The sequence below is a fragment of the Amphiprion ocellaris genome, chromosome 19, assembly GCF_022539595.1.
Source record: "Amphiprion ocellaris isolate individual 3 ecotype Okinawa chromosome 19, ASM2253959v1, whole genome shotgun sequence".
Lineage (NCBI taxonomy): Eukaryota > Metazoa > Chordata > Actinopteri > Pomacentridae > Amphiprion > Amphiprion ocellaris.
Genome location: NC_072784.1, coordinates 29361074 through 29937789, shown reverse-complemented (window position 1 = coordinate 29937789; position 576716 = coordinate 29361074). Strand labels below are relative to the sequence as shown.

Genomic DNA, 576716 nt, shown 5'->3' with positions numbered 1-576716 from the left:
ACATGACATCATTTTTCAGACCCAATATTCAGGTTGCGCTTTGTTTTTCTGTTCCGATGCTATTAAAGGTGTGTCTGCACCCATTTATGACTGACTGTTTAGGCTCGTGCACAACATTACTGCATTTTTGTGACAGTTTTTATTGTACGTAGATGCATATATGGATGTCACCAACTGTATTTTAGACAAATAGCACAAAAAAGTGGAAGGAACATGTTATGATTATTGTTATTAGCAAACATGACAGCATTTTTCTGAACTTAAATAAGCCGGCATGTGCTCAGTTTCTGGTTCGGTTTAAATAAAACTTGACCCAAAAAGATGCAGATTAACCCTAATTTTCTTTCTGATCTTTGTTTTTCTGTTGCTATGCTATTAAAAGTGTATCTGCACCCATTTATGACTGACTGTTTAGGCACGTGCACAACATTATGGCATTTTTGTGAGTTTTTATTGTTCGTATATGCATACATGGATGCTACCTACTGTATTTTAGACAAATAGCACAAAAAAATGGAAGGAACATGTTATGATTATTGTTATTAGCAAACATGACAGCATTTTTCAGATCTTATACAAGCCAACGTGCTCAGTTTGTGGTTTGATTTAAATAAAACTTGACCCAAAATGATGCAGGAACACAACTATCTAGAGCAGTGAGAGTCTGAACTAAACTAAAAGTGAAAATAACATGACAGAATCTAATTGTCCTTCGATATATCTATAATATATAGTAATTTTTGCAGGCTGTTGCGATGCTATTAAGGGTGTGTCTGCACCCATTTTGACTGACTATTTAGGCTTGTGCACAACATTATGGCATATTTGTGACAGTTTTTATTGTATGTAGATGCATATATGGGTGCTTCCAACTGTATTTTAGACAAATAGCACAAAAAATGGAAGGAACATGTTATTATTTTGATTATCATTGGCAACCATGACAGCATTTTTTAGACCTTACATAAGCCGAAATGTGCTCAGTTTGTGATTCTATTTCAATAAAACTTGACCCAGAAAGATGGAAATACACAACTATCTGGAGCCGCGAGTCTGAACTAAACTCTAGACTCTCATATGGAACAATGCATTTTAATTCCACGTATACAATATACATAGATTAACCCTAATTGTGCAGGCTGAGCTTTGTTTTTCCCCTTGCTATGCTACTAAAGGTACCTGTTTTGGCTTGTGCACAACATTAATGCATTTTTTTGTTGTATTGTATGTAGATGTACATGAGAACATTAAATCCTGTGTTTTCGGCAAATATAGCAAATAAAATGGAAAACCACTACATCTCAGCAGTTCTGTTCTTGAGCTTTACTCAGAGAGGATGCTGTCAGATCCTCCAACCTTGAGATCTGGACCTTTTAAAGCACTCTCTTCTCCCGCGGTTAGATCTCCTGGGTGACCACTTAACCTAATATCTCGTCTTCCGGGACGGCGTGACATTTCAGCGAGCAGCCACCCAGACTCCAGCTGCAGCGGCCGGTCGTTTCCATGAAGCCTCTCTGATCCGACGTCCTGCAAAGCCCTGCAGCAGAAGCACAAACTGGCAATTTACATGACGACACAGAAACACATGAAGATGATCAAATAGGCCAAGAAGAAGAACAAACTGCAGAGTTTTTTGTGTTTGTAACGGAGCAGAAGAAAGTAGGTAGTTTTTTCTGGCATTCTATGAAATGTGCAGACCGCTCTAGTTTCAGCAGTAAATGTTCCTCTATATTAGTGAAAGTTGTTCTCAAGGAGTTAAAGTTGCTTTATATTAGTTAAAGTTGCTCCTTACTAGTTAAGGTTGCTCTGCTTTAGTCAAAATGGCTCCATATTAGCGAAAGTTGCTCTATATTTGTTAAGGTTGCTCTAAAATGAGTTAAAATTGCTCCATATTTGTTAAAGTTGCTCCATATTAGCTAAAGTTGCTCTGTATTTGTTAAGGTTGCGCTAAAATGAGTCAAAGTTGCTCTATATTTGTAAACAGTGCTCTATATTAGTTGAAGTTGCTCTGAATGAGTTAAAGTTGCTCTAAATTATTTAAAGTTGCTCCATCTTAGTTAAATTTGCTGTAAATTGGATAAAGTTGCTCTGTGATAGTCAAAATGGCTCCATATTAGTTAAACTTGGTCTATTTTAGCTAAGGTTGCTCTAAAGGAGTTAAAGTTGCCCCATACTAGTTAAGGTTGCTACGCGTTAGTCAAAATGGCTCCATACTAGTTAAAGTTGCTCTATATTAGTTAAGGTTGCTCTGAAACGAGTCAAAGTTGCTCTATATTTGTTAAAGTTGCTCTGCGTTAGTCAAAGTTGCTCTGTATTTGTTAAGGTTGCTCTGTATTTGTTAAGGTTGCTCTGAAATGAGTCAAAGTTGCTCTATATTTGTTAAAGTTGCTCTGCGTTAGTCAAAGTTGCTCTGTATTTGTTAAGGTTGCTCTGAAATGAGTCAAAGTTGCTCTATATTTGTAAACATTGCTCCATATTAGTTAAAGTTGCTCTGAATGAGTTAAAGTTGCTCTAAATTATTTAAAGTTGCTCCATCTTAGTTAAAGTTGCTCTGTGTTAGACAAAATGGCTCCATATTAGTTTAACTGAAGAGGGTTTTTTGTATTTATAACGCAGCAGAAGAAAGTTAACAGTTTCCTGTGGCGTTCTATGAAATGTGCAGACCCCTGTAGTTTCTCAGTTGGTAAATGTTTATGTAGCCAGGTGTAAAAAAACACACAGTTATTTGAGTACAATCACAGAAGAGAGACTGTTTATTTTCTTTATCTTTATTTGTTTTGCATCGGTAAAGTGTTAGATGTCCTATTGCATTTGAATGCACCGCTCAGCTCACGTGGTCCCACGTGCTATACCTAGCTCTCAGCAGCCAATCAGAGGCTACGCAGGCCACGCTCAGCCTGTCGGCTCAGATGCGAAGTGCAGGCACGCTGCTCTTCCGGTTCCTTCTGATCTCAGCCAGAGAAGCGAGGGCAGCTGCACAGTAAGAGGAAGAGAAAACCAGGAGAAAACCTCGGAGTTTACCTGTGAAAAGGAAAAAAACTGTTTGAGCACTTACCCACTGGAGGTCCGGAGCCAAGTGACTGAACGAAGGTGAGAGTTACGTCGGTAAGACGAGTCAATTATCCGGCGGAGAAAAAAACCTTGTTGACGCTTAACGTCGTCGTCTATGCTAATGCTAGCTCTGTGCCTAACAGGCTAACCACTTGCCTTTCACCCAGAGAGCCGCGGCAAGGTCCGACATCGGCGTGCTCCGCCTTGATACACAGAGAGCAACGGTGAGAAATGTGCTTTTTTAGCTACTTTGGTGCTATTTTCCTCTTGTTTTCGCGGGTGTTGAAAGAAGGTAGCAGTGATATTACGGTTATGAGAGTGAACTGAAGTGAATAATGGTGCAATACTTCTGGACATATGCACATTGTGTTTATTATTTTATACGGATGTGTATGTAATTAAAGGGGAAGTGTTTTATTTTCCTAATGCCAATTTAAAGGGAAGAGAGAGTAATTTGGTATGTTGTGATGAATGTAAAACAATATGTTATTTTGTACTATATGATTTATTGAAAACATGTATGTTATTTCAGCTGAGTTTTGAGTAACTAGAGGGTAATTTTTGGTGCAGTTCTCTCACATGAATAGGCCTATAGTGTAAGAGTAATTTAAGCACACTTCTTTAATACCTCTGTGTCTAACTCAAGATGTGTACTGTTGTGTTTTTTTTGCACATGGTTCTGATATGGTTATGATCAATGATATTTTGAATGTTAATGGTTACTTACCATAAGTATTATTGAAACACTGTTCATATGAACAGGTAAATGTGTGAGCACTTTCGTGTTTAGTCCTCATAAATGATACTCTTAAGACTGAACGTTGTACAACTGAGACAGAGATTTAAGATTTGAATAGCAATGAAGATTCATGTCAGAATTGGATGTAATGGTGTGCGTCTTTTGACATTTGATATCCCTGACGATGCATCTGAGAAAAGACGGTGTTGGATGTAAATTGTGTGACCTGTCTACAGGTCAGGTTTTTTTTTGGAGGACTGAAGAGTCTGAGGTTCAGGACAAACTTCCTGCTGTAACAGATGGCGAGCCAACCACCCTGAAGAAAGATCAGCACCGAGAAGATATCCACGTACCCACTCATTCACACACACATCATACATTTACATTACACTACAAAGACCTCTGGAATCAGGTGAACTTGCAATAATCCTACAACAGGAAAACCTGCAACAACTCCTATTTTACTTAAGGGTCCCAACGGACATTTTTTGTTTCAAGTGTGCACACTGGGTTTTTTCTTATTGTCTTACTGTTTGTATTATTATTTTGTATTCTGTACAAATCAGACAAATTGTTTTATCTACTGTTAAAAATTATACGAGTGGCTACTCAACTGTTACCCCTGCGATTGCCTCATTATTGTTGCTCAGTACAGTGGCTCCTCCCGAATTTAGTGTCTTCTGATTCTGGTCCAGGTATTATAAATAGTCCAAGTAATTATTACACTGTAATTCACTTTTACATCCCTGAAGTTGGTTACATTTACTTTTCCACAAACTGCAGCGACTGTCTGAGATGTGGTTTCCATCCATAAGAGCCTCAGAAGTCTCTTCTAACCGGCGTTCCCTTTCAAAATAACGGCTCTTTCTTGTCTCCGGTTAGAAAGCTCTTCTTCAGAGCTGCTGCCTCGGCATCATGTTGTCTCTCAGAGGTTTCATTCAGAATTCATTATTACCTTAAACGTTACTTTCAAAGTGACTCTCACTCTCCTGTCTTAACACATTTCTCTGGAGGTATTTATTATTTGGAAGGCAAAATGCAGCTGTTTCAAACGTACCTAGTGTTGTCTTTGCTCCGCTTGCACACAAAACCCTCTGACGTTAATATGCCGTCCTGCACACTGCGATGAGTCAATTATCCTCCGTTTGTATCATTCTCCTCACACTTTTTGCACGTTTACACTTTTCCCACTCCCCCGTCGCCATGACGACTGCATCGGTTTGAATATTCAGTCAGAAGAGGCTGTCCTCATTAGGTGTACATGCTGTTTTATCAAGTTTAGATAGCAACAGAGAAACGCTCTTCATGTGGAGGAACAACCCGGCTGAGTCTTATTTAGCTTCCTGCAGCAGTCACACTTCCTCCCAAAAAACATCTGAAGGGGGAAACACTGCAGTCAATGCAATGTCTTGATTTAATTCAGTGCAGAAAAACAATGCAAACAAACTGAAAGAAGCCTCCTGGATGAGAGGTGACACAAGTCCGGTTGCTTTTCACTGAAACTCTCAGGTTGACAGGAAGTTGACAGAATCAATGTGTATGTTGGACACAAATTAAGAACAACAGTAGATGGATTATAGAAGGCTTTGCATCGACTTATTATCTGTGTAAAAATATGTATGATCACACAAGCTGTCAGTTTATATAACAGCTACAACATCACACAACTACACTTCTGTTCAAAAGTTTGGGGTCATCCAGACAATTCCATGTTTTCCATTAAAACTCACACTTTTATTCATGTGCTAACATAACTGCACAAGGGTTTTCTAATCATCAATTAGCCTTTCAACACCATTAGCTAACACAATGTAGCATTAGAACACAGGAGTAATAGTTGCTGGATGGTTAGCTTATCATATCTAATCATATCTTATTATCTTGTATCTTAGCTTATCTTAGCTGATCATATCATATCTTAGCTTGTTGTGGTTTATCTCATCATATCTTGTCGTATCGTATTTTAGCTTAGCTTATCATATCTTGTCGTATCGTATTTTAGCTCAGCTTATCGTAGCTTAGCTTAGGTTATTATAGCTTATCTTAGCTTATCCCAATGGATCGTATCTTAGCTCAGTTTATTGTAGCTTATCTCATCTTAGCTTATAATATCTTACTGTATCCTATTTTAGCTTAACTTAACATAGCTTAGCATAGTTTATTGTCTTATCATATTTTATCGCATCATATCTTACATCATATTTTAGCTTAGCTTATTATATCTTAGCTTAGTTTATTGTAGCTTATCTCAGCTTAGCTTATCAAATCTTAACTTATTGTATCATATTTTAGCTTAGTTTAACATAGCTTAGCATAGCTTATTGTAGTTTATCTTTTATCATACCTTTTATCGTATTTTAGCTTAGCTTTTCGTACCTTTGCTTAGCTTATCGTAGCTTATCCTATCTTAGCTTATCACATCTTATCGAATCCTATCTTAGCTTAACTTATCGTAGCATAGCTTAGCTTATTTTATCTTACCTATATCTACTTTAATATTTAAAGTTCCCCTGAGGTTATTCAACTTCCATAAAAACTTGCTGTGTATCAGAATTACATATTTAGAAGCTGTTTTCAATGGAGACAATTCTGTCATTACTAAAATATCTCAGACGTAACTCTATAATGTTACAGATCTATGAGGTCCCTGCCTCTTGACATACAAACCCTCTCCAACTGCTGCAGCTTGAGCACAACAGCTCACCAAACACTGTAAAACTACACAACGCTACACAGTGGATCATTTTGGAGCAATCCAGCCACAAAAGCTATCAAACTGGAAAGTCATTCTAAATAAAAATAGCTCTCCCTTCTCTGCAAGCTCACACTGGATATTTAAATTTAATCCTGAAAAAAATCTAATAATTCAGGTGCAATATCTCAGGTTCATGTGCAATGGTACTTATTACCTCAGTATAATTACCTGCATTACTTTCCACTCCTGCACTCTAGCTTTATTGTGGCTATACTTATTTTATTTTTGTAATATAATGTCTTATTGCTTTTGTTTACTTTGAAAATACTGAATTTCTTGTGCCATTTTGTTGATTTTTTTTTTTAGCAATATCTGGCACAAGAATTTCCTTCAGGATTAAAATATTTTGATCTTATCTAATCTTACCTTTACTTATCATATCTTATCATAGCTTAGCTTATCGTATCTTATTTTTACCTTTACTCATAATATCATATCGTAGCTTATCATATCTTATCTTACTTTTACTGATCATGTCTATCGTATTGTGTCTTAGCTTATCTTATTGTATTGCATCATGGCTTAGCTTATTGTAGCTTAGCTTAGCTTTTTATATCTTATTGGATCATATTTTAGCTTAGCTTATTGTAGCTTATCTTAGCGTAGCCTGTCGTATCTTAGCTTAGTTTGCTGTAGCTTATCTTTTCTTAGCTTATCGTACCTTAACTTATGGTATTGTATTTTAGTTTAGCTTATCGTAGCTTAGCTTAGGTTATTGTAACTGTTGTATCATTTTGGAGCAATCCTATGGAAGCAAATCAGACTCATCAGATTCTGAATTTTAAAAGCTGCTGAATTTCTTACCTTGAATTTTTTTGCATCAAAATTACGTATGTGAATTTTTTATGCCTGAATTTAGCTCATCAAAATTCTAAAAACCAGTTAAAAATTCAATGTCTTCAAAATTCGCCATCAAAAAAATTCAATGTCTTCAAAATTCGCCATCAAAAAAATTCGGTGTTCAAAATTCACCATCAAAAAATTCAGTGTTCAAAATTCGCCATCAAAAAAATTCAATGTTCAAAATTCGCCATCAAAAAAGTCAATGTTAAAAAATTCGCTGTCAAAAAATTCTGTTCACATCTGGGGGACTCAGGCGTAAACAATCCATCCTGGCCAAAATCGAACCAACGCCCAGCCAATCACGTGGCGCTCCTCCGGTCATGTGACGCAGACGGTTCACTTCACAAGACCGGGGTCAACCACGGCTACCAGCATGAACAACGGCGCTTCAGTGAGTGTATTAATCCTTTTTGTCCTGTATGTGGTTTGTTTTTGTCAGAGTCAGTAAGCTGTAATGCATGCCGTTAGCTGCGCTAGCACAGCGTTAGCCGCGCTAATACAGCGCTAGCACAGCGTTAGCCGCGCTAAAACAGCGCTAGCCGCGCTAATACAGCGTTAGCCGCGCTAGCCGCGCTAATACAGCGCTAGCCACGCTAATACAGCGCTAGCACAGCGCTATCACAGCGTCAGCCGCGCTAATACAGCGCTAGCACAGCGTTAGCCGCGCTAATACAACGCTAGCACAGAGCTATCACAGCGTTAGCCGCGCTAATACAACGCTAGCACAGCGCTATCACAGCGTTAGCCGCGCTAGCCGCGCTAATACAGTGTTAGCTGCGCTATCACAGTAATGAGGTCATACAGACAGCACGTTCTGCAGCTGGGTAGTTGAGTAACAATTTTATAAACGCACAAATGGGTGGAAGTGTGATTTATGCGCCCAAAAATGCAGTTAAGTCACAGAGCAGTAGGGTTGCCACCTTTCAGAAATGAAAATAAAGTACGCCCACCACGGCTCCTTGGGGCCACAGTTCAGTAAAATCGGAAAGATATTCACAGATTCAGAATTCCACCATCAATAACTCATTATAAACGATGCCTATTTTCCATCGCTGTAAGGTAGACAATGTACTACAAGCCTAGTTTTATCAACAGTAGCTGTCTTTCAAGCTGCAGAAATAACATTGGTGTCAACAGGAGCCAGTTGAAGGCTGCAGTGATTCTGGTGACACTACAGTGTATCAGAGAGAAGCTATTGAATATTTGTGTCTCTCTTTGCTGTTGCAGCAATTTTGCAATTTGCACACAGTCCCTGTTCACTCCATAGACATCAATGTTATTCATGCAGCTTGAAAGACAGCTACTGTTGATAAAACTGGGCTTGTAGCACATTGTCTACCTTACAACGGTGGGAAAGAGGCATCGTTTATGTTTTGACCAGTGTTGCCAACTCCTCAGTAAGGAAAGTGGCTGTCCTAAAAGTCACTAGAAGTCGCTAAATGATGTCATCGCCTAATTGGCATAATTTCCCGTTTGCATGTAATTGTAATCAACATTGTGGGAGAGACAAAAAGTGAGTTTAAAATACCCAAAATATGTTTCTGAACTAGAGGCTAAATGCAGTGATTTATTTTAGTGTGACAGTGAAGAAACATTTTCATTTCCATCCCGCTCTGTAAGCAGGACGGATCTGCAGAGACTTTGATTCATCTGCCGTCTGGACATGGAGTGATGTGGGTCTCCTTCCTCTAATCAGACAGTGGGATGCTGCAGGTCACTAGACTGACCCCCTGTGCTTTGTGAAGGGGAGGAGCTCACAGCGCCACCTGCTGCTCGTTGAGGACAGCAACTGCAGAACGATCCGAGCTTTCATGTCAGACAGGGGCGGAGCCAGATTAATTTTAGTGGGGGGCGGGGGGCACAGGGGGGGTACAACAGATATTTTGGGGGGGGGTTGTAAGAAAAAATGAAAGCTGCTACCGACCTCTCGCTTTTACAAAGTTTTTTTTCATGTTTTTTTTTTGACTCTTTAACCCAATAGGAAAGCTGTATATGACCTTTTCATTTTGGACTGTTAACATTCAAATTATGATGGACTTGTTTCCTTGTTTATGTGAATTACAACATCATTAGCTGCAACATCTGCCTGTTCTGTAAAACTGGTAGCTCAACGACAGCATCCTGAGGGCAATTAAGTGACAAATACTGTGCAAGAACAGCACTATTACAACCCTGTCAATTTCCACTTCTTAGAATGTTTACTGCCAATTATCACACATAAAACAAGAAATAATATTCTGTACTAATACTTCTGTACTAGCCAATACACAGTGAATAAATATTATCTGAAAGTCGGGTTATTGTTGTTTATCAGCACAATACAAAAAGATTCATGTTAGACATATCCCAGTTAAGACTAGAATATCATGATTTATGTAAATTTACCTCAATAATATGAATGTTCAGGTTAAGATTGTACAGTGATATTTATTATGTAAGTTTAACTGATTAAAGTTTATGACTCTGCACTGCAATATTATTTATTATTTAGATTTACATCATTATAATATTTAGGGTCAGACTCTACAGTATTAAGATTAAGAAATCAAATATTCTATAAAATGTAAATCCACTGAACTCATTTGGATATAGTTAAGTGAGACTCTACAATATTCTTTGACACAAATCTATCTACATTTACTGGACTGATTTAAACATTAAAATCCCTCCTTTCTAATCCTCTGCTGTACGTTCAAACCTGAGGCCTTAAATAGAAACACACAAGTATCTGATTGAAGGAACTTCTGCAGAGTCCTGGTTCCAGAACATGATAGAATTATAGACAAACTTTAACAAAAGCTGCCTGAGAGTTTACAGGTTTTTATGTTAGATTTCTTCAGTAATTTAATGAGAGTTATCAGCAATAATCAAGCGTTCATTTGATGAACTTCATTTCCTAAAACATCCCGAATTGGAGCTCGTATCTTTGGCAGCTGTAAAGTTTCTTCTCCTTCAAAGTTCACAACACAATGAATGAATTCCTAAAACACTCTCAATGCTGGAGAGCATTTGTGATGCTGAAGCAGTGACCAGTTTTTCTGTTTCTTCTCTGGAGATGCACAATGAGGGACGTCTGCAGCGACTGAGAAAGAGTCTCACCACATCCTGACATGAGGAAAAAGACTTTTTTGAAGACTACAATGAGGAAAACTATCAGACAGCAGACGGCTGCATTCAAGGTGAGCTCTGAACATTTGATCTGGAACAGGAATTCAATAACGGCAGCATGAGCTTCATTTCAGTCTGTAGCTGCTGAATTCATGGATGAATCATCTGGCACTAGAGAGGAAGACCATCAAACATCCATGTCAGCTGATGGAGGTCCAAGAGTCTCATCCAACAACCAACCTACAGTGAAGACCTTGAATCTGATTGGACGGCCTCCTATTCAGCCACGTGTGAACAAATGCCTCTAAGTTGATTTGTTTTCTAAAATAAATCCAGTTTGTGTCCTAATCAATGCCTGTGTGTTTGCTTCTTTACACCACTGTTAACAGTTTAGGCTGTTAGATTGTTCCAGATAAGACAAGTACAAGATTCTTCAGAGCCGTTCTACCACGAGCCTGACAGGAAGAACTCCAACAGCTACTGAATGTTCCTGTGGTTCCCTCAAGGCTACAGGAGGAGCCCTACGAGGACGAGCCGGTCCACCTGATGGAGGCCAGTCGCTGTGGTTCAAAGCCAACACCGACTACGTGGACTTCTACTGGACCACACGGAGGCCTTCAAACTGGACCAACAAGTTCAGCGACTCCCCGACTCGTGGGTCTGAGGACGCCGCTGAGCCTCGGTCCAGCAGGCCTCCTGTCTGTGGGTGTTTGAGTGCTGAGAGGTTTGTGGATGCATGTGAACATGTCTGTGTTGAAACAGCAGCTTTGGACTCAGTAACGCCAGGAAAAACCAAGAGCTCCTTTATTTGTGACTTCCACTAAAAAACTGATGAAAATAAGTTTGCCAGGGTTCTGACTGATAACAGATTATTAAATAATGAAAGTAATCGTTTAAATATTCCTTTAAACAGTCCTTTTACGTCTACATTTCCTTTACACTGACTTCTTGGTATATGCACAAGTATTTAGGGTGGAATATACCATTAAGCCCAATGTTCAAGGGTTCTTCTGGGAATATACCATTAAACCAACCTTTTAGGTAAATGTTCCAAGATGTTGGGTAGAATATACCATCAGATAAACCTTTTAGGTCTACATTGGAAGATTTTAGAGTAGAATATTACTCCAAACCATCCTTTAGCTCTACATTTAAGGTGGAATACTCCTTTACACCAAGATTTTTTTTGGTCTACATTGAAGGATTTTGGGTGGACTTTTCCTTTGAACGAACCTTTTAAGTTTATGTTCAAGGATGTTGGGTGGAATATACCACCTGTGTTTGTGTTGCTCCTCGGTGACCCTAGACAGCCGGGTTGTAATGTTTTTTGAGCAACACACCATTCTATGATGTTTTTACAATGATGGTTCTACTATGGAACCAGTTGGACATGTTCAGGTGTTCTTTGTGTGAAAACAGAGATTTCAGGTATCAGAAGCTGGTTTTCAACTTTCTTTGTTAACTTTCTGCTTCAACTTTAAACTAAATTTCCTTCACTAACCCAGCCCTCTGGACTTCCAGTAAGCTGTGCTCCTATTGGCTGTCCAGGTGGCTGCTTGGTGTTATCAGGAACACCTGAGCAGCTCAGTGTCTTCCTGCTTTATTTAGCTGCAGACAAACATTTCCTCTGCTTTCCTTCACCAGTGAACCGGGTTTGGCTCCGTTGCTTTAATTTGTTCTTTAGGCGTTGGCTTGCAGCTTCCAGCAGTAAAATCATCTTTAATGTGTTTCTTGGTGTGTTTTAGGGCTTTGTACTGGATAGTTGTCTTGGTAAATGTGGTTCTTTAGCCACAGTTAGCACATGGTGCTACTGTGTGCAGTGATTAGTGGATTTGGTGCAGCTGCGTTGTGTCTTTATCTTGGCTGTAGTGAGTCTTCAGAGGTTTTTGGTCAGACACATTCTGTATTCTTGTGAACTAACGTTGGTTGTCCAGAAGGTAAGAGTTCCTGTCCTGATTCTCTGTTCTCAGAGGTTCTCTGGTAGGCTGCAGGAGACTTTAGTGTTTGGGTTGTGCTAGTTTGGTTTTTGTATGGTTTCATTTGGACGACTATCTTGAGGCCCCTCCATGTGGTTTAGTGAGGTTTTCTGGAACAGTTCTACAAAGCAACCTGCAGCAGAAGAGACTTTGAGAGTTTTTAGGAAGTTCTGGAGAGCAGACTTTAGAGCAGCAGAAACATTTGTCAGCAGTTTGAGCAGGAGAAGGTGAGCTTCAGAGTAGAAATGAGACAGAAACCTTCTTGACCCATGTGGTGAGGTCCTGTACCAAGAGTTTGAGCAGGTTGTGAAGAGTCTGTAGTTCTTTGGTCTGCAAGCACAAGAAGAGTCGACTCATTAAAGGAGAAAACAGGAGATATTGTTGGTTCTTCTGTCACTCTGCAGTTTCCAGTTTCCTTAGACTGAATATCAAGTTTATATTTTAAATGATTTCTAATGTGAGCCCAAGAAGACTTCAATAAACTCCCTCCATCCCCTGGATACAACATATTTTATTACCATGTTAAATCTTTTTTTTTAAAATGGTTTTGAGTTTTAATCATAGTTTTAGCGTAGTTTTTTCTCTTTGCTTGTTTAGTTTTGTCATCTGTGTAAAAGGTGCTAAACAAATAAAGATGAATTGATAAACTGAATAATTGACTAACTCATGATTGTGACAACAGAAGTATTTTCATTGTGATTTAAGGGTTTGTTTCACTTTTAAGGTTGGGGTTAAAATCTTGACAGAAAAAGAAGATTAAAGAAATAAACTACATAACAAAAAGCAATTAAATGAAGGGGGGGGGGAAATTAATACAATAAAACAAAAAAAATTTTGCTTAGAAAGTATTTTTTAAATGTGTAATTATCTAAAATATGTTTTGTATTTTTTTAAATGTTTAATATTATTCTTGTTTAAAAAGTATTTTTTAAAGGTTTAATAATCTAATTTAATGTTTTGGTTTTTTTAAATGTTTAATATTATTCTGGTTTAAAAAGTATTTTTTAAAGGTTTAATAATATAATTTAATGTTTTGTATTTTTTAAATGTTTAATATTATTCTTGTTTAAAAAGTATTTTTTAAAGGTTTAATAATCTAATTTAATGTTTTGTATTTTTTTAAATGTTTATTATTCTGGTTTAAAAAGCGTTTTTTAAATGTGTAATTATCTAGAATATGTTCTCTGTAATTTTGAATAATGTTATTTTAAAAATTTTGTTGAATGTCATACGTACATGTTTTGTATCGTGTTTAATTATCTCATTCAATATTTTGTCAGTTTAATAAATGTAAACTTTAAATACAATTAAATGATATTAAACTGACAAAATATTGAATGAGATAATTAAACACGATACAAAACATGTACGTATGACATTAAACAAAATTTTTAAAATAACATTATTCAAAATTACAGAGAACATATTCTAGATAATTACACATTTAAAAAACACTTTTTAAACCAGAATAATATTAAACATTTAAAAAAATACAAAACATTAAATTAGATAATTAAACCTTTAAAAAGACAAAACATTTAATTAAAAAATTACATGTTTAATTAGAAAATTAAATCTTAAAGACAATAAAACTTCAAATAGGAATTAAACAGAAAATATAATGAAGCATTTAAAAAGAAAATTAAACATTAAAAGCTGGTAAAACATTTAAAAAGAAAAACCTTAAAGATTTAATCGAAAAATTAAAAATTGGGAAAGAAAAAAAAATTTCAAACAAGCCGATAAAACATTTGAAAAAACAACAATTAAACATTAAAAAGACAAAACATTTGGAAATCAAACCAGACATTAGAAAATATAAGATGAGAAAAGAGCAAAACTAAACGTTTAAGAAGAATCAAACTAAAGACAAAACATTTGAAAAGACACCAGTTAAACTTTAGAAGATCAAATTAAACAGAAGAGACAATAAAATGATGAAAAAGAGCAAAAACAGATAAAGGTGTTACAGTGTTTTCTAGTCTGAAATGAAAACATCAAGTTGTTTCTTCAAACATTTCCTCTTTCTATGTTCTTGGTTTGACTGTGGACAGATTTACTAAGAACTCATTTAAGAAAACTGCTTTCCAGATAAAGTCTACTAGTAGTTGAAGGCATTGATCAAACTAATGTTACCTTCTGATCTCCACAAACTTTACTGTTCAGTGAAGAGAATCAAAGTTTGTTGAGGATTTCTAAAAAACCCACAGGTGACGGTCTGAGAAGAACTCAGATTGATGGTCTAAATGTGAAATCAAGACTCATGGTCACAAGTTTTAAGGCTTCTGTTAACCAGAAAGTTCAAACTAACAGAGAAGTACTGAGAAACTTCTAAAATTTCAGTCCTCAGACTGTCTGAAAGTTCAAAGTAATAGAGAACTACTCAAGAACTTTTAAGATTTCAGTGCTCAGACTGTCTGAAGGTTCAAAGTAACAGAGAACTGCTCAAGAACTTTTAGGTTTTCAGTGCTCAGACTGTCGAAAGGTTCAAACTAACAGAGAACTACTCAGGAACTTAGAAGATATCAGTCCTTGGACTGTCTGAAGGTTCAATCTAACAGAGAACTACTGTGGGACTTAGAAAATTTCAGCCCTCAGACTGTGTGAAAGCTCAGGTCCTGAGGACTCGGGAGGTCTGGAGGCTTTGGAAAGTCTTGGAACTGAGGGTTCCACCCTCCAGCACAAAGGCTGAAGCCCAACCTCCTGAGAAAAACGGTCGAGTCGAGACTCGAATTTAAAAGAAACTCGAAAACGCCAAAAAATAGATGATAAATGCGCAAAAAAAAGAAGAATTTGTATCTGAGCGAGTAGCTCAGGGGGATAAGAAGAGGACTGCGGACTGGAGGGTCGCAGGTTCAAGACCCGCCACCGGCCTTTTTCTTTCTTTGTCTTTGTCAGGATTTTGAGAAAATTTAAGAAGGGTCTGGTCTTGAACCAGCGACCTGCAGCTCCATAGGCAAATCCTTAACTCACTGAGCTACAGATCAGATACAAAGACATAATTTCGTCGTCCCTTTGGCATCGTAGTTTCCAAGTGACCACACAGGCGGAGCCAAGGCGGAGTCTGGGTGGAGTCAGGGCGGAGAGTAGGCGGGAAGGTGGGTGGCGGCCTCCCCCCTCTACTCCCCCACCGCCCACCACACCTTCCCCCGCCCGACGAGTTCTTCGAGTCTCGATGAGTTCCTCGAGTCTCGACAGGTTTTCCCGAGTTTCTTGAGTTTCCACGAGGTCAGAGGCAGAACAACTTGTCATGAAGAGGTGTTGAAGTCGGCCAGGATGGACTGACTTTTTACAGCGACTAGAAGGAAGACAACTAGAAGAGCAGGTCTTTAACCACCATCCATAAAATCCATGGAGTCGACTCCAGAGAAATGAAGGGAGGTCAACTTTTATCAACCTCCATCCAGATATTCAACTTGATATCTTTACTTGGAGATTTTTAGCACCACAAACCTTTAGTATCACACTTTATTATCCTTTATTAGGACTTTAATGGAATCCACCAGCAGATTCAGTTGTTGTTGACAAACTTTATTCTTGTTGTTGTGGGACTGCAGTATTTAAAACTCTTCCTTCTATTTGACCTCATGTTTATTAGTTTTAGTTTAGAAAGTTATATGTTGTCCATTAGTCTCTTAAAAACTAGATAATAAATTGAATTAGTCAAGAGGTTTTAATTTCTTACTTTGACATATTTTAGATATGACAAAAAACTATAAAAATAAAGCGTCTTGAGACAATTTGACCTGTAATTGGCGTTATATAAATAAAATTGAATTAAAATTGTATATATCTTGGAATGTTGGAGTAATTCAGCCATATATGTTGGAAAACACATTTTCTTTGTCCATTAATCTGTTGATTGTTTTCTCCACTAATTCATTTCTTGTGTTGGTTTATAAAATGTCAAACCCAAATACATTCAGTTTACTGTCATAAAAACCAAAAAGATTTACATTCATGATGCAGGAATAAGACAGTTTTTCACTTTTTATCTTAGTTTAGTCAGAAAGATAGTTGATAATGTGTGAATTGTTGCAGCTTGTGAGTCGTGGAAGGTTTTAATCTTTGGGGCCGAGTGTCAGGAAACATTTAGAAACCAACATCAACAAAACACTCAACAAAGATTTGAACATCATTTGCATGACAATGTCTAATTAAAGGACATTTATTTCCAACGTAAATGTGTGATATTCATCCTCTGGAGCTTTCTCTTCACATCGTCTTCCACCTGGACTGGTTTGGTCGGGAGCATGTGCAACAAACATTTGAAAAACTGCACTTTAACATCAATGAATGACACTGAAGTTTAATCTCTACATAAATGAGACTGAGTCTGGATGTGCTGCTCTGTCATTAACTCCTAAGTTTAGGGAAAGTTCAAACAAAAGAGGACAGTTCAGATCAGACTTGAGAATGAGCTTATTTTGAACAAACATCTCAGACTTACTGAGCTTCAGCACCTCTAGCAAGATATTTTAACAACAAGCAACTCAAGAGATCCAGAAGTTGGAGAGAGTTAGCTTTAGCTGAGCCAAAGAACATGTGGGACGCTAACCTAGCAAACATTTCAGACTTTTCTCTGTGAATTCTGAGAAATAATTTACTATTTAAAGATAGAGCTACACATCTTAACTCAGTGTCATTAAAACAGACTCTAATTCAGTGTCATCATCCATATTAAAGTGCAGTTACCCAAAATGTTTGTTGCATGAGCTCCAACAAAACCTGTCCAGGTAGAAGGCCACTTTGACAAACAGGAAGTGGAAGATTCCAAGCACATTTATAGAAGGGGGAACCGGACTGTACTAAGTGTGGTTGAGTATAGAGGGGTGTTTTGTGGGTTTTTAAGGCTGATAATGATTATTAGTGAAACATTTGGAGTAGATATTCATTTGCAGTAAATGAAAATATTTACTACTATCTACTTAGAAGAACACAAACTCTAACTAAACTCTAAACTTTGTTGATACGTTTTGGTTTTGTTTACAGATGTTAAGTTAAAGGAGTTTTATTCGTGACATATAACCAATCAAATCACTCCAGAAGACAGAGCGACCATAGGTAGATAAAGGTTCAGAGCCAAAGTAGCACCATTTTTAAATGTATTTATTGCCGTAAATCAGTAAAAAATAAAATACCGATAATCAGTAAATCAGTCAGCCCACAATTACTACAATTCTACAATGTATGTCTCTTTCCTTTGACTTGTTATTTGTACAATATACGATGTATATGATGGTGTTTTTTCATACCAAAAGCTCTACTATGATGTTTTCTAAGAGACATATGATGCTACTCTGGTTGTTCTGGCTCTGGGCTGCTGCACTCCTCCTCTGTTGTTTTCTGGATTGTACTCAGCTGCATGCCTTCGTCCATCCGGCCTCCGTTGACTCGTCCCGCCTGCCGTCTCTGGAGCTGAAGCTGGATTGGAACAGACCAAAGTACAGTCCAATCACGATGCCAGCTGCCTCTCAAAAGGCTCCTTCATCTGGCAGGTGGCAGCACTTCTTCTGAGGGGAAGCTGAGCTGGCCTGGCAGAACTTTGGAGATGTGTTCCAGTGGTTGGTGGATGTGTGGGGAGATAGAGAGGGACCTTTGAATTGTTCACAAAGGAAAACAGGGAACCCATTGGTAGTTTTAGTTTAGGGTGCTACTGCAGTGTGTTTTGGGGTTTTAAGAGGTGAACAGGAAGAGTTTTTTTCGTATTGATTATCTTATTGACTTTGTTCCTGGTTGGAATGCCCATCAATGTCAACGTGGAGTTCACTTTTAGTTCTGTTTATTTATTTTTATTTTACTAACACCCATTTGCTTTTAACCCCCTCACATGTTGTGTTGTTGTAAACTTAGTCTTTCAAATAAATACTCATCTAACCCTCTGGAAACCAGCGTTTGTACTGTTTTTGTGTTGCTCCTCACCTACTTCAGACAGCCGGGACATAACGTTTTGTGGACTAAAGGCTTCTCTTTGACGTTTTTAGAGCGACATGCTATACTCTGACGCTTTTAGAGTGACTTGCTATACTATGACATTTTTAGAGCGACATGCTATACTATGACGTTTTTAGACCAAAGGCTATAATATGACGTTTTTTGAACGACATTCTATACCATGACGTTTGTTGGACGACATGCTATACTATAGGCTTTTTTAATTGACATATTACTATGATGTGTTTTTTGTTTGTGTTTTTTTGTTTTTTAGCAACATATAATAATTTGAACAGTTTCAAAAATTACTATACCTTTACTTGTGCAATGAAATATTATTCTTTTTAGGCAAAGGCCATGTTTGATTACATATAGGCTATTGAATAAATGTTTATTAAAAACTAAAAAGCATTAAAAAAATAATAACCAACTTAGGCATTTACTGAGTCACTAAAATAGTGTAGAGTCTACGGCCACATCAGCATTATTATAAGCATCCTATGGTAAATTCACAGCCATATACTGTAGGAAATCTAGCTGATCTCATCATGATGTCCACTTACCATATGGACTTCAGGAGATGATTAGATGATGATAAACTGTGACCTGCTGGTTGGGTTCTCTCTGTTCTCATATTTCCTCCATGTTTGTCTCCTGATGCTGCCTTACTTCAGCCAGTCCATGAGCAACAGAAAACACAGTTTGCCTTGTATCCATTGCCAGGGGTTCCACTCTTCCCACTCCAGTCTGTACATTTGCAAACGTTCTTGCTTCTTTAGACGTGGTGGAGTTTCAGGTGTAGACATTTTTAAACGAGCAGGTGCAGCAGCGTCTGTAACCAGGCAACCAGAGACAGGACCGAACACACAGAGACGTCTGAAGTCTGTCCACTGGACCTGGCATCGGGTCCTCGCTACATGGGTCCTACGAAGATGAAAATGGCTGCCCTTAATATTTCCTGCGTTTTATTTTATTCATTATGCAGTTTTGATGAGTGTGTGACAGACGTGTACGGGGCATTTATGAAAATACAGAACAACTTGCGTCCCGTATTGATTCAATACGGGACGCAACAATTAATTGTCAAATAAAGGACGTTTCCGTGTTTTAAGGGACGGGTGGCAACCCTACAGAGCAGTGTAAAGAAACTGGTCACCTAGCAAACTGAATTAGTCTAGGTAACACTTTGTTTATTATGTGTGTTTTCTGCTCAAGTTAATGTCCTGGTTTGATTCATTTTAAATTACTCCTGATCTTGAAAGGTTTTAAACTGTGCAGTCAAAGTAGTTACAACTGTGAGCGAATAGCTTGAAATGAACTGCCCTAGACTGCTCTGTTCATAACCAACCATTCTTTCACAGCTATATCAAGAGTTATTGTGCAATGATAGATAAATGCAGCCCATTTTTCAACAGTTTCCTGTTTAGTATGTGTAACCTCCTCTTAATTTGTTCTAAAAGAAATGTCTAATGAGGCAGTCTAGTCTTTCAGTCAGGTTAAGTCATTTTTCCCATTGGTGGTTTGCATTATATAACTCTTGCACTGCACATCTCTGCACTTTTAAACTTTATTTTTATTTTTTCTGTTAAAAAATTTTGCCACACTTGTATATATTGTAAATAAAGCTGCTGTAACAATGTAAATTTCCCCTGGAGTGGGGAGAAATAAAGAACTTTATCTTATCTTATCTTACCTTATCTTTGTTTTTCTCTGTTCTAGGAACTATTGTTAAATCATCTTTATGTGAGACTTTGTTCTCGTTTGGAGCATATTCTTGGACGCATGCCTCTGGAACTGGACTTCTTAGAGTTCACTTGCACACAAGAACTTGTGTTTTTAAATGCTTTATCCAACCAAGTAGAAGTTTGCCCAGCTATTTTAAATGCACTGACACAGCTACACCATCTCATCAGCTCAGAAAAAGAAAACAGGAATCAATACATTGCAACTGTGCACTCAGAGAGAGGAGCAGCTGGGCGACAAAGAATGGTCACATCCCCAGAGCACCTTTGTAACTTACTGGAACTTAATATGTCTGTCCCATGTATAGATAATGGTATCTGTGAAATATTAGCTGAGTATGTCAAATACTTTTAGATTTTTTTAAGTGGACCGTAGACCTAGTTTCAGTATTTTTTTTTCTCACATTGAAATTTGATGCTATATATATTATATATATAATATCTCAAGAATAATTCAAGATAAAAGCCTGAAATTTTCACTTATTTGTTTTGCTAACATAAGCATGTGAGATTGCTATTAAATACAGCGGTGGAAAAAAGTTTTTGGACACCTCATACATTTGTGAAATATTGCATTAAGAATCCCTCTGAGGTCTTCAAATGCAATTTCTATTAGTTCAGTCACAGCCATAATACGAAACAAATCCTAAAAAAGTCAATAAAAACTTGAAATTGATTGGTTCCTTGAAAATAAGAAATTTTGAGTATTGGGTCATTTTGGTAGAATTTAGTTTTGTTAGTCGTGTAAACAATAAACCAAAAAAGCATCATTTGTGTCTGTCTAATGCAGTCACACCTTTTGAAACACAAAAGACTTTCCAACAAATATTTCACGATAATATTTGAGATTGTGGAAAATTTTAAAGGTGCCTGAAAACTTTTTTCCACCACTGTATCTGTCAAAGCATGAAAATTTGCCATTGGAAAAATGCCACTATATTCCGAACGATATATGTGGTCATGGTTCCATTATGCCAATGTTATGGTAATGACTGGATGCAGGGCTAATTACACAAAACAACATGTCAGGTTTGAAAGATTGGACTTTTCATAGCCACTTCATTTTTTTCATATTTCAAGTCACCCATAATCTGAGATTATTGATCTACTTGTTCAGTATTATAGATTCTTCATCATTGTTCTGAGATAGTGTAATTCAAACAACCTCAAATTTCAATGTGCAAAAAAATGCCTGTTGAAGTAGGTTGACAGTGACAGCCAATTTAAAAATATTTTTTGCTCTGACAGTATTTGGCATACTATATATATATATATATATATATATATATATATATATATATATATATATATATATACACACACATATATATATACACATATATATATATATATATATATATATATATATATATAGGCTGCTGTTTTGTAATATTGCAACGGAATTTCATCCCATTCACCAGTGAGAAAATAAAGTCAGTATAGTCCAGTTCATTTTTAACTCCTGCTTTAATGCCGTGATTGCATGTATTGTTCACCAGAAATATTCTTAACTTCAGATACTTTAAATGTATGGCAGAAACACGCATACTTGAGCCAGATAACCTGTCAGGTGAGTTGGGAGAACAGGTAGGGGAGGGAATCCAAAAGTGCACTTAGTTTTCTCAGTCAAGTAAAACTAACTAGAGAACAACACCTAACATATCTTGACTGGCAAGTGCAAATTCAGGCCAGGATATCAGTCTTAAATGATGTGTATACCTTGTAACGTCCTGGGAATGTAAGGTCTCATAGCAGGTGGAGGCTGTCAGGTATCTGCCATTCACTACTTCTGAGGAGAGAGTTCTTGGTAGAATCTCCCATCCAGTCCAGAATTTCACCAGACTGGTCAGTTCAGACGGTGTTGCTATGGAGTGGATTAAATGGATTAAATAAATGGCTACAACAAATTATCAAAAACAATCTAGGGTACGCATACTAAACAGGAAACAGTTGAAAAAATGGGCTGCATTTATCTATCATTGCACAATAACTCTTGATACAGCATACTGTGAAAGAATGGTCGGTTATGAACAGAGCAGTCTAGGGCAGTTCATTTCAAGCTATTCGCTCACAGTTGGAACTACTTTGACTGCACAGTTTAAAACCTTTCAAGATCAGGAGTAATTTAAAATGAATCAAACCAGGACATTAACTTGAGCAGAAAACACACATAATAAACAAAGTGTTACCTAGACTAATTCAGTTTGCTAGGTGACCAGTTTCTTTACACTGCTCTGTGACTTAACTGCATTTTTGGGCGCATAAATCACACTTCCACCCATTTGTGCGTTTATAAAATTGTTACTCAACTACCCAGCTGCAGAACGTGCTGTCTGTGTGACCTTATTACTGTGCTAGCGTGGCTAACGCTGTATTAGCGCGGCTAGCGCTGTGCTAGCGCTGTATTAGCGCGGCTAACGCTGTGCTAGCGTTGTATTAGCGCGGCTAACGCTGTGCTAGCGTTGTATTAGCGCGGCTAACGCTGTGCTAGCGCAGCTAACGGCATGCATTACAGCTTACTGACTCTCACAAAAACAAACCACATACAGGACAAAAAGGATTAATACACTCACTGAAGCGCCGTCGTTCATGCATGTAGCCGTGGTTGACCCCGGTCTTGTGAAGTGAACCGTCTGCGTCACATGACCGGAGGAGCGCCACGTGATTGGCTGGGCGTTGGTTCGATTTTGGCCAGGATCGATTTTTTACGCCTGAGTCCCCCGGATGTGAACAGCAAATTTTTTAACAGCGAATTTTTTGACATTGAATTTTTTGATGGTGAATTTTGAACATTGAATTTTTTGATGGTGAATTTTGAAGACATCAAATTTTTTTGATGGCGAATTTTGAAGACATTGAATTTTTAACTGGTTTTTAGAATTTTGATGAGCTAAATTCAGGCATAAAAAATTCACATACGTAATTTTGATGCAAAAAAAATTCAAAGTAAGTAATTCAGCAGCTTTTAAAATTCAGAATCTGATGAGTCTGATTTGCTTCCATACAATCCAGCCACAAATGCTATCAAAGTGGAAACTCATTCTAAAAAACAATTGCTCTCCCAAGCTCACATTGGATCCTTAAATTTGTAACTGATTAAACCCTGAAAGTGTTTTTTTAAACTGTCAACACTTCACTGCAGATGTCATTCAAGAAAAGTCTGTAAAAACACCATATGGATCTGTTAACGAGGTACAGAAAAAAAAAGCTTTAAACATCAGCTCCACGTGCAGCAATCAGCTCAGCTAACGTCAATGACAGCGACTATGCTAATGAGTCACCGTGTACTTAAACAAAAAAAAACAGAAAAGACTGAGCTGCCGCTCCATCAGATATCTGCCATTCAATACTTTCATTTCACGTCTCCCTGCAGCCCACATATCCACATAATACCTCCATCTCACACATCACAATCTCATTATTTATACGGCACCTGTCTGGGAAAGAATATTGGAGATCGGAGTAAATAAGCCACGAGGCGTGCATAGGGAAGCAGCACAGCAGCATTTGCTTCAAAACGGACAGAAAGTGAATCAGTAATGGCCTCGGTAACGGGAAACTCATCCCTGATACTTTTGACATTTACTCTGCAGAGGACAGATGCTGCTCACAGCCTTTCTGTCTTTCCCTCCTCAACCAGCACAGATGTGTTTTGTCTTCCTGCCATGGAGCCATCTGGGATGAAATGTCTTTTAATATCAAGGACCGCATGGCACACCTGTAAATATTCAATTCGCTGTTTGTCAGGTTAACCTCTAACATTTACATGAAGGAAAATCTCCTCGGAGCTTTCGTATAAATCACACTCAATATTCCATCGAGTTTGAAAGAGCGGTTTGAAGGGCGAAGCGCCGTCTGTCAGCTGAAGGTCTAACACTTTCTTAGTCATTTCTCTGAAAATTGGATTCCACAGCCACGTCTTCAGCATTTTTAGATCCTGTAATTTCCATCTCAACATACCACACATTTCTGTTTATGGCACATTGATGCAACCATGATGAAGTCACGTTTTTCTTCACACGGTTTGACTCATCTTCGAGGCTTTCAGGCTGGAGTTAAAGCATGAAAGGACAAAAAAAGAACAAACAGCATGTTGTTCAGTGTAATTTCAGAGGTACATTTATTTTGCAATCCAGCAAACATGTTCTAGGTTTAGATTAGGTGTATTAGCACCCAAAATACTATTGACCTGATGTCTGTACTATGAAGCAATCATGCATTTTGGTTCTTTCAAAGGTTTATTAAAAGTCTTCTGCTAATATGACAAAATCTGCTGGGTCATAAATGTACGGACAGCAACTTAAATTGTCAATTTTGGTGATGTAGATGCTGTGTTAATAAAATTTCCTTAGCGTCATGGCGCCTTAACGTCTCGTGTGTGATTATAGTTGACTACAGCTGCTGACTCCTCTGAGCCAATTGGAATAGAACCTATTGGATCCACTCATCATGCTCAGAAACTAGTTAGAAAGTGTGAGGAGCTCAGCAAAGATCTGAAAAAGGAAATCACTGATTACACTAAGTCAGAAGATCATTTGGAGCCATTTCAAAGCAGCTTCAGAACCCAAAATCATCTGCTTATAAGTATAAAGAGTTAAAAGCGGTAAAGAAATGGTTCAATCAGGATTGAATGAAGGTTTTAGAGTAAACTCCTGACTTCAACCTCACAAGATCCTGTGTTCTGTGATGAAGACACAAGTAAAACAAACTTAGTTGAATTGGACCAATTTTGTCCAGAGGAGTCAAAGATAAACCAGAAAGCTTTTGGACAGAAACCAAAAGCACCTAGTTGAAGTAAAAATGGTCAAATGATGCTACTGTATGTGTATTTTTGACCCAGCAGATTTTGTCATATTTCCAGAAGACCTTTTATAAATCTATGATGGAACCAAAATGCATGATTTGTTTCTTTTACTTTTGGGTGTGGTGCACGTTTCAATAATTCCATTTCAGAAAACTGAGAGTTATAGGAATAAATACACTGCTATGATATGCATTTTCTATACAAGTGCATGTAAACCAACTGTAGAGAACTTCCACCTTCCATGGTTGATTTATTTTTTGTCCTGTTGACTGTAAGTAACTTTAAAGCTGTTCATTTTTCTACACTAGGCCATTGTGTAGTGATATAATATGATAATAAAGAGACCGATTAAAGCACTAAAGACTTATATTTGTTGGCCTTATAAGGTTTGCAAGTAAGGCTGCATACTGGTTTACAATTTTTATATTTGTTCTTTATTCACCTTTATTCTGTCAACAGGGTTGCAGTTGAAAGACTAACGGTAAAATTATCTTTCACTCCATGAACATAAGCTACATCTAAGCAATACATTAAATGGACAATTGTACAGATGCGATCACAATCAGATGCATTTTATCGATAAGCCTGATAAACCTTTGCATTCACACAGTCTGCATTCTTTGCCAGCGTTTCTTCCTGGCTCCAGCTGCAGCACCTGTGTTGCTTCCGGCCTGTATTATATTAGAACATTTCTTTTTGTGTGCTCTGCACCTGTAAATATTTGTGACTGTGCCAACACCGCCTCTTTATTTGAGCTCACAACTAAGTTCAGAAACTCTAAGTTGACTTAGCAAGTTGAAAACCAGTAACATGTGGCTGCTTAGCAATTGAAAAGATCAGATAAAACTGTATTAATATTGAAATGAAAATCTTGTGCAACATATTGCTCAGAAAAATCCAAAAGGCAAATGAAATGCATGGCTGAAAAAGTAGAAAAGCAATAAGACACACACACACACACACACATAGGTGTGTGTAGGTGTGTGTGTGTGTGTGTGTGTGTGTGTGTGTGTGTGTGTGTGTGTGTGTGTGTGTGTGTGTGTGTGTGTGTGTGTGTGTGTGTGAGAGTGTGTGTGTGTATATATATATATATATATATATATATATATAAAGTGAAAATAATGTCAATGTAACTTTTATTGACACTAATGACTAATGCCTGTTAATAGTGGAGATATGCTATTAAATATTATGAATATTTCATTCATATATTATAAACACTGCAAAAAATAAATTACATTATTTTAAATACAGATTTTGTTGTTGACATTATGTACAGTTTTGTTAGGAAACTATTCATTATTTTTCAAACCTTAATATACAGAATTTTTCTTTAAAATGACAGTAAAAATGTGTAAAATAACATTTTTTTCTGAAATATAAAGTGAAAATAGTGTCATTTTATAGTTAAAGGTAGTAAAAGAATGAACTGTTTTACCATCTATGAAAACACAGATTTTGGATATATCTATTATTTACCATTTTGAACTGTTAGTTACTGTTAACATGTAAATGGATATTTACAGAGATTCTACTAGTTATTATGTCTGATTTAAGCAGATCTACAAAATAACAGTAAGTTGTTTTTAAAAATAGAGTGAAAACCAGTTTTTAACAGTTTAACATCTTCAACACTTCATTAGAAGAACACAACATGGATTTGAGTCACATCATATACACAACATAAACAATTAAAACTGAAACCTTCAGTCCTGTTTGATTCAGAGCCTCCGGTTTGTACAACAGCAACATGGTTCTATTTAACCATAGAGGCAGACACATGCAGAAATATACATTTTAGTTTAGTTTATTTGACCAATTTGGATGTATTTTGTATCTTTTAAATTTGGTCGTCCTCTCCTTCTGTTTTTGGAATTAGAGGACAATTGGGAGAGTCCAATTAGCCTAATCTGTGTTTTTTTGTGTTGTGGGAGGAAACCGGAGCATCCCGGGGAAAACCCACGCAAGCACGGGGAGAAAACACACAACCCCCCACAGAAACATGAAGAAGTGTTTCTGTGAGGCTGCAGCGCTGAACGCTGAGCCACTGTGCTGCCCTTAGGATAGAGGGAGGACAGAGGGAGGAAAGAAGGAGGATAGAGGGAGGACAGAGGGAAGATAGAGAGAGGATAGAGGGAGAATAGAGGGAGGACAGAGGGAGGACAGAGAGAGGACAGAGAGAGGACAGAGGGAGAACACAGGGGTGAGAAAGGGGTGAGAAAGGGGGAAAATGGGAGAAAGATGGTAGGAAGTTGGTAGGAAGTTGGAGAAAGGAAGTTTAGAACATCCAGCTCCAGCAACCCACCTTCTTCCTCTTCTCTTTCTTTACTTTTTTTTTTTTACAATTTTCTCCTCTCTCGCTCTTGAAACAGCAGAAGAATCTCTTCTTCTGCTGTTTCTTAGCGTTACTTACCAACTGGAGATCATCATTTTTAGCTTCCATTTGGGAAGAAGTTGGAGAAGGAAGTTTAGAACATCCAGCTCCAGCAACCCACCTTCTTCCTCTTCTCTTTCTTTACTTTTTTTTGACCATTTTCTCCTCCTCTCTCGCTCTTGAAACAGCAGAAGAATCTCTTCTTCTGCTGTTTCTTAGCATTACTTACCAACTGGACATCATCATTTTTAGCTTCCATTTGGGAAGAAGTTGGAGAAAGGAAGTTTAGAACATCCAGCTCCAGCAACCCACCTTCCTCCTCTTCTCTTTCTTTACTTTTTTTTTTACCATTTTCTCCTCCTCTCTCGCTCTTGAAACAGCAGAAGAATCTCTTCTTCTGCTGTTTCTTAGCGTTACTTACCAACTGGAGATCATCATTTTTAGCTTCCATTTGGTAAGAAGTTGGAGAAAGGAAGTTTAGAACATCCAGCTCCAGCAACCCACCTTCTTCCTCTTCTCTTTCTTTACTTTTTTTTAACCATTTTCTCCTCCTCTCTCGCTCTTTAAACAGCAGAAGAATCTCTTCTTCTGCTGTTTCTTAGCATTACTTACCAACTGGACATCATCATTTTTAGCTTCCATTTGGGAAGAAGTTGGAGAAAGGAAGTTTAGAACATCCAGCTCCAGCAACCCACCTTCTTCCTCTTCTCTTTCTTTACTTTTTTTTTTACCATTTTCTCCTCCTCTCTCGCTCTTGAAACAGCAGAAGAATCTCTTCTTCTGCTGTTTCTTAGCGTTACTTACCAACTGGAGATCATCATTTTTAGCTTCCATTTGGTAAGAAGTTGGAGAAAGGAAGTTTAGAACATCCAGCTCCAGCAACCCACCTTCTTCCTCTTCTCTTTCTTTACTTTTTTTTTTACCATTTTCTCCTCCTCTCTCGCTCTTGAAACAGCAGAAGAATCTCTTCTTCTGCTGTTTCTTAGCGTTACTTACCAACTGGAGATCATCATTTTTAGCTTCCATTTGGTAAGAAGTTGGAGAAAGGAAGTTTAGAACATCCAGCTCCAGCAACCCACCTTCCTCCTCTTCTCTTTCTTTACTTTTTTTTTTTACCATTTTCTCCTCCTCTCTCGCTCTTGAAACAGCAGAAGAATCTCTTCTTCTGCTGTTTCTTAGCGTTACTTACCAACTGGAGATCATCATTTTTAGCTTCCATTTGGGAAGAAGTTGGAGAAAGGAAGTTTAGAACATCCAGCTCCAGCAACCCACCTTCCTCCTCTTCTCTTTCTTTACTTTTTTTTACCATTTTCTCCTCCTCTCTCGCTCTTGAAACAGCAGAAGAATCTCTTCTTCTGCTGTTTCTTAGCGTTACTTACCAACTGGAGATCATCATTTTTAGCTTCCATTTGGTAAGAAGTTAGAGAAAGGAAGTTTAGAACATCCAGCTCCAGCAACCCACCTTCTTCCTCTTCTCTTTCTTTACTTTTTTTTTTTACCATTTTCTCCTCCTCTCTCGCTCTTGAAACAGCTGAAGAATCTCTTCTTCTGCTGTTTCTTAGCGTTACTTACCAACAGGAGATCATCATTTTTAGCTTCCATTTGGTAAGAAGTTGGAGAAAGGAAGTTTAGAACATCCAGCTCCAGCAACCCACCTTCTTCCTCTTCTCTTTCTTTACTTTTTTTTACCATTTTCTCCTCCTCTCTCGCTCTTGAAACAGCAGAAGAATCTCTTCTTCTGCTGTTTCTTAGCGTTACTTACCAACTGGAGATCATCATTTTTAGCTTCCATTTGGGAAGAAGTTGGAGAAAGGAAGTTTAGAACATCCAGCTCCAGCAACCCACCTTCCTCCTCTTCTCTTTCTTTACTTTTTTTTTTACCATTTTCTCCTCCTCTCTCGCTCTTGAAACAGCAGAAGAATCTCTTCTTCTGCTGTTTCTTAGCGTTACTTACCAACTGGAGATCATCATTTTTAGCTTCCATTTGGGAAGAAGTTGGAGAAAGGAAGTTTAGAACATCCAGCTCCAGCAACCCACCTTCTTCCTCTTCTCTTTCTTTACTTTTTTTTTACCATTTTCTCCTCCTCTCTCGCTCTTGAAACAGCAGAAGAATCTCTTCTTCTGCTGTTTCTTAGCGTTACTTACCAACTGGAGATCATCATTTTTAGCTTCCATTTGGGAAAAAGTTGGAGAAAGGAAGTTTAGAACATCCAGCTCCAGCAACCCACCTTCTTCCTCTTCTCTTTCTTTACTTTTTTTTACCATTTTCTCCTCCTCTCTCGCTCTTGAAACAGCTGAAGAATCTCTTCTTCTGCTGTTTCTTAGCGTTACTTACCAACTGGAGATCATCATTTTTAGCTTCCATTTGGTAAGAAGTTGGAGAAAGGAAGTTTAGAACATCCAGCTCCAGCAACCCACCTTCTTCCTCTTCTCTTTCTTTACTTTTTTTTTTACCATTTTCTCCTCCTCTCTCACTCTTGAAACAGCAGAAGAATCTCTTCTTCTGCTGTTTCTTAACGTTACTTACCAACTGGAGATCATCATTTTTAGCTTCCATTTGGTAAGAAGTTGGAGAAAGGAAGTTTAGAACATCCAGCTCCAACAACCCACCTTCTTCCTCTTCTCTTTCTTTACTTTTTTTTTTACCATTTTCTCCTCCTCTCTCGCTCTTGAAACAGCAGAAGAATCTCTTCTTCTGCTGTTTCTTAGCGTTACTTACCAACTGGAGATCATCATTTTTAGCTTCCATTTGGGAAGAAGTTGGAGAAAGGAAGTTTAGAACATCCAGCTCCAGCAACCCACCTTCTTCCTCTTCTCTTTCTTTACTTTTTTTTTACCATTTTCTCCTCCTCTCTCGCTCTTGAAACAGCAGAAGAATCTCTTCTTCTGCTGTTTCTTAGCGTTACTTACCAACTGGAGATCATCATTTTTAGCTTCCAGATCCAGTTTTTCTGTCTGTAGATTTTCATTTTTTTCATTTTCTGCGTCTCTTTCGTCTCGTCCTTGCGAGTTCTTTCTTGTTCCTGCAGAGCCCAAAATTCCTCTTCAGCCAATTCCTTTTTCAGCTCCAGCTCTTGATTTTCAAGCTGGAGATCTCTGACTTTCTCCTCCAGTTGTTTCATGCCCTTTGTCAGAAGGACTTTCTCTGCCTGGAGGTTTTTGCACCTCTGCTCCAGTTCATGTAGCTTTTTCACTTCCCCCATCTTGGGAGTGTTTTGGTTTGCTGGTTCTGGGGCCTCGTCCAACGGCTGGTCGGGCTGTTCGTTGGCCTCCAGCAAATCTCCTATTGGGTTCTCCAGAAGATCTTCTAGCTTGCTACTTTTGTCCTGGTCAGAGCCACAACCTTTGTCGTTTTGTCCATGACGAGAGGTGTTTTTCCTCTTCTTTCCTGGCATTGTACCGTCAAAGCAAAGGTGATGCCAATCAAATAAATTCCACAAAAATATTACTCAGCAGGTTGAGTTTCTGTCTCAAACAAGGTTCTTTGTCTACAGTTGGTCGTTCAGTCTCACAAATCCTGTGGTTGAATACTCAGTAAATCCTAAGTAAATCGCTGGATGGGAATCCGAGAATGACCAATCTCCGATTTGTTCAGCCTTTTTATACTTTTGGAAAGGGTTGGACATCATTGTGATGTCATCATATGTATGATGTCATCAAACATGTAATGGCATCAAATTATGACATCATACACCAACGGAATTTTCATGTTTTTGCCTACCAAATAATGCACCACCTACTGGCAACCAAAGGCAAACCTGTGGGCCCCAAAACAAGCCCAAAAACATTTCAATTGACCTCAAACTCGATGCTGCACTTCCTCTAATGCTCAGCGACAAACCTGTTGAGTTTGAAGTGGACTGGACACAAAGTTGTCAAGATACATGAAGACAACACACATATAGAGACTTGATAGAGACACCTGGATAATAAGTTGGACTGGTCTAAAAACATTGACCTCATCTACAAATAGGGGCAGAGCCTCTTTTGCCTCAGAAGACTTCGATCATTAGACATCTGCAGTAAGATGCTGCAGATGTTTTATCAGTCTGTGGTACCAAGTGTTCTGTTTTATGCTGCAGTCTGTTGGGGAGGCAGTATAAAACACAAGGATGCAAGGCGTCTGAACAAACTGATTAAAAAAGCTGGTTCTGTGGTTGGAATCAGACGGAACTCATTGGAGGATGAAGTGGAGAGACGGACACTGAGCAAGATGGAGGCCTTTCTGACAAACATGGATCATCTACTTCATATCTGCCTCAATGAGCAATGAAACATCAGTGGTGGACTGCTGCTATCCCTGCTGCAGGACAGAAAGATTCAGAAACTCTTTCATATCAACAGCAGTTACACTGTATAATTCTAAAGTAAACAGATGAGACCCCAGATGATTGAATTTCCCTTTGGAGATTAATAAAGTTATTGTATTGTATTGGTTTCTGAGGGAGATCAGTAACAGAGACTTCTAGAATCCTCCATGTTCTCTGCCCAATGCAGTACAGTGGGTGGGGCCTCTGTTGCAAGGCAACAACAACACATGTGAATTTGGAAAGTTGGACTGAAGATAAACTTTCAAAATGATTCATTTTTGTAAAGCTTCACTGTTTTCCTGAAAATATTTTGTTAGAATTTCTCAGAATCTCTACATCTGATTCTGAGATTACAAAGTTAGCAAAACCCCAAAAGAATAAATTGTAGAGATATTATTTAGTTTTATTGTATATACTATATATTATAAATTCAGTTGTCTTTAAAAAGTAAAAAACCCATTGATTTTTTTAAAAAAAAGTCATTTCTTTATCTGTACACTGAGGTTTATCAACCTTAAAGACATGAAATATTAAAGCCATTTAATGTATTTAATATTAAAGAGTAATTTTTCTTTAAAAAAATATCCTTTAGTGATTTGAATACAAAAAGGCGATAAATCGTATAGATATATTATGTATTGTATATTATGAATTTAATCATCTGTATTTATCAAAACAGGGAAATCTGTAAATTGAAATACCTATTTAATTCAAAATCCATGTAATTTTTTAAAATTGTAATTTTGCACATTTAATTGTCTGCATTAAACAAAATAGATAAAATTTGTAATTTTTAAAAAATAATTTTAATGTATTTTTAAAATAATTACACTTAAAAAGTTGATTTAAAAGGTTATTTATTTATTTCACAGCATGCTGAATTTTGTCAACTGTAAACTGATTAAATCACATTGCTTGATGAGGTTGTTTATTTATCTTTTAGCAACTGAAATGCAATAACACAATAAACTTTTTAGATATTACATTGTATATTGTAGATATTCTATATTAGAAATTAAATTATCTATATTTAACAGCTTTATTTATTACATTTAACAGTCAAGAAATGTTATTTTTTAAATTTCTTACACAGTATACTGAGTGCTGTCAGCCTTAAGACATGAAATATTAAAGGTGAGTAATTTTTTTTCTTTTTAAATGTTTTTTTCTTTTAGTGATTTAAATACAACAAAAACGACAAATTGTATAGATATCAGGTAGAGATAGAGGGATGGAGGTAGAGGGGAAGAGGTAGAGGGGTAGAGATGGAGGGGTAGAGGTAGAGATAGAGGGATACAGATAGAGGGATAGAGATGGAGGGATAGAGATGGAGAGATAGAGGTAGAGGGATAGAGATGGAGGGTTAGAGGTAGAGATAGAGGGGTAGAGATAGAGAGGTGGGGGGGTGGGACACAAGGACCATAAAACACAGCCACACATCTGAAGCATCCAGCATCCAGCTCTGGGACCAGGGACACTCGGAGAAAGGACACAGAAAGAAACAGAGTGAATGTAATGCAATAATGGTATATGTAGTAAATACATAGGTAGTTAGAGAAGGGCTCAGTGCATCCAGAGAGGTTCCCCAGCAGCCTAGGCCTATAGCAGCATAACTAGGGGCAAACTAAAGGGACGTCAAGAGGGGAAGTCAGTTGTGCAAATGAAAACACCAGCATACCCCGTCAGGGTCCCCCAGTCAGCCCTAACTATAAGCTTTGTCGAAAAGGAAGGTTTTAAGCCTGGTCTTAAAAATAGAGAGGGTGTCCGCCTCCCGAACCCAAACTGGGAGCTGGTTCCACAGGAGAGGTGCCTGATAACTGAAGGCTCTGCCTCCCATTCTACTTTTAGAGATTCTAGGAACAACAAGTAAGCCTGCAGTCTGAGAGCGAAGAGTTCTGCTAGGATAATATGGTACTATCAGGTCTTTAAGATATGATGGAGATTGGTTGTTAAGAGCTTTATATGTCAGAAGAAGGATTTTGAATTCTATTCTAGATTTAACAGGAAGCCAATGAAGAGAAACCAATATAGGAGAAATATGATCTCTCTTGCTAACTCCCGTCAGTACTCTGGCTGCAGCATTTTGGATCAGCTGTAGATATTTCAGAGAGCTATTGGGACAACCTGATAATAAGGAATTACAGTAGTCAAGCCTAGAAGTAACAAATGCATGGACTAGTTTTTCTGCATCACTCTTAGACAGGATGTTCCTGATTTTCACAATATTTCTCAGGTGGAAAAAGGAAGTCCTACAGATTTGTTTTATGTGCGAATTAAAGGACATGTCCTGGTCAAAGACCACATATATTAGATGTGATAATTCAATATTACACATAAAACTGGAATTTTGCACCTAACAATTTAATATTGAACATTACATTGACAATATTGTACATTAAACATGAAATTGCATGTGTGATCAAAATTTTGTGCAAAAAATATATATAGTATATGATGAAAGAAATATTACACATAAAACTGAAAGACTGCACATGGCATAAATGTGTAGTAGAGTGTAATAAAGACATATAACAGAAAGATATCCTGGTTATATTAAACTTTCGAACCTCAGATCAAATGTGGGCAACAATTAATCTAAAAAATATTAAAATGAAACATTTTGTTGGGTGAACAATCACAACACAATACCACATATTGCAAAAAAGCAGAGCACTACTGGTTTAACTTTTCATTGTGATGAATCTTGTATATTATAAGCTTCAGTCTGCAGAAAACGTTCCTCTTTCTGCTCTTTCTCTGTTAAATCCACACTGGAGTTTCATGCAGACAGAAGCTCTTTATTGAGCGTCGTTTCTGTTGTCTGCTGCAAAGCTTTGATTTCAATTGTTCCTCATTAGTGCTTCTATTCGGCAGAAAACTGTGTCGGCTATGAAATATTCAGCGGTTCCAAAGCGAGTTGAAATTGCCTCCTTCTGGATCAACATTTTTTTTTCTTCCTTTAGATCTAAACAAGTTTCAGGGCATATTTCTCTGTTTACTTTTAAATATTTTTTCTGCTGTTTTGTTTTGAGCTGTCTAACAAACCGACTTCTCTCTCTGAGGTTATGAATCAGTCAAAGCAAACTCTATTTTGTGGGTGATTCTATGCCAGAAAAACACAAATATCTCCCACTACTGATCATGATCATACAGACGTCATAATATCAGATTAAGAAAGTACGCTGTGTATTTTCTTTTTGTGGATGAATCCTGTGACTGTTTCATGTTTTTTGCACTTCTGGCATTGCTGCAGTGGAAGAATGAAATAAAACTTTTACTCTGTTTGGGTGAATCACAGTCGGCTTTGCCCCCCACATTAAGGTAATGAGTGAATATGGAAGTTATTCAGCCAAAAAGCGTGGAAGTTCTGAACATCTTTCAGACTTGTATGGATTAATGTTTAATTAACTTATTGAACCCAGCGGGAACTGCTCTCTAGTTTATTATTTAAATCATCAAACTCTGTGATTTTTTTTGCAGTGTAATCACAACATGCACTATTTATTAAAAATCTGAAATGCATGATTGTGTAGAAAGTGGAATTTGGGCCAGTGAACACAGCAACAACAAGACATGAGGATGTACTGAGGATTTTCCAGAGCAAAGAGCAAATTTGGAGTTTCTTTCTGCAGTTGCTGATAACAGACCAGAGCAAAAATGAAATAAAACACCAGAATTTGTTGAAAAGTGTTCCAAAAGTGGTTGAGAAGGCAACCAGTAATGTAATAACGGCCAGTAATGTAACAAATTTGGCCAGTTTTAATTTAATAAAGCCAATAATGTAATAAATTGCTGGTTGGTTATTATGGTCTAGCATGAAAAAATCTTTTTAAAAAATCCTCTGAAAATGTAATAACTGTAGTAACACAGAAATAAAATTACATTTCTTGGAAATAAAAGATTTTTTTGCAGTTTTTGTGCAGTTTGCTCAACAAACCAGGTTTTTGAAAAGCTTTAGACCGTTAACATAATAATTTATTGCATTATTGGCAAAATGTTAATATGTTATTGGCTTTATTACATATAAAATGGCAAAAATTACAATGTTGTTGGAAGGTATTATGTTATTGGTTACTACAAAGGTTTTCTTTTTAGATTGTGACCATTATTTTCTGAGTTTATTGTATCTCGTGGACAGATTTCTTGCTAAATACAATAAGATTTTTGGTATGTACAGGCAATACAGCCCACTTCTATCCAAATTTCAAGTTTAGTGTCATGTTGAAATTTTAACTCATTTTAGTTCAGGTTCCACATTCAACCCAATTTGATCTCAAGTGATCCAGACCAGTAAAATCAGAGCATAATAACCTATAAATAACCACAACTCCAAATATTTCCTTTGTTTTAGTGCAAAAAAGTACACTCTGACAATGTTCACATTTTAGGGATTATCTTTTTACAAAACATTTTGAACAATTTCAAATTTGTTAAGAAAAATAAATTCAATTTCAACAACATTATGCCTCAGTTTATCATTTACACATTAAAACTAACACAGAGTTACTACAAAGGAACAAAACATTTAGCCACAGGTATCTGGAACTGAACGATACAGGCATTTACTTTTAAAAAGACAGAAAACAACAAAAACCAGACAAAATATTACAAAAATGAGAAACAAAATGACAAAAATGAGACAAACGACACAAACCAAAACAAAAAAGAGACAAAAAAAGACTCAAAAGTTACACAATACACAAAACAATGAATAAAGCAAAATGCAAAATGACAAAAATAAGACAAAAAGCACAAGTGAGACAAAAAGGGAACAAAAAATGACAAAAGCGAGAAAAAAACAACAAAAACATGAGACAAACGAAAAAAGTCTGATAAAAAAACAACAAAATCAAGTCAAAATATTACAAAATTAGACACAAAATGACAAAAGAACAATGAGCAATCTAGTATTTTACTTTCTGAACTTGCCATGGTCTAGAAATTATTTGAAATTTACAGTTTTACAAATTTACAAGTTGCAATAAAAGTCTTCTCTGTAATTTTTACACTTTACAAAGTCATCCCGCTGGCCAGATTAGACCCTTTGGTGGGCCGGTTTTGGCTCGCGGGCCGCATGTTTAACACCCCAGATTTACAGAGTAAAACCTCAGTTGGTGCCACATCTGATGCACCCACAGAGCAAAAGGAAAATATTACAGTTAGGAAATACATGCTGCGTGAATGGCTGACATAATTCACCCAAATGAAATTTCTATGATTTGAATTCCAAAAGCCACTCTGTGTAAGCGGAATAATCTTGTATTGGCTAATATTAATGTTTTATTAGCTGCCCAGGCTTTGTTCTGACTGTGAATGGGCATTATCATGTCACATGAAAAGAATCCCTTCTAAGCCCAGAATGAAGTTAGTACCATTGGTATTCAGCTTGTTAAGCTCATATTACTTTTTGAATCAGCCTTTAGATTCCCAGCTTCTTTATTCTGGAAAACCATTTTCATATTAATGAATGGAAGCTGCAGAACCTAAATGCGGTTTGTATCTGTGGGGAAACCGGCGTACTTCGCAAATGGGCTTTTAGAATGGATCAGATTGTATTATGGAGTTATCATATTCCAGTCCAGATGGTTCCAGTAATTAGAGTTAGGATATGCACATGCACCTGGAGATGGACAGAGGCAGGAACACTTTAAATTTAAAGGAAGAAGCAGAACCTGCCACTTTAGCATAACCTTTAAAGGTTAATGTATCAAAAAATGAACTATAATCTCACTTATTTTTTATGTTTTTATGGTAAGGAAGCTGCATGCAGTGGAAGAGAACAAGATGAGATGATGCATTGTGTACTCTGCTTAGCATTTTCTGTCTTTAATCTAGTTGTAACCAATAATTTTATCATTTTAATTGTATTCAGATGGCTTTTAGACTACTGCAATGCTGAAACCATGCTTTTATAGGCTGTGTGGGGCTGTTTGGAAGGCAGTTTTCCCATCACATCTGACCGAAAACAGAATCCCACTAAAAGAACATCACACCTATGGTCAAGCATGGAGGTGGCATCATTATGTTCTTTGAGATAATTTTGAAGTTCAGCATGCTGGAGGACAAAAATGAAATGTTGTCACTGACAGAAAATCCAGAAGGAGAACAATAAATCGGGGATATGCAGCATAGATCTCAAGAAATAGAGTCAAAAAAGTCCAACTCTAAATACTAAAACTTCACCACAGACGACTCTCCAAGTACCTGTGTTTGGAATAAACGTACCTGAACCAAGCATTTAAATGCAGTTTTGCAGCAAAAAGGTGGCCCAACTAGATATTCAGTTCATACTGGTGATTTAGATATTGTTTTAGTGAACATAATCATCATTTAAACCTTAAATTTGTGCTCTTGGTTTATGTTGGATTTAATTAGAGGGTTTGACATAGTTAAGAATGAGACACAAAAGGACTTCCAGGACTTCATTCACACAGAAAAACTGGAAAAGTCTGAATATTCTCGTGACATCAAACACAAAAACTTTGGAAACAAGGAGCACAAAATCCAAACTGATGATTATGCATGGTGAGGTGAAAGGGACAGATGCATGCAGCGTTAATTTAAAAAAACAACAGGTATGACTGCATCTTTAATGTTTGCAGTTTGGTCTATGGTTAACAGTTGGTCAGTGAGGCAGTGATGGTAAGCTGAACCAAAAATAAGAGGCATAACTCTGTGAAACCCGAACATAGAGTAGGTCAACTTTAACTCATTTGTAGCGACTTTAAATAATATGGAGCAACTTTACCTCATTTTAGTGTGACCTTTCCCGATATAAAGCAACTTTAACTAATTTAGAGCAACTTTCACTCATTTTTGAGCAACTTTGAAATATAGAGCAACTTTAACTTATTAAGAACAACTTTAGCTAATATAGAGCAACTTTAATTCATGTCCACTATCATTCAAAAATTTAAAGTCACTTAGAAATGTTCTTATTTTCGAAAGAAAAGCAATTTTTTTCAATGAAGACAACATTAAATTAATCAGAAATCCAGTCTAGACATTGTTAATGTGGTAAATGACTATTCTAGCTGGAAACAGCTGATTTTAATGGAATATCTACATAAGGGTAAGGAGCTAATTGATGATTAGAAAACCCTTGTGCAGTTATGTTAGACCATGAATAAAAATGTGAGCTTTCATGGAAAACATGACATTGTCTAGGTGACCCCAAACTTTTCAAAGGTAATGTACATGTGAGACATTGTGAAGCACATTATACTGACTGTAGAGAATTAGCTGAGATATCTGAGAAGCTGCATATTGACTACTTTCTTTTTTGAGGACACATCGGGAACAAACTCTGAGTCAGTCCTCATCCTCATTTCACACCATGAATATTAGCCATGTGCCTGTGATTTATAGTTAACCAGGAATTAGTTTTGAGCGATTGATTTGCACAAACTCTGGTCCCGACTACGCAGGATTTTGTGTACTTTCCTGTGTGGTCTGTATTAGAATCTAAAATGAACTCATCCATAGTCGAGTGCCTCTCCTTCAGGCTTTGTAAATATAATAAGCACTCAAAGAGACACTTTTCCAGCCCAGTTCCCACAGCTCCGACGAACAGTTCACAGTCAGTCACGTCTCCGATCCCAGCCTCCACTCTAATGAAGTCAAATCCAAAGCACCAGCGCTCACCAGTCTGTCCTCGCTGTGTGCCGGCAATTAGGACGACAAGCCTGCAGGAACCACGGCAGACACGAGGATCTGAGCCGCTAACTGCATTCTACTGACCTACCGCTCTTTATGTAGCATCACAAGCAAAACACACTTTGAAACTCATGTCATCATCTGTCCTCTGTCTCTCTCTGTTGGTGTTTGTCTCTGCAGGGTCACAGAGATGTTGATGATATCTGTGACAAGATCCTCAAATTATCAGCTTTTGTGCGTCTGATTGCAAAAGAGGTGGAATGCAGGAATCATACAGCTGATAAGTGAGAATGTGAGAAACCACAATTGGTAGTTAGCATCTTTTCATTTCCTCCCTGAACTCTGTTGTCATGACATCTTATTTTTACTTGGAGGTCACGATCACATATGAAGCCTGTAAAGGATCGGTTGCAGGAACGTGAACTCTGTCAGTGGTTCAACGGAGACGATGAAAAATGTAGCTGTTGGTAACACAACTGATGCTAAAATTGCTTGTAACACAAGTCGTCTCCCGGAGGCATGAATAATTTCCGGTGCTGCAACGCTTCTGTTGGAGCAGGGTCCCCAGAACAGCTGGATACGAACCCTCTCGGGCCTCCAGCTGTTTAATCTTTAATGGCCCCCCGGCCAGCGCCACCTCCACTGCAACACCCACCAACAAAACACTCCGGCACACACAAACATGCTTTTACTGGGTGAAATCTGCGCGCAATCATCCTCCTACATCCCCAACGGAACAAACCTCATACATTTTTACCTCCTCTATAGTCAAATACGAACATGACAGTGCTCTTTTCTGACTATTTGGATCCAGCTGTTGTTAGGAGCCTTTCGAAGCTCTTAAATTCCAGATAAAAGCAGCTGTGATCAGTATCTTTATCACAACACTGCATCAAGTTACTGTGTGTAACATGAAAGGTTTGAAAAAGAATTTTAACCTGATTCTTTTAGCATCCTTTATCTTATTGGTTTTCTGGCCCACATATTCATTTCCTTATAGCTTCTTTTTTACTATCGACCACAGCAAGTAGCTTGTGCAAAAACCAGCTACATGTCTGGAGCATTTTGCAGCTAAAGAACCAGATATTTCTCTCAGAGGGAGGTGGAGACCAAAAACAGAGCAAAAAGGAACAACATTTTTAAATTTGCTGTAGCAGGATTTTAAATCATTCATAGTTTTGATGCCTTCAGTGAGAATCTGCAATGTAAACAGTCATGAAAATAAAGAAAAACTCAAGTGCCCACAGGTACACAGAAGTAAACTCAGGTATGATCACATGTTAACAGTCTGAAGGAATGCAGCTGATCCTCTCCAAGTCGATTACATGACATTAAAAGACAGCATTTAATACAGATCATCACTGGGAATTTTCACGCATGCACGCACACGAATATAGCAGTTTTATCTGATAGAAGCTGCAAGAAATACTGGCACATACTCTGGTTCATTTGAAGGCATGATGAACTTTCTTTGAGCAGCAGTAAAAGTCGTATTTTGTTGTAGGAGATTACCAGCTGTCAGTTAGTGCAAATTGACCACATCTGTTTAATGTAAAACAACGACTGAAACAAAGTCAAGGAGAAAAAGGTGATTTTTTTATTGATATTTTTTTACATTTTGGATTCCAGCAGGCAGATGAAGGTTGATTCAGTATGTCAATAACCAATCACAGACACAGATTCCTACAACAGACAGATCTGTATTAAGACTGTGTTTAATTCAGATCATTGCCCATTCCCAGCCATGGTCTGTATTAAATACAGTCTTGTGATGTCATGTAGTAGACAGAGGGAGTTTCACCTGACCAATGAGGCAGTTGCATTCCTTCATTTGGCTGATAAGTTGTCATTCCTACATTTATTTCCGTGTACAGCCGTGGCAAGAACTTTTGAAAATTGCACGAATATTAACTGTCACAAAGTCTGCCACTTCCACTTTTATGATGTACAACAAATAAAAAATAAAAAACCATTAAATGAGAAGGTATATGAAAACTTTTGACTGGTAGTGTATTTGAATCTTCTCTGACTGGCCTCAGAGTATTAAAGACCACAGTGAACACTCATCAGGTTTGGTCCTGATGAAATGGGAAACATCTGATTTCTCGCTCGGTTGTCAGACGTACTTGAGCTTTCATGTAGTAATCAACGGTTGCTGGATAGTCCAACAGTCTGTGCCCTTTGTGCAGCTCTTATTGCATATTTCAGTAATGACAGCCATCACAATGCAATGCACCAGAGAGCCAGTGGATTATTTATATCGGCCCCTAAGTGGTGTGCTAGCAGGTTGATCTGGTGGAAACTGACTTGGCCTGACAGCCTCCTATTACTCAGACATCTGACCACAGGACCACACAGCCTGCAAGAACTACTTCTCCCCCATGTACTTTCTTGTTTTATTCCTGTTATTCTGCTGTTGTCTGCCTCTACTATTATTTTTAAGTGTGACGCATTGAGACAAAACAAAGAAAGACTATCGGCAACATGCATCCTGCCTTTAGTCTCAGTTTCTCGATGGCTCTCTCTTTCATTCTGACCCAATATATTGCAGCAAAATGTCAAACCGACACATCAATCCCAAAGCCATAAGTCCCCAGAGGATACGCCTCACCTTGTCTTTCAAGGCTACACCAGCTGTGATTGACACGTCAACACCGGCCGCCGTCCCCGCAGACAGTGAATGACACATTGAGTGCAGAGAGGCATCCATAAATAAAAGCTGGCCATCATCGGCGTAAAGTTTTGTGCACATCACAGCAACTGTTTTTCACATTCATCACATCAGTTCCCTCAGATCTCATCAGTGGTGCCTGGATCTCATGATACCTGCGTGAAGATCTGAGTCAATTAAAAAAAATGAAAAATAAATTCAATTTCAACAAGACTATGCCTCAGTTTATCATTTACACATTACAACTTACAGATCACAGGGTGTCTACAAAAAGGCACAAAACATTTAGTCATAGGTATCAGGAACTGAACGATAAGGATTTTCAACAAAAAACAACAAAGACAAGACAAAATATTTGGAAAATGAGACACAAAATGACAAAAATGAGACACAAAATGGCAACAGCGAGAAACAAAATGCCAAAAAATGAAACAAACACAAAACCAAAAAGAGACAAAAAAGTAACAAAGCGACAAAAACATGGAACAAACAACTCAAACAAGACCAAAAAATTACAAGAGCGAGAAACAAAACAAAAAAGTAGATAAACAACACAAAACACAAGAAAACAACGAATAAAGCAAAACAACGAATAAAGCAAAACACAAAATGACAAAAATAAGACAAAAAACGCAAAGAAAAACAAAAAGGAAACACAAAACGACAAAAGAGAAACAAAACAACAAAAACATGAGAAAAATGACAAAAATCAAACAAAAAACAACCAAAACAAGACAAAATAGTACAAAGAGACACAAAACGACAAAAATGAGACAAACAACAAGGAACAAGAGACAAAAAGTTAGACAAAAAAGTTACAAAGCAACAAAAAACGACTCAAACGAGACAAAAAAGTGACCAAACCATGAAACAAAACTACAAAAGTTATGCACAAAACGACGAATAAAGCAAAACACAAAATGACAAAAATAAGACAAAAAACAAAAGCGAGACAAAAAGGAAACAAAACAATGAAAACGAGAAACAAAACGACAAAAACATGAGACAAACGACAAAAATCAGACAAAAAAGACAAAAAAAATGACAAAAACAAGACAAAATACTACAAAAATGAGACACAAAATGACAAAAGGACAATGAACAATCTAGTATTTTACTTTATGATCAAAACAACTTGTCATGGTCTAGGAATTATTTTAAATTTATAGTTTTACTAATTTAATTTAATTTAATTAATAGTTTTTGATTTAATTTCTCAGTGGGCCAGATTGGACCCTCTGGAGGACCAGTTTTGGCCCGTTGGCCGCATGTTTGACACCCCTGCATTACTTTTTGAGTTAAAAATTCTTAACTGAACTGGGGTCATGTTGATTTTTGCGCTGATTTTCTTCGTGTCAATCTGTGGATCAGTGTTTGAAGAGCAAATACTTGAGAAATAATGCAGCTGGAGTCCTGAAATTTAGTAGATTCACTGATTTGTACATGTGGTCTTTAATGGTACAACCCAGCTTTGATAGAATAATACAAACCAGTTATACGATGGCGTAAATTTGGTCAAAAAATGTCAAATAAAGCCTTCATTTTCATCCTAAATGGCTGTTTTTTTTTTTCTTGTGGTTGTCATGGTGCCACTCAGAGACATCCTGTATGAGAAAAAATGAATAAATTAGTGTTTTTTGCATTTATGTCCAATATTAGGACAATTATTGTGCAGATATGATGGTGGAACCAGTCAGTTAGTGGTCCCAAATGGAAGAGTTGTTTCATATCATTACTGGGTTAAATGAAAAATCCCGGTGCTTCAAAGAATTTTTTGAAAAGTGGTACCAGAAGCAATCGTGTTTATTATCTGCATGACAATGCAATGAGGCTGTAAAACTTCACAACTCCAGCTGCATTATTTCTCGGGTTATGGCACTGGAGTGAAGAAAACAGCACAAAAATTGACTTGACCCACCTTCATTAAGAGTTTTTAGCTAAAAAAAAACAAAAAAACAAGAAGTTTAGATGTTTTACTTCTTAACATGCACAGAAAAACAATCAGACAAATATGAGATGGATAGGCATGAACTTTTTTTTTTTTTTTTTAAATTGGGTGAATTGAGGTGGAACAACTCAAACATTTCAATATGGATGCCAAAGTAAACAAGTTTGTGACGCTGTTATAGTTTGCTGTGTGTCAAATCTACATTCCGCTTTTTATTTACAGTCATTTTAACAGGTTCTAGTCTCTGAAGCGGAATAAATACGTGAAGCTCTGCGTTGCTGTTCTTGCTTTATGTGCCGGGCCATGCGTGGAGCTGCACCCATTTCTTTTCTGCTACAGAAGCCTCCAGATGAGCTGTCGCCTCCAATACTATCAGAAATTGATGACAGATTCGACGGGATCGGTGTGCCGAGCAAAGGCCCACTCAAATTCAATTTCGAAGTACAGAAGGACATTAATTTCTAAGTCACTATCTGGGCCTGAGAGGAGATGAGCAGGGAGGGAGATTATCACAACTGCTGCACAAACAGCCTTGGTCTTGGTGTAATTATTCTCTTTCTCTGATTTTTTAAAATGCATTTACAGATGTTTACAGCAGGGGTGTAGGTGTTTAAGAAAAATAGATGAAATGTCAACAATATTATGCCTCAGTTTATCATTTCCATATTACAACTTACAGATCACAGTGTCTAAAAGGAACACAACATTTAGTCACAGGTATCTGAAACTGAATGATATGGTATTTTACTTTACAAGATACAGAAAACAGCAAAAAAGACAAAATATTACAAAAATGAGACACAAAACAACAAAAGTGAGAAACAAAATTACAAAAAAATGAGACAAATGACACAAAACAAAACAAAAAGAGACAAAAAAATTGACAAAAAAGTTACAAAGCAACAAAAAAACTACACAAATGAGGCAAAAAATGACAAAAGCGTGAAACAAAATGAGAAAAACGACACAAAACAACGAACAAAGCAAAACACAAAATGAAAAAAGATAAAAAACACAAGTGAGACAAAAAGGAAACACAAAACGACAAAAACGAGAAACAAAACAACAAAAACGTGAGACAAATGGCAAGTCAGACAAAAAAACAACAAAAACAAGACAAAATATTACAAAAATGAGACACAAAATTATAGAAGAACAATGAACAATCTAGTATTTTACTTTATGATCAAAACAACTTGTCATGGTCTAGAAATTATTTTAAACGTATAGTTTTACAAATTTACAATCTGCAGTTAATGTCTTCTCTGGAATTTTTACTCTTTACAAAGTCGTCCTGCAGGCCGGACTGGACGCTCTTTAGGGCCGGTTTTGGACCGCGGGACGCATGTTTGACACCCCTGGTTTACAACATTACACAGTACAGTGAATTCACTCGGAGAGCATGTTAACACACATTGCATGACATTTATTCAATGTTCTACCGAAAAATCAGTCAGAAATTGAGTGTTTTTGGTGTGTACCATCTAAATTAGCACTTACTGGAGGAGGAGAATCACCAGTGAAATCTGAAGTCTGTGTTAACAGCACATAAAGGACCAGAAAAGAGAAAGACACTTTTCCACTTCATTTTTTTTCAACAAACAAAACTGTCACCACACTAAGAGAACGGCTTGACTGAAAACGTTGATGTGGGCGATTCTTGAGCGTCGCTCATTACGAGTGATTAATAGTTTTCATCAGCACAAGGTCATGTAAGGTTTAATAAACAGCCTCCTGAACGGCGCTGTCATACCTACATTCACTTTAATTACCGTCTTTCACTGGAAAATAACTGCCTTTATTTTTCATCGAATGAAATTCAATCAGAGGGACATTTTTTAACACAATCTGAGCTGTGATATCCAGCTTTTATCATCGTTGATGACCTTGGTGGAATATTGTTCGCAGGCTTTGCACTGCAGCAGGAATATATGCTGGCATCCAAAAGAAAAAGTCACACACTCTAATGTTTCATTGGACCACCTTTAGCTCTGAGAACGACACACATTCACCGTGGCATTGTTCCAATAAGCTTCTGCAATGTCACAGCATTTTTTTCTGTCCAGAGTTGCCCCCATCACTCTGGAACAGGGTAAATCTGGACTCATCAGACCACATGACCTTCTTCCATTGCTCCAGAGTCCAATCTTTATGCTCCATAGCAAACTGAAGCCTTTTTTTCTGATCATTCTCACTGATCAGTGGTTTTCTTAGAGCTGCAGCTGTTTAGTCCCAATCCTTTGAGTTCCCTTCATATTGTAATGTGGAAATGTTCTTACTTTCACTATTAAACATAGTCCTGAGTTCTACTGTTGATTTCCTACCATCATCTAAGAGTTTGTTCTGACCACAGATGATGGTTCTCCACTATCCTTCAGGTTTTAATAATGTGTTGGACGGTTCTTAACCTGATTTTAGTGGTTTCAGAAATCTCCTTAGTTGTTTTCTTTGCTTGATGCAGGCCAATAATTTGACCCTTCTGAGAGATTAACATCCTTTCCATGACCACAGGATATTAGGGATGTCTTTTTTGGGGACTGTTTTTTTTGTCAATAGCCAATATGTCGATATTGTCCAACTCTAAATTTCTGATTCCAGAATCAATATATGTGGGATATTCAACTAATTTTAGGTAACATCACATATCTCCTGTCGTGGCCAAATGTAAACATTATATCTGCAAAATAAGAAAAGTACTTCAACTTAAGATATGGAAAAAATGCCTTTTTTATTGTCTCAAACAACAGTTCAAACATATTGTTAGGCAGGCACAGCAAGCTTGTTACTGCAGCCACACTTGTTTACACGCCTCACAACACAGTTAGATGATGTCATCATTTGTGTGCTGATAAAAGCTGGCGAAATCCAGGCATTATTTTATCGTTTTTTATGATAGGCAAAAAAACAGATAATGACATTGACTGATATTACATTTTTATGCCAATATCGGGCTGATAATATTGGTGGGTCGGCATTATCAGACATCTCGACAGGATATGTCTTCCAACGTGGTTGTTCAAGAAATGAGAAGCTCCTCACTGCATCAGCTAGAGTTAAATAAGTTGTTGCAGCTGAAACGTGTTCATCACTGCAGTAATTATCCAATGGAAGGATCTTACCTATTTGCTTAGTTAAATCCAAATCATGGCTTTTTTTTGGACAGGCAGTGTATATTAAAAAACCACTAACCCTGTTAAGTTTAGTTAACAGTGGAGGCTGAGAGTCAAAGGTCACGTTGGGATGCACTTATTCAATTACACTTCCAGCTGATTGTGTCCACAGGCGACGACTGGTGACCCATGAAATGAGATTTAGCATTTTAAGCGCCTAATGAGCTAAGCTAATGTGTTTTACCATTTGTCTCAATGGAGTGGTGGAGAATTATCCATTACCTTTGTTGATAAGGGTCAACCACGTTGCATTTATTTAGATTTTCTTAAAGTTGTAAGTAAACTTGATTAGAGGTTTCCACATCGCTGCGTGGAGATATTTCTATTTTTACCAGTTTGCTTTAGCAGCCAAAGGTTATGTGCCTCTTCTAATTTTTCTTCAACTCTACACAGAGTTTGCTGCTTTTAAATCATGAACTGTGTTGTTTTCTGCAGAAAACAGTCTCCCTGTAAGCATCACTGTCAGAGGAAATTAGCCAGATGCAGTAAGGGACGGGACACAAAGTGTAGCAGTTACCCTTAAGTAGATAGTGCTTGTTGAGCTCGGATCAATACCTGGCAAACCAGCAGCCCTTTAAGTGGTGGAAAAATAGCACAATAATGAAGTAAAACCTACAACATGTCCCTCTGTAAGTGTTTTATACTTATATTTCTCTTTAAATTTGCACCGCTCTCCAGGTTTTCCAGAGGAATGGAAAAGATTGTCTCCTCAATATCTTATTTATTTTTAATTGTCTCTATCAGTCAGCGACGCCGTGCTCTTATAAAGCAGTAAGTGTGCCACAGAACCTCTTGAAGGGTATATAGTGTGCTGCGTTTCATCTAGTGGTCATTAGACTTTCAAATAATGTGCTTGTTTATCATAATAGCCGAGGATGCCCCGGTCAGACAAGCTTGTTTATTTCTCCTTGTCTCCGGCTGAGTGTCCTCACTTGATAAATATCCCATTAACTGTTCTGTTCCACTTAGCAGTCCGGCCATGTGGGACTCCTGTCTGGCCACACTCGCTCCCACAGCTTGCATGTTCGACTAAATGTTCGTGTCATCGCGTGCTACACCGTTGCAGCTGCACATGTATGTCGTTAGTTTCACCTAGTTTGCAGGATTATGCATCACCTCCCTGCAGGCAAACCTGTTTCCAAATCTGTCTCTGCCCCACACCGCTGTCCTTTTGTTTGCTAAAGAGAAGATGAAAAAATGAGAATAATACGGTGTGCATTCCATCCAGCGCCTCGGTGGCCTTTTATCTCTCAGTTCTGGAATAAGAGGAGAAATTAATTTAGCCTCCCTGTCACAAGAGCGCATCAAATTCAGTCGCAGCAGCCAAATCATTGCATCTTTCTCGGCCCCGTCGTCTTTCAGGAAGATACAGGGTTTCCTTCGAGGAGGCAGGGGCAATTAAAAACTTTTACTCATTTCCATCGAGAATGAAGGTGAGAAAAAAATCAATCTGATGCTTCATGAAGAATGATAACGAGGTAAAAAAAAAAAAGCGATATATAGCGCTGTGAAAAAGTAGTTTCCCCTTCTCGGATTCTTTTTTTTTTTTTTTATATTTCCCCCACTTCAATGTTTAAGACCATCAAACGAATGTAAATATTAGACAAAGATAACCAAAGTAAACACAAAATGCAGGTTTTAAATGATGATTTCGTGTGTTAAGGGAAAAAATCTGTCCAAACCTACCTGGCCCTGTGTGAAAAAGTAATTACCCCCTTGTTAAGTCATGAATTAACTGTGGCTAATCACATTTTTTGGAAAGCAAATTCCATTTCACTGACCACACCCACACCTGATTACCTGCAGACCTGTTCAGTCAAGAAATCACTTAAATAGAACCTGTCTGACTAAATTAAGTTGAACAAAGATCTCAGAAAGCTGCAACAAAATGCTGTGATCCAAAGAAATCCAAGAACAATCGACATTTATCAGTCTGTAAAGGGTTCCAAAGCCATTTCTAAAGCTTTAGGACTCCAGAGAACCACGGTGGAGAAAACATGGAACAGTGGAGAACCTTCACTACCAAAATTACCCCAAGAGCACAGCGACGTCTCATCCAGGAGGTCACAAAGGAACCCAGGACAACATCTAAAGACCTGCAGGCCTCTCTAACCTCAGTTAAGGTCAGTGACTCCACAATAAGGAAGAGACTGAGCAGAAATGGATCCATGGCAGAATTCCAAGACCAAAACCACTGCTGACCAAGAAGAACATGAAGGCTCGTCTTACTTTAGCAAACAAACATCTGAAGGAGATGTTTGGGAGAATATTCTATGGACTGATGAGATGAAAGTTAAGCTTTTTGGAAGATGTGTGTCTCGTTACATCTAGAAAAAGAACATCATTCCAACAGTCAACATGGTGGTGGTAGTGTGATGGTCTGGGGCTGCTTTGCTGCTTCAGGACCTGGACGACTTGCTGTGATTGATGGAACCATGAATTCTGTTCTCTATCAGAAAATCCTGAAGGAGAATGTTTGGCCATCAGTTTGTGACTTCAAGCTGAAGCTCACTGGGTTCTGCAGCAGGACAACGATCCAAAACACACCAGCAAGTTGACTTCTGAATAGCTCTGAAAAAAAACTAAATGAAGGTTCTGGAGTGGCCGAGTCAAAGTCTGGTCTTGAATCTGATTGAAATGCCGTGACATGACCTTAAAAAGGCCGTTCATGCTGGAAAACCCTCCAGTGTTGCTGAATTAAAACAATTCTGCAAAGAAGAGTGGACCAAAATATCTCCACAGAGATGTGAGAGACTCATTGGCAGTTCTAGATAATAAGTAAAATCATTTAAAAACTGCATTTTGTGTTGACTTTGGTTCTCTTCGTCAGATATTTACATTTGTTTGCTGATCTTAAACATTTAAGTAGGGAAAATATGCAAAAAAGAAATAAGAATTTGAGAAGGGGGCAAATATTTTTTCACAGCACTGTACATTTGGTCACAGCTGGTTAATTCTATGATAACTTGGTTGTAGATTTTACTGTTAGTTTTTGCATAAACTTTCAGGGCTTGATGTGAAGTCAGGATGAATGACGGCCTCCTGCTGCCAAACAGTAAACTCTGTAGACATAAGCAGGGCTGTGGGGGAGTTTCCATCAGGCTTCTGTGTGTACACAAGAGTCAACACGCTGACTTCACCATACTTCACTGCATATGTGCAAAAAGAAGAAAACCACGCAGGGCCACGTACTAAATATCTGCAGCGGCGCCAGCGTGGAAGCATGTGTTAAAGCAAGCTGCTCATCCATCAAACTGTGATCAACATGGAAAAAGAAAACACACTGGAGGAGGAGAATTCAAGTATGTGGTCTGGATTTCTAAAAAAGATGCAAAATAAAAGAGAGAACTGTCAGATTTAACAAGTTTACTGGTCAGATATGTAGCCTAAACAACCCAGTGATTTTAAATGCCAAAAATAAGCTGTTTGCATAAAATAGTGCAGCTAAGAGTCACGAGAAAATATTAAAGACTTTTTAATAAACTGCAGGATGTGTTTAGACAAAATAGAAATAAAAATAAATGCAGCATGGCTCTAAAATAGTGTACAGAGAAGCTAGTTACATAGAAAAATCTTCTGGATTTGTAGAGATTTGTATGATTTGTAGAGATTGTGAAATCTGGATTCTAGTATGTAGAGCTTTTATTTTTTTATTTCCTGTATTTGTAACGCCTGTTTTTTTTTCCATTTCTGTATAACTGATAATTAATTTTAAATGTGTGACTGATGAATTGGTATGCATGTATGTTATTGTTATGGCTGCAGAGAGGACCTGTAGAGACTAATGTGACAGTGGAGGGGGAATGCTTTGGTGCTGCTTCCTGCCTTTCAACCCACTGTGGCATGAAACCCCTAGTGGGGCAATTTAATCTGACAGATGTGATCAGAACGCTTAGAAATAGCATTGATCTCCTGCAGTCTGAGGGTGTTTCCATTCAGCTAATGGCCATAACAACAGCAATGTTCATATTTTTACTCTGCCAAGGAATGTGGTGGAGTTGTGTGACGATCGCCGTCTGTCTGTCTGTCTGACTGTTAGCAACATTACTCAAAAACAGACGAACAGATTTGGATGAAATTTTCAGGGAAGGTCAGAAATGACAAAAGGACTAAGTGATTAGATTTTGGCAGTGATGCAGCTTATAGTCTGGATCCACGGATTTGTTAAAGATTTCTGTATCATTGCGAGATATATGGCATGGCATCACTAACTAAGACAACAAGTGAACGTTACATCAGCTGCCTGCTGATGATCACATGATTGTGATCCTACTACAAATCCAACACTGAGGACTTATCAGGACTTATCCATTGGAATTGATACAAGGAACAATTGATTAAACTGTGGAGGTGTTTCTGAGTCTCATCAATTCCTGCCGTCCGCTACATATTTAGGTCACGCTATTCAGCATCCGTCCATAACGTACACATGCATAACACACGCCTGTGCTCATTTTTCCTATTTATGGAAACTTATGGCCAACCCTGTATATTAAATGGACACTCTATGTTGCCATGATTTCTGATGGTCAATAAATAATAAACAAATGCTGCATTTCTAAAAAAAAAACAATGCCATATGGGGGAATGAGCAGCCTTGGGGGAGTACTGCGCTCTCTGAGTGCTTTTCTAGTTTTTGTTATCATTCTGGAGTGTGTGGAGATCATTAGACCTCTCAATGGGGCAGACAATTGAAGCACATTTTTAAAAATTAGTTACATGACACCACGACAAGTCAGACTGGTATGTGTTGTTTGTTTATTTATTTGGTCTTACAGGAAGTTTTGTCTCCTTTGAGTGCTTAGAAACCTATATTATTAACCCATATAATAAGTGACTCAAGCTCAACTCATAAATAAAGCTTTGAAATTAGCAAATAAACAAAACATACCAAAGTCAGGTACAATAAGGCATTGATTAGCTGCACTCCCAGATTCATGCCAGTCGTTTTTTTCTTTACATCTTGAGGTATTATTTTGGGTCTTTCTTTGAGTTTTTTTTTTTTTTAATTTAGGTGATAAAATTGCATGCTGAAGTAAAAACCACACACCAGAACAAACGGACTGCACCAACTTCTCATGTCTCCAAATACAGTAAAGTCTTGAGATAAATTGCAGCCATTCTTCAACTGGGTGTCTGAGAGCGTCGATGCTCTGCTAATTACATGGCGTTAGCGGCCCGGCTCTGGCACGCTGCGTTTGGCTGCGAGTCATTACTGGAGGCCACAGATCTATTGGCATGTGGCTCTGACATGGGGATTAGCTGAGAGTGCCAGAGAGCCACCAAACACCAGGGAGTTACAGAACCGACAGACTCTCCGGGTGTGAGGAGGGAGGATGTAATTGCTGAGAGGCTGTAGTGGTCGATCAGAGGAAAGATCAGGGGAAGAACCAGGATGGAGCATCGAGGTGCCTTCACCTCTATGTTATTTAAGAAATTACCACAAAAACAATTTGATGAGTGTCTGGAAAATATCATGCTGTGGTTGAAACTGAATCATTGTTAAGGTTAGCGGACCAACAGTTACAATAATAAGCACAAATCTGAAGAAAATTCAGAAGCTGCAGTGACTAAACTGACAGCAGAACAACACATAGTATTTATTTCTGCACTTTAAAAAAAATTACAGATTTATTCTGCACTTTTGAAATACATGAAAATATCAATAAAACTGCAGAAAATGTCTGGGAATTTACACGTCCAAAATAAAAGACAGCCAAAAATCTGCAACTGCAAAAAAAAAAAGTTTGCATATTTCACAAGAATTTCCTTTTAGTTCACAGCTTTTTAATATAAATTCAACAGCATCATCTGCTAAATATGAAAAAATACTAGATGATCCTGTTAAATTCTGGTTTAATACTGTGAATATATTTCTAAAGTTAGATCCAATTAGTGTCAGTAAACAGAAAAAGAAGTATTGGTTCTCCAATTATACATAGAATCTTTATTAAATGAGAGGTATCTTCTATTATTACAGACAATAAAAACAATACATTAAAGTGTTTCCATCAGTCAATGACGTCTAAAAGCATCGGTAACTATATATATTGTATATTGTTTTCTAATGCTACATTGTGTTAGTTAATGGTATTGAAAGGCTCATTGATGATTAGAAAACTCTTGTGCAGTTATGTTAGTACATGGATAAAGTGGGAGTTTTCATGGAAACATGGAATTGCTTGGGTGACCCCAAATTTTTGAACGGTAGTGTACATCATGAATATTAAATCACAAACCATGTTTTTATTGTCTTAAAATCCCTCCCTGTTCACTGACTAGAACTCATCTCTATTCATCACACTGACATAGGAAGAAATTTTTCCACAAAAATAGACTTTTCAAACCTCAAAATGACTGTCATATAACTCTACATCCTTTCTTCCATTAGAATCTGTAGATTTTTAAAGTCTCCGCCTTTATTTCCATCCACTCCTCCATTGCTCACTGCAGCTCAAGCACACCAGCTCACCTACACAGTAAAACTGCAATGCCTTTACCGATAGCTGGTTGTAATATTGGAGCAATTCAGTCATAGATGTTTGAACCCAAAGCAGATTCTGAAGAAGAAAATTACAGAAAGCTCCACCGTGATTGGCGCCTTAGACTTGTGACATATGAAACTCCAGCTGTCTGAATCTGTGTTTTTGAGACTGTCATTGGTTAACTGCAGTTTCATGGAGCTTTTTTCATTCACAGCGTATTATAAATTAGAAAAACAGCATGTCAGCTTGTTAACAAAGCAGGAGCAGCTCTTTATGTTATCATACACATTAAACTGAAGGTGTTCTTGACTTTATCGAGCACTACTGAAGACTTTTAATCTAACAGCTGCATATTTCATCCCCCTGTTGAACTCCTACATTTTCTTTCATTCCGTTGACTGCAGAGAAATGTTGTCGCACCCAGTGGGCTCCAGTTAGTAATTTTGGTAGAACAGGCAATCATATTCTCTCAAGTCATCAATCACTGACCATATGATCAATCACGTGTCAGCTGCACCTTAGCGGGTGCCACCTTATTGGATCATCTATCACATATAATTGCATGCTGTGTTTGCGAACAGAGCTCCATGAATTATCTGCTAAAAGTCCCGCAAGATGTGACAGAAAAAGACAAAACTCCTGATGGTGTTCGGCCAGTTTTCAGGTGCTTTTGAACACAGATAGAAGTGAGAGCCAAACATACTATAAATTGTCTCTGCAGGAACAGAAAGCTGGAATAAAAGTGCAAAAACCCATGAAAAAGCAGCATTAGGATGGAGAGGAGGAGGGTGGGGGAGTTGTGGGTAAAATTCATGTTCGCTGCCCCAGAGAGCAGAGGAGGAGGAGGAGAGTGGGAGGACTAATTGTCTTTGTAGAGGCTCATAAAGTGCCGGGTCATTAGTGTTAATCATGCCGTGCTGTCACCCAGGCTGCTGTGATTATCCGACTCCTATTGTTGATGCCGCTATCACTCCGAGTGTCATCTCTTTGTTCCCCAGTGTGTCTGGACATCTTTCCTTTTCACCTGTGAGAGTCTGGCTGCCTTTGTTGTTCTTTCACTAAAGTCGATGTTTTTTTTCCTTCACAATTTCTGCTTTTACCGTCAGTTTGTCACTTCTCTCTCACTGTGTGTGTAATTACATTTCAACCTGGATGTCAAATAAAGGGCAGAATGTTGTTCGCACAGTTGCACTGGTTCTGTGTTACGGGGGGTGCTGGAGAACCCAGGCGCAGACATAGAGAGACTGGCAGAAATGTGATTTAAGGAAAGGCTTTTATTTTACCAGAGAACAAAAACAATACATAAATGGAAAACTGAACTGGGGGGAAACAAGACTAAACCAAACCACTAACAAACACTATGAATTCAAGAACAGAAGATCACTAAACTAGAACTAACAAAACTAAGCAAAGGAGGGGTCCTTACAAAATGGGGGAACTGAACAGAAGGGGTAGGGAAGCAGGCTCAGGAAATCTGGGGTGAACAGAGACGAGACTAGAGCTACTGGCTGGGGACAAAAAACAGGGCTAGCGGGAATCCAAAAGAACTGCTGAATCCAGGGTGAGGAAAATCCAGAGGAGGGGAAAAACAGAGTCCAAAAACAGAGTCCAAAAGCAGAGGGCATGTGGGTCGCTGAATCTCAGAGGGCAACAGAATCTCGAAGGGAATGTGAATCTATGATCCGGCAGGGAGTGAATGAACGGGCAGAGCTTAAATAGGTGCAGGTGAGGTGGAGAACAGGTGAATAGTGTAAACTGATTGCTGCAGCTGAAACTCATTGTAGCAATCAGCAAGACAGAGTGCAGGCAGGTGAAGCAGGAGGGAGAGAGACAGGGAGAGAGAGAGACACATGAGGGAGAGAGACAGGGAGAGAGAGAGACACATGAGGGAGAGAGACAGGGAGAGAGAGACACATGAGGGAGAGAGACAGGGAGAGAGAGACACATGAGGGAGAGAGACAGAGAGAGAGAGAGACACATGAGGGAGAGAGACAGGGAGAGAGAGAGACACATGAGGGAGAGGTGACAGACAGAGCCAAAGAGACAGGACAAAACAGAAACAGATCAGGACCCAAGGGAGAAAGGAGGAAAAATGGGGAAAAGGAGGAAGAAAGGCAGAGGCTGGAGCAGGATCATAACATTCTGTCTTTTCTCTGATCGCCAAAACATTCATAACTAAAGCTTAAATACAGTAGGGGTGGAACGATACAAGCAAGTAAATATTGTGACAATACTTGGTCCACCAAAATGATAATATCACGATACACAATATCTGCGATAATTGATATATTGCAAGAAAAAATACAGAGAAAAGACAACAAGCAGGAATTACGTATTTAAATTTTGTTTAATCCCAAGAACTAACAAAACGTTATCAAATTCATTGTAAGAATTATCTCTTTTGTGCAAATGAATATTAAACAAATAACAAGAAAAGCACACAGAGAGTGCAGTACTCCTCCAAGGCTGCTCAGTTGTATCATTTCCCACGGCTGAAATCTTGAAAAAATTTGTGGCAGAAATCATGGCAACACAGAATGTGTCCATTTAATATAGAAGTTACCATAAACAAAATGACCTTGCGCTGAGCACAGGTGTGTGTTCTGCATGTGTACGTTATGTACAGATACTGAATCACGTGACCTAAATATGTAGCGGGCAGCGGGAATTGATGGGACTCAGAAACACCCCCACAATTTAATCAGTTGTTCCTTGTATCATTTCCAACAGATAAGTCCCAATAAGTCCTCAGTGGTGGATTTGTAGCAGGATCACAATCATGTGATCATCAGCAAATGTATTCCTAGTAACAGTGAGGTGCTGGTCTTTGCACCCGAATTGCAAACCTTCCACCATAAAGTCATAAAGAAAAAACTATATCAAATTTTATTGTCAGTTCTGCCGTATGTACAGGACATAGACGGGATTGAAATGCCGTTTCTCTTAAACCGCGGTGCAAACTTGCAAGACACAGTAGAAAAAAACAACAGGTCTTAGTAGGTTTAGATTATATGTTATGGATTTTATGTGGTTTTAGTAGTATGTGTTCTGTGTTGCAGTGCAGCTGATTTTTGTCTTTGTCCAGTATAAATTCCTCCCAGGGGAGACAATAAATGTGAACTTGACTTGACTTGAGTATGTATAAGAATAATTGGACGTTTTATCACTATTGACTTCGTGTTTTCCAGTATATAATTAAAGTTTTTGTGATTATGTTTGTTTCATCTGAGCTTTTTGATGCTGTGATGTTTGCATTTTCATAACCGTCCTCTCCAGATGTGTGACTAAACACAGATACAAAGACTTATCTGACTCAAGCATCCCATAACAACAGATTTTACACACAGTGCTAAGTGATCTAAATGGATGAAACCTTCACTCACAACGTTTCTAATTTCACCCCTTTAGATCTGTCTTCCTGGAAACACAATCAGGTTCAATGTGTGTGCAGCAGAGATCCTCAACACAAAGCAACGACGGATAAATTTAACTCAAAGCAGAAGAGTGGAATTCAGCAACGGTTTTGTGGTCGGTGGCAATTAGAACACTCACATCTGACATCACAACTGCAGCTGTATAGAAAATGTAGCACATTGTTAGAGATTCTGTCCAGTTCATCAGCAAAATGGTTTCCGATTTTGCCACGTATTTTTGTCTTAAAATTGATTAAAATGTCCAAAAAACAGTAATATCTTTTAAAAATTTGCTCATAAAGTTTCTAAACTCACTGCTTTGGCTTCCTGCTGCTTCTCTTGAGTTGGAGTCTGATGCTACATTTATTATTCCAACACATAATTTGTGATGTAATCAGACTGCAAGATAATTAAAGCGGTGTGTGTGCTCCGCTGTGAATGCAGAAACTTTACAGGACTTCTCCTCAGTGATATAGTTTTAGAATGAAGGTGCTGCAGTCTTTTCTTGTCGTCCTGTACGGGTGCATATGATCTCAACAAAAGATATAAATAGACAATAAACCCCGTTCCAATCTGTAGAAACCTAAACCCACAACATGGAAAGATGAAAACGATAACCGTTGCAGACATTAGGGTAACAGGATTGTGTTATCTGCACATATGGAGGTCTAAAAATGGAGCAGCCTGATTGATAACCTTAGCATCTGTTTGGCAAACACACCTGAACCACAAATGTCTGCTCTGCTCCGGCAGCCTGACACTTCCTTTGTTTCCCTCCTCCAGCGACGGAGCCATAAGCCGGAGACAATAGCTGTAATGGGATTATAAAGGGCATCGGAGGAGGTTCCATGGATCACGAAGCTCGCAACAGATACACCAAAAGAGACGCGGCGAGATACTGTAGCTTCCTGTAACAATACGCTGACCGTCCATCTTGTCTGGTTTGAGTAAGCAGCTGAGGGACCTGGAGACCTGCAGGAGGGTCCGGAAGAGGGTTTGGGTCGATGTTCTGAGGCCCTGAACTGAAAACCCAATTATCCCTGCGTTTCAGTCAGGCCTAATTAGGCTTGTCAGATGTGCAGCGGATTCATTATGTTTCTAATTAAGTCCCTATCAGCCCCGCAGAAATAATGGCTTTATGGTACATCAAAACCGAGCCGCACTACCCTGACATGATTGCAAAACTATCCTCTGGCAATCTTCCTGAGTGGGTGGTCACATGGAGGTTGTTGTCTCCTTCACAAGAGGCTACTGGGGACTGAGAGTGGTGTGGATTGAAACGGATGCTTTTATTTAAACCAAATGCAATCAAAGGCAGAGTGTGATATGTTATATGCTGTTATCTGTCTTAGAGTAGCACTGATCCGAAAGTTAGTTCTTCTCACACTAGTTCTACCAACATCTGACTGGTTCTTATTGGGATTTAACATCATATGGCGTCATGCGTTTGCCTTTGATGCTCTTATCTTTGATGGTGTTGCCGAGAAAAAGGAGCAACTTAGAACCCCAGAGATGGTCACCAGTCATTGGAATGACTTCAAACTCAATATTTCACTTCCTTGTGTCTCCAGAAGTGCAGTCGCCATGTTTGAAGAAGGTTGCAAATTAAAAAGCATGCTTTAGCGGACTTTAATGTACTCGAAAAATTGTCTTTGGCTGCATTTTGCTGGAAGATGCACAGAAAATCTTGTTTCTCTTTAAGAAAAATAAATTCAGTTTCAACAACATTATGCCTCAGTTTATCATTTACACATTACAACTTACTGATCATAGTTTATCTACAAAGGAACAAAACATTCAGTCATCTGAAACTGACCAATACCGTATTTTACTTTAGAAAAGACAAAAAACAACAAAAACAAGAGAAAATGTTACAAAAATGTGACACAAAATGACACAAACAACATGAAACAAAACAAAAAAGAGATGAAAGAGTTACAAAGCGACAAAAAGTTGACAAATACAAACAAAATGAAAAATGACAAAAGCGTGAAACAAAATGACAACAAGAATATACAAAAAAATGAAGAAAATAAAACACAAAATGACAAAAACAAGACAAAAAACACAAGTGAGATAAAAAGGAAACACAAAAACAAGAAACAAAATGACAAAAATGTGAGACAAAAGTCAGACAAAAAAAGGTAAAAAAACAACCAAAACCAGACAAATTATCATAAAATTGATACGCAAAATGACAAAATTGAGACACGAAATGAAAAACAATGAGACAAACGACATGAAACAAAAACAAAAAGAGATAAAAAATTATACAAAAAAGTTACGAAGCAACAAAAAATGGACAAACGACAAAAACGAGACAAAAAAATGACAAAAGCGAGAAAAAAACGACAAAAACAAGACAAAAAATACAAGCGAGATGAAAAGGAAACACAAAAAAACATGAGACAAATGAGAGTCAGACAAACAAAACCAAAAACAGAGCAAAATATTACAAAAGTGAGACACAAAATGACAAAAGAACAATGGGCAATCTGGTATTTCACTTTATGATCAAAACAACTTGTCATGGTCTAGAAATTATTTTAAATTTATAGTTTTACAAGTTTACAATTTACAGTTAATGTCTTGTCTGTAATTTTTGCTCTTTATAAAGTCATCCTGCCGGCCGAATTGGACCCTCTGGAGGGCCGGATTTGGCCCGCAGGCCGTATGTTTGACACCCCTGTTAAATGCCTTAATCTTCCATGAGATCATGTCTACGTCACGTCTGAGTTTAGGTTACGAGAGATATTAGATCGGATGAACAGATGACAGAGATTCCTTTATTTTTTAGGTGACAAAGATATTTTCTTGCACATTTCACGTACATTTAATCCAACACTATGAGGCAAAAGATAAGAATAGGGGTTAGAGGAAGAGGGTCATAGTGGGAGAGGTTGATGAAAGGAGGCTTGTTGGGACAGATATCAGCTTTAAGGTGTGGTTCCTTCACTTCTTTTAAAGAGCTAAAGTTAAAGCTAAATCCTCCTCAGTGATTCCTTTTTATGTCTGCATCTCCTCCATCTTCTGTTCCAAATTCATCCCATCTGGAATCTGTTCCGTCCATTTAAGTGCAGCCTTAACTTTAGAGATTCCTAGACAGGTCTAAACTTCCTTTTTCTTGTCCTTTTCAATACAGATGAGAGAAAGAGGACTATCACCCCTCATTGCATTTCGCTATAATTGCACATCCTTGACTTCTTTTCTCAACTCTTCATCTTATGTCTTCGTCCATCCCACCAGAGATTTGAGCAAAGAGGAGTCGAGGCAACAGGTATTCAACAAAATGAGACATCCTCATCTTAGAACCGTCAGTTTAAAGTGACATCAATGCATCTGAGCGTCCTTGCTCACAGCTCTTCCAGCATCCTCCACGATCCTCAAGAGGGATTTTACAGAATGAGACGTCCTTTGTTATGATGCACCAAGACTGATTTCTGGATGATGGGCTGGAGAACCGGGGATGGAGGAGTGGATTAGGCTGAAATTAATAAAATGAGAAGAGCTCTTTGAGTTTTGAGCTCTTATTTCAAGTGCTTTATCTCATTTAGCGACGCAGTCCTTTCATGCCCATGATTTTATCAAAGGATCGTTTACAAAACTTTGACAATCTAAGAATTGTTACATCTGAGGGTACATTGATTGAAAGGGTGTCCTCCTATAAATACTTGGGAATATGGATCAATGAAAAGCTTTCATTTAATGTACATATCTCTAACTTAGTTAAGAAACCCAAATTGAAGATTGGCTTTTATTTTGAAAATAAAACATGATTTACATTCTCTGCAAAGAAAAAACTTGTGGAAACCACCTTTCTATCTGTGATTGATTGGTGATCTACTGTACAGCCATGCAGCCTCCTCCACCTTAAAGAGACTTGATTCAGTGATTCATGCTTCACTGCGTTTCATTTCAAATGCAACGTCTCTCACTCACCGCTGTATTCTTTATGATTTGGTTGGCTGGACATCACTAAACGTTCGTAGACAATAACACTGGTTTATGTTCATCTATTAGTCCTTCCAGGATTTTGCTGGCATTGTTCGAGTTTGTTGCGGCCTAAAATCCCTGAATTCATGGCCGCTTTTCGAAAAAATTGCGACGTTTTAAGCTTATTTGTTGCCATGAAATTGCAGGAGACAGTGACAATTGCTAAAAAGTTGCATTTTTTTCAGCTTTTAGAACATGTTTTAACATTTTAATTAACAATATTTATTCCAAAACTAATTCTTTAATATGCTCCAACCCATTTACAGAAAAGCTGACAGACTATGGTGGGAAATTAGCAGCAGCCAGATACTGGTTTACCATGAAATGGTTGGTAGATTTAAGGCACTAAATGCTCATTTACTATTGAATGAGTCATATTTGGACTTGGACATGGACATGGACGATCGTAACTAACCATACAAACCATAGTTACCATCTGCACCTCCAAGTGGTTGCTTTTCAATGTTCCTGGACTCTAACAGACTTTGGCAAAACAGCATTCTCCCATCATGCACCATGGTCATGGAATAATCTTCAAAAAACTCTTAAACTAGAAACATTCATATCCATTAATGAGTTTTAGAGTATCATAAAGAATACAGTGAAGAAGGAATATCAGTGTTTTTCTTAAGAGGTCAATCTGTCAATCTGTTTATTGTTTATTTGTGTATCATGTATCTGTTTTATATAACGTCTACATTTTGTATGGCTCTTGTAAAAGAGATCTCTAATCTCAGTGGGACTTCCTGGTTAAATAAAGGGAAATAAATAAAAAATAAATATGCAAAGAACAGAGAGACATGAACTCATACAGATTCCTGCATTTATATGTCTGGATTTACATTAGAGTTCTCCACTGATTTCCATATTGCACAACATCCATATGAAAGAACACCTTTGAACTGTACGTTCTAAAGCACAAACTGTACATTTTGCCTCCTTTTATTTGACCCGCAGTGTTTCTGTGGCTGAACAGTAGGAGAAAGTGAGACCTTCACTGAGCGTAGAAACGTCCTTGAGAATTTATCGACCGCGAGTCAAGTGTTTGCTTTGCTGCTATCTTGTCAGTAAACACACAAAGTTGATCTGAAGAGCTCTTAAAATGTGACTCGTAACATGCGATACAACACAAAAATGTTTCCTGAGTTGATTCGAGGACAAACTAAAAAGAAAAAGCAAACAGAAATGAAAGGGTTTGCAAAGTCAGTTTGGCTTTCTAACCTTTTATTATTCTGCTCAAAACATACTTATTCAAGTGCTTTCATACACAAATGCATTCGTACCACAATGGGAGCACCTCGGCGGAGAGGGAAAGCGGTTTGGGTAAACACTGCAAAACATGTCACAACCGTTCAAATAAAGCAGCGCAGCTAGTGGGGCTTTTGGCCTTTATCTGCTTCATGTATTTATGTGCCACTCAGGAGAAAACAAAGAGAGAGCGCTTTGATTCTGTTTGGGGCTACAACCAGCAGAAAAACACGGGATGAGGAGCTGCCAAGAGATTCAAACATCTCAGAGGATGAGGCGGATGCTCCGGGGAGGAGGGAGAACATGTGGAAAACATTCATGTTTGGATGCGACGTGTACAGTAGACCAGCTGATGAAAAAAAACATCTGAAAAGCAGCAGAGTCAACAGATTATATAAACCAAACCGCCTCCATGGGTGGCTTCTTTGTCTTTTTTCTTACTTTATGTATTTTTAACAGCAGTTGGATTACACATAAAAGCAGCGCCGAGACACAACTACCGTATAACACACACACACACACACACACAAACAATCCAGTGAGTTATTATACAGACACAAACCCACAGAGACTAATGCAGATATAAAAGCGCTGTGGTCAGACGGGGCTCTACGCTTGTTTCTGCTTCTTCACTTGTGTTTCTGTGGTGATTTCATGCCTCTAATGCAGTGAGATTGTGGTGCAACACAGCTGCACTTTCAAGCACCGTGTGTCTGTATTAGTGGAAAACAAGTTTTTGTATTTTGCTATTGAAATCAGAAGACGAATATGAAAAAGGTCGTTCCAGAATTGGAGGACATTTTACATCCCACCAATCAGATTTCAAATAATCCATGTAGAAAATACTAAAACATGCAGTTGTTGTGTAAATGTTCTTGTCCTGAGACCAAATCTAAAAAAACTAGGAGAAAAGAATGTTTGAAAATGTTTTTAAAAATACCATATAAGTCTGGAGTTCCCCCTAAAATGTCATTTTTCTCTTGTCCCACCCCCCTGATGACCAAACTGAATCTCTAATAAAACAGTTAAAATGAAATTTAAATCTCCTTTTTTTGGTATTATTTTTTCATTGATGTCTCTTGTCATTGTGGCAACATTTTTTTAATCAACATAATATTTTAAATAATAATTATTATTCATGGAACGTGTGTCCCACAACATGTTAGCAGAACCTGTTCATGATGTTTTACTCATTTTGTCTTGTTTTTGTCATTTTCCGTTTCGTTTCTGTCGTTTGTGTCTTGCTTTTGAAATTTTGTGTCTTGTTTTTGTCGTTTACATCAAAGCTATGTCCTCTCTTCTATTTTTCATCTTTTCATCCCATTGTCAGCCTTGACTGAATGTCTCACTCTACCTCATATTATCAGGATCAGACTAATTCTTTGGACTGTTTTCCATCAGTCAGTTTGTCCTCTTGGTCAGCAGTAACAGCAGCTAAATATCTAGCTTCTACTGCTGAGAAAAAGATCACATTAGCATGGATTAGCAACCCTGTTACTGTGATTAGAGTAGGGTTAGCAAACAACACAGAAAACATGGAATAAAAATGCTACCATTGATGTGGAAGCTGAGCCAATCAATACCTATTATTGATGAATATGGAACAGAAAACTGTAAAAGAGAAGGTTTATTTTTCAAACATTTTGAAGCCCAAATGTCCTTCAGTTCTGGAATGACCCAAATTCTCTTTTTTTAAATCCTGTGAACAGAACAGACTTAACCAGTCCGTTGCTTTTCTCTCGGTATTTGCAGTGAAGGCGTCATGGTGCAGTTTTAATCACTTCAGTGGACACAAACACAGAAAGCGACAGAAAATATTTGCCCGTTGCTGCCAGTTTAGCTGCTCTTAAACTGTGCTGTGTCGCTCTGCGCCTCCTCTCCTCTCAGCTTAAAACCCAAAACTTTCTGCAGCCATAATAAAGGGAGCGCGTGGAGCTGATGTGATTGGCTGCTGCTGAGTTCCACCACCTGGTAACACCTCCTGTTGTTAGCCACACAAACAGCGTTTCCCTCCAGCCTGCATCTCCGGCCGCCAACATTAATTGGCCACAGTCGCATGCTCCTGCAGCCCATGTTCGCTCGGCATCTCTGACTCGAGCCTGTGGCCGTGTCGACCACTTTGGAGTCACCCAATGTGCCGGAGAAAAATCAATATCAATATGGCTCCTGTGATTGTGACCAGTGTTCCAAACAGGTTTCTAATGATGGGACCTTTTCTTTTATCAATGCTAGATCAATGGCTCACAGTTATGACAGAAAACTCGTAGTTTTTAATGCACAGTGTAGTAGAATAAATTATGCATTAGCAGCAGCATGGAGAAGAAACGTTTCTGTATGTGATTAGTTTCCTCTGAATGATCACCACCAAGCATTCATATTTATGGAGAGCTTAAACATTCCTGTCGGCGCCCAGGTCAGAATGTGATCAGCCTACAGTAAAACATTCTGAGCGTGGTCTGTCATCGTGAAGGCAGCGGATCCACTCAGGAGCCCAGTTCTGCATTCAGTCTGAAGAGCCGCTGTGCCTTTAATTGTAAATCCTTCTTGCAAGCCACTTTGCGCCGTATATCTGTGTGTACATGTACACGCATGTGGGTTTGTGTGTGTGTGTGTGTGTGTGTGTGTGTGTGTGTGTGTGTGTGTGTGTGTGTGTGTGTGTGCGCTGCTGGCAGGATTTTATTTTATCGTCCAGTGGAGCAGAAATATGGGAGCCAGTTGGAGAGCAATGCTGCTGGGAGACATTTAGAGGAGCTGTGAGGGTTCCTCGTGGGGATAACAGGTAGAGGGAGGCAGGTGATTGCCTGGATCGCCCTAAACCCTGCTCTGTTTGTCCCAGTCGGATGACGCTCTCTTCTTCTATGGCTGCACTTGGTAAATAGATGAACAAAAATAAGCTAGTTCTGGCCCATGTGGTTTATACATGGTTACAAAAACAGCACAACAGACGATGACTTCTCCTCTTTTGGCTGAAATATCTGATGTTGTATGTAATTGTGTGGCTTGTTAGTCAACTATAATTACTGAACAAAATTATTGCCAGCAAATATAATTGTGATTACATGGCAACTTCATCAGGTTTGTTTTTTTGGGCACACAGGCTTTAGAAGAAGAAGAAGAAGAAGAAAAAGCCTTGCCTTGCAAATGGAAATAACAATAAAATGCGAGTCAGTCCAAACAGAAGTAGACCAGAAAGGCAAAAAGTGGAGAAATGCAGTTAAAAATAGCAAATGATTTTCAAAATGAATCAATCGAGAAACTCCACATAACATAATAAAGGAACCAAAAATGCCGTATCCAAGGAAGGATAAAAAACAAATGGAATGAAAGACTAGAAAAGTACTCAGAGAACGCAGTACTCCTCCAAGGCTGTTCATTCCTTTTTATGGCATTGTCAGAAATGTATCATTTTTTTATTAGTTATTGATGATCAGAAATGATGACAACATAGAATGTGTCCATTTAATATAGATGTACCCACAAACAAAATGACCTTGCACTGAACACAGGTGTGTGTTCTGCATGTGTACGTTATGTACGGATACTGGATCATGTGACCTAAATATGTTGCAGGCGGGAATTGATGGGACTCAGAAATACCCCCACAATTTAATCAGTTGTTCCTTCTATCATTTCTGATGGATAAGTCCTGATAAGTCTGCAGCGGTGGATTTGTAGTAGGATCACAATCATGTGATCATCAGCAGGCAGCTGATGTAGTGTTCACTTGTGATAGTTACAGTGACACCATGCCGCTATCTCGCAATGACACAGAAATTTTTAAGTAATCCATGGATCCAGACTATAAGCTGCATCACTTCCAAAATCTAATCACTTGGTCCTTGTGTCATTTCTGACCTTCCCTGAAAATTTCATCTAAATCCGTTAGTCTGTCGTTGAGTAATGTTGCTAACAGACAGACAGACAGACAGACAGACAAACCAACGACAATCATCACATAACTCCGCCATGTTCCTTGGCGGAACAATAATTCCTGACAAGTTGTTTCGATCATAAAGTAAAATGCTATATTGCTAATTTTTGTTTTGTCATTTTGTGTCTCACTTTTGTAATACTTTGTATTGTTTTTGTTCTTTTTGGTCAGATTTTTGTTGTTTGTCTCATGTTTTTGTCGTTTTGTTTCCTGTTTTGTGTTTCCTTAATGTGTCGCTTGTTTTTTGTCTCATTTTTGTCATTTTGTGTTTATTCATTGTTTTGTGTATCGTTTGTGTCGTTTTGTGGGGTTATTTTGTCTTGCTTGTGTTGCCTACTTTTTTTTATCATTTTGTTTCACGCTTTTGTCATTTCTTGTCTTGTTTGTGACGAATGTCCATTGTTTTGTCGCTGTGTAACTTTTTTGTCTAATTTTTTTGTCTCTTTTTTGGGTTTGTTTTGTGTCGTCTCATTTTTTGTCATTTTGTTTCTTGCATCTAAATCCGTTAGTCTGTTTTTGAGTAATGTTGCAAACAGACAGACGGACGGACGGACGGACAGACGGACGGACAAACCACTGGCGATCGTCACGTAAAAATGGAGGGTAAAACCGTAAACACAAGGCTAAAAGTGATAATAATAGATTCAATAAATATAATAAATTCCTAAATAAGTGATTCAATACAAGGGTAAAAGAGAATAAAATCCATTGCACTGAACTTTAAATGACACCTCATGAAAATACTGCAATTCTGTTCCTATTTCACCAACCTGCTGAATTCATGTGCAGTCACTTTGCATCACTCAACCATTATAGCACCTCATGTACGTTACTTATTCTCAATGTATATACTTACATATATAACATCAATTCCTAAAATTCACCAAAAAAAACCCTCACTTTTACACAATAATGCAAATACACAACAAGCATCTTTTCTGACTATATTTATAGTTAGCACATTCCTAAATCAACGTCAGGCTAAATTTAAAAGCCAATAAGTAAATAAGAGCCATTAGCTGCAGTTCTATTGTGGAGGTGACAGAAATTTCTACATAGTATGTCTTGATTCTTGGAATGTGTTTTCCTTGCTGTAGCTCCAGCAGCCTCCAGTCCTTCCTCCTGAACCGTCCAGAGACGGTGAAGGAGAGCTGTGGAGTTATTTTTCACCCCTTTGACAGAAAGCTTGACACTTATTTTTCCAGACAGTGTTTTGAGCTGTCGGTGTCGATCCACACTTGAGCTGGACAGAAACAGGGAACGCTGTCAGAGTGATTGAGTGGATTATCAATGAGGGGCGCATTCAAAAAAAAATCTATTTTACAGATTTTTTGGCAGGCAATGCACATCTATTTAGAGAATAAATATATTTTAAAATATCCCAGAACAAAGTACTGGGTAATATTTGGATTGAAGACCACAAAACACATCATAATTACAGCAGCTAATGCAGAAAAAGCAGCAGACTGGATGCTGGCTCTAGAGGATGTGTTTAGTTTGTTGCTGAGGGTCCAGACATGGCACAAAATACACCTTATAATAACAGTTTCAATAATAGGATAACTGCATGTATTTTAGTTCTGTTTAGATGGCTTTAGATTAACCAAATAAGTCGAACTTTACACCTAAATTAGGTCTGAATCTTGACAAAACTGACTTGAGATCAACAATCTGAACTCTGCTCTGCATTCAGATGAAAATTGCTGCTGAAAATATTTTTTAACAACTTTTCCATCTTAAAGGTTGACTGACACTTTAAAATATAGTTTGCTTTAGGATGTATATCAGACTGTGCAACTGAAAATAAAAATCTGTTCACTTCTGACACTCACTATTATAGACTTGGTTTTATGTGAAGTTTACTTTGAGCTTTAATTAGTTACAGTGTTATATTCTGCAAGTATGTATTATATACATATTTATTTTATACGCTCTCTCTTACTTTATTTAAATTTTAGCTGCCCAGATTCTCAGTTTTAATTTATTATTAATAATAATAATGATATTTAATAATGATACATTTATTGTTACTGTTATTCGTAGTAGTAATAATCATTCTTAATTACATTAATTATTTATTTAATAATTATTGTTAATTTAATAATAATAACAACAAAAATAACATAATAATAATAGTAATAATAATAACATAATATTACATGGTTGTTATTTATGAATATTCCCAGGTTTTTTGTGATCTTTTTCTTTTGTCATAACATTTCCCACAATATTGCCTGTTTATTTGCAATTGATTCTCTTTAGTTGTGTTGCTTTTTTTTCTGTGCAATGACAAATAATGAGATCTTAACTCGTGCTGTGCAGCAGGTTGTGTTTTCTAAAACTGTTTTCTTCCCTGTAAAATTACCAAATAAGCTGTATTTGTGATCCTGAGAAGATAAATCAGTAAAAACCCTCTGGATGTGCTGCTTGATGTGGACCGTGAGCCACAATAATGAGAGCTTTACTGTCATATTCTTGTCTTTCTAAGCTGTTGTGTTTCGGAGGAGTTTCTGCTGAAAGATTAAACAGCAGGTGTCTCTTCTTGTACTGACATTTTCTAATTCTGGATTCACATAATCCCGAGGATTATCTGATCCTGATGATGTAATGATGCTTTTAAATCCCATAAAAAAATCAATCTTACAGATGGAAGCCTGTAAAATAAGTGAGTTTGATTTGGATCTGGGGGACTGGGAGCAGCTACAGTTTGCATTCTCGATGTTATTTCCACATCTACGGCTCCACAGTTACACCCAGAACATGCATCATTCATGACTAGATGGAACTCAGCTGGTTTTAAGATTGCAAAATTTACAACAGAGCTCATGTTCTATAGCGGCTCAGTGGCTGTTTTGCTCCTTCCTGAAAGGGAAACGAAAGATCATTTCTGCTGCAGCAACCGAGTTCAGATTCACAGACCTCGGTTTCATTTCAGCTGAAAAGCAGAGTTGTTTCTTTGCAGCGTGTCGCCGGCCCACGTTGGCAATTTGTTGGAAGCTTTCACTCACGCGAAGGAAATCTCACCTCAGAAAGCGCAGAAGGTGTTTCTCAATTTTCTTGCCAGACAGCATTTGACATAAAGGAAGAAAAAAATTCTGACCACCATCATCTCCCATCTAAGACAAGCATTAAACAAACTCGACCAAGGTATGGTTTTTCGATAACAGCAATTTTCCACATCAGCCTGGACACATGGGTCCACAATGATTGCTGTTATGATGAAAGAGCAAAATTTTCATTTCTTTACAAATCATAAAGTGAGATTCATCAAATATGAAATGACAGTTGCATCATGGAAAGATGTACATCCTCCTGATGGTACATGTCCACCTGATCCGTTTTTCTTGCATGTAAACACGCCGCATCTGAAAATCACTCGCTTGGTGGGCGGGTCACTAGTTGGTCACATGACAGCGCTTTCAGCTTGAGTCCAGCGGATGTGTCGGACCAACATGGTGGCTCGGCTGTAAATTTTCTCTTCGAAAACACTTCAGTGAAAAGTATTTCTGAAAGCATCTGAGGCGAGAAATAAGCTGTGCAGTAGCTGAATCTGTCCTCTTTTTAGTTCAACGACTGCTGGTTTAGATGTTTGACGAAAGTTTTGTGATGTGTCGTACCTCCGCAGTCCGCATTGAATTTGCATAAAGTAAAAATCAAGTCTATTTTATGCAAATGAGCTGTGGCCTGTTTCAAGGAGACGCACCGGATCGCAGCTCGAAACGCACTGCAAAGGAACCAGCATACAATGCGGTGCATTTCACATAGACAATGAATGGGATGTGGGATCAGGTGGACATGAGCACCGAGGGGAAAAAGTATCTTACAGTTGAAATAGTTTGTGATTTCCTCCATTTTTGGAGCTAAAACAACAACTCACAATTGGGAATTTTATAAAAATATTTTTATTTTAGCGACAACAAAACAATTTTTCTGTAAACGAAGACAAAACAGTGACACTTTGAAATCCAAATAGGCTGAAAAGAAAACAAGAATGTCAATCCATTTTCTAATAAAACTTTAAGAAATGAAATTAAATAACAATAGTGTAAAATTTAAGAAGTTGCATGAAACACAGTTATAAACAACTACTTGTTTATTACATTAATTAATTTACATTCACCGTGTTTATTACCCCACAAAGAAATGTGTTTTAGGGTTGAAATTTGAATGTAAACAACTAGCCAGCCAGTTAGCTGTCAGCTAACCCCATTAAATGTCCATAAGAGCTGACATTCATAAAGAAGCTATTATTTTACCTGATGAAAAGTTTAACTGAACTTTGAACCCAATTTACAATTTCTGACATATTCATAAACAAGAAAATATATGAATAGCATCGGTAAAACAACAATATCTGAACAATATTTTACTTAACTTTTCAGTTGGTTGGTTGTTTGGTTGCTTGGCTGGCTGATTGATTGGTTGGTCGGTTGGTTGGTTGGTTGGTTGGGTTTTTTGATGGTTGGGTTTTTTGATGGTTGGTTGGTTGGTTGGTTGGTTGGTTGGTTGGTTGGTTGGGTTTTCCGTTGGTTGATTGGTTGGTTGGTTTAGAATCACCAATTAACCTCAGCATGTTTTTGGACTGTGAGAGGAAGCCGCAGAAACTGGAGAAAACCCACACATGCACAGGGAAAACATACAAATTCGATGCAGAAAGATCCTGGGAAGGCCCGGACGCGATTTCATAATTGCAAGGCGACAGTGCTCACCACTGAGCCACTGTATAGCACCGTATAAAAGTGTGATGAATAAAAACTCTTGACTCTTGAAACTAAAACCTGGGATCAACAATTTCAAATTCTTCAATAGTGCCCCGAAACAAGTGATAACTTACTTTCATGCAGTCAGGACAGTGACCAGAGAAACTGAGATCCATTAAGTAAACACAGCTGCCTTTGTCTCCAAAAATATGGAAAACAAACCTCGCTCCGTTCATTTTACACCTCATTTAGCAGGCTAAGCAGATAACCCATTACTGCCTGGTGGATGAGGACCAGCAGGCCTCTGGATCCAACGCTGCTCAGATGGTGACAGAATTAGCACAGCTAAGTGTTTCACACTCCAAAGGTCAGGAGCTGGCGGTGATTGAATGTTAGCTTGTGTAGCGCAAATGAAATCAATTACCTTGGTGCTTCATGAGGGGAGATCAGAATACAGAGAGGGAAGCAACAGACAAGTAAATCTGATGAAAAGGGGCAGTTATTATGGAAGCTCTGCTCCAATTCACCACCGCAGTCACTCACAGTCACGTCCTGTTTCCACTTCACGCCCACACCCACACCAGGACGTCACCTGTGTCCGCTGGCTTCTGATTCAGTCCATAACAAGATTTGTAATGAGAACTTGAAAGGGCTGCATTGTGCTTTTGTTCATGGTGATCTCTAGTTGTGTTAACAAGGTCATCACATGTGTCCTCTCAGCTCACTGTGCAGGCTGTTAGTCATCAGATGCACCTCTGAAACCAGTTGTTCAGGCTTTCATGCTGTTGTCTCAGTCAAAGACAGATTTGTACTCTGGAAATATGGTGACATGGAGCCACACAAGGATGCAGCTTTACCAGAATTACTGCTCTATACTGTATGTACACATCAGGGCTGAAGGGGCTGCAGATATACAACATCAGAACTATGTCTGTGAAGATTCCCAGTCATCATAAGAGCTTCAGTACCAATCACCTGGACTTCTCTTGTAGGTTCTTGCACCTTCATCCAATAGGCTTCTTCAGTTCTGACTGATGGGGAGTTACAGAATATATATTCCCTCCAGGTCACATGGCTGATGGTCAATTAGTGATTAGGTTTCTCCCCAGAAACTTTCACCATCGCTAACATCTTGAGTCTATCCTGACTTGGCAGATTCACATCTTTTGTTATGTAAACTGGAATCTATAAGAACCTATAAGAGAAGTCCAGCTGATTAGCTCCTACGAGCATCAGAACTGTAGGCTGTCACCTTGAGTTTCATGCATCTTCTACTGCAACTTTATGATTAGATAGAGATGTGAAGCCTGTTTCTTAAAGCTTCTTCTCTCTAGGAACTCCTCAGTGTTTGATTTAGTGATCTTGCCGAGCTTTATCAAGTCCTAACGTAAGGTTCAACCATCTAATGATGCAGTGATGCAACAATGCAGGTTGTTTATTTCCAAAAACATGAATCCCATTATTGAACTTTTGAGCTCTTTATGAATATGTTCCAGCAACTCGATTACGATTCTGAACAAGTTGCTCTAAATTACCTGCTTTATTATTCTGAACATTATTATCCCGCTGACAAAACTGGCTCCAAATGCGGTTCTTTCTACATTCATACTCACAGCCGTGTAACGATATTATATTCCAAAAAAGAAGAAGAAGAAAGCGCATTACATGGAGATGTAGATGGTTATTATGGGTGACATTTTCATCCACCAGCTACAGTCGGGTTTTGCACACTTCACTGGAGATCCAAATGATTATTTTTTATGCTCATACAATAGAATCAGAATATTACAAATTGGCCCGAGCAAAACAAACAAAATGCAACACGATGCAGGGTTGAGTTATACTGATTCCACGCTCTGTCAGTTAGCTTCAGACACTGTGGCCTACATACATACATACACGTCTCTTTTTTATTTAGAACTCTGATTTATTGAATAAAGGGCTGCAACTAACGACTGTTTCCATTTTTCTGTGATCATTTGGGAAATAAAATCTCAGAAAATAGCAAAAATCTCCCATTAGAATTCCCTACAGGTCAATCAGATTATTAAAGTGTCTTGTTTTCTACAAAAACACTGGAAAAAACAGTTTTCCTCCTATAAGGCAGAAAAAAAGTATAAAATTCTCACATTATTGCTTGAAAAGTGACTAAAATCATTAATCAGCTGTTTCTGACTCTTTTTCTGATAAGAAATTACCCAGAATGCGAACTACAGGGGAATCCACTGGAGGCTTTTCTCCTTCCAGCTCCTCTGAAAACATAACTTGTGAAATAGTTTTTGACAGTATGATAATTTTACCGCACTTTTCTGCTTTTGTGGACCTTCGTCACTGCAGATGACATGTGAAATGAAGCTGTTATAGACGTATGATTCATGCATGAGGTTAATAATCACTGACTTACTTAAATATAGATGTATATTATTCATGCTATCACTACTGAAGCATGTTTCACAACTCAAAGAGCTGGAAAAATAATGTAAAAGAGAACAAACTTAAGCTCCGGTGGTGCTGAAAGCAGGCACCAGCGTTTGGTTTTTCTACTATTTATGTTATTATTGATAGGAATACTGATAAATAAAAGCTAAATTGAGTGGTTTAGAAAGTTTCTGACCACAAACAAGTGAACAAAGTGATTATTTTGCATGCTCATCATTACTCATGTTTAATGCAAGTAGATGTTGAGAAAAAAAGTGTGAAATCGCTTGAATTATGATCTTCTGCCACAAAAATTTGATTGATAATACAACATTAATATTTTGGACAACGTCACCATTAACACTGGGCATGTACATCCCATCAAACTTGTACAAAACATCCGCAACCTGTGAAGGAAAATTCCGTTTTCTAAGGTTTTCCTCGCAGATGTTAGCTGACGTCATCCCAAATTATAAATGTGGAAAAAAACATTGCAATTTTCACCAGTACTTTGTCTTTAATCGGCTATTTTGACTTCTTATGACTGCAAAACACTGCAGACAGACTGGAAAGTGATAGAATCTATCAAATGTGGGAAAAAATTTACTTGCAAATTTCTCTTATCTGAATGAAATCTGTCTGGCATGTTAGCAGGTTTTGCTACTTTAGTTTGTTTTCTTGTTTCAGGTTTCACACAATTCTCGTGCCAAAGATGCTTATGAATATCCAAGTAATAGTGTGCAGAAATATTAGTTTATGTCACGCACCTGCAGTTATGATGTGATTTGACTTCTTTGGGGATCTGTAATCTTTTCCTGGTTTAAAATAAAATATTGTGATAGATGTGATTAAATTAAACTGCATGATGATCGCTCTGTGCCATTGCTGAAAGATTGAAGACTCTCGGCTTGGAGGATTTAATACACAAACTCAAGCTTGTGTGAGGGATCACTGTAGGTTTATTTTAATGCAAGAACCTTGAGGAAAAATAATCCGAGTAAACGCACATCAACAGTAGAACAACAGCGTCATTCATATCCTTCTGGCTGCAGTTTTTGTAAACCACAAAAGGGATTTTAATTAGTTTCCTCAGGCCCTTCATTATTTATTCCCTCTGTTTTTACTGTTGGTGTTAATTGAATATTGCTGTGACAAAGTCTTTGCCAACAGACAGTAGCTGATGAACTCTCAGAAAGGTCACAGGAAGTCACCAGATGACAGATTCTGTCTAGACTGACCTTTAATCCGCTACTTCCTGTTAAACTTCAAAATAATTTCTCACTTTTCTGAAGAATCGACGTAATTAGATTTGTCACCAGGTAAGAAAGCTGTGGAGATGTTGTTAAATATTGCAAATAAGATTATAAATTACCTGCAGTGTTAGCAGCTGCAAACTTTCAAGAATAGATTGATAAATATCAACATTACCAGTTTTTTACACCTTGTGGAAATATGCACCTCACTGTAGCATCTACTGTAACTGTGAGGCCTCGTACTGCATGAATACATTCACAGCTGCAGCTATGGAAGCTTCTGTCGAGGCAGACGTCTTATTTTAATGCCTGGAGGGCTTCATACGAACACAGAAAGCGTTTTCTGCCGTCTGAGGAGCCTCCACGCTGAGCTGCAGCATCAAAGGAGATGCTGAGGTGGACAAATATAGCCTCTCCACAGGAGCTCCGTCCTCCCAGCTCCTCATGAAGCTCCTTCAAAGCCAAGGAGCTGCATCCCATTTTAATTATTGAATCTTAGTACTGAATGTAATATTAAACCATCTATGGCAACAAATACTTAAATAAAAATAGTTTTTATTACGATTAACTCAAAGGAGATCCATGTGTGCAGGAAAGTTAACTTTATATCTAACCGAGCTTAACTGGGTTAAAACATTCTTTTAAAGTCCATCCATCATTGATACACCACTTAATCCTCATTAGGGCCAGAGGGGGCTGGAGTCTATCCCAGCTGTCTCAGGGTGAAGGCAGGGGACACCTGGACAGGTAACAGTCTATCACAGGGCTACACATAGAAACAATCAAACTCACACCAACGGACAATTTAGAATCACCAATTAACCTCAGCATGTTCCTCCCACGTGGGAGGAAGCCGGAGAACCCAGAGAAAACCCATGCAAGTAGAGGGAGAACATGCAAACTCCATGAGGAAAGATACCAGGTCCACACAAACCGGGAATCTTCTAGCTGTAAGGCGACGGTGCTAACCACCGATCCACTGTACAGCCCCTCTTATAAATATATTATTTAAAAAAAGAAAAGAACAGATCTCCTTGTTGAACTTGAGCTAAGAAAATTACAGAACATGTAAGAAAAAAAGCTAAAATGGTTTAGTGAGTGCAGAGTTGCTTTCAAAGTGCCAGTTACACTGTAAAAGATAATTTCAAAGTATTGTAATTATACAGAATTTTCCTATCTAATTTGACTTTTTTTTGCTGTATATTGAAAAACAGAAAAACATCTATAAAATTACAAAAAAAAAAACACAGTGAAGTTACATGTCTAATAGCACATAACGGTAAAAACATGGAACTTAAAAACAGTTTAAAAAAACATGAAAAATATTTTTAAAGGAAAGTGATTATCAAAACACTGAACATCCATTGGCAAATTTATTGCAATTTCTATTTTTTTAATTTAACAGATGAAGCTATGAAATTCAAGTTCAATATTGTAAAAAAAAAAAAGTTTAGAACTGAATACATGTAGTAACAAACAAATTAAATTTCACATCGATTTGTTTGTTAAATGAGAGTTAACTTGTATATGTTCAGAGGTTTTCAAAACAAAAACATTGAATTGAATGGAATCACTTGGTCCTTATGTCCTTTCTGACCTTCCCTGAAAATTTCATCCAAATCCCTTAGTCTGTTTTTGAGTGATGTTGCTAACAGACAGACAGACAGACAGACAGACAAACCAACACAGATCATCACGTAAATATGCAGATGCAAAACACAATGCATAAAACAGTGTATTCTGATGCCACAATGTCACTTTTTTTTTTAGCAAACAACAAGGAATAAATTAGTTTTTTTTTCTCTCTTTGCATTCCAGTGGCCATGATCGTGCAAATTCTGTCATAACAATTTTATTTTTTATTTTTTTGCCTTCATGCTCTCACAGCAGCAATAACGTGTCACAAACCAGAGTTGTGGTTTCGCAGTCGGAGCTTCATGCAGCACAGACACCACAGCATCTAGATTTATGCCATTTTTCTGATTGAATGAACAAGAGGCTCAGAGTTCACATAGTCCAGTACCTCCAGAACTGCAAAAACCAGCATTTCACTGACAGGTTAAATGTATCTTTTAGTGCTATTTTCCTAAAACATCCCTTATATCCATGTAAACAGTGTTTATTTCTGACTCATAATAAGATGAAGTAGTGGTTCATTTGCTGCCTTTCACTTGCGTTTTCTGCTCTCCCATGTGTAATCTTCACACCTTCCACACATTTCTTCCACCCTGTTGACGACACTAATGCTTTTATCACAGCTGAAGTGTTTCGTGTTCTCGGAGAAATGCCTCCTCGCCATGATCCACCCAACTTCATCTCTCATCCCGGCCTCTGAGCGCTGCTTTTTTGCACATGGTTGCGAAGAGAAAAATGTTGTGGGGCTGAGACAGGGGGCTAATGTGTATTTATTTCATCGAGTAGCGTCGCTTGCCGCCGAAGCCACCGAGGTAATGGGTTGACAAATCAGATGTGTCAGACTATCAACACTTGCCACTTCTCCTTCCAGAGTAGGTAAAGACAGAAACGAACTCTCCAGGGTGAAGGGAGAGGAGTGGAGGCGTTTAGTAAAAGATGATTATCCAAATGTATCCCATTTAAAGACATTTGTAAACAAGGAATTTATTGCCTTTTGAATCATGCTGTCTTTAACACACTATATACACACAGAATATTTGTGTACTTACTGTTGCTAAATGCTAAATTTAACCATTTACAGCCAACACACCTTCAGTGTTTTGTACAAACTATCATTGTACAAATTTTTGAACAATTTTTTGTACATGCATGTGTGTATGTAGCTGTTTGTTTTTTTCTTTCAGTTTAAATTATCGTTAAATTCTGTGCCATATTTACTCTGCCAAGGAACGCGGCGGAGTTAAGTGATGATCAGCGTACGTTTGTCTGTCTGTCTGTCTGTTAGCAACATACTCAAAAACAGACCAACAGATTTGGATGAAATTTTCAGGGAAGGTCAGAAATGACACAAGGACCAAGTGATTAAATTCTGGCAGTGATGCAGCTTATAGTCTGGATCCACGGATTAGTTAAAGATTTCTGAATCATTGCGAGATAGCGGCATGGCGTCACTGTAACTATGTACTTGACTATAGTCATTTTGGACTATTTTTTAATCATTTAGGACACATCTTTTGTCATTTTGGACAAGTTTAAAATAATTTTAAGTCAATTCTGTATATTTTTTAATCAATTTTGGACATCTTTGCGTCATTTTGGAAATTTTTCAAGTCATTTTACATTTTTTATGTCTTTTAGGACATTTTTCAAGTTATTTTGGACATTATTTGAGCCATATTGACCATTTTTGGGTGATTCTGAAAACATTTTGAGTTATTTTGGACAATCTGCAGTCATGTTGGACAAGTTTCAACTCATTTGCAACGCGTTTTAGTAATTTATGACATGTTTAAAGTTATTTTGGATATTCTTTAGTCATTTTGGACATGTTTTTGAGTAATTCTGAGTTCAAGTGAACATCAGCTGCCTGCTGACGATCACATGATTGTGATCCTACTACAAATCCACCGCTGTAGACTTATCGGGACTTATCCTTTGGAAATGATCCAAGGAACAGCTGATTAAATTGTAGGGGTGTTTCTGAGTCCCATCAATTCCCGCCGCCTGCTACATATTTAGGTCACACAGTGCGGTATCTCTACATAACATACACATGCATAACACACACCTGTGCTCAGCGCAACGTCATTCTGTTTGTGGGTACATCTATATTAAATGGACACATTCTATGTTGCCGTGATTTCTGATCATCAATAACTAATAAACAACTGTAGAATTTCTAAAAAGAAATGCTGCCTTTCTGACGATGCCATATGGGGGAATGTGTGTCTGGACGTGGAGCTCATACATGACAGAGTGCATGTTTAGACCTTTACAGGCCCTAATGAAAGCCTTGGCTATCTGGGCCGGTGTGGGCGGCAGGTTGCTGCTGTCTGTGTGACGTGCGGTCGCAGGTCTGCGCCGACTTGATGTGTGTTTGAGGTCGAGCTGTGGAATTCAGACGAGTGGGTGTGTGTGGTCAGCTGTGGTAAAACCTGGATTTCCCCTCGGGGCCTCTGGCCAAGCCGGGTTGCTCAGAAACCGCAGTCGCTGCTGCTGCTGCTGCTGCTGCTGCTGCTGGACACCGGCCACTGTAAAGGAAAAGAAGAAGCAGTACATGAGCAAATCACTGTTTCCTTTACTTCCTGTGTAGGTTGCATGGAAGAAGAGATGAAATCATCAGAACACCATTACTGTTAAAGGCGACACTATTTCCACTTCTGAGTAAGCATTAGTCATGTGGAACAATGGCTTTAGCGCGAGCAGAGAGAGCTTTGTGTGTTGTGCTTATAAAATCACGAACAAGACAGCATTTTTAAGTTTGCGGGTCAGGAAGTCACTCCCACTCAGTGGCAATAACACGGTGAGGCTGATGCACTGCCGGACTGATTGCCACCCTTTGTTCAGCTCCTGTCCCCGGCTGGCTTTCACCGGCGACTCCGGGCCTCTAGAACATGGAGGCCTAAATGTCACAGCGCCTTCTTCTCCACAGAGGTGAAACAGCAGGGCACCCTAAGTGCCGGTGTACCCACTCAACATCCAGCATTTAATGCTTTTAGAGCAGAGAATGGATGGTGAAATTATATGAATTAAAGGGTTTAAAATATGAAACTCAGAAAGCAACATCCTCTGGAAGAGCATTTTATCTAAACATGATGACATCAGCTGTTATGTAGCTTTTCTTGTGTTCAAAGCTGCAAAAATAAAACAAAAAAAGCCCAAAAATCTGCATTAGGTTTTGCTCATTTTCACACAGACTTTGAGTTCTGTGGAGACTCAGTGGATACAAATGGTGCACAGAATATCATAACAGAAGAGGAGAGTATTACCAGTAAATTACACAACCTATTTAAAGACTAGCATGCTTCATAAACAAGCAATTTTGCAGGTCATTAAAGGCCAGAACAGACTAAACAATGGTTTATATGCAAGAGCCATAATTGCTCTAAACAACATCAAATATTTACACAGAATATAAGTGCAATAACAATCATACATGTGCAATAATCTGATAAAGTGAAATGACTGATGATTGTTTATACGTGGATGAAACCTTTTTTTATTGTTCTTTTAATTCTTTATCCCAGTCTTTTAACTTTTTTACACCTGCAGTAGGATTGCACCTCCAATTCTACTGTATGTATAACAAAATATTACAAGAGACACAAAACAACAAAAGCGAGAAACAAAATGACAAACGACACGAAGCAAAACAAAAGGGACAAAAAATTAGACAAAAAAGTTAGAAAACAATTTTTAAAAAATGGACCAATAATGCAAACGAGACAAAAAAAAACACAAATGACACAAAATAGGCAAAAAATAACAAAGGCATGAACCAAATGACAAAAACGATACACAAAACAAATAAAGCAAAAACACAAAATGACAAAAATAAGACAAAAACCACAAGCAACGCAAAAGGATAACACAAAATGACAAAAATGAGAAAACATGAGACAAACGACAAAAGTCAGACAAAAAACAGAACAAAATATTACATAAAAGATAGAAACAAAATTACTTAAAATTTGACAAATGACAAAACAAAAAATTTGACAAAAAAGTTGGACAAAGACAAAAAAAATGGATAAACTACACAAACATGACAAAAAATTACACAAATGACACAAACGCCAAAAATGACAAAAGCATGAAACATAACGACAAAAACAACAAAAATGCTACACAAAACAATGAATAAAGCAAAACACAAAATGACAAAAATAAGACAAAAAACACAAGCGAGACAAAAAGGAAACACAAAACGACAAAAACGAGAAACAAAACAACAAAAACATGAGACAAATGATAAGTCTGACAAAAAAAACACAAAAACAACAAGACAAAATATTACAAAAATGAGACACAAAATGACAGAACAATGAACAACCTAGTATTTTACTTTATGATCAAAACAACTTGTCATGGTCTAGAAATTATTTTAAATTGACAATTTTACAAATTTGCAATTTGCAGTTGATGTCTTCTCTGTAATTTTTACACTTTGTAAAGTGGGCCGGATTGGAGCCTCCAGAGGGCTGGTTTTGGCCCGTGGGCCGCATGTTTGACACCCCTGTTATAGAGCCTTTATCTTCATTGAGATCACGTCTACGTTTTAGGATACAACACTGACATAGTTCTGTGGATATTTGTGCTCCCCAGAGGATGAACCCACTGATATTTGTAATATAGACTCTTAGACTTGTTTAACTTCTTCCACCCTGCAGGAATCTGAAGCAGGACCATATCTGGTATAAAACCGCAGACAGTAACATCTTTTAAAGGTTTCCAAGTGTCACAAATTCACTGAACTGCTTGATAAAGTTTTGTTGAACAGACAAGTTCAATAACATCAGTGTCAGTGACTCATTATTGTTATTATTCACTCAGAATTAAAGTTTTGATGAGATGAAGGTAAAAATGTGAAGTTTTGCAGGAGTTCTTCAAATCTGGCATTGTGATGATCAGAATAACAAGACAGACTTATTGTATCTCTTTCCAATAACCCAAGGTCGGTGATTGGAGCCTCACGGTGCTGCAGCTGTTACTGGCTTGTTGATTCTCTTTAATGTCTAAGTTTCCCAAAACAGCCTAACAAAGCTAAAGTTGGCAGAAGATCTTTTGTGGAACTTCTTCGTTGATGTGTGTCCTTAAACTTCTTTCAGATAACCCGTTCCAACAATGAATGACTGCATCCAACTTCAATTAACCTTACTCAGTTCTTTTGTGCTAAAATATAAAAGAATGAACCCAAGTGTAGCTCTACTGCAATGTAATTTACTTTGCAAAGAACAGTAAATCAAAGAACGGCTGCTGCATTAATACTTTAATGTCCCACATATTATTCATACATCATTTATATTCACAAGCACTGGGGTTATGTTCTGTTTTATATCTTCAAAAGTAAACTAAAAGTATTTACAATAACTACACAACAACTAAACATACAGATTTAAAGTATCTCAAAGTTATCATTAGTTGGCTGTGGATCTATGTGTGTACCATAAAACTAAAGCTGCCTTCAGCATATCATCACATCTATTATTTATAATATCCTATGTAGCTCTAGTAGCACTGTGGACTTCAAACAGCCTTTAGATAGAAGAGAGACATTCTCATGTATGAAGATGTTTTATTATTCCCTTTACAATTACTGAGACGTTGTTTGGGGATGAATTACAAACGTCTTCATATAGAGCAAAGGTGTCAAATTCATCTAAGTTCTGGGGCCACATACATCTCAATTTAATCTCAAGTGTTCCAGACCAGTAAAATCACAGCATAATAACCTATAAATATCCACAACTCCAAATGTTCCTTTGTTTTAGTGCAAGAATGTTCACATTTAAGTAATTATTTTTCTGCAAAACATCATGAACAACCTGAAGTTTGTTAAGAAAAAATAAATTCAGTTTCAACAACATTATGCCTCAGTTTATTATTTACACATTACAACTTAGAGATCACAGTTTATCTACAAAAACACAAAACAAATAGTCACAGGTATGTGGAACTGAGCAATATACTGTTTACTTTATGATCAAAACGACAAAAGTGACAAAAAAATGACAAAAGCGAGAAATAAAATGGCAAAAAATAAGACAAACAACACGAAACAAAACAAAAAAAGAGACAAAAAATTAGACCAAAAAGTTACAAAGGGACAAAACGATGGACAAACGACAAAAACAATGCTCAAAACAATGAATAAAGCAAAACATAAAATGACAAAAATAAGACAAAAAACACAAGCGAGGCAAAAATGAGACACAAAACAACAAAAATGAGACAAACGATACGAAAAAAGGCGACAAAAAATTAGACAAAAGAGTTACAAAGTGGCAAAAAATGGACACAAGACAAAAAAGGAACAAAATGAAAAAAATAGACAAAAAACAAGTAAAGCAAAAAGGAAACACAAAACGACAAAAACGAGACACAAAAAAGACGAAATGAAAATGAAAAATGAGACAAAATACTACAAAAAAAATTAGACACCAAAGAACAATGAACAATTTAGTATTTTACTTTATGATCAAAACAACTTGTCATGGTCTAGAAATAATTTTAAATTTATAGTTTTACAAATCTGCGATTAATTTCTTCTCTATAATTTTTACTCTTTATAAAGGGCCGGATTGGACCCTCTGGAGGGCCCTGTTTTGGCCCGCGGGCTGCAGGTTTGACACCCCTGATATAGAGTCATGTAAATTAATGAAAATGTATCGATTTTTTGACATATTTTTACATGCAAGCATTTGATCCTCAGTCTTCAAAGATGAACAACAAAACAAGATAAAATGTTTTTAAATCATTTCTTCAACAGAAATATCAACTCTTGTTCTTCTGTGGAAATCTGAATGCACTCTCGCCCTCAGGAGCTTCTATTGTCCCGTTTTAGCAGAAATAACTCCTTGTAGGCGTTTTGCATATTTTTCCACCAGTCTGTGACATCGACTTCCTGAAATTTTTTGACCGCTCTTATATAGAAAATTCCTGAAGTTGCAGGACATTTGAGGGTTTTTAAATCCTCCCACGACATTTCCAACAGGATTCAAAGCTTTCACTCGGCCTCCATGACCCGATACTTCTTCTTTTAGGATCATTTCTTGGTGGATGTGGTGGTTTGTTTCAGATTATGATCCTGTTTAAGGACCTGTTTACTCTAAACACTTGTTGACATGATGCAGAATTCACAATTCAATCAACGTCTGCAAGAATCTGTGATGCAGCAATGCAATTTAAAACCAAAATATTTGCTCCTCAGTTTAATGGTGCTAAGAAGTTGTTCCAATGAAGCGCTCGTTATTCCAGAAGGCCTCCTTTTCACGTATATCTTTATTGTGAAAGTGCAGTTTTAATGTTATTTTTGCACAAGAACACACCTCCTATGCAATAGTTCCACGAGGTTTGAAGACGATCACATACCGTCATAGTTCCGACCATAAACGATGCCAACCAGCAATCCAGCTGCGTTATTCCCATGACCCGCTAGGCAGCGTCCGGGGAACCAAAGTCCTTGGATTCCAGGGGGAGTATTGTTGCAAAGCTAAAGGTAAAAATGGCACCACCAGTAGTGGAGCCTGCAGCTTAATTTGAGAATTTTTAGGGTTAAGACATTTTGTTGTTTGACAGAACATTGGTTTGCTGTTCCCTAGGAACAGTCCTCCTCAAGGTTAGAAACATACATTTTAAGTACCAAATGACCAAACAGCGGTCATTTTATTCAGAATTTCATGATAAAAATGGTCAAAAAATCTTAGTCCCTGTGCGAAACCGGAATCTGCAAGTTATTTCTCAAAAAGTCTTGTAAAATTGTGTTTTGTGAAGTCAACAGTATTGAACACTGACTGGTCTTCAGAAAAATGAAATAAAGAATGAAGGTTTTATACAGTTTCTGTGACAAAAACAATATCTACCTAACTAGAAATGTTCTTAAATTAACTCTCTTAAACACTGTGCAACTTTGCATATTTGCATCTCCAGCCAGCAGTGAGAAGTAACTGAAACCTAGTCCTGAAACACAACAATGTGACATCGGTAACCTGCACTCCTGTTTATCAAAGCGGTCCATCTGTGCTGCTTCACGCCGTGGACAGCTTGCTCTGAGAAGACAAGCACGCACGTTTTGTTTTTTATTGAATTCAACTCAGTGCAACCTCTCTTTAATCATAGAAACATGAATTTTGACATCAGTATTTGCAAGAATTACCTGCAGATCCTGTGATAAAATGTTGTTGGAACTTTCTTTTTGCATTCAACAGTCTCCTCTTGGATGAAAAGCTGAAGAGAACTCTTTAGATCACGACACCACATGCTTCAAGAACAGAAAGAACAGCAGGACCTTCATGTCAGAGGTTTAAAGAAGTCCTTCTCTGAGGAGGTTCTAATCAGCAGCACCCAATCTGGAAGCTCCGATTCTAATTTTACAGCTTTTTTTATACTGTAATGAGTGCTACTTTACGTTTTTAAATTCTAAAAATGTCTGAAAAATTGACTATATTGCCTTTGTTTCTACCTGAACACTTCTGCAATGGCATTTTCTCACATAGCTGCAAGCTAAAGGTACTCCGCTGTGTTTAATAAAGGCTGAAAAATGTAGGAAACCTCTGAGTCCAGACAGTGAAGACCAGATAGATAAAATTAGAGGGTTAACTGACTGTTGCGACTAAAAGACAGGCAGAGAAACAGCACAGGAGTCAGGGAGAGTAAATAAAAACCAGCCGGGAGAGACGAGAGAGCAGACTGTGGGCTAATTCTGCTCTGCTCTCATTACTTTTTCCTTCCCCGACATTATTGTTTGGGAAATGGATATTACAGTGGACATAATAGCCTTTATCTACAATTTTCTCCGGCATGATTCCCTCGGTTCTGCTCCTTCAAAGGCAGATGAAATGCTCACCGGATGGAGTCCTGTAGCTCCACTGGCAATGGACAGTACGTGTTTTATTTTGGTTTATTTGCCAGCTCAGTGCATCACATGCAAAATCAACAGAGTTGTCCAAAACTCCATGAGGGGTGAAACTCTCACACTAAGTTCCCATCTGGCCGTGTTTCACCGGGTTGTTTGGTGCCATAAATATAAATGCAACAGTGCTCCAAATACCTTATGTCAGAGCAGTTTCTTTTACTTAAAGCAGTCTGTTAGCATCATGCATTGTACCAGGTAAACAGTGACAAATAAGGATGATTTTTCTCAACAATGACAACTAATAGTCCAGGAGTGTTAAACTCATCTTAGTTCAGGTCCACATTCAGCCCAACTGATCTCAAGTGATCCGGATCAGTAAAATCACAGCATAGTAACCTATAAATAAGCACAACTCCAACCTTTTCCTTTGTTTTAGTGCAAAAAATTGCATTCTGAAAATGTTCACCTTTAAGGAATTATCTTTTTTACAAAGCATCATGAACAAACTGAAATTTCTTAAGAAAAATAAATTTAATTTCAACAACACTGTACCTCAGTTTATCATTTACACATTACAACTTCCAGATCACAGAGTGTCTACAAAGACACAAAACATTTAGTCACAGGTATCTGGAACTGAATGATACAGGATTTCATTTTAAAAAGACAAAAAAGCAGCAAAAAATAGACAAAATATTACAAAAATGAGGCACAAAACGACAAGCGAGAAACAAAATGACAAAAAATTAGACAAACGACACAAAACAAAACAAAAAAGAGACAAAAATTTTGACAAAAAAACACAACTGACACAAACGGGACAAAAAATGACAAAAGCGATATAACAAAATGACACATAAAACAATGAAAAAGCAAAACACAAAATGACAAAAATAAGACAAAAAACACAAGCAAGACAAAAAGGAAACAAAACAACAAAAACATCAGACAAATGACACAAGTCAAGACATAAAAAGACAAAAAAACAACAAACAAGACAAAAACAACAAAAATGAGACTCAAAATGACAAAAGCAAGAAACAAAATAACAAAAAATGAGACAAGACAAAATAAAAATGAGACAAAAGTTACAATGCGACAAAAAATGGACAAACAACCAAAGTGAGACAAAAAATTACACAAATGACTCAAACGAGACAAAAAATGACAAAAGCGTCAAACAAAATGACAAAACCGATGCACAATACAACAAATAAAGCAAAACACAAAATGACAAAACGAGACAAAAAACACAAGACAAAAAGGAAACATAAAACGGCAAAAAGGAGAAACAAAATGACAAAAACGTGCGACAAACAAAAGTCAGACAAAAAACAGCATAAACAAGACAAAATATTACAAAAATGAGACACAAAACAACTAAAGCAAGAAACAAAATGACAAAAAATGAGACAAACGACATGAAACAAAACAAAAAAAGAGACAAAAAATAAGACAAAAAAATTAGAAAGCGACAAAAGGGCAAATGAGACCAAAAAATTACACAAATGACAAAAACAAGCGAAAAAAAATGACAAAAGCGTGAAGCAAAACAACAAAAACAACACACAGCACAATGAATAAAGGAAAACACAAAATGGAGATGAGTAATTCACACCCATTAAGCAAAAACTGTAAGTAGTAATGAAGATCATATCTATCATAATAGCATCAGAAACTTTTTGTGGAGCTTCCTTACTCCCCTCTTTAGCTCAACACACCATTTATTACAAGTAAATGTCATCACAGAAACCAAATTAAAAACTCTCCATCTGCACTGGAAGGGCTTGAATGTAACAGAAGCTTCCCAAAGTTATCAGTAAAACCTCAGAACATCAAATCCTAACACACAGAGTTGGCCTGTGTAGTGGCGTTAAAAATGGGATAAGGTGATCTTGTTTCCTTCAGTCTAGCAGCTGCATTCTGGACCATAAAAACTGAGACCAGTACAGTTGTAAAAGCATAGGAATAATAAACTCCTGCATCTTTAAAATCAACCAAAATATTTCCTAGATGGTGGAAAAAAGGACTGAACAAACACGCTGATGTAATATTCAAAGCTTAGTCCAGAATCTAAAAATACACCAAATTTTGTTTTTCAATTTTCAGAAACAGGATTTGATCTGAGTTGTCTGGACCAATGACCAATTTTGTAGTAGCTTTTCAGAGACCCGGTCCTTCCTGTCTACCGAACATTCACACGTATCAGTGGGGCCAAAATATCCAGCTATCATCTAAATAGCAATGAAAAAACAGCACCGTGTCTGCATATGATGTGACCAAAGAGGGATGCCTATACACTAAAACATACAAATGAAGCTAAAATTGAACCCTGGTACATTCCACATGTCACTGTGGCCAGAGAGGGAGGCACTGTCACCCACTGAAACAACAAACCTATGATCTGGAAAACATGTTCCAGACCGCTGCAATGCTGTGAAACGATGTTAAAGGTTTTCCAGCCGCTGCAGAAGAAGTTATAACAACAAAACTGTCAAACTGGTGACGCTGTCGTCTCAATAATCTTCATTTATAATTTAAACAGTGCAGAATAAGCATTTGCAGGAGAGATCTTGTTTAAGTATTTTACATATTGTTAAAGTTGCTCTGTATTAAAGTTTGGAGTCACCCAGACAATTCCATGTTTTCCATGAAAACTCCCACTTTTATCCATGTGCTAACATAACTGCACAAGTGTTTTCTAATCATCAATGAGCCTTTCAACACCATTAGTTAACACAATGTAGCATTAGAACACAGGAGTGATGGTTGCTGGAAATGTTCCTCTGTACCTCTATGGAGATAATCCATTAAAAATCAGCTGTTTCCAGCTACAATAGTCATTTACCACATTAACAATGTCTACACTGGATTTATCATTCATTTAGTGTTTTTTTCATTTTTAAAAAACGCTTTTCTTTCAAAAATAAGGACATTTCTAAGTGATCCCAAACATTTTAACGGTAGTGTGCATGTGGGAAATTTAGTTACAGAAAAATCTTAAGATTTGTGCATTTATTTTCTCTTTTTTAAAAACAGTTTCCCTCAGTTTCATGTTTAGCATGATTTTAGCTCAAATCTGCACCAAGAGCTGCATCTGTGGCCCCTTAAACATAATCCTCCACCTCCAGTGTGTGTTTCAGATCCGTACAGTGGCCGATGATCAAACTGCACATTTACATTTCTGAGAACCTATTTGCACATCTGACTATGCATTTGCAAATCTTATTTTTGCTCCTATAAGTCTCTGCTTGTAAAGTTCAAACAGAGTCCCGCTTTCTATAATACAATACAGATACATTTAGATTCACACATAAATCACAAGCATTACATAAATATATATAATAGATGACCGAGGCGGTGGACTGGACTGCAGGAAATTAATAGTTATTTAGAAAACAGTGCAACAAAGCAGCTTCATCTGAACATCAGGTGTCATTTTGCTGCAGCCTGCATTAGTAATAATAAAGCAGAAATAAAGATATCATCTCTACATGCCCCTCTACAGCTCAAAGCAGCACCGTGCACAGCCTCCAGCACTGACCTTTCAGGAACCTCTTCTCCAGCACACGGATTTTACACTTCAAAGTGAGCAGCTAAATTATTCCAATTAGGCCTGCAGCGCTGTTCTGGTTGCACCAATCTACTGATGAAAGAACTCACCAGGCCTATCATCCGGCCGCGAAAACTCACTGCAGTCGAGCATTGTGCATATTCAGAGGACTGTTTAGGACAGGGGTGTCAAACATGCGGCCCGCAGGCCAAAAAAGGCCCCCCAGAGGATTCAACACTTTGTAAAGAGTAAAAATTACAGAGAAGACATTACCTGGAATTTGTATAATTTTTGTAATATTTTGTCTTGTTTTTTTGTCTGTGTGTAAGTAAAATTAGTCAAAAATGGACAAATGGATTTGGATGAAATTCTCAGGGAAGGTCAGAAATGACACAAGGACCAAGTGATTAGATTTTGGCAGTGATGCAGCTTATAGTCTGGATCCACGGATTTGTTAAAGATTTCTGTATCACTGCCAGATAGCAGCATGGCATCACTGTAACTATGACAACAAGTGAACACTACATCAGCTGCCTGCTGATGATCAGCTGATTGTGATCCTACTACAAATCCACTGCTGATGACTTATCTGTCAGAAATGATAGAAGGAAAAATGGAATAAATTGTGGAGGTATTTCTGAGTCCCATCAATTCCTGCCGCTCGGTATTTGTACATCATGTACACATACATTACACACGCCTGTGCTCAGTGCAAGGTCTTTTTTTTTTTTTTCAAGATTTCATCCATCGGAAATGATACGTCAACTGAATAACCTTGGCAGAGTACTGCTCTCTGAGTGCTTTTCTTGTCGTGTTTTTGAATAAAAGTGCAATTACAACCACATACTTCAAAATAAAACATGCCATATCACCCTAAAAAGGTATAATAAAAAGAAAACATATCAGATGTTCATCTATGTGACAGAAAATGTAGATATTCTGCACAAAACAGTGAATAAAATTGCACAGCAAATACCAACGAGTCCAGCAGATGCGTATAACCTGTTGCAATTTCACCTCCATCCTTCAGAACATATTGAAATGCTGGACAAATGTGTTACTCACTGTTGTGCTGCTGCAGCATGAGCATCATTTGACACTTTCTTAGCAGCCAAGGCCACTATTTTCTAAAGATTAATTCGACTTATTTTAACCAGTGGTTCGTTTTCTTGCTTTAATTAGTAAATCTGTCATCAGCAGCTGCAGTCGTGTGGTTCTGATCCTGAGAGATTTAAACTTTCAATGTTTCCCTCTGTCTGCTGTGTACCAGCTGCACTTCTAGTCTGTGTAAAAAATATTGGACAAAGTCTGTGTTTCCTGATTGGGACGTGCAGCTGGACGGAGAACTGGAAGAAATACAGCGGAGGTTCTGAAAGCATTTTGTAGGTGACGGCGTTCATGTATATTCATAAATATAGTAGTTTTTTTATTTCAAGTTGTTCTGGTTGTGAGTCAGAATGTTTGGGACAGATGGGTTTTTGTCTTTAACAGCTTTTTCTGCTTCCTTGATCAGCAACGTCTGATATTTTCTGAAGAGACACTTTTTTTGATTGTCAAATGGAACAAAGAGGGAAAAAGGCTCAGTCTGGTGTTTAACTAGCAACGACTTTGCCAGCTGTCGGTGAAACACTCATCTGCAAACATCCATGTAGTAATCCAAAAATGAGGTGTATTCTGCCCTTACTAGGATGTAGAGCTGATTTCTAGCTTGGTAGATAGCTAAACAGGTATTTCAATAAACATCAGCAGGTAAGTTTAAGATGTTTACTGTCAGAAACACTGTGAAACTGCAATACAAAAATAAGAAAAAATAAGAGTGTTTGACTGTTTCTTTCACATCAACAAGCCTTGAGTCATTAATTATTATGCACAACACAAACATACACAAATATATGCTGAAATAAGCATCAATTGGCTAAGAACAGAAAACCTGCGATTAGCTTAATGCTAACTTCACATTGAAAATGCCATAGACAGGCTAGCGCATTAGCGTCGCTCCCGTTTTTGAGTTTCGCACCTGAGCTGTGAACTTTTTCAAAAGACCATTGCAGGTAAGTCTAACATAAAGTATTATTTACAGACATACTGCAGAGGAAAAATGAATGAGGAATGAAAAACAACAGTTTGCTTCTAGACTCTCTTCAGTGGCACTAACTACGGCAAGTCTGCATGGACAAAAACGCGCAGCACAGTCAACAATCACCTAAATCTCTTAAAGGGGCGGCACAAGGTGAATAGTGTTTTTCCCCAAAAACAAGAACGTTTTTAATAACAAAAATGTACTTTGCTGAAATTAGCATCAACTGGCAGAGTACTGAAAAGTTGTGATTAGCTTAATGCTAACTTAACATTAAAAACGCCATAGACAGGCTAGCGCATTAGCGTCGCTCCCGTTTTTGAGTTTCGCACACAAGCTGTGAACTTCTTCAAAAGACCATCACAGGTAGGTTTAATAAAAAGTATTACTTAGAGACATATGCTCTTCAGGATTCAGAAGAAGAGGTGTGAATGTTGAATGAAAAACAACAGTTTGCTTCTAGACTTTCTTCAGTGGAAACTAACTACGGTAAGTCTACATGGACAAAAGGGCAGCACAGTCAACAGTCACCTAGCTTAATGCTACTTTAACACTGAAAACGCCATAGACAGGCTAGCGCATTCGCGTCGCTCCCTTTTTTTGAGTTTCCTACCCGAGCTAGGAACTTATTCAAAAGACCATACAGCAGGGCTATTCAATTAAAAATGGACTCGGGCCGGATTTTCAGACTAAGAACATGAGCTGGGCCGGACGTTTTTAGCAGACAGTGAGCAAAGTTAACCATTTAAAATAAACACAAACAGATACGATAACAAACACACTGGATGTTTATAAACGTATTGCCACATCCAAAAGGACATAAAAACAATAGAAGAGCAGTACTTAAACTAAACCTGTGCTGAAATACTGCTTCTTTAAATTTTACATTTCAAACACACAACTTCAACACATTTTGATAGGTAAATATAAGCACAGGTTAAGGTGCATATGAACATAAAAACTAAGTGCAGATTAGAAACGCCATCTTTTGTTTTGGTCACATCTCAAAGTGCATTAAAAAGTAACTTGCTAAACAGTAACTTTTCAGAACTTGAGACATTATTCTTCTTTTGAAATAATAAAAAACAGAGTTTGTCCCTGTCCATATTTGGTCTCATCTGAGACAGTCACATCTTCAGTGCATATAATCAAAAAAATAAACAGTAGGCACAGTGATAGTTACTATCCCTTTGAAACGAAATAAAGCTGACATCAAAGTGCATAATAAAGTGCAACTAAGTGAAATAACTGTCAAAACAAAATGTCTTTCTTAAATATTAAACTTCTAATAAGTGACCAGAAAATAGTCACATAAATACATAAAACTACCTTTAGTGTCTGCTACAGCACGCTGCTTTGTTGCACTTACCATGTCTCGAAGACATCTGTGGCGAGAATGTTTGACGTGTCAGACCTGTTTGATAGCAGATGTCACACTCGTCTTAACTTTATCGTCCGTTAAAACTTCATCCACGACAGCCAACATGCAGTCCTTCACAGTTTCTGAGTCTGTGAACAGCCTCTTTTTCGTGGCCCTTTCCTGAGCTGTGCAGGTCCGCTTCATTGTAGTACAGCTCCGGTTGTAAGATGCAGTAAAACTGAATTATAGCCGCTCTCTCATGACATTCCTCGGGAAAGTTTGTCCGAAACGCGGCATGTTTTTTCAACGTGGCGTCTTCGGACATGATAATCTTTCAGCGCTGCAAAGCACTCGTTGCAGAGTAAACGCATTGGTTTGGCGTTCGGACTTGGTGGTAAATAAATAAATACTTGTCAGTCCACGCAGGATTAAACCGACGGTTTTCCTCGCCGATTTGTCGTTTCAGGATAGAAAAAGACATGATGCTATTTTCACCTGTATAGAACTGCTAATGTTAACTTTTCAAACGCGTCTCCTCAACACAATGCATTGTGGGTTAGTTGCTAGGTTACGGTATGTGTTGCATTCAATGTCTGCAATAATGTTGGAATTTTTGTAAGAACTTGTCAGTGTTACTGAAAGATGTTTTTCTGTTTTTCTCGGACCCAAGTCCCAATCACTCGGCAGTTGCTTTAGGGCCACTCGAGGGTTGCTTTCGGGCCGCATGTGGCCCGCGGGCCGCTAATTGAATAGGGCTGCCATACAGGTAACAAAAACGTTCTTTGCAACAAGTATTTCTGAAAAGGTGAACTGTGCTTGGATTCAGAAGCTTCTCTTGAGCTACCTCCTTGTTGTAGTTTTTCTTGTCTGAGAGAGAAAAAGAAAGTTTGGCACAGTGTCCTTGAAAACTTTGTGAATGGCTATTCGGGCAGATATAAAGCAGCTTTTCCACCTGAACACAATCCAACAAAAACTACTGTAACTCTCTGATTTCTGTGGGTTATTTCACATCAAGCGATTATATGGGAAAATTCATGCTCTGGGGTTTAACGGGGAACTAAATCAAGTGAGAAGTTTGAATTAAAAAAACGTGCATCTCCTGCTGACGATGTGGTGAAACTCCCATCTGTGTTGACATGTGATTTAAAGCTGGTGATAAAAGATGTACGGTATGTCTGAGTCTCAGCTCCACATACAGAACCAGACAGACTAACACTCGTAAAACCTTCCTCCTGCCTCCCATCATTTATCCTGATCACACTGTCTGTCAGATCTCTTTATCTGTCTGGCATTTGCAGTGACTTTTAGCTCAAAATGTTCTCTGACACTTAATGGCTGACAAATATTACAGAAATAGACTCGTGTAAATATTTACCATTGAGGGGGATTCTCTGTATTTGAAACCAAAGTGATGATGGTTTAACCCTCCTGTTAGGTTCAGATTAGGTGTTTGGTCTGTTTAAACTGCCGCTACTGCAACTGATAGGACACAAATAAGAAAACTGATCAGTTTATTAGTATTTATTACAGAGAATATTCGATCAGAAACTTTAGTTTCACTTTGATTTGGTTCAAGTTAAAGTGATTTCCTTCATTATGAGTCAGTGTCAGACCTACATGCACTTCAATGCAGTATCATGTTTGAATATATGAAGTTTGGTAGTTTTATTGTGCAGCTGTCTGTTATCAATATTCAGCTGCATTAATCGGTAAAATAAATATATTAACGCACATTTTTCTACCAGTTTTTTACCAGCATTCCTGTCTTACATCATTTCCAGTTGCAGCTTTTTACCGTCATAAATTTTTGTGTTCCTCGTTGTTCTCCATTAAAACAACCTGTTGGTGATCAGTTCATTAAGTGCCTAAAACGAGTCAAATGTCTGTGTGACGAGTTTGAGGCAGAAAGTCTGAGCTATCAAAGAAAGTTGAAACCACCTTCATACCTGTTAACTCTGACTGAGGGTTTAGTTTTTGTCGACTCACATAAAGAAAGTCTGACTATGTTAAACCGTCTTCACAGTTCAGCCTCTGATCTGATAAACGCCGTAAACACTAGAAAAGTTGCGCCGGTTAAAATAGAAGCGTCAAATTTAAAATCCCCTTATAATTTATTGATTATAGGTCTGTATATGATGACGTCTGGGTCCGGACTAGTTAGTGATCTGGGGTCTATTATGGGATGGATTAAATGAAGCCTCCATTCAGAGAATTTTGCCTCGAAGAATGTTAGTAATGGAACTACTCAAATAACTGGAGGAATCGTTTCAGCCCATTCCTGGGAATGTTAAATGATCCAAAAATGTCAGAAACCAAAAAGTCCCAATAAACATTGTTTATATGTCATTAACTCCATTATTAACCATTTCTATGAATATTTAGTGCAGTGGTGTTCTTTACCTCTCACAGATCATAGTTCAATGAGGGTAATTCACTTGTTTTTCATCGAAAATGTATGTTTTTTAAAATTTACACTGCAAAGACCTACATATAAAATACAATAACTTTAGATGACATTGTTTCTTTTTTTTTTAATTTTACATTGAGATTTTTTTTTGACAAACTAACACAAGAAAAGTACAGAGAGCACAATTCTCTACCAAGGCTGCTCAGTGGTATCATTTCCGACAGATAAGTCCTGTTAAGTCCTCAGCGGTGGATTTGTAGTAGGATCACAATCATGTGATCATCAGCAGGCAGCTGATGTAGTGTTCACTGGTTGTCATGGTTACAGCGATGCTGTGCCGCTATCTGGCAATGATACAGAAATCTTTAGCAAATCTGTGGATTTAGACTATAAGCCTCATCACTGGCAAAATCTAATCACTTGGTTGTTGAGTCATTTCTGACCTTCCCTGAGAATTTCATACAAATTCATTAGTCCGTTTTTAAGTAATGTTGCGAACAGACAGACAGACAGACAGAAAGAAACCAACACCAATCATCACATAACTCCGCCGCATTCCTTGGCGGAGTAACTAGACCCCTCTTCAGTTCAGGGTGGATTTGCAAATATGTGAAATGAACCATTTTTATTTTATACATTGTTTAGACTTATTAAACCGAGCAGAAGAAGTTTCATACTGAAAAAATACTAAAATGGGTCACTTTGACCCTCAACATAACAGGAGGGTTAAAAAGAGTCAGACTGGACGTTATGACGGCTTTACCTCTGATGGATCACCCAGAATAACTTCTACAGTTTAGGAAAAAGAGAAAATAGAGCACTGAAGAGCAATTTCAGCAATTTTGTCCACTTCACTACAACCCTTGTAGCCATATTTTGTGTCAGTATTTTTTAGTATCAACCCCTCAGCTGAAGTTATCTTTGGCATCAATCAGCTTCACTATAACAATTTCTGTTCTTTCTTCCTTTTCCTGTTTCCCTCCCCTTCAGTTTCATCAGCCGGCCTGTCAGTCACGTATCTGCTCAATAATTCAGAACTATGTTTTTTCATCTGATAAAGGGGAAACCGCAGCTCATCGGCGCTGCTTCATCCCGAGGCTGTGCCGTGAAATTGCAGCGCCAGGCTGGCATTAACCTGGCTGGGTATGTACATATTAATACGCTCATTATGTGCAGCGTGGCGGGACACGTGGTCGGCGACGCTGACATTCAGGAGGACACAATGCAAAGGCACGTGTGTTTGCTCCGTTAAATTTACCCTCACAGCGAGTGTACAAAGCACACATGACCCAGCTCACCATTTCTCTGTTCATTCCCTCAGCAGAAGGTGCAGGACAGCATTATTAATCATGAGTAGCTTCCCGTTTTGTTTCACACTTTCCTCATTTTTTTTGTCTCATTCGTGTGGTTTGTCCATTTTTTGTCGCTTTGTAACTTTTTTGTCTAATTTTTAGTCTTTTTGTTTAGTTTTTTTTGTTTTGTCAGTTGTCTTATTTTTTGTTCATTTTGTTTCCTGCTTTTGTTGTTTTGTGTCTCATTTTTGTAATATTTTGGCTTGTTTTGTCGCTTTTTGTACTTTTTTGTCTGACTTGTCGTTTGTCTCATGTTTTTGTCATTTTGTGTCTAATTTTTGTCATTTTTTTGTCTTTTTTGTCTCACTTTTGTTGTTTCTCTCATATTTGTGTCGTTTTGTTTCTCGTTTTTGTCATTCTGTTTCTCATTTTTGTAATATTTTGTCTTGTTTTTGTCATTTTTTTGTCTGAGTTCATTCGTTGGTCTCACGTTTTTGACATTTTACTTCTCGCTTTTGTCATTTTTTGTCTCATTTGTGTCATTTGTCTAATTTTTCTCTCTTTTTGTTGTGTTTTGTGCTGTTTGTCTCATTTTTTGTCATTTTCTGTCTCATTTTTGTGAAATTTTGTCTTGCTTTTGTCGTTTTTTGTCAAATTTTTGTCATTTGTCTTACGTCATTGTGTTTCTTGCTCTTGTCATTTTGTGTCTCATTTTTGTAATATTTTGTCTTGTTTTTGGCTTTTTTGTCTGACTTTTATCATTTGTGTCTTGTTTTTGTCATTTTGTTTCTCGTTTTTGTCACACCTCATTTTTGTAATATTTTGTCTGTTTTTTGTCTTTTTTGTCTGATTTTTGTCGTTTGTCTCATGTTTTTGTCCTTTTGTTTCTCATTCTTGTCATTTTGTGTCTCATTGTCTTTTTTGTCTGACTTTTGTCATTTGTCTCATGTTTTTGTCGTTTTGTTTCTCGTTTTTGTCTCGCTTGTGTTTTCCGCTCTCACCATTTCTCTGTTAATTCCCTCAACAGAAGGTGCAGGACAGCATTATTAATCATGTGTAGCTTCCTGACAAAAAAAAAAGCAGCCAAACAACCCCGGGAAACAAAGTGTAGCTTGTTTACGCAGAAAATTAATTCTCTGTCATGCACATCTTGTTTAAGAATTAAAGAAATTAGCCCGGGGTGACGACGTATCCGTGTTCGACCTTGTTCCGTACGGGACTTTATTAGGCAGACAAAACCAATGTGCAGCATCACCAAAGCTTTGTTTGGAGGACACAACGAGACAAACAACATTCACTTTTATGAATCACCTCGCATTTCCTGAGAGACTGTTTGTGTTTTTATAAAACATTTATTTATTTATTCATTGTTTTGTGTGTTGTTTATGTCGTTTTGTGTTTCCTTTTTGTCTCACTTTCTTTTTTTGTCTTATTTTTGTCATTTTGTGTTCTGCTTTCTTCATTGTTTTGTGTGTCGTTTTTGTCATTTTGTTTCTCGCTTTTGTCAGTTTTGGTTTCATTTGTGCCATTTGTCTCATTTTTTTGTTGCTTTTAACTTTTTCGCCCAATTTTTTGTCTCTTGTTTCATGACGTTTGTCTCATTTTTTGTCAGTTTGTTTGTCGTTTTTGTCATTTTATGTCTCATTTTTGTAATATTTTGGCTTGTTTTTGCTGTTTTTGTCGTTTCTCTCATGTTTTTGTTGTCTTGTTGCTTGTTTTGTGTGGTTTTGTGCTTGCTTTTTGTCTTGGTCGCGATTTTTGTCATTTTGTGTTCTGCTTTATTCATTGTTTTGTGTGTCGTTTTTGTGATTTTGTTACACCCTTTTGTCATTTTTTGTCTTGCTTGTGTCATTTGTCCATTGTCCAACTTTTTTGTCTAGTTTTTGGTCTCTTTTTTGTTTCGTTTTGTGCCGTTTGTCTAATTTTTTTCATTTTGTTTCTAATTTTTGTCATTTTGTGTCTTATTTTTGTAATATTTTGTCTTGTTTTTGTTGTTTTTTTGTCTTTTTTTGTCGTTTGTCTCGCGTTGTTGTCGTTTGTTTCTCATTTTTGTGGTTTTGTGTTTCCTTTTTGTCTCGCTTGTGGTTTTTTGTCTTATTTTTATGTCATTTTGTTTCCCTTTATTCATTGTTTTTTGTATCGTTTTTGTGGTTTTGTTTCATGCTTTTGTAATTTTTTGTCTCTTTTGTTTTTTTTCATGTCGTTTGTCTGACTTTTTGTCATCTTGTTTCTTATTTTTGTAATATTTTTGTTGTTTTTATTCTTTTTTAATTTAAAACACTATCATTCAGTTCCAGATACCTGTGACTAAATGTTTTGTTGCTTTGTAGACACTCTGATCTGTGAGTTGTAATAAATGAATGATAAACTGAGGCATAGTGTTGTTGAAATTGAATTTATTTTTCTTAACAGTTTGTTCATAATGTTTTGTGTTGCATTTCCTGAGACAATGCTTGTGTTTTTGTAAAAGTCCAAGCCCAGCGGGTTATCGATACACCGTAGATTTATCTTTAATTACAATTTTCGGCTAAGTTTGTGCAGGTTTCCGTCATCAGCTAATCCTTCACCGCTGTTATCTCACGGTTAATGATTAACTCCTTCCTGCTGCAGGAGTCGCTGCCCCACAGCAAGGAATCATGGGTGTTTTCTAGTTAAGGAGCACTTGCTTTATTCCTGTATCATGAAACAGCACTCATTGCGTGGCGGGGCTCTATAAGTACACACTGAAGGCTTTCGGATTAGCATAATGACCAGCAGCACACTTTAAAAGCTGTAATCAAGTTCCTCAGTGAATCTATAAATGCTAATTAGACTCATTGAGGGACCCAGTGTTTCAAAAAAGAAAAACACAATTTAACGTGCCTCTCAGCGCTGTTTAAGTGTAGGTTGAGCTGAATAAATGAATTCGAGGAACTGGAAGTCCTTCCTATATGTGGTTTTTATTCTTTTCTATCCGACATTATTCTGCAAAATGACACAGAAGACTCCATGTACAGATTCTGAGAGACGACACAAACACATTTCCTTACAGCTCGACTCTTTGTCCAGTCTATCAGATTCACTCCCGGTGGACTGAGGAAACATTAGCGCCGCTCAGTCAGGTTGATGCCGGAGGCGACAGAACGGGAGGGACACTGAACAGAAGGGCAGCTGCTAAACGACGGCTGTGTTTGGGTGGTTGTGGACGGAGGGCGTTTCACACTCTGTCTGCATGAAACTAATTTAAACTGCCTGAAATCGAACTGCATTAGTGAATATTGTGCATGAAATATGCATGAACGCACAGTAATGTATGAAATATTAAATATACGTGTTATGAATAGGCAATATATATCATGTCAAAACAATATACTGCAGCGGGTGATAGCATAGTTAGCTGCAGCATTAGCATTTAGCCACACGCTATTATATTTAGAGTAGAAATAAACAAAATGATGTGTCTAAAAAATAGAAAGCAATAAGATATAAGTGCTAAAATATTGATAGAATATAGAAGATATTGATAGAATAGAGGAGCAGAAAATTGAATACTTCACCTGAAAAATTAGATGAAAATTAAATATTGCACAAAAAGAGTAAAAAAAAGTTGATATTCTCAATGTCAACATGTTTTTTCTGTCCGTTAAAACTGTTCTAAAATGAGCTACAGCTGATAAAATATTGTAACTGCATGTGTGACTTTTCATATTTCTATTTGTCATACAACATAGTTTGCTGCACCATTAGTATTTAGCCATGTGCTATAATATGAAGAACGATGTGCAAACAAAAGCTCAGAAATAAACAAAAGGACATAAGAAAAGCAGTGCCTGAAAAGTAGAAAACAATAAGATATAAGAGCTAAAACAATAACAGTACAAAAACAGGGCTACAATAGAAAAGCAGAGAAATGAAAACTGCAAAATTGAATGTTCCACTTGAAAAATGAGAGGAAAATGGAATATTGCACAAAAAGAATAAAACTGAAAGTAGATTTTCTCAATTTTAGCATATTTTTTTCTGTTCATTTTAAGGCAAAACATACAGAAATGGATGGTGAAATAGGAAATCAGTGCATACGCAATGGCTGTTCTAAAATGGGCTACAGTTGATAAAATATTGTAACTGCATGTGTGACTTTTCATATTTCTATTTATATCATACAACATAGTTTGCTGCACCATTAGCATTTAGCCATGTGCTATTATATGAAGACTGATGTGCAAACAAAAGCTCAGGAAAAAAAATGACATAACATAAGAAAAGCAGTGCCTAAAAAGTAGAAAGCAATAAGATATAAATGCTAAAACAATAAAAGTACAACAATAAGGCTAGAATAGAAGAGTAGAGAAGTGATGCTGGTAATTATACTGAGAAAATAAGTAATATTACACATGGAAAAGTCAATATTGCACCTGAAAAAATTGATGAAAATGAAATATTGCACAAAAAGAGTAAAACGAAAGTTGATTTTTGCAATATTAACATCTTTCTTCCGTCTGTTTTAAAGCGAAATATATAGAAATGCATCGTAAATATTAAATAAATGCATATTCATGTTTTCCTCAGTGGTTGAAACTGTTATAAAATGTGCTTAAGTTGATAAAATACTGTTATTGCATGTGTGACCATTCATATTTATATCACGCAACACATTTATAAAGCGTTCCAGACATCTGATCCCTGAATATTTTAATGTATTTGTGTTAATAGAACACGCTCACAGTTGTGACTAGAAGCTGAAATTAGGTTTGCAATTAAAGCGCTGGAGATTTCTTGTTCAATTGCTCGTAACGTTTGCAGGAGAGAAATGGAGAAAGACAATGAGCTCGGGGTTAATTACATACTCAGGAGCTGTGAAAGTCTCCGCAAATTAAATATAACAATGAATAATGAAAATAGCGATAATAACGGAGGATGTGTACAGCCTTAAAGAATGTTTTCCAATCAAAGTCAATTAAATACAAAATGTTACTCAACATAAGTTCAACTAAACTATTATTACATGTCCTCATGCTCCAGTAATTAATCCTGCAATGTGTCGTTCATAATTCCACTAATATATTATTAATCATAAATGTTGGTTAATTGGGCTGCTGTGGTGGTAAAGTGTGCTTCTACTTCAAAAAATGACCTAAAAATAGAAGTAGAAAAATATGACCTAAACATATAAACATAAGTACAAAAATATGACCTAAAACTATACACATAACTAGAAAAATATGATGTAAAAATATAAACATAAGTAAAAAAAAGATATAAAAATATAAACATAAGTAGAAAAGAATGATCTAAAAATATAAATATAAGTTAAAAAAAAGTCTGAAATATATAAACATAAGTAGAAAAATATGATCTAAAAATACAAACATAAGTAGAAAAATATTACCAAAAATATGACTGAAAAATATGAACATAAGTAGAAAACATTGTCTAAAAATATAAGTAGAACAATATGATCTAAAAAATATAAACATAAGTAGAAAAATATGATCTAAAAATATAAACATAAGTAGAAAAGAATGATCTAAAAATATAAGTAGAAAACTATGATCTAAAAAATATAAACATAAATGGAAAAATATGATCTAAAAACATAAATATAACTTAAAAACATGTCCTAAAAATATAAATATAAGTAGAAAAATATGAACAATACAAAATATAAACATAAGTGGAAAAATATGACCTCAAAATATGAACATAAGCAGAAACATATGACCCAAAAATACAAGTATAAGTAAAAAAAAGTCCTAAAACTATAAATATAAGTAGAAAAAAATGACCTAAAAATATAAACATAAGTGGAAGAATATGATCTAATTCTATAAGTGTTGGTTAACTGCTGTGCTGTGGTGGTAAAGTGCGTTTCTACTAATTGTAGGGTTTGATCCCCGATTGCTCCGTTTTCTGGAGTGTCTGTGTTTTAAGTACAGAAAAATGCAGCTCATTTACTGTTTCTTTCTGTTTTCCTGTTTAGAGTTGCAGGCTTCTGACATCGCAGTGCAAACACACCTTATTAATCCAAATGATCTGCTTTCTTTACCTTTGAAAGAGGAACTTGACTTCCATTTTTAGGAGGAATTTTCACAGCAGATGGACAGATCAGCTCAGGAGGAGGTTGGATATTTGCTTAACATTTTGCTGCAGTCCTCTGAGATCTATATCCTAATAAAAACAAGAGATAAGCTGAGGAGAAGTTGGCATGGGACATTTAGGCTGCCAGACCTTGATATTTACTTCACAGCTGACCAAATGCTAAAAGGAAGGAGGACTGGAACTCTTTGTTTGATGCATTTAGAGCAGGGGTGTCAAACATGCGGCCTGCGGGCCAAAAGCGGCCCTCCAGAGGGTCCAATCCGACCGTGGGACGACAGAGTTGTTTTGATCATAAAGTAAAATACTAGATTGTTCGTTGTTCTTTTGTCATTTTGTGTCTCATTTTTGTAATATTTTGTCTTGTTTTCTGTCTTTTTTTGTCTGACTTTTGTTGGTTTTTTTCACACATTTTTGTTGTTTTGTTTCTCTTTTTTTCGTTTTATGTTTCTTTTTGTCTCATGTGTTTTTTGTCTTATTTTTGTCATTTTGTGTTTTGATTTATTCATTGTTTTGTTTGTCGTTTTTGTTGTTTTGTTTCCAGCTTCTGTCATTTTTCGTCTCGTTTGTGTCATTTTTTGTGTAATTTGTCCATTTTTTTGTTACTTTGTAACTTTTTTGTCAAATTTTTTGTCTCATTTTTGTTTTGTTTCATGTCGCTTGTTTCATTTTTTTGTCATTTTGTTTCTCACTTTTGTCATTTGGTGTCTCATTTTTGTAATATTTTGTCTTGTTTTTGTTGTTCTTTGTTTTTTTGTCTGACTTTCATTTGTCTCATGTTTTTATCGTTTCATGTTTCCTTTTTGTCTCGCTTGTATTTTTTGTCTTGTTTTAGTCATTTTTTGTTTTGCTTTACTCATTGTTTTGTATGCCATTTTTGTCGTTTTTTTTCACGCTTTTGTCATTTTTGGTCTTGTTTTTTCCATTTTTGTCGCCTTGTAAATTTTTGTCTAAAATTTTGTCTCTTTCTGTTTTCTTTTGTGTCATTTGTCCCATTTTCTGTCATTTTGTGTCTCATTTTTGTAATATTTTGTCTTGGTTTTGTTGGGGTTTTTTGGTTGTTTCTTTTTTAAAGTAAAACACAATATCATTCAGTTCCAGATAGCTGTGACTACATGTTTTGTTCCTTTGTAGACACTCTGAGGCTGAATGTTGTTGAAATAGAATTTATTTTGCTTAAGAAATTTCAGTTTGTTCATGATGTTTTGTAAAAAGATAATTCTTTACATGTGAACATTTTCAGAATGTACTTTTTTGCAGTAAAACAAAGGAAATATTTGGAGTTGTGGTTATTTATAGGTTATTGTGCTGTGATTTTACTGGTCCTGAATGTGGCCCCTGAACTAAAATGACTTTGACACCCTGGCTTTAGAGCAAAATCTGAAAATGATTTTTTTATTTATAGTATTTTTCTTCATCTCAAGTTGTTTCTTGTCACATTTTTTTTCTGTGAAACGTGATTCTAAAGAAACCTGTCCAACAGATTTTAAACATGAACACCACAGACCCAAAATGCAAAGTGACAAATCTAGCTCAGCAGTGTCGGCCGTGAAGACGGCGTGATGGAAAGTGAAAGCTTTTACTCATCACTTCCTGTCACGCCGATGACATGTAGCATCACGAACGTATCTCGGGGTGTAATTTTCATTTAACAACGGAGACACGTGCCGCGTTTTTCATCATGTTTATGATTTAGATTGACATAATCTAAAATGATTACATTTGTTTGAGGACAGCCATTATGCAAATAAGCCTTCATATAGTAATTCCTGGAGTTGGCAGCGTCGCACTTAAGCTGATTATATCAAAATCACTCTGCCTGTTTGCATTGCATGTTAATTTGCTGATTGTCTGTTGCTATTGTGAAGTACAAGCATGAATATACATGACGAACAGTTTAATATAGTAATATCTTCTGAGGGTAAACCAAAGCCTGACAGCGGCAGCAGAGCTATAAAATGATATTGATGAGATGTGCTCCAGTGTGTACAGACTCTCTCTAGCAGTGGATTTTTCATCTCAGCATACAAACATTTGCCCTCAGTTGAAAGCAGTTTTCTAAAAGGCTCCAGGAGACAGAACGCTGGAGGCACATGCACATTTTTAAGACTTGGCACTGACGAACATACCCCTGCGAACACACGCCCTTGCTGCCCTGAGCAACCCCCTGACTGAAACCACTTGTTTACTCAGCGTTCCCATGTTGGCTTCCAGACCACAGTGACCCGAGAGCAGGGCAACTTTCTGCGGCCTTGCCTGCCCCCGAAGCCACCGTCCCTGGCTGCAGATCAAGGCTGTCTGGGTTTGTTCAGAACACGACCACGGAGAGATGAGGACCCAAACACTGCAGAGAGTGAAACAGGACGATTAACGTACAAAAAACACAATCTGTGACTGAAAAAACTCTTCAAAAAATTGCCCTATTCTGGTGTTTTTTTCATCCTCTTATATCTCTGAAGTAGAACCAGTGATTCAAGTGTTCAGTACCTTTGCAAAGGTTGCCAGGAAATATATCAGTGATACTCAAAGTCACATCTAATTGGTTGGATTTGGAACATTAACAAATCCAACCAATGCAACATCAGACTCAGCAGATTGTACAAGTTATCGGATGTTTTTCTGGATATTTCTCAAGCAGAATGAAGTGTAGAACCTGGCCTGATATTGCAACCTCAAACACCTACTGACATTAACCTGTGGTGACCCAAAGGTCTCCGGGAAGTATATCAATTACACTCAAATTCCTACTTAATTGGTTGGATCTGGAGAAAGCTTGTGCATGGGGGAGGATTGCATGGGACAGGGATGCAAAACAGGACATAAATATTGTGCAACATCTGTGCTAGGAAATGTGAATATAGTTTCCAAACACTGCAGAAAGTGAAAACGGACGATTAACATACAGAAAACATCATCTATTAATGAATTCCCCTTAAACAGCCCTGTTTTAGTGTATTTTCCATCCTACTGGAGGATGCTGGTAGACCTGGACCAAAAGCTCTGCTTCCCACATGAGATCACATCCACCAACCTGTGACCAGACCTGGTGCTATGGTCAGCTTCGTGTCGGTACGTCTACATCATGGAGCTCACAGTGCCCTGGGAGAGCTCAGTAGAGGAGGCCTATGAGCACAAGAAGCTGAAGTATATTGAGCTTGCCACCGATGCAAAACAGTCAGACTGGAAGGTGAGGATCCGACCAGTAGAAGTAGGCTGCAGAGGCTTTGTAGCCACCTCGACATCTAGGCTTCTCCGGGAGATAGGAGGGAAAGCCCACCAGCAGGCAATGAAGGACCTCTCCAGAGCTGCTGAAAAGGGAAGTCAGTGGCTGTGGATGAAGAGAAAGGACTCCACCTGGGCCTTCAGGTGAGTAGACGGCATCTAGGGAGTGAACCTGGGATGCTGGGATTCACTGCTGAACCCTCTGGAGGCGTCATGGGCCTATTAGCGAAACACAGATGAAGGAGGGAGCCCACTTGATAACCCAGAGGATGCCCTCACCCAATCAACCCACCCACAGAGTCTCAGGTGTCTCATGTATGCAAGCAGGGATATCAACATCTCGTCCCACACAAAAAATCTAGTGTCTCTGAAGTAGAACCAGTGATTCAGGTGTTCAGATGTGAGATGATAAACATCACGAGCAACGTCAGAGTCAGCAGACTGTAAAAGTTAGGGTATATTTTTCTTGATAATTCTCAAGCAGAATGAACCGCAGAACCAGGCCTGACATTGCAACCTGAAATACCTTTCAACATTAACCCGAGGTGACCTGAAGGTCTCCAGGAAGTGTATCGATTATACTCAAATTTACGTCTAATTGGCTGGATTTGGAGAAAGCTTGTGCATGGTGGAGGACTGCATGGGACAGGGATGCAAAACAGGACATAAATATTGTGCAACATCTGTGCTAGGAAATGTGAATATAGTTTCCAAACACTGCAGAAAGTGAAAAAGGATGATTAAGATACAAAAAACATCATCTGTGACTTCAATCTACTGAAAAAATTGTCCTGTTTTAGTGAGTTTTTTTTCTTCATCATGTCTCTGAAGTAGAACCAGTGATTCAGGTGTTCTGATGTGAGATGATGAATATCGTGAGCAACGTCAGACTCATTAGATTGTGCAAGTCATCGTGTGTTTTTCTTGATATTTCTCAAGCAAAATGAACAGCAAAACCAGGCCTGACATTGCAACCTCAAATACCAATTGACATTAACCTGAAGTGACCTAAAGATCTCTAGGAAATATATCGATTGTACTCAAACTGGGTTTGGAGAAAGCTAACCTGGTGCATGGAGGAGGATTACATGGGACATGGATGCATAAATATTGTGCAACATCTGTGCTAGTTTCCAAACTCTCCTGAGTTAACTTTCTGAGCAGTGTGGCGTAAACACACCTGACACGCTGCAGCCTCCTCATCAGGGACGGGGCTCCAGTCAGCCATCAATAGGCAATTATTCTAATGCAATTAAACATGACTCTTCCTCTCCTCTCCCAATCAATACCGATCATTTCCTCTAATCACTGGAAATGTGTCATCGGGGTCCAGCGGGGGTGTCGCTCCTGTAATTAAGCCTCAACAACACTCGTCGCGCAAAAACCGCCGAGCAAAACAGGCCACTCGCTCCCACTCCTTAACCCCGTCCTTCCTTGGCAGCATCCGGTGCTGTCTAATTATGGGCTTCCAGGATGAAAAGTCGTGGCCAAACACAACAGATCCCATAAGCAGGAGCGCCGTCGCACACACTCTGGTAATGAGCAGAGGAACGCTGCCCGCTGCTCGGTGTGTGTGCGTCCTTATATTCGTGTGTCTGTCATGTCTTTTTATGTCTGAATTTCAGCCAACGCCCTGCAATGACCTATGTGTCAACAAGCGAGTGGGAGCAGAGCGGTAACAGGATGTGGCCCACGAGGGACGCAGCGGTTGGATGAGAGTCATGCCAAACTCTTGTGTAACCAAACGGCCTGTTAAATGAGCCAGGAGGAGGAAGTGAGAGCCGCCGGCGGCCCCGCTGCAGACATGTCCTGCACTTACATCAGCGGAGAGGACGCCACGTCATCATAGCACGACGTTGTCTGGGTTGCCGTGGCGACCCGCTGCGTGTCACACTAACCTGGCGCTGCTGGTGGAGCCATGTCCAGGTTATCTCAGCCCAGCAGGGAGTCCAAAGGTGTTCATGTGAGGGCATATTTAGTGGATGTTTGTTGGTCTGTCAGTCTGTCAGGTGGTTGGTCCGTCCACCTGGAGCACTTTAATCCAAGGAAACATCACTCAGATCCATATGGAAGCCAGAAGTTAAACTCACCCCTGATGATGCTGATGGGACTCAAAAATTTACCTTGACCAACACTCAGCTAGTTTAAAGCAGCATAATGAAATTTTGGTTCTTTTTTTTTATTATCATTTGTTTTATTTCTAGTCTTTTATCTCAGTTTTTTCTTTATAAGTATTTCTTCTAGTATTTTTTCTTTTATTTTAATGCATTATTTTTTTATTTACCTTGATTTACCTTGTTGAATTTTCTCACTTTTTTGCATAATTGTTTCATTATCATTTGTTTTATTTGCAGTATTTCATCTGAATTTTTTCTTTATTTCAATTTGTCTGGTGTAGCATTTTTAATTAATTTTAATGTAATTTTTTTAAATAATTGAAAAAACAAACATTACCTTAACCCACACTCAGTTCGGGTAAAACTGAGTTACAGTGTCTATATTTTTTGCATATTTTTTATTATTTTTGTTTGTTTAAATCCAATAATTAATTTTAAAAAATCTAAAAACTAAAATTTACCTTGACCAACACTCGGCTAGTTTAAAGCTGCATTATTACATTTTTCTAACTTTTTTGCCTACTTTTTATTATCATTTGTTTTATTTGAAATAATTTATCTTAGTTTTTTTAGTCTTTATATGAAGTTGTTTCTTCTATTATTTCTTTTATTTATTTTAATTCAATAATTAATTTTTAAAAAATTTAACAACAAAAATGTACCTTGACCCACACTCAGCTAGGTCGAAGCTAAGTTACATTTGTTTTTATTATCTTTTGTTTTATTTCAAATATTTTATCTCAGTTTTTCTTTATCATAACTTGTTTTTTGTAGTATTTATTTTATTTATTTTATTCAAAAACTATTTTATTTACCTTGACTTACCTTGTTAAATTTTCCCACTTTTTGCATAATTTTTTTATTATCCTTTGTTCTGTTTCCAGTATTTCATCTCAGTTTTTCTTCATTCTAAGTTGTCCCTTGTAGTATTTATTATTTATTTGAATCCATTTTTTTTAAATAGCAAAACAAACATTACCTTGACCCACACTCAGCTAGGTTAAAGCTTACATTTTCTCACTTTTTTACATAGTTTTTGTATTATCACTTGTTTTATTTGTTGTGTTTTATCTTAGTGTTTTCTTTATTAGAAGTTGTTTCTTGTATTTTTTTATTTTAATCTAATATTTTTTTTTTTTTTTTAATTCAAAAATATTAATTCTACCTCAGGCTGCACAGTGCCGTAGTGGTTAGTACTGTCACCTTGCAGCTAGAAGATCCCTGGTTCTCGTCCCGGCATTCCCGGGATCTTTCTGCATGGAGTTTGCATGTTCTCCCTGTGCATGACTGGGTTTTCTCCAGGTTCTCCAGCTTCCTCCCACAGTCCAAAAATTTGCTGAGGTTACTTTTGTGATTCTAAATTGCCCGTAGGTGTGAAGGTGAGTGTGATTGTTTGTCTCTATGTGTAGCCCTGCAACAGACTGTTACCTGTCCAGGTGAACCTTCACCCTAAGTCAGCTGGGATAGACTTCAGCCCCCTGTGACCCTAATGAGGATTAAGCGCTGTATAGATAATGGATGGATGCACGGATAATTCTACCTCAACCCACATTTATCTGGGTTAAACTCAGGTTAAATGTTCTCCATTTTTGTGAAATATTTATGGTTCCACTTTTGCACAACAAACATCTAAACTGAGCAACCAGAACATGAAACTTGAAATATATGAAAAAATCATTAATTAGTGATATAATATGTGTGCATTTTCCCATTTGATGCCCTTATGGCAGGAGAACACCATGAGTCTTCCAAAACCATTTGAAATCAGGATTGAGAGGAGTTTGCAAGTTCTTCCCGTAACTGTCTGTGTTTTCACTGGATGCTGCAGCTTCCTCCCACAGTTTAAAGACACGCTGAGGTTAACTGGTGATTCTAAATTTGCCGAGAGCGTGCATGATTATCTGTCTGTCTGTGATAGTCCTGTGATAAACCAGAGACCTGTCCAACCTGTCCTGACCCTCTACACCAGGGGTGTCCAGAGGGTCCAATGCAGCCTGAGGGACGACTTTGTAAAGTGTAAAAATTACAGAGAAGACATAACTGCAATTTGTAAATTTGTAAAACTATAAATTTAAAATAATTTCTAGACCATGACAAGTTGTTTGATCATAAAGTAAAATGCTAGATTGGTCATTGTTCTTTTCATTTTGTGTCTCATTTTTTTGTAATATTTTGTCTTGTTTTTGTCTTTTCTGTCTTTTTTTGTCTGGCTTTTATTGTTTGTCTCATGTTTTTGTCGTTTTGTGTTTCCTTTTTGTCTCGCTTGTGTTGTCTACTTTTTGTCATTTTGTTTCTCGTTTGTCATTTTCTGTCTTGTTTGTGTAATTTGTGTAATTTTTTGTCTCATTTTTGTCACTTGTCCATTTTTTGTCACTTCGTGACTTTTTTGTCGAATTTTTTGTCTCTTTTTTGTTTTGTTTTGTGTCATTTGTCTCATTTTTTGTCATTTTGTTTCTCGCTTTTGTCGTTTTGTGTCTTATTTTTGTAGTATTTTGTCTTGTTTTTTGTCTTTTTTTCTCTTTTTTGTCATTTTGATCATAAAGTAAAATACTTTATCATTCTGTTCCAGATAGCTGTGACTATGTGTGTGACTAAATGTTTTGTGTCTTTGCAGACACTCTGTGATCTGTAAGTTTTAATATGTAAATGATAAAATGAGGCATAATGTTGTTGAAATTTCATATATTTTTCAGGTTGTTCATAATGTTTTGTAAAAAATATAATTCCTTAAATGTGAATATTTCCAGAATGTACTTTTTTACACTAAAACAAAGGAAAAATGTGGAGTTGTGGTTATTTATAGGTTATATGCTGTGATTTTACTGGTCTGGATGACTTGGGATGAAACTGGGCTGAATGTGGACCTGAACTAAGATGAGTTTGACACCCCTGATCTTCAAAATAAAGCAGATGATGGATGGATGGATGTCAGAATGTGGTGAAAGTTTGTGAAATATCCTGACTTGGGTTACAATCAGTAATCAGGTGGGAAATTGTTGTTTGCATTTCCTCACAGACCTTCATCATCATGGCTGCAATAACAACATTTAGTTCAGGCAGCTGAAATAAGCCAACAGTTTGTTTAAAACAGGAACCTTACAGAACTCTCTTGTTTGTTAAAGTTCACTGTTTTGAAGACGGAACAGGATCAAAACAACTTGTCATGGTCAAGAAATTATTTTAAATTTAAAGCTTTACTAATTTACAATTCGTAGTTAATGTCTTCTCTGTAATATTTACACTTTACGAAGTTGACCGGATTGGTAGTCTGGTGGGCCAGTTTTGGCCCACAGGCCGCAAGTTTTGACACCCCTGATTTGGATTTTCTTTCCACGGCGTCCGAGGCAGAAATACTGTGACTCTAAGACTTTCCTGAAGGCAATGTCCAAAACACTGGAAGTGACGCCTCGCTAACAATATCATCACTATTCACTCATACGCATTACTTTTGTTTGGTTGAGCAGCGATCTGGCTTCAGCCCTGCTGGGGGAGATTCAGCCTGTGAGGCATCACATTCTGACATCCACAGAGCTAATATGACAGCATATTACCACTGCAACTGAGCTCAGCAATAACCCTGCTGAAATATGAGCCTCTGAGTGGCCTGTCCTCCTCTGCTCTGCTGCTATCATGGCTCTGGACAAGGTGTTCATTTAACCTTCCTATGTGATTTTCGGCAATTGTTACTCTCATGTTAGCACTATGCATTATGAATGAGGAGCTGCAGCGACGATAAATCACTTTCTCCTACATCTTCAAGTGCAAAGGCATTAAAACGGGTTTCTGTGATAAGCAAAGGAAGTTGAATGCAAACAGAGCGGATTCTTTCCACCCTGCGTTTGTCATTCTTTTGTTAGCTGCTTAATTGAGGCCACCAGCCGTCTGCTCTGGTTAAATTCCACATATTTGTTACATGAGACCTCACAGACCTGCACACATGCAGAAAAACATGTACACTACCGTTCAAAAGTTTAGGGTCACCCAGACAATTTCATGTCTTCCATGAAAACTCCCACTTTTATCCATGTGCTAACATAACTGCACAAGGGTTTTCTAATCATCAATGAGCCTTTCAACACCATTAGCTAACACAATGTAGCATTAGAACACAGGAGTGATGGTTGCTGGAAATGTTCCTCTGTACCCCTATGGAGATATTCCATTAAAAATCAACTGTTTCCAGCTACAATAGTCATTTACCACATTAACAATGTCTAGACTGTATTTCTGATTAATTTAATATTATCTTCATTGAAAAAGTTGCTTTTCTTTCAAAAATAAGGACATTTCTAAGTGACAGCAAATTTTTGAACAGTAGTGTACATGAATTAAAGTTGCTTTAAACCAGTTAAAGTTGCTCTATATTATTTCAAGTTGCTCCTAAAGAGTTGCAGTTGCTCTATTTTATATAAAGTTGCTCAAAAGTGAGTTAAAGTTGCTCTACACTAGTTAAAGTTTCTATAAATGAGTTGAAGTTGCTCTACCTTAGTTAAAGTTGGTTTTACAAATTTACAGTTTGCAGTTAATGTCTTCTCTGTCATTTTTACACTTTGCAGAGTTGGGCCGTGTCTTTGTGTTCTAGAGGAAGCAATGCAGTACATTTAAGCCATTTAAAGTCATGCAGGGATCATTTTTATTGAAAAAACAAATTCAACTTTGATACACAGAAATTAGCTTTCAGCTATGTTGAGGCTGACAGAGAGACACACTGGAGAATCAGATGGCTTAGGTTGAGAGTAAGGTTTACTGATATCAGGAGAAGTGACTCCGACAGAGCAGCAGTACATGCAAGCATCAGTTCTGAGGATTCTCTCTGATCTTCTCATACTTATTGTAGTTGGAAGAAGGTCAGATTTCTGCCTGTCTAAAGGCCATTATGACATTGATTTAACCATATATGACTATATGGTTAAATCAATGACTTATGAAGGACTTTAAGGGTAGTGGATGATTGCCGTGCTTCAGAGTTGACCATGTCACTGTTTTAGGATGGAGAATTTGTAGACACTGCAACAGAGATTTATTATTTGTGTTGCGTACGGAACTCTTCTACCTTTATAGAATGTGTTGAGTCAAGAGCAAACTACAAAAAAAAAAAAAAAAAAAAAATCGCCACTGCGTGACAAAGCAAACTGTATGTTTTGGGGTCTTTTGCCCTTAAGCGATCCCTCAGCAGAGTCGGTAAACATGTGAAACCCACTTATGTCCTGTTGCATCATCTTCTTTACTGCCATTTGGGGAGTCCACAGGGGAGCGTATCCCAGATCAGTAACACAAAGTCACCAGTCTGTCACATTCACACTTACTGCAATCCTCAGTCCAAATGTGACAGAAAGTCTCTCCAAAAACTTCCATCCATCCAGTATCTATACACAGCTTAACCCTATAGAGCCCAGTGTAGCACCGGCGCTACGATTGTATGTTCATTTTTGATTGGCGGTAGATTTGAAACCAGATAAGATAGATCGATCATTCTCTTTGCATATAAAATCTGGGGAATTAGACTAACATTTCACAACATTCACCAGGTCTCAGAGGACTTATTTATTGCAGTGATGGGTTTGTAAAAATACACATTAAAGTACACATAACATAAATCTTTATGAACTAGACCACGGGATATTGTGGAACCTTTTCACAAATTTGAGGGATACAGCTATGCAATTTCTGTATTTTGAAATATATGTGGAAAAACAAAAACGATTTTCATTTTTTTAAGGTTTATTGCAATTCATTGTAGTAGTTAAGACATAAGTCGATACATATTATTAAAACTTGGGATGTAAGGGTTATACTGATATAAAGCAAATAAAAATACTCACATACAAAAAATTGCACTACACTATGTAAAAATGGCAGAGTTGCACAATGGTAGGTCTTAAAGGGCTACTACTCACTAGGGTTGCAGGGAGCTGGAGTCTGTCCCAGCTGACATAAGATGAAGACATGGGACACCTGGACAGGTCACCAGGGCTACACATAGAGGCAACCAATCACACGCATTCACACCTACAGACAATTTAGAATCACTAATTAACCTCAGTATGTTTTTGGACTGTGGGAGGAAGCTGGAGAACCCGGGGAGAACCCTAACATGCACAGGGAGAACATGCAAGCTCCATGCAGAAAGATCCCAGGAAGGCCGGGCCCCTAACTGGGAATCTTCTAGCTGCAAGGTGACAGTGCTAACCACCAAGCCACTGTGCAGCCCAGCTCTAAAAAACTCCACATAGAAAACCAGAAAACTTTCTGTCATGTGTGTCTTAAACTTTTCTATCATCCTGAATTCTGTTTTAGATTGATAGCTACAAAGTATGAAAAAAAGAGGGCATCAATCATGTGGCCTTTGATAGTGGTGAAGAGGGACCTTGGGTAACAACAAGGTGTCAGCTGCTTTGTCAGAGGATGATGGACAGATGAGAGTTCACCAGCTGAGCTCTGTGATGACAGATGGGCTGGTGGCTGCTGTCATGTCTCCTTTAGGAACCCTCCATCCGTGCACATGCTCCAAATCACACGCATGCAACCGTCCTTCCCGTGCACTGGACTCCAAGGTCACACCCCAACTTAAAATCCCTCCCGCTCAGTTTTACTCTTTGAGTCTCGGCGATAAAGAGATCAACTCAGCGGGACACTGTAGCGCTGCGCATGACGCCAGTAGTCTCATTATTCCAACTCTGCGTCGTGCTGCGTTTTGGCAGAAGGTCCAAATAAAAGACTAACACAGCCCATGTATCACAGCCATGCTTTATATATTCAATTCATAATGTTTTCCATTTGACATTACTGTGCAGTAATTGAAACTGAAAGCATGTAATAAAGTCAGAATTTAAAGTCCACACACTGACGGTTTCCACTGCTGCGACAAAATAATTTAGTTTAAAAGTGAGCAAAAACAAATTTCTCTCAGTTAGTGGGTGGATTATTTCAGGCCAAAGTACAGACACCTACGGTCAGTAATGGACCCTTTTCACATGGTGTCCCCTGCCTGTCCCTGAACAAGAAGTCCATTTTCAACTTGTTCTCGGTGAAGTGAATAAATGTGCCATTAGCCACCCTCACACTCATTTTCTGCCTCTTTCTCCATTTCTGTCACCAGTTCAGACTCACTCAGCCACACCTTCCTTCCTCTTTTTACCCCACCAGCTCAGCCCAGTGACAAGCCATTTGTCAAAACAGCATTTTTATTTCTATTACTTGGTCACATTATTCGCCAATTATAACCGCTGTAAGTGTGGCATTTGCACCGTCATTTATCCTTCATCTGGAAAATTAGCTGTTAACAAATCATCAGGCTCATAAAACCGCCTCGCAGGGCCTGATGGGACGGAGCTTCTGTTCTTTTATGGAACAGCAGTGATAAAAGCACATACATTTTTATTAGAGCGTCTCATTATTTGGATCAGAAGTGTGCTTTGCCTTAATCTGGTGCTAAAGTTATCGTTTGTTTTATAACCTGGATTCCTGCAGACTTAGTTTAGTGAGCTGAAGTTTGTAAAGTCTGCTTCCTACCTGAGGAACAGACGAGCCCTCGGGTCAAACGCTCAGACAGACACAAAAATATTCCTGGTTGGATTCCAGTAGGCCAAACCAGACAGGAATCCAGAGTATGCATTGATTTTTTTCTTTAGTTTTACCTCACCTGTTCCTCACCTCACTGTCCTTCATTTTAAACAGAAGGTGGTTCATTCCTTAATACCCAAGGCTAATGAAAATGGTATGAGAGCAGCACCAGCTTGGAAATGTTGCATGACTCTGGGTCCCCGCATGGCTGAAATACTCCACCTTTAGTCACTTTTCCGTTCTTTGGGGTCAAAGGTGTCGCAAAAATCTTTGACTGGTGAAGAAAATGAAGGAGATGCAGAGAAACTGCCCCCAGCTCTGCAACTGAGAAATATGGTATATCTAAGGTATGTGAAAATACGACTGCCAAGTTTATAATATCATATTTTCATCTTAAACTTTAACTGTTATGAATGTCTGAATCACTTTCTATTAAAAAATTAAAAAATTATTCTAGAGGAGATGCATAGAAGATACAAAGCAGCAAACGCTTGCCACTTTTTTTTTGAATACCTGGCAGGTAACAAAAATATTTGGCACGAGCTACGTATTCGTAAATGCAAACTGTTGCTCCACACATCAACAAATACAACTTTCAATTAATGCATTTCTTTAACAATATGTTCCAGACAGTAGGGGGGAGAGCAGACAGCTGCGATAGCTTGGAGCAAACAATTACAAATATGTTTCGTCTGGTGATCAGGTCTGAGCTCTCTGGCAGCACAAACCAACGCTGTGCGCCAAAAGCAACTGTAGCATGCTTACAGGCTCAGACCGATCCCACAATAAAATGCACAAAATCCCTCGTATGTGGTTAACCTTTTGATTTTTACCCTTTGAGCTCGGGCAAATTATATAATTCATGCGATACCTTTTAACTATCCGTGGATTCCAACATGTCTGCACGTGCCAGTTTGTCGTGTTTGGAGGCCGAGCTGAACGGGGACGGCAGGCTCGCCTCTGGGACAACAATTTGTTTGCTTGTTAGCTTTGAGATCCTGTTTTATTTAGATGCACAAATCTGGCAGTGGCGTGAACTCCAACTGGGTGCCTCTGGGAGGAGGGCAGACGCCAAGTGAAGCTCCTCCAATCACTCGGTGAGCCTTGTGCTGCGAGTCCTGCGAGCCAGAGAGCATCATTTCTTCATTTCATTTCATCGCTTTGTGTCATTTGTCTGAGCTGAGGACATTTCTAGCTTTATTGTGCACTACATTCTGTCTGCCTCATGACAAAAAGGTTAAATAGACTTTGTGAGAATATTTTTTTCTCCTGCCAGTCAAAAGGTCTGCGTTTGGCAACTTGAACAACCTCCCTGGCACTTAGAATATTATTTAAAGCAGTGAAGTCGCAGTGAAGTCCAGTCCAGCGCCTCTATTAGTGCCAGCTGCAGTAATTGCTGCGCTTGCTTTGTCCCCCCGCAGTTCAAGTGAACGGTGCGTTTCACTTGATCAGCAAAGAGGAAAAAATAGCCTCTGAGAAGGCAGGCGGGTGTGTTTTGACTGCAGGATGTCCACAGCAGAAGATCAATGATTGTGGACGATAAATGACCTGATTAGAAACCCTCTGATTAAAGCTCCTCTACCGTCGCTGATTAAACCCCAAACACTCATCTCTGTGTATTAAAGTTACATATTATAGAAGTTTGTTCCATGAAAGCAGTCCCCTTCTGCCTTTAAATGTCTTTAATGTAACTCCACACTGCTGCTTTTTCTAGATCAGGGGTGTCAAACTCATCTTTGTTCAGGTTCCACATTCAGCCCAATTTGACCTCAAGTGATCTGGACCAATAAAATCACAGCATAATAACCTAGTACAACAATCTAACAATCTAGTATTTTACTTTATGATCAAAACAACTTGTCATGGTCTAGAAAATGTTTTAAATTTATAGTTTTACAATTTTACAATTTGCAGTTATTGTCTTCTCTGTTATTTTTACACTTACAAAGGCTTCCTGGAAGCCAATTAGACCCTCTGGTGGGCTGGTTTTGGCCTGCGGGCCACATGTTTGACACCCCTGTTCTAGAATGTGCGGATCTTTCCCCTCTCTCGACTCACCCCCACCCGCTTGCTGCAGCTTAAGCACTTCAGCTCACCCATGATTCTGCTCAAACACCGCAAAACTAATTGCAACAGCACAACACGAGCCAGTTAAAACAGATTTTAAGTACCGCTTAATGGGTAAATGTCCTCCTGATGCATTTTAAAAAACATTTACATTTGCATTTTAATGTATCTAAATGCATGTTTGACTATATTCTCAAATTACAGCCGTGTGCATAGTGGAGCTCTACTCTGTGCTGCTTTCATTTCATCCTTTTGATTTCCAGGCTTTCTATAGAGTCATGTTTATTCTCACAACTCCCACCAACCCCAAAAGCACAATAGCAGTCAGCCATTCTCTGCAAAGAAGCTCAAACAAACCAACTGTGCATCATCAGGAAAGAAAGTATCTATTGTATGTCAATAAAAGTGCAAAGTGTATAACCTGAATACAATTGCAGTTTTTCCTTTATGTGCCTTTTTATTCATTGTGCGTCTTTCTGACATAATGTGCTGTTGGATATTTTAAGCAGCAACTGGCTGACAGCACTTCTTTTATTGTCATCTTTGTGGGTTTTTTTTGTTTTCAGGTGTGTGAATGAATCTTTTGTGGTCTTGTGTTTGCAAAGTTATTTAATTCCGGTATTCTTGCATAGCGAGATGATTCTGCAGCTCAGAATGATTCTGCTGCATTATGTTACTGTACTTTTTCAAACCAATCACAGTCATATTGGGCGGAGCAAAGCCAAGGATGCAGCAACAGTGTCCCCTCAAAATAGCTCATGCAAAAAGGTGAGTAATGAAAAAAAGTAATTTACTGATGAAAAAGCACTAAAGTTGTCTTATTGCATGATCCAAATCCATGATAAAACTGGAAATGTTTGAGTGTGGTATCTTGCTAACTGGACATTGTTGTAGTTTCTTGTAGTGAAGGTGATTCTGAAAATGAAAACCTTATGCCTGCAGTCTGTATCCAATGAATCAGAGAAACCCTGTAGAGAAAAATAGTCATATATTTTTGAATTACACTGTAAAAAAAAAGAAAGAAAGTTATTTATACAGTAAAATTCCAGCAGCTATGGTCGCCAGAACACTTCTGTAAAATTACAGTAAAGAAATGTGTTGATACATTTGTTTTTACAGTCAAAATGTGCTTACTGAATTTTAACCTTTATCATCTTTTAAAGGTTAAAAAAACATTTAACCTTTAAAAATGTTTTTGTTTTGCTTGAAAATTTACATGAAAATACCTATAAAATAAAGTTTGTGTGACCTATTATAAATATCACTGCATTTTCCCGTTATCAGCACAATAGTCGGTGTATTTAACATTTAATATGTATATTTCTAGCATGATGTATATGCAATAATTCTGGTTGTAGCTGTCGAGATAGATATTAAATCATTTGTCTGTTATTAACAGAAAAGTACATCAGTTCGACCGGTAACAAACTGTGGTTTTTACTTGAAGTAAATGCAAAAATTACAGTATTGAATGTTATATACATATTAAAGAATTGTGGAAAAAAACTTTTAAAAAATAAAGTTTTCTCCTGATTAACTTACTTAGTATGATTCTGTGTTATATAAACTGGATCAAACTGTTTTAGAGTTTACAGACTTATTGTCATGGTTTGACTTTTTTTACTGTAAAATTTACAAACATTTTTACAGTGTAATCTGAACATTGAACAGCCATTTTTTGAATTCAATTTTTTTTTTTTTTTTTTTTTAGGTTTTTGTTGGAAGTTGGTGGAGACCAAAACACTAACTGATGCTTAAATTTTAATTCAGGTGGCCACAACTGTGTGGCCATGTTGTAGCAGGAATTTTTTGTATTTTTTTTTTTTAGAAATTTTCTAAGTATATTTCTGCGTTTTATATTTGTTGTTTTAGATTTATAACTAAATATATTATTGCATTGATACAACCAGCAAACGGTCTCCTGATAAACACCATTTTGTGCTATTTATTTAATATTTCATAAATGATAATAAATCAAATATTTCTTTCTGAATTTCCAATTTTGCAGCTTCATTTCACTTTGAAGTATCCTATTTAACAAATCCTTTCAGATGCTCAGATGGGACCCATTAGAGCCCTGTTCTAGATTTTGTTCCAAGAAATGCTAACTTTTGTGCCAGAATATTCCATATGCTCATTCTTAATGCCTCTCATGATGGAAGAGTGAGCTCCTTGTTGTGCTGGTGACCCCTTGGCTCATCCTCAAGCACCACTCAGGGCGCACAGAGCCCACTAAGGATCATCTGGAGAAGCTGCGTACAGGAGAATTACGCACACTTTGTCCTCCACACATGCAGGCAGCTCACAGTCTCCGGTTGTGTTAACGCCCTCTGGCTGCGCACAGGAGAGTTGCTTCGTAAATAAAAGAGGGTTTCAGCTTTTCATCCCTGAAGCTCGCCTTTCATGTCACCAGTGCTACTTGTATGTGCAGACGCAGCCAATCTCTTCCTCATGACGCCACCGAGGCAGGGCTCAGAGGGCTGCGATCATAATATTTAACACACCCACCCTGGATGAACACTTGGAAGGAAGACAAGGCAGGAGCGTTGAGAGGACAAATCACAGCCAGGATCCCCGCACCTGCCACTCAGGCTCCGGCTTGACTTCGCCGACGCTCGCACACAGCAGCAGCTTTGTCAGGAAGCAGCATCCGAGCATCCTGGATTCTTTACGGATTTGTCTTTTTTGCGCTCTGGTTGCAAATTCTGCGGGTTTTTTTTTTTTTTTTTTTTTTGTGGGCAGCTCATCAATCTCTCCTGTTACTTTTCCTCCAGAAGACAGTTATGACATCTCACTCCGAGCTCTGAGGGAGACTATCGATGCTTTTAACGGGACCACGCTCCCTCCTCCGTCCTCTTCTCAGAGATTCATTCAGTCCTGCGTCCTCCTGACACCGAATCTTATCCAACAACGCAATGAATGAAGAGTTGTTGTTGAGCTGCTGCCAGTGAAGTGTCTCCGCATGTCTGTCCACCTGTCTGCGGAGGAAGAGCTGTTGTAAATAGCACAGATGCACGTAGGATGGAGCTTTCAACATAGGCTCAGTATGTGTGCCACGATCAGAGGACATCTCCAAACTCACATCGCCAAACACTGTCGGACATCCAAGTCGGAGCTGTGAGGTGCGCTGTTCCCAAAGCCGAGTCTGTGCGAAGACAACAAATAAACACAAAGATGATATTGTTTCGTAAATTCCGAGTGCTGATCCTCATGGTGTTCCTGGTCGCCTGCACCATGCACATCATGATAGACTTGTTACCGAAGCTGGAGAAGCGGGCTGCCGGAGCGGACAGCGGGGACGGCGGCTGTCAGTGCGCGCACCATCCGGGCGGGGAGGCGCAGGGCTGGGGGAAGCAGCGCGCCAGGTCGGCGGCTGAAGCGGGCTGGCCTAACAAGCACACGCTGAGGATCCTGCAGGATTTCAGCAACGAGCCCAGCTCCAACCTCACCTCCCACTCCCTGGAAAAGATCACGGCCGCCGGGGACAGAGCGGACGCCTTCAGGCGGACCGGACCGGCGGCGGGGAAGGCGGAGGAACACAAGCCGCTCATCGGGGACGCGAGCGGGGGTCGGACCGTGTCTGGCCACGGTGTCTCCCGGCTGGCTGCTCTGTTCGAGCATCCCTTATACAAGGTTGACCTTCCTCCTCTCACGGACGATGACACTTTGTTTAACGTCAACACCGACACCAGGTTTTATCCCAAAGCAACAGGGAACCAAGGATGGTAAGCTGAGGGGAATTAATGAAAGTTCGGGGTTGAAAGTGGGAGCGAGAAGTGACAGAGTGATTTAAATATGATGAACTGGTTAAATGATGCGAAAAAAAGATCAGAAGTGAAGGTTAGAATATCACATGTTTGCATAAAGAAGTAATTTCTTTACTTGGAGGTTCTGCTTTTAAATGATGGTTCAGTTTGCACCCAGTTTATCCTGATAATGTCCAGTCAGGCCTACAAAACATCTATCTATCTATCTATCTATCTATCTATCTATCTATCTATCTATCTATCTATCTATCTATCTATCTATCTATCTATCTATCAATCAATCATTCTATCTGTCTGTCTGTCTGTCTGTCTGTCTGTCTGTCTGTCTGTCTGTCTGTCGTCCTTGGCCAGTGGAGCTGTATTTTAACCATCTCTTATTAACATATAACCTACTTTTCTGGGCCAATTCCTTCTGCATCAGTTATTCTGATGTAGTTGGTCCGTATCAGTGCAACAAATGATTCATCTGGCACCAGGACTTCTTCCTTAACCTTCTCCTCACTCGTTATTTCAGGCACAATGAGGAAGGGAACGAAGACGAGGAGGAGTTCTCTCCCACCGGTGAGGTGACGGCTGAATCTTACCCCAACTGGCTGCGTTTCCACATCGGGATCAACCGCTACGAGCTCTACTCCAGACACAATCCTGTTCTGGATGCCCTGCTGAAGGACCTGGTCCTGCAGAGGATCACCAGCGTGGGTGAGTCAAGCAGCTAGAGCTGAGTTAACAAGGTGTGTGTGGGAAGTTCAGGGGTTGTTGTCCAGCTGAAACACCAACCAAGCAAACTCAAACGCCGGTAACTTTCCTAAAATACACTTGTCTCAGTTAAAAATTGTACTATCCTATGATACAATGCAACCTAAGGAGGCTTTTCCTGCTGTGAAAATGCAATAAAAAGGCATTTATATTAAAATCACACCAGACTGAAGGCTTTGGAGTCCAAATCCAAACTGGTATAAGTGAATTCTGTGCATCTGACTGGTCTGGCTTGCAGTGAATCACATAATAAGTGTTCTTCTCCATGCAGTATGATGTGTTTGTGTGTTAGCAAGAGGTCACGATCACACACATCTGGTGCTTTACTGCATTTCTGCTTATATGTGCAAGTTTTATAAAATCCACGGTCGGCAGCTTCTTCCCTCTGGAGCTCGATATAGATCCCAACAATCTATGTTTATCAAATAATGTGGGTGTGATGGTGCTGAAGGGAGCATATTTGTTTCGACCAGCATGTTCCGTTACAGCTGCCAAATTGCATAATCGTTATTAATGGTATAATCTGGAGTTCATGTTCCTGTAGAAACTCATTTAACACTATAGCAGTCAAGTGTTGTTCTAGTATTCAGACCCCAGTGTACATGCAGTACTTCATCTGTCCAGTCAGAGTACATGAATGAGAGCATGCACAGTGGTGCTAAATGGATGAATAGACCATATATTCAAAAAAAAATCTAATTCCAGACAAATGTAATGGGATGAAAATCACTCCTAAATGCTCATTACTGTTGCCAGTCATTTGGAAACTCTTTGCTTTTAAATTAAATGACAAACGAGGGGAAATTCTTTGCAAAAATAAGTGAGGATGAAGAGAAAATATGTGTCATGGGGCTAAAATGCCATTAAATTAAGCATCTTATGTAAGTCTTTTGATTATTACCATTTTTTTGTAAAACATAGGTTAATTATAAGACGAGTTTGTGCTCATAACCAAAACAGTTTATCTTCTTTATCGTTTTCGTGATTGTGTGTGAAGCTTTCTCTGCTGTCTCATTGTTATTAGTAGCAGGCAGCTCACCATCAGTCATGCTTCACATCTCATCCTGCACTTTAATAGTTTGTGTTTCATTTCTTAGCAATATATGTGTGCGTGTGCAGACAAACCTGTAAAAGACACCGTCTGCAGAAGGTGAAATGTGTTTATGCATCCCTGGAAGCACGCATTACAGCACTCGTACCCCATAATTACCGCACACACTCGCCACTTATCTGTCTCACTGAAACGACAAAACAGAAAGTTTCCCTCCTCAGCGTTTTCTCTCCCTTCCCTCCTTTGTGTCTGTCTCCCCGCCGGGCCAGACTGTGGCCTTTTGTTCAGTCATCAGCTGAACTCATAAATCATACGCAGAGAACCGTGAGGTGGCTCAGGTGAGAGCGGGATGGATTTATCATCACGCTGTGGGAGGGGAATCTGATGGCGGCGGCTGAGGCCTGGAGCTCTCTGAAGGACCAGGAAGATGTAGAAGCAAAGATGGATCTTTAAAGAAGCAGCTGAGCCAAACAGATGGCAGAATAAAAAGATTGTTGTTCAAGTGGTGTATGATTGCATGTCAGCGCAGATACAATCCATAGAAACAATCAGCCAAGGTCTCTCACAGGGGATTACCTTTAGAAGCTAACTTTTATAACCGAGCGGTGAATCGAGGTCAGTTCTTCAAGAATCGTGGCTTATGGGTTCAAGGTTGCGGCATTAGTCCAGTCGTTTGCAATCACTCAAAGGTTTAGTTTTGCTGTATATCTGCACCAAGTTTAAAGATTAATCCCTGGGCCTTGACCTGGCTTCAGCAGATCTGCCACATGTGAAAGTCTAATGCTCCCAGTGTATTCTCTGGCTCTGATTTCACTCGCTATCCCGCTTCTGTTGTGGAGAAAACGCGCTGACCTGGAGGTTATGGAGGTTGTGCTGTTGTGTTCAACAGTGTATGTAAAACCCCAAAGCTTTTGAGAATGAGTCACGCTGAATGGGGATTCTTGCCAGCCTTGAGTAAGATGAATTGAGACAGAGCATGACAGAGAGAATACAAGGAAGACATGTTAAAAAAAGAGAGAGAGAAAAAGAGGAACAAACTGAGAGCTCAGAGAGAAACAGCGAGAGAGTCGATAAAAACAAAAGACGGCTCTGTGCAGGGGGTAGAGTGCAGCCAGCTTCTCAGCCAGCAATCCAGTCAGTAAGTGGGTCCACTACAGGGGGCTTATGTTGATATTGGGGTTAGGCAGAAGCGCCGTGTTGTGTAATATGCTCAAGTTAATGCGCTGTAATAAATGGGCAAATCCCCCGAAAGCTTGTCCATTGTGACAGAAACACAAGGCATTTAGACAGGCCTGGCGGTCCCTTTGTTTGAGTCGGAGGAAGGCAGGAAGCTCACAGTGAGTCTCCATCACCCTCCGGGACATGACTGATGGTCGGAGACATATGCCCCGACTCCTGTCGGGGAGGTCAGCTAGTGGGAGTGAGAAGGAAAGTGGCTGCAGAGAGAGAGTGTGATGTCAGTGACGATGTGTGCGATCCGTGAGAAACATCTGCTTGGAATCAGGTTTGTTACAGTGTGAAGCATCTGCACATAAACACACATGGGTGGAAACAAACATTAAATGTGTCTTATTAGACAGTACCAGTGGAAATACAGACGGGATGTTTGTCTCTTTGTGACATGTTGTTGTAAAGATGCACGCGAGGACACACAATCGCTCTGAGGGTTAGTCATTCAGACACATTGTCCATTTCCATCAATCCAGGAAGCAGCCCTAGTTGTCAGCAGATGCTTTTCACGCCGCTCTCTGCTCTCAGTCACTTTTTGCACTCGGTCACACCCAGCTCCCAACAGCCTCTTGCACTTCGACTATACACTGTCTGCTAAATTAGCCAGCAGATGTGATAGTTCTATTATGCATTCATGCAAAACGGCATTTTCCAAATTCGCAAATAATGAAACAGTTGTACATATTCTGTCATCTAAATCTGACCTTCTAACAACTGTAATTTATACCTGAAGATCAGAGAGAATCCTCAGAACTGATGCTTGCATGTACTGCTGCTCTGTCGGTGTCACCTATCCTGATATCAGTAAACCTTACTGGTATCCTAAACCATCTGAGTCTCCAGTGTGTCTCTCTGTGTCTGTCTCGACATCACTGAACACCCACAGCAAAAAGCTAATTTCTGTGTATCAAAGTTGAATGTTTTAGTTTTTTTTCCAATAAAAACGATCCTTGCATAAATTAAAACGGCTCAAATGTACCTCTACTCCGTTACTTCCTCTAGAACACAAACATACGGCCCAACTCTACAGTGTAAAAACTACAGAGAAGACATTAGCTGCAGTGTCAACTTGTAGAAATGTAAATTTGAAATAATTTCTAGACCTTGACAAGTTGTTTTGATCATAAAGTAAAAAAATAGATTGTTCCGTTCCAGATACACTACCGTTCAAAAGTTTAGGGTCACTTAGAAATGTCCTTATTTTTGAAAGAAAAGCAGTTTTTTCCAGTGAAGATCACATGAATGATAAATCCAGTGCAGACATTGTTAATGTGCTAAATGACTATTGTAGCTGGAAACAGCTGATTTTTAATGGGATATCTCCATAGAGGTACAGAGGAACATTTCCAGCAACCATCACTCCTGTGTTCTAATGCTACATTGTGTTAGCTAATGGTGTTGAAAGGCTCATTGATGATTAGAAAACCCTTGTGCAGTTATGTTAGCACATGGATAAAAGTGTGAGTTTTCATGGAAAACATGGAATTGTCTGGGTGACCCCAAACTTTTGAACAGTAGTGTACATTAAGTGTGCTTTATTAGACAGTACCAGTGGAAATACAGACGGGATGTTTGTCTCTCTGTGATGTGTTGTTGTAAAGATGCACAATCGCTCTGAGAATTAGTCATTCAGACATATTATCCATTCCGCATTCAGTCCTCCATCAATCCAGGAAGCAGCCCTAGTTGTCAGCAGATGCTTTTTTACATGCCGCTCTCTGCTCTCAGTCACTTTTTGCACTCGGTCACACCCAGCTCCCAACAGCCACAATTGCACTTTGATTATACACTGTCTGCTAAATTGGCCGGCAGATGTGATAGCTCTATTATGCATTCATGCAAAATTGCATTTTCCAAATTGGCAAATAATGAAACAGCTGTGCATACGTGTGAGTGCATCCATGTGTCTGTGTGTTTGTGCTTCAGCCGGTCGAGACCGCCATCTAACATCTCGCTTGTTTTCCTCCCAGCCATGAAATCGGGAGGCACCCAGCTGAAGCTGATCATGACTTTCCAGAACTATGGACAAGCGCTGTTCAAGCCCATGAAGTAAGTGACACGAGAGCTGACTGCACGACAGCACAGTCACTGCATCACCTGCATATTTCATATATTATCACAACAGATTAAACATCCAACAGCGGTTTCTCAGATTTGAGCAAATCTGCATTTTCACCATAAATTAGCTGCCATCAAATATGTGTTTGATACATCCGGTTGTATTGCATATGTTTCAAGAGGCAGAGTCTCGTGTGAATAAGTGCCAAGTGCTGCTGGTGCATCTTGCCGTGTGTTCACATCCACGGCTCTCCCCTCTGTGTGATCTCCTTGTGATGGGGAATCGTCTGTCTGCTTTTTAATTAACATCAACAGGCTTATGTGTTAATTAAAATGAGCACTGAGCCGTCGTGAGGACGTCTTCAGGGAGCCATACGTATATGCTGGCATTGCACTTGAAAAAGAAACAGCCTCCTTCTCAGCTGTCTGAGTTTTGCCAGATGAAGTCCCACGCCGGCGGGGATAAACAGCGTCCAGGCCAACTGGGCTGCGATCACAAGTAATTGCTCAGGAGCCCGGTTTGATGCTGTGAAATGCACTATGGCTTTCTACATGAGAGCTCCGTCTGAGGGTTTCAGATTCCAGGAGGGAGAGAAAGAGGTAAAGCACAAACGGTGACTGAAGCTTTCGGGAGTTCATAGTGTCATAACTTGGCAGTCTGTGCCGCTTCTGATGGTTCTTTGTTTCAAGTGCATCAAACCTGTTATCGTGGCAGCCAGAGTCACAGAAGGAACACTGGCAGATGAAGGCACGCGAGTCCTGCATCAGCTTGGAAATGAAAGTTGGGGATGCTGTCAGGGATTGATTCATGGAGAGGCTGAAAGTTTATCCTCCAAATGTTGGAGGTTTATATTCATTATTCTGCTTCTGTTTACCGAAATGCAGAGATGCTTTATCCCTCAATACAGGAGTGTCAAACTCATCTTAGTTCAGGGGTCACATTCAGCCCAGTTTCATCTCAAGTAGGCCGGACCAGTTAAATCACAGCATGATGACCTATAAATAACCACAACTCCAATTTTTTTCTTTTGTTTTAGTGCTAGAAAGTACATTCTGAAAATGTTCATGTTTAAGGAATTGTTTTCTTTATAAAACATTATGAAAAACCTGAATTTTCTGAGGAAAATGAAGTTCAATTTCAACAACATTATGCCTCAGTTTATCATTTACACATTACAATTTACAGATCACAGTGGATCTACAAAGGAACAACACATTTAGTCATAGATATCTGAAACTGAATCATACTTTAGGATCAAAACGACAAAAGTCAGAAAAAATACAACAAAAACGAGAAAAAATATTACAAAAATGAGACACAAAATGACAAAAGCGGGAAACAAAATGACAAAAAAATGGACAAATGATGCAAGTGAGACAAAAAGGTAACATAAAACGACAAAAACGAGAAAAAAGACAAAAACTTGAGACAAGCAACAAACGTCAGACAAAAAAGACAAAAAAACAAGAGAAAATATTACAAAAATGAGACACAAAACAACAAAAGAAAATGAACAATATTGTTTTTTATGATCAAAATGACAAAAAAAGACAAAAAACAGCAAAAACAAGACAAAATATTACAGAAATGAGACACAAAATGACAAAAGAACAATGAGCAATGTAGTATTTACCTTCATGATCAAAACAGCTTCTCATGGTCTAGAAATTATGTTAAATTTATAGTTTTACAAATTTATTATTTGCAGTTAATGTCTTCTCATTCACTTCTATACTTTACAGAGTCGTCCCGCAGGCCACATGTTTGACACCCCTGTCTTAATATGTGCACAAAAGCAGGAGCAGGTCAGAAAAATGAAATTCTTTGCATTAGCTTGCTTTGTTAGGAAGTTGAGATCAGAACACATCGCTTTAAGGGTCCAACAGAAGCAGCTCGGCTAACCATCCAGTTTGAACTCTTCTTTCTGTGTCCTAGATTGGCTTTTTCATTTCAAGGTCAGTCAGCGGCTGAATTTTCGTCATTGTTGACTAAATTAGCCTCAGAGACCGCAGTTCAAGCTATGGCGTTCTATTCTAGCTTTCAAGCACGCAGACCTTTTTAAATGAACAACAGCAGCATCGCCCAGCAGGCATCACAGTCACAGCTGACGAGAAGTGAGGTTAGTTTGGATGCGTCTGCGTGGGTAAATCTGAATAGATATTACTGGACTTGTGACTCAGGGGCTGCTGCTAGGCAACGTGGACAATCGGACAGTGTGCGTGTGTGGTATGTATGAGCGTAAGTTTTATGGGTATCAGAAAGTCATGCATTAGCAGCATTTTATCATAGGTGCATGTGGTGGTTTTGTCACACAAATGTCACACAAAGGCTGTGAAATTTCTCCATGAATATATATTAAACTATGATTGCAACTCAACAGAAATAACTAATCATTGACTTGTCAAATCTGAGCCTTAAATTGGTCTTAGGATGGCATGTTTTCATTAAACCTACAGCTGATAAAATTTCTGGTTTATGACAGTTTAGAAGGTAGATGATTAAATTCTACCTAATGATGAGAGGAAGGTCTGGGTTTGTAGCAGGGCCCAGCAAGCTTTAAAAAGCCAAAGAAAAAAGGCTGATTTCGTACAGTGGATGGAACTAAAGCAGTCTCTCTCGGTTGCTCTCAGAAACAGTTTTGACAGTAATTACATGTCACTCTCTGAATTATATGCTACAGATTCCTGCAGCTCTTTATTTAGCCTGTCATATTTTATTCAGGCCTCTTGCTTTGACTGTCACAGTCATCCGTCTCTAGTGTTTACAGATATTACACAAAAGTCCTCAGAGCGGAAATACAAAAATATCAGAGTTTTATGAGAGACATAATGTAGAAAAATAACCTTTGTTCTGCTGGTTTTTTTTGTTGTTGTTTCTGTCATAGCACTGATGTGTCCCACTTTTAATTTGGGAAATGTGGTGCATTCTGGGTACAGTAGTTCAGAACGTTCCTGTGCTGCGTTGTTTTTTCCTCACCTGTCCCATTGTGCAGCATCAAGTGGTGCTTCAGAGGCGCTTTGATGTTCTCGTCCTCTTTTGAGCCAAATGCAAATCTCTGCGCTGCCATGGGCCAGGAGAATGCAGGAGCTGACAGCTTGCCAGACACCTCCACAAGACGTTTCTCTGTGCAGCTCGGGGAAAATGTTTGGAGCTTTGTTGTATCTGTCTAACTAACTTTATGATTGCGTTTGGTGATTTAAAGTGCGAGCCCACAGCAGAGCAGAAGATGCTAATTTAGCTTTCAAGCGGCAATTTGGTGAAGTGTTTTGGGCCATAATGGCTTGTTTTCTCCAGCAAAAAGACTGTTTTTTATGTTAGCCAAATGTTTATGATGCATGTACAAATATCCCCCATGCTCGTTACTGTAAATCATTTGGAAGAGGTCCAGCTTTGCAGAAGTTTAAGCATCTACGTGTGGGTCTGTCACTATCAGAATACAAAGCAGAATAAACTTAAACATCAAATGGCTTCAAGAAAAGATGGTTGAGGAAGTGGCATGTGAACAGAGGGAGCACTCATATTGGAAGCCAGATGAGAAGCCGTGATAGTCCAGAGGGTTGAGGGGAATCAGCGCTGCCAACCTGTCAAGGAACTGGATCTTCCAGCTGGAGGTTCCAGGCGGAGTGGAGACCCTCTGTGCCAGACCTCCATGCCTGTCTGGCTCGCGCCCCTGCTGCCCATCCTTCGCTTTCCCTGCCAAGATCATGGTTGTGGTGTGTATAGACAACCATAATGTTCATGTAGTGCTAATTGGATTTGTCAGATGGAGGTTTTAGCGTTTCAGGGAGGAGGTGTAAGCTGGCGATATGCAAAGAAAGAATCCATGTCTCTGTCACATGCTGTTTGACAGGCTGGTTTCTGCCTCCTCCCTTTGATTTTGTTGATAGTGTCACAGTTCAGAAATGATTTATGCACCACAGGAACAGTAGAAACGACAGTGATTGTTCCTGTTTGTTATGTGCATGTCCCAGTCCTGCTGAGAGCAGTTACTTTAGTGCATGTGGAGCATTACGTGTAAGCACATGTACTGTGACATACTGTATATAGGGCACACATGGCCGTCCTTCAGCACCGTGGGGATTCTGGATGTCTCCTCATCTGCATGAACCGAATCACTTCTGACAAGCCTGAGCTCTCAGCGCTAGTAAAGCCGGTGGGGTTGGCTGTGAAGCCTCATAGCTGCAATACCCAGGAGGCAATTTTGTTTTTATCATCTACAGGCTGTTTCATAACCGCGAGTCCATCGGATGCTTCATCGTAGCTACTGTGCCCCTGCAGAAAGCTGATGTTTCTCCACGGACCTTCTCTGTAGATGGAGGATTCTGTGAGGACCGAAGCCATCTAATGTCCTCTGGAGGAAACCCTCTTCCTGCTCCAGCTATTGATCCGAGCATGAAACATTAATGATTCTATTATGGATTTACATGCGTTCCTGTAAAGTGCAGGAGGAGCTGTTCATAGAGTGTCTTTGATGGCTGGTGGTTTTTATGGGAAGTTTGATGCTAATAAGCCTGCAGATATTTCATCTGTACAAAAGCACAACGTTTAATCCCCACAGAGAGATGGCAATCCTGTAAACTGACTGAGATAACGAGCATCAGTGGACCAAAAAGCTGCTCCACAGATTGACTTCAGAAAGTTTCTCACACAAGTTGCGATGATCATGAACAGAAACTCAAAGGAATCCAAAGAGAGAAAAGCTTCAGAAGATCCATCCTGAGCCTAAGAACTTTTAAAAAATGTGACGTGAATACTTTTAAATGCACAAACCTGCATGCAACCACAGGCCTACACACAAAACCCCATCCTCACTTGGCTTAGCTGACATCTTTTTAACAGTTTTTAGTGTCTGCAAGGTAAAAAAATATCGTCGAGACCTCATAACTTTTTAGCAGTGTTTCCCTAAAGAGTTCCCACGGGGGCTGTAAGAATGCTGCTGGCTCTCATAAGTTGGACACACTTTTCAGAGGTGCCGTCTGAGCTCATCTTTGTGTGCAGCAACACAGCCGAGGCGTGTTACTATAGACAGCTGTTCGCACAGCTGCAGCACACACATACAAGCTGCAAAGAGAAGGACTCAGTGGGGGTTACGGAGTTCACACACCCTCCATCACCCACGGCTGGTACTGGAAAACGAACGTGCAGCGAGCCAAGCCACAGCTGCAGCGACTCACTCAGAACTGTGGGTATATTACACAGGAGGTGATGACTGCGAGCCCACACTCTGCCTGCACACACAAAAGAAAACTAGCTCATTCACTCCCAGCCACTCGCCATTTAACACTCCCCTAATGATTTTCACTGAGACAAGTCTGAAAGCCTTGAAGCGACTGAAGAGACTTTAAATGTGATGAAACGTCAGATCCGTTCGCGTTAACATCCTCGTCGTCGTCTCGCCCGTGATGAAGTTCTCTGTGATGAGCCTGACCTCGATCTTGCATATTATGAAAAAGCTTCGGCTGAGTTGTCACATCTCTCCTTTTCACTCGCTGATAGGTTATGTAAACTTGGGCTGCACGATTCTGCGGCTTCATCAGCCTTTCCGTCTGAACGCTGCCTGGCAACCGGAGATTCCTCAGGTTTTTTCCGCCGGCCCCTGCTGCGCTGTCTTGGCAGCCTCGGGACAGAGTGGGATGCCAGGCAATTTGTCTGACCTGGCTGCTGAAATCACTGACAATCTGTAGAGAGCAGGTGTGGTTTGTTCACGAGTGGGCAGAGATAGAGGAGGCTGTAAATTTAAGCACAGTGTGCGTGTCCAGGATGTATGTTCTTCCAAATGTGTCTGTTTGGTGCTCTCACTTCAGAGCCAATACCTCAGTGTTTATGTTTGCGCATCTATGATATAGTCTGACCGGTTTTCCTTTAAGTATGTGTGTCAGGAGATGATGTAAGACGTATGAGGAGAATCTGTCTGCAGTTACGTAAAGATTGCCTAACAGTCTTGTCCAGTATTTCCCAATGAAACCAGCTGACAGTTGGAGTGTGTTGACATCTTTCTTGGTAATTTTGTGCACTACGGCCCGCCTTATGTACTGGTAAAATGTGAATGTTTTTGGAGCTACTCTCTAGGAGAAGCTCGCTCTTTGAAATGAGCAAAAATGGCCAAAATCTGACAGTCAACGCAAAATAGCAGACTACCTGCTGGGTTTAGAATATGGCCACACACTTCTGCAGTTCCCATAAAATCTAATTTTTTTGGCCACTTTCTTGAGTTTTTGAGCATGTTTAGGCCCTAAAAAATGCAATTCAATTACACATAAAATTATAACAATTCCTTCACTTCCAATAGGGTCTTCGCACCATTCGGTCCCTGTGAAACCAGCTGATGGAGTGTGTTGACATCTTTATTGAGGTGTTCTTTTTCTTGGAAATTTTGTGCAACTACTTACTTCAAAACCTTGCATGTGGAATTGAAACAGTGCAGAGTTTAAAGGAGGTGAAACAAACGTATTGAACCTCATTACTTTGGTTGAGCTTCAGGATAGCAGCAGCTTTTGAAATTGATTCTAAAAAATAATAAAAAGTTCAGAACTTGATGATGAAAGGAATGGATATGGGAATGCAAATCACCTCCCAATTTTATATCAGACATGATCAATTGAGGCTACATCTTTGATCTCACAGCACAGTATCCCCTGGAATTACATTCATACCGGATGATGTCTCTCTTCGTGATTTAAATCTCACACTAGAGTCCAGAGCCAGTGAAAGAAGTCATGCAACGTCTATGCAGCACGTCTGTCTTTCGCACAGGAGAAAAGCGTTTGTCACATAACAGTTAACAAGTAACATTTGTCATTTTATTAACCACTGGCACATTCTCGCTCCCAGCTTCTCACAACTCTTTGGCATCACTTTTAAACACACTATGTAACATAAAGACAGAAAAGGAGCAGTAGTGTGTATGCATAGAATGTGTATTCGCTGATTTACTTTGCATGTAAGGAGCGAAGTCTCCCAAATTGACTCAAAGCAGACTAGAAAGTAATATAATATTTATAATAATAAATGTCCATGATGCCTACAGCTGTTTTTGTGCATGTCTACAGTGGAGTCTACTTAAGAGTCAGTTCATGCTTTCTGCATCCATGTGCAAAGACCAATCCATGCAGTTCTATTTATACTGCTGTAAGGCTGCATTTTACCTCATATCGAACACAAAAATACAGAAAGAAGTAATAAAAAGTAGAAAAGCACTCAGAGAGCGCAGTACTCCACCAGGGCTGTACATTCCAACATATAGCATTGTCAGAAGGGCAGCTTTGTTTTGTTTTGTTTTTAGAAATACAGCATTTGTTTATTAGTTATTGATGATCAGAAATCACGGCAACATAGAATGTGTGTATTTAATATAGATGTACCTACAAACAAAATGACCTTGCGCTGAGCACATGCATGTGTTCTGCATGTGTACGTTATGTATGGATACTGAATCATGTGACCTAAATATGTAGCAGGCAGCAGGAATTGATGGGACTCAGAAACACCCCCACAATTTAATCAGTTGTTCCTTGGATCATTTCTGATGGATAAGTCCTGATAAGTCCACAGTGGTGAATTCATAGTAGGATCGCAATCATGTGATCGTCAGCAGGCAGCTGATGTAGTGTTTACGTGTTGTCATGGTTACAGTGACGCCATGCCGCTGTCTTGCAATGTGTCATTTCTGACCTTCCCTGAAAATTTCAACCAAATCCATTAGTCTATTTTTGAGTGATGTTGCGAACAGACAGACGGACAGACAGACGCTGATCATTACATAAGTCCGCTGCTTTCCTTGGAGGAGTAATTAGGACTTTATACTGTATTTGTGTTGATAGAAAACACGTACAAATTAAAGCATCTCCAAAGTCCAACAGTGACAACTTCTTGTATTATTTCTTTAAATGATGATTTTTAAAGGTGTAGATGATGGAGTCCCTCTTAACAAATATATGTTTTAGGCACCACTTGACTATAAATTTTGTCCAAGAACCATCTTGTTTTTTGGGTGGACGGTGAAATTTGCATCACATGCACATGATGCAGACATGGAAAGCATCAATGTCAAACACAGACTTTAACCTAGAATATTTAGATTCATGTCTCCTGTTGGGGCTGCGCAGTGGCTTGGTGGTTAGCATTTTCACCCTGCAGCTAGAAGACCCCCAGTTCGCTTCCTGGTCTACCTGGGATCCTTCTGCATGGAGTTAGCATTTCTCTCTGTGCATGTGTGGGTTTTCTCTGGGTTCTCCAGCTTCCTCCCACAGTTCAAAAACATGCTGAGGTTAATTAATGATTCTAAATTGTCCGTAGGTGTGAATGTGAGTGTTTGCCACTATGTGTAGCTCTGTGACAGACTGTTACTATGATTGTTGTCTAAAAATGAAAAACAACGCCAGCAGACAAACTCTTAGTGACCGTTTTATTGTGTAAGTTTTTGGATAATAAAGGATGTCTATAGAGGTCTACCAGACTATATTCTGCTCTGTGAAAAACGAGGCTAAAGTGGTAACTGGTGTGTTTTAAGGGGTCATAACCAAGCTAGCATATTAAACTAACCACACTTTGACCCTATTTTATTACCCATGAGCCTATTCTTCACCAAAGCTTCCCATACTATGGCAGCTTTGTGCTACCTTTCAGAGACTGATATTTTAATTTATAACAGTGAATCACAGCATTGATCTTGTTTCTGATGTGGCTTTACATCGTTTTTCCTGCGTGGAAAGTCGAGACAATCAAACATGAGGACAGAAGATAACATCTGCTATCAAACGTTATCTGCTGGGTTTTCCCCTCTTTCTTCTGTGTTTCATTGTCTCAGTGTTTCGGTGTCGGGCCTTCGCAACATCTGTTTCTCATGCAGCTTTGTACTCGCAGCCAGAAAGGCTTCAGCCCAGCAGCTCTTCTTAAAGACTCCCTCCGCAGGTCTTTAGGATTAATTTGGTTTCTAAGCTGTTCTAATGTGGCTGAGGATTGCTCATCTTACACCGGCTCTTTCTTCTTTCCCCCCTCACCGTTCTCCTCTTTCATCCTTTCTCCTCCTTCTTCTCGTTTATTTGTTCTATCAAAGACTTTGGTGCAGTCCGGCTTCAGGCTAATACATTGTAAAGTCGGTGTTCTCAACAAAACATATTTTTCTTTTGCCCTCACTTGCTCTCTGATTTAGATTTTTCCCATTCCTGTGAAAACAAAGCCTCTTAATAAAAATCTCACAGCTACACACTCACATTCACAACGTGAGTTATTTGTGTGTGTGTGTGTGTGTATGTGTGTTCGAACTTTTAAGTGTTTATAGCTCTTTGTGTGTTCAGTGCAATCAGTTTGTGGGCGCCGTGGTGCATTGACCCCTCGTAGGCTGTGAGATGAGCCGGGTAATTAGTGCTGAGCTTTCACAGTCATGAAACCAGCTGTATTCAGTGGTTTGTCACATCTGCCAAGTCATCAACACACACACACACACACACACACACACACACACACACACACACACACACACACACACACACACACACACACACACACACACACACACACACACACACACACACACACACACACACACACACACACACACACACACACACACACACACACTGTATCTGACTTGAGAATTGCAGTTCGCTCAGTGAAGTCTTAATAAAGTATACTGCAGAATTTCATAGGGAAAAGGTTTTAATTAAAGTGTCAATCATTTATGTGTGTTCTGCTCATTATCTAATTATGTCCCATCATTAAAGTGTGCGTTTGGGTGCAGCGACTCTCTTGGGTGTTCTGCAATCACTCATTTCATATCATTCACATCTTTCATAATTGCCACTGACTCAGTTCTGCTCCTTTTTGCTGGATGCCGGTGACAGAAGTGACTTCTTTTCATGTTCCTCCTCTTCTTCTTCTTCTGCGTCTCAATCTTGTCTGGTTCGTCTCAGAGTCTATTCCTGATTCAGGAGGTCGGCGTTGTGGCGTCTGGCACCAAACGTGCCTGCATGTCATCTCAAATCTCAAATAACTTTTTATTTGACAGGCCCAGTCACACAGAATCCCAATACAGACGGCGAAACACAGAGGACTGTCTTATTTTAGACTCCCGAGCCTTAAACTCCCCTCACATCCTCCCCTGCACGCTGCACATAAAGACTTCTCTCATGAATGTTTTACTAGGTCAACTCCTGAGGAAGTGGTGTTTTTCATCACCATCCCTCCTCCTCCTCCTCGCTCCGTCCATCCTCCTCTCTGTCTCCACCTCCCGTCCATGCTCCTTCCTGGACTTGTTTGTTTGATTCGCTGAGGCGCTGCTAATCCTCGGCTTGTCACTCGCCTCTGTTCAGAGCCTCTCTGCTCTGTATTTTTAGATTCTCTCCGTTTAACAAGTGTTTATGCACTCGCAGTGTAATGTGGCAGAGCTGTGAGTAGCCTAATCGTAATGTGATTACAGGCGGGCTGAGCTGATGATACTATGAATGATGTGAGTGATGTGGGATTGTCTGAATGCTCACATTTATTTACCAGCAAAATGACAACAATCCCACATCTCAGCAGTTGACTGCAGTGTTTTATTACCAACATCAAGAGCCAAATTGCAGAAAATTGCTTGTTCTTGCTGTTTAGTTTCAGTCAAGGAGGCACATTTTTCCATGTGTAAGATATATGTTCATGTGTGTTTGCGATGTGGAGGTGCCGGATCATGTAAACCCATAAAAGCGCCTTGAGCTTGTGGTTTAAAAATGTCCAAACATGTTTTCAACAACCCTCCCTACACAGACTGAAAGATTTGATGGATTGATCCAAAACCTATGCTTGAAATTCCCAAGTTTGGTCTCGACGTTTCAATTGCAGACCTACAAGTGTGTGCTTCTGGTGCATCATTTTGTGGTTGGACAAGTGCATGTGTGCTCCTCTGCACTACACCACATCCAAGAGCATCACATTTTTGCAATTGTGCGTGCTTGTTGTGGCTCCTGACCATGTCTTTGTCACTGCTCAGCCTTTCCATCGTATCATTATAGTCTAAAATACTAGATGGGGAATTCCTGAGCTCCCCACCAGGAATGTCGCTGCCGCATTTGTCTGGAATGCTGAAAATTCATTTCCCTCCAGGAGGTGAATTCTAGACATTGAAAATGAGAGTTTCTCTTCATGAAGCAAGGAAAGCAGGCCAAGTGTTGACTTATGGCGGGAACATTTATTGTACTTTGAGCAGGTAGAGCTGCTGAAATGACATTGAATTTTATAGGTTGGTTATCTTAAACAAGCATGCAGGAGCGTTGTATTTAATTAAGACCAATTAAATGCTTTGGTGCAAATGCTTGGCTCTGTGCAAAAGCAGGCTCTTTTGTTTTGTGCAACATAAAATCTTGCTAATCCATCCATCCATCCATTACCTATACACTACTTAATCCTCATTAGGATCATTAGAGCCTGTCCCAGCTGACTAATGATGAAGGCAGAGGACACCCTGGACAGGTCAACAGTCTATCACACGGCTACATATACAGACAAACAATCACACTCATATTCACATCTTCAGGCAATTTCAAGCTACCAATTAAACCCAGCATGTTTTTGGACTGTGGGAGGAAGCCGGAGAAAGCCCACGCATGCACAGGAAGAACATGTAAACTCCATGCAGAAAGATCCCTTGAAGGTCGGGACATGAGCCTCGGATCTTCTAGCTGCGAGGCGACAGTGCTAACCACCAAGCCACTGTGCATAAAACCCTGCTAATGGCCTTGATATTTTTCTCTGTGAAGCCTTAATGGGATTATCTGTTAAAATTTAGACAAAAAGGGAAGCTGTTCTTCGCTTTTCATTACTGCTGTCTGAAAATGACAGAGCACATGTTTCATTCTTGTTTTGTCCCTAAATCAACTGTTGCCCTTTAACAATGGGACCACACGCACTCCACCCCCTACAACGCAGCACCGTCATTAGAGAACGACCTTTCCCAGGTAGATCTATCACAGTCCACCTGAATGTCTCTCCAAGCCCAATGAATGAAACAGTTCTTCGACGGGGCAGAAAGAGAGAGAGCATTGTAGGTTTGTAACTTGGGCCTTTTGTGATAGCATGCACAGAGGTTAATACATCCATTGTGGGCCAGGCCGGTGCTTGTCTGGGTCTGTCCCATGCAAGGTGGCAATTAGGCTGTGTGCGACTCCCCCGTCCCCTGACGGAGGCCTGGGCAGGGGGAGGAGAATGCAATCATTGTCTGCCAATTAAACCGGAGCAGTGGAGGAGGGTTCTCGCTGGCTTCACCTATTGTCAGGGCAGGATGTGGGAGGAGCCGCGGCGTCCAGGTCTGGTATCACCGGGCCGAGGAGGCAGGAACCTGATCCAGGGGTTTGCCCGGGTTGCACCTACCCTCCCACCTTCCTGCCCTGCTTTTCTGTAGCTCCGGGCGGCGGTGATGCAAACAGAGGAGTCTCTGTGCTGGAGGTGCAGCCAGACTCCCAGTCAGTGCTGCTGCTGCTGGGAAGATTGTTCACAAAGGGACTGAAACCTTTGATAGAAGCACAGAATGATGTGTGTGTGTTGCCTTTTTGACCCTATTTTAACTGTTGCTAACATGTAAGCAACAGATGGGAGTAGGCTTCCATTTTCATTTCCTGGATGTAAAATAATTTTTGTTTTTCAATAATTGATGCCATCCATAGCTTTTTAACTAGCTACAGCCTCTTGAGGGACATCAGAATTAGTAAATATGAATTAGACTGTATGTATTTACAGATTACTTCATGTAACAGCTGTCTTCCAAGTGCAGCAGTGCTTTGAGCTGAATGCTAATCTGTGCACACAGAAGATAGTAACATGCTTAAATTTTGCAGGTTTATCATGTTCAGCATCTTAGTTTTGCATATTAGCGTGCTAACACCTGTGGCTGACGGAAAGCTCATATTTTGACCAAATTGTGGAACTAGAGGATGAAAACTGGCAATGCATTCTGCTTAAAACCACAGGAGGACAGGAGTTTGTCAAAGATGCTCGGGTTCCAGCTTTGGGTGCTTTCGTTTGGGTGTCTGTCTCAAATTTCATGACAATATATCCTGAAGTTTTTGTCAGTCTCATTGTGGCACTAGAGGAACAGTCGTATAAGTTATGAAGTAATTCAACCCAGTTTTATTGCGATTCAATGCAAAAACCGTATAAAAATGCTTATTTTGTCAGGCTTGAGTATAACAGCAGCAGTCTCTGTTCACTTTAATGGCTATTTCTCAGGCTGTGTTTTGGGGTTTGGTGTATTGAATTGCATTATACTGTGAGATGCCCGCGTTATTGTACAGTAGATACACCTGGAGGACCAATTAATGCTCCAGCAATGGATCGTTATTACAAACAGATGCATTGGGACGCAGTCTGAAGTTCTATTAAAGGTCTTTTTACAAAATGCAAAGATGATGCATGGCCAGATGTAAAAAGGCAAGAATGCAAGCCACTCTGGCCCATACATCATCTTTGCATCAGTCATGTACAGTAATGCACTTTTCAAATGATACTGAATGCACAGAAATTTTTCAGAAATGTCTTTATTAGAGACAAAAGAGCAGAGAAGTGAAAAGAAATGAAGGAAAAGAGACGCAGAATATGAATCACAACAAGTTTGGCATTGTATATTTACTCATCCCTAATAGACTGAAGAGTATAAGAGTCAGTTGTAGGGGTAGATCGATTATGAACCTGACTGATTATTGTGGCCGATGTTTGGTTTGGTTTGGGTTATGTGCATTGTTCTTTTAATTGATCAGTTAAATGTTCTCCTTCAGGTGTGATGCAGCCTTCTCACTCTGTCTGTGGTCTCAGAAATGTCTCTCAATCAGTAAAACTCAACAAGAAACCAGGAAATTAGTTTCTCTCAACGGTTGAGGCTACGCTAACGACTAGCGGCTAAATTAGAAGTCAGCCACAGAGTCTGGAAAACAACAATTAAGTAATCAATTTCATAAAATGTTAATGATTTTTACAATTAGTTAGCATGTTTGGGATTCTCCTGGAGTTCTTTGGTCATTTAACGTCTTTATTCGAGGCCGAATAGCACAGAATTGGCAAGAAATGAAGGAAAAGAGACATAGAAGATGATAATGCAATCCCTGGTTCTAAGTCTGTATCTTAAGGTGGATACGCTCGTTTTATGATGTAAAAAGGCAAGAATGCAAGCAACTCTGGCCATGCATCATCTTTGCATCAGTCATGTACTGTAATGAACTTTTGAAATGACACTGAACACACAGAAATTTTTCAGAAATGTATTTCTGGTTTAGCTCTTTCACATACAAATTAACTCTATTTACCCTCAAGTGCGCTGGACTCATTCCATCCCACTTAGCTCTTACACAAGGATAAATGCAACCCTCAGAACTGTTTTTCCAGTCTTTTCACCACTTCCTCCTTCGCCGCCGTCACCCACTCACGACCACAATGACATCTCTCAGCCACCACTTAGCCCCTGATAGATGGTTTCTATTTAGGAAACGGCATCTGACCACAAACCACCGAGCACAACAAGACTGTTGACAGGTCTAAATAGAAAAGTTCAGCTGTGGGAGAAACAAAGCACGAACACTCCTGCCTCCATTCGGGGGGACCTCGCCCACAAAATAGCTTTCTGGATAGGCTCCTTTGATTGCTTTCTTTGGTGGAGGTATCGAAGTTTTCACTTTTATATAGTTAGGCTTCGCTCTGCAGTGTGCAATCCATTTTGGAAAGTGGCGTTGAAAATAAGTGACGGCACGCTAACACTGAGCCTCTCTGAGCTGAATGTGGTGATGGATGAACCGAACAGGTTGCTTCCACTCCCCCCAAAGCTTCTTAGGTAATTAATAAACGCATTGATTAGGCAGCAAAGAAAAAAAAAAGAAGACAGCACCGCTAAATCAAATGCTATGAGGTCATCAGTTATGCACTGCTGGAATATGGCATTTTAACAAGCCTCACATTGGACTAATTAGGGGAAATGGAACCAAGTCTTTCAAGCTGTTCTGGACTGTTATAGATTAAAGTCTTCAGAGATAATCAAAAATAAACAACAGCCAAGTCTCTCTGTGGATCTGCTGCTGTGTGCATGTGTGTTTATGGCTTTGTGTGTTTGTGTGCATACGTGTTTGCATCTGACAGCCTTTGTGGTGAGTCCATGCTCAGTGTAAGTAAACACAGATGGGGAAGGGAGTGACTGGCCAGCAGCCACAGTGTCCTTCGGGGGAAAGGAAATCAGAAGGAGGAGGAGAGGAGGGGAAAGAATGAGGGGAAGAGTGATAGAGATGTGTTTGCGGATACATGGCCGCCTGGCTTACATGGCCGCCTGCATGGCCGCCTGGCTTACAGCCAGAGCACCTTTTATTTTAGCTCATTAATGATGTGGCTTCATGGGTGATGGCCAACGGCGTTGTGGAGATTCTGGGAAACAAGAAGTTGCACCAAACAGTGTGTGAAGATAACCAGGAAATTAGCTTTTGTCACAGCGGCTAAGGCTACGCTAACAGCTAGCAGCTAAGTTAGAAGGCAGCCACAGATTTACTTAGACTCCGTTTCCTGAAACAGAGTCTGGAAAACAACAATTAATTAACCAGTTTCATAGAATGTTAATACATTTTACAATTAGTTAGCATGTTTGAGATTCTCCTGGAGTTCTTTGGTCATTCAATGTCTCTATTAGAGACCGAATAGCAGAGATGTGACATACAATCAACAAAAAGAGACACAGAATATGATAATGCAACCCCTGGTTCCTAGTCTTCATCTTAAGGTTGATACGCTCATTAAGACTGCCATCTTAATTAAGAACATGATTTAGAACAAAACAACCAATTAGAACAAGTTTGGCGTTGTATTTCAACTCATTTCAAATTCCCTCCACAACCATATTATATCAGTTGAAGAGTATAAGAGTCAGTTGTAGGGGTAGATCGATTATGGGCCTGACCGATTATCGTGGACAATGTTTGGAATTTTTGCAGTTTTCTGTGTCGTTCTTTTTTTCAGGTGTTATGCAGCCTCCTCTCTCTGTCTGTGGTCTCAGAAATGTCTCAATGGACCCGAAAACAAAAAGAGATTCATGTGAAAATCATAGTCTGGAAAGCAGCTCGTGTTTTGTGCAATTCCACAGTAGCATTTGGGTTGAAATAAACCAGAATTATCCCGTAAGGTCATCCATGCTGGACCGGGAAAGATCCACAGCTGCAGCAGGTGATCATTCATACAGTGTGCATGCATGAGAGAGAGAGTGTTTCTTATCTTTGGGTCAAGATAATAGGATTGTTTTGGATGAGACATCTCTAGATATTCAGGCCCACAGATGGCCAGAGATAATGGACATCCAAAATGCTCACACAATCCAATTAACTTCTCTTGGCTCCAGTCACACAGACACACTCCACGTCCCAGATGAGAGCGGTGGGCCTGGGAAATTAATGCTTCCCAGGATTTAACATAATTTTACTAATTGGCGTTTGCTGTCGAGCAACTACTTTGCGATAATCAAATAAATTCCTAATGGTTTGTACCTCGGGCTGCTTCGGAGGACGGACCTGTTTGCAGAGGCTCTCCATTCAAATGAATGATTTATATGGCTTTGGTAGGTTTTTCGCTTTTCCTCTTTCATTCTGACCCAGTCCGCTGCCAGTTTGTAGTCAGGGAATCTGCTTTGAACGTAATACAGAGAAGGAACTGATTGTTTTTCTGTGCTGGTCAGAGATTTCCTTTTACCTTCGATAACCTCAAACACGCGTCCTGCAAACAGAAGACGCCGCCAATTAAACTGCAGAAGACGTGGCAGCTTTTTATTTTCTCATCCTGCTCCGGTTAAAAGTGAAATGCAGACAAGAAATGAGAGGGATTTCAGACTGAGAGGAGATATCCTGAATCCTCCTCAGTCTTTCTGCTAACTCTGCAGTTTGTGCAGCGTACTGACGGGATTTCTTTCCCTCCTCTCGTCAGCTTCAGCTTACATGTCATCCTGAATACCGGGGCTTGTTACTCAGTCCCTGTGAGATGAAGACTTGTGGTAATGCTCATTGATTTTGTGTTGCCGGCATAAACAAAAACTCACACGTTTACCAGGAAAGCTCCTGAAATCCTCATTGATCCCAACGGTGGAGTTTGTTTTCATTACGTAAGTTTGTGGAGTTTGCTGAAGTCAAGGTGGGTGCCATCTTTTAGTGTTTTCCCACATTATTGAGTTGGAATCTGGCTTTTGGCTCTTTGAAGCTTTGGTCCCTCCCAGTTCTTATCTCCCTCTTGCCATCTCCGGAGCTGTAAGCGATGGAGACAACTGGTGGAGGCTTTCTGGAGGAATTTCCTGCTGGAGTAAACTGTGGAGTGTGTTCCTTCTCAGCAGGAATGCTTTGTGCGACTCTCTGCCGTGGCTGGGTGTTATATTTGTAGTAGCGTGGAGGGAGAAAATAATCCACAATACCCTGTCAGTCCCAGTGAATCTTTACATATATCATTTCACGGTGGATCGCCTGGTGTGGATGCAATTGGGCCGAGCTGGAACAACGTACAATAAGCCTGTTTGTGAAGGAGAAAGTTGCAGGAGAGAAGAAGTGTGTGTTTTATAGCCTACTGTTCTAAACCAGGGGGGTCAAATATGCAACCCGTGGACCAAAACTGGCCCACCAGAGGGTCCAATCCAGCCCACTATAAAAAGTGTAAAAATTACAAAGAAGACATCAACTGCAAATTGTAAATTTGTAAAACCATAAACTTGATGATTTCCAGACCTTGACGAGTTGTTTTGATCCTAAATTAAAATATTACATTGCTCATTGTTCTTTTGTCATTTTGCGTGTCCTTTTTGTAATTTTTGTCTTGTCTGTTGTTTTTTTTTGTCTTTTTTTGTCTTGCTTTTATCGTTTGTCAAATTTTTTTGTCATTTTACTTCTCGTTTTTGTCGTTTTGTCTCACTTGTGACATTTGCCGATTTTTTGTCGTTTTGTTTCTCAATTTTGCCATTTTTTCTCTCATTTTTGGATTATTTTGTCTTGTTTATTTTGGTTTTTGTCTTTTTTTGTCTGACTTTTGTCATTTTGATCATAAAGGAAAATACTATATCATTCAGTTCCAGATACTTGTGACCAAATATTTTGTGTCTTTGTAGACGTTCTGCGATCTGTAAGTTGTAATGTATAAATGATAACCTGAGGCATAATGTTGTTGGAATTTAACTTGTTTTTCTTCAGAAATTTCAGGTTGTTCATGATGTTTTATAGTTCATTCAGTGTGAACATTTTCAGAAAGTACTTTTTTTGCACTAAAACAATGGGAAATATTTAGAGTTGTGATTATTTATAGGTTGTTATGCTCTGATTTTACTGGTCCGGATCATATGAGATGAAATTGGCCTGTATGTGGCCCCAGAACTAAGATGAGTTTGACACCCCTGTTCTAAACCTTGTGCTTCTTGACATCCAATCACGGTTGACCCAAGATTACCCTTGAGGTTTTTGTGTATGTTCTGCATAATTCACAGTTCACATTCTGTGCGTAAAGCCTGTCACGCATCGAGCGCCCTGTGAAGGATTTCCTCAGACTTGTGCTATTGAAAACAGTTAATCCACTGTGGATGGATATGTAAATATGACCAAGTGTGGCTCTGCGTTGCTGAAACACTCGTGATTGTTGAGGATAAACCGACGTGGGTTTGTGGTGGGTGATGGTGTGGGAGAGAAAAGAGAGGGAGAGACTAAATGAAATCTAACTAGAAACATAAAGACCTGTGCCCTTCTTTCAGTGTATAATCTCCTTAACGAATACACACAAAACATGCGCCAGATCCACGAGAACAGCGGCATTATTCTGCCTTATGAACCCACAGTAACGCCTGTCACTGCAACATCAAAACACACACTTCTTTATTCATGCATTGCTTTTTTTGATCTCATGCAATCCCTATTAAAGAGATACTGAAGTGTCTTAATCAGTTTCATAGAATGTTAATAAATTTTACAATTAGTTAGCATGTTTGGGATTCTTCTGTAAAAGATGTGCACAGATGTTCACTGAGGGAGTTTTGTTTTTTAAAACAATTTTCTAGTCATTAAATGTCTTTATAAAAGAGATGATAGTAGAGAAGTGGCAAGAAAAATGAAGGAAAAGAGACGTAGAATATGATAATGCAACTTGGTTCTTACTCTGTATCTTAAGGTGGATACGCTAGTTAAGACAGCCGTGCTAATTAAGAATTAGAATTTAGGGCATAACAACTAATTACAACAAGTTTGGCATCATACATTGACTCATCCCTAATAGATTGACGAGTGTAAGAGTCGGTTTTAGGGATAGACCGATTATGAGCGTGACCGATTATCGTGGCCAATATTTGGCATTTTTGCAATTTTCTGTACCGTTCTTTTTATTGGACAATTATTGATCAATTAAATGTTCTACTTCACGTGTCATCCAGCCCCCTCTGTGTGTCTGTGGTCTCAGAAATGTCTTTGAAGCAGAAAAACTGAAAGAGAAACCACCACAGATTAACCTGGAACAGAGTCTGGAAAACAATAATTAATTCATCAGTTTCATAGAATGTTGATAAGTTTTACAATTAGTTAGCATGTTTGAGACTCTCTTGGATTTTTTTGATCATTAAATGTCTTTATTAGAGACCGAATAGCAGAGGAGTGTTACATTTCCCAAGCGGGACCCCAGGAAAATACCCAGAACCCCAAACTTTATTAAAGTATCAAAAGGAAAACCGTAACAAAACAAAGAACCCCAACACAAATAAACCAAACAAAAGGTCACAAAATGAGTTCAGAAAGGTGATAGAGGTAGATTGCCTCTATCACCCACTAAGCCAGCCAAAATGGCTGGAAGAATTATAATAAACAAAACCAAACAAAAGGAGGGAAGGGTGAAATAAATGTGCTTAGGGTGTAAACACAATTCAAAGGGGCTTTATTTCTCACAAAAGAGTTATTTGACACCTGCTCTCAAACGAACAGAGAAATATGATGTGCAGTTCTGTGAAGTCGGAGCCCATCTGAACAGCTCAAGAGTGTGTCTTTTAAAGGAGTGTCACCAATCACTGCAGCAGGTGTGTCGGATGCAGCAGCTGTAGCCACTCAGCCTAATCAACCAGTGTCCCAACACTGATCACATAGACACAGATGGAAACACAGCAAAACAACACAAATTTGCAGTCACAAAGCCACAAAACAAGTTTGAAATGGCCAAAAATACAAGACACAAAACTCAAGTGAACTGATCAATGTGTTTTAAGCATTATTTCCTTCACTGTGGTCACTCATGAATTAAAAAGTCCCCTCACAAACATATGGCCACCAAAATTGGGCAAGACACCACACAAACTCATAACAGGAGTGACATGAAATTAAGAAAAAGAGCTGTACAATATGATAATGCAACCCCTGGTTCTTAGTCTGGATCTTAAGGTGGATACGCTAATTAAGAACATGATTTAGGGCAAAACAACCAATTAGAACAAGTTTGGCATTGTATATTCACTCATAAATAATTTCCTCCATAATAATATGATATAGATTGAAGAGTATAAGACTTAGTAGTAGGGATAGACCAATTAAAAGCCTGACCGATTCTCTGCTATCACATGCAGTTAAAACATTATATTTAATGCAAATGGGTTCCAAATCTTGGTTATAGGTCTATCTTCAATGCCAATATCTGCCCTAAAAAAAACCCTACTGGTAGATCCCTAGTCACTTCCTCCATTTTTATGCAGGAAGCAGTATCTAAGGCTGTTTTTTCATCTAATATCCTTAAATTTTGCTGTGCAACTTATGTGTTCTTCTTGTTAAACATCAGATTTAAATGTCATAATATTACAACACTTCTTCATCCAAGATCTCGACACATTTTTCTCCATTTTCTTTCCTTTTCAGTTCAAATTTCACTGCATTTAACCAGCACAAGATGTTTGTTTTCTGAACAATATTGGTTGTTTTGGGGTTGCAGGTTTTCAACTGTTTGAGCTTCAAGCATTACTGACCAGATGGTTTATTTACTATCGTAAAACTCCTTCCTAAGAGTCAAAAGTCTGTGGAAACCATCTTTATCTGTACTTTGTAGATTCCAGCTTGACTTCAGTTTTGCTTCAAGCTTTAAACTGCTTCCACACTTGCTCCCTGGTGGAGTGTTTGTTTTACAAAAAAACAATGATTTCTTTTAACAGAAGTACAATATACCAGGGAATTCCACCCACAAATCCCACAAATCTGGTACAACAAATGTTTGATCGGTAAAAAAACAATATTTTCAAATGCATGTAACTGACTAGACAACAAGAATTCTACAACATTATGTTTGTTTTGAGACTCCTGTTGGTGAAAATAAAGTTTTTATTACAAACAATCACACTCACATTCACACCTACAGACAATTTGGAGTCACCAATTAACCTCAGCATGTTTTTGGACTGTGGGAGGAAGCTGGAGAACCTGGAGAAAACCCACACATGTACAGAGAGAACATGCAAACTCCATGCAGAAAGATCCCAGGAACACAGGGATGTGAAGCAGGGATCTTCTAGCTGCAAGGCGAAAGTGCTAACCACCAAGCCACTGTGCAGCTCTGGTTCCAACATGTTCTGCTGAATTTCTCAAACAACATAAAATGATGCATAATTCACTTGGAGCTGCAGATTAGTTGGTTTAGTTTTTGCAGGGACATCGCACAGTTAAAAGTAACTGCACCTGAGTTAGCTAGCAGATAATTAGCATCTATTGTCCCTGCACAAATGAGCAAGTCATAGATAGTCATAGATTCTGGATTTTATAAGGTGGGAGAGGGAATTCTCATAAAATTTTTTCATTTTTAATTATGTGATTGAACTTTTAGTGGGAAAAAAGATGTCAGACACAAATTAGTATTCAAAGCAGAGTGTTTTCCTTGTTTAAAGTAGGTGTGAGATGTAAACTAAAGCAAGTGAAAAGACTTTATTCTGACATTTTTTAGAGCAGGTAACACGGTTTATTATTTGTTTGAAGCAGATGAGGAAGTGTTTATTTGATATTATTACTTTAAAACTGTCCATCATTTGTTAGAGAAAAAATGTCTCTCCCAAGCAAAATGCCTGAATAAAACAAGAGAAGAAGAAGCTAATTTTATATTTATGAAACACTGTGTTGTTAATGTGATATTAATGTGTCTTTATTGGATGTGCAATCAGGTATTAAAAGGTTTTCAATCGCTGACAGTCAGATTTTGTTTGGAGCCTTTATTGTTCGTATACGCTGATGAGCCAGAACATTAAAACCACCTGTATAATATTGTGTAGATCCTCTTTGCTTACTGATTCCAGGGTGTTTGCAGTAAATTCTTTGGTTCCTGTGGGTTGAAGGTTGAGCTCCATGTGGTTCAGGCTTGTTCTGGAGGATTCTGTGGAGCAGGTTTTGCAGCATTTCAGGGAAAAAGTCCACCAGTATTTAGGTTTTCTCAAAGATGTTTTGACAAAGTTATTCATGCTTTTATCCCCACTAGGCTGGATTATTGTAATTCTTTGTTTGTGGGTGTAAAGCAGTACAAAATGCAGCTGCTGATCTTTTACCAGGAAAAACAAAACGTGATCACATAACACCAGTATTGTCCTCTCTCTATTGGCTTCCTGTCCATTTCAGGATTGATTTTAAGATTTGGTTGTTTGTTTTTAAGGTTTTAAATAGATTGGCATCTCCTTATTTAGCAGAACTCTTAGATTTTTATGCCCCAGGTAGAGGTTGACCAAGCAGATGCTCGCAGATGTTCCAAAATCTCGACACACCAAAAAAACGAGTGTCTTTGCGGTAGCTTCTCATGATCTGTAGAACATTTTGTGTCTCTTTGTGTAACTGCTGAGGCTTTAGAAACTTTAAAATCGCTGTTGAGACCAACTTTTGTATTTGGCATTCCATCCAAGTAGAGCTTCATCTCCCAATTTCATCTTTTATTGTGGTGTATCTTTAATTTTTCTTTATTGTGTTTTTGTTCAGATGTGTCACTTTAGTTAATGAGTTTAGTTCTTACAGGTTGCTATTTATAATTATGCAGCACGTTGGTTCAACTCCTGTTGTTTTAAATGTGCTTCATATATGAAATTGACTTGACTTAAGAAACATGTTAAAGTCACTTCACCTGTCATAACTGTGTTTATTTCTACAACGTACAGAGGATACAGAGGTGTATAGATGATGGATGGATGGATGTTGAGCGGCTGCTGATCCCCAGTCCTTCCATGGTCATACAATATTTTGTGTGTTTTGCTTCCAGTTCCACATCTAGTCCGCCTCGTTAAACTGCACCCACACAAAGGATAGTCGGAGAGCAGCAGGGCTTTGCAGACCTATAAGCCATGGCCTGATTCCTGACACATACAGACAGGAAACTCGCAGCCATCTGGCCAGATGAGACGCTCGGATAGACACACTTTCTCTCTCTCAGCCTCACGCACATGCACAATCTGACTCACGGACACAATTTATACTGGTTCTGAGGGCTTCTGTCATCTATCTCGAGGGTTGCCAGGGAGCTCTGCTGGTCACAGATAGTGACCTAGCCCACAGCTACGCAGCTTCCCTCAAAGCTCCACATTTAGATTCCAAATTCAAGGCCTCAGTTTCTGCTCGCAGCTTTTTATCGTGGACAGAAGGTCAGACGTCCATGAAAGAATGATGGAACTGGAAGTAATTGGAAAAAGGAGATAACTGGAAGATACTGTAGCACGCTGTGTGACTTTAAAAGTCGGAGTAAACCTTTGACACTTTTCTTTGTCATTCACACACCTTAAAATGAACTGAACCCGAAAGAAGCTTTACTTTAATACGCCATTTAGCATCAATAAGCAAGTTAATAAACACTCTATAATAAAGCTGTGTGTAGATAAAAACAGATATTTACTGACATTATAGCAAAGCACAGGAACATTTTAGAATTGTTGATTGAAAGAATAATGTCATCAGTGATAAAGGATGAATACAATTTTTGCCCAATATGTTTTAAAATGTATGTGCTGCTTATTAAAGGTAAATGAGGTGGAATAAAGTAAAAATCTACCATATTTTTATATAATTTGGACATTATTTGATGATTTGAATTGATCATCCCAGCGTGCATAGCAAAGATACTTGTATTTGTATTACTTGCTGTTTTATTTCATTTATATACTTACTTAAGTTCTTTTCTGTATAAGCCACAAAAATATTAGTTTATATTAGTACCTTTTCTTTTTTTTGCAAGACCATTTTTTTTACAGCCAATAGGTTTAAAATATAATTCAAAAGTAGTATAACATAACCAAACCTATGTCTGCAGCACTGTGTCAGCAGTGAAGAATGGTCTGACTGCACCTCATTATCATTCTGCTCTACAGAGAAAAACACAAGCTTGTTTGTATTTTTTTTGAGCAGGTCAGAATTGTCTTTGAGGTTGATGCTAAGTTCAAGGTGCAGTGATGTTGTCCCTGCAAAATAGTGTTGTTTTGGTGGAAAATTCACATGCAGAGGTTCCAAAACTGTGCATGTACATCATCCAAATCTTCTGTCAGTTTTTCAGCATGTTAGCTGCTAACTCGGAGGTTGTTGTTTCCTGTAGAAAAGGAGGATTTTGAACACAGAAGTTGCAGCTTAAACCCTCAGTCTACATGTGATGAGTCACTAGCAACCTGCGGAGTTTTTGAGTGGAGTTTCTCTGAGCGGCTCCATCTATTATCTGCTCTGCACACTCACAAAGGATGCACATGCAAGAGAATAGGAGTCACATGATTCACATTTCTGCAGACCGCAAAGGAGGCTGATACATATTGACAGCTGGTTTTAGTAAAGGGCCTGGGAAGCTGGCAGCGAAAGGAGGGAGGAAGAAAGTCCGTTCAACATGTGTGGAATATATTTAAGAATGAACAAAACATGTCTGGTGCAAAAAACACTTTACCATTTGTATTTTTTTTTGAATGTGGTGCTAAATGTATATTACCAATAACAAATATCATTTAATTCTCCCAGTGCACATTATTCTCGATTAATCAGTACATATTTGTAGCTCTAAACCTGCATGTGCAGCAGAAATCTTCCTCAGTCTTCTCAGTAATTCCACATTGTCTTCTCCACCTCATGAGCATCTAATAAGCGTGAGACTGAAGCGCTTTCTCCAGCCGTCATCCCTCTTCTTCGAGTTGAGTCTTTTTTCGAGCATTCTTATGATAATATCGCCCATGCTGCTTCCCACACATGCAGATGACTTGCTTTTTCCCTCCTGGCTGTGCCTCACCCTGTGCGTTGAAAATAGCTGAGGCTAGAACACAACTTGTGTAACATTGATTTGAAATTCAATCTAGACAGCTACCTCGGGGCCCTAGGCCGATTCTTAGATCCCTCTCTGATGTCGGTGCTGGAGGAAAGAGAAATAAGCCAGCAACGCACACAAAATGTATATATATATATATATATATATTTATATATATACCCACACAGTGAGCTGCTGTTTGCACACGCGAACCCAGAACCTTGACAGCATTCTCTCTGATTCTTCTGCTTGTAGCGCCGCTGACAGACAAGCACACTCTGACACAAGTCATCAGGCTGAAGAGGTTTTATCTCCCGATCTTTTATCCGGTCATCCATCCCTCCACCTGTCTGTCACCTTGAGAGCTGTTGTGAGGCTCCACAAGGTGCCATTTACACTGGAGTGTCCTGAATATATCATGCTAATCACTTGTATTTCTCCAAAAACACTCGTCGGCTGAAAAGCTCTTTGAAAATATGATCTTAAAAGAAGGGGGGGGAAATATATATATATATATATATATATATATATATATATATATATATATATATATATATATATATATATATATATATATATATATATATAATGTGAAACATCACGAAACAGGAGGCGTAACATGGAGGAGGAATGATATCGACGAGATGCATCCATTGACTTAGGTGCAGAAAAAGAAGAAGAAAAGGCAGATGAGAAGCAGAAGAAGAGAGAAGCTGCTGGATGCTTGATAATTGGTGTTAAGTAGGGTCAGGCTGGCGAGAGGGAATTTGATTTGGCTGCACAGTAACCAAACAATTGGTAAATCAAAGCAGGCTAGAAAACACTAATGAGGGTCTATATTCTCAGTCTTCCTTCAGCTCTTTTCTTATTATTCTCTTTAAGTCTCTGTAGTGAACATAATAAACAACCTTCCAGGTACTTCAGCTATAGATTTTAGTCTTATTATGTTGTACTATAGGATTCACTGGGAGTCCATGCTGATGCTGCAGCCTCCTCATCAATTTTAGTTTTGTTCTTTACAATCTGTCCCATTTATCCACAGATGGGATGATGTTTTATTGATTATTAAACTCCACAAAATACGGCAACTATTCCTGGACTGCAATAAAATGTCAGCAGTGGGCAGTGAACTATGAGACATCTAGTTTACCAGCAGTACCTGACAGCTGCGACTCAGCAGAATCATTGCAGATTTATGATTATTACTAGACATTATCACAGGAATATTAAGATATTTGTTTGCATTTTTTGAACATTTTTTGCACATGTATGCATGATTTTATATGTCGGTCAGTTTCTCATAGGGTGGGATGGGTGACATATGCAAACTTCAATTAGACATTGAATTCAAACATTTGAATAAGACAGGTTTCAATCAATATGACTTTTTAAAAATGTATGTACACATACTGTTCAAAAGTTTAGGGTCACTAAGAAATCTCCTTATTTTTGAAAGAAAAGCATTTTTTTCAATGAAGATGACATTAAATGAACCATAAATCCAGTGTAGACATTGTTAATGTGGGAAATGACGATTGTAGCTGGAAACAGCTGATTTTTAATGGAATATCTCCATAGAGGTACAGAGGAACATTTCCAGCAACCATCACTCCTGTGTTCTAATGCTACATTGTGTTAGCTAATGGTGTTGAAAGGCTCATTGATGATTAGAAAACCCTTGTGCAGTTATGTTAGCACATGGATAAAAGTGTGAGTTTTCATGGAAAACATGAAGTTGTCTGGGTGACCCCAAACTTTTGAACGTAGTGTATATATCTAAATGTGTATGTTGCATTAATGCAGGCTTCATACTGTATATCCTACCAGCAAAGCGCTGCCTCGTCTTCTCAGACATCCAGTGCAGGACAAAGGGCCAGACAGAGACAAAGAGGCCTGTCAGTGGGGGGCTGAAATCTGCAGTGGATTACCGATAGATGACAGATCTCCCACGCAGCCTCTCTGTCTGCTCTCATTCTCTGCATTGGATCAGTATCAAGATGTCATGGCAGCACGAGTCCAGAGGGAGTCAAAATTAATCCATCTCTTTAACCTGCACATCAAACGACAGGTGTGAATGAAGTTTGAAGGAACATGCATCGACTATAATTGAAATAAATCTACATTTTCTGCAAAAAGCAAAGTCACCATTTAATGCTTATATTCTATGAGGTAGAATAAAGGTTTCTCGTAGTTTCCTTGCACCTTCCTTTTGATCATTTTAGACCATATGTGCAAATTTTTTTTAGTTTTCCTATTGCAACTACCAAAGATTTTCAATGTGATTAAAAACTTGGAAAAACCAGGCTTTAGCAGACTTGAACGTAGGCTTGAGGTCATACAGTGAAGTCCACTGATTGTGCACTGAGAGCACAGTATTCTTCTTCAAAAGCCCAGAAACCAAAGCAGGAAGAACCCACCTCCATGCCGAACACTTGGAACTCTATACTTGTCATTTCTCACAGATATTCACAGTTTGATCTCGTCAGTCTGTCAAAAAGACTCCTAAATCTTTGATGCTTTCCTGCATATCTGAGTCAGCTTTCATGTACTTGTTGGTCCAGAACGAAGTGTACCGAAGCATGAAGTCTTCTCTTGTTTAGCATCCTTCATTTGGTCTGTACTGATACCTTATCATGTCATCCTGCAGATAGTTTTGCTGAATTAAAGTAGTTTCTCCATTGTTTTTAAACATCTCAGTTCATTAGAGTTTTAAACTTGCATTTGAGCTTAAAAATTGGGGAAATGTATGTTGTGAGGAAATCATTTCTTCTTCTGTCCTGTCACACATTTCCTTTGTTTCTTATTGAATTGATTGTTGTCATAGAGTTCCTCAAAGCTTAAAGCAATGTGCAGGATTTTTACATATACAATTAAATCTCTTTGCATTTTGCAGTTCATCTGAGTTTTAAATCTGGTTTTAGAGGCGACATCAACCATCAATGATTGAGTACAGTGGAAAAACATCTGAAACATCCAAGAATGCTCCACAAATAAAAGAAACTTTGCATTCTGAGTATGAATTACAGGCCTAAACAGAAACCAGTCTATGACAAGGCATGCATCATATACATGCATCTTTAGCATCTGCATAATTACTTACTGTCAGAAGAATGAGACTTGAGTTCCACACTGCAGGTTTGGTCACATTTTTATGAATGTAGCAGCCTTAGATACTAGTAGGTAATTAAAAAACAGCACTTTTAATTAAGGGATGAATAATTATATTACAGAATATTACAGAAAAAAATTCTGCAACTCACATTATGTTGCATATTTTCATTTCAGTTTATTGGAATGTAATTTCTAAAAACCCTGAGGGTTGCATACAAAGCAGGTCTGAATCATTCTGCCTGCTACTGTAGATGGTTTGTTTTCTGTTTCCACCTGTAGCTTTGTTCCTTTTATGCGCCGATGACGAGGCTGAATCATCCCCGACTATCTCTGTCGCTCTCACAAACAAACACCACCTGGCCAGTGTAAAAACACAAACTGCTTCCTGTTTCATGTTTGTGTAGAGAGCTGGCCGCTTGTTTGCTCTCATGCCTTTAACTCCGAACGCTGACCTGGAGGCGTTTGGCACGTTGATTTCCTGTCAGTGGGTTTGTCTCTGCTGCCCTCTCCCTGTCAGCGGCGTGTATCATCAGTCCGGCCGTCGGTGTGCTGAGAGTCTGTGCCACAGCTGTTGTTCTGTTCGGCCTCCTCCTCTCTGATAGAAGCCTCCACTGTGCACGTTTCAGCTCATGAAAGAGCACTAAAGCAGCCGAGTCAGCACAAACAGGCCGCAGTTCAGCCTCGTACACACAGATTCTGCTGAACTACATACTGTGGCCTAATCGCACGCTGCTTCAGATAAAGAGCCTTTTTTATTATCAAGGATACCCGCTGATAAAGGGTGTGTGTGTGTGTGTGTGTGTGTGTGTGTGTGTGTGTGTGTGTGTGTGTGTGTGTGTGTGTGTGTGTGTGTGTGTGTGTGTGTGTGTGTGTTTGTGGTGCATACTCGTGTTATGATTCTTCAACATCGCAACTCAAAATTCTAAGCAGCATCCCGCCCTGACAGGAAATTGCATTTTACATCTCGGTGTCCATGGCAACCAAATCTGTAATGCCCGTCAGTCAGGTTCACGCCGCTCATTTTGCAGAATGGAAAGTGAAACCAGGAGAAGAAATGTTATATGTATGGGCGAAAAGCTCAGAAGCAGATGCATTACTGTGGCTTCTGACTGAAGACAAAAAGATTTCCTGAGAGGCCGTGGAGAGATGAAAGGAAATTTCAACTTTAGACTCTCTCTTTTTTAGAGTGCAGATTGACTTATTAAAGTAAAAGCTGTTATTATGTTCGACTCAGAGCTAGAAAGCCTCCAGCTTTGTGTGTTCCCGAGCTTTTTTTTATTAACTCTGATTATCTATCTTGATAAGAAGGTGCGTCACTGGTGCCACTGCTCCTGAGGTCACCTTTTAAAAAACCTTGGTGCTGTTTATTCAGCTCTCTCCAGGATCTTTTATCCGCCGCCCTGCACCCTGAAAAATAAAAAATAAAAACACCATTAGTCTCCTCCTAGCTCTGGGTGAGAGAGGACGGATCACAATGGCAGCAATTGATTTATGGGTAAATGGATGCTTCCCTGACATGTAAAAGAAAAGCGGGATGGGCCATTTTCTGTTGTCAGGGCTTCAGCTTTTCAAGGAAATGGGAGGAAAAGGGTAGAAGGGAAAAAAAATGTTTCACCCTCGAGTCCAAATATAAAGATAAAGGAGGAAGCGGCAGCATTCATGTGTGGTTCTGCTGCAGCTGAAGCAGTGCAGGTTACTGTCAGGTGTGTCTGTATGTGTGTGGGTGAAAGAAAGCAACAGTTGAGAGAAATCATATCCCACTGCCAGACGGGTGAGCAGACAGACACACAAAGAGGCTTCTAGCATTTCCTGACTCAGATCTACGGCTTGGTTGGCAGAGATTCACATCTCCTGGATATATGTGCATGTGTCTGTGTGTGCAAAAACTATGTGTTGTGTTACTATGTGAATATCTGACAGAGGTTACCTGTCTGGTGAGCATGGCTATAGGACAACTATGCCTATTATGTAGATGTTTCAAACATACTATGGTGGAAAAAAGTTTTCAGACACCATTAATATTATCATGAAATATTTGTGGAAAAATCTCTTTTGTGTTTCAAAAGGTGTGGCTGCATTATACAGACACAAACAAATACAAGTGATTGTTTTTGTTCATTGTTTTCAAGATAAACTAACAAAACTAAATTCTTGACAGTTTCAATATGTCAGTTCTCAGCATTGTCAGTATCAGAGTCAACAAATAACAGAGAATGTGTTCAAAACTGAGCAAAAAATAAAGAAACCATCACATCATCAAATTGATATTTAGTAGTGCTGCTATTAGCAGCAATAGAGCTTTAATCCTGGCTGGCATGTTCCCAACGAGCCTTACACACTGTTGAAGGGTAATGTCCCATTCTTCTTGAATTACTGCTTTAAATTCTTTTAAATTCTTTGGTTTACACTTTGAAACAGACTGCATCTGCACTTCCTGGCTATCTGGCGAAAGCTGTACCCTTCCTGGCTCAGAAATCGTTAGGGTTAGGGTTAGGGTTAGGGTTAGGGTTCAGACTTGCTTCCTGCGTTAAGTTCCTTGTTTTAGTCATTTTTGTCTCTGAAAAACTCTCAAATGTGCTGGCTTTATACAGACACAAAGCACGGCAACAAAAATTGTGTCTTTTTAGAAAAAAGTATGACCTTCACTAGTGGATCACTGGAACCAAAGTGACCCGATACTCAAATTTTTTTATATATTTTTATGGAACCAATCAATTTTAAGTTTTTAATGGCTTTTTTATGATTTTAGTATTTTGACTGTGACTGTGCTAATAGACGTTGCACTTGAGGACCTAAGAATGATTCTTAATGCAATATTCCACAAATGCATTGGGTGTCCGAAAACTTTATTCCACCACTGTATGTAACAGGAACCAAGCTGAATATACAGACCCCACTCTTACCTGGTCTTTATAAGTCATGTATACTTGAAAATTTTGTCTGTATCCTACATGAAGTATCAATGTGTCATGTTATGGTCCTCATAAGTCATATGAGCCTGACAATGTCCTGATATGTAGCATTAAAATCAGGTTTGACCAAAATGCGATCCTAGCCAAAATCTGAACAGATGGACACACTCCTGGAAGCCTGGGTCACAAATACGTAGATTCCCAGGCCTCTCAGACCTGGGAAAGGCACATACCCATTTTTCACATTTTTTTCATAAGTCCTGGTATGGCCTGAAAACGTGCGTGCGTGCGTGCGTGCGTGCGTGCGTGCGTGCGTGCGTGTGCGCGTGCGTGTGCGTGAGGAGCTGCAAGATGTGAGCAGCTTCCCCTCAGCGGCATCATCGCGGGCTTCCGTCTCATGCGTCAGCTTCTGTCCTAGAAACGGAGGATGCAGATGCTGAGATGAGTTTCACCCTGCAGGAAATACAGAAAAAAAATCTGATGAAGTTGAAGAGATCTGTACAGACAGGAGCAGAGATGTCTCAAATCAAAAGGCTGCATAATTAGAAGTGAATCGTTTCTGATAGCAGCTCCGCCCTGATGAGTCAGAGAATCTCAACTTTCCCTTCCTTTAGCCTCCAATTTTCAGTTTTCAGTGGACATAGAGTAGAAATAAAAGCACTTTAGGATGCTTCTTATTCATTTATGTCTTTGTCGGCACCATGTAAACACAGAAATGCATCCATTTTTTATGCACTGATTAATCCTCTGCAGGGTTTCGGGGCGCTGGAACCTGTTTAAGCTGAGTTAGGGTAAAAGCAGGTTCACCTTGACAGGTATCAGTCCACCACAGGGTTACATAGAGAGACAGACAACCAGGCACACTCACAATCACACCTACAGACAATTTACAATCACCAGTTCACCTCAGCATGTCTTTGGACTTGGTGAGAACCAACGCTGCACATGGAGAACATGCAAACTCCTAAACAGTATTAAATAAGAAAAGCCCTCAGAGAGAGCAGTACTCCACCAAGGCTGCTCAGTCGTTGTATGATTTCTGACAGATGAAATCTTTAAATAGTTCCTGGTCCACGGCGGTTGATTTGTAGCAGGATCACAATCATGTGATCATCAGCAGGCAGCTGACGTAGCGTTCACTGGTTGTCATGGTTACAGTGACGCCGTGCCGCTATCTTGCAACGATGCAGAAATCTTTAACAAATCCAAAATCTAATCACTTGGTCCTTGTGTTATTTCTGACCTTCCCTGAAAATTTCATCCAAATCCATTAGTCCGTTTTTGAGTAACGTTGCTAACAGACAGACACACAGACAGACAGACAAACGTACGCCGATCGTCACATAACTCCGCCGCATTCCTTGGAGGAGTTATTAGAAAATCTTCCCGCTGATGTTAACTTCAACGTCTCTCTTTCAGGCAGACCCGAGAGCAGGAGACGCCTCCAGACTTCTTCTACTTCTCGGACTTTGAGAGGCACAACGCTGAGATCGCTGCTTTCCACCTGGACAGGTGAGTTCTACCGTCTCTCTCCAAACAAATAAAACATCCATCCATCATTTATATACCACTTCATCCTAATTAGGGTCACGGGTGGGCTGGAGTCTATCCCAGCTGACTTAAGGTGAAGGTTCACCTGGACAGGTAACAGTCTATCACAGGTTCACCTGGACAGGTAACAGTCTATCACAGGGCTACATATAGAGACAAACAATCACTCTCACATTCACACCTACAGATAATTTAGAATCACCAATTAACCTCAGCATGTTTTTGGACTGTGGGAGGAAGCTGGAGAACCTGGAGAAAACCCACACATGCACAGGGAGAACATGGAAACTCCATACAGAAAGATCCCAGGAAGGCCAGGACCTGAACCGGGGATCTTCTAGCTGCAAGGCGACGGCACTAACCCAAATAAAGCATTTTGGTTTGAATTTTATTCTTCTTTCCCGTCCGAGAACGGTTTGTTCCTGGAGGAAATGACACACGCAGGACACTTGAACCCCGTTTTAAACCTGAGTTGTGCCATAATGGACTTAAATCATGGAAATCTGAATGGGATTAAGCACATGAGGGATTAGATAACACATTGAGAGCGGGGATCATCTCCTCTACTGGCTGCTGAGTAAACTGATTCCAACGTGATCCTTTGACTCTGAGGACTCTTCAGCTGACAAAAAATCTTAACAGAAGAGTCACATGTAATGATTTGGGATTTGAGGGGAGGATAATAAATGAAGGGGATGTGAAGATGTGATGATTTTTTTCTTCATATATGCTCAAGAACACTCAGTCCTGGTCTGTTTTCGGTGAGGTAGCTGGTTTCTGTGGGCAGGAAGATGGAGCCAAACAGGAATATCTCAGGCAGCCGTTAAAACCAGAACATGGTATTAGTCCTGCAGGGAGGTGCCCCTAAATAGCGGTTTGTTTTTACGCTGGGCTGCCGGTGAATTATAGTCCAGCCGCCCAACCACCAGGCCGAGCTATTGTTAGTTTATTACTTCACACTGAATCAGGAATGCGGAGTAGGAGGTTGTTTTGCTCGGCAGAAACTTTCTTTAACTCGAGTTGTCCGCCTCGACAGTCGTGATGAAATGTACCAAAATATTTTGAAGGTTTCGGGGACGAGGAAGCATCGCCGCTTTCCAGTAATTGCTTCTAAATCTCAGGATATATTCTTTTTTCTCTGTGCCTGCGCGCTATCCTACCATCTGCTGTGAACTCGCCGTGACTCAGGGCTGTGTAATAGGTGCACACAAATAGAAGCTGGAGTGTGTTTCGCTGCAGGTACGCACACACAGGTGCTCCTTTGTCGCCGGCGTGACGGTGCAGTTTGCAGCTCCTGAATGCTGTCCTCTGTAGGCTAAAGTTTCCCCAACTCTGTTCCACTCAGCCAGTCCGTCTGTGTGTCCGCCTGCTCCCAGGAGGCTTAGCTTTAGTCTGAAGTGGGTCAGGGTCATTTGGACAGCAAACATACAGTGAGACGGGCTAAATAGGGCTGAATAGGTGTAGTGTTCTGACATGGGAGCAGAAGAAAAGGAGGAGGTGAAGACGGAGGAGTTTTATACCGGGGGGAGTAGAGTTAACCTTATATGAAGAAACTGGAGGCAGAAGAGATCAGATGTAGGCAGATGTTGCTGGTTTTGGTTTGTTTTAGTGGGACAAGTTAAAGCAGGGGTGTCAAACTCATCTTAGTTCAGGTCCACATTCAGCCACATATGATCTCCAGTGATCCGGACCAGTAAAATCACAGCATAATAACCTATAAATAACCACAACTCCAAAATTTTCCTTTGTTTTAGTGCAAAAATGTTCAAATTTAAGGAATTACCTTTTTACAAAACATTATGAACAACCTGAAAATTCTCAACAACATTATGTCTCAGTTGATCATTTACTCATTACAACTTACAGATCACAAAGACACAAAACATTTAGTCACAGGTATGTGGAACTGAATGATACAGGGTTTTACTACTTTTATGATCAAAATGACAACAAAAAAAACAACAAAAACAACAAAAACAAAACAAAATACAAGAAAATGAGACCAAAAATGACAAAAATGATACAAACATGAAATAAAACCAAAAAATGAGAAAAAAAATTAGACAAAAAAGTTACAAAGCGACAAAAAATGGACAAATGACACAAACGAGACAAAAAATGATGCAAGCGAGAAACAAAATGACAAAAAAGTAGACAAACAACACAAGTGAGACAAAAAACCCACAAAACAACAAAAACAATGCTCAAAACAATGAATAAAGTGAAACAAAATAAAAAAAGGACAAAAAGAAACACAAAGCGACAAAAATGTGAGACAAACGACAAAAGTCAGACAAAAAACTGAATATTACAAAAATGAGACACAAAATGACAAAAGAACAATGAACAATCTAGTATTTTACTTTACGGTCAGAACAACTTGTCATGGTCTAGAAATGATTTTAAATTTATAGTTTTACTAATTTACAATCTGCAGTTAATGTCTTCTCTGGAATTTTTACACTTTGAGGGCCGGATTGGACCCTCTGGAGGACTGCTTTTGGCCCGCAGGCCGCATGTTTGACAGCCCTGAGTTAAAGGAAGATAAAATGGTTTCTGTCTTTGTTTTGTTTAGAAGCAGATTCAGTAAAGACAGAAAACAGGAAGCTCAGTAAAGATGATGAATTATTAATGCAGCTCGTGAGCTGAAAGTGTTCAGACTAAAGTACTGACAGGTTGGACAAGGAATCACTAAATATTATTCTTCCGTGAATAAAACTATCCTGATGCTTCCCTTTTTGTTATTTCGACAAAATGAACATGTGCTGCACAGATACGATATTTGAAACATTTTTTTCAGTGGATAAATTCTGCTAATAAACACAATCTTAACTAATGGTTATTTAATACTGATTTATCTGTTTCACCAATTAGTCAATTCGTTCTAATCTAATCGACCATTTCAGTTTAGTTTGTTTTATTTTGGAGTTCCATGAGTGTATTTGGCTGCTAGAAATAGAAAGATTTTTTTAAAAAAAACTCTAACTGCAAATGAACAACACTTCATGTGGTTTTGCATTTTCTGCCAGTTCTCCTTCCAGAATAGTGTTTAATTGCTCATTCATTACACTAGTGCTGCCATCCATCTTTTCTTTTGTGATAATGTGAAGAACTCTCACATTTTCTTGGCTCTTTAGGAACATTTAAAAGTTGGATTCTCTTGAAATCAAATCAGATTCTGCTGCAGCTGCCCTTGTCTAAAACTACAGCGCTGAAAAATGACAGAGAACTGAAGAATTTTAGTAAAAACTTGTTGAAAATATTGACTTATATTGTCATGCTGGCAGTCCTAACAAGATTTTGAACATCACAGGAGCATTTTTATGATCTTCAAGATGACAAAATGAAAATATTTCAGCATGAATAGCATTAAATGTGTGTTTGATGGAGCTCATATTGAACATATTTCTTTACTAACCTCCTCACATCCAATTATTTCTTCTTTTTCTGTAGATGTTTTAAGCAAATAATACTTCTCTATCAGCATTTCTTCTCATGAAAGAATCTGTGCAATATTGTTTTTTCCACATTCAGAGGAATTTTGACCATCCGAACATTGCATTTTTGGGGGGGTTGTTTTTATTTTTCTGCTGATATTTCTTAAATGTTTGCACCGTACTCTTCGCTGCTGTAAAGGTTGGACCTTTCGCCACTGTGGGATTAAAAAAGACGTACTGTATTGTATCTTAAGCCCAGAGTAGCTAAGAAAAACCCAGAAACGAGCAGCTTCTGAGTGTTTGAGTTCCTGTTTGGCTGCTCCGTAAAGCAAAGAGCTGGAGGCTGGAGGTGCTTCTTTGTAGCTGCATCTGCTCAGTGAAAAGTAAATTTGGAAACCTGGAGCTGATCTTCCAATCTGCCGCCACAACAAACATCCCTGCTTCACTGTTTCACATGAACGCTGCAGCATTGTTCATTGAATCTGTCAGTGAAGCGTCTGTGTTTAAATACTGACTGATTTCCTTGGTCTCTTCCAGGATCCTCGACTTTCGGAGAGTGCCCCCGGTGGCAGGACGCCTCGTCAACATGACCAGGGAGATCAGAGACGTGACTCGTGATAAGAAGCTGTGGAGGACCTTCTTCATCTCACCAGGTAGAAGCTCTGCAGCAGCTTGGCAACGCGGCTGCATCACACGTCCAACCTGGAAATATCAACACTCTGCTGCTCCAAATAAACTGATTTATGTGGAAAGTGGGTTATGCACCTGCAGTAGGCTGAGTTTCTGAGGACTTCAGGGCAAAAAAAAATGAAGAAAAATGTACAAACAATAAATAAAGACATAACCTAAACCCTCCACATGGTGGCACTGTAAACCAGCAGACTGTCACATACATACGGCTGTGCAGGAATAAAAGGGTTTCTACTGCATATAAACACATAAATTAATCATAAAACTAGTACATTTTGAAGAAAAAGTGCAATATAAAATGTTAAAAATCCATTGCAGCCACAAACTACAACTGAAGCTTATAATAATAATAATAATAATAATAATAATAATAATAATAACAACAACAATAATAATAGGAAAAAGAAGAATATTGTTATTATTATTATAAAAATATAGTATCTTTATTTATATAGCACCCTTAAGAACAACGTTCACAAGGTGCTTTGACATTTAAAACCTGCAACACAGACGATCAAACAAGATATAGGAGACAAGTCAGCGCAGTCAATTAAAATAAACAGCAAAATTGATAATAAATTAAATGAATAATTAGCTAGATTAGCACTCATATCAAACAAGGGAACTAGACAGTTACAAAATTAAAGAATAAGATTTAGGATAAAAAGTTAGAAATAAAAATCCCTCCCAATAAATTAGAAAATTAAAGAATTAGAGAGACAACATCACACCAAAGAACCAGTCAGTTAAAAGTAAAATAAAACAAGAGAGAACATCTAAAATAAACAGGACATAATACAGAAAAGAACACTAAAATTAAATAAAGCTAAAACTAAACTTCGCTTAAAAGCAAGCCTGTAAAAGTGGGTTTTCAGAAGTGATTTAAAAGAACTTTTATAAAAGCAATATCAGTCAAAAATAATAGAATTGGTAACAAAAAAAATCTGACTAATAGATGCAATAATGTATTAATTCATGAAAAACAGAAATTATTGCATGTTTACTCTGTAAAACAGGAGATTTTTCACTGACAGCCGTCAGGATCCACAAAGAGCTTCACAAATTATAAAAAAAACATTACTGAGCATTAAACCAACTATTTGAGCACCTGTTGAGCTCACAGAGAAGCTGCACAAAACTCATTTTTGAAAAAAAATAAATAAATAAATCTAATGGCAGATGATTAAAATGTTAAAAATGTGTGTTTATATATTTAGTTTGGGTGTAGCACAGGGTAAAAAGAGAAGTAAATTGCACATATTTCATGGTGTAATTTGCTCTGAGCTCAAACCGCTTCCTGATTTCCCTGTGCTCAGCCAATAACGTCTGCTTCTACGGCGAGTGCTCGTACTACTGCTCCACTGAGCACGCTCTGTGCGGTAAACCCGACCAGATCGAAGGCTCTCTGGCCGCCTTCCTGCCAGACCTGAACCTGGCCAAACGCAAAACCTGGAGGAACCCCTGGAGACGCTCGTACCACAAGCGCAAGAAAGCCGAGTAAGAAAACACCTGAACACCACCTTTAGCACCAACACAAAACTCTGACTAGCCGTTAAATACGTATCATGTGGTGAGACGCTTCGTGCTTGTCTTCAGGTGGGAGGTGGATCCAGATTACTGCGACGAGGTCAAGCAGATGCCTCCGTACGACCGAGGAACTCGACTGCTGGACATCATGGATATGACCATCTTCGACTTTTTAATGGGTGAGAGGGGAAAAAAAACACATAAATGCGTTTTATTAACGAGAATGCTGATTAGTAGTTAATTAAGTGAAGTTTCCAGACATGGAAGAAAACATTTCTTGCAGTCAATTGAAGTATTTTAGTGGAAAAAAAAAAAAAAAAAACTTTAAAAACATGGTTAAAATATCGATGTTGACCCATTTTTCTGATCACACAGGAAGCCCTAATGAGATTTTAAACATTACAGGAACATTTTTAAGCTCTTCAAGTTGACAAAATGAAAATATTTCAGTGTAGATAACATTGAATATGTATGTATATATGTATGTAATATGTGATTGAGTTCATATTGTACATATTTATTTACAGATCTCACATCCAAATATTTCTGTAGATATGCACTTTATGTCTATCAAAGGAGATAATGGAACCAAACAGAAGAAGCATGAGTGGCTCAAAAAGCACAGAAATGTATTACAGTAAATAAATACTGATTATTAGTTAATTAACTGAAGTGTCTTGCATGTGAATTGTCACGTGGAAGACAGACTTAAGTATTTTAGTAAAAACTTTAAAAACGTTTAAAATATTGATATTTTTATGATCATACTGACATCTAATGAGATTGTAAACATGACAACATTTTTATGATCTTCAAGTCGACAAAATGAAAATATTTCAGTGTGAATAACATCAAATACGTAGTTTATGGAGTTCATATTGAACATATTTATTTACAGATCTCACATCCAAATATTTCTGAAGATGTGAACTTTAAAAAAAACAAATAAATTCTGAGTATTAGTCAATTAATTAATTCTGTTTTCTCACTATTTTCCTTTTCCCTCCTACAGGTAATATGGATCGGCATCATTACGAAACCTTTGAGAAGTTTGGAAACGACACGTTCATCATTCACCTCGACAACGGCAGAGGGTAAAAGTTTGATCCACTCACAGAAATACTTCAACATTCCAAGTCCTACAGCTGTTCTAATTCATCCTTTGGTCTTTATCCCCACATCCCAGCTTTGGAAAACACTCCCACGACGAGCTGTCCATCCTCGTGCCTCTCAGTCAGTGCTGCAGGTCAGAGTTTTTCTATGAAATGTTTCTTTCTCCTTCTAGCTTCAGGGCTAAAAGCAGGTCGATCAGCTCTTCAAACCTGGCAGCTCAGAGCAAAACATCTCAACCTCTGGCTAAGATTGCTATGAAACGTAGTGAGGAGATCTGTGGATGATGAGTAGCCACTAGTCAGTCTCTCATACATTAAAAATAAACAGAATTGTTAAAATCTAATGTAGACATTGGCATGAAATGTGCAAGACTGGAAGGTTGCACTACATTCAAGCTACATTATTTTTAATATGTTGTTTGCTGCTATTTTTAAGTAAAAGTACAAATACAGAAATGTAAAAATACTCCAATGCCATGCATGAAAGATCGTACTTTAGTAAAAGTATAGAAGTATTTGCAGAAAAATGTAGTTAAAGCCAAAATGTTATTATATGAGTCAACAATTGTCTAAAATAATAGAAAAAAATTGTTCCAAACAGAAACCAGACCCAGTCCCCAGACTGTGATCGCTGGATGGATGTAAAACCGATCTGGGGTCAGACCCCACTAGAACTCAGATGTGTTCTTTATTAAAAATTGGTCAAACTACATGAAAGTTGTCTAAAATGACACAAAAATTGGCCCAAATTTTCAGCATTTGTCAAAAATGGCTCAAAAAACTGTTCAAAATGATAAAAGATGTCCAAAATTACAGAAAATTGTCCCAAAATTATTAATTTGCCAAGAAAATGACAAAAAACTTCCAAAATGACTCAATATTTCCCCAAATTATTCAAAAAATATTCAAAAGGACCTGAAATTTTGTCCAAAATTGCTCAAAAATTGTCCAAAATTGTTCAGCTTTCTATTAGTTTCAGACTGTGATACCTGGATGGATGCAAAGCCGATCTGGGGTCATCCCCCACCACAACTCAAATGTGTTCATCCCCCCAAAAATGTCATGTGTCAACCCGCTGCACCAACCAAGCCCTGAGGCCCAGAAACGATGGAAAACTCCACCAAAACGTGACAAACCTAGGGTTAGAGTTAGAGGTTAGAGCCTAGGGTTATCCGGATCTTTCTCCAGTGAAACCTTCCAATTCTCTGCTCTGTTGTCTCCAGGGTGAGGAAGTCCACCTACCTGCGTCTCCAGCTGCTGGCCAAAGAGGAGTTCCAGCTGAGCTCTCTGATGGAGGAGTCTCTGCTGCGTGACCGCCTGTCGCCCGTCCTCATCCAGCCCCACCTGCAGGCCATGGACCGCCGCCTCCGGCTGGTGCTGCAGGTGTTGTCGCGCTGCATAGAGAAAGAAGGCCACGTCAACGTCGTGGAGGAGGATCTGGTCGGGGACTCGGCCACCCACAGGGGCCCCGGCCACAGGTAGTGAGGGCAAAGCCGATGGACCACAGCTGTGGATGTTCAACCAATGGGATTACACCAAAAAAAACACACAATCCCACTTGTCAAGCTGAATTCAGTGAATTCCAAGACTTGCCATCATTGCCTCAATGGAAACTGTGTGGAACTGTCCACGGACACCACCAACGGAGGCTTTGTACTTGTTAGATACAGATGTATTTTTGTTGTACGAGACATAAAGGAACCACCGCCGTGTTCTGGGTTCGTCCAGTTTGTTCTGAGTATGGAGGCGACCAGTTGGTTTTGTGTGTTTTATTATATTAACCAAATCGACCAACTTTCACTGACCGGGCAGCGTTCGGTCAGACAATAAGCTTTATCAGTTATCACAGTGTAAGAAAAGGTCGAGAAGGAGAGGAGGTTTCAGCGAATGTTTCAAAGATGAATCTGAGGGTCTCCACTAAGTGTGTTCTCTTTATAATCTGTCTTCATAAGCTTTTAGTCCTGGCACAGACTTGGAACGGGCCCATTGAAAATGTTATCACAAACTTCAAGTACTTCACACTGTAGTCCAAACAGTTTCTTCACTTTGCCTTATTTCAACGACGAATCTATGATTTTAACACAACCCCCTGAAAGTTCAGCAGAAAAAACACTAAAATAACATTCACCAAACCATAAATGTTCTAAATGTAAAGACTGGAAACCACAAAGCAGACCTGATTCAACATCATTTCACAGTTTATGTAAAGCAGCTGTTACAGTTTGTGGGTTTCATTCCAAATTCCTATTTATTGATGCGAAAACATAAATTTTGCTTCTTGTTGCTTTATAGTTTGGAAACTTCAGGACTTGGAGACTATTTAAATTGGCATTTCTTTGGGTGTTTTTGTTTTGTTTTGTTTTTTAAATAGAAAAACAACAGCTGTTTGATTTTGAACATTACATTGTTGAAGTGCAATGTTTCCTCCTGAGAGTCCTGTGTATCGGCTGACCCAGTACCTGTGCAATGACAGAAATACAGTACTTGAATGTTTTTGGGTTGGCAGTATGGACAGGATTTATCGAGCTACCGACGGCGTGAAGCCTGGTCTCAAGTCGAGGGGCTGAAACGCCTCGTCCAACCACAGGGATAACCACGGGCACTGTTCCTTAACTTTCATATTTTCAGTGTAAATACCTATAAGTACTTTGAAGACCTATCGAGCTGCACTGCACAGTGATTCGCTTCTGTTTTCTGCTCTTGCATTGTTACTGTGAAGATCTGTTTACTAAATGATTAAAGTGTGCAATAAAAACCGGAGTGAGGACGAATCTGTGCGTAGGTGGCTGCTGCAGATGTGTGAGTGGAGGTGGATGCGAGGGGGATCAACAGCGGTCTGCAAATAAAATAAAAAGTTTGGGTTTATTCGAGCGTTCTGTAAAAAAAAAAATCCCAGAATATCACATGAGGAGACTCAGCCTTCATCACGACCCTTTAACTTGCTGAGCCAGGCGTAGGCAGCTTCAATCACGCACAGAAAGCCCCAGAGCCCTGCACCACATGCAGCCTGCACACACTGCAAAACCACGAAACTCAAGCTGAAAGTTGGGAAAATCTATCAAACTGCGTGTGTAAAAATATACCTGAGATGCTGCAGTTATAAATGACCTTATTTGCAGAGGTTAGAGGTGAAGACTGCCTCATGTTCTACACCAACAGAACTCAAATCTGCAGCCATTCCAGCTGCTAACCACTAAAGGTGAGTTAAATCTATATTTTCTGCATTTTAGCCAAAGTTCATTTGTCTTTACAGTGTTTAAAATATGGATTTTGTGTTGTCCTTTACTCCAAATACAACAAATAATTTAGTCCTCTTGACAATTAGAGTAGATTAAATTGCATTTTGACATTATTACATGAGAAAATTCCTACAATAAAGTACAAATGGGCTCATTTAAGGTGCTTTACTTATTGTCTCACCTGGGTGATGACTGCACAAAATGAAACCATTGACTGGTGAAGTGAATGACACCAATTCTCTTGTTAAAGTGCAATTTTTATGCAGGAAATCCTTGTATCCTGGTGTCAATGTAGATGTTACCACCTACTTAAACTTTGCTGTAGACCAGGCACATTTCCACCTCCTCCCAGCAGGACAGTGCGTCCTGCCACACTGTAAAAAATGCTTTGGATCAGCTCAAGGAACACGACGAAGAGCCCAAAATGCTGACTTGGCCTCCAAACTCCTCAGACCACAATCTGATTGAACATCTGGTTTCTGCAAGCCCAAACCATGAAGGTCCGGATCTGCAACTCACAGCTGTTTTAGCTGCACGAAAGAAGGCTTACAAGATATTAGACATGTGGTTTAATGTTGCATAGTCCAAATATACACTGAACATCACATAATTTGATGTCACAAGAAATGGAATATAAAGAAAAATCAAATCCCAACATCTCTAACTTAAATTGCGCGTGACTCTACAGATTCCCCCATCTTAAAAAAAAAAAATAAAAAATTAAACCTGAACGTGAGATTAAAAGTAATTATCAGACAATTTCTTTAATCGCCTCAACTCCAAAAGCCATCAGCGGGGTTGTAAGGCCATGTTATGGTTTTGAAAAATCAACAAAATTGCACCATTTACCATAGAAATAATCTGTAAAACCAGGAAGAGTCATGAATCTTTCAAACTGTCCTTGACCTAATGGTGTGTGACTTTTGGTTTAGTCATGAAAAAACAACCAAATCTAGGCTAAAAATGTAGATATTTAATGAAAATCAGTTTACTCAACATACTTTTTTTTTTTTTTTTTTTTAAATCCAAATGTTTACAATTGGCTGATTTTGTAAATACAGAACAAACAAAAAAAACCCTAAATATTCTGAGCTCATGGCTGCAACCGACACAGTCAACCAACACATGACAAAATTTATTATTATTATTTCCTGGCTGAACTGCAGGCAGTGTCTACACAGAGCAGACAGGAGACAATTAAACATGTAAGTAGCATCTATAATATGTTGGCAACACCTCAGCTTAATATATATTTAGAAATGTTTTGGGGTTTTTTGTTTATTTTGGAGGGACGTTTTTGTGAGTTTGTGGTTTTAACTCTATTATCTTGCAAAAAATACATTTTTGGCCTCAACCTACTTCTAGCTATGGTTGTTCTGTTTCCATAGAGGTGCAGGATTCTATATTTCAATCAAAAAAATCATCCCACAGTGGGTAAAAAATATGACAGGAGCGAAAAACGCCAAGAAATTTCCTGGAGTTGTCCGAGGTGCTGAAGCAGCTTTCTGGGTCCTGCCGCTGTCCGTGGTGCTGAACTGATGCCACTGATCCAGAACCAGGTCAGAACCAGGGACAGCTCTGTGATGTTTTTCTGGAAGTACCGTCCAGAGCACTGTTAGAACATTCTGGTAGCCATCAAGTCCATGTGTGGATTAAATCTGCTTATATTGACGGGGAAATAGATTTCTGACTTCTTTTATTATTATTATTATTATTATTATTATTATTATTATTATTATTATTATTATTATTATTATTATCTGAACAGTTGCATACAAAAAGCAAAGCAGCTGTTTTGAGATTCCAGCTGTTTATTAGTGCATGTGGCTAACTTTTTTCCCCCAAACACTGCAATCATTATTTCCTATTTGTTCACGGTAAATAAAATGTTTTTTTTTCTCCAGGAGATGGCGCTAGTGCACAGTTTATCTAAAGCAGCTCAGAGAAGATGATCTGAATCCTCTAGGTGGCGCTCCAAGCTCGTAGTCATGTGTGAGTTGTTTACATCCACGATGACACTGGGTTTCTTGCCCTGAATTGAGGCTACAGCTGGTGAATTATACTCTTTTATTTGCTATTTAAGGAATCATTTGCAGCAGATTTTATTCTGAAAACCACAAAGGAGCAAACCGGACTTCATAGCGATGCTTTAATGCCACAAATGAAGCAAAATAAAAGCAAACATCAGGAGAAAATAGATGTAATTGGGTAAAATATGTGGATCTAGTTTCCTTGTTGTTGCACTTCCCGTGTTTGCCACTAGGGTGCGCACTAAACTTATGCAACTCTGAATAGTTGTTATTGATGCATTTTGAAAACACGAGGCAGTGAAAGTTTTGGATTCTGTGTTGAAAAATGGCCAAATTCAGAGTAATATTCATATCTTTCATTTTTCGTAATCCTAGTGTTCTTCTATTTGTAATTTGTGGTGCATTTATTGTGAAATATTACAAGCAGGAACGTTAATATCATTGTGGATCCCTCCCACTTTGGCCTGATGTTGCCCACCGACCACCCCACATCCTCTCACCTCATTCAGGAGGCAGCCTCTCCTGCCTAGCAACAGTATCCAACACCACTGTCCTCCCGTCTCTATGGCAACAGAGAGCAAATCCCGCTTCCTGTCCTGCTTCCCATTGTTCCGAGGTGTGTGTGGTTCGAGTCCTCCACGACCCTGACCCCCACGGCTCAGGCTGCGTATTTCCTGGAAATTAAACTTCTTAACAATTAAAGTGTTGATTTCCAGATTTTGTTGATAAATCACCACACTGATTGCTATCTTCCTTCCTGGTGAGTGGAATGCAAACTCCCGCACCCCACACACCAAACAGCTCCGTGCGCGTGCGTCGGCGCGTCCGTGGAGCTGAGATGAGAGGAGCTTTTCAAAGCGCGTCTTCAGAGCCTGTCGTTTTTAACCCCTGTCCGTCTCCACTGATGTCGGCGCTGTAGGCAAAATCACGCTTCACTCAGATCCGCATTGATCAAAAACAAACGCGTCCCGGGGAGGAGAGCTGCGCCAAAATGCTTTATAAGCACACGGGCGCGATCACGTACGCGCCTTGGCTCCGCGCATCTGCCGCTACTGATCTCCGATACTCATAAACGCGCCGCTTGGAAACGACTGATGGCGGTTTTCCTGCTTTTAGGGGGAAACTGTCAGCCCGAGCTGGAGGCCGGTGTGTCAGACTAACACATCCCCGCCTCAGGGCTCAGTCTGATCGCCTCCACTGTCCCCTAACGGAGGATTTTACAAACTTCAGCTTCACCTGTCAGGTGTGAGGAGCTGCTTGTTTGAACATCGGGCCTGTCCGGCTTGTTTTTTGTTTTTTTCTTCTTCTTCTTTCTGTCGGCTGAGCAGCAGCGGGAGCAGCTCTGCGTCTGAATTCGTGAATTATTAAAATATTTCAGCTAAAATTAGGAGTTCGCCTTTATGACGGCTATAATTAGAAAGCAGATGGAAAGCGGTCATTTGTAACGGCACGTGGAAGGTTTTGACATTTCCAGGTGACGATGCCGTGCGTGCGCGCGCGCGTGCGTGAGCGGTTGAGCCTGGCGACAGAGACTAAACTCCCCCCCCACCCCTCTTCTGTCTTCAAGGTCAGACGGAGGCGCATCCTTTTGCGTCAAGAGCACCGGGAGAGAAATTAAACTCCAAATCAATCGCCCTTGAACCGCGGCGCGCGTGCACGAGCTCGACTGACTGACAGACTGCAAATGAGTGCGCGCTCTCGCAATTTTTTTTTTCTTTTTGGTTTGTTTATGAACGTGTGTGTGTGTGTGTGTGTGTGAAAAAAAAGGTTTGGTACGCGCTTGTGCTCGTCGTCTATCCATGTGTGCGTCTGTGCGTCCAGGAGCGATCATGGGCCGGTGCCGTAATTGCACAACGTTGGAGGAAGAGGAGGAGGAGGAGGAAGAGGAAGAAGAAGAAGAGGAGGAAGAAGAAAAGCCGGGAGAAATTCAGAAAATGACCGAGATGAAGGCGACGCTTCGCTCCTTTTTTGCGCGTAAAGACGAAAACAAGATGAGAGGACGCTAATTATTGACGCGCGCCTGAGCAGAGCAGCTCCTCATCTGTCACTCAAGAGGAAGAGGAAGAGGAGGAGGAGGAGGAGGAGAGGGGAGGGGGGAGATGGCTGAATGGGAGGAGAGTGTGAGCCCCCCCTCCATCCCTCCTCCCCCTTCTCCTCCCCCCTCTCCTTATTTTCATTCATGGCACAATCAGTGACACACACATATCTCCCCCATGCAGCGCCTGGCTCGGTCCCTCTCCATCAAAACGACACACGCGCGCACCTTCACACGTGCACAAACACACAAGTCTCTCTCTTTTTTTTTGTTATCTAATTTCCCACACAACAAGAAGAAAAAACAACACACACATTGCAGCTCCCCCTCATCCTTTCCTATCGCGGTCTCTCACACTGGGATTTTGGTCATCTCTCTTTTCATACATGAGTTCACACACACACACACGTGCGCGCGCGCACATTCCTGATAATAACAAACAGCCAAGCCAAACAAGATAAACAAAAGAAGGACACAGCAAAACAAACACAGACATGGCCAACTGCACATCGAAAATCGCATGTTAAATTCTCCCTCTCCCTCCTGCACACACATGCAGCTTCCTCCTCCTCCTCCTCCTCACCCACTCAGAGAGGGAGGAGGCAGAGCAAACCTGAGACAGAGGAGGCTTTGAAGTCGCCCTTTCTCTCCCCCTGCCCGGGTGTTTCTGAGTGCAAGAGGGGGAGACGGAAAAGGGGGGAGACAAGGAGCAGGTGGTCCCACGGCAACCGCTCCTCACCTCCCCATCACTGCATGAACAATCTCTCACCTCAGCTCTGCGCTGACACATGCTCTCTTTCTCACCCTTTCTCCCCCCTTCCCCCCCCCCCCCCCCCACAGCGGAGTGGACAGGCAAGCTAGATTCTCCCTCCTCCTCCTCACCCTCCTCACCCCGAGCTAATTCCATAATACATTCCAGACTGGAAGGAAGAGGGGCTGTCTTCTAATTGCTTTCTTATCCCCCTGAGTCCCCCCCTTCCTGCTCCTCCACCACCATCATCATCATCCTCCTCCTCCTCCCCCTCCCCTCAGCCCGCCCCTCGCCCTCAACATGGCAGCAGACAAGCAGAGGAGGGAGGAGAGCTAGAGGGGAGAGAGAGCGAGGGAGAGAGAGAGGGAGGCAGGCTGCTGCTATCAGGGAATACTGGTGCCATTTTCAGCATCGCAGGGTAAAAGGATTGAGCCTCGCCGCTGTACGCTTGGCTCGGCTCAGCTCAGCTCAGCTCGCCTCGGCTCACACCGGCTGGACACGAAGGGGGGGAACTGGAGGGGCAACGAGAGGAGGAGAGCACGGCTGACCCCTAACACAGGTACAACTTCTTATTCCTCCGGTTTCTTCTACAGCAGATGGAAGTGAGCAGCAGAAAGGGGGTGTGAGAGTCTGAATAGAGGACAGCAGCAGCAGCCTTTCTCATGGGACTGCGTTCTATTTTCATTTGCTGGGTGTTTTTTTATTACACAGGGAAAGAACATCGCCTCCCACACACACACACATATGCAAACACACACTTCCAACACCTGCCTCAGCCCTGTTTTTTCCACCAGCATCTGTCCAAACAAGAGAGAAGAGAGAAAAAACACAAAGATATTAAATCTTGTATCTGCCTGCAAAAACACATGGACCACATGCAGGAGAGTCATGAGCTGCAGCCTCTCTGTTTGTCTCCTGGTTTGTTTGTTGTTTTTTTGCCCTCCCTTGCTGCATCCTGAGCCTTAGGATGTGTTACGTAGTCTTCTAAGAGAACGCTGTTTACTCTGCCTCTTGCATAAGGAGAAATCTGGATGAAACAGTGAAGATCATCCTGCATCTTTTTGTGCGTTTCTTCTGGTGAAGCTATTTTCCTGCATCCCAGGTTGCATGTTGTGTGTCATACATGTGTGCTGGTTTGCTGTGTGTGTGTGTTTTTGCCTCCTATGTGCTGCAGAGGCTCAGTTCAGAGGCGGCTTTACTACGACGTACCATTAAAAGATGCACTGAGACTGCAGTGTCACTGCTGAGTGAAAGTGATGCTACCAACAGCCTCGCTCACCCCGAGGAGGAGGAGGAGGAAGAGGGGGGAGGGGGGAGGGGGGAGAGAGAGGATGAGAGGGATGGATGGATGAGGAGGGGTGAGAGAAGGAGAGGGAGAGTAGGTAATGCAAGGGGGAGGAGGGGAGGAGAGAGGTGTCAGGGAGAGAAAACAGAGGTGAGATGGAAAACGGCAGCATGTTTGGAGAAAAAAAAGATGGTGACAATATGCGCAGAGGAATAAGAGAGCAGGGGAAGGATATATGAATGGAAGGTGAGATGCCCTGTAGCAATGCAACACCATGCTCACCTGGAGGAGCAACGTGCATGAAAAACGTGGTCTATCTCCACACGTACACCACTGTTCAAAAGTTTGGGATCACCCAGACAATTCCATGTTTTCCATGAAAACTCACACTTTTATCCATGTGCTAACATAACTGCACAAAGGTTTTCTAATCATCAGTTAGCCTTTCAACACCATTAGCTAACACAATGTAGCATTAGAACACAGGAGTGATGGTTGCTGGAAATGTTCCTCTGTACCTCTATGGAGATATTCCATTAAAAATCAGCTGTTTCCAGCTACAATAGTCATTTACCACATTAACAATGTCTAGACTGTATTTCTGATTCATTTAATGTTATCTTCAATGAAAAAATGCTTTTCTTTCAAAAATAAGGACATTTCTAAGTGACTCCAAACTATTGAACGGTAGTATACATGAATTAAAGTTGCTCCATGTTAGCTAAAGTTGATATTTTTAGTTGAAGTTGCTCTAAATGAATTAAAGTTGCTCTATATTAGCTAAAGAAGTTGCCCTGTAGTAGTTAAAGTTCATATTATTAAAGATGTTCTATATTAAAGCTGTTCCATATCAGTAAAAGTTGCTCTATATTATTAAAAGTTGCTCAAAAATGAGTTAAAACTGCTCCATATTAGCTAAAGTTGATATTATTAGTTAAAGTTGCTCTAAATGAGTCAAAGTTGCTCGATATTAAAGTTGCTCTATATTAGTAAAAATTGCTCTGAGTCAAAATTGCTCTATATTAGTTAAAGTTCATATTGTTAGTTAAAGTTGCTCTAAAGGAGTTAAAGTTGCTCTAAATGAGTCAAAGTTGCTCTATATTAAAGTTTCTCTATATTAGTTAAAGTTGCTATCTTCACTGAAAAAAATGGTTTTCTTTCAAAAATAAGGACATTTCTAAGTGACCCTAAACTTTTGGCCGGTAGTCTAAGTGCAAACACCCACCGTTATAAATATCTGCTTCGGCAGGTGTGAGATGCTTTCAGCTGAGTTGTAGTCAAGCGAAATAGAAAAGAGAAGCGTCGGCCCACTGACTTGGCAGAACACCTGAAAATACACCGAATCCACAGACATGCTGGAGTCTGTTCTCCTGTTCCTCTGACTTTTTCTCCTTCACACACACACATTCAGGCTAACAGTGGGTTTCCTGCATGATGCAACGCAATGAAAGGAAGCTGATTATCATGGAGATTGGGAGGCGTGTGGAGGGCAGGTTTGTGTGTGTGTGTGATGGTCAGTAAAGGGCATACTGAAATTGGCAACTCATTGTTGTGGTGAAATGAAAGGTGAAAGCTCCCCTCTGCTTCTCTCTCCCTCCTGCTCTCTCCCCTCCATCCCCCTGTTGGACTAAAACAAAAATATGAGGTCAAGGAGAAAGAATAAAGACTGATAAAAAAAAAACAGGCGAAAGACTCGGTGGAATGAGATCACATCAGTTAGAGAGAAGAAGAAGAAGAATGAATTGTAAGAGGTTCATTTAGGACGCCAGCCTTTTAAAAACATGTTTACTGGAGCATCACAAGTCTTGGTTGCATCTGCATGGCTATTTTAAATAATGTAGGCGTGAACAGGCATCAGCATGTGGTTTAATTCTTTAGTCTTGCTGGGGTCGAGGCAAGTCTGTTCTTTAATGCGATGAGATAGATGTTTTTAATGAAAAGGAGATTTTCCAGTGTGTTTTCTCATCATCCCTACATTTTTTCATGTTTGAAAAGATGCCCTTTATCACATCGCAAGTTCAGAGATCTTCTCCACACACATACAAATACATGTATACATACACTACCGCTCAAAAGTTTAGGGTCACTTTGAAATGTCATTATTTTTGAAAGAAAAGCATTTTTTTCAATGAAGATAACATTAAATGAATGATAAATCCAGTGTAGACATTGTTCATGTGGTAAATGACTATTGTAGCTGGAAACAGCTGATTTTTAATGGAATATCTCCATAGGGGTACAGAGGAACATTTCCAGCAATTACTAATAATAACTGCAATTTAGCATCCAGACAGCGCTATGAAATGGCGAACACACAATAAAGTGCAGTATGTTGTGTGTAGTGTCTGATTTTGGACATGATGTTGTTGAAACTTCTGTTTCTGCTCTATGTGTGTTTGTTTTATGTTTTAATTAAACTACAGTAATCCAAGCAGGTATTGGAAATGACAAAAAAACCAACCTGGCTCCATCTTGCCACCAGGTAGTGTGTTATTTGCTCATAAACACACAATGCAGTGCCGTTATCTAAAACTATGCCAAGACCACTTGCTGCTTGTTGATTCATCAAAGTCGTGCTGTTATCTGAAAATATGGAAATCAGCTTCAAAGCTCAGATTGTAGCCAGTGTTGCTCTTTCCACATATGTGAGCACGCAGTGGTCCTTGTGACGGAGATTTCATCGCCTCTCTAAGTCAGCAAGAGTCTCCAGGTTTAGTCCAGGGTTTGTGTTTGTGTGGATGATGCATGAATAAGAGGTCACCAACCTGCAACCCAGGCAGACTAGAAGGGTCATGCCAGCTGGAGGACATTTCACCCATCAAATTTCAAATAATCCATGTACAAAATACTAAAACATGCAGTTGTTGTGTAAATGTTCTTGTCCTGAGACCAAATCTAAAAAAAACTAGGAGAAAAGAATGTTTGAAAATATTTTTAAAATACCAAATAAGTCTGGAGTTCCCCATAAAATGCCATTTTTCTCTTGTCCCACCCCCCTGAAGACCAAGCTGAGTCTCTAATAAAACAGTTAAAATTAAATTTATATCTCCTTTTTTGGTATTATTTTTTTCATTGATATCTCTTGTAATTGTGGGAACATTTTTTTAATCGACATAATATTTTAAATAATTATTATGCATGGAAGGTGAGTCCCACAACAACCCCGTTGATGACGTTTTTGTCATTTTCTGTCTTGTTTCTGTCGTGTACATCATCAAACAGTTTTCCTAAAGAATGGGTAGAGCAAAGCTATGTCCTCTCTTCTATTTTCCATCTTTTCACCCCATTGTCAGCCTTGATCGAATGTCTCACTCTACCTCATATTATCAGGATCAGACTAATTCTTTGGACTGTTTTCCATCAGTCAGTTTGTCCTCTTGGTCAGCAGTAACAGCAGCTAAATATCTAGCTTCTACTGCTGAGAAAAAGATCACATTAGCATGGATTAGCAACCCTGTTACTGTGATTAGAGTAGGGTTAGCAAACAACACAGAAAACATGGAATAAAAATGCTACCATTGATGTGGAAGCTGAGCTAATCAATACCTATTATTGATGAATATGGAGCAGAAAACTGTAAAAGAAAAGGTTTATTTTTCAAACATTTTGAAGCCCAAATGTCCTCCAGTTCTGGACTGACCTATGAAGTAGTACAATAACTACTATTATGTATCTGTGGTGTGGCGTGGAGCTTTAAAATCAACAGGTTAATGTGGAAATTTGTTTTGAAATCATTGCTGAGAAAGTAGCATGTGCATGTGGGAAAAGTGCAGTTTGGGGGACCAGAGAGCTTGTTTTTGTTCCCTCATGCCGCTCGGTCGCTCCATGTGTGCAGAATCTGAGCGTCCACGCTAAGCTGCCGAGGTGTGGAGTCACACGGTCACAGAGGAGCAGGAGTCTGACAAGTCAGCGGCAGTAATTAACAGGAAAACCACGACAGCAATGATTTAAGGGAAGATTTACTACTAACCACCTATCTCTGAAAGGCAGCACAAATTGTCACTCAATATGAATCCAAATGCAGTGAGTCATAGGTGGTGCGTCCGCCTTCATTAGCTGCCTGTGTGTGTGTGTGTGTGTGTGTGTGTGTGTGTGTGTGTGTGTGTGTGTGTGTGCTGTGGTCTGGTTTCTCCCCACAGCCTCACTTGTATTTGTGGCACTTCTATTTAATGAGGGACAAACATTCCCTCTCACCGACTCTCTCCCTCTCTGCCTGCCTAATAACCCCCCACAGTAAATAACCATGAGCCTCTGGGGCAATTACACGGGCACTTGGGGCTTATAGTGTGTTGCTTGGAAACTCGCAGACGCACACGTGTGCAAAGTGAGGCCACGGCAGTCTAGTTAAAACTGAGGAATCAGATAAAAACAAAAGGATAGAAGAGATGTAGAGATTAAAAGTAAGAAGGGGGGAACTTAAAAAGGATGTCTCTAATCTGTTTTTCATTCCAGTCCTAATGAACACATTCACTTTGTCTAACTTCTCAGCTAAAATTCCTCTAATATATAAATATATATACAGTACATCAGTTAAAGTTGTTCAAAAATGAGTTAAAGTTGCTCTACATTAGTTAAAGTAGCTGATTACAATTAATATTATTATCACAAAACAGGCCCACCAGAGCATTCAGTCCAGCCCACTTTACAAAGTATAAAAACTACAGGGAGGACATTAACTGAATTGTAAATTTGCAAAACTAAATTTAAAATAATTTCTAGACCATGACAAGTCATTTTGATCATAAAGTAAAATACTAGATTGTTCATTGTTCTTTTGTTATTTTGTGTCTCATTTTTGTAATATTTTGTCTGTTTTTTGTTGGTTTTTGTCACATTTTTGTCACATTTGGTGTTTCCTTTTTGTCTAGCTTGTGTTTTTTATGTCTTCCTTTTGTCATTTTGTGTTTTGCTTTACTCGTTGTTTTGTGTTGTTTTTTGTCTCGCTTGTGTCGTTTGTCTATTTTTTTGTTGTTTTTTTTCTCACTTTTGTCTTTTTTTTGTCTCATTTTTGTAATATTTTGTCTTGTTTTTGTTGTTTTTTGTCTTTTTTGTCTCATTTTTGTCATTTTGATGATAAAATACTACATCATTCAGTTCCAGATACCTGTGACTAAAAGTTTTGTGTCTTTGTAGACACTCTGTGAGCTGGAAATTTTAATGTGTAAATGATAAACAGAAGCATTATGTTGTAAAAACTGAACTTACTTTTCTCAAGAAACTTCGGGTTGTTCATAACATTTCGTAAAAAGATAATTCCTTAAATGTGAACATTTTCAGAATGGACATTTTTGCACTAAAACAAAGGAAATATTTGGAGTTTTGGTTATTTATAGTTTATTATGCTGTGATTTTACTGGTCCGAATCACTTGAGATCAAATTGAGCTGAATGTGGAACCTGAACTAAAATGAGTTTGACATTTCTGCCCTATATGGTGCACACCAAGTATCCCACAATGCACCATGAAAAGTAGTTAGCGGCTGATGTCACTAATCAAGCAATTATGTACCATCATGCATTGCAATGAAGGTGAAGAGCAGAGAGACGAGAGAGAAAATGAGGATCGGTGGCATTCTCACAGATTTCTGGTGTCTATTTAATAGCATCAAGGTGTATTTTATAGCTTTAAGGTGTTTTTTTATAGCGTTAAGACAGATTTTCTACGGAATATATCTTTTCTATATGTGTAGTTTGTAGAAATGACAACAGGCACAGGACAAATCCATGAGTTATGGCACAAAAATCTTAAAATTAATTGTAAAATGGAAGTAGAGAGGTGTATAATAGGACAAAGAAAAAAGAATGAAAAATATGCTTAATATAATATGAATTTACCACCAAAAAATGTGAGTCAGCCTGATAAGTAAGTGAGCGGTGACGTCATTAATAGCACAGAGACCGAAAGTGTGACGTAGTTCACTGTCTAGTGGTCATAGATGGGAGGCAGGGAGAGAGTGGATGAGTCCGGACTCAGCCTCGGTCTCCATCTTCACGTAAGACCTCCCACAAAGACAAAGACACACACACACACACACACACACACACACACACACACACACACATGGTGCATTTCCAGGAGCTCAGCTTGAGTGCAGTGTGACAGGGCGGGTACACGCTGTTCCAGTGAACAGTATACCACGGCTGCTAACCTAGATCTGATTACACACAGCAGCTCCGTGCATGCACAGCTGTGTGTGTGTGTGTGTGTGTGTGTGTGTGTGTGTCTTGCATTTAGGCCTAATGCAGTTTCCAGGTAATGTGTTTTTATTGGAGCAGCCGGGACGGTGTCAGCGTAGTGTGTTTGTTGAGCGACGGCTGTGAGGAACATCAGAGATAGAGACGGAGGGGGGAGGAAGAGCAAGAGGTTACTGCAGGGGAGAGAAGACATTGGGGGGCTGTGATGGGAGGAGGGGGGAGAGAGAGTGGGGAGGAGGGGGGAGAGCGGAGGTTCATCTGTATGCTGGTTACTGTGAGCTGCTTGTTTGATCTGGAGGGAGTACTTAGTGCTGGATGGTGGGATGCTGCAGAGAGGGGAAGCAAAAATAAGGTTCCTGCAAGTGTGTGTGTGTGTGTGCGCGTGTGTGTGTGTGTGTGTAATTAGATGTCAGGTGTTGGGTGCAGCACTCTGCTCATTAAAAGGATCTGGCCGGTGTCCAGCTCTGTGCAGTTCATCAGCTATCCTTCATGTCTCTCATCCTCTTCCTCGTCCATTTTTTCTACTCACTCCTTCCTCTCTTTTTTTCTTCCTCTCTGCACTCTTTCCCCCCTAATGCCAGGATTACTGCAACAAAACGCCGCTTTGACAGACAGAAAGCGGGGGGACGGGAGTGCTGGGGGCGTCTCTCATCGCTGATGAGCGTTTGATCGCATGTGCCTCATTAGAGACGAATAAATAGCGTCTGTAAAAGATCAGTAATGAACACATTTGCACGTTTCCGTACTAATAAGAGTACGTGGAAGGTCTGGCAGACGCTTTTCATGAAACAGTGTTTATGTGCTCTGTGAGATCTGGCAGCTTGTTTGCAGGATACACCTGTAGGGCTTTTAATTGCTAAATATTCAGAAACATGATAAGTAACGCATACAGGTGTGTGTTTTAACAGAACTAACAATACTATGTGATGCTAAACCAGGAGTGTCCAATCATCTCAGTTCAGGGGGAACATTCAGCCCAGTTTGATCTCCAGTGATCCGGAACATTAAACTCACAGCATAATAACCTATAAATAACCACAACTCCAAATATTTCCCTTGTTCTAGTGCAAAAAAAGTGCATTCTGGAAATATTCAAATTAAGTGAATTATCTTTTTACAAAACATCATGAACAACCTTAATTTTTTTTTTTTTGGAAAAATAAATTCAATTTCAACAGCATTATGCCTCACTTTATAATTTACACATTACAACTTCCAGATCACAGAGTGTCTACAAAGACACAAAACTGTATCTGGAATTGAACGATATAGTATTTTATTTAAAAAACGACAAAAACCAACAAATGACATGAAACAAAACAAAAAAGAGACAAAAATTTGACAAAAAAAATCACAAAGCGACAAAAAAATGGACAAACGACACAAACGGGACAAAAAATGACAAAAGCTTGAAACAGAATGACACAAAACGAGATAAAGACGCAAAACTACACAAAAAAGAGACAAAAAAATTGATTTAAAAAATTACGCAAATAACACAAATGGGACAAAAAATGACAAAAGTGAGAAATAAAAGGATAAAAATGTGAGACAAACAACAAAAGTCAGAAAAAAGACAGAAATATGACAAAATATTACAAAAATCGGGCACAAAACGACAAAAGCGAGAAACAAAATGACAAAAGAATGCGACAAACAACATGAAACAAAAAAAATAGAGACAAAAAATTTGACAAAAAAGTTACAAAGTGACAAAAAATGGACACACAACACTAACGGGACGAGAAATGACAAAAGCATGAAACAAAACGACAAAAACGACACACAAAATAATGACTAAAGCAAACTAAAAAAAAAAACTAAAAAAACTGAAACACAAAATGACAAAAATAAGACAAAAAACACAAGCAAGACAAAAAGGAAACACAAAACATCAAAAACGAGAAACAAAACCACAAAATGTGAGACAAACGACAAACGTCAGACAAAAAAAGACAAAAAAACAAAGATGACAAAATATTACAAAACGAGACACAAAATGATAAAAAGAACAATGAACAATCTAGTCTTTTACTTTATGATCAAACAACTTGTCAAGGCCTAGAAATTATTTTAAATTTATAGCTTTACAAATTCACAATTTGCATTTAATCGCTTCTCTGTAATTGTTGTGAAGCTGGCCGGATTGGACGCTCTGCTGGGCCAGGTTTGGCCCTCGGGCCGCATGTTTGACACCTCTGTGCTAAAGAAAGGCATAATTAGAAGTTTAACTCAGCATTGTAGCTGTGATTCTGCTCCTGACTTCACACACTTTTAGCTTCGCCAGCACGCAGACAGTGATATATGGTGATGATGATTATTAAAGCGTTTTCCGCCTGCACAGCTGTTGGACTGTCTGGCTGTTTTCTAGAGAGAAAGTGGATGAAAAAGCAAATTACACAAAAGAAGTTCTCATGTGAAAAAACAAATGAAAATCCGACTGGAAGGAATGGAAGAGAAGGGCAGATGGGAGGGAACAAGAAGAGATGAGGTGAAAGAAAGAGCAAACAAAGAGCGACGCCAAGGAGGGGAGAGAAAGGCAGAGAAAGCCGACGAAAAACACGACGCAATATGGGAAATTTGAACAAAACGGAAAAACAGCTACGAGTCGGGCATGGAGATTGCTTTCCGTATGCTGTGTGAGAGAAGCTGAGAGGTGGAAATAACAGCCATTAGAGCTCGCAGGAAGCCTGTGCAACGAGACCTGGCAATTGTGGAGAATCGTACTGGAGCGAGAAGCTGTCACCAGTTTCTCTCCTGATCACACGACAACGGCAGCACTTTGAAAAGTTTTCTACCCACCTACCCTCCCCTCCCCTCCCGCGTCTTCAAACAGCTGCCGGAGTTACATAATGCTGCGTTTAGAAAAAAAAGTGAGAATAGAGAGAGATGAAGGAGCTACAGAAACACACATCCACATGTTTACCTGATCACAGCCTGAGAAGAGAATGATGCAGAATTTAGAGACACATCTGAGCTTTGTTTCATTAAAAATTATAAAAGTGTGTTCAGGTGAGCGCACTGGGGCTTCAAATTAATAATCCTGGGGAGTTATGACAGTTGCATTGAAAATTCTCTCTGTGTTGCCTCAGGGGTGTCAAACATGTGGCCCGCGGGCCAAAACTGGCCCCCCAGAGTGTCCAATCTGGCCAGTTTACAAAAATTACAGAGAAGACATTAACTGCAGGTTGTAAATTTGTAAAACTATAAATTTATAATAATTTCTAGACCTTGACAAGTTGTTTGGTTTGATCATAAAGTAAAATACTAGATTGCTCATTGTTCTTTTGTCGTTTTTGTAATATTTTGTTTTGTTTTTGGTGTTTTTTTGTCTTGCTTTTGTCGTTTGTCCGATTTTTTTGTAATTTGTTTCATGTTTTTGTTGTTTTGTGTTTCCTTTTTGTCTTGCTTGTGTCATTTGTCCATTTTTTTTGTTGTACTGTTTCTCGCTTTTGTTATTTTTTGTAAAATTTTTGTAATCATTTGTCTTATTTTGTTGTTTTTTGTCTTCACTTGTCTTGCTGTCGTTTATTTTTGTCAAATTGTTTCTCATTTTTGTTGTTTGTTTCTCGTTTCTGTCGTTTTGTATTTCCTTTTTGTCTCGCTTGTGTTTTTTGTCTTATTTTTGTCATTTTGTGCCTCATTTTTGTAATATTTGCCTTTTTGTTGTTTTTTGACTTTTTTGTCTGACTTTTGCCATTTGTCTCATGTTTTTGTTGCTTTGTGTTTCTTTTTTGTCTAACTTGTGTTTTTTTTGTCTTACTTTTGTCATTTTCTTTTTTGCTTTATTTGTTGTTTTGTTTATTATTTTTTGTCTCCCTTTTGTTGTTGGTGCATTTTTTGTCGTGTTTCTTACTTTTGTAATTTTTTGTCTTATATTTGTAACATTTTGTCTTGTTTTTGTTGTTTTGTTTCTCGTTTGTCATTTTTGTAATATTTTGTATTGTCTTTAGGGATTTTTTTGGTCTTTTTTTGTCTTACTTTTGTCATTTTGACCATAAAGTAAAATACTATATTATTCAGTTCCAGATAGCTGTGACTAAATGTTTTGTGTCTTTGTAGAAACACTGTGATCTGTAAGTTTTAGTGTGTAAATGATAAATGGAAGCATAATGTAGTTTTTAATTTAACTCATTTTCTTCTAAAGAATTTTCAGGTTGTTCATAACGTTTTGTAAAAATATAATTCATTAACAGTGAACATATTCAGAATGACCTTTTTTGCACTAAAACAAAGCAAACATTTGGAGTTGTGATTATTTATAGGTTAATATGCTGTGATTTTACGGGTCCGGATGACTTGGCCTGTATGTGGCCCCCGAACTAAAATGAGTTTGACACCCCTGTCTTAAAACAACTCATTTAAACACTTATAATGTTCAGTTTACAACATGCCATCAAACAACTTAGGAATTCATGCTGAAGTGGCTGCATCCACCCAGCAGTCAGGCTTCAGGTGCAGAATCATGCCTCCCACATATAAATACACATCGCTGACCTGTTACAGCTGCATGTTTTGCAAATTTACTAAATCTTTACTTCTATGATGACGACGTGAAAGACTGACGAGGGTAAAGGAGAAAAAATAAATCCCCTGCGGAGTCCCCGCTGAGCACATTAGCCAAACCCCATCTGAAGAGCTGTTGCTAGGTTGCACGTGTGCGTGTGTTTGCCCACATGCATGCGTCTGCACGTGCATGTATGTGTTGCTTGACTGCCTCTGTGCTGCGGACACAAAGTGAGTTCTCTGCCTGTGAATTAGCTTCCATAGCAACCGGAGCCACACAGTCGGTGAATGAACGCCGCTCCGCTTGTGTGATCTGAAAGTGGGTACAGGCCCGATGCTAGATCTGGGTACGGCGGGCACGCTGGCATGCCGACGGCCACAGACAAAGGGGCGTTGCTGTGGCGACGGGTTTAACAATGTGCACTGGTATGTGGATGTCAAAGGCAGCGTTAATGGAGTTGCTCCGTCTGACACTCCTCCGGTTTGTTTTCCTACTGTTTCTCTTCCTCCGTCGCTATTTTTGTTTGTCGCTCAGTGTTTCTCTGCCTTTCATCCTCTGTTCTCTCTCTGTTTGCTTTCCTTCTCTTATCTCTCTGTTTGCTTTTCTCTTCTCTCTCTCTGTGTGTCTCTCTGAGAAAGAGGTTGCAGCATTGCGGAGGTGGGTTTAGTGCAGAGGAGATTTTTTTTTTTTTTTTTTTTTTTATCAGAGTGTTATTGTCAAAGCCGGCCCATCACCTTGGATACACATGCAACCCACAAACACACACCTCACACGTCAAACTGCTAACAACCAACAGTCAGGCCTTCGTGCAAAACATAAAAAGTCCTAAGAAACTGGGCCCAGCAGCACACATGGCGAGCTGTGCTAAATCAACCAAACAGCTCCAGACGAGGAACAAAACACAGAGCGAAGAAACACAAACAAAACAATCACGGCACAGACGTCAGAGATGGACTCCATGTCGACTTGCGATCTAGATCGCAGCTCCGACCCGAGGTGTGCTGCTCAGTCACCCAGACAGGAAGGCGAGCAGGGCCATGGTCGGGATCTGGCTAATTGCTGATGTTCTCATGCAGAGAAAACATGAGGGAGATGCTAATGACCTCTCACTCAGATGTCTATCGGCTGGCCTCACCGTAGCCATGGAAGCCAGGATGAAAGAACACACACACGCACGCACGCACGCACACACACACACACACACACACACACGCACACATTCACCCACTAAACACAGTCACCTGAGGCTCAGATGAACGATAAGTCTGAGCCAAAATTTGAAATTAAATTATGATTCGATATCATCAATTATCTCGCTTGTTCCGATGTATTTCCACCGCGGTGAGCAAAACAATGAGCGCTAAGAATGAAGCTGCCAGAGTGTTCTGGGCTGTAATATGTGGCGAAAACACCAATAAAATCCCAGCATAGTAACCTAAAAATAAGCACAACTCCAAATATTTCCTTTGTTTTGGTGCAAAAAAGTACATTCTGAAATCTTTTTTACAAAACATCATGAACAACCTGAAAATTCTTCAGAAAAATAAGTTAAAATTCCAACAACATTATGCCTCAGTTTATCATTTACACATTAAAACTTACAGATCACAAAGTGTCTACAAAAGAACACAACTTTCAGTCACAGCTATCTGGAACTGGATGATATGATGATCAGAATGAAAAGTCAGACAAAAACAAGACAAAAAACAAAAACAAGACAAAATATTCCAAAAATGAAACAAAAAAATGACAAAACCAAGAAACAAAACAACAAAAAAATGGACAAACAACACAAGTGAGACAAAAAGGAAACATAAAACAACAAAAACGAGAAACAAAACGACAAAAAATTAGACAAACGACAAGTCAGACAAAAATAGAAAAAAACAACAAAAACAACACAAAATATTACAAAAATGAGACACAAAACAACAAAACCGAGAAACAAAATGACAAAAAAGAACAAACGAAATGATGTGAAACTAAACAGAAAAGAGACAAAAAATGAGACATAAAAGTTACAAAGTGACAAAAAAAATGGGCAAACGAGACAAAAATTACACAAATTACACAATGGAGACCAAAAACAACAAAAGCGTGACACAAAATGACAAAAACGACACACAAAACAATGAATAAAGCAAAACACAAAATCACAACAATAAGACAAAGAATACAAGTGAGACAAAAAGGAAACAAAACGACAAAAATGAGAAACAAATTGACAACAACAAGAGACAAATGATAAGTCAAACAAAAAAAGACAAAAAATAAAGTCAAGACAAAATAGCAAAAAATGAGACAACATGAAATAAAACTAAAAGAGACAAAAAAATTCGACAAAAAAGTTACAAAGTTACAAAAAAAATGGCCAAATGACACTGAGACAAAAAATGACAAAAGCGTGGAACAAAACGACAAAAACGACACACAAAACAATGAAAAAGCAAAACACAAAATGACAAGTCAAAAAAGCACAAGTGAGACAAAAAGGAAACAAAAGTACACAAAATTAGACGAACGACAAAAACAGACAATAAACGGAGGGAAAAGGGGGGAAAGAGAGCGAAGACTGCTGTTGAAGCACCTGGCAGAGAATAAGAACAGTAATCAATCACACACGTGCACACACACGTGCACACAAAACACACTCATGCACAAACACATGCAGGCAAACATGCACAAAGCACAGCTGGGCTGCAAGGAAGCCATCTGCAACACCGCAATGTAGCACTCAGAGAGTGTGTGTGTGTGTGTGTGTGTGTGTGTGTGTGTGTGTGTGTGTGTGTGTGTGTGTGTGTGTGTGTGTGTGTGTGAGTAAGCGTCGGTTCTCGTGTGTCTGCATTCATGTGCGTGCAAGTAAAATCAAGATCAAGTCGTAATTCACTCAACCGTGCGTCTCTTTACGATGGAGGAACACACTCACGCAAGCCTGGATTTACATGCAAACACACTCCCTCGCCAACACACACATGCTCACTAATCTATGCCGACAAACGCACACTCACACGGGGACTTATGCAGAAGCACTGACTCTCACCTGAACTCGGCGGATACGTAGCGATGCATACTGAAAAGAGCAGGAGGGAAGAGGGCCCAAGAGCCGAAAGAGAGAGATGGATGAGACAAGCGAGGGAGGGAGGGATGGATGGATGGATGGATGGATGGATGGATGAAGTGAAGGATGGATGAAGGGATGGAGGGAGGGAGGGATGGATAGATGGATGGAGTGATGGATGGATGGAGGGAGGGATGGAGGAATGGATGGATGGACGGATGGATGGATGGATGGATGAAGTGAAGGATGGATGAAGGGATGGAGGGAGGGAGGGATGGATAGATGGATGGAGTGATGGACGGATGGATGGATGAAGTGAAGGATGGATGAAGGGATGGATGGACGGATGGAGGGATGGATGGATGGAGGGATGGATGGATGGATGGATGGATGGATGGATGGATGGATGGATGAATGGATGGATGGATGCCAGCGACAGGCCAGAGAGATCCATAATGAGATCTCGGTGAGTCAGACAGGATGCTACACACTTATCCTGTCTGGGTAACAGACAAGCAATAGGGAATGCATTAGAATGCATTAGCCTAGCCGGCTAATATCAAAATCTGTGTCAATGTTATTAGCATGAGGCAAGTCTCTCGCACACATCGATCTTCTTGAAAAACCACTAGCCCGGTCATCTGGGTGGTGGAATTAGCTAAGGCTGGCAACAATTCACAGCTACCTAAGCAGTTTTCCCCTCAGCATTAAATTAGAATAGGTTAGCGCTGACCCAGTGTTGCTTTTAGCGTTAGCTTGTATCAGAGAGTGACTCACAGGCTTTGCCGGGAGAAGCCACTGCACAAATTTAAACATCAGAGCAGTCAACAAACCCTGGGCTATCTCCGTGGCCATATTTATTCATGTGGTTTGACGCCCACGAACACACACAAACACACACACATAATAAAGCCACAAACTGAGCTCACGCATGAGCATCACATGTACAGTATGGTTCAAGGACAAGGCAGGAAATGTTAACCAATTCTATGAAAAATGACAAAAACTGATAATAGACTGATCCTTTTAACAAGTATCCTAAAGCCTGATATAATTAAATTACATAATAATGAAATAATAATAAGTAAAAACACATAAATGAGCCACAGTGTTGCATTCAATGACACATTAACGAGTACAGACAATACTCTATGCTGTGTACTGCTGCAGTAAATACTACCTGATATGTGCAATCTATACTTCCAAATGGGAAATATTTGCTCTGAGGTGTTCCAAGGAATTGCTTTTTGGAAATAAAACATTATAATTGTGCACCGTTTTTAAGGTTTTTGCACTGTTGCTGGTTTTGTTGTCCTTTAAGGCAGGACAGTCAAACTCATTTTACTCCAAATATTTCCTTTGTTTTAGTGCAAAAAAGTACATTCTGAAAAATTTCACAGCTTTTTTATAAAACATTATGAACAACCTGAAATGTCTCTTTAAAAAAAAAGAACAATTCCAACAATATTATGCCTCAGTTTATCATTGACACATTACAACTTACAGATCACAGTGTCTAGAAAACAAAACAAACAAAACAAGACAAAATATTACAAAAATGAGACACAAAATGACCAAAACAAGAGGAAAAAATACAAAAATTAGACAAAAATTGCAAAAATGGCACACAAAATGACAAAAATGAGACAAACAACAAAAGCCAGACAAAAAAAGTCAAAAAAACCAAAAACAAGACAAAATATTACAAAAATGAGACACAAATTGACAAAAATGAGAAACAAAATGACAAAAAATTGACAAATGACACAAGCGAGACAATAAGGAAGCACAAAACGACACAAACAATACACAAAACAATGAATAAAACAAAACACAAATGGCAGAAGTGAGATAAACACAAGCGAGACAAACGGAAACAAAACGACAAAAACGAGAAACAAAACGACAAAAAATTACACAAACGACTAAAGCAAGACAAAAAAGACAAAACAACAAAAGCAAGACAAAATATTACAGAAATGAGACAAAATGACAAAAGAACAATGAACAATCTAATATTTTACTTGATGATCAAAACAACTTGTCATGGTCTAGTGTAGCCTATATGCCGCTACTATTAGCGCTGTATTAGTACTAGTTTGCAGTTAGAGTATTGGTTGAATTGGGCTAGAGATCAGACAGATCTAAGTTCGGCTCTAGGAGTGGAGGAAAGGAGACTGAACACAATGATATAAGTTTTAGGTGGTACCAATTATATTATATTTTGACATAGACAAACAACATTTAACATTTAAAGTTAATGGCCATTCATGAGAAGTACAGAATTAAGTCACAATTATTTCACAAGAAAACATTATTCGATGGATCCATTATCACGCGAGAAACGATCCATTAGACGCGCGAAAGAGTTCTGAAGTTCACCCGAGATAGAACACACACAACAGTTCAGTGGCCCAAATCGTCCAGAGGGAAAGGGCAGTGTCCAGGGAAAGGGAGTGTTGAACGAGTGGTGAATGGGTTTGGGCCAAGAATGAGTTGTTGCGAGGGGCAAAAAGTAAAAGAAAGGGGCGGCTGCCTTAAAGGAGCCTCCTACCAGCCCAACCAGGTGGAGGAGGTGCAGGAGGTCCAGTTCAGTTCACGCTCCAGGGTTCTTCAGGCGGTGTGGGCCTAGAATTCTTTGGGTCTAGCTCGCCATCACCTGGCCTATATAAAGGACAGGACTAATTAAGTTTCCAGTGCGCACAAAATAAATCAAAATACATTCAAAAAGACCAGTGCCAAATATTAATTATAAATAGCAGTGTCAATTCTTATATTGTACAATATATAAATAATCAAAGTTCAATTCAAAATATAAATCCCAATTGAATAAATGATATAATATTTGTCATATTAAAATATTCATTACAATCAAAGTGTCAAAAATACTAAGCATCCAAAGCTAAAGTACATAATCAGTCACACTGACTAAGTGGACTGGGTTTAAAGTGCATGGAGATGCATAGGACCAATAAACAAATCAATATTTGGCCTAAAAATGGCACTATATGCATTTAAAAGTCATAAATCGGTAACACACATTTCAATAAGTAAACCACAGTGATTTCGTTTCATTTAGTTAAGTATATTCTGAGAACCGGGCATGAAAGATGATGCTAACCAGCCCCATTCAAATTAATATGGTGGCGTGGCTAGTTGAACCCTATAGAAAATGAATGAGAAGAATGCTAATGCTAACGCACTCACCAATTCCTTCTTTAATCAACACCCGCGACTCCACACGACGCCTGGCGGCTCCGGTAGTTGGCTCCTATAGTTTGAGACGTGTTGCTTTAGTTTTAAAAGTTAATGTTACGAAATTAAGCGAAAATAGCACCGTACCTTGCAGCAAGTGTTCCCAATGCGTCCCCCTCTCGAAGCTCGCGGCTCGCGAGTGACTTCCGGATATAAAACAACCCGATTGGCCGCGCACCGTCACGTGACAGGACGCACAGCGTGACGTATGACGTCATTACGCATTTGACAGGACAGTTTTGGAGACGGGAATGGAGGATATACTTATTTATATTTCTAACTAGGGTTTTATCACCCGGGTTACACTAGAAATGATTTTAAATTTATAGTCTTACAAATTGCAGTTAATGTCTTTGTAAAGTGGGGTGGATTGGATGCTCCGGAGGGCCACATGTTTGACACCCCTGCTTTAAGGCGACTAAGTTTTTCATTTTTCACATGTGAGAGGTTTCCTCTCCTCCTTCCTCCTCTCACATTCCTCTCCATCCCCTCTTCCCAGTAACAGCTCCATCTTTCGATACAGCGTTCTGCGTTTCCTCCTCCTCCTTTGAGTTATCCCCATCTCACTCTTTATCTTCTCCCTCTGAGCCTCCATCTTTCTCTCTGCCTCTTCCGCTACCCATCTTTCTCTCCCCTCCTTCTTTTCTTCACATTTTATGCTCCCTACTTATTCCTCTCTCTCTCTCTCTCAGTGTTGTCTCAGCTCTCTGTTTCAGTCTTTCCATCATCCACATCCTCCTCCTCCTCGCCTCTTTCTCTGCTCCCTTCCTCCTTTTTTCCCTTTTCTTCGGCTCACATCTGCTAGTCTCACGCCGATCGTCTTGCCTTTTCAGCGTGCCACCCTCACCCCCATTACACTTCATTATTGGGTCTGCTCTTTTTCTCCTTCTCCGCCCCTCCATCTCACTTTCGGGTATGACGCGTGATTGCCTATTCCTGTCTCATTCATGCACACACACACACACACACCTTTTCCCCGTTAATATATGCAGCGTGCATAATGTCATCGTCAAGGTTAACAGCTGAGATGCAGCAGTGAGAGGATCCGGGGGTTGTGGGTAATGTAGGAAACACACTCTGGCGTGGACACTCGGACTGATTAATGCATTTCTGTCTCCCAGCAGTCAGCAAGTATTTGGGAGTTCTTTCATTCGCATCATCAAGGAAAATAGTGAAGGATAAGTGAAGATCCTCTAATCAGCTGCTAATTATCGTCGTGAATGTTTGGAACCGAAAGCAATCAGAGGATTTCATGCTGTTTTAGCCTCAGCCCTCTATCTTGGTTCCCTCGTTTACGTCCGTTACTGCAAGGAGCCGCCGTTGTTGCGCCCATAATTCATTGACATGCGTGGCAGCAGCATGTTTGTGTGTTTGTGTGTTTGTGTGTGCAGACGCAGAAGGCATGACAGGAAAATAACCTTCTCTTCCTCGTCTCTCGCGATGACGAGACGCCTCTCTCTCTATTTTTATCATCTTTACACCCCCCACCGCCTGCCTCTCTCTGCCTCTTTCCGTCTGTCTCTCGCTCTTTCTGTCTCTCTGTCCTTGGGTGTCTGCAGCCAGCTGTGTCTTCGGGCCATTAGTGCCCCCCGCCTCCCCTCCTCTCCATCCATTTTCCCCATCACTGATTCCTCCAGCAGACCTCACCCCCTCCCCCATCTGGCTCTCTCCTCCTCCTCCTCCTCCTCCTCCTCCTCCTCCGTCCCTGTGACCACTGGGGCTCCATTGTCACACTATAATAGTCTCGTCTTCGGTTTCGGTTAAAGCCACTGCACCAAAATCACACATCTGTAAACATCCACAATCAAGGAGAGATAAACTGAACTCGATCTCGTTTTTAGATGCGCACAAACTCCTCCCGCATGCACCACCGCCGATCTACCCAGTCAGCATCCTCGCCTTTATGTTTATGTAAACATCTTGTTGTGCTGCGAGCCTCTTGCGGCTGCCTCCCGTTATGAGAAGTTATTGCACTGCATAATGTAGTGCCATTTACTTTTCCACACACCCTAAGTCACTCATCATAATAAAAGCGTGATTGATCTGCTTTCCCAGTTGCTTGCTGATGCTAAGATCGGCCTTGGCGGAGAAGAGAGAGCAGGTTAACAGCCAACTGGTGACGCAGATGACGACGACTTGTTCATCTGTTTCTTCAAATTATTTCAATTTAGTAAATAAGTCCAGTAGTTTATATCCTCATATTGGCAAAAATAGACCAGGGTTAAAGAAAACCGATGGTGGACCACAACAGATGTGACTGGAACAGATTTGTTTACGTGACAATAATAATATAATGTCAGATTCAGCAGCAGTTTCCAACTTTTTCTGACTTTTCGTCAATTAAAATCAAACTACATTGACTTTCAATCCGTCATTACCAGTTGCTAAGATCACTGTGACTGTTTTCATCCATTTTATTTCATAAAAAAAAAACATTCATTGCTCAAAGATGTAAGCTCAGAAAGTATTGATAAGAAACGAGAAAAGACTGAACCGAGATAAGTGATGTGGAAAAGTCACATCATAATATCTGCAAAAACCAGATTGGATTGTCCTGGAAAAACATCTAAAAGTGTCATTTCTATCATCATATATTATCATATATTCATGCAAAATCGCATAATATTTGGGTTTAACGATGGCTTTTTCCATCTTCTTGTTCAAATTCATTCAATTTAGTAAAGAAGTCCAATAGTTTACATCCTTATATCACCAAAAATAGGCCGGAGTTAAAGAAAAATGATGGTGGACCACGACAGATGTGACTGAACAGACTTGTTTACATGACAATATTCCAGATTCAACAGCAGTTTCCAACTTTTTTTGACTTTTGATCAATTAAAATCCAACTACATTGACTTGCAACCCACCATCAGTTGTTAAGGTCACAAAAACATTCATTGCTTAAATATGAAAGCTCAGAAAGCATTGATAAAAAATCTGAAAAACTGAGATAAGTGATACAGAAAAGTCACATCATAATACATATTTGTATATATTTATATCTGAAAAATCAGATTGGATTGTCCTGGAAAAACAATCCAAAAATGTCATTTCTATTAAGGCATATTATCATTTAGTCATGCAAAGTTTGGACACCGCATAACACTTGGGTTTCCAACTTATTCTGACTTTTGATCAGTTAAAATCAATTTAGTAAAGAAGTCCAATAGTTTAAATCCTTACATCACCAAAATAAAAGGCCGGGGTTAAAGAAAAACGATGAAGGACCACAACAGACGTGACTTGAACAGACTTGGTTAGTCAGATTCAACAGTACTTTCCAACTTTTTCTGGCTTTTGATCAATGAAAATCGATATACAGCGGGTCCTCAACTTATGTCAGAATTCCATTCCTACGGCGCGACGTAACACGATTGTCGCTGTAAGTCAGAACTCTCATACTGTGCCGTATGTGGCATACAACCAGCAAATGTAAACAAAGACGACATATTTGTCCGCTTTGATCGCCAACTAGTAAACGCTGTATGTTGGAATGATGGAACAAGACTTTCTTAATAAATTCATGGGAGATGGTGACATAACCACAAAACGCCGTAGGTCGAGGACGTTGTAAACCGAGGACTGTGACTGTTTTCATCAGTTTGTTTCATTAAAAAAAGAAAAGAAATATTCCTTGCTCAAAGACATAAGCTCAGAAAGTATTGATAAAAAATCAGGAAAGACTAAACTGAGATAAGTAATGTGGAAAAGTCACATCACAGGAGTGATGGTTGCTGGAAATGTTCCTCTGTACCCCTATGGAGATATTCCATTAAAAATCAGCTGTTTCCAGCTAGAATAGTCATTTACCACATTAACAATGTCTACACTGGATTGATCATTCATTTAATGTTATCTTTATTTTAAAAAATGCTTTTCTTTTAAAAATAAGGACATGTCTAAGTGACCCCAAACTTTTAAACAGTAGTGTACATTTATATCTGCAAAAAACAGATTGGATTGTCCTGGAAAACCATCTAAAAGCGTGATTCCTATCATCGCATATTATCCTACATTCATGCACTGCGGCGTAGCACTTGGATTTAAATGGACACAGCGGAATAGTAGCTTGTAGTTTCTGAATTGCAGCAATTACTATCTAATCCTCCTTCCCTCTGAGTGCTGATTGTGTACGTTGATGCATGTGAGCGTATCTGGACGTCTGAAAAGAAAAAAGTGACGGGGAGGGTTGAATGTCACCATGAGTCTGACGGCTTCAACAGCATAATGACAGCTGTCTCTACCGCCACACACACACACACACACACACACACACACACACACACACATACACACACACACAGTCCCTCACAACCCATTTTAGGTTCCTTTTAACCGCAGGAGGACAATAGAAATGGGTCGACACACACACAGAGTTATACACAAAATGATGGCCAATTGCATCATCTGCATCTCCCCTTCCTGTCAGCTCACACCCCCTCCTCCTCTTCCTCCTCTTCCTCCTCTTCCTCCTCTTCCTCCTCTTCCTCCTCTGTCCGTCCATTATCCTCCTTCCCCCTCCGACCACTCTCTTATTGATTGAGCCGTTCAATTTCCGGCTGTAATTCAACTACTGCTCTTGCACTTGAATATGTAAATGAGCCCAATGGGGGTTGCCGGGTTGCCGCTGTTGCCATGGAAACCTCTCATCAAACACACACAAACACACACACACACACACACACACACACACATCTACAATGGCCTCCTTTGGGGTTAGGAAGGAGAGGCAAGGTGAAGTGTGTGTAGACGAGTGTTCACGTGAAACCGAAACTTTGACAGTGACCTCACCGTACCCTTGGGTGTGTGAGTGTGTGAGTGTGTGTGCGTGTGCATGCATGCATGTGTGTGTTTGAAGGAGAGAGTTACACTGTAAGTGTCCGTGACGTCTTGGAAGACTCCCTCCTTCACCTCCCTTAAAGATCTCCCCCTTTACCTCCCCCTTTATCCCCCCTCTCTCTCTCTAAATTGACCTGACAGCAGAGCAGCACTCTCAGTGGCTTCTTCATGCACACAGAGCATAAACGCCTGCAGAATTAATACCGCCTGCATGTTTTCCCTCTTTCTTTGCACACTTCCAGTCCTTTCATTCACTCACGTGCCATCAGCATGTTGCTTCGGGGACGTTTTTGGGTCACGGGGATGCCACACCAATCTCTGTGTGTTTGCATTTACGTGTGTTTAAGTCCTCTAAAATTATCCACAACCTTCATTTTCACGCATAAGTTTTGACATGAGACATCAACTTTTTCATTCCAAACTAGAGAAATATAAAAAACAATTACACAAATGCCAAGAGGTATAAAACTTTGGCAGGAAGTTTGTTTCCATTTGTACCTTCTCTTTTTTTTTTCTTGGAGTTTCTCGAATAGGATCGAGCCAGTTGGTTAAAATCAATGCAAAGCTTCCACTTTCCCTCCGCAACGGATAAATTATTAATGCACTTCATACGAGCGAAGCTATTTATCCGAACGGTATTAAGTTGTTTGATGATGCGGTTGGGGGTTAAAGTGTTCGGCTGGCAGTTAGAGGAGAACGATGACACTTCATTCAGGCCACAAATCAGGAAGGAAGCATTTTCTCTCCCCTACAAAACAACAAAAATCTCCATAGTGGTTCTGTTTGAACTCAATTTTGGGGCAGAGTGGAAGACCTGGTGGGCATATGTGTGCATGGGCATGTACTGTACCTGTGTGTGTGTCTGTGTGTGTGTGCGTGTGTGTGCGCACGGCTACGCAAATGAGCTTGTCAGTATGCGGCGCAGGCCTCTCTCTGGTGGCAGGCAGATGACAGTGCAGTGATTGGGCTGATTTCACTGAGGACGTGAGGGGAAATCTGAAGGCTGCCTCAGGGCTCAGGTGCTTATCACCTCCCCACACACACTCACACACACACACACACACACACACACACACACACACACACACTCACACACACACACACACACACACACACACACACACACACTCACACACACACACACACACACACACACACACACACTCAAGCTCGTGCACAGATTTGGATGCATGCACACACAAACACAGATAAACACGCAGCTAACTTTTGCACTCATGACACACATAAAACCGGAGACAAGTGCTCACTCGGGTGACGCACACACATGTACGTACGCACATGCACTCTGTCTCCTCTACTTTATTACAAAGTTAATTATCGAAATCTCTGGTGGGTCTGAAGCCTAAACTGTCTGTCTGTCTGTCTGTCTGACCACCCAGTGATAGCCCCACACACACACACACACACACACACACACACACACACCCATTTGAAGAGTTCAGTGTGTATTTATGTGTGTGAGAGCAGTAATTATAGCCCTGGGCGGGTGGGAAAGGGGAAATTAGAGTTTGTAAGAAGGTGTGCGTGCTCTACCTGAGACAATCAGTGATAAATAATTACAGCATTAGTGGCAGTTGGTGCATTACACGCATAAAAAGGATTTTTTTTTCGCAAAAAGCAGGCGTTATTGTGTCAATCAATTTCTTTTTAAAGTATTTTATTGGAGTTTCAGTCTCTTATTTGAGTAATAGATGTGGCTTTAGCGGCTGTTTTTTGTGTGTGAATGGGTGACTGAGAAACACATTGTAAGATGTTTTGCTGAGGTTAAAAGTTGCTTTTTAAATGCAGACCATGCAAATGTATGCATGTCTTCCTGATAAGGCAACCACAGGGTGAATTTCCATGGCAGCTGCTTGTTTACGCACAAAGTTTTGGTCATTTTCATGTCCTCGCTGTGATCATGTCGCATCTTTACATTGAAAGCATTAACAGCTGAATCCTTAATTTTGAACATAAAGATTCATGTGTGTTGTTTTACGCTTTTATTCCACAAGAAACTTGATATTTTCAATAAAAGTTATGCATGACAGAAACAAGAAAAGCACAGAACTCCGCCAAGGCTGCTCAGTCATATGATTTCTGGTGATTTCTAATTACTTAGTCCTTGTGTCATCTCTGGCCTTTCCTGAAAATTTAATTGAAATCCATTGGTTCATTTTTGAGTAATGTTGCTAACAGACAGACAGACAGACAGACAAACGTACGCCGATCATCACATAACTCCGCCATGTTTCTTTGCGGAGTAAAAAGGCTGCTTTTCCATATTGCAATTCAGAATAGCATCTCTGACTTTTTTCTACTTACAGGCATTTTGAAAATGGTGTTATTACTCCACCAAGAGGGCAGAGCCTCGGCTGAGTGATTTGACAATCGTGTTGGTTTGTCTGTCTGTTAGCAACATTACTCAAAAACAGACTAACGGATTTTGATGAAATTTTCAGGGAAGGTCAGAAATGAAACAAGTGATTAGATTTTGGCAGTGATGCAGCTTATAGTCTGGATCCACAGATCTGTTAAACATTTCTGTGTCATTGTGAGTTAGCGGCATGGCGTCACTGTAACTATGACAACAAGTGAACACTACGTCAGCTGCCTGCTGATGATTACATGATTGTGATCCTACTACAAATCCATCACTGCGGACTTGTCGGGACTTATCTATTGGAAATTATCCAAGGAAGAACTGATTAAATTGTGGGGGTGTTTCTGAGTCCCATCAATTCCTGCCGCCTGCTACATATTTAGGTCACGTGATTCAGTATCCGTACATAACGTACACATGCAGAACACATGCCTGTGCTCAGCGCAAGGTAATTTTGTTTGTGGGTACATCTATATTAAATGGACACATTCTATGGTGCCGTGATTTACGATTTAAGTTTATGATGCAACAGCTGAGCAGCTTTGGTGGAGTACTGTGCTCTCTGAGTGCTTTTCTAGTGTTTACCTTACCTTATCTACTCGGGTTTTGGTCTCATCACAGGTTAATTCTGGATCTGTTTATTTGTGTTTGGAGGTTTGACATAATCTGCAAGTTTGTGCAAAACTGCTCTTGTATCCAGGTACATTCTGCATATGAGTGAAATCAGTAGCTTCCAGCAGCCAGCCAGAGAATTAACTGACAATTACATCAGGACCTTCTTCCTTTGGTTAAATTCTCACCCCACCCAAGGAATATCTGCCCAATCCGTGGAGTGAAGGTTCTCTCGTGGCTTTTAGTGATGCATTACGAAATAATTTCTGTTGCAAAAAGTACTGCTGAGGTTGCAATAGTAACCAGAGTTATTATCTCTCAGATTAATCATCATGGTGCTCTAAATTAAGTTTGAACTATAATTCATCGAGCATTACCAAGTTAGCATGAGAGCTTACAAAGCTAGCAGCATTAAATATCCTGTGGTGTCCTCCGTTGAGTGATTTCAGTGCTCGAACGGATTATATGCAACTGTATCTGATGACTGAGGCTGTTTTTCATTCAGCTCCAGGAGTCTTTGTAACCGGCCCAAACCAATGCAGCAATGCGGTTTTACTTCAGTTCACACAGGTGCAGCAATTTAAAATAAATTACCTTAGATGGTTCAACAATAGATTGAAATGGGAACTGTGAAAGAGGGCTAGAAATTTAAAAAAAAGACTGACAAAGGACATAAGATAAATTGAGGGTAAAGGGACTGTGAGAGGTTTAAGTCTATGGTGTCACTCCACTCAACGAAAAGTGGCTCAATAGCTGCTGTCAGACAGAAAGAGATGTTAGACAGCCTGCCTGTTTTCTGTCTGTCTGCCTGTCTTTCTGCATGTCCCTGTCTCGGTGTCCATCTGTCTTTCTGGAATCTCACACGTCTGTCTGCAGCAGCAGCGAAGACGGTAAATTAAACATCTGAGATTCTCCCTCTCCGTCCTTGGCTCTTATCCCTCTCAGCCTCCTCCCCCGGTCTTCTCAGCCCTTCCTGGCTGTATTTCTTCTTCCTCCTTTCATCTCCGTCCTTCCCCAGGCTGGAGACACTGAGAGGGAGGGTTGGGACTGGCGCTAGGAGGCGGAGGACCAGGGTGGGTGGAGATCATAGAGGAGATGAGGCCGTGTGGTGTGGATGGATAGACAGATGCATTGATAAGGCCCGCCGACTGCATATCCAATCTCTCTCCTCCCCGTCTCTCCTTTTCATTTCAGGACTAATGCTCCCACAGCCTTCAAATGTCAGTTCAGTATGGCAACCTATTAGATGGTTAGTCCGAGTGGCTGACAGCTCTCTCTCTCTTCCTTTCTCTCCTGGCTTCTCACACAATTTCAGGACAGAATCACTGTCTGACACTGGAGGAACATTAGAACTCCCCACTACTATAGCGTAACTAAGCACATTCACTCAGGAGGCCCATTAAATATAAAGCTTTAATGATTAATCTTTAATGTTTGTATGTCTTTTAGGCTATCAGCACTGCAGATCCCTTCAGTTTTCTGTGTTTAAAGCTGGAGTAGGCGATGTGTTTTGATGGAAAAAAAAACATAACAACCTCACGGCACGTTGTAATTTAAATGGTCTGGACTTCTGTTCATCTTCTTGGCTGTTTTCTAGGAAATTAAAGCCAATCACAGGTTTATTTTCACCCAGAGCAGGTGAGATTTTATAGTGTAAATAGCAACAAGTAAGAAGGATGTGGAGGTGTGATTGTTTAGAACAAGGGTGTCAAACTCATTTTAGTTCAGGGCCACATACAGTCGAAAGTGGACCGGACCAGTAAAATCAAAGCATAATAACCTATAAAGAAAGCTAACTTCACATATTTCCCTTTGTTATAGTGCAAAAAAGTACATTCGGAAAATGTTCACATTTAAGTAATTATTGTTTTTACAAAACATTTTGAACAACCTGAAAATTCTTAAGGAAAATAAGTTTAATTCCAACGACATTAATTTATCATTAATTAACACATCACAGTAACATAGTTTATCTACAAAGGCACAAAACTTTTAGTCACAGGTATCTGGAACTGAACAATACAGTGTTTTACTTTAAGATCAAAATGACAAAAATCTGTGAAAAAGACAAAAAACAACAAAAACTAGACAAAATATTCCAAAAATGAGACAAAAATGGCAAAAGCGAGAAACAAAGCGACAAAAAAATGTACAAACAACACAAGCGAGCCAAAAAAAACCACAAAGCAACGAATAACGTAAAACACGAAATGGCAAAAATAAGACAAAAAACACAAGCAAGACAAATTGGAAAAACAAAATGACAAAAAAAGAAACAAAATGACAAAAAAATTTGACAAATGACAAAAGCGAGACAAAAAAGACAAAAAACAAGACAAAATATTACAAAAATGAGACAGAAATGACAAAAAGAACATTCAGCAATCTGGTATTTTACTTTATGATCAAAACAACTTGTGAAGGTCTAGAAATTATATTAAATTTACAGTTTCACAAATTTACAATTTGCAGATAATGTCTTCTCTTTAATTTTTACACGTTGCAAAGTGGGACCGATTGGACCCTCTGGTGGGCCAGTTTTGGCCTGCGGGTCGCACGTTTGACACCCCTGGATAAAGGATGAATGAAAATGAACTATTTCTGCATGTTGACAGCATGTTCTCATCTAGTTTGAGGGGCTTAGATGGCGATTGGAGGGAAAAGCTGCAAGAGGACGGCTGCAAATGTGTTTCACCTTGACTTTTTTGCATTTCCAGATTTTTGTCTGCTGCAGCTTGAGTCTCATTGTTTCAGTTTCACAGCAGCTGATTTTGGTCAAAAAACAATCAATAGAAAGCTCGAAAACTGCTAGAATCTTTTTTCAGGTGCTGGTGGGGAGCAAAACATTCATCAGGTTGCCTGAAACAGAACTCCAACTGATTAATAGCATTACTTAATCTCTACTGAATGGTTAAATAAGCAACTGTTCAGAAACATGCTTTATATGGAGCTTTTGTTCATTGCCCTAAGATGTCAAAAGTTACTGCAAATTTAAGAATAATGTTATATATTTCAGTTTATTTCTACTTGTACTACACTTCAGAGGAAAATACTGCATTCAATGTATCTTTAGTTAGACTAAATAGTACATAAGAAGGCTATAGTTATCACTTAAGCGCTGCTTATACATAGGGGTCATATAATGCAGGGCTTTATATTTTAAATGCAGGATACTTTTGCTTATGTTAAACATCTGGAGACTTTTTCCACCACTGCATCCGGCAAAGAAGAAAAAAGAAAAAAAGAAAAGCGAGAGTTTCAGCAGAGCAAAAATAGAGACAGAAATATATAAATAAACAGAGAGAGAGAGGGAGGGAGACAGAGAGAACGGCATGAAACAGAGGATTAGGGGCTTAGTTAGCCTGCATGAAATCCCCTTTTCCTCTCGCGCCCTACAAAGGGAAGAAGGCAATTGGCCACATTATACAAAAAGCGAAGGCGAGGGAGGCGTGGGGGGAGCGAGATGCAGAGGGGGATTGTTGCAAAAAAAAAAGAAGGAAAAAAACTCGCTGAATGCGTCGTTGTTTTTCATGTTTCCCCCCCTCCTCTCGCGCCGCTCTGCACTGCTGCCGCCCCACCTGTGACATCACATTTATCAATACAGGAAGCTGTTTTTTTTTCCTGCTTTCCTTGTTTGGCGAGAGGAAAGGGGGGGAACGGGTGAGGCGGATGGGGGAGGACGAGGGGGGGTGTGTGAGAAGTGACATTGGCCTTGAAACCTGCTATTGTCTTGCCTCCAGGACAGCCAGCCAACCAGGCGGCTCAGTCAGGAGAGGGAGATAGAGGGGAAGAGAGAGGGTGAGGGAGAGACGGTTGCCATGGTTACTTCCTGGGAGATGTGAGCGCACTTGTTTATCTGTAGGCCGAGCGAGCGTGCACGTCGGGCCCTCTCACTGAGCAGATGTGTGCGTGTTGGTGCTGGTGTTCGTCGGTGTGTTGGGCGTGGACGCAAACACACAACTCACAGACTGACCCCTTCCTCCGTAAACAAACACACACCTGCCTAACAGAAGCCCAGCTCACCTGCTCGGTATTATCGAGCCGACGGGAGTGGACTGATGCGAGCTAATTGGCCCGGTGTGAGCTGAGCACCAGCTGAAGATAAGAGGAGGCAGAAAAAATAGAGGGAGCGTGAGATGGAAACGGGCTGAAAAAAGAAACGAGAGCAGAACCAAACAAAAATCAGACAGATGCGGCAGAGAGGAGACGGATAAAACGAGAGGGATTTACCTGGTTGGAGAGGCAAAAATAGACGACGAGAAAGTGGGGACGAAAGGGGAAAACGAGGATGTGACGTGACGTGATGAGATGACTTGTGAAGTGACAAGATGCAATGCGACGAGTGCAAGCGGAGGCGTGCTGCCATGCTAGCAGAGAGCAGCCCCGGTCCCACAGAGCAGACACTGCAGGCTCTGTAGTATGTCAAATGTCACAGACGCTAAGTCACAAGACCACACGAGCACTACCGCCTCGCTACACGGCATCGGAAAGGAAACTTCTGGCGTTGCTTTTGCATGTTTTGAAGTTGCGGTCATACATATTTACACTAGCAGGTTGACTCGGTATGAGGTTCTCTCACACGTCGGCCATTACCTCCGACAGATAGACCTCCGAGGCACTGTGTTAGCCGCTACATGTGCTGTCAGCTTCGTTTGCACAGGCAGAACTCGTGTAGGTGTGACTGTGTCCCTATTTATTCTCGGCGAGGTGAGCGCCAGAGTCACCCTCCTTAAAATAACAAGCTAGGCCTCTCCCTGAGGACGGCAGACAGCCATCCTGATCCTGAGCCGCCCTAGTTCACTGCTCCATCCATCTCCCTCCTTCTCTTTGGCTCTCTGTGTCTCTGTCTCGCTCTCTATGAATCACACACATAGCCGGTTGTGGCCTAATAAGCAGGGTTTTCTCTTCCCGACTTTTCCCGAAGCGCCACACAACTGCAGAAATTATCAAACGTACATTTTAAGGATGCAAAGCCGAAACCACCTTCACCTCCCGCATCGGCTTAATGAGCGCTCTCCTGGCTAACCGGCCCAGAAAGAGGCAGCGGTCAGCGGTCCAAATCTATCCGGCGAGCTCTAATTTCCATCAGCCGCCGCACTTCAGCAGCAGAGCCCTCGGCTGTGTCTCACTGGATGTGCAGGAGGAAAAAAAAGGCTGAGAGAGAGACAGAGAATAGGCCTCAATTAATAGATGATGCTGAAATACATGCAGTGCCAAAACTGGAAAGAGTGAATAAATGAAAGCGGCAAATGGTTTTAAGGACTTAGCAGTCTCTAATTTGCCACTAAAATGGTTTTTATTCCATATATAAATAATGATTGTGAACAAATTTGCTGAGATATTGCTCAGAAGATGGAGAGAAGAATACAGCATGGGGCAAAATCTCATTATACACTGGATGAATGTGTGTTTGTGCAAGACAGAAAGCAAGCGCATAAATTCTTCATCTGCTTATCTGCCTTGACCTGCATGTTTCTGGATTTAGGGATGCATGTGCTACCTGTGTTTGAAGGTGCTTTCAAAAAGCCGTGCGTATGTGTTCGGAGATGAGGCGGGCAGGTCTGCAGGGCTGTATGCAAATTAGAAGATACACCACTGAGAAGCAGGTGATAGAGGAGAGAGGGGGAGGAGAGGGAAGAGGGAAGGAAGGAAGGAGAGGAGAGTGGTGGAAGGGGGTTGGATAATGAGGACTCTGATGAGAGGGAAGGAGAGCCCTGAATAGAGATGTCTCAGAGATGGAGAGAGGTAAAAAAAAGAGAGAAAAGGATGAAGACAGGCCGTGGAGAGAGGGGTTATGAATGGACAGGAAAATGGGAAACAGCTGCCACAAGTGGCGGCATGTGGAAATAAATAATTGATGCAGAAGAAAAGGAGGAGAGGAGAGGAGATGAAAGGAGGATGGGAAAGTGAGAGAGGAAGAGGAAAGGAAAAAAACAGGGGAAGTGAAATAATAACAAAAAGAAGAGACGGACTGTGATGAAATGTGGCTTCAGTAAGACGAATGGACCGCGAGAGACAACGGGGATGCGAGGAATTAGAGGAGGAGGGCAGGTAGAGCTGCAACTATTAAAAAGATGTGAGGATGAGAGGGCTGGGCGGAGTGGTCGCAGGCATTAAACGAGAGGAAAAAAAGACGCCACGCTGGGGGAGACGACGGAGCTGAAAGACGGAGCAATTTAGCCAAAACAGAGCAGAAAGAGAGATGGGGGAAGAGCGTGAGCGGAGAGATAAAAAGGAGGGGGAAAAAAACTGAAAAGGGATGAGAGACGAGGAGGAGGAGGAAAGGGAGGCGGGGGAGGCCAACAGACTGATACAGAGAGACGGAGACGCTGGCAGAGGCAGGACTTTGGTGCAGGCGTGGAGACTGTGGCATGCAGCTCAGCCTGGCATGGACTCTATCAGTCAGTCTCAGGCCTGGGCACGAGGCCCTCGATGGCACAAACCCACACACACACACACACACACGCACACGCACACACACACACACACACACACACACACACAGCAGATCAAACACAAGGACATTCGCTCTTTCCCTAAGTCTCTTTATTACACACACAGCAGACAGAACAGGGAGAAAAACACTGAGCTCAGACTCGGCCTGATGCACACACACACTCTCAATTAGACACACACACACACGAAATAAAAAGATGGATGGATGTGCGTGGAGGTGTGTGTGTGTGTGTGTGTGTGTGTGTGTGTGTGTGTGTGTGTGTGTGTGTGTGTGTGTCTAATTGTGCCAGCGCTGGCAGAGCAAAATGAGGGATGGTGTCTCAGAGCTGCTGCTGCCGCTAATAGCCGCTGACTAGAGGTGACAGGCTCGCTCGCTCCTCTCTCCCTCGCCTTCCTCTTGTTTTCCATCCAATCAGCAGTCAGCACATCTGTCCTTCCCTCCTTCCCTCAACCCGCCTCGGTGCATCCTCCCCCCCCCCGCTTTGTTTCTCCTCCCTTCCCCTTTTTCCTTTGCCCTTTTACCCTCTCCTCCCCCCACTCCCCTACTCTCCCCCCTGCCTCCACCGCGCTTTCATCTGCACTCCTTACCCCCTGCCACCTTTCATCACTTCCTCCCCCTCTTCCTGCGTCCTCTCCCTGATGATGCATGGGAGAACGGCCCTCGCACATGAGCGATCGCATGTGCAAACATGCAAAAACGCTGTTGCCGGCGAAGGTGGAAGGCGTTATTTTGAGTGTGAATCATGAACACACGTGCAAAGTTATTATTCTTGGAGCGCCGCAGCGTTTGAGGCCTGGGTGGAAAAGATCAAACAAAGACCAGAGGATGAACAGAACACACACACACACACACACACACACACACACACACACAAACAGAAGCACACACATCTCTGTCTGCTCTCCTGCTATCTCCTGCTGCCTTTTCATATCCCCGGCTTATGCAGTTGCCTCACGTCTGGACTCTGTCCACAGAGAGACGGGAGACAAGAGAGGGAAGCGCTCTGTTTTCTATCTGCACCAGGTTATTAGACGCATGCAATTAGCGAGCTCGAGCAGGATAAATATGCCCATGTGTGTGTGTGTGTGTGTGTGTGTTTGTCGTTGTGTGTGTGTTTAGGGGGGAGCTGGGGTATTTGCGTGCAATCAGGGACAGATTGTATGGGATGCATCTGGACCAGCCTGATGTGGAGGCGAGGCGGGTTGGGGGAGGTGGAGGATGTTAGTATCACAGAGGCCTGTCTGCCTGGTGAAACCTGCATGGGAGGTCATTTCTGCACTCTTGAAGGAAGCGCAAGGATGTTTTGTTGCATCTTTAGTACATATTTGATGTGAGTGCACAGTTTAAGGGGAGGGGCCTGTCGCGTTCCGTCCTTCCTGGAGGGAAAGAGCTGGGCCCGGAGGGGGGGCTTTACTTCACAGCCAATCAGTTCTGCACTGCCGAGGCAACCATCCATCGCCACCACGGCAACAACAACACCAACCCGGCTGCTGCTGCTGCTGCTGCTGCTGCTGCTGCTGCTGCTGCAGCTGAGGGGCGATAGATGGGCAATGAGTACCTTTGCTTTATCAGTTTTCTCTGTTTTTTCCCCTTCTGTTGTTTTCTTGTTGCGTCCGATCTTTTCCGAGTTATCTGCCCTCTTTTACCGTCCTGACTCGTTCCGTCTGTCCGCCTGATATTTCACGTTAATGGGGCCTTCGCAGGAGCTCTCTAAGGTGTGACCTAAAGGGCGAGAATAGAATTGAAAGAGAGAGGGTGAAAAAAAGTGAGAGAGGGGGGAGGTAGGCAGAAAGAGAGAGAGGTTGTGGTTGCAGTTTCCTCCTGAAAGGGCTCTTTTTCATTTCTTTTCATCAGCAGCCGCCTGCCTGCATATCTCGCCTCTCCTCCTCTTTTTCTCTCACACACAAATCCCCTTTCTCTTTAGCTCATATGTATGCAAATAAGGCATCCTATGCAAATGAGACAGGTAGGGACAGGCAGCGAGGAGGGAATGGGCATGGGATGAAAGGACGGGGCAACGGAGGATAGAGGGGGTGAGAAGAGGAAGTGATCGCCTCGTCCAGGTTCCAATCAATCACTGAGATTTTTGGCTTCTGTTTAACACAAAGACCAACTTATAAGTTCATCAGTTTAATACAGAACCTGCATAAGAAGCTTGAATGTCATACGTCGTTTAAATGCATCATTTGGAGCTTTAATATGGTCAAAACCTTGATGTTTTTTCAAATGATGTCCATGTTTTCCATAAATGCTGCTGAGAAAGGAAGAGGGAAAAGAAGCCGTGGCCACTCATCCCTCCTCCTCCTCCCTCCATATGCATTTGTTTTCTCTTTCGTTTTACTGAAAAGGATAAACATCTTGGAAGGGATTTTTCCATCAGCCCTTCTCTCCTTCCACCATCTGTCGTTGTGAGAAACTCTGAACGCCTCAGCTCGGCGCTTTGCTGGAAGCGGAGCGGCGTCTTTTCTGGAGTTAAGCAGTCCAGCACATTTTTCAGTGAAAGTCAACCCTGTTGCACACATTGGAAAGTGCAGCCAATCTCCTTGGCAGCTTGTTTATCATCAGTATACTAATGTCTCAAAATCAACATTTGTTAATGATTTATTGATGTTCAAATGCCGCACTAAGCTGCATGCCTGGATGTCAAACAACGCTGCTGCTAGACGGCACAAGCGCTTTTACCTTTGGCTGGATAGGTGCTGATGTGAATATGCATTAGGAGGCCAGCTGTGTTGCCAAGGATACGAGGAAGGCTTGATACTAATTGGGTGTAGGTTTGTTGCTAAGGTGCTGCACAGAGCTGATAACCTATCTAACCGATAGATAGATGGACGTTGGCGTAATTAGCTCCTGGTTAAACATTTCCACCGTGTTTCGACGTCAAGCCGCCGCCCCTCTTATTACCAGCCCACCGCCGTCAGAGGTGCAACCAGCCACCGCCGTGCATCCCTCCGCTGTGCAGTTGTTCCTGGGAGCCGTCTGCTGAGCGACTTTGGAGGAGGCATCATTTGCTTTTCATGCTTCACTGGCATGGTGTGCGCGTGTGTGTGTGTGTGTGTGTGTGTGTGTGTGTGTGTGTGTGTGTGTGTGTGTGTACAGATGCAGGTGGTCGCGCCTGTAACCCTGATGGTAAACGTTGCTCTACAGATTTAAAAAAAATGTGCAGCTGAGAGTGAGCGAGGTGCTAATAAGGTCTGAGGCCGAAGCAGGAAGCTGCCACTGACCAGGCGTCGCTTCAAACATGCTCACAGCGACTTATGAGCTTAATGCTACAGATTTAGGCTACTTAACCAAATGCAGGCGCCTGATGGATAATCATAAAAGTTCATATCTGCTGTCCCCGAGTCAGGAGAGGATGCAGAGCAAAGCTGACAGGCCAAATTAGCAGAGACCGAGGATGCATCCATGTAGGTCATAGAAGAGATCCGACTAAACCAGGGGTGTCCAACATGCGGCCCGCGAGCCAAAACTGGCCCTGCAGAGCGTCCAATCTGGCCCACTTTACAGAGTGTAAAAATGACAGAGAAGACATTAACTGCAAACTGTAAATTTGTAAAACTGTCAATTTAAAATAATTTCTAGACCATGACAAGTTGTTTTAATCTTACAGTCGTGTTGTGTTTCATTTTTGCAACATTTTGTCATTTTTGTAGTTTTTTGTCATTTTTCTCTCCTGCTTTTGTGATTTGTCTAATTTCATTTGTCATTTTGTGTCTCATTTTTGCCATTTTATGTCTAATTGTTTTCAATTTGTGTCTCATTTTTTGTAATATTTTGTCCTTTTTCTGTTGTTTTTTGTCTGATTTTTGTCATGTCTCATTTTTGTCATTTTGTGTGCCATTTTTGCAATATTTTGTCTAATTTTTGTAATTTTTTCTCTCATTTTTGCCATTGTTTGTCTCATTTTTGTAATATTTTGTCTTGTTTTTGTTGTTTTTTGTCTTTTGTCTGACTGTTACTAAAAGTTTCGTGCCTTTGTAGACACTCTGTGATCTGGAAGTTGTAATGTGTAAATGAGGCATAATGTTGCTGAAATTTAACTTATTTTCCTTCAGAATTTTCAGGTTATTCATGAGGTTTTATAAAAAGATAGTTCATTAACTGTAAACATTTTCAGAATGAACTTTTTTGCACTAAAACAAAAGGAAATACTTGGAGTTGTGGTTCTTTATAGGTTATTATGCTGTGATTTTACTGGTCCGGATCACTGGAGATCAAATTGGGCTGAATATGGACCTGAATTAAAATGAGTTTGACTCTCCTGGACTAAACTGAGTAGAAATGTCACTATTCGGTGCAGAGATGATGCCAGTTGGTTTGCATTGATTTCACTTTTTCACAGTCTCTCCACAAAGCAGCATCGTTTCACACCGTCTACATCAGTCAGTCCCAGCGCACCTTCCGCCTGCAGGAGGGATGAAGTCATGCACGGTGCAGCTCCCTCCCTTCGCTGCCACTCAGCCACAAGCATATGGGCGCGTTGCTGTGCCAGTGCCCCTCCCAGAACACCTGACTCTGCCTAGTCACGCATGGCGGGCAGCGGAAGCAGGACAGACACACCTGCGCAGACACTACAACACACACGCACACACACACGCCGCCATCCTTGCATGACGGGCATCTCCTTGATTGTCCCCCGACGTCCCCCGCTGCGAACCTCACCACCAACTGTGCCTAATGCGTACTGTGGAGACACCCTTCAGCGCAGCGCCAACAGACTCGACACTGGGCGCTCTGGATGGACTTACTCTGCCTTTTGTTCCGCCCGCTGACTTAACTGCGCAGATGACGGAGTGTGGCACCGACTTTAGAGGTTTTAATTCCCGTCGGCACCAGCCAGGCTAGAATTATGTGCACTCACTGGTATCGTAAGGTAGTTAAGATAAAAGCGCTCGCCACATAGCGTATGCTCGGTTCCCTGGTCCTGCATTAACGCCACAGTATTTACTCAATAATCTCATCGTGGGATATTGCAGCAGCGCTAGCAGCAGTTAATCTACAAAATGGGACCTCTATGAGGGCTAATTTGGTCGATGTCCTCCACCACTCGCCACCTGTGCGGCAAAGTTCAGCCTTAAACTGCCATAACACTCCGTAGAACATCTATTTTTATTTTATTTTATTTTTTACACACACAACAGCTATTTTCTTATTATTGCAACGCATTGCTCTCATTCTGTGGTGTAATCATAGATAGGTGATATTTCAAGAACTTTTCTCTCCTCTAAAACATCAGGCGTTCGCCTCATACAAAGAGAATCAAAGGTTCTCTTTCTAAATCACTTTGCTGACATTCGGCAGTGAGAAATCCGTTTCAAAAGAGACATTAATGAAATAGAATAAAAGACGATGTAGCCCAAAGACATGAGATGTTGTTCGCGCTCTCTCCTGCAAACACTGAATGCGGTAAAGTTTTTAAAATTCCGGTGCATTCGAGCATCCAAACGGAGCTCATCGGTCGTTACTGAGTGGTTTCATCGTCCTCAATGACCTCAGCTGGTGTCCAAACAGGTTTTATCTCCTCTGCTGATAGGAGCAGATGAAGTGTTTAACTGGTGGATGTGGCATGTTGGGGGAGTTTTAGGATTTCATGTCAGCATTTGTGGCTCGCCATGATGGCCGTGCACATAAACACATACACACACACACACACACACACACATAAAAAGAGAGAGAGGCTGGAAAAGAGGCAGGTAGGAAAATGGGGGTAATTATCGTTAGTTCTTTGTGATTAACCAAGTGACACACATACACACACACACACACACACACACACTCTGTTGTGCTGCCCTCTGCTGTGTGGCACAAAATGGCGGAGGGTGTGTGTGTCCTAGCAGAGGCTGTAAGAGAGAGATGGGAACCAGGCCAGGCAGAGGAGGATGTGAGGACTTGGCTAGCAACAACTTTGTGTGTGTGTGTGTGTGTGTGTGATAACGTTCAGGTGTGTGAGGGAGCATCGACTGGCGACACAAACACACACGTAAACAGCACGTATGTAGGAGGAAACACATAAAACATGATGACAGAGACGATACACGAGACAGAGGGAGGGAGTTTTTTCTCTTTTTTTATCTCCTACAGGTAGTGTGACCTTCACTCCATCTCTCCTTTCCTTCCTCCCCTTATTTTCCTCCCCACCTCCCCCACCTTCCCCCTCTCCCCATGTATCCCTGTAATTCAGTGATCAGTTGCGTGGCAGGTAATTTGTGCGCTATTGGAGATTAAAGTTTAATTAGTGAGCGAGGAGTCATTTGGGTCTGACTTGAGTGGAATAAGGCAGCTGTGTGTGTGTGTGTGTGTGTGTGTGTGTGTGTGTGTGTGTGTGTGTGTGTGTGTGTGTGTGTGTGTGTGTGTGTGTGTGTGTGTGCGTGTGTGCACGTGTGTGTGTGTCCCTAATGCTCCTTCGCTCACCCGAACACATCAAGGCTCATCACTGAGAGAGAAAGCGAGAGTGGGAGTAGAGGATCCAATTCCTCCTTTCATCAACGAAGAACAAAGGATGGAGTCTTCCCCCTCTCCTCTTCATCTCCTCCTCCTTCTCCTCTTCATCTCCTCCTCCTTCCTCCCAGGCTCAGTTGGCAGAGCTCCATAGCCATATTCACACTTCCCCGGTCCCTGGCGAGACTCACTCACATCACCTCTGCTGCCACCATCACACTGCACCACATGCAGAACAGCGAGCGAGGGGAGGCAAAGGGAAAGACAAGGAGCTAACTTTCTGTCTTCATGTACCTGTGAGAAATGACCGATAGATCTGTCACCCGAAGTGAGAGGCGTGTCACCTGAGACTTTTCTTGTTTTTACCCCCTTCTCTCTCTCTTCCTCCATCATTTCCAGTCTGCTGATCTCTCCCTCAATCTGTTTTCTCCCTTGCTGCAAGCTGTTTTTTATCCGTCTTCCTCTCTCCGCGCTAAACAAAAAGTGCTAAAACTTTGTCATCTGTCCCTCTACTTTGTTCCTCGCCTGTTCCCTGCCTTAATCATGCGGACATCAAAACGTGCCATATGGTCACACGCTAACATGGACGCCTGCACGCGCCGCACACTCCGCCGTCTCCGGAGCTGTGTTTGCTAATGACGGGGGAGTCTGCATCACAGCGCCGCCGTTATTTCACCGGCTCGAGACAACTAACGCAAATCAATAGGCAGCACGGCCCCGCGATAACGATCTCTGTTTCTCCTCTCCTCCCTGCGTCTCTCCATTCCCCCTCGTCACCCTCCCATCCTCCCTCACATCTGCCTTGATCTTGCAGCTTCAATCCATCTCCTCTCCCTCCCACTCTCCGTGTGCCCTCAATCTCACATCCTCTCCTCTTTCCTCTCTCCACACCTCCCATGATCTCGTGGCATCGCTCCCTCGCTTTCGCCCTTCATCGCCTCTCTCCCTGCTCTTCACTTCACGTCGTCTTTTTTCTCGCCTCCCGTCACTCCATTTTCACCCCCTTTCTTCTATATTTGCCCTCTCTCATCTTCCTCACTCTCTCCCTCTCCTTCACTTCCTCCCCTCCTGCTGTTTTCTTGGGCCCCCGTCGGATAAAAACTCTCCTCCAACGTATCCTCCTCTCATTTCACTTATCTGCCATCGCCCTATCGGTGGCAGGCCTGCTTTTAGTGTCCGTCTGCCTCGGGTCTGCAGATGGAGTAAAGTATTCCCCAGTCTGGCTCTCAGGTAACAGCAGAGAGAGGTGGGGAGGAGAGGAGGCCATCAAGGACACCTTCTGGAAATATACTAGGAGGCACAAATTTAAAAAAGAACGAACGCCGTCCTGTGAAAGATAAAAGTAGACACAAAGATAACCACACTGTCACATGCATCCACACACACCTACAACCAGGAGCAGAGCTTTAATTTCCTCTTTCCTGGTGGCGGATAGAGAAAGATGTGAGACACCAACACTGTGTAGAAACAGATTCATGCCGGTCGTTTGAAAGCAATAGAAAAGTAGTTGCAGTTGCAGTTTGGTTGTGGTTTGTCCTGCTAACTAACGCTGTATTAACCGAAGCTGCAGCAGAAGCTTTGACAAACTTCTCCTAGAAAATATGCATATATTTCACACAGGATATTAAGGCATTTTCAGACTAATATTGTGCTAATTTGTGTGGAAAAAAAACTGTACAACTTCTTTTCTTGAGTTACAACTGAACATATTATATCTTTGATATGACTTAGATTCTTATATCTTGAATTTGTGATGCCATGTAGTCCACATGTTTCTGTAAGCATTTGTTAGCGACTACCAGCATGATTTCCATGAGTTTTTGCATATTAGTGTCCTTACTTTAGCTACTGGATACCTTCAGTATTCAGTATCCCCAATCTATCTATCTATCTATCTATCTATCTATCTATCTATCTATCTGTCTGTCTGTCTGTCTGTCTGTCTGTCTGTCTGTCTGTCTGTCTGTCTGTCTGTCTGTCTGTCTGTCTATCTATCTATCTATCTATCTATCTATCTATCTATCTATCTATCTATCTATCTATCTATCTATCTATCTATCTCCAGCAAATATCCATAAAATAATGATATTTCTTTAAAATTGTGTAATTTTATGGTCACACATTGTAAAAGAATGAATTGCTCTTTGTAAAAATAATGATTTTTGATATGAGCATTATGCAGTTTTGGCCTGTTTTGTTTCATTGATCCCCTTTTCTGTGATTTTACAAAAAAATAATAATAATAATTTAACAAAATGGAAAATCTGTGAATGAGTCTGTCGTCTATCTTCTGCACAGATTCATTCAGAAATTATGTAAAAATTGAATGTAAATATTTTTTCAGTATCAATAATTCAATGACATTTATATGTACACCCATTAATAGTTGATATTGCAAACAAAAAGCATTAAAATCTAATTAAACTTATTTTTAATGGCACAGGTGTGTCTGTGTCCACACTGCAGGATGGTCTGACTGTGCCTTATTATCATTCTGCTATAGCGGGGAAATGCTTTGTGATTTGTTTGTATTTAGTTTCTAAGCCAATCACAGTTGTTTTAAATGGCGCTAAGTCCAGGATGTAGTCATGGTGTCCCTGCAAAATAGTCACGGGAGCATTTAAACGCAGGAAGGCAAGTGTTATCACTAAAATCTAATCTAAAAAGCTGGTCTGCCTTATTGCAAGATCAAAAGTTTCAGCAAAACTCTCCATTTTTAGCATGAAGGCTGCTAGTTAAGAAGTTCTTGAGACATCTGCTGCAGAAATGGTGGATTTATACCTGAAGTCTACATCTAAATAGGTGCAATAACACAGGGAAAGTAAAATACAGCTGTAAATGACTACAATCCAGAAATCAATTGAGTTTAGGTGTAGCCAACAGGTATTACCAAGTCATTATGGGAACTGTAGTTGCAAAGCTACAATCATAAACCTGTCGGTGGTAATAACACATTTTGTGCATGATTTCAGGAATACGAATATCTTCTGTATGTCTGAATGTCTCACCAGTGAATGCACAAGCCACAAAAATCACCCTGTTGTCGCTCAAAAGTAAAAAATTTAGACACAAAAGCTGCAACAGACAGCATTCGAGGCACCTCATCACCACTGCAAATCTCTGGTCCAGTGCGACGGGTTCAGTATGCCAAAGCAGAAAGCAGCCTGTCCTCGTCTAACAGAAGACAAGGTCACACACAGGCAGACAAACACACAGAGACACAAACAGCCTTGCCAGCAGCTGCACTGAGGCCGCAGGGCAAGGTAAGGACAGAGGACAGTGGAGGACGGGGAAGGACTCAGAAGGAAGGCGAACGGGGAGGAAGGGGAAGGATGTGCGTTGCAGAGAGGCAGCGGGAGTGACACAGCATCATCAATTAGATGAACCGAAGTGGCACAAAGAGGGAGCAGGTGCAAATCAGTGTGCGTCTGCATGTGTACGTGGGCGCGCGACTTGATCTGTGCACGTTTGCACGAGCAGTGAGTGTGTAAACGAGTGGAGGGATTGAACACATGGGAGTGGAACGCACCGTGAGCCCCGGCAGGGATGTCTTACAAGACCTGCTCCGGCTCGACACAAACACTCCACCCCGTTTTCCTGGAAAGGCTGCATCTGTGTGTGTGTGTGTGTGTGTGTGTGTGTGTGTGTGTGTGTGTGTGTGTGTGTGTGTGTGTGTGTGTGAGTGTGTGTGTGTGTGTGTGTGTGTGTGTGTGTGTGTGTGTGTGTGTGTGTGTGTGTGTGTGTGTGTGTGTGTGTGTGTGTGTGTGTGGCAGGAAGATGAGCTTTGCTGGACCAAACTAAAATGGGTCACCGTGAGCCTCTTCACATCTGTTTTCCAACCTCAAAAAACGCCTTTTGTTGCAGAAGAGCAGGTACCGTCCATTCCTGCGTCTAAGTTGAAAAGAAGCCCAGTTTTGCCTCCGATTGCTTCGCTTTTGTCTTCCCCTCTTGTCCCATCTTCCTTGTGCATCAGTTCTTTCTCCCTCGCTGGAGGATTCTGATGGAATACCAAATAGCTCTGCGGCCCACTTTATAGGACCCCAACTCCCCTGTGTGTGAGTGTGTGTTTGCGTAAGTGTGTTTGAAACCGAGACCTGTGGAAAGAAATCCAGAACCAGTGTGTGGGCATCCACATTCTTTTTGCTGAAAATTCAGATTGTGCAATAAGGCAAGTCAATTTTATAGATTAAATTTTAAGGGTAGCACTCATCTCCATGCATTTAAATGGCCTTGTGACTATTTTACAGGGGCACCATGCCTACATCCTGGGCTTAGCACCATTTAAAACAAGTGCGCTTTAAAAAGGTACAAACAAGCAGCAGAGTGTTTTCCCACTATACCAGAATGATACTGAGGTGCAGTCAGACCATTCTCCAGCACTGAAATGAGATTTCCCTGGACTGTAACGGTGTTTGCATTCATACCGTCTATTTTTCTGAGAATTTCTGACATCAGCACTAAACACTCCACTCCTTTCCTGGAAAGGCTGCATATGTGTGTGTGTGTGTGTGTGTGTGTGTGTGTGTGTGTGTGTGTGTGTGTGTGTGTGTGGCAGGAAGATGAGCTTTGCTGGACCAAACTAAAATGGGTCACCGTGAGCCTCTCCACATCTGTTTTACAACCTCAAAGCGGCATTTATTGCAGAGGAGCAGGTACCGTACCTTCCTGTGTCTAAGTTGAAAAGAAACCGGATTCGGGCCCCCGAGTGTAAATGAGAACTTATAAGACGTGCTTCGCTTTTGTCTTCCCCTCTTGTCCCATCTTCCTCATGCATCAGTTCTTTCTCCCTCGCTGGAGGATTCTGATGGAATACCAAGTAGCTCTGCAGCCCACTTTATAGGACCCCAACTCCCCTGTGTGTGAGTGTGTGTTTGCGTAAGTGTGTTTGAAACCGAGACCTGTGGAAAGAAACCCAGAACCAGTGTGTGGGCATCGGCGAGGTTATCCACACCATGGGAGCGTCTCTTTCTTCTTCTTCTGTATGTTTCACTGCATCTGCACCCAGGGAGGTTACCTAGAGTCCACCAGCCCTCACACACACACACACACACACACACACACACACACACACACACACACACACACACACACACACACACACACACACACACACTGCAGGGGTGTTGCAGGCAGTCAAGCTTGATCATTAAAACTCTCATCAAGCCCTCGAACACACACCAGCGCACTAAACGCTTGCACGTATGAGCACATATCAGCAAACGCTTGCACAAGCCAAAATTGATTAATGTTTGTTGTCACCTACCTACACACACACACACACACACACACACACACACACACATCGGCTCTCTCGCACAGAAGCACGACAGCGGGCAATGAGCAATCGGTTTTCTTTTTTTTTTTCAAATTTTTGTCACAGGCCCAAGTATCCACGACAACCTTTGCTAGCAAAAAAAAAAAAAAACATGTAAAAAATGAAAAAACGCAGGCCGGCGATGTGATGTGTGTGCGCTTGATTGCGTGTGTGTGTTCCTGTCATTTTGTCTCCCTCTCCATCCCCAGCCGTCTCATCACTCCGTTACCATGTCAACAAAGCCAGGTTTAGTCCTTCAAAGGGCAACGCTCGGCAGCTGCCCGCTAGAGGTGACCGTGCTGAAAGACAGAGGCAGAGGAAAGATAGATGGAAAGCCAGATAAAGGGAGAGTTGTGCCGAGGAGCAGAACAAGGGAGGACCGAATGATTTTGGGTCAAGGCTGCAGAAGGCTGTAAAGAGAGAGAAAAAGGGATATTCAAAGAAATAGGTATCGAGGATTCATCCTTTCACAGCCCACATGCTCATCTCCTGCCCATTGTTCAGCAGCAAAGTGAAGCGATTCTGTGTTATGCCCTATGAAGATACGTATGTAGATGTAGCTGAAATCGAAGGTTCTTTTTCAAAAGAGCTCACAAAGCTGCGTCTGAACTGAGTCTGGCATGTGTAGAACTGGACGCAACGATTTCTTTCTTTTCCGTCGTGTTGGATAAACAAATCGATGGGTAGTTACCAGAAACTCAGTAAAGAACATGACATCCTTCGCAAAAACTTGTCGAAATAAAGCACACAATTGGATGTTTACGCACGAACAAAGAGTTGTCGTCTTTCCAATTAAATGATGGTCAGAAGAAGCCTCAGCAAAGCATATCAGCTTTTAACTGATTAATTAAGGGATCTGAGCGGCTCTGCCTTTATTCTGTATGCATAAGATTAACCGCATCAGCACCATAATCACACTCAGATTTCTTTAATTTATTCCTTTAAAGCTGCATCTTCTTTTGTCTGTGTTTAGAAGTTAATGCACCTGTGGAGATGTAGACTTCCGGTATAAATCTCCTTCACTCTTCCATTATCTGCATGTTACTGTTTTCAAATCCGGGCAACAAATTACAAAAACAACCTCTGAGCTAGCTAAAAATGGCAAGTTTAGCTGAAAATTTAGATTCAGATCCATTTTATAGATTAGATTTTAATGATAGCGCTCATCTCCCTGCATTTAAATGCCCCCATAACTATTTTGCTGGAGCACCATTCCTATATCCTGGGCTTAGCGCCTTTTAAACAACGGTGATTGGCTTTAAAAAGGTACAGACAAGCAGCAGAGTGTTTTCCTACTGTACCATAATGATATTGAAGTGCAATCAGACCATTCTCCAGTGTCGATGTGGAGCAACAAAAGGTGATTTTCCTTGTGTTTGCATTCATACCGTTTATTTTTGTGAGAATTCCTGCATGTTTTTCCAGCATGTGTGTTCGTGTTTATCTAAAATCTACCCCTCCAACACCCCAATACGTTCCCCGTGTTTACTTGTGTGATTTCAGTCTTCGAGCCATATGAGCTCGAGTTTTTTCACTTCACTGAGTGGCCCTGTGGTTGCCATGGTGACTGAGGACCCTGTTGTTGTTGTTTTTTTGTTTTTTTAATGGCGTAGCATGTGCCACAGTGAAGTTGTTTCTAACCTGTCAGTCCGAGAGCAGCGATGGAAAGAAATACAAGCATATTTTTGCAGATTTCTACGCAGCATCCGGACAGAAAAAGAATGTTGTTTTACAGTTTAGCGGGATAACGTCACCTCTCCGTCCTGCTTCAAGAGCCAAATAGGAAGTCTAAACCTGCAGCACTAAGTAGATAACTGTAGTAACTGATGCCTTTCTCTCACAGACAGACACATCTGCCTGGCTTCCTCTCTCTACAACCTTTATTTATTCTTTCATGCTGAACCTGCTGCGGTGTTTGCGTGTCTGCCTGTCTGTGTTGTTGCAGTCGAGAGTTTCCTCTTCTCGTCTTCCAGGTTCAGGCATTTAAGTGATGTGTGTGCGCAGAGGGTGTGATTGGTGTTCATGATTTTGTGCGAGCTAGCAGACATTTGTGTCTAGGGTGTCATCTTCATCTGTGATGGAATAGACGGCTATGTCTGTGAATGCCGATGAGTCATCCTAAACCCCAGAGACGAGACAGCCTGACACACACACACACACACACACACACACACACACACACACACACACACACACACACACACACACTCAAACCTCACATTAACTGGCCTCTGTCACAGCACCAAATGCTCTTCCAGATCAACCTGGGCTCATTTTCCTCACTTTCAGACGCGACTGAGCCATTTCAGCCTCCATCGGATCCCCTCCAACCAAAACAAGCTCTCTCAGTTTAATGAAGAAAACAGGGAGTCTGATTAAAAACACACACACAGTTAATTTCCATTCAAATGCTGTTGGCGTTATTGTTTGTTTTAAAAACTGTGATCCCACTGTATCACATTCACTTGGATTGTGGGAGGAAAACAGTCAAACAGATGGCGGTGATCGACAGCAGAGAGAGGCGTCTCTGTTTGTCACTAAATAACGACATATTTCCATCATTTTCAGCGTTTGTCTGATGGAGATCAATGCATTTAGGTCAGACACGTCAACTTAGCGTATTGGATGTTCATTAGGAGCTCGCTACTCGCTCACTGTCGGGCCTCTGATTGAGTTTCATTGCTGCCTGTGCAGTGGCCTCATATTGCCATCTGTCCATTTGTCTGGCTGTCCGTCTGCGAGTGTCGGTGGCAGGTCTCCACCCCCTCTATGTGTCTTCCTATAATCTGTGTGACTGGCTGCCGGTGACCCCCGTGACCTCCAGCTGTGTGTCATGACAACGGGACACTGACAAATGTCAGAGCAGATATTGGCTTCCTCCATCTCCTGAGCCTCTCCCCTGGGTAGAAACCCACCCACACAGTCTGGCCAGACACTGCAGAGGAGGGAGACACTGAGAAGTCCGTCCCCCTGTCCATCCGTCTGTCCAGAGTGCTGAACCCGAGGTTATCAAGTAAAAGGGCACCGCATCCGCAGAGAGGGGAGGGCAGAGGCAGGAGATCTGAAGAGGCAGAGTGATGGTTGGAGGCATCTGAATGCTCTCTGCGCCACGTTGAAGTGTGTGTAATTAGGAAGGGGATTGTGGTGCGCTGATTGGGAGCAGCGGCGGGGCGGGTTGCTGTGTTATTTCGGAGCGTGCTGTGTTAAGCAGGGTGTTAGAGGCAGATGTGTTAGACGCCAGTGTGTGCGGCGAAGGAGGGATGTGGCGTGTTCGGGTTATTTTCAAATGTGTTGTCAGGTTGTCGAGGAGGATGTGAGCCTGGCTTTGGTGCGTCTGGTGCCGGGTCGCGTCGAGATGATTCTGGTGGTGCTGGTGGTGAAGTGTGACTTTTTAGTGAATACGTGTGATGGGATGTGTGTGTGTGTGTGTGTGTGTGTGTGTGTGTGTGTGTGTGTGTGTGTGTGTGTGTGTGTGTGTGTGCGTGTTTCCTCCCAGGCCGCTCCACCTCCCCGGCAAACTGCCTCTGCATGCATAATTAACCAGGATGACTGGGGAGGTAAACACACAGAGAGACGCTCCATCCCTCCACTTTGTATGCCTCCGTTTGTGCGTTCCTGCGTGTGAGTGGGTCTGTAAGTGTTTGTGCATTTGCATGTGCGTGTTTGTTTGTGTCAGATAGACGGAGAGCAGGAAAAAGATTTGAAGCGAAAGTGCTTCAGAGCCAGAGTTGATGGAACGAGAGAGCTGTCTGTCTCTCGCTCTTTGTGTGTGTGTGTGTGTGTGTGTGTGTGTGTGTGTGTGTGTGTGTGTGTGTCTGTGTCTGTGTCTGTGTGTGAGTGTGTGTGTGTGTGTGTGTCTGTGTCTGTGTGTCTGTGTGTGTGTGTGTGTGTGCAGAGAACGGAGATAAATCCCATCTCAAGCTGCCTCTGAAGATGATGCGATGAAAGAGAGGGAGAGAGGATAAAAAAAGAATGAAGGGGGGACTGTAACCAGTCACAGCTCTGCGCATTATGAGCCATCCAGCGGAACAATCAGATTCACCCTCCTCTCCTCTGTCACCCTTCTCTCCCTCCCTCACTCTCTTCCCCTTCTGTCCTGCCTTCCTGACAGTATTTTATTTGCCGACGTTCTTGGGCTCGAGATGAAAAGGTCCTCCTGGAAAATACATATGGAGGAGCAGCACACAAACACTCTGATGTCACTGTGAGGTTTACAAATCTACAGCAACAATAAAGGTGGCTGAAGAGGGAAGCGCCCATGATAATCAATCACTCGTCGAGCAGCTCATGTTCGTCTGCGGAGCTGAAGTGTTTTGCTAATTATGAACCCCACTGCATCTACAGTTTTGCATGCATACATCCGTGTGAGTGTGTGTTTGTGCATGTGTGGTGTTTGCTCCAGCTCATATTTCCCAGGAGCCCAGGTTGTAAAGCCCACTCAGTAAATCATCTATCCTCCTCTGTCCTCTGCACCCCCTTCTTCTCATCCTCCTCCTCCTCTTCAGACTTATCATTCTATCTCTCCTTCGCCGCTGATGCATCCCCCACCCTCTATCCTTCCCCTTTTCCCTCGACTGGCTTGTTTTCTTCCTCCTCTCCTCCCGTTAGACCCCCCAACGCCTTGTTGCCTTTCCCCTCTCGACGCCACTCTCCTCTTTAGTCTGGACACAAGGGAGATTTGAGAAAAGAAAGAGGAGAGACGGCGGAGTGGAGAAGATAAGATTGTGTTGAGAGATGCAAGAAGACAGTGAATTTAATAGGGAGGAAGAAAGGGAAAATATAAAGGCAAACACACATAGAAGAAAAGAAATGTGTCTTGCTGTGTGTGTGGCTTTCAAAGCAAAGACAGCCAGTGAGCAATATGTGTGTTTGCTTCTCCTTTATCCCTCCTTCTCTGTGCTCAAGCACCAGCAAAATCAATGCAAGCTCTACCCAATAAACAGACGGATAGACGGACGGATCAACAGGGAAGATTCGGTGATCTCAGCATGTGCCCTTCGTCCTCTCTCCTCCCTGACCCCTGCTGAAGCAGTGACGTAGTGCATCCACAAATACAGCAGGCGGCCGACTCCACAAAGCCCGGCCTCTCTGGGCAGATAGCGGCGAGAGGAGGAGGTGCAGCATGGAGGTGGAGAGGAGACGTGATTGGAATGAAAACACCGCCAGCAAACACACACTCATGTGGGTCTGAGTAAGAGGGAGAAGACTGAAGGAGGAGTGAAGTAAATTGATTGGGTTGAAGGCTTCTTTGGTTTCTTTGCTTTGTTTTTAGCGAGAGACGCGCAAACAGTGAAAAATCTGATTGATTTCTCTCCAGAATGGACCATTGTGGAGGAAACACAAACAAACGCGCAGATAGATATGTAGTATGACAGACATATAGCATGACAGCAGCGTGTGCCTCGGTCCATCCTGCCTGCTGTGCTCGGCAAGCTTGGTCTGGGAGAATCCCACCCGCTGTCCCCTACAAGCATCTTATTTAGGTCATTGTGTAAATAAGTGTCCTCAAACAGACACACACAGACACACACATCACCCCAGGTGAAGCAGTAGTAGGCTGCAGGCAGGGGAGACAGGAAGGTAGGAGGGAGGACAGAGAATCGCCATGGGAATCTATAGTGTGTGTGTGTGTGTGTGTGCGCGTGTGTTTGTCTACGAATGTGTGTGTTAGTGTTTGTGTGTAGATTTAAGGGACTGCCAAAAGCTGCAGACCTGCACAGCGCAACACAAACAGACCGACACTCACTCACAAACTCACATTCAGGCATGCAAGAATGAATGCACGCAATATTCACACACACACACACACACACACACACACACACACACACTCACACTGTGTGCTTCAGTGATGAATAATGCTACTGTGCATCTGGTGGGATGCACCACTGTCCCCGGGGCGGGTTGAATGCCTGGATATTGTGCTGAAGCTGGCTGACACACACATGTACACACACACATGCACACACACACACACACACACACACACACACACACACACACATGCGCGCGCACACACACACATGCACACACACACACATGCGCACACACACACACACACACATGCACACACACACACATGCGCACACACACACACTGTGCTCTGTCTCCAGGTGACTCTTTTCCTTTTATAGAGCAAGAACACTCTCCAGCCTTCTTCTCTCTTTTTGTATGAATGCATAAATACATACTCGCAAACACACACACAGGCGAAACACGCACTCATACTCTGGAACAGACACACCATGCCTGACACACAACAAACACACTGTGACACCCCTGCTGGTGCACAGAAAGCACGCACACAAACACACACCGGAACACTTCCTGCTTCCCCTTGGAGGAAATTGGAGTTTGCATCTGTGCAGGAGAAGGCAGGGAGGCGAGAGGAGAAGAAAACGAGGGCTCAGCTGAACCTTTTATGAAACGCTGCATCAAAAACAAACCACAGAATAATGCTTAACGCCGTTTGTTTAAGTATTAAATTATAATATCTGAGAAAAAGGGGGACTGTGTTTGATCCAAAGCAGTTATGAATAACGCCAGCTGAAAAAACAAACAGTCGTGATGATTAGAAACTGACCCAACATGTGTGCTCTGAAGATGTGCCTGTATATTTTCCTGACCTCACTCATGCTACATATTTAAACACATGATTTATTTATTAGATAAATAAATACAATAGTAATTTAGGTCCCTGCATCACATCCTAACCCTCCATCTTGAGAGGCAGAAAAAGATGCTGAAGCCTGAACCACTGAGGGTTTTTTTTTCTTTTTAAATGGACAAACACACATATATGTGCACATTTCTTCAAAGCTGGGCAGCAGAAAACAGCTGTTAGCACTACGAGCTGTAATCTAAAGTACAGTTATTGTTGTGAAATCAAATTATGCTAATGAGCTGAATACATTTGTGGAGGGGAAAAATCTGCATACGAAGGCGTGTGCATAGCGTCATGCACACCTGTCTGTGAATGAATGTTTGTGTGGCTGAGTGTAAAAAATCTTCAGCTGTTGTTAAAAAAGGACAGAATCTTGTTTTGACTCCAGGTGAATGTTTAAAATGAATATGAGGATGCAGAATGGTTAAAGTCCGGCACTAACCCTTACATCTTCTTGTCTTCCTCCCCCTCTCTCCCTGCCTCCAGAACCCCCAACCCCCCTCCCCCCTTTCCCATCTCACCTCACCTCCCCCTCCCTGCTCTGGCTACAGACGGAGAGCGTTATGCAGTCCTTCCGTGAGCGCAGCGGTGGTTACCACAGCAACCAACCCTGCTACCAGCAGGAGCCCCATGAATTATCCCGCCTGGAGACCTACCGGCAGCACCCGCATCATCCCCACCCCCAGCATCCGCACCCAGGCCCCGGTCCACATCCAGGCCCAGGCCCGGGGCACGCCAGGTCAGGCTATGAGGCCCATTCCCTCACAAACCCTACGAGCATGCCTCAAGCTGGTGGAATCGGAGGACCCAAGGACTGTTACAGCCAGCAAGCCTACGCTGGATACCCAGGAAATGGTGGCGGGAATGCCAGTGGAAATGGGGGCTCGGCACCATCACAGGCAAAGAAAACCTTCAGAGGAAACAAAGTGCCACAGCCAAACCCCGGTCAGCACCTGCAGGGTCCTGGGGGCTACAGTAACCACATGGGCCCTGGGAATTACTCAGCCCAGTACATGAGTGAAGGCCACCTGCAGCAGAAGTGGGAGGACCCAGCCCAGCTAGCACAGTATGACCAGGAGATGGTGGGACGGTTGGAGGCTGCTGGCACCCCTGCGCCTAGCTCCTCTCAGTACATGGACCAGAACATGCTGGGGCACTCCCAGACGCAGTGCCACCAGTCCTCCACCCCTGCCTATACCAGCCCCCACCACCAGCCTCACCCACCTAACCCTGCCCCCTCACCTCTCATGTACCCGCAGAGTCACCTGCACTACCCTCAGCACTCAAACTCCCCATCGTCATACATGGAAAAGTGCAGCCCGATGCCACATTGTTACAAAGGTTACAACATGCCTCCAAATTCCCAGTACGGAAGGCAAATGAGCAGCCACAGCAATCTGAAGCAGGGAGGCTACAGGTCGACCCAGAACAGTTACGGTTACCAGCAGCCTCCCTCCAGAGGTTATGAACAGCAGCCCCCTTTACAGGCCATGACCAACCCCCAGGAGTCCCACCCCAAATACCAACACTACAGCCAAGCCCAACAAAACTACTGTCTCTCAGAGCTGCCTGTCAGATCACCAGAACAGTATTATCAGACTTGTAGCCCCTCCTCAAGCCACTCCCCTGCACGCTCTGTAGGCCGCTCCCCCTCGTATAGCTCCACCCCTTCGCCACTAATGACCAATCCAGAGTCATTCCAGTACGGTCAGCCACCCATGACCCCTGGAACAGCCTCATCCTCATCATCCTCCTCCACTGGAATGCAGGAGCAAACCAGTACTAACCCCATGCTGATGCCCCCACGCTCACACCCCTCACCCAGTGTACCCCACGCAGCCCCCCACAGCTTCACTACGACACCGCAGGTCCCCACCATGAAAGAACGTTTCTCAGAAAAACTGTTATCAAACCCCAGCTTGTGGAGCCTGAATGCCCTCACCTCTCAGGTGGAGAACATCTCCAATAACGTCCAGCAGCTGCTGCTCTCTGAAGCCCTGGTTGCAAACAAAAAAGGCAGCAAACGCAGCAGCGGTGGCAGCAACAGCAGTGCTGGAAGTGTTGCATCCTCCAGAAAGGGTGAGGAGTACAAAAGTCCTCCATATCCAGATGGGGGTGGTAGTGTTGGTGGGGGACCCATGCAGGACCCTTACTCCACCCCACAGCACCAGCCAATGCCCATGGAGCTCCATGAGGGCGGCTACTCCAGCAGCAGCGATGAGCCACTGGAAAGGGGCTACTACTACTTTGGCCAGGGCAGAAGTCCAGCTCAGGCTCACAATAGCACGCAACTCAGCCTGGACACAGCGTCCTCATGCTCCATGGCATCTCCAGATGATATGTCTACTCGGTCTGGGGACTCAGGTCTGCACAACCTCACACCTGACCCTACTAGATGTCAGTCGGGGCAAGGAGGAGATGGCATAAGTACACCAGTGAAGAGCATAGGCGATGAGAGGTCACCAACAAGTATTACAATCCCCAGTCCTATGAAACAAGAGAGAGACTCACCTTCTGATATACAGCATATTAATGAGCCTGTAAAAGAGAATTTTGAAGAATCAGCCTGGACAGAAAAACCATGTGACAAGGAGGAGGTGACAACGGACAAAACTCCTGACCATGAGAGACACTCAGAGACAACTAAATCCCCAGAGAAGCTAGAGAAATGGTCAGATGAAGAGAAAAGCCCAGCTGTCTACAGCAAAATAAACAAAGAGGTTACAGAAAAAAGTTACTGCTATGAGGAGACAGTGTACCAAGAGGTCCAGAGCAAATACGACCCTGATGCAAGAGACTCAGTCGAACAGTCTCCAGCAGCTCTCTCTGACTCCAGCCACAAAGGTCACTTTGGCCAAGAGATGAAATCAGAGGCCTTCAAATCAGAATCTCCGACTGCGTCTGAGAGCTCAGTGAAAACATTGCCTTTTATTTCTACAGGCGACCTTGAACCAGATCAATATTCAACGGAGAAGGAGGACAGCTCAGAGAACACCTCTCCAACACCCCAAGTTGAGGCCTTGGAAGAGAGCAACTCAGACAAGAGAGAGAGTAGAGATCAGGAGAATGAAGAGGAAGAAGAGGGAGGAGGAGAAGAGGAGGATAATAAAGAGGAAGAAGAAGAAATACAGAAACAACAGGAATGTTCTCTATCGCCTCCTTTGTCTGCAGAGGGGAGGGAGGAACAGGGGGATGAGGAGACAGTGAGCCAGTCATCAACTGAGGAGAACATGAATAATAGAGACGGGCCAGAGAAGCCTTCTGGAGATCTCAGCAGCAGGACGGAGAGTCAGACCGCTGAGCTCCATACTGACAATGAGTTTGCAGGAGCACCTGCACATCCAAACACAGCAGCAGCAACAGCAGCAGCAGATGCATCTACAATGGAGTCAGCGATTGGTGATACTGCTCCTCAGCCGCAGTCTGCTATGCCAGTCTTTTCTGCTCTCAATGACAAAGCAGCACCTCCAGCTCAGGCCAGGGATCATATTGATCACAGTGACGCTAAAGTGCTGGAGCCAGACTCTCCTCAGCTACCAGGGAAGTCGATACTTCCCTCAGCCCCCTCCTGGGCAGACACCCCACCCTCCCCGAAAAAAGGTGATGAGGACATGGAACCAGGCATCAGCTGTGCCAGTGCTGTGACCCCCTTGGCCAAGCCAGAGCCTGTAGTCCCATCTGCTCAGCCGAGGGCATTCGGACGTAAGCATGCCAGAGGCAGAAGGAGAATCATGCATTCAGGTGCAGGAATCAGGCGACAGCTAAGCTTAGAAAGGGAAGGGGAAAAGGAAGAGGAAGGAGCTCATTCGCCTACGCAAAAACCGAGCATGCCTCCGAGCAAAACTGTGCTATTCTCAGATCAAATGGACCTCGCTCATCAGGAATCTATTGTGAGCCAAACTCCCAAAATGCTAACTGATGGTTTTCGTTCTAGAATGTGCACTCGCTCATTCAATGCACCTGATTTGCCACCAAAAGTTGAACCTCATGTCAAGAGAAAACCAGGCCCAAAACCAGGGTCAAAGCCTGGCTCAAAACCAGGGCCCAAACCTGGTCTAAAACCAGGGCCCAAACCAGGAGCAAAGCCAGGGGCAAAACCAGGGCCTAAACCTGGTTTAAAGTCTGGACCAAAACCCGGACCAAAGCCCGGGCCAAAACCAGGGTCAAAACCTGTGCCAAATGAACCAGAGCTGCCACCGAAAATTGAGACTCCTGTAAAACGAAAACCAGGACCGAAACCCGGTTCAAAACCTGGGCCAAAACCTGGATTAAAACCTGGACCAAAACCTGGTCCAAAACCAGCTCTAAAGCCTGGTCCAAAACCAGGACCTAAGCCTGGACCTAAGCCCTTAGATGCGCTGCCTCCCGCTGATAGTGCAACCATAAGGGCCCCAGTGGGTCGCCCTAAAGGCTCAGTTTCTAAAACAAAAGTGGTGCAACAAGAAGAAACAGTTCAACCTTTAACGGGACTGCAAAGCAGAGGCAGAAAGAGTCAAAAAGCTGCAACATCAGTAAACCAGGATGAAAAACTGACACGACCAGATGAAAAACAAGCACAGCAGGAGGTCAAGGCTCCAGAGAAGGAGGGTAAGAACATGGTCTTGAGATCCAGAAAGTCTTCGCAAGAAAAACTGTCAAAAGAAAAGGAAAAAATCTTAAATGAAGACTTTCTAACACAGACAATAACAGAAATTAAAGCAAGTGATGTTTCTCCAAAAGTAGAAGAGCTCACACCTGTGGAACAAACTCTGACTCCCCTTCCCGATGCAGTCAAAGACACAGATGTTCCAGGAGAACCACCTGCACTGCCAGTCCCAACTGAGCAATGTGAAGAAAAGGTATCCCTTCCACTGAAGCGGAAACCTAGCCCAGAGCTTTCTACAACACCAGTAAAGAAAAAAAGAGGTCCAAAGCCCAAACCGAAACCTTTACCACCAGAACCCACCCTGCTGGAACAGGTTGTCCCTGCACCTAATGAAAAGGGGGTCCGAGGCCCCAAAAGAAAGCGAGGGCCACCCAAAAAAGCCTCGGTGGTCGTTCCTGTAACCAAAGACTCTCCTCCCAGCATCAGTGGATCTGACATCACTAGTGATGTGCCCGTGGTGCCTCCTCAGTGCCCCACGAAAACAAAAGTTCTCCCACCACGCAAAGGCAGAGGACAGAAATATGAGGCCATGGTGCAGAAGATTACGTCCCCCGGCTCAAAGAAACACCTCCCAATTACCCAGCTGGACAGCAATCTAACGGATGATGTGACAACCAAGGCTTTGTCTGAACATGTCTTAAAAGAAGGGGAGACATCTATGCTACTAAACAACACCAACATGACAGAAGGACTGAAACAGCAAGAGGGAGTGGTGACAAAAGCAGAAGTGGCACAAGAAAGAGAAAAACATGAGGCGACTGAAGAGGTATCAAAACCAGAAGGGCTGAGACAAGGGGTGGAGGAAGAGGTTGTAAATAAGAATGAGACAAAACTGGAGGATGTCGCAGCTGACAAGGTTTGGAGTTCAACAGAGTCTCCAGTAGAAGTCCTGGCTCCAGGTGAGTGGACACAACAGCCCTTAGAAGGTGCATCTACTGTCACAACCAAGTCGACCAGAACTAAAAGGAAGAGATGGGCGATGGTGGAGAGTACAGATGCTTCAGTAGTGGCCTTGGAAGCAGGGAGCCTCATAGTTACAACACCAAGGTTAGCAAAGCAGAGGGCCATTAAAAACAACCATGAGATGCACCTAAAGCAGAGGAGGAAGAAGAGAAAAGGACAAGGCCCTCTGGAGGAAACAGAGACCACTGAGGAAATAAACACTGAAGCAGCAGAACAACAGGAGAGTTCAGAGGAGAAGGGAACCCTGACAGAGTCCACAGTAGCTCTGCCAATCAGCCCAGATGAGATCACAGAAGCCTCCCAGGTTACCAGTACAGAACTCATTCTCAAACCCCGAAGAGGCAGGAAACCATCAGCAAACTCAAGCAAAAGGAACAGAGGCAAAGCGTCATCAGAGCAGATTCCTGGCAAGCAGGTGAAGATACACAAAAAGCCTGGGCCAAAACCAGGGATGAAAGATGCCATGGAGGTAATAGAGGCAGTAGTAAGGGCTGCTAGTTGTGAACAGGCTGAAAAAGAGGAGAGAGAAAAGGACAAAAGGGAAAGAAGAGAAGGAGAAAATACAGAAAAAGAGGAAACATCCATTGTGGGTCCTGTAGTCACAGTATCAGAGAAACGGACTGAGGTTATTTCTGTGAAAAGAATCAGGCGCAGACCTGTTCATCAAAACCCTAAACTGTCTTTCTGTCCTTATGTACGGATTAACAACTCCAGAGACTTTTCCTCTTGGTGTGCCATCGTCAACAAGCCTGAAGACGCAGTAATATTTCAGAGACGCAGGAAAAAGGGCATATTAAGGATGAGGAATCCTTTCACGGTTGCAAAAGTAGTGCCACACACTGCTGCCATGTTACAGGGACCCACAGTAAATAAAAATCTAATTAGTAGGTGTCTTACATGTTCCCTGTGTGGAAAGCCAGCAAATTACAAAGACCTAGGGGATTTATGTGGACCCTACTACACAGAGGACAGCGTTCCACGGAAAATCCTGGTGATCAGGCACACGGAACCCTTCAGGGAAGAGTCGGACAAGCCGAATGATGACAGCAGTAGCAGCAACGAAGTGCCAGGCGACTCCTCAAAGAGCGAGGGTGAGGGCAGCACAGAGAAAGAGGGAAACGCAGAATCGTCCTCTCAAGAGGGCAGCAGTAGCCGGCACCATCACTGGCGCTACCGACGGGCGGAGAGAATGGAAAGATCGGGTCGGGAGGGTGGTCCGCGAAGATTAACTCTACGCGAGAGGTTCAGGAGGATGAAGCAGCTCCAGGCCATCAGCACATTGGCCCCGAGGGACCAAGAGGGCAATGACTGCATGTTCCAAAGGCTACAAATGGAGGCAGAGGCTAAGGAGCACTGGGCCCATGAAAACTGTGCCATCTGGACCAAGGGAATAATTATGGTAGCTGGGAGGCTATATGGACTGAAGGAGGCTGCCAACAACTCAGCCCAAACGGTACGATAGCAATTACAAGTCTGAAATGGGTTTGCAAGCTAACAAAGACACTGTATACAGTCACTTTCAAAAACTGCTGTTAACCTCTGACATTTTCCCCTCTTTTTTCTGTCTGTCCCTATGTGCCTCCGTTGGTCAATTTGTTTGTTTCCTTACTGGTCTTGGCCCATATGTCCATCTGTCTGACTAACCCCAGAGCTGCTACAAGTGCCAGATTGTGGGGGCGTCCCTCAGCTGCTGTTGGAGAGGCTGCTCTCATAAATACCACTATGTCTGCGCCAAAGAGATAGGTAAGAGACCACAACGAGAGAGGGGAGGCGAGCGACAGGGGATGAAAAGGAAAGAAAAGCCGAGGAGAGGGAGGAGAAATGAGAAGGGAAATTGGGATGGAAAGAGATTGACGAAAGACAGGGGGGTGTAAAGCAGATGTGAGAGGAAAATGCATCAAGGAGTGACAATATTGAGCGCGAGGAGAGATGTCTGCTAGGGGAGAGCACAGCAGAAAGACTGAGGGTGCTTTGAATAAAGAGGATGATGAGAGGAAAGTGGGACCCTGGAGTGTGCAAGAGGGAGGAAGGGAAGAGATAGCGAGAGTAGGGGGTGTATGTGTGCATTATCGACCACAACCCCTGTGGTTTCATCCGTCTACGCTGCCGTCTGGGGACTGAATGTCTGTCTGCATGAATCTATGTGTGTTCCCTGCTGTCCAAAAACTTGCCTAAATGCTTTCTACGTTGCCCGTGCACGCTCCCTTCAGCGCTGGTGTGTTCGTGCCCGGCTGTCGATGCGAGTCTGCGTGTCAGCACACTTGTGACATGGCTTCCCTTTATATTACCTCACGCCAAGGAAGTACAGTGTGAGGATTAGAAGGCCTGCCACGTCTGCCTAGCCAGCACAGGGAGCAGAGCGAGGCCCTTTTTTAATCCTGCTGAGTGCACCAGCCATATCTGACTGCCTGACTGCCTGCCTGCAACTCATCCACTCAGTCTCTCTCTTCCCTCTGTTGCTCTTCCTCTGCCACTTCCTCTTTCTTGCTCATTGTTTATTTTAACCTCACCTTTTTGCCATATATCTGGGTATTCGCCATCTATTTGGGTTGCGGGGTTTCTTTTTTTTTTTGTTGTGCACATCCGCCTCTTGCTTTGTGTTTCTTTTTTTATTGTTATCTGCGACACCATTGCTCATTCCCTCCTTCTTTTTCTGTGCTTTTTTTCTTATCTAGGCTGCACATTCCATGAGGATGACTTCTCCATCAAATGTCCCAAACATGAGGTAAGAAAAAGAACACAAAACTAAATGCATCGTATCATCTGTTATGAGTTTGAAGTCCTAAATTCCATAAGGGTTAGATGGAGATGATTTTGGCATCTCATGGGCAAATTCTTGGTGTTTGCTGATGTGTTTATGCTCCGATAGGACACTCAAAGTCTCTCTGTTCGCCTCCTTTCCTGTTCTCTTTTTTCTTTCCCCTCCACCCTTCACCCTCCTCCTCAGCACAGAACAGCAACAACAACAAAAAATTGAATTCGCACATTTCTGTCACAAGCAGCAGTGCCCTGACTGGATGGATGATACTGTGCAGAACAGAAAACACAATTGTCAGCTCTTGTAAAACAGAACACGAATCAAAGGAAAAGAAACATGTTCACTGTATGCTGGCATCAAGTTCACTTCTCTTTTTGCCAGTGGAGGCAGAGATCTAATCTTGAACCGGCTGATCGTTTGCCTCCGAATCGATAAAGTGACCTTGGCGAGACAACAAACCGTCACCCATGACTTGAGACGACTGCGATCACGGTGTGATTTTAGAGTTAATGTGAACGGTCCACTCTGGATTCAGCTTTCCTGCAGGATAGACGCCATCTGGTGGAGGTTTGCTTCCACTGCAGCGCGAGGAGGAAGGTCAAATGCGGGGGGGGCGTTGGTGTAGAGAGTTAGAGATGCTGACATTCAGCAGGGAGCAGCGGTGCATTGAGGCAGCAGCGGCAGCAGCCTCCCATCCTCCCTCCCATCCTCCCTCCCATCCTCCCTCCCATCCTCCCTCCCATCCTCCCTCCCATCCTCTCTCTCCCTCTTCCCTTTCCTGCTCTCCTCTGTGCAGACTGACAGGGATGAAAAGCTGGCTGCTGATCAAAACACCCCACCCACCATCACCGCCTGCTATCCTCCGCTCATGCACTCTCCACCGCTTCCCTCTCTTGCTCTCTCTCCTGCTTTCTCTCATTATTTCTCCCTCCTCCTCCCCTCTTTTCCCCCCTTATTCTGCTTCTTCGCTCCCCTGCTGCTCCAGCTCCCTCAGCCTCTCGCTCTGTTCACCTCTCATCTCCTATGAGCTGCCTTTTTCCATTTTCAGTCGTCCTGCCTTCATCCTTCCTCATCCCATTCTCCCTCTTTTCTCTCTCTCATCTTCTCTACTCCTCTCCCCACCTCTTTTCACCTCAACTCCCACGTCTAAGCAGCAGAAATAGAGTGTGCGAAACAGAAAAGGAGAGCAAGTCGGAGAGAGATTGTTGTTAGCGGGCTGAGGCAGAGCTGTCATCAGCTGAAGGATCTGAAAGTCTGTGTGTGTGTGTCGGTAGGTGCTGTGCCAATTTACGCTGAGCAGCCTAATCAAAGGGAAGAGCACACACACACACACACACACACACACACACACACACACACACACACACACACACACACACACACACACACACACACACACACACACACACACACACACACACACACACACACACCCCACCCATGGGTCCCCCTCAGAAATTCTCCTTGTGCCTGCGTTCACTCGCTTTTAGGGGCTGGAAAGAAGAAAAAAACTGCACACACATGCTGCCTTGAGCTGCAGATTCTCCCGTGTGGAGGGAAACATGCTGTGTGCGTCCACACAGGTTCATTAACAGGTTACCTGAAGCTCACGCACGTAGCGAGTGTGCAGGAGAGAGAAAAAAACAGACTGTTTTGTGCCGAGGCTCTGAGTGGGAACAAAAGACGAACGGGGGCAGTTACATCAGAGAGACTGAAAGAGATGGAAAGAGAAAAGAAGGGCAACAAGAAAGAGAACAAGGTGTAAAAAGAAGGAGAGTTAGACCAGCAAGAGAGGGAGCGATGGGAGGGCTTCAAAGAGGGAGAGAAAGAAAGAAGTGCAAAGATTGAAAGATTAAAGACAAGAGCAGAGCTGCTGGTCTGAGTCCAGGGCATAAGGATGGGCAGCTGGCAGTTCACAGAGAAGGACAGCGAGAGTGAACAGGAGGTTACGGGGAAAGAAAGTGCTTCACCGCCACCACACCAGCACAATTAGGAGGCGTTCCTGCTGTGTGTTTCTCTGAGGAGCCGGTTCACTGGTCAGCTGCATCCATCTCACCACTCGTGCACACTGCAGCCTTCTCCCTGCAGATCTGCACTCAGAGCAGCCCGTCTGCACACCTGCAGTGAACTTTCCTGCACGTGCACTGCAGCTTTTGTGTTCAGAATCTGGGCAGGGAATGTTAAATGTTCTGAGGAAGGCCAGAGGTCACAGGCGGAAGATCACAAACGTGTATTTATTTCAGCCACAACATTATGACTGAATAACATGGATCACCTTGTTACAATGCAGCGTTCTGCTGGGAAACCTTGAGTCCTGATGTTCATGTGGATGTTTGACATGTACCCCCCATCTAAACATTGCAGGTCAAGCAATCCCCCATGGCAACAGCAGTCCCTGATGCCAGTTGCCACCCCAACACACCGCAAAAACTGCCCAGTAGTAGTCCAGGGAACAGGACAGAGCTAAGGTGTTCACCCAGGTTCCACACTCCCAAGATTCAAATCTTATTAAGCGTCAGTGGGATGTGCCAGGATAAGCCTGATCTAGGTAGGACCCACAGAATTCACTAGTGCCACAGGACATCCCCAGAGGGTCTGAGTCCATGCCCCTCTGGGTCAGAGGAGTTTTAGCAGCATAAAGGAGACCAACACAATATAAGGAAGGTGGTCATAATGGGGCTGCACAGTGGCTTGGTGTTTAGCAGTTTCGTCTTGCAGCTAGAAGATCCTTGGTTCGTGTCCTGGACTTCCTGGGATCTTTCAGCATGGAGTTTGCATGTTCTCCCTGTTCATGTGTGGATTTTCTCTGGGTTCTCCAGCTGCCTCCCACAGTCCAAAAACATGCTGAGGTTAATTGGTGACTCTAAATTGTCTGCAGGTGTGAATGTGAGTATTGTGTCTGTATATATAGCCCTGCGATAGACTGTTACCTGTCCAGGTGTCCCCTGCCTTCGCCCTAAAGCTACATGCCCACTGGATCCGTTTTTCCTGCATGTAAACACGGCACATCTGAAAATCACCCACTTGGTGGGCGGTCACCAGTGGGCTACTAGGTGGTCGCATGACAGCGCTTTCAGTTTAAGTCTGGTAGATGCGTTAGATCAACATGGGGGCTCAGCCGCAAACTTTCTGTTTTATTTTAAAAACACTTCAGTGAAAAAGTATTTCTGAAAGTATTTTAGGGGAAAAATAACGTGTGCAGTTGCTGAATCTGTCCTCGTTTTTGTTCAGTGACAACTAGTTTAGACATTTGACAAAAGTTTTGCGACGCGTCGGACCTCTGCATGGCGCATTGAATGTGCCTAAAGCAGAAATTGAGTCTACTTTATGCAAATAGGGTCTTGGGAGACACACCGGATCACAGCTCAAAACACACAATGGAACCAGCATGCAACACGATGCGTTCCGCATAGACAATGAATTTGAAGCGGGAAATTCAAGGATCCAGTGGACATGTACCTTAAGTCAGCTGAGATAGGCTCCAGCCCCCTACGACCCTAATGAGGATTTAGTGGTGTTTAAATAATGGATGGATGGTCATAATGTTATGCCTGATCGATGTATGTCTCTGTCCTTCCTCTGCAGGACCTGTAAGATATTCCTGTGTACCACCTCCACCTATCCAGCGAGGCAAAATGCTGTCCGAACAGCCACCTACACCTGAAAACATGGCGATTACCGATGATGGACGGGCGTGCCGGCCGACGGGGCCGAGGGAGGCTGCACTGAGGTGGAGCTCGGAGCAATACGAACCCTGGAGATGGGCTCGGCGGAGAACAGCTGCTCCCCGATCCCGGCCGGGAAATGTGTTTTCTGAACTGAGCCCCTTACTGCAAGGCAGACGGCAGGGACGGTGTTTAACAGGAGGATAAGGCTGCGCTTTGGAGACCCGCTGCACACGGGGGACTGTTTGAAATGCAGAGCGAGGGACGTGTGTGTGTTCTGCCTTCGGATGGTTGCTATCATATTCAGACACCTGGCGGACACTGATTGGACAGGAACATCCCTCTGGCCACCTTGACTGTGGGCCAAGAGTGCATATGCCTGTGTGTGTGTGCGTGTGTGTGCATGTGTGATAACCATACAATTGTCATTCTACGACCACGTCATCAGTGTGTTTGTGCACACGTGTCTGTGCGAGTGTGAAAGAAGTGCATCTCCAATTCAAGATGTCATGCATCGGGAGGAGAAAAAAAACAAAAAAAAAAAAGCAGCAGCCAACCACTGGATGTACTATCTCAATGTGTGTGTGTTCAAAACAAGAGACAAATAAGGGAACTGTACATGATGATGTGCTTTACAGGTTCTAAATATTCTGACACCGGAAGTAAAAAAAAAAAAACACGGACGCAGTATTTTAATATAATGCTCTTATCTTCGGAGATGTATTTTGATGTGCATTATGACTAAACGACATCATTGCGTCACCCTTGGTATATGTCAGGCTTTGTGTTATTCAGAAATAAATATATATATCTATACATATATATATATGAAAACAACAAAAAATTAATACGGGCTCTGTTTAAGAGTTCGAACTGTGTGCACATTCAATATGTACAGTAGACATCATCACTGGACGGGCTGGGAGTCGTGTCATCTCACTTCATATCTATGTACAGATCAGAAGTATTAACTGTTAACCATTTCAACGATTATTTCACACGCCACCGCCGTGCAGAAAGATTCAGTTCAGATTTCACCTGTCCCTTTGTGTATCTAAAATGTAGCCTCTTTTCACGCCGCCATGCTATATAACTAAAGCGCCGCGCAGGGCGTCAGTTTAAAGTACTGGTCATATCAAAATGGAGACATATTTAAGTATTAGAGCATAAAAAAGTGCAAAAAACGCCACACCAAACTCTTTTATGAAGCTCATTATTTAATGGTGTATATAAGTATTTGATGCTGTTTAAATGTAAGATGTGATGTACTAATATAATTGTGTATAGTATTTCCTAGAGATGTTTATTTTCTATAAAATGGAATATGTTATTGCTTATAAAATGTTATTAAAAGAATCCATTGATGAAAAAAAATAACGACCTTTTTTGGGAATGTCACTTGTCTTAAGTGGGAGCATGCCGTTTTACTGATTTTCATGTCCTATTTGTTTGGAATTGATGACACAGCATCACTTTGTTTGAAATGTTTTTGTAACGCCAATGTTAAATATACCAGCACCTTTCAATGCTGCTACGACCAACGCCTGCTCTTTTTGTCTTCACTGAACCTGCACTGACATTTACACATTATTTATCTTTAAAAGCAGCGCTTCTTCAACGCTATGACGCCAAAAAGCTAAAAAAAATCCAACTTTTATTATAAATTTAGTACCTAAACTTACATTTTACAGTCTAAAATTGACTCTTTATCTTTCAAGATAGAAAAATAAATCCAGTTTTTAACTTTCTGGTTCTTTTGCAATTTACTTCCATTTCTGTTTTACATCTGGCAAAAAAAGTTTCCAGCACTTTTTACATGCAAGCCCATGACCTACTTGCATAATTTTGAGGTTAGCGGAAGGAGACTCGACTAGTTTTTTAATCGTCTGGCATCAGCCCACATTACACCGTTAAAAATAAAAAACCACCACAGTAAACAGCACCGTCTTCTTTACAAAATGTTTTAATATTTACATGATAAAAGGATGAAACCAAACAACAAGGAAGAGATGAAAGGATGTCGGTTAAAAAGACACACGAACAATACCTTCAGACGCAGTCATCTCAAACCGTGTTTTTTTCGGTCTCTCACATTAGTGACATACTAAAAAAACAAACTGGTCCTCAGACAAAAACACATGCTGAAGGTTTCTTTCTTTCCAAGTTTTTACAATCCTCTGAAATCCAAAAAAAAAAAAAAGAAGTGGTGGTTCTCTAGGGAAGTTAAACTATGATGACTGAACATGTTGCTCTTCCACTACAGGCCCTCTTTGGACAAAAACGGTCAAATATTTTGAAATCGTCTCCATGATTTGCGCAATTTCAGTGAAGTGCCAAAGGTTTGTGTTGAGTTGTCGATCTGCCAGCTACTCTTGATATCACAGCTGCATATGTGTCTGACGGTGCAAAAGGTCGACAGACTACGTGACTCGAAATGCCACGTTGATATCATGATCCTGTCTCAGTACAGTAACTTTATCATGTGGGCCTGGTCTAAAACTACCAAACGAAATGGGTTTACAGGAAGAAAATAAGCGTTTAACACTCTGCTTATGCAAAATACTGCTTAATCAAAGTTCATATAGATCATAAATACATTTTAAAATATGTACACAGCAAAACAAAAACACGACCTCTATGAAAATAACCTCATAAAGCCATATTATTACTTATCTCATTGAAATCAGCCTTGTGGGCCTAGTGCAGAAAGAGACGGAGGGTTTGTGCAGTCAGCCGCCTCGCTGCAGGTCGTCACCGCTGAAATAAGTCTTCAACGGTGTTTGAACGACCTGTGGAGCGGCTTCCCACTGGACAAGCCCACGGTCGGACCGGTTTGGTCGTTTTTCTCCCACGGATAAAGAGATGCTTCGCTCTGCGGCCAATCAGAGCGGCTCCAACCCACAGAATCCGTTTAGAAAAAAAAAAACTGGGTTGGAGTCGCTCTGAGGAAACGCAGGGCGAGCATCTCTTTCATGCTTCCACCTGAAGGACGTCACGGCTCCTCTCTGTGGTCAAACTGTGGCACTGCAACGCATTCTCACCAGCTCGGCAGGAGAAAACAAAACGCTTCCTATGTTCGGGTGACAATCCATAGCATCGGGAGCTCTAGTGCCTTCTGATGTGGGGTTGGGTTGAGGGAGGGAGGGACAAGCCATGAAGAGAATCCAGTTTGATATGAATCTGTACAGTTTAATAAATCTGTTGGATAGCTGCACGCCAGAAAACGAGACCATGTGGTTCTGGAAGCATGTTTCTGTCTGTTTTTTTGTATGTCGGATGTTTCTATGTACATCGTCCGTGCATGTCTCTCAGCCCCTCCCGGCCCTCAGCTCTAGCTGTTGGTGACGGTGGTGCCGCTGCCCAGCTTGATGATCATCTGCTGGCAGTCGTGGAGGGTCCTCTTGTCCCCCAGCTTCTCCAGGGTCCGGGCGGCGTCGGCCAGCATGCCCACCCTCTGGCCCGGAGCCGACAGGAAGGAGGGCGGGAGGTACCGGCAGGCCAGCATCACGGCCTCGGCCTGCTCCCGCTGGCCGGGCCGAGTCTCGCACTCCTCTGCACACGGAAACAACAAAGCAGATCTGTTACCGTGGTGCTTGGAGCCAGCTTCATGATGTCATCAGCCACAGACAGCCAATCAGACCCAGCGCTTCGATGTGTAATTACTGATGTGATTTATAACTGGAGGAGCTGATTAGAGCCGCTGATTGCTGGCATTCACAGACTCTCAGCTCAACTTTGAGCTGGAAAAGTTGCAACAACCAAAAAATAAATAAATAAATAATAATCTTGGAAAATGCATTCTTTATTGCTTCCTACTTCAATCTTCCTAGTACCACACTGATGAGATTTATAAAAAAATAGAACTCTGCAGTGATTATTGTAACAAAGTAAATAAAGCAGACACTAGAAAGTGTAAGTATTTACTATATTTACTGAGTACCTACTAATTATCTATGCACTTATCTGAATTTCCTTCCAAATCCCAGTGACAATAAATATATTCTATGCTAAATAAAGCAGGGATGCAAACATTATTTTTCTCCAGTTACTTCTGTCAAATTTATTACTAAATTCATCCAATCATTAGATCTATAAACATCAGGAAACGTCTTTAAATTTCTTCAAAACCTGTCCCACATGCTAAGATATTCAGTTTACCGTGAGATAAGATGAGGAAAAACATCAAATCCTCACTCTATAGAAGCTATAACTATAAAATATTTAGCATTTTTGTCAACTTAAGTGACTCATTATCACTTTAAATTAACTATTTGACTATTAAATCACCATAAACAAACAAGAATACGCTCAATTTAGATGCAAAACATCAACAGGAGCTAATAAAACAAAGCTGCTCACAGCCAGAAATGTTTGTGCAGAGCAGATGAAATATAAAACCAACAGCAGCAGCGTCCACACACACACACACCTACACACACACACACCTACACACACACACACCTACACACACACACCTACACACACACACCCACCTACACACACACACCTACACACACACACACACACCTGTCTTGGCTCCGGGCGTTGCTCTGCGTCGCAGCGAGCGATCCAGAAGCTGATGTGTGCGGGTGGGACTGGCCCCTGCCATTAGCCTGGCTGTAGCTTCATGGAGGAACAACTGGAAGAGATGGAGGGCAGCGAGATGAGAGACGAGGAAGAGGAGCAGAGGAGGAGGAGGAGAGCGAGTGATGATGACTCACACATAATGTTCGGCTCTACCTCGGAGAGACTTTGAAGCCTTGTGAACATCGCTGCTAAACACTCGCCTCGGGGGGAGTGTGTGCGTGTGCATGTGTGCGTGTGTGCGTGTGCGTGTGCATGTGTGCGTGTGCGCGTGTGCATGTGTGCATGCGTGCATGTGTGCTGCGACACCTCCCAGCTAATTTCCACAGAGGGCCGTACCACAGGCTGCCTGCAAATACGTGCACAGGCAGCATTCGTACGTCTACGTGCAATGTGCTTTTCATAATGTGTGCTGTTATGTATCCGGATCAAATCCTACACGCGGGTTTAAGAGCATTTGAAGACACATTCTGAGATGGTTTAAATGCAAATTTTCCAACACGCATGGCGTATAAAGCTGATCATCCTGCTGATATCCCAGAGTGTGAGTAAACAGTCTGGGTATCGACACTACCGTTCAAAAGTTTAGAGTGACTTAGAAATGTTCTTATTTTTAAAAGAAAAGCCATTCTTTTCAATGAAGATAACATTAAATGAATCAGAAATCCAGTCTAGACATTGTTAATGTGGTTAATGACTATTCAAGCTGCAAACAGCTGATGATTTTTTAATGGAATATCTGACATGAGAAAGCTCAGAAAACAACTGAAGCTCAATCAAAGTTTGATTGTAAATCACCAAAATAAAACCACTCATTCACATTAATCCTAAAAGCCAGTTCATAGTTTACAGACTCCAAACATGGACAGCAGATGTGGATGTGATTTCATTTCATTAATGCTATAATAAGTGAGCGTCGGTATGCTACGCAGACGGTCACGTTGCACCTCATATCAAACACACGAGGCTCCTGTGGATGTTTCTGAAATGCCGGCTGTGACTCTGCGCTTTTTACAGGATGTAGCAGCTGGTTACAGATTGGGCTGCAGCACCGTGTCAATGGGATTATTCCTGAGGTGTGCTGAGCACAGTGAGCAGACACAGGATTTCTGGAGAGTCTGGAGCTTCCTGCCGTGTTTGAGCCCCGTCAACGGAAACCGTGTACAAATCAAAGCACCTCCAAAGTCTGGCAGCTACTACTTCAATCAACTCTTTTCAATTGTAAACATGGATAACACTGAATCTCACTGATTCTCCTTGTAACAAGCATTTGTTTTCCTACATTCTGCAAACAGACATCTGCAGAGAGGACGACACGGCAGACGATGAAATCTACATCATGTAGAAACCATGAACTGGAGTTAACTACGCTACCGTTCAAAATTTTGGAGTCATCCAGACAATTTCATGTGTTCCATGAAAACTCCCACTTTTATCCATGTGCTAACATAACTGCACAAGGGTTTTCTAATCATCAATGAGCCTTTCAACACCATTAGCTAACACAATGTAGCATTAGAACACAGGAGTGATGGTTGCTGGAAATGTTCCTCTGTACCTCTATGGAGATATTCCATTAAAAATCAGCTGTTTCCAGCTACAATAGTCATTTACCACATTAACAATGTCTACACTGGATTTATGATTCATTTAATGTTATCTTCATTGAAAAAAAAATTTGTTTCAAAAATAATGACATTTCTAAGTGACCCCAAACTTTTGAACAGTAGTGGATATGAATTAAAGTTGTTCTACATTTACTAAAGTCGCTCTTAACGAGTCAAAGTTGTTCCATATTAGTTAAATTTGCTCTAAAATATTTAAAATTGCTCTAAATGAGTTAAAAGTTGCTCTACATTCGGTAAAGTTGCTCTAAAATGAGTGAAAGTTGACCTACACTAGTGTTCAAAAGTTTGGGGTCACCCAGACAACTTCATGTTTTCCATGAAAACTTTTATTCGTGTACTCCCACAAAAGACTAAAAGAACCCCACTTTACTTACTCTTCGCATTGCAGGTCTGAAGCTGTGTGCCAGCTTTCTCAGGGAGCTGAGGTCCTGCTGGAAGCCCTGGAGCTCCGGTGGGGAGGCTTGGTGGATTCCTGCAGGTCCGCTGGTGCCCACCGACCCCGGCCCTGCAGGACTGGACCCCTGCTGCTGCAGACGCCACACGTTGGTCCTCATAACCAACAGCAGATCGCACAACAGCAACTGGACGACCTGAGGAGAAACAAACAGGGTTATGAGTGAAATATGAATCATTTAAAATCTGTGTAAAGGGAGAAAAAATGCACAAACAATGCATAAAAATGAAAAATAAGCTTGAAATTTATCATGCTAAAAAAGAACAAAAAGGCAACAGTTGTCACAGTACAGTTATTTTTCAGCTGCTATTTGTGTTTCTTTTCTAGGAAGATCTGATTGTCTTTGCAGTGTAGATTTACATCTAACACACAGATATTTTGTGCTAAAACATGCCTCCTCTCAAAGTCAAAGGACATCTTCTAGCCCTCCCGAGTGTGTTCTGCTGCTAGTGGCCCAGCTCTGTGTTGCACTGCAGGTACATTGCACTCCGCTGAGACACACATGCAATGCAACTACAATGCACTGCAGCTCTGGCCGTAAACACACACACACTCACACACACACACACACACACTGTGAGCTACCTATCCACCAGCATCACCATCTGCTGAATGCCAGAGGGTAGGACACTGCAGTATCACAGCGTGGAGTTGCTGCAGGGGATTCGCTGTCTGGTAAAGTGTGGTGCTCTGTATTGTGAAAAAAGGTGTGTGTATACTCTAGTGCAGGGGTGTCAAACTCATTTTAGTTCAAGGGGCATATACCAGTGGGCCGGACCAGTAAAATCACAGCATAATAACCTATAAATAACCACAACTCCACATTTATCCTTTGTTTTAGTGCCAAAAAGGACATCCTGAAAATGTTCATATTTAAGGAGCTACCTTTTACAAAACATAATGAACAACCTGAAATTTCTTTAGAAAAATAAATTCAATTTCAACATGTTTCCTCAGTTTATCATTTCCACATTAAAACTTACAGATCACAGTTTATCTACAAAGGAACAAAACATTTAGTCACAGGTATCTGGAATTGAACGATGTAGTATTTTACTTTTAAAAAAGACAAAAAAACAAAAACAAAAAATATTACAAAATTGAGAAACAAAACAAAAGTGAGAAATAAAATAACAAAAAAAATGAGACAAACACAAAACAAGAAATAGACAAAAAATTCGACAAAAAAGTTACAAATCAACAAAAAAATGGACAAACAAGACAAAAAATTACAAAAGTGTGAAACGACAAAAATGCTACATAAAGTAACAAATGAAGCAAAACACAGTGACAAAAGACAAAAAACATAAGCGAGACAAAAAGACACAAAATGATAAAAGAACAATGAAAAAAATCTAGTATTTTACTTTAAGATCAAAACAACTTGTCATGGTGTAGAAATTATTTTAAATTTACAGTTAATGTAATGTAATTTTTATATTTTGTAAAGTGGGCCGGATTTGGCCCGCGGGCCACATGTTTGACACCCCTGCTCTAATGATCATGTGCATGTGTGGGCAATTTCCTGTTTGTGTGTGTGAGAGCACATCTGTCACTGTGTGTTTTCTATTTTTCTGTACTTTTATGCAGATGCCTTCACAGGAATATTAAGCATCAACTTGACTTTTGTGTGCAGAAATCTGCCAGAGCTGGCGCCTCTCTACCTTGTCTAAACTGGAGCTATGGCAGTGCGGTCCTAGGTTGAGGCTGTCTCGGAGCAGGGCGCTGGCCTTGTCACTGTAGCTCAGACTCAGCTGGCAGTTTTCTGGCTTGGACAGCAGAGCCCGCACTGCCCTGAATGTGTTCAGACACGCTTTGGGCAGAAGACTCCTGACAGGGCGAGGGAGGAAACAGACAGAGGACACAGGTTAAAGTGGTGGAACCGTTGGAGTGTTTAGAGTCGTCTCAGCTTGGCATTAGCAGACCAAAAGTTACGCAGCAGCCTCTTAACCTGGCTGCAGCGGGCGCGCATCCAACTTACTCTGCGTTCTGCAGGCTGCGCGGCAGGTGCTCGACGGTCGGATAGAGCCTCTCCGCTGCAGCGTCGTCTCCCTGGAGCCAGTTAATGATCACCACGGCCACCGAGGACCACCACTTGGAGTGAGGATCGCAGCCTGGATGTGGCAGAGAGACAGTCAAAGGTGAGACAACCCCCAGATAAACAAACATGCAAATATTCAAATCCCTCACTGCCCACTTTCATATTTAGCATGCATGACGCTGCACACACACAGACAGCTGCTGTCGGTGTTCTGACCTCTGAATCAATCTGTTTCTGCCCTCCGGCGTAGTCACAACATGAGCTGAGGAAGAGCAGCCATTTTGACGACTCCCTCGTGAGGGAAAACTACTCCATTTAACATTGGGCAACACACACACACACACACAGACACACACAGACACACACACACACACACACACACACACAGAGAGACTTCTGACAGTGTGTGAGCAACCTGAGGCTCTGCCAAGAAAAGTCTCCCATTAAAATCCCTGCACAGCCTCTCTTCCCTCCCTCCTCTCAAGGTGATCACCGATTTGACAGTGGTGAAGATAGATGAAGCAATCTAGCGGATGCCTCCCTTTCACCTAGCCAGCTCTCACTCAGATCAGTGATCAGTGAGGACAAAGGAAAGTGGTGGGAGGGTAGAAGTCAAGGGGAAATCAAGCTTCTCCATCTCGTGCAGTTTCTTATTTTGCAAGAACAAGGTAAGCGTGAAGAAAAATGTAGGACAACAAAAGCAATTCTCAGAGAAGAGATAAGCAGCAATGAAGCAAGAAGTCTAAAACCTAGATGTGAACGTGTTCATGTATTAAAGCAGGGGTGTCAAACCTGCGGCCCGCGGGCCAAAACCGGCCAACCAGAGGGTCCAATCCGGCCCGCAGGACGACTTTGTAAAGTGTAAAAATAACATAGAAGACATTAACAACTACATTCGTAAAACTATAAATTTAAAATAATTTCTAGACCATGACAAGTTGTTTTGATCAGAGTAAAATACTAGATTGATCATTGTTCTTTTGTGTTTCATTTTTGTAACATTTTGTCTTTTATGACTGATTTGTCGTTTGTCTCATGTTTTTGTCGGGTTGTGTTTCCTTTTAGTCTTGCTTGAGTTTTGTCTTTTTTGTAATTTTGTGTTGTGCTTTATTCCTTGTTTTGTGTATCGTTTCCGTCGTTTTGTTTCACACTTTTGTCATTTTTGTCTCGTTTTTGTCCATTTTTTTGTCGCTTTGTAACTTTTGGGTCAAATTTTTTGTCTCTTATGTCTTGTTTTGTGTCGTTTGTCTCATTTTTGTCATTTTGAGTTTTGTAATATTTTGTCCTGTTTTTATTGTTTTTTTTTTTTGTCTTTTTTTTTTTTTTTTTTTAAGTAAAATACTGTATCATTCAGTTCCAGATGTGTGACTAAATGTTGTGTTCCTTTGTAGATAAACTGTGATCTGGAAGTTGTAATATGTGAATGATAAACTGAGGAATCATGTTGTTGAAATTGAATTTATTTCTCTTAAATTTCAGGTTGTTCATAATGTTTTGTAAAAAGAAAATTCCTTAAATGTGAGCATTTTCAGAATGTACTTTTTTGCACTAAAACAAAGGATAAATGTGGAGTTGTGGCTATTTACAGGTTATTATGCTGTGATTTTACTGGTCCGGATCACTTGAGACCTGAACTACAATGAGTTTGACACCCCTGTACTAGAACAACAGAGGCACAGTTTTGGAAATTATTTTATGTAGTCAGGATTCAAAAACCAGAGCCATTACTTGACACTCATGCAGTTTGTTTTCAATAATTTTCAAAATCAAAACTCTGATCTTTTGTTTTTGCACATAAAACCGACAATGAAAGAAAGAACAGCTGTCATTTTAACCTACCAGTCACTGTGGCCATGTTGGAGCCGATAGCGAAGGACTGGGAGGTGGCACCCGCCGCATCGGATGCACTAATCAACAGCTGCAGATACTCCAGGGCATCAGCATACTCCCTATGGACAGACACATATCCGAGGGTTATTTTGATGCCACATGAACACATGCTGTTGATTTTAAAATAGCTTCCTTAAGCTTTCAGTTACTAATTTCTTACTCTTATTGATAAGATAAACTTTATTGATCCCACAGTGGGGAAAGTTCACCGTTACAGCAGCTCCAAAAAAAAAGTATAAAGGCAGGACAAGAATAAATGAGAAATACACAGTGCAAAATTGCAGAGAACATTATATACGGAAGATGACAACTTTTTTTAAAAAGAAAACTATGTACAAGACGACGAGGTTGTTACAGTGATTGTACATACACTATTGGTCAAAAGTTTGGGCTCACTTAGAAATGTCCTGATTTTTGAAAGAAAAGCAGTTTTTTAAATGAAGATAACATTAAATGAATGATAAATCCAGTGCAGACATTGTTAATGTGGTAAATGACTATTGTAGCTGGAAACAGTTGATTTTTAATGGAATATCTCCATAGAGGTACAGAGGAACATTTCCAGCAACCATCACTCCTGTGTTCTAATGCTACATTGTGTTAGCTAATGGTGTTGAAAGGCTCATTGATGATTAGAAAACCCTTGTGCAGTTATGTTAGCACATGGATAAAAGTGTTTGAAGGGAGGGAAGACATGAAATTGCCTGGATGACCCCAAACTTTTGAACGGTAGTGTAGGTCAACTTTACCTCATTTAGAGCAACTTTAATATAGAAACCTCTGAACAGTAGTGTAAGTAAGAGGAAAAAGTGCAGCAGTAAAAGAGGTAGACCAGTGAAGTTTATAATACGGCATTGTACAGTCTGACTGATGTTGGAATAAATTCTTGTGAGAATCAAAGATATAAAATTTCAGTGGCATAACAGAAGGAATAGATGTTTGTGTTTTCTCACCCTTCGCCCTGGCTGGGATTTTTCTCCCCATGAGGCTGGGCCACACAGTACAGAGCCTTTTCCAGGAGGTGTTCTCTAAATGCCTGAGTCACCTGAGCCAGAGGATCCACTGAAAAAGCACCAACAAACTATTAAGGTGACGAATTCAGACATCAGAGTGTGCATGTAAATGGTAGGAGAGTTCCAAAAGGCATTATAAAAAGCAGAACGTCTTGCATTCACCCACCGGTGTTGCCAGCCTGGCTGTAGATGCTTTCTTTAGGGGTGCTGCGAATGGCCCAGTCTCCGTCCACGAAGAAGCGGTGACCCAGTGGGTGACAGAGCCACTGCATGGCTGGAGGAACGCTGCCGCTGGACGATAAACAGGCCTGCCGGGCGCTGCTCAGGAACACACGCTGTCAGGAGAAAAAAACAGTTTCAGGTTAGTGTAGTCCAGTTTACTTCAAGTCAAAAAGGTCATTAACATCACAGTTTGTTTATTAACTAACCAAATGTCAATGTCTGATACATATCACTTAAATAAGCAGCAAGACAGTGTGCAAGTACTCATCCAGACAGCATCCAAGCAAAAAGTCAGCTTGAATTTGCACGATATGAATGATTGAGCAAGACGGCTGTGCATGTGCAAACCGGAGGCACTTACAGAGGTGAAATGTAGAATTCTTGGCAGGCTGGCTTTGACTCGTAGAGCTGCAGAGACGTAGACCTCAGCCAGAGAGGCGACAGGCAGACATGAGCCGGAACACTCCGCCAGGTTCACTGCACTGAGAGCCATGTGCACCGCTGACAGGTGACTGCCGTTCAGCTTACCTTTACGCACCGACACAAGAACATAATTACTAAATTTTAAGTACAGCAAGTCACACCAAACAACAGGGATGCAATAATCACAAAGGGAAATTGTAAAAGGATCCAAGGAGGTCTGCTAACAAGTCCTTAAGCCAAATTTATACATACACAGTTAAACACAAGCACACAGATTATTCCAACGTCACGGAGAAAGCAGTGAGAAAGAGGGTAGAAAAGAGAATACAGCTAGCAACAGGCCAATCAAACCTCCACCTGGGTTCAAGCATTCTGAACTCAATGTCTAAAGGAGAAGTCTAATAAGATAACTACGATTCTACAGTTTCATTTCACAGCTTTTATCCAAAACGACGTACATCTGAGAGTCGATACAACACAAGCAGAGATCCAGTCAGGAGAAAACAACCTGGATAAGAGCCATAAAATAAGCTGAAGCGTGAGATGACCTGTCCTTTCTGAACCTTAAGGCCCTAATTATTCTGAATCTGAGATACTCAACTTTTTTAAAATGACAGATGATGAGAGACCAGTTACTACATAAATAACATTTGTCAGATAAATCAATCAAAATGGAAAAGGCTCAACTGGTTGAGCCGGCGGCCCAGAAACAGGCAGTGGTCATGGGTTCCAATCCAGCTCATGACTTTCCCACTTTCCTGTCTCTCTCCACTGTCCTATATAATAAGGCCAAAAAAATGATAATAAAAAAAATGGAAAAGTTCAATAATTAATCTTTCTTTGAATTTATTTATCTTTAATTACTGGAGTAACTGCCAACATTATTGAGCATTTACAAAAAAATAGTAAGAAAAAGATTTTAAAACAACAAAACAGTGTGAGTCAGTTTTACGTAATTATGAACTAGAAAACAGACAGCTGAAGAAAATTAAGGGAACGTTTAATCATCACTAATTCAACTAAACTCCTGGGACATCGATCTGTCCAGTTAGGAAGTATAAGTGATTGTGAATCCCCTCCCCTCAGGGGGTGAATCATTTTGGTTTCCATGTTCATTCATACATCATTCTGTTCTCAATCAATTACAGTGTATATCAATGATTTATGTGTTCCTTTAAATGTCTTGAGCTGTATAGTTGACATTTCCAGTTGGCACCCAAGTCAGAGCTCAAGTTAAGTTGTGGATCGCTGTGTAAGCTGAGCTGCTCTTTAATGCTGCTATGTGAAGTCCAGTCTGCCACAGATTTCATTCTGAAACAAGATTTTTTTTTTTTTTTCCCCCCACGGACCAACCTGTCATGTGAAGCTGGTGCAGGCGGTGGTAAACCAGGGCGGCGTCTCGACTGCTCTTGCAGGCGTCCTCCTGCAGGGGGCGATCCGATCGCAGCCCTCCGGCCCTGGCAGCCAGCCAGCGGCCCACCCAAAGGCGCTGGAGGCAGAATCTCAGCAGAGACCAGAGGGCAGCGCAGGTCAGGTCCAACTGGGAGGTCGGTAAGGGGCGACCGAGAGCCTTCAGACAGGTCCACAGGTTGTGACTGGCCTGAGCAAAATCTCCCTGAGTAGAAGAGATGAGGTGAGTTGACTCTGTGTAGCACTAAAGATGAAGTTAGAAAAACAGCTCATTATTTTTTTGATATACACTACTGTTTAAAAGTTTGGGGTCACTTAGAAATGTCCTGATTTTTGAAAGAAAAGCAGCTTTTTTTTACAATGGAGACAACATTGAATGAATGATAAATCCAGTGTAGACATTGTTAATGTGGTAAATGACTATTGTAGCTGGAAACAGCTGATTTTTAATGGAATATCTCCATAGGGGTACAGAGGAACATTTCCAGCAACCATCACTCCTGTGTTCTAATGCTACATTGTGTTAGCTAATGGTGTTGAAAGGCTCATTGATGATTAAAAAACCCTTGTGCAGTTATGTTAGTACATGGAGAAAAGTGTGAGTTTTCATGGAAAACATGAAATTGTCTGGGTGACCCCAAACTTTTGAATGGCAGTGTAGGTCAACTTTAACTCATTTAGAGCAACCTTAAGTAAAATGGAGCAACTTTAATATGGAGCAACTTTGACTAATGCAGAGCAACTTTACTGAATATAGAGCAACTGTAAGTCATTAAGAGCAACTTTAAATAATATAGAGCAATTTGAACTAATGTAGAGCAATTTTATTTCATTTTTGAGCAACTTTAGCTAATAATATCAACTTTAACTAATGTAGAGCACCTTTATGTATTAAATAAAAGTGTGAATGTTCATGGAAAACATGAAATTGTCTGGCTTTTGAACGGTAGTGTACATTTCCATAACTTCATCTATTTTTATAAAGTAAACCACGTACTCTTGCTAGGTCCAGGTCGGCCTGTTTGCGGTGCCTCCAGAACAAGACAGACGATCCTGAGTGTGGTCTGGTTACAGGTTCTCCATAAACCAACAGTCGGATCAGAACCCCGGATACAAGAATACCGTTCAGTAGCCAAACCAGTATAGTCGGAAGCATCCAATCCATCCAGCCCCACGAGTCAGCTGTGGACAACAAATATATCATCTTTAACTGCAAGAAATTAGTGTGACAGCAGGATATTATAGAACACATTACATAAAATTACAGCATTACATAACCGTCACCATCATCATCATGCCCCCCCAGGATTTATCCACTCAGTACCTGCGATATCCACACCCAGGACGCTCCTGCTTGTGTGATGGGTGCTGACGGCTGCAGTGTTTCCGGCCGAGCTGCTACCGGATGAGCAGAGCAGAGCAGCCAGAGGGTTGAGGGAGAGGAAGAGGAAGGTGAAGGCGCACAACGCCATGCGGGAACGGTCCAACATGCCGCCAGCGCCGCCGCCTGCTGCAGATCGGTCCAACATGCCCACATTTGGCTGGCACACAGGGAGAGTCCGGGAGGATAAATTAGTGTTTTAAAAGGCACAAAGAATATTCATTTTCTTTAAAAGCTCATTCATTGTCATCAAGTGTAACTACTGTCTCTATTATGAATCTGACAAAGGCAGTAAGTACACTTTTTTCAGTGCAGCAGTTATTGATTTACAGTTCAGAGTAGTATGTAAGCTGTTGTCTGTCGTAGGTGTTTGTGGATTTATTCTCTGCCCACAGGAATCGTGTTTATTTTATTCTCTCAGGAAATTCAGAATGACAAAGTGTGGACGAGTGTTCTGCTGGAGCTGGTTGATTACAACATGCAAAATTCAGTGGTCATGACTGCAAACGCTTCACTGAACAAACACGGAGGACACCTTAAAGATACAGGAAAAAACACAGCCGATCAACTGTAGCTACTGCAAACTCTACATAGCTCCCCCGAGTGTCCAATCATAGATACAGGATCGCCTCGGTTTACAACGTCCTCGACCTACGGCGTTTCATTGTTACGTCAGAACTGGTTACTTGGAACTAGTTGGCGAGAGGAGCGGACGAATATGTCGTCACGCTACACCATAAGACGGCTTAGTTTACATTTGCTGGTTACATGCCACCTTGGATTACATTCACTTTCTTTGGTTTGTGTTGTTTTTTGGAAACTTTTTGACCTTCATTATGGCTCCAAAGCGTAAGTCAGACTCTTCTGAAAAGGAAAGCCATCTCCATGGAAGTGAAATTAGATGTAATAAAACACTCATGTTGTAAAAACAATGCAACATATTCTGTTATCTTCTTGTAAAATGACTCGCACATGCTTCAAAGTTGTTGGAATTCATGACTTTTCTGAAGAACTGATCGATATCGATGCACGTAACGGCTTTGTTTACATTTTCGCCGGAGTTCCGACTTAAAGTGAAAATCAACTTGCGTCGCACTCTGACATCAGCCTGTATGTTCAAAGGCACCACATTTAATTGCCTACTAATAAATGAGCCATTAATCACATCAGATAGTGGCAGTCTTTACATTTCCTTGGCTGTCTATCTTCATCTTTCATCTAATGTGACAGACTAAAAAAACACTGCTACCATTTAGACTGCATATGAGCAGTTTAAATGTGAGTTTCATACCTTGGTATCCTCTCCCATCGGACTGTCAGGCTCTGAGTCGCTGCTACAGTGCGAGAAAGAAGTCGGAGAGCCCACATCGGAGGCTGGTGGGGTGGGCAGCTCGCTCTTCACATCAGGCTGTCCATCTACTTCCATGGCAACCAGGTCCTTGAGAGACTCTGAAGAAAGAGGAAAGGAATGACAAAGAGAGCAGTTAGAGGGTCAATCAGCAGTACAAAGGCAGGGGAAGCTGCCACATAAGAATCCACTTACTTAGAAGCTATATGAGGCCATTTCCACTTTTTTCATTTCAGGATAGCAGTGGCTATCAATAGACCTCATGACAGAATGTCAAACCAATGATTTACTGTAAAAGAATTTAAATAAACTGCCAAAAAGCTGCAGAGAAGAAAAGGGAAGACTTCAAGCGCGTACTGTTTTTCTGGGCTGCCATTTTAAGAGCCATGTTCTCCTGTTTGAGCTTCTGGTTTGCCTGTTGCAGGTAACGGATGTAGTCGATGGCTTTCCTCAGCACAGCAGACTTGTTGAGCTAAACAAACGGGAAAGATTGATTGAAATTAAATGGCTATATTGGCAATTCTTAAGTGTAAATATTAGGTAATATAGTGACAAAATAAAGTGTCTGATTAGTTCACATCAGGTAAAAACAGGAGAGGATCGTGTTGTAATTCAGATCAGATCATTTAAATATTACCTTTGCCTCAGTGCCAGCCACGAGGTCCTTCAGCTCCACGATTTTATCATTGATGGAGGATCGGTAGCGCTTCTCGATGGCGTTGTGGGCCGTGCGCTTCTCCCCCTTGTGTGGCAGGCCTGCTGGCTTCCCGCTGATGGCGATGCGGTTGATAGGCAGCTTTTCAGCATCCACCATGACAGGCACCGTAGTCAGGATAGCGCCTCCGCCCATAAAAGCCTACAGAGGTAATTAAAGTGGAGGTATGTTACATTTCTCAAGGGCATTTTATAGCCTCAGTGTTGAGCTTGAGTCGGCATGGTGTGTCTACCTGCAGGGAGGTGCTCTGTACTGGGGTGGTGGTGGCCAGAGATGTGGGGGAGGACACGGTAGTGACCATACAGGGGTCATGCTTCAGGGTGGTCAGCAGCAGAGACTCAGCCTTGATGAACTGTGGCTGCAGCAACACCTTCGAAACACACACCAGGACAGATGTTTGTAAACGGAAACAAGGCTACGGTGCATTTAGAATAGTTTAAATTACCGCCTCACACACTTACAGGAACTTGCTGCACATGGGGTGCGATGGTTTGAGCCGGGGGGCTTCCTGATGTGGTCAGGAGAGGAGAGGTGGTGGTCAGCCCCTGGATCTGAGTCTGAATGGCCACCGGCTGGACACTTGGAGGCGAAGAGGACAGGCTGGTGGCGGGAGTGCTCACACTGCTGGGACTGCCAGCTGGAAAAAAAAAACCCACAAAGATTCCTTCAGTCTTAATTTAGGCTTGTATGAAACATCCATAACAACAATCCATCTCCTTATCTGCACGTTTTGCTGTTACACAATAAAAATTTCTGATATTGATCGAACATTAGAGCTCAACTGAAACACTGTCAGCTGATATTATATCCAGATATCGGCTTTTCACTAATATATTTGCATATAATACTAAAAAAAGTTGTTTGGGGTAATTTAGAAATGTTATCACCACAGTAATCTGCTAACTAGTTTGTGAAATAGATTGCTGGGAAGTTAAAAATTGACGAACAGATGTAACTAACACACAGGATTAGCATTTATCTAATGAAAGTCAGCTGATTCATTGATATCCAAATTTTATACTCCCCATAAATCCAGTATCAGTCAGGCTCTATCAAAAATCTTCAAAAGAATATTCCACAGTACATGATATTATTGTTGTTGAATTGCTCTCAGTCAACTATTTATTATAGTAAACCAGATTAACTGTTCTCTTATCGGGACATACGATAAGAGGTTCAGATGTCTGGGGAATACCGACTGTCAGCACTCACATGACAACAATCTATAACAGAACTGACTTGAAAATTAAACACAAGCCAACAAACTGTATCAGTAAAACGTAAAGTCCAATAGGTCCAATATTCTTGTCACTGCTGCTGAAGGCCTCATTGTGAGCAGTGTTTTAGTACATTTTCAAAAAACATCTTCACTATATACCAAAATGCTTACAATATCTGAAGAATTCACATAAAGACAAAAAACACAACTGTCTTCAAAAAAGCGCTGCTGTATCTTTAAAGCAGGGGTGTCAAACATGCGGCCTGCAGGCCAAAACTGGCCCTCCAGAGGGTCCAATCCGGCCCGCAAGATGATTTTATAAAGTGTAGAAATTACAGAGAAGACAAATTGCAATTTGTGAATTTGTAAAACTATAAATTTCAAATAATTTCTAGACCATGACGAGTTGTTTTGATCAGAAAGTAAAATACTAGATTGTTCATTGTTCTTTTGTCATTTTGTGTCTCATTTTTGTAATATTTTGTCTTGTTTTTGTCATTTTGACTTTTTTTGTCTGACTTTTTTGTCTCAGGTTTTTGTCATTTTGTTTCTTGTTTTGTGTTTCCTTTTTGTCTCACTTGTGTTGTTTGTCTTATTTTTGTCATTTTGTGTTTTGCTTTATTCATTGTTTTGTGTATTGTTTTTGTGGTTTTGTTTCAGGCTTTTGTCATTTTTTGTCTCGTTTGTGACATTTGTGTAGTTTTTTTGTCTCGTTTGTTCATTTTTTTGTCGCTTTGTAACTTTCTTGTCTCGTTTTTGTTTTGTTTCGTATTGTTCGTCTCATTTTTTTGTCAACTTTTGGCGTTTTGTGTCCCATTTTTTTAATATTTTGTCCTGTTTTTATCAGACTTTTGTCGTTTGTCTCACGTTTTTGTCGTTTTGTTTCTCGTTTTTGTCATTTTGCGTTTCCTTTTTGTCTTGCTTGTGTTTAGTCTTATTTTTGTCATTTTGTATTTTGCTTTACTTGTTGTTTTGTGTATCATTTTTGTTTTGTTTCACGCTTTTGTCATTTTTTGTCAGATTTTTGTCATTTGTCCATGTTTTTGTCGCGTTGTAACTCTTTTGTCAAATTTTATGGCCCTTTTTTGTTTTGTTTCATGTTGTTTACCTCAATTTCTGCCATTTTGTTTCTTGCTTTTGTCGCTTTGTGTCTCACTTTTGTAATACTTTGTCTTGTTTTTGTTGTTTTTTGTCTTTTTTAAAGTAAAATACTATATTGTTCAATTCCAGATACCTGTGACTAAATGTTTTGTGTCTTTGTAGAAACACTGTGATCTGTAAGTTGTATTGTGTAACTTATAAACTGAGGCATAATACTGTTGAAATGTAATTTATTTTTCTTAACAAATTTCGGTTTGTTCATAATGTTTTGTAAAAACATAACTCCTTAAATGTAAAAATTTTCAGAATGTGCTTTTTTGCACTAAAACAAAGAAAAAAATTGGAGTTGTGGTTCTTTATCGGTTATTATGCTGTGATTTTACTGGTCCGGATCACTGGAGATCATACTGGGATATATGTGGCCCCTGAACTAAGATGAATTTCACACTCCTGCTTTAAACCGTGAAATCCTCTGCAACAGCTGACCGTATTTATGGGTCTGTAGGCAAATAGGTGAACTCTTATCTCATTAGAAATATGCGATAACAACATTCAGTGTGTCACCTTGTATTTCTTATCAGCTCCAACTGTGCTAGCTATCATGCTGACCTGTCCGTACCAGGCTCAGGGAGTTTTAAGAAGTAATAAAAATTTATTGTGCTTATGTAACAAGACACGTGCATTTACTACTTCACTACTACTCTCACTGTAAAACACACTCAGTTGTCATCACAAGTCATTTTCAGCCTCACTGGAAGAGTCTCCCTTTTTCAACACTGAATCATGTTATATTTAGTAGGGCTTTTTTGACAAGAATTTATCAAAAAAAAAAACAAAAAAAACTGTGTTTCATGAGAAAGTGATAAGACTTCTACAAAGCAATGTCAATTCATTAAAAATATTAAATTGCGTATAATTTCATAAGTGTTTACCCACTTTACTAAGCTAATTCAACACTGATGCAGTCAGTTAGTGCTAGAAAGTCACACACTTAGCGAAATGGAAACCGTTCAAGTGCTGTGAATTTATGTGACTGGAGCATAAAGATGCCTTTATCTGGAAGGTCCAGTCACTGAATCAGTAAATCAGCACTCCTGGATATAACTACACCATGAAGACAAAAGAATATTCAAAGCAGTGCTGTGAAAAGGTTCGTGAAAAAGCACAAGTCACACACCATTCTTGAAGCATGGTGGCGGCAGCATCATGACATGGGGATGCTTTGAACAGCAGGTCCTGGAAGGTTTGTAAAAGTAGAGGGTAAAATAAAAGTAGCAAAACATCTGGAAATCCTGGAGGACGACCTGATTCAGTCTGCCTGAGACTTGGGAGAAGATTTGTTTTCCAGCAATAAAATGTCCTGAAACAAACAACCCAAACTACACAGAAATGGTTTAAAGACAACAGGATGAATGTTCTGGAGTGGCCGAGTCAGAGCACAGAACTCAATCCAACTGAGAATTTATGGCAGGATTTGAAAAGGGCTGTTCACTCACTATAGCTGTGTAACCTGACAGAGCTTGAAAAGTTTTGCAAAGAAGAATGGGGTAAAATTGCAGCGTCCAGATGCACGAGGTTGACTGAGACCTATCCTCACAGCCTCAGTGCTGCAATACAGGCCAAAAGTGCATCCGTGAAAAATTGATTTGAATGGGGTGAATACTTATGCATTATTTTTGCTTTAATACTTGTAATTATTGACATTAATTCATGGAAGTCATATTTCTTGCATGGTTCTTTTGTTTGCAATTTTTGTAGAGAAAAAAAGAAAGAAAACATAAGAAAAAAATCTAATTATTTTGTCCGTGTTTAACGCTGAAAACCAAAAAAAAGGAGGGCAAATACTTTTTTATGGGCAGTGTAACACACCATGTATTTTGTACTACATACAGACATGCTGCATGCACACATACGACAACATCTGTCCAAACAAATCATTTTCATTTAGCTCATAGACTCCAACGCTGCAGAGCAAAGTCTATTAGATAATCACTTGCATATGCGATCAGGTGATGTTGAATAACCTAGTGTCAAAGACTGATTGATAAATTCACTACACACGAGGAGCCATCTTTCCAACCACTGGGGTTTCACTCATAGAGCACCAGACTTGCACCAGAAAAACAAATCTGCTTGAAAGTTTGTTTGCATCTGTTTAGTAATCCATTTTAAAATAATGAACTGTTTTAGTTGGAAGGTGTCGAAACAGCTTTAAAAATTTTAACCTGATTATTCAGCACATAAAAACAACAAACTAGAAAGGCAGTCAGAGAGCGCAGTACTCTGCCAAGGCTGTTCATTCCCCCATATGGGACTGTCAGAAATGCAGCATTTATATATTAGTTACTGATGATCAGAAATAACGGCACCATAGAATGTGTCCATTTAATATAGATGTACCCACAAACAAAATGACCTTGCGCTGAGCACAGGTGTGTATTATTATGCATGTTTACGTTATGTACAGATACCAAATTGTGTGACCTAAATATATAGCGGGCGGCAGGAATTGATGGGACTCAGAAACATCCCCACAATTTGCACCATTTCCGATGGATAAGTCCTGATAAGTCCGAAGCGATGGATTTGTAGTAGAATCTCAATCATGTGATCGTCAGCAGGCAGCTGACGTCGTGTTCACTTGTTGTCATGGTTACAGTGATACCGTGCTGCTATTTCGCAATGATACAGAAATGTTTAATAAATCTGTGGATTCAGACTATAAGACGCATCACTGTCAAAATCTAATCACTTGGTCCTTGCGTCATTTCTGACCTTCCCTGAAAATTTCATCCAAATCTGTTAATCCATTTTTAAGTAATGTTGCTAACAGACAGACAGACAGACAAAGTAACACCGATCGTCACATAACTTCGCCTCGTTCCTTGGTGGAGTAATAAAGATATTTGGTGGAGTCCTATGTTAATGATATATTACACAACAGACATTTACGTAACTATTCAAAAGATTTTTATTTTTTTACATTTTTTTTTTTTATTTTTCCTCCCATGTTTCCTGAAGAAAACAAAACTACACCCATGCAGGTTTGTCTATGTGATATTATATTATACAGGTAGGATTCACCTACTTGTGTCAGAATAGTCAATGGATACATTATTGAAGTATTTCTGGAAAGTGGTCAAATCACTGAAGACTTAACATTCATATCATACTTGATCTCAAATCAAATACTATAGTAAATGTTTGTTAAAAATGTGGTGTTAATGTCTTCTTTTTTCTACCTAGTTCTTCACAAATATGCTATGAAGATACTGAAGTTTCCACAGAGCAACAAAAAAGATTTGAAAACTGTGAAATTTAAATTTTAGGCTTTTTAAATATCAAAATAAAGAACTGTCAGCTTTATTCTATCTCTTGTTAAACGCTGCTAGTGAAAGTTATTAAAAAATACATGGAAAGAATAAAATAAAGGACCAGAGGAACCTGTCTGTTGAGAGACAAGCAGAATGAATGAATGAACTGACTGACATGTAAAGACAAGAACATGTCTCTGCATGAAGAAGTTTTCCCTTAGGAGACTTTTTTAGATTTTTAAGGACCTGTAGATACCGGATATTGTCTAACTTACACTTCTTCAACGACACAAGGCCAAACCCTCCAGGGCTTCCTACCTGTGAAGCTGCTTTGGCTGCTGTAGGCGGTCCGGCCCTGAGGTTGCGTCTGAGGCTGGGGCTGAGGAGGAGTCTGGGGTGCTGGAGAGGTGAAGAGAGCCTGAGGCGTGGAAGTGAACCCTGGGTTTGGTCCTGGTGAGCCATTAGGTGAAGCCGCCTGAGCCGCCGGGGCAGGTGGGCTGAGGATCGGTTGGGACTGCTCCACCTGGGGCTGTCTGAGGCTCTGAGCCTGTGGCGGAGAGGCTGGTTGCTGCCTCTGGGTGGTGCTGGGGACCTGAGACAGAGGAGACTGCTGGAAGGTAGGAGGCTGGAAGGCCTTGTCTGGGGTGGAGGAGCTGCGGGTGATGGGAGGGCCCAGGAGTGCATCCAGGTGGGGGCTACTGCTTAGTATGGAGGAGGAAGACGAAGACGAAGGCGTGGTGGTGGTGGGTGGAGGGGCTGCCGAGGTGACGGTCGGGGTCAAACCAGGAATCTCCTGTGTGGGAGGAGCTGATGCATACGCAGGAGCATCAAAGAGTCCGCTGAACTCTATCTCCTGGTTGCTGATGAGCTGGAGCATGTCTGAAGAGGAAGAGAAACCAGAATCAACATTAACACGCAGATACATCAGTGGGTCTAAAGTGACCTGGTGAGGTCGTTTTCTTGCAATATCTTTGTAATGAAAAGTTTTTATCATTTCATTTTCCAGCTATTCCTAAGAAAAACAGGTTTTTGATAGCATTCCATTTGAATTTTTAAGTTGCCTTTTATACTTTTAAAGAAATTGCAATGTTTGCATCACTACCCCAAGCTCTTTATCACTGATAATATCATGCAAGAGTTGATGAAATGCACAAATTTGGAGGAAAAGAGTGGAAAAATGTCAACAAAATGGATGTTGACATTCTTATATTGCTGTTCTGTGCAATATTCTTCTTTTCCAATCATCAAAATGTGTTATAAAGTTAAAAATAAACATACTTAAAACATGAAATCATTCTTGTGTGGACCAAAATATAATACAAACAATAATACAAATTATTATTCTGAACCGAAATGACAAAAATGGCATAAAAACAGATTGATTATTCTTGACCCACTAATGGAAGAGTGTAGGGTCCAATCCCTCGTGTATCTAAGGATTAATGGTATTGACCAAGTAGAAAAACACAGAATAATCTGCCAAAATAACCTAACTAGGATACCCAAGGACCAGTTCCAACTGGGAGTTTGTTGAGAGATATGGTCTGTCAGTGTGGCTCTGAAAACAACTTAGGAGGAAACTGGGTCACCTGCATTTTCATGTACATTACTAGTTACTAATGCATCAACCTACATGCATAACGTTTATTATTTAAACAGAGAGAGCGCACTGCAGTGCAATATGGGGAAGGAATGCACAACTGTTCCCCTCAACCAGCTGATATCAATGACAATGTTTTCCAAAAATACACCACCGTTCAAAAGTTTGGGGTTACCATGAAAACTCATACTTTTATTCATGTGCTAACATAACTGCACAAGGGTTTTCTAATCATCAATGAGCCTTTCAACACCATTAGCTAACACAATGTAGCATTAGAACACAGGAGTGATGGTTGCTGGAAATGTTCCTCTGTACCTCTATGGAGATATTCCATTAAAAATCAGCTGTTTCCAGCTACAATAGTCATTTACCACATTAACAATGTCTACACTGGATTTATCATTCATTTAATGTGATCTTCATTGAAAAAAAAAACTGTTTTTCTTTCAAAAATAAGGACATTTCTAAATGACCCCAAACTTTTACACGGCCTTGTAAGTCCCAAACATTCAAGTTTAAAACAAACATTAAAACTGTGCATTGGAAAAACAGAGAAATATTTTTTTTGTTCTCGAGTTTGCATTTTTAAAAACAGATGCACCAAATAGTTAAACTACAAAAAAGAACAGGTTTGTTTCACATTTTGTTGTTTTTTCCCTTTTAACGCGTTGTTTTTTTTCCTCAAACTCAAATAAAGGAAAAAACCATCCAGTTCAAAGGAGAACTTGAATAAAAACATCTGCATGCAAAACTAACCATGACTGAAAACACACTCAACCCCAGGTTCAGCATACTGTAAATTCTGTATTTAAAGTTAGTCAGCCTGAATGCTGTCAGGGTATTTGCAATGTTCTTGCAGCTTTGGGCGAAAACGGCGACAAACATTTATTAACCCTTCTGTTATGTTGCGGGTCAAACTGAAACATTTTAAAGCGAAACAATCTAAAAAAAAAATGTCGAAAGGGTTTGTTCGGTATGAAACTTTTTCTGCTTGGCTTAATAAGGATGAATTCTATGGATTCTGGGATGTGTTTACTGGATGATCAGACTTTGCTTTCATTGATATGCACCATTTTCCTCAATTTACTTTTAGTTCTACATTGATGTTACCAGGCGATTGCTGAATAAATGTTAACAAAAAAGAAGGGCTTAGTTTGAGGGTTGAGAAGATTTACAACAGTCACAACTTCAGTGCAAAAGTACAAAAAAAAACAAAAAAAAAAAACATCACAGTTTGCATTTTTCTCTTTGGCTTTTAACCCTCCTGTTATGTTGCAGGTCAAATTGATCAATTTTCAAGTGAAAAAATCTATTTAAAAAAAAAAAAATCGCTAAAAGTATTTGTTCAGTATGAAGCTTCTTCTGCTTGGTTAAATAAGTGTAATCAACCTATAAAATGAAATGATATGCAAACCCACCCTGAACAGAAGAGGGGTCTCATATTAATTTATCAACATCGCTCCATAAACAGGAAAAAAAAAAAAAAATTTATAATCCATTTTGAAAAAAATCAATGCCATTAAAAACTGCTGTATTTTATATGTAGGACTTTCCAATGTGTATTTTAAAAAAAAGAGTTTTAACTTGCGTTTTTTAAAATGAAAAACGAGTGAATTATCCTCATTGAACCAAGATCTGCAGCTAAAGAGAAGTCAGAATAATGAAGATCTTCAATCATGATAATATAAACATAAAAAAAAAATACAGGACAATGTGAAATTTTGTAGTTTGGACACTTTTTGTTGTCGTGATCCCAAAAACTCAAGCGACTCCCAGAAACAAAAAGCAATAAATTAGGCAAAATGAGCTCTATAAGACATGTTATTCACACAACTTACAGGGAATATACAATCACATTTTGTGCTGGAAAGGATAAAACATTTACATTATTGCACTCAAACACACAGTGTCACAAGAGGGAAATGGTTTTAATTGTATTTACTGCCGTTCAGTCACCACCTCAGCAAAATAAAAGTATTTAAATCTTCCTCACCTTCCTGTTTGTTAACAACAAACAAATTTAGCCTTTTATCAACCTGCTTGGACCAAGGAAATATTTACTAAAATGCCATAAAGACTGCATATTAGCATGTCAGAAAACTGCAGATAAATAATGGTGAAAAACACTACAACAGAATATTCGAATGAAATGGTTAGTAATGCAGTTAATAATGAGATACAAGCACAGTTTATTGGGATATTTCTGACACTTTTGGATAAATAAACAAGCACCAAGGAACATTATTGTTGTTCCTGAGAAACCAACATAACAGGAGGGTTAAATAAATCTTAATCATGGTCTTGCAGCATGATGTGAATTTAACAGAGAGAAAATGTCTGTACATTTTCCATCAGAACTGCTACGAAAACTGTATGCTCATAACAAATGGGGCAGCTTTGTGCACATCAGTTTAGTCGAAACAATGTGATGCGCTGCTTTCAAAATGGCTCATAACAAGCTAGACCTCCTCAGAGGGAATATATGTGAGAAATAAGTGGCTCTGGGTGCATGTTGTGTCTGCAGAGGGACGCAGCAGCAGGCTGGATTTGTAAAGCAGTGTTGTGGATGAGGTGATCGCTCTTGGCCAATCAGAGCGCGTCTCGGAGACTTGCTATGCCGATCAGCCCAAGACAGGAAAGAGAGGGAGAGCTGTCTGAACGGGGTTACCATCGAGCAGGGTTACTGCCGGTCACATTCAGGGAGGATGGCAAACATGGCCGTAGGACATGCACCTACAGCAGACACTATCATATTTACACGTTGGCTATTGCAAAATACACATCACGCTAACATTACCAGAAATATCACACTGCTCAAGCATGTCTAATCTAAATGTATTGACTCTACATCCCCACATTTATAACAGTGATAATAGCAGAAACAACTCAAAATCTATTTATGCACTGAGATTTTGTGTTTGCAACAAAAATGAGAAATACACTAACAGTGAGGATAATCTGTTGCTTAATTTATTTATTTAAGAATAAAATAATTATTAGGAGTTGTCAATACGGTCAACTGAGGCACTGTGAACCCAGCAGAGAGGAATGAACGACAGTAACCCCAGTCTGTGCAGCATGCTGGGGGCGGGGCGCACCACGACCATTTAGCAGCACGTTAGCTATTAGCCTAGCTAGCCCGCTTAGCAACAACAACAAAAAAAAACACTCAATTTTATTATGCATTAAGATTGGGGTAATTACTCTGTAAGAAATAACTTTATTAACACCCGACAAGACCGACTAATATCAGTTTAGCTAACCCTCCAAACAATACTCGCTAGCTTTACGGCTAGCTAGCGTAGCTAACTAATGCTGGCTGATGAAAGGTGCGCTGTGAGCTCATAAAAGCTTCAAGTTGCTCACTGTATGTGCTGCATGTCAGCACAAATGGAGTTGTTAGACTAAATATTAGATATAGAACAGAACAGAGGCTAAGACGCTGAAACATAAGCTAGCATGAGGGCGTGAGGTTGCCGGTTTAGCTGTCTGACAAACGTCAAAGGCGACAGGTTTAGACAACAGCCACGGTTAAACGTTCTCTCACCATCAATATCGCTCAGCAGGGCCGTGTCGATGTCGCTGGGGTCATTTAGCGACAGGGTTGGATCCAGATTGTCCAACGAAGGATCGTCAAACGACATGCTGTTCATCTTCACTCTTGTGTCTGGTTTCCCAATGTAGACTTGGCTGGCTGTTGGATCGCTCAGAGGGAAAAATCGGAAAGTTCCAACATTTGACAAAGTGCCGGATCCCAAAGTCGACTCGAAACACACGCAAAACGAGCCGCAACTTTTTTAGCGATGTGTCAACTAACTACTCACTCCGACCCCCCATGATCGTCCGGGGAAACTTGTCAAACCGAAGCCAAACACTGGAGCTCATTCACTAGTAACGTGCTTACGGCGCTAGCCGGAGCGGCCCCTCCAACAGAGGATGATTGACAGATGCGCCAGCCAATCACCGTCCTCGAAGTGGATTCCCACGTTTCTGCCTGTCAGGGGTTGTTTTGGTGGTCTGACTGAAGAGGTGCAGCAAGAGGAGAACGTGGCTGTGATTTTAAACAACGAAACACAAGAAAACATAAATATTAATATACTACACACTAAACAACAATGGCTCTTGTATTTTTAAGGAGATCGATTTGAAACGTATTATAAACGGGGTATAAATTAAGCACAAAAATAAAATATTAAACTCTAATAGCAGCTCTGTTTATTCCAGTCCTGTGCAGACTTTATGATATAAAACAAATATTTCACCCAAAGTGAGTATTTTGAGGGAAACAGCATGGATGTGTTTATTGTGGGCTTGCCTCCAGGCAGCCAATCAGAGGCGAGTGGGCGTGAGCTTCGGTGCCGCCAAGTTAGTGTGACCCGAGTGAGCGGCTCCTCCTGTAGAACCAGCGGAATCGTCCAATGGGAAGCGCGGAAACCGAGTGGGGTGATCCGACGTCACAGCTCTGGGTCTAGTGATTACATCATGTGTTTCTCTGCTGGAATGATGGTGGCAGCAGCAGGGAAATAACCTGGAGGGACACATGAGGCCAAAAAATAATAAAAAGAACAGGGGAAATGTAGTTTAAACCTAAACAATAATAATAAAACAAACTATTTCCTCAGATTTTTTTGTCTAATTTAACAGTTTTCCAAATAAACAACACTTGAATTATTAATAGTGTAAACTTAACCTAGTTTTTTTCATATGTGCGAGTTAAATTTTAGCTGTAACATGAACACGGCATATAAAAAACAAAAGGAGAGTCCCACAGAAGCACTGTGGGGAAATAGGTCAGTGACCTGGAGTAGCACTGCAAAGTTGTCAGTAGGGGAGTGGAGCAGCACTGAAAAACTAGTATTGCTAGTGATGGTGTGTATTGTTATCATAAAGGTGCACATCCTCTTTATATGCTCGCTCAATTTCAGAAATCTGTCAGGTGACTAATGCTTCGTGGGAAAACAATAATAATGATGCATAAAAACAGTGAGAGCAGCATTTGTGTGCAGCTTATTGGTGCTAATCTGAGTTCATATTGGATGTGGCGGGGGGGAACGCTCATGTGACAATGGCTGACCAGTACAGCGTAAGATTGAGCCGCTGTTGCATCAGCGTGTGCATGAAGACACAACCCCCTCCTGATGGTGAAATAACGACAAACAGTTGTGAGGTAGAGGTCACACATTGCTAGTGTTTTATTGGGCAGTTACAGACGTGCATCTGGTCAAACACAGATCCGACCATTAGTAATGGCAGCAGACGGCACAGACGTGGAACAGACACCGTTTCGTGACAAAACAAGCCTCTTTTCCATGTCCAGAATTAAAGACATTCAGTAACCACTTAGCCAGAAAAGTCGAGGAATACATGTTGCAGTCAGGACTTAAGCTTCATAACACAATACACTCAGATCCAAAGATACACACAGAAACACAGAAAAACTGCCTTTTAAGGATCTCCTGTTAGATTTTTGTTCAGTCTGCATGGTAAAAATTAATATCTCAGTTACCTGGCAACCACATTAAACCTACATTACCAATATGTCACCATTAAAGATCATTAAAGCTTGATATTTATTAATTTTCTCAACTAAAATACATTTAAATATTTAGTTATAATGATTACACAAATTATTCGTCAGTGTCACCTTTTGCATCTATGGAATATTAAATCACTTTCCTCTAGTAGAAGGCTGATAATGGGTAATTCACCTATTTAGGACTTGGAAGGAGACTCAGATGTGCCGCCTCTGATTAACAAGGCTTTTGGTCTTAAATGGACTGGAAGAAAGGAAAAAAAAAATCTTTTAAGTGCAGAGTGGAGTTAAAATTAACTGAAAAGAGCTGGAACGAAGACAGGATTCCTTTTTGCCTCCGAGCGTGATCTCGTGCACATCAAAGTCAGAGCCGCTTTGCTGAAATCAGTCAATCACGGAGACACTTGGCAGCACCTCCAACAGGAGCAGATGAATCACTGCCGGGATGAAAACACGAGAACGAAAGAATTTGCCTGCTCAAATCAAAGAAAGCAGAAATATGCTGGTTTGCTGCAGCCTCAACGGCAACAAGAGCAGCGAAAAACTATAAAAATACAATTGGGGGGGATCAAATAACACATGAACCTCTTAAGATTTCAGATATTATCAAGCGCCAATACATTTCTAACCAGATACAGAAAGTTAAATTCCTGTATTTTGAGGTATATAGATTAAATAGTATTAAGTATGTGAAGATCTGCCCACATGAGTACATGTTTCACTTATTACAAGGTATATTTTTGCTATTTTACTTGATTATAATGCCAATTCTAAGTCATACTGGTCACTTAAATCCCTTTTTTTGTCTTTGATTTTTTTTTTTTTTTGCAACAGTCCATCCATCCACTTCTATGTGAACAAGCTCTACACAGTTAGAAAAAGTTATGTGCAAAATGAAGTCATCATTCTAAAGATCATCTCCCATCCCTCTAGAAAAATAGTAACCATCTTGTAAACACAAATGACAAAATACAGATTTTTTTTTTGCTTCAAAGTGCACAGACATCAACAGGGGAAGGAAAATGTTCATGATCCCATTTATTAACACATTATTGTTTGAAATTAGTTGGTCATTAAAGCCTTAATATTCTTTGGAATGGGCCGCGAGTGTTTAGGCAGTTTATTTGTCGGAGCTTTTCATTGGAGTGAAAAGATGGATGTGAAATATTCCATGGGCATGTTCCTTCCCCTTAGCCGTTTGAAATACATAATAGAGGATCCTAACTTTTCTTTTTTTTTTTTTTTTTAATTCCCTTTGGTTAGAGGATGCAGTTTATCGAGATTAGCTGTGATTTTGCTATTATATTCCTAGCAAGCAAAACTAGCCGGGTCTTTTCTCTTCAGTGCTTTCGGTAAACTATGTCAGTATTAAAAGTATAACTGGAAGTCTTTACTGGAGTATTTGTGGAGATAAAATAAAAAATAATTCTGCATGGACGTTATACCCACAGCGCTAGTACAGAAAAAACATTAAAAGAATAAATGCATAAATAAGCAATTAGCCGACTGTAGTTAACACAACCTAGTTTTATGCTTCCATACTGACTCAACGGATCTCGCAGTAATATACCACATTTTTAAGCCACACGAGACAACTTAAGATTGTCTTCCTTTGGTGGGGTGTTGCGAACGAGGCTGCGAGTAGTACATCCCACAAGAACAGATTAATACATCCATGTAGAGCAAAACGCAACACGACGCTGCGCAGTAAACGAGCTGGACCTCTGGAGGTTGGAGCGACACAGCGGCAAGAGAACGACAAGGAGATCGGTTGCTACACCGCTGCCGGCCAGCGATGGAATGGACTGTTTGGGGGTGGAATCATTGGGGGGCGAAGACCTTCAGACGCCTCCGGAGAGATTTAAAGTTCTCTGAGAACAGTCTACAAGGCAAAGAGGGCGTCTTCCGTCCGTTCGGCCTTCTTTTGGGAGCCGCCGGCGGCCCGGGCGGGGTGACTAGAAGGGTTAGCTCCAGGGGGAGAGGGCAGAGTGTCGGCTGCCTTCGCTCGCTCCTCCAGGAACTTATCAAACTCTGCAAGACACAAATAGACTCGTCAGAAACATGGACAGCTGAGAGAATTTCATTTACTAGTTAACAACTAATCGATTCATAAAGAAAATTATTATTTTCTGGATTAATCAAGTAGTGGTCTGGTCAATAAAATGTCAGAAAATAGTGAAAAATGTCCAGAATGACGTCGTCATACATCTTGTTTTGTCAACAATCCAAAGATGTTGAGTTTATTGTCATTGAGGAGTTAAAAAACAAGAAAACAATGAAATCTAAGAAGTTGGAAGAAGAGAATTTTGCTTTTTTTTTCTCAAAAATTACTCAGTCTGATTATTAAATTGCTTTGTATTTAACAACTAATCGATTAATGGAGAAAATGAGCATTTGCTGGATCAATCGAGAAGTTGTTTGATTAATAAAATGTCCAAAAGTAGTGAAAAGTCTCTAGAATGACATCCTTAAATGTCTTGCTTTGTCCACAATCTAAAGATGGTGAGATTATTGTTATAAAGAGGTTAAAGAAACCAGAAATTATTGGAATCTAAGAAGATGAAATCAAGAGAATTTTGCACTTTTTCTTAAATAATACTCAGTCTGATTATTAAATTGCTTTGCATTTAATTTATTAGTTAACAACTAATTGCTTAATTGAGAAAATGATCATTTTTTGGATCAATCGAGTAGTTGTTTGGTCAATAAAATGTCAGAAAATAATGGGAAAATGTTCTAAATGATGTCTTTAAATGTCTTGTTTTGTCAACAATCCAAAGATTTTGAGATTATTGTCATTGTGGAGTGAAGAAACAAGAAAACACTGAAATCTAAAAAGTTGGAATCAGAGAATTTTGCTTTTTTTCCTCAAAAAATTACTCAAAATTATTCAGTCTAATCATTAAATTGCTCTGCATTTAACAACTAATCGATTAATTGAGAAAATTATTATTTTCTGGATCAACTGAGGAGTTGTTTGGTCAATGAAACGTCAGAAAATAGTGAAAAATGTCCAGAATGACATCCTTAAATGTCTTGTTTTGTCCACAACCCCAAGAATGTTGAGTTTATTGTCACAGAGGAATACAGAAACCAAAAATTATTAGAATCTAAGAAGCAGGAATCGTAAGATTTTGCTTTGATTTTCTCAGAAAAATACTCTGATTATTAAATTGCTTTGCATTTAATTTAGTAGTTACAACTAATTGATTAATCCAGAAAATGATAATTTTCTGGATTAATCGAGTAGTTGTTTGGTCAGAAAATAGTGAAAAATATTCTGAATGACGTCTTTAAAAATGTTTTGTTTTATCTAAAACTCAAAGATGTTGAGTTCATTGTCATCACTGTGCTCTATCTGAATCAGAGTTTATACCTTCACTGGTCACTCCTTCCTCAGCGGCATCCCCTTTCTGTTAAGAAGAGAAAAAGTCAACATCAGAGATGTGTTTTGGCAGAAATAATGGAGCTGAATAAACCTTAGTGTGCATCAAGAATCTGATGCAGTACACGAAACAGACACACGAGTTTAAGGGCTTGTAAAGTGGTTCAATCATGCATCCTTCCACACTTTTCACAAGGAACCTTCTCGAGCCTCTCCATAACCTCCACATGCATGTTAAAGTAAGATCACTGCAGCTGTTTTAGGTCGTTTATCATTAGCAGGTAGAAGTCACACCTGATGGCAAACTGTTATGTCAGTCAGAAATCAGACCACAGCGAGGAAACTAAAGTCAAACGAGTGCAGTTAAATGAGATGGATGGATGAGATATGCTATCAAAGAAAAAAACAAACCGAGTGTAGAAGAAAGAGAGAAAAAGCAGGAAAGAAAAGAAGCAGATATAAAATCAAGGTAAAGAAGTCTCACCACGTCGGCACAGAGCCACTCCTCTATGTCATCCATGACAGAGGACTGCGATACGGGGATCTATGGAGCAAAGCCATGGACAAACCGAGGGGCAGCGCCAAAGCAACAGAAAGACACCGAACCCAACGACAAAAACAAAATTGTAACACACACACACACACAAAAATAACAAGAATCGGAATCACCAGAGGCTCAGAGAGGAAGATGATTAAAACAAAACCAAAAAAAAGATGAAAATTAAAAGTAATTTGCTCTAAAGATGCGCTGAACCTCTCTCGATCCTGTGCTGTGATTGTCTTATCGCCGATCTGCCACTCAGCAGTGTGAGAACAGGAGTCCCCACTTTGCGTATTGTTCTCATTAGTTGTGTAGCGCTGACATGGCTTAACAGCTGCCGACTAATGTCACACAGCAGCGTTAATTATTCCACATCATTAGTTAATTAGCAAATCGCTCGAACGTGATTAAGAGATTGATTGGATGGGAAAAGCTGAAAGCACAGGGGCTGTCGAGAGGCAGGGCAATCCCAGGGCATGCACAAACTTTCAGCACACATCACACATCACAGGGCGCACTGAGCACGTGCATGAGCGTGGCGTGCACGGACTGAGGTGATGGAAGCCACGTCGGCCTGGATGGAGTCTCAGTGAATGAGGAGTGTGATGCTTTATGTGTAACTGAGGAAAAGAAACTTTACTGAGGAGCAACAGGGAAACTGGAAAAGTTACTGGCATGTTGGAATAGGTTGATGAGGGATCCTCGTGTTCTTCTGTTTTTATTTATAATGTATACAGAGCAACTTTAACTCATTTAGAGCAACTTTTAATAATATAGAGGAACTTTAACTAACATAGAGCAACTTTAACAAATATAGAGTAACTTTCCATAATTAAGAGCAACTTTAACTCATTTACAGAAACATTAACTAATATGGAGCAACTTAAACTAATGTAGAGCAACTTTAACTCATTTTTTGAGCAACTTTAAATAATACAGAGCAACTTTACCTCAATAAGAGCAACTTCAACTAATATGGAGAAACTTTAACTCATTTAGAGCAATTTTAACTTATTTCTGAGCAATTTAAATAATACGAAACAACTTTAATATCAAGCAAATTTAACTAATAATGCCAACTTTAACATAGAGCAACTTTAATTCATGTACACTGCTGTTACAAAGTTTGGGGTCACTTTGAAATGTCCTTATTTTTGAAAGAAATCTGTTTTTTTCAATGAAGATAAGATTAAATGAATCAGAAATCCAGTGTAGACATTGTTAATGTGTAAATGACTATTGTAGCTGGAAACAGCTGACTTTTAATGGAATATCTCCATAGGGATACAGAGGAACATTTCCAGCAACCATCACTCCTGTGTTCTAATGCTACATTGTGTTAGCTAATGGTGTTGAAAGGCTCACTGATGATTAGAAAACCCTTGTGCAGTTATGTTAGCACATGGATAGAAGTGTGAGTTTTCATGGAAAACATGGAATTGTCTGGGTGATCCCAAACTGTTGAACAGTAGAGTACCTCGCCTCTTTAATTTACAGTTGTGTTTTCTTGCTTTTCTTTGCTGCTGTGACATTGCAAATTTCCCCTTGTGGGACTACTAAAGGATATTCTATTCTGTTCTATTCTGAAAAGTCCTGTCTTCAATATCCTTTTTTTCGTTCCTATGTGATGAAGCGAACATTTGATGTTGACCTGATATCAAAGTTAATCACAGAGAACAAAAACCTTTTCCCGAGGCCCTGTTATACACTATAAAACAGATTTTTTTAAGTGAGATCACAGTGTATGTAGTAAAAGAACAAAAAAAAGAACAAAAAGCCATTCACAAGAAGATGAAAAAAATTCATGCAGCTAAATGAACAGTGGGCGAAAACGCTGCAGGAAAGAGCCCAATAAGAAGTCTGTCCCTGTCATATATCACAGCAATTAATGACACTGATGATCCATTACATTAAAACATGCATTACATCAATTAAAATCCTAAATATTACGTCTAGTGTTTCTATTTGTTAGTTTTATTTCTGGTTAGAATGTGAGGTTAATTAATTCTTATCTAAGATCCACAGACTATTAGGGGACAACTGACAAAATACTCGACACTATGCAGCAACCTGCTATTAATTCACTCATTTTTTATGCTTGGATGATGTTGTATCGATGTTTTAAGACTACTTTTGATTTTGCTGCGTAGCGAGAGTATCTGTTCTCCTCCGTTGCTTTAGTGCGTGACTGTTAAGAGACGATGGAGCTGATCCTGGTGAACCGTCAGAATCATGATTACATCCATAAAGCCATGTGGCAGTAAGGAAAGTAAATACTCAAAAAACATTTATTCCAACAGAGTACAATAGAGGTGGGCAATATGGATAACAGAGCTGCAACTCATGCTTATTTTCTTAATTAATTGAGTTGTTTGGTCAGAAAATGGCAGAAAATAGTGAAAAATGTCTAGAATAACATCCTTTAATGTGTTCTTTTGTCCACAACACAAATATGTTGAGTTTACTGTCATAAAGAGGTAAAGAAACCAGAAATAAATGCAGTCTAAGAGGCTGAAATCAGATAATTTTTCCTTTGCTTTCTTAAATATTACTCAGTCTGATGATTAAATTGCTCTGCATTTAACAACTAATCGATTAATTGAAAAAGTGATTATTTTCTTGATTAATCAAGTAGTTGTTTGGTCAGAAAACAGTAAAAAAATGTCCAGAATGACATCCTTAAACGTCTGGTTTTGTCTCAAACTCAAATATGTGAGTTTACATCATACAGGAGTCAAGAAACCAGAAATTATTGGAATCTAAGAAGCTGGAATCAAGAGGATTTTGCCTTTATTTTCTTAAAAAATTACTCAGTGTGATTATTAAATTGATTTGCATTTAATTTAATAGCTAACAACTAATCAATTCATGGAGAAATTGATTATTTTCTGGATTAATCGAGTAGTTGTTTGGTCAGAAAATAGTGAAATATGAAATATGTTGAGTTTATTGTCATAAAGAGGTAAAGAAACCAGAAATTATTGAAATCTAAGGAGCTGTAATCAAGAGGATTTTTCCTTTTTTCCTCCAAAAAAAATATCAATCCAACTATTAAATTACTTGGAAATTAATTTAATATTTAACAACTAATTGTTTAATACAGAAAATAATAATTTCCTCGATTTGTCGATTAACATCGAGTAGTTGTTGGTCTATAAAGTGTCAGAAAGCTGTGATAAATGTTGTCCAGTGTTTCACAGAGGATCAAAGGAACCAGAACATATCAAATCTAAGGAGCTGGATTTCTCTATTGTAAAAAAAATCCAGTTATCATATTAGTTGTCAATTACTTTTATCATTCACAACTAATCAATCGTTGCAGCTCTAATTGATAAACCTGACATACGAGAGAATCATATATCATTGTAGTGAATCAAATTATTTCAGGATATTCAGTCACTAAAGTGTTTGCAGACTGAATAACAAGTGAGAGATTTGTTTTAGCTAATTTAATACATACGTGAAGAAATACATTTGTGTATCTACTTTGATTACTGGCTTGCAGCAAATAACCTAAAAACCAATTCAAGGGACTGCTACCTCAGCAGAAACAGCAGTTGCTCATGACATCGTCATATTGCCCAAAACTAGAGTACAAGGAGGTGAATGTCCTTTGGGGTAAAAATGTTGTCGGCTTGTCTGAGGATTCCAGGACCGGTCAGTGAGATGAGGCGGAAAATGAAGAGCAGCTTATGAAGATGATGCCGGAGGAGTCTGAGGGTGACGGTGGACATGAGGGGCAGGTAGTGGGGGGGGAGATAAAGGAGGACACACTGTGGAGAGAGTCCTCACCATTCCTTGGGTAATAAGCCAGCTGTCTATGGGCAGCTCCTGGTCTGCCGGGTTATCATCCCCTTTTACCCTCAGCTGAATCAACAACAGAATAACACCTTACACAAGAGAAGAAAGGCCCCACCACAGCATAGAGGGAGACAGAGCAGAAGTCAAATGTGCAAGAGACGACGTCATTGAAAGGGCGGGAAAGAAAAAAAATTAAAAATGGTGAAGGATCATTCCATAAAGATGAAAATGAGGAAAACAAAGAGGGAAAAAGCCTTTAAACCCTGTCACGCTACGGTACTGTGCGAGTCACCTGAGGTAGCTAAAAAAAGGTTAAGTTCAACCACCGGTGTGTGTTTGTGTGTGATTTAGGTTTCAGAATCATCTGTGTACTCAGTGGTAACCATGCAAATATACTGCAATGTGTGCTCAAACAGAACGACTAAAAAAAATCTTGAAATTAGCCTGTGAGAACTGAATGTGAAATTATAAAAGAAAGTCGGGTCCTCGCATCCTTGTTGATTAGCGAATCCAAGCATGTCCCCCAGGTGGCGCTGCGACTGAGAGTGTACTTCGGCTGATGGCCTTTTCGATGGCGACCTATCAAAACTGTCCACCAGGTGGCGCTATCACTGTGACTGTATATCAGCCTAGGTATGTTTTCAGGGCCAGACTCTGATCACATATGTAAAGTTAAAGGCAGATTGGAGCATGTACAGGCTAGTTAGACAGCACTTCCTGTTGAAATTCCGCCAGCCACCATTTCCACGCCCTCACACTTTTGTGGAGCATTTTGCTAACTTTTGATCACACATGCCTGCTGTACATCCTAGTCAAATTTCAGCTCTGTCAGGGTTGCCCTTCTTGAGTAAATAGCTTTTGAAAATGTCCAAAAATTGATCCAAAATTGTCCAAAACATTACACACAACTCAAAATGGCCAACTTCCTGTTGTGTTTTAGGTACGGTTGTCAATTATTTTTGTGCGTTGTGACGAGTTACTTGTGCCTACCAAATTTCAAAGCTGTCGGTGACACGTCCTGGTTGTAGAGCCTGTTTGAAATTTTCCAGGTGGTGCTATTGATCCATTTTGGCTCACACCTATGTCGTGTGTGTCGTGCAAATTTTCACGCGTTTTCAAGTATTTTTAGATCTTCAAAATTGCGATTCAAAAAACAGGAGAAAAAACAAAAAGAAGAAACCCATGGGTTTCAAGAGGGTCCTAAGCCCCTTTGGTGCTCGGATCCTGAATCTATCCAAACTAAAGAATGAGAAATCCATGTTTTTTAATGACTGATAGACCTGTTTAAAGTAATAGATAAGTGGCATTGCTTTGGATTTACTGCAGAATCTGTAATTTAAACATAATTTCTATGCATATTACTTGCATGGATACCCAAAACAAACACACCACCGCATTCTTTAGGCTATTCAGAGCCAGAAATAGTCAGCACACACAGCTACACCTTTCTGTCTGGTCGAAGTTCAAGTACCACAGGACAAATGTTGCTGTGGAACATTCACTATTACAGAGCATCACATGCAGGGAGTGACTGGGGACTGAGGACAGCTCGGTAAATAACACCACTCTCCATACAAAAGCTGCATTAAACCTCATGCTTCAGTGTACTCACCCCTCCTGCGTTCTGTTGTCGGACATCCAGAGCAGAAGCCAAACCACCCAGAGCCTGAGGGTCTTCGTATTTTACACTGTGCACGAAAACACAAACAGCGTAGTTAAGGAAGCTGCTTTTGGGGGTCAATATCTGTGAGGATTAAGCAGAAAAAAGTGTAAACACAAGCAAAATAATATAACAAATGGGAAAAATGTAGGAGAGGTTCATATTAAAAGTCTCTTTTTCAACATCCTACCTTAAAAGAGTAATTAATATATTTTTATTTCCATGAATATCAGGCTAAAGTGAAATCCTGAGAAAAAAAGAAAGTAACATGCATAAAGGTCTCCAGCTCTTCTCAAACTTGTGATGTTGCTGTTATATGGTACAAACCTCTAAGCCTGTAGACATTAATATATTCATTTTCAACATCCTGCCTTAAAAGAGTAACAAACCCTGGCATTTCTGGACCATTTTGATCATATTTTTGTCGAAATAAGACATTTTTATTTCCAATAATATTGGGTAACAAGTGAGTAGTGAGTAAAATGGGGTTTTAATGACTTTATATACTATTTTTGGCCAAAGAGAAATCTCCTCTTGAGAAAAAAAGAAAGTAAAATGCATTAAGGTCCTTGGCTCTTCTCAAACTTGTGATGTTGCTATTATATATAGTACAAACCTTTAATCCTGCAAACACCCTAATATATTCATTTTCAACATCCTGCCTTAAAAGAGGAACAAATCCTGGCATTTATGGCTCATTTTGATCATATTTTTGTCGAAATAAGACATTTTTAGTTCCATTAACATTGGGTTACAAGTGAGCAGTGAGTAATATGGGGTTTTAATTTCTTTATATACTATTTTTGGCCGAAGAGAAATCTCCTCTTGAGAAAAAAAAAGAAGTAAAATGCATAAAGGTGTCTGGCTCTTCTCACACTTGACACCACAACACATTCATTTTCAACATCCTGCCTTAAAAAAGTAACAAATCCTGGCATTTCTGGACCATTTTGATCATGTTTTTGTCAAAAAAGACATTTTATTTCCATTAATGTTGGGTAACAAGTGAGCAGTGAGTAAAATGGGGTTTTAATAAGTTTATATACTATTTTTGGCTAAAGAGAAATCTCCTCTTGAGAAACATAAAAAGTAAAATGCATAAAGGGTCTCGAGCTCTTCTCTAACTTGGGTTGTTGCTGTTATAGAGTACAAACCTCTCAGCCTGCAGACACCTTAATATATTCATTTTCAAAATCCTGCCTTAAAAGAGTAAACCCCAGTTTCATCAAGTTTTTCTCAAAAAAATACATTTTTATTTTCATTAATATTGGGCAACAAGTAAGTAGTTTTTCAAAAGCAGCAAAATGGGAGTTTTATTAAAATATTATTTTTGGTCAAGGAGAAGAAAGACAGGAAATCCTCTCCAGCTCTTTTGAAGTGTAGGATGTTGCTGTTATATGCTACAAATCTCTAAGCCAGTACACACCCCAATACACCCTTCTATTTGCAAATAAAGGAGGAAATCATTAGTGAAGAAACAGAAAAGCCGAGTTTACATACTTTTCTTCATTGAGAAACTTGCCTCCTGTAATCTATTTTAGCTCTATTATTCTCCCCAACTAGATGCTAAACTTGCAGTGACGTTCTTGGAGGAGAAAATACCAAATTAACACCCCAGAGGAATACTAAAGTCATTCCAGGAATAAAGGAGGAAAATAACAAGATGCAAAAAGCTCAGGTTAAGGGAGAGTGGACACATTAAAAACTGAACTATAAAAAAAAATCATGCAGCGAGCAGAGTGGAACAAACAGTATTAAAGCGCCCCAGGGTGGATTTTAGTTTAAAATATTAAAGGGGGTTATGAGCAGCTATTTAATTAAAATAAATTACACCCTGAATAACAACACGAGAGGATTCGGGCTATCCCAGAAGCAAAACATAAAATGCAGGCCTTACTTTCTGCGCTGTTCAGCCAGAGAGCTGCTCCTGGTCTGGGCAAACATGTCAAAGTCGTCCTGGTTGCGGCCCGATGGGAGGGATGAGAGGGTGCCGCTGACGCTGTCTGAAGCTACATCTGGAGGCAGAAGAGAGCAGGAAAAGTGGAATTAACATTAAAAAGGTTAAACTTTATGACGACAGACTGGTGCATCTTTACAGCACTGTGTGTCCAAATGTACTGCACAGAAAAAGAGCAGCAACGCGTCTAAGCTTCAATCATTCTTAAAGACCAGCTCAGTTTGGCTAGATGGTCAAATCCAGGATGCATCGTGGTGGTTTTGGCTTTTGTTTGCGTTTTTTTCATCTCTTTTTTACATTTTCGGGTATTTTTGCTGTCATTTTCGAGTGGCAGTTGGTCTATAAAATGTCAGAAAGCAGCGAAAAATGTCCTAAAAGTCCAGAATGATGTCCTTAAATGTCTTGTTTTGTTAAGAATCCAAAGATGTTGAGTTTATTTTGATAGATGAGTAAAGAAACTAGAAAACAATGAAATCTAAGACGTTGGAATCGGAGAATTTAGCTTTTTTCTCAAAAAATACTCGAATGTTAAATTGCTCTACATTTAATAACTAATCAATTAACTGAGGAAATGATCATTTTCTGGATCACTCAAGTAGTTGATTGTTAAATTACTTTGCATTTACTTTGCTAGTTAACAATTAATCAAGTTTTTTACTTTCAATAAACTCACAAAAAATTCTGAAAACAAGCTTTTCTTTTGTTTTTATGGGTTGTTGGGTATAAAATGATGTTAAAACGCCAATTTTATTCATGCAAACATAAATGTGCAAAGAGTAAATTGGTCTTTGTAATAGCCTGAAAAGCAGAATTATAATTTAGTCCTTACCAAGACCAGCCAGTGCAGTGGACAGGGAGGCGTTGGTGACCGGGGAAGCTGTGGCTCCAGCTGAGGAGATGGATGGAGGGCTGGATGTGATCCTGGGTGTGACCACAGCAGGAGAGCCTGGACCCAGGTCTATCAGGTTGTCTTCTGTGGCTTCACTTAACATCTGGACCCCAGACGGAGAAGGAAAGACAGATGTGGTTAACGAGAGATATAAAGAAATGGAAATGTGAAGTGCTTTTCAGTTCAGCTAGCAAGTAAAGAGGAGGGAAGTTGTTGGGGGAAATACAGAGTGTGAAATGTGTAAAGGAACATGTTGTAACTACAGATTTTACAGGATTCACTACACAGTTTCAGAAAACATTGTAGGTTGTGGATTGGAGGCTCTGCTAAGGATCGAGGGTTCAATAAACAGATAATAAGACCACACATGTGTGAGGAAAGAGGCCATTTACAGGGGAGGGAAAGAACATTAAATATCTAGTTGTACACTGATGTTGACACATCACGTGGGGCTCAGTATTAGCACCACACAGCAGACGTGTTAACATCCGTCACCCTGTTCATCGCCTCCATCGCCATGTCATACTTGCCTGCATCAGCTAGCCACAACACAAACAGACAGAGCACACAAAAAGATCAACACAACCCAAACACAAACAGCTATGTGGGATGTAGTGAGAGATGACCCAGTCTTCCTCTGGCAAATGACTGAAACTGGCAAGTGAACACTTTATTTTAGCAGATTGGAAGTGCTTTGCTCCCTCCAGTGTTAAAAAGCTTTTCACTTGCATTACATATTAATGTTGCAGTGGACTGGGTTTGCTACAACAGACGGTAAATTATATTTATTACTAAAGATGGGCTGACTTATGTTCCAAACACCTCCCATACCAGCTATAATGTTGCCACAGATACAGAAATATTGAAATGTAAGAAAAGTTTTCTGAAAACAAATGAACCTATGAGACAATTTGGAGTAGTTTAATTTCTGTTGACGGTACTCACCCCATTGTTCTGTGCAGCCCTGCCCGACCGATACCGCTCATACCTGTGAGCAACAGAAATACCTTTCAGTGTTTCACCAAATGCTCTGTGATGAATGCTTTACACATCTTTCATTTTCAAAAACCAAAGGAAAGCGACATTTTAGCAGTTGCAAACCAGAGAACGCTTAAAACCGACAAATCTGAGCCTAAGACCAGAGAGAATCCTCATGCTGACATCACTTGCATGTACTGCTGCTCTGTCAGTGTCACTTCTCATTATATCAGTACACCTCACTCACAATCTAAGTCATCTGAGTCTCCAGTGTGTCTCTCTGGTCTGCTTCCTCATACTCTCTGGACCTCGTTGCTTCACTGAATTTGACCAAGCCTTTCCAGGAGGTTTGAAAGGAAACCAAATTGCTCAAACTACACCATTTATCAGAGCCAGAAACAGTAAAAACAGAAAGAATCATCAATGTTCAATTTTTCCACCAATCTGTGACACAAATTCTGTCGAGAAACTGCACCAAATCTAAGTTTAAAATCTTGATATGCTGTCAAAATGGCTTTATTTATGTCTCATTTTTTTAAAAATCCCCAAAAACATATCTTTTGCTTGAACCAGGCTGGGTAAAAAACAAAAAAATCTGTACTCCTCAGCAGAAGTGGTTCAGCTGTGACCAACAGTCCTGTAACAAAAATTCTGGGATTTTATAGCAGAACTGGGCTGGATTGCAAGCTGCAAAAATGTGCAAAACAAATGAATTATGTCCAGTGCTTCGGTTTCTGATGCTAAAAACGTAATTAATATAATCTACATACTTTTATGTGCTTAAAAGTAGCTCCATCTTTAAAATCATGGCTCTAAATACAGTTTTAAAACTAAAGCAAAACAAAAGCACTGAACTTGATGTGGATTTTTCTACAATCACATCATCATAACAAAAAAACATGTCTTCCCCTGTTGTACGATACAATTATAATAATATTGTTTAACTGATTGTACCTCTCATATCGAAGGAAAATGTTATTGAGGTCATCATTGACGTGTAGAAGCTCCTCAGTCACTTCCTCATTAGAAACACGAGAAATCAGCTCCACCACTCTCTGCTGCATCGCTCGGCATGTTCTGTTCAGCTCCTGCACCGATTAATGCATCAACACATCAATTAAATGAGAAGATGGTGGAGAGCAGTGCCTCAGAAAATCACCTCTGCAACAAATATACTGTATATATTTTGTATTTCTGCATTGCATTCAGTGTTGTGTTTGCTCATCTTAATTCTGTAAAATACTTCTTTTCTGTAGTAGCTGGAAAAAGAAGCAAAAAAAAATCAGAAAAGGTAGCATATAACTGTTGTATTACAACTGGCACAAGCTCCTGAGCACGACGCCAGATCCTTTTACTTGACACAAATACCTGAGTGGATTTGGCCTTTGGAGATTAAACTCTGCATGAGTTTCTGTAACACTGGTTAATTGCCAGTTCCAGGAATTTTACCACAGCTCTAAGTTCTGGGTGTGAAAACTAAACACATCACTCCCCCTGGTGGCTGCACCGGGTTACAACATTTTACAGCTGACACGTCATTCTGAACATTTGAAGGGATATACAGAATAAAGACGAGTATTTTGCATTAGCCTGCATGAGTTTATTGGTTTGTTTTATGGTCTAGTTAAGTTAGAAATTTATTGTTTCATCTTTCATGCAGAGCTCTTTAAAGAAATAATGCAAATCAGCAATAAAACCTGATCTGTTTGCTTTAAAATGTCTCTGATTTGTATTTACTTTGTATTTGCATTTAGCCACGACAACAAAAATTAAGACACAAGATAAGCAACATTTAGTGAAATTGAATGTGTGAAGAGGAAAGTGTTGATTAAACCTGAAGCAGTTCTAGGTCTGAGGCATCTTCCTGGCTGGGAACCATCTCAGTTAGCATCTCTGACATGACTTTGATGTTTCCTCTCACTACGTCCAGCTCGCTACGCAGCCGGGCAATCTGAAAGATCAAATTTTCCTTATCAGCAACACAGCAGACAAAACTAGCACGCTGTAATCTGCTTTAATCCACCGGATGTAATTACAGACTCTGGCTAAATAGATCTTATAAATGAATTAAGTTGACTCCAGCTTAACATCATTAGTCAGGGGTTTGCTGCTGATGCTCCTCACCTGTTCAGGGGTTGCTGTGATGGGGCTGGGCATGTTGGACACCTGTGTGGCAGCAGGTGGAACTGGGGCAGGTTTGGGAGTCCCGGCAGCAGCAGGTGAGGTAGGGGCGAGGTATTTGATCATGGCTGGATCCACCTCTGGTGTACCCTGAAGGAGAAAACAGTAAACCTATAATATACTGCTCTGTGCATGTGTCTATGTGTTTTTTCTGTCTGTTTCTACTCACTCTCTGTGGTGTGTGAATGGGAGACAATGCATCCAGGTCTGCCATCGGGAACTCGATGCCTTTCCTCTTCAGTTCCTCATAAATATGGACCACGCCGGTTAGATCAGGGCTGCTCCTGAAGGCATCAGCCCAGGCCTGTCACAATACACACAAACACACTCAATGAACATTCTAAAAGATTTAACAGGCAAGTGTTCTAGTATGTAAGGAAGAAAAAAAATTGAAAATGTCTTTTTAAAAAAAAAAAAAAGCAGGATAAACTATTAATTAACACCTGTATATCACAATATTAGTACAAAAACATTTAGTTCAATGATTAAAAAAAAGCTTAACTAATGGTTAAAGACCTCCTGTATGCTCCCATACACAGTGAACTCTCTGAACTCTCTGAAAGAAGAACCTCCATGGGGTCTCCTTCAAGCAATAAATATTTAAAGGGCAGCAGAAAGGCACGGAGAACACCAACTGTTGGCTGAGGTGGCTTCAGGTAACAGCATAGCAGAAGTCACTTGTACAACACTCGGGAAATGGAGTTTACTGTCCACCTGAATTCACCAGAGACCATGTTTCTGCTCATAGAGCTGACTGTGTTTTACTGCTATTTAATTGTTGTGTCTCACACCTCTTCAGGCATTTTTTAAGCATTAAAGGAAAAACAAGTGACGAGGGCTGCAGCTATCGATTATTTTAGTAATCGAGTATTCTATCGATTATTCTGGTGATTAGTAGAGTAATAGGACTCCGCGCTTGGCATGCACATTACAGCATCAAGACAGGAAGTGAGTGCGCTGTGCAGCAGAAATAACTGTCCTGGTGGAACACGGGCACACATCTATGCTGTATTATACATATATAGTATAGTACAGGGGTATTCTAATAAAAATAAAGCCATGGGAACCCCACATATATTTAGTTGGTGATGCAGAAATCACATAAATCTGTTTTTATGTTTGGTCCGTTTAAACTGCTGCTACTGCAGCTGATAGAACACAAATAAGAAAATGATCAGTTTATTAGTATTTATTACAGAGAATATTCAATCAATAACTTTAGTTTCACTTTGATTTGGTTCAAATTAAAGTGACTTCATTGATTTCATTCATTCTGAGACAGCATCAGACCTACATGCACTTCCATACAATATCATGTTTGAACATATGAAGTTTCATAGTTTTATTATGCAGCTGTCTGTTATCAATATTCAGCTGCATTGATCAGTTAAATAAATATATTAACACACATATTTCTACCAGTTTTCTACCAGCAACCCTGTCTTACATAATTTCTAGTCGCAGCTTTTTATTGTCATAAACGTTTATGTTCCTCATTGTTCTCATTAAAACAACCTTTTCATTTTGTGCAGAAAACGAGTCAAATGATCGTTAAATGCTCCTGTTTGTGAGATGAGTTTGAAGCAGAAAGTCTGAGTTAACAAAGAGAGTTGAAAACCCCCTTCATACCTGCTAACTCTGACTGAGGTTTTATTTTTAGTCGACTCACACAAAGAAAGTCTGCCTATACTAAATTGCTTTTGTAGTTTAGCCTCTAATCTGCTAAATACCGAAAACAGTAGAAAAGCTGCTCCGGTTAAAATAGAAGCGATTATAGGTCCGTACAGGATGAAGTCTGGGTCCGGACTAGTTAGTGATCTGGGGTCTAGTATGTAATGGATTAAACGAATCATCCGTTCAGAGAATTTTGCCTCGAGCAATCGAATTACTCGAATAACTTGTGGAATTATTTCACCCTACAAGTGACGCAACACGAGTGTGACAAGAATAGAACTACTAGAAACTGCTGTAATACCTGTATGAGAGATAGCACTTTATCTTGCACAATAGTTGGAGGATTCGTTTTGGGGGAGATGATTTTGACCAGAACGCCGTCGATGAAATCTCTGTTGGCCACCTGGACGTGAAACCTGTGACCGCAGTTCTTCACACACGTCTCCAATACCTGCAGAAAGAAAGAACGAAGATTAAACAGTGAAGCCTGGCAAATAAAAAACAAACCAAAAAAAACAGCAAAGAAAAGTTTGGGTGTAAGAAGCAGCAGAGAAACGGAAGACAGGATGCTTCTGCCAAACACAGACGCTTTTAACTAGCTATCAAAGATGTGGGTGGATGTGAACGCGGCTCTAAAGGCAGAGCTGCAGTAAACAAAATGAAAGGAGAGCAATTTCTGGCAGATTATAATGGCTCTGACAGCGGCTGACCAAGAACACCGGATCAGCAGAGGGCACGTTTATGTCGCCTTTACACTGAGAACAGGACATGACCTCCTGAGAGAAAAACCACACGAGGTTCAAAGCCAAACCGATCTGTTAGGGGGATGTACCAGCGGTTTTAAAATGTAAAAGAAAATCCAACTCAGAGTATGAACTTCTTACCGTCAGTGCCAGCATCACCTCTCTGTAGTTCTTGTTGCCACTCAGCCTCTTCTTCAGCGCTCTCATGGCATCTTTTGGCCTGAAGAGAGAAGCAGCAGAGAAAGTTGTGCAGCTGCATGAAGAAGTACCCCTGCTGAGAGCGAGCACAACATCCTGACTTTGTTGGAATAAACTCTTTTCTGTGCCACAATAACAGATGCGAGTCAGTCTGTCAGTGTTACTGTTTGACTAAGACAGAGGAGCGCTGTCACACCATCTGCCTCGCTCTTCTCTTTCTGCACGACTATGTCTCTCCCAAGGCAAGATAAAAGCTGTCCATGCATGAAGACAGTTCAGGCTGGTTTTCTGCCTAATACTCCCCATCTCTTCGCTGCAGATCATAAGATTTTATGAACTCCTTCACGAGCTACGGCACATTTACTGAGCGAGGGGGCTGAAACTGATAGAAATGGATAAAGTCTGATATATCTCGTCCCTGTACGTGAGTGTGTTTAGTAAATATAATGTCCTCAGCATGATTCTTTGCTACAGTTGCCCGTTATTATTGGCTGGTGCATCTATTTTGCCATGTCGTGTTTCAGTGCCTACCATCTGTTGTCACACTTGTAAAATTAGATAGCTGATTATGTGAAAGCACAAAGCAGCATGTGTTAAGACAACATCTCACAAACATTGTTTTTCAGCTGCACAATCTCCTGAATCTCAAACCAGACGCTGTGTGTCCTGCAGAACATCTTGAAGACAATAAATCCTGTGTTCTGTGACACTGAACTTCCTCTTTCTCTGTCGCAGTGTGTGTGTGTGTGTTTGTGTGTGTGAGGTTCACATGCCACGACAATGAGTGTGTGTAGGCATGGAGAATGTGAAAAAAGCAGATTGCAGAAAACACTTTTAAATATTCTTCTCAGAATGACTGTTGAATATCTGCTGAGAATCCTGAATTGATTTATTTTACATCAGCTAAACTAAGGTATCTTAGGGCATTTAATTTAGAATTTTATAGGGTTCTGTTATTTTGTATAAAGTTCAGTTGTTAGTTGCTTGACTGACTTTGACTAAACCCTTCCAGGAGGTTTGAAAGGCATGTTATAATTTAAAAATTGTCAAAATTACACCATTTATCAGAGCCAGAAACAGTAAAAACAGAAACAATCATCATACGTTCAACTTTTCTACCAATCTGTGACAGAAGTTTTGTTGAGAAACTTAAATCTAAATTTAAAATCTTGGTATTTTGTCAAACCAGAGGAAAGCGACCTTTTAGACGTTGCAAACGACAGAATGCTTAAAATGAATGAATTATGCTGTGACATGGGCTCTGTTGGAACCAAATTTAAGTTTAAGACCAGCCAGAATCCTCAGAACTGATGCTGCCATTGCTTGCATGTACTGCTGCTCTGTCAGTGTCACTTGTAATATCAGCAAACCTCACTTGCAACCTAAGTCATCTGAGTCTCCAGTGTGTCTCTCTGGTCTGCCTCCTCATCCTCTCTCAACTTCACTGAACTTCCACAACACAATTGTTAGTTGCTTGACTGAATTTGACTAAACCCTTCTAGGAGGTTTGAAAGGCATGTTATATTTTTATCAGATTGCACAAAATACATGTTTAAAATTCTCTCTATTTCTGGCCACAGAATAAAGGTTCAGAGATTTCTATTGCAGTGAAATAGGAGCCTACAGTGAGGAAAAATGTGACAGGAGCAAAGAAATGCATTATAATTTGACAGAACTTGACAAAGTTCAGTGTCTGTATTTAATAATGCCAGTGTGATTTGTTTTTAAGTAAACCTAACTTTCTGCGTAACAGTATATCCTTACCTACTTGTGTGTAAAATAAAGACTTCATTTTGTTTAATTAACTATAAGTTTAAATTTTTAACAGAGTTAGTGAAAAAAATCTTGTGATTTTGAGGTCCCGCATTTGTAGAATCTTACAGAGCCTTATACACTACTGTAGGCTGGGCATTCGTTCACTGTAGGAGGCTGATATAAGATTTTAATTCATTCATTCATTCATTCAGTCAGTCAGTGAAATCTAAAGAAAACAAAGGGCTTTGTGTCTGTTGGCGAAGAACAGCAGTCAGTGTATTATTTGCTAGAGTCACTCCGTCAGTCGATGCCATGAAACAATGAAAGTTCCATTATAAATCTCTGTGGCACCAGAAGTCTCTTGGGGCCAAACACCCTCACTAATCCTACACAACGCTGATAAAGCACATCATAACCCAATGAGAATTCATTTCCAGAAGGTGCAGCAGCTCACCCCTCATCTGTTTCGTTGATGATATCGCAGATCTCCATGTTGAGGGTCCAGTCTTCATTCTGGAGGCCTCCATCTGTGGCCCTCTCTGCAGGAAAAAGCACAACCAGGGTGTTAATTACATTATACTTCATTGTAGGCAGTGTTTTCTATACACAGGGACACAAATGAACACTGTAACAGTTTGAATTTAGCTCTAAAAGTGGTCCTGTGACACAAACTGTTCACACGAGGAGAAAAGCACATCACAAAATATCTAAGCACTAGCCGCTGATAGGTTTTTGGTTACTTGACAACACAAATGACACCATGGCAGCCACTTAAGGAAATTACAGTTGTGATATCTGATTCACAGTTTGCAACCTGCCGCAGAAGTCAGCGTGATGCTGCGTTTTAGCTGGGCTCAGTCGTCGCCTGCGCTTAAGTTGATGCACATTAATTAAAGCAACCCACAGTTTACGTAATTCTGTGAGTAGAACTGTTGTGTAAGCAAATCAGCATGTGGTGGCAGACTTCAAAGCTCTGCAGCGCTCACATGTCCCTCTCTACTCAGTTAAGACATTTCAAAACCCCTGAGAACTGTAACAGACATAAACTACCGTTCAAAAGTGTGGAAGAAAAGCATTTTTTTTCCGGCTGCTTGTGCAGTTATGTTAGCACATGAATTAAAGTGTGAGTTTTCATGGAAAACATGAAGTTGTCTGGGTGACCCCAAATTTTTGAACAGTAGTGTATATTTCTAAGAAAATGACCAACAATTCATGTTTTTTGAAAAAACTCCGAGTAGTGTTTTAGTTTAACATGTACAGTGACCAAACAATGCACTGACTTTCAGCATATTCTGATTCAAAGGTTTATGTGAGATCCCTTTTTTCCAGATTGAGCCTCAAAACTGCTCTAATTTTGCAAGAAAACACTTTATTTACATAGAAAGTTAAGTAGTAGTAGAAGCAGAAGTAAGCTTTTGTGTCCTTTCATATCTCACATGAGTGTATTTTGCTTTTCTAAGAAATTATTTTTCTCAGAATAGGAGGGAAACTTGACATAATGACAATAAAAATATACAAAATGATAAACTGACAAATAAAATATGAATGCAGCTACAGCATGGTAGATGCTAACAGTTTGTTACTGCAACAATAAGTCCAGGTGAACATGCTTTATGCTTCTTTATAGTTCCCTTTTCGAGATGTGGACAGCCTGCGCAAACAAGATCCATTTATAGCCTAACTGGAATCTAATCTCTGTCAGAAGGGTTGGGATGAGGTCTGGAGTCTGGAGTCGGGAGACAGGTGAGACTACAGCAGTTCTTCCTTCCATTTTACTTCCACAACACCGCTGCCTCAGAAGAAAAGGCCATGTGCTGTAAAACATCGCCCACCACCTGTTCCTCCGATGCCTCCAACTCCAGCAAATTAACTGAAAGAAGCAAACAGTCAGCTGGAAAGTGAAAAGCCAACATCTCAGGGGAAAGTGACGCCAACTGTGGGTGTGATGCAGCTGTGTAGTCAGCCGTGACTGTCATAACAGCCAGAAAACAGAAGCCACAGTGAGCTGTTCTCCCCTTCACACTCCACCCCGCCATTTAATAGCATTTTGGCTACAGGCAGGAAATAATGCGATCCAGACTGCGAGCGGCTACAGTGATGAAGTGGCGCTGCAGTCATCGCTGTTCATTTCTCTCTGTCTATCTCTCTCTTCCTCGCCGTCCCACGAATCCATCCATCATGTCCACGGATGTTGCTGTCTTTTAGGATCGTAGTCATTTGGGTGAGACACACAGTGAAACAAGGAAAAAGGTTTTCTAGCGAAGCCATCTATGACTGACACACAATAGATCCTCATTAGACAAGTCTTGAGCTTGAACAGGACGAGTGTCTCTCCCTGAGGCTCCGAGGCCCTGAGCAGGCTGTCATGCCCAGGCCGAGGGCCTGTCGCTGGGCCACGATGCCTTCCTTATGGGAAGCTCAACATTCGACAGGCTTGACAGCCATGACTTATTCATGCTCCCTTCTCTAATCAACTTGTCACAGACTGGAAAACCACCAAGAGATTTTTTGGGCATCTACAAACATTCATCCAGAAAAATAAAGAGGCGCACAGTGAATTCCAAGATGACTGGCATTTAAAAAACACCGTTATGTCTGGCTTCTGGGTGTTAATATAGAGCACGAGTTTGGAAGAATTAACCTGCTCTGGGATATCCCATGTAATCTGCTCAAGTGGATTGTCATGTCGAGTCGGGGCAGAGCGCAAGTGGGTGGCAGAGGAGGAGAGAAAAGAGGGGAAAAAAATGGATCTGTCCATGTGAAATGTGCTGGAACGGTTCTGAACAATCAGAGCCTTGCTAATGGAGTTAAATGCCAACCGAGTGCATTAATTCATGGCCCCCCCACCAACACTTCAGTCCTGGAAATCAACACCACGTCAGCGAAGCCAGTCGATCACATGGCCTTCACAGTGGCAAGCTGTGCCATGCACTTGCCAACAAAGCCACAAAGTCCCTCTCTGGCCCATCGCTCTACGATGTGGACTTTTAAGACTCTTCCTCTCTCTGCTCTCTCATATTTTCCACTTATCCTCATTTTCTGTCTTGCTTTTATTTGGTCATGTCAAGCTTTTCCAGAAATACTAAGAGCTTGTTGGATAAATATTGAATATGACTGCAATCTCCGATTATGCACCAAGCTCTAGTGCATGAGTGTCAAACATGCAGCCCACGGGCCAAAACCAGCCCTCCAGAGGGTCCAATCCGGCCCACTTTACAAAGTGTAAAAATTACAGAGACGACATTAACTGCAAATTGTACATTTGTAAAACCATACATTTAAAGTAATTTCCTGACTGAGACAAGCTGTTTTGATCATCAAGTAAAATACTAGATTGCTCATTGTTCTTTTGTCATTGTGTGTCCCATTTTTGAAATATTTTGTCTTGTTTTTTCTCTTTTTTGTCTGACTTTTGCCGTTTATCTCATGATTTTGTCGTTTTGTTTCTCCTTTTTGTCATTTCGTGTTTCCTTTTTGCCTCACTAGTGTTTTTATATCTTATTTTTGTCATTTTGTGATTTGCTCTATTCATTTTGTATATCGTTTTTGTTGTTTTGTGGGGTTTTTTGTCTCGCTTGCGTTGTTAGTCTATTTTTACGTTGCTTTTGTCATTTTTGTCTCATTTGTCATTTTTTCGTCACTTTCTAACTTTTTTGGCTAATTTTTTGTATCTTTTTTGTTTTGTTTCATGTCGGTTGTCTCATTTTTTGTCATTTTGTTTCTCACTTTTTTAGTGTTGTGTCTCCACTTTGTAATTTTGTGTCTCATTTTTGGAATATTTATGTCTTGTATTTGTTGTTTTTGTGTCTTGTTTTTTTGTCTTTTTTGGTCTGACTTTTGTCATTTTGATCATAAAGTAAAGTACTATATCATTCAGTTCCAGATATCTGTGACTAAATGTTTTGCGTTTTTGTAGATAAACTGAAGTCTGTAAGTTGTAATGTGTAAATGATAAACTGAGGCATAATGTCTTTGAAATTTAACTTATTTTTCTTAAGAAATATCAAGTTGTTCATGACGTTTTGTAAAGACATAATTCCTTAAATGTGAACATTTTCTGAATGTACTTTTTTTGCACTAAAACAAAGGAAAAATGTGGAGTTGTGGTTATTTATAGGTTATTATGCTGTGATTTTACTGGTCCGGATGACTTGAGATCAAATTGGGCTGAATGTGGACCCTTAACGAAAATGAGTTCGACAGTCCTGCTCTACTGCATTAAACACACATCTCCTGTCCTGGTCTGTCTCTCTTTCTTTGTGATAGGTAAGTTGATCCTTTTCCCTTCTGCTGAGGCGGACCGACCACTGCAACAGACAACCAGCTGCACGGCTCTGCACGGTGCAGCAACTCAACCGGAGAGATCTGGCCGAAGATACAGCCTTCTCTGTGAAAGAGGGAAACCCAAGACGCCCACTGCACAACCTACAAGGGCAGCAGAGTAAAATGCAGGAGACAATGTTCTTGATGATTCTACCAAACTGTTCCAATCCAGTTGCATCAACAAGCTTGCTTTTAGCACCATGTGGTTCTCAAGTTTCTATAACTAGAAAATGAAAAAGTGGTTAAGAACAAGTCAGAGATTTACAAAGGCTTGTTTTTATTTCTAAAAGAGTGTGTTATAGTGGTAGTTTACATTTACCCAAAGGCTGCGTAGATTCTCAGTCATATATGTATTAGTAATCCTACGTGCTTAAGTAGAAAGCTACTGGATTTTCATCTTTTCATCCAGTTCCATTAGTCCAACATATGTATGGGACTCTGGATAAGTCATTTAAAACTGAATCATGTCTCTTGAAAAAGTCCAGTTGCTTTCTATGGAAGCACTTAAAGGTAAAAAAAAAAAAATAAGCGTGAGAAAATGAGTCCACATCTGTTTGGCAGGAGTTTGACAGAGCGTTAATAAAGCAGGAAATGCTACGTGACGTGTTTATGATTGTTTACACAGCCTCATAAATACTGGCATTAGGAATCCAATCAAAACTGTTTACAAGTGAGGAAGGAAAATATTAAGAGCCGAGTCAATGTAAGGATGGTGGTCTCATTATAAATAGGAACAGAGCTGTACTGATGTTGTTGAGAGCAAGCAATCCAGAGCAGATAGTTCCTCACCACTGAGCTTTAATAGTATATAATCTGTGGGTCTCAGAGAGAGGGTTTTCTGTCACTCAGTGCTAAAGGTTCAGATAATCTTAGTGCTCTGGCTCTGACCTTGTTTCAAGTAGTTTTTGTAAACACAAGCCAAGATGCAAAGATATCTACAACCACACCAAAAGGGATGTGGTTGAGGCCACATGACCTTCTTCTCTCAAAAACAAACACCACAGCACAGAATATTAAGATTTAAAAGCAAATCCCACAGTTAGGTCCACTGTGGCTCAGAAACTAAAGAAATACACAAGTTAGCTAAGGCTCTGTAAGCTGTTTAAAGCCACTCCTGTCACTCCCCACCTGGTTTAACTCGGTTGTAAACTGCTCTACACCAAGACAGAGTGACTTAGGGTAAAGCACCTGTGATTATAACGGACTAAGTTAGGTGTGTTAGCCGGCTAACATTAGCTTAGAGCTCATTCCAAGTAGATGACGTTTGCTACGATGATGCCCGCCAGCTCGCTATTTAACCGGTTAAGCCCGCAGTAGTAAACAGCACATTCTCTAATTCTGTTCTGTGGCGGAAGGAGAACATCTCCGATGAATAAATTCGCGGCAAACATACCTATGCACTGGCCCACGGGACTGCTGTACGGATTTCCGAGTAAGAACTCCATTTTGACAACAAACAGTCCTGTCGGGAATGACAGAGGCTGCGGCCCAGAGGCGGTACCACAAGCCCCGCCCCCAAAGAATAATATTGGCTGAAATGAACAAAAACGTCCACCCGATTGGCCGGAATCAGTGGCAGTCATAGTTAGCACGTAGCAGGCTACGTTCAAGAAACATTTTTCTACGCGTAAACTTGTATTTTATTTTTAAACGCACCGGATGCACGAAAAATATCCAATTATTGACAATAATGCTTTCAGCTTTGAATCATTTAAAATATTAATTATAAATATACATTACTGTTGACTGAATACATCTCAGATTGCACTTTTGAAAAAATGTGTTAAACGAAAGAAAATGCGTACAAAGTCTTTGTGTGATCATTAAACAACCAGTATTTTGGTTTGTTTTATCGTTACATATATTACTATGGAAACCCTAGAACGTAGTATTTTGAGGATTAAGTTTATTTTAACAGAGTCAGTTGGGGGTACTTGAACACAGCTTGAAACGAGCCTGTTGCTACGTAACAGCGCGTAAACAACGAAGGGAAGCAGTTATACACTGACTTTATCAAGGTACTAAAACTTGTTTTGTGTGGGGTTTTTTTTTACCAGCTTTTACTACCAAAAACAACAGCAGATAGATTCTACTCTTGTTGTATTTAGGTATGATTCATTTTAGCACTGATTTAGCAACCTTTTTAATGTTATTATTTCTTTCTTTGGCATCCTCTTCAACCAATAATGCATTTTCCTTCACTTTCTTCCCAGAGTGTAAAGTGGTGCCTCCAGTAACAGCAGTAAGAGGATGTATTCTGGTGAAGCTACGCCCACTACGATGGATGAGGAGTTTCTGATGGAGACTGCGCTTGAGCAACTTTATCCAAAACAGGCCTGGTGTCTCCCCAAACTCAAGGAAATCCACTTTAGTGAAATCCTTAAATTGCGTCTGGAGTACAAAAGTGAGGCAAATCATAAAACTACCAGCCGCTGTATGAATGTGTGTTAAGTTGAAGTTAAATCAGAGGCTGTTTGTTTACAGACATCCAGAAGATCGACAACCTGTGGGATTTTAAATCTTTGGAAAAGCTTGATTTGAATAACAACTGCATAGAGAAGATTCAGGGCCTGGACCATCTGATTAATCTGACATGGATTAGTAAGACAGAGCTCCACATTTGTACCCGTTTTCTCCTCATTGTACTAAAAATGCAGACTGAACATATGATTATGTGTGTTTCAGATCTATCTTTCAACAGGATCGAAAAAATCGAGGGTCTCGCCGCTCTGCAGAAACTTGAAGTGCTGGATTTGTCCAACAACAGAATCTCCGTCATTGAAAACGTGGACACACTTGAAAATATCACTCATTTCTTCATTGCAAACAACCTCATTGAAGAGCTGGACAATGTGAGAAAATGCACAAAACACATGCAATATGCTGCATTTGTATTGCAACTACCATGCAACATTAACACGCTGCAGTTTCAGTTTTATTATCTAATGCAGGGGTGTCAAACTCGTCTTAGCTCAGGGGCCACATGCAGGCCAATTTTGAGCTCAAGTGATCTGGACCAATAAAATCACAGCATAATTACCTATAAATAACTACAACTGCAAATATTTTCCTTTGTTTTCGTGCGAAAAAGTACATTCTGAACATGTTCACACTGAATGAATTATCTTTTTACAAAACATTATGAACAAACTGAAAATTCTTAATGAAAATAAGTTAAATTCCAACAACATCGTGCCTCAGTTTATCATTTACACATCAAAACTTGCAGATCACAGGTTCTCTACAAAGGCACGAAACCTTTAGTCACAGGTATCTAACTGAACAACATAGTCATTTTATGATCGAAATGACAAAAGTCAGACAAAAAATGCCAAAAAACAGCAAAAACAAGACAAAACATTTGAAAATGAGACAAAAAATGGCAAAAGCGAGAAGCAAAACAATTAAAAAATGGACAAACGACACAAGCAAGACAAAAAAAAAAACACAAAACAACAAAAATGATACACAAATAGTGAAAAAAGTAAAAACACAAAATGATGAAAATAAGACAAAAAACACAGGCGAGACAAAAATGAAACACAAAATGACAAAAACGAGAAACAAAATGACAAAAGAAATTAGACAAGTGATAAAAGTCAGGCAAAAAAAACCCACAAAAAACAACAAAAACCAGGCAAAATATTTGTAAAATGAGACAAAAAAAATGGCAAAATCGAGGAACAAAACAGCAACAAAAAAATGGACAATGGACACAAATGAGACAAAAAAACACATAATGAAAAAGAACGTAAAACACAAAATGACAAAAATAAGACAAAAAACACAAGCGAGACAAAAAGGAAACACAAAATGACAAAAGCATGAGCCAAACGAAAAAGAAAGGCAGAAAATGACAAAAAAACAACAAAAAGCAGACAAAATACTCCAAAAATGAGACAAAAAATGTCAAAAGCGAGAAACAAAAAAACAAAAGAATGGACAGACAACACAAGCGAGACAAAAAAAAACACAAAGCAAAAGCGATACACAAAACAACAAATAAAGCAAAACACAAAATGACAAAAAAAGGCAAAAAATACAAGTGAGTCAAAAAGGTAACACAAAATGACAAAAACGAGAAACAAAATGCCAAAAACAAGACAAAATCTTGCAAAAATGAGACATACGACAAAAGAACAACAAACAATCTGGTATTTTACTTTAAGAGCAAAACAAGTTGTCATGGTCTAGAAATTGTTTTATATTTACAATTTTACAAATTTATGATTTGCAGTTAATGTCTTCTCTGTAATTTTTACCCTTTGTAAAGTGGGCCGGATTGGACCCTTTAGTGGGCGATTTTGGCCTGCGGGCCACATATTTGACACCCCTGATCTAATGCTATGCTAATGCATTCCAAAGGTGCTGCAGCTCAAGAAGTTCAAGAAGCTGTTCACACTCAATCTATATGGAAACCCTGTCACTAAAGAAGACGATTACAAAGTTTTCATCGCTGCTCATATGCCAAACTTGACGTACCTCAACTACAGGGTCCTGGACAGTGCAGTAGTAAGTGTTCTGACACAAACCCAAGCTGCTGGAGTCACAGAAGATTAGAGCTCCTTTCTCTTTTAAAGTTGCACTTTTTCATCTACATTTTCTTTAAAAGCATGACTATGCCCATTTTATAAAGTTTTTTTTTATCATTCATCATGTACTGGTCTGTGTGTGTACAGAGAAATGAAGCATCTATCAAATACCAACATGTCCTAGAGAAGATGCAACAACAAGAGCTGCAGAGACAAAAACATGAAGAGGCTCAGAGACGCCAGGAGGCTGAACTAAAACTACACAAAGTAATAATAAAAAGCTCGTGTTAGTTGACGCAGTAGTTGCGACGTATAAATAATATTTAACCTGTTTTTTCTTGCAGGATGCCTTTGTGGAGTCCCTTAATGGGTCTTATCTGTTTAACAGCCTGTTTCAAGATGATCCCGAGGCAGAAACGTTCCGCCTCATTCCAGAAGTAGCTCCTCTGCTGCGAACATATCCTTTGTTTTCCTGGTTTTCTAATCCGTACAGGTGTGTTACTGGTAACATGCACTACAGGCCACAAGTTTGGAGGCAAGGTCACATTTGTACAAAAAAAGATGATGGTTATTTTTGGAATATTTTGTCTTGTTTTTGTTGTTTTTTTTGTCTTTTTTTGTCTAACTCTTGTCGTTTGTCTCATGTTTTTGTTGTTTTGTTTCTCATTGTCATTCTGTTTCCTTTCGATCTCGCTTGTGTTCTTTTGTCTCATTTTTGTCAATTTGTGTTTTGCTTTATTCATTGTTTTGTGTGTCATTTTTGTTGTTTTGTTTCACGCTTTTGTCCATTTTTTGTTGCTTTGTAATTTTTTGTCAAATTTTTTCTCTTTTTTTTAAAACTTGTTTTGTGTTGTTAGTCTCATTTTTTGTCATTTTGTTTCTCTCTTTTGATGTTTTGTGTCTCACTTTTGTAATATTTTGTATTTTTTTGTTGTTTTTTTGTCTTTTTTAAAGTAAAATACTATATTGTTTAGTTTTAGATACCTGTGACTAAATTAAATGGTGCATATCAATGACAGCAAAGTCTGATTATGCAGTAAATACATCCCAAAATCCATAGAACTCATACCGTTTTTTTATTTTATTTTTTTTTACCTTTTTAGGAAAGACATTGTGAACAGAGACTTGAAGTTGCTTCCAAATGTTTGGCCTGTAGTTCACATACAAATCATTCCTGGAGTTCCTTGACCTTGCACTTACATTTGAGAACCAAATGGTGGAGCTGTGTGTGCAGTTATTTGAAATGGGCCTGACAGAGCTCCAACGAAGGCAGACGGAGGTGAATTCTTTCTGTAGCGACCTGGATATGGTTGCAGCTGATTACCAGCAGAAAGCAACACAGATGTTGGAAAGGTTTGATGAGCAGCACAAAGAGGTATACAGGTGTATCATGATTTACATAGATATAGTAAATGTGGTGTTAGTAATTAGCATTAGATTATCTCTTGTGTTTTCACCTTTACAGAGTAAAGCAGAGTTGCAGCAGATATCCGACCTGGACGAACTTGACGTCAAGATCAACCAATGCAATGATGAAATCAACCAGCTCTGCAAAAGCCTCATGACACTGGAGTTTCAGCTGGTCAGCCAGATAGAGGTATAAGTTGCATTTAAGGGATCAAATCTACAAAAAAAATAATGAAAGTTTTTTCTTTAAAGCTACATTTTTAGTTGAATTTGAATAATTTCTTATATTACTTTACAAAGATTATCCTAAATTGTGTTGAAGATTGAATTTGAAACTCTGACGCTGTGCTTTAGTTTCATGTTTACTCACAGTGATGCTTCCTGTTCGTTTCAGGATAGCATCCTAAAGTTTGACCAAAACATCTCAGACATGGTTGGAAACTTCAGCGAAACTGTAGCCAGCATATATCCTTTTTGAAATGCTTGTTTGCAGTAACTTCTGTAAACTCTGAATCATTATTGTCCTAACAGAACTCTTTACTGTGTTTTTACGGTTAATAAACTACCATTCAGAAGTTTAGGGTCACTTAGAAATGTCCTTATTTTTGAAAGAAAAGCAGTTTTTTTACAATGGAGACAACATTAAATGAATGATAAATCCAGTGTAGACATTGTTAATGTGGTAAATGACTATTGTAGCTGGAAACAGCTGATTTTTAATGGAATATCTCCATAGGGGTACAGAGGAACATTTCCAGCAACCATCACTCCTGTGTTCTAATGCTACATTGTGTTAGCTAATGGTGTTGAAAGGCTCATTGATGATTAGAAAACCCTTGTGCAGTTATGTTAGCACATGGATAAAAGTGTGAGTTTTCTTGGAAAACATGGACTTGAACAGTAGTGTATATTTTTGATGTATTTTGAATAATGTATCGTAGAAAAAACTGCCTTCACTTGTGAATAAGATTTTTTTTATCTTTGAACTTTGCTTTCTGTCAATAATTTGAATGGGGTAACATTTAAATCCCAGGGGGCTGTTTGATCATTTTGCCCTATGAGTAATCCAGTTCTGCATAAATGACCTCTTTGACACAATCATACATTTGTTCAGTTTCGGGATATGGAAGACAGTTATCATCAGAAGGTGAAACAAATTGCTGTTGCAACTCTGGAGAAAGTGGCCGAAGGGAACCTGGACGAGGACCTGCCAGATCATGTTGCAGTGGTCAGTGTTTTACTTTTTAGACCAAACTACAAAATGCAGGATTATAATGTGATTCAGTGTTTCAGTGTTATCTGTTGAACTAATTGAACATGTTGGTTAGTTAGTTTTTTAATTTGTACTTTTGTAGTTGCATTTTCCTGCATCAAGGCTGCAGGTCGGATGAGGTTAAAACACATTTAATTTACAGAATCAGTGCCTTCATCTTCTACTCCTCTGTTTTCTATTAATAGCTGTTTACAGAGAAAGATGCAGTGATGGACGCTGTGGCCACCAGCCATGACAACCACCTGCTGAAGATCAGTGAGCGAGAGACCCGGCTGGTCGGAGGACTCAGTGGCTGGAAAGTGACCCTCATTAAAGGGGTAGAGAACTGAAATTACACCAAAACAAACACGTAGATTTAAATAAGAACAATGAATCTCTCCTCTTTATCTCACACTGTCGTTATGTTTTTCTTTTTCTCTTTATCAAGATTCAAGACAAAGAGCTCAAGCAGAACCGCACACGCATCTCGGACATCCAGAGATATACGGAGCATTTAAAGGAGCAGCTGGAGGAGTTGTTGTTGCAGAGTCAGTAATATGTTGGCCAAAAATGACAACCTGACTGGACAAACATGGCAAATTTTGCTGTGTACAAGTATTTATGTCTTTAATAATATCTGTATTTGTATTATATGCAACTAAAAATGTGAGCCAAAATTTTGCCTGTTGCTGTATTTAGCTCTTGAGATCCATCCATCCATTATCTATACACCGCTTAATCCTCACTAGGGTCGCGGGGGGGGCTGGAGCCTATCCCAGCTGACTCGGGCGAAGGCAGGGGACACCCTGGACAGGTCGCCAGTCTGTCGCAGGGCTACATATATAGACAAACAAGCACTCTCACATTCACACCTACGGGCAATTTAGAATAATCAATTAACCTCAGCATATTTTTGGACTGTGGAAGGAAGCCGGAGTACCCGGAGAAAACCCACGCATGCACAGGGAGAACATGCAAACTCCATGCAGAAAGATCCCGGGAAAGCCGGGACGCGAACCAGGGACCTTCTTGCTGCAAGGCGAAAGTGCTAACCACTACGCAGCCCACAAAAATGTCTTGAATTATTCATTTTAGTGTTTCCACGCTTTAAATTAGGTTATGCTTTCTAAAACAGGCACCAAAACCACTGGTGGTAGAAACATACACATCCTTGACTTCAGTAAAAGTACCAAGACAGAAATGCAACAGTATTCCATTACAAGTAAAAGTCCTGCATGAAAACTCTTATTTAAGTAAAAGGTCATAAGCCTTAGCAGCAAAATGTCATTGATTTAGTAAAATAAAAGTACCAGACTACTAGTTTATTGTTTTTTAGAACATTGTTAAATTATTAAGTGTGTCAGCAGCACGTTACTCTTGTATTTGCTGCAGGTGGAGCGAGTTTGAGCGACTTTATATATAGTTTTATAAACAGACAGCAGATAATTTCAGGGGCTTGTCAGATGATTAACCTGAGAGGAAAGAAGAAAAAAGTTCTGATACACAAAGCTGTTTTCAGATTTAAGACTTTTTTCTCTAATCTTTGATTGTTGGTTGGATGTTGGATTATTTTAATAATTATTTTTAAAAAATCATATGAGAAGTTTGAAGGAAAAATCAATGTTGAGCTGGCAATACTACACACTGCTTTTTGTAAGAAGCCAAAAAGGTTGGAAACCACAGAATTAATATTTAGCTTGTTATATTATTCATAGTAATCGTAATTAAAGCTGCCAAACAAATACAGCGAGGTAGAAAGTAAAATATTTGGGACTGTAATAGCCTTGGAATGCAAGCCAAAGTAAGATAGGTTTCTTTATGAAACACCTTTTTAGCAACAGGGGATTAAAAAAATGAATATATTATGACAAGATATAAAAGAAACACAAGACAATATAAAGTAGACTTAGATGACTTTATTAACCTCCAGAGGGAAATTAAGGTGTTACAACAGCATGGATATTCAATAAAGGGGTAAAGCAATAAGACAACACAGAATATTAAGGTATAAAGTGAAGGTAAAATTAAATTAAATTAAATTAAATTAAATTAAATTAAATTAAATTAAATTAAATTAAAAAGTGAAATAAAAAATACCATGAATAAATTGAAATAATATTTTAAAAATATAATAAACAAATAATAAAAATAATGAATAATAAAATATTGTGTAATATAGATAAATCAACAGAATATACAACAGTGACAATATTTGTGCAAATTAACAGAATGTGCAAATGAGAATGTGCTTGGAAGTAAAATATTTCCCCCAGAAAAATATCAGAGTGGAAATATAAAGCAGCATAAAATGGAAATGCTCTAGTAAAATACAAATACCAGATACTTGCACTTGAGTTAATGAGTTTTATTACTCTCTCATCTACTGGGCGCTGTAGTGCTTAAAAATTGAATACAACTCCCAGGATGACGTTCGGTGAAATTAGCCAATCAGCGTCTTGCTTAAGTTCGTTCCTAGCCAATGAGATTCAAGGAAGCAGGATTCTCCAATGAGACGTTGAAGGACCCCGGTTCAGCCGTCAGTCGGTGGGCAGCTCACAAATTTGAGCAAAGTTTCGGACCGCGGAGGTTCGGCGCGGCTGGCAGACGCTCCTCTGTCAGGACCCCGTTCGGCTGAGGCGTCCTCGGTCACAACGTTCATGACGGTTGCTGACGGAGGCACTTTGGCGCTCATCATGCCTGTCCGAGCGGAGTGCTGCACTACCACCGGCTCGGCCTGCCCATCCTCGGCCTCGCTTGTTCCCCCTGCCCCGATCAACACCTACCAGCCCGGGGTAGCCACCTCGCTGCTGTACAGCGGCTCGCAGTTTCGGGGCTACCAGAAGAGCAAAGGCAACTCCTACGACGTGGAGGTTGTTCTGCAGGTGATTTGTGTTTTTCGTTGAATATTTGTTTATTTATTATCATATTCAAAGTCAACATATGTGTAGCCCAAATTGCTAACTTGCTAATTTAGTTGACGTTAGCTGCTGTAGCTTTTTTAAAATTTATTTTGCTAACACGCTGACCTAATTTTAAACCATCCCAGTTGACTGTTTCTGCTCTTGCATTCTGAATTTAGACCATTTTTGAATTCTTAACGTTTTTAAATCTGTATTAGCTCAATGCAAACATGTTAGCATTTTGTGCAACAAGCTACCCAAGTATCCAGCTACAGCTAATATTGACTTTGACAGCAGTGTCAGCACTATTACTAACATTAAATAAAAGATCTACATACTGGCACACTTATTGAGCTTTATCTCATTCATACCTTTCTTGATTTTGTTTTATCAAAGTGAATAATGACAGCATTGTTTGCACTTTGAAGCCAGCGAGACAGAATTTAGTGTAACCTACATCTATTTATCTTGAACAGCATGTCACTGTGGAGGACTCATATTTGTGTGGTTACCTGAAGATCAAAGGCCTGACTGAGGTAAGCCCCCGAAACTAGGTCAGGCCTAGTAAGACTGACCTTTATTCTAATCTCAAACTAGTTTCTGCTTGTTTGATATAGGCTGAATTGTGTTAGATTAGATGTAGACACAAATGTGAGTCAGTAGGTCTCACTGCTCACTCTTAAGTGTGTCAAATGTATAGCCGTTACATTATGCAACATATGGAAGCAAAAAGGTCAGCAGCAGTACATTTCGTCTGGAGTGAAAGATGAGTAGGCTGTGTGCGTCTGTATCGAGCTGTAGAGAGTTGCAAAGCTTATATGAAAGGCAGTAAGTCAAAATGGTTTTAATTCCCTCCACTGTCGGATTTGCAGCACGGAAAGCTGCAGAAGCTGCACGGCTGTATCCTGATGTCTGCAGATAATTAGGTCGTGTGAAAAGGACTCTTAGGATTGTCATAAAGGTTGCATCACACCTGCTGTTGCATGGTTCATGACAGGAAATTTGCATAACCATGTTGCACAGTGGTGGATTGATTCGAGCCATTTAAAAACCTTTTCTTTCCTTTCTCATTCTTTGTCTGTGACAGGAGTATCCCACTCTAACAACATTCTTTGCTGGTGAAATTATCAGCCGAAAGAGGCCTTTTTTAACGAGGAAGTGGGACGCAGATGAGGATGTGGACAGAAAGCACTGGGTATGTCCTGCAAATTTTTCTTTTCACTGTTATCGCTTGGTTGCAGGTACGAATGTTAATAATTAAGCAATGACCGGTGAATTAAGAATTTGGACAGTAAAGTATACATTAACCAACAAAGTGCACATTTGGTGACCTGTTTGTGCACTCGGTTTAATATTTGCAAACTGCAGGATTTCTATCATCACATGACATTTTGAGTTTGAACAGACATGTTTAGGGAAGTTTCAGATTACCCAAACTATACTAAGTATTTATAACCTGCAGCTCTTCATCCAACCAGTTTGTAAACTCACATTTTCCAGAAAAACCTGGAAATTATGTAACATTTTTTGTTTTTGTTTTTTGGCTGTTGTTTGGCTACCTGTAGATGGAGACAGCCAGGTGGAGCACTGGTGATTTTGTTGTGAGAAAAGAAGTGTTCAGCTTTACCAAATCAAGAAACAGCATTATTCATAACAAATTAAGGCTGTAGAATTCAGCTTTACTGCTTGATTGGTTGGTTGACATAATCTCATCCCTCCCAATTCTTACTGGTTGGACAATCACAGAGTTAAGTTTGTTAAAGAGAAAAGTCTGTGAGGATCAATCCATTATATTTGTCCTCCTAGGATAAGCAGACTACCTGTAAAAAACTCAGCATTTTGAAAGTTTTTGTACTCACCAAACCTAATGGACACTGCTAGGTCTAACTTATTTGATGTTTACTGAATATTTACGCCTAATTGGCTCCATATTAGTTGGACTTTTGCTGGAGAAGTTGCTGCATTTTGCTGAAATGGAAATCCAAAAATTCAAGTGCAAACTTTGCAAATTGCAGTTTGCATCGTACAGCTCAACATTTAAAAATGGTAGGCCAACAGTAGTTCTTGTGCAGGAATCACAAGTTGATAAAGCTCCGTTTTCAGATATCATATGATTATAGTACAGGTTGTTCTGCAGAATGACCTAATAAACTGCAGAAGACTCCCTCCTAGCAGGTCGAGTGCACTCAGTGAACTGTGGCTGATTTATCATATCTGTAGATAATGTGCAGATATATTTTCTAATGACCATTGGATTGAATGAGGTCAGATATCAGTTCATCTGGATTTTATTTGTTTGATTGTAGCCATAAATAAGTACCATGTCAGCTGATAACTTAGCAAAATCAAATTCGACGTACCTGATTGCAGTTGTCATTGTTCTCACCAGGGCAAGTTCCAGGCTTTTTACAAGTACGGCAAGAACTTCAACTCTGATGACTTTGACTATGATGCGCTGGAGAAAAGTGACTATATCTTCATGAGGTGGAAGGTTGGTGCATTATAAACCTGTGACTATTCACCTTTTTTTCTCTGTTTGGCATCGAGCTCTAATCTTGGCTTTTCTTCCAATTCCAGGAGCAGTTTCTAGTTCCAGACCACACGATCAAAGACATCAGCGGAGCCTCGTTTGCAGGCTTCTACTACATCTGCTTCCAGAAGTCCACCGCCACTATAGAGGGCTACTATTACCACAGGAGCTCAGAGTGGTAAATATTAAAAAACAAATTTATCTGGAAAATTATTTTAATTACTCCGCCAAGGAACGCAGCAGAGTTATGTGACGATCGGCATATGTCTGTCTGTCCATCTGTGTGTCTGTTAGCAACATTACTTAAAAACGGATGAACAGATTTGGATGAATTTTCGGGAAGGTCAGAAATGACACAAGGACCAAGTGATTAGATTTTGGCAGTGATGCAGCTTATAGTCTGGATCCATGGATTTGTTAAAGATTTTTAATGTTAAGGTTGAATACATTTTGAGCCATTTCTGAAATGTTGCGAGTCATTTTCCACCAATTTCTGACTCATTTTGGACATTTTTTAAGTTATTTTGGATATTCTTTAGTCATTTTAGACATGTTTTCGAGTAATTTTGATGACAAGTGAACGCTACGTCAGCTGCCTGCTGACGATCACATGATTGTGATTCTACTACAAATCCACCGCTGTGAACTTATCGGGACTTATCTGTCAGAAATGGTACGAGAAACAGTTGATTAAATTGTGGGGGTGTTTATGAGTCCCATCAATTCCTGTCGCCCTCTACATATTTAGGTCACGTGATTCGGTATCCGTACATAATGTACACATGCATAACACACGCCTGTGCTCAGCACAAGGTCATTTTTTATTAAAGATTTCATCTGTCGGAAATGATGCAACTGAGCAGCCTTGGTGGAATACTGCTTTCTCTGAGTGTTTTTCTTGTTGTGTTTATGTCCATTAATTCATTTTTTTTCCTTCTGCAGGTACCAGTCTCTGAGCCTAAACCATATTCGTGAGCACAGTATGCCTATTTATGAATTTCGATGACGCAACAGCACAGGAAGTGATGTAAGGGACAGTTCACGCTGCCCTGTGCTTTAATAGGATGGGAGCCCTTTAATGCCAGGAATGGAGGCGACCAGTTTTCCTCACATCGGGGGAAATGAAAAGTGGTCAGGAACTGTTGTGCTGGACTGAAAGGAAAGAAGGCACTGATGAAGGAGAAGAATGAGGAAGATCAGTGAGACACGAACCATTCTCACGGTTTCTGCAGAGCTGATGTTTGATTGAAATTTTAATTTGTCCCTTTTTTTTTTGGCCTGTTTTTATTTACTTTTGTCTGTTTTGCTACCTGATTTCTGTGCACTCTCAGAATCTCCACGTCTCCTCATTAACTTCTTTTTTCCGTCACTGGAGACACTTAACACGATTGCCTTTCAGTTAAGAGTTGCGAAGCAAAAGAGCGTTGGAGAGAATTCTGTTCAGAAAAGCTTAATTTTTTTGTCTTATTGTAGTTATACAATATATTTTGGCGCCCGTCGCGATTAGTGGTGAGTTTATTGCCAAAAGGTTGGAGCAGGAGTCTACGTTTTATGCAGGATTGTGTGTATATGGTGGTTATTTGAGCAGGGATGGTGTGTTGAGGCAATTTAGCAACAGAAACCCAACAGCTAAAGGTGACACAGGTGAAGCTTTTTTCAGAAATCCTCTGAAAAGTCCAGTCAGACGGCTTCACGTCAGATTTAGTCTATGCAAGCCAAAGATCACTAACAGGTAGAATTCCTTCCAGTCCACCTGAGCTTTTTACTTTCAGGTGGTTAATTATTTATTTATTTTCAATCAGGAGCAGGGGGAAAAAAAAGGCAAATTGACCAGCAGTTGAAGCACAGATATGTTTGAAAATTTCTTTCGTGTAAAAAACATAGTTTGTCAAACTAGCAGAGAAGAGACTGGAGTGGAAAAGTCGAGATGTGATGCAACAGAAGCAATGCAGTGTTCTGAATGTGTGAACCTTTATACAGTCTGTAGTTTTATGTTTTTTTTTCAGCGTTTGTTTCCCAGCAGCACGATTTAACACTTAGAGCTTCGTGTAAAGTGTTGCTTCCCTGGTGGAGAATGTTCGGTTTGACTCGTGTTGCATGACAAGGTGATGGAGAAAGAATGAAACCTCCTCTGACACTTTAGGAAAAACCTGCTGCCTTACAATATGGAATGTTTGTAAAGCTGTTTTTTTTTTTTTTTTTTTAAAGAAGACATGATTAGGTTAGCTTTGTCTTATTTTAAAGGAATCCGACTTAGATTTCTGTGAGAGAAATTGTAAAAAGCGAGAGATTTTCATCGACTTCGTAGGATTTTCCGACTAGGGTTGATGTAAAAGTAACCTGCAGGAGCGTGCATGTCCTCCCTCTGCCTGTCTGCTGCTTCTAGACGTTCAGCCAACTGGATTCCAACGGTCGCTGTGGAAATACAGTTGGTGCTGTAATCTTTTACCCAAGCAAGTGGGTTGCAGACGCTACAATCCTTCCAAATCACTTTCTTTCTTTCTTTTTTTATTATTAATCATGTAACAGAAAACGGCCAAATGTGCAATGTAAGCAGAGAAACGTTTATTTGGGAGTTGAGTCTTGAGTGAGGAAATCTGACTTGAAGAGGTCAGTCTAAGGAAGATGATGTATTATAATTCTGCTATGAGGAAATAAAGAGAAATATTTAATACAACTCTGCATTCTTACTGGTTATTTCATGAGTTTCTTATAATCCAGAGACTCTCAGTGCGGAGAATCAGATTGTAGACAGCAGCACTAGATGTCAGTAGTGGACCATGAAAAGGAAACTCCTTCAAGGTCACATTTAACCCTGGTGTTGTCCTGCGGGTTTTAAAGTTTGAAAATGTGGGGAAAAAAATTCTCACAGTGCAACTTATCATGTCCACATTTTCAACGTTTTTGGGAAATCTTTGATCTTTAATCTTTCGGTTGATTTTTCTGTGAATGTTCTTAAAGAAAACAGAAGTTTTACTGATATACAAATGTAATCACTTTAGATATTTTTAGGATTTTTTGGAAGATTTTTACAAATTTTTAAAAAATACAAGAATTTTCTTGCCAAATTTGGGGAATTTTTTGAAAATAAAACTTTTAAGGGAATCTTTTAAGGAATTATTGGAATTTTCTTCCTGAATGTTTTGCAAATTTTCTGAAATTTGGGGACTTTTTTTTGCAGAATTTTTGGATTTTTTTCAGACAAGGAAACAACATTTTTTGGTGGCCGTAAATGAGGACAACAGGAGGGTTAAATGAGTTTTTTAGCAGCATTATCTACATACACTACTGTTCAAAGTTTGGGGTCATATAGTGTAGGTCTGCTTTAACTCATTTGGAGCAACTTCAACTAACATGGAGCAGCTTTAATGAGGACCAACGTAAAGTATTATGGAGCAACTGTAGCTAATATAGAGCACCTTTAATTCATGTACACTACTGTTCAGAAATTTATGGTCACTTAGAAATGTCCTTACTTTTGAAAGAAAAACATTTTTTTCAGTGAAGATAACATAAATCCAGTGTAGACATTGTTAATGTGGTAAATGACTATTGTAGCTGGAAACAGCTGATTTTTAATGGAATATCTCCATAGAGGTACAGAGGAACATTTCCAGCAACCATCACTCCTGTGTTCTAATGCTACATTGTGTTAGCTAATGGTGTTGAAAGGCTCATTGATGATTAGAAAACCCTTGTGCAGTTATGTTAGCACATGGATAAAAGTGTGAGTTTTCATGGAAAACATGGAATTGTCTGGATGACCCCAAACTTTGGAACGGTGGTGCATAATAATATAATACCCGAGAGTCCAGCTTTATGTTGCTTTATTGATCAGTAAAATGACCTTGTTTGGATCTGTTAATCTGCCTTTAAGTTTAGTAAAATGGTAGCACCTCTGCCACCTCGGTTCTTTTGTCAGCACAGATTAAATTAACTTTACAAGCTGTGTTCAATAATTCAGAGGTAATTTTAGCACTTGATGAGGGAGGATGTACTGACATCCTACACTTGAGTAAAAGTATTCTGATAGAAAAAAATTGCACTGAAATTTTTTTTTAAAAAATGTACATATTGTCATAAAATGTATTAATAGTAGCTAAAAGAAAATGACGATACAACAAAAAAAATCTTACCTTTCTAGATTATATCATCTGATTTAAACTTTAAAAGCAGAATTTTACTGACATAGCTGCAGGTAATTTTCAACTATTTTCTCTCCAAGTGCAGCTAATATTGAAATTGCATTATTATATAATTATACTATTGCATCGTAATAATATGCTGATTGACCCAGCTGATTGTTGGGGAGGTAAAAAACATTTGAAAATCATGGGAAATGGCATAACTGTTGCACTAAATGATGAATAATAGCTCTAATTTTAATTTAATTGACTAATTAGGCAATTGTTCCAGCTGTGTAAACATGTTTATGGGGCATTCCAGAACTGGACGACAGTTTAGTTGCATCCATCAAATTTCAAATAATCCATGTACAAAATACTAAAACATGCAGTTGTTGTGTAAATGTTCTTGTCCTGAGACCAAATCTAAAAAAAGAAAGAGAGAAAAGAATGTTTGAAAATATTGTAAAATACCAAATAAGTCTGGAGTTCCCCCTAAAATGACATTTTTCTCTTGTCCCACCCCCTGATGACCAAACTGAATCTCAAATAAAACAGTTTAGATGAAATTTAAATCTCCTTTGTGTGTTTTTTTTTTTATTGATGTCTCTTGTAATTGTGGGATTTTTTTTTTTTTAAATCAACATAATATTTTAAATAATAATTATTATACATAGAATGTGAGTCCCACAACATGCACGCAACCCCGTTGATTATGTTTTTGTGTTTTCTGTCTTGTTTTTGTCATTTTATGTCTTGTTGTTGTCATCAACATCATCAAACAGTTTTCCTATAGAATGTGTAGAGTAAAGCTATGTCCTCTCTTCTATTTTTCATACTTTCATAATGTTGTCAGCCTTGATTGAATGTCTCACTCTACCTCATATTATCAGGATCAGACTAATTCTTTGGACTGTTTTCCATCAGTCAGTTTGTCCTCTTGGTCAGCAGTAACAGCAGCTAAATATCTAGCTTCTACTGCTGAGAAAAAGATCACATTAGCATGGATTAGCAACCCTGTTACTGTGATTAGAGTAGGGTTAGCAAACAACACAGAAAACATGGAATAAAAATGCTGCCATTGATGTGGAAGCTGAGCCAATCAATACCTATTATTGATCAATATGGAGCAGAAAACTGTAAAAGAAAAGGTTTATTTTTCAAACATTTTGAAGCCCAACTCTGGAATGACCTATAAACTGTAGGGTAGTTGAATTCAGAATATGTTTTGTGTTCCAAAATCTGTGGAATCAACAGCTGTCTGATCAATGTAGGGAAGTTAAAAGTACATCTTATACCTCTGAAATGTTGTGGAATAGAAGTAGAAAGCAGCATTAAAAGTAAAGTAGTCACCTTTAATTAGCGTCTGAGTTCTGTTGCCTGGTTACCAACAGGTAGTACGTGCTGCAGCTGAACATATGTGACTGACTGAAGGGTGGAGGAAACATTTAATCCAACGATACCACAAGGAAAGACGAGTGACATGTAAGTGTGCAACTACTTCCTCGTGTGGTTTGAACAATGGTGGCTACTATCTATTCTGAAGCAGAGACTTACTGCCTGCAGGCCTGAAGGATTACATACGGGAGGCCTTTATTAACATGAATGCAGAGGATTTATTATGGAATTCTAAACATTGTATAACAGTCATATGACTTTATCTCAAATTCAGGCTGTATAGATCTGAATTATTCAGGTCAGTAGGTATTTATGATGTCATGCATTAAACTAATCACTGTTTCTGGTGTTTCTTTCATTATAAATACACATTTCTGATGTGCTACACTGAATTATTTCCCTCAGGATGGTCTCAGATGTTTTATGTTGTGGCCAAATGGTGTTGACGACAAAAACAAGACAGAAAATGACAGAAACAAAACAGATTACAACAAAAACGAGATGCATAATGAGAAAAACGAGACATAAGACAACAAATACAAGACACAAAATGAGGAAAATGAGACACAAAATGACAGAAACAAGACACAAAACGACAAAAGCGAGACACAAAATGACAAAAATGAGACATAAAGTGACAAAAGCGAGACACAAAATGACAAAAACAAGACATAAAATGACAAAAGCGAGACACAAAATGACAAAAACCAAACACAGCATCAACAGGTTCTGCTAACATGTTGTGGGACACATTCCATGCATAATAATTATTATTTAAAATATTCTGTTGATTTAAAAAATGTTCCCACAATTACAAGAGACATCAATGAAAAAATAATACCAAAAAAACGAGAATTAAATTTCATTTTAACTGTTTTATTTGAGATTCAGTTTGGTCATCAGAGAAAAACGGCATTTTAGGGGAACTCCAGACTTATTTGGTATATTTAGATATATTTCCAAACATTCTTTTCTCCTATTTTGGTCTCTCAGGAAAGAACATTTACACAACAACTGCATGTTTTAGTATTTTGTACGTGAATTCTTTGAAATTTGACTGGAACTGGAAATGAAATGTCCTCCAGTTCTGTAATGACTCTTATCATGCCACACGGGTACAGTTTTGAAATAATTCAGAATTCCCTGCATGTCGGACGTCACTGATTTTCCACCTGTGGCTGTGAGTCAGAGCCACACCTGCTCAGGTGGAGGGAATATAAGTTCACCTGCAGAGCCGCACAGCTTCAGTCCAAACAGGTGGAGACTTAGAAGCTTGATTCTGTCCAGTTTTTAATCATGGAGTCTGAGCGGTATCCCATCAGCGTCCAGTTAGTCGGAGTGATGCACAAGGAGAAGAAGAAAGTAGGTGTAGAGGAGGTTGTTTCTGAAGACAGTCTGATCTTAAAGAGCAAAGTAATAACTGTGGATTTCCGTCCTGCAGCTGTACGTGACCTCGGTGCTGTGGTCGGACCAGAGCGACATCGTAGTTTACAGGAGTTTTCGGGAATTCAAGAAAATGCACGTAAGTACAAACGACCTCATGTGTGCTTTAAACTTCAAACCTGTGGCTTTTTTAATAACACATTTGTTTCTGTGATTCCAGAAACAAATGAAGAAAGCATTTCCACCCTCAGACAAACTACGGAAGTCTGACAGGATCATCCCCAGGTTTCGAGGTACGTTTCCGTCATTTAGCTCATCATTTCCACACGGAGTTCCCACTGAAGGTGTCCTGTTTGCTTTTAGATGGAAAGATGAGGCAGAAGAGCCCGAAGAAGGGTCCCAACAAGTCGATGGTGCGGCTGAAGTTTCTGCAGAAATATTGCAGTGAGCTTCTGAGCTGCGACCCTCGAGTCTGTCAGTCTGCAGGACTCCTCCAGTTCTTCCACCCCAAAGACCAGGACCTGCAGCCGGAGTTTGCCAAGAACAGGTGGGACAACATCTGTTTCTAACAGATAAGACAACATATTTTAAACTTCTGCACCTACAGGAGCTGCAGTGAAGTCAGCAGAGGAATCTTAAATAGTTATTTTGATACTAAGACCGCATAAACACTGCAGCTTCTTCTAAATCCATCTTTACTTATACTTAAAAGTTGCTTGATACACTAAATTGTAGATTTTTAAAAAATTATCTAACCCTTTTGAGATGGTTTCTAGCTGCAGGTTGGTTTCAAAGCCTCCAGCATATCTAAGAAAAAGCAACATAATCGTGCACAAGAACTGAAAAATATACAGCCTTATTTAAAAGAAGCGCTAGTTTGCCAGGACACGGGTGTAGAAATACTAAACTAGTACCTCCAGATGTGTGGGTTAGGGTGTTTATTGCACATCAAACTGGGGATAACGTAGATTATTCCATGAGTTTGCTTGTTGTTTTGGAGTGTGTTGACCTCATATCCAGCTATCCAACATATTTTAAACTTCTGTACCGACAGGAACTGCAGTGAAGTCAGCAGAGACATGTTTAAATTGTTCTTTTAGCAAATATTAAGACGTCACAAACACTGCAGCTTCTTCTATACCCGTATTTACTTGCTTGATAGACTAAATTGTCAATTTTAAATTTTTTTTAGCTAACCATTATTGAGATGGTTCCTAACTGCAGGCTGGTTTCAAAGCCTTCAACATATCTCAGAAACAGCAGCATAATTGTGCACAAGAACTGAAAATATACAACCGTTTTTAAAAGCCAGAAGAGTCAGAGATTCAAGAAAGTCGACAAAAACTGGGAAGTGCAAGTTTGCCAGGACAAGGATGTAGAAATGCTAAACGAGTACCTCCAGACGAGTTTGTTAGGGTGTTTATTGCACAACAAACTGAGGATAAAGTGGATTACTGCATCAGTTTGCACAATCTTGTTTTTGTGGCGTGTGTTAACCTGCGTCTCCTACATTCAGCATCATGGTCATGCCTTCAGAAGATGAAATAAGAAGCGACGTAGGCGGCGGTAACGTGACACATCCATTTGTCACCGAGACGTACAGATGTGTGGCTGCGTATGAGACCAAAGACACCAAGAACAAAGCCTTCAAAGTGGCCCTGGATGAAAAAGTGGACGTTCTCATCAAAGACAAAGCAGGTGAGCAAACAGCGTCTTTGTTAACGGCTGGAAAAACCCCAAATACAAACTCTGGTGCCGGTTTGATGAGCGTTTGTGTCGGTGCAGGATGGTGGCTTGTGGAGAACGAAGCCAAGCAGATGGCCTGGTTTCCTGCACCCTATCTGGAGAGCCTGGATGATGATGATGGGGATGAAGATGAGACGGATGGGACTTCTGGAAGAGGTAGTTTTTGGTTGTCTCCATCTAAACACTTAATATTTTCCTACCTGTAACGTGGCATTATATTAAGGATCTTTATTCCGCCCCTAGGATCGCTTTACACCGCAGTTCGGAGCTACAAGGCCACCAAAGACGACGAGATAACCGTAACCATCGGAGCAACTGTGGAGGTCCTGCAGAAGTCTGACAACGGCTGGTGGCTCATCAGGTACTCGAACATTTCCCTCATCCATCTTTGTTACAGATTATTTAACAAGGATAAACTCATTGTGGATGGAGCCACATCCATCTCCATGACTGTCCAGAAAAACAGCCTTGTTGAGGATACAATAGTAGACAGTAAAAATAAACCGACCTGAATAGTAAAGCAGAGATTATCTGGTTTCCATTCGTCAGGCCAGAATGACACAAACAAGGTGACTCACATCATTACAAGCATGCCGGCATAAATAAGAGCCACAGTCCTGCTGTAGCACAAATGATGCAGTGTGGAGGCCAGCAGGTTGATTCATTTTATAGAATCTGGTAGCAACAGGTGAAAACTGCAGTTGTTTATCCAAAATTATTCATCAAGTCCCTAAATTACAAACTTGCTTCAGTGGAATTAAATGGTTAAAGTAGCAGTTAAGGCTGCATGTGCTAAAGTATAGGCAGACAGATTTTAAATTTAATGAAAATACAACATAAATTAAGAATTTTGGGCCAACAGAACACCTTGTTTTAAAAGATTTTTTGTTATATAATGTCTTATACAGTCACTTTGCATTTCACTGCACATGCTTTATGAGAACGAGACAAAAACTTTTGAATCTTGAATTTAATGTTCCTTAGCATTGCACCACTGCACTCTTAAATGTGCATAAATGTTTGTAATGAAGGGTTTTTACACTGCATCCATGCTAATATATCTGGTTCAATATACAAAAGTTGCTCGAAATGAGTTAAAGTTGATCTACACCACCGTTCGAAAGTTTAGGATCACCCAGACAATTCCATGTTTTCCATGAAAACCCACACTTTTATCCATGTGCTAACATAACTGCACAAGGGTTTTCTAATCATCAATTAGCCTTTCAGCACCATTAGCTAACACAATGTAGCATTAGAACACAGGAGTGATGGTTGCTGGAAATGTTCCTCTGTACCTCTATGGAGATATTCCATTAAAAATCAGCTGTTTCCAGCTACAATAGTCATTTACCACATTAACAATGTCTACACTGGATTTGTCATTCATTTAATGTTATCTTCATTGAAAAAACTGCTTTTCTTTCCAAAATAAGGAAATTTCTGTGACCCCAAACTTTTGAACAGTAGTGTATTTGTTGATGGACTGTTGTTGCTGACATTTATTTACATATCGTCCAAAACCTCATCCCTGCTCACTGATGCCTTTACAACATATCTAAATGCTGATCTTTGTGACTGAAGCTCCCGCCATCTGTGCCCCAACATTGAACCTTTTTCCAAAGTCATATACATCTTTTCTTCCTGTGATCTTGATATGAAATCAGAATCAATTGCTCAGCTTTCTTAAACATGCTGTTTAGAGTAGTCTACCTTTGTGGAAACATCTGCATTTAGTTTTTCCGGTCATTTATTCAGCTTTTTCTTTAAATTGTCACCTTCTGTGTGAGGATAAACTTGAATTAAGGAATAACTTCTATTTTGATGTTTCCAGTTTTACTCCAGAGCCCGTTTTCACCTCTCCATTCCTGTCTTTTTACAGATATAACGGTAAAGCCGGCTACATCCCCACCATGTACCTGCAGCCCTACAGCCGTCCCCACATTCGTATGGCGGCCGCCCCCTCCATCCTAGAGCAGCAGTCCAACCTCAGCCACTCCCACGGAAACCTGCTGCAGCTTCCACCCACCAGGTCCTACACGCCTCTCCAGCCAGACAGCAGGCACAAGTCCAGATCTCTGGACGTTTTATCCGAACCGCCTCCCGCCCCGGTTTTAAGAAGGCCAGCTGCTCCTGCAAACACCTCAGCCGTCTCCTCTGCAAACTACCCACCTCCTCCGCCCACCATCACAGTGGAGATGGATGGAGATGAGGGGCAGCCCAGGAGCCTGAGGGCCAACAGTCAGGGCAGCTTCGAGAGCGACAGCACCGACTTCAGCTTGAGCGACGACCTCAGCTCCTCCTCGGCGAGCTCCACCTTAAACCTGAGCCTGAGCTACGCCGAGCAGCTTCGCCTCAGCCGGACGCCTCCACCGATGCCGTGGAAACACCTGACCTCAATGGACACCCCGCAGGGAAAAATAATACCCAGCGTCTCCGACCCAAACCTCTACAAGGGACCCTCGACGCCCAAAGTGCCGCCCAGACCGCAGGCCCAGGAGATCCTCAGCCGCTGCACCTCCATCACCCGAAAGAACGCCGGCAAGGGCGGCCTGGCACCCACGCAGACTGAAATAATCAGCCGGTGAAACCAGCTTTATTTTTACTATTTAACTATCTATGTATTCTATGACACAAGGATGGAGTTACAAGACTTTTTTTTTCTTTTTCTTTTATATATAAATATGCCTTTTAATACTTTAACAAAGCCTACATTATTCTCCTCCTCACTATTGCTTTTATTTTCCATACTGAAAACCTTGTGCTTATACGCATTTAGACTGTTACAGGTGAACATAGAGATTAATTTTGTTCTTTTGACTGCAGAAAGGTACATGTTTGTCTGAAATGCCGGCATGTGCAGGTCAATCAGGCTGCTGCTAACACAACTCCATCAAAATCTACTGGAAAAACCTTGATGTTGACAGTTAATACTGAATATTCACTCCATGTATGGATGTGCTCATGTTACAGAGGAGCTGAGAACAAATAAAAAACATTTTTCAAAACCGTTTTGCACCTAAATTGTATTTAATGCAGTAATTTTACTGTCGGTAAACTAGTTGAGATGGATTTGTGAAGATAGATTTTGATCTTATATCTTCGAAAAATAACCTAAACCAGTATAGAAATGCTCAGTTTTAAGGAAGCTGTGCATTTAAATGTGTACTTAAGTAGAAAATACGCTTAAATATCTGAAGTAAAAGTACTCATTATGCAGAATTACATATTTCTGGATAACGCGTACTATTGGATGCATTAATTAAAGGTGATTTAACTTCTTTTTCTGCTAGCCAGCTTGTGGAGCATGTAGTGGAGCAAAAAGTGTAATATTTCCCTCTGAATTGTTTGTGCAATGGCAGCATAAAGTAGGAGGAAATGGAAATACTCAAGTACAAAGAGCTTAAAAATCTCATCTTAAATACTGCATTTGACTGAAACCACTGGTTAAAACTGCAGCAGAAAAGGTTGAAAGGTTCAGATTATAATAAATCTCTGCAGAGTTGTAAGAGTATTTTCATTATCAATTCATTTCCCAATTGTTTTTCAAATGATTTAATGAAAAATTTGCTTGATTAAAAAGCCAGAAAAAATACTGTTGCACTTTCCTAAAGGCTCAAATGTTGTATTTAAATGTCTTGTTTTTCTCAGAAATGAAAAAAATGCAGTATGACACAAAATAAAAAAAACAAAATTCTGACTATAAAAACAGCTGATTAACAGTTTAAACTGTACGTCAGTCTGAAATGAAGCATTTAACAAGAGATGAATACTAAAAAAACAGGAAAACTGGTTGAGTTTTCTTACAGCATCCCTGATTTACTTTATCCAAACGGCAAAGGTTCACATCATCTTCTATGAAATGTGTAATCTAGTCGTTTTTTGCCACCGTTTGCTTTCCAACTGAAGCTTCACCAATGTGAGGAAACCAAAACCTCCAGTTAACACAGATCAGTTGAGATTTTTTTTAAATTAAAGTGTTAAAAACACATCTTTGGGCATTTTAATATGATACTAATGTGTTAGAAAGGCTTCATAAACATTTGACTCCTTTGAAATCTCAACAATTTTTTTATTTTATAAACATTTGTGGTCAGGACATAAAAAAATACGGTTACATCAGGAAACTTTGCTGTGCAGGTTACACAAGGCTGCTGTGTGGTCGAACCAGTGGATCAGGATTAGGAAACTATGCAGTCTGCTGCAGGTGAAGAAGAAAAAAAACTGGTTTCTGCCTCCTTGTTTTTATGTTTTTCCACTCTGGAGCCCATCGATGAAATCAGGGCAGTTAAATGTCTTCATGGAGGATCCATGCACAGTTTAAGGTCTGCTGAGAGGCCAGTTATCTGTAATATTTCCATTTTTACAGCAGTTTCTCTGCTCTGCCTCACGTTCTGGTTAGCTAACAGTCTGAGGTAAGAAAACTTCTTGGAGATCTTCGTCAGCCGGCGAGACTCGGACACTAGGAAGACATTTCTTCACCGTCACTGTCGTTCCATCGTCTTCCTCTTCTGAACTCTCCTCGCTTTCAGAGCCTTCGTGGTCCCCGTTGGTCTGGTTTCCGTTTTGTACTCGTCTGTCATTGGTGGAGGCTTTCTTTGTGGTGCTGACCTCATCGACCTCCTCGTCCTCCGCTGAGACGTTTGGATCTTCGTCTTCTCCGCTGTCATCGCCTTCATCTCGTCTCTCGTCGCTGCTTTCTTTTGGTTTCTCCTTGTCGATCACAAAGAAAGGTTGTGCGAGAGGAGTCGTGTCCATTTCCTCACCTTGGTCCACGCTGGACAGAACACACAAAATAAAAATTAGATTTATAAAGTTTAGTGTACAGTTTCATGCAGGCATCAGTTTCAACTGCTTGAGCAGCCAAATGTTCTGTTGAAATTTTGACAATTTTGTGGCCCAAAAATCCAGAAAACCCCCAAAACAAAAAGAAATCAATTCAGTTGAAGTCTTTTAAAGTTTGTTAGTCACACAACTTGTAGGAAACAAAAAATAAAAATTTACTGAATTTAATACGATTTATTACACTGTATACTTGAATTTTACTTTCTTAAAAATGCACATTTTACTTTTTATCCTTATACTTGTTCTATTTATAATTTTAGGACATATTTTTCTACTTATCTGTATATTTTTCAGACTGTTAATATTTCTAAAACTTGAATGGGAGCAACTGTAATGTTAAGCAATTTCCCCTGAAGGGTCAGTAAAGTGTTTGTGATTCTGATTATGAAACAAATACAGTCACATTTTTCTGTCACATCTTTGGTCCCAAAGACACAAAACTGAAGCAAAATGACAGAGACAAAAAAAACAACAAAGATGAACAAAAAAACAACAAAAAGAGATACAAAACAGGGAAAATGAGACACAAAATGACCAAAAATAGACATAAAACCACTAAACACTTAATGTGGTTTTTGATCATTTCTTTCCGTAACCAACTTTAAGCATCAATATTATGGGATGTATCATAGTTTCATGTCACAAAGAGACAAAAACTGTCCCAAAGACAGAAAACGATCCAAGCGTCACACTAAAAAACAAACACAGTACGCAGAACTAAAAACAAACAAAAAAAAGACACAAAATGCCTAAATCTAAACACAGAGCAAAAAAAGGAGGAAGAAAAATGAGACACAAAATGACAAAAAACAGAAACAAAACTGGTCCCAAAGATACAAAACAACACAAAACTGATGCAAAATGACAGAAAGTACACAAAAAAAGACAAAAAAAGAGACACAAACCAAGAAAAACGAGATACAAAATGACCGCAAACAGACATAAAACCACTAATCTGGTTTTTGATAGTTTCTTTCCGTAACCAATTTTAAGCATCAATATTATGGGATGTATCATAGTTTCATGTCACAAAGAGAAAAAAACTGTCCCGAAGACATGGAAAATTATCCAAATGTCATAATAAACAATAAAAATGAGACACAAACGACTAAAAACAACAAAAAAAGACACAAAATGACATAAAATATGATTATGAAACAAGTACAGTCACGGTTTCCTTTCTGCTCCAGAGTAATGAAAAATATTTATAAGTTACTAACAAACCCAATCAGGAATTTATCAACCTGGTTGGATCCCTTAAAATATTTTTTAAACGCTGAAATGTCTGCACGCTAGCAAAAAAAATATTGTACTCTTGGATTTAAATGCAACTTTAAATGAACAGATTCTGCTGTTAATTTTAGCAATTAACAACAAAAAGCAGATTATTTTCTTTGATTACTTTGATTACTGAAGCTGCAGAGCGGAAGTAGAGTTTGGCGAACGTTTACTACTAGTGAGAACACGTCATCTCCAATTGTTCCTGTGAAACCACTTACATATTTTACAAAACCACAAAGTAAATAAATGTGGTTGAGAAACTGCTCAGACACTCCGTCCTTTTGTTTGTCCTGGATTCCTGTGAAATGCAGCTACAGTGCTTGTGTTGTGGTGCAGCTTCAGCCAAAATAAATTGCGTTTGACCCACAAAAGTGTTTCTCCAAGCAGAAAGTAGAGTTTTAATGAACAACGCCAACACACACTGATCCTGGCTGTGAATGCAGCATCCTGTGGCCTGATACTCAAAGACTTAAAGGTGCATCCACATCAAGTGCTTGAGCGCCTTCACCGACATGTTCAAGACCTTTACGCACACTTTCTGTAAGTCTGCATTGCTTAAAAGGAGGAGCAACGACAAAAGAAACATAAACACACAGCTCACTGGTGATTCATGGCTTGAACTGTGTCTCGTGTTCTGACCCATGACGACAAACTCCAAATACCTGAAGTGCTTCGGATCATAAAGAAAGTGAAAAAAGGGAGGAACGTGACATGTCACAAAGTTTTTTTTTTTTCATTTTCGCTCTTGCAGCCACTCAGTCACTTACCAGGTGATATTAAGTGTGTAAAGGTTTAGTAGTTAGGTCTTAGTTTGGGTCTTTGTTGAGTTCAGGGTTGTGGATAATAAGATCAAGCAAAACAGAGTCACAATTGTCCAGTTACATTGGTCGAGACCAAGCAAAAAAATAGTATTTTTATCATAAATGACATACAGTCAAGAACAAAAGCTTACATCCACTTGTAAAGACCATGTACATTGCAGCAGTTTTCAGTTTCCAATAATGGAATCACTGATTCACATGAGTCCTTGTCACTAAAAACAATCATGTTTTGGTTCTTTCATAGATTTATTAAAGGTCTTCTGAAAATATGGCAAAATCTGCTGGGTCTAGAGCTGGGCGATATGGCCTAAAAAAAAAAAAAAAAAAATCAGATTTTTTCACAAAAAATCCCGAATCACGATTTATCCGATTTTTTTTTTTTTTTAACCCCCTACCTAATCTCCTCATGCCGGAGTCCAGTCTACTTTATGCAAATGAGCTGCAGCCTTCTCCAGGTAAACACACCTGATCGCAGCTGGAAATGCGCTGCATGTGGCATGCTGGTCCGGTTGCGGTGTGTTTCCAGCTGTGATCAGGTGTGTTTACCTGGAGAGAGCTGCAGCTCATTTGCATAAAGTAGACTGACTTCTACTTTATGCAAATTGGATGCTGCGTGCCGAGATTCCACGCATCGTGAAACTGTCCTCAAACTTCTAAACTAGGCGTCAGTGACCTAAAACGAGGACAGATTCAGCTGCTGCACAGATTATTTCTCGCTTCAAATGGTTTCAGAAATACTTTTCGGTGACGTGTTTTTGAAATAAAAGGGAAAGTTTGCGGCCGAGCCGCTATGTTTATCCAACTTGTCTGCAGGACTGTCCAGCTGAAAGCTCGGTCATGTGACCACGTAGCGTCCTGCTGTTGCTCAGAGCTGTCATGTGACCATGTTGTGGTCCGCTAGTGACCGCCGTCCGTGTGATTTTCAGATGCAGTACGTTGCCGTGCGGGAAAATCGCATCTAGTGGACACGAGCCTTTAGGTCTGCACCGCTCGCCGCCATGTTGTTTGTGTATCAAGCGCGGGGGGGAGGGGGGCGCACTCTGAACTACGGGAGCCCAGCGGGAAGGCGTTGGTGGCGGATGTTGATGAGAAAATCGATTTTCACTAAAACAAATCGACATTAAGTACAAAGTCGAATTAATCGATAAAATCGATTTATCACCCAGCCCTAGCTGGGTCAGAAATATACAAACAGCATCAGATATCGCTTTTGGTCATGTAGAAAGTTGTGTCAATAAAATCTTCTTAGTGGCTTCTTAACTTAACCCTCCTGTTGTCCTCATTTATGGGCACCAAGAAATATTGTTTCCTTGTCTGAAAAAAATCCAAAAATTCAGCAAAAAAATTCCACAAATTTCTGAAAATTTGCAAAACATTCAGGAAGAAAATTCCAATAATTCCTTAAAAGTTTCCCTTAAAAGTTTTATTTTAAAAAAATCCACCAAATGTGGCAAGAAAATTCTTGTAAATATTTTCAAAAAATGAGTAAAAATCTTCCAAAAAAATCCTAAAAATATCTAAAGTGATTACATATATATCAGTAACACTTCTAATATTTTATTTAAGAACATTCACATAAAAATCAAGCAAAATCCAGCGAAATTTGCAGGATTTTGGTAGATTTTTTTTGGTGAATGTTCTTAAGAAACATTTTTAACACTTCTTTTTTTCCACCAAAAAATTTTCCAAAATTTCCCAAAAATGTTGAAAATGTGGACATCAGAAGTTTCACTGTGAAAATATATTTTTTCCCCACATTTTCAAACTTTAAAACGGGTCAATTCTGACCCGCAGGACGACACGAGGGTTAAAATCGACTACAGCTGCTGAGTCCTCTGAACCAGTTCCACTCACTGATCCACTCATTAGACTCAAACACTACAGTGGGAAAATCTGAGGAGCTCAGCAAAGATCCGAAAAGCAAATCATCAACTTGAATGAGTCAAAAAGTCAGTGCCCAGATGGCTGCCTTTTTGGCTTCACATAATTCTTTAGTTTTAGGCATTATGTAAGAGCTGACAACCTCTGAGTTGTGCTACAGCTTGAATGTCAGCAGGAAACCACTCTAGACCTTTGCATGTGCTGCTGATGACAGGAAATGGCCTCTTGTATAATCTGGGAATACAATTAAGCTTCAGCATGTCAAATAGAACAAAGTATTATGGAATCAGCTGCATTTTTTGTTGTGTTCATTGTATTCTTCAGGTAATATACCTTTAGTGGTACTAGTTGGTACTATTGAACAAGAAATTGAAGAAAATAAGGATGGTCTGATATTTCTTGCCATGATCGTACATCTCGAATGAACCACACCTGAGTTTGTTTCTGAAAACAAAGGCTCTTGTGTTGAGAATTTGACTGACAGCTTCTGCTTCAGCCAAAACCAACCGAACCAAAGAGAAAACGGTGCCAGAGTTTGTTTAAATCAGACCAGACAGGTTAGTTTTCTCACCCAGATGTTGCTCCAGCGACTCTCATCTTCTGCCACATGTAGTTCAGGAACATGGAGGCCTGCAGTAGACGACCGATCCTCTGCATGTGTCTCTCTGTGGGAGACCAATAGATAAAGACTTTACTCGTTTCTTCTCATTTTTACATCCATTTATCTCATTAAAAAAATTATTCTACCGCTTGTATGTCATGTTTATATTGAAATTGTGCCACAGAAAAGAGGAAAAGAGTCAGTTCTTGAAACTAAACCTTTTTCTTTTAGTGTCTTTGTTGATATTTAGCCTGTTAGCATTTTCAGATAATTAGCATGTAGCAGATTTGCACAGGACACAGCTTGTTTCTCATTTAAGTGAAAAAAATGAGAAAAAAGTGTAAAGGATTACAGTCACATGCTGCACCTTTCAATGTCTGCAAAACACAACTTAAAGAAAACTAATTTTCTCTCAGTTCATCTAAATTATTCTCAGCTGTAACGTCATCATACATGGGTTGTAACACATCTATGTTTAGAAGGCAGTTTGCAGCCCTTTTTTGAATATTTATTTTCATTACAGAGGAGAGTCCCTGCACTAACTAATGGGAAATGTAGCGAGCTGAAAACCAGTTTGTTTCCATCACCTCAACATCGACATATTTCTATGCTGCTTCGTTGGCACTTGATCTTGAATCCGTGCAGGTCCAATGAAATCTAAAGACTCTCGAGGCATTCTGGAGCCAAATGTGCTGCCTGGTGTCAGAAAGTTTGGTCTCACAGCAGGATAATGACCCAAAACACTAAAAACAGCCAGAAAGGCTCTGAACTCAAAGTGTCCTCTATGAGTCCTGATCTAAATCCTGCTGAACGTCTGTGGGAGGAGCTGAAACATGCAGTCTGGAGAAGGAACCCTTCAAACCTGAGACAACCACAGCAGTTTGGCCAAAACACCCATCGACAGGCGCAGAAGTCTAGCGATCAGGAAGGCTGTGCAACTAAATATTAAGTGAAGGTGTCATCAGTCTTGTCCAGGCCAGTTTCATTAGTTTGTTTTTTAACATGATTCTGTTCAAGCACCACTGAAAAGCAATGCCTGATTTTCACTGGTTCATTTTCAGTAAATTTTGATGAATTTTTACATTTCAGTTTCAGGGTATTTCATGGTAAGTCATTTTGGACAAGGTTTGATTAACTTTTTGATCCACTGTTGCCAATTTTGCAAGTTTCATGTCATTGTAGACCATTTTTTTGTAATTTTTGAGTTACTATGGACTAATTTTTTTGTCATTTTATACAAGTTTTAAGTCATTTTTGATGCTTTTTGTAACTGCAGACAACTTTTAAGTCACTGTGGACCATATTTTTGTTATTTTGGACAAGGCTTGACTAACTTTTGATTCATTGGTGTCAATTTTTTAAGTTTCATGTTGTTTTGTACTATTTTTTTTGTCTTTTAGGACAAGTTTTAACTCATTTTCAACATTCTTTTTTGCAATTTTTGACATTTCTTGAGTGACTACGGGCTATTTCTTTTTAGATTTTAGACAAGTTTTAAGTCATTACTGATATTTTTGTCACTGCAGACAACTTTGAGTCACTTTGGAGCATTTGTTGTCATTTTTTTCATCAGTTAATTTCCAGTACATTTTTATTTGTTACTACTTTATTTTTCTTAGCAGTTTCATGTCATTTCATGGTGGGTTTTTCTTTGTTTAACTAAAGGGTACCAACAATTTTGTCCATGTGTTTCTACTTTGCATTAATTAAGCATTCAGAGCCTTCAAGTTTCCACATGTTTCATTCAGAGCGAGTTAAAGCTGTATAAATGCTGACTCTGGGCCCTGCGCTGACCTGTATAGGGGATGAGGCCCTCCAGGTGAGTCCGGGCTCCCTGGTACTGCAGCAGCTCTTCGGGCGGCAGGTGAGTGAGCAGCACCTGGAGGACGGCCTGAGCGTCCTGACAGTTCCTGGCGTTGGTGTTCCACACGGCACAGAAACGCAGAAGAGACTCTGACGACGGCGGAAATGGAAAAACAAAAGAAACACAGACGGATGTTATTACTTTCTAGACTGACAGGAATTCTTTCCACGGAGTTTCCTGGTGGGACGCCAGTATTGTCTGAAAGTGTCACTGTCTTGTAGAAAAATCGGCAGCATTGAGAAATTTCAAGAATTCCACCTGAACCGCTTCACCTACTGAACATTTACAAACTACATGTTCTTTTCCAGAATTCTCCAAATAAAAAACTCTGTAAAGACATCATTGTTACCTTTTTGATCCACTCTAAGTTTCAGCACCGTTTTCTCCAGAAGTTGGCTGCTATTCTCCCCCTCACGGATCGCTAGAAGCAGCACAGGAGAGAAATAAGTTAAAATACATTTATTCATGTTGACTTTGTAACAGACAGTTTCATCTTTCCCTCATTTCAAGTGTACAGTCCTAAATTGTGTCCATGTAGAATAAAAAAATATAATTCTGAATGTTAAAAAAGGGTTTGCTGCAACATTTTTTGTTCTTGTTTGCTTAGTTTCATCTGCTGCTGATTATCTACTTATTTTATTGCATTAGTATGTGAGGAAAAGCCAATGGAAGTGACAATTTAGACAACTTTGGTTAAGTTTTTTGCCACTGCAGACAACTTTTGAGTCACCGTGGACCATTCTAAGGTCATTTTGGACAAGGTTTGATTCATTTTTTTGACTCACAGTGGCCAATTTTTCAAGTTTTATGTAATTTTGGACCCTTTTTGTCCTTTTTGACAAGTTTTATTTATTTATTTGTCATTTTTTGACCATTTTTACAAATGTTAGTCAAGTTTTAAGTCATTTTGATGTTTTTGTCACTGCAGACAACTTTAGAGTCACTGTTTAGGACAAGTTTTCATTCATTTTCAATATTTGTCATTTTTTTGACCATTTAAAAAATTTTTGCACGTTTGCACACGTTTTTTTGTCACTGCAGACAATTTTTAAATCACTGTGGACCATTTGTCATTTTGGACAAGTCTGAAAAACTTTTTGAGTCATTGTTGCCATTTTTTTCAAGTTTTATGCATTTTTTTTCCATTTTTTTGTCATTTTGGACAAGGTTTGACTCATTTTCAACATTTATTTTGTCATTTTTTGACCATTTTTTAAAAAAACTGACAAATCTTTAAAATTATTGTTGACATTTTTGACATTTTCTGTCACTGCAGACAAGCTTCATGTCATTTTGGACAAGGCTTGACTAAATTTTTGACTCAATGGTGCCAATTTTTCAAGTTTCATGTAATTTTGGACTATTTTTTTTGTCATTTTGGACATGTTTTATCTCATTTTCAAAAAAATCTTTTTGTAATTTTTGACAATTTTTGAGTGACCGTGGACTATGTTGTTTTTAGAATTTAGACAAGTTTTAAGTCATTTTGGACGTTTTTTGGCACTGCAGACAACTTTTCGGTCACTGTAGACCATTTTTTTGTCATTTTGGTCAAGGTTTGACTCATTTTCAACATTTTTATTATACAATGATGTTATTGCAGCAGCATGTGAGGAAAAGCCAGTGGAAGTGAAGACACCAGAGCACCAACCTGTGGAACCAGTTTGTCGTCACACACCATGTACTATATGTGTTCTACTAATAACATCAACTACTCCGGGGTGTGGAAGCTGCATTATGTACAGGATTACGACACCAGACACCCAGATGCTCAGAAACATTCTTTGTGTTGTTTGCATGACTACACATGAGAAAGCCTGAATTATTCAGATTAACATAATGTCACTGCACCATTTTTTTGTCGTTTTGAACAAAGTTTGACTTACTTTTTGACTCACTGTTGCCAATTTTTCAAGTTTCAGGTTATTTTGAACCATTTTTCTCATTTTGGACAAGTTTTGACTCATTTGCAACATTTTTTTTGTCATTTCTGACCATTTCTGAGTGAGTATGGACCATTGCTTTTTAGATTTTAGACAAGTTTTAAGTCATTTTTTATGTTTTTTGTCACTGCAGACAACTTTTGCTCACCATGTTTTGGTCATTTGGACAAGGTCTGAGGAACTTTTTGAGTCACTGACGTCAAGTTTCATGTCATTTTGGACCATTTTTTGTCGATTTAGGACAAGTTTTGACTCATTTTCAACAACTGTCATTTTTTGACCATTTAAAAAAATTAGACAAGTTTAAGTCATTTTTGATGATTCTTGTTTCTGCAGGCAACTTTTGAGTAACTGTGGACCATTTTTTGATCATTGTGGACAAGGTTTAACTCATTTCAACATTTTCTTTGTCATTTTTAACATTTTTTGAGTGGCTATGGACCATTTGTTTGATTAATAAAATGTCACAGCACACGTCTGTGAGCGAACAAAGGGAAGTGACAGCAGAATGCAGGTGTTGGTGTTGGTGATGCGCATCGCTGCTCAGGTGAGTCGGCTCTTAAAGCGAGCAGCGCTGCAGAATGAAGGACGACAGACGGACTAGACGACAGTCCACAGCAGATAAAGGACGGAGATGAACTGCAGGATAAAGTACCTTTGATGACGGTCAGCACTGTGTGCGGCTGGTCCAGTGAGATGGCGAGACCCAGCGCCTTCAGATATTTCTTCTCATGGAGCAGGTTGGACAACTCCTGCTGCCTTTAGACAGAAAAACACAGGAACACACACAACGATATGCACTGTTATGAGTTTAAATAGTGATTACCAATGACTAGTGCACATTAGATCCAAGAAAAAGAACCAAAAACGTAAAAAAAGGAAAATGTACTTCCTTCATAATCACTTAAGTGCAACATAATTCTACAATGTAACAGATTAATACATTATTGGTGCAATTTTTGCTATTTACGATAAGTTTTCACTCATTTTTAACTTTTTTTTTCTCATTTTTGAGTGACCTTTTTTTTTTAGATTTTAGACAAGTTTAAGTCATTTTTGACATATTTTGTCACCACAGTCAACTTTTGAGACAATATGAACCATTTTTTTACATTTTGGACAAAGTCTAAATCATTTTCAAATAATGTTTGTGTCTTTTTTGACAATTTTTGAGTGACGATGGACGATTTAGTATTAATAGATGCGAACCATTAACCATTTAATAACCAGGTTTTAAGTCATTTTTGACATTTGCTGTCACTCCAGACATTTTTTGAGTAACTGTGGACCATTTCTTTTTAGATTTTAGACTTGTTGTAAGTAATTTTCAACATTTTTTTTTTGTAATTTTCGACATTTTTTGAGTGAGTATGGAATTTTTTTCAATTTTAGACAAGTTTTAAGTAATTTTTGACATTTTTGTCACTTTTGAGTCACTGTGGACAATTGTTTTTGTCATTCTGAACAAGGTTTGACTCATTTTCAAATTCCTTTTTGTCATTTTTGAGAGACTATAGACCTTTTTTATTTTAGACACGTTTCATGTCATTTTGGACCATTTTTTGTCAACCTTAACCCTTTTGACAACTGTAAAGTGCACTAGTGATGAGGCAGTGTGAAATTTCCTGTAAATAAAGTCAAATGCGCATGATGTTTATTTTTGTATTTAAAATGTCTGTATTTGTCATTATGCAATCATCTCGTCGCTCAATCCAGCATTACAACAGAAGAAATGTGCTGTCCTGGTGAATCAGCTTCTGCATGGTAGAGATTAATGATTAATAAAAACTAAAGAGACAAACTGTTTTTCAGATAGTTTTTTTGTCATTTTAAGGAAATCTGGGAAACAGACCAAGGACAAAAGACAAATCCGTTTTCTACTACATCAGACTTTACATACAGAGTTTAATTAATCTATTAGTCTGTGGAGCAACATGACATTAAATCAATTATCTGAGACCTGAAAGTTGTTTGTGCACAAACATGCTGATCGTTACTAACTCTGACCTGTGATCTGTCTGTTTCAAACACTTTCGCTCTGAGTTTTCACGTCCTAAAGATGGAACTTACTTGAGTATTTGATCCTCCTGCTTGGCCTGCTCCTCTGCCAGCTCCTCCTCAGTCACATCCTGGTGTTTTAGGACAGAAAACAATTCTTTTACTGTCTCAATCTTCTATCTATATAATATAGAGTCAAATTTCAGGTAGAAAAAAACACACACATCAGGTGTAGAATGAGTATTTTGCTGCAGGCAGATACATACTTGCTGTCAAAACAACAAAAACCTTTATTTGGAGTCACTTTCCAAATCATTCTGAGCTGTTTAATAACTAATCTTTTGTGTCTTTGTTTCATTAATTTCCAGTTTATTGCTGTTTCTCAATCTTTATTTGTGATTTTCTTCAAAGAAAATCATTCAACTGCATCCAAACAGCAAGACAGGAAAAGATCTTTGCTTCTTTGACCTACATTTTTTTCTTGTTTAGAAGTTTGGCTGCTAAATGATGGAGTTAATCTCCTCTAAAATCCTACTTACCGCCCACACGGTGATGTTAGAGTCGGCCGAACCCGTCACCATCCTGTCGTCTTTGCGGCTGGGGTGGAGACCCCACACTTTGTCCTGGTGGGCGTCCAGCGTCTTCACGCACTCGTTGGTCTTTATGGTCCACAGCTTCACCAAACCGTCGGAGCCACTGAAGAAAAATGATCAAAAAAAGAGGCTTTTATTTAATCACATTAATAGGCTCAGACACAGGTGGATCCACAGCAATACAAGCCACATCCTAAAACCAAAATACATACTAATTCTAGACGGGTTTAGAGTAAAATGAACATGGATTTAAATAAAGAACATTCAAATAATCATTGCTTTGTATCAGCATATTAAAAAAAAAGTGTTTAAGCCTCTAAAATGTGAAGATTTGCTGCTTTTCTTCTTGGTTTTATACTAATTTTTGGCAGGTTTTGAGTGCGTTAACACAAAAGAAGTGCAAAAATATCATAGATTTTAACAGAAATACAACAAAGATTCATTTATTTGTGTAATAAAGTCAAATAAAAAAACCTCTGGGATTTAAGCCTTTAAAATGTGAAGACTGGCTGCTTTTCTTTTTGATTTTAGACTAATTCTCAGCAGATTTAGAGCACGTTAACATAATAGAAGTGCAAAAATAACAAAGATTCAAGTCAAATTTATAGAAAACTCTGGGATGTAAGCCTCTAAAATGTGAAGATTTGCTGCTGTTCTTCTTGGTTTTAAACTATTTCTCAGCAGCTTTAGATAAAAAAAAAACACAATAGAAGTACAAAAATAACATAGATTTAAATAGAAATACAACTAAGATTCATTGCTTTGTGTAATTAAGTTAAATTTTTTTAAAAATCTGGGATTTAAGCCTCTAAAATGCAAAGATTACATGCTTTTCTTTTTGTTTCTATACTAATTCTCAGCAGGTTAAGAGTAAAAATAAACATAGATTTAAATAAAGAACATCCAAATAATCATTGCTCTGTATAATCAGGTAAAAAAAAAATGTTTAAGCCTCTAAAATGTGAAGATTTGCTGCTTTTGTTTTTAGTTTTATACTAATTCTCGGCAAGTTTAGAGCACGTTAACACAATAGAAGTACAAAAATAACAGAAATTTAAATAGAAATACAACAGAGATTCATTGCTTTGGCTAAAAAGTCAAAATTTAAAGAAAACTGATATTTAAGCCTCTAAAATGTGAAGATTTGCTGCTTGTCTTTTTGTTTTTTAACACTAATATCCATAGCTTTTGCATTAAAACAGGACAAAAATGGGGATTTGACATATTAAAGTCCAATCAATTAATTAAAAAAATGTCTCAATTAATAATAATGTGCTCATAACAGTGAGTACCCCAAAAATAAAAAATACATTTAAAATATTGTGTGTAGGTTTTGGACACTATTCTCCAACGCTGCATAAAGAAATTCCTACACATATATTTTTAAAAATTAAAGCTGGTGGAGAAACAGGCTTATGGATAAAATAATAATAAATATAAAAACAAGTTACTGTCTGTATTTTTCTGTATTCTAAATGCAAACTATAAAGAAATTGAAAGTATTTTCTCCAACTTTAACTTCATTCAAAGCCCACAGTGGTGCAAAATGAGCGTATTTCAGCCTCCTGATCCTGCAGCGGGTTTTTAAAGTTTAGTTTTATTTTATTTTTCTTATTAGCAACGAAGTGCGACAAATGCAAGTTTCTAGAAATGTGTCATGGAAGTTGATTCACATCTTGATAAAAACACATTGAGGGATTTTCACAGCTTCATTTCCTGAACCTGAGAACAATGTGGACAATAATTAGCATTCTGTTGTTAATATTATGGAGAAGAAGGGATTTTTCGGTTAATATTTAACAAAGTAAATGAGTCTGTGTTAAATTATTTGACAGAAATTTGTGCATTTTCTTTTTATTTCTGGTGTTTTTTGAGCAAATAAAACCTTTCAAATTCTCAAATTTGATCAGGTGATTTTGCCAAAACCTCAAAAACTCCTCTGTGCAGAAGAAACTTGTTTTGCATGAGAGTTAATGGTTGTTACCTGGTGAGCAGCTGAGTGCCTCGACTCACGAACACGACCTTCAGAACCGACGCATCGTGACCCTCGAACGTCTGAAAGGACCAGGAAGAGAAAGAACAAAAACCGCTCGTTGTCACATTAAAGCTGAGACTCTACTCTTCATTTTAACGTGATGCCTTTGAACGCAGCACCAGAGAAAGTCTGATCACCTTGAGGCAGCTGAAGTCTTGGAGGCCCCACAGCTTGGTGGTTCCGTCTGCAGAGGAGGAGGCCAGAACCTGGTCGACGGGCGAGAAGCAGACGGCCCAGACGCCTCGACGGTGACCCCGAAACACCCCCAGCAGGCCCACGGTCCCGTCCCCGCTCAGGGACCAGAGCTTGGCTGTCCGGTCCTGGGAGCCTGAAGCCAGCAGCTTGTCATTAGGAGACACTGCGACGCTGTTTACATCCTGGAAGAATGAAAAAGGAGGGAAATCAGGAACCAGTTTTCATCAAAAAACATTAGATTTCAGTAAATGAAAGACTGAGAATTGTAATGGAAAACTCCTGCTGCCTTTAGACAGAAAAACACAGAAACACACACAACTTTATGTATCACTGGGAGTTTAAATAGTGATCACCAACATTTACTGTAGATTAGATGCAAGAAAAAGAATCAAAAATGTAAAAAAAAATTTTTGACAATTTGAGTCACTGTAGACCTTTTTTTTTTTTTTTTCCATTTTGGACAAGTTTTGACGAGTCTTTTGAATCACAGAAAAAGTCACTTTTGAGTCCATTTGGATCATTTTTACCTGTTTTGAGTGAAAATGCAGAGTTATTTTAAATTTTAGACACGTTTTAAGTAAGTTTTGCCATTTCTGACATTTTCTGTCACTGCAGAACACTTCTGAGTCACTGTGGATCCTTTATTTGCATTTTTGGACAAGGTTTGACTAACTTTTTGACTCAGTTGTGCCACTTTTAAGTTTCATGTCCATTTGGACCAAATTTTGTAACTTTTTACCTTTTTTAACAATTTACACAAGTTTTAAGTCAATTTTTGACATTTTCTGTCACTCTACACAACTTTTGATTCACTGTCAACCATTTTTGTCATTGTTGGACAAGGTTTGACTAACTTTTTGACTCAATGGTGATAATTTTTCAAGCTTCATGTCATTTTGGCCAATTTTTGAGTGACAGTAGAACATTATTTTTAAAGTTTTAAGTCATTTTTGACATTTTTTTTGTCACTGCAGATAACTGGACCAAATTCAAAAATGCTAAAAAAAAGAGGAAAATGTAGTTATTGGATAATCAATTGAATGCAACCTATAATACGTTATTGGTCCATTTTTTGGTCATTTAGGGCAAGTTTTGAGTCACTATGGACCTTTTTTTGGTCATTTTGGCAAGCTTTGACTAACTTTTTGAGTCACGGTTGCCAAGTTTCATGTCATTTTGGACCATTTTTGTCATTTTGGACAAGTTTTGACTCATGTTCAATATTTTTTGGTCAGTTTGACCATTTTTCGGTGACAATTGACTATTTTCTTTTTAATTTTAGACAATTTTAGTAAATTTTGACATTTTCTGTCACCCCAGACAAGCTGTGGACCATTTTTGTCATTTTGAAGAAGTTTTGAGTCATTTCCAATTTTTTTTTTGTCATTTTTGAGTCAGTATGGACCATTTAGTTGTTTTTGGTTTTGTTAATTTAACAAAGTTAAGTTTTAAGTCATTTCTGGCATTTTCTGTCATTGCAGACAGCTTTTGAGTCACTGTTCACCATTTTTTTTTGTCATTTTGGATAAAGTTTGATGAATTTTTTGACTCATTTTCAACATTAATTTTGTCATTTTTCACAATTTTTGAGTGACTATTTTTGAGCGAAATTGCATGTTGCACGTGATTATTTCATGAATCCTGAAATATTTTTTCTGATTTTACATTTTCTGACTCTCATAATTTGTGTAATTTTGGCAACTTTTTAAATAAAAGCCACTCAGTCCCATTGACAGATTTTGGGCTCAGAGGGTTAATATAAAAACACAGATTTGTGCAGCTTAAAGTCCAAAAATGAGCTTTTCTTCCATCATTCAACAGCTGATTAACAGCAGTGAGTCATCGGATCACAATAGAGATATAAGGTTTGTTCAATGCAAAACTGTTGGTTTTATTCTGAGCTGGAAGCCGGACTTTAACTGATTTATTTTTTTAAAAATCACATTTTTTCCAAGAGAAGCAGATTCTCTAAAACCCTTTTCCTTTTGTGATCTCACACTGTTTAAATCATCTACTTATCGTCTACTTATAAATAAACAGAAGAACTGTGTAATTACTAACTGTAAATCAACAATTTTAAAGAAAGACGTTTATTTGATATATAAATGTAGGATTTTATATTGCAGTGAAAAATGAGACTAAAAACTTGACTGGAGCAAAAAAAAAAAAAACCTGCTTAAATTGTTGGAGTTTAGACGATTAAATGCAAACCTTTTTCTAGATTTTCTGCACAACTTTGTTTTTCCTTTGACCACAAGTCCAAATATTTATAAACCTATCTATTTTTAATTTCACTCATTAAAGAATTTGAACTTTTGCTTCCGTATCGTACCACAGGAGAAGAGATTTTTGAGTTTGCTTCTAGTTTAGAGGATTAAGTGCCTCAGTTATTCTAGTTTATCGGAAATTCTCTGCTCTGTTCTGTGTTGTTTTTTGTCAAAATATCTATAAATCTGTCTATTTTAGATTCTTTGCAGAGCAGAACATTTACATTAAAACATCAGTAGTTTTTACAAACCACAGAAACACTTTTTTTCATTTAGAAGTTTTTTTGTCTGAACTGGGTTGAACTGCAGGCTGTGTCTACAGAGCAGATAGGAAACAAGTGCGGGAGCAAATTAAACTTGTAAGTATTTTGTAAGAAATCAATAAGGAAAGAAATACATAATTAAACAAACTAAACTTTTAGTTTTTGTGTCATACTACAGAGAGGTGCAGAACTTTATAATGAATTATTGGCAGCAGTTTTCAAAGTATTTAAATGTGTTGTGACAGATGAGAGAAGGATGAAGCCACAGATTAAAGCTAAACTTTGTACAGGCTTTTTTCCTCAGCATCATATTTCCAAATTCCTAAATGCTGCCTTAAGTGGATTTCACCAAGTGACTTTGTTTCTTGTGTGAACGATTCCCCTGAGAATGAAATCCTGTACGTGAGCAGACAGCAGTTTACTAGAGCAATAGTGTGATGCAACAATATGGTTTCCTCAAGTTATAGAAACACAGTTCAAGAGACGATACAGGAAACCAGATGTCTAAGAAGCATGTAAGATTACACAAAACTTCATACTGTTGTCTAGTTAGATTTGCAGAGGAGTGAACAGACCATAGTAGAGTATTTATCATTTGTAGAGTCGACAGTTTTGCTTCTTCTTTATTTAGTGAAACTGTACAGAAGACATTTCTCAGTTTCCTTTACTTTTAGCTACAGTTGTTCTGTTTCTGGATGTGGACTTTTATTGTTCTTTCTATTAATAACTCCACCAAGGAACGCGGTGGAGTTATGTGACGATCAATGTTGCTTTGTCCATCTGTCTGTCTGTCTGTCTGACTGGAGCAGAAAAAACACAGAAACTGCTTTGAGTTCACAAGTTTAAAAGTTGAAGGTTAACAGACTAATTCTGAATGAACAAAAGCTCTGTTTCTCCTGCACTATGTTTGGCTTTAATGTGGAATTTAAAGAGGAAGAAGTCTCTCTTTTACAAGCTCCATTTGTTAAATCACTAATCAGGTGAAGTCACATGAAAAGTTTGCATTTAATTTGAGGCTCTGAATTTAGTTTTGTTTGGAGCTGATGGTTTTTTGGGGAAAAAAATCCTGCAACTACAACGATCTGAGCTCAAATTTGGACAAATTGAATTCTCATATGTAATATACAGTTGGATATAACTGCAATGCAACTCTTTTAGTCAATATTTGCACTTCACAAACACGTCTGCACTTTCTATTATCAGCTACAAGCGGATACAGGATTGTTTTTCTTCCTTGTTGACTGAACTTTTAGTCTGGTACCTTATCGTGAGCCTTCTCTGTGGCCCTTGCAGTCAGCTGATGGATTTCCTCCCCTGCTGTGGGAAACTCTGCTGGCAGATCCCAGACCTTCACCGTACAGTCCTGACTCCCGGTCACAATGAAAGACGCTTTCATCCTGGACACAAAGACGGAAGAAGAGTTCCGGTATTCTTTAATCATTTACCTGCAGACTGTGTATCTGTGTGGTGCAGGTGATTAGAGAAGCTGCAGGAGGTGTTACCTGGAGCAGGAGATGGAGCCCACAGCGTTGGTGTGGCTGCAGCCCTGAGCTACACATCGGACCTGACCATCACCGTCCATCTGCCAGACACGAACCCCCCGATCCTGAACACAAAAACACAACATTTAATTCATACTGCTGGTTTAAAGGTGCATCTGTCTGCTCTGTGTGTACACTGGACATAACATCTGGTGTTTGTAGCAACCATGGCCACATACAAGAGGATAAACTCCAGCCAACCAATCACATTCCTGCTCGTTTAGAGGCAGGCTATGAATTCCTGCACATTTTTCTGAGGATATTTGGTGAATTTGATGATTTTTCTGTCGATCAGATGTGAGAAACAGCATAAACCTTGCTGTTTTGAAGCAGAAAATATTAAGCCAGTTTAAGCACCACTGGGATCTGAATTTTCAGACTCCCATCCTGCACTAGACTTCTTCATGCAGCAGGATGAAAGAATAGTGTCTGCAAGTGGATCTATGGTTCTTTAAGCTAGGAAAACCTGCAGCCAGGTGACATGCAGAGCAACAGATTGCTGAAAGTCAGCTCCGGTAAAAAGCGTGACGTACAGGACGATAAAAGAAATATTCAGCAGAGAGATCAGAAACTGACGCTGCAGTTTGCAGTGTGTCGTCCCAGAATAATAACTCCAGAATAGACGACAGAGAGCGTGAGCCACTGGTGCTAAAAAAAAAAAAAAAAAAAACATTTGCACAGCTTTACTGCGAAAAATAACAGTGTCTCCAGCCCGATTTTTGGTTCTCCCAGCGAATAAATCTAACAATCGAAACAACTAACTCTCACTTGCTGTGTTCGTGAGCTTGCATGTTGTTTTTTTTAAAGACTTTTTTGACTCTAACATTTATTTCACATCAGCTCTGACAAATAAAACCTGCAGTTCAACGCTGTATGCACTCCCAATTAAAAGTTTGGAGTCATCCAGATAATTCCATGTGTTCCATGAAAACTCCCACTTTTCTCCATGTGCTAACATAACTGCACAAGGGTTTTCTAATCATCAATTAGCCTTTCAATACCATTAGCTAACACAATGTAGCATTAGAACACAGGAATGATGGTTGCTGGAAATGTTCCTCTGTTCCCCTATGGAGATATTCTGAGTGCTTTTCTTGTTCATTTTTCTCACAGACGTTTGCATGCTGTCGGCACAACAACTGATAGCACAAAGACAATTAATAGTGACTTCAACAGAAGCTTGTTATGAGGAAGGACTGTGTGAGGAGATTCTCCATCATCTACATCTTTTTAATTCAACGTTAAATTTGTTGTAACTGATGTAGCTGCTCCCGGACTCAGTGAAAAAAATCACAGCCAGCCTTTACGAAACATCCACAAGAGCACTATTTGTTTTAGTGTTCAATACGTGGGGAAATCTGATGTCGTCACTGAAGTATGAATAGAAAAATCTGCATCACTCACACAGAAACCATGAACTGGATTTGAAAGAGCACTAATGTGTGTTGCTTAACTGCTAAGCTCTAATATCAACAAACCTTCTATTAAATGACAGACTCCACCTATTCTATTTATAGACAAGCATTTCATCATGTCGACATGTTGGCACTGCCATGTGCCAAATACCTGAACACAGCTCTGTCATTATCTATCTTACTGTTTCTGTTCCGTCTTGTTCTTACCTTTGCACAGCTTGCAAACAGAGAACCTTTTCTGAACACGTCCAGAGTGAGGACAGTATCTGAGGACAAGATAAAAACAGCAGAGATAAACATCAACGCAGTGACACACGTTATTTAACACAACCCTGATTTCCTGAGATTCTGGTTTTCTTTAGTCATTCTGTGATCCATAAGTAAAAGAAGAGAGAAACTGACCTTTCACTTTGAATAAGCTTTCAGTTTTTAAACATCTAACAGGTAAAATGACGGACAAAGAACATGATAGAGTGAAAAAATAATAATAACAGCAACTACATCAAAATATAACCTAAATGTAAATAAAGCCAATGTATTAAAACATCTTTTCCATAATGACAATATTAACAACAATAACAACTAGTATTATTACCGTCTTTTTATTATTATTATTATTATTATTATTATTATTATTATTATTATTATTATTATTATTAGTATTATCATTGTTATTATTATATTCTACCATTATTACATTTCATAACAATAATAATATTATTATTATTATTATTATTATTATTATTATTATTATTATTATTATTATTATTATTATTATCATTATTGTTGTTGTTGTTGTTATTGTTATAGACTTACAGTAGATCTCACAGTAACAGGATCAGTACCATAATACAAATTCAACACATTTAATCATACAGTAAAAATACTAAGTTAAATAAACTTTCTTTGTCCCTTAGTTTCACCTGACGAAGGTCTAAAGACACAAATGTGTTTCTAATAAAGTTTATTTCAAGTAAAAGTAAAGTGTGAGGGAGATATTTCCTTCTATGTACCTGTCTACTAGAACTGCAGGTGTGCACGAGTCTTTACAGTCTATTTTCTATGATCTAATGTTGTTTTAAACTTGATTTATAGGAAGAATAGAGATTTACATGCTTTAATTATTACATTTTTTGATTTCTACATAATTTTTTATTAATTTTAATGTCTTTGCAGACTGTTAAAAGTTACATTCCCTACATATAAACATTATTACTATTATTTTCTATAAATAAAATCCAGCTCGCTCCTCATCATTTCATCAAATTAAGGAATAATATTAATTTGAAACCAATTTCTTTTTTGCCTCCTTGGTGCAACACACACCACAGGATCTTCTAAATCAGCCAACAGGCGTTTGAGTCCAGGTGAGCTGCTGCTGCCCCCTGCTGGCCGCTGACCTGTGTGTCCGTAGAGGATCTGGCAGCTGTTGGTGAGAAGCTCGAACACCTTCAGCTGGCAGCTGTTTGTGGCCACAACGATGTGAGTGTCGCCTTTTCCCAGAAACTTCACGTCCAGAACCTCGTCGCTGTAGCCCACAAACTGGAAGCAAAAAAACCAACAGAGAAGGCAGTTTTATTTACAAACTAGTGCTCTGTGATGAACCTAAAATAACCTGCGAATCAGTACAGAGAAGGAGGAAAACATCTCTTCTGTTTAAATAAACCACAGATGAGAATTAACACTCAAAAATGTGCAAAATACTGAGTCTCTGTGCAAAAAACACAAATATAATTCCATTAGTATTTATCACACTGTATGTTTTCTTTTTATTTGTCTTAGGACTGAATATGTTACTTTTTATGCTTATACTTTTTCTACTACTGTTTGTATTTTAGGACTTGTATTTAACTATATACTTTTTGCACTGCTTAAATTTCTATGACTTTGAACAGGAGCAACTGTAACGTAAGTGATTTCCCCTCAAGGATCAATAAACTATTTCTGATTCTCAACAGATAATTATCCTTCAATTTTCAGCGTTGACTTCCACAAGCTGTACATTGTCTGTTATGCTGTTCTGGAGCAACTCATATTCATTTTAAGAGGGTCCCTTAGGAAGGTTTTTAAGATTCTAGGAGACCATGTAAAGTACTTCTTTCCCTGACAAGCATAGATAGTTGAAAAATAAAGATCCTCAGCAAGGAGAACTTCAGACTTTCTTGCTTTATTTGTTTCCTGTCCAGATCATTTTATTGTTCTACAGCGATACAGTCCCAAAAAGAGACTGATTAGAGCAGAAAAAGTTAGATTTGCACGTGAGCTCACTTATAAATTTGAAAGATGTTTTTAAATTTGCTCTTTCCTTGCTCCCAAGAAACACCACCAGACTTTGCAGTTGAAAGAATGAGGCTAAAATTGTAGAATTTGGCATAAAACCAGGCAGCATCTACATTTATTAGAATAAACAACTGCAAATATAGTCTGAGCTATTAGTGGTTTAATGATGGAGCTTTTATTGGTTTTGGCTGCAGCAGCTGTGTTGCTTTCAGCCTCTATTATATGTTTTAATTCCTAATATTTGCTTACGATTGCAGTTTGTTGCTCTTGTGAGAAATACGCAGCTCTGGACCTGTTAATGTCCAACAACACCTCCTTTATTGGCCAGATTCAGAAATCGTGGGTTGACTTACAAGTTTACAATCAGGTTAATGTGACGAGAACATAACAAATCCTGTGTATGATGATTTTAGTCAGGTAGTACAGGCCTCGGATGTTTAAAAACTGTAATGTGACGCATCATTTCCACATTAGTAACATCAGTAAATGCGTGCTTCTGGTACCGACCTGCTGCTGTGTGCTGAGACCAGGCAGCTGGTAGAGCAGGATGTTGTGTTCTGCAGTGACTGTGGCGAGTCTGGAGGATTCAGGCAGGTGGAAAAGGTACGTCAGGCTGCGAGGACTGTCCTGCTCCTCGTCTTCCTCCTCCTCGGAGGTGAGGGTGGAGGGGAGGGACTGGGTGTGGACGCAACGGGCCGAGCTGGCCTCCCAAACCCTCAGCACACCTACAGGGAAGAAGAAAGAACAGGTGAGAAATCTTAAGAAATCTAGACCCATGAACAGCAGTGTGGAATTCAGGAGGCAAACCTTTGCTTCCAGCTGTGATGAAATGCAAATCTTTGCTCTTTACTCCGATCTCAGATAAATCTGTATTCTCAGGCAGAAGTACGACGCCTTCCACAGCCTGCAGATTAACACACAAACACAGATGAAGCTGCAGCAAAAGTATAAAGACAAACAATGTTTTAATATTTTACAATCGGACCTCGTACACCGGAACAGTCCTCTTGGCTTGGCGAGTTTTCAGGTCCCACACTGTGCAGATCTTATCTCGGCCAGAGCTACAAATAAAGATCAGATGCACACGGTGAGGCTTTAACTCGCAGCACCGGAACAGAAATCTGATTGTAAATGTCACCCTCTCTGTTCCGTACCTGACCATGGTGTCACCGTCGGGGCTGAAGCTGAGGGAGGTGACGGCGCTGTAGTGGCTCTGCAGGACCACCAAACACTGGCTGGAGCGAAGGTCCCACAGCCGGATGCCACAGTCCAGGGACGAGGAGAAGAGCTGCAGGCGTTTGATATCCGGGTGGAACTCCACCAAACTAAAACAGCAAAGTTCACATATTATTTTCATGCTGCCAAATTCTGTAACAAAATCAGCAATTTAATGTTAAATCTGCTGTCAGTGGCTTATAAAAAGAGTGTTTCTGGTTGGGAATACATTTGTCTGTACTGCTTTATATTTTTTCTTTCCTTTCATTTCCAGAATCTTTCCTTCTTGTTTTTTAAATAATCGTTTTATATAATAATCGTCTTTGTACATGTACAATAAAGATACTCTATACTATTTATATAGGCATGTTGCAGCACCTTTACTGTGGATTAACTTTATTATATGATCTAAGAAAAGTTTGGATTGTGTCGCTTTAAGTTCTGCAGAAACAATTAATTCCAAGCTATGTCTTGTTCATAGATTCTGGGATTCATTTATATATTATGTTACACAATCATGAGTTTATTGTTAAATCTGTGGTGCTAGTGGCCTATAGAAAGAATATTTCTGGTTGAGAACACCTTTTTCTGTACGGCTTTGTATGTTGTGTTTTTCTTTCCTTTCCTTTTTAGAATCTTTCTTTCTCCTTTTTGAAAAAAAAATCTTTTCATAGTTAGCTTAAGAAGCATTTTCTTTACTTATTTATTCCTAAACCTTAGACATGATGCATGTTGCTGTTTTGCACTTGAAAAAGGTTTGCATATAATTTCTTTGTACATGTACAATAAAGATACTCTATACTATTTATATAGGCATGTTGCAGCACCTTTACTGTGGATTAACTTTATTATATGAGCTAAGAAAAGTTTGGATTGTGTCGCTTTAAGTTCTGCAGAAACAAATAACTCCCAGCTGTGTTTTGCTCTTAGATCCTGGGATTCATTTATAAATTCTGTTACAAAATCAGCAGTTTAGTGTTGAGTCTGTGATTTAGCAGCTCATAAAACCTGTCTTTTTAGACTGTAATTTCGTTTTCTGTACTACTTTATTTTTTATAGAAGCATTTGCAGTTCTGTTCCATCCTGCACGTGTCCCTTTAAGAAACAAACTCTAAGCTCCGTCTAGTTCATAGATACTTACTGTACAACCCCAGATGACCCCTTCAAGTTGTGCGTGCAGTACTGCTTCACAACATCCCAAAGCTTTATGGTTCCATCACAGCCACCTGCAGGACGACACAAACAGAAAACGATGACATGTCTGTGCAGCAGAGATCAGACAGAAGCTGGTTTTCATTCATAATGCCGTATCTGACCTGTGGCGAGGAGTGTAGAGGTGGAGTCGAACGTCATACTGGCGACAGGAATGGTGTGAATAGCCCTCCAGGAACGAGTGCAGCTGGCCTGCCTCCAGTCCCACTGCTTCAGCAGCAAAGCCCTGCTGGCTGTAACCAGCATCTGTGATGGGACAGAGAGCAAAGACGAACTGAAAACAGGCTGAAAATCAAATAGAATCAAACCCACAACATCTGTGGTTAAACCATGGAGTTAGAGTGAGTAAAGCTAGTGATTCAGGTGTTTACTTACTTCATCATCACAGCTGAGTGCAAATGATGTGATGTCCTCTTGATCATCCTGCAGGACAAAAATATTCAACACACGTCTATTATTGTCATGTATTTACATTATGAGATGACAAAGAAGTTCGAGATTTATGTCCTTCATGATCCATGATGCAAAAAGAGTAAAGATGCAGGAGCCCAAACGTCTAAATGGATTCATATTAACAACATATATATATATAATAAACACTGAAATTATCGTCACTAACACAACTCAATATTAAATACCAAAACAAAAACAAGTAGAATTAAAAGAAGCTTACAGTTTTAAGTTTCAATAAAGTTGTGGGTACTTGTCTGCAAATGTGCAAAGAAAAACTACTCCAATTTCTGTCGTAACATCAAGAAATAAGTTGCAACGACTTCATCTAACTGCAGGAAAGTTTTCTTCAAATACACCAACTCTGTACTCACATGCTCAATACAGTGAACGATCTTCCCCGTGCTAATCTCCAAAACGTTGACACGAGATCCACATGTGCAAAAGATGTACTTCTCATCTTTGCTGATCTGAAAAAAAAAATAGACATACAGGTTAAAGGGCAAATCTGCCGACTTTTCATTTTGGTTACAGATTTTAACTTTAACTATAAGCACTTTATGACAGACAGAAAGCACTTTACTAAAATAAGAGCACTTTACGGTAAGTTTAACCCAGCCAGAAATAATTTATCATCATCGTCTTTGTGTTACTATATTGTTTTTATACGTCTGTAACTCTGTATGTTTTTCTTTTATGTTTGGGACAACAGACGGAAATTAGCCTTGTGCTAAATCTGGTTTATTTACTACAACCTTGTGTAAACTTATGAGACTGTGCATTCATTAATAGGCTCTGTCCCAAGTCCCAGATAAATAAATAAATGAAATGAAATAAATACGCTCAATAAAAAATTGACTGCTGTGATTCTGCAAATACGTTGTCAAGTACGTGTTTTGAACTCACACGATACTAGTTTCTTTACCATATAACAATGCAGCATTACAGTTAGAAAGGTGAGAACCCCAGTGACACTGCTTCTCTAGTCTCTCTCCCATCATAGATATTCACTCAGCGTATTATAATAGCTAACATTTTTTCAATAAGATCGTTATTATTATCTTATAATCGTTAGCGCTACATAATGTGAGATTTTGCCCATCCCTTGGCAAACAATTTACACATTCCTGCACAACCTGTACAGATGCCTCACTGAAATAACAATACAAACATATATTTTTATAATTACTTGCATTTGCTACATCTACTGCTTATGTCTCTTCTAACACCCTCTGCTTACTACCTGCAGCACGTATATCCTTCTTTCATTTTTCCTACATGCCGATGTTTACTGTTATGCACGAAAACAGCAAGTCATATTCTGCACATGTGGAAGAATACATGACATTTAAATGCATTCTGATTCATTAAATCCTTTGATTCCTTCATAAGCATCCCTGTATATGCGCCAGGATTAATCACGCTCTCAGAAAACGCACCTGCACTTTGCCGCCTTTGTAAAACGGCTCAATCTTGCTGGAAACAGCATAACTGTAAGAGAATGAGAGAAAAATGTCAGTAACGTGGAGCAACTTCCACTGACACTTTAGCTTTTAGCTTGTTAGCCGGCTAGCTAGTTCTGAAGTCTGCACGTGTGATGCTTCAAACTTACTTGGTTTTAAACTGAAGATTCGTAGTCGCCATTTTACACACGACAAAATCCCAAAACTAAATATTTTAGTAGCTCCGGGCGACTTAATTTACGTATTTCTCATGTCGCACGTTGTCAACACATCCAGCTCCGCATGTTGATAGCAGAGTCGCACACGTTGTACGTCATCCGGACGCACAGAGCTCTGATTGGTCCGACATAAAATAAAACTTATTCATTGATAGTTTACTGGAATTTAAAATGTGAGTAATAAAATTTATATTTTATTTATTTATTTGTCAATGAGAGGTATTTTTAAAAAAATGCTGTTTGAAATATTCATCTTTAAAAAGAAGCCTGAGTTTGATGCTAGAACAGCAGGGAAATGACAACAAGCGCCATTATCTGCCTTTGTTTACATAATTTACTGTTTCCATTTGTTTGGGCGTGCACACACACACAAACAGAGACACAAACAGAGACACACACTGGTCCCTCCTTCGTGTTTTGTCAGGAATGTTCATGTGTGTGTTGTATTGATAACGCGGGTGTGTGTTAGTGCGTGTGACCTGCCAGAGGATCGATATGGAGTAAAGCAGCACCGGGAATGAAACACGGTGAGGAAAGGAGGTTATCATGGTGAGTGGACAACAACTTCTCTTTGTTTGTTTGTTTCGAGTGTTTATTTATTTATTTTACTTAAGCTAGATTGAAATTCTAAGCCTTACTGCCGAATATTCGCGGTCAATTTGAAATATAAATCCTTCATATGAGAACAGCTCTCTCTCATCTGATTGCCTCTCAAGTATATATATCCACTGTGTAAATATTGTGGTATTTTTTATATACTTGCATTAAATACATATTAAAGAAAGTATTTTACAGCCCAACTATCTCGTGTTTTGTCTGTAGAAATTCAACTTTATTAAAGCAATTGTGCTCACTTTTTGTAATCATGTGATCAGTCATATGACTTTCCAGAACAATTCCATTTTGTTGTCTTTTCCCTTTATGTTGAAAACACTGTGCAGCTGTAGAGGCTGGTGGGCTGCTGTAGCTCACAGTTGGTCCTCCTGAAATACATGATCATGACTTTAACCCAGACTGTGTTTGCTTTGTCCTCATCCAGGCGGACCCAGAGGTGTCGACACAGAGCGGGGGCTACGATGTGGAGCTGTTTGTGGACACTCCAGACTACGATCTGATCTGCACCATATGCCAGGGGGTCCTCAGGTGTCCAGTAAGAGCTGCATGCCACCACATTTTCTGCAAGAAATGCATCTTGCAGTGGCTAAAAAGGTACTGAACACATCTGATCAATATAAAGGGAAGAAATATGAACACACAGATACTGTTATTACCAGGGATTGACTGTTGTTTCTTCTCGTTAGACAGGAGACCTGTCCCTGCTGCAGGAAGCCGGTTAACCCCAGTTTGATCTTTGTCATGTTCAAGCTGAGCAAATCGATTGGACGCATGAAGGTCAAGGTAGGAAACAAAAACTGCAGTTAATGTAATTATAATTCTCTAGTTTTGTGTGTGCGTTGTTCTTCATTCAGGCTTTATTGTAAATTTTCTGCCTGGCATGTTTATTGGGAACTGTCACACAACTAATACTGCTCCTACTAATAACAACGTTATTTATATAGTGTCTTTAAAAACCGAGCTTACAAAATACTTGACAAACAGGGCAAAGAAGAAAAGAAAGATACTCAGGAAGAACAATGAACAACAGAAGGCCAAACAGAAGGAGAAAGAGAGAGGAAAAAGTGGAAAAAAATAAAGTTAAATGTGGAAAAATATTTACAAAATAAATCAAACAACACCAGATAAAAATAATGAAAGAATCAAAACTGCCCCATCACAGTAAGGGCAAAGAACAAGCGGAATGAAAGAACATAGAGGGTAAAACCATAAAGACAAGGCTAGAAATAATAATAATAATAATAATAATAATAATAATAATAATAATAATAATAATAATAATAATAATAATAATAATAATAATAATAACAACAATAATAATAGTATTAGTAACGAAATAAATGAATAATGGTTAGAGTTGTGTCACTTTCTCTATTTGACTATCTGTAGCTAGGGGTTCAACTAGTGATTATTTTCATTATTATTTGCTAATTGACTACTTTGTCATTTAACCGTCATCAGTACACGTGGCAAAACCTATTAATCCGTACACTTGGGGTGCAGCTGGACCCCAGTAGTATTTTATCTGTTTCACATTTCTGTATCTGTCCATATCCTCTAAGTATATATTTTCCTAAAACGTGTGTCATCTATAGATACAAATATGAAAGAAACAATGAAATTACTATTGATGATTACTAACGTGTATTGCTTACAGTATTAGTAAAAGAATTCCTGAATTGAAATGAAACACAATGCAGCTGAAACAGTCATCACAAGAGCAACAAAACACAGACATATATAAATAAAAGATGCACATTCCGGCTGGGGTCTGGCTGGGGTCCCATGTACCCCAAATGATTTTTCTGTATATACACCACAAACCTGGTTGGAATCAAATAAGCTTTGGTGTATGTGATGGCAACTATGTGGGTGACAACTATTTAAAGGGACTGAAAAATCCAACGTACAAATAAAAAAATATGACAAGTTATATACCCCTGGAGTCTGCATGGACCCCTGGTGTACTGGTGAGGGTTAAACATGAAAGTACATTAAATAAGTATTAGTATTAATTTGCAATTAACAGAGAAAAGAAGCAAATAAATCCAAGCTGTAACAAGTGAATATTTTGCATATTTGCTTGCTAAACGATCTCTTTAAATTGGCAAATGAATTAATATGCTTATCGTACTTTAAGCCAATTAACTGTACTATCTCCATCCCTGCAGGGTGATGAGAATAATGCCATTTGCAGCTCTGTGATGATTTCTATGTGTCTGTTCTCTCACAGTGTAAGAATGAGATCCGTGGCTGTGAAGAGACCTTCCCTCTATCGGATCAGTACTGCCACAGCATGAGCTGCCTGTTCGAGCTCATCCCCTGCCCCTACCAGGGCTGCAGGGCTCAGCTCCTCCGCCGGGACCTGGACACCCACTCTCGCCACTGTGAGCACTGGAGGCAGCCCTGCCATATGGGATGTGGGACGATACTCTCCCACCGCACCCAGGCCCAACACAACTGCTACAAGCAGCTGAGGCAAGAGTACGAGGCCCGGCAGAGGAACCACAGGGCCATAGCTACAGCCCTCCAGAGGAAGATGAGGAGGATGCAGAGCACCATGGCTCACATGAAGAGGCAGATCGGGCTCATCTGTGAGAGCCTGGAGGTGATAGATGACCTGCATGAGGTGGAGGAGGAGGACCTTGGAGAGAGCAGCGGCAGCTCCAGCGGGACTCCAAGTAGCAGCAGCAACTGCTGAGGCACCAGAAAATGCTGCTGCTGGTTGACTACTGCATGTGTTCATTTATTTGAAAGTGTGTGTTTTTGAGTATGTAGGTATCTGATTAAATTGAGTGCATTTGTAGCAGTTTTGTGCTGTAATTTCTACTATTTTGTAAATAAAGCATTTAACATGACGGCGTTATTATATCTGAACCCAGTCTCAGTTCAAGAGAGGAGCAGGAGAGGAAACCATGTCTTCACTGATGAGTAAAACAACCAAAACTTATTTATATTGCACATTTGGAAGCAAGCAAGTTTATTAATGTAACACCTTATCATACAGAGGTCACTCAAAATCCATGACAGGTAAAGGTAAAAAAAAAAAAAACTTAAAAAAATAGATAGATGGATGGATGGATGGATGGATGGATGGATGGATGGATGGATGGATGGATGGATGGATGGATAGATAGATAGATAGATAGATAGATAGATAGATAGATAGATAGATAGATAGATAGATAGATAGATAGACCAGTATACACACATTTTATTGAATGAAAACCGAATGATTAAAACAGCAGAAAAAGACAAACAATGAGATTAAACCCATTTAAAATCTAAAGCATAGAACACAATACTGAATAAAAATGTTAATCGCTTTAATCAAACTACCGGTAATTTGGATCAGGCTTTATAAAACACTTTCTGGTCATTCAGAGTCGTGTTTGAACAAACTTCCGGTAGGGGCAACAGTGAGTCTGTGTTCTCCCGTTGGAAATATCGCGATAATTCCTCCATATATAATCCAGCGGGCCCTGTGTCAGGCCTTCTTCCTGTTTTACTGATCACGTAAGTTAAACATGGAGGCTGTCTTTCTTATGAAAATCCGTCGTTATCTCGCACATCGTTCATTCAAACTCATTAGTACCACTTGTAAAATTACACATGAACACGCTAAATTAATATCCCGTATGTATTTATGAACAAATTAAGACATAATTGTAGTTTAATCAATTTTAATTCTCTACCGTAAATATGGCGCCGGTTCTCGTGTCCCGAGACGAATGAAACGGATGTTTGCTAACTGAAGCTCTCGTGTTTTAGCGCTTAAATAAATACTAATGAAGACGTTTGTTTTGCTCCACAGCAAATGGCGGACGACGCCGGTGGTAGAGGAGGTTTTCGCGGAGGTTTTGGTGCCGGTGGCCGCGGCCGGGGCCGTGGACGCGGCAGAGGCCGTGGCAGGGGCCGCGGTGCACGGGGCGGCAAGTCCGAGGACAAGGAGGTAGGTTTTGAACAATACTGTCTGCTGTTACAGAACATTTACCGTTATTTATGTATTTATATGGTTTAGTAACATCGTTTTCCTCTGGTAGTGGGTTCCAGTCACCAAGCTGGGCCGCCTGGTTAAGGACATGAAGATCAAGTCCCTGGAGGAGATCTACCTGTACTCTCTGCCCATCAAGGTAAGCAGCATGAGGTGGAGCAACACTGCAGACTAATGCATAAAGGTGTAACTAACGGGTGCAAAGTGAAATCTGTTGCATGCATAAGAAAGGCGGTGATGGTGCCTCAGCTAAGCTTCTCAGTTTGAGCTTTAAAACATGCGATCCAAAACATTACAACTGCAGCATGAACATTTTAAGCCAGTTTCCAAAGCTGCTACTCTCCAAAGATAGCAGCTGAAATGAGAATATTTTGCTCGTTTTGCACGTGATCTAATTATGACTGCATGAAGATATTAAAAGATCAATGGACCTGAGAGAACTGTTAAATAAACTCTTGATTTTTAAGGATTTCATTACTAGAAATGAATGCTTACATCAGTGACTCAATCACAATTTTATACATGCAGGTCGCACACTGGGGTTGATAGATTTTGTACACCCTATGTTATCTCACCACTCCTGTGCTAAACTATACAAGGCTGCAAATATTATTGTCATAGTCTATCTGTTAATTGTCTTCTCGATTCATTGGTGACTTTGTGGCCTGTAAATAAATAATGAAATATATTGACCAGTGTTTCCTGAAGCCAAATATCTTGTCAACAACCCAAAGATCCTCAGAGGATTTAAGAAACTAGCATATTTTCAGATTTAAGAAGAATTTTGGCTAGGTTTCCATTAAAAATCACTTGCCTAAATATTAGTTTCCTATTAAAGTAGCTTGCATACTCTTTGCTGTAAAATGGCACCATCTCAATCATGGAAAGAATACCTAAAAACCAATCAGCTGATTAAATCAAATGTTATTTTCATTTTTCTTGTAGGAGTCTGAGATCATTGACTTCTTCCTGGGTTCTGGCCTGAAGGACGAGGTCCTGAAGATCATGCCCGTCCAGAAGCAGACCAGGGCCGGTCAGCGCACCAGGTTCAAGGTGAGTGTTATGAACTCCTTAAACATCTTCTCTACTAAACCAGCATCATCCTGTCACACTAAGGATGTCTTAAATCTCACATTGTTGGCCTCTGCTTACAGGCCTTTGTTGCCATTGGCGACTACAACGGCCACGTGGGTCTGGGTGTGAAGTGCTCCAAGGAGGTGGCCACCGCCATCCGTGGAGCCATCATCCTGGCCAAGCTGTCCATTGTCCCCGTCAGGAGAGGTTATTGGGGTAACAAGATCGGAAAGCCCCACACCGTGCCCTGCAAGGTGACGGGCCGCTGCGGTTCTGTCCTGGTGCGTCTGATCCCGGCCCCCCGTGGTACCGGCATCGTGTCCGCCCCTGTGCCCAAGAAGCTGCTCATGATGGCTGGTATTGACGACTGCTACACCTCGGCCAGGGGCTGCACTGCCACTCTGGGCAACTTTGGTAAGATTCTCCTCTGGTCTCTTATCCTGATGCTGTTTCTCTGGGTTTCTCCTTGCTCTGCCCAGCTTCACCTCCGCCGTGGTGTTGTTGTCGTTTTCAGGAGAGAAATAAATGAGTATTGCACGGCAGGAAGACGTTGCAGTGGTCTTCTCTGTTCCCCATTTCAAGTGCTCAACATTTCCTCTAATAACACAGCAGCACTTCTTTACTAGAGCTCCAAGCATCTACTCACATTTTCTTATTCCCTCCGCAGCTAAGGCCACCTTTGACGCCATCTCCAAGACTTACAGCTACCTGACCCCAGATCTGTGGAAGGAGACAGTCTTCACAAAGTCTCCCTACCAGGTCAGTAACAGCCCGACGGCTCATCATGATTTCTAACATATAAAGTTCATGCATGTAACCAGGCTTTCTGCTTGTTCTTACTCCAGGAGTTCACCGACCATCTGGCCAAGACTCACACCAGAGTGTCTGTGCAGAGGGGACAGGCTGTCCAGGCCGCTGCCTCCTAAACTTTTTGTACATAGAACTGTTGAATAAACGTTCTGGAACACCACTCGCTGTGTGTTGTCTTGTTACATCTGCTAAACCAGGCACAGAGCTTGTGCCTCAAAATATGAGTGCTGTATAGTATGATTCGCATAAAATTTTTCTGCAACTATTAGCATCACCTGCAGAATTCCGTTTCTAGAATTTGTGGTTGAATTATGGAAATGTGTGTCCATAATTCATCTTTATTCTGCAGAAATGAATTCAGCTGTATATGTACAGATACATAATGTACAAAACAGCCTATCCACACCTTAAAGTGGATCATAACCAGGATTGTTTAGAATCTATGTGGAGTAAATGGTAACCAGAGTGAGTCTGTCAGAAGGTTAAAAATCTGTTTCCTGCTTTGAAGCTAATTTCAGCTCAGACCACAGATATCAGAAAGCGCTGCACATCGTAAACCCTGGAGGGGCAACATGACTACTATTTAGGTAATTTCTACTTCAAAAATTCATATTGTTTTTGTAGCTATATTTACATTTTCTACTGTGTATTTTTGCAATCTCAAAACACTGAAAATTACCTCAATCTGTTCATACAATATGCAGCATTCGTGTATTCAGTTAAAATAGTTTTGTCTTTATTCCAAGTTTCAAGTATCCAATATTGTATTCAAATGCTGTACAGATTTTAAATAGTCTCTGGCTAATTTAATTTTTGAGCCGTAAAATATGGTTCTCCAACATCTAATCAGCTGAAAGGCCCATAATATCCAACTTCTGCACAAATACAGTTCTCTTGTTTTGCTGTTTGAGACTCAAAGTTATCTTGCACAGGCTATATAGTAACTTTTTCTTATATAATGGAGACAAACACTGAAATAAAATCAATGCATCCATATACAGCTTCACTTCCAAAAAGTTGTTCAAGCAATCTTTTCCTACCTCTTAATTAAATGCACAAATAAAAATTCTAATTTAATGATTTAAATGGTTCTTTTAAGTAGCAGATTTTATTTTAATGGCTGAGTTGACAATGTTGCTTTAGTATGACTTAAAACTAAACTCAAGTTCAGTTGAAGACTTCAACTTAACTCCATAACCTCAAATGCTGCTTCATAGACCAGAGCTCAGGGTAAAAAAAACAGACAGGATTTACCACATGAACTTTATTTTACATTTATTACATAGGACAGATGGAGAACTGTTTTTAAGCACTCTGGGCCTGAGCTGCCATCATTCGTTCTTTTTGCTTCATTAGACATTTCCTCCCGTTGGCGTACGCGCCCAGGTCTCCATCTGCAAAGAGAAAAGACATGAATAAAACACAATCAGTGGCAGTCATGCAAAAAATTAAATATGAACAAAAATACACCAATGCCCACACCAGAAATAGCACAATTAGAAGTATAAAATGTCAGATTATGATGTGCTAGGATCCAAGTTGCAGTTTATTTTGTCTAATTTGCATAAAAGATGAGTACAGGAATACATTCTCATCATTAAATCAACATTATTGATAAAATGATTCACATTTAGTGACTGACAATAGATTTGGAGTGAATAATTTGAAGCATCTTGACGGAGGTTTTTAGTCCCAAGGTGCAGAACAAAACGTTATAGAAACAGCTTTGTTCCTGAAGATACAATGTAATAAGCTTCTTATATAATAGGACGTAGTGACATTGCACTTTATTTAATTTATTTATCCTTTTTCTTAGCTCTATTTATTACTGTAACTTTTAAGTCTTAAGTTATCCTGGTTTTTATCGCAGAGATTGCTTTTATTTCCCTGAGGTTTTATATTGTGTTTTGTTTGTATTTATCTTGATCTTATTTAGTTTATCTGATCTTTTTAATTATCCTCATTGCTATATTGGTGAATGGCGGAACACTGAGCACTTCTTTCTTGTCTTGTCGCTCGATCAAGTACCTGCCTGTCAGGTCCAGTGTGTGTTTTGTAATGGAATGCCAAATGCAATCATTTTTTCTGCAAAACAAATCTACCCAGGGGTATAAATAAAGTCACCTTGACCTTGAATCTATCAGGGAATTAGTGACATTTAGTTATCATCAGTGCGACCGAATAAAAAAAACAACATGACAGTACTTACAGCGCGACAGGTAGTTCTTGGTCACCTCGTTGAACTGCTGGATTTCCTTGGCACAGTTCTGCTGGTAGCTATTTCCCTCTCTCTGCTGGCAGGCCTTCAGACGCTCCTGGATCACCTTCACGATCTCCTGATCCACTTTACTGAGGTGAGACACAACAACACAGTGTGACACTTCCACTATAACTTCCCGCAGAGAAGTTGCAAGAATAAAATCCCTGGGACGATTAGGGATGTCGTGTGCTACTGTCCACCTAATGTCTTGCTGTAAAAATGCCCGACTAATAACCGACATGGTTAAAAGTATGAGGACATGAACGTTGCACCTATATGTGGGTCTCAGGATTCGTCATGAGGTGTGTTTGCAGTCATTGTTCCATTTCACCTCTAAGACGTTGTCTGGAGGTGAGAGCTCTGTGCTGGCCAGTCATGTTTGTTTACCAGACTGGAAAAATAACTGACCCCTGAGCTCCTGTTACTCAATTTGAATAACAGACGTTACTTAAAATATCCATCAGTTGAAGTGGACACGGCAGTAAACAAATAGCAGCATCAGGTTTTGTACTTAGATGCAGAAACCAGCAAAGTTTATCCTGTTGGAGGTTTGCTGAGTGCAAAGAAATTACAACTAGATTTAATTTTATACTTTTGTAAAGATCCCATATGGCAGATATCTATTTTTACTGTGTTTTGTAGAATAAACATGGAGGACTGCGCAGGTTATGTGGTTTCATGTCAGCTGTTACGCTTCAGTGCAGCCTAAACTTAGCTGCTGTTTACATCTGTTGCATTTCAGTTATGTTGGATTCAAAATAAAGCCGATTACATATTTTGCTGTTTTCTATTCTCACACTACAGAATGATTATTACATGGTAAAAAAAATACAGCCTATGAAAACTACTGGTCAATCAGCAATCACATGCGTTAAAAACAGCTGCTGTGCTGTTAATTCTGACATATTTTAATGTCAAATAAACTCTTAGAGAGAATGAAGCAATAAAAAGCCCTGTTTGACTGCTGACTGTTTTGAATTACACTGTCAATGAGGCGTTAACAGCAGTAGCTCTGCTGCATTTAAAGCTACAGTCACTGCAATAGCCAATTTAGAACAGGTCTAAAACCATTAACCATCTTTGCAGTATTTTGAGCTGAAAAGTTGGGAGTCACATATAAAATTCCAAAAATTATTTGGACAGGACATTTTATTTCAATTAGGACTATGTTCTGGATGCAAAAGTCGTGTTAAAGATTCAAAATTTCTGGAAGGTGGAGTTTGTTAACTTGTCATCCTGGACGAGCCTAGTGGAAGATATATATAGAGGAGTACATGCCCTTTAGCTGGAATGGTGAAATACTTCCCAAAAATGATATTTAAGAATAGTGTGTCACATTTGTTGAAAAGGGGCACAGTACGGGAGCTTAAAATAAGATGCCAGTTCAAATGTCAATTCCATTTAGGTGAGGTAGTTAAGGGATCCTTGTATTGTGGAGTGATGCTCACAGATGTGGTTTACTGGGACGACTACTGGCCATCATTACCAATATTTGCTTCAATGCCACTTTGTCATTATGGACCACTGAGTGTAGACTAGATGGAGATGTCAGTTTCATTCATTTAAAACTAAATCCAGATGACAAAGTTTGCAAAAAGTGAAGGGAATACTTTCTAAATCACCTATATATACACCATATGTAACTACTACGTATCACTACCTTGAGCACACAAATGTATTCGTATCTTTACAGGATGGATGGATGGATGGACGGATGGATGGACGGACGGACGGACGGACGGATGGATGGATGGTGTACTCACTAGTCTCTCCTCCACTGCATCTCTGCCTCATAGTAGCAGACGTAATCTCCCTCCTGGCAGTCTGTCAGGTCCGGAACACGACGGAACTTCTGGTGGTAGTAGACCAACTTGTTTCTAGAGCGAATGTTGTCAATAGCATCTGAATGAAGAAGAAAACACAGTTCAGGATGAAGCCAAACCCAGTCAGGGCCACAGTCAGTAGTTCGTCCTGTCTGTCAACAAGGCTAGCTAGCATAACAGTTCGCTAACAGAGCACAGTGGCTAAGCTAAGCTAACTCTGATCACTGACACAAATCATAGCCTTTGATCTGATTTAGTTATCGTCCACTAAAGCACTAACATCGTTTTAAATAATCTAACAACGTGTCCATACAGCTCCTCCAGCTGCAGCTAGCTGTGTTGTTAGCTCGCAGCTAGCTCGGTTAGCTCCAGTTACCTCTAAATGTGGTGACAGGCAGGTCCACGGAGTAATAGAAGAGTTTGGACAGAATCAGCTCCGGGTTCGGCAGCGCAGTCTGTTTATCCACAGCCGGGGTCTGCCGGGGAGGCTCCGGATAAGCTCCCATGTCGTGGTCTCCAGGCATTTTGCCCCGTTTTGACCAAAGCTACAGAAAATCTACAATTCGACCTCGACAGCTCTCCTTTCGAGGCTGCGCATGCGCACAACTCCCACCATGATGGCGAATTAGAGGTCACGAAATTAAATTTAAGTGATGATTTAGACCCTCCTTGTTTTATTTTATAGTTTAAAATAGGTTTAAGTATGAGTAATATATTACTATTACTAGAACTAACCCAATATATAGTGTTTTTTAAAATATGAAGGTCGAAGTGTAAAGGTCACAGGTTGAACTGTTGTACCATTTAAATACTGTAGGTGGCGCTGATTATTATTACAGCTATGAAGCACTGGTGCACACAGTTTCAAGAAGTGAGGATTTATTCCTCTTACAATGTTCTATTAGACATATAGACCAGTTGAAATGCGACTAGGTTTAATAATTGCTTTTAAAACTCTATTTAATGTGAGAAATGGTGTATTTTTGAAGTATATTTTATTCCAGTGTTTGTGTATTGCACAATACCAGGCCTTTCTTTGGAACTGGAACAATCACTGACATTCCCCACTCATCTGGTCGTTTTCCCTCAAACGTCTGGATGCAGAATGTCCTTAAGATCGTTCTTCCTTTTGGAAGTTTCCAGAGCTCCAAAGTCAAACCATCCAGTCCGGGGGCCTTCCCTGGTTTCATAGCACCAATAGCTTTGTCCACTTCACTTTGGGAAAATGCATCTGTGCTTATTTCAGGGTTGATGTCAAAGACAGGGTTTATGTGAATGTTAGGGTCGCTGGGATGATCAGCATTTAATAGTTTCTGGAAGTGATTTTTCCATGTAGCCAACCTGTCATTTCCCTGAATGAAAATTACGTTCTTCCTTTTTCCAGATAGTTCCTTCACTAATCGCCAGGCCACTCTAGGATTGCCAGATCCACTGACCTCAAATTCAGCAAAAGTTTTGTTAATGCGGTCATCCTCAAGCTTGTCATAAGTTGATTGTTGCTTGTTTTGCTGCTTTAATACATTTGTAGATGCTGCTTTGAGAGTTTCTTCTCTTGCTTTTCTCATCGGTGAGCTATCCACAGTAGGTGTTGTAAGTGGCATTCTCTTTGGTAAGTGCTCCTTCCCAACCTCATTGCATATGGACACAAAAGAAGTGTATGATCTTTCAGCCTCGGGGAGGGAATTCAGTTTCTCTGATATTAAATCATCAATTGTATTTGCTAGCTTATCGTCTTCTTTCAAAGCCCGCCAGTTGAGATTATTAGAGCTAAGTTTCTTTTGTGTACAGAGGCTCAGTTGGACAGTAGCAGTGACCATTTTGTGGTCTCCACCAATAGGAGCGGAGGAAGAATGGGTTTGACAGTCATGAATACTAATTCTCCACCGTTTCCTGTAGAGGATAAAATCGATCTGTGATCTGTTTCTCCAGGTCCAGAGCCTATGAGAAGGTTTCTGAAACATTGTGTTTCCAGCCAAGAGATTATGTTGCTGTAGGAAGTCCTCTAACATGGTGCCATTTGTGTTTGTAGCAGGAGATGATGGCTGTTTTAGGATTTCCCTTAAACACTGCCATGGCAAGAGAGTAATATCCATCAGTATGAGGTGAACTCTGGCAAGAGAAATGGCTATATCAGTCGTGGAACAGAGCAGGTGAACATTGACCACATGAAAACTTTCCCCTTTCTTTCTCTCTCCTTTCTTGGATGTGTGGTTCCCGTCGGCCGGGCCTCCCCTCCACCTCAGACCTCTGACTTTACCCTCCTCCTTCCTGTCTTCTCCTGTCAGGGCTTGGCAGAGATTGCCTTGTTTGAAAGCGAATACGTCTCCTGAACCGGGCCAAACACCAAATTAGAGCTCTTACTCTGTGTATCATCTTATGTGTGACCCTCACATCAGCTCTCTCCCTTTCTATCCTCCGCCAGGACCGAGTGCAGACATGGTCAGTGCTGCTCGTGTTTTTTGGTGTTTTTCTGCTTTAAAAGATGCATTATTGTGCACTTTTGTCTGTTTCGTCTCCTAGATGCTGCCATGTGTGTGCATGTGTCACTTTAGGAGGATATTTGGATTTATAAATCTGATAATGGCTGCCTCTGGGGAGACCACGTGGAATACTGACATGGCGGCTGCTTTTTTATACAACAATTTAAAATTTGGGCTGGATTAAATGTGACAAAAATCAAAACAGGAAGTTGAGAGACACGGAAGGCAGCAAGCCTAAAGATTATGGGATTAACTCCATGATATCCTTTTGATGATCTGTTTTACTTCAGGATTGACACCCTTAACATTGGAGAAATTTCAATATTTGAGTTGGAGATTAGTTTAAAATATGACTAATGACAACGTTTCATGAATAACCCTTTGTAAATTTACATCTCTGGTGTAAAGTAATGCAGATTAAATATAATGTGTATATAAAACTACATTTTAATGTCGACAAACATGTTCTGAAAGACAGAAAGTGCTTCAACTTTCTACAGTTTCTGTTGTGAACTGAATATTTTAATGCTACAAACAGAACACAGTTGATGTGTCTGGAATAAAATCTGCAGCAGCTCCACATTCTGTTGAAGAATCAATGAATTTTCGTTGAAAATGAAGCTGTTCAGACGTTACTTTCTAAGAATGTCTTCGATTTAAAGATCATACTTGCTTTCTAGAAACACCCTGACTTTCCAAAAAAATGTCCTCAGTTTCTAGAAATGTTTAAGCTTTCTAAATAATGCCCTCGCTTCCAACAAAATGTCCTCACGCATTGGTTTTAAAAGAAAATTGTGTTTTTTTCTCCTTACAAGCTTTCTTTTTTGTCCCTTTTCTATTTATTACAATAAAGAATTCTAAAGGACTTATAATAGATAGTTGATTTACAGAGCTGCTGTTCATTTCTTCTGTATATTCTTATATATATCCAGATGTGCCACTAAAGAGGGCACATCTGGATGTAATCTGTTACCTCCATCAGTTCATGACATGTGTTGGTTCATGCCATCTGCAGAGCAAACTGTCTAGGAATGTTTTTGTGTTGCATTATTAAAGGGATTATTAAAGTTCCTCTTGATATTATGTTATTGTGGAGTCTGAATGTCATATCAACTCTGAGTGGCTTAAGTATGTTTGTTATATTGGCTTTTTTCAGTCTCATCGTAAATTCCACGCACCTCGCCACGGGCACATGGGGTTTCTGCCCCACAAGCGCAGCAAGAAGCACCGTGGGAGGGTCCGAACGTGGCCCAAAGACGACCCCAGCCACCCCGTCCACCTCACCGCCTTCCTGGGATACAAGGCCGGGATGACCCACACCCTGAGGGAGGTTCACCGTGCTGGCCTCAGTATGTAGACTTTATACCATGAATGCATTGGAGGCTTTAGAAACAACCTTTTCTTTGAGTTTTAATGTTTTTGCTTGTTTTCTTTGGACAGAAAATAATGCAGGAATGTGACATTAATGGGTTGGGGCCTTATGAGGTCAGCTTGCTTGACATAATTAAGATGTTACGAACTGAAAAGATCATATTCTGGATCTTTTTTTATTTTTATTTTTTTTAAATATTCTGGATCATTTGAGCTAAATCTGTGCTTCAGTTGTCATCTCTTTTCTTTCTGTATCATTTAAATGCCACTCGTGTCTTCTGTCTAAATGCCTCACTGAGCTCAGCTGACAGTTAAGATATGAGATGAGTGTATTTCTTCAACAGAGATATCGAAGCGGGAAGAGGTTGAGGCGGTTACCATCATCGAAACTCCACCTGTCATCGTGGTGGGGATTGTGGGATACGTTAAAACCGTCCGCGGTTTGCGTTCCCTGAAAACCATCTTTGCCGAGCATCTCAGTGACGAGTGCAAGCGCAGATTTTACAAAAACTGGTGACTGACTACACACCGTCTTTGCTTTATTACCACCGTGCAAAAGATTTTCCTTTGGGATTAATGATCTTATTCTTATGTTAAACTTTGTGTGTTTCAGGTACAAGAGCAAGAAGAAGGCCTTCAGCAAGTACAGCAAGAAGTGGCAGGATGAGACGGGAAAGAAGCAGCTGGACAAAGATTTTCATCAGATGAAGAAATACTGTTCAGTCATCAGGGTTCTTGTTCACTCCCAGGTAGGTCGGGCAGGATTTCAGGGTGGCTAGCTGCCTAAAACCACCATTACTTAACCCTTAAACCAAGAAGCTCAACAAATCTGATTTCGTTGGCTGTAGCCTGATGACTGACGGCTCCTTCTCCCAGATCCTCCCTTCCAAAAGTTCAGCAGTGTCAGAATTATCCACCTGACCAGAAAGACAAGCCTCCAAATCCCAAACATGTTGGCCGACAGTAGCCAAACAACTCTGACTGCTGGTCCGCGGGGGGCCCTGGAGGACAGTTTCAAATAGCAGTTTAAAAATAATTTTCACATCACAACCTGGCGGCTCACTCAGGCTTTGGACAGGGAAAACCTTTATGTTGGCAGCAGACTGTGTGAAGATGGGCCAAGATGTCGATTCTTAGCGGAGTTGCTAAGATCAGACTCTCAGTGTGCAGCGGGGATAAGATCAAACCGCTTTTAAATATCAGAGCTGTGGCATATAAGACGATCACACGCTGAGAGATGAATCTGATTGTAGTAGGTTCACATCAGGACACTGCGTTGTTTTTCTTCACTGGTGTCTGTTTTTTTGTCTACAGATGCGACTGTTGCCCATAAAGCAGAAAAAAGCCCACATCATGGAGGTGCAGCTGAATGGAGGCAGCATCTCGGATAAGGTGGACTGGGCAAAGGAGCATCTGGAGCAGGCTGTTCCCGTATCTGCCGTCTTCTACCAGGACGAGATGATCGACGTCATCGGGGTCAGCAAGGGTCACGGCTTCAAAGGTAGGAGAAGCTCTGCAAGTTCCAAACCTCTCTATATCTACATCAACCAGGTGTTCGAGGTGGTTTTTGTTGTTAGGTGTGACGAGCCGCTGGCACACGAAGAAACTGCCCAGGAAGACTCACAAGGGTCTGAGGAAGGTGGCTTGTATCGGAGCCTGGCATCCAGCCCGGGTGGGATTCACTATAGCTCGGGCTGGTCAGAAAGGATTCCACCACCGTACCGAGGTCAACAAGAAGGTTAGCTAGCGAGCACATCTAGTCGCATTTAAACTGCCCATCAAACAACCCAATTCTTATCTCAAGGTTTTCCGCAGCTCTACATGTCCTCGTGTTCTCATTGTGTCCTCAGATCTACCGGATCGGTCGAGGTGTTCATATCCAGGATGGGAAGGTGATCCGGAACAACGCCTCCACTAACTACGACATCACCCAGAAGACCATCACTCCCATGGTACAAAATTATCCATCCATTATCTATACACCGCTTAATCCTCATTAGGGTCGCAGGGGCTGGAGTCTATCCCAGCTGACTGAGGGTGAAGGAAGGGGACACCTGGACAGGTCGTCTGTCTATCGCAGGTCTACATATACAGACAAGCAATCACAACTTCAGCATGTTTTTGGACTGTGGAGGAAGCCGGAGAAACTCATGCATGCACAGGGAGAACATGTAAACTCCATGCAGAAAGATCCCGGGAAGGCCGGGACGTGAACCAGGAATCTTCTAACAGCAAGGCGAAGGTGATAACCACCGAGCTACTGTGCAGCCCCTGTACAAAATCATATTAACCACTACACAGGGGTGTCGATTCACATTGGAATTCCGTTCCTATGGTGGGATGTAACGCGATTTTCACCCTAAGTCAGAACTCACATATGTACATAAGTACCTATGTCACTCACCTACGCTAAAACAGTGGTACAATCATAATCTAGAACATAAAAATACAAAATAAACAATACAATACAGTAAAAATCTTAAAAGAAAAAATTAAAAAAGAAAACAATTTAATTACAACCGGCGAATGTAAACAAAACCATCCGCTCCACTCTGCCAACTAGGTCCCACGTGAAATTTGTCACAAACGCCTTATGTCAGAATGATAGAACTTTCTTAATAAATTTACGGGAGATGGCGATGTAACCACAAAACGCCAAAGGTCGAATACATCGTAAACCGAGGATCTACTGTATTATCAACTCATATCTAGCAGGATAAGTGAATTCCAGTAACAATCTCAGAAATATAATGAATTAGTGACAATTTAAAACACATAATGTTTTCATTATGCACAATTAAGTCATTTAACAGACTTATTGTTTCATTCGTAGTGTAGCATGACATGTTACAAGGTGTTGGAATCAACTTTCTGTAAGCTTATAGTAACAGATAAAAGATGTGGCTATGACACACGTTATTATCAAGAGCTAACGTTATAGCTATGGACTGCATAAAAAAAAAACAAACTTTAACTGTCCTGAATTTTCCCTACAGGGAGGCTTTCCTCGCTATGGTGAGGTGAATAATGACTTTGTTATGGTGAAAGGCTGCGTTGTCGGGTCTAAGAAGCGTGTTCTCACCCTCAGAAAGGTACGCTGTGATTTTCTGTCTAATTTTTGAACTTTTCTGCATTTTATCAGATAAATAAAAATGTGTATGTGCATCTTTGTGTGCTTCTCTTTGCAGTCTTTGCTCACTCATATGTCACGCAAGTCCAAGGAGACCATCGAGCTCAAGTTCATCGACACCACTTCGAAATTTGGCTATGGACGCTTCCAAACCGCCCAGGAGAAGAGGGCATTTATGGTGAGTGAGTGATTGCACAAATCTCAATACTAGGAAGCGAGGAGCAGACAGACTTAGACATTAAATCTCAGTAACAGTATGTAGTTATTCTGCACTATTTTAACCTCCGACCTCTGCTTTACCTGCAGGGGCCGCTGAAAAAAGACGCCCAGAAGATCCTGCCAGAACCTCAGCCGGAGGAGGCCTGAAAGAATGCACTATATTCTTGCAAAATAATAAAATTAAGCTTCAAACACGTCCTCAAGCTCCTCTGTATAAACGATCTTTGGTGATATTTAGCTGTGTATTTGTGTTTTAGCTGCATTAATGGATCTGTCTATTGTTTGGAGATTAAATTCAGCAACATAATTAGAGTTTTGAACAACTTTTTTATTCTCCATGAGGTTTTTAACTCTGTGCAGATAAAACATGCAGCATGGCAGCTTGATTGAACAGATCTGAGTGTTTTTTCACATGATCCTCTCCATGTTTTTCAGTTTCTTACTTTGCAATCCTGCACAGCGGATTAGAAAATGGACTGAGCAAATAACATCCTCTTAGAAAGACAGACTTTTTTGTGCAGTTCAAACATTCAGTTTTTCTGTCTTCGGTCCTTAAAAAAATCTCTCATCAGGGTGTTGGTTCAACGGGCTTCACAGTAGGGGGCACTATAGCACCATTCTCACAGTCTCCAGGTCGCTGCCAAGCTCAGGGTGGGTTTAACTTCAGCTTCAGGATCCATAAGACTTTCATTTTTCAGCAGCATTGCCCCAGAAAGGAGCTCTACTCTGACAGGTACTCCTGAGACTCCATGGAGGACTGCTGGGACGAGGAGTGGATGGAGGACTGGTGGGATGGAGGCGGGTTGTCCAGGCCGGATGTCATCAGAGGCAGATAAAGATCATCCATGTTGGGCATGACCAACACTTTCTGTTGGAGGGAAAGGGTCAACAAAAACGTATCTGAAAGTTAGTGACTGAAAAGTTTTGACAGACAGAAAATTGTCATGGTATTGGGTCTATTTCCTGTTTTATTTTGACATTTCCTGCTTGTTTCCTGCTTGTCTGTTTCCCTATCTTTTCATTGACCTCACTGGTTTTACTTGTGATTCCTGAGTCACCTCTTGTTTACTTGCCTGGTTTTCCTTCATGTTCTTCATCTTGTGCATTTCACGTTTGCTATTTTACTTCTTGCGTTGGTGTTTTCTTTCACTTTAGAATATTTTTGGTTCATGTTTGCTAGATCTCCATGTTCTCAGTGTTTTGGATTAAAGCTGGCCAAACAGATGCACTGATGAACTGACCTGAAACTCGCACTGCAGTTTCTTCTCGATCCACTCTGTGACGTGGGTGAAGGTGACCTCCCTCTCCCCCAGCATGGGACGCACATGGAGGTCTAACCTGGGAGGCACCCGGAAACTGTACCTGAGAGGGAACAACTGTTAGTGAGGAAACCAACAGATAAAGAAGGAAAGCATTCTACAAGAGAGCGAGTACCATATCCTGTCTGTAGGAGGAGGAGGGATGTTGACGGCCAGAGTTCCAGAAAGCTCCAGCACCTCGACGCTGAGCATCAGGGGCATGTTGGAGACCTCAGCGATCTTCTTCTTGATGTACTCGTTCTCTGTGGCCTTCTGGAAGTACTTGGACTTCGCTATCTTGTCCACAAATCTCAGAATCTTCCTACTAGTGCTGCCACCCGTGTGCCTGTGGAGGACAAGAGATCACATGTAAGGTCTATATTTGTTTCTTGCAAATCAGTTACTGGTGGAGGGATACATTTTTTTTTACTACTTTTTAGTTTTTAACTGTCTTCATTTGGCATAAGGTGACTGCAGCTCTGTTTCCCAAGCTTTATAGTACATTCACAAAATAAAAACACATTACTTTTATATGCAGGGTGTCCCAAAAAAATTGACATCATTTCATCACCTAATAATTTGTTTAAAGCGTTCTGTGTATTGAAGTACGCCCAAACTCTGTCAAATGTGCAACATGAATTTGTTTAAAAATTTCATAAACAAGCGGCAAGAAAGCAGACTAGGATGTGGCATAAGAAGTTTCAAGAGGAAGGCTGTTTGTGTCAGAAAAAAGGATCTGGACGGCCACATTGAACATTTGTAATAACTTTGGAACGTTATAAAATTACCATCCCCCAGAATTTTTCATTTGAAATTTGTAGAACGAAACATTTTATGTCCAAAATAAATCCTATTAAGTATCATTTCTCCTGACTATGTAGTCACTCCGATATGTACATCTCAAATGACGTCAATTTTTTGGGACACCTTGTATAAACATACACTACCGTTCAAAAGTTTGAGGTCACTTAGAAATGTCCTTATTTTTGAAAGAGAAACTGTTTTTTTCAATGAAGATAACATGAAATGAATGATAAATCCAGTCTGGACATTGTTAATGTGGTAAATGACTATTCTAGCTGGAAACAGCTGATTTTTAATGGAATATCTCCATAGAGGTACAGAGGAACATTTCCAGCAACCATCACTCCTGTGTTCTAATGCTACATTGTGTTAACTAATGGTGCTGAAAGGCTCATTGATGATTAGAAAACCCTTGTACAGTTATGTTAGCACATGGAGAAAAGTGGGAGTTTTCATGAAATTGTCTGGGAGACCACAAACTTTTGAGCGGTAGTGTATATGTTCTGTATGTTTCATCCAGTTTATTGTCTGCATCTCAGTTGACAAAGACCTTTTGATCTCTTGCAAATAATTATTTCAAAAATTTGAAGCACATTAATGTCCAGATGTGCTGCTATTAGTGATGTGATGACAACAGGTGTTTTCGATCATTGTCACATCTTATTTACTACAGGTCTTTGATTTGTAAAGTACTGCTTTGGTGAATACTAAAGAGATTTTTTTTTGTTTAAAAATCTGTAATATATTCAACTTTATGTAAATGAGTGATTTCCAAACTTATTTCTTTGTAAAGCTGAAAAATATCAGAACTCTCTTCATGCATTTTACTACTTTTTACTGACTAGTGACAAAATTAGGAAGAATTAGAATAGTAGAAATAGTAGAATTTTACTGAAATTACATCAACAATTCATTTGATTGATATGTTTGCTCCATGTTATTATTTTCATACCTATCTAAACTCTATTCATCTTATTTTTTACATCTTGTTTTACGTGATGATTTTTTTTTCATCTGAGAACTATTCCTTCATTATTCTTCTCAGAACAGAAATTCTGACTGCAGGAAAAGCACCTGCTGACCTTAACAATGACCTAATTCCAGAGATGATGGCAGTGCAGTAATGACCAACATCGTGCACACCTGATTTGGGCACGTCCTGAATTTTAAACACTTGCTGTTACATAACGTCACTAACAGAATGCAATTACATGCGTCGCAGTTTGTGACCTCTGATATATTCATCTTTGCAGTGTAACCTTGCATATTAAGTCCATAATTTACCCATCAGCTGCTACCACGCTGCTCTTATCTCCCAGAGACGCCTGAGGCTCAGATGTGGGAACATCCTCTTCATCAGACGACCCTGCACTCGATGACTCTTCATCGCTATCAGCCAGTATGCACAGCCGCGGCTTACAGCTGCAAAACACAACAGTCGCACTTATTACTGCAAACTGCTGAGCTTAGAAAACAGAATTTCTCCTCATGCAGCAGCACTCTGGAGTGTGAACTTGGCCTCACCCCATTTGCTGGGTCTCTGGAACAGTGTTGGCCTCGTCCTCTCCCTCTTTACCCAGCTTACAGAGGTTCATCTTAGTCTCCAGGGTCATCTGAAGGCAGCCTGTGTACACCAGCTCCAGCTCCAACCACAGGCCTTAGAGATGAAGGAGCAGAGAGAGTTAAGGAGAGAGGCAGAAACAGTGAGCAGCAGCAGATTTCTTAATGATCCAAAAGCCTGACTTTGGTTTAGAGGCTGAGCCATAATATCTCTTCTTTATCTGGCCTGGCACAATGTTGTTTTAGAAGGAACAGAAGACCAGCAGAGGATAGCTTTAGAATGTTATTATTGGTTGAGCTTAGTCAAAGCTAAGAGGATTGCTAATCGCTTCAGGGGGAGACAATGGAAAGCTTTGAGGGCAGGTACGGCGAACCCTATAATGAAACTAATGAGATCACGGCCTGGACTGACCGCAGGACAGAGAGAGATCTGGGTAGAGCCTGCCGAGTTATCTGCGACTTCTACTTGTGTGTAGTACTATGAAGAAGTACTAGCTAGGCATATAAATACAACCATGCTGTACCTCTGCTGTCCAGTGTAGGTTTGGATGTGCTGAGGACTTGGGGAAGGCAGGTTCCCATGTCCAGATCAGCCAGAGTCAGCTCATTCATAAAGTACGGCAACTGTAATGAGACAAACAGAGAATTTTAGTGCTAAACATGGTGTTTTTGTGTGAAAGACAGGTCCACAGAGGTAATTATCTCAAACAAATGAGCAAACAGTGCAACCTGCAGTGTGTGAGAATAGAAAGGATGCTGCGTGTTATAGAGGACGGCAGGAAATGAGTAATGGGATGCTGCGATGCCATCAGGGCTGCTCTGCTCTCTCCCACCTCCTGCCTTTGGGATCCAGAGATAGAGCATCATCAGCAGACTCTCCAACACACAAATTGAGGAGGAGAGCTGCAGAGTTGATGCATGTCATGTCTTCTGACCTTGTGGACAAACAGGTGCTGATGTTCAGGTTGTTGCATCCAATGGCACAGTTAGAAGAGCTCTGACCTACAGTTTGCTCATCCCTTAAAGGGGACATGTCATCATGTAGCTTAACCAAGTATCTGCTAATCCTGTTAAATACACCAATCAGCCACAACATTATGACCACTGACAGGTGAAGTGAATAGTGTTGATCATATTGGTACTATGTGGTGTTCTGCAGGAAAACCTTCGATTCTGGTGTCTGTGTTGATGAGACATAGTCACCCCAGTAAACGTTGTCCCAGATCAAGCACACTCCTACATGCAAATGACAATCCTAAATGTCACTGGTCTGCCCTCACAGGAAAATACACCACATTATGTTGAAAAAACATCAATCAGGAACATCTTAGGGAACATGACAATCGCCCAAGATGTTGGTTTGACCTTGAAACTTCCAAGACCCCATTATGTTCAAGCCTCAACAGGATGCAGTGGAACAAGTTTGATTCCCAGAGCACCCAAAGGATCCACTGCCAACGTCCTGGTCCAGACCCCATAGGACACCCTGAGAGGTCCCCTGGTCCAGACCCCGTAGGACACCCTGCGAGGTCCTCTGGTCCAGACCCCATAGGACACCCTGAGAGTTCCCCTGGTCCAGGCCCAATGGTTCAGAGCATTTTTGACGACATGCGGAGGACCAACACAATATTAGGTAGGTGGTCTTAATGTTATGCCTGATTACACCTCATCAGAACCACTAAATCCGCTTCGTTCTCCTCCAGCCTCACCTTGATCTTGCTAAGTTTCTTCTGAATCTTGTGCGCCACCTGATCGGTCCAGTACTTCTCCCGGAGAAAGTCCCAGAAAATCCTGCCTACCAGGGAGTTCACCCAGGCGGACTGGCCCTCTGCAGAGCTTCCACCTGGCCCACTTCCTGCACCAGGCTCAGCTCCAGCTTGACCTCCAGAACCATGCTCTTCAGTGTGAATCTGCAGGGAACAGCACAGAAATTGTCACAGTTTGCACAAGAGGTTATGGAGCTGAGATCAATAAAGCCCAACCTTCATCTAAACATCTAGACAGATTGTCTCTGTGTGGGGTGCTGATCCCAAACACTCCTAGCAGGAATTATCAGCCCAGTCAGATGTTCTGCAGATGCACCAGTTACTATAAATATTTTTCCAGCCAGGTGACACCTGATATTTTTGAACAATGGTCTATTCAGCATTATGCGTCGAGCTGAGGCAGCATCCAGGATGAGGCGGAGCAGAACAATGGAACAGTAGCTGATATTGACCAGCTTTGATCAATGGCAGCCATGTAGAACATGACACGCAAAGGGCAAATACAGCTGAAACAACACCATGGTATCTACTCATAATAGAAAGCTCTAAATGAAACCTGACAAGGAGAGTTTGTGTGATGCTGCACCTAAAGCCGAATGAAAATGAAGATCGCTTTCATTCGGCTTTAGGTGCAGCATCGCACAAACTCTCTAAATGAAACCTGAGATGGAGAATTTCTGTGATGTTGCACCTAAATCCGAATGAAAGCGTTGCTCACTGACCTTCTTGCAGGCTGTCGGGCTTCCATTGTTGCTGTGGCAGGGGCTTGGGGTGGGATCGCAGCTTTCTGAGCCAATCAGTTGGGTCATGTAGGTGCTGTAGTCCAGCAGCGTTCTAGTTCTTATCGCTCCTGGCAGGTCAGGCAGCTCCTCAGTGCTTTCTTTAACAGCCTCTGCACTGGATATTGTGTCTGAGTGACAGAAACATGAAGTCAGTGAGCAGAGAGTCGGTGCATGTAACTGTAAGAACAGCAAAAGTAGTAAAATCATGTGTCCGGTATCAAATTAACAGCCTCTATATGCAGGTTGAACACAATGTTTCCAGGCTGCAAACTGTATTTACATCGGCGTAATTATTTTAAATCATCGTTTATCTTCTTACCTACATTCTCCTCACCGCTCACACTGCTCTGGCCTCCAACCCTGGAAGAAAACTGGAAGTGCTGGAACCACTCCTCCTTCTCTCTGCCTGTACGACCGAACAGGTAGAGGCTGAGAGGAAGCTGGTAGTCTTGAATTATCTCCTTTACCGCCCTTTCTTCCTCCTCCTGCCCTTCGAACAGGCTCTCCTCCCCGACCTCCCCCTCAGCCAGAGTGATGCAGATGGGGTACTTCTTGTTCCAGACCCTCTTACGAGCCAAACCAGGAGGCACCAAAGACACCTGTGGTACAAAAAAATAACAAAATCTGCATAAAAGAAATTTGCTTTTGCAGGCAGAAACTGCATTGACAGTGCAGTGCTGGCTGCACTGCCCACGCTCTCATCAATTAGCTTTATTCCGTCGCCTGCCTCAGTGTGCAAATAAAACATCAGAGGGGTCAAGTTTATTCAGTGCATCATCACCTCAGGCGTAATCCGTCTTTCACCTCCGTGTTACATGACAACGTGGATGCAGAGAGATGACAGAGATGAGTTCAGATGAGAGGTCATCTCTGCTTTCTCTTTTCCCTTGGCATTAACAAATGAGAGCATTTGTCTGCAGATGCACTGACCTTACAGTTAGCCAGCTGGTAAATGCGTGAATGCAGGAACACGGCCTCGTGGGGCGTTTCGTCGAAAGCTGCCCACCGGGGGATGTTGGCACGTGGGTAAGACAGGCGCAGCTGGCTGCCCTCCAGCGTCACGTAGACGGAGTGTGTGATGGAGGGATGGAAGGTTTCGGGGTCGTAGCTGTGAGTCTCATTCATCCAACCCTGGAAGGAAATAAAGAAGAGTTTAACTATATTTCTTCTCAACGCGTGTATTTTTAGTTACTAGCAATATTTCCTCAAGTATGTTCTTTTAACTAGCCCCGCTTTAGAGTATTAATTACTAGTTGTCTTGGTGCTAATATTTTTGGGTTAATTATCCAACTCAATCCAGTGTGATATTTTTTTGCATTTGTTTTGTAATATTTACAGCTGTTTTGTTTGATTTGAAATAGCTATAAGGGTCATTCCAGAACTGGAGGACATTTAGGCTTCAAAGGTTTTGAAAAATAAACCTTCTCTTTTCCAGTTTTCTGCTCCATTTTCATCAGTAATTGGTAATAAACTATCAAAGGCTTGATTGGCTCAGCTTCCACATCAATGGTAGCATTTTTATTCCATGTTTTCTGTGTTGTTTGCTAACCCTACTCTAATCACAGTAACAGGGTTGCTAATCCATGCTAATGTGATCTTTTTCTCAGCAGTAGAAGCTAGATATTTAGTTGCTGTTACTGCTGACCAAGAGGACAAACTGACTGATGGAAAACAGTCCAAAGAATTAGTCTGATCCTGATAATATGAGGTAGAGTGAGACATTCAATCAAGGCTGACAATGGGATGGAAAGATGAAAAATAGAAGAGAGGACATAGCTTTGCCTCTACCAGCTAAAAAGGTTATGCTAACATGTTATAGGACACATGTTCCAAGCTTAATCATCCATCCATCCATCATCTATAGACCACTTTATCCTCATTAGGGTTGCAGGGGTCCTGGAGTCTATCCCAGCTGACACCCTGGACAGGTCACCAGTCTGTCGCAGGAATACATATACAGACAAACAAGCACACTCACATTTAACCTCAGTATATTTTTGGACTGTGGGAGGAAGCTGGAGTACCCAGAGAAAACTCACACATGCACAGGGAGAACATGCAAACTCCAAGGCCAGGACACGAACCAGGGATCTTCTAGCTGCAAGGCGGAAGTGCTAACCACTACGCCACTGTGCAACCCCAGGCATGACAATTGTTATCTAAAATATTGTGTTGATTTAAAAAAAAAATGCTTCCATAATTACAAGAGATGTCAGTGAAAAAAAAGAGATTTAAATTTCATTTCAGCTGTTTTATTTGAGATTCAATTTGGTCATCAGGGGGGTGGGACAAGAGAAAAATGGCATTTTAGTGGGAACACTAGACTTATTTGGTATTTTAAAAAATATTTTCAAACATTCTTGTGTCCTAGTTTTTTTGATTTGGTATCAGGACAAGAACATTTACACAACAACTGCATGTTTTAGTATTTTGTACATGAATTATTTGAAATTTTAAGGGTGGGATGTAAAATGTTTTCCAGTTCTGGAATGACCTAATATATTTTTCCTTCATAAGTTGATGATTTTAACATTTCTTCTATTTGAGCTGATTTATTACAGGCTCTTTATTGGGAGGATTTTACAGCTTCTGTGGGATGTTTGCCGTCTTATGTTGCGTTTTGCATTGAGGTTCCATTGAACCAAGCGTTAACGTCTACAATTCTATGAAGAAAGATTGCACTGAGGCAGGTTCTGTTCATAGTGAGTGGTGCAAACGGTGCAGCTCAGCAGGAGAGGAAACACGAGCCATGGCTGAGTACATCTGTCTCATTAAACCCTGTGGGTGTGTCTGAAGAGCCTCTAGTAGCTCCTCTGTCCCCATAAACTTCACCTCGTTTGATGTTGCTCACGCTGCGTTTACTGACAGCGACCGACTCTCAGCAGAGCTGTCAAGAAGCGCTTTGAGGAAGCTGTTATCGAAATGACCGTCTGTTTGATGATAAACCTGCTGAGCCTGACAGCAGTTTTTTAAAAACAGCAATTACCTTAAAACTAATCCATTAGGCACAGCTGATAGCGCTATATTTCTTTAGTGCTTTCCAGAGCCTCATATAGCTGCTGCTGCTGCTCCTGCTGCTGCTTGTTGTTTTGATCTGTCAGCCTCACAAACAAACACTGGAGCCTGAAGCTCATTTCCATAAAGCCAAATTTGTACCAGAGAGTGTTTAGAAGCAGCTGCAGACGTTTCTCTGCATACAGAACAAGACTACAGAGTGTAAATCCAGCATGCTGGTGGTTCTGTGAGGCTGTATATGAGTTAAATCCTAATGTCAGCTTGCTAACAGGCTCACGCTGACAATGCTAACAGGCTGATGTTTACTAGACATGATGTTTACTATCATCACCGCCTGCAGTTTGATTCTAATTCCAACTTTTTTTTAAATTAGTGAACTCATTTCTAGCTCCTGGGATCATTTTTCACAACAAACTAAAGTCATAGAAACAGGACAACCATGACTAGAAGTAGAGAGAACTCAGAATATGTATTTTGTGAAGTATATTAAAGTTATATCGAAACAACTTAAAAAGAAAATAAGAAAGTTACATATCTATGATTATTTGTTTTACAAAAATGTTTAAAAATGGAAACAGCATGTACAACATTTTCTCAAATGCCCACAGGTTTTACCAACACTGTAAAAAAATGCTGACAACATACTCCATACTGTGGATATTTTACTGCACATGTTGTTAATTTGTTTTCATACCTGTCTGCTCTGTGTAAACACAACAAACACACAGTGCAGCCATAAACTCTCTGAATTTTTGCCATGTGACTGTTGGTTGTAGCTGAGTCATTAATAGCTTCACGGTTGCCCTGAGAAGTGCAGAATTCTTTTGTTTTTTACAAAATCTGGTTTGTGCTAACAGTTTATTTTTGCCATTTTTTCAAACAAGATATGCCACAATTCTAAGTTTAGATTTTGTCGAGTTCTTTCAGTCCTTTAAACCTATCGTGTCTGAGGTGCTTTTGAAAATTCTACATTTAAAAAAGATATTTTTACAGTTTGTAGCTATGATATATTGTGTAAATTTGGCAGATTTTTGAAAAAGATAATGTTGTTTTAACCCCTGCCAGCAGGCTTTGGTGTTCAGAGAATTATGTAAGGAAGAAAGGACACCTCATTTACAATATTATTCACTTTAACACATATAATTATTTATTATTATTCTATTGTCATTGCACTCTGTCACTGAGCAAAAAAAAAACAACTAAACAACGATCCTGTTGGTGCATTATAAATAAATTTAGTTAACATGCTAACATTTGCAAACTAGCACTATTTACAGGTGATGGAAATTAAATGTTTTTGCCTTTATTTGATCAATAACAAATAAAGTGGAGCTCCAACCATCTTTGGCATCCCTACATCTGCTGCTAGCATAGCTTGGCTCAGAAAGACAGAAGGTCATGTCCACATGCCGACTGGACAACACATTGGTTCCTTGTATAAAAAGGCAAAGCAGAAACTTATCATGCATTCAAATTACTGCAGAACTCCTTCACACCTCTTCCTCTTCCAACAGAGATATTCATGCAAAACCAGAGAGTAAATGTTGTGGTGAAATTGTGACGCTTCTGCATTTAGTATCCATAAGATGACTGACAGAACAGTTTTCCACATAAATACCTGATCTCTTATTTTCTGTAACATTTACATGAATATACACTGCACAGAGACTGAGACAGAACAGACACACAGTATCACCATAAACAGGCTTTTACTCATTTATTACCTCGAGGATTTCTGGATCTTTGAGCTTCCCGTCCAGTGGATCCATGTTCAAGGGGCTGGATTTGCTAAAGCGAGAGTCCCTGTTTCTTCTGGCAGCTGATCGTCGAGGAGCAAACATGAAAACAACCACCAGGCCCAGAATAAATCCGCATGCGACCCCGACAGACAGACCCGTCACGTAGGAGGGCAGCGGCAGCACGAAGAAGCCATAAGCTAGAAGTCCCACTGGGAAGAGCCAGTACAGGGGCAGCGTTGAACCCGGCACCGTGACTCTAGTCTGGGGGTAAGTCCTGTGATGAGCCCCTCTGGAGGAGTGCTGGAGCTCCACCACCTGAATCGTGTCCCCATAGGTGCAGATTTCAAAATGGCTGTCCTTGCTGTGGGTTTGGCGTTCTGGAGAGATGGATGATTTGATCAGCGACTCTTTTTGGAGTCTTCTGAGGGGAGTTTCACAAACGCCTCTGTGCTCACTGTCGGTTCTCCTTCGGCACTTTGGCTCTGAGTCTTCGCCGCCTCCGTCTCCTCTACAGCTGACCTGTGAGGCCGGCGAGTCTCCGGCACCAGAAGCCCTCCCCTGCTTGGGGCTTTCATCCCCCATAATCTTGCTCAGCATGCTCAGCGGGTCCTGCATGGCCTCTGAGAACTTCCTCCGAGTGTCCTCCAGCTCGGCGATCAGTGAGCTGCCCCGGGGCTCAGTGGGCGACATGCTGCCCGTGGAGGGAGGCGATACCCAGTCGTCATTCTCACTCAGCCCCCCGGTTACAGGCCGGGCCTCTGGGATCTTTGGATGCGTGAGCTGCTTCCAGGGATGCAGGTGAAGCTTGGAGTCGGACTTGGAGAGGTTGACCTCAGGCTCGACCCGGCGGGAGATCTCCGTGCTCAGAGACTTGACCAGACTCAGGAGAGGTTTCCCCCTCAGAGAGCCGCTCTCTCTGGGCTCCAGGTCCGTGGAGGAGGACTTGACCAGGTTGCTGGTGACAAGCAGGCCTGCTGACGATGCTGACAGATCAGCTAAAGAGCCTGGAGATGAGGGGGAGTGAGGCAGGAAGGGAGGCTGGGAGCGGTGGCCCTGGCTCAGGTCTAGATTGATCCCCAAGCTCATGTCCGGTCGGCTGGTTGGTGGTTTGTCTTTGGAAAAAGCCACCGAGGGACCTTCGTCACGGTGGTCCAGGCTGAAGATGAGCTTGCTCTCCTCCATGATGGCCATAAACAGCAGCTAAGGGGTGAATCTGGTTAAAGAAATGCAGATGCAGTCTGCTGAGATGCGGAGACTTGGAACATCTTTCTCAGGTAGCATGAAGTCCGTCACACTGGACCCTAGAAACGAAGAGAGGAAAAAGAAATGTGGTTATTTTAGCAGCTCCAACTTTTAACACCAAACCTCTGCTGCTCTGACCTTCTTTCTATTCCCTTCCCACCTCAGAACCTTTTCTAATTTTCTCTCCTCTTTAACTTCTTCGCCCTTTCTTTCTAATCCCCTCTGAAACTTTGTCCTGAGCTGCTCCTCTGCAGGAAAACTGGTTCACTTTGTGCCGTCAGTTCGCATCCAGTCTGAGTGTGAGATAAGACAGGGGCGGATTGTTTCTGGAAAGGAGTCATTAGCACAGAGATGCAGCTAATCCTAAATTAGATGCAATGATCCGGCCATGCAGTAATCTATTAGCCATGATCCAATGAGCTGTTTGACACGTTCATTTAGGGAAGATGCTCAGAACAACAGCAGTCTTCTTCTCTTTGGAGTTGATGATGAGATTAAAAAAAAAAAAAATGCAAATTCTCACATTTAAAAAGTGGAAAACAGAGAATTTCTTTAAAAAGAAAAGGTTGCCAATCAATATTCTGTCACTCAGCAAACAAATGAATTGAGTAAATGTGTCACTTCCAAGCTTTTTAATTGGTTAACCATTTGTCAAATGTAAAAAAATAGCGAAAGAATTCCTTCAGTTGTTTTGTTTTGGTCAAAAACCTCAAAGAAAATCAGTGTACAGTCCCAGAAAATTAGAAAAAAATGCAAATTCTCACATTTAAAAGATGGAAACTAGGAACGTTTGGCCTTTTTTTAAAAAAAGAAAAGGATTCCAAGTCACGTTCTGTCAATTAGCAAACAAATTAATTGAGGAAATGTGTCAATTCAAGGCTTTTTTTGTTGGTTAATCATATGTAAAATGTCAAAAAATAGTAAAAGAATTCCTTCTGTTGGCTTGTTTTGTCCAAAAAATCCAAAGAAAATAAATTTACACTGAGATAAAACAAAGAAAAACTGCAAATTCTTACATTGAAAATGACGGAAACCAGGAATGTTTGCCTTTTTTTCAGAAGAAAATGATGCAAAACATTAAGGAAGATGCTCAGAGCAACATCAATCTTCTTCTGTTGCCATAAACCTTCCTGAATGGTTCCAGGATTGAAAACAGCAACTCTACAAATCAAATCCAAACTTCTGATTGAAGAGAAAACAGCTGTGACTGCATCACCTCCCGTGGAAATGAAGTCCTGTTGTCATTTCTGGTGTACAGAGCTGCTCCTTTTCAACCGCTGTCCATTAGAGAAGCATAACGATCAGACGCTCCCACAGGAAATCATTGGTTTTCAGAGCGTACGGATCCATAACGAGCCTTTTCCGGCCGCAGACGTGGATCACAGCAGGACGACTGGACCGAATACTTCACCAACAGCCAACACAGCTACAGTAGGGTCCAGACTGAGAGAGAATTAACCGTAATCCTTCATATTTAAGAGGATTTTATGACAGGAAATGAAGACGCTTGGGACATGAATTACATTTTGGTGCGTTGTTCAGTTTCATGTATTTACAGCTGCTTGTGCTGGCTGTCACATAAAATTATCACAGTGAGATATTTGGCAATATTTACAAATTCCATCTCATTTTATCCTTAGAAGTCAAGTTGAGGTAACAGTTGAAAACATGACACAATAAACTGGAGTTATGGCAACTAAATTTTTGTTTGACAAGCAATAATTTATTAAGAAAAAGAGAATAATTACACTATTTGGCCTTATTCTGATAGTGTGGGAGTTAATTGCACATTAAAATCGAGTAAATGCAAGTGATTTTTTCTTTCTTTCAGTACGGGATCATGAGAAGTTTGCAGTTCACTTTGTATAACTGCTTCCATAGGGGGAAAAAAGTACGGAAAAAACATGACAAAAATAATGGACAAAGAAAATCAGTTTACAATGAGATGAAATAAAGGAAAATGGCAAATTCTTACATTTAAAATGACGGAAACCAGGAATGTTTGGCTGTTTTACAAAAAGAAAATGATGCCAATTAATATTCCGTCAATCAGCAAACTAATTATTTGACTAAATGAGTGCTTCCATACAGAAACATACAGTGAAAAAACATGAAGAAAATGATGGATGTGAGATAAATATTACTCTTATATTCTACAAGGGATGTTTGAAGACAGAATAATGCTGCTGTCTGCTGCATTTATGCTGTAAATGTAAGTATAACTCATTTACTGTGCTAGCAAATGATAAAAAGAGTTGAGTACTGTAATAAATACCTTTATTCGGGCGTTTAATCTGGTTTTCTGTGTCTAGAACTGTGACTCCACTGGAAGAGGGAAACTGCATCATTCACTGAGGATGCAGCTTAGGTTAAACAGTAGTTTTTGCCTCATAATTGCTGCATTTTATTTCATAAAAGCATCTTGAGCATAAATTCTATCTTTCCCTCGGATGAAAACCAATTTTCAGGGCCTGAAATCTGTCGCCACATGATTTAAACTTGCTTGTGGCTTATCTCTCCCCTGCACTATTCATAAAGGCGAGATAATAATTTTAGCGCCGACCTGCCGGGCTGTTTGTCAATCTAATTAACCCAAAGTGCAGCTCTGACAGCGCTTTAGCTGCTCCAGACGCTCCTGCATCACCCTGATCAATTTCTACTCGGGAGTCAGTTTGGATCACTTCATGCTGACGGCGAGTGGAAAACCTTTTGCAGCTCCGAGGAACACGGTCAGCTCGGATCTGGCAGCTTTCCAGGCAGGACAGTGGATCAATTTCTGCACAAGTAAGAGAACGGACTCATGATTGCAGGGGAAGGGTCTGGAGCTGGTGGTTTGTGCACTGGGACAAGAAATTAGAGCAGTTATTTTTCTTTATATTCAATAATAGAAGAATTTAAGGTATTAGATGAGGTGTTCTCCAGGGATAATTGATTAATCATCTGTAATACGTCAAAAATAGTGAAAGAATTCCTTCTGTTGTCTTATTTTGTCCAAAAAATCCAAAGAAAATCAGTTTCTAAACCCAGAAAATGAAGGAAAAGTGCACATTCTTGCATTTAAAAGGTGTGAAACAGAGAATGTTTGGCCTTTTTAAAATAAGAAAATTATACCATTGACAATATTCTGTCAATCAGCAAACACATTAATTGAGTAAATATGTCATCTCAAAGCTTTTGTGTTGGTTAATCATCTGTCAAATGTCAAAAAATAGTGAAAGAATTCCTTCAGTTGTCTTGTTTTGTCCAAAAAATCCAAAGAAAATCAGTTTATGGTCCCAGAAAACAAAGAAAAACTGCAATTTCTCGTATTTACAAGGTGTGAAACTGAGAATTTCTGGCATTAATTGAGTAAATGTGTTTTCTCAAGGCTTTTTCTGATACTAAAAATGTGTTTAAATACAAGGTTTCACATGAGAAAGCTGTGTTTTGATAATAATAGGTTGGATGAGAGTCTCCAAATGACTAAAACGTTCATGGAGTTTTTTAATGGATGGATTTATTTATATGGCAGGTCTGTATTTTAAGGTGGTTATCAAAGTGGCACAAACAGAAGTCCTGTCAGATCTGGCACAGTCATAATCAATCAGTGGATCAGTTAAAGTGGATTAAAGTGGAAGAGGAGGAATGAAGTGACCGGCACAGAATCCCACTTTTATCCCTGACGTCAGCACAGTTCTGAACTGGTCCAAAATATCATGTCTTTCTGCTGCTGTCCTCCTCCCAGCCTCTCTATCCTGGATTAAAGAGGACGAGGAGATAAAACGGAGGCAGAATATGATCTACTCCATAAAAGTCCATCAGCCTGGCTTCACAGGAACCTGCAGGGCATCTTTAATCCTCTGGCCACCGTTTGACCCTGAAGGCTGACCCATTTGGCACCGGCTTGTGTTTGTTTGGGTATCATACGGTCAGCGTTAGTGGAGCTGGACTTCACCTCCGCACATCATTAACATAATATCTCCAGGGAGGATTCAAATGAGACACTTTTCTGTCACAAAAGTGGCTCATTTGAATCCTCCCTGTAAACTGATAAAACTGATTTACCAATAAAAAATCCTTGAGACGACATAATCACTCAATTAATTTGTTTGCTGACTGACAGAGCATGGTTTGACATCATTTCCTTTTTTAAAAAAGGCAAAATTTTCTGTTTCCCACATTTTAAATGTAAGAATTTGCAGTTTTTTGGGATTTCACACATGATTAACCACTAAAAAAGCCTTGAGATGACACATTTACTCAATTATTTTGTTTGTTGATCAACAGAATATTGTTTGACATCCTTTTTTTTAAAAAAATGACCAAAATTTTCTGTTTTTCACTTTGCAATTGCAAGAATTTGCAGTTTTTCTTTGTTTTCAGGGATCATAAATTTGTTTTCTTTGGACTTTTTGGACAAAACAAGGCAACTGAAGGAATTCTTTCACTATGTTTTGACAGTTTACATATGATTAACCAATAAAAAAGCCTTGAGATGACATATTTACTCAATGAATTTGTTTGCTGATAATAATGAGCCTCCTACTTTCATTCAAATGAGCCTATTTGAATCCTCCCTGGAGATATTGTCTTTAAACTTTTTAGCCCTCAAAGAATCCTCTTTGTGCTCCATTATCAGCCCTCCTGCCTGTAGATGATCTTTCAAACAGAGCCTGGTGCAGTCAGTAGATGATGAGTCCTTACCTGCTGGTGCCATGGTGGGCAGAGAAGCCTCCTCTGTCCTCAGGTTGAGGGAGTCCCGTTGGAGGCAGCAGCTCCTGCAGTGCTGAGTGTGGATGCTGCTGCTGCTCCTGCTGCTGCTCCTGCTGCAGAGCTGCAAAACATCCGCAACACGCACAACTTTCCTCACATCCCAGCTCGTGTTCCTCCGCTGCAGGAATCCCACAGAAGTCCTCGGGACGTGGGCTTTAGACGAGCAGCTCGGCGCGGAGACGACTGCAGCCTCCGCCTCACATCGCCGCTTCTTCCTCCTCTTCCTCCTCCTCCTCCTCCTCCTCCCAGCAGGCAGCAGCCCAACGCGGAGTAATGTGATTACTGGAGTCCTGGCTGCAGACCGGACCGAACTCTAATCCAGATTAACGTGACGGAGCCGCTCTCTGCTGTGCGCAGCGTCAAAACACAGCCGGTGCCGCAGTCAGTCCAGTGCGCAGACTTATGTAATTACAGGACCTGGGTCAGACCAGAGCTCCAACACACAATAAAGCTTTCATTTATTACATATACTGGCAAATAGATGTCAAATCTCCAGTCCAACTAACTCATTATCGCATTAATTTATTCAAAAATATACATAATTTATCTCATTATTAACATTTGGACTCATTTTCTTTTAATGATAGATGAGGAAATTCTTGAAACCTAATATTATTTACTGTATTGTGCAACTTTAAAGCGGTTTTTTCATGTTAGTATTATCCAAGGTGCCAGATTTTGAATTATTATCCCAACTGGTTTTCTCAAGATAAGATAGAATTTTAGATTTTTTTTATTTTTAATTTTTAGAATTTTATTAACTTGATTCCTTAACCCTCCTGTTGTCTTCATTTATGGGCACCAAAAAATATTGTTTCCTTGTCTGAAAAAATCCAAAAATTCAGCAAAAAAAATTCCCCAAATTTCTGAAAATTTGCAAAACCTTCAGGAAGAAAATTCCAATAATTCCTTGAAAGTTTCCCTTAAAATTTTTATTTAAATTCTTGGAAATATTTTCAAAAAATGAGTAAAAATCTTCCCAAAAAATCTGAAAAATATCTAAAATGATTCCATATATATTAGTAAAACTTCTAATATTTTCTTTAAGGGCATTCACAAAAAAATCAACCAAAATTTTGGTTGATTTTTTTGTGAATGTTCTTCAGAAACATTTTTAACATTTCTTTTTTTTCCACCAAAAAATGTTCAAAGATTTCCCAAAAATTTTGAAAATGTGGACATCAGAAGTTTCACTGTGAAAATATTTTTTTCCCCCACATTTTCAAACTTTAAACCGTGTCAATTTGACCTGCAGGACGACATGAGGGTTAAGATAAGATATGAAAAGAATGGTAATAATTCCAAAGAATTTTTTAAATCTAATACTAATACTATTTACTGTATTGTGCAAATTTAAAGCAATTTTGTCATGTTATCACTATCCAAGCTGCCAGATTTTCAACTGTTATCCCAACCCGATTTCTAAAGATAGGATAAAAATGTTATTAATCCCAAAATAAATTCATAAAACTCATAAAAAATATGATTCAACTGCATTATGCAACTTTAAAGCAGTTCCATTATGTACCTTGTAGTCCAGTCAGGTCTGTAAATCTGACTTTATTTGTTCGTGTTTGTAGTATTTGAATTAATAAAATCTAAATGTTAACATGACTGATAAAATTGCTTTAAAGTTGTACTATACAGCTGAGTGATATTTTTTATGAGATTTAAGAATGTCCTTTTGGGTATTAATACAATTTTTATCTTATCTCATCTTCAGAAAACAAGTTGGAATATCAGTTGAAAATCTGGTACCAGGAACTTAAAGAAACTGCTGTAAAGTTGCATAATGCAGTTGAATAATATTAGCATGAAGTTTTAAGAATTTCTTTTCTGATTAATAACATTTTTATCTTATCTTATCATATCTTAAGAAAAAAATGCTTTACCAATAAACTGGAATTATGGTCTAATATGAATGAAATATTTTTGCTATTTGAGAAGCAATAATTAATTGAGAAAAAGAATGAAAACATCAGCCAGCCTTGTTCTGATAGTGTGGGACTTAATTAGACATTAAAATCAAAGAAATTTAGGTAATTATTTCTGTCTTTCAGTGCAGAATCATGACATTTAACTGATTGCATGAAGAAATACATTCTAAAAACATTTTTTAAAAATGGACATGTAACTACTTTTACTAAGATATGTAAATATAACTCATTCACTGTGTTGGTTGATGATTAAAAGAGTCGAGTATTTTAATAAAATAAGCTTTTTTAGGGTGTTTAATCCAGTTTTCTGGTGACCAGTTGCAGACAGAGGAATCTGAGTATGATTTAAAAGTTACCTCAGTGATAAAACTGACTGTGACTGTGCTGCTGGAAGGTTTTAAATCCTGTAACAGTATTTATGTGAATAATATGAGTTAAAGCACTTTTCAGTCTCACATGAAGCTGTAAGCATCTGGACTCTTTAATCTGACTGGTAAAGAACAACTTTGCTGCCTCCTGTTGGACAAACTGCAGAATAAATCTGTCTTCATTTGGATTCAAGAGCTTTCAAAGAATGAAAAAGCATTTTATTGTGCAAATTACGGTGGCCGAGAGGTGCAAACCAAATTTACATAATGTAAAACACTTTTACAACCTCCAAGACAAATTTACAAGCGACAAAACACTTTTACTAGTCCAAAAACACTTTTACAAGTCCAAAAACACTTTTACAAGTCCAAATGTAACCGGAAAGGGAATGTCCCAACTCCGGGGTTGAAGCGGAAGTGACGATGAGGAGCGGCTAATGCAACGGACAGCGAGCAGGTGATGTTTTGCCCGTTTTGTGGGGAACATATGAACCGATTGACGCGGTTTTGTTTTTCGTGTGGTCGGTCTTTAGAGTGTTTAAATGGCGCAGATCAGACCGACAGAGTGCATTAGCCACTCCTCGTCGTCACTTCCGCTTCAACCCCGGAGTTGGGACATTCCCTTTCCGGTTACATTTGGATTTGTAAAAATGTTTTTGGACTTGTAAAAGTGTTTTGTCGCTTGTAAATTTGTCTTGGAGGTTGTAAAAGTGTTTTGCATTATGTAAATTTGGTTTGCACCTCTCGGCCACCGTAGCAAATAGAACAGAGTTTGTTCAACTAGTCAGCATAACGAAGTACTCAAGTACTGTACTCACATTTAAAAGGTGGGAAACAGAGAATTTTGGCCTTTTTCAAAAAAGAAATTGATGTCAAACCATGTTCTGTCAATCAGCAAACAAATTAGCTGAGTAAATGTGTCATCTCGTGGCTTTTTTTATTGGTTAATCATATGTGAAATGTCAAAAAATGGTGAAAAAATTCCTTCTGTTGGCTTATTTTGTCCAAAAAATCCAAAGAAAATCAGTTTACAATCTAAGAAAATAAAGAACTGCAAATTCTTACATTTAAAAGGAGTGAAAGTAAGAATTTTTGACCTTTTTTTAATGAAGAAAATTCTGCCAAACTATGTTCTGTCAATCAGCAAACAAGTTAATTGAGTAAATATGTCATCTCAAGGTTTTTTATTAGTTAAACATATGTGAAATGTCAAAATAATGGCGAAAGAGTTCCTTCAGTTGTCTTGTCCAAAAATCTCAAAGAAATTCACTTTACAAGTTTTAAAAGAAGAAAGTTCTTGCAATTTAGAGGCAGTTAAAGTTGATTACAGTGGCATTACTGGAAAGTCTAGTCACAATATTTAACAGTAAACCTCATATTTTACTTTGAAATACTGCATTAAATTACACAGAAATTAACTGTTTAAGCACATTACTATAGTACCTTTGTAAAAACAAAGTAAAATACTGTCACTATTGTACTGCTATGTTGTAGGAACATATATTTTGGTGTATAAATTTGAGATATTTGCACTTTACTTGAGTGTTTTTGTGCAGGTTTACATTCTACTACATCATGTTTAATAGCAAGTAGGCAGCTTTATGTATGAGATGTTCATGGGATAATGTGGATATAATTATTTCTACCAGGTGGCCACAAACACACAATGTGAATTTACAGCATATTAAACTTTATTATCCAACAAATTTGGTCTCACCACAAGAAGACACGACACGGGTCAATATGTAAAAACACACACATGACATGTATGAAAATAAGAGCTGCAGAGATGGATCAATCCATCAGCTAATCAGGTAATTACCAACAATCTTTAGCAGCCTACAGAAACCTAAATGAGTCAATGAATCTATTTCAAACGGGTAAATCAGCTCTTCTATATTTTTGAAAAAATACCGTATAAAAACATCACAACAGATGTGTTTGTGCGACAACGAGGGGAGGGACTAAGTTCACATGCAGCAAATTTTATTTAATAATCTACCTTTAGTCTGTCTGATTGTGTGTTTAAATCAGGGGTGTCAAACATGCGGCCCGCGGGCCAAAACCGGCCCACCAAAGGGTCCAATCTGGTCCAATTTGTAAAGTGTAGAAATTACAGAAAGACATTAACTGCAAATTGTAAATTTGTAAAACTATAAATTTAAAATAATTTCTAGACCATGACAAGTTGTTTTGATCATAAAGTAAAATACTAGATTGTTCATTGTTCTTTTGTCACTTTGTGTCTAATTTTTGTAATATTGTCTTTTTTTTGTTTGACTTGTTTGTCTCACATTTTTGTTGTTTTGTTTCTCGTTTTTGTCATTTTTTGTCTCGTTTGTGTCATTTGTGTAATTTTTTGACTTGTTTTTGTTGTTTTGTGTCTGTTTTTGCTGCTTTGTAACTCTTTTGATAAATTTTTTGTCTTTTGTGTTGTCTCATTTTTTGTCGTTTTGTTTCTCACGTTTGTTGTTTCATGTCTCATTTTTGCAATACTTTGGCTTGTTTTTTTGTCTCGTTTGTGCCATTTTGTGTCATTTTTGCCATTTTATGACTCATTTTTGTGATTTTGTGTCTCATTTTTGAATATTTTGTCTTGTTTTTGTTGTTTTTTTGTCATTTGGTATCAAATTTTTTGTCATTTTATGTCTAATTTTTGTCATTTTGTGTCTCATTTTTGTAATATTTTGTCTTGTTTTTCTTGCTTTTCGTCTGACTTTTGTGGCTTTGATCATAAAGTAAAATACGATATTGTTCAGTTCCAGATACCTGAGGCTAAATGTTGTGTTCCTTTGCTGATACTCTGTGATCTGTAAGTTGTAATGTGGAAATGAACTGAGGCATGTTACTTATTTTTTAACTTATGTTTTGTAAAAAGATATTTCCTTAAATTTGAACATTTTCAGAATGTACTGTTTTGCACTAAAATACAAATTTGGAGTTGTGGTTATTTATTGGTTATTATGCTGTGATTTTACTGCTCCGGATCACTGGAGATCAAATTGGGCTGAATGTGGAACCTGAACTAAAAAATCGTTGACATCCCGGGTTTAAATAATGCAACATTAAATAATGTTTTTGGGGAAATAAAAGCATCTTCTATTTTCCAATTTGAAGACAGAACAGCTCAGGATTGTTTGTCACTGCTGTATTTTTAGCAAATGTAACATAAATCTCTTGATGGATTTTTATAAAATGCAAAACTATGCTGAGAAATTTCCCTTTTGCAGCTGTGGGAGGTGACTTTGTGCACACTGGAAATTATTCTTGCTTAGTTTCTTTGGGCATTAAGATCTCACAAAATGATTTTGACGTCAAGCTAAAGCAAGACTAAACAATCCTGAATGAGAAAAAAGGTTGTGGAGGTGAGATTTTATCACTTTTATTACCTGTAGCTACAGTTAATGTGATGTTTGATAACAGTATCTGCTGCTTTACTCGATAATCTTCCAGATCTTCACCCCTAAATATCGACCCCTGAGTCTGCATCAGTTCAGGAGGTTTAAGATCAGATCTTAAGCCACTCACATCTGCAAATAATCTGCAGCAAACATCAGCTCGGACCAGATTCGAGGAAAAAGACGAGGGGAAATCAGTTTGAACTCTGCAGTAGAGGCTGACAGAGCTGATGTATAATCACAGAATTAAATAAACTGCTTGGGTTTACAGGCCGACTTCCAGGTTAATCAGAGAAGACTTCATGTGCTGAGATTTTAAGCAGAGGTTTAATCAGTCTGCATAATTAAGGTCTGAGCACCAATCCATGGGTTTCTTCTTTTTATTTTTTCTACCGTTTTTTGAATCACAATTTTGAAGGCCTAAAAATACTTGAAAATGCGTGAAAATTTGCACACACATCAGGACCAGCGAAAAATAAGCTATTTTTTGGACGTTGCATAGGTGTAAGCCAAAATTTCAAACAGGCTCTACGACCAGGACGTGCCACCGACAGCTATGAAATTTAGAACACATATGTAACTCGTCAAGATGCACAAAAATGTCTAAATATCTATATCTAAAACACAACAGGAAGTTGGCCATTTTGAATTGTGTGACATATTTTTGACGATTTTGAACCAATTTTTGCCCATTTTCAAAAGCTATAAACTCAAACAGGGTAACCTTGACAGAGCTCAAATTTGGCCACGATGTACACCAGGCATGAGTGATCAAAAATTATTAAAATGCTCCGCAAATGTCTGAGGGTGTGGAAATGGCAGCTGATGGGATTTCGACAGTTGGTGATGAAACAGGAAGTGTTGTGTAACTGGCCTGTACATGCTCCAGTCTGCCTCTAACTTTACATGTGTGATCACAGTCTGGCCCTGATGAATTCTATAGACTAAAATACAGTCACAGAGAGAGCGCCACCTGGTGGAGGGGTCACCATGAAACAGGAAGTGCTGTGTAACTGGCCTGTACATGCTCCAATCTGCCTCTAACTTTACCTGTGTGATCAGTCTGGCCCTGATAACATAGCTAGGCTGATATACATTCACAGTGATAGCGCCACCTGGTGGACAGTTTTGATAGATCGCCATCAACAAGGCCATCAGCCGTTTTACACTCTCAGTCGCAGCACCACCTGGTGGACATGCTTGGATTCGCTGACCAGCAAGGATGTGAGGACCCAACCAACGCTGCTTGCAGCTTTAATTTAAAGTGTTTTTAATTATATTTAATGACTCCATCGTATTTCTGTGGCAGCTTTGAGTAACTAAAATGTTATTTCTGAGGCTGCTTCTGTCAAATACATAACTTTCTGACAGGTTACAGTTAATAAATATAACATGATTTGTAGATGAACTCATTGGATGCTGCATGTCGTCCCTCCCCTCAGTGAATAAATCCGAGTTACGCTGTGCATGTAAAGCTTTCTGGTAAATTTCACTGTTGAGATGCAGCAGCCGCCTTATCGTGAGTCTGCAAGTGCACCTTAAGATTCGGTGCAAACCTGTACCTCATGCCGCAGAGATGGCAGGCGTAAGGCCTCTCTCCCGTATGGGTGGTCCTGTGTCTCGTCATCTGTCCACTCTGACGGAAACGTTTCCCGCAGATATCACACGGATACGGTTTCTCCCCTGAGTGGTATCTCATGTGCGTCTTCAGGTGGCTGCTGGTGTTGAAAAGTTTCCCGCACAGGCCGCAATGGTACGGTCTCTCCCCCGAATGACTCCTCTTGTGAATGGTGAGGTTCTGGCTCTGACTGAACGCTTTCCCGCAGATGTCACAGTGATACGGTTTCTCCCCGGAATGAGTCCTCACGTGTACGATGAGATGCTCTCGGCGGTGGAACGTTTTCCCGCATTCTTGGCACACGAACTCCTTCAGGCCTGTGTGTATTTTTTCATGTAGCCGGAGACAACGTTTGTTGGAGAAAGTCTTCCCGCAGATGTCACAAACATACGCCTTGCTGTGGCATCCTTTCAGATGGGTCACCAGCTCCTTCGTGGACTGCTGAGTCGTCCCGCAGAAGCTGCAGTTAGTTTTGCCCTCGTGGGTTTTTATGTGCTTCATCAAAGAGCCGATGTACTGAAATCCTTTTCCGCACAGATGGCAAAAGCTGCGATCTTTCTGGCCTTTAGCGGAATGACTCTTAAAAGCAGCTTGGCCGTTCTTGTTGTTGCCGCCGCTTCTTCCTTGCAAAACCTTCACCTCCTGTTTCATCATTTCTGCCTCTTTTCCTTTGCTGCTCACCAGCTCCTCGTCGCTGCTCGGTGCTGCAGAGCAGTCTGAAGAAACCGGCTGCATTGCATAAGACACTTGTGCCTCCAGCTTCTCGCTTTTCACATTTTCAGGAGGCCGAAAGGCAGCTTCAGATGTTTCACTCTCGTCCTGAAGTTCCTCCTGCTCCTCTTTAATCTGCTTCAAATCCGTCTCGGCTGAGCAGAAGTTCCAGTTGTTGCTGCACAGATCTGCAGCAGATTTAGAAGGTCCTGGGAGCTCGGGGCTGAAGCTGGATTGCTCTGGTGTGGAGGGTCTTTGGTTCTCTTGCAGCGGTGGGGTTTCACATGGAAGTTCTGCAGCAGAAGATATGACATGTGAAATATTAAATACTGCATCTTCTCCTGGTGAGAGTTTCTGGAAAAGTGCTGTGAAGGCTGTGAACCATTCAAATATTTCTACTACTTTTGCAGCAGCAGTGCGTGGACTCATGTGCGCATGCGTGAGAGTGTAACGCCGCTCCTGCATCCAGCACCACCACACTCCTGCAAACAAAACACAACAGTGCATGACATTAAAGCAGCGTCTCAGACCTGCCGTGCGTCGCAGGAGGCCCAGCTGGTGCCGCAGACTTTCAGCCTCTTCGGATCGACCAACTTCGGCTTCGTGCACAGCTAACGTGATGGTCTTCTCCACCTCCCCCAGGATCTCCTCCGCCGCCGCGTACAGTCGCCGGTGGACGAACGACCGCAGCCGGAACATGGTGGCGTCCATGTCGGAGGAGGGAGTCCCGGAAAGCAGCATCCACGGAGGCAGCGTGGACATCCACCGGAGACAAACTCAGCTAACGGAGCTGAGAGCTGTCAAGCCGCCCGCACTAAGATCCGCTGCAAACCGCCAGACAACTTCTGGTTTGGCCCTTCACAATAAAAGTCAGTTAGATGAGGAAAACGGCACCACAGCAACCAAACTGCACAAAAAGCAAATACAACACAGTTTTCACAGTGATCTTATTGCAGAGGTATATCTTTAATCTAAAATACAAAAAAAGGTAATTTTGCATGGTTTAAAACGAGAATCAGATGCATTGTACATTTTAAGGACAGCACAAGAAATTTAATTTCTAATTGGTAAATTTAGGGATTATCTCTTTATTACATTTAGATTAATTCAAATTATAAGTTTATCCATGGACGTGTTCAATAGCAGCATAATATTATTTATAATAACTTTTTTTTAGGGTGTATTAATTAATCAGTTAGTGATAAAAGAAATTGAAGTCTAAGATATTAATAGAGTGGATGCCTTTAAGGTGTTGGAGGCCATAAAAAACAATCCAGAAAGTTATTAGGTTTATGATTATTTTCTATGATGTTTTCATTTTATCAATTAGTGCTGACTGAACAGAATAGAAATCTAAGATATTTATAAGAAATCAGTTCTATTTCTATTTATTTTGCATATAAGCAGCTGGAAGCCATTTAAAAGCAAAAAGCAACAACAAAAACTTATTAGATTTCTAAAAACTTTCTAGGATATATTGATTTTATCAGTAAATGATGATCAAACAAAATAAATGTCTTATATTTATACAAAATCAATTCTGTTTTTATGACTATTGCATTTAAGATGCCGGAGGCCATAAAAAACAAAGTTATAACCTTTATAATAATGTTTTAGGATGTATTCATTGATCAGTTGGTGATGATTAAACACAATAACATTAAGGTAACAAAAGATATAAATAGACAGTGGGTTCTAGTATTAATAATGCATATAAGCAGCTGGAAGCCATTAAAAACAAACAACAGCAATAAAAAAATATGAGATTTCTAATAACTTTCTAGGATATATTTACTCAATCAAATTTTGATGATTAAACAAAAGTCTTAGATATTAATAGAGTCGATTCTGCTTTTATTATTAGTGCATAAAAGATCTTGGAGGCCATATATATCTAAAAAAACCAACAAAAATGTATTACATATAATAAAATACAATACAATAACTTTCTAGAATGTATTTATTTAATTGATTATTAATAATGGACCACAATAGAAGTCTAATATGTTTCGATTCTATTTCAGTTCTATTGCATATAAGCAGCTGAAAGTCATTTAAAAGCAAAAATCAACAACAAAAAGTCATTACTTTTATATTAACTTTTTAGAATTTTATCAGTGACGACTGAACAAAATAAAAGTCTAAGATATTAATTACGTGTCAATTCTATTTCTATTTCATTGCATGTAAGCAGCTGGAAGTCATAAAGACAAAATATTGTTCATCAGTGCACACATGATCAAATACTAAAGGTCTTGACTTTGTATGGTTTTATTTTGAAAGTCAGACCGTTTCTGCCCGTCCGTAAACAAGGAGGCGGATTAAAGTGCTCAGAGTGACGGAAAGAAAGATGTCGTTCTGCTCATTCCGCAGTGGAGAGGTCTATAAAGACCATTTTAAACCAGGTACCTGCACGAATTCCACTTTTTCTACTCTGTTTGTAACGTTTTCGTCCCGGGTGTAGTTTGTTTGCAGCGGAAGTTGACGATAACCAGCTAGCTAACTGTTAGCTAACAGCTCTGCTAGCGGAGACAACTTTTCAAACTGCGGTGTAGGTCGAATTAAACTCCATGTAGGACAGAAAACCCTGTAGGACTCAGTCACTGTACATATTTCAACAAAAAAAACTAAAGAACTGGTTCTGAAAATAATGGAAAAAATACGTGTTGGCTTGTAAAATTTTGTAATCCGTGTTCAGGTTACTCAACAAGTTAGTTACACAACTGGATTTAGCTTTAAAAACGAGAAGCTGGACTTTTAATCATTTAAAAACACACAAATTTAACATTATTTATCCGAATTAAAACAGCACACGGTTGTTAATTCTGTTACAGTTTAAAGGGAACTCAATAAAACAACAAACAAAAGAAGCATGGAAACCTGATTACCTGTGTTAAAGTGTGAATAAGTCCTTTGAAATATTTCGTGTTCTTCTGTGGTGGAATATTTATTTATTTATTTATGCTACATTCACTAAATTATTTTTGAATTATTCTTAAACCCTTGAAGAAGAAAATGAGCCTCCGATATTGGCAGAAATAATGGAAAAACCTGGCAGCTGATGAACTTTTCTAACACAACTCAGTCACAAAACTGGATTTAAAAAACCCACCTATTCAGACGTGCCTTCGACTCCTAGGATCGTTTTATTCTCATGTTGCCCAAAATGCCTCATTTAAATGTTACTGATTCATCTGTGCTGCATTTTGGTTTGATGGCTTTTATGGTTTTATGGTTTTTATGGCTTTCATGGTTTTATGTTTTTTATGGTTTTGTGGTTTTGTAGTAACCAAATTGTATTGTTTTGCTTTATCATGCTGATGGAAAGCACTTTGGTCTTCTTTTATGTTGCTGTAAAGTGCTCTATAAATACATTGTGATTGATTGATTGATTGATTGATTGAACATTTCGAAACACAAATTTAACATTATTTATTCGAGTTAAAACTGTAAAACGTGGTGATTTCTTTTGCAGTTTAAAGGAAACTCACAACAAAAACGAACAAAAAATAAACAAGGAAACAGTACTTGTGTTAAAATATTAAAAACTCCTATGTTTAGATTGTTCTCCTTCTTCTGTGGTGGAATATTTATTCATTCATTTATTTATTTATGCTACATTCACTAAATTATTATACGGTAACTTGTTCTACCACCCTTGAAGAAGAAAATGAGCTGAACTGATGTTGGCAGAAATAATGGAAAAACCTGTCAGCTGATAAAGAGATTACACAACAACCCAACCACAAAACTGGATTCAGCTGAAACATTTAAAAACACACACCCTTTAACCCCTCAATACTACAAAACATCGTCATTTCTGTTGCAATTTAAAGGAAACCCCAATAAAAAACAAATAAAACAAGCATGGAAACATTAGTCAACACCTGCGTTAATATATTTATAAGTTCCGCATTAATAATGGACAAACTTGGCAGTTAGTAAACAGGTTACACAGCAACTCAGGCACAAAACTAGAAATGAGAAACTGGACTTTTATTTAAAGAAAACACTTTCTTAAAGCATAATAGTGTGCAAAGATTATGTATTATGATCAGAGCTGTTGTAGAGTATTAAAATGAGCCACATCATTGTTCATATTGTGCATTATCTTCTGTATTAATAATACTAATATTTTTTTGACTTCCGCCTGCACTGAAATATAAATTATTCCAACGTGCTTGAAAAAAAGAAAATGATCAGTCAGTGCTCATTTTCAGTTCACTTGTGGGTTTATTGGACACTCAAGAGCAGGAAAAGTTTGCCACAGAATGCAAAAACTTAAATAAAATTTTAAAAAAATTGTCTTCTCAAAGCTGTCTCAGACACTCCTCCTCAATACCACCTTCTGATTATTGACACTACTGTCCTTATTTTTGAAGGAAAAGCAGTTTTTTTTCAATAAAGATGACATTAAATGAATCAAAAATCCAGTCTAGACATTCTTAATGTGGTAAATTGATGATTAGAAAACCTTTGTGTCGGTCAACTTTAACTCATTTTTGAGCAACTTTAACTAATATAAAGCAACATTAGCTCCCTAGAACGACTTTAGCTAATTTAGAGCAACTTTAATATACAGCAACTTTCTTGAGTATGGAGCAACTTTAATTAATGTAGAACAACTTTAGCTTATTTTTGAGCAGCTTTAACATAATAAGAGCAACTTTAATTCATGTACACTTACTACCGTTCAAAAGTTTGGAGTCACTTAGAAATGTCCTTATTTTTGAAAGAAAAGCAGTTTTTTTCAAAGAGGATGCCATTAAATGAATGATAAATCCAGTGTAGACATTGTTAATGTGGTAAATGACTATTGTAGCTAGAAACAGCTGATTTTTAATGGAATATCTCCATAGGGGTACAGAGGAACATTTCCAGCAACCATCACTCCTGTGTTCTAATGCTACATTGTGTTAGCTAATGGTGTTGAAAGGCTCATTAATGATTAGAAAACCCTTGTGCAGTTATGTTAGCACATGGATAAAAGTGGGAGTTTTCATGGAAAACATGGAATTGTCTGAGTGACCCCAAACTTTTGAACAGTGCTATAGCTCCACATGCGTATTAAATATTGTGTTTTGATTGCATTTTCTCATTTTTTACTCTTTAGGGATTTACGTTTGCTCCAAGTGTGACCACCAACTGTTCTCCAGCCGCTCCAAGTACGAACATTCCTCACCCTGGCCAGCCTTCACAGAGACCATCCAGGAGGACAGTGTGTCCAAGCGTGAGGAGAGACGTGGAGCTTACAAGGTGTTGGTCTTTTATTGCATTGTTTTTAAGGATTTGCAGTATAAATGCACTTTTCTGCACAATTTTGCACCTGTATAATCAGTTTAAACTGATGACAAGTAAAAGGACAAACCTACATGTAGTGTCTTAGTAGGGTATTGGGTCACCATATAGCACCAAAACACCTTGACATTGATTCTTTACATCTCTAGAACTCTACTGGAGGGATGGATCACTATTCTCACAAAAGATATTCCCCCATTTAATGCTTTGATGATGATAATAAAGAACCCAGACTAAAAATGAGTTTTCCTTTAATTTGTCACCTGTCTGTATATCACCAACTATAATCCATTTAGGACTTGATATCTGTTGCTAAAAATCACTTGCAGAGTCACATGTATGCTTTCTTCCAGGTGCGTTGTGGGAAGTGTGGAAACGGACTGGGCCATGAGTTTGTGAACGACGGGCCTTCCAAAGGGCTGTCACGCTTCTGAATATTCAGCGACTCACTGAAGTTCGTCCCTAAAGGTACAAAACAATCAGATTTTATCCCAACACGAGGCTGTAGCTGCTGTTAGAGTGGTGATGTTTACTTTTGTGCTCTATGGATCCTAAAAATGTGTTTTTACCAACTTTACTGCATATATGATGTGTCCACTGAGAATAAAGAACCTAAAGTAGTAGTGCATCTTCCAGCAGGGTTGTTTTTTTCTTTAACTTTTGCATACTGGTAAATAGTAATGACCCTATTTAATATTAGTCTATTTATAATGTATAATCAGAGTATCTGACTTTAATAAATGGATAATTTATTAATGGTTGGCACAAAACAACAGAAGTGAAAGAGAGAACGACAAAAACGTCATCAACAGGTTCTGCTAACATTTTGTGGGACACGTTTGATGGATAATAATTATTAAAATATTATGTTGATTAAAAAATGTTCCTACAATAACAAGAGACATCAATGAAAAAATAATACCAAGAAAAGGAGATTTAAATGTCATTTTAACTGTTTTATTTGAGATTCAGTTTGGTCATCTGGACTGGTGGAACAAGAGAAAAATGGTATTTTAGGGGAACTCCAGACTTACTTGGTATTTTAAAAAATATTTTCAAACATTCTTTTCTCCTAGTTTTTTTTTAGATTTGGTCTGAGGATAAGAGCATTTACACAACAGCTGCATGTTTTAGTATTTTGTACATGGATTATTTGAAATTTGATGGGTGAAATGTCTTCCAGTTCTGGAGTACCCATGTAAAGGTTAAAAAATATTTTTTTTTCTTTAAAATGTAGTACAAAATAAGAGTGCAAATGTTCTACTACGGATATTCTACCACTATTTTTACATTTATATTTTTATGTGCACCTAAAAATAATAAGCAGAATTACATGTAGACACTTTATTTACATGGATATTCCACTTTTATATCATCACAGACAGTTAACATTGGAATCTAGGAGCAGATACCGTCTTCTAACTCAGCTGCAGACTGTAAATATTCTCTATTTAATCTCTGTCTCTACAGATAAGGTTGATGGACAGTAAGGTGAGCTGTCGGAGGGAAGTGCTGCAGGACTAGAGGTTTCTCTGCGCTGCTGGAGGTGTGGACAGTCGGTGAAGAGTTCTGGTGTAAAGCCCGGTCCGGGAGAACCAGAACCCTGATGAATGTTGACCTCACTGCACAGCAGCGACAGAGGACCAGCTTTAATATGCAACCATCTCAGACTCAGTAACTGCTTTCACCCCACTGATCACACAATCATTTGCTCATCAGTTTTATAAAAGTGGGATATTTCTTGGTACGAATAGACTTCTCATGATTCTGCAAACTACTGTTTTTCCTGCTTTAAACAACCTTCATGAAGCAAACAAACAAATACACTAGAGTGTCACTAACAGATTTTCCGATGATTACTCAGGATGTTTTTTTAACTCTATGGCTACAAGCTGCTGTGTTTGATGTACTTGCAACTGAAAATAAAGGGCTATATATATTACTTTCATGAAATTAAAACATACTGATGACATAGTGCTTTTGAAAATTATATTTTAAATGGATCGCAATAATTGAGATGCAAAGAAATCTAATAAATATATTTTAAATACAAAAATTCTGACATCTTATTATTAACTCCATTAACAACCGTTTCATTTAATATTTATTCTTTACTTCTCACAAATCATAGTTCAATAAAGGATCATTCCCTCATTTTTCATAAAAAAAAAAATGCATGTTAAAACTTTAAAAAGTGCATTGAAAAGACCTACATATACATTTAGATTTTTTTTCTTAATGAGACACCTCTTCTGCTCAGGGTGGGTTGCAAATCACCATTTTCATTTTATATGTTGATTACAGTTATTAACCCAAACAGAAGAAGTTTCATACTGAAAAAAATACTTTTAACATTTTTTTTAGGTGTTTTCACTTTAAAATTGGTCAATTTCACTCACGACATACAGGAGGGTTAAAAGCTTTTTATGTTAATATAATATGCAATAATATTTAATAATTTCTTAGTAATATAATAATAGATTCAATAATATAATGTATATAATATATGTATATATTTTTAGTCTGTTTATTGCCTCATATAGTTTATTTTTAATGCAGCTATGTGGAGAGTGCTAAACTGATTTTCACTGGGGTTTTATGTAACAGTGACAATAAAAACCTGTTCTATTCTTCTATTCTGTATCAACCAAAGTGTCAAATCTTCATCTTAAAGGTAACTAAAGCTGTCAGATGCATGTAGTGGCATAAAAAATATGTTTCCTTCCGAGAAATGTTGCTTTCGAAGTCTAAAGTAGCATAAAATTCTCAAGTAAGCGCTTTAAAAGTGGTATTTGTGTGCAGTTCTTGGGTAAATGAAGTTTCCACCTGAGGTTTTGCCACCAGATGGAAGCAGTGGGTTCAGAGTTACACAAGAGCAACAGTTGGTGACACCTGATCTGGACTCGCAGGGTTTTTTCTGGCTAAAGCCAGGTGACTCTCTGTAAACATCTAAAGTAAGTAAAGAGTTTTCTGACACCTGACATGGATGAAATGTCATTTTGCTCCTTTTCTGGTGGGGAAGAGTACAAGAATCACTTCCAGCCTGGTGAGTGGGAAACAAAGTGTTCAGCTGCATGTGAAGATAAGAGTGCAATGAAAATAAATGTCTTTTTTTTTCTTCAGGTATGAAGAAAAAATAACTCGTGTCCACATTCAGAACACACATAAATATGTGTGTTCTGAATGTGGACACGAGTTATTTTCTAGCAAATCGAAGTTTGAGCACTCTTCTCCTTGGCCGGCCTTCTCAGAGACGATCCACGAGGACAGCGTGTCCAAACAGCCTGAAGCATGGGGACCCCTAAAGGTAGATTACTGCACTGGTTCTGGGATTAATCATGATCTGTAGATGCTGAGATATGATGGTTTATCTTTAGGTTTGTTGTGGGAAGTGTGGCAACGGATTGGGCCACGAGTTCTTGTACGACGGGCCGAGAGAGGGGCTGTCACGCTTCTGAATCTTCAGCAGCTCACTGAAGTTCATCCCTAAAGGTGATTCCTGCTATTTACCCATACAGGACAGGACAGGACAGGACACAGCTGAGGAATTACACCTTTATTATCCACTGTTTCCCTCCACAGAAGAGGCTGGTGGACAGAAAGGTGAGCAGTAAAAGAGGAACATGTTTGCTGAAGGTGCACACAGTGAATGAAGTGTTCGAGGACAAAGCCTGATGGATCTCCTGGACGCTGATGGACGGTGGGCGCATTAAACAGCAAGGAAAGAAAGGGTTTTTGGTTTAAATCGTGAGTCTAAAGACGGAAATAAAATCAGCAACTTTGCAGGTTTAGTTTAATAAGTTAATGTGTCAGTAGAATTAGATTTTCTTAGTTGTACACACTTTCTGAGCTGCAGTGCAAATTAGATGCACCTAAGACAGTAGAGTACTAAGACAAGAAATGCAGTTTAGCATCTAACTAGAGGGGTAAAAGCAGCAGTATTTACCTTTTGTAATGTATAGTATAAACAACAGTTTACAGTGCAGACAGAGATCTATGAATATGACATGAATATACAGATATATAGATTCAATATAAAATAGATCATTTTAATCTACAGGTGGAGATAAGTAGCAGTATGTGGAGTATAAACAGTACAGATGATATAAACCAGGGGTGTCAAACTCATTTTAGTTCAGGGGCAACATTCACGCCAATTTGATCTGAAGTGACCAGTACAATCATAGCATAATAACCTATAAATAACCACAACTCCACATTTTTCTTTTGTTTTAGTCCAAAAATATTCACGTTCAAGGAATTATCTTTTTTGCAAAACATTATGAACAACCTGAAATTTCTTAAGAGAAATAAGTTTAATTTCAACAATATTATGCCTCAGTTTATCATTTACACATTACAACTTCCAGAGCAGAGTGTCTACAAAGGAACACAACATTTAGTCTCAGGTATCTGGAACTGAATGATATAGTGTTTTACTTTATGATCAAAATGACAAAAGTCAGACAAAAAAGACCAAAAACAACAAAAACAAGACACAATATTGCAAAAATGAGAACAACAAAAAGAACAAATGACACAAGCGAGACAAAAAACAACGAATAAAGCAAAACACAGAATGACACAAGACAAAAAACACAAGCGAGACATAGAGGAAACACAAAACAACAAAAACAAGAAACAAAATGACAAAAACATGAGACAAACGACAAAAGTCTGTCAAAAAACAAGACAAAAAAAAGACAAAATATTTAAAAAATGAGACAAAATGACAAAAGAACAATGAACAATCTAGTATTTTACTTTGTGATCAAAACAACTTGTCATGGTCTAGAAATTATTTTAAAATTATAGTTTTACAAATGCACAATCTGCAATTAATGTCTTCTCTGTAATTTTTACACTTTACAAAGTCGTCCTGCGATTGGACCCTCTGGCGGGCTGCTTTTGGCCCGCAGGCCGCATGTTTGACACCCCTGATATAAACTGTATAAACATTTTAATGCTACGAGATATATGCAGTATTTATACAATATAAACTGTATAAACAATCTTGGGATACGAGATGTAGCATGTATGCAGTATGTGTAAATATATATTTAAATTCACCTATGAAATGTAAACATAGTGGAGAGCAGACTTTGTCCTTCTTCAAATGTGTAATTACACAATTCCATCAGTGGATGGGGCTATAGACTCTGAAAATATCCCACAAAAAACTGCTTTATAACTCACCAGACTGTATGTGGACATAAAGTATTTTTTTTTCTCGGTGCAGAAAGCGAAGATCTACAGACAGTTTTTAAGGTTAGAATTTTAGAATCCAACCAATCACAAAACACCATCAGGAGGCTTCTGATCAGCCCAAAATTCATTCTGCGGCACAAAAACGACCCCAAAACCACAGAATGATCTTCAGTTACAGGCAGAACAAGGAGTCCTGCAGCAGATTTGGTATTACCAAATAATTAATTAATTAATATAATTAGTGCTGACTGAACAGAATAAAAATCTAAGATATTTATAAGAAATCAGTTCTATTTTTATTTATTTTGCATATAAGCAGCTGGAAGCCATTTAAAAGCAAAAAGCAACAACTAGGATATATTGATTTTATCAATAAATGATGATCAAACAAAATAAATGTCTTATATTTATACAGAATCAATTCTATTTTTATTACTATTGCATTTAAGATGCCGGAGGCCATAAAAAACAAAGTTATAACCTTTATAATAACATTTTAGGATGTATTCATTGATCAACTGGTGATAATTAAACACAATAACATTAAGGTAACAAAAGATATAAATAGACAGTCGGTTCTAGTATTATTAATAATGCATATATGCAGCTAGAAGCCATTAAAAACAAACAACAGCAACAAAAAATATGACATTTGTAATAACTTTCTAAGATATATTTACTTAATCGAATTGTGATGATTAAACAAAAGTCTTAGATATTAATAGAGAGTCGATTCTGCTTTTATTATTAGTACATAAAAGATCTTGGAGGCCATATATATCTAAAAAAAAAAAAACAACAAAAATGTATTACATATAATACAATACAATACAATAACTTTCTATAATGTATTTATTTAATTGATTATTAATGATGGACCACAATAGAAGTCTAATATGTTTGGATTCTATTTCAGTTCTATTGTATATAAGCAGGGCTGCACAGTGGCGTAGTGGTTAGCACTTTCGCCTTGCAGCAAGAAGGTCCCTGGTTCGCGTCCCGGCTTTCCCGGGGTCTTTCTGCATGGAGTTTGCATGTTCTCCCTGTGCATGCGTGGGTTTTCTCCGGGTACTCCGGCTTCCTCCCACAGTCCAAAAATATGCTGAGGTTAATTGATTATTCTAAATTGCCCGTAGGTGTGAATGTGTGAGTGATTGTTTGTCTTTGTATGTGGCCCTGCGACAGACTGGCGACCTGTCTAGGGTGTCCCCTGCCTTCACCTGAGTCAGCTGGGATAGGCTCCAGCCCCCCCCCCCCATGACCCTAGTGAGGATTAAGCGGTGTATAGATAATGGATGGATGGATGTATATAAGCAGCTGAAAGTCATTTAAAAGCAAAAAACAACAACAAAAAGTCATTACTTTTATATTAACTTTTTAGAATTTTATCAGTGACGACTGAACAAAATAAAAGTTTAAGATATTAACTACGCGTCAATTCTATTTCTATTTCATTGCATGTAAGCAGCTGGAAGTCATAAAGACAAAATATTGTTCATCAGTGCACACGTGATCAAATCCTAAAGGGCTTGACTTTGTGTGGTTTTATTTTGAAAGTCAGACCGTTTCTGCCCATCCTTAAACAAGGAGGCGGATTAAAGTGCTCAGAGTGACGGAAAGAAAGATGTCGTTCTGCTCATTCCGCAATGGAGAGGTCTATAAAGACCATTTTAAACCAGGTACCTGCACGAATTCCACTTTTTCTACTCTGTTTGTAACGTTTTCGTCCCGGGTGTAGTTTGTTTGCAGCGGAAGTTGACGATAACCAGCTAGCTAACTGTTAGCTAACAGCTCTGCTAGCGGAGACAACTTTTCAAACTGCGGTGTAGGTCGAATTAAACTCCATGTAGGACAGAAAACCCTGTAGGAATCAGTCACTGTACATATTTCAACAAAAAAACTAAAGAACTGGTTCTGAAAATAATGGAAAAAATACGTGTTGGCTTGTAAAGTTTTGTAATCCGTGTTCAGGTTACTCAACAAGTTAGTTACAAAACTGGATTTAGCTTTAAAAACGAGAAGCTGGACTTTTAATCATTTAAAAACACACAAATTTAACATTATTTATCCGAATTAAAACAGTACACGGTTGTTAATTCTGTTACAGTTTAAAGGGAACTCAATAAAACAACAAACAAAAGAAGCATGGAAACCTGATTACCTGTGTTAAAGTGTGAATAAGTCCTTTGAGATATTTCGTGTTCTTCTGTGGTGGAATATTTATTTATTTATTTATGCTACATTCACTAAATTATTTTTGAATTATTCTTAAACCCTTGAAGAAGAAAATGAGCCTCCGACATTGGCAGAAATAATGGAAAAACCTGTCAGCTGATGAACTTTTCTAACACAACTCAGTCACAAAACTGGATTTAAAAAACCCACCTGTTCAGACGTGCCTTCGACTCCTAGGATCGTTTTATTCTCATGTTGCCCAAAATGCCTCATTTAAATGTTACTGATTCATCTGTGCTGCATTTTGGTTTGATGGCTTTTATGGTTTTATGGTTTTTATGGCTTTCATGGTTTTATGTTTTTTATGGTTTTGTGGTTTTGTAGTAACCAAATTGTATTGTTTTGCTTTATCATGCTGATGGAAAGCACTTTGGTCTTCTTTTATGTTGCTGTAAAGTGCTCTATAAATAAATTGTGATTGATTGATTGAACATTTCGAAACACACAAATTTAACATTATTTATTCGAGTTAAAACTATAAAACGTGGTGATTTCTTTTGCAGTTTAAAGGAAACTCACAACAAAAACAAACAAAAAATAAAAGCATGATCCCAACAAGGAAACATTACTTGTGTTAAAAACTCCTATGTTTAGATTGTTCTCCTTCTTCTGTGGTGGAATATTTATTCATTCATTCATTCATTCATTTATTTATTTATGCCACATTCACTAAATTATTATACGGTAACTTGTTCTACCACCCTTGAAGAAGAAAAGGTGCCAAACTGATGTTGGCAGAAATAATGGAAAAACCTGTCAGCTGATAAACAGGTTACACAACAACCAACCACAAAACTGGATTCAGCTGAAACATTTAAAAACACACACCCTTTAACCCCTCAATACTACAAAACATCGTCATTTCTGTTGCAATTTAAAGGAAACCCCAATAAAAAACAAATAAAACAAGCATGGAAACATTAGTCAACACCTGCGTTAATATATTTATAAGTTCCGCATTAATAATGGAAAAACTTGGCAGCTAGTAAACAGGTTACACAGCAACTCAGGCACAAAACTAGAAATGAGAAACTGGACTTTTATTTAAAAAAAAAAAAAAAAAAACTTTCTTAAAGCATAATAGTGTGCAAAGATTATGTATTATGATCAGAGCTGTTGTAGAGTATTAAAATGAGCCACATCATTGTTCATATTGTGCATTATCTTCTGTATTAATAATACTAATATTTTTTTGACTTCCGCCTGCACTGAAATATAAATTATTCCAACGTGCTTGAAAAAAGAAAATGATCAGTCAGTGCTCATTTTCAGTTCACTTGTGGGTTTATTGGACACTCAAGAGCAGGAAAAGTTTGCCACAGAATGCAAAAACTTAAATAAAATTTTTTAAAAATTGTCTTCTCAAAGCTGTCTCAGACACTCCTCCTCAATACCACCTTCTGATTATTGACACTACTGTCCTTATTTTTGAAGGAAAAGCATTTTTTTTCAAAGAGGATGCCATTAAATGAATGATAAATCCAGTGTAGACATTGTTAATGTGGTAAATGACTATTGTAGCTGGAAACAGCTGATTTTTAATGGAATATCTCCATAGAGGTACAGAGGAACATTTCCAGCAACCATCACTCCTGTGTTCTAATGCTACATTGTGTTAGCTAATGGTGTTGAAAGGCTCATTGATGATTAGAAAACCCTTGTGCAGTTATGTTAGCACATGGATAAAAGTGGGGGTTTTCATGGAAAACATGGAATTGTCTGAGTGACCCCAAACTTTTGAACAGTGCTATAGCTCCACATGCGTATTAAATATTGTGTTTTGATTGCATTTTCTCATTTTTTACTCTTTAGGGATTTACGTTTGCTCCAAGTGTGACCACCAACTGTTCTCCAGCCGCTCCAAGTACGAACATTCCTCACCCTGGCCAGCCTTCACAGAGACCATCCAGGAGGACAGTGTGTCCAAGCGTGAGGAGAGACCTGGAGCTTACAAGGTGTTGGTCTTTTATTGCATTGTTTTTAAGGATTTGCAGTATAAATGCACTTTTCTGCACAATTTTGCACCTGTATAATCAGTTTAACCTGATGACGAGTAAAAGGACAAACGTACATATAGTGTCTTAGTAACGTATTGGGTCACCATATAGCACCAAAACACCTTGACATTGATTCTTTACATCTCTAGAACTCTACTGGAGGGATGGATCACTATTCTCACAAAAGATATTCCCCCATTTAATGCTTTGATGATGATAATAAAGAACCCAGACTAAAAATGAGTTTTCCTTTAATTTGTCACCTGTCTGTATATCACCAACTATAATCCATTTAGGACTTGATATCTGTTGCTAAAAATCACTTGCAGAGTCACATGTATGCTTTCTTCCAGGTGCGTTGTGGGAAGTGTGGAAACGGACTGGGCCATGAGTTTGTGAACGACGGGCCTTCCAAAGGGCTGTCACGCTTCTGAATATCCAGTGACTCACTGAAGTTCGTCCCTAAAGGTACAAAACAATCAGATTTTATCCCAACACGAGGCTGTAGCTGCTGTTAGAGTGGTGATGTTTACTTTTGTGCTCTATGGATCCTAAAAATGTGTTTTTACCAACTTTACTGCATATATGATGTGTCCACTGAGAATAAAGAACCTAAAGTAGTAGTGCATCTTCCAGCAGGGTTGTTTTTTTCTTTAACTTTTGCATACTGTTAAATAGTAATGACCCTATTTAATATTAGTCTATTTATAATAATAATAATAATAATAATAATAATAATAATAATAATAATAATAATAAATTTTATTTATAAAGCGCTTTTCCAAAAGCTCAAAGACGCTGTACATAAAATACAATAAGATAGAACAAAACAGATAATTAAAATCAGTAGATAGTAAACAAGTTCAAGATAAAATACAGAATCACTTAAGGAAAGCAGATCTAAAAAGGTGAGTCTTTAAAAGGGATTTAAATGTGGTGAGGTTGGTGCAGTCACGGAGGGCATGGGGGAGTGAGTTCCAGAGTGTGGGGGCGGCAATGGCGAAGGCTCTGTCCCCCCAATGTCGCCGGCTGGTCCTGTGCGGGATGGAAAGGAGGTTTGTGTGGGAGGAACGGAGATTCCTGGGGGGGGTGTAGGGGAGGAGCAAATCGGTAAGGTAAGAGGGGGCTAGATTATGGATGGACTTGAAGGTGAGGAGAAGCAGTTTGTACTGGATGCGGTGTGAAATGGGGAGCCAATGGAGGTTCCGCAGGACGGGTGTGATATGGTCGTGAGAACAGGTTCGGGTGAGGAGTCGGGCAGCAGAGTTTTGAATGAGTTGAAGTTTATTGAGAACTTTGGAGGTGGAGCCGAAGAGAACGCTATTGCAGTAGTCAAGGCGGGAAGTGACGAAGGCATGAATGAGGGTTTCAGCGGCTGAGAAGGAGAGGAAGGGGCGGAGACGGGCGACGTTGCGGAGATGGAAATAGGCAGTTTTGGTGATCTGATTAATGTGGGGTTCAAAAGTGAGGTTGCTGTCAAATATCACACCGAGGTTGCGGATGTGAGCAGAAGGAGATAGGGTGGTGTTATCAATAGTAATGGGGGGGGTGGGGAAATGGTGTGAGTGATTTAGGTCCAATAAGGATGAGATCAGTCTTGTCACAGTTTAGCAGGAGAAAATTTTTCCTCATCCAGGATTTAATGTCGGCCAGGCAGCTGGAGAGAGAGGGGAGGGTGGTGGTGGCGGTGGTGTTGGTGGAGATGTAGAGTTGGATATCGTCGGCGTAGCAATGGAAGTGTAGGTTGTGGCGGCGGATGATGTTGCCGAGGGGGAGGAGGTACAGGATAAAGAGGAGGGGGCCAAGTACTGATCCTTGAGGGACACCATGGGACAGGGGGGCGGTGGGTGATGTGCAGTTGTTGACCTTGATGAATTGTTGTCGATTAGTGAGATATGATGTGAACCAGGTGAGGGCAGTGCCGGTGATGTTAATGGAGGATTGAAGGCGGGACGGGAGGATGGAGTGATTGATTGTGTCAAATGCTGCAGAGAGGTCGAGAAGAATGAGGATGGTGACTTGTCCAGAGTCTGAGGAGAGGAGGAGATCATTGGTGACCTTGAGGAGAGCAGTTTCAGTGCTGTGATGAGAGCGGAATCCGGATTGAAAGGTTTCATACAGGTTGTTGGAGGTGAGGTGAGTTTTCAACTGGGCAGCGACGACACGTTCTAATGTTTTGGATATGAAGGGGAGATTGGAGATGGGCCGGAAGTTGTGAGGGGAGGTTGGATCCAAACCAGGTTTTTTGAGGATGGGGGAGACAGAGGCGAGCTTGAGGGGTGAGGGGACACAGCCACTACTTTATAATGTATAATCAGAGTATCTGACTTTAATAAATGGATAATTTATTAATGGTTGGCACAAAACAACAGAAGTGAAACAGAGAATGACAAAAACGTCATCAACAGGTTCTGCTAACATTTTGTGGGACACGTTTGATGGATAATAATTATTATTAAAATATTATGTTGATTACAAAAATGTTCCTACAATAACAAGAGACATCAATGAAAAAATAATACCAAGAAAAGGAGATTTAAATTTCATTTTAACTGTTTTATTTGAGATTCAGTTTGGTCATCTGGACTGGTGGAACAAGAGAAAAATGGTATTTTAGGGGAACTCCAGACGTACTTGGTATTTTAAAAAATATTTTCAAACATTCTTTTCTCCTAGTTTTTTTTTTAGATTTGGTCTGAGGATAAGAGCATTTACACAACAACTGCATGTTTTAGTATTTTGTACATGGATTATTTGAAATTTGATGGGTGAAATATCTTCCAGTTCTGGAGTACCCATGTAAAGGTTAAAAAATATTTTTTTTTCTTTAAAATGTAGTACAAAATAAGAGTGCAAATGTTCTACTACGGATATTCTACCACTATTTTTACATTTATATTTTTATGTGCACCTAAAAATAATAAGCAGAATTACATGTAGACACTTTATTTCCATGGATATTCCACTTTTATATCATCACAGACAGTTAACATTGGAATCTAGGAGCAGATACCGTCTTCTAACTCAGCTGCAGACTGTAAATATTCTCTATTTAATCTCTGTCTCTACAGATAAGGTTGATGGACAGTAAGGTGAGCTGTCGGAGGGAAGTGCTGCAGGACTAGAGGTTTCTCTGTGCTGCTGGAGGTGTGGACAGTCAGTGAAGAGTTCTGGTGTAAAGCCCGGTCTGGGAGAACCAGAACCCTGATGAATGTTGACCTCACTGCACAGCAGCGACAGAGGACCAGCTTTAATATGCAACCATCTCAGACTCAGTAACTGCTTTCACCCCACTGATCACACAATCATTTGCTCATCAGTTTTATAAAAGTGGGATATTTCTTGGTACGAATAGACTTCTCATGATTCTGCAAACTACTGTTTTTCCTGCTTTAAACAACCTTCATGAAGCAAACAAACAAATACACTAGAGTGTCACTAACAGATTTTCCGATGATTACTCAGGATGTTTTTTTAACTCTATGGCTACAAGCTGCTGTGTTTGATGTACTTGCAACTGAAAATAAAGGGCTATATCTGTGACTTCTTTATATATTTTGATAATTACCTGATGTTTTCATATATTAAGTTTTATAAATGTTGTCGCTGTTGTACAGTGTTGTACACTATGAAATCAGTGGTTGGAGAAGGATTCAGGTGTTTTATTTGAGTAAAAATACTAATACAGCGATGTAAAAAGATACTCCTTTACAAGTAAAAGTTGTACATGAAAATTCTACTTGAGTAAAAATACACAAATATTAGCAGCAAAATGTAGTTAAAGTAGAAGTACTGGTTTGGATATATTATTGTACATGACACAGATTATTAATAGTGAGGCATCAGTGGTTTTAAGTACTTCATAGAAAGTTTTATACACAAAAAGCAGATAAATCTTGTTGGGTGATTATTTGGAGAGGATGCTCAAATCAAGTTTCAATTTTTGCACTTTTTCCTTCATCTTCTATTTTTGACAACATTTTAGATCATAAATGTGAACATTTGTTAAAATTAATGTGAGACGTTTTAAGGGAAGAATCACTGTTGAACTCTGGAACATCTGAAATTTGACCTGGACTCCACACAGCTTTTTGTAAGACACCAAAAGATTGCAAAAATTGGTTTAATCTTTTACTGTGCCGTATTTGAACCCTCCTGTTATGTTCATTTATTTAATTTTTTTTAGGTGTTTTCACTTTAAAATTGGTCAATTTCACTCACGACATACAGGAGGGTTAAAAGCTTTTTATGTTAATATAATATGCAATAATATTTAATAATTTCTTAGTAATATAATAATAGATTCAATAATATAATGTATATAATATATGTATATATTTTTAGTCTGTTTATTGCCTCATATAGTTTATTTTTAATGCAGCTATGTGGAGAGTGCTAAACTGATTTTCACTGGGGTTTTATGTAACAGTGACAATAAAAACCTGTTCTATTCTTCTATTCTGTATCAACCAAAGTGTCAAATCTTCATCTTAAAGGTAACTAAAGCTGTCAGATGCATGTAGTGGCATAAAAAATATGTTTCCTTCCGAAAAATGGTGCTTTCGAAGTCTAAAGTAGCATAAAATTCTCAAGTAAGCACTTTAAAAGTGGTATTTGTGTGCAGTTCTTGGGTAAATGAAGTTTCCACCTGAGGTTTTGCCACCAGATGGAAGCAGTGGGTTCAGAGTTACACAAGAGCAACAGTTGGTGACACCTGATCTGGACTCGCAGGGTTTTTTCTGGCTAAAGCCAGGTGACTCTCTGTAAACATCTAAAGTAAGTAAAGAGTTTTCTGACACCTGACATGGATGAAATGTCATTTTGCTCCTTTTCTGGTGGGGAAGAGTACAAGAATCACTTCCAGCCTGGTGAGTGGGAAACAAAGTGTTCAGCTGCATGTGAAGATAAGAGTGCAATGAAAATAAATGTCTTTTTTTTTCTTCAGGTATGAAGAAAAAATAACTCGTGTCCACATTCAGAACACACATAAATATGTGTGTTCTGAATGTGGACACGAGTTATTTTCTAGCAAATCGAAGTTTGAGCACTCTTCTCCTTGGCCGGCCTTCTCAGAGACGATCCACGAGGACAGCGTGTCCAAACAGCCTGAAGCATGGGGACCCCTAAAGGTAGATTACTGCACTGGTTCTGGGATTAATCATGATCTGTAGATGCTGAGATATGATGGTTTATCTTTAGGTTTGTTGTGGGAAGTGTGGCAACGGATTGGGCCACGAGTTCTTGTACGACGGGCCGAGAGAGGGGCTGTCACGCTTCTGAATCTTCAGCAGCTCACTGAAGTTCATCCCTAAAGGTGATTCCTGCTATTTACCCATACAGGACAGGACAGGACAGGACACAGCTGAGGAATTACACCTTTATTATCCACTGTTTCCCTCCACAGAAGAGGCTGGTGGACAGAAAGGTGAGCAGTAAAAGAGGAACATGTTTGCTGAAGGTGCACACAGTGAATGAAGTGTTCGAGGACAAAGCCTGATGGATCTCCTGGACGCTGATGGACGGTGGGCGCATTAAACAGCAAGGAAAGAAAGAGGGTTTTTGGTTTAAATCGTGAGTCTAAAGACGGAAATAAAATCAGCAACTTTGCAGGTTTAGTTTAATAAGTTAATGTGTCAGTAGAATTAGATTTTCTTAGTTGTACACACTTTCTGAGCTGCAGTGCAAATTAGATGCACCTAAGACAGTAGAGTACTAAGACAAGAAATGCAGTTTAGCATCTAACTAGAGGGGTAAAAGCAGCAGTATTTACCTTTTGTAATGTATAGTATAAACAACAGTTTACAGTGCAGACAGAGATCTATGAATATGACATGAATATACAGATATATAGATTCAACATAAAATAGATCATTTTAATCTACAGGTGGAGATAAGTAGCAGTATGTGGAGTATAAACAGTACAGATGATATAAACCAGGGGTGTCAAACTCATTTTAGTTCAGGGGCAACATTCACGCCAATTTGATCTGAAGTGACCAGTACAATCATAGCATAATAACCTATAAATAACCACAACTCCACATTTTTCTTTTGTTTTAGTCCAAAAATATTCACGTTCAAGGAATTATCTTTTTTGCAAAACATTATGAACAACCTGAAATTTCTTAAGAGAAATAAGTTTAATTTCAACAATATTATGCCTCAGTTTATCATTTACACATTACAACTTCCAGAGCAGAGTGTCTACAAAGGAACACAACATTTAGTCTCAGGTATCTGGAACTGAATGATATAGTGTTTTACTTTATGATCAAAATGACAAAAGTCAGACAAAAAAGACCAAAAACAACAAAAACAAGACACAATATTGCAAAAATGAGAACAACAAAAAGAACAAATGACACAAGCGAGACAAAAAACAACGAATAAAGCAAAACACAGAATGACACAAGACAAAAAACACAAGCGAGACATAGAGGAAACACAAAACAACAAAAACAAGAAACAAAATGACAAAAACATGAGACAAACGACAAAAGTCTGTCAAAAAACAAGACAAAAAAAGACAAAATATTACAAAAATGAGACACAAAATGACAAAAGAACAATGAACAATCTAGTATTTTACTTTGTGATCAAAACAACTTGTCATGGTCTAGAAATTATTTTAAAATTATAGTTTTACAAATGCAAAATCTGCAATTAATGTCTTCTCTGTAATTTTTACACTTTACAAAGTCGTCCTGCGATTGGACCCTCTGGCGGGCTGCTTTTGGCCCGCAGGCCGCATGTTTGACACCCCTGATATAAACTGTATAAACATTTTAATGCTACGAGATATATGCAGTATTTATACAATATAAACTGTATAAACAATCTTGGGATACGAGATGTAGCATGTATGCAGTATGTGTAAATATATATTTAAATTCACCTATGAAATGTAAACATAGTGGAGAGCAGACTTTGTCCTTCTTCAAATGTGTAATTACACAATTCCATCAGTGGATGGGGCTATAGACTCTGAAAATATCCCACAAAAAACTGCTTTATAACTCACCAGACTGTATGTGGACATAAAGTATTTTTTTTTCTCGGTGCAGAAAGCGAAGATCTACAGACAGTTTTTAAGGTTAGAATTTTGGAATCCAACCAATCACAAAACACCATCAGGAGGCTTCTGATCAGCCCAAAATTCATTCTGCGGCACAAAAACGACCCCAAAACCACAGAATGATCTTCAGTTACAGGCAGAACAAGGAGTCCTGCAGCAGATTTGGTATTACATAAGGAGACAGAAGCAAGAAAGACAACACAAAACCCACAAAAGGTCTTCCAGAGTACCTCAAAAAATGTGTGCAATCGATGCTACAGTTTGTGTGAAGTTAACTAAGAATCCTTTCTTTACTTTTACTGCCTGAATTTATTGCACAGTGTTATATATTGTCTATAACAATCTATAACAGATTAATCTCATTTCTATGCTGTAGAACAACACGCAACATGCATTTTTAGTGGCTTTTTGCTGCCGCTGTACATTCATTTCTTCCTTTTTAGGAAAATTTCCTTTCGTAAATGTGGGAAGTTTCTGAATTCTGTCTATAAAATAAACTCTGCTCCATAAGAAAGATGTTTTCATCACAATAAATAGCTGTTTTAATGGGATTTGGTTGAAATTGTAGCTAAAATCCACCTATTGAGAGTGAAACCAGCGATCTTTTTTAGTATTGTTGGTAAAATGTTGGTTCTCAGCTCCTTGTTTTTCTACTCAGCACAGTTTTCCATTTATCTCTTCACGCGCTTCTTGGCTGGTGGTGTGGTGGAATTTCAAACAAAGCGAGGACGTGGGGGTGCGTTGGACGTCTCATGCTGTTTAAGTGTCTGGGATGAGCAGGTGTGGTGCTGCTGATTTCAAAGACTATGAGATCAGAGGGGGAGATGAAAGCTTTCGGTGTCAGTCACAGGATTAAGAAAAGGAAGTGCAAACATTCAGAGATGGTTACGCTGAAGCATTTACAGCAAAAACTATTTGATGTGATGATGATTTTGTCTGTAAGGTGTGATCAAAACTTTTCAGTTCACTGTGGAGAAAGTGGCAGTTAGAAATGTGCAGGTCTAGCGTGCTGGAGTCCCCTTGTAACTGAAGAATAGTATCGTTGATTGAGTTTAAAGGTTTTTGTCTAAAGTGATGCTCAGGTCACTGTTATTTCCAATGTTTAGCCAAGAGCGAAATAAGATGATTGTTGGGATAGCAAGTCTAATATTAAGGCAAACATTGTAAAGTACCTGAGCAATTTAAATATTACTGTTAAAACCATACAAAATGATGTAAATTACAAATCTACCTGACTAAAATAAACTGAAAGATAGACAGAGACCCTGCAAGATTACACATGGTAAACCCAACAAATCTAAGAATTTCCTAAGTTTATTTGCAACAATGGAGAGGAAAAACTCATTTTAACAGAGATCCTCCAGCAGAAGCAGGCTCAGAGAGAACTGACGTCTGCCTCGACCGGTCGGGGTGACGGTAAATGGGAAAGTAAAGATAGCAGAAAGAAACAAACAAAAGAACTTGAACACTGGACAGATTGGCAAGTACAGATGCTGCAGATTAGACCAGTGCAGCTCCACAACCAGAAATAGCTGCAGAAAGGTACAAGAAGAGAGAACAGAGAGGATAAAGTTAATAAAATGAAATAAATGCATGGAGCAAATGGGCGAAAAAGGATGAACACATGAAGACGGCCATGTGAACACGATAGCTAAGGAAAAATTCATTGGTTAGTTTTTTTAAAAAGCGCCAAATCCCATGAAATGCCACTAATTCAAACTGATAGCTGTAGCGCTAATGTTGCCTCATCTCCATGTCTCCATTAAGCAACTCATGCCTTCACTGTCACTGGTTATACACCACCATTCAAAAGATTAGGCTCACCCAGACAGTTTAATGTTTTCCATGAAAACTCCCACTTTTATCCATGTGCTAACAGAACTGCACAAGGGTTTTCTAATCATCAATGAGCCTTTCAACACCATTAGCTAACACAATGTAGCATTAGAACACAGGAGTGATGGTTGCTGGAAATGTTCCTCTGTACCCCTATGGAGATATTCCATTAAAAATCAGCTGTTTCCAGCTACAATAGTCATTTACCACATTAACAATGTCTACACTGTATTTGTGATTGATTCATTTAATGTTATCTTCATTGGAAACAAAAAACTGCTTTTCTTTAAAGATTAAGGACATTTCTAAGTGAGCTTAAACTTTTGAACAGCAGTGTAAGTGCCTCTTCTGTATTGCCACCATGCACAGCTGCTAAACAGATCAAACTGTGAACTTGCGAGTGGGAAAAGGAAAGTCTGAAAGTGGAAGAGTGACATCCTCAACCAAAATCCAAAAGATAAACCAGATGCGAGAGGGAAAAATAAAGGGGGAAACTGCTCCGAACGCAGGACTGTAATTAGCATCTACTATCTGGGAGAACAGTCTCTGTGGCTGGCATCTGAGCACAGCTGTATGGCCGAGAGGAAGCAAACAGGAAGACGTGGTAATCCTCTGATAGAATCATGAGGCAGATTTTTCTCCCGCTGACCTCTGGGGCTCATCCTGCTCCTGAGCAAACGGGATCCTTAATTACATTAAACCACTGCCACTGCAACAGTCCCCAAGGCCGAGCCCGGAGCTGGAGCTGAACACGTGTGCACCGCTGCCATGTTGCTTTGATTGTAACGTGTACACGCCTGTTGCTTAGATGTGGATGTTTATGGGGCGCTGCACCTGCTTCTGTTAACTCATTCTGACTTTATACATCATCAGGGTAGCGTTTGCTGCAACATCTGCCCTCCAGCGCTTCACAACGGGAGCTGGGATCACTTAGTTGCAGGAATAAGGCTCCTGAATACATGGCTGTAAGAAAAATAAAGACATTTCCTTTCATCAGGGAGTAATATCTACAGAATGTGAGCTAAGCAGCTGTACAGGACGTCTCCATCCATACGTGGACGGCTGCCCTGCACATGTTTCAGACGTACACATGTCGGCCGTCTGCCTCTGAGTAACGAATGGAAGGAAAAACAGAGCTTTTTTACATGACACCGGAATGTGATTTCCGCTCTGAAGCAAAGGAACGTTGAGGGAACTGGAGGTTCTGCTGGTCGGGTATTGTTGCAACTCTGGCAGGATCACATGGGTCATTCCAGAACTGGAGGACATTTACATCAAATTTCAAATAATCCACGTACAAAATACTAAAACATGCGGTTGTTGTGTAAATGTTCTTGTCCTCAGACCAAATCTAAAAAAACTAGGAGAAAAGAATGTTAAAAATATCTTTAAATTCCAAATCAGTCTGAACTTTCCCCTAAAATGTCATTTTTCTCTTGTTCCACCCCCCTGATGACCAAATTCAATCTCACATAAAACAGTTAAAATGAAATTTAAATTTCTTTTTTTGTTTTCTTTTTTCATTGATGTCTCTTGTAATTGAAGAAGCATTTTTTTGATCAACACAATATTTTAAATAATAATTGTTTTACATGGAACGTGTGTCCCACAACAACTCTGTTAGCAGAACCTTTTTAGCTGGTAGAAGAAGAAGAAAACAGTGAATCACATGAGATGCTGGAATTAACATCAGCAAGTTTTCCTAAAGAACGAGTAGAGCAAAACTATGTCCTCTCTTCTATTTTTCATGTTTCAATAACATTGTCTTGATTGAATGTCTTGTTTTGGTCTTGTTTATGTCATTTTGTTTTGTTTCTGACATTTTCTGTTTCATTTTTGTCATTTTGTATCTTGTTTTTGTCATTTTGTGTTGTTTTTGTCATTTTGTGTCTTGTTTTTGTTATTGTGTCTTATTTTTGTCATTTTGTGTCTTGTTTTTGCCGTTTTGTGTCTTATGTCGTTTTTATCTCGTTTTTGTCATTTTTTGTCTGGTTTATGTCATTTTGTGTCTTGTTTTTGTCATTTTGTGTCTTGTTTTTGTCATTTTGTGTCTTGTTTTTGTCTTTTGTGTCTTGTTTTTGTCATTTTGTGTCTTGTTTTTGTCGTTTTCTGTCCCGTTTCTGTCATTTTGTGTCTTGTTTTTGTCATTCTGTGTCTTGTTTTAGTCATTGTGTGTCTTGTTTTTGTCATTTTCTTTCCCGTTTCTGTCATATTGTGTCTTGTTTCTGTAGTCAACATCATCAGTTTTCCTACAGAATGTGTAGATCAAAGCTATGTCCTCTCTTCTATTTTTCATCTTTTCATCCCATTGTCAGCCTTGATTGAACGTCTCACTCTACCTCATATTATCAGGATCAGACTAATTCTTTGGACTGTTTTCCATCAGTCAGTTTGTCCTCTTGGTCAGCAGTAACAGCAGCTAAATATCTAGCTTCTACTGCTGAGAAAAAGATCACATTAGCATGGATTAGCAACCCTGTTACTGTGATTAGAGTAGGGTTAGCAAACACCACAGAAAACATGGAATAAAAATGCTGCCATTGATGTGGAAGCTGAGCTAATCAATACCTATTATTGATGAATATGGAGCAGAAAACTGTAAAAGAAAAGGTTTATTTTTCAAACATTTAAAGCCCAAATGTCCTCCAGTTCTGGAATGACTCGTGTTTAAAAGAGAAACCCCAAACAGGAATATTTCTGCTCATCTCTTCTGAAAGGCCCGAGAGTGAACCTCAACACGAGATGACGTGTAGTTTACAGAGAGCATAAACAGATTTTACGTGGTGTGGTCACATGAAACGCACATCTCAATGGGCCACATTGGTTATAAACACTGTAAAAGTGGAATGAGGGGGCGATAAAAATACAATTGCATTAAGGAAGAAACCTCAAATTTCACTTCTTTCCAACAAAACGTCAACACTTTAGCTGTGTGAGAGGCTGTGCAGAATGCAAACTTGCGCAGCAAAGCCAAAAAAGCACCCAGTAAAATCCCAAGTATGAGGGCTGGCAGTAAGAAAATAAACAATATGTGAGATTTCAATGGCTTCTGCCACTTTATTGTCGTTTTTATCACGTGATCACATTCCTGTTTCCGAGTGCTGCCAGCTTCAATAACACACACGGGCATATGCGTATGTATAACTTGACTCAGTCGCTATCTGAAGCTCCGATCTGCTGCAGGGAGATAGGACCCTGAGACGGCAGGTCGCTCTCACAGCTTCAAAGGAATGCTTGAGGTGTGTGGCGCTGGCATTGTTCGCACACATCGGGGAGAGGGGTCCTTGTTTTGGGCTGGACTGACTGAGGGATGAGAGGAAAGGTTTAAAAGGAGGAGAAGAAGTCTGGCTGATTGTGTGCCCACATGTCATCTTTTATCCGGCCTTGATCAGAGGCTATGGGGGGCTTTGAAAGGCCTCAGAGGTGGTCACACTAATCCAGAGAGAAACTGTGGAAGTGCAGCGCTCATCACGCCACATTAATATTCCCTTTACTCTGTCAGTTTTATGTAATTTGCAGTAAATTTTAGAAAACAGTCACTTTAGCTTCACAAAAACACTAGAATTGAACAACTTCCTTATCCGCCTCTAAATCTGTATACGTTTATTTAATCAGCAAAAAAAAAAATCAAAGTTTAAAATTGAAAGTTAATTAATTAATATAGAGCAACTTTACCTAATATAGAGCAACTTTAGCTAATGTAGATAAATTTTAACTAATATAGAGCAACTTTAACTCATTAAGAGCAACTCTAGCTAATAAAAAGGAACTTAAACTGTTGTGGAGCAATACTAATATGGAGCAACTTTAATTCATTTAGAGCAACTTTAACTCATTTTTGAGCAACTTAAATTAATATAAAGCAACTTAAACTAATATGGAGCAACTTTAACTCATTTAACTCAACACAATAAGAGCAACTTTAATTCATGTACACTACCGTTCAAAAGTTTGGAGTCACTTAGAAATGCCCTTATTTTTGAAAGAAAAGCAATTTGTTTTCAATGAAGGTAACATTAAATGAATGATAAATCCAGTGTAGACATTGTTAATGTGGTAAATGACTATTGTAGCTGGAAACAGCTGATTTTTAATGGAATATCTCCATAGAGGTACAGAGGAACATTTCCAGCAACCATCACTCCTGTGTTCTAATGCTACATTGTGTTAGCTAATGGTGTTGAAAGGCTCATTGATGATTAGAAAACCCTTGTGCAGTTATGTTAGCACATGGATAGAAGTGTGAGTTTTCATGGAAAACATGGAATTGTCTGGGTGATCCCAAACTTTTGAACGGTAGTATATATGTTTGTTTAACCCCTTGACCCCTATTCTCGCAAATTCGCATCATACCACTTTCATTCAGACTGCAGCCAAGATAGCATATCCATTCCCCCAATGCCGGCTTGTGCATATTCAATACGTACCTTGGAACCTTTGCCAAAACCGGTTCCTCATAGGACTGGTAGGAGTGGGACCTAATTATTATATAACTGTTGTTATTATTATATATATGTTCTATGTGTAATAGACAAATTAACAATCTCCACCTATTTTAGCATCAGCTGGAAAGCAAAAACACGCAATTTTTTTTTTTTTTTACAATTAATTTAATTGTAAATAAGTTCAGGTGTCAAGGGGTTAGTTTGTACAAAAATCAGAGTGTAAAATTGAAAATTCAGTGCTGTTGTGCAGCTTATTTGTATTTTCTTTTGGGTTTTTCTTTGTCAGTGTTGGAGCTGGTACAGTTAGAGCATGAATGCAATGTAATTTGTAATTGCTGTGATATAAATAAAATTGAATTGAATGAGAGGATCAATGTCAGTTTTATGTTTTTGCAGTAAACACCTTAGTCGCCTGAGCTTCACATAAACACTAAAATCAGAGAGCCACAACTTCAAACAAGAAAAGCACTCAGATCGCAGTACTCCACCAAGGCTGCTCAGTCATTTTATGATTTCCAACGGATGAAATCTTTAAACAATTCATGGTCTGCAGCTGTGGATTTGTAGTAGGATCACAATCATGTGATCGTCAGCAGGCAGCTGATGTAGTGTTCACTTGTTGTCATGGTTACAGTGACGTCGTGCCGCTATCTCACAATGATACAGAAATGTTTAACAAATCCGTGGATCAAGACTATAAGCCTAAAATCTGGGTCTTGGTCCTTGTGTCATTTCTGATCTTCCCTGAAAATTTAATCCAAAACCTGTTAGTCCATTTTTGAATAATGTTACTAACAAACAGACAGACAGACAGACAGACAGACAGACAGACAAACCAACGCTGACCGTCACATAACTCCCCCGCGTTCCTTAGCAGAGTAAAAAGTTTAGCATTTAGCAGTGGAATGGCTTCAGGTTACTACAAATGTAACCTAATGCTTTTTATTACTCCGCCAAAGAACGCGATGGAGTTATGTGACGATCAGTGTTGGTTTGTCTGTCTGTCTGTCTGTTAGCAACATTAATCAAAAATGGACCAATGGATTTGGATGAAATCTTCAGGGCAGTTTAGAAATGACACAAGGACCAAGTGATTAGATTTTGGCAGTGATACGTCTTATGGTCCGGCCTGGGTGGTCACACTAATCCTGACAGAAACTGTGGAAGTGCAGCGTTCATCACGCCGCATATATATTCCCCTTTACTCTGTGTTTGCTGTGCGAGTTTCAGCGTCAGAGGCTGGCGAAAATGATCAAATGGAGCCCAAGATAAAAGTGTGCCAGAGGCCAGGAAACATTTATCAAGCGCTCTGTCTTCAGCGTATGGAAATATCAGGCGGGTTTAGGATTTCAGCGGAGTGATTTAAAAGGAGGCTCGGCTCGCTGATAGACTGTGGAAAAAGCTGTATTTGTGTCAGCGCATGTCCAGAAACATCAGAGGCCTTTGACGTCTGGGGAGGTTTTACGGCACGCTAAAAACATCTTCTCAGACAGAGACTGAGCAGCGCTGTGGAGGAATAAGTAATTACCTCAGTCTTTCCCTGGGTACGGTGCCACAGACTGTCCCAACCCCCCACCAGAGCTGCACCCACCCACCCAGCTAACCCTCAGCTCCCTGCAATTTGTGGCTGCTCATCCTCTGTCATCTTGCTTGGTAATCCAGGCGTGCTTCGTATGAGATCCAGCTCATGCTCTGTGTGTGTGCGTGTTTGTGCGCACTCCTTCCATGTTTGATCTTGCAGTTTTCTGTCGGTGTCTCGTCTGCACACGAAGCTGCAGGACTTGTCGCTCCCCGCAGACCCCAGATGGGTGGTCGTAATAGTCAAAAGTGGCTCTTTGGTCGTGCTGATTGCTAACTTCTGTGCAGAAAATGCTCAGAGGTGCCTGAGCGCTTTATTCTGCATGGTTATTACGATCCAATCAGAAACCTATAATCACTGCCAGTGTTATGACATAGTTAAGGAGCTGCTCTGACTTCAGCGTTTCTTTAGTAGATGTTGGGGAAGTTGGTGTTTTTTCCACTGATGATCAACAAGTAGAGAAGAAAGAAATGCATATAGGGACAGATGCAGGTATTATTAGGAATGTGCAGACAGTAAATGCTACTTCTGTTAAAGCTACAAGCTCATTTAAAGCTCACTAATTACCTCGTTTTATCTGTGTGTTGAACAGATGACCATATTTAAAATTAAAAGACTGGTCAATTGGGTCTTCTATAACAAAATGTTGACATTATTAGTATGAAAAGAAACATTATCATTATTTTAAAGTTCTAGTTAAAGTGTATATTGTGAAAATCAAAAACAGACACTTTTCTTTGATATAAATTACAGCTTTTATCCCAAAAACAATCATTGTTAGTGCTTAAAAGCTCCTTTGATTCTGGTTTAATTTTATTTACAGTCATTTCCAGTAAGCATTATTTGTGTTATGGTTACACTAATGGTCATTTAGAAATGTCCTTATTTTTGAAAGAAAAGCATTTTTTTTCTATGAAGATAACATGAAATGAATGATAAATCCAGTGTAGACATTGTTAATGTGGTAAATGACTATTGTAGCTGGAAACAGCTGATTTTTAATGGAATATCTCCATAGAGGTACAGAGGAACATTTCCAGCAACCATCACTCCTGTGTTCTAATGCTACATTGTGTTAGCTAATGGTGTTGAAAGGCTCATTGATGATTAGAAAACCCTTGTGCAGTTATGTTAGCACATGGATAAAAGTGGGAGTTTTCATGGAAAACATGAAATTGTCTGAATGACCCCAAGCTTTGGAACGGTAGTGGAGTCAACTTTAACTAATATAGAGCAACTTTAATATCGAGCAACTCTGACTAAAGCAGGACAACTTTAACTAATATAGAGGAACTGTAATTAATATACAGCAACTGTAGCTAATGTAGGGCAACTTCAACTCCTTTTTGAGCAACTTTAACAAATAATATCAGCTTTAACGAATATAGGGCAACTTTAATTCATGACATTTAATTTTAAGTCATATAAGACTCTATCATGATATTATTTTTGTATTTCTGACTTTTGAACATCTTTAGGAGGATCTGTGTCTCCTTCAAAATGACTGACACAGAGTCTCTACCCTCCCTGATAGTGTGTGATACTTCAAATTAGGCATGGAATACTTTTTATACGTATCATAACTCACCGCCTTAAAGCAAATAATTTCATTTCAGAAGCACATCTCACTTCTGGAATACTGCACAAAGAATAACCATTATGGTATTTACATAAAGCATCATTCTCTGAGTGTGTCTGTTTGCGTATCTGGATCATCCATGTTGCACCACTGAGGGGAATTCCACATACCTCTGCAGCTTCATGCCCCTCAGCATCTGTTGAGCAACACGCTCACCTTAAACTAATCTACCTCAGAGCCAACTATCCTTCCAGAGCCATCACTCATCACTTCCTTAGGCAGAAATGATCCTTTAGCGCATGATTAATATCACAGTTTGGCACTCTCAAACTTTAATTCACCACATTTGAACTTTTATTCTTTTATTTTGGTGCCAGAAAAGCAAAAACCCCATAATCTCTGCTGTCAGTCACCCTGCAGTAAGTGTTTATCTCTCCTTATTGGCTTGTCAGTGCTCTGGATTATGCTGGAGAGAACAACATGTTTTGCCAAATACTTAAGACAGAGAGCTGTAACAATTATTGCAGGAAGCGGCTGGTCAAAACAGAATCCAAATTAATGTAAGATGTGTGTTTTGGGGAAGTCCGCAGAAATAAAAGCCGTCCGGCGGCTCTGTTGTGTCCCAAAAAACACAGACCTCCAAACCCAAAGTGAGACCAGATGCAGGAAGAAGAGGACGGTCTGTGTGCGAGACTGTTGGTGCAGGGGTTAAAAAAGAAGAGGTCACAGTCTCAGAATACATTCCCACAGGAATGAAGCCTCACAGACAACCCAGAGTGATTATCAGCAGCAGCAACAAAGCGAGGGCGTGGCGCTGCTGCTGCTGCTGTTGCTGCTGCTGCTGCTGCTGCTGCTGCTGCTGCTTCTGCTGCTGCTGCTGCTGCTGCTGCTGCTTGCTGCTGCTGCTGCTGCTGCTGCTGCTGCTGCTGCTGCTGCTTCTGCTGCTGCTGCTGCTGCTGCTGCTGCTGCTTGCTGCTGCTGCTGCAGCTGCTTCTGCTGCTGCTGCTGCTGCTGCTGCTTCTGCTGCTGCTGCTGCTTGCTGCTGCTGCTGCTGCTGCTGCAGCTGCTTCTGCTGCTGCTGCTGCTGCTGCTGCTGCAGCTGCTGCTGCTGCTGCTGCTGCAGCTGCTTCTGCTGCTGCTGCTGCTTCTGCTGCTGCTGCTGCTGCTGCTGCTGCTGCTGCTTCTGCTGCTGCTGCTGCTGCTGCTTCTGCTGCTGCTGCTGCTGCTGCTGCTGCTGCTGCAGCTGCTGCTGCTTGCTGCTGCTGCTGCTGCTGCTGCTGCTGCTGCTGCTGCTGCTGCTGCTGCTGCAGCTGCAGCTGCTGCTGCTGCTGCTGCTGCTGCTGCTGCTGCTGCTGCTGCTGCTGCTGCTGCTGCAGCTGCTGCTGCTGCTGCTGCTGCTGCTGCTGCTGCTGCTGCTGCAGCTGCTGCTGCGAGGAACGAGGACAGACGTGCAGCTTTAGCGTGACTCAAGATTACCAAGCTGGGCTAATTTATGAAATGAAGTCATGATCTAAAATGTAAGACGTAGCACAGCAGAGTTAAATAAGGAGATTAATATCCGTTTCATGTAGTTGCAGTAAACACCTTAGTCACCTTCGCTTTATGTGAACACTAGAATCAAGGAGCAGCAACTTTCCAAAAGGAGCAAAATCCATTTCCACCTCTAAATCTCACTAATTATATAGAAGTTTGTTGAATCTGTACAAAAAACAAGAGCATAAAATTGAAATTTTGCTGTTTTTGTGCAACTTAATTGCAGTTTTTATTGGGTTTTTCTTTGTCAGTGTTGGAGCTGGTATAGTTTGAGCTTGAAAGAAAAGATCAATATCAGTTTTATGTATTTACAGTAAATGTTAGACAACAGACAATCACTTTACCTTCACATAAACACTAGAATCAGACAAAAGTAACTTTAAAAAAGGAACAAAATCCATTTCCACCTCTAAATCTCACTAATTATATTTTGCTGTTTTTTTTTTTAACAAAAAACAGAGCAAAAATAGAAAATTTGATGCTTTTCTGCAACTCAATTGCATTTTTTATTGTTTTTTTCTTTGCAAATATTGAAGCTACTATAGTTAGAGCTTGAATGAGAGGATCTGTATCAGTTGGATGTATTTGCACTTTAGTCACCTGAGCTTCACATAAGCGCTAGAATCAGGGAGAAACAAGTTTTAAAAAGGAGCAAAATCTCTTCTAAATCTTTCTAATTATCCATGTTTTGTTTAATTTGTACAAAAACAGAGTAAAAATGGAAAATCGACTGCTTTTCTGCAACTTAATTGCATTTTTATTGGGTTTTTCTTTGTGAGTGTTGGTGCTGGTATACTTAGAGCTTGAGGATCAATATCCGTTTTCTGTAAACACCTTAGTTACTGTAGCTTCACATAAACACTGAAATCAGAGAGCAGCAGCTTCAGAAAAGGAGCAAAATCCATTTTCATCTCTAAATCTCACTAATCATATACACGTTTGTTTTGTTTTGGTTTAAGAAACAAGAGTGTAAAATTGATCATTCGCTGCTTTTCTGCAACTTAATTGAAATTTTTATTGGGTTTTCTTTATGAGTGTTGGGGCTAATATAGTTAGAGCTTGAACGAGAGGATCAATAACAGTTTTATGTATTTGCAGTAAACATTAGACAACAAACTGTCAATTTAGTTTCATATTAACACTAGAATGAATCTTTATCCGCCGCCAAATCTGTATGTGTTTGGTTAATCTGCACAAAAACAAGAGTATAAACTTGAAAATTTACTGCTTTTGTGCAAGTTCATTGCATTTTTTGGGGGTTTTTCATTAGAATCAGGGAGAAACAACTTTTAAAAATGGTACAAAATCTTTATCCACTTCTAAACCTCACTAGTTATACATGTTTTGTTTTGTTTTTGTACGAAAATCAAAGTATAAATTTGATCATTTTCTGCTTTTTGCAACTTAATTAGATTTTTTTATTGGGTTTTTCTTTGTGAGTGTTGGTGTTGGTATAGTTAGAGCTTGAATGAGAGGATCAATATCAGTTTTCTGTAAACACCTTAGTCATCATAGCTTCACATAAACACTAGAATCAGGAAAAAGGAATAAAATCCAAATCCACCTCTCACTAATTATATATGTTTTGTTTTATTTTTATGCCAAAAATCTGAGTGTACAATTGAAAATGTTATTTTTGTACAAATTATTTGGAAAGTTTTTGAATTTTTCAGTTTTTTGTGAGTGTTTGAGCTGATATAATCAGGTTAAATGGGCTTTTACAGCTTTATTTTCCTGTTTTTACTGTAGTCTTTCGTGTTAAACTGAATTAATCTCATTGGTGGAAAATAACCAAGCATATTTACTCAATTACCACACTTAAGTACAATTTTGTGGTACTTTACTAGAGTATTTCTGTTTTATGCTATTTTTTACTTCCATTCCGCTATATTTGAGTACTTTCTACTCCACTACATTCACAAAAAAAGAGATTACACAGTAGCTTTACAACATATTTTTAAAGATTAAATAATTTTTTTCTTCTAATATCTTACAAAAAGTAGTCAGAAACCCATTTAGGTGATTTTTCATCTTAAACCGCCCACATTGTTTCATTCATTCATTCAGTAAATGTTTAAATAATCCAATATCTCAGCAAATATCGCAGATTAGAGAGTAAATATCCAAAGACTGAAACAGATTTATGTATCAGAACTTAGTTTCTTCATCTTTTCTCTCCCTTTAACATGCTGCCGACACACTGATGCTTCAGTATTAATAATCATAACATGTTTATTTTGCAGGAAAACCATATTTCTGAACTCTTCTTTTTAACTTTCCTCCTTCTCAGACAGTTGTGACTGTTTGTTTTAAGTAAAGCTTTTAGAGGGTCGGAGAAACGTGAACATTTTACAACTTTTGATTCAAGCGAGTTGAACTAAACAACTTGTCAGTCCACAAAGTGAAATATCCAACTTTCAGACCTCGTTTATCTCCCGGCAGCTCCGTTTTTCCCCCTGCTAGGTCACATATTTGGTATACTCCTGTCCCCTTTGGCCAAAACAACCATCAGCACCTTTAGCTGATGGTTTGCTTGTTTGAGACGCACATGATTTTGCATTCCTGTAGACAGGCCCCACAGGGTAGAAGCATATCTGCTGTTTCTGCAGCATGAAACAGTTTAAGCGAGTCTTTCTGGCCTGCAGGATCTCTCAGGGCAGGTGATACTGTTCCAGCAGACCTGACTCAACAGTGAGGCAATGGACAGGAGACTGTTTTTTTTTTTTTTGTTTTTTTTTTTCAGGATGACAGCTCTGTTTTCTCACAGTCGCTGTGGCAGATTGGAATTTTAAAAACATGGGAAACTCCAGAAAGCGGAGACAAACTGCTGTGGTTTTTACACCAGCAATTACAGTCAGTTAACACCCATCTGATGGCTGTTTGTGTTTTTATTTACAGAGATCCGGCTCGACTTGTTAACATAAATGAGCCACCATTTAAATTACCCGGCTCTTCGTCCGTCCACGGTTGTTTTGGACGGTGTGAATGTGAACAAGCGCCTCCAGCTGGGTGGCGGTTCTGGCCCAGTAACAGTAGCACAGTGTTCAACCCGGCCGTCCGTGTCAGAGGAGCTCCAACGATGGAAAGAAAGTTGTTTTTCACACACTGGGCGGAAATACATGGTGACAGTGACACATAAAAGGCAGAGCTGAGGTTTGGAGCTGACGTCATGGCAATCAGCGAGGCCCTTCAATGAAAGGAAGCCACACAGAGCAGCCCACAAGCATTTCAGTCTGGGATCGGGTACCGCAACTGGTATATGTGCACGCAGGCTGGAACAATAGGCCTCCACAGCAGCGTGGATGTATGTATAAAACCCCGCAGGCGTAAAATAAAGTCTCTCTGCAGCAGTTTCACCTTTACGGTTCTGTCAGATTTGCAGTGAATCCCCCAAACTGAGCTGGGAGGCACGAAACTGTATCCTCAACTAATCACACGTGTCTCTTTTTTAGCGTCTCTTTTTAAACTCGCAGCTCCTCCACCCTTCCTAACACACCCAACATCACTTAGAAGCCAACCGCCAGATCCCACTTTCCACCACAGAGCTGTGGATTAGAAAAGGAGGCATTTCCCAAATGGTCTGCGGCTTATGTGATGACATGATTGTCATTCAGTTTAATTCCCTCTGTGCTCTTCACAGTCCCGCTCGCCTGATGCTACAATAAAGTACAGAGCGAAAGTAAATAACAGTTTTAAAGAAGCGCCAGGCTCCTGTACAGACTTGCTCCCTGGAAAGGCATTTTGGTTTTTATTGTCAGGATGAAAGACGTATTGAAAATTGTTCCGAGCAGCTGCTTTCTAGTAGCCGCTCGCATGAATTTTTGTTTATGTGAAAATATCTTTAAGTCGATTTCTTTCGTCTAACCCCAGTAATGTTGGAACGAAACCCAGCGAGCTCTTCTTTAGATAGAAATTACTCCCATGTTGAACTGGGGCCTCTGCACTGTTTTAATGCTTTCAAGGCTGCTGAGTGTTGCATAAGCTCCAAACATCTCTCCTCTCAGATCTTCGGTGCATTGATCCATTCAGTGATGTCTGGATAAAGCTGCAGGGCAAGTCTGGGAGTCTGAAAGTCGTGCTGGAGGCGAAAAAGTTGGACGCACCTGTGTGAAGGTGGAGGAAGATGTGGGGACAGAAAAGTGTGTGTGGACGAAGAGATCAGAGTGATTTTTGTTCTGCAGTCATCTGTCATTCTTACCGACTTTGCTTACATTTGCAGATAAAAGTTGTGAGGGTGGAGCTTCACAGACGCTTTGTTGTCGGCTCTTGTATTCTGTGATCCTCGCTACCTGAGGGTTCAACATCTTATATGCAGGACAGAGTCTGCATGGCATCTGTTGTTTCTTCAAAGAGATGCCACAATGGGAGCTTGTTTTTGGTATGAGCCCTTTTAGTCCGTTAACCGCACGAAGACGTGGCGATCTCGATGAAAAGTTCATTTGTTTAGCAGTCGTACCTCATACGAAATATCTTGGAGGTGCATCCAGCAAATGCAGTTCATTGTCACTAAATATCTTGATAATTCATTCCAGACTCAACAAGAAAAGCACTCAGAGAGCTCAGTACTCTCTCAGAAGACAAGGCTGCTGAGTCGTTGTATGATTTCTGACGGATGAAATCTTTAATAAAAAAATGACCTTGCGCTGAGCTCAGGTGTGTGTTATGCATGTGTTCTTTATGTACGGATACCGAATCACGTGACCTAAATATGTAGCGGATGGCAGGAATTGATGGAACTCGGAAACACCCCCACGATTTAATCAATTGCTCCCTGCATGATTTCTGACGGATAAGTCCTGATAAGTCTACAGCGGTGGATTTTTAGTGGGATCACAATCGTGATCATCAGCAGGCAGCTGATGTAGTGTTCGCTTGTTGTCATGGTTACAGTGACGCTGTGCCACTATCTCACAATGATACAGAAATCTGTAACCCTTTGATGCGTAGACCACATAAGGAGATACCCATTTTCCATTGGATTTGGGTCACTTTTGACCCAGGTTATGCATCAAAGGGTCAAATCCGTGGATTCAGACTATAAGCTGCATTACTGCCAAAATCTAATGACTTGGTCCTTGTGTCATTTCTGACCTTCCCTCAAAATTTCATCCAAATCCGTTAGTCTGTTTTTGAGTCATGTTGCTAACAGACAGACATACAGACGGACAAACGTACGTCAATCGCCACATCACTCCGCAGGCTGGGCCGCGGATAAATGAGCATCTCCTGGGCGGCGGTTTCAAAGATCCGTCATGATGGCTTAAAGGGTTCTGCTGGATATCGCGAATGGGTGACAGCTTCTTCCTCGTACTGGAAATTACAGAACCCGGAGTGGAATATTCAGCTTTTTGCAGGGGAGGATTTGTAATTTGCTCTAATGGCTGACACATGTAGGCGCCATCAGCAGGCCTCCGGCGATGGAAATGTGTATCTGTGGTACAGCAGCAGGAGACACCTGCAGGCACAACAGTTGGTCGTGTAGTCTGGACTGCACACTTGCATGCATAAATGCCTCCGCATGAACGTGAGCGCTCAGTAACGTAAACAAAGACAGAGACGTACGGACGCATTATGTATTATCTGACCTCGATCCTACATATACAATTCACAACTTGCATTTGTTTCCTCGACGCTGCTGCTGCCTGTTTGTTTCTTTAATCTCACTGTTTATGTTTCTGCGTCCAGACCTGTCAGTGTAACTCCAACTGCTGCAATTAGCGTGAGGGAAAAGCAAATAAAATGTCTGATGAAAGCAAAGCCCGGATCCTGACCTCACTCTGACTGAATCTAGCCAGCAGACAGTCGCATCCAGAGCTGTGAATTCCTCAGTGCCAAGCCGGCCTCTTTCTCAATGGATTTACAATGGCTGTTTGTGCCTCCAAACATGTCATTATTCTATATTTGCCTGGGTCATGTAAGAATCCACAGAGACCTTTGAGCGGATGGCAGAAAGTGCAAACACAGGCTTAGTAGAAGTTTATATTTTCCTTACAGGGACAGTTAAATGAAAAGATTGATTTCACTTTCGTGTCTCAGTGCAAAGGCTGAAAATAGGGAAACAACAAGTCTGGCTCTGTCTGAAAGTAACATAATCCACCTTCTAGGATCCCTGAAGCTCACTAATTAACATTCATGCACTATGGGTGACCCAGACAATTCCATGTTTTCCATGAAAACTCACACTTTTATCCATGTGCTAACATAACTGCACAAGGGTTTTCTAATCATCAATGAGCCTTTCAACACCATTAGCTAACACAATGTAGCATTAGAACACAGGAGTGATGGTTGCTGGAAATGTTCCTCTGTACCTCTATGGAGATATTCCATTAAAAATCTGCTGTTTCCAGCTACAATAGTCATTTACCACATTAACATGTCTAGACTGGATTTATCATTCATTTAATGTTATCTTCACTGAAAAAAATGCTATTCTTTAAAAAAATGGCGACATTTCTAAGTGACCCCAAACTTTTGAACGTTGGTGTACATCAAAAATAAAGCATATAATCAGTCATTTAACAGCACTCTGAGGGGAGTCACTGACCAAAAAAAAAAAATCACCCCAAACGTAACCACAAACAGTCAACTGTCATTTCATACTTTGGTCTCTGAGACACACAGAGCCACTTTTTAAAGTTATTATGCTGTTACCTGCCTGCTTTATATTCACTGTACTGATAAAAAAAAAAAAAAATTCATCCAACTTTATAATGAAGTGTTTTTCCCAAAACTTCAACCTTATCCTGAACCAAGCAATCTTTGTCTCCTCTGAGGATATCGAGCTGAGGAAAGATAAAATTAAAAAAACATCAAATTCTCAATTAACCATCACAGTGGGTTTACCATTTATTATCTCAGTTTGCTGCAGGGCTCGGAGTGTTAATGTTTGTGCACCTCTTTCAGACAGATTATCGACCCTTTACCTCCTTTTTTTCAGCCTCCCATCCATTCAAACAGCCGTCCTTGGTGTGTTAGTCAGCTTGAGAGTCTGAACTTCATCCCCCTGCCAGGAGAAACTCTACACCTGCAGCGTGGAGGGAACGTCCCGGTGCTGATCCTTCCTGTACAGGCCCTGAAGGTGACACACTCACATACTGTATTTATGGGAACAGAGCAGCTTGCAGGACTCTTCACTTCAGGCCTTTTGTGTCGGGAGACTTTGTCGCCTCTGTGTTGGATTAGTGTTGAGTCTCAGGGTGCAGCGAGAGTGCAGCAGGTTTTAGATGGACATCCTCGGGGCTTCTGGTATTCACTGGGCTGACTCACACATCTATCATATGGGTTCAAAGGGAGGATTTTCCTCTGTGGGGTCACTTTACATCTGAGAAAAATCATGCTACTAAGCAGCAAAAACATTAAAAACTTTTCTGCTTGTGTCAGATGTTCTCTTGAAAAGTGATTTTCCTCATTGCCATTTAAATTAAAAGCACTTTATTTTCATTGTGTTGAATTTAAAAGCATGTTTTTTCCTCATTCAGCTTCTATAAGTGGGGATGTATGAGGCATGTTTGTCATAAAGCATCAGGAGCGAAGGGTGGAGACTTCTTTGTGGGCGTTGGAGAAGAAGAGGAGAAACCTTGAATGAGAGATTAGAGGACCTCAGAGCGCACAGACACACCAGGCTGCACAGTCTCAGCCGGATGCACATTAAATTACATTTTTTTACACGATTAAAACTCATTAGAGGTGATTTTTAGCCAAAAAAATCTTAATATTATGAACTTTTGGCACATCTTCTGTCAGTCCGCTGCTGAGGGAAGCTCTCCATGTGATGCCTCACCTTTGCGCAACAGGTTCCGCTCCACACATTTAACCTTCTCCAGCTCCATGTAGGAAGAAGAAGAACATGCTGTCACCGTTTCGGCCCTTTGGCACCGAGCAGGAGATCAACTCATGGGATGTAGTGGCTGCAGAGTCAGGCTCAACTTTGGGAAGGCGCTGTCCAGAGTGTCGGTGTTCCTCGCCATGGTCCTAATCTTCACCTACTTCTTCTACTGCCTCACCGGCTTCTGCGACTCGGTTCCGAGGACTTTGTACAGTCAGGGAGCTCTAGAAGGAGACTATGACACTTTGGACGATCGTCGCCGCATTCTGGAGGAGCGGGGACCGCGTCTCTTCCCTCCGCGGAACCGCACAGCCTCCGCGGACGCGCAGCAGGTGGACGCAGCGGGAGGACTGGCGCGGCGCATGTCGGAACCGGAGGGCGCACCGAGCAACGGCATCCCGGTGTCCAACACGTTCGGGACCAAAAGGTTCCCGCAGGCGATTATAATCGGCGTGAAGAAGGGAGGAACCCGCGCCCTGCTGGAGTTCCTCCGCATCCACCCGGACGTCCGAGCGTTTGGCGCTGAACCGCACTTCTTCGACCGGTTCTATGATAAAGGGCTGGAGTGGTACAGGTAGGTACAAAAACACACCTGCAGATGTGTTTGGCTTGTAGCTCAGGTCTGGTAACTTTGGAGAGATTTACGCACCTTTTACAACATATAAAGACAGACTCAACTTTAGAGAAGCACATGAAGCCAACATGCACCGTTTTCCCAAAAGACATCATTTTAGTCCCAAAACACTTTTTTATTTGCGTATTATATGGATGTCATCTCATTCAGTGAAGGATGATGAATGATTTGAGGCTGGTGTCACCTGTACAGATGTGCTGATGTCTCGTGTCAATCGAAGGTAAAGACACATTCTGGCTGATGGATGCATCCAGATCAGCTCAACACAATATTCTGCAGGACTGCTGAGTCCCATGAGGGCACTTTATCATCCTGACAGCCATCTAAACCCCATTTATACACTTCAACATGACGTCTCCTACTAGCACTTTGTTGTGAGGAAGCCGTGCAAGCATCAGTCACTCCTCTAATGTGACATAAAGTATATAAACCTCACAGTTAGTGTCATCATTTCTGGTATAATATGTTGATCAGCTGCTCTGCTTGGGGCTGACCAGAGCTATCATTTGGGTGCAGTTAAGGCCCTAACGGAGGATTTAGGTCCACATGTAGCTGCTCCTGATCATCTCCAGATGCTCTACAAGCTTCTGCTGGATGTGATCCCAGCTGAGCTCTGAGCGCTGCAACAGGACGAGAATGTTTTAAAGACCTGAGAGGCAGAAAGGTGCCGTGAGATCAGAGGAAGACAGGTCGAAGAACTCTGATAGCAGGATGGTCCTCCGTGGACTGAGGGGTGTAATTTAATCTTCTCTCGCCTTGTTTTTCCTTCACCCCCTTCGCTGTGTTTTAACTGAGAACATAAGGACACATGGAAGCAGTTTCGCCACTGATAATTTTAGCGAGCTTCCCTCTTTTTCTGTCTCTCTCTGCATGCACAAACACATGCATGTTGTCACTTTACCCCCTTAAATGCTATTCCCTCTGTTCCTCTCTTTACACCACATTTGAAGCTCGTCTTCATTTTATTTAACCTTCCCACCACTTTCTGCCCCTGTGTTTTGTTTCTTTCTATCTTCTTTTCTCCTCACTACTCCACCATGGTATGTGGAAATACCTGTGGCAGTCCTGGTGTTTCCAGAGCATGGCTTTTTTATGTGTTCCTGTGTGTTTCAATTAGCCCAACTGGTGCTGTAAAGCTGTTAATGTGTTCGTTTTGCTCATGCAGCAACACTTACACGGCCTGTAAACGTTAGATCAGTCATGCAGCAGCAGCAGCGGCGTCGTTTAAAACTTAGCAGAACAACAACATGAACTTGTGTTATGGACTGAACCAAACTGTAACCATTTAAGTAAATTGTGCATCTAAATCACTGCAGGACAATTTCTAGTGGATGTAATTTAATATAAATGCTGCCGTCTTGTTGATTTTTAGAGTTTTTTGGTGACTTTAACTGACAACTGAGATGGAGCAGAGTTGGAAGGATTAACGCAACAATAGGAGGAGACAAGAGCAACGTGATCTGGGGTGAAATCACTGAGAGATGATTCCTCTGTTGTCACCGAATAACAGAAATTGGGGAGAAATCTGTAAGTCTCAGAGAGCAGAAAGAACTTCTAAATGTTGAAGAAGCAGACTGTGGGTGAACAGAGGGTCAGATCACTGTCACATCTGGAAACAAACACCTGATGCAGAAACAGAAACTTTATCTTGTTGAACGTCATCTGCAAAGCTTATGGATGTACAGAATCATTAATTTATATACGCTGGCTGTCCAAAAAACAAGTCACCACTTGGATTTAACTGAGCAAATAGGTAAGATCCTTCCATTGGATAATTACTGCAGTGATGAATACGTTTCAGCTGCAACAACTTATTTAACTCTAGCTGATGCAGTGAGGAGCTTCTCATTTCTTAAACATGTTGGAAGACATATCCTGTGGTCATGGAAAGGATGTTAATCTCTCAGAAGAGTCAAATTATTGGCCTGCTTCAAGCAAAGAAAACAACTAAGGAGATGAAACTACTAAAATCAGGTTAAGAACCGTCCAACACATTATTAAAACCTGAAGATAGTGGAGAACCATCATCTGTGGTCAGAACAAACTCTTAGATGATGGTAGGAAATCAACAGTAGAACTCAGGACTATGTTTAATAGTGAAAGGAAGAACATTTCCACATCACAATATGAAGGGATCTCAAAGGATTGGGACTAAACAGCTGCTACTCTAAGAAAACCACTGATCAGTGAGGATGATCAGACAAAAAGGCTTCAGTTTGCTAAGTAGCATAAAGATTGGACTCTGGAGCAATGGAAGAAGGTCATGTGGTCTGATGAGTCCAGATTTACCCTGTTCCAGAGTGATGGGGGCATCAGGGTAAGAAGAGAGGCAGATGAAGTGATGACCTCATCATGGCTAGTTCCTACCAGCCTGTGGGGGTTAGAGTTATGATCTGGGGTTGGTCAGGTTCAACATTATGTTCCCAAAGAATGAGGTCAGCTGACTACCAGAAGATACTGAATGATCAGGTCTTTCCATCAATGGAGTTTTTCTTCCCTGATGTTCATGGACATGTTCCAAGATGATGATACCAGGATTCATGGGCTCACATTGAGAATGAGTGGATCAGGGAGCATGAGATGGATTGTCCTCCACAGAGTCCAGACCTCAGCCCCACTGAGAATCTTTGGACTTTGTCAGACTCTCCCATCATCAATATAAGATCTTGGTGGAAAGCTAATGCAACTCTGGACAGAAATAAATGCTGTGAAGCTTATTGAAATGATGCCACAATGAATGTGTGTCATTCTCAGAGCTAAAGGCAGTCCAGTTAGGGTTACTTTTTTTATTTGGATGGCCAGTGTACTTTCCCCTGCAGACACGTGTGACCTTTGCATGCTTATCGTTTGTTGTTGTTCATCTCATGATGAATAGCAACCAGCTGCTGCCCGGCTCACATTAACATATCTGAAAAACAGTTTGTGCATCGTCACAGTCCTTGGATGGAGAAATAAGCACGAACTGGATGAACGGCTGCAGTGGACGAGCCAGAGATGTGCGCTGTCATATAATGAGTCTTTGTTGTTGGATCTGCATGCTGGAGACACTTCATACGCTCGGCGCTGTTGTTCCCTCTGCATTGTGTTCTGCGAGGCCACTGCAGGCCTCATCCATGTGTGTTTTCCATCACATTTATCTGCCTCGGCTCTCTCTCCTCTCCGCCCCGTCTGTCTCCTCGTTTGCATGTGTGCATACGAGCCCATTACGGGAATGGAAAAGCCACAAATAGTGCAGAGAAAATGAAGCAAAGATTTAATGATTTTCTGTGTTGTTTTATGGCTTTAAGGGGACTTCATGGAGTGATGGGTTTCAGATGGGACTTTAGAGCCACCGCAGAAAGCTGAAAAACCTCAGCTTTCCATGGCACAATGGTTCTGATTGTCGCAGCTTTGTCACCATGAATGAGTTACTTTTTTTCTTCTTATATGCTCAGTTAATGACGCTAAAGTGAACACATTTGTATTTGTTGTTTTTTTAAGACTCAGAGGAACATCCTGCTGCAGAAACGTCCATATGTTTTACATACAAAAGGGTCATTTCTGCATTTCTGTGTGAGGAAAAACTCCCATTCTCGAGTCTCATCAATATTTTGAAAGCTTATCAATCGGCTGACCTACAGCGTTGACACTAAAGGCCACGTCTGATCGGATTGCTATTAAAATATAGTATAAATCCTTTAAGGGCAGTGGGACAAGGGCAGGCAGAAATGCCAGCGCTGCTGAAAATTACATCAGTCGTGAAGCAGTCATAGATTTATGTAAATGAGCGAGCAAAGTGATGACAACAGGTGAAACTAGCATAGAAGTATGCTGATTTTTAGGCGCTTCTTTTACATATACATACAAATATATGTCGTAAACAACTAAAACAAATGAGAAAATCTTAATTTACATTATGTCAACATAGATCTGACTGTATTTTTTCAACTGGAAATAGATATTTTATCATCTTGTATTTTTAAAAACACCCAGTGTTTTGAAACATTCATTTTCTTCATTAATCTGACTAAAGCATTCTAATAAAAATGAATTATTACTGCAAAAATACTGCATAAATCATAACTACTGTCATTCAACAGTGTTTTCCAGTTTAATTAATGCATTCTTCCATCAAATATGTAAGTTTAGAGACATTGATTCAAACAAATCCTCAATTTTAGTTAAAAAAACAGTTTTGTAGCGCTAATGTATTCATTTTACCTCCATTCTAATGAGCTGTGCTTCATTGGTTTGATGAGACTTTACTGTGTTTTTCATGCTATTGAGCAGTTCTTGTGTGCATGTTTTATTTCAGAAATAGGAGGTGGGATTTAAGTACTTAGCATGTCAGCCTGGGCTTGGTGAAAATGGACTCGGAGCAGCGTTTTCCAGATCGAGGGTGATTTTCCCGACACCTCGTTGTGCGTCCAGCCCTGAGGCCATTAGAGATGGCGGCTGATTGGTGTAACAGACCAGGAAGTTTGGGGTTGTTGTGTGTTTTAATGGTGCTGGGTTTTGGCTGCAGTCGGGTGTAGGTGGTGTTACAAGGTTTGAAAAAGGCCCACACTCACGCCCCATATGGTGGGAATTATAACAATTTGAGGTGCGTTGTGGTCCATTTTGGGGCGCCTGTAAAAGTTTTGGGAGGTTTCAGTTGTGTCGTTGGAGCCCTGTGTGAAGAATTAATGGTTTCGCTGCAGTTGGCCAAAAGGAAATGTTTCAGATACTTGGTAGTCATGCTCCGCTGCATTGCCATTTCCACAAAAGAATAGCATGAGCCTGATGAGATGGGAGTATCCAATGGAAATACGATGATGTTGCTCCAGGGAAGTTTTAAAAAAAAATGTTGGTTTAGCACACAGAGAGAAAAATTACATGGTTTGAAACGATTGAAGAACGAGTTTGACAAAGAGAGACACGATCATGAGATTCTGTTTCAGCTCTGGGTTCATATGACTTACTGTTTGGGTTCAAAACTCGACTATCAGAAACTGAAAGTTGGCTTCAAATGCATCTTCACAGTGTGTGCAGAAACAAGACTGAGTCTGCGGATTTAGGCATCGCTGTGCTAAACTTGTTGATTATGACAATGCAAACATGCTCATATTTAGCAGGTGTGAATGTTCACCACCTTAGTTTAGCATGTTAGCATAGTATCCATCCATCCATTATCTATACACCGCTTAGTCCTCACTAGGGTCATGGGGGGAGCTGGAGTCTATCCCAGCTGACTTGGAGCGAAGGCAGTAGACACCCTGGACAGATCGCCAGTACGTCGCAGGGATACATGTAGAGACAAACAATCACACTCACATTCACACCTACGGACAATTTAGAATAATCAGTTAATCTCAGCATATTTATGGACTGTGGGAGGAAGCCGGAGAACCTGGAGAAGACCCACACATGCACAGGGAGAACATGCAAACTCCATGCAGAAAGATCCCGGGAAAGCCGGGACGTGGACTGGGGATCTTCTAGCTGCAAGGCGAAAGTGCTAACCACCAAGTCACTGCGCAGCCCCTGTTAGCATATTAGCATTGGCTAATATGCATCCATCTGTCCATTTTCTTCTACTGACTTGGGGTCGCAGTAGCAACAAGATAAACAGCTCATGAAAGAGTTTCTTTAGCAACTTTTTCTGGGTAGTCCTAAAGCATTCCCAGGCCAGATGAGATATATAATCACTCCAGCAAGTTCTAAGTCGACCCCAATGTCTCTTCCCAGTTGGACGTGCAAAAACCTCCAGCCAAAGTTGCTCTGGATGCATCCTAATCAGATGATTGAATTCTCTCAGCTCGTTCTTTTCAACATGAGGAAGCACCGACTCTTTCCTGAGAAGTTTGAATTCTTAACCCTGTCTTTAAGGCTGAGCTTAGCCACTCTACGGAGGAAGCTCAATTTGGTTTTTCGTCATTTCCTTTAAATACAAAAAAATCTGTGTGTGTCGCTTAACTAAATCTGTCTTTTTTATTTAGCAGTATTTTCTGCTTTTGGTACAAAAACTTTCCACAATGCTCCACTCTAATCAGCATTTCTACCCTTGTGAGCTCCGCTGCTTTCATGTGCCAATTGCTGCAGCCGTTATCGAACCTCCACATCCTGTTAAGACTCCCAATTATAACCGGACAGTCATAGGCACTAATTATCCAACATAAAGTATTTCATTTTTTATAGTCGACCACCCCCAACAGCCTCCTGTTCCCCACAAAAGCACACACACGTATGATTTTACCCACTTTCTTGCCTCCACACGCTCATGCTCGGTGTAATGGCAGCTTCTGTGGTACTTCAGCTCGCCTCCTGTTGAGAAAACATTCTACTAACTCCATTTCTGCGTCGTTATTGATAGGAGGAAAACATCATCTCGTGTATTTAAAATCTGCGTGTGGCTGCAGGCTTTTCTCAGAGGGATCCAGCCATCCTCTCACCTCCGTCTGTGTAGATGTTTGGTGTGTTGCTGGTTGAAAATGCACAAAAAATACATGTTTTTATGATGCCATAGCTCATCCTGAGGCAAAATTTGGCTTAATTTTTGTTTCTTTCCAGCTTTGGAACATGATATTCGCTCAGGTTTGTGTTCAGACAAAGAATACGGAGACAGCATGGCGGCGTTAGCATCCCACAGATAATAATGGCTTCTCTTTAGTGTGTGTGTGTGTTACACATTTCTTGCATGTTCATGTGCTCTCATGGTGAACTTTTCTGCTTTGTCACTGCAGTGCACCAAAATTTAACTTCAATCCAAAGTTTAGCCTTTTGGCAAACGCATTAATTTGCTTTCCTGCAGCGATTTATATGAGGTTTTTACCACTCGTTAGTCTGTATTAGCTGAGCTTAACGGCAACATTTCAAACATTAATGTACAATACAAATTACAACTTGTGTTTTATCTATTAGTGGAGGCGTAATCGAGGTTCCCACGCTCATCCATGGCCTTCAGGCTGCTCCTGTCACCCTGTGAGCACAACAACACCGCTGGGAAATGTTTCCCTCGGTTTGTCGTCTCTCTCTCATTTTTACGGCCTTGATTTTCCACCACCTCTTTAATTGGGCCTCAGTTGAGAAAGCTCTCGGATGCAGAGACGCCTGCCAACGCAGAAGTCGGTGTTTAGTGTAGATGGCGCAGTAAATGGCTATAATAACCCGTGGAATTTTAGATCTGTTTCTGCTTGAGAGACTGACATGATAATTGGATTTTTTTTTGGATCTTTTTTTCCTCTCCTACAATCGGCTCCACTTTCAGGGCCTTTTGTTTGGACGCTACAGGGGATGTAGCTGCACGGCTTCAGCAGGAGAGCCCATAATCTTTGGGGGCAGGAAGTCTCTCGGCCACATCCTTGTTGCCAGGGTTTTTATTTAATCTCCTGATCCAGACATATCGGTGGAGTAATCAGCTCTGCAGCACTTCAGGGAGGAAAAGCGCTACATCCTTTTAACAGCAGGGAGTTCCAGACGAGTGTGGCCAGTCAGCGAGGCATTCCAACACCAGGCTAAACAGAAAACATGTTTGTGCCCCGAGTTCCTCCCTGTGCACATTTACATACAACAACAACACACTAAAACATAGTTTAGAAAAAAGATGTAAAAGATGCTTTAAAGCAGGGATGTCAAACTCATCTTCGTTCAGGTCCACATTGAGCCCCATTTGATCTCAAATGGGCCAGACCAGTAAAATCACAGCATAATAACCGATAAATAAGCACAGCTACAAATTTTTCCCTTTAAGTGCAAAAAAGTACATTCTGAAAATGTTCACACTGAATGAACTGTCCTTTTACAAAACATTTTGAACAGCCTGAAATTTCTTAAGAAAAATAAGTTCAGTTTCAACAATATTATGCCTCAGTTTATCATTTACACATTTAACTCAACAAAAAAAAGACAAAATATTACAAAAATGAGGCACAAAATGACAAAAACAAGACACAAAACAACAAAAGCAAGACACAAAACGACAAAAAATGAGACAAACGACACGAAACAAAACAAAAAAGACAAGTAATTAGGCATAAAAGTTACAAAGCAACAAAAAAGGGACAAACAAGACAAAAAATGATAAAAGTATGAAACAAAAGGACAAAAACAATCCACAAAATAATGAATAAAGCAAAACAAAATGACAAAAAGACAAAATGACACAAGTGAGACAAAAAGAAAACACAAAACGACAAAAATGAGAAACAAAATGACAAAAACATGAGACAAACATCAAAAATCTGACAAAAAAAGAAAAAAAACACAAAAACAAGACAAAATATTACAAAAATGAGACACAAAGAACAATGAGCAATCTAGTATTTTACTTTAGGATCAAAACAACTTGTCATGGTCTAGAAGTTATTTTAAATTTATAGTACAAATAAATTTACAATGTGCAGTTAATGTCTTCTCTGTAATTTTTTCACTTTACAAAGTCGTCCTGCAGGTTTGACACCCCTAAAGAATGTGAAGATGCTGTGGATGAATCATCTCTCATGTGTTTACAGTTTCTCATGACATGACACGCAGAAGACAGATTTATGATGGAAAATGGCCTTTATTGATTCTGTGATAATGACACTGATAGTGATGAGGGAGGTAGAGACCGGGAGGAGTGTGTGTGGGGGGAGGAGAAGCCACAATTCATTAACTATTCATGAATGTGGAAAGACAACTTCTGGTCAATTACTGAAGTGTCACTTATGCGAAGGACGAATCCAAGGCTGCGGGAGAGGACAGAGAGGATGATGGGAGCTCAGATTCTCATCAGTAAACACCGACACCTCCCAGCTCAAATATGTGTGTGTGCAGGAACATTCACACACACAGAAACACACACTCCGAGGACGATCTGTCATACAGAGACAGACGTATTGATCAGACTCAGATAAACAGGGGACAGGCAGGCAGCGATGGGCCATTTGGAGCTCTCGCAATTAGACAGTAATCAATTAATGGTCTTTTATTATGGGGATCATTTAATGGGGGTGGACATAAATGGCTTAACTTTAAGTAAAGGAGGAAGACTCACTCTGGAGAAACTCCAGAGAAGTTTGCTTCCCACTCAAGGACAACTTTTTTACTATTTCAGCTCAGCAGGAATGTGCAAATGTAAAATATAAAAATCCATCCATCCATTATCTATACACCGCTGAATCCTCATTAGGGTGCCAGAGATGCTGGAGTCTATCCCAGCCGACTTAGTGGGAAAGTTCACCTGGACAGGTAACAGTCTATCACAGGGCTACACATAGAGACAAGCAATCACACTCACATTCACACCTACAGACAATTTAGAGTCACCAATTAACCTCAGCATGTTTTTAGACTGTGGGAGGAAGCCGGAGAACCTGGAGAAAACCCACACATGCACAGGGAGAACATGCAAACTCCATGCAGAAAGAACCAGGGACCTTCTAGCTGCAAGGCGACACTGCTAACCAACAAGCCACTGTGCAGCCCTAAAATATAAAAATTTAGAAGAAATATCATATGCACAAGTGCATCTATGAAAGCTTTCTAAGAGAGCTTGTTTGGTGTATTAAGAAATGTAAACAGTAGTTTTACTGATGTTGCACATCTGGATATTGCACTTTGCTGAACATATGAAAAAGTAATGGCTTAAAGTAGCGCAGAAAATATAAAAATGTGCAGTTTTATGCACGTAAACATTCAAATATGTGTAGTTTCATGAAATAAATACAAAGTGCATAAAGTTTACACTCTTAATTACTCTGCTAAGGAGGCGGAGCCTTGGCAGAGTTTTGTGATGATCGGCGTTGGTTTGTCTGTCTGTCTGTCTGTTAGCAACATCACTCAAAAACGGACTAACAGATTTGGATGAAATTTCCAGGGAAGGTCAGAAATGACACAAGGACCAAGTGATTAGATTTTGGCAGTGATGCAGCTTATAGTCTGGATCCACGGATTTGTTAAAGATTTCTGTATCATTGCCAGATAGCAGCACAGCGTCACTGTAACTATGACAACAAGTGAACGCTACGTCAGCTGCCTGCTGATGATCACATGATGGTGATCCTACTACAAAGTTGGAAATGATACAAGGAACAACTGATTAAATTGTGGGGGTGTTTCTGAGTCCCATCAATTCCTGCTGCCCGCTACAAATTTAGGTCATGTGATTCAGTATCTGTACATGACGTACACATGCATAACACACACCTGTGTTCACTGCAAGGTTTGTTTGTTTGTGGGTACATCTATATTAAATGAACACGTTCTATGTTGCCGTGATTTCTGTAACAAAGTTTTTCAAACAAAGCTAAAACTTACATTTGTTGGTTGCAAACACAGCTTCAAAGGAATTTTGCTGCTGATTATGTAAATAAGCAGCTGTTTACTGGCTTTGTATAATATGTCAGTTTCACCTTTATAACTTATTAAACTGCCCTGAAGTGGACAGAAGCGTCTGTTAATGCAGGTTTATTTAGCTTTTAAGTGGTTAAAGTCAAATTTCTGGACTCTGGACCTTCAAAATATACTGTACTGCTGCTTTGTGTACTTTAAAACTATGCAAAGGGCAAAGTCAGGCTTAGCTGAACTTTAGTTCTCTCACATGGAAAGGGAAAAACACATAATGTAGGTACAGAACAGTCAAAACTCAGGTAAGACAAGAATGTTTAATTTTCAACTGGTTTTGCTGTTGATTTTTTATTTTAGAAGCTGCCAGTTGATATTTTTACACCAACTTGTAAAACCAAACTATAACTGTAGTACAACGTTACTTTACGAATACTATAGTTTGCTTTTTAACCCTCTAAACTGTTTTTTCTCTCATTTTTACTCTTTTTGATGTCATTTTTCACTGCAATATAACGTCTTGCACTCCTATGAAAACAACAACCACGAAGAAAGAGAGAGAAGTTAAAAATGTACTTTGTGCAGGACACCTTTGATTATTTAATTTATAAAAAATGGAAAAATCTGGAATCAGTATGCACAAGATTTTTCCAAGTGCTTACAGGTGTTACTAATACTAGAAAAACCTACATCCTATAGATATTTTACAACTTTTTAAATAAAATTTTGAACTTTTACATCCAGATTTGTCTCCTACTTTCTCTGTGTACGTATATAAAACTTCTGCTACAAATTGTAACTGAAATATCACAATTTTAAGCTCATTTCCTGACATGTTGGTGCATCACAGAGTTTAGTTCAAGGGCTGACTTTCTTTCTGTGATAAATGGTGTAATTTTGGTGACTTTTAAAAGATAACATGCCTTTAAACCTGAGTGTACAGAGAGTTAATAATCAGCCAACCAGTGTTTGACCACTAAAATAACTTGGAAAATGAAGATAAACTTCCCCTACATGTCATTTTTATCTCTGAATGGCCTCTTTTCATTGACATTTCGACTTAGAACTTCCAATCCGAAACAAATAAAGCACATGTGCTCCATTACTTGTTTATTTTATGGGAAACCACATGAACGCTCTCCGTTTCCAGTAACACACTAAAGGACGCTGTTGAGTAAATGGACTACAGACAGTTTCGTTTCATCGTTTTGAACTTTGCTCATCGTCCATTTGTCACGCAAAACAATTTGTTTCCGAAATCCCCCCGCGAATCTGGCTTGCGAGGTCTGTTGAATGTAAACACCAGAACAAAACGACGGATGTGTTGAGCGGAATATTACCTTCAGAAATAAAAACCGTCTGTGCATCAGTGCAGGAAACATTAAGGAACAGGAGGCGCACATATGTAGTTTGTGAAGAAACCATCTACGAAGATAAATCACTAAGTTGCTGATTATTGGTTTAATTACAGATTAATACACATTGGATTAGGATGCAGAATCGCCGTGACACATAATTTAGCACAGGTCTTCCCACTGGTAGCCATATGTTTTGCACACTAGCTGAGCTCAGCAGCTCGCCATCCTGCTCGCACTTCCTGCAGACTTTGGTGTGTTTGAGTCCTTGTAGGAACCCGAGGGGGAGGCGGGGGAGACGGGGCGAGGGGCCGGGGTGGGCACTTTGCTGTTGCAGGAAGAAGAGGGGGAGGAAATCTGTAGGAAATTGCTGTTAAGTGGTTCTTGAGGCTTTGTGGTTTTGACTCATCGGGCCCATAGTGAGCGGATGGTCCTGTTCTACAGACGCACAGCGAGACTCGGAGGGGCTGTGGAGCTTTAATCACACAGATTCCAGGGACCAGAGTGTATGATGTGTTTATCTTTTCATGTTCCTTTACTGCAGGTTTAGTTGCTTCAACATGTGAAAAGTTGCACAGACTTTAAGGTCATTCTCAAATGTGAAGGGAAACTGCAACTATGTGGGTAAAATACATGCAACGTGACAAATTATCACCCAAATCAGCTCAACGGATCTTCTTCATGTCTGAAATGTAGACTAGTTGAGGGAAAAGAAAGTGGGATGAAGCAACAAACTAGTTGGTGCAGATAAACAATCAGATGTTTATCTCAGAAGCTAAACACTAAAAGTATATTTCGAAGTTGGCCAGAAACTCCAAATAAGTTTTACTGTTCCCCTGCAGTTGTCGGACATATGTATGGTTAAATGTTGCCCAGTTTTAAAGACAATAATATGTCAGATTTGTGTTTATATTTGTTGTGCTGCCCCCCAGTGGCCAAAAACTGAAAAACTAATGAAGCAGGTGTCTTTGGTTGGTTTGTGATGAATCAGATTTCTTTCTCTGACAGTTTTCATCTGTGTTTTCAGGAACCTGATGCCTCGGACGCTGGACGGCCAGATCACCATGGAGAAGACTCCGAGCTACTTCGTCACCAAAGAGGCTCCAGGTAGAGTCTGCACCATGAACTGCCGAACCAAGCTGATCGTAGTGGTCCGGGATCCGGTTACGAGGGCCGTGTCCGACTACACCCAGACCCTCTCCAAGAACCCGGGCCTTCCGTCCTTCCAGAGCCTGGCCTTGAAGAACTCCTCCACGGGGCTGGTCGACACCACATGGAGCGCCGTTCGCATCGGCCTCTACGCCAAACACCTGGAGAACTGGCTGCAGCACTTCCCGCTGTCTCACTTCCTGTTCGTCAGCGGTGAGCGGCTGGTGTCGGATCCAGCTGGGGAGATGGGTCGAGTTCAGGACTTCTTGGGTTTGAAAAGGGTGGTCTCGGACAAACATTTCTACTTCAACCAGACTAAAGGTTTCCCCTGCTTGAAGAAGCCGGAGGGGAGCAGCAGGCCTCGGTGCCTCGGGAAGTCTAAAGGCCGACCTCATCCTCAGATCCCCTCCGAGGTGCTGCAGAGGCTCCGAGACTTTTACCGGCCCTTTAACCACCAATTCTACCAGATGAGTGGGCAGGATTTTGGCTGGGACTAACACAGGAGAGTCTTTATTTACTGTTTCCACGAGGCTAAAGTTCTCAGGGAGAGACAAAGTCCATTCGGCTTCGGTGGAATCGACCAGACGCAGCATTCATGAACTGTTTTGTTGACAAAGTGCTGCTAATATGCAAGTTACACACATAATTATTGGCTTAGCTATTAAACCACTAAACCATCTCCTGCCTTTCAATATCACTTTCTTCATGTTTTGTCTATAAAATAAGCTGATATTTATAGTTTCTGTTGATATGAAATACAAGAATTACTTTTTTTTAAATGAAAGAAATGTATTTATTAGATGACGACACGTTAACTCACGTCAACGATACTCCGTTTATATTTTCATTGCATTTACTGTTTCCAAAAGGCCTCTAAAGGATGCTACATATCTGTAATATACCAATGATACCTCACGTGTAAATAACAAACTGAAAACACACATACACACATTCCATTTGTAGGTATTTGTAGATATTTTTCCCCTCAGAGCTGCATCATATTCTATATTTTAATTGCTTTGGACGGTACCAACTGTATCAGCTGTTACTTAAATAAATTCCTATTTTGACCTGTGATTATTTGGAAACCATTTTGAGCTCCATATGTAAAGAATGCAAGAGTGGAATGATGTATATAAAAACTTAAATGATTTTCTTTTTCTGTGTTGTGAAGTAAAGTTTTTTCTGATATGACATTAGTGGGATGTTTCGTCACTTTTTATTTAAATTTTTCTCCATATGTTGAAGCAGAAATACACAGAGCTCCATTTAAAACCTCCACAGGATACTTCTGTCTGTCGAACACATTTTATGGTCTTTATCCAAAGTTTTTCTCATATAAAGTTTTTTTAAAAATGCAGTTTAAAAGTGGTTAAGTAGCCCATTAAGGTTAGAATAACACCTGTGATAGAAAAAAAAGCCAAAGTAAACCTTCTGGTTTCTGTTCCAAAGCCTCATTAATAATATTAAACACAGTATAATCTTTCTCTGCAGGATGTCATGTAACTTGATAACGACATTGTTTGATCAATATTTATGCTTTTTGCTTCCTTTAGTGAGCATCAGTTCCCATAAACCCTAAACTATAAAACATCATAAAGAAGTTTAGTCAAGTCAAGTCACCTTACCTGAACTGATTTTAAAATGTCTAATTTTTATTTAAAGACCACTCCAGCATTTAAAAAAAAACTTTTTATAACTTCAGACATTGTTGAATAAACTTCTAAGAGTTCACTCAACTCATTAAAATAAGTTATAAGGAACAAAAGTATAATATAAGCAGACTTTCCAGAATGCATTGTTAAAGAATTAAGACTTCTTTTTTTTACATAATTTAAGGAACAGATGTAGTGGAAACTCTTTAATACACGTCAGATTAAGTTATGGTTGTTTTTTCCTCATGATAATAAAAACATTGTGCAAAGAGAAAAAAGTTAAATCAGAAAGTTAAACTTAGAAAATGCAAAAGAAAAACAAGTCTGTCTATGACCACAATATGACTAGTTTATTCAACTTAACATTTGAAGTTTAGTGAATTTGTTTTCTTATGTTTAATTAGATTAACTCAGCTAGTTTTACACTTTTGCACCATTAAACTCATTCACCAAAGTGTATTTAACTGTTATTTTTAAGTTAACTGAGGAACTTATGTTTCTTCAAATGATAGTTCAGAGAAAACAACAAGAAAGTCATGAAAACTACATTTAAATGCAAAGAACATATTGTTCATACTATATATAACTAATATATATTAATCCTAATGTCACATTAATGCATTCAGTTCACTTTTGTTGTGGAAAAATTATATTTTGATGGTTTCTTGAAACCTTCACGCCAATAAATCTTTTAAAATGGAACTGAAATTTGATTAAATTGTTTACTTTTATCCAAAAATTCTTCAGCTTCAATAGGCTCCCATTCAAAACTGGGAAATTCTCACATGAATTACTGTCAACACATTATTTCCATTAGTCATTATGGTGTCATCAGCTGAATTTAGTCTTTCTGATGAGCATTTTGGTGGTAATATTGAGAATAATTTCATAATTTAGCAGATATTATGTCTCAAAGAGAGAAGTGAATTTGGGGAGGCGGGACTGACTTGATTGACATGTCTGGTCTGGAATGATTGATGGGCTGATTAAGAGTCATTAACCAGTTAAGTTTAGTCCAATGTATGTTGTTTTAATTCACTTTTATTATAATTAACTGTAAATATGTGGCATTTGTCGATTTAGTGCATTTCTGCAGCCAGTTTTTATGTCAGTTGTTTGTTTTAATCCACTTTCGGTTCACTTTAGGATTCTTTCTTTCTGTAAATATTACTCTTTTTAATGGTTTTGGTTTTTTAATACACTTTACACACAGTTTTAGAACTAAATCGAATGTGTCCGATGCACCTTTCCTTTCCTCCAATCAGGCTTCAGTGTCACTTCCCCTACTCTGCCCTGCTTCCCATATTTGGTAAGTACTTCCTCCATGTGGAAAAGATAGCATCAACCATAAATTCACTCTTTAGGCTTGGATTCCTCTCCAGTATAAACCAGTGGGTGATGTCATTGTTTGCTTTGTCCATCTTCATGCAGTCTATGATTGATGCTCTCAAACTTCAGCTCCCTCACAGCTTTATTTTCTCCGCTGTCTTCCTTCCTTCTCCTACCACTTCCACACAGTGCGACCACATGTACAGTCGGAGGCCTGCATGTGTTGCGGCCTTTAATTATGAAAGATGTCAGAAAACCCCCTTCTTCCTCTCCAGAATTAACAGCAGCTCTTCTCTTTCATGGTGCTCTGTCCTGTGTGGAAGCACGAAAAAAAAATACATCTGCTCTGGTGAAACAACCAAAAAAAAAAAAAAAAACAGGAACCCACTTGAAAAATTAGATATAAACTGAGCTACAGATGTTTTTTCCCCCCTTTAATAATGTGTGGAAACATGCTTTTGGATGAAGAGAAAAAATCAATCAAATTGATAAAGATTGAGCTTTGTTTGTGGAAACGTCAGCGGCTCGTGAATGAAAATGGCGAGTTGCTTTGTTTTGCATACAGACACACCCTCCAGTCTGTATTTCTGTCACATTCCCGTTCAGTTTTATACGTCTGGCGTTAGCTTTTAGTGGGCCTCGCTAAAATTTTAAACACGCTCGGCTCACCTCGTCAGTGCCAACTTTTATTCCAGTGCATTAGCAGGCTGCTGATAGGGCATGGATGCTGAGCAGTGCCAGGCCAGCAGCAGGCATTAAAAGATATCCCATTCTGCCATCTGGGAAAGACGTTAGCATCAGCACTCATACGACTAGCCTCGATGCTAAGTGTCATTAAATCAGCACGACTTTCGGCATAATCTACAGCTGTCACTAAACCTTGGTAATGATGTGAGAAATCCAATTGAGGTGAGGGAAGAGTTGGCGGGAGAGACGGATGGAAGTGGGAAGATAGATCTGACAGTGAATGTTTCTCTGGATGTGAACCTGGCAGCAAAAATCCCCACACACCACCAGGATTTAGTCATGTTTTATGGCCACCATCAATATTTTAGGTGGACGGTTTCTCACTAGATTTACGCTTTGACTCAGGCTTGTCACACTTCATCACACATTCAAAAAAACTGACTGAATGTCTTTAACATTTCCATTCTATCTGCAATTTATTACAGGAGTAAACTCCATGCTGGTAAAACATTTGAGTCTTCAGAATAAAACAACAATCAAGTAATATTTTGGCAATTTCTTAAAGTCCCACGAAAATATGGTCATCGTGCAGAATGATACCAGATGCTCGGGGAGGAAAGTTTCTCTGCGTTGACCTCAAAATCTCACAAGTTTTTTAATATGTACAAACACAATTTTGTATTCTGGTCACCTGTTATAATCTTGCATGCACAAATAAAGCAGGAAGTAAAGAGTAGGTGTAATTTTAAGAACATTTTGTGGAAAAATATTGGATCCAAATGATCAAATTAAAGCAGAGAGTAAAAAAGCATGCATGTCTGGATGGGATCTTTATAAATCACTGCAAAAATGAATGAATGATTGTAATAAATCAGCTCCAGTGCAATAACTTCCACTTACACTATTGTTCAAAAGTTTGGGGTCACTTAGAAATGTCCTTATTTTTGAAAGAAAAGCAGTTTTTTCAATGAAGATGATATTAAATGAATGATAAATCCAGTCTAGACATTGTTAATGTGGTAAATGACTATTGTAGCTGGAAACAGCTGATTTTTAATGGAATATCTCCATAGAGGTACAGAGGAACATTTCCAGCAACCATCACTCCTGTGTTCTAATGCTACATTGTGTTAGCTAATGGTGTTGAAAGGCTCATTGATGATTAGAAAACCCTTGTGCAGTTATGTTAGCACATGAATAAAAGTGGGAGTTTTCATGGAAAATATGAAATTGTCTGGGTGACCCCAAACTTTTGAACGTTAGTGCAGATCAACTTTAACTCATTTAGAGCAACTTTACCTCATTTTACAGCAACCTTCGCTAATATAGAGTAACTTTAACTAATCAAGAGCAACTTTAATGTTGAGCAACTTTAACAAATTTTTGAGAAACTTTCAATAAAACTGACCAACTTTAACCCCTTTAGAGCAACTTTAACTCATTTTAGAGCAACTCTAACTAATATAGAGCAACTTTAATTCTTGTACACTACCGTTCAAAAGTTTAAGGTCACTTAGGAATGCCCTTATTTTGAAAGAAAAGCATTTTTTTCAATGAAGACAACATTAAACTTTTCAACGGTAGTGTATTTATCAAAGTTATCATTCATATTTAATTTTATTTGCTGTTGTTCCCTTGTCCTGACTTATGACCTGATGATTTCTCTGACTTTTAACTACCTTGCATGTCATTTTTGAAGTTTCAGATTTAACAAATTGTTCAAGAGTTGTTGGTAATTCCTTTTCACATTGAGGCCCAAGCTGCTTGCGGCAGTTTAAAATAAAAGCTGATGTCATTCTCCACGCTTGCACCAAATCCAGATGTTAACAGGAAAGTATATTTTCTCTAAATTTTGTTTGAAACGCAGGATATTCTGTATTAGAACCGCTCAAAACAGCTAAAAGGCAAAGACAATAAATTACAGCTTCGTATGACTCCAAATCCTTCCCTGTCATGGGAACAGTAATTTGTTTAGCTTTGGCTGGCATGCAGCTCCCAATGATTTGCATCCACAATTTAATGCGTGCCATCGATTCCTAACATTGCGGATTTGTTTGCATGAGTGAAAGTGGCCCAGTGTGGAGCGAGTTACAGGCCGCTGTGACTAGTTGAGATCAGACGTGATGAGGGATGAGTCTTTTTGGTGCGGTGACTCTTATTTCTGAATAACGAGCGCCTAATCAGAAACACTCTGGAGGCCAAAGGGGGGAAAAAATGGGAGCTGATTTCTATACAGCAGATTAAAAGTAGGATTAGTGTGTAAAAGTGGCCACAAATGAAGATGCTGAGGACTCCACACATTTTCCACCGCAGTCTGCTTCGATTCAGGGAAGAAATGCTCGGGGATTTTCTCTCTTCCTTGTGGTCGGGCCTCACAGTGTCTTGTTAAGTTGAGACTCCAGCTTTAATTGATGAGAGAGAACTTGAGGGATTTTCAAGTGGTAGCTCAGTTTTTAAAGGGATATGGGATTAGGAACTTTTACAATAGGATTTTATAGCATTGTTTTTCTGGACACATTTCAGGCGTTGATTGGAAAACTTGAACAATCAGAGTTTTGCAGTTGTTTGACGAGGTCCAGACTGAGACGGAGGGAAAGCCTGCACGCTAAAAATACAACAATTCTTCTGGAAATACTTTTATTTGGCCGCGTCTGTATGGAAGCAGCAAATGTATTGAGTTTAGTTGTTAAATTTGCCTGGGCGATACCCACTTAGCCTTCAAACAGAGTGTTAACACGCTGTGCACCTGGCCTTCATGCATGGCTCGCTTTAATTTGTCAAAAGCTCCATTCAGTATTCTGTGAGAATGAATTACAGCTTTGGCCTGTAAAAATATCACACGTTGGTGCTTTGTTTCAGTATGATCTTATTATTTACACTAACGTTCAAAAGTTTGGGGTCACCCAGACAATTTCATGTTTTCCATGAAAACTCCCACTTTTATCCATGTTCTAACATAACTGCACAAGGGTTTTCTAATCATCAATGATCCTTTCAACACCATTAGCTAACACAATGTAGCATTAGAACACAGGAGTGATGGTTGCTGGAAATGTTCCTCTGTACCCCTATGGAGATATTCCATTAAAAATCAGCTGTTTCCAGCTACAATAGTCATTTACCACATTAACAATGTCTACACTGGATTTATCATTCATTTCATGTTATCTTCATTGAAAAAAACTACTTTTCTTTCAAAAATGGCGACATTTCTAAGTGACCCCAAACTTTTGCCTGGTAATGTATGTGCACAGAAGTCAAAACTATGGGACAAAAGAACAGTGACATCCAATAATGCTGCACACATACAGGTCTGACAAGCAGAGTAGTGCTGCTGCCTTTCCAAAAATGAAATGAGATCAACTTCCTGGCCGTGTGAGCGTACGTCTCTTTGATGCGATATGTCATATGCATCCTCTCTGACTCAGCCCTTCCAGTGGTTGTGCGTGTTGGTGGTTTTTTTCCCAGAACAGCCGGACCACAGCCCCGTCTGGTGACATACAGAGCAGCACGCAACGCCAGACATCACAAATGGTCATTCTGCGAACACAAAGACAGACACACATCATAAAACACTTTCACACGCACACATCATGAGGCTTCATTCCACCTTCCTGACGCCTTTCAATCATCTAATGTCAACAGGAATCCTTCTATTTATGCAAAACCTTTTAAAACACAGTTACAAAGTGCTGCACATACAAGTATTCATAGATGCAAACATGAAAACGTACGGACACACATGCAACTTAAAACACACAACCCAAATAAACACAACTGAGGGAGTGTTTATAAGAAAGTGAACGTATATAAATGAGTTTTCAGCAGCCGTTTAAAACAAACCACAGAAAAGGCAGATCTGATTAAATGGGGAAAACTATTCCAAAGTTTAGGAACTACAACCACAAAAGCACAGTCACCTCTGGATTTAAATGGGACGGAGAGGATAAGTGATATATATAGAATAGTTTGCTCTACAACAACAAATAAATTCCAGATTTGGAGCACGGTTCAGGTAGAAATCTGTATGTTGAATGACTGAAAATGAAAAGAGCTCCACAAAGAAAGAGGAAAAAATCCTGTTAAACCTTTTTCTGCCACAGCTGTTGATTAATTAACATAAATAATGTAGTTTCCTGGCAACTTAAGGCTTAAAACATGCTGATAATTTTCCATATTTAGAGATTCAAATGAAGCAAATGCAGTGTTCTGATAATGAAACAGCCTCACTGGCATCATAGTTGTGTTTACACAGCATTTAATCCAGTTTTAATCCTCATATAAACAGCCACCTTATTAGCAAAAACATCAAGCTGATTCTGTTTTACGAGAAGCAAATAAAAGGAGACAAGAACTGAAGTGATGGAGGCTCTATGACTAGTTTTTGTCAGTTTTGTATTTTCGAACAATTGAAGATGAAAATGAGAAGACTGAGTGACACAACCAAGGAGCAGAACACAGTAATCTAAAAAGAAAGATTCAAGAATCTAATAAAAGTTGAATGTTTCTACCTGATAGCGAAGGATCGAGTTTTGTAGTATTTGTCAACTGAGAAGCTCAAAGTTCAGAAAGAACATCAACCAAATTGGCCAAACATTGCCTCTAAGTTCTAATAATGTTTGAACAACAACATATTATTGTTCAAAGTATGTTCTAAGGATATTTTTCATTTCAAATAATGTTGATATGAGGGGAAAAGTGAACTAAATTCAGAGGGTGTTTGGAGGATGATGTCTCTTAAGAAAACGTTCTCAAACCAACATTTAAGAAACATTTTCAATATTTTGAAGTCCTCAGATGACTGAATGTTTCTTTTAAATGACAGATTTCTCTAATGTGACATATTTGCAAGGGTAGAACATTTTGCCTGCAATACTCTGAGGATGTTTTGGGATGTTGTTGAAGTAATTCTTCCATAAGCTATTTCCACAAAGGAAGGATGTTCTCGATGCAACATTCATGTTTTAACCTTCTTAGAATTCAGTTTTAGTCTGTCTTTAAGAAGAACATTCTTGGTACTACAAAGAAAACTTCCTGCACAAAGCAGTACTAGACATAGTAGAAAATGCTGAGAACATTCTAAAAAATGAAAAATTCTAGCTGGGAAGATTCTTAGAGGTGTCAGACCTCCTTAGTAAAACATTCTAAGGACATTTTCTAATCAAAAACAAAGGCGTGTGTGTGTGTGTGTGTGTGTGTGTGTGTGTGTGTGTGTGTGTGTGTGTGTGTGTGTGTGTGTCTGTGTGTGTGTTTCTTTACATAAAGACACTAGAGAACCATTTAGAATATGATATGTGTTCAAACCTGTATCAGTGTCGGAGTTTTTTCTGTGTGAACCTGAGAGATTTGACCCACTCACCTGGAGGGATACGGATTCCAGGACACCGAACTCAGAGACGAGCTGATGGCTATCAGCAAGTGTTAAAACATGTCTGATGTAATGTGTCACAAATGGCATGTTGCAGTAGATGTAAGACAAGACTCAGATTCAGCTGCTCTTATCTCGCCTTGTCATCCTCGCTGCATTTTATTATCTGCACCTCTGCCTTCGCATGAAGCTGGAGTTTTTAGTTTTCTTGCATTAGATGCTTACTGAGGAAGCTTGGAAAGATTTTAGGTACTTTGAAAGTACAAAGTTGCTGATCTCTGCATCATGAAGTCAGTTTACATGAAGACACAGAATGCTTGGAGCAACCAACCTGCCGACTACTTTTAAACTGTGTAAAAGAATCGCTGCTGCTTTAAAGGTTAAGGATGATCTGCAGTTTGCATGAAGCGTTCTCACTGCAGCCATACTAGTGTTTCTGGGAAGTGCTAGCAGTAGCAAGCTCTACAGGAATGATGCCTTATTTGAAATAAAAACTATGAACAGATGGCGTTTTTTAAAAGAACATGTAAAAGTACAAAAAAAGAGCAAAAAGACTTTGAAGACATGCAGAGAAAAGCAAATCTACTGGGCAGAAAAGGAAAAAGTGATATTGTGTTCTTGTTTTGGTTAATGGATTATATGACCCCATGTAGCTGGAGTTAGTTTGGTTTGTTCTCTTTTTTGGGGGAGTAATTTCTTGATTTTTTTTTGGTGGTTTCCAAGTCAAAATCAGCTTTATTGTCAATTCTTCAATATGTACACCCCCATTCAGAAGTTAAGGTCACTTAGAAATGCCCTTAATTTTGAAAGAAAAGCAGCTTTTTTCAATAAAGATGCCATTAAATGAATGATAAATCCAGTGTAGACATTGTTAATGTGGTAAATGACTATTGTAGCTGGAAACAGCTGATTTTTAATGGAATATCTCCATGGGGGTATAGAGGAACATTTCCAGCAACCATCACTCCTGTGTTCTAATGCTACATTGTGTTAGCTAATGGTGTCAAAAGGATAACTACTCCGCCAAGGAAGAATGGAGTTATGTGACGATCAGCGTACATTTGTCCATCTGTCTGTCTGTCTGTTAGCAACATTACTCAAAAACGAACTAATGGATTTGGATGAAATTTTCAAGGAAGGTCAGAAATGACACAAGGACCAAGTGATTAGATTTTGGCAGTGATGCAGCTTATAGTCTGGATCCACAGATTTGTTAAAGATTTGTGTATCATTGCCAGATAGCGGCATGGCGTCACTGTAACCATGACAACAAGTGAACACTACGTCAGCTGCCTGCTGACGATCACATGATTACAATCCTACTACAAATCCACCGCTGAGGATCACCAATTTTTTTAAAGATTTCATCCGTTGGAAATCATGCAACTGAGCAGCCTTGGTGGGGTACTGCACTCTCTTTTCTTGTGTTGTTGAAGACAACAACAAAAATCTCTTAAACTAGAAACATTCATATCCATTCATGAGTTTAAGAGTAATATAAAGAATGCAGCAAAGGGGAATGTCAGTGTTTTTCTTGAGAGGTCACTGTCCTTGAATAGCTGTCAATCTGCTTTATTGTTTTACTGTTTATTGTTTATTGTGTATTATGTATATGTTTTATATAACTTTTTAAAATTTTGTATGGCTGCTACTATGGCCAGGTCTCCCTTGTAAAAGAGATCTCTAATCTCAGTGGGACTTCTTGGTTAAATAAAGGCAAACAAAAATACTTTGTTCAGATGCAAAATTTGATTGGAATTATGTATATTTGAGGGCTGCACAGTGGTTAGCACTGTCGCCTTGCAGCGAGAAGATCCCCGGTTCGCGTTCCGGCCTTCCCTGGACCTTTCTGCATGGAGTTTGCATGTTCTCCCTGTGCATGTGTGCGTTTTCTCCAGGTTCTCCAGCTTCCTCCCACAGTCCAAAAACATACTGAGGTTAACTGGTAACTCTAAATTGTCTGTAGGTGTGAATGCGAGTGTGATTGTTTCTGTATGTAGCTCTGTGACAGACTGTTACCTGTCCAGGTGAATCTTCACTCTAAGTCAGCTGGGATAGACTCCAGCCCCCGACGACCCTAATGAGGAGTCAGCGGTGTATAGATAATGGATGGGTGGACGTATTTTTGATCATAAAAGGTTCTTGTCTCTGGGAAAACACACCTTGCTCACATGAGGTTCCCCCTCGAAGCTCTGCCATCTGGCTCCACCTGGCTTCATTTCCTGTCCAGGTGACATCACCGTTATTGAGCGTTAGATCAGAAAGCCATGGCCTCCCTGTAATCCCTTTCCCTTTTTGGGCTCTCTGCTTGCACCGGTTGATGTGATGAACGCTAAACCAGAGCCGACCCCGAGCTTTGAAGCCATTGTCGAGGCCTGCGAGGGTGTAATACCTCCATCCACGCAGGGACAATGATCGGCGTGATTCATATCTCATAAAAGACGACACCTGTGCGAGGAGGGGGGAAAGAAAAACAGGCCGTGGCAGCGTTTCCCAGCTCCCAGATCTAATTGAATCTGTCATAACTGTTCTAATGATGGACACATATAACCCCAGACTCCCCCGAGGGCCGGGGCTCGCCGGTCTCTGAGATAACAAACCCTGCAGGTGTGGGGAGACGAGGCGCTCAGGTTTCAGTGGGCTGACGGAGGCTCCCTGATTGATCCTGAAAACAGAGAAGCCTGTGGGAGGATTGTAACTGAGCCTGGAACAGAAGTTAAACAGTCCAAGTACAATGTGGTTACGGTGAAGGTGCTCAGCCTGCAGGTCAGAATGACACGGCCAGCGTGATTCTGACCTGCAGGCTGAGCACCTTCACCGTGTTGTATGTGTGCACTAGACTGGTAAAGACAAGCCAGATCTCACTACGTGCTTAACCCTCATGTTGTCCTGCGGGTTAAAATTGACCCGATTTTTTGGAAGATTTGTACTCATTTTTTGAAAATATTTGCAAGAATTTTCTTGCCAAATTTGGGGGATTTTTTTAAAATAAAATTTTTTAGGGAAACTTTTAAGGAATTATTGGAATTTTCTTCCTGAAGGTTTTGCAAATTTTCAGAAATTTGGGGAATTTTTTGCTGAATTTTTGGATTTTTTTTCAGACAAGGAAACAATATTTCTTGGTGCCCGTAAATGAGGACAACAGGAGGGTTAAAAAACTCCATCCAGATGCTAGTTTGCAGCAGTAGTGTGGTATCTGAGCGTGACCCCATCAAACTTTCAGAGGAAAACACATGAACTGTGTTCCAGATTTGAGCTCAACCACAGCTAGCCGAAGCCAAAACCATGTGTCGATCCAATCTCTCCACACTAATACGACGATTTTCTCAACAATCTGAGGTGAAATTTGAACATAAATTTAGCCTCTGGGGGATTTCCTTGGGTGTGAGGCGGATTTTAGCAGAAGTAAACAAAAACACAGTCATTCCTCTGGTGTAAAAAGTTCTTTTTATACTGTTATCATTACATTATCTTTCAAATTTCCTATTTTTACTGCACCTGGAGCTCCACGTTACCTTTATATTTTGGGTTTAACTAAAGAAGTTGCACTACAAGGTTATATTGTGTCTAAAAACAGTAAGTTTTGTGACTAAAATGCATTTAATGTGATTTTTCTCAACAGAATCTAGTTCAATAGTCTGGTAAAATATTATCCACAGTGCTGTGAGCTACTAGACTTAGCTTTAATGAAGTATTTACACTCAGGTATTTCCATTTAGGACTATTTAAAGCATCTATTTCATTATTAACTAGAAGGAAAAATTTGATTTTTTGCATATTTAACTCCGTATGTATAGCATAGAAGCAGTAAAAATAACAACACAGATTTTGTCCCTTACAATAAATGCCTTTTCTGCATTTCGCTTTAATTTTAATTATCAATCATTTTGCAGATTATTTCATCGAGCAATATTTTCCTTTATATCAGAAAACTGTGAAAAATGTCTATTCTAATTTCCCATTTTTTTCTATGAACAATTTAAAAAAACTTAAATTAAATTAATTAATTAAATTAGCTTTATTTAATTAAATTTTTTAAAACTCAGTAAACCACATGGAAGACATATATGCATTAATAACAGCAAGTTAATACTGATATTTAATAATACAAAACTGATATGAGCTGCCATTTTGTCCATACTAATAAGTACTTTAAATACATCTAAATTTAATTTTAATAATAAATTGGTTTCTGCTGATTATTATCTCGAGTAATCGTGTTTTCTAGATCAGAAAACAATTAAAAAAATAGAATTTCCCAAAACTTTTTTGTAAGTACAATTACAAAAATTTAATTCAAGTAATTAAATGTGTTTTATTAAATTAAATTTTAAAAAACTACAGCATAGAAGATGTGAAGTAATCAATGCATTAATAATAACTTAGTACTGATACTTAACATAAAACTGACATGAGCTGCTATTTTGTATTTAAAAAGTACTTTTAATGCATCAAACTTTAATTCTAATTAGAAATTTTTCAAAAATAAAACTTTCGAGTAATCTTGATTTGTGTATCAGAAAACTGTTAAAAATGTCATATTTCTTAAACAAACAAAAATGACATCTTTGTTTACAACAACATTCATTTTATTCTCACATAATCCAGACAAAAAAACAGCAAAATCCTCACAAATGAGCAGCTGTAACCAGAGAATTCCTTTAAAAAATGACTTATAAAATCAATTAATCATGAAAATAGTTAATTATCTGATAAATTACTCATCTACGGTTAACGCTGGACCCTCGTTGTAAAGTGTGTTTACAACATTTTATTCATGATAGTGACATTCCTGTCCTGGTTTGAGTTCATGATTGAGTAAAACAGATTCACTGATGATGCTGAGGTCAAACTTCTCCACCAGAACTCAGGTGTTGATGAAGCAGCACCGCCACCTGCTGATCCTCCACCTCCTCCACGTCTCTCAGCCTGATGTTTATTTCCACTCTGAGTCTCTTCTAATCCTGTCTGTCCACTCTGAAGCTCATGGTCACCACGTCCTGGATCCCCGCCTGCAGCTCGTCGTGCTCCTGCACCGCCGACACTCCCTTGGGGGTCCCGGTGAGGATGAGGTCTCCCTCCTCCAGGGTGATGAAGTCGCTGATGTAGCTGATGAGGTACGGGATGGAGAAGATCATCTGGGAGGTGGAGCCGCTCTGCCGCAGCTGCTCGTTCACCTTCAGCCACAGCTGGACGTTGGCCGGGTCCGGGATGCGCTCCTTGGGGATGAAGTCGCTGACGGGGCAGGAGGTGTTGAAGGCTTTGGCCAGGGTCCAGGGCAGACCTCTGGACTTACACTCGTCCTGGATGTCCCGGGCGGTCATGTCCAAGCACAGCGCGTAGCCGGCGACGTGCTCCATGGCGGCGGCCTGGGGGATGGCGGTGCCCCCCTTGCCGATCACCACCCCCAGCTCCACCTCGTGGTGCAGGTTGCCGGTGTAGGGGGGCACCAGGATGGGGGAGCCCTCTCTGACGTACGCAGACGGGGGCTTCAGGAACAGGACGGGCTCGGTGGGAATCGCGTTTTTCAGCTCCTTCGCGTGGTCCGCGTAGTTCCTCCCCACGCAGATTATCTTCCGGCCCCACTCCCAAAACTGAGAAATGTTCCGCGCTGTCATCGTGCAGACGTGTGTGCGGTTTGGCGCTGTCGGTACTCGTTACAATCAACTTTGACCGACACCGGTGACCGCTCCTCAAACTGATCATTAACCTACGGCAAGCCTGAAGGGACATGCGCTAACACAAAAACCAACCCAAAACTAGTCATTCAGCGTATTTAGTTCATTTATCAAGACTGCACAGTAACATCAATCAGCTTACGAATCTCCTTCCACATCGCTGTGTTTATAGTTCTAAAATATATGTGATTATTGTCGATCGACTCTCCCGGGTTTGATTGGTGCTGCCTGGCGGGGTAAAGTTGAAATGGAGGCGGAGGCGGAACTGAACCAAAAGCAAACTTTTCCCGTTCATCCTTATGTGATAAGACTAAAGGCACTGGTATGTTATTGAAGTCACTGGTAGGGAGTGCCTGCACTCTAATAGGAGCTGCTGCTGCCCTAAAATACGGTACGTCGGCTCGGTTTTCTCCTCTAGCATGGACGCGTCGAGCCTGTTAGCCTGCTGGGTGAATGTTTAGAGGAGAGCTGCTGTGTTTATGTTTAGTCAGGTGGAGATGAGAGCAGCCAGGTGAACACAGGTGGCCTGTCTGGGAAAAAAACACGAGCCCTCTTACATAATCTGCTCCCTGACTGTCATTTTAGATTCTCGCTTTGGGAGCTTGGCTAAAAAAAACCCGTCATTTTTATACGTAGCATGTAAGCTAACGTTGTTTACTTTTATGTCGTTCTAGCTTAAAGGTTTGTTTATTGTATCTGTTAGGTTTTCTCGTCTTTGGGGCATAAAGTATATTTTATCAGCAGGGTTCCTGTCTTAAAATTGCTGTATTTTAGAGAAGTGAAACTAAGACTCGGTGAACTGTGTGTTTCTTCTCGTGAAGCTCCAGGAGAAGTCAAGGCCCAGGCAGCCGCTCTGCTTCACACCGCGGTGAGGAAATCTTATCTGGTGGAACAAGCAAACATGAGGGTGGAACTTCTCCCAGCTCTCACTGACAACTACATGTACCTGCTGATCGATGTGGACTCCAGAGAGGCAGCTATAGTTGACCCCGTGGAGCCAATCAAGGTCTGTGCATCTGTTTTATTCTACTGTAAAGGTCAAACAAATAACAAAAGAGTGATTATTAACTCCATCTAGACTGACTGTAGCAGTAAAATGCTGCTTACAATTAACATATATTAGACAATAATCCAACAGTAATATTATACACAATAACCAACATTCTTACTCTCTTGCTGAATATTTTAAATGCATTTTGCTAATAATATGTCTGTACTAAAGTTTGTCAACGTAAGGCTGCAATAAATGGGATTTCTAACTATAAGTAGTGTTTTCAGTTGTGTATGCTTGTATTGCTGTTAATACTGTTGCATTACTGCATCTTATGTTATTATATACTTGCATTACATTATATTTAGTCTAATCTTAAGTTCAGGACATAATTTAATGTTTATTTATGAGATCAGTTTGATTTATGTTCTCTTAATGTTGTGACTGAAAGGTGTCCAAGAGCTTTAATATTACTAATATTATTATGACAATTTGTAAAATGTAGTACATGATGTTATTTAATCAGTTTTATTTTCTTTTATTCAGTCATATTTATTTCAGTTACACTGATAAGGTACACTACAGTTTAGTGTCAGTGTTATTAGGTATCAACATTATGTGTATGTGTGCCTAAGTAAGAAATATACATATTACAAGCAAATCCACATCAGAATAATTATTTTCCCAAGATTATTATGTTATTATAGATAATTTTGACATGAATTTTGAATTGTGTAAACATTTTGCATTAGTACAAACACTTATTTTTGTAAAAGAAATAAGAAAAGACCAATGAAAACAATGATTTGTAACAAAAAAACAAAATTGTTAAAGAACACTTGGAATATTAAATGATGCAGCTCCTTACTGGAGGCCTCCACTCATGCACAGTCAAACCTCTGCAGATGATCCAGAATGCAGCAACTTGTCTGAATTTCAACCAGCCAGAAACAGCTCATGTCACCCCGCCGTTCAGATCACTTCATAAAATTCACAACTCTGACACATTTGCATTCAAAACCACAATGAAAACATCTCCCTCCTACCTGAACTCTGTCATCCAGGTCTACACTCCCTCCCTCCAACTAAAGGTTCCTGATCCAACCACCACAACAGGGCCGGTCCATAGCTGGACTTTTCTCCTCTGTGGTTCCCTGGTGGTGGAACGAGTTACCGAACTCTGATCCATCTGCAGAGTTCCTCTCAGTCTTTAAGAAAAAACTAAAAAACAGCTCTTCACTGAACACCTTTACAAAAAAAAACATCCTATTGCTTCTGCACTGCCTGTAGACATCAAAGTCCTATTATCACACTTTAACTTGTTTTATGGCTCTTATGTAGGTTGTTTCCTCCTGACTAGATCCTTGCTGGTGTCTTATCTACTCTCAGATGTACGCCGCTTTGGATAAAAGCGTCTGATAAATGAAATTGTTGAATTGTAGAATGAAATATAGTGATGTCAAAAAATTGAGCAAAAACATACTCAGGCATGCATTAATTAACAGGAAATTGATTCATTTCTGATCCATGTTGTGCATTAAAAGAGGTTTGCGTAGCTTGTGTATTAAAAGGTTCATCTAAAGCAGGAGTGTCAAACTCATCTTAGTTCAGGTTCCACATTCAGCCCAGTTTGATCTCCAGTGATCCGGACCAGTAAAATCACAGCATAATAACGTATAAATAAACACAAGTCCAAATTTTTCCTTTGTCTCGGTGCAAAAAAGTTCATTCTGAAAATGTTCACATTTAATGAGCTATCTTTTTACAAAACATTATGAACAAACTGAAATTAATTCAATTTCAACAATATCATGCCTCAGTTTATCATTTACACATTACAACTTCCAGATCACAGAGTGTCTATAAAGGAACAAAACATTCAGTCACAGATATCTGTAACTGAATGATGTAGTATTTTACATTCTAATGAAAACGACAAAAGTCAGGCAAAAAAGCAAACGAAAACAAGACAAAATGTTACAAAAGTGAGAAACAAAATGACCAAAAAAGAGACAATCGACATGTAACAAAACAAAAAAGTCACAAAAAAATAGACAAAAATTAGACAAAAAAGTTACAAAGCGACAAAAAAATGGATGAACTACAAAAACAAGACAAAAAAATTACACAAATGACACAAATGAGCTGCATGTTTGAAACCCCTGATCTAAAGGAATGTTATCAATGTAAAATAAACAATGAAAAAAACAGATCCTCTAAAATGATAAGCTGCACCCACTTTGCTTGTTTGAAAAATAACTTAAATGACTACCTCATTATTGATGTTTTTCTTTGATCTGTTTCTGCTTTCAACAGGTTGTAGAAGCCGTCAGAAAACATGGCGTAAAACTCACAACTATTCTGACCACCCATCACCACTGGTACGCTGCATGTTCATAAATTTACTACATACATTCATACTAGTACAACATGCTAAGAAACGTTTTACACCAGCATGAAACTGCTCCTCTCCTGACACTAAATGCAGTAAACTTACTCTGATCACTCTGTCTTAGGGATCATGCCAGTGGTAATGAGAAGATGGTGAAGCTCATGCCGGGACTGAGGGTCTACGGAGGAGACGACCGAGTCGATGCCATTACAAAGAAAGTTTCTCACTCCAACACATTCAAAGTGAGATCAGTAAACTGCCTGTTCTGCAATCTAAATACAAGCCTCAAATAACAGATGGTTGCTCACTGGTTTCTTTGTTTTTTCTCTCAGGTTGGATCGCTGAATGTGAAATGCCTGCTTACACCGTGTCACACTACCGGTCACATCTGCTACTATGTGACCAAAGAAAACAGCACTGAGCCACCAGCTGTTTTTACAGGTATTTATTATCACATTAACCACTTAGAGCAGATTAACTGCACACATAAATACGGAACAAGAAAAGCACTCAGACAGTGCAGTGCTCTGCCAGTACTCAGTTGTATCATTTCAAACCACTGAAATCTTGAAAAAATTTGTGGCAGAAACCACGGCAACATAGAATGTGTCCATTTAATATAGATGTACCCACAAACAAAATGAACTTGCACTGAGCACAGGTGTGTGTTCTGCATGTGTACATTATGTACAGATACTGAATCACGTGACCTAAATATGTAGCGGATGGCAGGAATTGATGGGACTCAGAAACACCCCCACAGTTTAATCAGTTGTTCCTTGGATCATTTTCAATGGATAAATCCTGATAAGTCCACAGTGGTGGATTTGTAGTAGGATCACAATCATGTGATCATCAGCAGGCAGCTGATGTAGTGTTCACTTGTTGTCATGGTTACAGTGACGCTGTGCTGCTATCTGGCAATGATACAGAAATCTTTATCAAATCAGTGGATCCAGACTATAAGCTGCATCACTGCCAGAATCTAATCACTTGGTCCTTTTGTCATTTCTGACCTTCCCTGAAAATTTCATCCAAATCTGTTGGTCCGTTTTTGAGTTGATTGAATTGATTAAATTGTGGAGGTGTTTCTGGGTCCCATCAATTCAGTATCCGTACATAACGTACACATGCATAACACACACCTGTGCTCAGTGCAAGGTCATTTAGTTTGTGAGTGCATCTATATTAAATGGACGCATTCTGTGTTGCTGTGATTTCTGATCATCAATAACTAATAAACAAATGCTGCATTTGTGACAATGAACAGCCTTGTAGGAGTACCGCACTCTCTGAGTGCTTTTCTTGTTTTTTTTAGTGCTTAGTTTCCTTAATGTTTGCACTGTCTTTACTGCTGTAACTGTAAATTTCTCCACTGTGGGATTAATAAAGGCTAATCTTGTCTAAGACAAACACACATGACAGAATGAGTCACTCTGTCCTATGAGAAATTAAAGCCCTGAGGGATTTTTGTACCTTGCAGGAGACACTCTGTTTGTGGCTGGTTGTGGTAAATTCTTCGAGGGTACAGCAGAGCAGATGTACAAAGCCTTGATAGAGATTCTCGGACGCCTGCCTCCCGAAACGGTAAATATGCATTTTATTTCTCTACGTTGGTTTAAATAAATTATTTCAAGTCAAAATTAAAAAACAAAAAAAAAAAAACAATTAACAGAATGTTTCCTATTGAAAGTAATTGAAGATGAGAATTTAAATCTTGTTCTTTACAGATTATAAGATGAAAGAAAATCAACACGTCCCCATCAGTTAGTGTTAAATATTCTTAATTTTGTTGTTTTGAAAAGGTCCCATTCTGTGAAAATGTGTCAAAGCTGCATGACTGATTCACTGTTTGTGTTTCAGCGGGTTTACTGCGGTCATGAGTACACCGTCAGCAACCTGAAATTCGCCCGTCATGTGGAACCAGACAATGAGGTCATTCAGAAGAAGCTAGCCTGGGCGAAGGTAATTAATTAACACATGATCAACCATTAAACCGTTTTAAATGAAAACAACTATCCATCCTGTGAATTTCTGTCTTTGCAGGAGAAGTGCAGCAACGGAGAACCGACTATTCCGTCCACTTTGGCCGATGAATTTACATTTAACCCCTTTATGAGAGTGAAGTAAGTGCAACCTGATTAAACATCAGTTACACTACTGTTCAAAAGTTTAGGTCACTGAGAAATGTCCTTATTTTTGAAATGCATAAAATTGAGATTTTTCATGGAAAACATGAAATTTTCTTGGTGACCCCAAACTTTCGAACAGTAGTGTAGGTCAACTTTAACTCATTTTAGACAACTTTAACTAATATAGAGGAACTTTAATATGGAGAAACTTTAACTAATATAGAGCAACTTTGACTAATTTTTGAGCAGCTTTAACTCATTTTAGAGCAACTTTAAACAATATAGAGCAACTTTTGCTCATTTAGAGCAGCTTTAACTAATATAGAGCAACTTTAATATGGAGCAACTTTAGCTAATATAAAGCAACCTTAACTAATATGGAGCAACTTTTACTCATTTAGAGCAACTTTAAGTAATATAGAGTAACTTTGACTAATTTTTGAGCAACTTTAACTCACTTTAGAGCAACTTTAATATTCAGCAACTTTAACTAATGTAGAGCAACTTTAATATTGAGCAACTTTAACTAATGTAGAGCAACTTTAATTCATGTACACCACCGTTCTAAAGTTTGGGGTTACTTAGAAATGTCCTTATTTTTGAAAGAAAAGCAGAAATTGTATGTGTGACCCCAAACTTTTGAACGGTGGTGTAAATCCAGTTAAACTACTGCCTGACTTTCTGTTATGTGTTTTATTTAATATTTCATTTAGAGAGACGTCCGTCCAGGAACACGTGAAGCAGACGGACCCCATCGAAACCATGAGAAACCTCCGGAAAGAAAAAGACGGCTTCCGGGTGCCCAAGGAGTGAAGTCCTGACTATTACATACTAAAGAATTTAATCATCATCCAAGCCATTTGAAATAGATCTACTGCATTCATTTTGAGTGAAAGTTCATCATTTTTACTACTAGCTTCCGCCCTAAAATGGCCATAAACTTGTCTGTTATTCTTTTACTTGTATCTGGTTTGTTTGACCGGTGCTTATGTGAGAGTTTTAAGGAATATATTGCCATTGATTGAATGCTTTAAAATGATAGTTTGTTAATCAGTAAATGTCTTAAGAGAGTTTTAGAGTCTATTTAGTTTTATGTTGTAATATATCGACGTACAAACCAGTTTCATTCAGCGTTTAAATCTGAAACGAAACAGGGAGCCAACCGAGTAAGAAATGTTTAAATTTGTATGCAGCACCTCTGTGAGCTGATTTTAGCAATAGGTGCTCATGTCTTGGTCTGTTAAAAAGTGTATCAATGTTTTATTCTGACCTCGAATGTCTCCTCATGCTGTTTATTTTCATATTTACTCCTTTTTATTTCAAATTTTATATAAAAGCATTCAGTGAGCGCAGCGTTTTCAGCTTAATGTTGTGTCATAATTCAATGTCCTGATATCCTGAAGGCTCTTTTCTGTGTAAAGCACAATCTTACGAAGAATAATCGCATGAAGTTCTCTGCAAAAAAGCAATAAAACACATTTGTTGGAAGCAAAAGTCTGTGTTTAAACTTGAAAAAGTGAGACCGCTGAGTGTAATTTCATCATATTTCACGTTATTGGATTATTACTCGAGTATTAAGATGTAGACAGGATCCATTTTAACTTGTTGTCCATTAATGTCATATTCAATCTGTTTTTTGATGCTTTATTACCGTCCAATTAAACCTGATGTTTTTTAAGGCATTCTAAACGCTCAGAAAGGTGTCACCAAATGAAATGTATTATTATTTATTGTTTTTATTGTTTAAAAAGCACAGCAAAAAATAGAAATATACATGCAAATCATCTCGAAATTGTGCTTAACCTACTAATAATAACTAGTGTCCCATTTAAGTAATTTATAAATTAAAATCTTCATAATAATTTCCAAAATACTGAATTTTGAATAGTTTTTGTAACCAAGTGTTGTATTCAGAGTGGAATCTAACAGAGATTAAAACAATCAACTTTTATTAGTAATAATCATAATAATCACAGTACATTGATTTATGGTTCAAAAGCAGGACACCCAAAGTTCAATATTCAAGTCTAGTCGTTACTGTTATTTATATTTCTTCAACAACAGCTGTGGAGCCAAAGTGTAAGATTGGAGTTACAAATTTACCTAAAAAAGTTTAAATATTAAGGTTAGGACCCTGCAATATAATTAAAAATATGGTTTGGTCCATGTGACTTTACTGAATATAAATGATATGAATGTGACACTTAATGTTCAAAAGAATGAATGATTATTATAAGATATATGTAATTAATAATACTGTAGAATATGGTTTAGGTTAGGGTTAAATTTAGCTGATTAAATATCAAAGGTAAAACCTTACAATATTGTTTAATATATATGTTATATATAATTAATTATATATAATTTTGACATTTAATCCATTCATCAAGAACATATTATTCATATTCAGTAAAGCCATATAGACCAAACCATACGCTCAACGTTTATGGCTAAAAAACTACAAATCTACAGAGTTGAATGTTTCCGGCTCGATTAAAATGCCTCGGTGTTGACACTTTGCTTCGATGATGTCGCGATAACTTCCTGCTCTGGGTGCAGAAATGTGGAATAATAATTTTTGAGGGAATCGCAGTCGGCCAGGAATAAACGGACACAGCTTCAGTGAGGTACAACTGCATTTTTATCGATCTGCTTCGATTTTGTATTGACGTTAAAGCCGCAGAAAGAATTCGGCTCCGCGACGCTGCGGTAGTTTACAGCTAAAACAGTTGCTTTTATTTTGCTAACTGTTGACGCTTGACATGATACCAGCAGTGAGGAAATAAATGATGCAGATGACAGGTTGATTATTATCGATACATGCAGTAATGACTAATTAAACCTCTTCCTCAGGTGTGGTGCGCATGCGCGTGTGGGTGCCATGAAGGTAAAGGTGATCTCCATCCTGGAAGACAACTACATGTACCTGGTGATAGAGGAGCAGAGCAAACAGGCCATAGCTGTGGATCCTGCTGTTCCACACCGGGTGAGAATCAGAATTGTGATGCAAATTAAAAATTAATGCTGTAAAATAAAACCACCGTGCAGCAGTGGTTTAAAAAAGAGGATTGTTCTGGTGAGATTAAAGGAAAAAAATTCACAAAAAGTCACTTAAACTCGATTTAAAAATGAACAAACAAACTGCAAAAAAAAAAAAAAAAAAAAACTCAGAGCACATTCTTTAATGACACTGACAATCAAAAAAGCATCTTTGTCTTTAATTTGTGCCTTATTTTCTGAAATTATTGTGATTTTAGTCAGTTAAATGTTAAAATTTAAAAAAATCCATTGCGATTTTCTAAAATCAAAATAAAGTCATGAAATAGCAAGTTCTGACCACATAGGACAAAGATATCTTCATAGTTTAGAGCTGTGACTAATGATTATTTCCATTAATTTCAATATTTTCTCAACCAACCAGTTTGTTGGTATTTAGTGTCAGAAAATGTTGAAAAATGTCAATTATAGTTTCCTGAAGTCCAAGATGACTTCCTCAAATGTCTTGTTTTGTACACAGTTCCAAAGATAATAAATTCATGGTCACGAAGGAGTAAAAAAAACCCAGAAAATATTCAAATTTAAGAAGCTGTAATCAAAGAATTTTGACTTTTTATTATGAGAAAAATACTCAAACTGAATAAATTAGCCAAATAACTGGTGATTAATGATTGATTTAATTGTTGCAGCTCTGAACCAAGACATGTTTGTCATTTTTGGTTGAAAAATTGAAGATTAATCCGTTTGCTGAACCTCTTTGTGTTTCTGACAGCTGTTGGAAATAGTGAAGAGAGAAGGTTTGACTCTGACTGCTGTTCTCACAACACACCATCACTGGTAAGAAGAGATGCAACGTGTGTCAGTAAAATGTAAAGAAATCACTAAAACGTGAAATATTTTCCTTACTAGGGACCATGCTCGGGGCAACGAGGCGCTGCTGAAGGAGGTTCCCGGTCTGAAGGTGTTCGGGGGAGACGATCGGATCGGAGGTCTGACGGATAAAGTGACAAACTCTCAGGAGCTGAAGGTGCCGGCAGAGTAACGGGAACGAAATGTCTTCAGCTGTTGCTTGTTCTTCTTCTGTCTTTTTTTGATATTGTCTTCTCTCCTTTTGCAGTTTAGCTCCATCAATGTGAGGTGCCTGTTTACTCCCTGCCATACCTCTGGTCACATGTGCTACTTTGTTTGGGAGGATGAGTGCACTGACGCCCCCGCTGTGTTCACAGGTCTTTGTCTGTAAAGAACCGGTGAACCAGTTAAAAATCCAGCTCCATACAGCTCATACCTGCACAGAACACTGCAAAAATATCACGTGGCATCAATGCACAACAGTCTAAATGTTCTAATTAAGTTCATTTTGAGTGGCTAGAGATATGAAACCGTGTTGACTTGCAGATTATTGATTGTTCCTGCTGCTTTCTGTGACGCCTCCGTTGTTCTTTATTGGTTCTCAGGGGACACATTGTTTATCGGTGGATGTGGACGGTTCCTGGAGGGAACAGCAGAACAGATGTACCACAACCTGACCCAGGTGCTCGGATCCTTACCTCAAGACACGGTGAGTGGGATGTTTACCGTGACCGTGTGCAGGCCTCACAGGGTTAACAGCATGACCTCAGATGAGCCCGAGTCACAGCCACAATGAAGGGATTGAAGTGGGCTTTAAGAATGGCACAAAGCCCACAGTGACCAAGACTCCGAAGCTGCCATGTGATCTAATCGTCGCTTTAAACGAGGCTTTGTTCATCTGCAGAAGGTGTTCTGTGGACACGAGTACACCATAAAGAACCTGAAGTTTGCCATGCTGGTGGAGCCGGAGAATGAAAAGGTTAAAGAGATGCTGAGCTGGGCCAGGGTGAGCCAAAATATCGGAAACTACATCAAAAATAGAGCTTATTTATGGTATACTGTCCGTCCAAAAAAAAAAAAAAGTCACACTTTAATATTTCATTGGAACACCTTTAGCTCTGAGAACGACACACATTCACTGTGGCATCGTTTCAATAAGCTTCTGCAATGTCACAGCATTTATTTCTGTCCAGAGTTGCATTAGCTTTCCACCAAGATCTTGTATTGATGATGGGAGAGTCGGACAAAGTGTTCTCTAGAACATCCCAAAGATTCTCAGTGGGGCTGAGGTCTGGACTCTGTGGAGGACAATCCATCTCATGCTCCCTGATCCACTCATTCTCAATGTGACCCCATGAATCCTGGTATCATCATCTTGGAACATGTCCATGAACATCAGGGAAGAAAAACTCCACTGATGGAAAGACCTGGTCATTCAGTATCTTCAGGTATCAGCTGACCTCATTCTTTGGGAACATAACGTTGCTGAACCTGACCAACCCCAGATCATAACTCTAACCCCCACAGGCTGGTAGAAACTAGCCATGATGAGGGCATCACTTCATCTGCCTCTCTTCTTACCCTGATGCCCCCATCACTCTGGAACAGGGTAAATCTGGACTCATCAGACCACATGACCTTCTTCCATTGCTCCAGAGTCCAATTTTTAGGTTTCCTAGCAAACTGAAGCCTTTTTTTCTGATCATCCTCACTGATCAGTGGTTTTCTTAGAGCTACAGCTGTTTAGTCCCAATCCTTTGAGTTCCTTCACATTGTGATGTGGAAATGTTCTTACTTTCACTATTAAACATAGCTGTGAGTTCTACTGTTGATTTCCTACCATCATCTAAGAGTTTGTTCTGACCACAGATGATGGTTCTCCACTATCCTTCAGGTTTTAATAATGTGTTGGATGGTTCTTAACCTGATTTTAGTAGTTTCAGAAATCTCCTTAGTTGTTTTCTTTGCTTGATGCAGGCCAATAATTTGACTCTTCTGAGAGATTAACATCCTTTCCATGACCACAGGAAATGTCTTCCAACATGGTTGTTTAAGAAATGAGAAGCTACTCACTGCATCAGCTAGAGTTAAATAAGTTGTTGCAGCTGAAACGTATTCATCACTGCAGTAATTATCCAATGGAAGGATCTTACCTATTTGATTAGTTAAATCCAAGTGGTGATTTTTTTTTTTTTTGGATGGGCAGTGTATTTTCTCAGGTTTTGTTATCGTCAAGAAAAGACTAAAATCTTAACAGCACATTAGTTTGCATTGTGCAAAGTGTTTTTTACTAGTAATGACTGAAATAGAAGTAAGTTCTGGGTTTACCAGGTGTATTTTTAGTGTTAAAGCCAAAACACACCACTGTGGCGATATTAAAGTCTAATAATTTGATCTGTTGTGTTTTTAATTGAACATAATCTAATTTCAAGTTTTTCCTAAATAGTAGGGTAAATTCATTGTTGATTTTGGTCTTTTCATGAAATTTGCTGACAGCTAATTGAATATTCTTATTCATATTAGGCTTTAAATACATACAATACTTTTCTCCAGGTTGTTTACAGTCTTTGTTGTGTCTGCAGGCAAGAGATGATGATGACAAACCCACAGTGCCATCAACCCTAATGGAGGAGTTTGAATACAATCCTTTTCTTCGCCTCTCGTGAGTTTAAACATTTATAGATATACAATATGATGGAACATGTGAGAATGGGTCAGTGAAGTGCAGCCTTAATATCTCTAAGAATTTATTCTGTAATTTCAAGTTAATGATCTTTGTTTCCTGTTTTCGAAACAGAAAGCTCTTTTTAAAATCTTTTTTAAATGACTGATTTTGCCACTTCTAATGTTTCTGCATCTCCCTGTTAGGTCCGTTTAGTTTTTTTCTGCATGCGAATTTTGCTGCATTTTGGTTGATTTTTTTTGTGAATGTTCTTAAAGAAAATATTTAAAAGTTTTACTGATATATATATGTGATCACTTTAGGTATTTTTAGGATTTTTTTGGAAGATTTTTACAAATTTTTAAAAAATATTTACAAGAATTTTCTTGCCAAATTTGTTTTTTTTTTTTTTTTTTAAATGAAACTTTTAAGGAATTATTGGAATTTTCTTCCTGAAGGTTTTGCAAATTTTCAGAAATTTGGGGAATTTTTTGCTGGATTTTTGAATTTTTTTTCAGACAAGGAAACAGTATTTTTTGTTGCCTGTAAATGAGGACAACAGGAGGGTTAAAAAAAAGATAATTTTATTTCCATACAGAGGCAAACAAAGCTGTGTTACCGTCCAAATCTGACTGTAATAGCGCAAATATAGTGTATTTTGTATGTGTAGACACAGTCACTTTCCTAATAATGAATCATGTTGTGTACCAGTACCATAGAAAATGTAATTATTATACTTGACAAGTTGGTTGCATGTCAAGATAAATGACTACTTTTTAAAATCCCAACACATTTCCTGCCATAATCTCGTGTTTTTCTCGCTTGTTGACCTTTGTCTCTGCATTTCTTTACTCCAGGGAGGAAGGTGTGCAGAAGTTCACAGGAAAGACCGACCCTATAGAGGTGCTGAGGGTCCTTCGGAAGGAGAAGGACAAATTTAAGAAGCCCAAGGAGAGGCTTCCTCCTCATGCCATGCTGGCTCTGGAGTGGGGGCTGCTCCGACCCTGAGGTCCTGTTTCTGAAATTAGGACAAACCAAGGAGGAGCAGGAGGTAAATAACTGAATGCAGCAAGACACAAGACTGTAGACGGAGGCGTTTGTTGCTTTAACTCATAACTTTGACCCGTTTAAACTGCTGGATGCCAGGTTGGTTGAGTTATAGTTGTTATGAAACCATGTCTGCACAAAAAGGCCGGTTCTATTAAATATTCCTAAATTAATATAAAGACTGGCCTCCAGGTCTCTTATGCACAAACTAACTGCACCAGGTAAAGTCTCCTGATACTTACTTCCAGTAAAACTGATGGGATTATATGTATTTATTGCTTTAAACGATTAGTTTTGGGAAAATTTCTGTATGATTTATTTGTATTATACTGTCTAATTTTGTTTATAGATGTTTATTTCTGTCTTGTAACCTTAGTAGTGTTCTCTTATTTAACCTTTTGACTCATTTCTGTCTACGTACATATCTACTGGTTGTTCTTTTTTCTTATTATTGCACATGTAAAAGTGAGTTTCTCGTTTAAACTGCACCTTGTATTCTCAGACTGGTATCCAATATGTTAACTGTACCACAAAGGTAGAAAAAAACACACAGTGTACATTACTGTGAATGTAAATTGCTGCTTCTCACTCCAAAGTTTACAGCCACATTGTACAAGAGCCTTTAACTGCACTCCAGATTATCTAATAAAACATATCAGTCTGAATTCTGCACATATTCGTCATGTTTGCACAAGAATTGAATAAACTATCATTAAATAATCTGTTTATTTTTCAAAATATATGCATGAATAATCATTAAATTCAACAAGGAATGATTACGTTTTTAGCTTTGTATTAGTTCAGCTCATATTTGAAAGTGTAACAGGTGCCACATAAACATGAATTAAATCTATGCATTTGAAATGACAGACAGCAGTGAAAGAGCAAATTATCAGCTCAGACACAACATTTGGCTTTGCTCTGTCTTTTTTCCATAACCTGGTGTGTCACTATATCCAGGCAGGCAGCTTTCAGATGAGGAGAAAAGTGGTTTAAAGGGATATTGGCATGTATCAGACCTTTTATATTCAACTTTATCCACGTATACCTCGCCTCTGAAGGGACATGAAGACGGTCACGTGAATTTGGACGGCTCAGTAGTCAGTGTCTGCTTGAAGAAAAATGCTCAAAATAAAAATCTTCAGTGATGTGAAGAGGAGCTTTCATCACCACTTCATAGTGAGCCCGTTGGTCATCTTTTCCACAGTGTGGTATTGTGTGTGCAGCAGCTCTTTGGCTCTTTCCTCTCCCACGCTGTGGAGCCACGACTGGTACAACTCAGCTACACCAGCGTCATCTTCCGGCAGCTGAGAGTGTTCCGCCTTGTAGAGTTCCTCGACTTTCTGGAGAAGCTCCTTTGGGTTCTGACCAGCTGAAGGCTTCACCTGCCCGCCACCATTTAGACAACCTGAGTATTAACAGGAGATAAGAGTGTCAGGCTTCCGTTCCAGCGGGTCAAAAGTGGCTCACATGAAGGAACAATTTCAACATCTTTACCTGATGGACAGGCCATAACTTCCACAAAGTGGTACGGCGACTTTCCCCTCTTCAGTTTCTGCACCAGGTTCTGAATGTTGCGGAAGCCGTACGTTGAAGCGAAGCACAGCACGACAACACCGTCTTTCTCTAGTCTCACCTCCTGGAAGTCTTTGTTCCTGTAGCAGAGGATGTAAAGTAGGAAAAGATAACTGAACAACTGCAAATAATATATATACATATATATATATATATATATATATATATATATATATATATATATATATATATATATATATATATATATATATATATATATATATATTTTTTTTTTTTTTTTTAAGTTATTTTTTGGCCTTTTTAGGCTTTACTATATAGGACAATGGAGAGAGAGAGACAGTTCTGGCCTCTAGATCTGATCAGACCTACTCACTTGAGGGTCTTGTATGTGAGCTCCTTCACCTCCTCACCAAACAGCTGCTTGGCTGCATATGTAAAGACATGATGGAGGTAACCGCCAGAGCCACTCCCAGAATGCCTCACGAAGTCCTCCCCACACACACTGCTGAATCTGAGAGAAGAAGAATATATGGCGTGTGAGTTTAATTGAATTTTTTCTATTATTTTAGGTGAAGAATTGACCCAACAAGAAGGCAAAATTAACTTACAGTGTGTCTGGGGCTGCAGGCTCCAAATCATTAAGAGACATGTTTTCTTCCTCTAGCATTCTCTGAACCTCTCCTGTAACAGACAGGACAGATTGTAAGGGAGGATACTGCTTATACATATGCACAAAGGGTGTTGTAAGAGTAGTCAATGTACCAGAAGTGATGACACAGTCCACTTCTCGGGTTTCTGCTTCGCCCATGTAGAAGTCTGACCGCGAAGCCTCAAGTTTCTTGTCAAAGCAAGGCATGACTGCTACGTGGTAGATCTGCTGCGGACTCAGCCCCTGAAAATACACACAAACCCCAACTCAATGGCAACTCATCAGTCTCTCTTTTTTAGTAACTACACACCTGTATACACAACCGTTCAAAAGTTTGGGGTCACTGAGAAATGCCCTTATTTTTGAAGGGAAAGCAGTTTTTTTTTCAATGAAGATAGCATTAAATGAATGATAAATCCAGTGCAGACATTGTTAATGTGGTAAATGACTATTGTAGCTGGAAACGGCTGATTTTTAATGGAATATCTCCATAGAGGTACAGAGGAACATTTCCAGCAACCATCACTCCTGTGTTCTAATGCTACACGTGTTAGCTAATGGTGTTGAAAGGATCATTGATGATTAGAAAACCCTTGTGCAGTTATGTTAGCACATGAATAAAAGTGGGAGTTTTCATGGAAAACATGGAATTGCTCGGGTAGTGTACATTAACCGCAGTCAAACATCAGCACAAACGTACCTGCTGTCGAGCAAAATAGTCTTTAACCAGAGAACCCATCATCTGCTGAGGAGAGCGAGTGTGACTAATATACGGAAGAATATAGTCCCCATGTGTCTTCTCTGCATAACAGATCCAACCTGAACAAAACACACACACACACACACACACACACACACACACACACACACACACACACACACACACACACACACACACACACACACACACACACACACACACACACACACACACACACACACACACACACACACACACACACACACACACACGCAGTGGTTAATCTGGGTCATTGATGGTCTTTGAACACAGAAAACTCAAGACACCCAAGTATTACTAAACTGAAGAGATAGTCATTATCTTTTGTCTTTCACTAAATATGTGAGTTACACGAATTTCCCTCAGGATCTTGAATTTCCCTCTGGATTAATAAAGCATCTATCTATCTATCTATCTATCTATCTATAAGGTTCCTCCCTGAACACAATTACATCCATACTGACGATTCCAATAATGATAATTACAAGATGGAATTCCACATTAAGGGATTGAAATGTACAAACAATAATTAATACTTTACTGAATGGTCAATACAATTTTCCTTTCTTATACTGTACATTATTGTAAAATGCTGGACAGCAAATGAAGGAACAGAAATGAGGACAGTCAGGACATTCTGACTTTATATATTTCACTTTGTACTTATAGCAGTTTCTGGTGGGATACCTGGACAGGCAGATGTTAGCATCGGCAGGGACTTGCTGTCCTGTTCCTTCCTCTGGAAACGTTCCACAAACTCCCTCTGACTCTCTAGCAGACTGAAGGTCCGACTAAAGCCAGTGTCGAACACATGATGAACCCCTGCAGCAACAATAACAGGAGTAACCTTTGAAGGTGACCGTGTGCCTAAATCAACCCGTATCATTGTTGTATGTCACATTTGCACCTACCGAGTCCTTTGAAGAAAGCAGTGAGCCTCCTGCCTGCCTCACTGCTGCTGAGGTCATACTGTGCTGCGAGAGAAGCTCTGGACTGTGGCGACACTGAAACCACCACAATCTTTTGTTCTGCCTCATTGGCCTGTAGGGAGCCCAAATTATGCACAGGTGAATACGACGACACATGTTACAATAGCTGCAAAACTCAATTATAACCAGTAACACACAGGTTTTCACAAGTTTTTCTACCTTGTTGTTCCGCAGCACTTTAAAGAGCTCCTCGTGGCTCTGCTGCGTGATGAGGACGCTCTCAGCTGAGGTGATGCAACCGCTGCAGGCCAAACAGTCATTTAGTGTGATCTTCGCTTTCTCCAGCTTCTGCTTCCCACCATCCTACAAACACAGAGCGGATTAATTTAACATGAATGTCAGCGCACCAGTTCAACTTTAACAATTCAGCACTGGATTACAACTCACCTGGCTGACTTGGACATAACTGCCATCATCTTCTATCTGTATTTTGGCCACAGATTTACCTTGTTTCTTCTCTACTTTGACAGGTTTGACACATTCCTGCAAAACAGAGAGACTACATATGTAAGCAAAATACAAAAAAGGCAATTTAAAACAGAACCACACCTGAGAAAAATGACTAGAGGCAATTGAGGAAAGAGGAAGAAATGAGCAAATTCGTAAAATACAAATAAGGATTGCAAAGAATTAATTGAATAAAATACAAAACAAACAAACAAAAACATTACTAGTGCTCAGCACAAGCTGTCTTGACCAAAAACTGCTATTTCATCGTGATTACATCATTCCTGTCAATAGCAGCAAGCTAACTGCGCAGCACACTTTTCAAGTATTAAAGCTGACATATTTAACACTTTAAGACTAGTAGCTAATTATTAAACATCGCAATGTGATGATTTTTGACAAGAAGTCCAGTGTTATGCTTATTTTTGATCTGTTCACTCTCAAACTGTAAAAACAGCCCCGATAAGAGCGGCTACAAAACATGCTAGCTGCCTTTAAACGTTTTCCGTCATTAGCTTTGGCTGTTTTTATACATAAAGCGACTCATTGGCGTTAACTATTAACCATCTGTTAATCTGAAGTTACTACAGTTTCATTAACCGACCTGAGAGGGGGTGATAAAGTCATCCAGATCCGTCAACTGCAGCACACCGCTGAAGTGAGACGCCATGTTTGCTGCCGTAAAGTGTTTGTTGTTTATTCTTGTGTCGTGAATAGTTTGACTCGGCTCGAGCAAAAACAAAACTGACACCTGAAATAGACGAAGAGGAGATTAGGGTGACCAAACGTCCTGTTTTCTTAGGACATGTCCTGTTTTCATTGCTTTTCAGTGCGATACTAAATTGAACTAAAACTAACAAATATTGGTTGTTAGTTTTTTGTAAGTTTGTGAGAGCTATTTATGCAAAGAACACATGAGAGTGGATGATGCTATCCTCTTCATGCTTCACCGTGCCCTGTCTCATCTGGAGGAACCTGGAGTTTATGTGAGAATCATGTTCTTTGATTTTTCAAATGCATTAAACTCCATCCAACCCACCATACTTAAAGACAAGCTCACAGAGATGGGAGTGGATCCTTCCTGTGTTTCTTGGATCACAGATTACCTGACAGGAAGGCCACAGTTTGTCAGGCTGGGGAACTGTGTTTCTGGGACATTAATGAGCAGTACTGGGGCTCCACAAGGAACAGTCCAGGCTCCACTTCAAATACAGCACTGAGTCCTGCCACATCCAGAAATACTCTGATGACACTGCTATCATGGCATGTATCAGAAATGGACATGAAGCTGAATACAGGGATCTGATAAATGCCTTCAGTGACTGGAGTCAGAAACACCGCCTGCTACTCAAGGCCTCCAAGACAAAGGAAATGATCATAGATTTCCGCAGATCCCCTTTTCAGCCAGTGAACACTTGTGGCGTGGACATCGAGGTGGTGACATCGTATAAATATTTAGGTGTCTACCATGATAATAAGTTAGACTGGTCTAAAAACGTAGACTTCATCTACAAAAAGGGCCAGAGCCGACTTTTTAGCCTCAGAAGACTTTGATCATTAGACATCTGCAGTAAGATGCTGCAGATGTTTTATCAGTCTGTGGTGGCAAGTGTTCTGTTTTATGCTGCAGTCTGCTGGGGAGGCAGTATAAAAAACAAGGATGCAAGGTGTCTGAACAAACTGATTAAAAAAGCTGGTTCTGTGGTTGGAATCAGACGGAACTCACTGGAGGATGAGGTGGAGAGACGGACATTTAGACAGATGGAGGCCATTCTGACAAACATGGATCATCCACTTCATATCTGCCTCAGTGAACAACTAAACATCAGTGGTGGACGACACCTATCCCTGCACTGCAGGACAGAAAGATTTAGAAAATATCTCTTACCATCAGCGATTTGACTATTTAATTCTAAAGTAAACAGATGAGACCAGACAATTGAATTTCTCTTCGGGGATTAATAAAGTTATTGTATTGTATTGTATTGTATTGTATTGCATTGTATTTTTGTTCAAGTTGGAATATAGCAGAGGTATTTTTTAAATTTATTTTTCTAATACAGAAGAGATATTATTTCTATCATTATTTCATTCCTTATTTTTGAAACTTGTCATAATAAAACGTGTTGAGTCGCCTCTGAGAAGACTGTCTGACTTTGTGCCTTTGGTTATAGATAATACTTGGTAATATAACAATTTTCTATCCATACAGAGGAGGCATACTTTAAATGTATTGAAATTATAAGGCATCTTGAGTAAACTTCGAGTATCATTTGAGTATCTCAAAATCAAAATATGGTCACCCTAGAGGAGAGGTTAGAACAGATCAGAAGTGCAAATGTAGCTTCATCTCAGAAAAACAAATTAATAAATAAGTATCATCACCTGCCCCCTCCACTGTATGTTTTTGCAAGAAAGAAATGCAGATTATGAAGTTGATTTCACAGGTTTTGCAGTTGGTTATTTATCAGTGCGAGTGACTGTGCAGGACGAATTATTTTAGATTTTTCAACGGTGGAATATGCAAAAATTGCTGTTTTAACTGGTCTTCAGTTCACTGCAGAGATAAGTAGTTAAACATTTAAAGACAAAAAGGCACTAAGGGCCCCGAATCCTTGATAATTCCAATATTTTTACTACCTTTGTCCTGTTCAGTGATGCCACTTTATCTACATTAAAGGCCTCCGTATCAATAATAAATGACCATACTATGGTGGAAAAATACCATAATATAGCCATAACGGGTAGCTCGCTCGATAGATAAATGAATTCAAAAGTCACCCTCACAAAAGTGAGGGTGACACAACAGTGAGGGTGCGTGTGGACAAACTAGTTTTTCTTGAAAAGACTGTGTGAAAAGTGTATGCCATGTTTAGGAGAGCATTTCCTCATACTGTAGTTATTGCAGTTGTGCAGATATGAAATTTTAAGGGTGCATTGTTACTGTTCAAAAATAGGGAATTTATTCTTAATAATAATGTCATGTCAAAATAATTGGCAGCTATCTATATAAATTATAACACATTTTTAACAACTGTTTTCTTGTTATACCCTACTATGATGTATTTAGGTTTAAATTACATTAACATTTATTTTCTCGTTCTCTCCTATGAGTCTATGAAAAGACACACGCACGCGCCCTTTTGTTGTTATGACTACGGGGTCGTAAATCCGCCATGTTTTCCCTCCCGGTTGCAGCGTTGCGACAGAGACGGAGAATTCAAACGACATGAATGTAGAAAATAATCATACGGCAGAGACAGAGACGGAGCAAACGAAGAACGGCACCGAGACGATCACCATCCAGACCACTCTGGGAGACGAAGGTCAGTCCTCTTAGCGCCCAGAACCAACCGCAGGTGTTTGTCTTTTCTGCGTTTGGGCCTAAGCTAACTTCCTCCGTCGTGAAATGTTAGCTAGCAGCTAGCCGCTGTCAACAGCGTTAGCTAGTCCTAGCTGCAGCTCTACTCGGTGTTTTGAAAAGTTTAGCCCAGCCTGGTGGTGGCTCACGTTGGTATTAAAGCTAGCTAACGCTGAAATGCTTCGTCTCTGTGCTTTCAGATGAAGACGTGCACAAGTGTGGACGCTGTCAGACTGAGTTCTCCACTCTGGAGGCTTTCATCCAGCACAAGCTGCACCACAACTGCAGACGTGTGGAGGCGACCAGCCAGGATGCCACCCAACAGGTAAGAGCTGTGCTTTTGTATTTTTACACCCAGCAGCAGCAAGTTTACAGAGTTAGAACAAATGTTGACTTGTTCCAGGTTACTGCAGAGAATGGAAGTCCTTCTTCAGAGGTGAAAGCAGCTGAAGGTGCATCCTCAGATGAACCAGTGAAGACCACTAATGGTGAGACAGATACATTAATTCACCTCTTCCTTTCTGGATAGAAATGCCCCAACAGTGAAAAATATTAAGTCTAATTTACCTACTGTAACTTGTCACGTCAAAATCAATGTGAAATTTATTGTCATTATATCTACATGTGCAGTGCATACAGACAAACTGAAATGTCGTTTCAAGGTGTACAAAAAAGAAAAAATATGTATTCATATATACACACACATATAGGATTGAAAATAACAAAGAAAACAATTAACAAATATAAATGCAGTGCAAATTATGTTAACCTTTAGTCTTTCTAATTATTATTAGTCCACAGCCTAAGATATTCAGTTTAGTATCATGTATTTTTAATTTCTTTATTTATTTGGGACTTGGGACAGTGCATATTAATGAATGTACAGTCTCATAAGTTTACACAAGTTTATAGTAAATAAGCCGAATTTAGCACAAGGCTAATTTCCGTCCGTTGTCCCAAAAATAGAATTTACAGGGTTACAAATGTATAGAAACAATATAGTAAAACAACGACAATGCTGATAAATTATTTCTGGCTGGGTTAAACCTACCTTAAAGTGCTGTTATTTTAGTAAAGTGCTTTCTAGGCAGAGCCTGTCATAAAGTGCTTATAGTTAAAGTGCCTGATTTTGAAGGGCTGGATTTTCTCAATGTTCACAAGTTTGATTGATAATCAGCCATGCCTTGTATTGTCTCTTAAAACTGACAAAGGTGGAGCTTTCTCTGAGAGCTATAGGTAGAGTATTCCAGTTTGTGCAACCTTTAATAGATAATTCATTCTGTGCAAAGGAGGACTTTTTTAATTTTACTTCAGAATCACTCCTGGTGGCTGACCTTGTATTAGTAGTACCATTTCTCTTTTGTATGACAAACTAGAAAGGCGCTCAGAGAGCATAGTATTCCACCAAGGCTGCTCATTCCTTGTATCATTTCTGTGGATCCAGACTATAAGCTGCATCACTGCCAAAATCTAATCACTTGGTCCTTGTATCATTTCTGATCTCCCTGAAAATTTCATCCAAATCTGTTAGTCTGTTTTTGAGTAATGTTGCTAACAGACAGACAGACAGACCAACACCAACATGTTCCTTGGCGAAGTAAAAAAGCTTAACATTAATACATTTGAGAAGCTGAGATGAGCAAATATTCAGTGTTTTGCTTGAAAAATATGACTAGTAGAAGTATTTCTGCTCTAACCTATAGATAAGGTCCCAGATCTGAACTTGGATTGAATAGTAATTTTGTATATATATTTTTTTTACACAGATGATGCCCCTGGTGTGTTCAGTCGAGGTCGCAGGAAGAAAATGACTTCAACTAAAGCCACTGACCAGTCAGATGGGACGGAAGGGTCCATGTCTGACAATGCCGACGGTGACAGGCCTGTTTACAAAGTCAGCCGAGACGGACGCTACGTTTGCCAACTTTGTGAAAAGACATTTAAAACAGTGAGTCCTACACGTAATTTGTGTATTTAACTGGAAAATGCAATCAAGTTGGGTCTTCTAATTCTTTTTTTTTTTTTTTTTCCCCACTGGGCAGACCAATATCTTGAGAACTCACATGAAAACTCACAGCGACCAGAAGAACTTCTCGTGTGACCTGTGTGGGACCTCGTTTCGCACTAAAGGTTCCCTTATTCGTCACAACCGTCGTCACACTGGTACGGAGTATGAACTCAAAGCCATAGAGGACTGTTGAATCTGTATCCCTTTGATGCCCTCTAATAATAATTCAAATTTTATTCTTTTCTCTTGCAGATGAGCGGCCGTATCGGTGTACTCTTTGTGGCCAATCCTTCAGAGAGTCCGGTGCTCTCACCAGACATCTTAAAGCTCTCACACCCTGCACAGAAAAGATCCGCTTTGTTCAGTACAAAGAAATCCTGGTCAGCAAGGATGGAGTGCAGAAAGGTCAGATTTAGAGTCAGTGAAATTTGCCTCAGCTGTTAGTTTGTGTGTCTGTGATGAAGAAGTTGACTTAAAAAATGTAAAACCTGTTAGCAGATTAACTGTAGCTATTAAAAGAATCTATCCAGCTGTTTTGTAGTTATTAATTAGATATTATATTTAATTTTCAATCTGCAAATTCAGGCGTCGAGGCTGATCAAGCTGCAGTGGCTGACCAGCAGCAGGAGGTGGTGGTTGTGGAGCAGCAGTCGGAGGAGCAGGAGATGGTGGAGGCTCAGACGGCTGTGGTCAGTGTGGTGGACTCTGATTCCCAGGAGGTCCTTCATCAGGTCCACTTCACAATGGAGGTGGACGGAACAACACAGGAGCAACAGGTTAGGACACATATTGTAGATCTCATGTGATCTATTAGCAATCAAAATGCACATTACAGCGGCCCCTCGTCTGCTGTGGGGGTTAGCTTCCAGACCCCCCTGCGCGATAGATGAAAATCCGCGAAGTAGCGACTTTATATTTATTCTATTATTTATGTATATTGGCTTTATAAACCCTCCTCACAGTCTTATAAACGCTTCCTATGCTCTTAAACAAGGCGAGATATTGAATGCATGCTATACACGGGAGACTGATGCTACGTCGCTAAGCTAATCAGTGCCCAACACTGTACGCTACACATTTTATTTCAATTTAGAATTCTTTTAATTATTCTTTCAAATATTTATTATATTGTTTTAGATTTTTTGGAAAATGCTCATTTTAAAGCAAAAATAATTAAAATAATAAACATATAAAAATGCCTATACACCGCAAAATCCCGCGATATAGCGAAAAATCAAAATTAGATATATACGATTTAAAAATCTGCGATACAAAATTAGATATATACAGTTTAAAAATCCACGATACAGGGCGCCCAGATAGCTGAACTGGTGGAGCGAGTGACCCATGAACACAGTGACCTCGGTTTGATTCCAGCTGCCCTTTACTGCATGTCTTCCCCCCATTCTTCTCCCTGCTTTCCTGTCTGCATCTTGACTGTGCCTATCAAATAAAGCCAACAAAAGGCCAAAAAAATAAAATCCGCGATACAGTGGGACTGCGAAAAGTGAACCGCGATATGGCGAGGGATGATTCTATACATAGAGGGGGTCCTCGACTTACGTCAGAATTTCGTTTCTATGGCGCGATGTAACTCTGTTTTTGCCGTAAGTCGGAACTCGCATACTGTGACGCATGCGGCGTACAAGCAGCAAATGTAAAGAAAGCCGTCTTCCTTGCATAGTGCTGCGTGACGACTTATTCGTCCGCTCTGCTCGCCAACTACTTCCCGTGCGAAATTTGTTTAAACATCACAAGTGCTGTACATCAAAATGATGGAACAAGACTTTCTTAATAAATTTATGGTGATGGTGATGAAACGCCATAGGTCAAGCACGTCGTAAACGAGGACCTGCTGTACTCCTTCCTTTCCTTGAAGTAGATTTTGGTTTATTTTTAGCAAAAAATGTGGAAAGAGTCGAGTCACAAGGATTTTTGTATGCGATAGTTTTGCCTGTAATTCTGTTGACCTGTTCCTCTGCCCCTTGCCAGGTGGTGGTAGAACAATCTCAGGCAGAAGCTCTCGCTGCTGCTGCAGCTGCTGGTGACAATCTGATCTGCCAGGCCATCATCAACTCTGGCATTGCACTGGAGACGGAAGAAACGGTGGTGGAAGAAACCACACAGACAACCGAGGAGATGAACAAAGTGGTTTCTGACCGTCCTGAAGCTGAGGACAGTGTCATTGAGATCCAAGTAAAAGAGGAATTTGTAGAGATGGAAGAGGTACCTTAAAGTTAGTCTGTAATCCACTACTGCCTGCTTTATTTTTTCATGTGCATTTTCAACCATGCCTTTTTTTTCTTTCTTTCTTTAGGAAACAGGTGATGGTGACGATCAGACGTCACCTAAATTGCACATGTGTCCGCACTGTAACCGCTCCTTCAAGGGCTTAAATTATTTCCGCTTTCATGTCAAAGGACATTTAGGTGAGTTCATAATCAGAAGTGATGAGACTAGTAGCATCGCCGTACATCTCCCTCTCATATTACTGTAAAATGTCAGATTAGGTAGTCTACTATTTTTGACTTATGAGATTAATTCAAAATCTCTTTGCTTGTTGTGGTGTTACTAGAATGTATGAAATAAGTTTAACAAAACCAAAAACTCAACAAAAGGGGGACAAAAGATTGATGTATGTTCTGTAACTTGCAACAACACGGATAAGTTTAAAACAGGATTATAAACAACATCTATTAAACATGTGCTTGTCAAGTGTATAACTCTTGATGCAGTCTGATTATTCCACTCTTATAACTGTATTTGATCAACCTTTGTCAACAATATGAAATCAAAAGAAAATAATTGATCTCAGTCACTTTGTTTAGATGTTTTGTTAGGTGACAGATTAATATTTCATTTTCCTCGTATATGCTTCTGCTTTTTCTGCAGGTTATAAGCCCTTTAAATGCACACTATGTCAAAAGGAGTTTCTAACGGGATACCTGCTGAAGAAACACATGGAAGTCCACGTCAGTGAGAGGAGATACAAGTGTGGCGAGTGTGGTAAGCTGTACAAAACCATCGGACACGTACGCGAACACATGAGGGCCCACTCAGATGAAAGACCCTACCACTGCAGCAGATGCAACAAAGGATACAAGACCAAGGTGATTTAAGTGTATTTCAACTGCACTAACGGACAATGCTTATCTTTGTGTCAGAGATATAAGAATGCATTTCTGTTTGTCTTTCCCAGAATGCCTTGCAGGTTCACCAGCGGACTCATGGTGATGAGAAACCCTACGTTTGTCAGTTTTGCTTGAGAGGCTTCAGAGAAAAAGGGTCTCTGGTTCGACACATCCGTCACCACACTGGAGAGAAGCCTTTCAAGTGTCCAAACTGTGGTCGAGGTTTTGCTGAGCACGGGACTCTGAATCGGCATATGCGTGCTAAAGGTGAGGGTGAGCCAAATTTAATAAAAACATGAAGCTACTAGAAAAGCACTCGGAGTGCAGTACTCCAAAAGGCTGCTCATTCCTCCATATGGAATTGTCACAGCATTTCTAAAAAAGAAATGCTGCATTTGTTTATTAGTTATTGATGATCAGAAATCACGGCTACACAGAATGTGGCCATTTAATATAGATGTACCCACAAACAAAATGATGATCCGCTGAGCACAGGCATGTGTTATGCATGTGCACATTATGTACGGATACTGAATTGCATGACCTAAATATGTAGCGGGTGGTGGGAACTGATGGGACTCAGAAACACCCCCACAATTTAATCAGTTGTTCCTTGGATCATTTCTGACTGATAAGTCTGCAGCAGTGGATTTGCAGGAGGATCGTAATCATGTGATCATCAGCAGGCAGCTGAGGTAGTGTTAACTTGTTGTCATGGTTACAGTGCTGCCGTGCCGCTATCTCACAATGATACAGAAATCTTTAAGAAATCCATGGATCCAGACTATAAGCTGCATCACTGCCAAAATCTAATCACTTGGTCCTTGTGTCATTTCTGACCTTCCCTGAAAATTTCATCCAAATCCGTTAGTCCGTTTTTGATTGATGTTACAAACCGACGCCAATTGTCACATAACTCCGCTGCCGTCCTTGGCAGAGTAGTAACACCAACAGACCTGATAACACAACCTGTTTTCTCCCAGGAGGCTGCCATAAGGACGATTCCAGCGAGCAGCAAGATGCCATATCGGAGGAGCAGACGTCAGTGGACAGCCTTGCTACAGCCGCCATCATTTCAGAGGATCCTCATGCTGTCTTGGTGGAGTTTTCCTCAGTGGTGGCAGACACACAGGAGTATATCATCAAGGTGAGAATTACAGGGATGTAGGGCTAATACTTTACATCACAGTTGTTATAAAGGCAAAACAACGCTGACAAAGTTGCTGACACAATGTTGTTTCTGCACATGTCCACATCCCAATCAGTGAATTCGCAGCAGGTATTCTACCTCAGCAGTCAGTAGCAGAATACTTGTTTCATCAGTGACTGAAGTGCACCGTTTCACTCTTCAAAAGTGATTACATCTGTAGGGAATTGATTGGGTTAATGATTAGAAACGCATACTTTTGTTTGCCAAGTACAGAGCTTAGACTGCTGTATTTCAGAACCTCTGAAAAGAGGAATAGTTATTGACATTTTATATGTTAGCAAAATTTAACTGCAGAATGGAAATACTGACTTAAACAGCATATTTGTGCAGAAATTAGAGATGTTGGGAAAGTATTTGGTGAAAATATCTGAATTTATTGCTGCTAAATTATGATTTTCAGCTCTTTAAGCCTGTGATGGAAATATGTATTGGTGCTGATCTGAAGAGAAAGAACAGCCTAATCAGGACAGAAAGATGTACAAAAATCCACAGTATCTCCAAACCTTTTGGATTCATGTCAGCAGATGAATCTGTAGAAGCTACATTAGGGCTTTGGAGCAACGCCTTCAAGCATTTTTTTGTTCTTGTAAATGTCTGAGTCCACAGAAAAGAAAAAAAAAACACAAGAAGCACCTCCGCTGCAAAGACAAATGGTCTAAAAGAAGTCTTACCTGTGTGTAAATGTGATTCATGGCTTCAGGAAACAATGGACTGAATTATTGATCCCACACAAAGTTCACCTAATTACTGGAGTTCCAACTCAACACATGTTGTCGTGGAGTTTAAATACTGTGTAGGACTGATGCATGTGGTGTCTTGTGGTCACTTGTTTTGACTGGTGTATGTAGCTGAATTTTAAGATGTGTTTTAGCAAATACATTTTTGACTTAAACTGCGTCTCAACAAAGTAGAACATTTTTTTTTTTAAAAACTTGACAATATTCAGACAGTATTTCACGGGTATTTAATTCAGGAATCTAGTCAGTCCCACGGGTTTTTGCACAAAATTCACAACAAAGGCATTAATTTGCTTTGCTTCTCTCATATCCTCCAGACTCAAACAGATGAGGAAATGCAGGAAGGAGAAGTTACGCTCATTCAAGACAGCCAAAATGAGGTCAGTACACACACAGGCAGCACAAACAAAGAACGTATACATATCGCGTAGCAGTTGATGAACATGTTTCATTGTTGCACTAAAGCACGGGCGTCAAACATGTGGCCCACGGGCCAAAACCGGCCCGGCGGAGGGTCCAATCTGGCCCGAGGGACGACTTTGTAAAGTGGAAAAATTACAGAGAAGACATTAGCTTAAATTTTTCAAGAAAAGTAACTGATATTTTAAATTTGTCCACTGTGCTGCCACAACTTTTATGCATTTTTCTGTATAAATTTTAATACAGTCATAAGGCAGGAGGATAAATGAACCTTCTTAATAGTTCCCATTTAGGATGTATGGTGTGGTGGTCTGGATTACTACACAGATGTGGAAATTAATGTAAATTTAAAATGATTTCTAGATCTTGACAGGTTGTTTTATTCATAAAGTAAGATACTGGGTTGTTCAGTTCTTGATACTTGTGACTAAAAGTTTTGTGCCTCTGTAGACACTCTGTGATCTGTAAGTTGCAATGTGTAAATGATAAACTGAGGCATAATGTTGTTGAAATTGACCTCACATTTCTCAAGAAATGTCAGGTTGTTCATAATGTTTTGGAAATGTGAACATTTTCAGAATGTACTTTTTTGCACTAAAACAAAGGGAAACATTTGGATTTGTGTTGATTTATAGGTTATTATGCTGTGATTTTACTGGTCCAGATCACTTGAGATAAAATGTGGCGGAATGTGGTCCCTGATATAGAATGAGTTTGACACCCCTGATCTAAAGGATTTAATAAAATTACCGCTTGAGGGTCCTTTTACTTTCACCGTACCGTAACATTTTTATAAAACTTCTCCCTCCCAGATGGGAAACCACATCGTGAAAGTCGTGCAGCGAATCGTCAGCCAGTCGCACGGCGCCGGCGGTTCGGGCAGCCACCAGATTATCGTGCGAAATGTTGCGGTGGACGAGGAGGGACCGTCCATCTCTGACTGCGGCGACACCATCACCATCGCCACGCCCGAGAGCCTGACGGAGCAGGTGGCCATGACGCTGGCCTCCGCCATCAGCGACGGCACGCTGCTGGCCACGGCGGGTACCGTGGAGACGGAGGACGGAACAGTTACCATGGTTACGACAGAGGAAGCGGTGGAGGAGGGGATACAGATGGTGCAGCAGCAAGAGGAGTATGTCATCACCTCCCCTGAGGAGGTGGAGATTCAGACTGTCATTGTTTGATCAAACGGGATTCTAAGTGTGGACTGAAGCAGCGTTTTAGCTTCGACTGTGACTGTGCAGCTGATTACTGTAGAGTTGGTTTGAGTGAATTAAAAGCAAGGCCAAAGGTTTGATAAGGTTTAAAGTTACAGAAATAGGCCAACTTGCAAAGAGTATTCAGTGTGAGACGTAAAGTGTGCATGAGGACTGGTTCTATCATGTGATTTTTGTTGATTGAGTTACTAAAGTGGATCTCTGCGTCGGATATTTGAGCTAATTTGCGAACTTTTAGACGCCTACAGCTTAAAAACTACCTAGATTCATTCTGTAAGAGTTTAATTCTGTATGTCTGAACAGATGCCTTTTTTACTCTGGATGGTACAAACTGAAGAAATCTTTGCCTTCATTTATTTACGCCAAGTGAACTTCTGTCTTTGTTTGACTACCCAAACTGGCTTAATTTCATTGCAGTTTTCCGTCTCTTCTCCCTGATGTTGAGGTTGGCTACAGTTAAGTTCTTAAACTTCTCATGTCAAGTTTGAAATGTGATCTTCTCTTAAGGCTGACTGATCCCAGCTGTGCATGAGGCCATCCATGATGCGGCGTTTGAGCTATTATGAAGCATGTTTAAGCATGATGGATGGATGCACAGGTGAACAGACAGAAACATGTTTGACAGGTCACATGAGCAGAGTTTGCATCAAATAAATGCTATTTTCTTACACAGTTGACTTCTGTTTTTTCAGTCGTACATTAAGAATTCACTGTTGATATCTGGTTCTCATGTACTCATTCATAGTTACTTTGCTCCCCTGATGTTTGCCCCAACATCACTGAAAAACACCTGAAATCTTCTGGTTCCTCTGATTTTATGTGAAGTATCATTGCAGTGTATTTAATTGAATTTTTTTCGTTGTAGAAGTTTGTGGCTGTAGAGTGAGTGTCCTCTGCCATCTCCAGGGAACACCGCCTGCTTTGAAAGCGCTCACACCTGCCAGGTAAAACACTGCATCCAGCTCCCTCTGAGACACATGAAAGCACCGCTGTACTAATTGAGACAGAGAAAGTGTGTTAACCTTGCAGTGTTATTTGCTTTCCTGAGCTGAATCCGCCATCGCCGGCTGGCTGAGCTGAAGCTCGGCTCCATTTGGTGCCTGTAACCTTGAGCGTTTGCACAGGCTACTTCTCTGTACGTGGTGCTCCAGTACTGAGGTTAGCACAGGCGCTATAATCAGAGAAGTGTCCCTGGCTGGTACATCACAGTTTCTGGGTCATTTCTCAGCCCTCTGAGAGGGCCTCATCCACATGAGCAACAGAGGGAGACAGAGAGAGAGGGTGGGAGTGAGAGAGAGGGAAAGGTATTTATAGAAAAATGGGGCTTCGCAGTACCTTTTCTTGCATAGAACCATTTCAGGACCAAGTGAGTGTGTCCCAGTTTCCTCCTCATCGCTCAGCCATAGGGTTTGAACTGAGGCTGAAGCTGGACCGCCTCGCCCAGGATGGAGAGCCTGCCCTGCAGACGCTCTCCTCTCTCCTCCGGCCTCCCTCTCCTCAGCTCCAGACTGCTGCTTCTCTGATTGAGAACAAGGGGAGGCGTTGGCCCCGTAACCTCCAGATGTGACCTTTTAGGCGTGTTTGATTCGGGTAGCTCGGTCGAGGTGTTTGGAGGCGGTGAGCTCAGGTGAGGAGCAGCTCGAGGGTGTCCTGAGGCACTCTGTGGCTGCAGCGACCCCCGGGCTGGGGGTGAAGATAGGCTGGCTGGAACGTGCCCTGCCGCAAGCCGGGCAAGGATGAGGCGTTTCCTGAGCAGAAAGGGCCGCTTCTCCCTGCGCCAGAGCAAGTCTGGGACCCGGAGTGCCTCCAAAGATTTCTGTAAGTCTTTTTCTGAGTGATCATCATTACATGATGTTCCTGAAGTGCTTCGTCTGCAGGAGGTTGGATGAGAACCATGAGATTAGATGTGTAAATGGGTCGCAGGATGGAAGGAAGTCTTGATAGTGCTGCTTGTGTTGAGAAAAAATGAGAATCCACAGCTCCATGTCAGTGACTTCCCAGTCTATTTTAGATCAATAATCGGCTTCAGTTTGAAGTTCTGTGGCTCTTTGAGAATTTGAGATATGATTTATTCACTCAGCCACATCTCACCCTGAATATTTTGCCCTGTGCTCCAGGAAGATCTGCTTTGTCTTGTGGTTTTTTTGTGTGTGTTGAAGCAGATCTGACATTTCCACATTTCTTCACAAACTCTTCAATTTTCTCGCTTCTCCTGCAATTTTTAGTCTTCTCATATTTTGTCTGTAATTTAGTCTTCGTCTGTCTTACCTTCCCCGTCATTCTCCGCCTCTGATCAGTTATAAAAGGAGAAGCAGCGGTTCGGTGCTGAAGGTTTGATGGATCACTCTGTGCGATTGTTTGTGTATGTGCAGTTTTATAATGATTCTTATGCAAGCGTGCTCTTTTATATTTAGAAGTTTTTCCTTTCCGATTCTGTACCTCGGGGTTCTGTCATTGAGTGTTTTTTGATTCTGACAAAGCAGATTGATTGAATAATACTTTGACATGTTTATAATTAATCCTATAATGCAAGTACGAAAACTGCAAGGAAGCAATATGCACGGCAAGGACATTAATTTAAACAAAAACAGGGCAAGCAAGTGGTCAAGACAGAGGTTTTCGTTGTATGATCCAGTTCTCGAACACAAAAAATGATCGAGTGCGATCCCTGTAATGTCCTACATATATCTGTGATGTATCCAGATGGCTGTAGATGAGTGAGATGAAGTCAAGTGAATCTTTTGGGACTCTTGCAGTAGCAGAATGAGGCCAGTGACCAGAGGGAGGCCAGCAGGTCCACATGTGGGCAGGAACCCAGCAGTCACAAATAACCTTCCACGGTCTATTTTTTTTTTTTTCTCGTTTCTGTAACTTGTTTAACTTCGAAACTGAAATCTGTTATGTAAGGCTGTTTTTTGATGTCACATCTGTGGCTGTAGATTTGGTGGCTCCAGTAATTAGACCAGTGTACCTGCTGCTACAGCTGAGGTGCCCTATTTAAACCATGCACCATTTGACCTCCATTTTACAGTGTCTATAACAGTAGCTTGCACTAGATTAGTCATGTTCCTTCATGCATGTGGCATAGATATTCTCCAAGCAGTAAAGCAGCTATCTACTGTATTAAAGTCAAGAATCATCTGTTCGTTTGTGCCTCTATAAAGGTCATTCCAGAACTGGAGGACATTTGGGCTTTAAATGTTTGAAAAATAAACCTTTTCTTTTACAGTTTTCTGCTCCATATTCATCAATAATAGGTATTGATTGGCTCAGCTTCCACATCAATGGCAGCATTTTTATTCCATGTTTTCTGTGTTGTTTGCTAACCCTACTCTAATCACAGTAACAGGGTTGCTAATCCATGCTAATGTGATCTTTTTCTCAGCAGTAGAAGCTAGATATTTAGCTGCTGTTACTGCTGACCAAGAGGACAAACTGACTGATGGAAAACAGTCCAAAGAATTAGTCTGATCCTGATAATATGAGGTAGAGTGAGACATTCAATCAAGGCTGACAATGGGGTGAAAAGATGAAAAATAGAAGAGAGGACATAGCTTTGCTCTACACATTCTGTAGGAAAACTGTTTGATGATGTTGATGACAAAAACAAGACAGAAAATGACAAAAACAAGACGCAAAATGACAGATAAAACAGAAAATGACAAAAACAAGGCAGAAAAGACAAAAATGTCATTTAAAATATTATGTTGATTTAAAAAAAAAATCCCACAATTACAAGAGACGTTAATGACAAAAATAATACCAAAAAAAAGAGAGATATAAATGTCATTTTAACTGTTTTATGTGAGATTGAATTTGGTCATCAGGGGGTGGGACAAGAGAAAAGTGGCATTTTAGGGGGAACTTCAGACTTATTTGGTATTTTAAAAAATATTTTCAAACATGCTTTTCTCCTAGTTTTTTTTTTTTTTAGATTTGGTCTCAGGACAAGTGCATTTACACAACAACTGCATATTTTAGTATTTTGTACATGGATTATTTAAAATTTGACAGGTGGGACGTAAAATGTCCTCCAGTTCTGGAATGACCCATAAGTTTTATCTCTGTCCTGCAGACCTCGGCCTCCCTGCCACTAATCAGAACTGGCCAGAGGCATTCGGCTTCCGTCTGGGAGGAACCGGTCCCAGCTACATCCTGTCTGTGGTGGAGGGCAGCAGCGCCTACCTGGCTGGCCTGCAGCCCGGCGACCAGGTGGTGGACATCGAGGGCCAGGATGTGACCAACCTCAGCACGCCGGCGCTCATCGCACTGGCTCAGACCCTCAAAACAGTCCCACCTAGCATCGGAGTGGTGTCACGCATCGAACAGGTTAATCCTCTGTTTGGTTGAAGAGACTCTAAAGCAGGAGTGTCAAACTCATTTTAGTTCAGGTTCCACATTCAGCCCAATTTCATCCAGACCAGTATAATAACCTATAAATAACCACAACTCCAAATTTTTCCTTTGTTTTAGTGCAAAAAAGTTCATTCTGAAAATCTTTTCATATAAGGAATTATCTTTTTACAAAACATTATGAGCAAACTGAAATTTCTGAAGAAAATTAAGTGCAATTTCAACTCTATTATGTTTCAGTTTATCATCACACATTACAACATACAGATCATAGAGTGTCTACAAAGGAACACAACATTTAGTCACAGGTATCTGGAAAAGAATGACATAGTGTTTTACTTTATGATCAAACTGACAAAAGTCAGACAAAAAGAGACAAAAACCACGAAAACAAGACAAAATATTACAAAAATGAGACGCAAAATGACAAAAAATGAGATAACACGAAACAAATCAAAAAAGAGACAAAAAATTAGACAAAAAGTTACAAAGTGACAAAAAATGGAGGAATGGCAAAAACGAGACAATAATGACAAAAGCATTCAGTTTCAACAACATTAAGCCTCAGTTTATCATTTGCACATTACAACTTAAAGGTGGCTACAAAGGAACAAAACATTTAATCATTGAACGATCTAGTATTTTACTAACTTGTCAAGATCTAGAAATAATTTGCACCACACCACGCAAACTAAAGTGGTATCTATTAACTAAAAGCTGATGTTATCCCCCTGCTTTGTAAATGTGTACATTTCTACATAAATAATACAGAAAAGTTGTGGCAGTACATCAACAACAGGGTTCCACCAAACCAAATTCTGCTGCTGCTGACTGACATCATATTGCACAATGTTCAATGTCTTTAAATATTTCCGCAGTAAAGCTTCATTTTCACAGAACTATTATATTCTTCAGGGTGCAAAAGTATCTGAAGCAGCATTTTACATTAAGTAGGCTTACTCACTGCTTAATTGCCTAAACTTGGCATCTTTTTTTACATTTTACAAAGTCGTCCCACAGGCCAAATTGGACCCTCTGGCGAGCTAGCTGTGGCCCACGGGCCGTATGTTTGACACCTCTGCTCTAAAACACACACATTCAGTTCTACAGTAGAGGAAACGATCTCAAACGCTCTTCTCCCCCTTCCTCAGATCGACATCACTCCAGGCCCAGATGGCCGTTTTGGCTTCACCATCGTGGGAGACAGTCCCCTGATGGTGGAGGACTGCATGCCCAGCGGCCCGGCCGGACGCAACGGCCTCAAGGCTGGCGACTACGTCATGGAGGTCAACGGCATCCCAGTGAAGCATCACGAAACCGCAGCAGCCATGATCAAGGCGGCCCAGGGTCGGCCTCTGCGTCTGGGCGTGCTCAGTATGGCCCGCCGGCCCAAACGACTGAGCAGCAGCATGAGGGTTCTGTCGCAGAGCGGCGACAGCGTCCGGGAGAGTCGAGCCCACAAGGCCATGGAGTTCAACAAGAAGGTGGGTGTGAAGCTCTTTGTTGGAAATTAGTTTAAGGGTCATTTTTTAGGCCTGAACATGTCACCTACAGCTCTGAACATGGGTACACATATGTATCTCATCAAGACACACAAAAATGTAACTGACAACATACCTAAAACACAACAGGAAGTTGGCCATTTTAATTATATGTCATATTTTGGACGGTTTTGGACCATTTTTTGCACATTTTCAAAAGCTGTAAAGTCGAACAGGGTTACCCCAACAGAGCTGAAATTTGACCAGGATGTACACCCGGCATGGGTAATCAAAAGTTCTCAAAATGCTCAACAAAAGTCTGAGGGTGTGGAAATGACCTCTAGAATTTCAGTGTTTCACAATGAAAGAGGAAATGCTGTGTAACTGACCCGTACATGCTCGAATGTGCCTCAAATTTTACACGTGTGATCACAATCCAGCCCTGATGACATTCACGGGCTTATATATACTCAAAGTCAGAGCGCCACCTGGTGGAATGACAGGAAGTGCTTTATAATTAGCCTGTATATGCTCCAATCTGCCTCAAACCTTACATGTGTGATCAGAGTCAGACCCTGATGACACACATAGGCCGAAATGCATTAACAGTGACAGATTAGACCAGTTTTGACAGTTCGCCAACAACAAGGCCATAGGCCAAAATACACTCTCAGTCGCAGCACCACCTGGTGGACATGCTCGGATTCGTTGACCAACAAGGACACGAGGACCCGACCAGCGCTTCTTGCAGCTTTATTTAAAGCTCTTATTTATATTTCCATGCTCCGGTTTTATCGCTGAGTTCAGGGACCAATCAGATGGCCTAAAGGTCCCAGATCCAGACTCAGAAACAGAGGCGACCGAGCCTTTTCTGGGGCTGCACCCAGTCTGTGGAACCGCTGACCTGTTCAAATTAGAACCGCTCGGTCTCTTCATACTTTCTACTGAAGACACATACGTATTCTTTGGCTTTTAATTGTAGTTGAGCGTTGACACCTTGATATATGGCGTTGTTTATCTTGCTCTGTGTATTTCCCCACGGAAATGTCTTGTTTTCTGTTTTGAACTGTAAAGCATTTTGGTCAACCTTGGTTGTTTCTTAAATGAGCTATAGAAATAAAGTTGACTTGACTGTGTGAGGAACAGACGTCTCAGGAAGAGAGTTTAGTTCTCTGTCTGTTTCAGCTCAATGTTGAACCTAATTTGATTTGAAGGGTTTCATACTGTATTGCTGCAAAATGTGACTCTTTTTGTCGGTAACTCTCACCTTTTTGGGGGGGTTTCTTTTCCTTTCTCTCTCTCAAGCTAAAGCTGTGCTGCTTTATGATACCTAAAAAAATACTACAATAAATTTTAGAATATGTAAATGTAATGTTGCTGCATTTTTAAGATGTAGTTTTGTTTATTTATGGAAATATGTGCATTTATCTGTCCGTCAGGTGGAGGAGGTTCTGGGAGAGGAGCCAGATGTGAAGGAACAGCTGTTTGAGGTGCTGAAGCAGTATGCCGCTGAGAGGGATGTAGAGAGTCTGGCCGAGGCCCTGCCGGACATCTTGATCACCGAGGAGCATCAGCAGCTGATTGACAGTGTCAGGTAGCCAATCATTTGCTCAGATGTGCAGGTACAAATCTTCACATGGAGAGTCTAAAACTGTTCCTACACTATTTCTCTGCAGTACTAATTAGTGGAGACTCTGCAGTGGCGACTTTACATCTAGTTTCAATGATGCAGTCAGGACAGTGCATTAATATTTCAGCCGGTGCAGTTCTGTTTTCATTCTAAAACCTAACAGGGTACGTAGAGTTCAGAGTTAGATCCCTCAATGTATTGTTTGGAAGTGTGAAGCTCTTTATAAGGGAAATTACTGTCTAATAACCCAACAGCTAAAGCTCCTCTTAGGTTTGTCCATTTTGTTTTAAGTGTACGTTTGTTTCGGATGGTTTTTTTAGTGTTAGCACAAGATAACTGGAGCTAAAACCTTTGATAAATGACTACATTTTTGCCACACAAAACATAGAGAAAACTGTTTATTATCAGCTAGTGGCATATTCCAAACAAGAAAAGCACTCAGAGCTCAGTAATCCACCAAGACTGCTCAGTCGTTGTATCATTTCCGACGAATGAAAGCTTTAATAAAAATTAGCTTGCAGTGAGCACAGGTGTGTGTTATGCATGTGTACGTTATGTACAGATACTGAATCACATGACGTAAATATGTAGCAGGTGGCAGGAATAGATGGGACTCAGAAACACCCCCACAATTTAATCAGTTGCTCCTCGTATCATTTCCGACAGATAAGTCTCGATAAATCCGCAGCTCTGGATTTGAAGTAGGATCACAATCATGTGATCTTCAGCAGGCAGCTGACGTAGTGTTCACCTGTACTCAAGATTACTCAAAAACATGTCTGAAATGACTAAAGAATATCCAAAATAACTTTAAACATGTCCTAAATTACTAAAATGTCTCAAATGATTTGAAACTTGTCTGACATGACTGAAGATTGTCCAAAATAACTTGAAAAATGTCCTAAAAGACAGAAAATTTGTAAAATGACTTGAAAATTTTCCAAAATGACACAAAGATGTCCAAAATTGATACAAAAACTATTCAGAATTGACCAAAAATGTTTTTAAACTTGACAAGAGATGTGTCCTAAATGATTAAAAAATTGCCAAAATGACTCAAAATAGTCCAAAATTACTGTAGACAAGTACATAGTTACAGTGACACCGTGCTGCTATCTCACAGTGATACAGAAATATTTAACAAATCCACGGATCCAGACTATAAGCTGCATCGCTGCCAAAATCTAATCACTTGGTCCTTGTGTCATTTCTGACCTTCCCTTTGCTTTCCTTGCCGCAGTAATAATCCACATTGTGTGTCTGAATAAATGAGCAACCTTTTTGGTTGAAATGCTTAAAAACTGTCGGAATCAATCTCCATCCAATGGCATTCAGTCTTTATTCCCTCGTATTATTATTATTTTTTGCTTAGACAGAGAATCAATATTTAACAAAGCCCAGTGAAGTCAGTGTTGTGAGGTTTCTTGTAAAAGTGCACTTGGAGTGTTGTGATTCATTGTGTTGCAGGTTCACTGTACTGAACAACAGAGCACAGCGAGGGAGCAAAAACACCTTAATTGCCCCGTGAAATCAATATTTTAGAGCCCCGCCCCATCTGTATTTTACTGTGAAACATCCGGAGCACATGTGAATAAGTTTGATCTGAGTGCTCCCTCGGGTGTTTGAATGTCACTCCTGGGGATGCAGTTAGAAATTCACCGCTGAATATTGCATTTCTTCCTCCTCAGCATTGATCGGAAAATCAAAACCCCAAACACAATACCGCTGCACACTCTTGCAATTTTTTTTTTTTGTCAGCTCCCTTCTCTGTGTCGTTTCCGCTCTCAGTTGGTCTTTTCTTTCCACTTTCTCCCTGTCAGCTGTGATGCACTCTTTGATACCAGTTTCTTTTTGCGGATCGCATCACTGGATGCTCTTTATTCCCTCCTCTGCATACAGCTCTCAGCTCTCACAGCCAGTTTGCTGCTGGTTGTTGAGATATGCACACAGACAAACATGCAGATGCTTAATCTCCACACTTACGGCACCGTTTCTCGCTCACATAGCCACGCAGCCCTCGCTTTGAAGTTCCATGCTGGAAGAAATTATGAACTGCTGCCTCAGGTGAGTACTGGAAAAATAAATCACATTTTGTTGCGGCATGTCATCAAGTTTCTCCCTGTGCATGCGTGGGTTTTCTCCAGGTGCTCCGGCTTCCTCCTACAGTCCAAAAACATGCTGAGGCTAATTGGTAACTCTAAATTTTGTGTAGGTGTGAATTGTTTGTCTCTATATGTAGCCCTGTGATAGACTGGTGACCTGTCCAGGATGTTCCCACCTTCGCCCCAAAGTCAGTTGGGATAGAGTCCAACCCCCCGCCACCCTAATGAGGATTAACAATGTATAGATAATGGATGGATGTTATCAAGTTTTCTGTCATTCTGACCATTTAAAATTGATCATTAAGGAAGCTGTAGTAGCGCTGAAACATCCTACATGAGCGGACTCGTTACAGTCAGTTAGTGTTCCTCATTTTTTGGTGAGTAATCTGTTCTCCCTCCAGCTAAAAAACAAAGCTGTTGTCCAGCCTCCTCGTTTTCCTCCAAACACAGCTGTCCGTCCCACAGCGCGGTCCCATCCTTAGAAAGCTGCCTGTGAAAATGCTTTGTAATGTTTGTTTTGCACAGGAGTCCCATTAATTATGCATCAGCTGTGCCCACCGAGGACTGGGAACAAGCTGTTTTGTTCATCTCTTCTCAATAAGAGTCTGAATCGGTCTTTAGCATAATCAACTGTACCTTCAGAGAGCTGGAGCTACCCATAATTCCGCCGTTTGCGGTTAGTTCAGGTGCGTTGTGACCTTGACAGGACTGAAGTTTTTCCTCATCTCCACCTGCTTTGTCCTGTTTATCATTATCACCCTGTACGTTTGTGCTCCTTATTGCAGATTTTACAGGTTGTTGTTGAATTAGGGGGATAAATATCTCCTTTATATTATTAAATGTTTAGATGTTTTCAGCAGAATCTTGAGATTAGTTTTGTGTTGGAGTTGTGCTTCGAGGTTTTCTCAGAGATGTGTCTCAGGGTGGTGTAAAAGCTGTGTTCTAACAATGGGATGTCTGCAGCATCTGGGGAGATATGTCATTTGGAAATATTCTGTGTAATACGCTTGCTTCCAGGCTGATTTTTCAGTTTTTATCTCTGCTCGCAGCGCACCTCAGGATATAGCAATGTTGTCTGATGGTTAGTTGGCCCATTACTTTGATCAAGGCTGAAATATTCCAATGAGTAATGAATGGATTAGCATGGAATTTTGCACATTTTCATGACAGAAAAAATCCCCTGATTCTACTTTTCATGTGGCACCACCAGAAGATGAATCTTTTTCTTTATCCTGAGAAAAACCTCAAAACTATTTGATGAATTGGCACAAACTGTGACCTCCATGGTGGTCAGATAATCAATCCTCCTGCCTGTGGTGATCCCTGAACGTTTCCTCTTGGGTTACCATGAAATTTACATTTGTGGCTGAGATATTGTTGTTAATTAGCGAGTCCTAGCATGCTAACATGCTAAACTCAGATGGGGGTCATGGTAAATGCTGAAAATTTCAAGTTTTGTCAAAAGTTTGAATCGTGCCATAAACCAAACATCCATCTATCCAGTATCTATACACCACTTGCTTAATCCTCATTAAGGTCATGGGGAGGACTGGAGTCTATCCCACCTGACTTAGGGTGAAGGTCGCCAGTCTATCACAGGGCTACATATACAGACAAACAATCACATTCGCACTCGCACCTACGGTCAATTTAGAGTTACCAATTAACCTCAGCGTGCTTTTGGACTGTGGGAGGAAGCTGGAGAACCTGGAGAAAACCCACACATGCACAGGGAGAACATGCAAACTCCATGCAGAAAGATCCTGGGAAGGTCGGGACGCCAACCAGGGATCTTCTAGCTGCAAGGCGACAGTGCTAACCACCAAGGCACCGTGCAGCCCTAAACAAAACATGCTAGTTTCTTTCAACAAATTATCCCTTTTGCTGCCAGTGTTCACCTCCCTGCATGCAAAAAGCTCCACAAAACAATCCCTCCGTCGCTATTTTGAGTGAACACCAACCATGCATCCTGTTTTCAACTCCACCCAACAAAGTTTAAAGAGATTTTTCTCACCAAAAGTAGAAGGAGGTGGAGCCAGATCATTCTGCAGAGAGTAATAGCCTTTTATTGAACAGAAAAAAAAACTGTCAAAAACATGCTGAGGTTAATTGATGATTCTAAGATGTCTGCAGGTGTGAATGCCACTGGGATTGTTTGTCTGTATAGCTAGCCCTGCGATAGACTGGCGACGTGTCCAGGGTGTTCCCTAAGTCAGCTGAGATGTATAGATGATGGATGGATGGATGGGTAAAATATGACCCCTTTAAACCTACTGAATATCAGCATGTTATCATTGTCGTCGTGTTGTTTTTGCAGAGGTGGTGCATCGCTAAGCTGTTAAAGTTAGGAAGCAGAGTGAGTCCATTGATTTCCTGTTTTGTCTGATTGAACTCACTGGTTGCCCTATTGCTCTTAATTAAAGTGATGGAAACAGCCGTGAGCTCAGCCTCCCAGTAGGAACATCGACTGAGCAAATTAATAAACGGCTCCGCAGCGTTTCATAGGAGAGATTATTGGTGTGCTTCATCATAAGCTGGGCGGCAGCGTCAGAGAGTCCTTTTGAAGCTCTTTTCTTATTTACTCGCTGCCTCCGCCTCCTATTTCTGCCTCCTGTTGTGTCAGTCAATCACTGTCATTCCCCCTGACAAACACTCAAACATGCATCTACACACAAATCTGAGAATGCTCCATTTACGGGGCGTCGGTCTGATAGTTAGCCGTCATAAATCAGAAGTGTGTTTCACAGTTTCTGATTTTCTGACCAGCTGGGCCTGCTCGGTCTACCTCCGTCCTCCTCGCCGGTTTGCCACACCCTCCCAAAGCATGTGTTCTATTTTTACGCAGCCTACTTCTTTTAATAAATCCTCTCTTAGGTTTCTGGTGCACTTGCCTTTGTCGACTCCTAAACGGCTGTGGAGCCCAGGGGTCAGCAGTCGCTCAAACGCTTGAAAGTTATGCAAAAGACGGTGCAGCTGGAGCTTCATTAGAGACTATCTTGGGACAGACGTTAGCTCTTTTGTTCACGCCATTCTGTCATTTTGTGATAATTCAGTGAAATTACAGTGAACTTTAGGCCTTAGTCTGATATTGTGTCTGTATATAGACTTCAAAGAATTTATTAGTCTGATGTATTCTCAACTCGGAATGCAGTGCAGTTTTTTTGTGTCTGTTTTATGAATCAGTTGTTTTGAGTGGAAAAGGTTTGTAGAGATTTGGATGAGTGTAATCGAGCACATGCCACACAAACCAAGCTGTCAAAGCTCCCGTACGTTCATTAATGCACTTTCCAGTTTCGTGCAGTCATTGTGCTGACCCGACTATGAAAATCCGCTGGGGCTCTCCTCACTTCTCTCCCTCCTCACTTACTCCTCTGTTCATCTCATTCTTTCCTTCCTCCTCCACCGAGGGAAGAGAAGATTCATTATCTCTCACGGCTGAATGATGGACAACTCGGGGATGAGGATTATCCTTCCATAAGGCTGCCCTGACCCCTGCTTCTCTGCCACCTGAGCAGGACAGGGGATGAAAATGATGGGAAGATGTGAAGACTGCCGCCCCAGACGTGAAGCTGGAGAACAGCTGATGATGCTGCCTGAGGATGTTGTGGAGGTGTGGAGGGATGTAAACCACCACAGCCACTCCTGTAGTTTCCTCCCTCCCTCTCTCTCAGTCTCTCTCTTTCTCCTTCTGGCTGCTTTCTGAGCCTGCAGCGAGTGCCTTTGAGATCCAGGACATCTTCCTATTTCTCATCTTCTTCCTCCTTTGTCCGGGAGAGTTGTTTGTTCAAGCTAGATGGAGACTCACCGAGATAGAGGGGAGGCGTTTGCGTTGCTTAACTGAGCTCAGGCACTTCCTCAAAGCCCTGAAGAGCCATGGGAAGGGATAGGAGCCTTTCCAGACACTTTCGGTATGGAACTTTTGCTTTGATCTCGGGCTCTCGCGCTCGCTGTGCTTTGTGTTGTTTGTGCTGACTTTGTATTTGAAGTTGCTGAAGCGCTGATGTGCGGCTGCTTTTTGTGTATTTGTTATCAAGGTTTGTACCGACGGTAATTTTACACTTTGCGTTAGCGTCTGAAAATGTGCTTTTTTTCCCTAAATCTCATTCCCAAAACATCCCGAGAAACCTGCAGCATGACGTCTCCGAACAATACTTTCTCTTTGTTTAGGTTTTTGTGGCTTTTTAATTCCACTCTAAACTTGTGCTTTTGCATTTGCAAATTCATGCCTGGCCCAGCTGTGAAACTGGCTGATCAGAAGTGGGTCTGATAATAATGGTTCTCGCAGTGAGCTTCCCAGCTGATTGCAGTTGTCATTCATCCCTCTGTGCATTGTGTCCTTGATCCACCCCTCCTTCAGACCTAATTATAGGCTCCTCTCGCCCTCCTTATAATTGAGGGCATCCCAAGGCCTACATCCAACTTCATTGGAGGGAAGCTGCGAAGTTTCTACTCACTTGTTTTGGTCAGTTTTTACAGATTTTACAAGTGAGAATCTCTTGAACATGACAGCAGGGAAGCTGGAGAAGCGGCGGAGATGATGACAATCAATAATTTATAGACTGAAATGGAGCCAGAGTCTGTCATAAATACACAATAAATGGCCCTGTTCTGTTTCGTTTTCCCCATCCACCATTTGTCCAAGGAGCCATGGTGATGTACGAGTGTTTTTCAGGAAAGTTGTGTGGCCTACATAGACTGTAAGCAGAGAATACTTTACGCTTTATTCCCAACAGTTACGTGACCCTGGCCTAGAAAGAGCTCCAGTTCTCCACTTTCTCTCTCGTTTCTTGTCCCACGGTTCCGTCAGATTTTACTGCTTCTGTCGCCATATCTGACACGTTATCATCTCCTTCTGCTCGTCTGTCTTTCGCTTCATTCTGACTCTTTCTCTCCATCACTCACTCTGATTTTACACTCGCTGAGTCTAACTAGAGCATCAGAACTGGTCCTGGAGTTCCAGCACAGAGCAGCCTGGTGTCACAGACGAGCACACCTCAGGCCTCTGGGGAAGTGTCGACTCTTTTCTGCATGAGTACACCATGCACTTAATCACTGTCACCTACATACAGCACCTCCCTCGGCTTTTAATTTGCATGGATGTCTCCACTGGAGTCACATGAAACGGTACCAGACAGAAGAGATTTCAGCAGTTTCTGCAGCTTCAGCAAAGACAAGAACCCCAACTTCATTTTTAGTTTTCTGAGACAGTGAATCATCCTTCATTTTTGAGTTTTTTGCACCGTCATACATCTGATTTGTCATTAGACCACAGTAAAAAAACATCAATTTGTTAATGTTTGTGGTATGTATTTAAAAGACCAAGTCAAGAGAGCTGTAATATTGATACTCTGCTTCTACAAATGAAATAGTGGTGAACCGATAATTGAGTCATGTGCTGTTTCCAATCAAAAACTAAACAGCAAATGGCGTTCCTCAAGGCTCAATCATGGTTCTACCAGTATTTAATATGTTACAGATTATTAATGCTGTACTACTGCAGATTAAATGGTAGTAGACCCATGATTGAGCCTTGTGGAGCACCATGTGTAATATTATAGGGTTTTTGACATGAAACATTCGTTACAGAAGTGCTGCTTTTGACTGTTATATTATTAATGCACTGAATGAGGACTGTTTCTGCTGTTTGAAGGCTTAATCCAGATTTAAACAATCCAAATACTAATCGTTCAAGTTAATCAAATGAAGTTCTGTTTGTATTAAAGTGCTAAAACAAACGCACACTATTGTTCAAAAGTTTGGGGTCACTTATAAATGTCCTTATTTTTGAAAGAAAAGCATTTTTTTCAATGAAGATAACATTAAATGAATGATAAATCCAGTGTAGTCATTGTTAATGTGGTAAATGACTATTGTAGCTGGAAACAGCTGATTTTTAATAGAATATCTCCATAGGGGTACAGAGGAACATTTCCAGCAACCATCACTCCTATGTGCTAGTGCTGTGCTAATTGTTAATGAAAGGCTAATTGATGATTAGAAAACCCTTGTGCAGTTATGTTAGCACATGAATAAAAATGTGAGTTATCATGGAAAACATGAAATTATCTGGGTGACCCCAAACTTTTGAACAGTAGTGTAGGTCAATTTTAACTCATTTAGAGCAACTTTAACTAATATAGAGGAACTTTAACTATTATAGAGCAACTCATTTAGAGAAACTTGAATTAATATAGAGCAACTTTAACTCTTTTTTGAGCAACTTTAAATAATATTGAGCAACTTTAACCAAAAATTTCGCTCAGTAGAAGAAGAACATCCACAAACCCTCTAAAAGAAGGTTTTCTGAGGATCTAAGAGGTTTGTGGAGTCATGTGGGAAGTTCTGAAATGTGCCCAAATGACAACTTATGCATGACTTTATAAAGAAATAGGGAAACTTTAAAATTAATTCTGTATTTAACAGGTAAGAAATGCAATGGATACCTTTTTGTAGGAAACTGGAATTCAAACTGGTCCTAAAATTACTAGCATTGTAAGCATCCAGACAGTTATGCTTGTAAAATAGGGCTGCAAAATTGTTTAAGTATTATTACTAATTATTAATGGACACAAACATTGCAGATGACAAAATCTGCCTTGTGGTATTTGCACTCTTTGCATGTTAACTGAACTGGTGAGAAATGTAAATCATTTTAAGTGTAAATTCATTGTTTAATTCTGACGTTAAATAACAACCAGTGTAATTACCAGATCATGCTGCTTCAGGGTCTGATTTGTCTTAAGAACTGGGCTATTTTTGGGAAAAAAACACCCCCAGATTTAGTCATTAACACCTAATAAACTGTAAAGCAAAATGAGCAATCTTGGGCTCTATAGATAAGAGACACTCTGGAGAATTTTGACATGCGAAAAGGTCTCGTAGAGCATATCACCTTGAAAAATCCCAGCTTAAACTGACACTTTTGCTCGATCAAAGCTGTAAATAAGAGTAAAGAATCGTGTGACTCAGTGACTCTGACACTATTGAACTTGTTCTAAAAATTCCCAAATTTGATGCGACAGAAACAAGCACATCCAGATATTCCATTCGTTTTTAGCCACAGCAGCACTAAAGGCATCTTCTTCAACGTGCTTCGCTCAGCAACCTTCTAAAAATGGAAACGGTTGCATTTTTTCCAATCCAAGTAGAAGAACCTTCAAAGTTTAAGGGGTTTAATGTGACCACCAGTACAGAAAAGGTTAGAAATTAGGTGAATTTACAGCCTTGTTGTTTGTTCCACCTGCACACAGATTGCCTTTGGATTCAGTTTTTATTGTATCAACGTGAGATGTTTCTGGTGTGTATCTGCATAAACCCATGAACTTTAGTGAGTCAGATTTTTGTCTCCGGAGGGGAAATATATGTTTGCTTCCTTCAACTTTGGATTGCAAGATATTGGTACGGAGGCAACTTTTTTCATGTGTCATTCTTAATTCCTGCCGTGCAATTTCACACAACTTTCCCCGTTTCTTGCCTCCTAACAATGTTCCCAGATGTACCTGTAAAGTCACTGTGACAGCTTTGAAAACCAAAAGTGCACCGCCGAGCCTCGTTCTCGGTGGGAGAACCCAGGAGATTCACGCTGAAGACGGAGAGAGTTGTGCTGAGGATCGTTTTGTAGGCGGGATGGGGAGGAAGATATGCAAAACAGAAAAGGAACAAATGAGGTGCGAGATAGATGGAGAAGCAGCGTCCTATATTTAAAAGGAAAAACACGCCCTGGAACACTTTTCAAAAGAGTTACTGGCGACACTTCTTCCATTTCTGGGTCATTTCTGTTGTTGTGTGTTTTTCTTGTATTCTTGCAGATAATTGGCCAAATATAAACCACAAGCAGCAAACAGCAGCACTACAAGGGAGTTTAAAGGAAACAGGCAGTCTGAAACGTCAATGGGATATATCAGGTTTGAGTGTTGGTCCCGAGGAAACAGACAGAAAAAGGCTTCTTTCTTTACAGTTGTGTGCTGATGCTGAACAATCCTGCAGGGAGAAATCTGTCAGAGAAACCTTCAAGTTTTACACATAAGGGAGGTTGTGCATCTGGAATATAAGCATTAATGTATAAGTCTGATGCATTGTTTGGACAAGAAGTCTCCGTTTTATTGATCTTTTTGTCTACTTGCATGCAGCAGATGAAGAAATGGCTGCAAAGTGCTCTAATAAAATGTTACAAACTGTAATCTGAAGGTGGGTTTTTGCTTTAAGAAGGGAAAAACAACACTGGGTGTAGATAATGGGAGGGGAAATAAGACTAGCAGTGGGAGTGGAGTGCTTTCTCCCAGAGGTTTTCAGCCACCGAGCTTCCTCCTGTTCATATAATAGCTAGCTGTCACTGGCACTGAGCAGTCCTTACCTGCAGCTGCTAATGTGATGGGATCACACAACAAAGCTCGCCTCGTTTTATGCAAACTCTCTCTAAAAAACACACACAATCCCTTCTACCTGCCTCGACCCTCCCAGGAGACGACGTGGACTGAACTATTTTTGAACCAATTAAGTGGATCCTGCAGCTGGAATGATGCTTTATGAGAATCTGTCTGTTTTTTTGGCTACTTTGGATGGCGGATGCTATGAGAGATTAGGATAAAGAACCTTGGATTTGATGTGATCTTGTGTTTTGTTTGCATGTCATGGTCTTTTCACTGACCACCCACAGGAGAAGCTGAACTGGAAAGCTGCTCCTCCTCTGCTTTTTTGTACAGTCAGTCTGAGGTTGTGTCTGATTCCGCAATGTTTGTCAGGATCTTCATTCCCAAGAAGCACCGGGAGCGTTTTGACGAGGTGGTCTCCCAAAGCCTGATGAGCCGGCTCAAGGGGCGGAGCTTCAGCGACCCCAGCCGCAACCACCTTCGCCGCAGCCGGAGCGAGGACCACCCCGAACGCCTCCTGGTCTCCACACGGGCCAGCTCAGTGCCACGCACCCACGCAGAGGAAGGCGTGGTCCCCCCAACCCGAGGCATGCGCAAGACCACCTCCCTCATAGCCGGCCACTCCAGCGGCTCCACCACCAACTGCAGGTCTGTGCAAAAAATATCATTTTAGCTTTATCTGAGGCAATGATATCAAAGAGCACAGGTCACACGTGTCTGCAGAAAAAAAGGAAACTTAAACCTTTATTATTGCAGTGTTATAACGGCAAACATTTAAGGAAGGGGTGTCAAACTAGTCTTAGTTCAGGGGCCACATATGGACCAATTTCATCTCAAGTCATCCGGACCAGTAAAATCACAGCATAATAACCTATAAATAACCACAACTCCACATATTTCCTTTGTTTAGCGCAAAAAAGTACATTTTGAATGTTCATGATTAAGATCTTTTTTACAAAACATTATGAACAACCTGAAATTTCTTAAGGAAAATAAGTTCAATTCCAACAACATTAAGCCTCAGTTTATCGTTTACATATTACAACTTACAGATCAGAGTGTCTACAAAGGAACACAACATTTAGTTATCAGGAACTGAATTACATACTATTTTACTCAAAACGACAAAAGTCAGACAAAAATCAACAAAAGCAAGACAAAATATTCCAAAAATGAGACAAAAAATGACAAACGCAAGAGAAAAATGACAAAAAATGGACAAATGACACAAGCGAGACAAAACTCCCCACAAAACAACAAAAACTATAACCCTTGTTTCTCGTTTGTTGTTTTCTGTTTCTTTTTTGTCTCGCTTGTGTCGTTTTGTTTCTTGCTTTTGTCATTTTTTGTCACATTTTTTTGTTGCTTTGTAACTTTTTTGTCAAATTTTTTGTCTCTTTTTTGTTTCGTGTCGTTTGTTTAATTTTTGGTCATTTTGTGTCTCTTTTTTGTAATATTTTGTCTTGTTTTTCTTGTTTTTTGTCGCTTTGATCATAAAGTAAAATACTGTATCATTCAGTTCCAGATACCTGTGACTAAATGTTTTGTTCCTTTGTAGACACTCTGTGATCTGTAAGTTTTAATGTGTAAATGATAAACTGAGGCATAATAATGTTGAAATTTTTTTTTTTTTTTTTAATTTCAGATTGTTCATAATGTTTTGTAAAAAAAAAAAACAAAATAATTCCTTATATGTTATCATTTCCGGAATGTACTTTACTGCACTAAAACAAAGGACAAATGTGGAATTGTGGTTATTTATAGGTTATTATGCTGTGATTTTATTGGTCCGGATCACTTGAGAAGAAATTGGGCTGAATGTGGAACCTGAACTAAGATGAGTCTGACATCCCTGTACAAGTGAAATTAAAAAAACAACAACAGATACTCCACAGGGTTTTTGAAATAATAAAATCCACAGAATGGGTTGATATTGCTCCAGACAGATTTGACAGCATCTTCTCATCCTTTCACAGCTGTTATTTCCTACACACTGCACGTCATTTTTAGATTTCAAAGACACCGTTTTAAATAACACTTGCTCTGTTCCAAGCCCTCTACACAGCATCTGTCATGACGGGGCGTTACGTGTCAGCGTGAAATTTATGTGAACTGCGACATGAAGGATTTATGTGAAAAGCAGACCCTAGTGGGAGCATAAACCCGTTTAGACAGTCATGCCTGCTCTGCTGCTTGTCTCTCATCGTGAATGGACGTCGGCTGCCTGTCTACTTTGATGTTAAAATCCTGAGCAGATTTGTTGTTAGGAGATACCTAAAAACAGATAAACAACGTGACCGCAAACATCCCAGCACAATCTCTTTAAAGTATGGAGAGAAACTGCTCATCCCTTCTGCGGCGATGGCTTATGAAGATGTTAAACAGCTCCCTGGGGAAACACTGTCCATATTTAAGTAGGCTTGTTCATGCAGCATTTAAAATATTCTGCTGAATATGGAAATCTGTCAGAGGGCCACATTTAGACTCTGTCAGAATGGGCAGAAGAACCTGTCACTTAGATTGCAATATTTGGATCATTTTGAAGACTTCTGTACAATAAACCACTATAACTACGTCATTTTAATTATTCTTAGTGCAGGGGTGTCAAACATGCGGCCCATGGGCCAAAACCGGCCCACCAGAGAGTCCAATCTGGCCCGGGGACGACTTTGTAAAGTGTGAAAATGACAGAGAAGACATTAACTGCAGATCGTAAATTAGTAAAACTATAAATTTAAAATAATTTCTAGACCATGACAAGTTGTTTTGATCTTAAATTAAAATACTAGATTGCTCATTGTTCTTTTGTCATATTGAGTCTCATTTTGTAATAATTTGTCCTGTTTTTGGTTTTTTTTGTCTATTTTTGTTTGACTTTTGTTGCTTGTCTCATTGTTCTTTTGTCATTTTATTTCTCATTTTTGTCGTTTTGTGTTTCCTTTTTGTCTCACTTGCGTCATTTGTCTATTGTTTGTCATTTTGTGTCTCGTTTTTGTCGTTTTGTGTCTCATTTATGTAATATTTTGTTGTGTTTTTGTTGTGTTTTTGTCTGATTTTTGTTGCTTGTCTCCTGTTTTTGTTGTTTTGTTTCTCGTTTTTGTCAATTTCTGTCTCATTTTTGTAATATTTTGTCTTGTTTTTGTGGGGGGTTTTTGTCTGACTTCTGTCGTTTTGATCATAAAGTAAAATACTATATTATTCAGTTCCTGATAACTAAATGTTTTGTTCCTTTGTAGACACTCTGTGATCTGTAAGCTGTAATGTGTAAATGATAAACTGAGGCATAATGTTGTTGAAATTTAACTTATTTTTCTTCAGAAATTTCAAGTTGTTCATGATGTTTTGCAAAAAAAAAAATCCTTCAATGTGAATAGTTTCAGAGTGTACATTTTTGCACTGAAACAAAGGAAGGATTTGGAGTTGTTGTTATTTATAGGTTATTATGCTGTGATTTTTCTGGTCCGAATCACTGGAGATCAAATTGGGCTACATGTGGCCCCTGAACTAAGATGACTTTGACACCCCTGTCTTAATGTTTTAAGCATTATTTTGTTGTGGCACATTGAAAACATGACATTAATCTTATATTAACCACTTCAATTTAGCATTTTTTTGTGTGATTTTTGCAACCAGTTACACATGTGGACAAAATTGTTGGTACCCCTCTGTTAATGAAAGAAAAACCCACAATGGTCACAGAAATAATTTGAATCTGACAAAAGTAACAATAAATAAAAATTCTATGAAAATTAACCAATGAAAATCAGACATTGCTTTTCAACCGTGGTTCAACAGAATTATTTTAAAAAATAAACTCATGTAACAGGCTTGGACAAAAATGATGGTACCCCTAGAAAAGACTGAAAATAATGTGACCATAGGGACATATTCAATCAAGGTGTGTCCTCTAATTAGCATCACAGGTGTCTACAAACTTGTAATCAGTCAGTCGGCCTATTTATAGGGTTACAGTAGTCACTGTGCTGTTTGGTGACATGGTGTGTACCACACTAAACATGGACCAGAGGAAGCCAAGGAGAGAGTTGTCTCAGGAGATTAGAAAGAAAATTATAGACAAGCATGTTAAAGGTAAAGGCTATAAGACCATCTCCAAGCAGCTTGATGTTCCTGTGACTACAGTTGCACATATTATTCAGAAATGTAAGATCCACGGGACTGTAGCCAACCTCCCTGGATGTGGCCGCAGGAGGAAAATTGATGACAAATGGAAGAGACGGATAATAGGAATGGAAACAAAAGAGCTCAGAACAACCTCTAAAGACATTAAAGGTGAACTCCAAGGTCAAGCTACATCAGTGTCAGATCACACCATCCGTCGTTGTTTGAGCCAAAGTGGACTTCATGGGAGACGACCAAGGAGGACACCATTGTTGAAAACAAATCATAAAAAAGCCAGACTGGAATTTACCAAACTGCATGTTGACAAACCACAAAGCTTCTGGGAGAATGTCCTATGGACAGACGAGACAAAACTGGAACTTTTTGGCACATCAGCTCTATGTTCACAGATGCAGAAATGAAGCATATGAAGAAAAGATCACTGTCCCTACTGTGGAACATGGAGGAGGTTCTGTTATGTTCTGGGGCTGCTTTGCTGCATCTGGTACAGGGTGTCTGGAATCTGTGCAGGTACAATGAAATCTCATGACTATCAAGGTATTCTAGAGAGAAATGTGCTGCCCAGTGTCAGAAAGCTTGGTCTCAGTCGCAGGTCATGGGTCTTGCAACAGGATAATGACCCAAAACACAAAGCTAAAAACAGCCAAGAATGGCTAAGAGGAAAACATTGGACTATTGTGAAGTGGCCTTCTATGAGCCCTGATCTAAATCCTATTGAACATCTGTGGAAGGAGCTGAAACATGCCGTCTGGAGAAGGAACCTTCCAACCTGAGACAACTGGAGCAGTCTGCTCATGAGGAGTGGACCAGAATACCTGCTGAGAGGTGCAGAAGTCTCACTGACAGTTACACAAATGGTTGGATTGCAGTGATTGCCTCAAACGGTTGCGCAACAAAATATTAAGGGTACCATCATTTTTGTCTATGCCTGTTTCATGAGTTTATTTTTTAAAATAATTCTCTTAAACCACGGTTGAAAAGCAATGTCTGATTTTCATTGGTTAATTTTCATAGAATTTTTATTTATTGTTATTTTGTCAGATTCAAATTATTTCTGTGACCATTGTGGGTTTTTCTTTCATTAACCGAGGGGTACCAACAATTTTGTCCATATTTGTATTAATTAAAGCTCATATTTATCTCTTCAGGACAGTGAGAGTGTGCAAAGGCAACATGAGCTTCGGCTTCACTCTCAGAGGTCATGCTCCAGTGTGGATCGACTCAGTCATCCCTGGTAAGTTAAGAATTACTTTTTGCACTGCTATAATAGCTTTACGACTCTGAAAAGATGAAGTTCATGCTCCTTAACCCAACACCTGATTAGACATTGCATGCTCTAGATGGGTCAGAAATTGAAAAAACTGATGATTTCCTATGTCTTGGAGGCTACACCAACACAGCACATGATATAGAAACAAAAACTGGTAAAGCTTGGGGAGCGTTAAACAAAAATATCCAATTAAAATGGCAATCAAAACGAGAGTATTCAAGGCGTCAGTGGGATCCATCTTGCTTTATGGATCCGACTCCTGGTCACTAACGAAGACATCTTTGCCACTTATACCAGAATGTTACGGATGGTACAAATCATCAAACACAAGTCGCTAAAAGGCTCACATCCACACTTGTCAACTATCATTAGGCAACGTAGACCAGCGCTCGCTGGACATGTTCGTAAACTTTGTTCGTTTTGCTTTATTCGTTGTTTTGTGTACTGTTTTGCCGTTTTGTGTCTTCTTTTGTCTTGCTTGTGTTGCTTTGTAACTTTTTTGTCTCTTTTTTTGTTTCATTTCGTGTCATGTGTCTCATTTTTTGTCATTTTGTGTTTCATTTTTGTAATATTTTGTCTTGTGTTTGTTGTTTTTTGTCTTTTTTTTGTTTGACTTTTGTCGATTTGATCATAAAGTAAAATACTATATCCTTCAGTTCCAGATACCTGAGGCTTAATGTTTTGTGCCTTTGTAGATTTACTGTGATCTGTAAGTTGTAAAGTGTAAATGATAAACTGAGGCATAATGTTGTTGAAATTGAACTTATTTTCATAATCATAATGTTTTGTAAAATGATAGTTCCTTAAATGTGAACATTTTCAGAATATGTTTTTTTGCACTAAAACAAGGAAGTATTTGAAGTTGTGGTTATTTAGAGGTTATTGTGCTGTGATTTTACTGATCAGTTGAAATCAAATTGGGCTGAATGTGGTGCCTGAACTAAGATGAGTTTGACACCTCTGCTCTATAGACTCATCTTTTTGTGTTCTGTTGTGCAGGAAGTCCAGCAGATAAGGCCGGTCTGAAACCAGGAGACCGCATCCTGTTCCTGAACGGACTGGACATGAGGTAGAGCCACATTAACGGCACAAAGTCTTTGCATGTTTGTGCCTGAGTTCTACAGAAAGCTGTGCAGTTTTAAAAGCAATTTGCCAGAAAAGAAACACAGACTAGATAGGACATTACCAGCAAACATGAATATGCTAATATGATTCCTCTGTTGAAGATGTTTTGCTGTTTGTAGCACTCACAGTTGCTGAAGGGATCAGGAATATAATGACAGATAAATTTGATTAAAAAAAAAAAAAAAAAACAGTTTCCTGAAAGTAGCTAAGGTTGAAAAATGCATTATAATAAGCATCTAGTCGAGAGAATACACATTCTGCAGAATAGACGTAGCTTTTAATTAGCAGGTTTGGGCGTTTATGCAACAGTAAAGCAAAATAACTTCACAGAAATGTACTTTTGGGATGTGGCTTCTTTCTGCTAAATGCACCACTTTATACACTACTGTTCAAAAGTTTGGGGTCGTACAGACAATTCCATGTTTTCCATGAAAACTCACACTTTTATCCATGTGCTAACATAACTGTACAAGGGTTTTCTAATCATCAATGAGCCTTTCAACACCATTAGCTAACACAATGTAGCATTAGAACACAGGAGTGATGGTTGCTGGAAATGTTCCTCTGTACCCCTATGGAGATATTCCATTAAAAATCAGCTGTTTCCAATTCGAATAGTTATTTACTACATTAACAATGTCTAGATTGTATTTCTGAATCATTTATTGTCATCTTCACTGTAAAAAAAATTCTTTTCTTTTAAAAATAAGGACATTTCTAAGTGACCCCAAACTTTTGAACGGTAGTGTATGAAGACTGTTACAAAGCTGTCATTTAATATGTCTGCATGTGTCGCCTTGCATACCCTGCAGGACCTCCTCCCATGAGAAGGTGGTGTCCATGCTGCAGGGGAGCGGCGCCATGCCCACCCTGGTGGTGGAGGACGGGCCGCCGACGTTCTCCCTGTCGGAGCAGGACTTCGCTGGAGGCGGCGTTCCCGCAGAAAGAGCCCGATCCCCGGTGCTCAGCTCCCTGCAGTGGGTGGCCGAGATCCTGCCTCCCAGCATCAGGGTCCAGGGTCGCACCTTCGGACAGCAGCTGGAGCATCTGCTGACCATCCAGGAGAGGTACACCATCTGCAAGGCTCTGGAGAACTTCTTCCAGCACCGGTGAGCAAAGGACGGGTAGACTGGGAGAGGAGTATTTTTAAATTCTCAGCATTTTTAGATTGTTTTTCTTGCTCCAAACTGTTTAATATTTTTATTTTTGAAGGGGGGGGAGGGGGCTTTTCCATTTCCTGTAGTGTGTTATGGCTTTTTTTGTGCATGTTAAATGTCTGCACACTTACACTTTCTCAAATAGAAAACACTGCATCTTACCTACCTAAAATGCCCACTTTAAAGTCCAGGCTTTTGTTTTCGTCACCATATAAGATCTAGTTTGGCATATTGGCAGAGCTTTTTAGATAGAGGTGCTGCAGCAATGTGTAGTGTGAAAATATAATGTGTTTTTGAACAATAAGGCATGGAAAAATATTCTAATAGACCCAAAAAGAAAATATAATCCCATAATGTGAATAACAGGCTCTTTAATGTTTTATTCATTGTATTTTATTACTTGTGTGCTGTCGTGTCCTTATGTTAGGATGTTTTTTTGTTTGTTAAATTGTTTTGTGTATTCTTGTGTTACATTCTATCATATTGTAGGTATGAGGTATACAGTCTAGATATGTTTTCGCAGGTAACAGTTGAGCCGTAAGGTAAAAAAAAATTGCACCAGTGAAGAAAAGAACGACAGAAATCTAAATTAATAGTTCCCATTCATTTTAATGTATGTATTTAGTCACTTACAAACATGTTTAGCCATGCACCTGAACTTTTACTCCCATAGCTTCAAACTGGACTAATATTGTTTCACCAAAAAGCGTGTAACTCATACTAAATTTTTGAGATAACATAATTTGCAATAACTACTTGTCTGGGCAATAACACATTTATAACTCTATTATTATTATACTGTTTTTTTTTTTTATTATCTATGACTTGCGTTTGTGATTCTGATTTGATTCTGTGTTTCCACGGCAACAGGAACGTTGACACCCTGATCGTGGACGTGTTCCCAGTTCTGGACACTCCGGCCAAGCAGGTGATCTGGCAGTTTGTTTACCAGCTGCTGACGTACGAGGAGCAGGAGCACTGCCAGAGCAAGATTTCCCGTTTCCTCGGATACAAAGCTCCAGGTGAGCGCACGCATTCACCTTTCTGAGGTCTGTGTGATGAATTAAAACAGGTGTGGAATGGACGCTGTGGTGAGAATGTCGTAGGTCGACAGCCAGATCTTTAATTAAATCACTGCTTCACTGAAATACAAATCGACCCACTCCAGTTCCTCCACCGCCGCCTCCACCTCCGCCCCCTCCGGAGCCCGAGGTCGCCCCGGAGCCCCACCGACGCAGCAGCTCCATGAGGGTGACGGGGACCACGTACAGGAGCAGTGTGAGGGGACGTAGCTCCGATGACCTGGTCATTGGCACACACTTGGGCATGGGTACTGAACTTCATTATCTCCGTCATCATCGCTAGTTAACAGCGGCGCTGCGACATCACCGAACCCTCAGTGTTCATCGCTACCATGACTGCTGTCACCATTAACACTCGTGTCATTTTCATTGTGGGCATAGTTAGATTGTTTGCTATGTCATAGTTATTTATATATTGTATTATAGTTTAACACATACCCAGGTAGCCAAAATTGCTCAGTACTCCAGACTACATTCAGTCCATCTAGTTAATGATAAACTCTACTAATTTTCCTCTCAAATCAGCCCAAGTTGACGCCCTAAAATCAAAGCAAATCTAGAAGCTCAGTTAGCTACACTTCCTAACTCCTGACAATTATGATGAGGAGGTAGAGTAAAACCAAATCAACCGTTATTGTCATTTTGCTGTACATACAACTGCAGACCAAGTCAAAGGGCATTTCACTCAATCTAACAATGACTTCATATTTGAGATACAACTGTTTTTATTACAGAATTCCAAAATTACAAGTCATATTTTTTATTTTTGGCTACCAGTTTTTCAGAAATTCTTTGTCATGCTAAATGCACAAACTAGTAAGCGCAGGTGCAGAGGTATTTGTTAGGATCGCAATCATGTCATCGCAGCAGGCAGCTGACGTAGTGTTCACTTGTTGTCATGGTTACAGTGACGCCGTGCCGCTATCTGGCAATGATACAGAAATCTTTTAGAAATCCATGGATCCAGGCTATAAGCCACATCACTGCCAAAATCTAATCACTTGGTCCTTGAGTCTCTTCTGACCTTCTCTGAAAATTTCATCCAAATCCGTTAGTCCATTTTTGAGTGATACTGCGAACGGACAGACAGACAGACAAGTCAACAAGGATCGTCACATAATTCTGCTGTGTTCCTTGGCGGAGTAATAAAATACAGTGAACAAAACATTAAAGAGCCTGTATTATTCACATTATGGGATTATAATTGTATTTTTGGGTCTGTTAGAATATTTTTACATGGTTTATTGTTGCAAAAACACATTATTTTCTTATGCTGTACATTGCTGCAGCACCTCTATCTAAAAAGCTCTGCCAAACTAGCTGATGAAGTAGACACGTGATGGAACAAAAGCCTCCTTCCTGCTGCTAAAACAGCAGCAGAGCATGGATACAGGACCTCTGAGGCTACCATGTGGTGTCTGGATCCGGGACATTGGCAGGATTTTCTGCATCCTGGGGTCATGAGTTGAAGCTTCTTTCGCTCTAACACATGCACGATCGGATTAGGATCTGGTGAGACTGGAGGCTGGGCTCTTTGTTGTGTTCCTCGAGCCATTTCTGGGCAGTTTTTGCAGTGTATCAGGATGCACTGACCTGCTGGGGGAGGCTGCTGATGTTACCATGAGGGTGTAGGTTTGGTCTGCATCCACATCGGTCTCCCAAGGCTTCACTGCAGAACATTGCTTTGCAACCAGGTGGTCAATGTCATTCACTTCACCTGTCAGTGGTTTCACTAGCTGGTGTAGCTCAGTTTCACCTGGTTTGTGTTTAAGTCATTCTAATGTTACTGCAGGCCTCCGAGCAGAGCCGGTTCTGGAGACAGGGATGAGACTGGCTCCAGGAGAGAGACAGTCAGGAGATGGAACCTCGCTCCCCGAGACTCCCAACAACCTCACCAATGTACGTGCATAAATATCACTGTAGAATTCATCATTATTCACAGAATTAGAACCAAACATCTCACTCTGGTGTCTTTGTTCTGTCATACAAGCTGTCAGCAGTTTACGCTGAACTGGAGAACATGTATTCAGCCAAGAGGTCCAAGTCTCTGAAGAGTCGCCCTCCTCCTGCACCGGAGAGTCTGCTGGACCTGGAACCTCCTTCACGCACACCGTCGCCTACGATACATGCTAACACAGGTAGCTGACAGTAGAAACTTCCACTGAATTCATAGCAACTGGAATTAAGCTATCAGCAATTGTTTAAGTGTAAAAGCATAATATCAGAATGTTTAAAAAAGTGCAGAGCAGAGTTTGAAACAATCCTCTATTTTCGGTCTCATATAGGAACAGATTCATTATTGGCTGGGGCAATTATTGTGGTTGATATTTAGCATTTTTCAGTTAATCTGTATCATTTTTTTATTGGCTGATTATTGATAAATTAAATACACAACTTCACATGTGATGCAGCCTCCTCTCTATGTCTGTCGCCACTCTGTGGTCTCAGAAATGTCTGTACAAGAAACCAGGAAGTTAGCTTCTCTCATAGTGGCTAATGCTATGCTAATGACTAGCGGCTCATCGATGATTAGAAAACCCTTGTGCAGTTATGTTAGCACATGAATAAAATGTGAGTTTTAATGGAAAACATGGAATTTCCTGTGTGACCCCAAACTCGAATCATAGTGCATGCAAAATACATATCATTCCTATTGATTTTTTACATATTTAGTTATAATTACCCTTATTAATGAAGGTTCTCTGCTATCACATGCTGTTAAGACATTACATTTGATGTATATTGGCTCCAAATATCGGGTGCCAATAATCAGCATTGGTATCAGCCCTGGAAAACCCATATCGGTTGATTCCTAATCTCAAATACTTACCTGCGTAACAATATGATGATTGGTGATGGTGGAGCTGGAACTAGTAAACACACCATTAAAGACAAGCTGCAATCAAAAATGTGTTCTCTAAGCATGTGTACAAATGTATCCAACCTTAAGTAACGTCTGAATCTCTTGTGTTTGTTCTAATAATTCATTGACCTCTTGGTGGTAAATTTAGCAAAGATTGAGCTCTCATCACGTGACTATTTATGTTTCTTCTTCTCTCAGGGAGCCGTAAAGGCCCACCGTCGCACACATCCTGGCCAGACCCGCTGCCCAGTCCCCCTCCATCCCAGTTCTACCCCTCAGGGTTGACCAGCCAGACCAGTGGGGAGTCCAACCCCTACATCAGCCTGGACAGTCCCCCTCCATCGCCTCCAGAACCCCCCGACTACCCATCCAGTCCCCCAGCCCACCGTAGCAACAAGCGGCGTTACACGTTCTCCAAACCGCCTCGATCCGAGGACACTGATCGCTTCCTGGATGCTCTGAGCGAACAGCTGGGCCAGAGGGTGGCCATCGTGGATGACTTCCTAACTCCTGAAAATGACTATGAGGAGGTAGAGTCATGCTAATACTGCATCAGACATTTACAAGTCCTAATTTTTATTGTAGGGTACCAATTTTTGTCATGCAAACAGTAGTGTTCCCTGTTGAAAATACCCATGATTCCATATGTTTCAGTGATAGTGGGTTAACTCCCCCTGGTCCACTGATTCCCTCTTGTACACTAATGTAAGCCTCGTGTCCAAATGTAAAATAGGACAAACCTCCTTGACACAGATACGCAGTGAGAGCAGGATAAATCAGATTTGTTTGACCTGTACATTTTGTTCCCCTTGTGAAGTTTTATTTTTCATCGCTTTGTCCTCAAACAATCATTAAAGATACAACAGAAAACAAAGCGCAGCATCGAAAATCAACATTTAGAGCCCATGAAGCCAGTCAGTCCCAATTTCTTTATCTGGGACGGAACCGTATCCATCAAAACTTTCAGAAAAAAATGATTTTTGTATGAATCATTTTGTTTTAGTCTGACTGAAAGAAAACACAGAGATTTTAGTCCTAGAACAGTCATTTTTTAAACTACACCAGAGATCTGTATCTGTCAGACTTGATCACCAACATATTCATTCACCACTTTGTTTCCATGCTCACAGTGTGGACTGTTGTGTCAGAAATACACAAAATTTGTTCACGGTAACCAAAATTTATCCAAAATATTGTTCATATTGGCACCACATTTATCCAAAATATATAAATCAGTGTTGAAAATCAGTCCAAAATTACTCTAAATTGGTTCATAATAACTATAAATTTGTCCAGAATAGTAAAACTAAGCTAAAACTAAGAAAACAGCTGAATGAAGTTAAATTTTATGAGTTTGTCTCACTACTTTTAATGCTATTGATCTTAGGAGAGAAGAACAGAAGCTGCATATCACTAGCAACTAACTTGCCCCATAAGCATGTGAAAGAATATGTAAAGTTTAGCAGAGAAGTATAGCTAAGTAATTCTGCAGAAATGTGCCCACAAATGTATTTTTTATGCATTAAAATTTGGGGTTAGAATTGAATATGTGTAGCTGGACAAGTGTGCCAGAAGAAATCCACCTTGACGTCGAGGTCTAATGCCGTGTGATTGGTGTTAATGCCAGGATGTTGTGCAGATGGGCTTTCCAGATGAGGAGGATGACGACAATGAAGACGACTTGGGGGTGGACGAAGAGGAAAACGGAGGATTCGTGGCTCCGGAGCTAAGCAGCCCCAGCGACGTTCAGAGCAGCAGCGGAGAAGAGAACGCCTCCTCGCTCACCTACTCCTCGTCCTCTGACCACATTCCTCCGCCACCCATGACTCCGCCTCCACCTCCACCTGTCCAGTTCAATGACCCGCCTCCTCCTCCGCCTCCTCCGCCTGCACAGACCCAACCTCAGCAGCAGCAGCTTAGCTACACTCCTGAACACTCCCCGAGAGCTTATGTACCTATCCGCCGGAAATCTGGCCCTCCTCCACCGCCTCCTCCCCGAAACAACCCGCCGCCGAAACGCCACTCCTTGCATAAAGTTCTCCCCACACGAGATGACCTGCAGGTTCATGCTACCATCCAGGAGCTGAAAGCCTACCAAGAACAACAAGCCTACCAGGAGAGACAAGCCTACGAGGAGCAGCAAGCCTATAAGGAGAGGCAGGCATATGAGGAGCAAAAAGCCTATGAGGAGCAACAGCTGTTCCAGGAGCAACAGGCTTATCAGGAGAAACTGTTCAAAGAGAGGCAGGCTTATGAGGAGCAGAAAGCGTACGAGGAGCAGAAGGCTTTTGAGGAGCAGCAAATGTACCAGGAGCAGCAAGCCTACCAAGAAAGACAAGCGTACGAGCAGCGTCAAGCCTACCAGGAGCAAAAGGCATACGAGCAGCGCCAAGCCTACAAGGAGCAAAAAGCTTTTGAAGAGCTTCAGGCCTACCAGGAGCAAAAAGCGTACGAGGAGCGAAAAGCTTATGAGGAACAAAAAGCTTACGAGGAACGTCAAGCCTACGAGGAGCAGCAGATGCAGCAGATCTACCAGAGCCACCACTCCATGCCTAACCAGCCAACGCAGCAGAAATCCCACTCGCCTCTGCCCCTCCAGCAGCTACACCAGTCCTTACCGCCGCTGCCGTCCCCAGACTCCGCCCACCACCACCCCAATCATCCTCTTTATCTGATGCGCCAAGCACAGCAACAGCAGCAGCAACAACAACAACAACAAACCCACCAGAGTCACCACCACCGCCGTCTGTCTCGATCAGCTCCTCCACCGCACCAGCCGTCGCCCCAACCGACCGTCCACCCCAGCCCACAGGCTCAGTACGCCGAGGGGATCTACCAGAGCCATCAGGGCATCAGACCCCAGCCCCACCACTCCTCAGCGGAGATGCTCCACCAGATGCACCAAGCTCCGGCTCATCACTCCTCCACTGAGATGCTCCACCAGTTGCAGCAGGTCCAGGCCCGCCACTCGTCTGCCGAGATGCTCCAGCAGATGCAGCACGCCCACTACTCGTCGTCAGAAATGCTCCACCAAATACACAAATCCAAGGCCCATCATTCCTCGACGGAGCTCCTGCACCAAGCTCACCAAATGCAGCAAATGCAGCCTCACCACTCCTCCACCGAACTGCTCCATCAGGCCCACCAGATGCACCGCGGACAGCCCCACCATTCGTCCACCGAGCTGCTCCATCAGATGCACAAACCCCAGGCCCACCACTCCTCCACAGAGCTCCTCCATCAAGCCCATCAGATGCACCAACCCAAGCCCCACCACTCCTCCACGGAGCTGCTCCACCAAGCCCAGCAGGAGCCCGCCTCCCTCCCTGTTCAGCTGAACCGGGACAGCCACTCGCACCAGAGCCGGAGGAGCCTCAAAGGGCACCATCAGGCTGAAGCGTCTCTGCAGGGGAGGCATCAAGAGCAGCAGATCCACCAAGCCCACCACCCCCAGCCCACCAAGCCCTCTCCCCAGAGACCCCACTCCATCCAGCAGACCCACCACCACTCCAGCACCCCACAGATCCACCATATTCACCACATCACCCCACAGCCCCCTCCTCAGGACTACCAGCACCAGATCCACGTCATCCACCCTCCCCAGCAGCCACACAGGCCCCAGCCGCTCCTCTCCACCTTCCAGCCCCTGCAGCCCCACCAGCCCACCCTCTCCACCTTCCAGCCTCTGCCGCAGCACCACCAGTCGCAGCACCAGGTCCAGTCCTCCACCCAAACCGCCCGGCCACAGTCGCAGCCCTCGCATCACCTGCTGCAGTCCCAGCACCAGTCACAATCCCACAAGCAGTCCCACGGCCAGAGTCAGCCCCAGTCCCTCCCCCACTCTCTCTCCGACCCCACCGAGCATCTGGAGCCCCCTCCACCTCCGCCGCTGCCTCCGCCCTGCTCCCCTCCACCGCTGCCCAGACCCAGCCTGTCCAGGATGGACTCCAACCACATGAGTGTGAAGAGGCTGCGCTGGGAGCAGGTGGAAAACTCCGAGGGGACCATATGGGGACAGGTGAGTGACCTCAGCAGTCCATGAATATTTAAAAAATATGCTCAGCAAACTGAATTGTAGTTATCAGTTGTTTTATTTATAAACACCCAATTTTTAAGAAGATGAGTAGGCTTGAAGAAATCAAAAATATTACTGGAGATGGGAAACAAACCGTACTGGGCTCCAGATGCACCTGCTTTTATGAAAGAGAGTTTCATCCTGAACCAACGTTCAGAGTGCAGGGGGTCCTCGACTTACATCAGAGTTCCATTCCTACAGATCGACGTAAGTCCGAACTCCAGTGAAAATGTAAACAAAGTCGTAACATGCATCACGATATCGATCAGTTTGTCAGAAAAGTCATGTTCTGAGCGTTTCATTGTATCCAATTTCACTTCCATGGAGACGGCTTTCCTTTTCTTCGAAGCACTGCCATCAGAACAGTCTTGAGTTATGCTTGGGAGCCACAATGAAGAGCAAAAAGTTAGCGAATGCAGCACAATCCAAGGTGGCATACAACCGGCGAATGTAAACAAAGCTGTCTTATAGCGCCGCGTGACGACGTATTCATCCACTCCACTCGCCAACTACTTCCACGTAACCATTTCTGATGTAACGACGAAACGCCGTAGGTTGAAGACGTAAACTGAGGACTCCCTGTAATTTAATTTCTGCTGGTGGATGAGCCTCTAAAAGCTTGATCACATCTAGATCTATCTGCTACCAGTAGATTAGTTCGTCCCTGTGGAATGTTTTCTTTAAAAAAGTCATACATGTCAAAGTTTTTATCACACATTCAATACATATAATATTTTCTCCACCATATTTTTTGCACATAATAGTCACTTCTACACGAGTTTTAAGCAATGTCTCATTACTAAACACACTTTTAATAAACACTCAGAAGGCTGCCAACACCTACCTGAGGGATGGTCTTAGGTTTGAATCTGATTTCACATAGCAGGTGCAGATGCTGAGACATACAAGCCCTCCAGTTGTGGTCAACATCTGGCAATCTACCAGGTCTCGCTCTGTGGCTTCATTCCAGTTTTTAACTCTGCATGAGTTGTGTTGGGTTTGGACATGGGAAGCTAAGGTCTCCTAAAGTGTAAAACACTTGAAATTTACTATGAAAAATTAGAAAACGTAGAATTCAGATAATGATTTTGCATTTTTGCTTGTCTTTGCTAGTTGGGAGCAAACTCTGACTACGACAAACTGCACGACATGGTGAAGTATCTGGATCTGGAGCTGCACTTTGGGACCCAGAAGGGCTCCAGTATGTACAAGTGACTGTATAGTAGGCCCTATTTATGCAGTAAATGGTATGTAGTATCTATGAAGTGTGATCATTTAGTCACTGAGTCTGTTTCAACCCTCTAATGCAGTGTATTTCTCACATATTGGACAATAATTGTAGGATCTTCACTTGATCTGCTGTTGTATGTTGTAATTTGAACTTAATAAATCGATGTAAAATATAAAACATTTCAACTGAACATTTATGTGTCTTTGTTTGTCCAACCTTCTAACATAAAACTCAAGAAAATTTGCACTTTTACTGACATTGACCCTGTTTTTAGTGCCTGCTCCAGAGCTAACCCCCCATCTAGAAACCTTCAAGAAGAAAGATGTTATTGAAATTCTGTCCCATAAGAAGGCTTACAATGCCTGTAAGTAAGGCTGTTTATTATTCTGTTGTGTGTTACCATATACAGTATATCCTCATTTACTGTTTTTAAAATAATGAGCTGAAAGTGGTGCTGATAATGCTCGCAGACTCTTTTTATCTTACAGCCTTGATTTATAGGCTCATTTAGGATTCAGAATGAGGCATTTTCCTGCTCATTATCTGTTTTCCCAACCTGCAGCCATCCTGATAGCCCACCTGAAGCTGTCTCCTGGGGAGCTGAGGCAGGTGCTGATGAACATGTCCACGGATCGGCTAGAGCCGGATCACATCAAGCAGCTGCTGCTGTACGCCCCCGACGCAGAGGAGGTCAAAAAATATGAAGAGTACCGGCAGGACCCCAGCAAACTCAGCGAGCCAGACCAGTTTGTGTTGCAGGTACAGTCCTGGGGGGTCGGTTTTGTGTTGGTTTGCACATGTATTATGACTCTCACAGTATCAGATGATCACTAAAGGAGAATTCCATCTCAAATCATCAGTTCTTTAGAAGAATTTCTGCTCAACCATCTCTTACTTGCCTATAAGCATAAAATATAGACTACTGTTCAAAAGTTTGGGGTCATTTAGACAATTTCGTGTTTTCCACGGAAACTCAGCCTTTTATCCATGTGCTAACATAACTGCACAAGGGTTTTCTAATCAATTAAACTTTCAACACCATTAGCTAACACAGTGTAGCATTAGAACACAGGAGTGATGGTTGCTGGAAATGTTCCTCTGTACCTCTATGGAGATATAAATATTTTGGGAAAAAAACAAGAATAGTGTGGGTCAAATTCATCTTGAAGTTTTTGCATGTTGTGCTTCTTTCAGATGTTGTCGGTTCCGGAGTACCAGACCCGACTGCAGAGCCTCCTCTTCAAATGTTCGCTTCAGGAGAAGACAGAGGAGCTGAGAGGAGCGTATGACTGTATTTATAAGGCCTCCATGGAGCTGAAGACCAGCAAGAAGCTGGCCAAGATACTGGAGGTAGACTACTGTTCAGAGAAATGATTTCAAATTTAAAAATGTCATTCTGTATAGTTTAAAAATCTAGAAATTCTATAAAATCTATCATTTCTTATGATATGCAGTCTCTATGGGATCCTAATAACAGCAAAAGCACATTTTTTTCCTAAGGTTTTTTTTTACTTGATTCTAGGAAAATAAAACAACAAAAAAAATTTCATACCTATAATTAAAAGTCAAAAATTTTACTCACGTTTAAAGATAAATTACTGTTTAGATGTTGACAGTTTTACAGTTCTACTTGCTGCTTTCTGTCTTTCTGTAGTTTGTGTTGGCGATGGGGAACTATTTAAACAACAGCCAGCCTAAAACCAACAAGACTACTGGCTTCAAGATCAACTTCCTGACAGAAGTATGAAGATCTTTAACACATGATCACATTTTTGTGTGTTTAAAGGCATTTTTTGTTTTGTTTCTTAATGCTTTTCCATGAAATAACTTAATCTTGTCCTGTGCAGCTGAGCACAACTAAAACGGTGGACGGGAAATCCACATTTCTGCACATCCTGGTCAAGTCGTTGTGTCAACACTTTCCTGATGTGTTGGACTTTTCTAAAGATCTCACAATGGTTCCTCTTGCAGCAAAAGGTTGGTAGATACATTTGACATGTGCACCAAGTCTTGAATATCTTTTCAAATACACTTTTTCTAGTTGCTGCTTTCACATTTCACAATTAACTGTTTTTAGTGAATCAGAGGAACATCACATCAGACCTGAATGACCTTCACACGACCATCCAGGACATTCGCTCGGCCTGTCAGAAGATGCCTGCGACTGCTGAGGACCGCTTTGCTGTCGTCATGAGTGTATCCTTAAAAAAAATTTAAAAATAAAGAGAGGCACAGAGAAATGAGATACTGCACATTTCGTTGAAAATTCTTTGTCCCTTGACTTTAAATTGTGCAGAACTTCCTGGAAAACAGTCACCCAGCAATGCAGTCTTTGGAGTCTCTCCAGCAGAGATCCATGGAAGAATTCAGCAAAACGGCCTCTTACTTCGGAGAAGACGGCAAAAGCACCAACACCGAGGCCTTCTTTGGGATCTTTTCTGAGTTCATTGGCAAGTTTGAGGTAAGAAAGAAGCATTCAAACACATAAACAGTTTTTTGCTTAACCTAAATGGTTGCAGATAAACAGTTGCAGTGTTAAACACTGATACTCGCCTCATTACTTCTACATTTCCTGCTCTGCCGCTGTTTTGTTTTCATGTGCAGTGTGTTTAGTAATGAGCACAGCCGGCATCAAAGAGGTAGAAAGAGAGCAGTCTGCAAGGACACAGACCTAATAATGAGCTATATAATGTGCACTAGCAGGATCAGTATGTTAACACTTAGTATTATTTAGAAATGTGTTACAGCCAGCCAGACCTTTATTTCTGGGTAATTTTATTTCTGAGGAAGCCAAATATTAATAAAGAGTGTAAAATTAAAAACAATAAATTCTTTAATATAATAATAATATTAGGATTTGTACAATTTACATGCCATTTTTACAGGTATATGTTGATTGTTTTGCAGAATTAAATGAGCTAAAATTCACAGTGCATTCATTGTTCCTCTGAATTCAGTTATAATTGTCATTAATTTATTAAAATATTTTATTAAATGGAAGGAACACCAAACTTATAATGAAACTTTTTGGTCATCAGACTAAGATAAACTACATGCTATATTTGGTCGACACTCACTACTGCACATCATCACAAATACACCAACCCTAACATGAAACGTGGTGGTGGCAGCATCACGATGTAAAGCACGGTGGTGGCAGCATCATGGTGTGAAGCATGGTGGTGGCAGCATCATTATGTGAAGGATAATGGTGGCAACATCACAATGTGAAGCACGGTGGTGGCAGCATCATGATGTAAAATATGGTGATGGCGGCATCATGGTGTGAAGCATGGTGGTGGCAGCATCATTATGTGAAGGATAATGGTGGCAACATCACAATGTGAAGCATGGTGGTGGCGGCATCACAATGTAAAGCACGGTGGTGGCAGCGTCATGATGTAAAATATGGTGGTGGCAGCATCATGGTGTGAAGCATGGTGGTGGCAGCATCATTATGTGAAGGATAATGGTGGCAACATCACAATGTGAAGCATGGTGGTGGCGGCATCACAATGTGAAGCATGGTGGTGGCAACATCACAATGTGAAGCACGGTGGTGGCAGCATCATGATGTAAAATATGGTGATGGCGGCATCATGGTGTGAAGCATGGTGGTGGCAGCATCATACTATCAATCTACATTGCACAGATGCAACAAAACTGTGTAATTCACAAACTATGATAGTCAAAAAGTTAACACAATTCTTTCCGTTTCTTTACCACAGAGGGCTCTCAGTGATCAGCAAATCGCAGAAAACCCGAAGAGTCCCAGAAGTCCACGAATGGCCTCCCCACTGGCCTGGTAACACACATGCACATCTGGAGACAGCAGTTCACACAGCATATACACAATAAACACTCATACTATACGCCTATACGCTATATTAATGCACTGACATGCACAAACACACACACATACACCACTCAACATGCAATACTGAGCAAAAAAGAAGGCGATGCGTTCATGTGTTTTGCTAAAATGAAGGGAGAAGGGTGAACTTTGCAATGAAAAATAAACATTTTTGCATCAAAGATGGGTAACTTAGCTTTATACCAGTGCTGTACTATGTATGTCTTCCTGTATTGACGACTAAAATGGTTAAGACCGGTCAAGTTATCTTTGCTGTTTGATAGTTATTCAGTAACATCCCGTAGTTTAAGTTTTATTTCTCTAAGCCCAGTTGGTGAATGCCTGCATAGTGCAAAATGACAATAATCCAGTGAAACCTTTGTGACATATCCACCATTAAGACGTAGATTTATACATTTTATCCTTAAATACGTTCACTCAGTGGCTCTGAAGAAGCCACAGAAGCAGTTTTCTGATTAGTTTACATGTTTTGTAAGGCACCCACCACACAGAATGTCTTTATTATCAGCCATCCTGATGACTGTTTTATTTACTACGTTGTATCTATGTGTCACCATGTCATTTGTAGCCGTGTTATTAATTGGTTTATTTATTTCCTCTTGTATGGTACTTAACTTCTAATCCTACCAGTTTGTATATAGGAGACTGTGTCAGTGGGAGCTAGTGCTTTTTTTTTTATAAACCTAACAGAGATTTAACTGTTCCAAGGGTCATTTTTAACTTGGGTCCAGTCATTAAGACACTAATAAGTGGGATTATGTGGATCTTACAGCGGGCACTGTGCAATATGTGAATGTTTAGCCGTCTTGTTACATATTATACCCATGAAAGTGGAAATGAGATTTATAGTGTGTGGACTGTGCAGAATGGGAGAAAATATAAAGAAAATATATATAAATATGAAGCACTTTGTTACTTTAATGTATTTCCCGAATGTTTTCTCTTCTTGAATGTGGACTAAACATAGAGTTATATCACTGACAGGGCAGCAGTGTTACTAAGTTTAGCGTAGCAGATGCAGCATTTTGCATAAATTTCAAACAGCCAGTATGATAATAAAGCAAACCAGCTTCCCAGACATGCCAGTGCTTTGTAAAAAACTAAAGCTTCAAGTGATATTTTTTAAATTACAAGGCAAATTATTCTAAGAATCACATGTGCAGTGAGTAAAAGCTTTGTTTTCTGCTTGAATTACTGAATGTAAACCTCAGAAGCGTTGCTGTCCGTTTAAGGCCTATAAAGTGTTTAAGTCTGTATTTTGTTTTGTAACCTAATTCTGACAAATATAAAGAGTTGTATGAGATCCACTTCCGCCTGAATGTCTGTTTTTAAGATGAACGTGTGGTCTTAAGCAGAAATAATACTGTTTTACTGACAGTACAAAGGGAATCACAACAAACACTTGTGTCTGCTTTTGGGTCATTCCAGAATTGGAGGATGTTTTCCATCCAACGATCCCAAATTTTAAACAAGAGCGCAGTTCTCCGCCAAGGCTGCTCAGTCGTTACATCATTTCCAATGTAGCACAGACGTGTGTTATGCATGTGTACGTTATGTATGGATACTGAATCATGTGATCTAAATATGTAGCAGGCTGTGGGAACAGTTGGGACTCAGAAACACCCCCACAATTTAATCAATTATTCCTTGTATGATAAGTCCTGATAAGTCTGCAGCGGTTGATTTGTAGTAGGATCACAATCATGTGATCATCAGCAGGCAGCTGATGTAGTGATCACTTGTTGTCATGGTTACAGTGACGCCGTGCCGCTATCTGGCAATGATACAGAAATCTTTAACAAATCCATGGATCCAGACTATAAGCTGCATCGCTGGCAAAATCTAATCACTTGGTCCTTGTATCATTTCTGACCTTCCCTGAAAATTTCAACCAAAAGCCGTTAACCCATTTTTGAGTAATGCTGCTAACAGACAGACAGACAGACAAACTAACACCGATAGTCACATAACTGCGCTGCATTCCTTGGCAGAGTAATAATCCATGTACAAATTACTAAAACATGCAGTTGTGTTAATGTACTTGTCCTGAAACCAAATATAAAAAAAACTAGGAGAAAAGGATGTTTGAAGATATTTCTAAAAATACCAAATAAGTGGAGTACCCCCTAAAAAGACGTTTTTCTCATGTTCCTCTAGTTTTCATTGATGCCTCTTGTAATTGTGGGACTTTTTTTTATCAACATAATATTTTAAATGACATTTTTGTCTTTTCCACCTTGTTTTTGTCGTTTTCTGTTTAATCTGTCATTTTGTGTCGTTTTTGTTGTGGTCTGTTTCGTTTCTGTCGTTTTGTGTCCTGTTTTTGTCATTTTCTGTCTTCTTTTTGTCGTTCACTCCATCAACCAGTTTTCCTAAAGAATGGGTAGAGCAAAGCTATGTCCTCTCTTCTATTTTTCATCTTTTCATCCCATTGTCAGCTTTGATTGAATGTCTCACTCTACCTCATATTATCAGGATCAGACTAATTCTTTGGACTGTTTTCCATCAGTCAGTTTGTCCTCTTGGTCAGCAGTAACAGCAGCTAAATATCTAGCTTCTACTGCTGAGAAAAAGATCACATTAGCATGGATTAGCAACCCTGTTACTGTGATTAGAGTAGGGTTAGCAAACAACACAGAAAACATGGAATAAAAATGCTACCATTGATGTGGAAGCTGAGCCAATCAGTACCTATTATTGATGAATATGGAGCAGAAAACTGTGAAATAGAAGGTTTATTTTTCAGACATATTGAAGCCCACATGTCTTCCAATTCTGGAATGGTCCATATCTGCTGTGTTTATTGAGTGAATAACCTTATACACCTTTACAACTGACACTCCTGCTATTACAGTAACCAGTTTATCTGCAGCAGCAAAATCTCAGATGAACATTTGTCCTTGTGCGATAAGCTCGTAACTCCTTGTCTCACGCATGCACAATTTTATAATCTTATCAGCACCCATGTCCTGTTTGTAATTAAAACTCATTCAATAATCATTTAGCTCTTTCACCGACGGCGGAGGTGTGCTCTTTAAACACCTCACAGTGAGGAGCAATAAACCTCTTACATTTTAACCAAACCTTGTCGTACACAAGGCCAAAGTGGAGTTTGATCTTTTGAAGGGAGCTTCGGGGCAAACACGAGATTCGTGGGTAAATTGTGACATGCTGTATTGTTTGGGACACAAAAGTCAGCTTGAAGAAGTCCAGCTGATCGGATACAGAGTGTGAGAATTTACTAAAAGGTGAGTTTATTTTATCTCTCAAGATAACAGCACAAAGAGAGTAAAAAATAAACTGAGCTGTTGCTGTTTCTGATATCTGACTTGTGTTGTAACTTCAGATGCAAGTAAAGGTTTTATTTTTATAGCACAGAGAAGTGCTAAAGTGCAAAACAGTGCAATGTGCCTGAAAACATCAGGGTTGTTAGTAGAAAAGTATTGCACTCAGTTTTTTATTAACATCAGAAAAATGTCCTTACACTTGGATTTTCCATCAGTGTCATTATTCAGTTATCAAATACCTGAAAGAAGTTGCACCACGAGGAGGTAAATATATATACATTACTGTTCAAAAGTTTAGGGTCACTTAGAAATGTCCTTATTTTTGAAAGAAAAGCATTTTTTTCAATGAAGATGACATTAAATGAATGATAAATCCAGTGTAGACATTGTTAATGTGGTAAATGACTATTCTAGCTGGAAACAGCTGATTTTTAATGGAATATCTCCATAGAGGTACAGAGGAACATTTCCAGCAACCATCACTCCTGTGTTCTAATGCTACATTGTGTTAGCTAATGGTGTTGAAAGGCTCATTGATGATTAGAAAACCCTTGTGCAGTTATGTTAGCACATGAATAAAAGTGGGAGTTTTCATGGAAAGCATGGAATTGTCTGGTTGACCCCAAACTTTTGAACGGTAGTGCAGATTTCATAACTTTTCCTCGCTGTCGAGTACAGACAACTATTTAAAACTTAAATGCAGGCTACTCATTAATTAACTGCAAACACAAATCTCTTAAATGTGGATCCAGATGACCTTTGACTTTGCAGCGGGCCCCCAGGGGACCGTCATGCCCCCGACTCCAACGTCCCCGTCGGAGGGCAGAACCACCCTGGTGACGGTGGACATTGTGGTGTTGGTTATCTACTTCCTGCTGGTGCTGGCTGTTGGATTCTGGGTAAGTAAAGTGCTGTCCGATAAACTAAAAACACTGCAGTTATGATGCTTTTAACTGAGGAGAAGTTGCTTAAAAATATAGGACAAACTGTACAGAGCTGTGAAATCAGCAAACATCATTTTTGTCCTACAGCAAAAGAAGAATCAATGCCTGTCATTCTCTCTTTATCAGAAATACATTCCACGTTTTCATCTTTATGGTTAACTTTTTAGGGTTAAGGTTAGTAGGGTTAAAGTTAGTTAGTTGGATTTTTCGATCAGCAAATTGTGAGAAAGCAGCAAGATTTGTGATGAAAGATAAGATAAGTCTTTATAAGTCCCACAGTGGGGAAATTTGTTAAAAAAAAAAAAACAAAAAAAAAACAATAATGCACAGAGATTCTTTCGTGAATAGAAACACTGAGAGAGTATTAATGTTGGACAGGTTATTATCTATATTGCACAGATTGCACCTAAGTAGAACCATATCAATATATTTTCGTGTAGAAAAATAGATGTTCCACAGGGTTTTTAAAAGTACACAACATTCATCCATCCACATTCATCGAATGCCCTTTAAAGTCACGTTTAAAAGGGTGAATTTGAGTGATTAATGTAGATTTTTTGGTGCTACAAGCAAGAAAAATAAAGCAAAAGAAGCAACAGACCTTTCCAGACATAGTTTTTTGTGCTGAGGCTGATCTGCATACTCTTTTTTTCTGCACTTTGTTCCATATTCTCTAATATTTCTAATTTTTCCATCAGTCTATGTTGAGGACCAAACGCAGCACCGTGGACGGATACTTCTTGGCTGGAAAAAGCATGACCTGGTGGCCAGTGAGTGAAAACTTCTGTGAAAAAAGCACATCCACACTGATGGACTTCAGTATGTTTCATGGCTCTGCTTCTGCCTCTATATTTAGGTGGGGGCTTCGCTGTTTGCCAGTAACATTGGCAGCGGACATTTCATCGGCCTGGCAGGGTCGGGAGCCGCAGCAGGAATCGGGGCCATCGCGTACGAATGGAATGTAAGAGATGGAATAAAAACACTTTCCTGCAATAATAAGTTTGACATGATGAGAAATGTTGGCGTTTGTTCGTGAACAGGGCATGCTGATGGTGCTCCTGCTGGGATGGCTCTTCCTGCCCATTTATATCTCCTCTGGGGTGAGTTTTCAATTATAAAAAAAAGTGCCACACAGATACAAATGAGGCTGATTTTGTTTATTTAATTCCCTCTAATCATCTCTGATCTCCTTCCTCTGCAGGTGACAACCATGCCGGAGTATTTGCAGAGACGCTTCGGTGGAAGAAGAACTCAGTTATTTATAGCCGTCCTGTCCTTATTTATTTACATCTTTACTAAAATATCGGTAAGAAAAACAGTAATCCAGTGTGTTCTAAAAGACCCTGCATGTACAGTATCTCACAAAAGTGAGTACATTTACATTTCTGCAAATATTTAATGATATCTTTTCATGGGACAACACTGAAGAAATGACACTTTGATATAATGTAAAGTAGTCGGTGTACAGCTTGTATAACCGTAAATTTACTGTAACTCAACACAGCCGTTAATGCCTAAACCACTGGCAACAAAAGTGAGTACACCCCTAAGTGAAAATGTCCAAATTGGGCCCACAGTGTCAATATTTTGTGTGGCCACCATTATTTTCCAGCACTGTCTGAACCCTCTTATTCATGGAGTTCACCAGAGCTTCAGAGGTTCCCACTGGAACCATCTTTCACTCCTACATGGTGACATCACAGAGCAGGTGGATGTTGGAGACCTTGCTCACCTCCACCTTCCATCTGAGGATGCCCACAGATGTTCAACAGGGTTTAGGTCTGGAGACATGCTTGGTCACTCCATCACCTTTACCCTCAGCTTCTTTAGCAGGGCAGTGGTTGTGTTGGAGGTGTGTTTGGGGTCATTAACATGCTGGAATACTGTCCTGTTTCTGAAGGGAGAGGATCATGCTCTGCTTCAGTACGTCACAGTGCATGTTGGCATTCATGGTTCCCTCAATGAACTGTAGCTCCCCAGTGCTGGCAGCACTCATGCAGCCCCAGACCATGATACTCCCACCACCATGCTTGACTGTGGTCTTTGTGCTCCTCACCTGGTCCACACATGCTTGACACTTTTGTGAGATGCTGTATGTGTGCACATGTTCAAGAAGATTTAGTACTGTAAACTACACATGTTGTGCTTGTTTGTATCCAGGTGGACATGTATGCTGGAGCTCTGTTCATTCAGCTCGCCTTACAGTGGAACATCTACCTCGCTATAGTGCTGCTGCTGTCGGTCACGGCTATCTACACTGTAGCAGGTGATCTTTTCTCCTTCTCTTGCTATTTCAAAACATTTTTAGACATATTCTGTTATCCTGTCCATGGTGCATCATGCATGTCGTGTCCTGCAGGTGGTCTTGCTGCAGTAATCTACACAGATGCAGCCCAAACTGCCATCATGCTGGCCGGAGCTCTGACCCTGATGGGTTTCAGTAAGTCAGATGTGATCAAACATGACACCCTCCCTTCTGCAGCTCTTTATATTCCTGTTTATGTGACCCTGTTGTCTCCACATTGAGGCTTTGCGGAGGTCGGAGGCTGGAGCGCTCTGATGGAGGACTACGCCGACGCCATCCCCTCGATCCGTGTGCCCAACTCCACCTGCGGCATCCCTCGAGACGATGCTTTCCACATCTTCAGAGACCCGGTGACCTCTGACCTGCCGTGGCCTGGAGTCATCATCGGCATGTCCGTCCCCTCCATGTGGTACTGGTGCTCCGATCAGGTACTGCAGCAACTGGTTTAACACGTTTCCAGTAAACAATAAAAAGCAGGAGTAAGAGAAAAGTTAAGAAAATCAAGTTATGTAGAAAAGACCTTCACAGATTTTAAACCAAATGTGTTCAGAGGAGACTGTGCTTATCAGGCTTTTGTGGTCAAATAGCTGCGAAGAAAGCACTACTAAGGAAAAGCAACAAGCAGGAGAGATTTGTTTGGGCCCAGAAACACAAGGAATAGACACCTTTTCTGCATCACACAAAGACACAGCTGGTGGAACCAAAGATCTCAAATTTGGACTCATCAGACCAAAGTACAGATTTCCACTGGTCTAATGTCCATTCCTTTTGAATGAAATGATGCATCAACAAGCTGAGTTTCTACAGTGAGAGCTCAGGACCCTTGAGTTACCGAAATGGACGTCTATCCATCCATTATCTATACACCGCTTAATCCTCATTAGGGTCGTGGGGGGTTGGAGTCTATCCCATCTGACTTAAAGTGAAGACAGGAGACACCTGGACAGGTCTCCAGTCTATCACAGCGCTACACAGAGAGACAAATACTCACATTTACACCTATGGACAATTTAGAGTTACCAGTTTAGCTCAGCATGTTTTAGACTGTGGGAGGAAGCCAGAGAACCTGGAGAAAACCCACACATGCCAAGGAGAACTCCATACAGAAAGATCCCAGGCCGAGACGAGAACCAGGGATCTTCTAGCTGCAAAGCGAAGTGCTAACCACTGTGCAGTCCCTCCTAAAGGACATAAAATATTAATTTATGTTTATTTGTCTTGCAAACCGTCAGGAGGTTTTTCATCTATAAAAGATGAAAGTATAATTTAGAGCTTTTTCTCTAGAGTTAAAAAAAAAATCCCCATCGTGAGAGTTTGAGAGTTCTTGGCATGTTTTGCTCTTGCGAGAGTTTAAAAAATTTCATTCTCTGCAATGTAACTTGTGACAGGAAGATTTAACAAGCGTTTACAGGCTTATCAGTTCAGCAGTTGCATCTAATTAGAGCAGATAAAACCTTCAGCCCTGATACCTTACAGATCCCTGAGTGATAACAGTGAGCTGCGTTAGTCTTTCCACTCTGATTACCACTAAACAGACCTCTATTAACTCGCTGTTATGTTCTGCTGAATGTCTGAATTACTCATTAACTGTTAGTTAACTCAGAGTCACCTTTGCTTGGGATCCTCTGCAGGTGATTGTGCAGCGTTCGCTCGCTGCCAAGAACCTGACGCATGCCAAAGGTGGATCCCTGCTGGCGGCATACATCAAGATTCTGCCTTTCTTTGCCATCATGCTTCCCGGTATGATCAGCAGGATCCTCTACACAGGTACAGAGTCACATTTACGCTTTTTAAAAACATGGCTGCAGCTGGAAAATCATGCTTCACGTACAGTTATTACTGCATGTTAATGTTCACCTCGTAAAAATACTGAAATTACTAGTTTATCTTCAGTATTTACATTGCAGCTCCTAAGAACAACTCCTTTGTATATCCAAGTTACATATTTAACATTTTTTAAAAATGAAAACATTCACTTCCTACCTTAAAATGGATTAGATGTAGCAACAGATCTATAAAATCCCTCCCGCTCTCGTTTCCACCCCTACACTCTCGCTGCAGCTCAAGCACACCAGCTCCCCTACGACTGCTCAGACACTACAAAACTATTCTACGCTATACAATTGCAAATGCTAATATTAGAGTAATCACATGATAAACCTGGAATATATACTGACTCATTGCTTGTTTTGCTCATAGTGAGTCTTCTTGCAAATAAAAAAAAACCACCATATGGATGTTAAAAGATTAAAAAAGACTAGATTTTCATCAAACAAAGGTCTTTAAAACATCATATTTGGTTTAAAACTGTTCTAAACATGTTTTTTTAGATTTTAGCCTTTATTTTAATGAAAAAGAGCGACTGCATTTTCAAAATATAGCTGATTTTATGGGACCTCATGGATAGATTTCTTGCTAAATACAAAATACAAATATCCAAATGCGCCTCTAATCTAAATTTTGTGCTTTTGAGTCATCAGTACACTGCAATTTAAGGGAGGAAATGCTCAGGTGTGGCACTGATTGCTTTTTTGGCTCATAATGTGTCTTCTAGCATGTAAAGAAATGCCATATTGATGTTAACAAGGTGAAAACAGACTAGATTTTAATCAAACTGGGGTCTCTAAAACACCATATTGTGTTTAAAAGTGTTCTAAACATGTTTCTTTAGATTGTAACCTTTATTTTAATGGAAAAGAATGACAGCATTTTCAAAATAAAGCAGATTTTATAATATCTCCTGGACAGAGTTCTTGTTAATACACAGATCTTTGCAGTACATTACAGTCTGATGTGCAGGGCTACTGGTGAGTTGTAATATATAGAAAGCAGCACATGGTTATGATTAAACTGGAGGACATATGCATATCTGATGTGTTTAACTGTATGATGTGTGTGCAGATGAAGTGGCGTGTGCAGACCCTCAGCTTTGCGAAGAGATTTGTGGAAACTCGGTGGGATGTTCAGACATCGCTTACGCCAAACTGGTCATGGAGCTGCTGCCTGCAGGTGAGAGACTTTTACTGCTGTTACACCTCCTGTCCTGCCTTTTTATTTATCTCCACATACAGTACTTATTCTGTTTTATGTTTCTGTCCTCCAGGACTGCGAGGTCTGATGATGGCTGTGATGATCGCTGCCCTCATGTCCTCTCTGACCTCCATCTTCAACAGCGCCAGCACCATCTTCACCATGGACCTGTGGAAGAGCTTCAGGTCTCGAGCTTCTGAATGGGAGCTCATGATTGTGGGCAGGTATGTGACCATGTCAGGACAATCCATCTCATGCTCCCTGATCCACTCATTCTCTATGTGACCCCATGAATCCTGGTATCATCATCTTGGAACATGTCCATGAACATCAGGGAAGAAAAACTCCACTGATGGAAAGACCTGATCATTCAGTATCTTCAGGTATCAGCTGACCTCATTCTTTGGGAACATAATGTTGCTGAACCTGACCAACCCCAGATCATAACTCTAACCCCCACAGGCTGGTAGGAACTAGCCATGATGAGGGCATCACTTCATCTGCCTCTCTTCTTACCCTGATGCCCCCATCACTCTGGAACAGGGTAAATCTGGACTCATCAGACCACATGACCTTCTTCCATTGCTCCAGAGTCCAATCTTTATGCTCTATAGCAAACTGAAGTCTTTTTGTCTGATCATCCTCACTGATCAGTGGTTTTCTTAGAGTAGCAGCTGTTTAGTCCCAATCCTTTGAGTTCCTTCACACTGTGATGTGGAAATGTTCTTACTTTCACTATTAAACATAGTCCTGAGTTCTACTGTTGATTTCCTACCATCATCTAAGAGTTTGTTCTGACCACAGATGATGGTTCTCCACTATCCTTCAGGTTTTAATAATGCGTTGGAAGGTTCTTAACCTGATTTTAGTAGTTTCATAAATCTCCTTAGTTGTTTTCTTTGCTTGATGCAGGCCAATAATTCGACTCTTCTGAGAGATTAACATCTTTTCCATGACCACAGGAAATGTCTTCCAACATGTTTAAGAAATGAGAAGCTCCTCACTGCATCAGCTAGAGTTAAATAAGTTGTTGCAGCTGAAACGTATTCATCACTGCAGTAATTATCCAATGGAAGGATCTTACCTACTTGTATAGTTAAATAGTTAAGTGGTGACTTTTTTTGGCCAGGCGGTGGTATACAACAGAAATGAAGGAAATTTTTGGAGGAATGCTGGTGAAAAGCTGCACCGTTGTCAACTTTTTCCACAGGTCTGAAGTTAAAGGTTAAAAATTTAAACACTGGCGAGTAATTTATTCCCACTTGGGTCATCTGCATTTATAAAGTAACCATGTATTGCATTATAATTCACTTTGGATGAAATCATCTACCAAACTGCACGTTAAATTATTGTGATTCTCTGTCATCAGAACCCAAACCATAAGTCCTCTTTCCACATGTTCCTCAGTAATGACTTCTCCAGACACTCTCCATCTACAGGCATTACATTTTACACACAGCTTGTCTCTGCAGAACTGAACTGCATTATTTTATGTTTATTGCGTGGCTGCAGGGTGTTTGTGCTCGTGCTGGTGGTGGTGTCTGTGCTGTGGATTCCTGTGGTCCAGGCCAGTCAGGGCGGCCAGCTCTTCATCTACATCCAGTCCATCAGCACCTACCTGCAGCCTCCCGTCTCCATCATCTTCCTCATGGGCTGCCTCTGGAGGAGGACTAATGAGAAGGTGAGCTGGTGTGTCCTCAGATGAGCTGCTTTATGTTCTGCTCTTCCTGATGCTGGACGCTATCCTTCCTGCAGGGTGCATTCTGGGGCCTGGCTATCGGCCTGGTGATCGGCTGTATTCGCATGTTGCTGGACTTCATCTACCCCGCTCCGCTCTGCTTCGAAGAGGACGACAGACCTGATGTGCTGAAATACGTCCATTACCTTTACTTCTCCACGATGCTGTCCTTCATCACCCTGGTTGTGGTGGTTGTAGTCAGTCTGGCCACAGAGGAGCCCAAACCAGAGCAGGTGAAGCCACACTCAGCTCGGTTATGATGCTATAGGCTCAGTCTCTGTTGTTTTACTTCATTTTCACTGTTACTGTCTGTGTGTCGCCTGCCTTCACCCTAAGTCAGCTGGGATAGACTCCAGCCCCCCGCTGCCCTAGTGAGGATAAAGCAGTGTATAGGTTATGGATGAATGGATTTTGAATTTTTTAGTTTTATGGCTCTTACCTAGGTTGTTTTGTCCTGACTAGATCCTTGCTCCCCAGATGTACGTGGCTTTGGATAAAAGTGTCTGCTAAATGAAATTGTAGAATTGTAGAAATTTGAATTTCCTTTTGCAATCTTTTCTTCTTTTTTTCTTTACCATCACGAAACCACATAGTGTACATACCTCCATCCATTCATTATCTATACACCACTTAATCCTCGTTAGGGTCATGGAGGGCTGGAGTCTATCCCAGCTGACTGAGGGTGAAGGCAGGGGACACCTGGACAGGTAACAGTCTATCACAGAGCTACATACAGAGACAATCACATTCACATTCACACCTACAGACAATTTAGAGTCACCAGTTAACCTCAGCATGTTTTTGGACTGTAGGAGGAAGCCGGAGAACCCACGCATGCACAGGGAGAACATGCAGAAAGATCCCAGGCCCAGATAGTGTACATACTCGGATGGCTAAAATACTTTTTTTCCTTTTAAAATTTTAGAAAATGTTTTGAAATTTGCATTGCTTTTGAGTTGGTGAGTCTTTTTCTTGTCCTTTACTGAGCCGTGGACGATTAATGCAACTACACAGGATATAAACAACACATGGATTTGCTCTGCAGCACCACTAGGTGTCAATAACACCTCAGGGTACCTTTAAGGGAAGCTAGCACACTGCTTTACCACTGTGGCCAAATTTGAGGTCTGAATGAAAATACTTCTGCTTTTTTTCTTGTACTGTGATTGACCCCTTAGTCACGGCAGGAATAGTTTTGGCAGATATGTCTTTGAGAGTTACCTTTTTCATGTTTTTTTCCACAGATCAGTCGTCTGACGTGGTTCACCAGGTTTGACCCGGTGAAGCCCAACCAGCAGGTGTTCACGGTGGAGCAGAGCATGACAGACTTAGAGGTGGTTAATAATCAGACGGATGAGATGGAAAAAACAGAGCAGGAGGGCAGCAATGGAAAAGCACGTCACCACAGGAGAGGTGGGTCATTTCTTTTCATGACTCTTCTCCACATCCATCAGGATCTCTGCTCAACTGTTCAAACTGTTCTCTCCAGACTCTGCATCATCAGTGTCCAGCATCCGGAGTCAGTCCAGGCTGATGTCTGCCCTCTACTGGCTGTGTGGGATGGAGAGACGGAGGCAAAGCGACGACGATCCTCCTCCTGCTCCTGCTCCTGAACCGACCGTCTGCTCACTGGAGGAGAAACCTCGACTGAGACTCCTTGTAAACGTCAACCTCCTGATTTGCCTCTCTGTAACCGCCTTTATCATTGGTTACTGGGCCTGACAGGTAGGTTACAGTGCTCTCCATGGACACGGGCTGTTTAAAAGGTTGTGTACAGACTTCAGTGTTTTATTTTTCACTTTGGAGAAACTTCTTATTTCTATCCTGAAATCTGACGCGGTAAAATGGGATGTGACTTCAAAATACGTGCATGTTTTATTTGTAAAATGAATCCTATAAAAATTAAACTAAATTGTAGAACTCTCTGTATTTTACAAGAGTCATGTGTAAAATTAAACCTTTTATACATCTTTTGGAACTGTACAGTCTCTTTGACATGCATGAACAAATGGCAATGTCAAAATTTCTGATTATATCTTTTTCTGCACCTACTTTTTTGAGGTTATACCTAAAAAAAATGCACCCAAGCCTACCACGTGAACTGACTACATTTCTTTGGAAAGACTTATTATGCTGACAAAATAAGAAAAAGCCGAAAGATGCATCAGGTTGAACGATCTTTAATCATCAGGAGTAATGATGCACTGTATAATGCATTATGTTCAGAAGAACCACCATAAAAATGCTGGGTAGTAATAAAAAAAAAAAAAAAAAAAAAAGCTGAAAAATTTCTTTAAAAAAAAAAAAAAAAAAAGTCGTGAAAAAATTATACACAAAGACGATTTCAATAATTTGGCTGTATTTAGTCAAAGCTTTGAGTTTTAAGTAGGAGTGATCAGTTGCATGTTATAATCTATTTAGCTGAAAAAATCCCTTTTCATATTAAAAAAATGAGCATCGAATACATTTTTCCGATTCAGCTCGGTGGAAATCAAGTAAAATCCGCCCTAGATTTGGATAATTAGAGATAATGAAGTAAAACTGCCTGAAATACCAAACACGGCAGTATCTGTGCTGTGGATGGACACCACTGGAAGTGTTTTTTATTGCACTCTTGCCAAACATTTGGTCATTAGCAACCTTAAAATAAGCTGATCAGCTCTGAATTTGAACTGAATGTTCTTTGGCCCACAGCCGGTCCTTTGGTCCTTTACTAAAAAAAAAAACTCATTCAGGCAGTTGAAACTGATACGCTGGAAAATGTCTGAGCAATTTCATGACAAATACATCATGAGTGGCTGGTTCTAATTCAAATATCTCCAAACAACTGAAAAAATACCAGTGGGTCTATGTGGGGAAATCTGTTACTTAAAGCAGATTCAGATTTCCAAAAGAATCTTTAGCATCGATGGCAAGATCTCAAAAAGAAACAGGAGAAGAGAGAAAGCTTTGCCAGCACCCTTTGAGGTCAGCTGCTATGTTATTGAGGTTACATGTTCAAGTCCTATTAGGCTCTGCAGTCCAATGTCAAAATCCCCAGCAGTAAATGGAGCAAGAAGGCTGAATGTGGAGGCTGGACAGGAGCTCTGTGGTTTAAACCACCGCTGCAGGATGAGCTTTCTGGTTCGAGTCAGGAGGAAAAGGTTTGTTTCCAGGAAGCCGTCCGGCGTCATGTGGGTGGAGCCTAAAGAGCTGGACGCGTTCAGGGGTTACCTGTCGGATATTTTAGCCGAATGTGGAGGTCAGTCTCCTCACAGAGCGGTGGTCTCTGAGTGGATGTTGGCGTCTGTCTGCAGGGCTGGGAGGGTGGTGGTGGTGGGTTCCTGGCCAGCAGAGCTCTCTCCTGGTTGGTCTGCCATCACCTCAGGGATGAAGGCTCGTCCAGTCCCCTTCAGGACGAGGCCTCCGTCTGCACAGCACAGTCAGGGCAGCAGTCAGCAAACAACATCAGCACACCAAACAACAGAATACACACCGGGGAGCGCACACACACTCAGTAAGACACCAAGGACTGCTCTTATTATTGTCAAATCTAATCAAACCTGGATCCTCTTAGAGGTGGATGCGGTTATTGGAGAGTTTCCTTGGTGTGTTAATCTTTGAATGCAACACGTTTTTAATGACGGTGCAAGAGAATGAACAAACAGCACACTGTTAGTTATCACAGAAACCTGTTAGCAGCCAGAAGCCATCCAACCTCCACACCGGGGAAACACAAGCCTGTTAGTCTGCAGGCGGTTAAAATGCAGGACAAACACACACCACTATACATGAGCATACAGTATCTCACATTTCTGCAAATATTTAATGATATCTTTTCATGGGACAACACTGAAGAAATGACACTTTGATACGATGTAAAGTAGTCGGTATACAGCTTGTGTAACAGTATAAATTTACTGTCCTGTCAAAATAACTCAACACACAGCCGTTAATGTCTAAACCGCTGGCAACAAAAGTGAGTACACCCCTAAGTGAAAATGTCCAAATTGGGCCCACAGTGTCAATATTTTGTGTGGCCACCATTATTTTCCAGCACTGTCTGAACCCTCTTATTCATGGAGTTCACCAGAGCTTCAGAGGTTCCCACTGGAACCATCTTTCACTCCTACATGGTGACATCACGGAGCAGGTGGATGTTGGAGACCTTGCTCACCTCCACCTTCCATCTGAGGATGCCCACAGATGTTCAACAGGGTTTAGGTCTGGAGACATGCTTGGCCACTCCATCACCTTTACCCTCAGCTTCTTTAGCAGGGCAGTGGTTGTGTTGGAGGTGTGTTTGGGGTCGTTAACATGCTGGAATACTGTCCTGTTTCTGAAGGGAGAGGATCATGCGCTGCTTCAGTACGTCACAGTACATGTTGGCATTCATGGTTCCCTCAATAAACTGTAGCTCCCCAGTGCTGGCAGCACTCATGCAGCCCCAGACCATGATACTCCCACCACCATGCTTGACTGTGGTCTTTGTGCTCCTCACCTGGTTGCAGCCACACATGCTTGACACCATCTAAACAAATAAGTTTATCTTGGTCTCATCAGACCACAGGACATGGTTCCAGTAATCCATGTCCTTAGCCTACTTGTCTTTAGCAAACTGTTTGCAGGCGTTCTTGTGCATCATCTGTAGTAGAGGCTTCCTTCTGGGACGACAGCCATGCAGACCAATTTGATGCAGTGTGTGGCGTATGGTCTGACCCCCCCCACCCCTTCAACCTCTACAGCAATGCTGGCAGCACTCATGTCTACTTTCCAAAGACAGCCTCTGGATATGACGCTGAGCATGTGCACTCAACCGACCATGGTGAGGCTGTTTCTGAGTGGAACCTGTCCTGTTAAACCGCTGTAGGGCGTTTGCAACCGTGATGCAGCTCAGTTTCAGACTGTCTTCAAATTTAACACACCTGCTCCCCATTCACACCTGAGACCTTGCAACACTAACGAGCTGCATGACACCAGAGAGGGAAAATGGCTAACTGAGCCCAATTTGGACATTTTCACTTAAGGGTGTACTCACTTTTGTTGCCAGCAGTTTAGACACTGAAGGCAATGTGTTGAGTTATTTTGAGGGGACAGAAAATTTAGTCATACAAGCTTTACATTGTATCAAAGTGTCATTTTTTCAGTGTTGTTCCATGAAAAGATATAATTATATATTTGCAGAAATGTGAGGGGTGTACTCACTTTTGTGAGATACTGCATGTATAGGGTGATGCTGCGTACAACTACACACTGAGCAAACGACGCACAAACATGCAGGCGGACACAGAAGCGAGGCCAAACGCATCAGCCTGTCAGATCCTTACCATTACCTGCCTTGCAAAGCTCATCTTACAGGCAGGCCGGCAGCTCACACATCTGCAATATTTACACATTTCCTGTCATGCTTCAGATCACCACAGTTCCATTTAGTGTGCGAGACACCGTGAGACAGAAACCAAAAGCCACAGAGCTTAAATACAGCGAGGCCCTGAGAGGAGGCTGAAATCACTCAATACTGAAGTTAACACAGTATCAGACGAGCAGCGAGTGATTTCAGAGAGAAAACATGTTTTACAAACGTCACTGAGGACGATGTGGTCCAAAGAGTACGTTTTCTTCAGTACTGTAGTTTTGCTATGTTCTGCCACTTTAACAGTAATGTAATTCATATTAATACTTCACATTATACTCTGCTTCTTGTATTCAACAGCTGTAATTACTAGAAACATTGCAACTTCACAATAATAACACAAAATAAAGTAGAATAAATAAATTATGATGCAGTATTACAGTTTAATTATTATAGAGGTGGACTTTAAGTATATTACACGTATAACAAATACGAAAATTCACATTATAACACCTTCTTCCTGCATATCATGTTATTTATTTTTGATATTTAAAGTGCATACTGATACTTCTACATCTTCACCTAAGTAGGATTTTTAAATTTCACTTTGTATTTATGCACACCACCTTTAAGAGTCCTGTTTTGTGCCCCACTGCACTGTAAAATGGTCAAACCATTTGGACCAGTTGGACATTTGCTAAAGTACTGTAGTATTCCTTTTCATTTTCTGCCACTCTAAACTTAGATACTACTATAATTCACAGTAATACTTGACATTGTGCTCTGCTTCTTGCATTCGACAGCTGTAGTTACTAGATTCACTGCAATTTCAGATTAATAACTCAAAATGAAGCAGAATAAATAAATTATGATGCAGTATTACAGGTTAATTATTATAGAGGGGGACTTTAAATATATTATGCGTATTACAAATTCTAAAATATATAACATTATAACACCTTCTTTCTGCATTTCATGTTATTTATCTTTGATATTTAAAATGCATATTGCCCCTGATACTATATATATTATTATATATTATTATTGATGCACACCACCTTTAAGACTCCTGTTTTGTGAAGTACTGCACTGCAAAATGGTCCAGCCAAATAAACTGCTCTATTTGGAGCTTAACGGAAAAACATGATCATAATGTAGTAAACATGTTGCACACACACATTTAGCACACTTTCTTCTACTATTTTACACTGAAATTCTGTGCTATTTCTATTTATATATTACTTTAAAAATACAGAAAAACCTAAATTTGCAACAGTTTACCTGTTATGATCTTGGAGGCGGAGCCACATATTCCGTTATCGTTGTCGTTTGCTGCAGGCTGCGGGGGCGGCGGCATGCTGGGTCGGGGTCGAGGCCTCGGCGCCGGCCTGGAGGGTCGAGGCAGGGACCCGGAGTGGTAGGAGAGAGGGTTGGATCCGTCGTGAGGCGGAGTGTCCGGAGGGGTGGGGGAGCTGGGTGGAGAGGACTCCGACTCCCCCTGGGCCTGCTGGGGCTGAGGGGGCTGCGGCGGCGGGTGGCTCGGGGCGTGGATCAGGGCGTCTTTGCTGTGCAGACGACGGGGCGTGATGGGCGGGTGATGAGGGGAACCGGGCGTCTGGGTGCTGCCAGGCTGAGAGGCGAAGGGGCTGGCCTGTTTGGGTGGAGCGGGGGCCTGTTTCTTGGTGCCTTCACAGGAAAACAGAATCTTTAGTTCAGGGGCCACATATAGGACCAGGACAATAACAGATAATAACCTATAAATAAATAAGAGGAATACACTCCTCTGAAACTGACTTCTACTTCATTTAATTATCTCCAACATTTCCAAAAATGCCCTCTGGCAACCTGCAGGAATGAGCATCAACTTGACAAGGCAGGGTTTTTTTTTAAAGTGAAGACAACACATTCCAAGTTAAAATGAAAAATTCTGCAAATAATTTGTGTAGCAGCTTCACTGAATGGACTGATAGAATGCTGCAGTGCAGATGTTTGGGCATCTGGAATGAACATGCCAACAAAACAACATTTTCCCATGGTTCCGTTTTCTTTTCTGTCCTACTGAATCTGACATCTTTCAGATAAAACAGAGGAAAGAAGTGTTTTTGACTGAAAACGTGTGAAAATTGCCACACACATCAGGACCGGCGATAAACTTGATATTTTAGGGAAATTGCATAGGTGTGAGCCAACAGCACCACCTGGAAATTACGGCCAGTACGTGACATAGCTATGAAATGTAGAACACAGATGTAACTCATCAAAGTGCATAAAAATGTAATAGACAACCATACCTAAAACACAACAGGAAGTCGGTCATTTTGAATTATGTGACATATTTTGGATGATTTTGTCCCAATTTTTGCACATTTTCAAAAGCTATAAACTCACATGGGGTAACCCCAACAGAGTTCAAATTTGGCCAGGATGTACTCCAGGCGTGGGTGATTAAAAGTTCTCAAAATGCTCCGCAAAAGTCTGAGGGTGTGGAAATGGCGGCTGGTGGAAGTTCGACAATTCGCCGTGACACAGGAAATGCTGTATTACTAGTCTGTACATGCTCTGATCTGCTGATCACAGTCCGGCCCTGATAACATACCTAGGTCGATATGCATTCACAGTGATAGCGCCACCTGGTGGACAGTTTTGATAGGTCGCCATCAAAAAGGCCAGAGGTCGAAATACACTCTCAGTCACAGCGCCACCTGGTGGACATGCTTGGATTGACTGACCAGCAAAGATGCGAGGATCCGTCCAACACTGTTAGCAGTTTTAATGTTGGATCGATTCCTCTCAAACTTGACTTTTACTTCATTTAATTATGACCAAAACTAAACTAATATTTATATTTATTGAATATTAGACAGCGATAACTCTTGAGTTATCTTTCCCTTATATTAAAATTGGTTTGATGATCTGAAACATTTAAGTGTGAAAACAGGCAGAAATAGAAGAAATTTGTCAGGGGGCAAATACTTTTCTCAGCACTGTATGGTGTCAACCACAAATTCAAAGTCTAACGGTCCATTATTGACCCAAGTTAGTGGTGACTGCAGTGTAAGTATCTGATAATTAGCGTTTAGAGACAGCTTTTCCAGCTTGACAAAGAGGTTTCTACTCTGAACACGCTGAGTTTTCTCTGGCCTGGATGGATACCTCAACTTGTGGATCGCAGTATCTATCTGGGGGAATGGGCATTAACTTGAATGCAGTTTTTTTTCCAAAGTCAAGACAAAACATTCCAAGTTAAAATGAGAAACTCTACAAATAATCACTATTGCAGCTGAACTGAATGGACAGATGGAACACTGCAGTGCAGATGTTTGGGCATCTGGAATAAACACGCTGACGAAACAAGTTCTGTTTTCCTTTCTGTTCTACTAAATTTGACCTCTTTTGGATATGGCAGAAAAAAAGGAGCGTAACTCCAGGATGAGATGTTATACTGTCAGCGTTCTGAATAATGAGCTCAATTTGCCTCGTTTGCATCTCAGTAACTGCCTTCATCATTGGTTACTTTATTCTAAATGGACATGAGGTGTATTGGCTGTTTAAAGGTTGTGTACAAACTTGAGCATTTTATATTTTTCACTTTGTAGAAACTTCTTATTTCTATCTTAAAACTGACATTTCTCTGTCCCTTCAGAGGAAAACAGTATATTGTTATACCAAACATCTGGAACAGGATTGTAGGTTTCGTCACCTCTGCGGGTCATGTGAGGACTCGGACCCCTGGAGCCGCCCTGAGAGTGGGGGGTTCCGACTAAGAGCTGGTGGGACGAACCATTCCTCTGGGGAGGGGGGGTGGACGTGAGCTCATGGGCGGGGCTGTGGAAATACAACAACAGGTGTAAATGTTAAATCATCTACATCTTCCTTTAGACTAACGAACAACACCTGAACAGGAACTCATGCACAATATACGAAACAATCTCTCCATTCACAGACGAATTACGTTTGATGAACCATTTAGAAAAGTGATAAAGGGAAAAGGATGCAGAATCAGTGATGCATGCTAAATCAGACGGACATGCTGATAAGCAGACAGACAGGAAGGACGTCTTTAAACACAGACTGGTTTCAGTCAGTCACCACAAGCAGTGATCAGGGTGAACTAAGCATCACATGATTTCCACGGCATCACATTCTTAATTAATGAAGCTAAATTAAAAGCTGTAGAGCAGGGGTGTCAAACATGCGGCCCACGGGCCAAAAGCGGCCGACCAGAGGGTCCAATCCGGCCCATGGGACGACTTTGTAAAGTGTAAAAATTACAGAGAAGATTTTAAATACAAATTGTAGATTTGTAAAACTATAAATTTAAAATAATTTCCAGACCATGACAAGTTGTTTTAATCATAAAGTAAAATAACAGATTGCTCATAACAGATTGAGGCATAATGTTGTTGAAATTGAATTATTTTTCTTTAGAAATTTCATGTTGTTCATAATGTTTGGTAAAAAGATTATTCCTTAAATGTTAACATTTTCAGAATGGACTTTTTTGCTCTAAAACAAAGGAAACATTAGGAGTTGTGGTTATTTATAGGTTATTATGCTGTGATTTTACTGGTCTGGATCACTTTAGTTCAAACTGGGCTGAATGTGGACCTGGACTAAGATGAGTTTGACACCCCGGCTGTAGACAGTGTTAATATCATGATTTTCTTGTTTATGACTTCCAGTACGGGAGCTGTAAATTAAAAACAAAACAATCAAACACAAGACAAACGTAAAAGGTGGCCGAGCTCCGGACGGGCTGATTGGCTGCGAGCAGACGGTGGAGTATTGTCGCTACCTCAGCTCGCTCCTTACCTGCTCTCCTCTGCGCTGAGCTGGGTTACAAACTGCACTGTGGCTACCTGGACCCCACCACCACCCAGACCACCACCACCACCACCACCACCAGCGCCGCTCAGGCCGGGCTGCTCAGCCTCTGCGGCCGGGGACAGAGGCTCGAGCTGGGGAGGAGCCGCGGCTTCCAGAGGGGGCAAAGGGGGATGGAAGGTGGGTGAGGTTAGTGGTGACTTTCTATTTACAGCGCCGGCTCTGCGAGGAGTAGGCACCGGCTGTTTGTTAGCAGAGCTAGGGAGGGGGGGAGAGGGGAGAGAGTTCAGGAGGGCAAACCAAACGCCATCAGACAGAGTGAAGAGGCAGGAGAGAAAAAAACCCACAAAAACAGCATTGCGAGACAGAAAGAGACGCGACTTCCTGAGCTGAGTGAAACCGGCTCAGAAAGAAGAACCCAAAGAGGACATAAAACCACATGACAGTGACCTTTAAAATAGAACAAGTTTTGAACATCGCTGCAGGGACAGAAGGAACAGATGCCACACCGTACGGACGAAATGCAACACAGGAAGCCCACACAAAACATAAAACCAGCAACCTACAGTGTGACCTAAGCTTTAATAGGAAATTAAGGAGATAACACAAGCAGTACACAGCAGTAACACAAGAGAAATGAAACTCAAAGTGGTGATATTGAAGGTAAGATATCTGGAAAAAAAGAACTTTTTCATCATGTTCTGTACCGACCGGGAGGAAAACATAACTGATTAACTGGTGACGAAACAGAAATCATAGAATACATCATTCCTTTCTTTGCACTGTGAGTAACTGGGAGCTATGCGAGGCTACGGAGCAGCTTTGAAGTCTGGACTGGGCAGATCTTCAGTGGGCGTTTCAGTGACTCTGATGGACTCGTCGGCCACTACATAAAGGGCCGACACTGCCGGGCCTCGGGACTCCTGCCTGCTCAGTGTCTTGGGGCGGGACGGGAGAGTGAGGGGCAGGCTGAGGCTGAGGTTGGGGCGAGACAGGTACCTGTCTTTACGGGGGGCGTGACTGTCCCCGTCCTGCCCCAGGCTGCCGGGACGCCTCCGGTCCAGGCCGAACTCGGGGTCCGGGGTGGATGGATGGGTGGGCATGGCGAACATGCCCGACACGTTGAAGTCCACCTCTGGAGGGAGGAAGCAAAAACACGAGAGACGGTGAAGATTATAAAGACAAACTGTCCTCAGAGCTTCAGTAAATGCCAGCAGACGTTTCACCTTCAGAGAGATCCTTCTTTAGTCCTAACAGATTGATGAGGTGTCCCAGATATACAGAAAAAGTAATGGCCCCCTATTTTTGCATATTTCTCACTCTTAAATGTTCCAAATCAACAAACTAATACTTAAAATTATTGAATATTATACAGGGATAACCCACAATACAGAGAGCAGTGTTTAAATGATGATTTACTGAAAATTTATATCATATTTGTGAAAAAATTGCTCCTTTGCAGAAATCTTCTATTTCTGCATATTTCTCACTCTTAAATGTTCCAGATCATCAAACTAATACTTTTATTTATTGAATATTAGACAAAAATTACACACAAAACACAAAATGCAGTTATTAAATTATGATTAATTGATGATCACCCCTGTGAAAAAGTAATTGCCCCCCTATTTTTGCACATTTCTTACTCTTAAATGTTCCAGATCAACAAATTAATACTTACATTTATTGAATATTATACAGAGAAAACCTACAAAACACCAAATTTAGTTTTTAAATGATGATTTACTGAAAACCGATATCACCTCTGTGAAAAACTAAATGCCCCCCTACAGAAATCTTCTATTTTTGCATATTTCTCACTCTTAAATGTTCCAGATCATCAAACTAATATTTATATTTGTTTCACATTAGACAGAGATAATCCACAATACATATAGTACAGTTTTTAAATGATGATTTACTGAAAGCCTGTATCACCCCTGTGATAAAGTAATTGCCCCCCTGAACCTAATAACTGGTCTGGTAGCAACGGCTGCAGTTAAATGTTTGTTCCAGCTTGTGATTAGTCTTTACATCACGATGGAGGAATTCTGGTCCACTCTTCTCTGCAGAACAGTTTTAATTTGGTCACATTAGAGGGTTTTTGATCATGAACTGCCATTTTAAGGTCTTGTCACAGCATCTGAATTGGATTCAAGTCTGGACTTTGACTCGGCCGCTTCTTTTTGAGCCATTCAGAGGTGGACTTGCTGGTGTTCTTTGGGTCATTGTCCTGCTGCAGAGCCTTTTTGTGCTTCACCTTCAATAAATTATTTTTTTTGTTTTCTTAGGTTATCTTTGCCTTACATTAAACACTGTTTGATGATTGGAAGCATTTAAGTGTGACAAATAGGCAAAAACAGAAGAAATTTGTAGGGGGGCAAATACTTTTCACAGCACTGTATGGTGTAACCCCCCAAATCAAATGCTAACGGTCCATTAATGGCCAAAGTCAGTGGCGGGGAGAATTTCAAAACTGCGATTTAAGTATCTGATAATTAGTGTTTAGAGACTGCTTTTAAACCTTGACATAGACTGTTAACATCTTGAGTTTTCTCTGGCCTGGATGGATACCTCAACTTGTGAGTCGCAATATCTATCTGGGACTCCTCCTCAGTCATTTAGAGCCCTTTAACAAGAGCTGAAAAGTCTTCAAGAGCCAAAATGAGAAGTCCAGTTGTCTTTTACTGAGGCTCTTATGATCACTAGAACCTGGATGACTGAGAATCTACACAGACGATGACAAAAAACTATAAAATCTAGAACAGACATTCTTGCATTTATAAATTTGGTGGCCATGGATGAGTTGAAATCTAAATTAGTCACACACTGATGTGTTAATTTACTGTATGTGTGTGTGTCTAATGCTACTTTGCTTATATTAGCATGCTAATACTTGTGAACAAGGTGATACTCAGCACATCAGCACTGTCATCCTGAGTATTTTAGCATGCTAATATTCACATTTGTTTAAAGGGTAATGTGCTCAGAGCTCCTTCATGCCTGAATTCAGCCTCAGGGAGCCACCAGCACGGCTAACGATTAGTTTTGTTAATTAATCTGGAATAGACTCCTCTCAAATGGATTTTTACTTTATTTTGTTATTTCAAACATTTCCAAAAATGTCCTCTGGCAACCTGCAGGGATGAGCATCAACTTGAATGCGTTTTTTTTTTTTTTTTTTTTTAAAGTGGAGACGACACATTTCAAGTTAAAATGAAAAATTCTGCAAATAATCACTATCGCAGCTGAATCAAATGAACAGATAGAACACTGCAGTGCAGATGTGTGGGCATCTGGAATAAACATGCCAATGAAACAACATGCAGAGTAAATGTTCCTGTAGTTCTGTTTTCTTTTCTGTCCTACTGAATCTGACCTAATTTCAGATAAAACAGAGAAAAGAAGTGTTTTTGGCTGAGATGTTTTACCGTCAGGGAAGAACCAGTCAGCATGTTGGATGACGAGCTCGATAATGGACACGACATGGACAGATGTAGCTGCAGCCATTTCAGCCAGCGACCTGAGAGCAACCAAAGAAAGGAGAGGAAGGTCAGTCAGCTCAATGCACTTTACATTTAAAACATCAGTATAAATAGTGTTCCGGATTCTCACCCATCAGCGTTGGGCCACAGCAGGTTTGGACCCAGAACGATGGAAATGTTGCTGGGAGTCATTTTATTAACCTCACTGTCCAGAGCCAGTTTAGCCAGAAACTTCACCAGATACCTGCAAAAGACTCCGACTGCTTTAAAACGTCCAAGAAACTGATCATCACAAGTTGGTCAACCCTATAAGATCTACCATTTGTGCAAGTCTGCCAGAACATATTCTTACATTTTTACATATTGTGAAATTTTTTGGAGTGTATGTTTATTTTCTTTCCATCAATATAACCTTTCTATCCCAAGTTTTAGTAATATGCATTGACTTATGTCTTAACTAGTGCAATAAATTGCTTAAAAGTGCAATAAGCCTAAAAAAAAATATTGTTTTTTTCCACATATACACTACCATTCAAAAGTAGGTCACCTAGAAATGCCCTTATGTTTGAAAGAAAAGCAGTTTTTTTCAATGAAGATAACATAAAATGAATGATAAATCCAGTCTAGACATTGTTAATGTGGTAAATGACTATTGTAGCTGGAAACAGCTGATTTTTAATGGAATATCTCCATAGAGGTACAGAGGAACATTTCCAGCAACCATCACTCCTGTGTTCTAATGCTACATTGTGGTAGTTAATGGTGTTGAAAGGCTAATTGATGATTAGAAAACCCTTGTGCAGTTATGTTAGCACATGAATAAAAGTGGGCGTTTTCATGGAAAACATGAAATAGCCTGACTGAACCCAAACTGTTGAACGCTGGTCTATTTCAAAATACAGAAATAGCATAGCTGTATCCTGTGTGCTTTATTGTGTATTTTTACAAACCCATCACTGCAATGAAAAAGCGCTCTGAGACCTGGTGAATGTATGAAATATTAGTCTAACTCCCCAGATTTTATATGCAAAAGAATGATTGATCTATTTTATCTGGTTTCAAATCTAAAACAAGTCAAAAATGAATATGCACCTATAGCACCGGGGCTCTATACGTTTAACATATATTTCAGCCACTGCGTTCAACCTTTTGGGTTCCTGATGAATGAGAGCGAAATTATGTCGCTTCAGGTGTTTTTGGAGGCGTGAAGAAGCAAAGAGGTTAGAGTTGTAAGCCTCAGAATGACATTTAGCACACTGGTCCATTCTGCCACGTTATTAGCCTTAACTGAAAGTGAGAAACGGAACTGAAACGAACTACACATTCAGTTCTGCTGATGCATTTTTGCTGCTGTGTCAACAACTTATTGCATCACGTCGGTGCTCCATTTGACTCGTCCAGAGCTGGAGATGTTCATACCTGAGGTTGGCTTTGTGAGTCTTTGGCAGTCGGTCACATGTCACCCATAAGTCCTGAAGCCTTTTGTCAGGGTCAGACACGCTGAGAACACACAAACATACTTGACATAAGTTCCAGAAAACAGCCTGTCAGCACTGAAGCACTACTCCAGGTGTGTTTAAAGCCTATTAGTGCCCCGTGAGAGTCTTTTTACAGGATATTAAAAGAGTCCTGTTCTTACTTGGAGGCCTGTATCCACTCGTCGTACAGGCCAAAAGTCATTAGAGGTTCAGGAAGTTCCCTGAGGTAGGACTTCAGGGCTCCTGCGAATGAAGAAAAAAGCTATGAGTAAAAAAGAAAAGGATGTGGAGCAGATGGTTTGACTTTTTTGTGGATTTGTAGCGGAGGTTGTACCGGCGACGGCGTGAGGATCAGAGTAGAACTCCTCGAGCTGCGAGGTGGAGCAGTCCAGCGCCGCTTTTAGCTTCTTCAGCTTTGAAGCTCCGGCTGCTATCCTGAAGAGACCCTGAAGGGGAAACGAGGAACAAATCAGTGCACAGGTGACTGGTTTCCTTCCTAAAAAGTAAAGAAGTGAGTCTGGGTTGGTAATAGCAAAGAGGAAGTGATGCAAACTGAAGTAAAAATGAGAAAGAGATGCATCTCTTTCAGGTAGAGAACCAGACGGCGAAACACTTCTGTTTCTGTTTATAAAAATGTCTTAAATTCTGCTCTGTGGGGAGTTTAGTGATACTGTTGCATTTAAAGAGTGCAACAGCGAACAAGCTAATGGAGAACAGATGCACACACACACACACACACACACACAGTTCATATTCCCGCAGGCCGACTAGCTGACCACGAGTTGGCCGCAGATGTTTCCAGACTGTACATGCCATCATTTCTAGAGAGCAGCGCCACATGACCCACATCTCCGTCCAGCTCAAACAGAGAGCAGCGGCAAAGTTTTACGGTAACAAATTTCTGTCCAAATTGGGCTCAGTTAACCCTCAACTTTGCCCTACTTCGGCAGAGTTTCCGCCATCGGTACCTCCTCCTTCATGCCAGTCTCCAGCAGCATCATGACGCAGGCCTCGATGGGCAGAGCGATCTCGCGGTTGCTCCTCTTCAGATGCTCCTCCAGCGCCGTGCCGAACGCAGGTTTCTCCATCCATGAGTCTAGGTGAGAGGAGCGTCAACAGTCCGTCATCGGCAGGAAATACTGATGCAATAAGATCTGACTTTAGTCTTTTTGTTTTCATTTGATCATCTGAATTCAGTCTTTTGAGACAGCGGAGCTCTCATCCTTGTTTCATGCACAGAAAAACTGAGCCCTTTGGAGAAAAAAGCTTCTCGTCACTGACACATTTAAGAGTATGAGCCTGAAATATGCAGTTTTCTTTCTGATTGTAGTGGTGAAGAAGCTACAAAACTTGGTAAATTTGCCATCTTTTGCATAAAATTAACAAACATAGTGTGAAATAAGCACGGTTAACCCTCTGCACATGCGTTTTTTTACTCCGCCAAGGAATGTGACGGAGTTATGTAACGGTCAGCGTTGGTTTGTTTGTCTGTCTGTCTGTCTGTCTGTCTGTTAGCAACATTACTCAAAAACACACTAACAGATTTGGATGAAATTTTCAGGGAAGGTCAGAAATGACACAAGGACCACCTGATTAGATTTTGGCAGTGATGCAGCTTATAGTCTGGATCCATGGATTTGATAAAGATTTCTGGATCACTACGAGATAGCATCATGATGTCACTGTAACCATGACAACGAGTGAACACTACATCAGCTGTCTGCTGACGATCACATGATTGTGATCCTGCTACAAATCCACGGCTGCAGACTTATCAGGACTTATCCATTGGAAATGATCCAAGGAACAATTAATTAAATTGTGGGGGTGTTTCTGAGTCCAATCAATTCCCGCCGCCTGCTACATATTTAGGTCATGTGATTCAGTATCAGTACATAACGTACACATGCAGAACACACACCTGTGCTCAGTGCAAGGTCACTTTGTTTGAGGGTACATCTATATTAAATGGACACATTCTATGTTGCTGTGATTTCTGATCATCAGTAATTAATAAACAAATGCTGCATTACTAAACAAAAAAAAAATGCTGCATTTCTGACAATGCTGTAAGGTGGAATGAACAGCTTTGGTGGAGTACTGTGCTCTGTGAGTGATTTTCTAGTTGTTCCTGTTACATTTTTCCTCACTGTGGGCATACAGGAGTCCCCAATCAATACTTAAAAATAAGATGATTCTGCACGCTATAGATATTTTTCAAATTACATTTGGAATTGTGTAAGCACAGCTTGTAGTTCTGCCTAGTCAACCCAAAAAGTCCCAGAATTTGTGTCACATGACTGTTAGTTGCAGCTCAGTTACTCATACTTTGCTAGTGGCGCTGAAAGATGCAGAATGTTCTGTTTCTTAGGGAATCCGTTTAGTGCAAATGCTTTATTTTGGGCAACTTTTTAAACAAGACAGTTATTTTGATAAAATATCCTGATTTTGAGCTCAGATTTTGTTACTTCTCTTGACAGAATGGAACGTCACAGATAAGTCATTCAGGGAAAATGTAAATATTCTATGATTTTTTCAAGTTTTACAGTTTCTGGCTCTGGCAAATGGTGTCTTTTTGGTGATTTTGTAAAGATAACCTTCAAATCCGCCGGCGAGTTTTAGAGCTCATTTGACATTTGAAAGTTATTTCGTGTCGTGCAATACATCTGTACAACGGAGACATGCAAACGTTATGTTTTTACACTGTTTGCATATAAATGTCCTGTTTCCTTACCTTGCTGCATTTGGATGGTTGGTATAGCTGCCTCTAGAGCTGCCAGAGACTTCCTGTGATAATCTGCCTGGGCCTCTAATAACTGGTAACACACACATAGAAACAGATCACACAAACAAAACTTGAAGCAGCATTTCAGAAAAGGCTTTACCACCACGCTGAGGTTAACCCACCATGACGTAGTATCGAGCATGTTCTCCCTCTTTGGAAGAGAAGCTGTACATGTCTGCAGAGAGCTGGTCCTGCAGGACGAGAAAACACATTTTTCCTTAAACAGCAGGAATGATTGCAACCTAAAAGCTTTGATTTACCAGAAAAGTCTGCATTAAGACACTGATGAGCTCCAGATGACAAAGCAATGACCTTTAATTACAAGGTGCTAACATTGTGCCTGGCATGTTCTATTCCTGGTACAAGGATTCCTTTGTTCACTTCATTAGATATGATCCTGAACTTCTGCAGAGGCTCCGACTGGAATGTGCAGCTATTAGATTCTCTATTAAATTCTGTATATGCAGCACAATCTACCTTGCATATTTCTACTTTATTGAGAGCTTCCTCCATCTCGTCTTTGAGCGAATCGACTTTAGCTGCCATGGCCTGGTTGTTGGACTTTGTTGCCTGGTACCACCTGGAGGTCAGAAAGTATTAAAAGATTTAGACAATGAGCAAATTCTGCAAGTTTTAACTTCAACCTCATCCAGTCCCACATGCAAAAAAAGAGCTCAGATATTTGAAAAACACTAAAACATAAAGGCTCCACTGATCGTTTTGTTCAGACTTGTACCTCGTCTTTGCAGAGTCGTAATCAAGAACCAGCTTGGCCAGTTGCTTCCTCTGCTTTAGAATATTAGGAATCTCCACCTGCAAGAGAAAAAGTGAGGAGCAGAAATATTAAAACACTTCACAGCAAGGGTGTCAGACTCATCTTAGTTCAGGTTTCACATTCAGCCTAATTTCATCTCAAGTGAGCCTCACCAGAAAAATCACAAAAAAAATCAACCTATAAATAACCACAACTCCAAATTTTTCCTTTGTTTTAGTGCAAAAAAGTCCATTCTGAAAATGTTCACATTTAAGGAATTATCTTTTTATGAAACATCATGAACAGCCTGAAATTTCTTCAGAAAAATATGTTCATTTTCAGCAATATTATGCCTCAGTTTATCATTTACACATTGAAACTTTCAGATCACAGTTTATCTACAAAGGCGCAAAACATTTCCTCATCTGGAACTGAACAATGAAGTATTTTACTTTATGATCAAAACGACAAAAGTCAGACAAAAAAAACAAAAAACAACAAAAATAAGACTAAATATTTCAAAAACAACACACAAAACGACAAAAAATTAGACAAAACAAAATAGACAAAAAAATTACAAAAAATGGACAAACGACAAAAATGAGACAAAAAAATTACACAAATGACACAAACGAGACCAAAAATGACAAAAGTGAGAAAAAAAATGACAAAAAACTAGAAAAACAACACTAGTGAGACAAAAAACACAAAGACACAAATGATACACAAAACAAAGAATAAAGCAAAACACAAAACAACAAAAATGAGAAACAAAGTGACAAAAACATGACACAAATGACAAAAGTCAGACAAAAAAACCAACAAAAACAAGACAAAATTTTACAAAAATGAGACACAAAATGATAAAAACAATGAGTAATCTAGTATTTTACATGATGATCAAAACAACTTGTTATAGTCTAGAAATTATTTGAAATTTAGAGTTTTACAAATTTACAGTCTGCAGTTAATGTCTTCTCTGTGATTTTTTTACACTTTGTAAAGTCGTCCCACGCGCTGCATGTTTGACAGCTCTACTTTACAGTCACAATCAGCACTGGGAGCAACTTTTTGTCAGTATAAATGATATAAATAGTGATACAGGCTTTGCTGAATATGGCACAGATCTTGTGCAGGCTCTTAAAATATTAAGCATGATTTAAAAAAAAACACCACAAATGCATCCATTTAGAACTTCAATGCAGCTACATGCAGGTTGTAAATAATCTGAAGCGTATGAGAGAGTGTCGGTGTCTGTGTTTGTACCTCTGCCAGCTGGTTAAGAGGGTCCAGAATATCTCTCTCGAGCTGCAGTTCGTGCTGCATCAGTTCGGTGGCTAACCTACTTTCAGCCTCCCCACACACATCCATCATCTTTCTGTTCACACACAAACACGCACAGAAGAATAACATGCAGAGACGACAGTTATGAACGCTGTTAAGGTAAATGTGAACTCCAGGTACTTTATGGGCGTCTTTTGCTTCATTTTTACTCACTGTGGGCTTATTTTTCACTAAAACATTAAGTTCTACGTCTCTATAGAAACAGCACAACCATGACTAGAAGCAGTTATAATGCCACATATTATAAAGAACAAACAAAAAAACTTTAATGTCTTCGGCTATTTATTTTACAAAAATAGAAAAAACCTGAAACAACTGTCCTCCAAATGCAAAAGTGTTACCAACACTGGAAGAGGTTGCGACTCTACAAACTATAAATATTTTACTACTTACATTTAAAATATCTTTCCATGAATAAACACAGCCTGCAGTTCAGCCGAACAGTCACAGAGTTTTAGAATACTTGCCAGTTGTGTTGAAGGATGCAGAATTTTATCTTATGTTTTATTTTTTGCAGAATATATTTATGCATACAGTTTGTTTTGGTATTTTTAAAAAGTAAGTCATGTAGAACTTGAGTGATTTTGCTGAAATATCACTATTTTAAGCTTAGATTTGATTCCTGATAGGACGGCAGTCACACATGAGAAGTTCAAGGACCACCGTAAAGTTAAATATCCAATGATTCTTTCAGTTTTTACAGCTTCTGGCTCTGATAAATGTTATTTTTGTGATTTTTTTCTGAAAGATATCATTGCTTTCAAACTCAGAAGCTAATTTTAGGGTTCAGAGGGTTAAATGCAAACAAAACACGGACAGATATACTTCTGATAGTTTATATTCACTCAAATACTCATTTTTAACGCTGAACTTGCATTATTTACAATCAATGTGATTTCAGCTATTAGAAAAGGGTCTCTTTCTGTCACATACATGCATACATGAGATTTAAACGCTGCTGAAACTGGTGTTGCATGTAATAAAACGTTGACGTTCAAACTATTTTCCCGTCTCACCCGATCAGACTCTCATCTCCCAGCTGGCCTCCTCCCTCCTGCATGGTCTGGGACAGCCCCGTCAGCGGCAGCTTCTTCTGCAAGAACACCAGCCAGTAAAGATACTTAACAAATGTACAGAAGAAAATCAACAATAAATAAACAACTAGGACTGATACACTCAAATAATCATTTTTATTTTACTACCTTCCTTATATATCATCCTTATATGGCCGGCAGGAGCGTAAAACAATAAAACTATGCTCCGAAAAGTTTGACAAATTGACATATAACAGAGATTCCTTGGCAGGCTTGTCAGTTTTATTGGCTGTATGGGCTGGGTTTGCTACACAGACACAGTGAGGCTGGCAGGAGGCCAGAGCTGAATATTTCTCTCCTGAGTCTCCCTCGTATCTGAGTGTTACATAAGGAAAGACGCTACGTGTTCACAGCACAAGATAGCAGTTCAGTGCTAACACTGACAGCACTGATTCACCATTACTTAACCCCCAGCTGCTTGGCGTTTGTTGTTTTTTTACTCTCTACTGGCACAATTCAGCTGAGATCTAAAGTCCTGCATCTCTATGGAAACAACACAACCATAGCTAGAAGAAGAGAGAACGCTAACATGTGTTCTGTACAGTAAAACTAAATTAAAAATGCCATAAATAGCAAAAAAAGAGAATTTCTTAGATTATTAATTATAGAAAAAAATTTAAAAATGGTACCCACAGATTATACCAATGGTTTCTCTACATACTGGACATATTTAACTATTAATATTTTTACAACATCTGGAAATTCTGCGATTCCACACTACTCTGCATATTAACTCATCACAGATGTTTCACCGTGCTGTATGTATCTCCCAACAACTTACTGACAACCTGCTCCTCTGTATGATGATTTACAGCCATGTTGCATTGATTTTTATTGCTAAAATGTGTTTTATTTTCCTCTCTGTCTCTCTGAATTGCCTCCACACCTGCCTCCTCTCTGCTCCGTGTAAATACATCCTGCAGTTCAGCCAAAAAGTCCCAGAATTTTAGTCATGTGATTTCTGGTCAAAGCTGACTCAGTGATGGCTTCTCGGTTGCGGTGAGGGGTTCAGCATTTTTTGTTTTTTGCAAAAGCTGTCCTGTGCAAATAGGTTACTTTTACAGATGTTTTTAATGAGACATGTCAAATAAAGTGAGTTTGATTGAATATCACAATTTTAAGTTTAGATTTGACCATCGATCTGACTATTTTTCGCAATTTTACAGCTTCAGGCTCTGATAAGTGGTGTCATTTTGGCAAATTTTAAACAAAACATGCTTTTCAAACCTACCTGCAGATTCTAGGGTTCAGAGGGTTCATTTAAAGCTGCTGTATATTAGTTAAAGTTGCTCTATATTAGCTAAGGTTGCTCTATATTAATTAAAGTTGCTCTATGTACTAGTTAAAGTTGCTCTATACTAGTTAAAGTTGCTCTGTATTAGTTAAAGTTGCTCTATACTAGTTAAAGTTTCTCTATACTAGTTAAAGTTGCTCTATACTAGTTAAAGTTGCTCTATATTAGTTAAGGTTAGTGTACATACAGCAGCAGTGACTTACAGTAAATGTGGCCTGTTGTTACGTTGCCGTGGTGACACCGTCAGGTTATATCACAGCAGTTGAAAGTTCAGCTGCAGAATGAAAGAGTAAAAGGCGACTCACGTGTCTCTTCTCGGTGTCTGTTCCCAGCTGACCCTGCAGACACGACACCAGCTTCTTGTGCGTGTTGTGCGACACCAGACGTACCAGCTCCATCCGCCGCTCAATCTGCGTTTGCACAGGAGACGCAAAATGTTAGAAAATCAACACAAAGAGCTCAGGTCAGGATGAAGGAAACAGTGTAATGACCATAACAAACACACGCACACGTTCCTGTTGAACAGAAACAATCCAGGTGAGGCTGCAAATCAGAGCACAGATGCTGCACTAGAACATCTCTAAACCTTCCATCCTGTTCTTGTAATTTAAAGATGATGGAGGAGCTGTTTGTCTTTGCGGCCAGATGGAAGGAGTCAGCGCCGATTAGTAACACACATTGAAGGATATGAAGAGATACTGCAGGCCTGATCTGCTGTTGAAACTTCAGGAGCAGGTATTACATGCACGTCTTAACCCCTAGACGACAAACCGTGAAGTCTACTTTACATTTTCCAGAGCGTAACACACTTTTTTCACATCGGTACTCAGCCTTCCAGGCATCCAGTGGTTTAAGAGAGCTGAATTTTGATGCCGATTCCACTTTTTCTTTCCTGATAGCGATGCTAAACTCAGTGTATCTTTGCTTATAGGGACAGCAGCTTGAGAAAACACACAAAGGAGCAATTTACTGGTTTGCATTTTTAAAAGCTGCTGCAAAGCAAGAGAATAAAACCAAATACTAAAGTGAGCTGCAGATACAGAAAACACAGCAAAAGACAAAAAATGTTGCCATTTAATAGCAGATATTTGCAAAAAAAAAAAAAAACAAAAAAAACAACAAAAAATTACATTTGAGCTTATTTTCCAATTCTACAACACTTGGGTCACTTCAGAATTCACCACAGCAGCAACATGTATGTATTTCATTGAGTTTTTTCTAAATGCTCTACAAGGAACGTGGCGGACTTATGTGATGATCGCCGTTGGTTTGTCTGTCTGTCTGTCTGTTGGCAACATTACTCAAAAACGGACTGATGGATTCGGATGAAATCTTCAGGGAATGTGAGAAATGACACAAGGACCAAGTGATCAGATTTTGGCAGTGATGTAGCTTATAGTCTGGATCCACAGAAATTACTTTCAATTTATAGTTTTACAAATTTACAGTGTGCAGTTCATGTCTTCTCTGTCATTTTTACACTTTACAAAGTCGTCCCGTGGGCTGGATTGGACCCTCTGTTGGGCTGGTTTTGGCTGCATGTTTGACACCCCTGATCTACGATTTTAAAAATGTATAATGAACTGGATCTAGTGCTCTGATTCACCAGTTTTTGACTTCACCATCTCCTAGTCTTTCATGATCTGATGCAATATGGATGTTCCAGTAATTCTGAATGTATGATTAACCAGAAGAGCACCAACACCACCAAACTCTGGCGCCTCAGTGGAGGAACGCTGTGGAATTTATGACTCCTTGGCATTGGATAATTGCGCTAATCACCAAGTATAAATGCGAAACTGTTGTGGTAATTCTCAAGGTTAACGTACAACCAAAGTGCTGTAAAAGAATTAATATTACAGCAACAAAGGCGACAGTGTGAGGGATGGGGGTTATTCAGGAAATTACTTGTGGAAAAAATACATTCAAAACACAAAAAACATCTCAATTTTGTAATTTTTGGCATCCAGCTCTGTCCTTGAATGCACCACCAGATACAGTTTATGGTCTCTTCTCACAGCTTCATGACCACATGATCAATAACTCTGATTCTTCACTTCTATATGTTGTGAAATAAACTGCAGATTAATAATTAATTGGGAAATGGTTGCAGTAAAGTTTACAGTTATCTAAAAAACAAAAGAACAAGTAAAATGAAACTTCCTTCACTATCCTCTGTGCAATATTTCAACAAATGGTGAGTTTTTAACGAGGTGAGACATTTATAACGCCATAAACACCATCATTTAGATCATTTTCCTCTCCGGGCTTCGTGCCAGGATGATTTTGCGCCCAGCTATCTGCCCGTCATAAGTGTCCTCTTCCCCTTCCTGCTTCGGTGTAAACACCCAGCGTCTCATTTACCGTCCGATCCCATCTTCTTCCTCCACTTTCATCCTCACTAATTCGCTCTCCTCTCTATCCGAGTCTCTCTCCTGCAGCTGTTGCACGATGCCAGACCACAGCTGGACTTGGCTTCCTCTGCCTGAGTCCAATTGATTCGCCCGCCATTCAGCTGATCCCCGGCTCTGATTAATGCGTGGAGCCCGACTGGATCCAGACGTCCAGCGTTTGGAGCCAAGAAGGAAAAGAAAAGGGGGCCTGGGTGACAGCAGCAGTGTGGGCGGTACGGTGGACTGGAAGAAGACCCTCAGGACTCACACTGAACGTACAAAACGTCACGTATGGAGACACGCTTTTTGGCTCTCTTGCATAATCCACATGTGAAATTTCCCCAGATTCTAATCTCCTTCTCTGCTTCTCTTTAGCAGCCCTGTTAGCTGATTAATGTGGACATAATAAAGCCCCAGTCTGTGCTTCGAGTCTATTAAAATCACATTCGAATCACATTGCAAAGCAGCTAATTTTTGACAAGTTTAACCTTGTGAACCTAAAAAACCCAAAATGGCAAAATGACACCAGTTATCTGATCCAAAAACTGTAAAAACAGAAAGAACTGCCTGATTTTCAACCTTCAGACAGCCATCAAACTAATAATCTTCAACTGAGACAGGAAACTTAACCAATATCTAAGTTTCCTATCATTATATTTAATTAAAATCAAATCAGATTTTTAAAAAAATCACCAACAATAAACCCTTTGCTCTAACCAGATTCTGCAAAAAAGAAAAAATTCTGCAGTCTTCAGCGTAACAATAAAGTTATTTGCGATTCAGCTGCCACCAACAGTCACAGCACAAAATTTCAGGGAATTTTCAGCTGAACTGCAGGCTGTGTTTACACAAAGCAGACAGGAGGCGAGTATGACAACAAACAGAAAATGCTTTATGTAGACTCATCATTTTGGTTTTTAAATGCTGGTTACACCTGGGGAAACTTGGGAAAATGCTAAATCCTTTTTTTTCAGTTTTTGTACAATAAATAGACAATAAAATTAAACTTTTATTTTTTTCTTTGAAGAATTTATGGCATTATAGATATTATATATTGCGCACAAGTCATTTTTGAGTTGTGATGTTTCCGTAAAGGTGCAGGTCTTTATATTGCAGCATAAAATGAGCCTACAGTGAGTAAAAAATGTGACAAAAACCACCCAGAAACTGCTCGGAGTTCAGAGGGTTAATTACACCGTTTCCTTTTCCAAACAATGACAGGAGCCGGAAATGACTGGTACACTGGCGTCTAATGTTTCTTACCATGATTTTAGACTTTTTATCCACAGTATTTTTCTTGTGTTTTTACAAAAACAGCTTTGCCATTTTTGACTGCACACTATACGAATATGTTCCCAGATGTTTAGAGGAGAGTCTGGAAACACCCTGAGTTCAGTCAAACAAATGTTTTTTTTTCAAAGATTAACAGCTAATAAGTGTTTTTCTGCAACTCAAATGTGACTCAGATGTAATGATTATATGGGCAGGACACAGATTGGGTGCTGTATCACCCTTTTTATCTGAACTTCCTCATCCACTTAGTCTCATGTTTGAAGCTGAGATCCTCTGGGAGAACCTCAATTAAGAAAACACAGTAGAAACACTCCGAAGAGAAAAGAAAAGAAGCAAGAAAACTACTTGATCACAGGAACAGACAAGCCCGTAGAGCAGAGACAATCCCTTCCACCCTCCGGTTACGGAGCTGTCCAAAGGTTTACAGGCCGGTTATTGCCAACATTTTTTCCAGACAGCAATGAAAACAGTGAACAGCGAGCTGACGACCTCTGACCCGCTGCAGCAGAAAATATGGAACGTCGAGTGAGTCACGGAGGAACCGGGATGGGTGGATACGGGCTTGTTTTCTGGCTCGGAGCTGCTCTAGTCGACTGGTAATCTGTCAGCTGGACGCTGGAGGATGACTAGCTGGCTGACCGTGTTGGCAGGACGGCTAACCCTCTGACTGGCTGATGACGAAGCACAACCAGGATTCAAATGAAGCACAAAAAAATGTATGTTTAAAGGAATAGGAAATGCACTACTCTGGTTAAAGAGTTAGGAAAAAAGGTTTGCTGCCACCACTTAAGTCTCTTTGTTAACCTTCTGAACCTGGCAGGTTTGAAAAACATTTTGTCTATAAAAAAAAGAAAAGAAGAAGTAAATACTAAAATTACACTATTAATCTCAGCCAGAAAGAGTAAAAACTAGTGCTGGGACTTTAACACATTGATTACAATTAATTAATGACAAGAAAAATAACGCATTTAATCACACCTTTCTCAGTTCATTTATTTCTGGCACACTGGTAACTCTGATGCACACTCCAGGCCAGTAGGTGGCGGCAAAGAACCTAAAGTTTGTTTGCCAGCTGCGAAGAACATGCACAGGACACACTGAGTGAATCAGCACAGAAACGTTGGACCAACATAGCAGCTCCATCGCAAATTTTCTCTTATACTGAGAAAACTGTTCAGCAAAAAGTATTTCTGAAAGCATTTGTGGCGCGAAATAAGCTGCTGAATCTGTCCTCATTTTAGTTCGACGACGGCTGGTTTAGACATTTAACAAAAGTTTTGCGATGCGTCGGACCTCCGCTGCCTGCGCCTCATTTGCATAAATGGAACTACTTTATGCAAATTAGCTCTGGGTGATGCACCATACGTTAGCTACGACAGTCCTGGTACCGACTAATGATGTAGCCATCCCATAATAGACCATTTTTCAAAACAGTGAAAGTGCATGAGTTTACAAAAAGTCTTAAAATGTTGAATATAATCGCTATAATTGCACTTTGAGTAATCTGTATGTAATCAGTAATCTAATCTGTGAATGTAGTACACATGAAAAATGCAGATAAATATAAATAAAATATAAATATTTTTGTTGTTTAAGTTTACATATATGTCTATTCATTGATTCAGTTGTCAACCAATATTTATTTGAATCGATAAACTTTGCTTATGGTGTCAAATATTGACATTTGACAAAAATGTGATTTATCGTGATTAATTAATTACAAAGCCTCTAATTAATTAGATTAATTTTTTCAAATGAGCCCACAGTGAGTAAAAATGTGACAGAAGCAGAAATCGCCCAGGGACAATTTACAGCTGGGGTAGGTGACAGGAAACTAGAGTTCTGCACCTTTTCTTGCCTCACTTTTCCGTCTTTAGCACCTGACAGGAGAGTTCTGGTAATCACAGGTCTTTAAATCCAGATCAGGTGAGATAGTAGAAGAGCAACAAAGTCCACGTTGTAAAAAGAACATGGAGGCTTGATGGGTTAAACAGAGGAAGGCGTGAAGCACAAGTTGATTCTGACTTGACTGTTGTTGCATGTTTGATGTATGTACATATGCCCTAATTCTTTCTTTGTTTCTTTTTTCAGATGTTTGCCTACTGCAGCTTCACTTATGAAGCAACCAGTTAGCTTATCTTAGCAGAGGAATCAACAGATGGGATATAAAGTGTAGATTTAACCTCAGAGGGGATGATAAATGGGTTTTGTTACCATGTTTGCCATAAGACAAACACTATATGCAATATCCCAGACAATACCTCCATAGAGTGCAATGACATGACCATATTCTTATTTTCCTATTTTTCCATATTAATACTGCAAAAGTTAGATTTCTTCTCTTAACCTTTAGAAGCTCCATTGATTGGACCCTGCACTCTTCCATAAGTGGGTCAGAAATGACCTGTATAAGAATCAATGTTTTTTTTAATAACATTTTTGTCATTTTGGTTAAGAATAATAATTAGTATTACTTGTTTGTATTAAATTTTTGTTGACAAAAATTATTTCATGTTTGAAATATGTTGATTTCTCACTTTACAACAGATTTTGAACATTTTGATAATTGAAAATTAAGAATATTACACAGAACAGCAACAGAAGAATGTCAATGTCCATTTTGTTCACATTTTTCCACTCTTTTCCTCTTCTGTACTTTCTGTACTTCATCATCTCTATCATATCATTGTATGATATTATCAGTGATAAAGAGCTTGAGGTACTAATACAAATATTACAATTTCTTTAAAAGTATAAATGGTAACTTAAAAATTTGAATGGAATGATATCAAAAACATGTTTTTTGAGGAATAGCTGGAAAACAAAATGATAAAAATTTTTCATTACAAACATACTGCAAAAAAATGACCTTACCGGGTCATTTTTGACCCACTTATGCATCTAAAGGTTCAAGGAGAAAGTATCTATTTATATCTGTGCATTGTGTGCTGCTCTTTTTTCTACTGTTTATTCTGTCTTTGCTGTTGTAGCACTGCAAATTTCCCTGCTGCGGGATCAATAAAGGTTTTATCTATCTATCTATCTATCTATCTATCTCCCCCTTTTCCAGCTTTTATGCTAAGATAAGCTATCTGCATGCTGACTCCAGCTTTGTATTTAGCAAACACACACGAGAGGCGACAGTCACCAGATACCTGCTTAACATACAGCATCAGATATGAGCACAGTTCAGTCTCTGCTACAGTATCAGTCCATCACATCCTCAGCTGTATTCAAATCCTGACTAGCGGGACCAGTTCCAGTCTGAGATAAAGTCCCACAGCCCTCTCGACTCTCCCACTGAGGCGGGACGAGTCCTAACAGGATAAGTGCCTCAGGACTACGGAAAAAATGGAAAAGACTACAACAGCACCATGGAAATCACAGTGTCAGGTTTCAAGTTCACAGAACGGGGTTCTAGGAGCTCGTGGGGAGGGGGATCGGAAAAATGATTCTTTCTCTGCTCATGTTTGGAAAGAGGGGGAAAAAAAACTTTTTCCAGGCAGTGTGGTTAAATTACAGTGCTGATACTGATTCATTGGTCGATGAATCAGTAAACTGGGTGCTGCACATTTTACAGAGATGACTGTTTTTAAAATTGCTTTTTGCTGTTTCCTAAAAACCACAGATTGTGACGGCGACCTGAAGCTGCAGTTGTTGTGCCAAAAGATGTCCTGACAATCACATTCCTCACTGAGAGCTGGAGCTCCAGGAATGTCGAAGGCAGCACTAAGCTCCAGAGATGAGGAAAAGCTTTTCTGTGGAAGGTCAGTTAGTCCTAAAAACAAGCATATTTAATAAGAACTCTGTGCTTTGTGTGTGTCTGTGTGTAAACCACTCCGGGTTCATCGGTCACTGCTGCCCGTCATAAAACTCTAAATGAGGGCTGCTCAAAGCTTTTCACTACTCGTTCACCTTCACTTTCCTTCCACAAAAGTCCCTTTCTTTTCCCAACATGTTCTGTCTTTCTCAGTTTGTCATATTTATTCACTCTTTTCCTAAGAGTGATCTCACCGGCCGGAGTTTAGTCCTCCCATCCCCCATCAGCAGCACACATCCAGCGTGATTTCAAGATAACAGAACATCGCAAGAGTTTGCCTTGAGTGGAAAACCATGAGGCACTTCTTCTCCCGCCGAGCCAAGCCCTCGATCTGGCGAGGCGTTGCTGAATGAAAGACTACCCTGTAATGTTTTAATGCCAGCAGTTAAACTCCAAGACTGCAGAGAGAGAGAGAGACTTGGAGTCAACAAGCTGCTGAGGCCTGATGGCTTTAACAGAAGCTCTGAGTGGAACTTGTAAGTCCTTTGATGATTTCCGCATTTTGCTCTTCCAGAAAACGACTTCTGAAGGAGCTGCTTTTACATTTACATACACTAGATTAAATAAGTTGGTAGTGAGCTGTGAGCAGATTTGCATTTTTCAAACTTCAACTTTATCTGCTAGACCTGCAAAAATGCAGTTGGCTCATGGTTCCATATGTTTTGCTGCAGGCCTCGTGGTTCATTCCAAGTCTGGTAAAAGCCAAATTACACTTATTCTACTTAGGTGGAATAAATAACGCAGTGTTTTCATGTTGCATCTTCACAAATACAGTCAGAAATGGTCATATTTGAGAAGCTGGAGAGAGAAAATATCTGCATTTTCCTCAACAACAAAAAAAAAAAAACACTCTAATATCAAAAACAACAACCAGTAAAAGACAGAGTGTGCAGGACAGTGGAAACCAGCAACAGCAAGTAAGATTTTAAAAGAACAAAACCAGAAAAAAAAATCCCAAATGCAGTGGGATGCAATGGAATGCAACAGAAAATAGATATTTTTCCTCAGATTATCAGAGCAGTTGGTTTATCGGCTGGTGTATGGATTTTCAACAAATAGAACAATAATACTGCTAGATGCATTGCTTACTCTAGCTTTACTATAAACGCCCAAATAAGAATGGCCTCTTCAGGATAAAACTTACACCTTAGCTGTCTAAAAAAAGTTGAGAAAGAGAAAGTTGCAGTCAGTTGCATTTTTCACTGTGAAACAATGTTAAGAAATAGCACAAACACAAAGTCAAGGAAGGAGATATTTTGATACAAATGCAGGAAGTAAAATAAAATGACCACAGAAAAAAAACACAGTCCGTACTATTTCATTCCAAGGTTGCATAGCTCAAACCTGGTTTTCAGAATCACCTTTTGTTAAAATGACTGAGATTTAGTTTTCATTCATTTATTTTTACTGCAAAATATCGAGCTACAATGCATCTTAACCCCACTTAAAAAGATTATAATCCCAAATAAAGCTGCTTGGGTAGGGTCCTTGCATCCTTACTGGTCAGCGAACACAAGCATGTCCACCAGGTGGCGCTGCGACTGTGACTGTATATCGGACTCTGATCACATATGTAAAGTTGGAGGCAGATTGGAGCATGTACAGTCTAGTTAGACAGCATTTCCTGTTCGATGGCGAAACTCCACAGGCCGCCATTTCCACACTCTCAGACTTTTGCGGAGATTTTGATAACTTTCAATCACCCATGGTTAGTGTAAATCCTGGCCAAATTTGAGCTCTTTCTGTGCTACCCCATTTGAGCTTACAGCTTATGAAAATGTGCAAAAATTGGTCTAAAATCATCCAAAATATTACACAAAATTCAAAATGGCCAACTTCCTGTTGTGTTTTGGGCATGGGTGTCAATTACATTGTTGTGCGTCTTGAAGAGTTACATATGTGTACCACATTTCAAGTCCAGGTCGCACACATTGGGCATAGTAAATGTTTGAAATTTTCCAGGGGGCGCTATTGAGCCATTTCCACGCCCTCAGACTTTTGCGGAGCATTTTGATAACTTTTAATCACCCATGTCTGGTGTACATCCTGGCCAAATGTGAGCTCTGTTGAGGTTACCCTGTTTGAGTTTCTAGCTTTTGAAAATGCCAAATAATGACCCAAAATCGTCGAAAATATGTCACATAATTTAAAATGTCTGACTTCCTGTTGTGTTTTGGGTATAGGTGTCAATTACATTTTTGTCCATCTTGAGTTACATATGTGTACCAATTTTCATAAGTCCATCAGTTTTTACTACAACATACTGAGCTACGATGCACCTTAACCTCATTTAAAAAGAATAGAATCCCAATTTGCAGCCAATGCTATGACGTCAGATACAATCAGAGTCAAGATAAGTGAAAGACATGAAGATTACTAAAAGAGAATTATTTACCTGCAGGAGGTCATCGCTCAGGACCTCAGTTTTCTCAGCCCTGTGGACAGAAACCCAAAAATAAATGTTACTATCATGTGTAGAAATCAGTATTCCTTCATGTTTTCTCACTTTTCTGTACTGGAAAAAGAAGAACAGCTCTTTAAATTACAGTGTTTTAGCTACTCACTGCATTTATTTCCACATTTTTACAATTACTGACTGCTGTCTGTAAGCCACATTGAGTCGGGGACATAAAAAGCTTCATTCTTCTTTACTTGCTGTAACAAAACAACTAATGAACAGCCCATAAAACTAAAGCAGAACAGATCATCCGGCCCAACCTGTCTGCAGTCTGCACTGTGTGCCACTGCACCAAATCACCGCAATATGCTAAAATCCACAGTAGAATGTCATCCTGATAGACCTGCCAGGAAGTGTTATATGAAGCATTATGAATTACTGGGTGCCATTTATACACTGCAAATTAAATATTGCATTAAACTTAATACCAGAGCTAATGTAACGCTTTCAATTTTTCTTTCTTACATTGAGATTTCTGTACTTTCTGCCCACATACACTACTGATCTAAAGCTTGGGGTCACTTAGAAATGTTCTCATTTTTTAAAGAAAAGCAGTATTTTTTCAATGAAGATAACATGAAATGAATCATAAATACAGTCTAGACATTGTTCATGTGGTAAATGACTATTCTAGCTGGAAACAGCTGATTTTTAATGGAATATCTCCATAGAGGTACAGAGGAACATTTCCAGCAACCATCACTCCTGTGTTCTAATGCTACATTGTGTTAGCTAATGGTGTTGAAAGACTCATTGATGATTAGAAAACCCTTGTGCAGTTATGTTAGCACATGGATAAAAGTGGGAGTTTTCATGGAAAACATGAAATTGTCTGGATGACCCCAAGCTTTTGAACATTAGTGCTCATTTGCAGTAAAAATGAAAATCCTGGTGTCAAAATGTAGACTACTACAAACTCTAACACCAAACTTCATCAAAATGAACTAGTTTACGGGAGCTTTATATATGTTAAATTAAAAGAAAACCTTTTGACATCTACCCTTCAGTGTTGACAGGCTATTACTGGAGTTATAAAAAGATGAAGAGAAGAATGAAATTTATTGATTTTATTGGGAATCAGTTAAAAAAAAAACAACCACATCAGTAATCAGAAAATATCAAATCCAATAATTCGCTGGGCTGATAATTTATCAACCTGTTGTATCTTCCTGCAGAAAATCTGACCTTTACTTATCCTAGGTACAAATCGATCAGCTCTTTGCAAAGATTAAAAACATCTGCAGGCGACTTGAATTTTTGACCAGTTGAGTTCAAATCTGCACTAATGGTCCGAGCTGAAGGCAGCCAGAGGCGTTTTCGATCAGCGGTGAGGTAAGAGTGTAACATGAAGATCTTATTTTGGAGTATTAGGTAATAAGTGTAGCGTGGGAGAGGGTTAATTGATCCCTGTGAGGTTTAAATCTATAGCGCTGGTGGAGGGAGGGGAGAGGTCTGCAGGGATTTGTGTCTGGAGATATAATACTTGTGTGCTGGCTGGTGTATTTGTTCGATACTGACGGCGTGAGCGATGACCTCGTTTGTTTAGCTGCCAGCTCAGCAAGATTCCAAACCAAAACCGGGAGAACGGCGACTGCTTTCTCTCTTTAGGTAGAAGAGAATGTACATCTTATTTAGAATGTGAAAGGCGTGGATTTGGCTCTTTGTCAACATTTCCTAGAAGTTCTGGAGTGATGTCACGCCATCATATTTTCCACAGACCGCTGCTAGAATGCTCAGTGTGTTTTGGTGTGTTTCAGACATCAACAACCCACTTGGCAACTCCCACACAAACACACACACCTTCACCTGTTGCCATAACAAAGAAGGTGCAGATGATACAACAGGAAGCGTTTTTCTTTTCTTTTTTTTTGACAGGGTGGAGGAATCGTGCAGGTTTTACATGGAAAACATTTACAGTATCCTAATGCAATACATTTAGATCAGGGGTGTCAAACTCATTCTAGTTCAGGGCCACATTCAGCCCTATTCACTTCACTTCACACATCAGTCACTTGATGTTATCAGAACGAATTTTTGCATTTTACATATTGTGTGAAATCATGTAGTTGTGACAAATGTCACGTCTACCCTGACCTTAACCCGAACCATACTGCATGTTATTTTAAAGCTGTAAAATCACATGCAAAAAGCTTAAAACATGTCAACATTACGCATGAAAAGAGCCAAAATTTACCTTACTCAGACTCTGGTGGACATTCTCATAGATACAAGAGAGAGTCACATAAACTTAACAGAATGTGCAAAAGCAAGTGAGGTTGGCATATTTTTGATTTAAATGCACTTAAGATATAATAGTTTAGCTGACTTGAAAATAAATCGACTGAAACGTAATCATGAAAAACGTAGTACTTGAACATAATATTGACTCTAAATTGCATTGATTAATACCTCAAGATCAACCCTGAACATGAACACTAATAAGAAGTCATTAATCGCTATAGGAGTCTCTGTCATGGTGGCCTCTTGATAGCTACAATCCAAATATAAACACAGGATGATTAAAATCAACACTAAACTGTTTAAACATTTACATGAGTCTTTATAATTATGTACACTACCGTTCAAAAGTTTGGGGTCACCCACACAATTCCATGTTTTCCATGAAAACTCCCACTTTTATCCATGTGCTAACATAACTGCACAAGGGTTTTCTAATCATCAATGAGCCTTTCAACACCATTAGCTAACACAATATAGCATTAGAACACAGGAGTGATGGTTGCTGGAAATGTTCCTCTGTACCTCTATGGAGATATTCCATTAAAAATCAGCCGTTTCCAGCTACAATAGTCATTTACCACATCAACAATGTCTGGATTGGATTTATGATTCACTTAATGTTATCGTCATTGAAAAAACAGCTTTTTTTCAAAAATAAGGACATTTCTAGATGACCTTAAACTTTTTAATGGTAGTGCATGAATAAATTGTCTTTATGCAATCATACTGCAAACAGAGATAGCAAATAACTCATTTATTTAAATGGTTAAGATGTCATTAGACATTCAATCTGCAGCCAGAATACCTCCACACTGATCCCAGTGCTCACATTACACATCAGGCTTTACTGCCTCAGAAGGAAAAAGCTCCATGTGCAATCTTTAGATTCCTATCAATACTGAATTAGCATTGATTTGACTGAAGTACAGCGCGGCTCTGGACGGCAGCTATTGTTCTAAGAACATCACGCTGGAGTCCAGAACCAAAAAGAAACAGTTAAATAAAACACTTTATGACCCAATAAGCCTGTATAAAAATCAAACAACTGCACACATTTAGTCCACATTCTAGAATCCTGCTCATATTCATACATTAGATGATATTTAATTGCCTAAATTTTGATAAAAGGAGGCCGTGTGTGAGTTTATCCACAGATCTAAAACGCAGCTAGATCAGAATCAAGCTGCTTCCTCTTATTAATCACATGCAAATCAAACTGGCTTCCCGTTTTATAAAAACACAGCCCTGTGGTGGTGTGACGTCCCCAGCCCTCCACTGTGTCCCCGTCAACAACCGTGGAAATGCTTACTGTGCAAAATAAAAGCCTCTGTGTCCGGCCCTCCCTGAGCCAAACACAAAACCACAAATCAACACAAACTGTCATGGGAGGGAGGCGGCACAGATTCACTGCTTTGGGAACCACATGTTGTGTCGCAACCAGCTTCACTTGTGTTGTGTCAAAATGAATTTAGACCAGAGCCACTCAAAGAAAGCTAAAGATGCTCTACACCAGGGGTGTCAAACATGCGGTCCGTGGGCCAAAACCAGCCCACCAGACGGTCCAATTCGGCCTGCAGGACGACTTTGTAAAGTGTAAAAATTACAGAGAAGACATTAACTGAAATTGTAAATTTGTAAAACTATAAATTTAAAATAATTTCTAGACGATGACAAGTTGTTTTGATCATAAAGTAAAATACTAGATTGTTTCTTGTTCTTTTGTCATTTCGTGTCTCATTTTTGTAATATTTTGTTGGTTTTTTTGTCTGACTTTTGTTGTTTGTCTCATGTTTTTCTCATTTTGCTTCTCATTTTGTCATTTTGTGTTTCCTTTTTGTCTCACTTGTGTTATTGTGTCTTATTTTTGTCATTTTATGTTTTGCTTTTTTTGTTGTTTTGTGTATTGTTTGTGATGTTTTGTGTTTTTTGTCTCGTTTGTCCTTTTTTTGTTACTTTGTAACTTTTTGGGTAATTTTTGTCTCTTTTGTTTTGTTTCGTGTTGTCTCATTTTTGTCGTTTTGTGTCTCATTTTTGCAATATTTTCTCTTGTTTTTGTTGTTTTTTTGTCTGACTTTTGTCATTTTGATCATAAAGTAAAATACTATATCATTCAGTTCCAGATACCTGTGACTAAATGTTTTGTTCCTTTGTAGAAACACTCTGTGATCTGTTGTAAAGGAAGTTGTAATGTGTAAATGATAAACTGAGGCATAATGTTGTTGAAATTGAACTTATTTTTCTGAAGAAATTTCAGTTTGTTCATAATGTTCTGTAGAAAGATAATTCCTTAAATGTGAACATTGTCAGAACACACTTTTTTGCACTAAAACAAATGAAAAAATTTGGAGTTGTGGCTATTTATAGGTTATTATGCTGTGATTTAACTGGTCTGGCCCCAATCAAATTGTGCTGAATGTGGGCCTTGAACAGTTTGACACCCCTGTTCTACGCTCACGTAAAGTTACCTTATGGGTTAAAATCATCAAACCTACTTTAAAGCTAATTAAAGACTGGGACGATCGTTTAATCTGACATCTGAATTTGATTTGACCCCAGCAGCTCCTTGATCTTTCCTGAAACATGCAAATCTCATGAATTTACTTTCTAACTTGCATTTTCTTTTACTCAAGCAGCACCAGAGGATTCCTGACATGTTAAAGTCCATCAACAGAAATCCACAGTGGGGCGTGTGTGAGCAAACACTTTTGCTTCTCAATAAACGAGCTGTCATTGAGCTCAGTTGATTTTTACTGCTCTTACACAACATGTGGAGCAACGTATGTGAGGAATCCAAGGTCAGATCCTACAGGGTTAGAAAGTCCCTCTGAAGTAGCATTAGGAGGAAACCATCAGATTAATACAGCAATAAATGGAGATACCACCTTTGGGGTCATGGAGGATAGAGGGCTACTGGTATTATATAAAGCTAAAATGACTATTTAGTTGTCAACTTTTCAATTAATCAATTATCTAATCAACTAATTTGGGTAAAGTTGAACAGAAAAAAGCCTAAACTCTCTATTTTCTGTGTCCTAAATGTTATTATTTTCTGTTTTCTTTACTCCTTTGTAACAGTAAAGTGAAGTTTTTTGGGTTGCAAGCAAAAAAAACTGACATTTGAGGAAGTCATGCTGGGTTTTGGGAAACACTGATTGACATTTTGCACATTTTTTTGACCAACCACTCATCAGTTAATCAGGAAAGTAATCAATACTGTAATTGATAAAGCGAATAACTGTGGTACTGTATGCAAAAGACTGGTACTGCTGCTACACTGAGTAAATTAAATTAAGTGGAGCCAATAAGAGCCAAAGTTTCCCAACAACTGTGGTAATAAATTAACTGTATTAGTCAATTTGTCACAATAAAAAGCCCAATAACTGCAGTTCCTAATCTAAAATACACAAACTCCCATCTTTACATAAAAATCAATATCTTTTAATCTAAAAACTAACATAAATTTCAAGTCTTAAATCTGATAAACTTATAGCTGCAACAGACACACACATCAAATGAGATGTTGAACTTATTTAAACCACATGTGGAGCATCATTTACTTTCTCTAGTAAATAAATAAATAGATGGAATAAACATCCAGGTAACATGTAGGTGAGTTTAGCTGTTATATTTCCTAGAACCTGGTGAACTGTGCAGGTATTTATGTCAGACTCGTGGCCCAGCCCTTCCGACACCGCCCACAACAAGCACACAGATGACAAAGGAAGACACAAATTACAAACACTGTTGGGCTTTTTTCGTCTACACAATTTGTGACATCAACTTCCAGCATCGTGTGAATCAAACACCCACCTCCCCACCGTCTGGTTGGCAAGTTGCCTCATGCGATTAAACTGCTTCTTCATGACTCAAAGTCTCCTCGGCGTCTCCTACAAGTGCGTAAAAGTTTTGCACCGCCGTCGATCATCCACCGCGGATCCAAAAGTTGCGCTACGTCGCAGCCATTGTGGCAGTGAAAAAAAAATAAAGCTGCTCTCCGACCACTTTTACGCACTAAACAAGTGGATGTTTTCCCCTGACTGAACCCGGTGACACTGATAAAGTCAGTGGAAACGAGCTGCGTAAAGCTCGAGGAGCCCCATCGCCACAAAGGTCCTGCTGAAGTGACGGGTCTCTACAACACTGTGGTAGGAAGAAGGAAGTGCCTTTACTTCCCGACTGTAAGCCGCATGGCTCAATGGTGACATGTGATACCTTAGTAGAGAGAAAAAAAAAGCATTGACTCAGCTATTGGCCTGTCATGCTGGAGGCAAAGTCATATGGTTTTATAGAAGGAATGAATCCCTGAAGATCACATCCACGCCTTTCATTAGACCAATTAGCTCAAATAAATTACAAATAAAAGACAAACATGACAAAGCTAAAATTCCTCCGACCCCTTGCTACCAAAAAAGTACCTATGATACACATGAGAGTCCATAAAAACGGATGAACAGCAGCAGAAAACACTGAGCACTGCTGCAGGATCATTGTGGGTCACATCAGAGCCAAATAAATACCTGCAGGGACAGAAACTACTGGACTGACTGGAGATCAGTTCATCCGCAGCCACCAGTCTGTTTTCAAAGTGATCTGCTGCCACCTAGTGTCATGATTGGTTAAGTTCAACCAGGGTTACCTTGAAAAGGCTTAAACTGGAGCGGAATGATCGAATTCAGTGGAGATAAAAAGTATTTAAGAAATAGAAGCAATATGAAATCAAAGTCCTCAGAAATGTGCAAGAAAACCACAAGTGATTAAGGCCACCAAGATCCACGGATTTGTTAAAGATTTCTGTATTATTGTGAGACAGCAGCATGGTGTCACTGTAACTAGGACAAGTGAACACTACAGTGGGTACGGAAAGTATTCAGACCCCTTTAAATTTTTCACTCTTTGTTTCATTGCAGCCATTTGCTAAAATCAAAAAAGTTCATTTTATTTCTCATTAATGTACACTCAGCACCCTATCTTGACAGAAAAAAACAGAAATGTAGAAATTTTTGCAAATTTATTAAAAAAGAAAAACTGAAATATCACACGGTCATAAGTATTCAGACCCTTTACTGTGACACTCATATTTAACTCACCTGCGGTCCATTTCTTCTGATCCTCCTTGAGATGGTTCTACTTCTTCATTGGAGTCCAGCTGTGTTTAATTAAACTGATTGGACTTGATTAGGAAAGGCGCACACCTGTCTATATAAGACCTTACAGCTCACAGTGTATGTCAGAGCAAATGAGAATCATGAGGTCGAAGGAACTGCCCAAGGAGCTCAGAGACAGAATTGTGGCAAGGCACAGATCTGGCCAAGGTTACAAAAGAATTTCTGCAGCACTGAAGGTTCCTAAGAGCACAGTGGCCTCCATAATCCTTAAATGGAAGAAGTTTGGGACGACCAGAACTCTTCCTAGACCTGGCCGTCCAGCCAAACTGAGCAATCGTGGGAGAAGAGCCTTGGTGAGAGAGGTAAAGAAGAACCCAAAGATCACCGTGGCTGAGCTCCAGAGATGCAGCAGGGAGATGGGAGAAAGTTCCACAAAGTCAACTATCACTGCAGCCCTCCACCAGTCGGGCCTTTATGGCAGAGTGGCCCGACGGAAGCCTCTCCTCAGTGCAAGACATATGAAAGCCCACATAGAGTTTGCCAAAAAACACATGAAGGACTCCCAGACTATGAGAAATAAGATTCTCTGGTCTGATGAGACCAAGATTGAACTTTTTGGCGTTAATTCTAAGCGGTATGTGTGGAGAAAACCAGGCACTGCTCATCACCTGCCCAATAGCATCCCAACAGTGAAACATGGTGGTGGCAGCATCATGCTATGGGGGTGTTTTTCAGCTGCAGGGACAGGACGACTGGTTGCAACTGAAGGAAAGATGAATGCGGTCAAGTACAGAGATATCCTGGAAGAAAACCTCTTCCAGAGTGCTCTGGACCTCAGACTGGGCCGAAGGTTCACCTTCCAACAAGACAATGACCCTAAGCACACAGCTAAAATAACAAAGGAGTGGCTTCGGAACAACTCTGTGACCATTCTTGACTGGCCCAGCCAGAGCCCTGACCTAAACCCAATTGAGCATCTCTGGAGAGATCTGAAAATGGCTGTCCACCAACGTTCACCATCCAACCTGACAGAACTGGAGAGGATCTGCAAGGAAGAATGGCAGAGGATCCCCAAATCCAGGTGTGAAAAACTTGTTGCATCATTCCCAAGAAGACTCATGGCTGTACTAGCTCAAAAGGGTGCTTCTACTCAATACTGAGCAAAGTAGTTTTCTTAGCTAGATTTCAACAAGAAGATCTGATCTTTTCTTTTTTAAAATAACATATTTTGAAAGGAGCTGCACAGTGGCTTAGCATTTTCTCCTTGCAGCTAGAAGGTCCCCGGTTCACATCCTGGCCTTCCCGGGTTGTTTCTGCATGGAGTTTGCCCCCCTAATGAGGATTAAGCAGTGTATAGGGATGATGAATTTCAAAATCTATGACTTTGAGTGCATGTTACCAGGCAATTATTTTCCCACATTTTTCATCAGTGTTTCTGGAGATGCATTATTGTTTTGTGTGCTGCTGTACACAACATAACAGCATAATTTAGTTATATCCAGAGCCTGAACCTGTCTTAAACTACACCAGTGTCCTACGTTTTCTCTCTGTTTTCTGGCCTCCCCAGTGGTTCCCATTTCAACCCTCCGTTCACGCTGGCCGTCTACCTGTGTGGAGGTCTGGAGATGAACATGGTGATCCCATATCTTGCATGCCAGCTGACCGGAGGAGTTCTTGGAGCTGCGATGGCAAAGGTGAACCTGCAACCTCTGAGTGTGATTTTAAAAAAAAAAAAAAAAAAAAAAAGTCCACCTTAGTCTCATTTAACTGAGTTTTATCCGAAACAGTTGATGACCTCCAGAGAGAACTACAACAAAGCACACGGAGCTGCGTTTGCTGTGCTGCAGTCAGAAGGTCAAATAGGAGGAGCTGTGTTCGGGGAGATCGCCATGACCTGCCTGGTCACCATGGTGGTGCTGCTGGGGGCCGTGAACGCCACGACCAGGAGCCCCCTGGTGCCCTTCATGGTGGGCTGCACCGTCATCATCAACATCCTGGCTGGGTGAGTACAAGATTCAGGAGAATCCAGAGAGGAAGGAGGATTTAACTCCTGCAAGAAATCTGTTTTAGAGACAGACATGTTGCAGGGAAACTTTATTTGTATGTCATTAACTGTAAGGAAAGGCAAGGTTTTTTTAGATAGCACAATTCATACACAAGGTGATTCAAAGTGCTTTACAATGGCAAAGGAATACATTCAGAAAATTAATAATAAAGATGATTTAAAAGTAGACGTTACGATCATACATTAAAGTCATAAAAATAAAACATAAAAGTGCATTAAAAGTCAAGATAATAGACTGAGCATCTAAGAGAAAGCTGCAGTAAACAACTATAGATGCATTCATGGTTTTTGCATCTTTTGAAGTACTTCTAATGTACTAGTTGTTGTTTATGGTGTAAACTTTCTATCTTGGAAATAAGACAGAAATATACAAAAAAAAAGAAGATTCGTGTTCACACATGCAAAATTTGGGGTCAATTTCATGTTTCCCATGAAAACTCCCACTTTTATCCATGTGCTAACATAATTGTACAAGGGTTTTCTAATCATCAATGAGCCTTTCAACACCATTAGCTAACACAATGTAGCATTAGAACACAGGAGTGATGGTTGCTGGAAATGTTCCTCTGTACCTCTATGGAGATATTACATTAAAAACCAGCTGTTTCCAGCTACAATAGTCATTTACCACATTAACAATGTCTACACTGGATTTATCATTCATTTAATGTTATCTTCATTGAAAAAAAATGGCTTTTTTTTTCTTATAATAAAGGACATTTCCAAGTGACCTTAAGCCTTTGAATGGTAGTGTATATTCAGTATAAATAATAATTTGTTTTATCAGAGGGGACATATCTGGCACCTGTCTGAACCCAGCCAGAGCTTTTGGTCCAGCAGTAATGAGCAACTACTGGAGTTACCACTGGGTTTACTGGTTAGGACCCATCGCAGGAGGTTTAATAGCAGCTGTACTGGTTCGGTAGGTGCAACATACACTCTAAACTAATGCACTGATTCTAAATGTATCATATTTCATTGATTGCACATAAACTTAAGGTTCATTGTTGACTAAACTATGTAACTGTTGTTCTGTTTTTTTGCAGATTCATACTCGGAGACAGAAATATCCGACTCATTCTGAAATGAGGACTTAGATTAGGTAGAATGTATCCTCTCCTATACAATAATATTAGACTTTTTTTTGCATAATTCATGACAATTATGTTTGTTTTTGGCCTTGTTAGGGGATTATGAAACAAAGCTTGTAAATTTGCAGAGAATGCAGTTTAATGCTCAGCTTGCAGGTTAATTTAATACTGACTAGTATAAGATAAACAGAGTTGTAGATGGTTAATAAACTGAGATAACTTGTCCTTCCTTCCAAATGATTAAATAATACCAAAGTAAGTTGTTCAGATGAGGCACTGATTTGTGTTTTAAGCTGTATTTGCTTAAGGACTGCACAGATTATCGATAAAGTCATGATTCAGCTTCAGTTCAATGATTCACTCTCTCTTTTTCTTAACTACTTAACAATATAATACTAAAGGATTTGCTCTTCACTACTTCAGAGAAATAAACTCTGCTCCTGTCATTGTGATGCACTCTGTGTTTTATTTCACACAGCAAGGACTTTTAAAAAACCAACCAGCTGCAGGACTGATGACAAATAGCTTTAAAAGAACTCTCAACCTTGAATTAAGAGGAATATTTCCCCCTTTTTTAAAAAAAAAGCATTAGTCAAAATTCAATTACTTCCCATTTTCGACCATAAATGCTGCCCAGTTTTTTAAAAAGACCAAATCTTTTCAAAGCCAAAAGACATCTCAGCTTCAGCTTTGTGTCCCTGCTCTCTATAGCAGCAGCACTGAATGCCCGTTAGGCACTGGAGGGTATCATGCTGTTTCCATATTGTACCCCTGGGCCTCCCCGCAGCAGTGGCCCACATGGGAAAGCTGGCCAGGCGGTGGGATAAACCAATTACCCCCCAGCCTGGGTGGACTCCTGCCGGTGCACCGTGCAGCAGCCCTCCTGGACTCGATCCCCATGAGAGCCGGC

General features: G+C 40.0%; 26 protein-coding genes and 4 long non-coding RNA genes across 47 annotated transcripts; 19 read left to right on the top strand and 11 right to left on the bottom strand.

Moving 5' to 3' along the window:
• The first annotated feature begins 2931 nt into the window (after positions 1-2931).
• LOC111585647 (uncharacterized) lies at positions 2932-10844 on the top strand. 3 transcript variants are annotated; one of them, XR_008599816.1, is made up of 5 exons: positions 2932-3090; positions 3195-3275; positions 4027-7779; positions 10444-10567; positions 10672-10844. It is a non-coding gene; the product is annotated as an uncharacterized LOC111585647 (long non-coding RNA). The 3 variants fall into 3 exon arrangements; XR_008599815.1 differs by having other exon boundaries at positions 10631-10844; XR_002747861.3 differs by having other exon boundaries at positions 10444-10844.
• A 108284-nt stretch (positions 10845-119128) lies between these two features.
• fam20ca (FAM20C golgi associated secretory pathway kinase a) lies at positions 119129-167921 on the top strand. The gene is made up of 10 exons (XM_023284862.3): positions 119129-120469; positions 121026-121210; positions 125519-125597; positions 158253-158345; positions 162359-162474; positions 163828-164008; positions 164108-164217; positions 165051-165132; positions 165225-165284; positions 166374-167921. The coding sequence occupies exons 1-10, from the start codon at positions 119919-119921 to the stop codon at positions 166630-166632; spliced, it is 1716 nt and encodes a 571-aa protein (XP_023140630.2). The 5' UTR covers positions 119129-119918; the 3' UTR covers positions 166633-167921.
• Positions 164008-173270, bottom strand: LOC118471276 (uncharacterized). Its single transcript, XR_004848537.2, has 3 exons — positions 170920-173270; positions 166393-166544; positions 164008-164206 (listed from the first exon to the last, which is right to left on the bottom strand). It is a non-coding gene; the product is annotated as an uncharacterized LOC118471276 (long non-coding RNA).
• Positions 173271-173519: 249 nt separating this feature from the next.
• On the top strand, positions 173520-237786 carry LOC111578192 (retinoic acid-induced protein 1). 2 transcript variants are annotated; one of them, XR_008599760.1, is made up of 6 exons: positions 173520-173764; positions 224701-231275; positions 231472-231565; positions 232498-232547; positions 232770-233177; positions 236166-237786. XR_008599760.1 is itself a non-coding variant. In XM_023284845.3 (5 exons), the coding sequence occupies exons 2-5, from the start codon at positions 224778-224780 to the stop codon at positions 236172-236174; spliced, it is 6651 nt and encodes a 2216-aa protein (XP_023140613.2). In that variant the 5' UTR covers positions 173522-173764; positions 224701-224777; the 3' UTR covers positions 236175-237786. The 2 variants fall into 2 exon arrangements, 1 of the variants encoding a protein (XP_023140613.2); XM_023284845.3 differs by lacking the exon at positions 232770-233177 and having other exon boundaries at positions 173522-173764.
• LOC111578193 (uncharacterized) lies at positions 183172-191777 on the bottom strand. Its single transcript, XR_002746976.3, has 3 exons — positions 191592-191777; positions 191457-191520; positions 183172-190913 (listed from the first exon to the last, which is right to left on the bottom strand). It is a non-coding gene; the product is annotated as an uncharacterized LOC111578193 (long non-coding RNA).
• Positions 237787-238190: 404 nt separating the features above from the next.
• On the bottom strand, positions 238191-264496 carry srebf1 (sterol regulatory element binding transcription factor 1). Its single transcript, XM_023284841.3, has 19 exons — positions 264139-264496; positions 259307-259867; positions 253816-253991; positions 253587-253724; positions 253277-253495; positions 252997-253111; positions 252583-252740; positions 251235-251451; positions 250908-251092; positions 249854-250115; positions 248439-248605; positions 248022-248190; positions 247796-247904; positions 246792-246901; positions 244893-245025; positions 244576-244741; positions 242832-243047; positions 240773-240884; positions 238191-239797 (listed from the first exon to the last, which is right to left on the bottom strand). Exons 1-19 carry the CDS (start codon positions 264242-264244, stop codon positions 239577-239579), a joined length of 3540 nt encoding a protein of 1179 aa, XP_023140609.2. The 5' UTR covers positions 264245-264496; the 3' UTR covers positions 238191-239576.
• Positions 264497-265759: 1263 nt separating this feature from the next.
• On the bottom strand, positions 265760-291707 carry LOC111578187 (TOM1-like protein 2). Of its 3 annotated transcripts, XM_023284837.3 has the most exons (16): positions 291603-291707; positions 286341-286425; positions 284075-284153; positions 283492-283641; positions 281686-281820; positions 281460-281606; positions 281170-281286; positions 280290-280423; positions 279303-279345; positions 278298-278460; positions 277409-277526; positions 275464-275539; positions 273843-273917; positions 269994-270053; positions 269501-269537; positions 265760-268155 (listed from the first exon to the last, which is right to left on the bottom strand). In XM_023284837.3, exons 1-16 carry the CDS (start codon positions 291652-291654, stop codon positions 268007-268009), a joined length of 1620 nt encoding a protein of 539 aa, XP_023140605.2. In that variant the 5' UTR covers positions 291655-291707; the 3' UTR covers positions 265760-268006. The 3 variants fall into 3 exon arrangements, with proteins under 3 accessions (XP_023140605.2, XP_023140606.2, XP_023140607.2); XM_023284838.3 differs by lacking the exon at positions 273843-273917; XM_023284839.3 differs by lacking the exons at positions 269994-270053; positions 273843-273917.
• A 506-nt stretch (positions 291708-292213) lies between these two features.
• Positions 292214-298109, top strand: drc3 (dynein regulatory complex subunit 3). The gene is made up of 13 exons (XM_055005413.1): positions 292214-292317; positions 292423-292613; positions 292694-292810; positions 292895-293061; positions 294575-294721; positions 294889-295008; positions 295086-295178; positions 295922-296116; positions 296207-296338; positions 296543-296615; positions 297255-297376; positions 297607-297738; positions 297849-298109. Exons 2-13 carry the CDS (start codon positions 292460-292462, stop codon positions 297954-297956), a joined length of 1560 nt encoding a protein of 519 aa, XP_054861388.1. The 5' UTR covers positions 292214-292317; positions 292423-292459; the 3' UTR covers positions 297957-298109.
• Positions 298110-299908: 1799 nt separating this feature from the next.
• Positions 299909-305507, top strand: gid4 (GID complex subunit 4 homolog). The gene is made up of 6 exons (XM_023284850.3): positions 299909-300282; positions 300777-300836; positions 301388-301495; positions 302690-302791; positions 302878-303008; positions 303773-305507. Exons 1-6 carry the CDS (start codon positions 300058-300060, stop codon positions 303834-303836), a joined length of 690 nt encoding a protein of 229 aa, XP_023140618.1. The 5' UTR covers positions 299909-300057; the 3' UTR covers positions 303837-305507.
• A 4060-nt stretch (positions 305508-309567) lies between these two features.
• noxo1a (NADPH oxidase organizer 1a) lies at positions 309568-314489 on the top strand. Its single transcript, XM_023284847.3, has 8 exons — positions 309568-309714; positions 309794-309874; positions 309956-310028; positions 310099-310282; positions 311252-311433; positions 311521-311637; positions 311725-311842; positions 313364-314489. The coding sequence occupies exons 1-8, from the start codon at positions 309649-309651 to the stop codon at positions 314067-314069; spliced, it is 1527 nt and encodes a 508-aa protein (XP_023140615.2). The 5' UTR covers positions 309568-309648; the 3' UTR covers positions 314070-314489.
• Positions 314490-315529: 1040 nt separating this feature from the next.
• Positions 315530-341941, bottom strand: tbl3 (transducin beta like 3). The gene is made up of 23 exons (XM_023284846.3): positions 341794-341941; positions 341621-341672; positions 340556-340651; positions 340107-340154; positions 339836-339977; positions 339661-339745; positions 338459-338629; positions 338290-338365; positions 338112-338208; positions 337812-338029; positions 336425-336566; positions 335232-335290; positions 333571-333674; positions 333330-333465; positions 329481-329720; positions 329293-329363; positions 327255-327411; positions 326788-326846; positions 325373-325476; positions 323124-323195; positions 322705-322863; positions 320881-320974; positions 315530-316258 (listed from the first exon to the last, which is right to left on the bottom strand). Exons 1-23 carry the CDS (start codon positions 341823-341825, stop codon positions 315880-315882), a joined length of 2793 nt encoding a protein of 930 aa, XP_023140614.2. The 5' UTR covers positions 341826-341941; the 3' UTR covers positions 315530-315879.
• A 316-nt stretch (positions 341942-342257) lies between these two features.
• rnf151 (ring finger protein 151) lies at positions 342258-345335 on the top strand. Its single transcript, XM_023284863.3, has 4 exons — positions 342258-342411; positions 342902-343071; positions 343164-343260; positions 344711-345335. Exons 1-4 carry the CDS (start codon positions 342409-342411, stop codon positions 345176-345178), a joined length of 738 nt encoding a protein of 245 aa, XP_023140631.2. The 5' UTR covers positions 342258-342408; the 3' UTR covers positions 345179-345335.
• A 933-nt stretch (positions 345336-346268) lies between these two features.
• On the top strand, positions 346269-348515 carry rps2 (ribosomal protein S2). The gene is made up of 6 exons (XM_023284842.3): positions 346269-346429; positions 346521-346610; positions 347417-347524; positions 347626-347959; positions 348213-348304; positions 348391-348515. Exons 1-6 carry the CDS (start codon positions 346295-346297, stop codon positions 348469-348471), a joined length of 840 nt encoding a protein of 279 aa, XP_023140610.1. The 5' UTR covers positions 346269-346294; the 3' UTR covers positions 348472-348515.
• A 1089-nt stretch (positions 348516-349604) lies between these two features.
• Positions 349605-353042, bottom strand: ndufb10 (NADH:ubiquinone oxidoreductase subunit B10). Its single transcript, XM_023284859.3, has 4 exons — positions 352815-353042; positions 352379-352517; positions 350565-350704; positions 349605-349749 (listed from the first exon to the last, which is right to left on the bottom strand). The coding sequence occupies exons 1-4, from the start codon at positions 352960-352962 to the stop codon at positions 349661-349663; spliced, it is 516 nt and encodes a 171-aa protein (XP_023140627.1). The 5' UTR covers positions 352963-353042; the 3' UTR covers positions 349605-349660.
• Positions 353043-354717: 1675 nt separating this feature from the next.
• On the top strand, positions 354718-359834 carry LOC111578191 (60S ribosomal protein L3-like). Its single transcript, XM_023284844.3, has 10 exons — positions 354718-354877; positions 356075-356267; positions 356634-356802; positions 356903-357038; positions 357604-357790; positions 357867-358027; positions 358140-358241; positions 359286-359381; positions 359478-359597; positions 359726-359834. The coding sequence occupies exons 1-10, from the start codon at positions 354815-354817 to the stop codon at positions 359783-359785; spliced, it is 1287 nt and encodes a 428-aa protein (XP_023140612.3). The 5' UTR covers positions 354718-354814; the 3' UTR covers positions 359786-359834.
• A 111-nt stretch (positions 359835-359945) lies between these two features.
• On the bottom strand, positions 359946-376941 carry LOC111578203 (testis-expressed protein 2-like). Of its 3 annotated transcripts, XM_055005496.1 has the most exons (13): positions 376528-376941; positions 373061-374620; positions 370588-371903; positions 366779-366979; positions 366168-366447; positions 365789-365976; positions 365010-365210; positions 363825-363924; positions 363265-363397; positions 363025-363162; positions 361073-361282; positions 360880-361000; positions 359946-360506 (listed from the first exon to the last, which is right to left on the bottom strand). In XM_055005496.1, the coding sequence occupies exons 3-13, from the start codon at positions 371791-371793 to the stop codon at positions 360360-360362; spliced, it is 2925 nt and encodes a 974-aa protein (XP_054861471.1). In that variant the 5' UTR covers positions 371794-371903; positions 373061-374620; positions 376528-376941; the 3' UTR covers positions 359946-360359. The 3 variants fall into 3 exon arrangements, with proteins under 3 accessions (XP_054861471.1, XP_023140621.3, XP_035810803.2); XM_023284853.3 differs by lacking the exon at positions 373061-374620 and having other exon boundaries at positions 376528-376940; XM_035954910.2 differs by lacking the exons at positions 373061-374620; positions 376528-376941 and adding an exon at positions 372861-373025.
• Positions 376942-380574: 3633 nt separating this feature from the next.
• On the bottom strand, positions 380575-385447 carry LOC111578196 (zinc finger protein 568-like). Its single transcript, XM_023284848.3, has 2 exons — positions 385159-385447; positions 380575-384921 (listed from the first exon to the last, which is right to left on the bottom strand). The coding sequence occupies exons 1-2, from the start codon at positions 385388-385390 to the stop codon at positions 383789-383791; spliced, it is 1365 nt and encodes a 454-aa protein (XP_023140616.2). The 5' UTR covers positions 385391-385447; the 3' UTR covers positions 380575-383788.
• Positions 385448-386880: 1433 nt separating this feature from the next.
• On the top strand, positions 386881-391982 carry LOC111578197 (methionine-R-sulfoxide reductase B1-A-like). Its single transcript, XM_023284849.3, has 4 exons — positions 386881-387033; positions 389742-389884; positions 390280-390394; positions 391397-391982. The coding sequence occupies exons 1-4, from the start codon at positions 386979-386981 to the stop codon at positions 391414-391416; spliced, it is 333 nt and encodes a 110-aa protein (XP_023140617.1). The 5' UTR covers positions 386881-386978; the 3' UTR covers positions 391417-391982.
• Positions 391983-396659: 4677 nt separating this feature from the next.
• On the top strand, positions 396660-402909 carry LOC111578202 (methionine-R-sulfoxide reductase B1-A-like). Its single transcript, XM_055005421.1, has 4 exons — positions 396660-396813; positions 399182-399324; positions 399720-399834; positions 402438-402909. The coding sequence occupies exons 1-4, from the start codon at positions 396759-396761 to the stop codon at positions 402455-402457; spliced, it is 333 nt and encodes a 110-aa protein (XP_054861396.1). The 5' UTR covers positions 396660-396758; the 3' UTR covers positions 402458-402909.
• A 1448-nt stretch (positions 402910-404357) lies between these two features.
• On the top strand, positions 404358-410258 carry LOC111578210 (uncharacterized). Its single transcript, XR_008599839.1, has 3 exons — positions 404358-404495; positions 404566-404680; positions 404771-410258. It is a non-coding gene; the product is annotated as an uncharacterized LOC111578210 (long non-coding RNA).
• A 14736-nt stretch (positions 410259-424994) lies between these two features.
• Positions 424995-439854, top strand: LOC111578201 (heparan sulfate glucosamine 3-O-sulfotransferase 6-like). Its single transcript, XM_023284851.3, has 2 exons — positions 424995-425815; positions 438539-439854. Exons 1-2 carry the CDS (start codon positions 425310-425312, stop codon positions 439155-439157), a joined length of 1125 nt encoding a protein of 374 aa, XP_023140619.2. The 5' UTR covers positions 424995-425309; the 3' UTR covers positions 439158-439854.
• A 12412-nt stretch (positions 439855-452266) lies between these two features.
• fahd1 (fumarylacetoacetate hydrolase domain containing 1) lies at positions 452267-453417 on the bottom strand. The gene has a single exon (XM_023284856.3). It carries the CDS (start codon positions 453315-453317, stop codon positions 452658-452660), a length of 660 nt encoding a protein of 219 aa, XP_023140624.1. The 5' UTR covers positions 453318-453417; the 3' UTR covers positions 452267-452657.
• Positions 453418-453610: 193 nt separating this feature from the next.
• Positions 453611-460386, top strand: LOC111578204 (hydroxyacylglutathione hydrolase, mitochondrial). Its single transcript, XM_023284854.3, has 9 exons — positions 453611-453768; positions 454199-454383; positions 456685-456749; positions 456885-457002; positions 457093-457201; positions 458244-458347; positions 458624-458725; positions 458807-458886; positions 459606-460386. The coding sequence occupies exons 1-9, from the start codon at positions 453702-453704 to the stop codon at positions 459703-459705; spliced, it is 930 nt and encodes a 309-aa protein (XP_023140622.1). The 5' UTR covers positions 453611-453701; the 3' UTR covers positions 459706-460386.
• A 1011-nt stretch (positions 460387-461397) lies between these two features.
• Positions 461398-467119, top strand: LOC111578207 (hydroxyacylglutathione hydrolase-like protein). 2 transcript variants are annotated; one of them, XM_023284858.3, is made up of 9 exons: positions 461398-461519; positions 461746-461878; positions 462662-462726; positions 462799-462916; positions 463007-463115; positions 463344-463447; positions 463643-463744; positions 465321-465400; positions 466258-467119. In XM_023284858.3, the coding sequence occupies exons 2-9, from the start codon at positions 461774-461776 to the stop codon at positions 466406-466408; spliced, it is 834 nt and encodes a 277-aa protein (XP_023140626.1). In that variant the 5' UTR covers positions 461398-461519; positions 461746-461773; the 3' UTR covers positions 466409-467119. The 2 variants fall into 2 exon arrangements, with proteins under 2 accessions (XP_023140626.1, XP_035810799.1); XM_035954906.2 differs by lacking the exon at positions 463643-463744.
• narfl (nuclear prelamin A recognition factor-like) lies at positions 465968-471563 on the bottom strand. Of its 2 annotated transcripts, XR_002746977.3 has the most exons (12): positions 471412-471563; positions 470748-470843; positions 470520-470663; positions 470283-470412; positions 470059-470193; positions 469333-469451; positions 468746-468875; positions 468592-468664; positions 468357-468494; positions 467945-468102; positions 467496-467855; positions 465968-466418 (listed from the first exon to the last, which is right to left on the bottom strand). XR_002746977.3 is itself a non-coding variant. In XM_023283601.3 (11 exons), the coding sequence occupies exons 1-11, from the start codon at positions 471475-471477 to the stop codon at positions 467614-467616; spliced, it is 1431 nt and encodes a 476-aa protein (XP_023139369.1). In that variant the 5' UTR covers positions 471478-471563; the 3' UTR covers positions 465968-467613. The 2 variants fall into 2 exon arrangements, 1 of the variants encoding a protein (XP_023139369.1); XM_023283601.3 differs by having other exon boundaries at positions 465968-467855.
• Positions 471564-473977: 2414 nt separating this feature from the next.
• Positions 473978-483564, top strand: e4f1 (E4F transcription factor 1). Its single transcript, XM_023283604.3, has 14 exons — positions 473978-474133; positions 474369-474493; positions 474572-474656; positions 475935-476116; positions 476211-476331; positions 476429-476581; positions 476762-476952; positions 478169-478402; positions 478494-478605; positions 479069-479286; positions 479376-479574; positions 480291-480454; positions 481572-481634; positions 482487-483564. Exons 1-14 carry the CDS (start codon positions 474037-474039, stop codon positions 482859-482861), a joined length of 2319 nt encoding a protein of 772 aa, XP_023139372.2. The 5' UTR covers positions 473978-474036; the 3' UTR covers positions 482862-483564.
• A 641-nt stretch (positions 483565-484205) lies between these two features.
• On the top strand, positions 484206-522953 carry grid2ipa (glutamate receptor, ionotropic, delta 2 (Grid2) interacting protein, a). Of its 6 annotated transcripts, none has more exons than XM_055005507.1 (23): positions 484206-484712; positions 486970-487223; positions 488399-488731; positions 490168-490322; positions 501202-501477; positions 506118-506203; positions 507239-507308; positions 508177-508473; positions 509392-509543; positions 509690-509851; positions 511396-511502; positions 511594-511741; positions 512665-512996; positions 514106-516484; positions 517655-517742; positions 518047-518136; positions 518335-518531; positions 518967-519122; positions 519427-519513; positions 519620-519749; positions 519850-519968; positions 520069-520233; positions 521501-522953. In XM_055005507.1, the coding sequence occupies exons 1-23, from the start codon at positions 484631-484633 to the stop codon at positions 521579-521581; spliced, it is 5946 nt and encodes a 1981-aa protein (XP_054861482.1). In that variant the 5' UTR covers positions 484206-484630; the 3' UTR covers positions 521582-522953. The 6 variants fall into 6 exon arrangements, with proteins under 6 accessions (XP_054861482.1, XP_054861483.1, XP_023139364.2 ...); XM_023283596.3 differs by having other exon boundaries at positions 484207-484712; positions 514094-516484; XM_055005508.1 differs by lacking the exon at positions 509690-509851 and having other exon boundaries at positions 514094-516484.
• Positions 522954-524716: 1763 nt separating this feature from the next.
• On the top strand, positions 524717-534928 carry slc5a11 (solute carrier family 5 member 11). The gene is made up of 16 exons (XM_023283600.3): positions 524717-524894; positions 525686-525832; positions 526576-526647; positions 526734-526838; positions 526918-526977; positions 527079-527183; positions 528038-528143; positions 528237-528317; positions 528405-528610; positions 529814-529949; positions 531084-531191; positions 531286-531436; positions 532725-532893; positions 532968-533183; positions 534195-534363; positions 534440-534928. Exons 2-16 carry the CDS (start codon positions 525686-525688, stop codon positions 534670-534672), a joined length of 2064 nt encoding a protein of 687 aa, XP_023139368.1. The 5' UTR covers positions 524717-524894; the 3' UTR covers positions 534673-534928.
• A 186-nt stretch (positions 534929-535114) lies between these two features.
• On the bottom strand, positions 535115-571673 carry arhgap17b (Rho GTPase activating protein 17b). Of its 4 annotated transcripts, none has more exons than XM_035954344.2 (21): positions 571356-571673; positions 565242-565281; positions 555646-555750; positions 553969-554045; positions 552875-552986; positions 551591-551667; positions 551332-551434; positions 550977-551045; positions 550804-550885; positions 549038-549165; positions 548404-548515; positions 548231-548312; positions 548011-548091; positions 546722-546835; positions 546538-546629; positions 544106-544241; positions 543095-543364; positions 541983-542107; positions 539564-539968; positions 538257-538308; positions 536219-536359 (listed from the first exon to the last, which is right to left on the bottom strand). In XM_035954344.2, exons 1-20 carry the CDS (start codon positions 571406-571408, stop codon positions 538301-538303), a joined length of 2271 nt encoding a protein of 756 aa, XP_035810237.2. In that variant the 5' UTR covers positions 571409-571673; the 3' UTR covers positions 536219-536359; positions 538257-538300. The 4 variants fall into 4 exon arrangements, with proteins under 4 accessions (XP_023139367.2, XP_035810239.2, XP_035810237.2 ...); XM_035954345.2 differs by having other exon boundaries at positions 536233-536359; positions 538263-538308; XM_023283599.3 differs by lacking the exon at positions 538257-538308 and having other exon boundaries at positions 535115-536359; positions 571356-571672.
• A 2451-nt stretch (positions 571674-574124) lies between these two features.
• Positions 574125-576245, top strand: aqp8b (aquaporin 8b). Its single transcript, XM_035954348.2, has 4 exons — positions 574125-574344; positions 574438-574652; positions 575503-575637; positions 575762-576245. The coding sequence occupies exons 1-4, from the start codon at positions 574276-574278 to the stop codon at positions 575802-575804; spliced, it is 462 nt and encodes a 153-aa protein (XP_035810241.1). The 5' UTR covers positions 574125-574275; the 3' UTR covers positions 575805-576245.
• Positions 576246-576716: the final 471 nt, after the last annotated feature.

Excerpts from the sequence above, each read along its gene's own strand:
- fam20ca (XM_023284862.3), top strand. The coding sequence starts at position 119,919 with ATGATATTGTTTCGTAAATTCCGAGTGCTGATCCTCATGGTGTTCCTG. Across the intron at positions 120,470-121,025 it reads GCAACAGGGAACCAAGGATG|GCACAATGAGGAAGGGAACG; the intron begins GTAAGCTGAGGG and ends TCGTTATTTCAG. Across the intron at positions 165,133-165,224 it reads CACCTCGACAACGGCAGAGG|CTTTGGAAAACACTCCCACG; the intron begins GTAAAAGTTTGA and ends CCCACATCCCAG.
- LOC111578192 (XM_023284845.3), top strand. The coding sequence starts at position 224,778 with ATGCAGTCCTTCCGTGAGCGCAGCGGTGGTTACCACAGCAACCAACCC. Across the intron at positions 231,276-231,471 it reads CCAACAACTCAGCCCAAACG|AGCTGCTACAAGTGCCAGAT; the intron begins GTACGATAGCAA and ends GACTAACCCCAG. Across the intron at positions 231,566-232,497 it reads TGTCTGCGCCAAAGAGATAG|GCTGCACATTCCATGAGGAT; the intron begins GTAAGAGACCAC and ends TTTCTTATCTAG.
- srebf1 (XM_023284841.3), bottom strand. The coding sequence starts at position 264,244 with ATGAACAGCATGTCGTTTGACGATCCTTCGTTGGACAATCTGGATCCA. Across the intron at positions 253,992-259,306 it reads CAGCCAAAGCAGCTTCACAG|CTGGCAGTCCCAGCAGTGTG; the intron begins GTAGGAAGCCCT and ends TTTTTTTTCCAG. Across the intron at positions 253,496-253,586 it reads TACAGAGCACCTCCCTGCAG|GCTTTTATGGGCGGAGGCGC; the intron begins GTAGACACACCA and ends TTACCTCTGTAG.
- LOC111578187 (XM_023284837.3), bottom strand. The coding sequence starts at position 291,654 with ATGGAGTTCTTACTCGGAAATCCGTACAGCAGTCCCGTGGGCCAGTGC. Across the intron at positions 284,154-286,340 it reads ATCAACGAAACAGATGAGGG|GCCAAAAGATGCCATGAGAG; the intron begins GTGAGCTGCTGC and ends TTCTCTCTTCAG. Across the intron at positions 269,538-269,993 it reads AGTGGCTCTGTGCCGACGTG|AAAGGGGATGCCGCTGAGGA; the intron begins GTGAGACTTCTT and ends TCTTCTTAACAG.
- drc3 (XM_055005413.1), top strand. The coding sequence starts at position 292,460 with ATGTATTCTGGTGAAGCTACGCCCACTACGATGGATGAGGAGTTTCTG. Across the intron at positions 292,614-292,693 it reads ATTGCGTCTGGAGTACAAAA|ACATCCAGAAGATCGACAAC; the intron begins GTGAGGCAAATC and ends GTTTGTTTACAG. Across the intron at positions 294,722-294,888 it reads GGGTCCTGGACAGTGCAGTA|AGAAATGAAGCATCTATCAA; the intron begins GTAAGTGTTCTG and ends GTGTGTGTACAG.
- gid4 (XM_023284850.3), top strand. The coding sequence starts at position 300,058 with ATGACGGTTGCTGACGGAGGCACTTTGGCGCTCATCATGCCTGTCCGA. Across the intron at positions 300,837-301,387 it reads AGATCAAAGGCCTGACTGAG|GAGTATCCCACTCTAACAAC; the intron begins GTAAGCCCCCGA and ends TGTCTGTGACAG. Across the intron at positions 302,792-302,877 it reads ATATCTTCATGAGGTGGAAG|GAGCAGTTTCTAGTTCCAGA; the intron begins GTTGGTGCATTA and ends TTCCAATTCCAG.
- noxo1a (XM_023284847.3), top strand. The coding sequence starts at position 309,649 with ATGGAGTCTGAGCGGTATCCCATCAGCGTCCAGTTAGTCGGAGTGATG. Across the intron at positions 309,875-309,955 it reads GGGAATTCAAGAAAATGCAC|AAACAAATGAAGAAAGCATT; the intron begins GTAAGTACAAAC and ends CTGTGATTCCAG. Across the intron at positions 311,638-311,724 it reads GGATGGGACTTCTGGAAGAG|GATCGCTTTACACCGCAGTT; the intron begins GTAGTTTTTGGT and ends TTCCGCCCCTAG.
- tbl3 (XM_023284846.3), bottom strand. The coding sequence starts at position 341,825 with ATGGCGACTACGAATCTTCAGTTTAAAACCAA. Across the intron at positions 327,412-329,292 it reads GGCACTCAGCTGCTCACCAG|TGGCTCCGACGGTTTGGTGA; the intron begins GTAACAACCATT and ends ATTTTTCTTCAG. Across the intron at positions 322,864-323,123 it reads ACTTAGAGTGGATCAAAAAG|AGTCTCTTCTGCGTTTCTGT; the intron begins GTAACAATGATG and ends CGCCGTCGTCAG.
- rnf151 (XM_023284863.3), top strand. Across the intron at positions 343,072-343,163 it reads ATCTTGCAGTGGCTAAAAAG|ACAGGAGACCTGTCCCTGCT; the intron begins GTACTGAACACA and ends TCTTCTCGTTAG. Across the intron at positions 343,261-344,710 it reads TTGGACGCATGAAGGTCAAG|TGTAAGAATGAGATCCGTGG; the intron begins GTAGGAAACAAA and ends GTTCTCTCACAG.
- rps2 (XM_023284842.3), top strand. The coding sequence starts at position 346,295 with ATGGCGGACGACGCCGGTGGTAGAGGAGGTTTTCGCGGAGGTTTTGGT. Across the intron at positions 346,611-347,416 it reads TGTACTCTCTGCCCATCAAG|GAGTCTGAGATCATTGACTT; the intron begins GTAAGCAGCATG and ends TTTTTCTTGTAG. Across the intron at positions 347,525-347,625 it reads GTCAGCGCACCAGGTTCAAG|GCCTTTGTTGCCATTGGCGA; the intron begins GTGAGTGTTATG and ends CTCTGCTTACAG.
- ndufb10 (XM_023284859.3), bottom strand. The coding sequence starts at position 352,962 with ATGCCTGGAGACCACGACATGGGAGCTTATCCGGAGCCTCCCCGGCAG. Across the intron at positions 352,518-352,814 it reads GCCTGTCACCACATTTAGAG|ATGCTATTGACAACATTCGC; the intron begins GTAACTGGAGCT and ends TTCTTCATTCAG. Across the intron at positions 350,705-352,378 it reads ATGCAGTGGAGGAGAGACTA|TAAAGTGGATCAGGAGATCG; the intron begins GTGAGTACACCA and ends GTCTCACCTCAG.
- LOC111578191 (XM_023284844.3), top strand. The coding sequence starts at position 354,815 with ATGTGTGACCCTCACATCAGCTCTCTCCCTTTCTATCCTCCGCCAGGA. Across the intron at positions 356,268-356,633 it reads GGTTCACCGTGCTGGCCTCA|AGATATCGAAGCGGGAAGAG; the intron begins GTATGTAGACTT and ends TTTCTTCAACAG. Across the intron at positions 357,791-357,866 it reads CAAGGGTCACGGCTTCAAAG|GTGTGACGAGCCGCTGGCAC; the intron begins GTAGGAGAAGCT and ends TTTTGTTGTTAG.
- LOC111578203 (XM_055005496.1), bottom strand. The coding sequence starts at position 371,793 with ATGGCCATCATGGAGGAGAGCAAGCTCATCTTCAGCCTGGACCACCGT. Across the intron at positions 363,398-363,824 it reads ACCTACACTGGACAGCAGAG|GCCTGTGGTTGGAGCTGGAG; the intron begins GTACAGCATGGT and ends TTCATCTCTAAG. Across the intron at positions 361,283-363,024 it reads AGCGTGGTAGCAGCTGATGG|GCACACGGGTGGCAGCACTA; the intron begins GTAAATTATGGA and ends TGTCCTCCACAG.
- LOC111578196 (XM_023284848.3), bottom strand. The coding sequence starts at position 385,390 with ATGTCCACGCTGCCTCCGTGGATGCTGCTTTCCGGGACTCCCTCCTCC. Across the intron at positions 384,922-385,158 it reads CCTCCTGCGACGCACGGCAG|AACTTCCATGTGAAACCCCA; the intron begins GTCTGAGACGCT and ends CTTCTGCTGCAG.
- LOC111578201 (XM_023284851.3), top strand. The coding sequence starts at position 425,310 with ATGGGATGTAGTGGCTGCAGAGTCAGGCTCAACTTTGGGAAGGCGCTG. Across the intron at positions 425,816-438,538 it reads AAAGGGCTGGAGTGGTACAG|GAACCTGATGCCTCGGACGC; the intron begins GTAGGTACAAAA and ends CTGTGTTTTCAG.
- fahd1 (XM_023284856.3), bottom strand. The coding sequence starts at position 453,317 with ATGACAGCGCGGAACATTTCTCAGTTTTGGGAGTGGGGCCGGAAGATA.
- LOC111578204 (XM_023284854.3), top strand. The coding sequence starts at position 453,702 with ATGTTATTGAAGTCACTGGTAGGGAGTGCCTGCACTCTAATAGGAGCT. Across the intron at positions 454,384-456,684 it reads ACCCCGTGGAGCCAATCAAG|GTTGTAGAAGCCGTCAGAAA; the intron begins GTCTGTGCATCT and ends TGCTTTCAACAG. Across the intron at positions 458,726-458,806 it reads AGAAGCTAGCCTGGGCGAAG|GAGAAGTGCAGCAACGGAGA; the intron begins GTAATTAATTAA and ends CTGTCTTTGCAG.
- LOC111578207 (XM_023284858.3), top strand. The coding sequence starts at position 461,774 with ATGAAGGTAAAGGTGATCTCCATCCTGGAAGACAACTACATGTACCTG. Across the intron at positions 463,116-463,343 it reads CGCCCCCGCTGTGTTCACAG|GGGACACATTGTTTATCGGT; the intron begins GTCTTTGTCTGT and ends ATTGGTTCTCAG. Across the intron at positions 463,448-463,642 it reads GATCCTTACCTCAAGACACG|AAGGTGTTCTGTGGACACGA; the intron begins GTGAGTGGGATG and ends GTTCATCTGCAG.
- narfl (XM_023283601.3), bottom strand. The coding sequence starts at position 471,477 with ATGGCGTCTCACTTCAGCGGTGTGCTGCAGTTGACGGATCTGGATGAC. Across the intron at positions 470,413-470,519 it reads AAGTGCTGCGGAACAACAAG|GCCAATGAGGCAGAACAAAA; the intron begins GTAGAAAAACTT and ends GGCTCCCTACAG. Across the intron at positions 468,103-468,356 it reads CTCACATACAAGACCCTCAA|GAACAAAGACTTCCAGGAGG; the intron begins GTGAGTAGGTCT and ends CCTCTGCTACAG.
- e4f1 (XM_023283604.3), top strand. The coding sequence starts at position 474,037 with ATGAATGTAGAAAATAATCATACGGCAGAGACAGAGACGGAGCAAACG. Across the intron at positions 474,494-474,571 it reads GCCAGGATGCCACCCAACAG|GTTACTGCAGAGAATGGAAG; the intron begins GTAAGAGCTGTG and ends GACTTGTTCCAG. Across the intron at positions 479,287-479,375 it reads ACAAAGGATACAAGACCAAG|AATGCCTTGCAGGTTCACCA; the intron begins GTGATTTAAGTG and ends TGTCTTTCCCAG.
- grid2ipa (XM_023283596.3), top strand. The coding sequence starts at position 484,631 with ATGAGGCGTTTCCTGAGCAGAAAGGGCCGCTTCTCCCTGCGCCAGAGC. Across the intron at positions 501,478-506,117 it reads GGCTCCACCACCAACTGCAG|GACAGTGAGAGTGTGCAAAG; the intron begins GTCTGTGCAAAA and ends TTATCTCTTCAG. Across the intron at positions 518,137-518,334 it reads TAAGAAGGCTTACAATGCCT|CCATCCTGATAGCCCACCTG; the intron begins GTAAGTAAGGCT and ends CCCAACCTGCAG.
- slc5a11 (XM_023283600.3), top strand. The coding sequence starts at position 525,686 with ATGACCTTTGACTTTGCAGCGGGCCCCCAGGGGACCGTCATGCCCCCG. Across the intron at positions 528,318-528,404 it reads TCTGACCCTGATGGGTTTCA|GCTTTGCGGAGGTCGGAGGC; the intron begins GTAAGTCAGATG and ends CTCCACATTGAG. Across the intron at positions 528,611-529,813 it reads GGTACTGGTGCTCCGATCAG|GTGATTGTGCAGCGTTCGCT; the intron begins GTACTGCAGCAA and ends GATCCTCTGCAG.
- arhgap17b (XM_023283599.3), bottom strand. The coding sequence starts at position 571,408 with ATGAAGAAGCAGTTTAATCGCATGAGGCAACTTGCCAACCAGACGGTG. Across the intron at positions 546,630-546,721 it reads CTGTGGCCCAACGCTGATGG|GTCGCTGGCTGAAATGGCTG; the intron begins GTGAGAATCCGG and ends GGTTGCTCTCAG. Across the intron at positions 544,242-546,537 it reads TGACTGGTTCTTCCCTGACG|AGGTGGACTTCAACGTGTCG; the intron begins GTAAAACATCTC and ends TCCTCCCTCCAG.
- aqp8b (XM_035954348.2), top strand. The coding sequence starts at position 574,276 with ATGAACATGGTGATCCCATATCTTGCATGCCAGCTGACCGGAGGAGTT. Across the intron at positions 574,345-574,437 it reads TTGGAGCTGCGATGGCAAAG|TTGATGACCTCCAGAGAGAA; the intron begins GTGAACCTGCAA and ends TATCCGAAACAG. Across the intron at positions 575,638-575,761 it reads ATAGCAGCTGTACTGGTTCG|ATTCATACTCGGAGACAGAA; the intron begins GTAGGTGCAACA and ends GTTTTTTTGCAG.